Source organism: Pagrus major, chromosome 13, assembly GCF_040436345.1.
Source record: "Pagrus major chromosome 13, Pma_NU_1.0".
Lineage (NCBI taxonomy): Eukaryota > Metazoa > Chordata > Actinopteri > Spariformes > Sparidae > Pagrus > Pagrus major.
This window is the reverse complement of record NC_133227.1, coordinates 24581643-25120334: the sequence shown is the minus strand read 5'-3', so window position 1 is coordinate 25120334 and position 538692 is coordinate 24581643. Positions and strand designations below refer to the sequence as shown.

The 538692-nt window shown below is 40.1% G+C and overlaps 6 protein-coding genes across 7 annotated transcripts; 2 read left to right on the top strand and 4 right to left on the bottom strand.

Annotated features, from left to right (window-relative positions):
- Positions 1-8947: 8947 nt before the first annotated feature.
- orai2 (ORAI calcium release-activated calcium modulator 2) lies at positions 8948-17039 on the bottom strand. The gene is made up of 3 exons (XM_073478746.1): positions 16757-17039; positions 14225-14460; positions 8948-12266 (listed from the first exon to the last, which is right to left on the bottom strand). The coding sequence occupies exons 2-3, from the start codon at positions 14453-14455 to the stop codon at positions 11706-11708; spliced, it is 792 nt and encodes a 263-aa protein (XP_073334847.1). The 5' UTR covers positions 14456-14460; positions 16757-17039; the 3' UTR covers positions 8948-11705.
- Positions 17040-20817: 3778 nt separating this feature from the next.
- usp28 (ubiquitin specific peptidase 28) lies at positions 20818-56624 on the bottom strand. 2 transcript variants are annotated; one of them, XM_073479242.1, is made up of 28 exons: positions 56145-56624; positions 44847-44882; positions 43643-43883; positions 37387-37461; positions 36471-36591; positions 36185-36272; positions 35497-35659; positions 31752-31838; positions 31431-31568; positions 31072-31142; positions 30906-30982; positions 30671-30819; positions 30433-30560; positions 30094-30189; positions 29847-30020; positions 29405-29613; positions 29011-29081; positions 28668-28896; positions 28214-28549; positions 27297-27436; positions 26154-26441; positions 25214-25309; positions 24565-24743; positions 23868-23946; positions 23595-23674; positions 23055-23178; positions 22515-22713; positions 20818-22285 (listed from the first exon to the last, which is right to left on the bottom strand). In XM_073479242.1, exons 4-28 carry the CDS (start codon positions 37453-37455, stop codon positions 22110-22112), a joined length of 3567 nt encoding a protein of 1188 aa, XP_073335343.1. In that variant the 5' UTR covers positions 37456-37461; positions 43643-43883; positions 44847-44882; positions 56145-56624; the 3' UTR covers positions 20818-22109. The 2 variants fall into 2 exon arrangements, with proteins under 2 accessions (XP_073335343.1, XP_073335342.1); XM_073479241.1 differs by lacking the exons at positions 43643-43883; positions 44847-44882; positions 56145-56624 and adding an exon at positions 40033-40175 and having other exon boundaries at positions 37387-37464.
- On the top strand, positions 41363-48543 carry LOC141006671 (5-hydroxytryptamine receptor 3B-like). Its single transcript, XM_073478898.1, has 9 exons — positions 41363-41396; positions 42154-42317; positions 42540-42584; positions 42878-42987; positions 43675-43844; positions 45112-45269; positions 46458-46668; positions 47352-47561; positions 48278-48543. Exons 1-9 carry the CDS (start codon positions 41363-41365, stop codon positions 48541-48543), a joined length of 1368 nt encoding a protein of 455 aa, XP_073334999.1.
- Positions 52665-59132, top strand: htr3a (5-hydroxytryptamine (serotonin) receptor 3A). Its single transcript, XM_073479243.1, has 9 exons — positions 52665-52734; positions 53397-53560; positions 53860-53904; positions 54266-54375; positions 54503-54672; positions 55246-55406; positions 57808-58018; positions 58399-58635; positions 58816-59132. The coding sequence occupies exons 1-9, from the start codon at positions 52665-52667 to the stop codon at positions 59130-59132; spliced, it is 1485 nt and encodes a 494-aa protein (XP_073335344.1).
- Positions 59133-68210: 9078 nt separating this feature from the next.
- zbtb16a (zinc finger and BTB domain containing 16a) lies at positions 68211-233499 on the bottom strand. The gene is made up of 7 exons (XM_073479166.1): positions 233375-233499; positions 228836-230162; positions 172935-173032; positions 136308-136394; positions 90822-90992; positions 80095-80265; positions 68211-74892 (listed from the first exon to the last, which is right to left on the bottom strand). Exons 2-7 carry the CDS (start codon positions 230071-230073, stop codon positions 74663-74665), a joined length of 1995 nt encoding a protein of 664 aa, XP_073335267.1. The 5' UTR covers positions 230074-230162; positions 233375-233499; the 3' UTR covers positions 68211-74662.
- Positions 233500-270070: 36571 nt separating this feature from the next.
- Positions 270071-537806, bottom strand: ncam1a (neural cell adhesion molecule 1a). The gene is made up of 20 exons (XM_073479183.1): positions 537693-537806; positions 358653-358727; positions 356146-356355; positions 354482-354625; positions 350014-350151; positions 348631-348748; positions 344135-344295; positions 343089-343231; positions 330349-330499; positions 320971-321155; positions 320191-320287; positions 317039-317206; positions 311299-311424; positions 305987-306034; positions 303625-303627; positions 298553-298677; positions 296987-297167; positions 278833-279040; positions 277302-277415; positions 270071-270219 (listed from the first exon to the last, which is right to left on the bottom strand). Exons 1-20 carry the CDS (start codon positions 537742-537744, stop codon positions 270099-270101), a joined length of 2568 nt encoding a protein of 855 aa, XP_073335284.1. The 5' UTR covers positions 537745-537806; the 3' UTR covers positions 270071-270098.
- Positions 537807-538692: the final 886 nt, after the last annotated feature.

The following is a 538692-nucleotide window of genomic DNA, read 5'->3' as shown; positions in this document are numbered from 1 at the left end:
TGTAAATACAAATAAGTTTAATTTCATATCCTGATATCCTGAGATTTTAACCTTCTTGTCAGTGGATGTAACACATAATTTGTGTCCAGTTCTGTCACATTTAATAAAAAAAATGATTCAGCAATGCTCACACAGAAATAATATCTACTATTCTCAGTCAGTGGCTCATAGTAACGGCCAAAGCATTACTCTGTACTTTGTACTAAAGGTAGATTGGTAGGCAAATTTTATTAGCTGATATGGAGATATGACAGATACAGTATATTAATATAAATTGGAAAACATGCAGCTGCAGAGCCCTGAGGAGCAAGTGACTTTTTATAACTTGCAAACTGGTGGGAAAAAAGGTATTGCCAGAGCAATCCTGAAGTTATTTTGTTGTTCTGTGAAAACGTAAAGAAAACATTCAGGGGAATTTTTTTTCTTTCATGTGTGAAACTGAGTGAATAAAAAAGATATTTTCGCATGTGTGATAAGCAATAGGTATATCTTGTGTTTAGTGTGCAGAGAAATTTAAACTCCCCTGGAAGAAAACATGAACGCTTTCAGTCATTAGAACATGAGGCAGTGGTGCACGTCAGCCTCTTGTGGTCAAAGTAAGTATTACAAAAACAAACACATGCAACATGCAGAGAAAATTGAATTGAAATATTTTTTTTCACTCTCTTCTTTGCTCAGTTTCACACAAACTGCCTGGAAAAAAAAAATTCCACTCAGTTTCACTCACAAAAAAAATTCTCTTTCAAAAATGTTTTTAATCACTCGGATTCACAGATGAACATTTTTTTTCTCCTGAAAAAAGAAGATTACTCAGTTTCATTCATTTCTTGGAAAATAAAATTCTCCTGAAAATGAATTTGATCACTGCTGAAGTAAAAAAATTTTGTACTCAGTTTCACTCATGAAAACAATTTCACCTGGAAAAAATACATTTTTTTACATTTTTTTTGCCTGAAAAGGTTTCACTGTCTTGAAAATTTTATTTTTAATCACTCAGTTTCACACATGAACATTTGTTTTCTCCTGAAAAAAAAAGAGATTCGGTTTCACTCATGAAAAAAATTCATCCTGAAAAAAAATACATTTTTTACTTTTTTTGGGGGGCTGAATTTTTAAAATTTTTAATCACTTGTTTTAATCAATTATTATTTTTTCACCTGAAAACATTTCACTCTCTTGAAAAGTTTCACTCATGAAAGAAATTCTCTCGAATTTTTTTTAAATCACTCGGGTTTCACAGATGAACATTTTTTTCTCCCCAAAAAAAAAAAGGTTGCTCAGTTTCACTCCTGAAAAAAAAAATTTCTTGGAAAAGAAATTCTCCTGAAGTTTTCTCCTCAAAAGAGAAAACAAGTTTTCACTCAGTTTCACACATGAAAAAAACTCTCTTGAAAAAAAAAAAGTTTTATCTAGTTTTCACTAATCTATCACCCGGGGTCACACATTAACATTTTCTTTCTCCTGAAAAAAAAAACACAAGTTTTTATTCAGTTTCACACGTGAAAAAATTCTTTTTTCTTCTGAAAAATGAAAAAAAATTCACGAAAAAAAATTTAAAAAATCAATCCTGAAAATAACAATGCAAAAAAAGAGTTTTCTCCTCAAAATAGAAAACAAGTTTTCACTCAGTTTCACACATGAAAAAAACTCTTCAAAAAAAGTTTTATCTAGTTTTCACTTATGAAAAAAAATCTCTCAGAAAAAAAAAATCCTGAAAAATCTTTTTATACGGAAGCCCTAAAGGGCCATGCATTCATACATTTTATTTCCTCCGTTTTCCCGTCATAACGAGTTAATTTCATTTGTTTTCTCGAGATCTCGAGTTATTATCTCGAAATAACAACTGCTGTTTTCCCGAGATAACGGGATAATTTTCTCGAGATCTCGAGATAACGAAACTTTGTTTTCCCGAGATAATGATATAGTTAATTTGAGATCTTGAGAAAACAAAACGATAGTGTAGTATATTAAATCATTGCAGGAAACATCATCCAGTGTAGCAATGTCAGAGGAGCAGGAGCATATCGATCACCGCGTCACATATCTTTTCAACCAAGGCCTGACACAGGCTGAAATAGCATTATGCCTTGCTATTACAGATAATATACGCATAAGTGTGCGTAATCTAAAAAGATGTCTCCATAATCTCAGGCCTATCATATCACAGTCATTATCTCGAGATCTCGAATTAATTATATCGTTATCTTGGGAAAACAAAGTTTCGTTATCTCGAGATCTCGAGAAAATTATCCCGTTATCTCGGGAAAACAGCAGTTGTTATTTCGAGATAATAACTCGAGATCTCGAGAAAACAAATGAAATTAACTCGTTATGACGGGAAAACGGAGGAAATAAAATGTATGAATGCATGGCCCTTTAGGGCTTCCGTATTTTTACTCAGTTTCACTCATGAATAAAAAAATAGAAAAAATCTATCACCTGGTGGTTTACTCCTGAAAAATTAAAATTAAAATTCACTCATGAAAGAAATTCTCCTGAAAAACTTTTTCTAATCATCACACATGAACATTTTTGACTCAAACATTTGGATTTTTCACTCCAAAAAATGTTTTTTCCTGAAAATAAAAAACAAGTTTTAACTCAGTTTCACTCATGAAAAAATTATTTTGAAAAAAAAATTTTAATCACTTTTTTTCTTCTGAAAAAAAAAGTTGGTTTCACTCATGAAGAAAAAAATTCTCCTGAAAAAAAAGAAAAAAAAAAAAAAAAAAAGTTTCTCCTCAAAATAGAAAACAAGTTTTCACTCAGTTTCACACGTGAAAAAAACTCTTGGCAAAACGTTTGATCTTGTTTTCACTTATAAAAAAAAATCTCTTACTCAGTTTCACATATGAATAAAAAAATGGAAAAGAATCTATCACCCGGTGTCACACATGAATATGTTTTTTACTCCTGAAAGAAAAAAGATTTCACTTGGTTTCACTCAGGAAAAAAGAAATGGAAAAAAAAGGTTTTCTCCTGAAAATAAAAAAAGGTTTTAGTGTTTTCACACATTAACATTTTTTTTCTCCTGAAAAAAGACAAGTTTTTACTCAGGTTTCTCACGTGAAAAAATCCTCTTGAAAAAACATTAAAAAATGTTTTTTGAATTTATCGAGTGAAATTAAAAAAGGATTTCAGAGTTTTCACACATTAGAACATTTTTTTCCTGAAAAAAACCTTTACTCAGTTTCACACATGAAAAAATTATCATGAAAAAACATAAACAAAAAATAATATCCTGAACATATTTTTCTTTCACTGTTTCACTTGTGAAAAATAAGTCTCCTGGAAAACAAAAACTTCTTAAAAAAATATCATGAACATGAAACCTTTTCTTTCTCCTGGAAAAAAGATTTCACTCAGTTTTGATGAAGAAATTACATTTTTTTTTTTTTTTCACATTTTCATGGGGAAAAAAATGTAGGAACTCAAGTCACAAACAGAAGAGACAACAATTCAGATGAGAACATGCTAGCAGCTCTGTGAGGCTGTACCATGAATACATCATTTAGACCTCCATAGATGTATTAAAGGTACATATTTAGGATAGATAGGATATATATAATGTATTTAGGCTCTCTTAATACACCCACTGTTGGCAGCCACAGTGTTATTTTAAGCTAAAGGCTAAGCAGCTAACAGGAATAATCCTTTAGAATGTTTATCATTGTAGTTCAGAATGTTAGCATGCTAATATTTGCTAATTACAATGGACAATTGAAGCTCACAGCTATGGTTATTGTTGTTTTTTTTAGATACATAACTGTTCAATATTTGATTGGACAAACTGAATGTTGACCTGATGGTGGCGCTAGATAACTGTTTGTTTTTTTGCCACTTGGGGGCAGCAGAAACAAGTTGCAAACACAAAACTGACAGATCACATTTAATGTAGATTAATGAAGAACCATGTGCACCCTTGGTAGCTCAGTTGGTAGAGCGAGTGACACGTTCAGAGGCTTTGTCCTCGCTGCAGCGGCCCAGGTTTCAAGTCCGGCCAGTGCCCCATCACTGCATGTCATCTCTAAGCTCTCCTATCGAAATAAAGCCATAAAACAGCCAAAACAAAACAGTTTCTTATTTACACATCCAGAAATTAAGAAGCAACATTATAATCCATTTAGGGGCCATGTTCAATGATCCAGTCCATTTTCAAGAGATTTTTTTCTCATGTGTGAAACCAAGTGAATTTCTTTTTCCCAGGATTGCAGAAGTCATTCATTTTAATGTTCTTACAAAGTTTCATGCCAATCTATAATTTTATTGAAATGTTTTGATCTGGCATGACCATCAGGTCAACAATGCTCTCCATAAAACCACGACACTAGTGTGGCTTAATCAAACTCTAGGCTAATATATTGTTCTTAGGTTTTCTCAAATTCAATAATTTATCTCTGTAGCTCATGTAAACAGCTTCAACTGCTCTACAAAATAATATAACTGTGTCAAAATAATTGATTATTCTTGGCAACAGGGGGATGTGCCTGTTTCCACAACACTTACAACACACTGCAAACTTGTTTATCCTGCGCTCCAGCGGCTGTGACTGCTTATAGACACACAAAAGACAGCGAGACCTTTAATATTTGCTTTTATTTTGGAAGTCTGTTGCAGGCTGTGAATTTCATCTTCCGACACAGGTCTCCACGACCTCTGCAGCATTCATTTCAGAGACACAAATCCACCAGAAAAAAAATTCTCCTGAAAAATCTTTTTTACTCGGCTTCACATGTGAACATTTTTGACTCAAACATTTAGATTTTTCACTCCTGGAAAAAAAAAGTTGGTTTCACTCATGAAAAAAAAAAAATCTCCAAAATAAAATGTTTTTTCCTGAAAATAAAAACCAACAAGTTTTAACTCAGTTTCACTCATGAAAAAATTATTTTGAAGAAAAAAAAATGTAATCACTTTTTCTCTTCTGGAAAAAAAAGTTGGTTTCACTCATGAAGAAAAAAATTCTCCTGAAAAAAAAAGCAAAAAATTATATTTCTCCTCAAAATAGAAAACAAGTTTTCACTCAGTTTCACACGTGAAAAAAACTCTTGGCAAAACATTTGATCTTGTTTTCACTTATGAAAAAAAATCTCTTACTCAGTTTCACATATGAATAAAAAAATGGAAAAAAATCTATCACCTGGTGTCACACAAACTCTTTTTTACTCCTGAAAAAAAAAAGATTTCATTCATGAAAAAAATTATCTTGAAAAACTTTTTTTAATCATCACTCGGCTTCACACAAAGATTTTTAATCGAACATTTTGATTTTTCACTCCTGGAAAAAAAACATTCCAGAAAAAAATGTTTTCTCCTGAAAATAAAAAAAAGATTTTAGTGTTTTCACACATTATCATTTTTTTTCTCCCGAAAAAAAACCCCAACTTAGTTTCACACGTGAAAAAAATCTCTTGAAAAATTTTTTTAATCACTTTTCTTCTGAAAAAAGTCAGTTTCACTCACAAAAAAATTATCCTGAAAAAAAAGCTACATTTTTTTCTCCTCTTAATAGAAATCAGGTTTTCACTCAGTTTCACACGTGAAAAAACTCTCTTGAATAAAAGTTTTATTCACACATGAATAAAAAAATTGAAAAAAACACACATGAATATCTTTTTTTCTCCTGAAAAAAAAAAATGGAAAAAGCTAATTTTTTTTTACTTGGTGACACACATGAAACTTTTTTTTATTCCTGAAAAAAATAATAATAATAAAAAAAAAAATATTCATGAAAAAAATTCTCCTGAAAAACTTTTTTTAATCATCACACATGAACATTTTTGACTCGAACATTTAGATTTTTTACTCCTGGAAAAAAAAGTCGGTTTCACTCATTAAAAAAATAATTCTCCGGAAAAAAAAAGAAAAAAAAAGTTTTCTCATGAAACTAAAAAAGGATTTCAGTGTTTTCACACATTAGAAGTTTTTTTCCTGAAAAAAGTTTTTACTCAGTTTCACACGTGAAAAAATTCTCTTGAAAAAACATAAAAAAATAATTATAAAATATTTCACTTGATAAATTATTTAAAAATGATCCTGAACATTTTTTTTCACTTGTGAAAATAAGTCTCCTGGAAAACAAAAACTATCCTGAAAAAAATAACATGGAACCTTTTCTTTCTCCTGGAAAAAAGATTTCACTCAGTTTTGATCATTAAAAAAAAAATTCTCCTGGAATTATTTTAATTAATAATAATTAATTTTATCGGAAATGTTTTGATCTGGCATGACCATCAGAACAATGCTCTCCATAAAACCACGACACAAGTGTGGCTTAATCAAACTCTAGGCTAATATATTGATCTTGGGTTTTCTCAAATTCAATAATTTGTCCCTGTAGCTCATGTAAACAGCTTCAACTGCTCTACAAAATAATATAACTGTGTCAAAATAATTGATTATTCTTGGCAACAGGGGGATGTGCCTGTTTCCACAACACTTGCAACACACTGCAAACTTGTTTATCCTGCTCTCCAGTGGCTGTGACTGCTTATAGACACACAAAAGACAGCGAGACCTTTAATATTTGCTTTTATTTTGGAAGTCTGTTGCAGGCTGTGAATTTCATCTTCCGACACAGGTCTCCACGACCTCTGCAGCATTCATTTCAGAAACACAAATCCACCAGAAAAAAAATTCTCCTGAAAAATCTTTTTTACTGGGCTTCACACATGAACACTTTTGACTCAAACATTTAGATTTTTCACTCCTGGAAAAAAAAGTTGGTTTCACTCAAGAAAAAAAAAAAAATCTCCAAAATAAAATGTTTTTTCCTGAAAATAAAAACCAACAAGTTTTAACTCAGTTTCACTCATGAAAAAATTATTTTGAAAAAAAAAAAAAAAAATGTAATCACTTTTTCTCTTCTGGAAAAAAAAGTTGGTTTCACTCATGAAGAAAAAAATTCTCCTGAAAAAAAGCAAAAAAAAAAAAAAAAAAGTTTCTCCTCAAAATAGAAAACAAGTTTTCACTCAGTTTCACACGTGAAAAAAACTCTTGGCAAAATGTTTAATCTTGTTTTCACTTATGTAAAAAAATCTCTTACTCAGTTTCACATATGAATAAAAAAATGGAAAAGAATCTGTCACCCGGTGTCACACATGAATATGTTTTTTACTCCTGAAAGAAAAAAAGATTTCACTTGGTTTCACTCAGGAAAAAAGAAATGATAACGCAAATTTTTTATCACTTGGTGACACACAAACTCTTTTTTACTTCTGAAAAAAAAGAAAAAGATTTCGTTCATGAAAAAAATTACCTTGAAAAACTTTTTTTAATCATCACTCGGCTTCACATAAAGATTTTTAATCGAACATTTTGATTTTTCACTCCTGGAAAAAAAACATTCCAGAAAAAAATGTTTTCTCCTGAAAATAAAAAAAAGATTTTAGTGTTTTCACACATTATCATTTTTTTCTCCTGAAAAAAAAAACCCAACTCAGTTTCACACGTGAAAAAAATCTCTTGAAAAAAATGTTTTAATCACTTTTTTTCTTCTGAATAAAGTCGGTTTCACTCACAAAAAATTTAACCCGGAAAAAAATGCAAAATTTTTTTTTCTCCTCTTAATAGAAATCAGGTTTTCACTCAGTTTCACACGTGAAAAAACTCTCTTGAATAAAAGTTTTATTCACACATGAATAAAAAAATTGAAAAAACACACATGAATATCTTTTTTTCTCCTGAAAAAAAGAAAGAAATGGAAACGCAAATTTTTTATTACTTGGTGACACACAAACTCTTTTTTACTCCTGAAAAAAAAAAAGATTTCAAAAATTATCTTGAAAAACTGTTTTTTTAATCATCACTCGGCTTCACATAAAGATTTTTAATCGAACATTTTGATTTTTCACTCCTGGAAAAAAAACATTCCAGAAAAAAAGTTTTCTCCTGAAAATAAAAAAAAGATTTTAGTGTTTTCACACATAATCATTTTTTTTCTCCTGAAAAAAAAAACCCAACTCAGTTTCCCACGTGAAAAAACTCTCTTGAATAAAAGTTTTATTCACACATGAATAAAAAAATTGAAAAAACACACATGAATATCTTTTTTTCTCCTGAAAAAAAAAAGAAATGGAAAAAGCTAATCTTTTTTTACTTGGTGACACACATGAATTTTTTTTTTATTCCTGAAAAAAAAAAAAAAAAAAAAAAAAAAAAATCATTCATGAAAAAAATTCTCCTGAAAAACTTTTTTTGATCATCACACATGAACATTTTTGACTCGAACATTTAGATTTTTTACTCCTGGAAAAAAAAGTCGGTTTCACTCATTAAAAAAAGAATTCTCCGGAAAAAAAAGAAAAAAAAAAAATGTTCTCATGAAACTAAAAAAGGATTTCAGTGTTTTCACACATTAGAAGTTTTTTCCTGAAAAAAGTTTTTACTGAGTTTCACACGTGAAAAAATTCTCTTGAAAAAACATAAAAAAATAAATATAAAATATTTCACTTGATAAATTATTTAAAAATGATCCTGAACATTTTTCACTGTTTCACTGAAAATAAGTCTCCTGGAAAACAAAAACTATCCTGAAAAAAATAACATGGAACCCTTTCTTTCTCCTGGAAAAAAGATTTCACTCAGTTTTGATCATTAAAAAAAAAATTCTCCTGGAATTATTTTAATTAATAATAATTAATTTTATCGGAAATGTTTTGATCTGGCATCAACAATGCTGTCCATAAAACCACGACACTAGTGTGGCTTAATCAAACTCTAGGCTACTATATTGTTCTTGGGTTTTCTCAAATTCAATAATTTATCTCTGTAGCTCATGTAAACAGCTTCAACTGCTCTACAAAATAATATAACTGTGTTAAAATAATTGATTATTCTTGGAAACAGGAGGATGTGCCTGTTTCCACAACACTTACAACACACTGCAAACTTGTTTATCCTGCTCTCCAGTGGCTGTGACTGCTTATAGACACACAAAAGACAGCGAGACCTTTAATATTTGCTTTTATTTTGGAAGTCTGTTGCAGGCTGTGAATTTCATCTTCCAACACAGGTCTCCACGACCTCTGCAGCATTCATTTCAGAAACACAAATCCACCAACATGAGACAAAGCAAGATACCCTCTGATAAGAACCCCGGTACTCACTCACTGTACAACTAAACAACTACAAGTGCACTTTTGTCTCCTCTGAGAAGCAAGAAACAAACAACTGAGCAACACTTTGGTCAGTCATCTTATTTGGAATGTAAAAACAGGTTGGTACATTTTACTTTTTTTAAAACACAGTAACATTGTTGACCTCATTCAAGGCAGCGCCAACTCTAACAGAAAGGTCTCGGATATTTAGTATATACAGTAAACTGGGGGTCACTGGGTCATGCTGTTTACAACATGCACCGTGCTACTGTTCTCATTTCCATTTTGACCTTTTCTCCAGCCCTTTGGACCTCCATCCAACTCAACGTTTACACTTTAGTCATTTTAACTTAACTGCGTTCTCGGCAAACAGATCTGCTTGCGTTATGACCTCAAGCAAAAACAGCAGTTCATAAAAGGCAACAACTCTGTAAGGCAGAACTATATTTGGACTGTGACACATAATTAAGCACTTTGAGCAGCATCAGTATGCAGAGTTGATTGGTATGACACCTTTTACGCAGGCAAGTGATCTTTCGTAAAAGACAGTAAAAGCTATTTGAAGGAAGAGAATGACAAAACGTTTGAGGCTTGTCTGAGATTTTGGACGTAAAAAACACAGTGAAAAGAGAATGTAACATTTTTTAAGACTCAGCAACACAACTTTTTTTTTTACTAAACACGTGCAGTGTGATGCATGACTTAAGGTTAAAACAACAAGCTCAGGTTTATGTGAAATATGAGCCTGACTGAGGAGCAGGTTGAGTGTGAACAGTGAGGCCTGCGCTCACCACATAATCCACGAAACAGGGTTGGGGTTCGACAGCGTTTCATCCGATCTGAATCACTTTGGTAAATCCAAACCTTTTAGTATCTCTTATTGAATCCAGCAACGATTAACTGATTAGTCAACTATTCCGTTAATCTTTAACTATTTTGATAAGCAATTAATCTGCCTGAGCAATTCTTTAAAAAAAAAGTTACAATATGTAAGAATGGCCACCTGTCAAATTCATATTCAAAACAAGTAGGGGGCAGTATATCACCAGTGACCCCTTAGTGCCGTTAGCACAGTTAGCCGTGCAGCTAGCTGTTCAGACCAAGAGTTCAGGGACCAGGGAAGTGTTGGTGTTTACACCGATAGCACAGGAGATCTGGACCGGGATGAGGCTAATTGGTTAGCATGCTGACTTCAGCAGATATCTCCGCAACACAATACGTAGACCATTATATCAAAACTGCTATTGAGTCACATTCTGTTGATAATTTTGCTTCATTTTACAAAGTTTTCAACTAAAATTCTTGCATATAGTCCTTATATATGCATATAGGCTTCTAAAATGTGAGTATTTTCTTGTTTTTTTCCCTCCTTTATGACAGCAAACTCAATATCTTCGGGTTATTAAATTCATCAGCTTGAAGGTTCAATTTGAAAGAAAGTTAATAGTCGTGTCTCAGTCCCTACTTGTCAAACACTTTGGGTTTTACTGGTTGTTAAATATGAATGCTTTGGGTTTGTAGGTCCAGTCAGCCAGTAAACCCAAAGCGTCAGTATTTGACGAGTTAGGAATGAGACTCAACTATCACCTTTCCTACAAATGGGAACTTTAAATCATTGATATATGAATAAAAGTTCAACCTCCTACTACTGAAACTGACGTGACACACCAATGAAGTACTGTTGTTAAACTAATAATAAAGAATAGAGCTATAAAGATGAATTGAAGAATCAATCATAAGACTAATTTTGATTCTGTTGATTGTTATTTGTCATTTTCAAAGCAAAAATGTCAAACATTTGCTGGTTCCATCTTCTTAAACGTGATTTACTACTTTTTTTTTGGTCATTTATGAAAGTAATTGAAGAGTCTTTGGGTTTGGGGCTGTTGGTTGGAAAAAAAACTCTGGGAAGTTTTTGTGAGCATTTTTCCAATATTTTTTGATATCTTACAGACTAAACACATAATTGATTAATCGTGAAAACAACTGGCAGATTAATCGATATCGAACATAATGGTTAGTGGCAACAATCTGCACAGAAACCAGCTTACAGAGAGCACAGTGATCAAACAACAGTCTAGTTAAATTGTTCCATTATGGCAACTAACTTACAGCAGTAAAATAAATTAGCTTAAGCTTCCGGCTGAATTTCCCATTTCTTCTGCTCAAAAGTGACGGACGCTCTTTGCTAGCAAGAAGTGATTGACAACAAAAGATTCAATAAGAGATCTGTTAGCCTCTGAGTGAATCCAGATATTTTAAGAACCAGATCCAAAATGGAACCAGCTATTGTCGCCCAACCCGAACATGAAAACAGATATGGCACAAAAATGGCACACAGAACATAGAAGCCCTTTTTCTGTAAACCTTTGAAACCATTGAACATCGAAAACACGCTACAACGCAAGAATTTACCCTAACTTTACCTTAAGAATAAATTAGCAGTCTGACTTGTATTGGCTGTCTGTGCTGCAAAATGAGGAGCTTTCAGGCTCACCTTATGAGTCCAAGCGAGGCATCAACAAAGACCAGAACAAACGTCACAGAGGGGAGGGGGGTAGATAAATATGGGATACAAAGGAAGTCCTTAAAGCTGCCGTCATGTCATCACACAGTCTGGAGGCCTCTCTCGTGGCCGTCTAGCTGCACCTTAATCTTGTGCAGTTCCTCGATCTCCTGGTGGTGGCGCTCCGTCTTGTGGCGCACCAGAGAGCGATAGAAGTGAATGGTGAACACCAAAAAAATCACCCCCACCGGGACCATGATGATGGTGGAGGCCAGCGCGGCCTTCCAGCCACTGTCCTGCGGTGTAGGCTGTGGGGTGGTTGTCGAGGAGCTGCAGGGGGCTCGGTCCCGGCTCGAGTCTACTGGTAGGAACTTGATCCAGCACAGGAGCACCACCTCTGCTAGAAACAGCAGGATGCCCAGGGCCGTGGAGAAGCCCCAGGCCAGCTCGATGTAGTGGTGCATACGCTCGTGGGGTGACTCGCTGACAGAGTTGAGGTTGTGGATGTTGCTGACGGCCTCCACGTTGGGCAGGATGCAGGTGCTGATCAGCAGAGCGAAGAGATGCACCGCCACCAGCACGGTGGTGCACACACTGAAGGCAATGAGGAGCACAGGAGGGTAACAGTACTTCATCTCCAGCTCCACCTCCACCATGGCCACCTTTGAACCAAATACCAGCGAAAACCAAGTTACTACACGTCCATGGAAACAAACCCAGTCATTTTCTAACTACACTGATGTCCTGAAGTCATTTTAAAGGACAAGTGAAAATTCAGTCATTATCTACTCACCCTCAAGACGATGGAAAGTTGGGGGGAACATTTATTGGGGGGAACATTTATTATCAATTCTGATTAATGCTCAGATTCTTCATCAATCCCCACATTGATTCCTGATTCATTTTTGGCAAGCTTGGTTGTAGCCTAAGAGCTAGTTGTAGCAACAGTCCGTCTGCCATCATCTCAAATAGACGACATGAGAAGAATGTACAGAATTTATTTTGTTTTTGTAGCTGATGTTACTTGAAAAGTTGTCAGCTTACTGACGTACAGTCCTGCATATGCTTCCTGATTTCTGTCGTCGTGCCTGAGGACATGGCTTGAACATCTTACACTCAGAAAAACAAGTTCAACTGGATTTGTGTAAATACTAGATTCCAAACTGAAGACCAACAAGGAGATGAGGTTATCACCATTTATTCATTTTTTATTTGTGCAAGAGGACCTCATGATTTATCACTTAAGATACTTTCTTTGTTGAGGTGTGTCCTCTGTGTGATGCAATAAATATATCTGTTACCAAACAAAATGTAAGATTTAGTGCAATTTTAAGAGCTCTAAGGACATTTTGAGAATTATCTGGATAATATCGTGAATCACAATTATGTTGGACAGGGTAATCGTGACATTAAATTTTCATATTGTCCCACGCCTAGTTGTCATATTTCTTCTGAAATTAAACCAGGCTTTGAACCGTTTCTTTCTCCCTGCAGTGACTCCTTCTTGTTGTGAATTTCCAGCAACATCGAGGGATGAGTTTGTGACAAAAACACAAGAGCATTGTTAAAATAAATTGATAAGCTCAGAGGCGATTCTGATGGATCGGACAATTTGGAATCAGTTCTCAACTCCCTTCCTTCACTATAAGTCCTGTTTATCTTCTGCTGGTAGTGTTGGATAAGTGATAGTTGCAGCACTTCAAGTTTTGGATGGTACAAAAGTTGAATAAGATGACCAACTGTATTATTAAATATCTGAATGTACAGAAAAGGTACAAGCCTGTTGCCAGCTATCACACCTAAAGTAAATTTCTGTGAGAAACAACCTGTGACTGTAGGTGCACTTAGGGAAAGTCAAAGGTAAAGATCAAACGATGAAATGAGGTGTGAAATGGGCGAGGTGTTTTGTTTCTATTTGCAAAGAGGAAGTGTTTTTGATTTCCTGCAGCTCTGATTCACATCTCTGACTGGCTCGGGATCCATACCAGCGGTGGCTGAGGTTCATGGTATCGTAGCATTTAGAGCCTCGGTATTATTATATAGAGAAAATACATAAAACACATAGACGAGCTGCAATTGCTCACATTTTAGGAGCTGAAGCCAGAGGATGTTTTCAATTAAGTGACTGTCAAACTTATGAAATGAAATTATGAATAGAAAATGCTGCGTTTCCTGTATATTTATGATGCACACAGCTGTATAAACCCTAGCTTGTGGCTGTCAATGTTCTGTTTTCTGTTTCAGAAAGAATACAGTTGCAATCAGGCACTATAACTATTGTTTGCTTTTTCAGAATGCTCAGATGTTGAAGAACTGATGGTTAGTTGCCATAAATCAATCTAACAATGTATGATGACAATATATGTTATCAAAAAATTCAGCCCAGCAGACAAACTATAAGCATTAAGGTTGCTGTTTAGCAGACAACACTGACATCTTGAAAGAACAAACAGGAAGTTTAAAACCAATTCCCAACCACAACGGAGTTTCATGTGACATGCAAGTTACTAGATACTGATTATCTAGGTCAGGCTTTATGGTGCTGAAATGCCTGTAAACATGAATAACAACGTTGTGTCCTTTAAGAGGCTGTGTTGCACTGAAGCAGAATACGACTGACCATTGCAAAGCCAGAGAGCAGTGCAGAGGTCCTGCTGGAGGCCTTCAGCTTGGCCCGGCTCAGGTAGAGTTTCCTCCAGGACAGGGCCTGCACAGAGTGGTGGTTGGAGCTGACCAGCTCCAGGTAACTGCGTCGCACCCAGTCCCTGTAGTCCATCCCCCCACCATCGGGAGCCCGCTCTGAGACCCCTGGGGCTGGGGAGCCCATAGGCACGTTCAGCTCACTGCTCATGGCACCTGGTGGGTATAAAAAGATAGAGTCAGTCACATCAACGCTATTTCCACCTTCTCCTCACTAAACATGAACACTAAATTAAACTAACATAAGAGGAAGTGATGCAGCAAGTAGTAAGATTAAATCATAATTACATAAAAGAATCCTTTTCCTGTTCGACATGCTTCGTTTGGTTAAGTGATGGCAATTCAGCGTGACATTCTCGGAGAGGGTGAGTGCATTTCTAAGCAGTCAGACCCAGTAACATTCTAGTAACATGACACAAGTCTGAAATGCACTCCATCGCATTAACATAAAGCCAACACCAACACAAGATAAACATACAGAAAGAGTGAATGCACGATATTAAGTTGTTAAAGAGATTATTTTCCCTGTCAGATCTGTCTATGAATTTATTTATCCCCCATGAAAATGCAGGGTGAAAGTGGTTAAGGAATAAAACCTTGCACTGCCAGAATGATCATCTTACTTGCAGCATGCGCGCAAAGAGGTATTTGGCAAGAGTCCTTCTATGTGTGTGCACTGACGGACATTATTAAACAGGCAGCAGGAATTTCTATATAATGCATGATGAAATAGCAGGATGCACCAAGATAAACACCGCACAATTATACTTCATTCCCCAAAAGTGATCATTTTATCTTTCTATATTACATCAGTGCAATCTGTGTGAGGAATTCTGCAGGGCATGAGGTCCATCTGTCTCAATAATGTTTTGCTCCTTCATGCTGTTGCCCTCCCCCCTGCCTAAGTGTGGGTGTGCAAGTAGGAGCTTTAGGAGATAGAGGGAGAACAGGAAAGAACCATCATGAGGAAGATAAAGCTTGATTTGAAATGAATGGAGTTTTAAAAATAGCAGCAACTGTGCTGCTATTTCCTGTTTCCTGACAATATTTCCCTACCAAGTAGATTGGAAAGATTAAAGAAAGAAAATTTTAATTTATTTTGTCATAAAACATGGTGAAGTTAGAAATCACTGCACCCCATTAGTGACAGAAAATGAAAAAAAGGAAAATTATATTTATGTTTTACATATATATTTTAATCTATTAGGGTGGAAAAAGCCATATCGGTCGATTCCTGATGTATATACTTTATCAGTCTACCCCTAGTGTCGTTACTAGGGGTAGACCGATTATCGTCCCAGGCCGATTATCAGGACCGATATTCAGCATTATCCAATTATCAGTTTTAGTGATTTTCCTGTCGGATTGCCGATAAAATAAACTAATTTAAAAATGTGCTACAGCAATATCTAATTGGTAACACGTCGCAATTAATAGCCTATAAACACTGAATAATGCTTGTAGGACGTGCCAGACCCAAAAACATTTCTTTTTACAAATAGGACTTTTAAGAACAGCACTTGAGTAGATTGTACTTATTTCATCACTGGTTGTTGGAAATTTTGACACAACGATTTTCACTTTTTACTGCAAATGAATATCGGTCCCAAATATCAGTTTTCAGTCTTCTCGATTTCAAATAATCAATATCAGCTCTGAAAATCTTGAAATCTTCAAGTGTCTATATACTTTTGGCGACATAGTGTAGTCTCAACTACTGTCATCTTTCTGACATGTCAGCACAGCTCCTCTCCTCTCCCTTTTCCTCTCTACTAACCACAAGACTTTGTGCAAACACAAACCACTGGTTTTCCAAGTTTGTCTGAACTTACACATCACCACCAAAGGTAACGAAGGCAATGAGCCAAATAGGAAATACTTCATTATCCACTGCATTTACTCTGCAGTTATTACACTGGAAGCACAAAATTGGCTTGTCACAACTTCAAAAACAGATGTGCATTTTAATGAGGAGATTTAAAGTGATGCATTACCAGGAGGGGGAAAAAAATGCAATAGATGAGTTACATTATCTTACTTATAGAGGAAAGAAGGCTCCGTCCTAGTGTAAACCCCCTGCAGGGGTGACACTTCAGCAGATGAGTGCACCTTTACGTCTCAATGTATATTTAGAACTGTGGTAAGTTAGCAGGATCCGTTTACCAAGTTTAGCTTACAGAAAGCAAAGTCTAAAACAGTGCCGCAGTTATTTTAACCAAAATGGAAATCGCTGACATTAATGCAAATAAAAAAAATATCGAGGATGCATCACCACCTCCACTTGTCTTCCTTAGCAGGACTTACAGTGCGCCAATATTCAGACATTAACTAGCTAAAAAAAAAAAAACAACTCCTCTTGCTAGCTTGTTAGCTAGCTAACTAATCAACACCATTTCTAACGAAGTTGCTCGTCTGTCAAAGCAATTGGACAACTAGACTGCTTTCATCTCACCTGTCTGTTGAAGTGCCTTCTGAAATGGAAATACAAACTCCCAGCGAGGTCTTCTCTGCACACTGGACGCGACAATAACCCCGCACCGCCCGCACCGCCCCGCACCGCTCCGGCTGTTTCGGTCGAACAACTTCCGCTCTTCGGTTGCAGTTAGCAGCGCCTCCGTTCAGCTTCCAGCAGCGAAGCCAGGGTGTGTCTTTTCGCTCCCCGCCAGCATATTTAGCGTACCTGGGTGATGTCTTTCCACCTCACTGCGACACAAGACCGCCGGACATCGTTTCTTCCTGTTTTCGGGGCCGTTCAGACAGCGGACCCGCGGAAGATTGCGGAAAACTAAAGCCGCTAGCGGAAAGCTTCCGGTTGGGCGTGTTGCCTTCAAAATAAAAGCACAATAATCTGTACATTGAGGAAAAGGTGTCAAACCTGTTTTTCCACTTGCACCAAACAAAAGCACAGAGTGGAAATGTGTTATAATTATATAATAATACCAAGTTTAATTTAAGATAGCATTATATACTGTGTAGCCAGCACTTAGAGCCACACCAGGCACTGCTTACTAGGACTTTTCCAAGTTCATGTCATAGATTTTCTTAAAAAAAAAAGAAGCTGTACTCCAAATACTTTTAAAGTTATGAATTTTCTGATTTTGGCCCTCAGAGCAAAATTTCAGCACATAGTGATTCTGTGTCTGTGTCTTCTAAACCTCACCCATTGTTTATTTTTCACTGGTTTGGGATGAAATTTGTCCTGAACATCCAAGGAAATTCTTAAGTGCGTTGTTTGGTATTATTAAATCACTACCTCACCTTCATCCAAGTCCAAAAAAGATGTTATAGCTTTTACCCCTCTCTTGACCAGACGTTTTGATATTAATGACTTGGAAATCAAAGACACCTCCTTCTCACACCCGCTGGCTAAGAGATGTTCTATATTTTATAAAACTGGAAAAGATTCAGCTTTCGAATAGGGGCCTGTCTTCCAAATTTGATGTCATCTGGGGTCCATTTTTCCAATATTTTTAAAAGAATTAAATGATCTCATGAGCAACTGTGATGAAACAATGCATAAAAAGTGTGCAGGCTCTTAGCTAAGTGCCTGTTTATCACACAGCGTGCCCATGTTCATGTATGCCAACATTACAATGTAAAATATCGAGAAACTGGCAAAAGCCTGAACTGCCATGAAGCTTTGAAGTTACATTTTTAAAGAAACAATACAACCATGGCTCACTAAATGATTTTGAATCTGGGCTAATTAAGTTTACAGTAGTTTACAGCACGAGGAGTTATAAAGTAGAGTCACTGGTAAGTCAAATTGTCAGGAGGAAGTGATCACAAGAGGAAGCAATACAACATATTGCCACTGATATTTTGTCCCTTCCCTACTGCTTAGTGCCCATTTCATTGTGAATATCATGTATATTAAATATTTTGAGCAGCTTAGCAACACAGAAACAATTTTATGAAGAAAAATTATTGCATGACCTTAAAATCACTCATTTTGTTAAACCGCCTGAATAAAACAGACCTCAATTACTCCTCATCCAGTGATTCTGCACAAGATAGATGTCAAACACACATACAAAACACACAATCTTGGTCTATCTTGTTATTTTTAAGGCACAGTCGTTGCAGTTTTATCAAGCACGGTACCTTTCACACAGTGTTAGTCATGTCATTTCATGTGGTGATCAATACTGGTGAAATGACACAATCCCTTTATGTTATCTTCAGTATCACAACAGGGTAAAAAAAAATAGTAAGTAGACCATCCTGAGTTGGTAAACTGTAGAAAACTATCATGGCACCTTGTCCCCCGGTGGCACTAACACTAGCAGTGCATTCATTGCTGCCAACTGTTGATTCAGACATCTCCATTTATAAATTGTTTTTTATATATTGATGCCAAACACCTCCAAAAATGACCTCAGCCCGTCTGTCAGGCCCTGAATAACAAATTCGATTTCACACCACAACATTTCTGTTTTTCCCGTTGCTGGCAGCTAGATGTCGAGGAAATGTTCACTGATGCAGAGTGGTGAGACAACTTAAGAAAGGAGCTCTGTTGAGCGCTGCGTCCCAAACATTCTCAGGATATCTTCGGTCATGCTCCTGCACGTGTGATCATAACAATGGCAGCGCTGTTTAAAGTTTCAAAACGAACTGTCAGGTTCCTGCTTTTGCATAATCAATGTAACCACATTCCTCTAACATGGAACAATAACAGTACATGTCCTGACACTTTAGGACAGCTGTAGACACATCATCAACAGCTCCCCCTTACCTTGGTCCCCACACATTCTGCCTCATCAGGGCAGTTATGGAAAACAGAGACTAATGAAAATCAGATCTTAATCTATTCAGCGGAGACCCTGACTCGAGAGTATTCTTGTCTTAATCTCAGTATAATTGCGCCTTTGATGTGCACTTAAACTTGATTATCGGTAAAGACTTTATTTCATTATGAAACAGCACACTGTTGTAGTGCAGTGTTACACACTTGGATAAAAGGGGCTTATGTGAATTTGGGGAAGATTATGTGTGCCGTTGCCAACGAAAGCTTTTAAAAATAACAGAATTCCAGCATTTAAACTCAGACGTGGCGATGTAAAACAAGCGATATCACGGCAGGTCATGCAAGGACGAAAAAAACATGAGGGAAGAAAAAATAAACAAATTCTAATAAAATTAATCATAATGAATCTGTTAAAGTATGAAAATAAATGGTGTGTGATGTGAAGCATCAAAGAACAGATACACAGTGGGGTCCAAAAGTCTGAAACCACAATGAAAATCTCTAATATTTTAACGTAAACCTGGAAATAATCAGAAAGTTTGAGGTTTTCAGAAAGTAAGTGTCAGAAGTCATTCTGTTATTCTGAGTGAAGAGGGGCTTTGGCAGTCTCAAATCCTGGTTGGACTAAAGATTTCTAAGGGGGCAGTGCATGGCAGTCTAAAAATGCTTTGCAGAAACTGGATCAGTCGTGTCCAAAGCACAATCAGGCAGACCCACACCATCAGAAGATCAATACAACAAGCTCTTAATGCCAACAAGTTCAATAAAAGACCAAAACCAACAACACTTTCAGGTTTCTCTAACATGTATATTTGTCTGCTTGTTCCTACTGAAAAATGGCTCCCAAATATATATTTATTTATGACTCATGACTCTGACAGTGATTGAACGGAAGATTTAATCAAGTACTGTACTTGTACTTGTATTTATAGTATTTCCATTTTCTGCTGCTTTATACTTCCACCCCACATTTTGGAGGTGAATGTTATACTTTAACTCCCCTACATTTATTTGATAACTTTAGTTACAAGTTACTTTGCAGATTACATTATTACAAGCCAACACAGCGGCCAAATGAACGGCCGCAGTTCGAGTCACACCACTGGATACTGGAGACACCTGGAGACATTTCCAGCTGTTTTTGTGGTGACAAACAATGCTGTTTTACATGGGAGGTCAGCCCATCTCCATCTGTGATCGTAGCGACCAAAACAGGCATTTTAAGCCAAACCATGAATGTTTTTTGTGCACAAACCTAACCAGAACATAAGCACAGTGTTATGACGAGAGAAATAGAGAAAACCAACCAACACAAAAGAGTCCAGTTTCAACTTTCCCATGGTTTCACCGAAACGAACTTAGCAACATTTATTCTGGGGATTGGCTTGTCGTATTTTCAACATGATATCTTTACTTTTACTCGAGTATGACTTTTGGGTACCTTTTACAACACTGCTCATTTATGATCTTTTAATTTTGGACAACAACAGAGCTTCATGACAGAGATGATTAAGACATATCAGGCTTTGGCTCCACAGTTAGTAGACTGAATTCAATGTTTATTTTAGTCTTTTGGGGCTTTTTAGCCTTAGAAAACTATTAAATATCGCCAGCCTTGTTCTTTAAGATGTGCAAACTATTCCTCAGAACATGATGGAGGTGAATATACTGAAACTATTACCTAAATATGATGGCAGAAACTGCATTAGAGGAACGTGCAAGACCTGCTATACAAGTGAACACAACCAATAATGAAGGAGTGCACAGAGAATTTAAAATATTTATTGAGTATCATCACAGACTACAAGTGAAACAGCAGTGAAATCAGCAGCCAGGAACGGCTGTTAGAGTAGCTCCAAGTAGCTGTCCTGAAAATCCTGATTCATTCATTCTTTCATTCATTCTTTCATGATACTGCATGTGGGACACCAGATAAAAGACTTCATCTCTTCATGTCAAAGTGTTTACATGGTTTACAACGAACCCTTCAAAAGGGGAGAAAAGGCACATCAGTTGAGAGAGGTGTTGTCCACCAGGGCACTGTTAACAAAGAAGAGTTGCCACTGACTCATAGTTCCATCTGAGCGTTCAGCAGCTCTTTTAAAAAGTGGCACACAACACCTGCCATTAATATTTTTATGCATAATAACACTTAAAATATCTATCGTTCTCGTGTCACCTAAATGTAAAATTCCCTAGAGTCTGTTTTGGAAAAATACAAAGAAATATAAAACATATATTTAAAAAAAGCTCATAAACAGTATCTGTTGCTGTGCAATACAAATCTAGTGTTTTTTCAGCCCTGTATAGAGACCTAAGTGTGCGTTCACACTGCTTAGCAACACAACAATAAAACCCTACAATCCATTCACAGAGTTGAGTGACAGTCCAATTGTTGTCAGAACATAAAATTAACAAGTTTGCCGGACAGTACAACATGTCCATGTCTGAACTTGTGCCAATCAGAGTTTTAAGCTTCTGTGTTCTCCTACTGATGGAATAATTGTTCAGCTGGTGAGTGCAACACAGAAGAGAAGCTGCTTAAAGCTATATAAACAGTTCTCAAGACACATTTTTAGGGAAAAGATCAGAACCACTTCAAAGCACAAGAACCTGGCATGACAGTGGGTAATGTGCTCTTGGAAATGTCTACGTAAAGGATGTACTCAAAGTTGAAGAGAATGCGTTAGGGATGCCAGTTCTGTAGGAAATTACAGTGCTACCTTTAGGGCCTCCTCTACCATAACTTGCTGCTGCTTTAAGGCCATGAGGATTTTTAAGCACTTTTAGTATTTTTTCCAAAGAGTTGGAGGTTGCTGATGGTGGTGGGTGAGCAATAAGAAGCATCAAAACGATCTATCGATAAGATAGATCATTTTGAGGCCTGTTAAGAGCTTTTCTGGAGGCTTTTAGAACCAGCAGATTAAATTAAATACATAAATTGGCTTGTTAAAAACTAGACGCTGACTGAACTCCATAGTATTCCAGCACAGAACGATCCATCGGCCACGTTGCTTGCAGGCAGGACACACAGTTCTTGTGGGTTTCATTGAGGGCTTTACTTAACGATGACGATCGACGTTTTGTGGATGGACTCCATGACAGCTGCAAGGCGACTGCACAGGTCGTGGGCCTGGCTGACGTGGACTTTGGGTGGGTCTTTAAGAACTACTGCGTCAGCTGAACCGTCCAGAACCCTGGGCAGAAACTCACCCAGCTTCACCTGCAAAGACTCTGAAAACAAAAGAGGCCAGAAGAAATACAGCCGTTTATTTAATTTAGGGATTCCTTTTAGTCAGACATTTGTTTAAGGTTTTGACACAAACCTTTGGCTTTGCGAATGTTTCATGAGTAAGTAAAAGCATTTAACATGCTTGTGAAGCCTCAGGAACACCTAATACATTTTTTCAATATTAGCTGATTTGTTTAAGATGTGCTGATACATTAATTCATCTAATCTTACCGTCCATATCCTGGCCCAGGCAGCAGCACCAGTGGCTGCGGATGCTCTCCATGGCGTCCCGGTCTTCCTGGGATAAAGCCGAGTCCCGGCTCATCAGGTGAAGGCAGGGGATGACGGCCTCGTCCATGACGGCGATGCCCTCCTCCACATTCGTCTCCTCACCGCTGCAGAACAGCCGCGATGCGCTTTCATTCAGTACCTGTGAGGTGGATGTTGGGACGAGAAGAAGATAGTAAGAGTTATTGTCACACAGTGTGTTTGATCAGTTGACAACACAGTCCTCATGAAGCATTGGAGGGAATTACAGATTCAGATTCCCACATATACTGTATGTTGATAAGCATATTGTTAGTGCATAAAAATTATAATCAGATTATTTGTTATTTTCATGGAATGAAAATTTTAGAAATTTTATATTGCAACGATTTTCTTGATATTTAAATCTTTCTGCAGAAGGATTGAGCTTTGTACATTCATGGTTAAAAAAATAAGAACACTTCTGTAGTCATACACTCTGACTGTAGGACCAGCCTTACTCACAGTGAGGCATTTCCTCCTGTAGACTGCAATTAGAGACTTGTCAATGCCACGTTTCTCTCCATTCTTCAGCAGGCTGGCGTTCGTTTCGTACGCATGAGCCAGGTAGGTCAGAGCCTCCCGCATCCTGCAGCACACACGTTAGCAACTGTCATCATGTCATTCTCTACATAAACTGCAGTCCCACTATTGGCCAATCAGTAAGAAACACCTCTTTAGCTATGTAAACCACTCATTGTATGAGTGTAAAACACAGATGTTTAGAGTTCCCAGGTTACAGAGAATCCAGTCAGAATGGTATTTATGTGTAAAATTTACACATAAATACCACACATAAATAAATGTGTTCTTTCTCTTGTTCTTCTCGTTCACATTAGCAGCTATGTTTACTTGGTTACAGGCTCATTTTAAGAGGATTTTCCCTGTTTCATGTGCAGTATGACTATTAAAGCTTTCTGAACCTTCAGCGGTCAAGTTTCTCAAACATTCTGAAACACACAAGCAGCTTGATTGGTAGTGTGGTGGTGAACGTAGGACACATACTTTCCATGCTGGTAGTGCTCCAGGCCAGTCAGCAGGTAGACAAACACTGTCCTGAACAGCCTGTAGTCATCATGCCACTGCTGTGAGAGAGCACAGAGGACAACCAACTATCACTTTATTTGCTCTCCGCTATGTTTTCAAATGCTTGATCACATTGTAGAACTTAAAGCAATCAATGACAACAGAGACAGATTAATTTCCATTTAAATTATTACGAAGATGGGAGAAAATAAGTCCAACAAGGCAGAGGTAAGGTAATCTTTTAGACAATACCAAGTATTCATCCATATCCATGTCCTCTGGCTTGATGAGGCGCAGCTTGGATCGGGCCTCCCTCATGATACTGATGGCCCTGCATGTACAGAGAGGACATATCAATGCTTTTAACTATGGCTGCACAATTAATAGAAATATTATCAAAATCGCAATATAGCCGAATGTAATAACTTAAGGAGCTTTTTTTCTTTTGATAAAGGTGAAAAGTGTCATAATATACACACCATCATCATTCTCTTTCTATCTTTTCGGTGAAAATTAAATGTAAAAATAACCATTCCCAATAAAATCTTGACTCAAATCATTATCACAATATTTGTAAAAATATATCAGCAATAATATTTGTTTTACATATCATTTAGCCATTTAACTTACTTGATATATTCATTTTCCATTCATGCTACAGATCCCTGCTCTGGACACTAGATGGCAGCATAGGCATGCTGTATGATCTACTGTATCTCTATCTTTCACCTTAGTTACTCCCTTCTGCTGTGTGTACACACTGTAACAGATTTTTCTCCTTAATCTTCCGGGTGTGTCATCCACTTTTTTTTAAAGTGTCAGTTTCACCCCAGAGTGTGACAAAACGTATCAGTATCATCATTTTTATATCTTTTGAAAACTTAAACCAATGTAATAGACTAAAGTCTTAGACTCATCCAGGGGCCACTTGTCTGTTATCTGTGCGTACCTCTCATCAAAGCTCAGGTTGCGGTCAGTGAACTGCTCCAGCAGCGTCCTCTCTATGATACGATTGGGTGCCTTGTTCTGGAAGAAGTACACCAGAACGTGCTGCAGACGAACGTCCTCCTGGGGCGTCGTCTCCTCCTGGGAGAGCTCATACAAGCGGGAATACTCCTCGTGGAAGGCCTGAGGGAACAGTGGGAAATCATCTCAGATTGAGTTATATTTAGATTTTCCAAAAATGATCAGACTTGGCAAACATGTAAAAGTGCTTCATAGATACATTTAAGAAAGTTAAGACAGTCTAACATTCTTCATCCATAAAGAACCAGTACAGTAAAAAATTTAATCAGGAATACATGTAAAAAGAAATCTTTAGGAACCTTCTAATCCACTGATGATGAACTATTAATACAGTTTATGCTGCATATCATTATATATTCCTTGTAATCAGCAGGTCCCTCAAAACATTTGAATATTTTTGCATTTATGCTCTGATTCTAATAAATATGTGGCATAAAGAGATCATTTTTAGGTTGCTCCTAACAAATATTTTATGTTGTCTGGCAAAAACATTTCAGTGAACATGATTTTTTAATTATTTTGTGCAATGCAGTGTTAATGTGAGTTGTGATAATATCCCTCTAAGAGCATACCTTGATGAGGCCAGCCTCAGGTCCTTCCTTATCAAAAATTTGCCTGGCCTTGGCGATGGCTAGAATGACACCTTGCATAGCCGGAGTCAGCATCATCTAGGAAATGAGCCGGCAGGAAAGAGGACAAATAGGAGTTATTACAACACCAACTGGGCAGCAAACAGAATAACAAACAAAACAATATATGTCATGATGTCTGTGTAAAGATGCTGAACAGTTTAGGGCTGCACTACATTCCCACATGCTGATTGTGTTTGAGGTGGAAATCATTCTTGAAGCGAAGTAAAGAAATAAAACTGCAAAAACAGCATCATTCGAATGTGCCTCAAAATGAGCAGCAGAAAGAACAAAATCGCACATTTGTAGGATTTCAATATCATTTCAGTGTTTTAGTGTTCAGAAAAACTGGAGGACAAACTTGGATAAATGTTTAATTGATGTTAAACTATTCATCAATCAAGTGGTGCTGAAAATTTAACATCGGATCTGAAACATAGTGGCAAGTTAGGAACAGCATTCACAACTTGATATATCAGTGTGTTAATATATCAATACATTAAAGACTCAGGATACACAAATCCTGTCTTCATTTTAAGGCTTGGGATAGACTGATTATCGGCCAGGCTGATTATTGGGGCTGACGGGCAGTTTTTTTCTGATTATCTTGTATTGGTGTTTGTTTTTCATCCAATTGCAGATACAATTAATTAATTTAAAAATGTCCTACTTTGTCTCTGATGCAGGGTCCGTTCTCTGTCTGTAGTCTCTACACTGTGGTCTCACTCAATGTCCTGCCTACAACACTATCTGATTGGCTACATGTCACGAGCAACAGCCTATCAACACTGAATAATCTGACTCTGCAAACTAGTATATTTAGTTTATAAAATTCATGTAATCGAGTGAAATTACTTCATGTCACATTATGACACATACTCACCTCTTCATTATATCCGTCAGCATCAGCTCTCACCATGATCCGGCCCACATTCGGGATCTCCACTTCAGAGACCTCACTCTCAGTCTGTCTCTGTCTAACTGGGGCCTCCTGCTGCTGCAGCTGCTGCTGCTCCTCATCCTCCTTCTTCGCTTCATGTTCAGGAGCTTCTCCAGAAGCTTCTGGCTCGCCTTGAGCTGGAAGGCTGAGGCCTGCGACCTGTGTGTCGTCCTTCTCCTCATGGAGGTCAGATGCAGCCTGGTTACTAAGCTCTGCTTCAGGGCCAGGAGTCTGCAAGAGAAAGATTTAAAAAGATGCCTTTAGTTCATCCATTATCTATACCTGCTTATCCTGTTTAGGGTTTTGAGAGCCTTGTATGTAGAAACGCACCGACACAAATTTACACCTCTACATGTGTTATAAACACCTGTGGAGTGAATATATCTGGAAAATGTCAGCTCTAATAGAGAACACAGCATGTGTTTCTATTTTAACTCCCCATTCCAATGGTGAACAATTTGGATATGGGAGAGTGTGAAATTCAAAATGGCTGCTTGTATCCAGTCAAAAGGTTGGCCTGATTATACATTGTCAGGTGGGTCAGCAAAAAGGCTGCAGCTTCAGACATTTGAAAATACACTTAAGGAGTAACATTCACTTACATGTAACAAATCAGTGTGTCAGCAGATCTCCTGATATGTCAAGAGGACAGAAGTGGTTTGTTATTCCCTTAACTAAGTTACCAGTGTATTTAAAGTCATCTAACTGAACAGCCTACAATAGATCTGATATTCATGAAGCTTATAATCAATCATCCATCATATTGTGTCACTCTACGGTCATTTTTCAAGCTCTAGGCTGTGCTGTTGTTGTATTGGACTGAACTGGTGTTTCTAATATATTGACCAGACTGACAAAGACTAAAAATTATCAAGGGAAATAATATGACATGCCTGAACACGCCACTGACTATTAAACAAATTAGCTGATAGCAGTAATCACTCTATCGAGACATTACTCTATGCCTGTATCTCCATCACTATGTTAAGTGGTGAAATAGGACCCTTGACCCACATGTACACACTCACATGTGGCCTAGAATTTCTGACCCATATTATACAGACGGGGAATAGGGGACTTGCCCACCTGACTCTGAAGCTCTTTCTCAGCTGTGGTGGAGCTTTGGCCAGGAGCCAAGGTGTCAGTGACTGTCGCGCTGCTGGTGTCGTCTGACTGGCAGCCAGGGCTCTGTGGTGGTGGTGCTGGTGGGGTTACCTCTGATTCTTCTAAGGTCAAAGAAAGAGAGAAGAGAGGTTATGAGTGCACACAAGGACTGTTCAGTAGTTACTTGTACTTGCAGGATATATAATAATTACCTCATCATGTACTACAGGGCCTTAACATAAAAATTCCAATTAATAGCAGAATTGTAATACAAGATTTTTAGCATTTTTGATTTCCAGGTCAGATAAATCTTATTAACCCAACAAAGGTCTGGACAAATTTAATCACAAGTGTTGCCTAAATATAAACAGAGATTGCTGGTTCTGTTTTTGTGGCGGGGCACCAACCATTTGGTATTTTCCAAGTGCAGAGTGCACATGCACAGGTGGGAGGTTCATTCAAATGTGGCAAAGCAAAGTGAGCTGTGGGTATTTTGGTACTTAATTACAAACCCAGGTCTGTCTTTGTCGTGCCCAGAATATACAAGCAAAAGAAAAAACTTCCCATGGACCCGGATGCTAAAAGCCGCTTCTTTATAAACTCACAACTTATCGTGGATTATCCATGTTATGCCATAACCATTTTCCCAAGATAAAAAAAAACAGTACTATATATTTATAATTTAACTGGAGTAAAAGGCCTGTTTTGCTTTCCAGCCCTTAAACTGTATTTCCAAAAAGGTTAAAATTTTGTGTTAAAATTCACGCTTTTGGTATTTTGATAGCTGCTTGTAAAGAAGCACTGAGAAGATGCTGCTTGCTTCCTGAACCCCCACAACAGAAAAAATGGAAAGATATGGTAAACCATTCATTCCCTTTTCTCCATTAACCGTTACAGACCTTCAGGATTTTCTTTTTGATCAGGCTCCACATCCTTCTCTGCTTCTGGCTCTGGTTGTGGCTCTGAGGAAGCTGTCTGGTCTGGCTCTTCAGTGGATGGTCCAGACTGGGGCGCTGGCTCAACTGGTGCTTGATCTATATTGTCTGCACTGGGATTTGTGGGCTCTGCAGATGCTGTAGACTCTCCCTGTGGGGTTGCCGTCTGGCAGAACTGCTCCTCCCATTCACTGAGCTCCTGCTGGAACCAGCGGTTATCTTCATGGACGTAACGTCTGAGGACTGGTGGCAGGGAGTCCATGCCATGCAGCACCTGGCCTGTCTCATCATCTGTGTCATCTGAGTGAATGTGGGGTAGTGTCAGTTATTACATTAAAAGTGCTTTAAACTTTGCTACTTTAATTATCAAGATTAAGCTAATCAGATAAAAATCAAACCGAATAACTAAAAATCATACCTGTAATAAGGTTCGGTATCCTGTCATCTATGTACATCAGGCAGTAGGCACTGGCGTTGGTCATGCCCCCAAATGAGTCTCGTTCCAGCTCCTCCCATGACGACTCAGTGATGCTGATATCATTGTACTTCATCCAGCGCTGGTTGGCATGGTCGTAAATGTAGGCCCAGTAATGACCTGCTGATGCCTGCCCCTCATGGACGAGCACTGCATGAAGTCTGTAGGGTACCTAAATAAAAGGAGGAGATAGCATTGAACTCCTGCTGTGCAAAATACTGAAGCCCTACAATATTCAGAGTGAACTGCTGGTTGTCAGATTGAATAAGGTGACAGTATGTCTCACCTGGCAGAGACTGTTGTCTGCGTACATGCCCTCCAGCATCTGACTGAGCCTGTCAATGCTTGCCTTTAGCTCTGGCAAACATAAAAAAACAAAAGAAAAAACACACAATTAAAACACAAAATTTAATAAAGTACACTTGCAGCTAAGTGGAAATGAATTTCTTTTATATTTCTTTAACCTAGTTTTTGTCATAATACGGGAAAGTTGGGAAGAGGAGGTTGAATTCTAGTATTCAAATCACAGGAATATGACTGATTGAGCTGAGCTAAGAGACAAAAAATATTAAATATCTTGTAAAGCAATCTTATTAAATCCGAATCCGATGATATATGAAAACTATATAAAAAGCAGTGTTAGTGTATTTACTCTGTTATAAGCATTTGCATTAGCATACCATTTATGTCATTCTCAACTTCTGTCCTCCAACGCTGAAGGCATGTCTTAACAAAGTGCAGCTCTTCTTCAGTGATGCTGTGGGGGGCTGGATGAGGTGGGCTTTCAATGGGGAGTCTGCACTGGGTGAAGGGTTTGTATATGGGGGTCCGCTGGCAACTGGAAACACTCGAAACCAGGCCCTCTGAGGAGTCTGTTTCTCCAGATTCACTGAGGGAAGCAAGGAAAGCATCAAAGATGGTTTGGTTACGGATGCAGGGTTTAATGACACAAAAACAAGATGTAATGTAGGCCTTTTTTCAATTCAATCACCAGTGTTATCAGCATGGCAATGGAAAGAGACATTATGTGTAAGAATATCGTTCACTGTATAGTATTTTCCATTAGTCTTTGATCAGGGGCCACTGCTTATGTACAGTTCTCTGGTCCTCCATGTACTCAACCTGTTTTCTTTGGAGCTGGGGTCACCGAGGGGATGGCTTGCAGGAGTCGGTGAAGTTGGTCTCAGATCTTCAGCTGGGGAAACACTTGTGGGCTTGGTGGTTGCAAACTCCAGCACAAATTGCAGCATATCAGCCAGAGGATACTTGGTGGGTCCGGAGCCATAGTTTTTGTAGCTGTGAATAAAGGCAGGATCCAATTAATGCAGAAATTTCTCTGAAAAGTATCAAAGCTGTAGTGGTAACTTACCACTCAAGTTTCTGTTGAAGGGCTGCAAGTTGCTCCTTGAGTTTTTTCACTTCTCCTCTCCTCTCATGAGTCTCTTTTATGTTTTTGTGAAGATATCTGTTCACATAAAAATCAGGCATAAACCAAAATGTATCAGTACATGGGTGTAAGATTTAAACAGACATATAACCGGCTAGTTTTTCTTTACCTCTACAATTTTAGTACGAGAATTCTGATATAAGTTGACATATGTTTGTGAGACAATCATTCTGAATATTGCTGCAGCCTACGTCCTTTGCTGAACATGTGAATATGAATAAACTTGCATGTCTATGATCGTTTTATCTGTACAAAGCTCACCTGTCCATATAAACTATTTGTGGGAACTCCAGTTTCTTGTGTATCTTTTCCGGACGGCCAAGCTGGGTGTTGAATTCAAATCTGGACAGTTCAAATGTCAAGACTGGTGGTAGCTTTTTGAACCATCTCTGCAAAGAAGAGACAATATAATTATCTTAGTGCAGGATCAAATTGCACAAACACTGAAATGACCGTATACATAGTAATTCTATTGTTATTCAGTTGATGAATGTTTCACCTCACGGCCAGGTGTGACGCTGTGATCTGAATGAACTGACTCAATCTCCTTCTCAACCATGGCACCCTCCAGGCATTCATCCAGGTTGTTGAAGCCGTTGACTTGCAGGGGATATTGGCCAAACTGCTCAATATTACACAGAGTCTTACCTAAACAGAGCCACACAGACGTGAGTGAGTGAGAACAGAATTCACGTTGATTGTTGCTATGACAGAAACTCAAACAAAACTCATACCCTCATGTCTTCTTTCTGTCACAAAGGTGCCATAGAAAAGCTGGACCATGGGGTTTAGTTTTTTGTCTTCTGCGTTACTGACAAAAAAGACATGACACACTTATGTAATTAATCACACAAATAGAAAATAGTCCATGAATGTGGATGACATCAACATTTAACTTACTTTCCATTGGCAGCCAGCTGAAATGCATCCTCTAGCCAGTCAAGCAGTTTGTGGGAAAACTCACTGACATCCTGGAATAAAGACATTAGGAAAAAATGTAAAAACAAACTCTAGGTATTGCCTCATGGTCAAGGATAAAATACGTGGTGAAGCTGTAATATTAAAGGATAAAGTGAGGGCCAAGAATCACCATAGTCACATGAGTTCCATCTTGACCTTGGAAACAATAGTTTGACCAAAGAAAATCTTAACTAAAGGTGAATCTATCCACAGGTTTTAGCCTCACCTCACAGTATTTTTATCTACAAAATTCTTTAAACAGACATTAAGTTAAGATTTTTTGTGTTGTACTGTTGTACCTGTTGAGCCTCGCTGGTCCTGAAGGCGTCTCGCAGTAACTCCACTGCAGCTGAAGGATCCACAAACCTGCGAGTGGAGCCCACCATGAGGGCAAACAGACAGCGCAGCTCCTGCATGAAAGCTATGTTCCTCTTGTCCTGTTAACAGATGGCCAGAGTCAAACTTCAGCCCCTTTAGACTCTCACATAATAGCTATGTATATATTGACAGAAAATCTCCACAGCTTGTGTATAATCAGGTCTGCTGTAAATGGCAGCGGCGGAGGAGCCGACTGTTGTTTGGAGAGCACTTGTATGTGCTGGTGACAGGAGTTTACTCACAGAATGACTCTTACACTTCTCCAGCACTCGCTCAGACAGATGGTAGTTGAGAACCAGCCTCCTGAACACAGGCAGGTGGAACAGTGACTGCAACAAGACAACAAAACAAGGCTGTTCGGTCAAGGTCAAAAGTGAAAGATTACCAGCTGGCAGATGATGATTACAGTGGTCATGCATGACATTGTAGTGGTGGAAAGATCATTTAAGAGACATGGCCAGAAGCAAAATACAGTATGTTCCTTGATCAACACAGAAAACTGTTCCACATGCCCATCATATTTAGCAAATTAGCACCTGCAAATGTCCTGCTTCCATTTCATATCTTTGCAGAAGAGAAATCTGAATATTGGATAAAACCAGGTTCAAATCTCTTGTTTAATTTTTTTGACATATGACAGTCAGGTTTTTACAGAGGGGATTTTGGATATCTCTCTTTTTATCACTCCATAAATCAGAAAATGCTGTCAACAGCCAAAAGAAAAATCAATTTTTGCCATGTTTTTAGGAATAAATGTCATATAAATCAGGCTATGGATGATATATGAACAAATCCCTGTGTACAAACCTTCAGAATATAGATAGGATCATAAATGTTCTTACATCTTTTGTTTATATATGCAAATGAGGATATGTAATTAAATATGTGAATTTCCAGGACAGAAATCTGAAATGAAAAACACCTAAATGTGTATTTTAGACATTTTCTTTCCACCAGTCTGAAGAAGATGTTATGGAAGCAAATAGCCTGAGTGCATGAAATAATGTTTTCACCTGTAGTGTCTGCCCTTAATAGACTCAGGTTTCAATAAAACAAGACATCAACAGTTGCTTACTAATGGGCTTTTGATCTCAAAGACAAATGTAGTTTGTTTTCTTCCTGCAAGTTCTGGAGCTTCTTAAGATGCCCCTAACCTTCTGGGAGCCGTTAGATGCTCTCTGGAGGTACTTTTAAACATCATAAGATATGGTCGTGTGCCTATTAAATAAGAAGCTCCTTTAACTGGCTGGATGACGAAGACCATATGTTGAAGTTCAGCCAGATTGTAATAAGTATGTCTATTATATTATAATCACTGTAGAAGAACTGTACTTTGTTATTATAAGTTAATATTAATTCTAAATTTGGATTAAAATATGATCATTAAAGAGGAGTTGGATGATTTCTCCATTAGTCACACATTAGATAAAGAGCAGCTTTAGGCTCCTCAGTATTGACTCGGCCGTGGTTGCGACTTCAATAATTCAAAGTCATGTTCAGTGAGTTAATAAGTTATCTGAATGAGATATAAATCAAAACTGGCTTGAAGCATTAATAAAATTAGACAAAATATTTCCTTTACCTTCAGGGATATAACATAGGAGATGGTAGAGTCTCTGCAACGTTTAGTATAGTGTTTTATTGTATTTTTTTAGTTCTTTATTTTACACACTTTGTTATAAGATACTTGTGTTCCTCATGATAAACTAAACACATTAATACCAGTCAGATACTCTTATGTCATGTGCGATGTTGAGTGGAGCTTCTCAGCACTTATGAATATCTTGATATATATTTCCATTTCAGTAGGAAATTCAATTATGGCTTATCTCAGTTTTACTGTAATTCATACCACGAAAGATAATAGAGGGAATATGAGCTGACAACTGAATCATGTGGTCACTCAGCCTCAATCTGATAGCTTAATTACTTTTTTAAAGGGAAGAAGACCGCTTTATCTAGAGTCGGGCTCTGTTGAATCTACGACAGTTTAATTCTACCTAACAGTATCGACACCAGCGAAAAACAAACACCATTTGTATTCAAACAACACTGCCTCATTTTCCCATCTCTTCTCCCAGATAATAACCTCTGTCCTTTGGGGGTTTGACTTCTAAATCAATGTAGAAACATATCTGGGTTCAACAAGAGACAAACAATCACTGTCTCCTCTCTGCCCATTTCAGGCTCAGACGAGGAAGTCTACTGCTCTCTCCATCATCACATCACTCGCTATTTAATTATCCGCACAGCCTGTGCATCTCAATGAGGGCTCCAGTTTCTGCCGAGCCACCTGATAGGCCTGACTAAATTCACTCTGGAATGGATTTGCAATAGAATTATCAGCTCGGAGAAATACTGTATGTTCTCTTCTAGCAAAAATATGCCCACATCTTTTTGTTTTCTTCCTGATGTTTTTAATAACTCTATCAGAATGGTATGAATTGGGAAAAAGGTAAGATTGACGGGAGATCCCTCTATAGTCACAGAGTTTCTGCTGTCAGTTCAACAACAAGTCTGGTGCTGAACTCATTGGGGAAATCATTATAAACCAAGTTACAGAAAGTACAGAAGAACACTAATGACTGAACCACATGCGCACTGATTTCAAAGTGGAAACAGAATCGAAACTGTGTTACAGAGATTGCCTAAAGCCAAAACAACATTTGCTAACTACATATAAGGGTTGACACCTCTGACAGACTCAAGTTAGAAATCTTAGAAGGGAAACTCAAAGTCTGTTAACGTTTGTTAAGCCAAGAGAGAGAGCTATTTTAAGATTTACCAGCAAAGGATGTGAGGCACTGATAGGACAGGTGGACATTTAGAAGGAGATCAGTGTACCTACAGTAACAGATTGTAGTTAGGTGTGCACTGTGCAGATGCGTTATGAAACTTTTTAGTATGAATTTTTTAAAACATTCAAGGCTAAATAAGAAAAAATAAGGTTCTATATCCATATGTTTTTAAGCATAATACATCAGGTATAAACCAAACCAAAATTCAACATAAAACGCTTTCAAACATTGATGGTAACCCTTTTAAAAAAAAACTGAGTCAAAGTCAAATGCCTCGAACTGTATACCTACATTCAGACAAGCATCCAGTTTCCAAAGTCAGAGACAGGAAGCCAGATCCTAACTGAACACAAACAGATCTCTGTACTATGGCTGGGTTAAGAAAGACATAAAGCTTTCGATGATAAACTTTAATTTTTTTATGACACAATATACTCTGGTTTGTTTAGAACTTCTTCCAGCAATTTTTTAATTTAATTCTCAAATAACGTCTAAGTCTTAAATTGACTAACGCTAAACTGCAACTCATTTTCTATATAATTACCGTAAAGCAAGCTTTAAAAAATACTCTGCAAGCTCCCTTAACCATGGATAGCTATATAAAAATAAGGATTATCATTATTTGAACAACTCTAGTATAATAAAATATTTATTAACTTCAGCTTACGAGGCAAAAAAACCCTTCATCAGGATATATTTAAAATTAAGTGCAATATGTTATATAATTAACTATTCACGTTAGTATTATTTATTTATTATTTTTTTTACTTCTTTATTACATTATATAACAAGACTATTCCAATTGAGCCATTTTATAGTTGTATTGATTTATTAATATCAATGATAACAGATGTTAGTAACATTTACATTATTTTATTTTGCGTTATTTGAATTTATCTATCAAATTAAAAATAATAATGATATCTAAATAAATATATGAAAAGCATGACTTTAGTTGTTGATCTGCACGTGCGGTTGTTATTTGTCTGCACCACAATGGTCAGAAATGGCCCACTTTTAGTTTGTTGTTTATTGTTATTTAGACTGAAGAAGGGCACTATGAGCACTGACCGACCTCAGTTAACAAACAGCACCCATGTTGTGGATCAAAAATGTTAATGTTGCATTCTTAATTCTTTCCCTGATGCTGATGAATTTGATTTAACAACTCAAGATTCCTCTTTCTGACCTGGATGACAGCACTGAACCAGCAGGTGTTTCCAACATTGCGAATGCCCACGGGCCAGTCGTCCTGACGGATCCAGTCTGCAGGGCTGCACATCTCACTTTGGGCTTCACATCTCTTCCTTTTCATCCTCGCTGCATTCTCCTCTGCACTGGCCTCCAGAGCCCTGCAAGTACATCAAATCACCCATTTGAAATAGGTCGACTCTATTTAACACAGGTTGGCTAGGTTAGATATCCATTCCTATGTGAAGGCTGAAAATGAACACCTTTATGAGTTATAGGTAAAATCCCCATAAGGCATCTGAGGAAAACACAAACTTTGTCAGAAGCAAATTCAGCGTGGCTGAAACTAAAATGCTTTCTGATGTTTAATGATTATCATGAACACTATCCTAGTTTAGCCTGTTATTATGTTAACATTTCATTGGAAGCACAAAGTACAGCTGATGGGAATGTCTATTATTTTTCACTGGCAGCTGTTGTTTTGTGTGTTTTCATTCAGGATGAGCTGTGAGCTGTAGACTTTGCTGTGTAACAATCTTGCTAATAATCTTGGTTATAATCTAGGCAGTGTGTGAACCAAAGAGGAAGAACAAACAAGTTCTTCAGCAATTCAGCAGATAATTATAAACCTATATCTCAGTCACCTGTAAAAAAGAGGGATTATATAAACAGCACGTTTCTTGTACCTGTTAAATTCCCTCTCCTCTTCCTGGGCATTGTGGGACTCCTGCAGGCTGAGTTCTATGGCAGTCTGCAGTTCATCTTTAGGAAGTACTAAAGCAACAGAAACAGTTTCATGTTCAATTTTATCAACAAACATGCATAACCCCTCATAAAAATAAATTCTTCTATACTATACTGAATGCCAGATCCTGCTGCTTTGAAAGGTAAAAGCTTCAGTATGCTATAAGGCTTCAAACAAGATGATTGTTGTTAGAATTTTTGTGAATGTTTGTTTTGTCCCCAGTGTACCTTTCTGGCCCTCCCAGGTCTCTCCAGAGGTTCCTGACTCCTGTGGTTCTCCAGGATCCTGAACCTCTGCAGGTTGGGTTGTCAGCAGTCCAACGGCATGTCCAATGTCACCCTGACTGGCCTTGAAGAGAAGGGCAGATATTTTGTATATACAGGTATATTAGTGTTTGCAGAAATCACACCACAAGAAATAAACAAATGTCAAATACATACAAATGACAATAATGCAAAGTTGAATACAACTGAATAATTAAGGGGACACAGACAAATTCCCCTGCTGGGTTTTAAACCAGCTGTACAAAAACATTTTTTAATTTCGTATGGAACTCTGGGAGCATGTTCCCCTCCCATACCCATGAGCTCCTGCTGTGTCTCTGCCAGCCCCTGCTGCAACAGGTTGGATGATGTCTGCACCACAGTCAGCCAGACTGTTTATTGAATCGTTTGTCTATTATCTCTTTCATGAGGTTCCTATTAACTCAAGCTCCTAGGGAGTTTTCCGTCTGCAGTTGTGTTTTAAAACATAAGCAGTGTGCCGGGTTGGAAATATGGCACCCTGTGGGGTGCTTTTAATGTCATCAAAGAGTTTTCCTTTAACATTAATTACACTTCAAGAACACAGCAGAACAGTGAAGGCTATGTTTTTATCCAACTAGCAGCATGGGTCTTGTGATGGATTTACATATTCAGTACAGACATTCTGTAATTGTCATCTCTTATCAAATTAATGCTCATAACGTGACAAATACAATAATATAGGTCACCAAAGACCGTTTATCTCTGACACCATCCTCTGGTGAATGTGGATGAAGGTCATTCATTGGCTTATGTTGCGGAAAAAATTACGACATACTACAAGGGAGACATCATCCACCATCTTTTATCACAAAGCTGATAATAGAGTCTGAGGTCTTACATTCAAGGCTCTGTAGAGAATCTGTGGGTCCTGGATGCCAGTGATCTCCCTTAGCTGGTTGATCAGCATTTCGCTCTGCTGAGGGAAAACAATAGTTAAACTTGAGAGATCCTTCATGCACTGCTCCAGCCAAAATGTCCTTTGACACATTTACATAGTTTGGGTTAGTGATGGGCTGGCATTTGACTCCAATTTGGACTGATCAAATGGACAAAACAGGCCACAAGAGAACAATCCAAAGTGTACAGTATGGGTTTAACAGGTATAATCATTATAAAGACTCCCACCTTGGCCCATGTACTGTTTTAAGTAACCAACTGGGGCCCGCATGGCACCTGAGGATAAAAGCCCATGTTGGCCTCATTCTTAGCCTGTGACTCAGATGAGCAGACACACATGGGGTATATATGGAGATGAAGGACAAATGTCCGCATGCCAGCCTGTCATGCCTATATGAGGACCACATGTTGGCAGGGTCAGGAACAAGAACAAAGCCAAATTCAGTGGCTGGTATCACTTTATAATAACCGTCATTAAGAAATGGTAATTGTATAGTTAATTAAGCTTTAGTTATTAGTCATTTCACTGTTCACAAACAATGAAATGCTTCATAAACCATTCATTAAGCTATTGTTATGGTTTATAAACATGAGTTGCAACTTTATGATGGCCATCCAAATGTTAAAAGATGAACTACTAAAGTATTATAAACATCAGCTGTAACTTTACAATACACAATTGTTTAACAAATAGTTTGCAAAGCATTTTATTGGTCGTTCACAGTGAAATAACTGTTAACTAAAGTTGAATTTACTATACATCTACCATTTATTAATGATCAATTAACAGCATTAATGCAAGGAAAAGTTTGACATTTTTACCACTGTCACATCTGTACAGCATATATAAGGACCAATTGCAAAGAAACCAGTAGAGACTTGTGGAAATTACTTGTCTTGGCCAAGAAATAGGCAATAACCTTTACACTTCTGTTTAGGTATGGAATGGTTAAACAAACAAGATATAAACATGTTATTTGTGAGCTTTAGAGATGCTGTTATTGTTGGATATAGCCAGGCTAGCTTTTTCTCTCCGTTTCTGGTCTTTCTGTAAAGCTAAGCTAACTGCCTGCTCGTGGTAGCTTCATATTTACTGTACTGACAAATAAGTGTATTTTCAAATTGTTGAACTATTCCTTTAACACAGCTTAATGATCATGCAAATTTCATGAAGGGGATTTTTATATGAAATGTCACCTTGTGTTTGAGACATGTATCCTTGGCTGGGAGGTGACATGTTGAATAAACCTCCTTTAAATTAAACTTGAAACCATAAGTCACAACCAATTCTGTGCCACCTCACCAAACATGCCAACACCCCTTTACCCACAGTCGAACTGGTAAACACACACCCAGAGGCCGTCATATGTTTTGACCTCATAGACGGAGACATGAGGAAGGAACTAACATAGGTCTGCTGAGTGAGAAGCACTATATTAAGCCTGCGACCCCAACAGCAGGTGGAAATGTCAGGGTATCTCTCTCTCTCACACACACACACACACACACACACACACATGCACACACACGAAGCCATGAGCAGGCTGACCAGACTTATATGGAGTCCAGGGGCTATCTGAGACCCTCTTGCTTAGCCTCTATTTTAGGCCGCTGACATGGATAGCACAGGCTTCTGTTTATCATTCCACTCACCATGCCACCAGACCTGAGCGACAAAGGCAGTGGGTGTCTCTCTCTCTCTCTCTCTCTCTCACACTCACACACACACCTCCTGTGTCAATACTATATGAAAAACAGAAGCAAACGGTATGATTTTTCTGACATTTCTACACACATGTTCTCCATAGGCCTATGTTAACCCTTACATTTAGTAGAGAAGAAGATGAGAAGCTTGGCTCAATGCACTGTCTGCTGGAATAGTTAAATAGGAAGGCCTATTGATGAAGCACTAGCCTACTCTGCTTGAATGGCAACAGAGCCAAATAATGATTAAGTGTCAACGATACACTCTGAAACTCGAGAAACGTGGTTAACTTTTTACCAGCCAGAAGTAAAAAAATAAATCACATCTTTTTATAGCTTGTACGCCCATCTGTAGGCTATTTATAAGAATACTTCAAGTGTCCTATTGGACTAAAAACTGATCATATCAGATTTATACACATTTCTCGTCATGTTTACTGGATAAATTACCTCTTTTTTAATCCAAATATAGCCTACCAGTCACTTAGAGATAAATAAATAAATAAATGGCTCATAAAAAAAAATCTAAGCTACTATAACTAATATTAGCCAACTTGCTGCGACTTATCATTTGCCAAATAAGTCACAGCTAGAAATCGAAATAGGAAGGATGGATTTTATTGAAATGAAAGCAGTTTGGTGTGTTTTACATGTGCCGAATTTAAAATATTTTCCTAAAAATGTTAATCATGTTTTTCATTTTTTGATTCTACTATCTGTTTACACACAACAACACCGGGTAACTTTAAAATTCAGGATTTTTAGTACGGGCTTTGGCATCACACAAACAGAGGGGTTAGTGTCAACGTTAGTTCTTCACGCATTCCGCTGCAAACATGTCACTTGTTACGTTAATACCGGTTCCGTCATCCTTTGCGCTCACCGAGTTCGTTGAGTTATCTCCATTGTCGGTCTGTTCACCTCTCATCGCAGACAAGAAAAAAAAAGACCCGAGTTTCTTCAAGTTTTCCCACAAATGCTTTCTGCCCTGACTCCGAGTCAAGCCACCTCCATCTGTCAAGCGCCGAGAGCGAACGGCCCAGCTGCGCGCGCTCACCTGTCAAGGCTCAGGCGCGTGCACTAGAGCGGTCGCTGACATGAACGCGCGCGCTCCCCTCAACGTGACAGGCCAGTCCTTAATGTAATCAAACACTTCCGGTTTCTGTGGCAGATTTAAAGTGTTTCAGCAAGGACCAGTGTGATTTCACAGCGTGTCTCTGTACTGTAAGGTCGTTTCAGCTCCTATTATTTCCTGTTTCCTAAAATTTAATGAAATTATTTTTATAATATACAATTAAAAACTTTAATATGCAACACTGACAGTAATTGATTTGTTTCTTTATAAACACTCTCTGACAAATGCACTTGTAATAATGAATACAAAATACAAATACAAAAAGTATTTTAAAGTCAAAAGAGTTTGACAATCAGCTTTAACCTCTAACAAATAATGTCAATTGTTTTTTTCCATTTTATATGTAACTCTTGAATTATTAACAGGCTTTAGTCTATATTTTTCTTGCGTTGCAACCTGGATTTAAATACAGATACTGAAGGGAAAATGACTGATTTTGAAAAAATCTGTGTTGAAATAAAGACAATACAAAAGTCTAAACCATAATTTAATTTAGGCTTTTAAATCAGAAAAATGTGATGTGATTAAAAAAATACACTGAAAAACTATTCTGCCATATTGTTTTACAGGGTTGCAATCCGCTTACAGCAGCATCTAATGCTAAAAAATAGACTACAGTATGATGACTGATGGTTGCCGTTGACTCTAGTAATGTTGAAAACAAATACTTCTTTAAAAAATAGTGAAAGATGCACCTAAAGCGTATGAGATACTTTATAATAAGGACAGAGAAGTAAGAATGAGTTCATTGGCTAAAAACACCTTCACATAAACAAATACCTTAATGTTCATGCCCCTTTGTCATGATGCAACACACCAGCACTAAACAAACCTTGAGGGAGTTTCCTCTCCAGTGTGATTCATTATTATATGTATCACCTTACCCGGGGAGTGGAAAATCAATGGCAGCGCAACCAAAATGTCTGCATTACCCTATTCGTTGTTCTGCCTCTACGCCGAATACAGCTTCTCTTGAACTTATGTGATGAAACTGTGGATATTTTTGTCTTAACAGCGCAGACGATTTGATGTGACACCTGGATAATACCTGAGATCTGAAAGGTTGATTTTTGGCTTGATGTCTCTCATTTGGCTGATGCTGTTATTCTCAGGTAAGATGCTTGGCTAACAAGATCACAGGACAATTGTATTTACTTAGTAGTATGAAGTATTTTTTTTTGTGATTTGACTGCAGGAGTTTGTTCCAACAATTTCTGCTTTGATCATTTTCCCATTAAAATTGAGGTACTGTTGAGTTTTCAGATATTTTAAACAATATTTATTTGGACTTTGGAGTGACAGTTCTATGACTTATTGCTTTACTTGTTTTATTTACATTATATCAACGACCACTCTCTTACAGATTCAGTTTCAGTAGTCTTTTTTCAAACTGTAGTCATATTTCATGACAAAAGCATTTGTAATAATGAATACGAATACTGTACTAAAGAAAAAGTAGAGTTATTGTGGTCACAGGTCATTTATAAAGCACCACAGGCATAATGTGAATACTCTGTGATAGAATGGGCTGTGGTACTACTATAAGTAGTAGCAGGAGTAGCAGTAGTAGTTACGGCTGTGGCTCAATAGGTAGAGTGGTTCATCAAGTAATCAAAGGGTCACTGGTTCAATTCTCGGCTAGTAACCATAGTAGATATGGCTGTTTCTCAGTTATCAGAAGGCTCCCCTGGCTACTAGTAGTAGCAGTAGTAGATGTGGCTCTAGCACAGGAGGTACAGTGTCAAGAAATCAGGAGGTCGCTGGTTTGATTCCCAGCTACTAGTAGTAGGCTACCTGTAATTGATCGTCCATTAATCAGAAGGTCGCTGGTTCAATTCTTGTTTTTCTCAAAATGCCTTTGCCTTTTAGCTCATCTAGCTGAATGTGTGCCAGAGAAGCCAAAGAGATCAGCTCTGAACCAGCTGACCAGGACCCTCCTCAGGAAGTACGACTGTGGAGTTCGACCTGTTCACAACTGGACCAGTCTCACCAAGGTCTACATAGACCTCATACTACAGTCTGTCCTTGATGTGGTATGTAAACTCTTACAACTCTGTGCTATGATCACCCTGCTGCTAAAGTGCAGTTACAGATTCCAGTTTTTATCATGTTTTTGCATATGGATATTTATATATAATAGTTTTGTTAGTATGCTCTGCTGAAAATTGCCCTGTACCACAATGAGCTCATCAAGGGAAGTTCATTAGACACTTAATAAAAACAAACTTCTCATAAAGACATTCTCCTTTCCACAGGATGGAAAAACCCAGAGCATAACTACAAGTATTTGGTACAGACAGGTAGGTGGTCTGACAAGCATTTTCCCCTCCAACTATCAACCTTTAACATTTCTCATATTCACACTGTCAGCTTTTAACACCTTATGCAATACAATGGGTATTGTTTCTTCACAAATGCTGCAAGTCTTGTGTATTTATCATACCTCTCATTTGACAGGGTATGTGAATGGATTTGAATAAACTTTGAATACACAGCAGTAAAGTCAATTTACAAAAAAACAAAACATGTTTACTTTTCCATTTAAATACATAAATTATACTATTTTGCCAAAACCTTCCTCCTCTGTTTTCAGATCTGGACAGATGAATTCCTGGTTTGGGACCCGGAAGAGTTTGACGGTATCAATGAGATCTCACTGTCATCTGACGCCATCTGGATACCTGATGTTATCGTTACCGAATTGTAAGAAATTACTTCAAAACTTTTTAATCTACACTGTCCATTAGTACCACCAGGGTTTAAAACAGTGTTGATGATTTTTGACATTTTTACTGTATGTGTATATTCCCAATATATAAGATTTGTACATAAAAGTAGCCTTAAGTAGAACTGTTCCCGATACAAAAACACCAACCTTAACTTAACTGTCAGCCAAAACAATTTGGTCAGCAACAAACAACGGTAAATGCAAAAATGGGCGGCTGAGATAAGACTGGATAACCATGGATGCTAACTGGCTGGTTATACATAACCGGCCTGCTGGCTAGAGCAATCTTATGAATCTATGAATCAATTCTCTACCAGCTGTTAAATTAAAGCCCAAGGGCTGCCTGTAAAATATTTTGAAAAATCAAAAACACCAGGGAAGGCATTGAAAGATATTCAGCAGTATTGTTATGTAACGTTGTCTACCCTCCGTTTTTGTGATTGGTGTTGCAACTGCCCCGAGGTGATAACTGAACACTAAATTTGAATTCCACAGAGACCACTTGCTGTAAACATGAATATTCCTAACACTTTGACCACCAAAAGGCCACTTCAGTTATTCAAGGAGGTCATTCTGGTATACATGTGAGCCTGACCGATCTCATATTCTGCCCCGTTGTCCATGTCTCACCTTTCCTCCTGCTGTCCTTCACGTGTTCACAGTGTGGATGAAGGGAAGTCCCCACCGATCCCCTACGTGTACGTCAACTCCTCTGGCTGTGTGAAGCACTACCGGCCCGTGCAGGTGGTGGTGGCCTGCAGCCTGGAGATGTACGCCTTTCCATTTGACAAGCAGAACTGCAGCCTTACTTTCCGCAGCTGGCTTCACTCAGGTGTGTTCATGGCCTGTGATGTGCTGGTCTGTAGGCTCACTGAATTCAGGTTAAACACCTTTATATTTACAGGACAGGAGTTTTTACACCTGCAGTACCAAACTTTAACACTCTTAAAGCAAGGTCATCTTAATAGCTTTCAAGTTTCTCCATCAGCTAATGGAGTTTGCTCAGTTTTACAATCAATAAGTTGTACCATGATAACAGCTTGTTGAATTCTCTAAATACTAGGGAAAAGTTCTTCCTTTCAATACTTAACTATTTAAGTAACTTTAACTATTTCTTATCTTCTCTATAGATGAAAAAGAGACTACGCTGTCCCACAATTCCTTGCAACCCTAGTTTACAAGCAGTCGGATTCTCCTAAGTCCTTTCTCATTCTCAGTCACATCTTTCCTTGACCTCATTCCATCGAGATCAAAGGAAGGTATTAGGAATAAGACAAAAGACTTTGGACTATTCGATTGCAGTAAACAATAGTTAGACCAAATTTAGTCAGCATTGACTGGGAAGGGGTCAAAAGTCATTTACGAGGACTCAGCGGACTGCTGGAGTAAATAAGGAGGCCATTCATGTCTGACACCAGAGACCATCTTTGAACAGAGACAGGGGTTACAATTAGGGCCACAATTAACATTATCGATTAATCTGCCAATTACTTGCCTGATTAACTGACTAATCATTTTGTCTATAAACAAAAAAAAGCCCAAGGTTTTCAAATAATTTCCCAAACAGAGTCCAAACCAAAAGAAATTACTAGCAAATACGTCAAAGGTAAGCAGCACATAATTAATTGACAACTTACTTATATGTTAATATTCAATTATTATAATAGTTGACAAAAGTTACAATCTCCCTCCACATATGACCACCTGTTACCTGTTAACTGAGCTAACTCCTTCCACTCATAGACTGTAAGATGTGGTTGATAGCTCAGAAAAAGCTAGTAAGTGAACCATGAGTTGAAATTATCTTGCCACACATACTTCATCACTAGCTTACCTCTCAGCCGTGGTGGTTGCTGTCTGACAGACACACCTGCAAGAAGAATGAAATACAATTTTCACTTCAGCTTGTTTGCATGTCTTTGGACAGTGTTAAAAAAAATGGAATAGCTGGATGAAATCCATGAATCCCCCAAAATGCCTCTTACTGTGAAGCAAAAGTGATGAACATTATTCAAAGTGGCAGCAGACTTTTACTGCTTTTCTTTATTGTTTTTCCACCCACCGTCTCTTTTTACCCCTCATTATCTCTCCCTCTGCAGTGAAGGAAATAGACCTGGCTCTGTGGAGGAGCGCAGAGGCCATTGCTAATGATAAGAGGGAGTTCATGAATGACGGAGAATGGGAACTGTTGTCCATTCCCTCCCGCTACTGGCAAATCCACCAAGACAACATCGAATATGCCCACATCCAGTTCAATGTATGTGCCTTATTGTCTCAATCTTATACATTTATCACATTTATCACAAAGCGAATGATTTAAATATGAATTTTAAGGTAAAGAAGAAAAAGACAGATACTTACACTGCAAGTAATTATTATATAATAGTGTCTAATGGGGTAATACTGTGGATGTGTAACAGCTCTGTAACAAGTGAGCCAGTGACTGCACTGTGATGGCTGTGATTGCTTATCGATGGCGAGCTTTAAACTGTAGCCCTCTGTGGGTTAGTCCCCCCCTCCCCGCTGTGCGGTGGAATTGTAAAGTGTAAAGCAATTGGCCGCGACCTTCATGGATCGGGCTAGTGAGCTAATGCCAAATGATGAGACCGAGGCTGTTTCTGGCAAGTAAAGAGACAGATAGAGAGGGAGGCTGATAGACAGGGGAGGGTGAGCAACCATAATGAGACTGTCTCAGTGGCTGCCTGATCAATGGACTTCTTGTTAGTGGCGAGGAAAATGGCCCCATAGCCCATTGCAGGTGGAGAGCAGGGAGGGCTGCTATTTATTCAGCTCAAAGAGCGAAGGCACTTTGGTAATGGAGCATTTCATGGCTCACTGGGATATTGTTACGCCGTAGCAGTTTTGTTGCTAAAGGTAAAACTATGTCATATGAAAAGAGCTTCTGATGGAAAATGCCTTTGTTCATTTCCAGTTCTGACAAAATATTGATTTTAACAAAATCTAAGGGGAATCTGATGTAAGCAAAGGTTATGAAACGACAGCTACAACACAGTGGAACATAAAAATGCTATGGTTCAACAAATACTTTCCAGGCAAGGGGTCACAACACAAATCCAAGAAGTCACAACTCACAAGATAATTAACATTTTAGGGACGTAGAAGAAAAACTTGTTTCGTCAACACAAATTATTTGTGTACTTTTTCTTTCTTTACTTTTTTTCTAATAAATTATTGTATAATTTTATGTAATCCTATCTGGGCAAAGAAAAAACATTAATTCAAAACAAAAATTTAAAAAGATGTATTTGATGTACTATCGATAATTTACCCGCGTGCTTTTCCTACAGCAACAGGTCAAAGTAAAAGAAAACTATCTTCATGGTCAGACACTACTATAGGAGATGTGTGTCAGAACGTGTGAATGAATAGATAAATGACATTATTTCCATCAGATTTCAGACCTCTGTCCTCATCTTTCATTCAGGTGTTGATCCGCCGGCGCCCCCTGCTGTACGTGGTGGGTCTCCTCATCCCCAGCATCTTCCTCATGCTGGTAGATGTGATCAGCTTCTACCTGCCCTTGAACAGCGGTACACGTATTGGCTTTAAGATCAGCATACTGCTGGGCTACACCGTCTTCAGAGTCAACATGACAGATGAACTGCCCTCCTCTGCACTCAGCACTCCACTCATAGGTGGGATATTTGTAATTCGTTGTTTAGATAGTGTCAGTAGTTGTTTGTAACTGCCCTAAATGTAACTATCTACCAATTTTACTTTGTTTTAGCCTCAGTTGTGCCCTTTTTTCCATTTTAATTTAAATTAATACACCTTAATTAGATTATAAAGCTTTAAGTTTTTACATTTTATGTCACACAAGCTTTTTTGCTAATGTTTTTAAAGCAAAAAACTTCCCATGGAATGACTGCCAGTGTTTTTATGTGTATATTTTATCCATCTTTTTAAATTTTTTTTAAATTATTTTTAAGAAAGGCTGCACAATTAATTGAAGTATAAACTAAATTGTAAAATCACCAAGTGCAATATCCAAATCATATGAAGCCAAAATTATATGATACAGGTGAAATGTGTGACAAAATAGCTTTATAATGATGTATTGTAGCTCTGCAGAGATGACCTGGCCTACGAATCTTGCTCTCCAGATGTAAGAGCACATAATTGTTTGGTACAGACTCCAAAAATGTCACATTGTCATGATTTAAATAGTTGTTCTAATTAATTGTAATCTGTCAAAATCATCACATTATTTTATTAACAAATACACGAAAGAAACATTCAGGAATCCTGAATCCTCCACCGTGTGCGAAAACATCTTCACAGAGGTAAAGCTTTTCCTTTTTTTCCATCTCCATTCAAGGTGTGTTCTTCGCGGTGTGCATGGCCATGCTGATGCTCAGCCTGATCAAGTCTATACTGGTGGTGAAGCTGCTCTGCCACAGTGAGAAAGAGGTCAAGCAAATGTCAATATCTGCCTGCCTGCTGGACAAGTATGGCTCAGCTGGTCACGACTTCACTGAGAGCGCTTTAACCTCCATCAAAACCCTCGACTGCATCAACCCATCTGGAGGTAAGCTCCCAACTTAAAGATAGATTTTCCAAAAGTCCCGCTGACAGTCAATACCACAGTGTGTTTCTTGCTTTATGCTTCCATTTGCCACGAACAGGCACTTGGATTTAAAGGAAGCCAAGACACTTTTTGTCTGTGCAAGAAAGTTTCAGATGCTGTGAATGTTCTGTTGTTTTTCTTGCTTCGACTTCCCCTTTTCCAACTAGAAATAACTTCTGATGAATGGAGATTGATTAATTAACACACCCATTGACCCTTAGAGCTGCTTAACGCATCCAAAGTCTTGAATTGTTTGATCACATGAAGCTGTGCAACCACAGTCCTGTGTTTCACTTTATGAAATCATCTTAAAGGCTAAGACGATCGTAAAAACTCCTCTTATCCATCAGCTTGTGGGAACCTTTGTTTTAACAAAAGCACTTACAAGAAACCCTTAAGATAGAGCTTCAAAGTCTGAGGAGCAGCTGGCTATTCAATTTTGTTTCATCTCTGAAAAATTCCCAGTGAAAGTTTTCTATTAATGATTAAAGAGGGGGAAGAGCTGTTTTATGCCTGCTGGGATGAAACAGTCTGTACCAAAGTGTCTGGAGGAAATGGAGCCTTTTTGAAAGAATCACAATACTGGTGTCAGGAATATTAATCATCATCACATTTATTCAGAGAAACAGCATAAATCTATAAATTGTTCACATTTTAAACCTTTGTTCTTCTCACAGATTATGAACTGGAGCCTTCACTGGAGGAGGATCTGCTGTCCCTGAATGAGATCCAGGAGGCTCCCTCCGGGCTGGAGTGGCTTCTCCAGGAGCTGGCCTTCCTCCGCCTGGCTTTATCCCAGGATGACACAGAGTCTTCAGCTCAGGACGAATGGCTGGCCCTCTGCTCTAAGCTCGACATCTTCTTGTTCCGCTTCTACCTGTTTGTTCTGGTCTTGTATGCCGGTACTCTGCTGTCGCTCTGGGCCAGATGGAGCTTTGCCTGACCACACAATTAGAAGCATAATGCTTTTTCAAATGTTGTAACTAAAAACATTTCCTACTCATAATAGCTCATGTTTAACATATTTACATTTTCTGTGACTTTATACTCGGGACAGTCCTTTTATTGGCCTAGATTATTGGCCTGGACGATAATCGGGGCCAATATATTCAGCATTTTTCTGATTATCGATATCAGTTGCTATGTGTCTGATTGCTGATAGAATACATTGATTCAAAAATGCACTACTATCTTGCACCAGTCTAAAAGGTCAAAACAATATGGGCCTACAAGTTAGAAGAGTTATTAACTATAAAGCAGACATATTGTTATCGCAGCCTGAATATGAAAATATCAGTACATTTACAATCATTTAACTGTGCTGTACAATTCAAACTCTAGTTGAAACCAAACTTATTTAATTTATTTAATTTTGGCTCTGATGCGACATCCGTTTTTCTGTCTGTAGTCACCACTCTGTGGTCTCACTCAATGTCCCGCCCACAGTACTATCTGATTGGTCACATGTCACAAGTGATAGCCTATCAACACTGAATAATCTGAAACTGAAAAGTACAAGTAACTAAAGTTATCAATTAAGTTTAGTGGAGGGGAGCTTACGTACAGTACTTTAGCAAATTAGTTAGTTAGATTTCATCACTGGTTATTCTCAACTTTGACACCAAGATTTTTTATTTTTACTGTAAATGTATATTGGTTCAAATTATTGGTTATCCGTCCCCTTGATTACTAATAATCGGTATTGGTATCGGCCGTGAAAAACCCTATCGGTCGATCCCTTTATACTTTCACTCCACTACATTTATTTGATAGCTTTGGTTAATAGTTACTTCAGATTGCAGATTCAGATTATTCAGGTTTGAATTGATAGGCCATTACTTGTGGTATGTAACAGTGTTGTGGGTGGGATATTGAGTGAGACCACTGTAGATGTGACAACAGACAGAGAAAGAATGCTGCCTTAGAACAAAAGTAGAAAGTAGAAATATAGAAAGATAACACAGATAATGATAATCAGAAAACTGCTCAGTATCGGCCCCAATAATCGGTCTCATATCTTATATCTATGTATATATAAACTGAACTTGGTGGTCATATTTTTCTCCAAAAAAGTCAAAATTCAATAGAACGCAGGATCTACTTTATATTGTGTGCCAATGTGTTAACCAAAGCTTTTAAAGGATATTATTACAAATTGCTCCTTACATGTGTACTTTTGCTTACCTTTTATCAGTCATGATAACTTTTCACTTTTCAAGTTATTGCTTAGATCAGATGAGTCACTGAAGCTTCAGTATTATCGTGCTAAGCTCATTTTTATGTGCATTTCTGTATCGGATAGTGTAGCTGAAGGGTTTGGTAATTAACTCTCATAGCAGAATCCTTGTCGCTGTTTGTTCTCATAGAGACCTCCTTTAAATAGCAGATAACATCCCTGTCGCAATTATCCACCAAATCTAACGAAGTATTTGCAATGAAGAGTTTAATTCTTTGAGGTCTCTCTGATGGAAATCACTATCTGATGAAACACTTTAAGAGTGCTGTAATCATCTTTCATTGCACAATAAAATGGTACATGCAGAACTATAGTAGGTACGTTAGATGTAAGTAGAAGGAGGGAATTTGTTGATAAACTGTGATGAATGTTTACGCCAGTAATTTGGATAATAATTAACTGTTAGGCTTTGTTTTCTCTTCCAAATTGGTGACTTATCTCTTAGTTTATTTAGTCAATAAGTTGGATGAGTTGTTTATAACTGATACAAATGATTGCCAAAACTACAAAAATTAAATTCCAGTCGTCTGAAACTTTAAATATTCTGGTCTCATAACCTCGAGACACTGCACCGCCACTGTATAGCAGCATCATAGTTTGTTTGACAGAGGCATCATTGCATCGGGTCTATAATGTTTTCCCGACAGTGAAGATTTACTCAGAGAGGTTGTATAATAAAGCAGCTCTCTGGAGAAGAATTCTCAGTGCCAGTCTGATGTTATGATATTGTATTCATACTTTAATCTCCGTCCCACTGCCACAAAATAGATCAATAAAACCCACTCAGAGCTCAGCTGCAGTGTCTCTATTCCCTGTTGGCTTCCTAATAGTCATGATAAGAATATCAAAAGTGCGTCATAGAAAACTCGCCGGTGGAAAGATCCATATTAATGCAATTTTCACACTATCTGCAAACCACTTCTTCCACTGGATCTGGTTACATGGTGTTACACAACAGAGCTGACGATAGATGTTTAGTCAGTGCTCGGATACTGTCTGTGTGAGGAAGTTAATGGTTGTATCTTCTGTTCAAGCTTTGTTCTCAGTTTGTTGTGAAAATAAATGCTATCTCAAGATCATGGTCTGTTCTTTTGGAATAAAACAAATGTCTATAAAGTTGTACTGTGAATATAATACATGACAGGGGTGAATAAAAGCCTCAGAATCAAACCAACTGGCCTATTCTTACTGCTGAAGTCATGAGAAATCAGCCCATTGTCAAATAACTCTGAAAGTGTTTTTGTTCTGTCTTTCAGCTTTATTTTTACATTTAAACTGGAGAGAATATCAAACCCTACAAAAACCCAAATTCACTTATACTGGAGCGCTCTGACTGGTTCATTTCGGCAAGTCATACCTATGATATCTCGCCTTCTTACACAAGGATATATTTAAATTTGTACCCGTTATACTCGATGAGACGGTGTATGAACATTGAAGGTGTGAAACTACTGGATTTATTATAGATGTACATTTGAAACCACTGGATATTTAGGACGAGACATTGGTACATTTTCCAGCCTTGTTAGTGGCAACAGACCCAAGTAAGCCGACAACATCTTTTCCTAACCCTAACCAAGTGGTTTTTGAGCCTAAAGCTAACCAGACCATAAGCACCGAGTTATCACAGCATGAAATTGAAAACTGAAGATAAACAAATATGAAGTTTCAACATATCCGTTGTTTGAAGAAAAGTATATTGCCAACATTTATTCTGGCGATAGCGTTGACATGGTTATATTTAAGGTTACACTGAGATTTACACTGCACAACAAAAAGTATGTGGACACATATGCCCAGCTTTAGAAGTAGGAGCATTTTCTTAACCAATGAAGGAAAACATTAACTTTCAGTTTGTATCAACACTTCAAACAAATATGGAGATGCATTGTTTTTAAATGGGGATGAAATGTGTGCTTTGTCGGGGAAGAACCTGACTGGCTTGCACATAATAACCCTGACCTAAACCCCATCCAACACCTTTGTGAATGAATTGAAATGCCAACTGAAAAACAGGTCTTACAGCCAAACATCAGTTGCTGCATCAATAATGCTTTAGTGGCTAAAATGGCTGCAAATCCATGCAGCCAGGTTTCAAAATATCACATACAGCCTTCTTCAGAAGAATCAAGTCTCTTATAGCAATTACTTCTGGAATTACATGTTCACTGTCACATACGGGCTGAAATTTGAGGTGTCATACACACTTTTGACCATGTTGTGTATTTATTAGTGGAGTTGTAATTTTAATTTTAGATATAATCATCTCTCTGCTAACATTTCTTTTTTGTTTCTGGTCCAAATTCTGTTGTACATCACACACACAACTGACAAATTACATTACTTTTGATTAAGTATTTCCTTTTAATATTAGCAGCCTTAAACGTCTCAACATAGGGAAAGTTAAGTTAAAATGGTAAATACAGTCACTGGTCAGGACATTTAATGCTAAAACTTTGCTGAAACACTACCAACTTGCCTCTTACTTGTTCTAAATCACTGTAGCCGGCGTTGGCGCATCACTTAATTAAACGATTACTCAGTCATGACATACGATCCGGTCACTAGCTTTTATTTCAGCAGTCTTTCATCTCCATTTATCTCAGTGAGAAACTGCTTTATTGAACAAGGAGGAGTGGCGTCAGAGTCGACTGATACACCCTTATGAGCTGAGTGACACTAACAAGGTTTTGATAGTAGATGAGAGTGAAGTGATGGATATAGTGGATGGTCATGGAGGATATGGGCGTCAGGCATCCAGAGGCCTTTCATCAGAGCGGCCGGCAGACCTCAACAGCAGGGGAAGAAAACACAGGTGAACTGACACGATGAGACTCTCATCAGCTGGGACAGCACTCATTTTCCTTCTTATTCAAGGAGCATCAAGAGCCTGCACAGGTACAGCAGCTTCTGTTTTATACCCAATTATTATGTTGTTAAATATTTAAAAGACGAAATCCCTTTACTCTTTTGCCAGCAAAAATAAGTCTGAGACGTGAATGCTTAAGTATTATTTGCATTCATTTGTAAACTTTCAATTTAAGGTTTACCAGACCAATTATTTTAGTCGATTTGAAAAAAATCTAGATATTATTAGACAATGTTACCAAGTCAGTAGGAATTACAGACAGTTAAAAATACAGTGTGTTGCTTCAAAATGATATTGATCCTTCATTAAATTGGCATACAATCAATATAAAAGTAATCGTGCTTGAACATTAGTGACATGACAAATTTCATACTCAAAAATTTAAATTTTAAAAATGAATTATTATTTAATTTGATGTTGTTGTTTTTTTACTATGCCTTCCTTTTCCTGCTTTTAGGTCTATACATTTGTTTGGCTTTTTTTGCAACTGCTTTAACGACTACTTACAGATAGTTGAATTTAAAATCAGACAGATGAAACTATTAATTTCAGTGCAGTTAGAAAGAAACTTGTGCTGTGTTGCTTTTTGAAAATGTGCACGTTTGACTGAACATTAGAGGTAAACATTGAATTTTTTTTTACTTCTTCATGTCGCTGCACATAAACAGATGAATATTTTGTACATTTTCAGTGAAGAAACTGGGCGGCAGCACGGGAAGATTTGCCAATGCCACATTAGTGCGGCTATCTGAGTTTTTGAGTGCCGGTTACAAGAAGGGAGTGAGACCCGTGAAAGACTGGAGGACGTCCACTATAGTGGCGATCGACCTCATGGTTTATTCCATCCTCAATGTGGTGAGTTATGATGCACAAATGAAGAAGTCCATTCATGACTCATGACTCCTTTAATTATTACTTTATTTGCAGTATGTCATCTGCGTAATTATCTACATTACACACAAACTTATGCAAACGTAATTAAAAAAATAATACCATAAAAACTAGTTGATAAATTTAAGTTATTTTAATATGTAAATATATAATTGTGTTTTGTGTAATGAACATAATAAAAAAATCTATTTACAAATTACAATATAATGAATATAAAAAAAAATTGTCTGAACACCCCGATGTCTTCTTGTATTCCCCTTCAGGATGAGAAGAACCAGGTTTTGACTACATATGTGTGGTACAGACAGGTAAGAGAAAAGACAAATCAACATGCCCTCCATGTTTTTCTATAGAAACTAGATCTGGAACAAAGCTATTTTGATTTACTGCATTATTTCCCTATCAAATACCCATTAAATCAATTTGTCCTGCCTATAATAGCAAACTTAGAATAATTTGTTTTTACATTCATTACAATGAAAATTCGAAAGCTTTAATTGTGAAGTATTTGTGTATTTTATTCTATATATTTAGATAATAACATGTGTTTAACGTTACTAAGACACTAATGCTGAATGTGTTCACAACAAAAATAGATTATTAATATTATGTATCATATTTACATGTTGTTTTACTCATTTAACTTTTTCCATTCTTGAATAAATTTAGTCGTGGACGGATGAATTCCTGGTCTGGAACCCAGAAGACTTTGATGAAGTCAAACAGGTTTCTCTTCCTACCGCTAATGTGTGGGTGCCTGACATCCTCATCAATGAGTTGTAAGAACTGCTGCTGCAACTTCAAACCATTATTTCTAAGACTTCTTTTATTCTACCAGGGCTGGCAGCAGCCGGTTTTTGCTCCTTTAAAAATATCGTTGTTGTCATTTTTGTCTCTGACCTGCAGTGTAGATGTGGGGAAGTCTCCAGACATACCTTACGTCTATGTGACACATGACGGACTGGTGCGCAACTACAAGCCCATCCAGGTGGTCACAGCCTGCACTCTCAACATCTACAACTTCCCATTTGACGTCCAGAAATGCAGCCTCACCTTCCAGAGCTGGCTACATACCAGTAAGACATTTTTCACTTACTTAAAAGACATTTACATTTTGAGTGATTGCGAGATAGATTTCTGTTTTCTTAATAAGTTTTCATTAAATGACAAAGCCACAAAGTATACACAAACAAAAGACGAATGGTAAAATTATTTCCCTTTTTAAACGTTCACATTCACAGATTACAGTCCGACTTTCTGGTTCAGCTTTGACCTATTGTACTTGCCTTAGCTCTGTGCGAACAATGTTGTCATAATTGATAGAAAATGTGGAGAAAACTACATTTTTTTTGGTAGGAATACTTTACAAAAGGCAAAATTAATGAATCAAATGATCTGCCATTATACTACTTTCATACTTTTGATGTCATTCTGGCAAAATGGTGAAAAATATTCACTGGCATTCGAAAATAACATCCAACTCTCCTCAACTCTTCTCATCAAGACTTTAGTAGAACAACTGTTCTCTTCAGTTTATCCATGAACTCTCTCCTGCTGTGACGTGTGCTTAGAGAGCAGAGCGCTGGGTGAAAGGTAACTTGTTGCCATGACTGTTTCACGCTGTTCCCATCATTGTGTTCGATCTGTAGTTGATGACATCAACATCACCCTGATGCGAACCCCGGAGGAGCTAAAGGAGGACAAGAGTGTCTTCATGAACCAGGGAGAGTGGGAGCTGCTCCATATACTGTCCAACTACAAGATCTTCAGTGTGGACAACGATGACTATTATGCTGAGATGAAGTTCCATGTAAGTATTAAGACTGAAGATTGTAAAAAGGCCTGCACGATATCTTTAAAATAAACAAAATCATATGTGATCATTTTGAAACATACTGTTAAATGATTTACAATAAGTGAGAAAGATGATTTTTGCATCACAATTTTCCTTTTTACTGAAATAATTACTAAAAGCAAGATGTTGTGCAATTTGTTCGGGTCTTTAGCAAACAAACGCTGTTTTATGTCTGGAGAACAAGATTTGTCATCAGGGCATCTCTGCAGCACATTATAATGTTGTGTGTCACACATTTCATCGTAAAAAATAAATAAATAAATTGCAGCATCTGGGTTTGGACTTGCACCTTGATAATATTTCAATCAATTGTGCGGGCCTAATTTTAATAATAACTGTAGTTTGCTGATGATTAAATGGGGGTGATATAGTCCTAATATTGTGAATATTGTGAAAAATAGACATCTTAAGATCCCTTTGAAACCAGATTATAAGTCATCTGTCAGTAAACTTTGCCAACTAGTAAGGTAAAACAACAAACAACAAAATAAAGCAGAACAAAACATATCTGGCTCTTGCACAAAGAATTAACTGACTCCAATTAAACTCAAATTCAAGCAGGTCACTTTAACCTTGAATTAGTTTGTTTCTCCTAAAACACAACACTTCAGCAAGCAAAAGTACCTACTACACACACTCCCACACAAAATAATTATAACAAACAGTATTAAATAAAAATCATGTTCAACTTACAGCTCTGTTTCAGTCCTGTGGGGAAGAAAAGGAGAGTGGCCGGCAGTAATGGAGGCGGACATCTTTGTTAGGGGCACCCAAAGCCGTTTCCGGTCACCAATGGCGGTATCTGAACTTGTCATGCTAACATCCTGACAGTCAAAGAGCTGTCTTCAGCAGAGGACCCGCACAGTTTCCGTGTCAGGTCGAAGCTCACACTTGAATCGTTCACTTATCCAACTAATGGTCACACAAATTAAGAGAAACCACGCTAGCCGATGCTAACATTACCGAGCAACCTGCCGCTAGCTTAGCGGCTAACAGCTACGCGATTTCAGTCACTCAGCGAACTCGATACAAGTTCTAATTAAGCCTTATTAACTGAAATTAAGTAGCTAGATAAAGCACATGTTGGTGTCTTATCCTACTGCCAGTATTTTCCCTCAGCTTATTCAAACATCCTCTAACACTGCGACGTGCAGACTTGGCCTTCATTTTCCTTTGTTGCTAGTTTTCTCCCTGTGAATCTGCCCGCCTCTCTTCCTCACCTGCTGCCAATCACAACCGGTGTTACTGACTGACACCTGGTAATGACCAATAAAAACGCACGTATGTTAAATTAGAGCCTTGTTCTTATTTCTTATTTTAGATAACCTCTAATATTTATCTCTGAAATGAATTATTCACTATTAGAGGTCCTTTTTTTTGACTGCGTACATCTTATTTTATTACAGAACTAATTTACTTTTTAGTTAAAAATAAATAAATAAATAAAACTTGAGAAAAACCTGCTGGCTATAAAGCAGTGTAAATCACTGGCCATGAACTAAAAAGATCCCTGATTCAAATCTGGCTACTGTCTCTCTACTTTTTTTTTTGTGATCAACTTTTTATTGAACTATTTGTCACTCAATATACAAATACAGCGTGCCATAGATCGAGTACCAAGATTCTTGTCCATGTAAACAACAACACAAAACACAAAACTACAGCCAAGCCATCATTGCCTTTCCAAATAAAACGAAAACAGAAGACAAAAAACACTAACGAAAAGACAGTAGACAGTAAACAATTTGTGTGTAAGTTATTGTACAATCTAACAAGGTGACACATTATATCTGTGCAAGGATGTGTGCGTTCGAAAGAGAGCTGCTGAGGATATCCCAAGCTTCGACAGTGGATGCCCTTGCTTTGTGGATTACAGCTAACACTCTTCCCATGAGAGCAATATGCCTAAAATGATTTATTCATTCTGTTGAAGGAGGCTCAGGGGCTGTCTGTCTACTTTTCACCCTGTAATAATAAAAAAAATGCCCCTAAATAGTACTAAAAAGAGAAGAAAAAGAGTAGACTAACTGTGGGTCCAAATAATTGTGAAGGCTATTTTTGAGAAATATGCATGTTTGACTTTTTTGTGAGGTGAACAGATTTATTGCATAAAAACTGGAGAACAAAACCTGTGCTTAGTGATCATATCTGACAGCCAGTAATGGTGGTCAGAACAACCCATTAACTGTTTTTTATACAGTTCTGTTTATGTGGGCTATGGATTAAACCAAAGAGGCACAACATATTAACAGTAAGACACTCAGGGCACAAGCAGTTTAGCTCTCTGTTTCCAGTCTGTATGCTCGGCTAAACTGACCACGTTTTTTTTCACAGCAGTAAATCTACTTTTTTCCAGGTGGTGATCCGGCGGCGTCCTTTGTTCTACACTGTGAACCTGCTGCTGCCCAGCATCTTCCTGATGGTCATGGACATTGTGGGTTTCTATCTGCCACCAGACAGCGGAGAGAGGGTTTCCTTCAAGATCACTTTACTGCTGGGCTACTCTGTCTTCCTCATCATTGTTTCTGATACTCTGCCTGCCACGGCCATTGGAACGCCACTGATAGGTGATTGGGATCTATCACTGCTTATCAGCAGTTTGTTCAGGCAAAAGGATCATTTTCGTTTGTCTGAAAACAATCTTACTTTTACTCCTAATTGATGTGGAAATAAAAAAACAGTAAAAAGGTTAGTAAACTATGATGTGAGGAGAGCTTGGAACAAAATTGAGCAGCAATTACTCTGCAAGTCAAGCATGCAGGGACTGATTGTTGAGGGCATAACATGTTCTGAGTGCACTCAGACTCAAGCACTGATTTCAGTGTTTTTGAGGACTGGAAACTAACTCAGCGTGCATTTAGCAATGCAGGGAAACATCCTTGACACGCAACCACAACATCATAGATCCATACTAACATTCATTCTCAATCCTTTGCCCTTTATACAGGTGTATACTTTGTGGTTTGCATGGCCCTCCTGGTGATCAGCCTGACAGAGACTGTGCTAATTGTGCGTCTGGTGCACAAGCAGGACCTGCAGACCCCTGTGCCCCACTGGGTGAAGTACTTGGTGCTGGAAAGGGCTCCGGTCCTCTTCTGCATCCACAAGAAGCACCGCCTCTGCTCCAGATTGTCCTCCCAGGCCTCCGACCTGGACCACTACAAAGACAACAACTACGGCACTGGTAAGATACATCAGTGGATTCACAGTGTATTCAGGTTTTAAATCACACTTAATGCAACAGCAGCTAATTTCCTTACATTTACTGAATGTTTTTGACCAGAAAAAAGGGTCATTTTCTTTGCTTATACCTACTTCAATGAAAAACTACAAAAAATACGCCTATGTTTGTCCCATCCTGCAGCCCAGTGCACCCACCACCACACCTGTGAGATAGGCCGAAGGCTCAGCCAGCATGACAGAGAAGCTGGGCTGATCAGACTGGGCCTGCCTCCAGTCCCCTCCAGGGACCCCACCCCGCCTGTCATGGACAACATCCTGCAGGAAGTGACGGCGATACGCCACTTCCTGGAGAAGAGGGACAGGGCCCGGGAAGTTGCCAAGGAGTGGCTGCAGGTCGGCTATGTGCTGGACGTGCTGCTCTTCAGAGTTTACTTGGTGGCCATGGTGGCCTACAGCATCACACTGGGCACGCTGTGGTCAGTGTGGCAGGTCGCCTGAGTGTCTCCTCTGTTCTGCGGTGGACACGTGCTCTGCGGGTAGAGCAAAGAATTGAAAAGGCCAGAGTTATCGGCTATATGCCCTGTGTAGCTCAGTGGATACATGGAGGCACTCACATAGTAATGGAAGAGGGAAAGGCTTCCTGCAGTTTGGGCTTATGTACAAAACCAACTGGATTTGCCAATATATCCCTATAAACATTATTATTATCCTCATTATTTTAGATTTTATCAGAAAACTTTAAAGCTCCATGATGTTAGTGCAATCTGAGATGCCTGGGCAGAAATGTGCTTACTGCTCCACACACTTACAGTATGCAATTATTATTGAACAGGATGACAGGAGTGGCAACCCACCAAGCAAAGATATTTTAGTTAGGGTAACCATTTAAAATCGCCCAACCATCACGCCCATAAAACAAAGAAATAAATATGAATATACAATAAAATAAAATGTACAAAAAGAACAACATCAACAAACCTTGCAAATTATAGTGGGTAGTATTCTTTTGCAAATATAAAAACAGTTTCTGATTAAAACAAAACAAGACAGTTATTTACTTAAATTATGTGAAGAAAGGAACGGTGGACCATACAAAATAATTAACATATATCTGTCTCTTTTGGTGGCTGAGGAGCTCTAAAAACCAATTATAGCAATCAGTTACAGTAGTTTATCTTGTGGTCTGGTTGTATTTAGAAAAATATTTCCTATTAAACAAATACGGAATATTGTCAAAATAATTTAATAACCTTTAAACACATAAAAACGTGTGAAGAAACCAGACAAATTAGGATAAAGGTCAAACCTGAAGATATCCAGCGTCGATGATACAGTAAAGAATACAATGTGGAAAAACAGTGATGGGTTAATGGGTAGTATGATGATTGTTTCCTTTCAAATTTAAATTTTGCTGTTATTGCTGTGTAAAACATCTATATATATATATGCAAAATAAGTATTTACATGGATTAAGAAAAAAGAAATTTATATCAGTGTGGTAAGACGACCATGTATACTGAGGAAAACATTCGACTGCGTTCATAAAATGTTGGAAACTTGTAGAGTTTAAAATACATATCAATGTAATGTTTACCTTTAATGTACAGTATGTAAGTATACAGTATATCAGATTTGTCCTTGTAAAATGTATAATATTTGTTTTACCTTTTATTTGAATGTGTTGCTGTGTCAATAAGAGATAAGATGTAATTATATACAGTTAAAGAGGAAGAATATATAATCACATTTCAATAATTGCAACAATCTTTCATCCTTTATGCAGTTAACAATGTCCCTATGTGTTCAGCGACTAAATAAAGTATTTACCATATTTGCCTTACTTTTTATGGGAGGCCACGTGGGCCGTAACTATAGAAATGAAAAAGTCAATGAAACACAATATAAATGAATGAAACCATTTTCTAAATGAGCCAATACATTGTAAAACAATGTGAAATATGTTATTAAAAGTTATGTCGTTAATATGAAATGTTATGTCATCATTCTTATTTTCACGATGATGAGCTACATACCCTGATGTGGCACGTCCTGTCAGTGCAGACGCTAAGTCACTGCGAAGGAAACAGACTTGGAAATTCATATTTGAAAATTGCAACCATGAAATAAGAAATAGCACATTATTTTTTAGTATTTAAGTGGTGTTTATTTAAAAGTACTTATTTCCAACTGGTTCGTTTATATGTTTTCTGTGTTTATTATTTTCAACTTTTTAATTTATAGTTTCGTCCCATATGGACTTCCACACTTTTGGTCTTTAGCATTTGAATTTCTCACTCCAGTGTTAAAAATGGCCCCAGTGCAATAGAATGAATTGGGCGTAATATTTATCTACAACAGATCCATCATCCAGTCCGTAGTCCATAGAATATTAAAGTAGGCTATGTACACGTTCCTTTAATAAATCTGTATGGTGTATTTTCATGAACAAAACTGAATTACTATTGTATGGCATCTGAAAAATGTATTTTCATGACATGATCACTGTCTCCAAAGTTTGCACTTCTCATAACTTAGTACAAAACTGGTAATATCATTTAAGTGCTACACTGCTGATTGTGAGTTAACTCCTGCAGTTCACCCCAGCAGCCAGAGGATGGCACCATGCACTACAGCATGAGTTTCCCTCAAGAGCAGTGATGCTACCACCAGGATCGTATCACTGAATATTACCATTTCTAATCAATACGTCTGCTTTTATCTCTATTATTAAGTAAAATGAACACACAATGTGATAACTTACATAAAACTGTCATTTCAAAAATTGACTCAAACGAACATTAAAAAGGCACTAATTGCAGGAAAAAGTACAATACTTCTGTCTGATTTGTAATGTTGTAGAAGTATAGAGAACTACTACTTAGAAGTACTTCAAATTTATGCTTAAGCACAGTACTTTAGTGAATGTACTACATCATTTCACAAGTCTCCAATAAAGCAGGATTCAGTCAAATGAAAACTGTGGGGATAAAAGTTGGTACTGCAAGATCTTCAGCGGGCTTCAAAATATTTAATTGTTTTTTTGAAATGATAATATATTTTTGCAGTTACACAAATAACATACAACAGATGGGTGGAACAGGTTAAGACGCTTTAGGTAAAATAAAAGCTATAAAAATGTGCTGGAAGCATGCATGAGGCAGGATGTGAGTGTGCCTCTGATGTCAAAGGCAGCATTTTTTTATACCAGTCACCACCCTGTCCAGACCTACAGTTTGATTGCTCATAGTCATGTGGTCGAGTTTAAAAGAGTCTGTTGTATCAATAGAGTTTAATTTACCCCTTTATTATCAGAGAACTTCAGGATCCTCACTTCAGGACTAAAGGCTGTCAATCTTAAGAATCCAGCCTTCAGATATGTGGGTCAAAGATCAGTGCTGCAACACAAAGGCCCTTCACTGTTCATTTTACCATCCTGACAAACCATTCACCAACCCCTGCCCCTTCCTTCCTAATACCCCAAAATAAGATCAAAGTCACACCAAAGCAACAAGTCCAACAAAACCTTTCACAATGAGAGTTTTTTTCTTTTTCTCATTTCCTGTTTTTCTTTTCTGGCAAAATCTTAAAAAGTTTTTGTAAAATAACAACAACAAACAAACCGCAGAGCTTCAATGTGTTCAGGGTGTTTTACTTTGGAGTGAGTACACAAGTGAACAGGGAAAGTGGAGAGCTGCCTCATTAGTTTCCAATAGACTGAAGTCAAGATCTGATCCTGTGTGCCAGAGAGAGGAAATGAGCAAATACTGTGGCATTATTTGGACGCACTGGAGACACTTTTGATAATGTTTATTTGTTGGACACACAGATGGACTTTATTGGGTACAAAATTACAGCAAACAGCTGACATGAATTGTTATTACTCAGTCTGATGCAATTTGAAAAACATTAAAGGACCATTCTGGAGATTTTGTCATATTTTAGCTGTTTGACTAAAAATCAAATACATGTAACATTACTTCTAAGCATTTTCCAAAGCATACCATGTACAGTATGTGTCTCGAAGGAATGCAGAATCAAGCAGGACAGATTTTCACAGCTGCATTGGTGTGACAACACCTCATTGTGAATGCATGTATGTCTGGTAATTAATGCATAGTTAAAGGTGAGGGAGTTTTTCTTTGTACTGTGGTTTCTTTGCCGCTATAGTGTGATTGCAGCAGTTGGAATAGCGAGGCTAAGATTTTAAAACTTGTACCAGAGAAAGAAGACCACCAAATCACCAAATGTTTTTTTTTTTCTTATTAAATTTTGCTGCTTTATAATCAGCCTATTAAAATATGCCTCTGTGTTTGGAGAGGGTCTTCTGAGGAACATGTTGGCACTAAAAGACAAGTCAGGTCACAGTAATCATCAGAATCAACCTCTGGGAATCCTGACTTAACATACCAAAATATATATCGCAATAATTCATTTTCTTGCTGGCAATAGCACAATTATTATTAATAATTATGTTCATGTGAACATATTGGCTTTTTTTTCTTCATTTGAAATGTAACTACGTACATTTACACAACTTAAGTACAACTCTTAGGTGATGGTACTCAAATCAAGTATTTCTTCCATGCCACTTTCTATTTCTACTCCTCAATATCTCTGAAGGAAAAGTAACATTTTATAACAGCCATCATTAAAAAATGGCAAATTTATAGTTATTAAGACCTTAGTTTATAGTTATTTGACAGTTAAACATTGAAATGCCTTATAAACATTTCTGAAGGAACTGTAAAGGTTCATAAACATTAATTACAACTTTATTACAGCCATCCAAATAATGTTTATAGATAGTATGTATTAACCATTTACAAAGTGTTATAAACGTCAGTTGCAACTTAACATTTGCTTAATAAATGGTTTATAAAGCATTTCATTGTTGTTAACAGTGAAATAACTATTAACTAAAGTAATTAACCTTGTTTACCAGGTATTAATGATAGTTATTATAAAGTGTTACTGAATTAACTATTGTATTATTTACTCATCTTCATTTATGTGTAAGTTTGTCACTAGTTACTTTATAAATTAAGATTTCTGCATCTAAAACATTTTGAAGAGCTTATAAAATATGTGAATTGTCACAAAATGAATCTACCAAACAGTTTAAGTATTGCTAATCATTTGGTCAATTGATCAATAAGGCAATGAGGCAAAAATAAATAAATAAATAAAATATTTTGTTTTTGTTTTTATTCATTTCAGGTAATCCCATTGAGTTAAAGTAGTTAAAGTAATTTTCTAATGCAAAAATCTTTAAAGTTGTAGCATCTGAAATGTGATGATTTCCTTCTTTTCCTTTTAATTGTTTAAACATTTTTAATTTATTGTTAGTAATCTTGAATTGTGTACTGTTGGTTGGACAAAGCAACATTGTGATGTTGTCACCTTGGGCTCTGAGGAATTACGATGTTTTTCTCCTTATTTTCAGAAATTTTACAAACCAGACAATCAATCGATGAATGAATAATCATGAAAATAATCATTAATTGCAGCTGTATACAAAGTAGCTCAAAATGAGCTCAACCAAACAGTAAAATCCTCCATTTACATGTAATGTATGTGTAATAATGATCCAATGATCTAATATATAATAGTCTAACAGCCATATAGGACTTTTTTCTGGAATAACTTAATAACATTTTCCTGATTATGCTTGCACACTTTTACTTAGGTAAGATTTTAAATGCAGGACCTTAACTTGTAACAGTGTTTTACAGTGTGTTATTAGTACTTTTACTGAAGCAAAAGATCCAAATACTTCCCCCACTTCTGTCCTAAGCTTAACGCATCAAGATCTGACTCCAGCTCTGCACTTACCACACAAAGTGATACTGATCTTCTCATCTTACTATCAGAAAGACAGAGGATTATGCAACCTGTGCTGCACACTGTGTATCAAAATGTTTGCTGGTTTGATGTGAGATTGAGCAAAGATACAAAATGAAACGTTTTAATCAACTGCTGCAGCAATTAAACACAACAAGTGAGCCCAACATGAGCGACAACCTGCCACAAAACACTCATCCAAAACCTTGTTCAGGTCAATCTACCCCCAACATTTTGTGTCTCGGCTCGCTTCCTCCATAATGACGATCACGCGTGTGTGACGACAGAGGTGCACACGCTCACACGCCCTGCATATCTAATGATGGCATTTATGACCTCTGTGGTACAAGAGGCAGAACAGACAAAAGGCGGTCGGGCTTGAAGTGCTGCAGCAGTTACCATTAGCACATCACAGCCAGGTGGTGTGTGTGTGCATCCAGACAGACGGAGGAATGTGCTTCAACTGGGAACATTTGTGGAAACATACAGCAGGCTGGAGACAGTGAGTGGCAGCAGTTAGTCAGGTGCTGTTGCTTGAAATGGTCCGGAAAAGATAATTCAAATCAATGCACGCAGGCAACATTTTGCTTTCTGCATCAGCTGGTGTTGACCTGTACAAGGTCTCTCACCAGGTTTTAATATTAAAAAAACTGATGGATTTAAAGGTTGTAGATCCAACCAGGAGAGCATCAGGTACTGTCCAGTAAAATTCCATTATAACTACTGTTATGTGGTGACTTTTCATTGATGTGGTATCTAAAATACTGGGACTCACATCACAAACAATGACACATTTCTCTTAAGGCAGCCCTCAGTGGAGGATGATTCCCTTTCCAGCTGTTTATCCATCCAAATTGTTTTGTTTTAATTCACCCAGGTTTTGCCCTGTGTTCCTAAAATAAACAAAAAAACAAAACAAAACTAATATATATCACTGTGAAACTACCCCAATTGATTACTTGCATTATGTCAATTATTTTTTGTATTACAAGTTTGTGGAACTTTTACGTTTACATATGAAAATGAAGCATTATCTTATTAGAAATGCACTTTTTTGCAAACATTTCCAGAACAGAAATCTGAATTTGAAATCCGATGAAGCCATGTTCAAACTTTCATTTTGTTGACGTGTTAGAGTGAAAGGTTTTCACCAAGTGGATCTGGGATGTCATTTTTTTATCACTCCATAAATCAGAAAATACTGTGCACAGCCATAAAAAAAGCAATTTTCGCCATGTTTTGAATTTAATGTTCTGTAAATCAGGCTATGGATGATATATGAACAAACCCCTCTGTCAAAAACCTTCAGAATACATGTGGGAATAAAACTGGAAAGTTTGGTTTATGTAAGTGAAGAAAATGTACTGACATTAAAACAATTCTTATTTTTTCTGATATTTAAGTTGTTTAAATATGCAAATTATGCTACTTAATTACCTCCGTCAAGTAGGTTATGTTTTCACTCGTGTCTGTTTGTTGGTTTGTCAGCAGGATTTCACAAAACTCAGATGGAGGATGAGTCTCAGCCCAGAATAGACCCCACTTACTTTTGGTGTCGATCTGGATAAAGGGACGGATTAAGGAAATTTTCTCATTTTCCTTAACATTGCGAGAACTGAGATTTTTGTTCATTTCTCAGGAAAAAACAAACGGATCTTGATGATAAAAATCAGGCGTATTTCTGTGGCTGGTATCTATGAGTGAGTACAAGAGGGGGCTGTTGGGCCTTGGAGGAGGTTTGCGCTCTACTTAGCGCTTTACAAGTTCAGGATGTGCAAATTTGCATAAATGTCTGGAGCACAAATTTGACTAAAACAAACACCTAAATGAGTGTTTTGGGCATCTTTCCACTAGCCTGAAGAACATATAGAAGCAAAATAGCCTGAAATCTCAAAGCTGACCAGTGCATGAAAAATGGTGTTTCACCTGTAATGTCTCCCTTTAAATAATTCAGCAGTAATGTGTCATTCCAGAAACTGTGTCTCTATTAATGTGCATAATCCACAGACCTCACTGGAACCACTTTCTACAAGAAAACACTTTTGTCAGATTGGGAGAACCGACCCTTTAAAATGCTGTCTGGTGTTGTCGTCGGTGTTGTCTCAGTCTTTGTTGCCGAACTCGATGCCGAGGTATTTTTGTGCTGCACTTCCTCGACCTCACCTGTCAGTAAAACAATGAGCGTGCTCCATTTGGCTTGGCTGCCATAGCTCATGTTGTATAGCAGCAGGTGCAGAAGAGGTTACATTAAACTGCCTGCAGGTATCGTGTTGAATTGCCATCAGCGGGGCAGAAGCTGTAGAAGCACTTCAGAGTTCAGAGAAAATCTGATACAGGAGGGCAATGTGTGTTTAATACGTCACTGTGTGCCAGCTGTGTGCAGCCCTTACTCAGGACTGTACATTTAATGAGTCTGTGGGCGACCTGCACACACTGAAAGCAGACTGTACAGCTACTTTATAGTTTGATTTCAGATTTGCTTTATTACCTTGTGTTCACATGCTCGTTAACTGACCAGCCATTTATTTGAAAACTATACTTGTTCTGTACAAAGTGGCACTGTAAAACCTGCAAAAACACACCATTTCTTTCTTGCAAACTGACCAATAGAGGATAGAGAGAAGTAAAAAAAAATCTATCAAAAACCTTCAAGCTTGAATGAAATTGGAATCGTTCTAGAGGACACATTACAATTACATTACAACCAAAAGGATTCATCCTCTTGGAGGCATGAATGTGCTCAATACATTTCAGCTGAGCAGAGATCTTATAATAAAAGTAGCCGTAACATTTACGTAAGTATAAGTACAAAAGTATTGACCTCAAAATATACCGTAATAAATACTAAAAGTAAAAGTACTCATCACACAGAATGGCGTATTTCAGAGTAATTCATATTATATTATTGAATTATAATTGTTCATCACTTTAATGTTAAAGATAGTATCATCTGGTTTAGCGTTCCTCGGGGATTAATAAAGTTTGATATTAATCTACATTATTACACTGTTAAATTTTATTAACAGTTGTTACTGTTAATAAAATTTATTTTCTTATTAAAAGTCAGGAAACCCATTACCTCAGAAATACCAAGTAAAGTAGACAATGAAATGTAAGTTGTACGAGCTAAAAAGTTTTAACAACTTAAAATTGTTATTCTACTTTACTCTGTAATTTTCAAGGTAATCGGTTACCATTAATTTGTTGATTATATTTATGATTATTAAACTAACTAAAAGTAACTAGAGACTAAAGTTAACAAATAAATGTAGTGAAGTAAAAAAGTACAATATTTGCCTCTGAAATGGGGAAGCAGAAGTAGAGAGCAGCAGAGAAAGGAAGTACAATTACCTCAAAATTGTACTTAAGCACACTTTTCACCACTGCATTCAGGAAGTCTCCGATTTGAAAATGTATTGTCACATTTCGTCAAAAGTATTTTAGTCTTTGTTTTTCTTTTATATAACTGAGACCTAAAAGAAGCATTAAAAACAGGGATTTATTTGCTGTTTAATGATTAAAAAATACAATTTGTGCATTTAGAAAATGAAGTAATGAAATAATTTAATGTCACTGAAACTGTTCCTGATTTAGTTTCACTGGACTGAAATATGAATGAAATCGTGTTGCACCACACAATGAAACGATTATTTTTGAAGCAGTAGCAAAAATAGTGAGTAATAATCCTCCTGCCACCTTCTGTTCTTTAAAAGGAAACAAATAGCGAGCCAGAAAGAGTGCTAAGACAGACAACGTGAAGTCCATTTTTTATTTTTTTCTAACCGCAGATTGAAAGTATACAACTGAACATCATGATTGGATTTTTATTATGAGACTCATAAATAAAAATACAAAAAAATTCCACTACAAAAAACAATCTACTGTTAGTAGGATGTAAAAAAAAAAAAAAAAAGAAATATTCTTTATATTTTCCACTATCAAAGGCACAACATTGACTTTAGTGACAACATGGAGAAGAGAACCTGCAGCATTAAATCTTTTATTTTTCCTTTTTATTTTTTTTTCACACTCCATCAGAGAACACTGAAATGTTACAAAGAGAGGTGTCTGATTCTACATGGAAAGAAACAAAAAAAGAACAACCTCTATATCAACAGACGGTGGCTATAGATTGGTGGCACAGCTCAACAGGAAACGTACTGCCACGGGAAAAAATAAAATAGCACGTTGTCGCTGGAAAAGACAAAGGACCTTTGCAAAGCTCTAATGCAAATTTCAAAAAAAATTATACAACTGACAACAATAAGAGAACAAAATAAAGAAAATAAAAAATAATAATTGGGCACCTTCTAAGATTAGGCTAAGATTAGGTGCTGAGGTAGACAAAAACTATAACAATTCAAATCATAATAAAAACACTATTTTCTTAATACAGAGCAACTTGACTGGCACTTGTGCTGTCACAACAATGGAGGAGAGAAGTAGCACAGACAAGCCAGGGAAAGACAGAGAGAGAGAAAAGCTTTGTTACATAAAAAGCTTTGTTATGCTTGGTCCGACAGGGCAATTGGTCCTCAGTGCTAATATAAAAAAATACAATGTCTTGGTGCTTTGTTACTCAAACAGTTTTTAGTCTAGACCTCGATGGCACATGCATTGCAACACTGCATGAAATGGCTACTTTGTTCTAGAAACACCACACCAAAACACAGAGTGCCAGCTCCAGGGATGCCATGATTCCTCTCTGACGAATTTTAACATCCCCTTCTAAATGCGTTTTGTAGAAAAGAAAAAGTACTTTAAGAAAAAAACTGAAGCAAAGCAGAAGGGGGATACCCTAGTGCAAACCTACCCAAATGGAGGTTTTCTTTATTTTATTTTTTTTCAAGAGCAATATAAAGTTCTCATCAGCAAACCTGTTGCTGACAAAAAAAATAGAAGAATCTGAGTGGAGAATCAGACATGTGGCTTGCAGAAAAACAATTTAATGGAGCAGATTTTGTCCCGAAAAGCAAGTTTCACCACTGCAGCCTGTGTGGATTCCAGTAAATTTTCCGTATGTCGCTAAATAAATGCTTTCGGGTGCCAATCACAGAGTACGGACCAAGAAAAAGAAGTGAACGCAGAATCCTGGTTACTGTTTCAATAGCATTAAGGGCGTATTGCAGTCCTTGAAAAAGAAAGCCCTGCTCTGTTCAGGATTTAAAAAGAAAAATCAGGTCATTTATGGCGTCATGACATCCCTAGGGCGCTGGAGACACCATTTTTATTTTCTTCTGAAAATACAGAAACTAAGCAGATATAGATGGATATTTTTGTTGAACAAATTCCATTTTTAGGCACAAAGATAGTACAGAAACATTGGAGGAACACTGAGGGAAGAACTATAACGATGCCAATGTATATATATATTTTTTTCCAACATAGAGAAAAAAAGTGGCATAGAATATCATTTTATTTTGTATCTGATCTGATTAGTGCATTTTTCCACTAACACACGCACGCACACACATAGTTACACACTCTTGTACGCACTCTTTCACCCGCACGAAAAAAGTAGAAAACATTCAGAGGACGATGATAGGAACAATGTGACTGATCAGGTCTTGCATTGTGGTGGTTCAGACTTGAGCCGTGACTGGGTATATTATAGTGGGTGGATATTATACGAGGGTGAAAAAGCCCCTCAGCTCACAGTGTTTGAGAATAAAATGGCAAGACACCACAGGGACATGCCATCCCTTCTTCTTTTTTCTTTTTTTTTTTCAAATACAAAAACAAAAAATACGTCGACAGTCAAGTTTGATTGAAAACTTGTGAATGACAAGTACTAATTGGTCGGTTTGGCAGCGCCCTTCTGCCGTCCCGTATTTTATCATCATTTTTTTTGTCTTTTTTTTTCCTCTTTTTTTTTTTTAACACATACACACACTCGTAAAATTTGTGGCGGATAGATTTAGTCCTTCACCTACAATGCAATTGACATCCAGAAAGCGACACTTATTATTACAATATGTTCACACACATGTTTTTTTGTCCAACAATATCAAAGAGGAGCAAGGCAAAAATGATTCACACCCAGAGAGAGAAAAAAAAAACAGGTAAAAAAAAAAAGAAATACAAATATTTGTGCCCTGCTGTAACCCTCCACAAATGGAAAAAGGACTGACACTGAATACAAAAATATCACAATTTTTATATATCAAATTGCCTCTGTTGGCTCTTGTTCAGGAATACGCTCATTTCTCAAGAGAGCTTGTCAGCCGAGAGAATCTCTACTTTTAACCTTCTGGTTCTTCTTTTTTGATTACCACTTGCAGTTCCAATTGTCCAACGCACTCTGCATCACTGCAAATATGACCTGTCCTGTGCGGTTCAGCGTTTTTTTGTTTTTGTTTTGATGAACCTTCTTTTTTTTTTTCACATTACAAAACTACACTTCTATTCACATATTTTCAAGTTTAAATTCTTGTTTTTAAACCCTCTTAAAAAGCAATAGTACTTCCTCTTATCTGCCACATCCCTCTTACTCATCACTTAAGGCTTCAAAATTGCTTCTTTTTTTTTTTTTCTCTGCGTTCTCGTCGGTGGTTGGAGGTGCAGGGGGAGACTATAAGAGAAGAATAAACATCCATTCGAATGACTTTTCCAATCCTATCAACCTCTACTTTTGTTATCTCTTACCCTTTAATATACATTTTGCTTAAAAACACAATCATAAATCAACTTTTGAAAAACAAAAACAAAAAAATAAAAGCATGAGATGAAGTAGCAATGATGAAATAATGCAAAACACAAACACACAAAAATGTGCTTTTGCCAAAACAAAAAAAAAAAAAAAAAAAAATGAAAACAACTTAGAGGTAGCTTTTATAACAAATGACCAAACCTTCCGGCTCATTAACAAGCGGGGTTAATAATACCAAGTTTGGTAACAAGTAATGCACAAAGAAATACACGACATTAGAAAAACAAAACGAAACAAAAAAAAATCTCTTCACCGTGGCACTTAATTTTTCTGCGTACACATTGCTTCATCATGTTGTGCAATGCATCTTCTCGACATACGCTCACGAACAAAAAAAATAAAAGTGTACAAATGAAACAAAAGGGAAAATTAAAATACACAAGCAACATGAGGTCACAAAACGAGGTAATTCAAGTACGATGTGTTGAGATCAAACTCAAGGTCAATAATAACAACAACAACAACAACAACAAGAACAACAACAACAAGAACAACAACAGGAGACGAGAGAGACAAAGCACAGGGACAAAACCACAGAGAAAGAGTTGATTTATTCTGTCGTCTTACTGGTCGCCCCCTAAGCTGCTGGGCCGTGTCTCGTCCCATCAGTGATTTCCCCCTTTTTCCACCGGCCATTTGGATATGTGATCACCCCGGTAACGCTGTGACATGCAGTGATGCTCATTAAAGCCTTAGGTTCAACCATAATACCAGTGGCTGTGCAAGTCACACAGGTCTAATGCTGCATTCAGAGACACCAGAAAGTCGCAAATTCCCACCTCCAACGGATCAAAATGAGCCTTCAGGTCGAGCTGCAGTTTTTTGGAACAGGGATAGAAATGCAGCCCAGTTGCCAGGATAAAATGTTGGCATTCATACGTTTCACACGTGTCGTATCAACATTTCTACAAGACGTGTCATATCATGTTCAGATTACATGCAAGCTGACTTTCATGTTAGGTGTAGGAGGGGATGGTGACGGTGTGACAGCTGCCAAGACGGCAGCTTCAACAATTTTAAGTGCGAAACCACAGGACGTTGGGACATTTTCCAGTCGTGTTAGTGCTCTTCGAATGATCTTTTCCTAACTCTAACCAAGTGGTTCTTGTGCCTAAACCTTACAAGACCATAAGCACTGTTGTCAACACATAAAACTGAACGCAGAGAAAGTTTCAACATATCCGTGGTTTGCAAAAACGTGAATTGCCAACATTTATTCTGGCGATTGGGTGCCCGTAAATTCTGCACATAATGTTTTACATTTTAACATTTAAAGAACCAAAAGGGGGCCTAGCTTAATAAATGAGCAAAGGGCCCCTACTGACCCTATTTCCTCTGAGATGAATTAACAAGTGGTGCATGTGCTCAAACAAAAACCTACTGACACAGTGAGTGAGGCTTCAGGGGCCCCTGTCTGGATCCCTCTCCTGCTTTGCCCAGAAAGTAATCCAGCCTTGCCTCAATTTACTGTAAACTTTAAATTTGACGATCTTGTGACTTACCAATATGTGATTTGTTTCAGCCCTAGTCTATCAAAACATCTGATAGTGAACAACTACACGTATTATTTCCAATGTAAGATAGCATTTATACCAGCTAGCGAGCTAGCTAATCTATGAGCAGTTGCATTGGGTCAGCATTTGATGGTGAATGGAGAAAACTGAACCAATGGAAGGCAGGAAGAGTCGCACAAAGGTGGGAATTACAGATTTCCGACTTCCACTGAAAGGCAGCGTTAACCTGCATTGTACAGCCTAGTGCGAACCTGGCTCACAGTCTTTCACATTCATGTTTTGATGCCATATAGCAGTCTTCAACCTGCCGCGCCACCTCTGACAAGGTGCGCGGCTAAAGGCAATCCCAGCACGTCTTCAACATTCACTACGAGCAGTCGAAGTCACAGGACTCCCACGGAAAGCAGCGGTTAACCATTTTCCCATTTTGTTTGTATTCCATCACTGTGGTGAATGGACAGATCTGTTGTGGTCAAAGTGTTACTGTTTGTGTGTCAGTTTGTGTAGTTCATCGTTAGTGTGAGATAAGTACATGGATAAAAGCAGTCCAGTTATCTATTGCTGATTAGGTGGATAGGCTGGCTTTAATGTGGAGTACTGTAATAGAGAGTTATGATTTAATGATAAAAGATATACCTTGAATATATCAAACAGAGACTGTTGTCGTAATTTGTTTTACCTGTGCAATCAAGCCTTGATAAACTATGATGCAGAGCTAAAAAATATAAGATGGCGAAAAAGTGACGCAAGTTAGCCTTTGGCTCTCTGGGGAGAACCGTGGGTGGCCAGTGGTGACTCGACTTTCTCCAGCCCTCGTCTGACAGAGATGCAGGAAGACTACTGAGAAAACTGGGGAGACTTCCAAAAAAAAAAGAAAAAAAAAAAGCAGCACTAGCATCTCCCACTTCACAACCAAACAGGTGCTTGGTTTGCAGTATTTTTAGTGCTCCAATTCATCCAGTTCAACTGTTTCATCTACTGCATACGCCGAACGGATCTGCTGCTGATTCTCAGGGGCTATCTCACTGCCACCGCTGGGATCTCAAGGATCTCATGTGGGGACAGGTTAGACTGGCAGATTCCTTTGAAAACTGGAAGATCTCATCGTTTCTGCCTGCAAAACAGACACACTTCCCATTAGAGATGGAAAAGATGAGGGTCATGTTCACCCAAAGCTGGTCATTCAAACTCTGGGGCGAAGGTTTCCCTAATTCACTTGGTTTGGCATGGTGGAGCTGTTGGAAAATATGTCCAAGTCCTCCTCCAAGATAAATTTGTTATGGTTCATAACTACCATAACATGAAGGGTTGTGGCCACGAGGAGACAGATTTTGGCTCCTGAAAGCCAGCGGTTACTCAAAACTTGGAAAGCAAACCATGACATGTGGCTTAAACTGATACTAATACTCACATATTCTTCATGTGATTCAAACTAGCATGACCAAACAGAGTGAATGTAAACAACTGATATCAAAGCGTAACAAAAACTTTCTCAAGCTCAAAACGGAGTGAGGGATTAGCAAGAAAATGTCGGTTCAGATAGCCCTTGAGAATCTGCTTTTGCACCACTGTGGCAGCAGCATCCACAAAGTCACTTCCGTGCAGCCCGCTAGCTCTATGGCGCCGCATGAAATGACCTGAAACAATAACACAGTTGCAGATGTAGTGAATGACCCGGTGAATCCGAACAATGGTGGAGAATCTTTCTCCGTGTCCAAGTCTTCCTCTTCTTAGCACTTTCGTCCCATCATCACCACCCTTTAACCCCGTCGGTCATCGCCGCCTTTGCATGAAAAGAAATAAGAGAAAACAAACCATCTTGCTTTCGAGTCTCTTGCCGTTGACATTCCTCGATCGTCAACACTCCATCACAGCCTCATGCCTCCTATCCGCTCAATTACATTCCCCTTACCTCTCAACCCCGTCCCCACCCTCACACCCTCTCTTCAATCGCTCTCCCGGCCTCAGACATAGCAGAGGTACAGGTAGGTCTTCTCTATGCGCCAGTCTGGGGGGATGTCTTCGGGCTTGTGGCCTTTCATGTGCTTCTGCATGGCTGACAGGCTGGGGCAGTACTCCAGGCAGATGGTGCATTGGTAGGGCGAGGCGCCGTTGTGGGTGCGCAGGTGCTTGATCATGGCCGAGTAGTCCCTGGATCGCTGGTGGCACAGCTTGCACTCGAATGGCTTCTCACCTAAGGATGATAGAGAGAGGTTGAAGACAACACTTGTGTTAGCCTTAGTGCCATTCAGTGACAGTATTATGTTTCTTATGTTCGTGATGTACCTGTTAATCAGGAAATGAATGCATTTCATACATAAATCAGTGGAAAAGGAAGAAAATGCTGTATCTATCTGTAACGTGTTCTGGTAAACACAGCAGCTTTTGTCATTGACGCTAAAAGACCGTCACATTATTTAAATGCGATGTGAAAATTTGCTTCTCTTCACCACCAATAAAAAAAAAGTCCTCATTGTTTCAGTATTCTGGGAAAAGAAGTGTGTTAAATGAGAGCATCATTATACAGGCTTGTACCAGCAATGAATATTACTATTCGCATAAATTGTAGATCCTCTATGCCTTGATGTTATTTAAGACCATTGCGCTGCATTATTACAACTTGGATCTTGTTTTTGCAGTTTTGTCCATGGTTGCTTATGATACCAACTTTGTAAGGTCATTGCAGAAATCGGGAACACAGTGACATCGCTACAACAAAGTCTGAGAGGGCAGGAAACACAGGGCTGTAAACAAACTTGACTATGCTGATCCAGCACATCCTCTGCAGGTAAAACTACCACATAGGTCGACATTGCAACCAGTCTAGTGGTCGTAGCAATAATTACGGCAGCAGAGGGGGAAGCCACCTGTCATACTATAAGTCTGCATATGGAGGACGACTAGGTGGATCGTTCAAGCTAACACAGGATTTTCATCCAGGAGACTGCTGTTCGTGTCTCGTGTGAAACCAAAAGTCAATGATAAGTCGTTAACCTAGCAATGTAGTTAACTTACTTTACGTACGCTGTTTTTTTTAAGGAGATCTGGGGACATATCTGGCTGTTTCGGTCGTGACCAGACAGGTAGGCCATTTTAAGCTAAACCGTGACGTTTTCCTAACCAAGTGGTTTTTGTGCTAAAGCAGACCAAATGCAAATACAAGCAGATGTAAAGGAGCAACATAAAGAAACGTACTTAGCTAATATTTATTCTGGCGATTAGGTTGGGAGAACTGTGTTTGCACCACTACTGTAGGTTTGGTACATTTTTCTTTTTCTTTGTCAAATAAGATCGGCTGACCTGAGGGTTTGTTTTAAATCTGTCTGTTTGTCTGGTAGCTCACTAATTATCTCAGTGACAGTGCTTTTATTACTGATACAAATGCTGGTCAAAACTACAGAAATGAAATCCACAGTGTAATGACACTAAGTGACCCTTAAATTTCAAAATTGTATCCACTGGTAGTTGGACATGGCAGCATATGTAAGCTGCTGTGAGAGAAATAATAAAGTCTCAATGTCGGGGCTTCAGGAGAGAAGAATATCCTATCACCACTAATTTAGAGACCACAGATTTCACCCTCTTGGCCCCCAAGAAACTCTGGCATTGTTATGATAATTGGACAGTGCACACACAGTAAGTGACAAGTCAAAACCCAGGAGTAAAATCCCCACTGCCTCCCGAACAGCGGTGTGCAGCAGTAAAAGCCCACACTGACTCTTTAAAGTCATCCCAAATGCTCTCAATAATTGGGACGACTCAACAGAGAGCGAAGAACAGAAGCATAAACGTACAGTAGTGGAGTTCGTTCAGAGACGGTATCAACACAGGGCCAGTCAGATCCATCAAACTGTCCGTCAGACAGCTTACAAAATGATATTCTAATTATTCTTGTGTTTCAGGGTATGTACTGTAAATCCTTTGTGTTCGGTCATTATCAATTCTCATTACTGTCTTTATTAAAAAGACTCCATTATTTGGGGATTTTGGAGCCATGTAAGGTTTTTGTCACATCATGATGTGCAACAGAGGAAAATGAAAAAGACAAGTTCTGCTATTTAAACGAAAGTGCAACTATTGAATGTGGCAGCAGAGGTTTCTAAGACCACGCAGAGATCGACTTGCTTCAGATCTCCTTTTGAAAACCAACAACACTCAGGAGGTGACACGTCTGATGCCGACTTCGAGATGCAGCCAAAAACTTCAGAGAAAGCTGACACGTTTCTAAAGCCACTACGTGCTTGTGTTTCTTGGATCGGCTGACTTTGTTGTAGCGATGTCAGCATGTTCCCAGATCTCACCAATTATAGCCACTTCACACTCGACAAAAAAACCCACAAACATCTGGCTTTTGTCTGCAGTGGGAAAGGTTGCAATTGGCATTCATTCCCAGGTCAAATTAAGTATTTATTGGTTCCAGCTCTGATCTGCAGATCTGCATGACACCCCGGTGGACATGCCAATTTTCGCCCCTTTTCTGGTGAGATGCTATGACGTTCCTTGAAGCTTTTCCAGTCTCCGTTCAAGTAATGCTCGAACGTCATTCAGTTGCTGTGGAGTTTAAAAGATAGACTGAAGTCAAAAATATAAAAGGGTAACCACCGTCAACACAATCACCAGAATAAATGTGAGCCAAGTACGTTTCTGCAAAACCACAGATAAGTTAAAACTGGATGTTTCTTAATGTTGCAACTTTACGTTTGTTTAGGTTGAATTTTCCATTTCCCTTTTGTCACAACGGTGTGCTGTTGCTCTGTTTAGGTTTAGGCACAAATACCACTTGGTTAAACATCATGGTTTGGCTTAAAATACCTGTTTTGGTTGCTACACTGATGGATGGAGATGGTCTGACATCCCGTGAAGAGCAGCTGGTTTTGACGCAACAGAAACAGATGCAAATGTCAAAAAACACCTGGTTTTGATGCCACAAAAATGGCTGGAAATGTCCCTAGGTGTCCAGTGGTGTGACACTCGAACTACGGATTTACTCATGTTTAAAAAACGTGTATATATGTGCTAATTTTGGTGTAAAAATGGTATTATGTTGGTGAGAATTAGCTAGGAGAAATTGGTAGAAATGATGATAAAAACTTTCAAGTCATGATAAGCCAGAGTTATTCTTTCATTGTGAGAATACTCATGCAGACTAGTAGTAAATAAGCTGTAAAAAATTAAGGTCCAATTTGTAAGATAATTGATTGCTGAACTTCATTCCCAACTTGTCAAATACTGATGCTGTGGGTTGGTAGGTTGGGTTGGTATCTTACAAATTGGACCTTTAAATGAACGCCTAAATGGGATAAAAGTCCAGGAATATGTGACGTTTAAATGTCTGATATTTCTTTTGTAAACCACGTCTAATCAACTAATCTAAGGCACATTACACAAAATACAACTCCTGCCATGAAGAACTCCTGAAGGTGTCATAAATCAAAGTGCAGCGCTGCTTTCTTGCTGTGGGGGCTGCTATATTCAAGGGGCACATTTCAATTCAGCAACAGCAGCCATCCTAAATGTGCTAATGATTTGAGTGATGGCAGGGAATAATCCGCCAGCGCTCAAGCCGGCAGACGCAAATTAGACATGTAAATGCTGACCTTTACCAATGGCATTTGAAATGAGCTGTCGGATGTGATCTGGCCCGCCGCTCGCTGTCACCTTTCAGCTGGAGTCTCGCACATGTGCGCTGGCAAAATGGGCCTTATGCCTCTCACTGCTCGATCGGTCTGTTCCTTGGGAGCCCTGGTTAACCTTGACCTCTGTCGGGGCGCTTGGTTATGGTGCCATTTAGCCAATAAGCATAAATACAGTGATGCAAGTCGTCATGCGTTTCTTTGCAGCAGTGTGGACGCCTGCATTCGGTTGATATTGATAACCAGACTGTAAACAGGGTAGCCTCAAATAACCAGCTAATAATGAATTGCAAATGGGGCCCTGGTATTGATCCGCCATTGGCATTTGGGATGTGTGGAGAGGAGGTGGCGGGGGGGGTTAGGTTGCCAATGTCGATGATTCATCAAGCAGCTCCCTTTTGTGCGAGGTGGCCTTTGACTGTGAGCTTGTCACTTGCTCTTGTTATCTGCTGTTGCTCTCCGGCTTAACGCAAAGCCCCCTCCCCCACACAAAAGGGGAAAGGGTGGACGGAGGGGAGCCAATTATTGGACAGGCTGCCTTGATAGTGTGGCTTAACAGCTGGCTTATTGAATGGGAGATGGGAGGGCGCTATGTGTGTGTGCGTGAGAGAAAAAGAGACGGTGAGGAAGCATAAAGCCTTGGCTGTGTGCCATCCTGGTGAGCACTCGTGGTATCCTCACACAGTCTGGTACGTAGTGTGCACTCATTCTCCAGGGCACCCAGCTTATCACTGTGTCAACATCTTTATGGGGCTCTAAATATACTGGGATCAATACAAAGTCTTCTGAGACATCCGTCTACTGTATCACAGCAACAAAGATATTCATCTGGTCTGGTCTGTGCCTCGCAACTTGGATTTCCCACAACGGAGTCCTTTAACAGGCACCAAGAGCTGCATCGTGTTTCAACACTGTATTGTTATGAGGGGCAGTGAAATCTAATGTTGCACTCATATCAAATTAGGAGAAGTGGAAGAATGGGATGCGATTTCGCTACTACAATTTAACAATATCGGTGTGTGTAGAAAAAACAAACAACATCGAAGTGTTTGAAAGGGCAAATAGAGATCAATATGAGTCTTGTGTGTGTCTTCTAAGAACAGAGTGAGGAAGTTGTTAGCTTAGCATAAGCACTGTAAGCAGAATGAAACGGCTCACGTGGGTCTGTTCAAAGTTTAAAAATACAACTTAAAACCCCTCTAAAGCTCACTTATTAATTAAGTAACATGCAGTATCTTGGTTGTTGAGGTCCAGTGTGTAGGATTTAGGTCAGGGGCAGCCAACACGGTGCCCTGGTGGTACTCACGGCACCTTACACTTAGATTGTCTCCTAATATATGATAGCTATTAAATGTAAAGCAGTGTTCCCCACACATATACTTTACTTGGGTGGGCCCAAATATATTTGGCGACCCATTTCTGCATGTCATACTTTAGATAATGATATACCTTAGAATGAGCCTTTAGCGGGTTCGCCATGATGCATCGCCATGTTTCTACAGTAGCCCGAAATGGACAAACCAAACACTGGCCCTCGAGAGGACCTTTCACATTTTTTGCGTTTTAAGCGCCCCACTGTAGGGGAGGGTGACATAAGGGGTATTCATTGGTTGCAATCTGCAACGTCACCACTAACCCTAACCCTAATTTCTACACACTGGACATTTAATCTTTATATGTAAACAGGAACAATCAAACATCAATAAGTGCAGTGTTTTTCTCTTGAAACGTTGTCTTTCTGAGTTTGATTTGGATCGCTGTACCTGTGTGCACACGGTAGTGGGTTTCCAGCTGGTGCTTGAGGCTGAACTTCTTCCCACAGCCGTTACATTCATAGGGCTTCTCCCCGGTGTGGATGCGTTTGTGGCCCTTCAGCGTGCTCTCATCTCGAAAGCAGCTCCCGCAGAACTCACACTCGTATGGGTGGTCCCCTGCTGAAATGTGGAGAAAAAGGAGCCAAGTTTACTTCATTTGCAGACAAGAGAAAAGGCAACAGTACAACAGTTCTTGACTGAAGGTCAGAAATGTGAAGCTCATCTGAATGTTTAAATAAAGTCAAGTTATTGTGACAAGCAGGAATCTTTTATGTTTACGCTTGTATTGCTCTCACCAGCAGCTTAATAAACATACAGTCGTGAGACACACGCACTGTATCTGAATGTTTCGTGTGATTATTTTGGTGGGTTTATGCACAATGTCAGAACAACAGGCGTTTGCGCTGTAATGGATACCCACGCCATAAGGCATTAATTCCAGTAGACAAATGTAACCCGTCTATTGTCTTTCTCTGCAAATCACCTACACTGCTGTGCTGCTTTGTGTAAAGCCCTAAATAATTGCAGCCTGTCATGGCTGCTCACTGGCCATGAGATGTATTATTGACCATGCAGTCCCAGTCTCACAATGGATTGGATAACCTTGATAACCTGACTGATGCATATATGGATATAAACTGTTTAATTTGCCTTGTGCTGTATTAGAAAGCACGACTCAAAAGCGTATTCAATTTGAGCAGTTACATCTTCAGTATTTACAGATTAAATAGGGATGAAAAATGTATATCTGTATCATAGACTGAATGATAAATAGTGGACGAAGCCACTGTGACCGCTTTGAAGCCTCAAGTTTGGCATTACGGGTGGCGCCATTTTGTTTTTTTTGGAGCCAGAAGTGACCAAGGAGCTGGGGAGGATATCCTGATTGGCCACACCCTAAAGCATACCCTGCTTTATTGTTTATTTTTGTCGGGTATGGCTGATTTCATCACTAGCTGTCACATGTGACTAAACAGTGTCAAAGAGGAAGATATTGAGAGCCCATGAGGGACAGCAGCAATACAGTCCATCATGCCAACTGTGACACAATGTGTTTTTATTTTTCACAAATTAAAAGACTTCAGCTGAGTGAAACTGATGATGACCGAAGCAACAGTTGAAGCCCACGTACGCAAATCTTGTGATTCAACACATTCCTGCAAATGTGTCACAATAAAAGCATTGTTGAGAAATGAAGGATTTCCGTCCACTGAAAAGCTCAAGGACTTTTAATTTGAAACAGATACAGAAAGTGAGTTTGTATTAACAGTATAATGCAGTAAATTTAAGGGCAAACAGGAGCTGTGGATCAAAACAAGGCTACTATTTTACTCTAAATGGATCTATAATTTATAAAAAGAACATCATGCTGCGTTGAAGAAGACTTGAAAGTAACGACTGAGACCATAAACTCATTTACTGAGGTAATGAATCAAGTGGGAAGTAGGGTAATTTTCTCATAAGCTTACATACAATTGGACTTCTTTTTGCAACCAGTGGAGTTTATACTATCTGTGATCTCTGTAGCCTCTCCATACGCACTGTATTCTCACTTTTCATTTAAGGGGCACCATATTTCCATTTATTTAGACATTCGAGTCATTTGAGACACCAGGCTGGCAGTAGGTATACAGTACGCGTGCCTTCAGGAATGAAAATGACAACGGGCATCACATTCTCCTCCTCAGGCTGCCAGAGCGTGGGTCCCCACAGGGCAGCTGTAATGGATGTTCAGATGTCAATGATCAGGGATATTATGATTTGCAGGAGGCTCTCGACAGCAGTCCAGAGACTAATTGTATTCTGGTGTTTGATGAGGAGCTGCTCCTTGCGTCATTTGCCTCCCCCCCTCCGGGTTACACTCTCTAGCCAAGTAATGTTGTGGATATTTATTAATGTATTTCACTCCACCGCTGCAGGTTTAAGTCACCATCAATGACCTATGCCTTTCATTATCTGCCTGTCCGAGCAGCAACGTGCCAGGGAATAAATTGCATTTCTCGTTATGTGCTACTGCTGCTGCTGCTATCCCACTGTTAAGAGACAATTTCACTTCCATCCTGCATATTTTATTTAAGATTTCATGTCTGTATATACAGTATGTATGGGTTTGTTTGGTTTATTTAAGAGGACAGACAGACAGACGGATGAGAGGTGGAAACCCTTTAAATGCTGATCACATTTTGGGTTTGCTATACTTCCAAAAAAACAACGTTTTCGATGCCTTGTGATGTTGGACGCATTCCCATTAAAGGGAAGCTTTGATGGGGATGGAGGGGTGCGGGAGGATGGATAAAACTGAGATGAAGCAGGGGATGTGGGTGTATATGGCGGCAGGGGGAGGGGGCTGGGTAAAAATCAATAAAAGTGACAGTCTTTATTTGTCTGCGTGAAGTTATCAGTGGCTCCCGCTGTAAGACATTGTGCTCTTTCTAGCGTTTCAACCACAGCAGAGATCACAATCCATCACGGCGCTCGGTGGGCTCGCACGACGCTACAAGAATAATAATTGAGCTCAGATTCACCTGCCTTTAATTAGGGCCTCCGATCAGACCAGCCAGTGGGATGCTAATACTCAGAGGATGCCTATGGAGGGTTATTTATGCTTAATGTCCTGTTGCTCCGCTAACGTCTGCTGTTAGTGAAGATCATCAAAAATCTTGGATTAGTGGGAAAGAGCTTATTGTCTTTCTCTTTTCGATACTAATATGTTTCATCTACTTAAAATAATAAACAGGTGTTCATGCAAGAGAACATTTATTACCAAATATGTACATTTTACATTATTTCATTTCACTTGCTACTGAATACATAGTTGGTGTCCTTGACGTCACTCATAGACATCTTTATTTGGACTTAATTTCTCATTTATCTCAGCTGCTGTAGTAAGTCTTTACATTTTGCCTTTATGATAAGTATTGACATTTTATTAGTTTAAGTATTTAGATTAAATAGTTTCAAGTCTGAGACTCTTCCCCTCCCCTCCAAAACATACGTAACTAAAAATGAGAAATCTCTACTAGTTAATTAATAATGCTGGCTTAGAGTGAAAATAAATTTCATTATGTGCAATAAAAAGACACATAATGTACCAATTTCCTGTTTCTGAATTGAAATAGATACTGCACATCCACACAGTAAACTGAGTGCATATACGAGCATGTCTGGTATCATGAGTGGTATAAAAAAGCATAGCGGGTGGTGTATAACTCCAGCATCCTGTTTGTGCCCGGGATGCATCTCTTACATGCTATCTCTGGTAGCCACTCGGGGACGCCAAAGTGCAAAGTTACACTGCAGAGCTTTAAATAAATCAGACACAATTCTATAATCACATTGTGAGGATGTAAAGGGCCAGACAGGACTTCATTTTGTCAGGATATTCTCAGGGGGGCCGGCGAATAATGGGGACATGTCCTCTGTCCATCCCAAATCTGCCACTATTACTTCCTCTCTCCCTTTGTCCTCGTTTCATCCCTTCTCTCTTCCTTCCTTCCTTCCTTCCTTGCTATCTCTTTTCTTTCTCTGTGGTGTGACCACATGGCAGGGAGGCCACAGATGAGGACCCAGCACAGTGAGGTGGAACCACAGCCTGGTGAGTGGACCCTTGGGTGCCCCCGAGCATCACCACCTGCGTCTCCTGACCCCCCTCTTCAACACCACCTCTACATTTACACCCCCCCCCACTCTCTATCACCTCCTTTGACACCCCGGAGGCCTGCTGAGGGTGCCTGTGCCCATGGGCACCCGGGGCGTGTTCATTATATACGGTAAGGGGCTGTAAATCACCGGGCTCCATCACTGCCAGCACCAGAACTGGCTCATTCTCTCTCTCTCTAAATTCAATTCAGTCCTCTCTCTCTCGCTCTCTCTCTCTCTCTCTCTCTCTGGCTGTAGCACTATCAAATACAGCTGCGAACACAAAACACCCCGCCATAGCAGACAGCAAATTGGCTCCGGGTTTAAAAAAAACACACACAGACACTTACACACAGACAGTGCACAACAACGGAATATTAATGAAGGCCTGGTCTGTAAAGAGAGTGTGTGTGTGTGTGTGTCTGTGTGTGTGGTGTTAGGGAAGGGGAATAGCACAGCTGCCATGACTGCCACTGTTATAAGCCCTCATTGTGTTTTTCTGAGCGAGTGCTTGAACCTATACTGAAGAGTACATCCATGCAATAAACAAAATAAAGAGGCAACACGGAGCTGAGTGTGTGTAATATCCTGGCATGGTAAGAGAAGGTGATGAAACTGCAGGTAGACGGAGGAAAATGAGGAGAAAGACGCAGCGAGGGAGAGGAGGAGAGATGACATGATTAAGATGCTGAAATAAACACCATTAAGTCCGTTTTTTTTTCTTCCCGCGTCCTAAATGGTGATCCAGTGTCAGAGCCCGCACCAGCGAGGCTGCTTTCAACAGATAAGCCGCCAGACAGGTAAAATGAAGCACAGGTAATGAATGTCCATAAAAGTGCTTTTTGCAGCTTTCTGTTGTCAGTCGATACAACAGAAAGGTGACTCAACCAATAACAGAGCTATATCTAGAAAGCTTTCCGTGGCAGATGAGCTGCCACAGTCTGTCCATTAAAATTAAGGCTGAATACTGGGAGATCTTCTTATTTACGGGGAATTCTTGCCAAAGTTGACTCACGTTTCCTGAGAATAATATAGCGACTTTTTAAACGTGTCTATGCGTTCAAGTGCTGCAGACTACTATAAAAACAGATGCCTCATTACACCGCTTAAACCTCATTAATGATACCATAAAACTGTTGTAGCTAAATACTCTGACCTTGAAATGTCATTATTATGGTAATATAACTGGATCAACTTTTCAGCTCCAGTGGTTTTTCACACTTATTTTTAATGCTACAGTGGCCGCTTAGAGTCCAGCTCAGTGGAAAAAAATTCTGTTATAATTACTGTGAATCCAAATCTGTAAACGAAAAACTTTGCAGATGGTTCAACAGGTGGCTGGATCAGACATGCAGGCCTTCATAACCAAATAAGAATGCAGAGCAGCAGTCAACAGGTGGAGGATTGGAGGCATAATATCACATTTAACTAAACATGTGAGAACGGAACGATACTGCCATGGGTCAAAACACGAAATAACACGCAAAATTGGCTGCATGCACTTACATGCACTGTAATTAAAACTGACAAGAGGTACAAGGAGATTATCTTGTGTTTTTTTTAAACCTTGAACACTAATCTGCAGTTCACTTATTAAAAAGGGATCATTTAAAAATCAGAGGTGAACATTCACAGCAAAGACTGAGCTTGACTCACATCTTGTGCCTCCAACATTTATATATTTATATATAAAAATCTGAAAGTATATGAGATGAATCACTCTGAATACAGAGAAAATAGGAGGACAGATGAGAACATGTCTGAGTCATCCACCTTTTGTATCAGAATATTTGCTGAGCAATTAATAGACTATATTAGGTTGAGTGATATAGATAAAATGTTCTGATGTTTTTTAATAAAATCATGATCAGATGCATTTTGTGGAAGAAGTTGAATCTTCGTTATTAGATGTAGTTTGATCTTGTAAGGTGTCCCTGAATATAATCCAGAATTCAAACTGTTTGGTTCCTTCTTTCTTTGTCTTGGCTTTAATGCATTACACTAGCCGACAGATGCTTAATAACATAAAAGTTAACAGAAGTGACTAAATTTCTGTCTTTAAAAAAATGAATTAGTAGTATAGTAAAGTTTTAAAAATCTTTCCATTGGTTAAATTGTTAAATCTCTCTAAACAGTGTCCCTTTACTGTCCAGGTGCCATTCATGATTCAGATCAGAGAAGCTCATAATTGATAAAAATGCTGATAGTCTCACTCGAGTCCCCTTCAACGACAACCGTCCATTCACAGCGATAAGCTTTACGAGTAGCAGCAAGCTTGAACGACTGTTGCCCTGGGTTTTGTCTGTCAGGCAACATTCAGTAAGCCTGAACCTTTTGGGGCACACGGCTCCGACAGGGTAGACTGTTGGTGCTTTGTGCAGGAGGGGAAGATTAGGAGACACTAATCAGGGCTGAAAAATGTATTGCCAACTAATTTGGTAGTAAAGTTTCTGGGAAAAGAAATGCCCCCAAACCTTACAGTATGTAATCTTTATTTTGATTTGGATTAAATACTCTCATTAAATGAGCATCAATAACGGACAAGACAGTAAAAGCAGAGTGCTCTTAATAAAAGATGCAACTATAATATAAAAATCAATAAAACCAATAAAAATAAGTGACACTGAAGTGCTTTTTAAATGCAGCTATTGACAGAGAATGTGTCATTTCTGTTTGGGAAAGCACAATAATGTTTTGATTGAGGACTTAAAGGATTTTATATTGTGGATATACAGGAAAATATACTGGAAACTTGAAAGAAAATATTAAAAAACAGGGGGTCAAACTAATGAGTTAAAGTGCACAAAGGACAATAACAAGAGCCTGTTAGATGATAGGACACGAACAGATTGGATGGACTTGTTGGATGATGTGTCTCTGTATAAACACAGCTACATGCAGGTGCACTCATAAGGCTGATCCTCTGGGGGGTACACACTGTCTAGCTCTGTCTGCTTTTTTAAACACCATCTTTGCCTTGTTACCGAGCAAGCTGTGAATGAGATTATTAACATCAAAGTGTATATGTAGAGGAGCATCATGCCTCTACTTCTTCTCTTTTTTTTTCAGAGGGTAAATTAGGACCTATTTCTGGCACCCATGATGGCTGTGTGAGTTGCTGACTTTATAATCCCCTGACAAAAGGCTCCACATCATATTTAAACGATTGCTTTCACGGCTGGCTCATTGTGATTTAACACACGCCCACAGCGGGATGAGGTTCAAAGTGGCATGAGGCTGCAGAGTCTCATCTGCGGCTCCGGAGACGAGCTGAGGTGACATTTGCGTCGCCCGGGTGGGCAGGTGGATCAGAGACGATGCTTGTGTCCTCTCCAATGTCTGGTAGACGGAGCAGATGTGCGCATCGCTACTGTACAGACGGCTCAAGCAGCCTCGTCCACCCCCCCAGCCCCCCTCAGCCCCTACCACCACCATCACACACTAATGGTGTATTCGCCTGACTTGTAAATAGGGCCGACTGCTCTCATCTCACTGCCTTTCGTTTCAAATATTTATCCGTGAGCTGGTGAGCTAAATCGGCTCTGACAGTGAGACTGTTATTTAAGGTCGCAGACAGGCGGCTGGGTGAGAGAGCGGGAGAGAGAGAGAGAGGGAAAAAAAGCATCCATCCCTCGCCGGTGAAATGGGATTCATTTCCATGTGTTCATATTCTGTCATGGTTCCGTTTTTTTTTTCCACCCTGAATAGCCGCATCCGTCAGGCTACCTCTGCTCCCTTGCAACAATGTATTAGTATCCTGGCCTCGCCTCAGTGGAGAGCCAGCAATGTGAGAATTACTAGTGGACTAAAGAAAAAATAGTCCCTGTAAATAAGCATCTGACTGCTGCAGAATTCATTTTGCGTTGACCTGAATTAATGCTGTTTATTCAGCTGAGCTTAAGTCGCAATGTAACAGGGTAGGGATGACATAATTCACTCCTTTTTCATAAAAGAAAACAAGGATTTTTGTTTTGTATTTACAGGATGCTATATTTGTCCCTGACAATCCTTCTCTTGGGCCACAGTGTAAGGTTCTTTCTGACTATGGCTGAACACAACTCACTTTCTTCATGGTCAGTTACTCCATTAACCTCATACACCAGGGGTGGAAGGTGCAGTACGCTGTATGGTAATCTTAGAAAAAAACTTTCCATGTGATAATACAAGGAAGAAATGAATTCTTTTGAGATTCAGGATACATATTTATGAGAGGAAACCAAAAGGAAATTCATATGAAAATTTAAGGTAAAGGTTTGTATGCAAAACATACATTTATGTAAGAAGAAGAAACACGTTATGTGTGGCTAGTTTGATATTTACAGGGTAAAAACAGAAAAAATCTTATGTTTAAAAATGTTTCTCAGTTTCTCAGATATGTAACATTTGAACAGTTTTTGGGACGCCTGTCTCTTTTGTATTTATTTATGTTTTTCTACCCTATTGTAGCAGTCTGCATCAAATGCCACACATCATTTGATTCAGGAGAGCCTACAGTTTAAGTTTGGCTCATCTGAAGTCCAAACTTTACATTTGCTTTGTCTGAGAATGGATGAATCAACCAGAAGTTTTAAAAAAGGAAAAAACAGCAGTCAAAATTTGGTGTTTTTACTGTGAACCTCCATCTAGTTCCATATGAATTTCTGTCTCCATCTGACCTTTCCTAAGCAAGTTGCAGTCATTTATTATAATATTAATACTATTTACGGCATTTGTAAGTGAAAAACAGAAGTAATCCTATATTTAATTTGCAGCCGTGTCCAAAAAGGTTCAGAGAGTAAACAGAAAGGTTACTAAATAAAAACAGAGGACAATGAAGAATGGCTACAACCATTGCCAATTGGCCCAGAGGACGAAACTATTTCCTTGACAAATCCATGCTGCAGACTGTGATGGCATAATCAGGTTCACTACGGAGCCCCTGAATGCTTAAACAAGACATGTGTGACCACTGAAAAGCTGAGACTTAACATGAGTTTTTAAAGCATATGGATAGGATTAGCAGGTCAAAAGTCATTAAACATTTTAGAGCAACAGCTATTTTAAGCCACTGGTGGGTGTCTAGGTCTTTGAGGGTTAATAAGTACGTGCTTTTAAGCTGTTATATTATTCTCTTACAACTAATATTACAAGAATTTTTGAGGCGCTATTTTTTACTATTGATCAGACATACCTGCTAACTGCTTCTGAGCCTGTTAAACACAAGTGAATTTAGGGATAATCACAATATCTCTTGACACACGTCTTCATTATGAGGCACAAAATCAGGTCAACTCTTAGGGCCTTTATTTATTTTTCATATTTCCAAACAAAACTAAAAACTAAAATCTAATCATACTAATCATAATACCAAAATCCTACTGCCACACAATGAAGCCTGGTCTTTGCTCAGGGGAACAGATGGTAATCTAGCCTTGCTATTATGCAATATGATAGTAATAACCCATATATCTATTATATTATGAGGTTGATTTTCATTATGTCGAGGGCATATCAAAATTTTTACAGCTCAAAAAACAGGTTTCGGTGCTGATTTGCTCCTGAAATGTTACCAAAAAAACCTTGAGGAGCTCAGCAATTAATACTCCACTCACACATTAATACCCTAACTACTTTGAAAATGTTTCAAAGATTAAAAATGTCTCAGATAAAGTCTTTAAATCGACACTGATCCAAGTGACTCAACACTCCATCTTTCTTTTCCCTTTGTTTTTTTATAATCACAAATCCTTGACGTCAGTTTGAATCCTTTCCTCAGCGTCTGCTGTGCTCTATTAGCAGTTTGGTAGAAACAGTATGAATTCAAGTGTGCTCCTTTGAGAATAAAGGGGCAGACGCAAATGGTGATGCAAGTCCACTGCAAATTCTTATTTGAGCATGACCAACAGAGTTGAGTCATTTCCTGACCACAGATGCTGCTGCAGCAGCGCGCTGGTGCACCTGAGGCACTGATGTAAAATAGGTTGGCCCGGGAGGAATGAAATATCAGGAGTTGCAGGAGGAAGTAAATATTTTGTTTTTTGGACTAATCATCAGTCCTAGTTATTCTAGTTAGCTCTCCAAAATGTCACCTATATTTTACGATACATTTCAGGTAATAACTAATATTTTGGGGGGATTTCATGGCATTGAGGGAGCTGAGATTGAAGGCAAAGCTCTTGATGTGTCAGTCTGTCCTCCAACCCTCACATCTCTGGATAGTGACTGCCACTCGATTGTGGAGTAGCTGGCAGACTTCACAAGAAGCTCAAAATAAGAACTACTGCACCCTCACGTTGAGAGGAGCGAGGTGTGGTGGTTTGGACATCTAAATCTGATTTCTCCCAGAGGCTTTGATGTGCAGATATTCTGGGTTAAATCAGTGCAGACCCTAGGGCTGACCCTCAATACACCACAGGGATTACTTTTCCCATCTGGTCTGGGAAGGTCAAGGCATTCCCCAGAATGAGCTGGAGAAGGGAGGATCAGGGTTATGCTACTTAGCATGCAACTATGACCCAGACCCGGAGAAGGCATACTCGCCAACCTTGAGACCTTAAAAATAAGGAGGATTCTGAAACCGAAACGGAGGATTTCACATTTGGTTTTACCATCCTGAGTGATCCGATCACAACTGGACAGCTTCAAGCCCGTCATTTCACACCTGGCATTAAATGCGTCTCGACATGCGTCTTGAGTGACCTCTTGTGATCGAATCCCACTTCCCACTCTATATGCAAATATACACCTACATCACTGGAACAAATGGATACAAAGGTTTTTTACACAGAGAAAGAATAAACAAGAAAGCCTGAATAGTTAAGAATGAGTTGTAGTCAGTGTTTTGGTGATGTCCCCATGTGTCCTTAAACTGCGGTCGGCTGTTTGCATTGTGATAACACCACCACCATGGCTAATACGCATATAATGTGTACCTGATATGCCACGTTCGGTACAAATGTCACCCTTGGATGTATCTGTGGTTTTAACTGCTAATATTATATCCCGGCGACTGGGCGGTACAACCATGGTGAAGACTGTTTGTGAGTGCTTCCACTTACCTGTGTGTGAGCGTAGGTGACGTTTGAGTGCAGTATGGCTGGGGAAAGTCCGGTTGCATTCGCTGCAAATGTAGCTGCGAACGCCGGCGTGGACCTCCATGTGCTGCTGCAATGCCGTCTGGGTCTGGAAACGCTTCCCACAAAGCAGGCAAAAGATGGCCATGTCCGACCCTGCCGAGCAAAAAGACACAACAGGGGAGTTAGAGCTGTGAAGATTTCATTTCATTTACAAATAGCCACTGATTAACAACAACTTATTTCTGTTAGTTTCTTGTTTCTTAGCCCGTCAAATGCGTGGCCAGAATGATGGCCAGAATTACAAAAAAACACCGTCACTGGGGAGTCACCTCTCCCCACAGCATGCACAATGATTAAGACACAGCATATTCAACATATTAGATGTGATGTCGTGGGCTCAGACATATTACAGTTTTATAACTGTGCCTTACATGGAGCAGACTGTATTTATAGGATTAAAGGTGCACACAATACTCATGTTTCAGGGTGGCTGAGTAGAAAGATAAAGATCTCCTATGCAATACTTCAATCGAATCTTGACTCCAGCGAGCACTGTGCATTTTTCTCCAGCAGAGATAAAGAGCGCACAGTTGCAAGCGCACAAACACATAAAATCACAAACACAGACGCAGACACACACAGTTGCACGCTCCCTTGAACACACTCCCTTCACACTTTTTCAATTACCAGGCTGGGGAAAACTCTGGGGAAGGACTGAGTGTTTGGAGCTCAGTTTCTATTTCATCAGTCAATAACACATCTTTGGGGCAAAGCTGACACTAATTTAAAAATCTATGAAGAGCAGCCCGCCTCATGTTCATAACCACTGAAGGAGGAGGAGGGCCCACGACAGCCTCCACGCCAGATCAATCACTGTCTCGGCTGCTCTGCGCGCCGAAGAGCGGGTATGGCGGGAGGATGCATCGCTGGAGGATGATGATAGGAGGAAGGATAGAGAAGAGCTGCTGGATAGCAGGTAAAGATAGGAGATTCAGTTTAAAGTAAAAGGAAGGAGATGTACAAACCAGGAAGGGAAAAAAAGTCTAATTTTGGTGGGAGGGAAATAAATATTGACAAACCTTCTCTTTCTGAGTTCAGCTCTGTCTCAATGTTTCATTTTCTGTAGTGCAGGAGAGAAATGTGTCTGCAGGAGTGTAGAGTTTTCATTAGATCCTTGCTGAACACCCCTGACTGAAAGCCTGAGCAAGTAATCTGTCAGTCCTACAGGTGAGGATGATTCCTAATATGTTGGTGACCCTTTGACCTTTCCTCTAGGCTCACTATCAGGGCAGATTTTCTGCTTTTACACAAGAAAGACAAAAATATTTTGGGCCGAGTACATTCATGTTACCTTCAGAATAAACCCATTTGATTTTAATGCCACCGCCTCTGGAAAAAACATCATATTTTTGGCTGCACATGTGGTAAGGCTTTGACATTCACTGCATGAACGTTGCAACCCCTACAGACAACTTGGGTTTAGACTGGTGGATTTCATGTTTTAAAGTGATTAGCTTGGTGGTACGAATTTGAATCAATCATTTGTCTTCTAGGGTGAACTCACTGGTGTGGTTTTCTCATTTTAGTCAGCCAAACTAAAGAAGCGAAAATAACCCAGTGGTATCGAGTAGTATCGAGTCAAATGATGCCTGCATTCATTCTTTTCGTACCCAGATTTAGAAAAATATTTACTATTACTGGTTGTGCTCGCAGCCAATCAACGCAAGCATTCTTTGATTTCATGCGACGTATGAGTGGCCCACTACCGCAGCAGCTACAGCCCATACTGTTGTAGAGTCGGCAGTTCAGCATGTCGACCAAAATATACTGCATGCCTGTGTCTGCTCAAAAATAAAAAATGTGGAAGGATTAACACAGGAAAAACTGGGAATGAGGTCACGTGACAAGGCACCTTCTCAATCATTGAGTAAACTTCAGCGTTTGCAAGGCCGCTGGCTTCTTCGACACTGCAACTGTTGATTACTTCGGGTGAGATGTAATGTGAGATGTGATATTCCCATGACTGATAGCAATTACATGATTATGCCTGTGACTGTAGGAGGTATAGCTGTAATTTATTTTCTCAGCTTGCCTGTAAAACTCTGTGAGTAGTGTAAGTGTTATTTATTAAGGTTAGTTTCAAAATCTATTTGTTTATAGACATTTAACTTATTGTACTTATTATTGTTTTGCTACTTTATTCGTCTCATATCCTAATTTTTTTTTTGCCTTTCTTCTTGGTGTATTATTTTTGGGTGCATACATACTAATGCCACTCATATGACAGAATAACCCATGATGAAGGTCAGCTGGAGGTAAGCTGGGGGGATGGGTTGGAGGGCTTAGATCTAGAGTTATGATACCATATTTCATCAAGTTTCTGTTCTTTTATCATGATAAATCTATGAATGAAGTTGGAAAAAAATGTTCACATCTTTTGTATGTTGAAAACAAAAAATGAAGGGGTGACAGCACTTCCTGGACTTAAATTGAGTTTGTTAGAGGTGTTCTTTGGATGGGGATACGTGGAGACTTAAAAATTACAAGAAAACTCCAAGGCGCTCTCTTTTAAACAATTAAAATGCCTCTATTGTCAAACTAACTGACATGTTTCTGCATAAAGCCTTACAGATCTCAGCTTAGATTTCACTGAAATGAAAATCGCTTTGAGCAGGTACCTGTATGCACTTTAAGGGTTCTCGCACCCTACTGGATATGGGTTCTGTTGTTAACTCAGTTGTAATGCAGATGATTTCTTCAATTTAGCGAAAAGTCTAACTAGTGCACACATGTAACTAGTGCTTAGCTAGTTTTCTCCTGTGTTGCATCTCCCTCGCTCTTCTCCTCCTCTCTGCTTTTATCAATGAAGAGGCTATTGACTGGGGTCGATTGCTCCTGGAATCCCTCTAGGACTCCAGGTACTTAAGTGGCTCTGATTGACAGGCATGCCTCCTGTTCACTTCTACTCTCCCTTGCATTCGCTCTCTCCTAGTTTTTTGTGCATCTGTCAGCGCACTAGCATAAGCAAAGTACTTCTTCCTCCAGGCCACTTCAGACCAACAGTTCTTGGTCACATTAAAGACGTAAAGTAACGTGCTGTTATTGTTGTTGTTCGGAGAGGTGGAAAATGAAAATGTCTCGAGTGGTCTAGAGGCAGAATAAGTGACTGACACAGTGAGAGGAGGGAAGTGGGGGGTTGAGAGAGACTTTAGCCAAAGGTTTAGGAATGTAAAAGGTTATCAGACCTCTGACCTAAGGTCTAGGCTCAGGCGTGGACGTGGTTGAAATACGAAACCCAGGTACTGACACACACTAACACGCAGAGAAAACAGAGCTGGTGAACAAAAAGCAGAAGCACGAAATGAAAAAAGACTTTGAAGTCAGGGCATTTACAGTGGCGAGTCACACTGAGTTTAATGCCGCGCGAAGTGTGTTTGAAAGTATGTGTCAACTTTAAAAGAAGTGCGACTGTCACTGCTTTTCAAAGTGTGTTCTCAAAGCAACAAGAGACAGCAGAGAGGGTATAATGGAGAGCAAAAAAGTCAGCGTGACACACAGACAGAACTGTGCTGGTGAAGAAATGTAGAAACTAGGACCTGGTGGACATTTAAACTGGCTAGTTTCTAAATAATACAAAACTAGATCCAAAAAAGTATCCAGCCTCTACTTGTTGAGGTTTGAAGGGCTGCTATTCATGATCATTCATTGCCAAAAGATAAAGATGTATATGCTGATATAAGGAGGACACAAGACCTAAAAAGGTGGACAATAGGATCAATAGCTGCCTTGTGCTTCATTAGAAAAGGCCAACCACTCTGTAGACACCAATCAGCAGATGAAAATATCTCTGAATTGGATTGGACATAGTTTTCCATCTCATTCATCAGGACATTTTCTGCTTTAAAGAAGGGTCTGAGGTCGCCTACTCTCAATACCAGAGGAGGACCTCTCCAGGGTCTTGAATAAGAAAAATGGTGCATGAAAACACGCTCGTAATGAACCAAATGAATTTGTGCTTTCTGGCAGAAGCAACTACTAAAGATGGTGGCAGGTAGTCAATGCAAATCCAGGTTTTGGGATTGTGTAAAAATTCCCTTGTATAGAAATCGTGGAGAAAAATTGATTGGCGTCTCTCTACTTTTAAACATCCATTCGTATAACTGACATGAGTGACATCTGAGATGTTACACTTGTGCGGATGAGAAGAAGTTCGATACCCAGCCCTATGCGGAAAAACTACTTCCTATTCGCCATCATTTCCCCTTTTTCTCTCCAAACCACAGTTCGTGGTAAAGTGCAGTGTGAACCCTGATTAGTGTTAGACAAAATTAAGTGGAACAAACTATACAGTCAGTACAGCGAATAATGTGTGTGTGTTGCAAGAAAGTGAGTAAAGGTGTTGTCGGCAGCTGATGGATGAAGAGAGCAGCGGAGAGATAAAAAAGGAAGGAAAGGTGGGAGAAAAGTAGTTGACCCAGGAGGTCCATTACAGTGTAAAATTGAGTCAGCCCAAAGTGACACCTGAACGGAGGAGCTGGAGGAGCCAGAGTAGTGGGGGGTTCTTAGTCTCAGTCCTGTTTGGCTGTTTTGGAATAATTTACCTCCTCTAACCAGCCTCTCTCTTCTCTCTTCTCCCGCCATCTATTTATAAAAGGCTCGGGCAGTTTGTGGCCGCTTGTGTGTGCGGCCGCGGCAGTGGTGGCAGTATCTTAATGGGCCGAGAGTGGCAGGGCTGCTGTTATTTAAGTGGGGGACGGACGGAGGCCGGTAATGGAGAGGAATACTCCCCGATGGGAGGCGACAGTGGCCGGATGGGCACAGAGAGAGATGGCCTAAGGGTAGAGGATGGCCATGGAGGTGGACACTTTTTCTGATTCTGATGTGCAGGAGGGTAACCACTAGCCCAAACACCCACCAGCTGGAAAAAAAAGAGGCAGTTAATGGCCTCAAACTTTTTAACAAGAACTCAGTAGGTAATTTTTCCTTTTACTCTGTGTCTTGTGAGAATAATCGCTCCATTAAGAGGATACTGAGGCTTGAAGAGAAGTCACTAGAGTTGACTAAATTTGGATTTTGGTCAACTTGCTCACACAAAGGCTGTAAAACCAGAGATGGCAAAGTACATATATTTTATAAAAAAAGAAAAGAGTAAAAGTACAAGTAGAAGCACTGATTCAACCTTCTTACTCAAGTAAAAGTGATAAAGTACAGGCTCTGAAATGCACTCAAATTATAAAAGTAGTCCTTCAGTAACAAAGTATTTGTACTTTCCACCATCTGTTTTATTAGATGATTTTATTTTATTTCAGTGTAGACTGTCACATTTAATGCAGTCATGTGGAGTCAATGCATTTTTTTAAGTGTTTATTTTAGTAATGCTTTTCTAATTGGTTATTCTGTCACCTGTAATTAATCAAACATCTAGTTATCTAATTTATACACGTTGACTCAACATGATATAAAAACTCAGCATTAAATGCTTTACATTGAACTTATGTAATAGAATTAGACCGAAAATGTCCATGTAATTAAAATACTTAAAGTCAGTGTTTTAGGCGTTATTATTTGAGTGAACACGCTTGTTTTCTATAGTCTGTACTCATTACTTTTTCGGAAAACCATTAAAACCTTTGTTGAGCTCGTTAATCATGTCAGAACCAACGTTTCTCACTCTAAACGTCTGTGAACAAAAACACAGAGTTTACTAAATGTTTTGTGCTCTTTGAAGCTCAGCAAGAAGCTGCAAAATCTGACTTTAAAGACTCGAAGTCATGTTTCAAGATGAGACGAACAGTCCTTTAAATCCTGCTCCAAATACGCCCTGAACGCTCGTGTTTCCTGGACTGTAGTCGAGACAGTTAAACGCGTCCTGACTGTGGCCTGCACTGCAGCGTGCTGAACAGAGGACCTGCCAGAGTTAATGAGGCAGAGAGCAGCGGGACCTCAGCACAAGGTTTTCAATCACAGGCCATTACCACAGCCCTCAACCTCTGTAACTGCTTGCTCCTGTCAATAGCAATCTATAATAAGCTATAGTTTATCTATAGAGAGGGCGTAATAGTGACTAAATATAGGCTTCTGTATCCTAAAAGTCCTACATTTATTGTACGCGTCACAGTTTGAGGCCTCATAAGAGAAAGATGATCCCACAGTCTCTGATTTCTTTTTAATCTCCCATAAGTATTCTTCCATAAAGCATGATTTTTGTAAATGATGGTCTCGTTTAGGAGTAAAATAGACCATAAAGCAAGGTATGCTTAAAGGCCAGGCTACTTCCTTCTTATTCAAATATGCTCACTTCTGGCTCCAAAAAAAAAAAAAACACAAGATGACGATGGCCTTAATGCCAAACTCACAGCTTCAAAATGGTAGTCCATAAACCAATTGGTTATGTCACAGTTGCTTAACGTTTTTTAATTACTTTTCTTTTTAAACTTTAAAGCCAGCTAGGGGCAAATTAATAACAGAACGATGATCCCAAAGTCACCTCAACATTTTCTATGACGGCTTTGTGAGTTGCTGCCTTCAAGTCCTGCTTACAAAATCTGATTTTGGGGTTTCATCTCTCATGAATATGATTCCTCTTGAGTGATCATTTCTGACCTGATAACAGTAGTTTAGAATAAAGACTCGCAACTTGCAGCTGACAGCTCTGAAAGAAGTGATTTATCTCGTGTTTAGGTGACCTGTTCTCCCAACTTTAGTGGTCTGACTGGTGCAATGCTAAATCTAGTGAAAACCTGCATCACATCTGTAGTATTTGACTTTTTGTTGAGAAAAGGTGCACCACAGTTTGCACAGATTGAAAAAACACTCTTCTTTTACTGAAAGGGTTCTCAGTTATTTGCTTTTTTGTCAGGAAACACCGTTCTTTCAGAAGGTTTTCCCGCATTTATGTTTTGCTGATGGTATAGGGTGAACCCTGTGTAACCTGTAGCACTTAAATCTCAAACATTTCTACTACTAAGGTCAGTTTAATGGAAGCGAAGAAGAGCCCCGACAAAGGTGTGAAGAAGAAGAATCACCACCACAGCTAATCTGTAAGTCTTTAGATCATTAATCTTTACACGTGCACAAATGTTGGTGGTGCTTTTTAAGCCAGTCAGGTCAATTTGTCCCCTTCTTCCCTCTGAACTATTCTAGCTTTACACCAGCGAACACAGGCTTCAACGATCAGTCACAACAACACCCTTCCACATAGGTGCTCTGTTGAATACTCGGCTCTGCTGGCTGCCACCACCTAACTGCCAGTCACCGCAAACACCAGTCACAACAGTCCTGCCTGTTGTCGGCGGAGAAAGGTGTGAGAAACCAAAGCAGAGGTGACGTTCCTGCTGCTCTTTAGCTGCGTCTAGACTGCAAGTGTTTGTTGTTGCTCTCATCTGCAATCAGGATTCATCACACATCAGATCTCAGCTGTTTTGAAAAGGTCGCCAAGCACCTTTTTATCTCCGCCTCCACGGGGCGTCACCGGAGAAATGCATCTTGTCATGTATGAACAAATAAATGCCTTTGGTAATTTGCTCTTGTATGGATCGGAAAAGGTCCCCAATGAAATGTTAGGGTACATCCCCGACACTCAGGACTTTAGTGTTGTCATCATTCCTGGCAAATCGCTGACTAGCAGGACCCCGACTGGGCAACTGTTGTGTCTGTAACGCTGCAGGGAAGCTAACAGTCCAGTGTCCCTAAAGTTTCACCTAAAGGGAGCAAAAACTGCTCTCACAAATCAAACATGGACACTGAGTATAATGACCATTGACCATAAAAAATATGGATGGAGCTTCCAGTTCTGAAAAAGCGAAGTCGCAGCGGTACACTGGCATTCTTTCTAATGGCCAGCAGGGGGCGACTCCAAAATAAACTCTTGTGAGAAAACGACATAATAAATTAACAAAAATAAACAACAAAATGTCAAGAAATGAAATACTCTTACTATTTTCTTTACTAAACAGAAAAATACAATTGTACCATTCTGGATTCAAGTTTCTCTCTTGCCAAATGGTTTCAAAAAGAAGTCTGATTGTATGGAAGCTTCAGCAACTTCTCAGTTGATTTATTACCTCAGAAACAAGTTTCCAAATGTGTTAATGGTCTCAATCGCTAGTTTGAAGTCTTCTTCAATACAGCATAATGTTTATTTTGTAAATTATGGTCCAGTTTAGAGTTAAACAGACGATAACGCTGGGAGGAATTTAGGGCCGAACGTGGTGCCGTTAATGCCAATCCTGAGGCTTCAAAACGGTAGTCCAAAAACACTTAAGGGTAACAGTGCAAACATTTTTTATCAATTTTATAGCGATCTAAGGGCTAATTAAAGAGAATAATCCTGATTCAAGAGGTTATGAATATTTAATGGCAAGATCAGAGAACATGAAATCTTTACAGATGATCACTATGTCACAATTTGTGATCATGATCATGTCGTGAATACACGTTAAAGCGCAATATCAATCTGCGATCTTTCACTACATGGATGGCGTATAAAGGGAAAGCAGACTTCCAGGAGGGATGAGAACAACCGCAGCATCACAGAGGACGAGATAGATGACAAACTAGGAGAGAAAAGGCTGGTGATGTGTCCAAAATGTAGAATTTTCTACCACCATGAAACACTACATGAGGTAAAACAACAACGTTTTTCCCAGAATACCACTAAATATACCTTGTGCTGTCATGGGAACTAGTTTCTGTAATTGATTGCTAGATAGTGAAATGAAGTTCTGCTTGTTTTGTAAGACTAATTTCTGCAAACTTCTTGCTTTCCACAGCATCGCTGATTGCCTCATTACATTAAGATCAAAACAGCTAAAGATTTCCCAACTCTTCCTCGCTGCATTCTTAGCCAGTGAAACATACTGCTAGACATATGTTCTAATGGTTGTTGTCGCAGATGATCTAGAAAACAATTTGTTTCTAAAAGTGGAGAGAAAATGGCCAGTTTTCTACCCACGTTCAGCACAGTTCTGCAGCTTCCATTTAATTCTGCACCAATCATGTATGTTTGGATTGACTGTGCAGGAGTGCTACCACATGGTGCTAACAGAAGCATGAGGACTGCCAGCAGAGATACAGAAATGAGGAAATAAGCATGCTGCTAAAGTAGTTTACATAACATGCATTGCATCCAAATTACATCACTCCAAACAACCTGGGCAAATCGTCTCCTGTTTGTCGCATTTGAACCGGAGCTAATGGAAGAATTTAGGCGAGTAAACAATCTTGGTTTAGTTTAGGGATCAAGTTAGGATAACTTTTATCACTATTTTATGTTCCACGTCCTGAAATTTCCAGACTAGGAGCTGTCAATGAGTCATGAGGGTTTCAGATTAGGGATTTTTCATTTGCCTACGTGCCATTTTTGGGACATAATCACACTATTTCCTCATCTTTACAGCACAGAGCTCCCACGCTTTATAAGACATCATGCTTGATTCATGACCTTTAAGGAGAACAGGAGAGGACACAGAGATCCTGAATGGTTTCTGTCACCTGTGGGCTAATATTCATCGTACACAGCCTTTCATTCAGAGTATCCTGCTATCCGACTGTGCACAGCGCTCACTAACATCCTCTTTTCTCAGCTCACATTTCCAGCCTGGTTCCTCTTACGTGCTTCTAAACACAAACACACATAACTCCAAAACATACTTACACTGTACGGTAAAGAAAATAAGATAGAATGTTTACGCTCCTGCTAATTCATCCAAAACACCTCCACAGAAGTATTTATTGATCAGACTGGAGGAGGGAGGCTTTGGCGACAGAGAGAGACATCTGCATGCAGACGAAAATGACTTGACTGAGGCAGCAATGCATAAAATGTTTACTTCTGGTCATGCATACGCATAATGTTATTTAAATCCTAAGTTACCAAAACTTTTTTAAGACTTTCCACTTTGCAATATATATATTATAACATATTGATATATCATGAGCACTCTACCTGTATTGGGGGCACTGAAAGGTATATATATGTAAAATGCTTGAATAAATGTAAGTTTAGTTCTTCTAAAATTAGATCTGGGCATGTATGAATGTTCTTCTATGTCAACACAAACCAATTAAAAGGAGAGAAAGCTATTGAAAATGAAAATAGCCAATGGTAAGTGCAAATGATCCGTTTTGAAATCAGAAACGTGCAGGAAGACTGACACCTTCACTATATTTCATGTTTTCATCTTACACGTTTTTATATATGTTATATATTCCTATCTTTTTTGTATTTATTGTATCCGATTTTGTCATGAATGGTGTAACTTAACTTCAGATTTTCAAGCACATTGAGTCACCTGTCTTATGAAATGTGCGCACACGCCTTACGTCAGTGTTTCCCTGTGGATCAGGAGCCACCCAAGGAGGTTGCAAGATATATCTGAACGTTTTAAAGTCTTAACCTGTAGACAATAGCGCTGCATAGATTCATTCATTAGCTCCTTACTATTCAATTAATCATCAACTATTATGATGACTGACTGAGTAATTTTTTAAGAGAAAAAAGTCAAAATTCTCTGATTTCAGTGTCTTAAATATGATTTTTTCTGACTGAATATCTTTGGGTTGTGGACAGAACAAGACACTTTAACTATAGACCAAACAACTAATGAAGAAAATAATTTATTGATTCATGAAAATAATCATCAGTCGCCACCCTAGTAGACCTACTTTATCAGTGGGGGCCACAGGTACAATACACATAGTTTTACTGAGGGGGTCACAAGCAGAAAAGGTTGGGAACCACCACCTTTCTTCTTGTACTACAGCACTAACTAAAAACACCAATAATAATATTCATACACAATTGACATCAGTATACAGGGTGGATTTTTCCAGTGTTGTTAAATGGAATTGGAGAACACTGAAAAATACAGTACTCAAGTGAAATCAAGCACAACGAGACATGTTTATATAGAAATAAATGCTACAAAAAACTACATTAGCGCACTGATTACAATCAGTCCAGTGGCCACTTCAGAGCTGAATGAGGATCAGCTCAAAGAACCACTAGCTCTTCACATTATTCATGCCAGGAAAAAAAAATCAAAGAAAAAAGGCAATCTGTACTATAAGAAAATGCAACACACACTCTGCCCTGCTGTGTTTTGTTTTGTCCCTGCCTCCCTCTTCCATCGGGCAGTGATAATTCACGTCGGGCCCGCAGCAGCGCTGACATTGTAAGATGAACTGCTCCCAGCTAGATTAATGCCACCAGATGCCAGGCGAGATGCCATATTAATTACCCAGAGATAATGTCAGCACAACCATATGGCAGCTCAACTGGCCATTTAGTTGACAGGGAGAGGTCTTTATAGCAGTGCAAATTTCCTCATCTGCACAGCATCACAGCCTCGCCATATTCTCTCCCTACTGTAGCGACTGGAGCACTTCACCATTTATACATTATCACTTAAATTATTGTACTATTAACTCGGGCTCTGTAGGCTGTTATCATATAAATGGCCATATGTTTTACAGTATTTATGGAATGTGAAGTTTTATTGAAGAGACCAAGAAATTAAAGTATTTTCTGCTATGATATGCAGTCGCTTTTATTCCTCTGTGCTATGAGCGCCATCGTTGTCCAAAAACTATTTAAAAAAAACAAAAACACATCACTGAGCCACACTGTTGCACTGGGTGACAAGAACACACACACTGTAGTTTATTGGAGTCAATCCCACACACACCTTCCTGCTAACAGAAGTACTCCCTAGTGCACCAAATGTGTATTAATCTGCAGATGGAAATAGTCTCCAGAAAATGCACTATTTACTCCAGTTTGAGAAATGTTTGCTAAAAACTACAGAGCCCATCTGTTTCAGGAAATTGCTGAGGTTTTTCTCAAGATTGAGACTTTATATATAGGCTCAGGGCTAAGAGCCTTGGACAGGGTAGGGAAGGCAGAAAGTATCAAGAGACGGGAAAACGTTAGTTTTGGTCTTTTAAATATATAATATGTAACATTTCTGCATTAAAATGTCTTTAAACGACTTGACTTTTGTATATTTTCTTGAGTTGTGTATAGGGCTGTCACTTTGTCAGATTTGTTTGATGTTCAAGGTCAAACAAACGATTCACAGTATCTACAGAAATTTGAAAAATGTAAAGTCTTGCAATCAAATTCATCTCTAACTTTGTTAACTGTGTGTTTTCTCTCTTTTTTAGCTAATAAATGACCCTCAAAATATGAGTGTGATGGGAAGTTATGTAAACATAACTAAAGCACACAGATAAAGCACCATTGCACTCAGTGAAGGCAACCAGAGGAACTCATACACAAAAGATGCAGCAGACCTAACATCTTCGCTGGATTATTCGCACGTCAGTACTTCATTTTTCAATATCACGGTTGTCACGAATATCGTGATATCATGACACCCCTAGTCGTGTACCTACATTATCCCAAATGTTTCCAACAATGTCCAAGCCCAGAGAAATCTGTGATTTGATTTGAGTTAACAGTGTGTTTTACTTGGTTGCCTATTGCTATAACTTCCAGGAGAGAGTGAGGAAGGATGTCAGTGAGCGTGACTTAAACCAACACGAAACTGTAAAATATTAACTCGTCTGTGAACTGTCTTTTTTTCCTGAGTCACGTAGATAGATTTTCATCAGAAATGGTGGTTGTTTAACACGAGCTTCATTTTCATGCTGACAAATATTCTGATTATAATTGGTTTAAAAGCCCAAACAGATTAAAAATGGTCCATAGAAACACTTCAATCAGAACAAACAGGCTAAAACAGAATGAAATATCATTTTCCGGCTGTGTTCTTTCGGCGCATGCCCACTATCGTGACATAAATGTGTAGCGACGTACGTTTCTCCATTTACCAAATATGGCCCTTCGTCGAACAAGTCAACTGCAGAGAGTTAGTTTTTAATACAAACTCTTAGAGAAATTAACATGACGACTATGTCACACAGCTGTTATGATAAAATTTGTCATTGCATGTAAACACGTGACCATATTAATCTCTTCCCACGAAAGTGAGGAAGGAAGTCAGAGAAAGAGACTAAAACTTACATGATTAGAACTTTAAACATTAACTTGTCTGAGTCACACAGAAACATTTTAATCAGCAGCTTTTTAAATTCACAATGAAGACAAAACTCTCATGATCCCACGCTACTTCCATCTACATGTAGTTAGTGGCAGAAATACTAAATACTAACTGAGTGTTTAACGGAGTAAAAGGGTAACCCCTGCAAAAATACATGACTAAAATGCAGTCATTTCTTTCTGTGAACCTTACAGAACCTGTACGTAGAAAAAGGAAAATCTGTATTCCTACATCATGGCCCCTGAAAGCTTTTTAGATCTTAAATACACGTCCTGTTCACCTTTAACAACCTTAAAAGAAAACCCTTCCCCTGCACGACTGCAGTGGATATAAATTCTGAAAAGTCATTAGAATTTATTTACCAGCATGTGTTTGTTTTTTTCCTCACCGCCATGCTGACTGTAAAGATCATAAACGATGCAAGCCGGGGATTAATGTCAATGTGAGAAGCAGGGGCAAAGCCCTTTACCATGATTTACAGTTGCACTGCCGGCCCCCTTCTTGTTGCGGACTTGCGGATCATTTACAAAGACGGACCATGCTTGCCATCCAATCCACCCTCCCTCTCACCGCCGCCACAACCACCACCACCACCACCACCACCAGCAGCACCGGAGCACCCACCTACCCCACCCTCCAATCCCCACAAATCCGATTTAATCAGACAACTTGTGCAGTGTGGCTCAGAGTAAGAAAAAGGATAATTAGTAAACAGAGGAGCTACTCGCCAGGCTTCATTGGCATTCGCACCGGGTTACTGTGTCGCATTTAAAATGCAGTCTGATGAAGTCTACAGAATCAAACCATTTGTTACTCCTATTGAGGAGGCTTCGGGCTACTGGCAATTAAATTGGAATTAGCGCTGGGGAATGAGATACGGCAGATTCATACCAAGGAGCGGAGGGAGGGAGGGAAAAGGAAACAGAGAGAGTGCTCTGTCTGGACTGGGCTCGGCTCTACAGTGGGTCAAATCTGGAAGTGATTTGGTTTCTTTTACTTTTGTTTATTTCCTGCATGACTTCAGTTATCATCTTTATAACCAAAACCGTCCACCCAGCCCCCTGAGTCTCTTTTAATGTCTTGTTACTGAAGAAAATAACATGCATCTTAAAAAGGAAAAGAGCAACATGTACAAACTAAAGTGGTGATTTATCCAGAAAAAAAAAAATTGGTGGCTGTGAGTTCCCCTAAATAACTGAGGGCTTTACCTTGGGTATATATGTATGTGTATAAGAAATAAAAACAAATATATGGTGTGAAACTCAAAACTCAGAGTCTTTAGGAAGAGGGTGAAGACACAAAGAGATGCCATTTGCTCTGCCACAGCTGACTGGGCACAGTGGAGCTCAGCATGGAGAGAGAGCTGGTCTACTGGCAGAGGGACGAAGAGAAAGGAAGAAGGGATAGCTGGATGGATGAAGGGAGGACGGAGGAGGAGGGGAGGGTGGGGGGGGGCAGATAAATGAAGTGGAAATGAGAGGGAGCAGCTCCTGTGCTACAGCTGGCCTCCCTAACTCTCAGCCAGCCTGGCCGTGACAACTGGCTCGCTCTTCCTCTGCTGGCCAGGGAGGGGCCTCGTTTCGACAAGAGGCGCCGGGCCCGGGATGTTCCACTGGTAATGAGGCCAGGGAGGTGGATCTGACTTCAAATTTGCTCTTACCAAAATACAAGTTGTGATAATGCAGGCTGTAATCATGGGAGTGTATTCATACCAAAAGGCAATTTAGTTGTGACAAGACTGTGTTTGTCCTTTTTAGTATGGGAAGGCTCAGGTCATTATCACACTCTGGACTGTGATTAAGATGCAGATTGTGTTTTTGAATTTATTGAATGTAGACTAAAGTGAAGAGAGTTGATTGTTGAGTCTGTTGAGTCAAACAATAAGGCAACCTTCGAACAAACTTGCCTTGCCTTTAGAGTCCATGTATTATGTCAGACAAGCTCCCAGTTGCCATGAATATTTTTTAATGTGCTATATAAATAAACTTGACTTGACTTAAGCTCAATAAAGACAGGTAATACTTGACCGGAATTTCTCCCATTTGGCCGAGACACTGAAATCTTACAGGGCATGTGGAACATTGCCAATATCATATTTTGAAAAGAAACCCTTGGAGTACTAAATCGGTTATATTATGTCTTTTGTGGCTGCGGAGAAGCTTTGCCAAATCCGACCAAATTACCCCTGACGATGTCATGGTGATGTCATCAGGGATATCTCAGCTTGGGCTTGGAGACTACAAATTTACAACAGTTGTTACAAACGACTGGAGGTGTGTTTGAAAGACAGGAGCAATTAGTATGCAGGGACAGTATAATAAAAGATGCAACTGAGCTGCATCATGGGAAGTGCAGGATTGCAGGATTTTGGTGCTTGACCCAAGTTGAAAGATAGTCACGATATCTTGCTGCAACAATTTTGACCATTTTTTGTGTCTTCTATGTTGCCAAAATGTATGTAAGTACAACGCAAAATCACTGAGGTGTTCTTTCAAATATAACATGCATTGTACTATGCATTTATGATCCCATGTTGTAGAAAGTGCCGTGTCTTTTTTGCTATTTAAATACCTCGAGAATATCAAAATGCTCAATCCACGGAGAAATACATAAAGCTGGTATTCAGAAACTGTGCATTGAAAAGAGCCGCCAGGACTTCCGCAAGGTTGTGATGTCACAACTATACAGTCACCGCCCTCAGCCACGCCCCCCAGTACGGCCGTGGTTGCAATAACACAGGCAGAGCTGATGCAGAGACATGGTGGATGGTGCCTGCTCAGGCCTGTGAGAGCTGACCAATCAGAGCAGACTGGGCTTTTGGAGAGAAGGCTATTAAAGAGACAGGCACTAAAATGGAGCGTTTGGGAAGAGGGAGAAAAATATTGTGTTTTTTGAACATTAAAGCATGTAAACATTTTCTAATAGACCGCCAAAATAAAAGCATTTATGTTAAAATGAGCAAAATATGGGACCTTTAAAAAAAAGTATATGTAATTGCAAGTATTGTGCATGAGAAGCTGTTTTTTAAAGTCAATCCAGAGCGTTACAGTGCGTATATTCTCAGTCCTATAATGCGATACATACTGTGTGCACCAATGTCACCAAGACAAATACCTGTACATTTAATAACGGTGGCTAATAGAGCATTAATGTCAGTGCTAAATTAAAACGTTGGCTTGATTTTCAATACGACCTTTCTGAAATTACAAAAAGCCCAACGAAATGTGCTTTTAGAGAGAAAAAATAGTAAGTGAGATGATCATTATCGTAGTTAAGTGCGTGTCTGCGTGCGTGTGTGTGATTTCGACTACATAAATGCACATATGCACTCATAAGCTACATTCTCAAGGTTAAATACAAAGATGTTGTTCAAGCGAAGTCCATTACTGCAGGAAACCAATGAAAATAAATGACAGCATTCAGTGGGAGGTTCGAGTATCCCACGGAGAAATTTGCACAGCTCAGTCATTTGTACACCCAGTTTTCTCCACATAAAATGCTCAATTGTGTGTTTACAGATGAAGCACCGCATCTGAGCGCAGCCCTATTTTTCTCTTTAACAGGAAATGGAGACATTTTCACTCTAAATATATCAGTGAATCTGTCGGCTGATGTAAATCCCTGTCACCAAGATTAATGATCTTGAACCAGAAAAAAAAAAAAAAAATCCTCTCAGATCTTTTTCCGTGACACTGATTCACTGGGTACAACAATAAGGGCTTTATGAAAACGGCAAGGAGCTTCGTACAGATCTAAACTGTGTATACTAACAAAAGGACTTCGATGGAGGGAAAATTACTTAAACAAACCAGGGTTAAAAGAGCTGAAGACTACAATAGGTTTTTCCAGTGACAACATTTGTGACAAGATGAAAACGGAGACAAAGCAAGAAGAGTGTCCCAGATGGTGCCAAAAACGTCACCTCAAATAGGTTTTTCTGTGTCATGTCTAGTCGGAGTCAGCTTTCTATGTTACTAATGTCCCGATTGGGGAACTCTCACCATTTTTAGAAACCTTTTATTTTCCTCTCTGAACCTTAAAACAACAATAACAAACACCTCAGAAAGGATCCATCCTTATTCCCACCCTGCCTCACGTATAGAATTTCAAAGTAAAGAGGAAGTGTAGCTCATTTTCAAACATCATGTTGAGCCAGTTATCCAAACATGAAATTAAAGATAATATCAACACACACACATCGAATAAAACTCTTAGAGGAAAACATATTCGTTCAAGAAAGCACTTGTTAATAATATAAATAGGAATGCACTTTAACACACTGCACTGCTAATTGTTCAGATTTTATGTTACCTGTGTTACTGTTTTTAGGTATGTTTTATTTAGATAGGATTATTTTCTATTGGTGTTATTCTCTTCTGTCACACCACTATGGGCTGGGAGGAACATCTTTTTCGTTTCTCTATGTATGCAAGAACACAAAGAAACAACAATAAATTGAATCATGAATATTTTTGAATCGATTCTACTTCTTTGTGCAATGAAAGAGAAGCCACATGTTTAAAAGTAAAATCCATGTTTCATATCATCAGAATATTCTTTCATCACACTGATTTGATTTAACATGACGATGTTTGTGTTTGTAGATCTCGACTCTGGCAGAAAATGAAAACTACTGGCAAATGTTTCCAACTGGAAATGTTTAAATAACAAGAAATGATTCTTTCTTATATTTAGTCTCCTGCTGTTTCATGTTTGTGATAAAAAACTATTTCAAGGAGGAAATGAAACGTATTCAAGAAGCATCAGCATCGACTTCAGAGGTAATTATTTCCACTATTGTTTACATTCTTCATTACCTACGCCAGGAAGGATTTTTTATTCTTTTTTTACCTGCGTCAACTTCTTGATTTGTTGGTTTATCAGCAGGATTACACAAAAAATAGAATAGACCTCATTAACTCTTGGTGCAGATCTGAATACAGGGATGGACTTCTTTCCCCACTTTCTTTGACATCGCAAGATCAACGTTTTGGTTAATTTCTCAGGGGATAATGCATGGATTAGTAGGCTTATCTAAGTGACTGATATCTGTGAGTAGGTACAGTTTGATCCTTTGAGCTGATTTAAATATGTTTTATTTGATATTGGATGAAGCTTGATTGAATTAGAGGGCCTTGGTGGAGGTTTGTGATCTACTGAGTGCCCCCCCCCCCCAAATAAAGGCGTGTTCCAGCCCTGTTTGTCAGTTTTCCTCTCGATATGGAGTTTTTGACATTTTATCACTTTCATTCCTGCACCTCACTGCCTTGTTTTGTTCATTTTAGTGTAAACTGAAAACATAGCTCTTAATCTCAGTTCAAGCCCCATCACTAAAAGTAAAAAAGTGACATTTCCTTCTCACGGGACACTTTCTACTCCCTTAAAATCAAAAAAGGTTTTTGGGCCACACACTCTGGGAGTGACTTACCCAACTCCACCCAAACCCTGTCAACCTCCCGTCACCCCCCACCTTTACTCCCTGTCCTGCAAAGGAATCCCAAATCTCTCCTCGCCTTCCCAGGATTTATTCTTCTCACTGGCCATCTGGACAGTGGGGGCAGACAATGTAAAAGGAAAAGGGGGCTGGAGGGGGGACGAGGTTGCAAACCCACATTAGTCACAGGCTCTTAGGTCCTTCGACCCATACTCACACACACATACACACAATGGCTGAAGCCAAATGACCCCAGCTCCCCCTTAGTTTTTTCCCCTCACTGTGGCTGCTGACATCGTCTTTCCTGCCGGACAAAAGGCTTTTAGCACCTCACTCTACTGTCCTAACCACAACACACACACACACACACACACACATACACTCAGCACCCTCCATCCCTTCTAACACAGACACGCTGGACAGGATAGGGTGTTTGTTTTGTTTTCTCAGACGGCTTGGGAACAAGGGAAGGGAAGGGAGGGAGAAAAGCAGCCGGGGATGAGGGGGTATTGTGGTCTGGAGAGAAGGAGGCTATCTGATGTGCGTAACTTTAAAAAGTAGTGCAAATCATATGTGAATGCTGAGGGAGAAGCATAGCCAAATCGCTACTGAATGATAAAGGTATTAGGTACAATAGGGATGGCATGCTCCTCGGCCGGCTTAATGTAGTTAACGTAGGGCTATTGTTAGGTGTAGCAGAGGATGAGTATAGGGGTGGATGTCAGCGAGTAAAGTCACAGTGCGCTACAAGCATCCATTGTTGGGGAAGGTTTGCGTTTAACACACCTACAGGATTTTTTGTTGTTCCAGAAGAAATTCAAGGAAATAACAAGGAGAGAAGGTGAGGGCTGCGGCCCGCTTCTGCTGCGAAACAGTTGTCAACATGCCACAAGAAGCGGCGCGGCCATGACACCGTGGCGCTGCACAGTCCGGTCTCAGTTACAATACAGTGTTTAAAATGATAACCTTGCACCTGAGCTCGCTTCGATGAGAACAGGACGCTGCGTATAGAACCGTCACAACAGCCATTGTATTGATGGAGAAAAGCACACCAATGACTGCGCAACAAACAATCGCCAGTAAATAAGTGCAGGAAATTACCAGAGCACAACACTGCAGAGTGTTATAAGCTGCTATTCAGCACCTGAATGCAACAGTGAAAGTGAACAACAAATTGCACTCAGGCAGACATTGCATCTGTATAACAAGTGAGACGGTGGAGTGGGGAAAGAGCAGGAGATAAATTAGTAAGCAGTAAGCAGCAGTAAATAGGATAGTGATATAAGCATCGGTAAGCAGTACTCAGGGTGGCGGTGAGGATGCAGAGGAACCGGAACACATTTTTCACAAAGAAAAACTGCACAGAATTTTAGGATTTTTCGGTTTGTGTTATCACCGAGATAAAACGCTCACTAAGATTCAGATTGAACTAAAAACTGTGTTGATTTTTGACTCATAAATTAGATTTTCGAGGGAACAATAATTATGTTGAGGAGAGAAAAATGAAAGAAAGTCAGTCAAGAAATTAGAGATAATGATTCTTATAATCAGAACGATTTAACGCAGACAGTTTTTCCTCAAAATGTCTGTTTTAAAAGAATTTAACCCCAGAACTCCATCACTTTCAAGGTGTGCAGCGTGCACAAGCAAACTTGGAAATCGTATAGTTCTTGAAGAGAAGCACTAGTGATGTTTTGATTTATATTATGCTCTGTAACTAGATATTACACACATGGCTTGAAGTAACCTGCCAACCCGCTAATTAAAGTGTAAAAATGAACTGAATCGAACGCTGAACATCACAGCATCTGCCTCAAGTGCAACAACAACTCTCTGCATCATATTTACTGCTGAAATTGTGGCAGTGTTTCATCATCTGGTTGATTTCAAGACAGTCATTTTGGGTGAACTGAAAAAACAAATTTAGTAATCTAAAAAAAAGAGATCAAACTCAATTTAATTAGATTTAATAAATAGGTATAGGCTAGTTAATTACAAACGACACCACCGTGTGTTTTAAACACAAAAACAAAACAAAAACCTAATGATTCATATCATTTCGAAGGCCCCATTTATGTGAAACATCTGGCTGATAACATTCACTTACTGTGATGCATGTGTACGGAGTTAAAATGGTGATTATAGGTGTTAAAAAGGCGTTCAGGTGGGTTATTTCACCCCACCAGAGACTACATAGCGAAAAAAAAATCGAAGCGCTTTGAAACATGCATTCATTTGTCCATTTCCATCAGAAAACAGATTTACATTTGCTCAAAGTGCTTTTAAAGCCATCTCCCAAACAAGTGGTGAATGAATGCAATAAAGAGGGGTTCAGGCAGCTGCGACCTTGGAGCCAAACTGCGAGCGGCCAACATGACTTTGTGGGCTGGAAGAAAAGCTTTTATTTATAGATCAGCTGTGTGTCGATCAAACTCCATCGAGGGGGAAAACGGCAGCCGTCGGAGAAGAGGAGGAGGAGGTGGAGTGTGTGTGTGTGTGTGTGTGTGTGTGTGTGTGTAAGAGTGCTGGGAGGGTTGCTTTTTGAAGAACTAATACAGTGGTGTGCCTCAATCTCACTTAATTCCATTTAAAGGAAATTGATTTGGAGGTTGGGGCGATGTGAGGGGAGTGCACATGGCTTTTCTCTCTCTCTCCATTACAATTGCGATGAAGCCTCGGCCTCGTTTCATTCATTTACGTCTTCTTGTGGTACCATATTCAGTAGTACGCTGTTGTGCCATGATATACATAAATAAGCAAGAAAAAGGATAAAACTTTAATGATCATTGCGGGGGAAGTTGCTCACTGCAGCAACAAGTAGAGGGCAAAAGAAATGTGACATAAATATTAAAACAGAATATAAATAAGGATTAGAGCCGACTGGGGTTCTGCAGCATAAATACATGCAACTGTTGAGAACATGCAGGTTTTGTGAAAGTTGCTAAAATACTCACATGAATCTCTTTTCAAGTATTTGAGCTAAACTATCTTTTAACACATTTATAGCCGTTTTTATTAAAACCAAGTCGATTTCACTGACTGTAATAAAAACAATAAATACTGTAACTTGCTTGTTATGTATTACATTTTGGATTCAAGGTCAATAAAAAGCCAGCAGACCCTCACCTTAACTGTATCTAGTCATGGATGATACAGTCATGAGAGGTTTAAATGGAATTTGTAACACAGGATCCAAAAGAATATATATTTTTTATTCCATTATTGCAATATCTCTGAGTAAACACATATTGTAATTCTCACTATAGTATAATTATTAATTTGGTTGCATTTAATTGGATAGGGGGAATATTTTATCATAACCTGCAGTTTGATCACATCTCAGTGATTTACATGACAGGACCTGGTTAAGAAAAACATGAACATGACCAAAAATGGGGGCATCTTCTTCTTCTTCTTTTTAAAATCTGCTTTTACACATCTTTATCGTTACAAAGGCTTTGTATCTGGTGTTGTAAAAGCTACTCAAAGTCATACTTGAGTAAAAGTAAAGCTATTATATATAATAGTTATTTATTCTATTTATATAGAATATTTGTAGTTATTTTATTATATAAAATGTTACGTTGGTAAAAATGAAAGTATCTGACAGTACATGTACTTATCAAAAGTAATTTCCTGGCAAGTGTACTTAAGTAAAAGTAAATTATACATTTATTTATATGTATGTATATAAGGTAAACTACGGATTGACTGATAATCGGCTGATCTGATATTCAGCATTTTTTTATATTTCTATTGCAAATTAAATAAATTAATTTAAAAATATGCTTTGTTGCTCTGATGCAGCAAGTAATCTGCAAAGTAACAAGTAGAAGAAGCTATAAAATAAAGGTGGTGCAGTAAAAAGTACAACATTTGCCTTCAAAGTGTAGTGGAGTGGAAGTATAAAGTAGCAGAACATAGAAATACTCTCGTATAGCATCTCAAAGTGGTACTTATGTACAGTGCTTGAGTAAATGTACTTAGTTACTTTCCATCAGCAGCACCCATTATGTTCATTATATATTAAATATTGATCAATTCCTTTATAATGGTTTAGGAGAATATTGCACCATCATAATCATCATTATCATCATCTATATTTTATTAATATTAAAGTGAATTAGATGATAATTCTTCTTAAAAAAAAAAGAAGAAAAAGCTGTTTATACATAGTCTATACTGCAGAGGTTAAAACATAGAAAGCTCCAGCTCTCATATATTAACGGTGTTCTTATTTGTTAGGGGTAAAAACAACTTTTCACTATTTTGCATGGTTTATCATTCAAACATGTTGGCAGAATTTAGAGAGTTACTGCCTAAACTCTCTGTATAATTTACCCGGTTTGAACTCTGAACAGACAATTTCAATCAAACTACTGAACACAGAACATCCTGGACCTGCACATACTAATACATGCTCAACCACTCCTCACACAAAGCCAATATTTCAATTTTGCATGACAAAGAAAAGAGAAAAAAAAATAGAGGAAAATGGTACCACACATCTAATTTGTGGCTTCGATTTAATTCCTATCTTCATCTTTTTCACCAGGGGAACTCCACTTATCACAATATCACTGGGCAGCTTGTAGATTTAGTCCTTTCGCTGTGTGTACGCTCAGGCGGATGAGAGCAGAGGAGACTCGTGTTTTCCACATTTGCACGGGGAAAATCAAAGGCAGCTGAGAAACTCAGCGAGGCTCAAAAGCTTCTCACACAGAAAAGGGAGAGGAGAGAAAACAAGTGTATTCAGTGCCAGGACTGTTAACAGCCACCTGTATCTGCCCACCTGTGGTTTCTAAAATAGCACACACAAAGAAGCGGTACCTAGGAGGAATTAAAACTAATCCTGAAATTATCTTTGAGAAATGAAGACTTTGAAAAATATTCACTCAAACACATTTGCTTTGAAACAAATGTGCAAGCATGCAGCTTGTTTTCAACACGAGCGTGTGTACTCCTACAAATTCATCATAGTGCAATCCAAGAAGCTGCCAAATCCCGTTGAGCTAAACTGAATATTCTCACTCATGATGATCAAATTGGGATTCACTGAAGGCAGAAATGAAATCATTACTAAAAGACCATCATCTTAAGCCTCCATCTCTGGAGAGAAGTGAGAAGCCTGCTGCCCCAGATTGCCTAAAAATGCAGATAAGAAACAATCCTGCACCAGAAATTGGTCCTGCAGGACTATTACATTGGAGAGATTAGTGGAAGATAATCATATAATGGCGATGATAGCACCGATCGCAACAAAACGACCCCATAAAGTCACCTCTGAATAAAGAACAGGCGATACAGATGAGTGGGAATAAAGCAGTAAAGTGCCTGTGCTCGGGTAGCATGTGTGAGACAGCTGTGAGGAGGGGTGCTTCATCGCTGCCTCTCACCAGCAGGGGGCGCTGCTCTTTCTCCACACACACTCACTGGTTCCCACTGGAGAGCAACAGGGAAGGGGAGAAGTCCTCACATGACCTTCCAGTTCACAGGAGTTTGCCTCCAGAAAAAAAAAGCCTCTTATATGGTATATGGTAAGACTTAACAGCCTTAGTGTCCACCGCTGAGGCTGTTAATGACTCAGAATGGAGATTAGAAAGTAGTTTACAGGGTCAGGTGTTTCTTACAGAGCGCCGGGGTCACCGAGGGTAAATGCTGTTTTACTAACATGGACCCAGTTTGAGAGGTAAAGTCTCATAAAAGTCTAAAGAAATGATCTAATATCAGTCTTTAGGACTCTAAAATTCATGCATGTTGTCTTCTTTTAAGATTTTTCTGGAAAATTATACCTTGAAACAAGTCAGAATGAAGCACGACTGCCAAAAAACAGATTTAAATCAAAAACAATCTGTAAAAGCAATAGATACAATGATTATTTATTTAGTTTTACCGTATGTATACAACTAATTATTACATTTTGTGGTTTCGTGGCTATTTTTCTCTTTATAAGTCCCGATTATTGGATCCTTCAGTATTTTTTATCATGTTTGTCTATGTGTCAAGATGGATGAGTGTCGGCTACAAACCAAATCTACGGGTACAAATAAATTCCTGAACCTGAAAAATTGTTAAAACTCATTTCAGGTTCTTAAAATTAGGATTTTATGAGGTTAATATTGGACTGAATTGCTGGTTAATGTTGAGACTTTCTGAAAGCAGGCTGTCATAAAATGCGAAATGGAAACTGGGCCATCACAGTCTCAAATATTAATTGGGTGCATCAAAGAAGAGGACGACAAATTAAAGGGGTTTACAGAAAGACACTCGAACAAAAAGTAACTAAGTGTTAGAGAAGAATGAATGAAAATGTGCAAAAAAGCAATGCACTGCTGTCCAATAAAGATATACTGGCTTGTAATCTCACACACTCACTTTAGAATAAAGTGCAGAATAATAGAATAGTTATAAATCCATTAATATTGCAGCAATAGTCTGCAGGCCTGACTGCACTTTATTTATTAAAAGGAAAAAAAAACCTGAAAAAAATTTGGGAAAAGACTGATTTCATAAAATTTAGAGAGAAGTAGAAACGGTTCCACCAAAAACTCTCATAACAGTTTAGGGTTCTTTGAATGACCTTCATTAACTCTACATGGGGTCCTCTAAATGACAGGGTTCATTAAAGAACTCCTGCTTTTACTCCAGGGTGAGTAAAAGCAAACAGTGAAATGACCGGGTATCATTAAGAGATAAGAGAGGACTTAATCTAGATTTGTCCTTAATGTCAACAAATATCATGAAAACAATAAAAACCAACAAGGCATTACCCTCAACTTCCTCATGCTCTCTGTGGGACTCAGGTCCAAGCCCATTTTGTTCATACTAAATATGTAAAACCTAAGAAATGGCGATCAAATAATAAATAATTCTACTTTGAAGAAAAAAAAATGGTGACTGACGTGTATTTCTTAGGGACAGTTCTTAGCCGGGGTTGAACACATCTTTGTTTCTCTGGTGAGTATTAAAGGCAGCAGGATGGTGGATGTAGTGTTGTAAAAAGTGCCCAAAATTAATATTTGAGCAAAAGTAAAGATACCATGTTAAAATATTACTGCACTAAAAGTGAAAGCACTTGACTAAAAGTCCTACAGGTATCTGACATTAATATTAAAGTCATTTTCTGGCAATAAGTGTACTTAATACATATATAAACATGTAGATACTGTATAATATGGATTGACCAATTATCAGACTGGATCGGATATTTAGCATTTTTATATTATCGGAATCATTTATTTTATTTGTTTTATTCAATATGATTGCCGATATAACAAATTAATTTGAAATCTGTTCTTTGGCTCTGAAAAGTTAACTAACTACGCCAAAGTAACTACAATTTTGAGGTACTTTTTTTGATAACTCTAGTTACTAGTTACCTTCCAGGCTGAGCCAAAGTATGACATTTTTTTTTTATTTTTTAAATTTTATTGGCAATCAAATAATAAGCAAAAAAAAGAAAAGAAAAAAGAAAACACTGATGCCGAATATAGGATTTGATAATCAGCCAGGCCGATAATCGATCGACCCATAATATTGAGTATATACATACATGTACATATATGTATAATTCTACTTTTACTTGTATTTTTGATACATGAGTACATTTAACATCAGATACTTTAAGACTTTAATCAAGTACTATTCCTTTGGGTGGATTTTACTTTGACCAAAGTAATATTTCAGGATGCCTTTACTCGAGTATTATTGGGTACTTTTTACAACACAGCTTAAGTACAATACTTGAGTAAATGTGCTACGTGGGATTGACTCAAAATATACTACAGAGCATGTTCATGTTAAAGAAAGTAAGAACATGTCACCAAGTGCAACAACGTCTCATTGATTTGTTTTGATGAGGAAAAAGCGACTTTAAGACTTAACAAGCAATACTTGTTACTTAGATCAATTCATTAGCTGGCAATATAACAAATATGGAACATCTCTAGTCTTTATCTTGAATCAGAAAGATCCTGTGATGAGCCTTTTATTTGCGCCTTGAGCATCATTAAGAACCATTAAGGACCTTAATGAAAGACTTTGTGAGATTTGTGCTTAATGGAAAACAATGTGCGACTTGTTGTCAACATCTTTCCACTTCCTCATCTCCTTGTGTTGCCACTTTGTGTCTGCTCCATCATCTCTATCTTTAGCTCTACCTCTCTGTCTCCAGGCCATATTTCTCTCCGTGGACAGAGCCCAGGAAATTATAGTGTGGCGTGGGAGGGAGACACCACTAGCTCTCTGACCCAGACTCGCTGCTATAAATCCACACTTCTTTTTTTTTTTTTTTTTTGGGAGTAGAGGGGGGAATTCTCCCACCTCGACCCCATCGCTTCCTCAGTACATCTGGCCCTGCGAACAAGCCGGCTGACACACTCGACGACGACAACACACACCAGACACAAACACAACCTCTGCTCGCACACTTGGGTGGGCAGGAGAGAACACACGCAGCAGCTAGAGACACAGCCAGTGATTCTGACTTAATACATGTGACTGAGCAGCACCGTGCAACCACAATGGGCTGATCTGTAACAAAGATCCTGTCTGTGGAGACATCATCATCATCAAATTTCATTAAACGAGCACAAATTCTGGAAACACTGATCATGTGCTGTCGACAGGAATGATGTGAACATTGCATTCTTCCATCGCTAATTAGATAATGTGGCAATGAGATAAGTTCAACATCAAACATGTAAGAGTAGCTAACACTCAGACAGCTCAGACTGCCTCCAGTTTGAAGGACTTTCGTGATAAAACTTAATAAAGAAGAAGATTTTGTTTAAAGTGGAAAAAACTCTAAAAAAGAAAAAAGAAAGAAGACATAATCTTGTAACTCACTTTATCCAAGAACAGTGGACAGTGACAACATTTGTCCTCAAGGAAAACCGAGATACGTCTTTCAGTTTTGCGGATGATTAATTCTTAATTTAAAGAAAAACCTCAACTATGTTTAACTTCCTGTCCGTGACAATAGATCTAATAGAGACACACACACAAGTGTCATCTGCTGCACAATGGACACATCATGGTTGACAATACGTGTCAATATAGACGCACAGACGCACACACTGGATGAAATGTCCCCTTTATTAACCTAAACTTCATGTCTGTTCATTTTAGAGCAGCAACGATTTCAACTATTCTGATAATCAATAAAAAAGTACATTTTTTTAGGCAAGAGGTCTTCAGTTTCTTTAATATGGAGATTTCCTGCTTATTTCATATTAAACTAAACATCTTTGGGTTTGGGAAAGACTAAACAAGAGACTAAAAGACATCATCTTGGACTTTTAATAACTTGGATGGACATTTTTCAATATTTCCTGACATTTTACAGAGCAAAAGATTAATTGGTTACCCTACAATAAAAGCGTCGGATTCATCGATAATGAAAATCGTCATTTATTTGCAGCCCTGATTAATTTATATGTGTGCATCTTTGATCATGTGTTCGCATTTCACTTCATTCTCGTACGCATACCTCTCTTCTTTTTAGGTTAATGTTATTCCTCTCAGACTTTGATTTAAAGTGAGTTCTTAAAGTTCAAACTAAACCCAGTCTCTTACATTTACTTGAAAGGAGATGTAGATACTTAAATATATATATAAAAAAAAAACACTGCATGTACTTATTGGTGAGGAACAAAGCATAAGCTATAGTCTCCAGTGATGGAATCCAAATGAAATCCAGTCAAAGCGCTGCATTTTGTGATCTTTAAAAGACGGACTTTCTCTTTTTTCTCCTTTTCCCTCCTTTTCTACCCTGTTTAAGATTCCTGGCCTTTCACCTGACCCCAGGCCTTAGCCAGGGCGGTGGGGGGAGCTGGTTGCTAGCCGTGGTGGGGGTTAAAGTGTAATCCTGGTCCTGTGACCACAAAGGCTTGGCCCCTGAGGGCCAAGGACCAGCCACATTTTCTGAATTGCAATGTTATCCCTTGGCAAACCCTTCGGACTGACTACATATCAAAGGGTTACACTGCAGGACTCATCTGTGCTCTGGAAGCCCAAACTCTTCCCACTTCCCTCGCTCGGTTTTGGTTTAAGATGTCGGTTTGGTTTTCGATTGTGCAGAAGACAAAGATTATACAATACAAGTTAAACTTTCCAGAGTCTAGTTTGAGAACTTGTTAACAGCAGCAGGAGCTTTGTTTTCATTATATCAATGTCTCAGTCCAAGCAGTTCTACATCAATCTATTAGGAAGAGTAATTGCCACGTAGCATCATTACAACTGACACATATTTTAAACCATTCAGATGCTGATATCTGGCTGCTAGTGTACTGCTAATTGCTTGCTTAAGTAATCCATTAAGGAGTGTTTCTACAACAGCTTGCATGCTCCATTATCATTAGTTTTATTCTGAGGAAACCTTAACAAACCCCTTTTTAACAGCACGGCGGCTTGGCCCTGAGCGCCTCTTTGCATTTAAACCTAAAGAATTTGCTTTTTTTTTTTTTTTTTTTTTTAAAAGGAGCAACTTCAAGAAGATAGAGAGAACTGAAGCGAAAGAGAGAAAAGGTTTAATTGACGCCTCCCCCATTTTCCCAGGGTGAAGACCAGAGGGAGGAGGGACGGGGGAGAAAAGAGGAAGGGGGGTGGTGTGATGCTGCTCTCCTGGTGTTGCGACTGTACAAAAGGAAGCAGATTTGCAGAGGAGGTGACCCCTAACCTCTAAAGCTGCAGAAAGGGTCCTTGGTGGCCCCAGCACCACCCAATCAATCACCTCCCAGAGCCTGCTGGTCAGCCGGACTGTAAGGGGACACCGTCGTTTGGACGAGTGAACCCACCCCCAAACATTCCTTGGTTGGAAACTTCTGTGTGTGGGGGGTTAACAAAAAAAAAAGAAAAAAGGCTGAGATAGTCAACATTTTAGTGTCAGGAATCTGATGGAGCTCTCCACTAATCCAAAAATTGTCTTCAGCAAAGAAGTGCTCCATCCACAGAGGTGTCAGCAACCGTTGAACCCCTTCACGCTGCTGAAGTGCAGTTAATCTCCGGCTTTTGCTTTGTTCCGATTTTCTCAGAAATTTTGCTGTCAAGCAGTCAAACTATTTGCAGTTGCTGAAATTTTCCCACTCCACAACAAACACCTCAGTTTGATTATAACGCTTCGTTAATAAAAGAGTCAAAAATGAAGAAAACTTAAAAAACTTAAATATTCCAAATAGCTGCTGTAGAAACTCAAACAATAACGCACAGAGAGAAACGACCCTGAGCAGCATTACTATTCTTTCCGCCTGCAGTTTTAAAATTATTTCTTTTAAATTCCACTTATTTCATCACTCAAAATTAGTACTGATACATTCTTGTATGTTGACATGTTTCTAATCAGTTTTTCTGAGTTCAGCTAAATGTTTTTATCAACGTGAACTCATCACCATTAATTACAATGATGAGGTAGGAGCTTTCAAACTCAAACAAATCCACACCATCACTTATGTGTATTAAAAGAAAAAAAAAAAGCATTTGAATCTTAAGATTATGGGGCGTAAGGTAGAAATTTAATATAATACTGTGCCTTCCTAACTTCACATTGGGTTCTAATTTGGATTTTTTGAAATGTATTATTGTAAAAACTTTGGACATATCTTGTGATTTTTTTTTCAGACTGTATACGAAGTGTGACTATTTTTCATTCCACTACTCAATAATGAATGTTGAGGCTGATTTTGGCCTTGCCGATTCATTTTTTTTCTTATATTTGTGTGTACGTGAACAGCCCAGCAGCCAGAATAAAATGATGGCAGTCAACGTTCTGCAAACCACTGATATGTTCACAGATGTATGTGTCGTATTAACCAAACTGATCTTTGACCTGCCTTTCATATCAGGAGGTGGAGGGGACGGTGGTACAGGTACGCTAGACAACAAAGCTGCCAAGCAAGTGAGCGCAGGCCAAGACCGCGCTTCAACGTTTGTGTGTTACACCACTGGATATTTTTAAGGGGACCTCAGACAATTTGCAGCCGTGATTGTGGCAACGAAAAACTGATATTTTTGACAGAAGCCAGGAAATCTCCAGCCATGTTCATGCCGACAAAACCAGATGTTTGATGAGACCTCGGGACGTCGTGGCAACCAAAACAGGTATTTTTTGTACCTACTTTTGCTGACCCTAAACCTAACCAGATAATAACACAGCACAGTCTTGCTAGTCACAGCAAAACCGAGTTTTGTGAATTAGGTTTATTTGATATGCAGCATACATTATTGCCTATGCTTGACCATCACCTAATTATATCATATTACCATGCAGCAGTGAAATAATACTGTTGCTCCACAATCTACAGAAGTTAGTCAAGGTCAGTCTACAGCGAACAGCTGGCCGCCGACTTACCAGTGTGTTGCTGACACCGCAGAGACTTTTGGCGTAGTTGCTTGTGAATAAATACATAATTAAATGCCAAATTAATTTGCAGGAGACAATTTACATATCGAAGTCAGGAGAGCAGGAATAAAGAGCAGCAAAGACAACAAGGAAAGGTGCCCAGTGATCCCTGACTCACTGGTAACACTGGGGAAATATCATCACACCTGAGGATCAGGTAAAGTGTTTATAATGTTCTGGAATAAGCCTCCGCGTCAACAATAAGACCTTTAATATGCCGATACACAGATTCTTTTTTTGTACTTTTCATTTTATGAAATCATTAATATTCAACAGCGTCTTTTATTGCATTCAATAATGCACAGCCCACTCAACTATCGTCTGCCTCAGCCGATATTCGCATTATGTTGTTCAGAAATAATGACAGCAACTCTGTACACTCTGTCCTGACTTCACTTCAAGACGCGTATCATCTTACCAGTAATTTGATAACAAAAACAAAAAGAGATTCAGGCTTTCTGACCTCAGATCAAGTCAGGCATAAACAAAGGCTCGTCAGTTAGATAACAGTCAGGTGTCTTGTTGAACCGGTTCAGGACAGACCAAAACACAACAACTATGAATGAGCCGAGAGATTTTAACTTTGATCTGATCTATAAATGACCAGCGCTGTCAAAAGTGTCCAAAAGATTAAATTTGAAAAATGAAACTCTATCAGATACTTATAGACTTTTAATGACTTTAGTTACTCAAGTTCTATTGATATAGATGACTTTCAATTTTACCAAAGTAATGTTTTGACAGGCTAGCTTCACTTTTACTCAAGTATGACTTTTTGGTCATTTTACAACACTGATCTTACTTTTTACACGACTACATTTATTTGATAACTTTGCTTAGCACTCTTTTGAAGTGGGGTACAATAAGATCTCTTAAGCAGACGTATCAATCCTGCAGTGCTTTTCTCGGCTCTTTCTCTCTGACCGTCACTATATTTAGACCATTTTAAGTGACCTATTCTTGTGTCTTAGTCATGAGTATGTTGCTTGCCAAAGGATGTTTAGCAGTTTTTTTCACGTCTGTAAATTAGTTGGAAATTATATGTTTCACAATTGGACAGGAATTTTCACTCATTATTAGAAAAGCTTTGTTTCATGTCAGCTGCTTTTCAGAGAACCTGAAACACATTAGCTCATTTTCCACTCTGTTTATGGCAGCTGCACGCAGGAATAGTTGTAAATAGCAGCGGAGACCGTGCAGGTCATTATATCTGCACAGCCATTGTTACTTAATACGGGGCCAAAAATTTATGCTAAAACACCTAGCTGATGTACGACTCAGCGTGCTGCAGTCAACAGCAAATAAGATCAAAGCATTCCATGTCGCAGCAGTCTCTCCAAATAGAGCACATAAAATGTGTAATTTGTAGCAAGAATGCTGTCTAATCAGGTGAACTGCTGATTCACTGAAACCGCCACACCTGAGCAAACACGCACAGGAACCCTTGTTACGACCCGAAGAAAGTTCAGTGACTCAGTCGGAAAACACCAGACATATGTGTACTTTTACTCTGCTTCCATGTTCAAATTAACACTCACAGGATGCTCGTTTTATTTCTGTTCCCTGCAGAGCTTATCTAACGTACACTAGTGTGTGTGTGTGTGTTTTTTTTTTGTGGCTGGTTGCAAAGGCCTGACCAGGTGCCATCTATCAAAACAATCTGCTCTCAGGGGGAAACCTGCTATTAACTGATAAGAGTCTGCCCTCGGTGGGGTGTAATGGGTCCCACTTGAGTTTCTTTTCGGAGTATTGTCCTAGCAGGCCACCTCCAAGACAAGCCCGACTCAATGACTGCTCTCCGTTTCACTCTTCCCTGTCTTAAAGTACTGCGGCTGCTTCAAGCCTCCGCACGGGCTTCAAGAGACACATTCAGCCAGACGAGTTGAGTTGAGAGACGTCATTCCTTCATATCAAAGAAATGTCTTCACAGTGGAGTCAAGGTTGTTACAGTGTGTTCTTTACAGTGTTTAATCATATACAATTATCTGATTATATCACCACTATTATTACATAGAAATAAGTTGAAAATTAAGTAATGCGCCTGTGGCCTCTGGTTTGAATGAAAGACCTATTCACTCACACAGATGTATACAATTCCTTAGGCTCAATTCAATAAAATGTTGCGTTTAAAGAAATAAAGGGTCATACAAGTGTTACCATTTACTGTAAGTCATGTGTTCAAAATGAAACGCCTTGGTGTGTGATTTCTGAATGTGTTTTTCTTGCATTAAGACGTGATTATTATGTCACAGACATTAAGAACAGACATTGATTTACAGTGCACAATAGAGCCACAACAATACTTTGGGGCCGACGCTGGCTGGCTTGATGTATCAAGTACACACACATTTATTGCAATGATCCCTCGAATGTGGTTATCAAACACTTGTGACAAAGATATGTCACGGAGGCAGGATATTTTACACACTAACAATACGCTGTATTGTCTAAAATGATTTAAGTGCACTGAAACAGTAAACTTCACAGGTTGATTTTCATCCAAAACTTGAAATGAATGGGAGACAATGGCTGCCTGGGAAGTATATGCTGTTAATAACATGAAAAAATTCTGAACACCAAAGCACGATTTGAAAAGGGTTGGCAGTAATATAAGATATCATTGTGTTATTATTATTTTTGCTTGTTCCTATTTATGACAATTTTGTATTCATGGGTTATTGCTGTTTGTGTATAGGTATACAATTTCATTGATTGTTTAATGTGTGCAGTTATTTCATTGACTTATACTGCGCAATTAAAATTGTACTTTTTGTGGCTGTTATGTTAATCAGGAGCCCAGGACGACTAGCGGCCACATTGTAGAAGCTAATGGGGATCCAATAAAGGACGAAGAATAAAACAGTAAAGTAAAGCCAATGAGATTTACAGTCAAGTATCTAAAAACATGCAAAACTCCAGACCTTTAAGGTTAGAGTTTCAGAGTCTACCATACTGTAAATGTAGTAAAGGTAAATCTGGTCTTACTGTAGCTAACACAAAGGGTAAGATATTCCTCTGGGAAAAGAAAGTCTGGCAAGCATCCATGTTTTTCTCCTGGCTTTCTTGAAATAAACCATTAGAACAAATGTGAGCTACAATTAAGGTCCAGCAGCCTGGAAACAACCATTTAACTCTAAATGTAATGCAGCATTATTCGTCTATTAGTTCATAGGAGCTGCGGTAAATGGTTTTAAAAGGCATCGGACAACACATAACCTAGAATTATGACATTATTTTAAAGCCTCCTTGTTTGTGTGTAAAGTGATCTAGGCTGTTTTTCTTATAGTGCGGTCGGTAAGTAGCTCATTTCCTTTATAGAGCGCAGAAGTCTGCTCATCAACTCGGGGGCTGAAATCACATCCAAATGGAGTGATAATTAATTAGGTCTAAATGTCATTTTCATAATTGGGACTGTCTAGGATCTGTGCGTGTTTTCTCTTAATAATTTTCTCCTGCCTCGAGACTAGAGGGAGAGACAGTCGAGACAACACGTACGCACAGAGAAATCACCCTGCTGTCTCATATATTTTTCTGTTATGCTTGAAGTGACCAGCACTGACTTAAGAAGAGGGAACCCCTTTTTCTTTCTGTTTAGGCAGTTCCATTCACTGAAGCCATCTACGGGAAGGCTGCCAAAATGAACCATCAGAGATTGACGGGGGTTAAGCTCCCATAATCAATATGACACTGCTAAGTGCCCTTTGATTGAGCTGCACGCAGTGTAAAAGGACATTTCTGTGTGCCCGGCTGCTCTTGCCACCAAGAAATGCAGCATTTGTCCAAAGCTAAACGGTCTTCTGAATGTCATTGTCACGGGTACATTAACTTTTATATGAGTCTGAGAGACAGACTTGGAGTGAGGATGAACGGCCATTTTCATTAGCGTGGCTGCTCCGTGCCATTAAGGGCGCTGTCAGACGGATGGGGACAGAAAATGGTTTGCATAAGGGTGCACGAGCACAGGCTGGAGATTTCATTCCTTCTTTTAAGATGTACGGCAGCGGCTAAATTTGCCGTTGTGAAACCCTGTGTCACTAGGCAACTGGATCTGATGGCTCCTTTGTTTGGGGTGAAAGGTTGGAAGCACTCGTACTAATCTCCTTGCTTCACAATTAAGGAACACAGGAGAGCTGCTCGAAACTCTTCCCGCTCTCAAACAACAACAACAAAAAGAAAAGGATTGAAAGACTCCTCTATTGTCCCTCCCTCAGTCCCTGCTCCCCCTCCCCTCTCTCCACGCTAATCGAAAGGTATTTGCACTGTAAATTAAAAGGGCCCTCGCGCGTTGCTGTTTTAACACTGACGCACTCTCCTAAGATGTCCACAAACAGCTCCAATCTAATTACAGAGGGAGATTTACTTCAAATAACACTGTGGACAAAAGAACCCTGGCTATTGTTGACGTGGGGCCAGTGTTCCACGTCTCTTTCTCTCTTTCACTCTCTTGGGCGAATCCTTTTATATTCAGAGTCCTCGCCTTGCCAAGGTTAAAATGCGATGGGATATCTGAAAGTAGGAAAACCTCCTGACAAAAGCGGCCTTTTTATTCCCCGGATGGCAAAGGCCTTCGTAGATTTCCACTCTTGTGTCTCTTTCCTTATCTATCCCTTTTTATTTTTTTAACCAGGCAGATCTCGAACAAAGCCGCAGCGGCTGACATGCAAATGTAACGGGGGAGAATAGCGGCATCCAAGGGAGTTGAGATTGTCCGACAACGGGACGTGCTCGCTGGGGTTGCATTGTGACGTACGGCTGAGACACATCCTCAGGGTCGAAAGAGGGAGGAAGGGGATGCTGGATATTGGCTGGCCAGATTTGCAGTGTGTCCTGCTGACTTCCATTTTATGGCCCGTGAATCGCAGAGCCCTCTGGGAGTCTATAATCCGCCACCCCCCTCACCCACCCTCTCACTGCCCATACCACATCATTTTATTGGTCTCCCTGGATGTGTGGCTGCTGTCCCCGGTTTACAATGATCCATCCATGTGGGGATTCTCCCGCAGCCAGACTGTTGCACCACTACGGACATCCCAATTTGCTACTGGATCCCACCCACCTATTTCCCCCTTATAAGAATACTACCTCCCTCCCTGACATGCTGTTGTCCCATAGTTTCCTGTGGCGATGCCTCAAAGCGACTGTGCCCACCATGACACTAAGCCTCGGCACTGAGGCTCTGCAGTGCAGAGGCCCAGTTGGGTATTTCTCAATGAATGGAGCTGGGTGCGGGGGAAACGTAGCAGTGCCAGCTCTCATTCACACATTTTATCTCATTTACACACAAACCACACATTCACATAGGCGATGGCACTTATGTGCTATGGCGGATGATTACTACCAGGCGTTGGTCACACTGCAGCCGCGCACAGTATCCATCAGCCGAACGGAGGGTCTTCCTCCGCCTGGAAAAACTCATTTAGATCTTATCTGGGGAAAAATTTGTTTGCTGAAGGAGAAGGAGGAGGGTAGTCGCAGGAGAAGTGACTGTAGTCGAGCTAGTGCCGCTTGATTTAATTTAGCCGCCGATAGTGTCGCTGACCACTTGTACTCCTCTTATTTTGGGAGGTGAGTGAGAGTGAATGCCGAGGAGGGAGAGACGGGGGGAGGGAAAGAGGACAATTTGTTTACAGAGATGGAGGAAAAGGGAAACGTAGGGTCTCAAATTTCCATCTTACAAATATTTTGACAGTATATAGATATCAGAAAGTGGAACAACCAGTTGAATATAGAGATAAGATACAAGATGACACCATCCTCAGACCCTAATATATCTGATATCGATATCTGACCCTAGATATCGAGACAGAAACCGCTTTCTATCACTGTCTTAGAGATTTTTACTTATGATATCGTGCTGTGATTCATTGACATTGACATACATGTAGTGTCAGAGTTTAATAATTGACGACAGAAAACTAATCAGGAGCAATTTTGATCGCTGATTAATTGTCGAAGTCAATTATCCAACAAAAACGCTGCGCTAGCACAGCTTCCAGGGTTTAATCAGTTTTAAATAACTATACAGTAGCTAACATGGAGCCTAATATTCTGATTGTAATCGATTTATATGATCCATGTAAACACCTCAATCAGGATAAACAGGTCCAAACCAAACAAAATTTCAGTCGGTTGCAGAGGGGTAGTCTGTTCTCATAAACTGATAAAAATAAAAATTGCCCCACGTAAACAACATAACCTGATTATTTCCGGCTGTGTTCTTTCTTCACATAACCAACGTCTTGATGTGAATGGTTAGTCACGCACTTTTCTCCACCAACCAAAGATGGCGGCTACTAAGGTGAACTGGTTGACTGCAGAGAGTTTGTTTTTAATACGAACTCTTCAAAACTTAACATGAATGACTATGAATATCCATTTTCAGGACAGGAAGCACTGATCAAACATGAGACAGAAGACATAAAATATCAGACCTTATTAGCTTTTTCATTTGACGAAGATGTTACATCAAGTTCTTAAATAAGGACTATAAATGCACGAAAAACAGACAAAATATCATTCATGTCCTGACAAAGGCTTGAGTGTGATCAATATTGAACATGAAGCCATAAATATCTCCCCTTTGAGGTTTGTTTGACGCAAACGTCTCTGTACGGCACAGTGCTGGCCTGCCAAGGTGAACGTGCCACCTGATACCCGCTGTGACCGAACATGCCCTGTGTGTGGGTTCTCTGGTTGGCCCTGCACAGACAAACAGACAGACAGACAGACAGACACACAGACAGACAGACAGACAGACGGATAATCTGCCTTCGACCACGGACAGCTTGCTCGATCATGAGTGGGATGCTGAAACGATGAGCACTAGCCCGGTGCTAATCACCATTTTTTGACACACCAGATGACACCCGACAGGAAGCTGCTAACATTTTGTGATCTAAAGTCATAATGCTAATGCACATCTGCCCCTTTAGCAACAACCGCCTCATAAACATGTTTATCTTATCTTTACAGTGATAATTCAACAGTTAAGAGTGAGCAGTAGAGGTTGAGAGGAATCACATTTACACTTGCAGGGCGCAGGAGGTTGTCTGCTCCTATATATATATATATATGTGTGTGTGTGCGTGTCAGTGTGTGTATCAACAACACGTGTGTAGCACTGCCGGCCCAGGCTGGAAGAATATTTGCTTTGCTTATCGCCGCCCTAATGCTCACTGACAACTTAATAACATCACAATTAACTAAATGCTAAACAGATGCCAGTGCTGGACTAATGTGATTGAGACAATCGGCACTTTTGACGTGACCCCTGTGTAGCGCTGCCATTGGCCTAATTTGCTTGAGTGACATGGCTGCGTGTGTGTTAGCGTGTGTGTTTGTGTTTGAGGTAGCTGATTGCGAGGCCACCGGTGTGAACAATTTACGAGGAGGAAAAAGACGACAAAGAAAAGAAATAATGTGACTAAAAGAGGTTCTTTCTTCCGACCATCCTAACCTTGTTTTATTCCCGTTCCCCCCCCTCTCCTCTTTCCCTTTTTGCTTTTTCGGTCTCTCTTCCTTTCCTCCCCTCCCTTTCTGCCGCTCTCTCTCTAGCCAAACTATTTCTGGCTTGAGAAAAGAAAGTGTTTACTCTGCGGCAGAGGCCTGTTGGAATCACGCTGTGTTCCCACTGGCTAAACCCACTATTGCCACTCCATGGTTTGCATATTTTCCCTGTATTACAAGACTTTAAAAAAGGACGGAGGGAGATAAAGAGAGAAATAAAGAAAAGAGTAAGAGAGCAGCCTCCCCCTCCTATTATATCTGGATTTTCTCTGGCACTGCTCTGTGTGAGTGTGTGTGTGTGTACATCGAGAGGATTCATGTATAAACAGGAACACCAACAGTTGGACAACAAATTCTTCCGAGGCCTGTGGACTCCGAACTCATTTCTACACAGATCACATGGGAGATGCAGTCCCTGCCGTTTCTACTGCGACTCACAGCTCATGTTAAATAACATGGCAACTGCTCCCACTGAATGTGGCCTCAGTTTGGGGGATGAATGTGCAGACTGCAATGCAAATTACAAAGCTTGCACTTGTGGATGTGCAGCTAAGACGGGCGGTTATAGAGCTTGCAGAGCCTGTAAAACACATGAATCCCTAGAAGTGAAATCTGCATGTTTTAAATCAACAGACAAGACTAAAAAAAGGCAATTTATTGCTTACTTTTTTGTTTGCGAGCCACTTTCTCTGTGCATCTATCCTGACCTTTTGCTTTTCTGCACCAAGCTACAGTTTAATCAAGTGGAATGTGAGTGTGGTGGGTTTTACCAATAAAATACAAGAGCTATAAATTATGGCGGGGACCAAAACAATCTAATGAAAAAGAGGTGAAGATAGCTGGCAGAGGTAGAGAGATAAAGACAGAATGAGGAAAAAAAATAGCAAATCAGAGCTCAGAACTGTCTTGTAGAGCCCCGACGGGGAGAGGCTTTACTGGAAATGCAAAGTGAAAATGACACGTTAGAGGTGGCCAGGTTTAAATCAGCACAACAGTCCCACAATAGGATATTATGGCGTGGGACAAAAATCCACATTCAACCAACTCCGGAAACAGTTAAGAGGAAAAGACACAGTGTACAGCGAGGGCTTTTCTTGACCTTCACTAACCAAATCTCCAAAGATTTATTAAACAGAATACATTAATGACCGTCCGTATTAAACAATAACTAGCTCCTTAAATTTTACTGCTCCTTTCAACGGCAGAGTTCACATTATGTGTTGAAGCACTTTATTGTCTCTGGTTAAAAAAAAAAAAAAAAAATTCCAGGCCTCAACAACAGATAAAATACTTTCTTCCCCTCACCTATAGATTAAAAGTTAATGCCGCAAATATGAGAGCTACAGTTGATGCCAATGCCGACACTCAGAAAACTGCTTTAGATAAAAAGCCTGACCTGTGTGCCTGCATATTTTCCCAGGAGATAAGGAGGGCACCGCTTCTCGTACGTACGGCATGTCCTGCCTGTCATTTTGCATTTTGAACAAAAAAATCTCTTTGAAAGGAAACATGCTGCTAAATAAAAAAATGTCTGCGCACGCTGGCACGCTTCAGCGTTTGAGGACATGATTATCTTACCCCTGGTTGGACTGTCGTACAAACCCTGCTGGATGCACTTGGGCTGTTCAAAAAAATTTGTTACAGGAGGATATTTGAAAATACAAAGTCACTTGATGGCAGAGGTGGGAAGTCAGAAAGTACAAATACTTTATTCTTTAAGTAGATTTTTCACGTACCTGTACGTTACTTGATTATTTATTTTTCTGACAACTTTTACTCCCTGCATTTTAACACAAACATCTGTACTTTCTACTTCTTACATTTACAAAACAGGCTCTTATTTTAGTTTTAATGCATTTGAGGGGAATTATTGAGGATTTATGACGCTTTACCAACCCAAACGATGATATTAGACGTCCTGAGAAAGAGACTCAACAGTCAACCTTCTTTCTGGTGTGTTTACAAACAGCTCAGAAAAATCCTCCTGATTCTAACATAAAGTTTAACAGTCTTTGAATTATAATAATATGACGTGAGCATCAGTTAGCCTTGCACAGAAAGAGAAATGTCCTTCAGAGGGATCATTTTTACTTATATATTTTTCAGAGCCTGTGTTTTCTTACTTTTACTTGAGTTAAGAAGTTTAATCAGTGCTTCTGCTTGAGTGAAGAATGTGTGTTGCCACCTCTGCTTGATCCTAAGCAACCTTATCTGGTAATAGGGTTGTTTTTCTACCTAGAGCCAAACCTCAAGCTTGAAAAATCTGAACTCAGAGAATCATCCGTGACCATGACAGGTCGTCTAACAGTTCTGCTATTAATATATCTGCTGTATCACTCAGAATAACTGCAGATATAAAGGTGTTCTCTTCCTCGTTCAGAGAAAGTCACTGACTGCCTTATATACTTAGCATTTCAAAATAAATATTCAGTCTGGAGTGGTTTCATATCAGTATGCACATTACATTACGCTCTGCTTCCTGTCAATCACCTGACAGCCACATGATGAAATGAAAGTCTCCACCAAGGAACTCCTCCCTATCAGCTTGCAGGCTAATACGTTGTTTTTCGTCTGGAAGGCTGCTGTGCAAAGCTCGGATTCTCGTATACACTGCATGACAATTGAAGGACACAAGACAGTAGTAAATGGGCTACAACTCTAAATGACAGCAGTGTTTTTCTTTAAGGATGAGAGCTCTGTGAAAGCCAGACAGACTGTGTTCTTTGCTTACAAAAGCCCTGAGGCGAGTTCCAGTTTAGCGAGAGAGGCAGAGACTCTGATGCGATGCCATCCAATTTGGGAAAATATGTGACAGAAATTAGCCGTCGGTAGATGTAATGCAACTCACAAGTGATTTCGGCTCCTGAACACAGACATTCCTGGATTTGTTTGTGTGTGTACGTGTTGCACAATGCTGCCAAAGAAGGGGATAGTTTGCAGTGTGTGTTTGTGCATGTGTATTTGCACGAGTTCAGTGGGTAAAAACAGCCACATGATGTTTTGCTGCAAGTTCCCTTGGCATCTCGACCAGTCCCCCCCCCCCCCCCCCCCCCCTCCACCCCTCCACCCCTCCACCCCACATCTCCATGCAAAAGAGCTTGTCCGTTAGGAATGACGACAACTTCAGGAATGCCTTAACGGCCGCCAAACTAGCCCATGGTTTTGGATAACCTCCTGCTATACGACCCACATACAGTACAGTTGGAGGGCTGTTGAGTAACATGGAGAGGTGTGTGTTATACTAAGGGCAGCTCTGTAAAAAAGCATAAGAAGACAGACAAAAGTGAGAAAGAGACAGAGGTTGAGTCAGAGCGCAGCTGATCGAGCCAACAGAGGAGCTGCCACAATAGTTCCCATTCAAAGCAGCAAGAAACAGCCACAGTTTCAGAGGCCAAATATTGTCATCAGAGAACATTAGCCAAGGGCTGAAGCGCTGCCAAGAGGCAGGCAGAGATCAAATCTGGCTTTGATGGCCAACAGTAACCCCATGCTCCCACCGCACGCCCTCTCTGATGTTTTGCGTCTTGGGTACTGTACACACAGACATTTCTGTATAAATAAATCCGTGTTTGTTAAGCTTTCTAGCTCAAACAGAGCTGTACACTGTATTGTCCAGTGGAGCTGCTTTTGTATCTGATGCCGTTTCCTTTGTTTTGCTCCTTTCAGTGTATTCTGCTGAGATATCATTATGTACAGTTTCGAGACAGAAAAAGAAAAAGCCATACACAAAAAAACATAGAATAAGAGTTTAAAGTCTAAAACAGTCTCTAGAAGATGTCATGCTGATCACATCACATGACACAAAAGAGCTGGATGAAGAACAGTAACACTTGAGCTATTCTTAGAGCTTTATGGCTTCAAAGGTAAAAGGAGGCTCGTATATAAAGGGACAAAATGAAGCCCACATGGTCATTATAATTGACGTGATTCATCCTCTTAGGACCATGAAATGTACTGAAAATCTTCTAGCAGTCTGGCCTACCCTGTGTGCATGTTGACATTTTAGCCTGAGGGTGGCACTAGAGGAATCAAACAGTTCATCCTCTGGGGAGCATGAATGTGTTCAGTAACTTAGATTTGGCTATTTCTTGTTTTGTAGCAGGACAGGTCGGGGTCCCTACAAATGATAGCTGTAGAAACCACTGAACATTTTTTTTTTTTTTTACAATATCATGGCTCCAGATTCAGAGTCTTGAAGGTGCCATTGACATTGTGAGACACAACAAAAATGTTGATATAACAAAATATTCCTTTTTCATTTTCCATAATGATGACAGTAGTACAGTACAATATTGATTTTGAGTCACAGCAGTGACAGCAATCAGCGAGTCTAGAATTGAAAATGAGTGCCATGCTTTCACAGCGGGGAGAGCCAAATGTCAACTCCAGAGCCAGAGATGTCATAATATAGATGTACAGTTGCTCAAAGTGCAAAAAGGAAAGAGAGACTGAATCATACGATGCAGAGAAACTGCCTTGTCATATTTTACCAGAGCCCATTTTTCAGGCTCTGATCCCTCAGAGGGGCTCAACACATGGATGATTACTATACTATTACTGCTGCTGCTGCTGCTGCTGCTGCAGTTGTCTGGCAGGAAGACTCGTCTGGCCCTGGCTGCCGCTGCCCCCCCAACCTCTTCCATTCGTTCCAGACTGGAATGCCTATATTTAGAGTGCTCCTTTCCGCTGTTATGGCTGTTGGATCATTAGCCTCGTTTAACCCTTCTTTACCTCCAGCGAGCTGATTGGCTGAGGGCATGCCCCTCAGGAGTAACCCCCTCAAATCCTGACTACACCACCCCACCTTCCCCTCTCAAATGTTGAGGAGGAGTGTGGGGGGTGGCATGAGTGGCCGCAAAGAAAAATCATAGCCATCCAATTGGAGTTGCTACCGGGGGCCTGAGGAGGGTCACGGCTTCAGATGAAGGACAAAACACAAGATGATGATAATGATGATGTGTGGCTATTTTGGGGATCAGTTTCTGGCTTGAATGTGCATTGCCAACACTCATTTCCCTCGTCTCACTTTGTTTGACAAGCGAGGGCGGGGCTAAAGTATGGCCGTGCAGACTAGTTTGACCTATGGATCCTTCATAGATTTGTAGATAGATTTTCATTGGCAATGGTGGTTGTTTAGACAATGACAATGTTTCCCATGATCCCACACTACTCCATGACACCATCAAGTCCCTCTTTAGTTATTGTTTTGATTGAGAGAACTCTAACGGCAGAAATTACATATCTTGTGTTTCAGAAATAGCAGAATCTGCCAGGCAAATTGCCAACTCCCATGAAATTTAGAAGCACATTCAGAGTCTCTATGGGCCTAAAGTTGGAGACCTGATGATCCTCTAGCAACATCCTTAAAACTTCTTAATAGGGATGCACCGATTGTGAAATTCTGGGCCGATGCCGATGCCGATGTTTAAAATAACAACATGGCCGATGGCCGATGCCGATGCCGATGTTTTTTCTTTTTGTTATTTATTTCGTTTTTGGTGCCACAGAAACATTACTGAACTATTTTAAATGTCTTTCAGCTCTTCATCATACTATTAATTAGCACAAATTAAATGAGACAAATTTATGAAACAAAAACAACCTTTAATATCAATTTTTAGTTGACATTAACCTTACGGTAATTAACATGACAAGTTCTTTTCTGAAAAATAGCCCTCTTGTGGGCATAGTTATGTTCCCCCCCCAAAAAAAGGAAAATAGAAAGGTTCCTCCCGAGCACAGCGTTCATGCGACATTTAAATCAACATAAACATCGGCCACTGCCATCGGTGAATGTAATCTTTTTTTGCCGATGGCCGATGGCAGTTAACTAGCCGAACATCGGCCGATGCCGATGGTCGGCCGATGCATCGGTGCATCCCTACTTCTTAAATTTAAGAATTTGCTGCTTTTTCTTTATCATTTATAACAATAAATAAAGAATTGTGATGAGAATTTTTCACATTTTTCTTTACATTTTATAGTTTTATAACTGTAACTTGCAGCCCTATTAACATTAATGCATGTAAATAAATGTAAAATATCAAGTACATTTTTACATCACCTTATTTATTTTTACTATGTTATTTTATCATTTTTTCAGCTGCCAATAGTCCTCCCATCTCTGTCGTGCATTACATTATGGGGCAATATTATCTATCACCCTCCTATCAGAAGTAGTATGGCAGCATGTAGTATGCAGCCCATGACAGGGTCTAATTACTGTATTTTGAATCTGGAGTGATTGTCCAAAATGGTGGATATAAAGTGAAAAATCTGGATAGAAGATAATCCAAAGAAAAGTGTAAATGTCACGACAAGAGTAACAGACAATGCATACATAAAACCGGAATGCTCCAGTAGAACATCCTCCAAACAAAGTGGAGGAAATTTGAGACTTTCCCCCCAAATTAAGAGTTCATCAGCAGCAGTGAAACTGTTCTGAGCCATCACACATCTGCTGAAGGGGGATTTACTTCTTCCTATTTACATCTTGGCACCTAGATCGTCTTCCCGTCTTCATAGCTGAGCACTGATAAACAACATCGGCCTGCCAAGTTTTCCCCGTTTGTTGATTACTGTTGGGCCTGTTTTGATTTAGGGCGAGTGGGACTAATCCAAGATGATGTGATCTATCTATCTGTCAATCCGTGGCTCCAGTTAGCCAGAGAGGACTGAATGAGCCTCCGCACACCACTAAAACACGCAACACACAACAACACGCATGCTGATTGGTGAGAATCTGACCAGATCTGACCTGACAGCTGAAGCTGATCTCAGTGTTTCTCTGTTTGAATTTGATCTAATACTTAGAAGTTAGATGATATCTGCTACTTTGACTTTTTTTACGCTATTTAAAATAGCGTAGAAAAACAGGCGTATAATTACTACAGCCTGTTCGGCAAATTAGTAGATGGAGAAGAAAATCAAGTGGAACTTTCGCTGCAAATTCCATTGCATGCTTTTATTGCAAGCATGAAGAGGAAGCAGAAGAGATCTTTCTGTTTATGTCTATGGCGTCATGATGATATGTCTGGCCGTGTACGCGAGTGTGTGTGTGTCCATACCGGTGTGGATCTGCCGGTGGGCCTCCAGGGATTCCTCTGTCTGGAACTGGGCACCGCACTGGTCACAAACTATGGCCTTCTCACCAGCTGCACGACAACAGGAGACAAAAGAGTGGAAACTTATTACACATTTATACACATGAACCACATTTGAAAAAGCTGAGCGAAATGGAGAGAACAAAAGGCACCTTAAAGGGAATGTGCAGACCAAATAAATATACTCAAAACCATCAACATGGAGCAATTTTCTTAATTTCTTCATTCTTCAATTTCATTATGAAATATCTTATTCTCATTTGTGTTTTGTCACATTTATCTTTATCTTTGTCTGTGACTAGACATTGTAAATGAGGGCAGCCTAAATGGCTCTTCAACTTTATATAAAGCTTTGAAAGAATGAATGAAATGAAGACGGAGTCAAAGTTTAAAACATTCAGCAGGGTAGCCATGTTCCAAAAATGATTGCCTTGAACACAACTTTTATTTGGGGATCTTTAGGCAGCTTAGACAAAATCAAGGACTGACTGTTTACCACAGATAACCAATAAATCAATTATAAAATTAGCTTATTGAAGACATGTATTGAAATCTGCATAAATAATGCTGATAAGTAAGAAGAAATGTCAGTACATAAATGCAAAAGCCATAGTTTGTCCACTGGAGAGTTTACTATGCAACTGTTAAACATATCTAAGTCATAATTCTTTAAAAAATGTATGTTCTTTTAATGTGTTTACGCAAAAAAACAAAACAAAAAACCCCCCTGAATGTGAGCCGACATGTCAGTACCAGATACTCCTAAACAAATATTTATAGCAAATATTGATATCGATCATGTTCTAGACTTTCCAAGAACGTATGCGACATGCACAAGATTTTATCTATAAAAACAATAAATATTGACTTCTCAGTCCATGTGCAACCTCTGTGATAATAAGATGTATTAGCTGTTTAATTCCCCCTCACTTCTATTTCTTTTACAGGCCTGAGTTGGATCTATGCAACTTGACAAGTACTGACCCTGATTCTGTATTATCTAAAGGCTTCGGCTTTTATTATGTGATCCTCTTTAAAATCATACATTTTAGTATTTGATTGATTAATGGGTGTATTGCATGATATAATTAAACCTACATTTAGCTTTCTAAATTGGTAAGACAAAATATCCGCCTTCCGATTGGCTTTGCATATAGTAGCAGGAGGTGTCATCTCCTTACCCAACATGCAGGATTATTGTGTCCATGTTTGTGACAGTTCATGTGACACACACAGTAAGCTGCACATTATTATGCAGCTCTACTATTCTGCAAGTGTAGTTTGTCAAACTTCCAGATGGATATCTAAAGTAAACACTCTTTATGTCAGTATGTACAATAGCCCTGATTGAAATTATTTTGTTGTGCGCAGTTTTATCAGCAGATAATAAAACATACAAGTCTGATGCATTCCTGCACTTAACTCGAGGCCATAAAGTTACTGTTGAGTACTCTTCCACGTTTGTTGCACCACACTCCGCTTCTGTTTATGCAAGTAGATCAAGTATGAAGCCCTTGAGCTACAGTCCGGATTGCCATGTTCGCCTATACTTTATGAATGTGTACAACCTTGTACAGCGATAAAGGGAGAGACAGGAGACTGGCATGCACACATACACAGTGCTGTTGGAGGGGCACATCGGATCAGGCCCAGGCAAACGACTTTTTATGGCTTGGCACGAAACACTGTACATGCCATACACATCACACATCAAACAGACGCACGCACACACACACACACACACACACATTTCACATCTGGATATTGTGTGTGTGCAAAACAGGCGTGCATGTGTGCGGGTGTGTGTGTCTGTTTCCAGTGTAAGCACAGAGCGATCTCTCCCGACCAGACCTTGGTTTGTTCTTGGCACAGCCTCCTGGGTTACGACACCTCCAGAGAGAGAAAGAGAACACAATGAAAACAGGAAGCCAATTCTTAGATGACAGAAAAAAAAAAGTCAGGGAGAGATGGCTTGTGTGGTTTTGCAACCGCAGTGACATTAGGGAACGGGCTGTACTGTAATAAGCCCTACCAAAAGCAGAAATGACACGAACCGTACATGACAGAGTGTGCCTGCCAGTAGAGTGCTTATGCAACAAGTTATGCAAAAGACGGTACTCTGCACAAGTGAGCGTGACTAGATCATAAGTCACTGCAATGCAACCTGTAAAAACAGGAAATTGTGGATTTGTCTTTGATATGACAAGTTTTATTTCCATTTAACGACTTTGAACTAAACACACTGAGCTGGTGAGCAACGTCCTTTTTAATTGGCTGCATATTCAAGAGGCATAATTTGCAGTGCGAGCGTATGGCGCGCCAGTGTCAAATGCACAGATGAGCATATGGCCGAATTAGCTGGCAAAAGCAGCCACTTAACCTTTGGAGAACAAGACATGTAGTGGAGATGTAGACAGAGTCCCCCAACACACCCACTGATGTCCCTCATTTGCATTAATCACATAGTACCTCTGCTGCTTCTTTAACTCCCTGATTCATCATTGCTGGATAATTTTTTTTTTTTTTTTTTTTACAGCGTGCTACTGTTGCTCTGCTAACCTGGATTGGTGTCTTTCCATCATATTGATTTGAACTCATTGATTGCCCTTGCAGGGACCTTGTAACACTGACTCCATCATATGCTACTCATTGACTAATATCACTGCTCAAAGTAAATAAACATCAACAGCATGGTGCACAACACAGTAAATAGGTCATACTGTGATTATTTTGACAGGTATTGCGATTGAGATCTGATTTACAAGTAGTGTGAATGATCATTTTTGCATCATAATTTTCATTTTCACTGAAAAAAAGTGATTAAAACCAAGATGATGTAACATTTGATGCAATTTCTTGGCCAGGATACCTCTGCAGCACAACGGTACTTTAATATAATGCTATTTCGTCACATATTTTACTTTAATTTGGGTAATGAACTATGACCGACTCTGGTATTATTTCGATTAATTGTGCAGCTCTAATTTCCGAGTTAGCTACAAGGCTAAATTAATTTCCAAAATCTATGAAAATCAACTTTCAGCTTGCTTGACAATAAGTCTTCCGTCGAAGTAAATATTATGGCCAAGTAAATTTCATTATAAGCAAATTTCCATTAACCTTCCTTCATTGCCACCACTGACGTGCCCCTGAGCAGGGCACTTAACCCCCAGCCGCCCCAGATGGGTCCCTCAGCGGGCAACAGATCAAACTGTGATTGTAGCGGGCAGCTCCCAGGTGTGAATGTGTGTAACTGTGTGAGTGTGTGTGTTCCTGCGAAAGAGCATTCATGCTCAGGAAATCTAATCTGGTTAAAGAAATGAATGGAGACCAATGGCTGCCTGGAAGGCTAGAAAAACACAGTCATGAGTATGGTTTTCAGTATTGTAAAATATAGGCGATTCGTCGTAAATCAAGCTAACACTGGCACGGTTACTACAAGTAATGACTCTGCCTAACAGACAGTGGAGCACAGTATAACCAGTCTTCTGGGAGGCCAAGAGGCGTGTGCTAAATGGGCCAGGGATAGGATTTTAGTGCAGGGCATGCCCCTGCTTGTGGCACAAGGACATAAATTGTCAGGAAATGCCTGCATGGTGCCTTGCTTCAAGGAGAATGGAGTTGTGTGAGGTCACCGTGGGGCAAAGGGGGGAGGAAAAAGTGGGAGTACAGGAACCCAGGGTACACACAGCCAGGCAGCCACCCAGCCAGATGCCCGTCACTCTAGTTAGCCGGCTAAGTGCTAACAGGGGGGCCTCCGCCTGGTAACAGCCGCCATCAGCCATTTTCACTGCCAAATTAAAGTGATAAATCTTGAGGCCCCTTTGATCGCGAGAGGGTGAACTTGTTAGTTAGGAGAGAAGGAATAAGAGGGACAGAGGAGACACACACTTGACATCAGCTGTTACTCTTGTCTCATGTGTTCTCCGTGAACAAAGAAACTACACTCTAACCAGGGGCCCATTCAAGATTGCACTGTAGAATTAAAAGGCAACTTCAAAATTAATTTTAATTTCATTAAGCAAGATTTCCATTTGCACATGAAAAAATTATTTGATGGCATCCCCTTGCTGCTCACCAGGAAATGTTGGAATGAATAAAATCCACAAGCTAATGCGAAGTAAATAAAAATTAATCGTCTCGAAATTAAAAAGACCGAAGTGAAAAAAGGAATCTCCAAATGGTAGACTCCCCAGTCTACTCTGTCAGTAGGGAGTCCTGTGTCACACATTGCCACAGATTCAGCCCTGAGCTGACATAATAAAAGTTGCACAACTCATGCTGAGTTAGTGTGTGTGTGTGTGTGTTTGTGCATGTTGGGAGGTGAGGAAGGGGTGGTGATCAGGTGCCACATGCCACTGAAGCAGCTTCCCTTTTCGCTTCCCTCTCTGAAAAATTACACAACAGTTGTTGCAGTGCAGTGTGGCTCAGTTATTTCATAAAGGGCTGTAAAAGAGAACAAGCCAGAGAGGGCTCCATGCCAATCAAGGAAACTTCCTACAAAGCCTGGGAGCAAAGAGTAATATAACGGCCTCGTATATACTGTAAACTTGATCTGGCTTAACAGGCTTTTCATTCCCCCTTGTAAAGACAACTTTCCTTCATACGGTGCCACAGTGGCACTTTCTAGAAACACTAACCTCTCAATGTGCTGTGAGTTCATGCTAGTTTAAACAGCAGCTGTGAGTTTTGTGCTTGGTAGTAGAAGGTTCGTATCTGCTTCCTTGGTTTCTCGAAAAGCATATTGAGTAATTTTACAACTTGTTTTGTAAGGTTTTGAAGTAGTTTCCTTCTTCTTTTTAAGTGGGTTTAGTCCTTTAATGAAGATGTAAAGTTAGCAGGACCTCCTAAGGGCATGAAAACACAGATATTTCAGCCGGTCATACAGAATACCAAGTCAAGTCTATTACTCCTTTCACACTTGACGAAACCCCCTGCGGAAATGTATCAGCTCTGAATTCAATCGGCTGTGATTGAAATGACCTGGGTGGAAACACTAATTTTCGCCCCTTGTTAGGCCCGATGCTATGATGTGTGTTGAAGTTCAGGCCATTGGCTTGTTCATACTTTTATATCTATCTTTCCGTCTGTCCAAGCACCTCATGGACATCGCTCAGTTGCCGTTGAGAGACTTAAGTTAAAGAAAGTAAGACGCAACCACCGCTGGCTGCCGTGGCACTACCTGAGCCTCGCCAGCTGCTAATCGCTACTGCACATGTGCAACTCTCAACAGAGATAAGACAAGAAGCAAGATATCTCACTCCTTAGCTACTTCCATTACCAGCTCCGGAAAAAAACAATGTGTCTAATTCAGAATGTTAATGATTAAAACTTTTTATAACAAGTTTAAAGTCTTCTAGATGTAATCTGATTAAGTAAATGACCTGCTGCTTTCTACTGTTCCCTGTTTTCCGGCGCATTTGTGTGTGTGTGAAAAAACAAAGTGAAACTCGGTGATCGCCTATTTTTAGCAGGTTTGCCAACATTTTTGAAAAACAGCATATATAAGCACATTTTGGGGTGAAATTGGTATATGTGAAATCTCTTTATTCTCTTTGCTTTGCACAGATATTTAGTCGCGCATGACGCACTTCGTTTACTGTAAGTGTTCTTCAGATACAATGTGCCGTTTCCTTTTATTGTATTTTGATGTTTTCCTCTTTTTATACCTTGTGTTTCCTTTCCTTTCCTTTTCCTCGTGACTTTGGCTTGACTGAAAATAAAAAGTCCAGTGCTCACTTAATACTTGATAAACAAAACGTATCTCAAACTTTACAATGTAATTATCTAAAAATAATTAAAAAAAGGATTCACGTGTTTGCTTTGCAAAACCATTTTTGGTTTGTCAGAAACCTTTTCAAGTTATCAAAGTCTTCATCTGAAGTAACAGTCAGACTTTAGTCAGCCATCACGTCACATGGGGTCCCCTCATGCTAAACAGGAGTCACAACACTGTCACATTTTTGTTCAGTCTGTAAATGTGTTGTAAAAGTGCTCTATAAATAATACTTGTGATTACTGTTGGGTCTAGTTGACTTTAGGTGCTCTAACCACCTCCTTGGCATTATTCAAGAGTGTTTCACTTAAAGTTAACTGCTGTGGGCTTCCCCCAGCAGAGGCAACATTTCGACGTGATGAGGGTTGTGGATTAGCCCACTGAGCAGGCCTCACAGGGAAGTGATGGTGCATTCCCTCGCCTGTAATTTCCCCTGACATGCTAAGTGCTCATTCTCCCATTTCCCTAAATAATGTGGTGTGCAATGGTGCATTGTCCTATTTGCTATTACACTCATTCCACGTGTGCATGGAATCGGAGCTGCGAATGCGAACCATCGTTAGGTTATGATGCAGAGACGCCGACCAGGGAAAAAGTGAGCTCAGTGCCCATTTGGGAGTTTGTGGGTGTGATAAGTGTGTTTGGGTGCAACGACACACTTTCACCACACTCACATCATCCAGCTCAGCTATGTGATCTCATAATGCTGCCATTCAGAGGCTCTTCTCATTCAAAATGTCAGAGACAGAGAAAGGCCCTGTTTGTTTGGGGTGATACTCTTGCTTTTCTTTGCATCCTGCTGAAGACTAAATATTTTTTGTGACTGAATGCCCACGCTCAGACTTGACACTTGTTGTTCCAACCTACTTTCTTTCACAGGTAGCGCATATATGCTAAGTTTGCAACAGATGTCCCCCCTTGGGGATCTCAGTCTAAACAGAATCTTTCATCAAAGACAATCGCAGAATTAAACATAAGAGATAGAGAGCCTGTCTTTGCTCATAGCGACACACTAAAAGTAGGACACCGTGTTGATATGAGAGCTTAACATTTCATACTGCAGAACAGATAAAAATAAAACTTTCTTTCTTTCTTCTTTAACAAATGCTGGTCATTTGATAATCTGATGAAGCCATGACATCTTCCACATTGCAACACATGCATTAAATTACCTTATTTTGCCTGTTAAACATGATACTGAAATTAAGTGTATATATAACAACTTGCATTTTTATCAGGAAATCAGCAAAGTCATGCAGATGTCTTCTGTCCCCTGCAATATAGTCATCAAAATAAGTCGTCAAATGGTCTGAAATGCCTGTTTGCATGAGATGGCATGACACCATTTAGCATTCATTACAGAAAAAAACCCTGTCTAAGAGCTTCCGCATTGAGAGAAGGCTCAACAATAGAGCTCGACTGTTCCAGGAGAATCAGCCTGCTATAAACCGCACAGTGCCAAATTCAACTCTGGAGAATCCATCACATGTAAAAACAACATGATGAACAAACAGCTCTGGTGCATGTGAATAAAATGCCAGCTGTCTTTAACCTGACTCTGCTGTACTTCTAGTCATTAACATTCAGCAAAAGCTCGTGAAATTGTGCATTGTTTAAAAGTTTGGGATCAACAAAGTGAGCTACATGCTAGCTTGCTCTCTTGTGGGCTAAGGCTTGGTCTTGAGCTATCGCAATAGCCACATTTCAACACAAATTACTTGGAACTGTTACTCCCAGGAACTGCTTTTAAAGGAAGTAAGAGGTACGTTTGTTTCTGGTGCGGTCTAAAGACCTGCACAGATTAGGCAAATTGTGACCTATGACCCATGGCTGGTTATTAATGTCATTTTTGCGCCGGAAACAAGATTATCATTGGTCCATTTGTTGGGATCCTTTCTTTCAGAACTCCTGCACGCTGCGAGTACTCGACCAATAAGAAATGTTCAGTGCTGCAGGCCCCACCCTCAAAGTTCCTGTGTTTCTAAGCAGGGACTTTTTGGCATTGTTAAATAATGTCCCTGGAATTGAATTTAGACCCTGGTCCTTGTGGTGGATATACACACTCAGTCCCTGGGGAAATTCACTGAGGTAGAAACTTGCTAGTATGCGCAGCCATAAAAGTTTGCACGTTATCATTTAGATTGAGCTAACCCATTTGTATTTTGCATGAAAAGTCTTGAAATTCATAATTACAATGTCTTAACGAGAGTTTTTGATGACAGTTTAGGCAAAGTTAAATCTAGGTATGAAGTAGGTGTTTCCATGTGACTTAAAGACCTGTCCCAGGTAATATTCCCCCCATTGACATTTCCTCTAAAATGCACAGGGCACCCTGACCTGAAGAGTTACTTCACTTTACAACAGCGGGAGTTAGGTCAAACATTAAAAGACTACTGACAACTTGCAGTTATTCTAATTGGCTGGTTGATTCTTGTGCAAGAATGAAAATGTGCAGGTTAACTTGACCTAAAAAAATCTTCAGTTCTGATTTTTATTTTCCATTTTAGCTCCTGTGCAGGCTTGGTTCTCACACTTTACTGTATGTGCACATATTTCTGCAGGAAGTGGCTGAATGATCCGTTCGCAGGAGTCAGGGAGGCTAAATGGGAAATTAAAAAGGCTAATTACAGTGTATCTGTCGATGGCCGACCAATATCACACTCAGTGGTTTTTAACAGTGTAAACAGGGCAGGGGAGAGCGAGGGGGAGAGCGGGAGGCAGACAGACAGATTAGGGAGGGAGAACGTGCATGTGTGTGTGAGTGTGACAGAGGGAGGGAGGCAGACAAGCGCAGTCACCAACAAAAACATCGCCTGGCTGTTCACTGAGCCTACATAAATGGCTTACGTAAGACAGTACTCTCAGTACCAAAAAACAGCAAAAATCCATAAACACACACATCCCCCCTCCTACTCCCTGCACACATTCACACACATGTTGGTTTGCCTGCACTTGGAAGGACTTCCATTCATTCCCTTAACCATAAAATATGACTTCCTCTGTCTCGACTAGATCCATGTCCTCAATCTTCAAAAAGTGAAGCAATGGGCGAAATGACATTTAATGTCAAAAAAGCTCTTTATTCCCAACATCTAAAACTCAATCTGGTTCACATACAAATAAGCAAAACAAGTGCACATGCACATTCATGGGAACACACACAGACGCAGTATGCTGTCAGAACAATGAGTACAGACACCACACGCTCTCTCTCTCTCTCTCTCTCTCTCTCTCCCTTTCCCCCCCTCCCTCCATTCCCTGCCTCGCTCTACCTTCAGCGTTATAACGAGACGTGCTGTACAGTTTTATTTACACCAGCCTCTTATCAGTGGTACAGCAGCACAGACACTGCCAATTGGAGAGGACAGGCCACGGTACTGCCTGTACCCTGTAGTGGAGTAGGTGTGTACCGCCATGCTCCCAGCACGTTTTTATCAAGGCTCAAGAAAAGGCTGGGCCCGCGCCAGGCTGCCTCTCAAAATAATAAAATAGACTCACACACACAAACACACAGGTCGAGTTTGCAATAAGTCACCACGACTACAGGCACATTATTACGCAGGTCTGGCGGCATACCATCAAGACATTTTCCTTTTTCGGGGTGTAAAGGGATAAACCCACCTTGAGATATTTTAAACACCTTTTCATACGCGGGAAAAGTATTTAGCGAATGCATTTTTAGCAGACGTATCTCTTAATGCGTACAAGGAAGCATGTGACAGATGGCAACATGCAGGAGGGGGCTGAGTTTAATATCAAATACAATCAGGGCAGAGTCCTTATAATGCATTTTAGCACAGAAGAAGACTTGTAAAGTAATTTCGTAAACATATTATCCAATTATTTCATAAAATAACAGGTGGCATCTGAAAACAGGCATTCAGTAGCCTGTTTGAGGAGAGTTTTAAATGTTAAAACAGGAAGATGATTCATACGTATAAACAAAAAAGTGTCACATTTGACAGTTTGCAGCATAACTGAAGTGATATTTAACTTGTCATTATCCTGACAGCAATAGGTTGGAATTTTAACATGTCGAGTCTATCGTGTGTTAGCATTAAGGCTAGCCTACAACCTTGGAAATATATGACAAACAGTACAAACATTAAATGGGAAAAATAAAGCACCTAGCATTGAGAATTTATAACAGGAAATATTAGCCAATCTGCTACCATCATATATATTAAAGCAATTAATTATACTCCATAGAAAATCAAAATTGGCCTCATAGAGTGAAACGCTTACGATGGAGAGCTAACTGAGTAGCAGGCAGACTAGCATAGACATATAAGTTAAGCGAGCAGTTAAGCTAGCAAACTCTAACCTAGTCTACTACCATGACAACAGCTTGGACTCAGTGGCTTGCTAGCTTTGTTACCAGCTGAAATTACCAGCTAGTCATGAAGTTAATCTGGTTGGTTTAATCAAATTTAATTTAATTTAATTTAATTTAATTTAATTTAATTTAATGTATTTATTTATAAGAAAAACTCACATTATAGGCCGATCACAATGAGACACTTCGCTCTAAACATGTCTGCAGGAAAACCATTGTGTTCCTATGATACGGCGCCAGGCAGGCACTCCCCTCCGGGAATGTGCGACAAGGTTTCCTAGCAGTTTTTAGAAGTTGAAATACGTTGAGCTTTTCAGCACAAGGTGTGGAGTCGCACCGAGCTGTTTTGTCCAAAAGCAGCTTTTCCAAGTTGTTTTTCTGAGTGACCTCATCTGTAATGACGAGTCTCTATGTGTTCTACCACTTAATCAGTATTTCTGTAAATGTGCCAGTGTTAGCCAAGTGGCTAATTTTGCAACTGCGGTCCCTTGGCAAGATGTTTTGAAACCAATAATGAGGATATTTTCGGGGAATTTTTCTTCTTTGTTGCTTTTGTCTTTAGGCTATTTACTCATCATTTATTTATCCAGGGAGGTTTCATTGATATAAAAGATCTCTTTTTCCAGGATGTCCTTGTCAAGATGGCAGCAAAAGCCACATAAAAAACCTGTTACAATACACAAAAACACATACACATACCATACATAAAAGCAACACGAGGGAAACAGTGAAAGAAGTGAGGCATACAGGCCATAACAGCGATATCCATAATGCATACCACCTTGAGTAAAGGATTATGTAAAGCAGCAACAAGTTTCCTTCAGGGCTGTTTGTAAAAGACCTCTAAAGGTGTTCAAAGAGGGGAGTGCGTCTAAGGTCGTGGTATGTGAGTAACATCGCTGATTTAGCCCCGTTTGATCTGAGCTTTAGAGATGTTGACATAATTAATAAGATCGCGAAATGGATGGAACAAGATGAGACGGTAGCTATGTAGTAGTAAAAGAACATCAAAGGACAATCACGATCCAAATCTGGTGTTACACAGTGTAGCAGGGTGTTCTGGGCAAATACAAAGTAGTTGCACATGGAACATGCATCATGGACTATGTAGATGATATTGCAGTAACTATAAAACAGGCGCCGGTTCTCAAAAATATCAGTCAGACACACAGGCAGAAATGACTTTATAGTGTGGGCTAACACAGCACCATAGATTAGGAGATAATCTTGCTTTTCTGTGTGCGGGGGGGTGGTGGTGGTGGTGGTGGTGGTGGGGGGGGGGGGGGGGTTGGACGGGGCAGACAAGCCATCAAAAGCGCAGGAACATGTCTGCTCCCGATGATATTGTTATCGACGGAGAGGAAGAAGAAATCAAAGGGAAGTGAGAGAGCACGAGGAAGAGGGAGGGAGAGAAAAAGGAGGAAACAGATGAAGACAGAGAATATTCAGGTCGCATTTGACAGCTTTACGGTCTGTTGCGCCGAATGGGATGTCTAGGGACGTGGCAAAGCAGACAAATATTGACTTGCAGAGCGTTCGAATGCACACACATATACACACACACGCACACCGACAAGGAAAATACACAAGACACTTCCACATGAAGCCTCTAAATTCACCCCCCCCCCCCTTCAAAATGGATGAGCTCACATTGCAACATCAGTCACCCTTGTTTTTTTGCCCAGCTCAACCTCTTAATCCATTTTGCCAGCAAACCAATTTGTTTGTCCAGTAGGTCACAGACAGTTCCCTGCCCTCACTGTTCCCTGTTCTCTTGTACTGTTTATTTCTCCCTCTCCTCTGCCTTACTTTCGCTGAACGACGAAGCCATTTCCAGAGCTTTTTGCCCCCTGGGAGATCGAGGGCATCTCAGTCCACACATCCGTCCCTCCTCCTCCTCCTCCTCCTCCTCCTCCTGCTTCCTCCTTTCCTGCATGCAGTCCCTTCCTCTCATCTACCTCGTTCTCTCCCGTCGTCTTTACTTTCAAAACTGTCTTGACGTCAGAGGAACCTGGTTTAAAGTGTGCACTGACACAAATGGATACAAACTCACATGTATTATTTAAACCTATTTCTTTAGCTTTCTAAACTGACCTAACTTTTTGTTTTTGAAGATAAGTCCAATCAGATTACTATGGATGTGGTACTGGGTACATAATGTTAGCATGGGGTAGTGATAACAGTGTCTTATCATTTTGTCCTTAAAACATATGTTTATCAGAGATCTTATCCTGATTTTACTTGATTTTTTTCACTTGAGCTGTCTTTTATGTTTATGTTTATTGTTATTGAATGTACTTTTCTTTTTTATAAGTTGTCTTCTATTTAATTTATTTGTTGATGTGAGTATCTTGACAGTTACTGGGGTGGATTGTATAGACATCCATGGTGCCCAGAGGATTATCATTTGTCCTTGAAACATGTTTTCAGAGATATTATCCTGGTTTTATTTGATTTTTTTCAACTTGAGTTGTCTTTTATGTTTTTTGTTGTTATTATTCTCCAATTTAATGTCTCTCACTTTCCAATAACTTTTCTTCCTGTTGATTTTATTATTCAGTACACCACTGGAATTTCTTGACAAATACTGGAGGTGGATTTGCATTATATCATGAACAGACATTCACGGTCCCCAGAGGATGACTCCTAATGACTTTGGTTATCCCTTTACTTTTTCTCTGGTGCAACTATGAGGTGTAAATTTCTGGATTTGGATTGGTATTCATGCTCCTGACGGGAGAAATTGTCATAAATTTGTCAAAGCTTCAGCTGTTCCTTAGTTTCTATTGCTAATTAACACATCTTAGCATGCAAACACGCTAAACAAGATGGCTTGTTAACACTGGCATGATAGCGTGTTTGCATTTTAAAGTCTGCTAGCATGGATGTAGTTGCTTGGATGCTTAGTTTTTATTACAAATCAAATTTATTGCTATTTCTTTTCATCAATTACATAATCTCTGTTGTCATTATATAAGTGTAAGGCTTTATTTAAAAATCAGAAATTTTTTGAGGTCGTCTTCCCTCAGAAAAACCTTGAACTCAGTGCAGAGAAACCAAATCATGAGGACTTTACAACTCAGTGCAAATGGTGTCACACAGACAAGTTTTAAAGCTAAAGTTTACTACTATCTGATGGCTTTTGTTTACTATGCCCCCAGGTCTCTGACATAAAACTGGCATGCAGCACCATATCCTTGTGTTTGTAAAATAAAGATGGTAAATAAAATGTTATCATAACTGCTAGAAATGATGAGGAAAAAAAGAAAATAAGATCCAGGTTGTTAAAACTTGTAATTTTCCCGTGTGCAACAACACACACACGGTCATATATGCCCTGCCTTGCTGTCCAGCAGTAGCAATTACCCTGCTGTTGCCAGACACTGACCAAGTGTTTAAAAACACCCCCACCCTCTCCAAGCCCTGGCCTCCCCTCCTCCATGGCTGCCCCTTGAGGTGAAAGGTGCCATGTGTTTTCAGCTTTGCTTTCAACCCCCCTCTGTTTTCAAAAAGAGAGGAGAAAATGAGGCTTTGACATGTATCCCTGTGCTCCTGCAGGCCACAGACGCCATGATATCTTCAGGGTCTTGAGTGGGTGTGTGTATTTGTGTGTGCATGTTGGTACATGGATTTGTGTGTGTGTGTGTGAAGAAGTGCAAGGAAGGAAACAAGAGCTGGGTGCATGGAGGAACCACCGGGGGCTCTCCTGGTGTGAGGAGGCAGGAAGTAAGTTAGGCTGCTCTAAAATGCCAAAGTGGACCATTTCTTACAAGCCTCGGGGTCTGGTATTAATAGATCCTGGTAGGACAGGGGTGGCTGGGTGGGCTTCTGGTGAAATATACGCAGACATGAGTGACCTAGTGCAGTTTGAGCCTACCAAAGTCTGATGAAAGAGGCCTTGATCAGATTGAGCTAAACTTGATGTGTAAGTACTGAATCTGATGCTTGGTGATGTATTGTGTAACTTCTGGAGCTTCACTGCTCTGAAATAAACTAAGCTGACAATGAATAAAAGGCACACAGTACTCATGTCAACTAACTCAAGCAAGCGTGCAATGCTTTATACCATAGCATACCAATGGGACAAGATGATTTAAAGTGTTGGCTCTCTGACAGCACTGCGCCCATGAGTCCTAGAGTCCTGATAACCCTGCAGCCGTAAAGGGCTGAGTTTTTGGTTGATAATGCTCACAGAGATTTCGTTTTCCACATCCTCCAACCTCAACAGCAAAATGTGCTCGTCACTGAAGCAGGCAACAACACGACAAACCTGCTCCCCGCTGATCTACCTAACAGAATAGGTCATTTGCCTACGACTCCAAAAAACGTGTTGAGAGTCTTGTGTCTTGTGTTGCTAGCCTCAAACGTTCTGGTAAGCTCACTTCTTTCTGACCACACCTCTCCGGATATTTTACCATCATCACTCATCATGTAGCAATGATCAGTCCTATCAGTAACTTTTCCCTGATATCAGAATTGAATTGAGGTCAGAGAGCTCTAAGCTAATCAACCCGACACGCAGTTCAAGGTCAATCTAGAGCAGCGAGTGGAGTAGTAAGTTAATATTTAACCTGCTCACGGCCATTCACAGCAGAGCAACCGGAAGTCTTCTCATGCATCCTATATCCGACCGACAACAGCTTTTTCAGATAATACAGCTTAACACAAGTCAGTGTGAGGTCGCAGTGTTTTCAACAGTATTATCTTGCAAGTGCGCTGTTAAAAGCCCCCGCAACATCTTTCAAACCCTGACATTTTTTCCGTGTGCTTTGCTCTTTTAATTCCTCTAAGGGAGCTCATCTCTGAGCCTTGTTTATTTCTCCAACAGCTCGTCAACGTTCCTGTTGAATTTCTATTGCCTCGAACTTCAAACCAGCTCAACAGTAGTTTTCCAAAGCATTTTGACATGAAACAGAATCTGGCAACCACCACTCAAACAACAACAAAGCGCTTCTGTATCGTTACTGCGTCCAAGAAGTGTTAGAAGCAACCATTTTTGGGAAATTCTTGGAAACCATTGATATTTGCAGATTGTGGCATTTTTTTTTGTATATGAATAATAAGACCAAAACCCTGCTAGTAGCACCATGAGGCAGCAATCTTCAACAGAACAAACAACACAGGGAACATTCAAGCTTCGCCAGTGCTGGCACGGAAAAAGACTGCAGTCGCTGCAATCAAGAGTGTTTATCATCTTGAGAGCATGAATGTGCTCAGTAAATAGCATGCACACAGAGACAATAGTTATTATCTTTATGGCTGGAAAAGAGTTGCTTACTTAAACACAGGTCATTGTAAGTGATTGAAGAATCAACCAACCCTGTCTTTCTCTGATCAGGACAGTCCTGCGTCAAGCACTGTGGACCATGAATATCCAAACCGAATTCTTTAATAGTCTGGCTCATAGTTGTGTTGAACTGACATCAAACAACAGAGACAGACAGACCTGAGACTCTGACCAGCAGTTGAACCCTTACCCCTGTGACCACCACAGACTGTTGCCCAGCCAGCTGCTGGGAATCCAGCAATTGACATCCTCTTTACAGTGCTGTAAATGCATTTATAGTTCAAGAGAGGAAGGGATGAGATGGCTGCAGGACCGGGGCAGGAAAACTCATTTTGGCCGTTGTTTGCTGCCTGGGGGGTGCGGGCCATGGGCTGAGGCTTAAGGTGATTGCACCAAATCTAGACACAAGCAACACTTGTTGACCTTTTTTTTCTCCTTTATTTTCTTCTTCTGCAGTAGCAGGCAGAAACGACTGCCAGGGAGTGCTGGAGAATGAAACCAAAGCTGAGGCCTTCCCTGGGATTTTTACCAGTGTAACACGAGACACTGAGCTCCTGCTCATTAAAAACCCACGCGGTGGACGCACAACACATTCAATCAGTTTCATGTTAGCATAAGCATTCTTGTCAGATGCTGAGGAAACTGTCTACTGCGTTACAAAACCGTTCTTTGTCATTTTCCAGTGCCAGTGTTCTCATTTTGCGCTATACAGTGAACCAAAATGGCCACACGAGCAGTGAAATCATGGCAGGAGTCGGTTGAAGCCCCCCTACACACTCTACCTCCCTCTCCCCAGGTCAATAACCTGTAAAGATTTAGTGTTTAGGGCCCATTATTTCCTGCTTTCAAGTCACACATTGTCAAAGGCAATGGTGAGTTTATTAAGGCTGGAGTCATGGGGCCTGTGGAGTGGAAAGCAGGGAATACAGTGATCACCTGGGTAGTAAAAACTGTGACAAAGAAAAAAGGAGGGAAGAGTGTAAACTGGCAGAGAAATACTGAGTAGTATAAAATGAAAGTTGGCAGGAATTACAGAGTATATTAATACCCCTGGTGCAAAATCTGGAAACACTGCTCCTCGGAAAAAAAGCTATCAACTTATTTCTAAAATTATTCAGAGAAGAAGACCAAAAGGTTGGTGTTTCTACTACGCCTGAAGATTAGTTATGGCTACAAAAAGACAACTAGAATATTGCTGAACAACTGTTGATGTTAGTCAGTTCAACTCAGGAAAGAGGCCAATCCGAGCCAACAGAAACAACTGGAGACATGGCCGCGAGTGCAGCTGATAGGATATCCAAATGGTTAAACAACAGGATATGCTTGAAACATGCAGCTTTTGTTTTTTTACTGCACTCAGGTGCATTGATTTACATACTTGTTTATTGTGTTTGATTCCAAAATCCTCTCTTCCACCCTGTTAAATCTTCCACATAAAACATAATAAGTACTGACATCAAACGGGCAAATCGGATCAATTAGGGAAATCTCACAACGAGAGCTATTTGGGGGAATAAACTCACCTCAAAATACCACAGAACTCGTAGTCATCAAGCCCGTGTTATCTGCCAAATGACACCATACAGAGGTTACTAGCTCTTTTCCATTAAGTCATCTGTTTTTCTCCGAATGGGGTGTCAGAGCGAGGATATTATTTGGTGAGTAAAGTCAAACAAAAAAAAAAAGAAGAAGAAAATCCCCTCATGTTTAGATCCCGTCCAGACCCACAGCGCAGATGACATTGAGATCCAATTAGTTATCATTTATGAGAGCCTGAGCTCAGCTTTCTGGCTGCCTTCATCAGCTGCTTTCAGTTTGAGCTACAATAAAGTTAAAAGACATTGCTTACGGCTTGCACACTGCATTGTACATAGACAGAGTCCTAAATAAAGAACAGACAGGGATAAACTGATTTGAAGACATCCTTTTCACTGTAATGTTTGATAGTTTGAAAGCAAATAAGGTTGTCAACAGGTCTCCAAAAAGACTTAAACTATGTAGATTTTGATGTATTAAACACTTTTATTAAAAGCAATTTTAAATATTAAATTCAGCTAAGCTATAACACAGAGAAACCAGTGCTAAAAATGTTGATATTTTTCCTCTTTAGACCGAATTAAAGTTGTTTGGATTTAAGGATTTGCCGGCCCGCTACTTCTTGCAGACCCGTCACTTTGTGCACGGGCCTCACACAGCTCTGGATATAGATACAGCAGAACTGATACTGTAGAGGCAATGACAGCTCTTGGCAGGCGGCCAAAAGTCGGAAAGTGTGTGTATATGTGTGGTTGGAGGTGGGGGGTGGCGGCGAAGGGGGAGGGGGGATACAATCAGCTGAGGCAGAAATAGGCCAAATGGTGACTGTACGGTTCAAAGAGTTCGCCTGTCCTCTCTAGTTGCTCTCTGAGTAAGGTTTTTCTTCCCTCTATTCCTGCTGTTACCTTGTTGGATAATCAGGGAAAGTCTTTGCTGGATGTATGTTTTATTCAATATTCATTTATTTATTGTGCATCTTGATCATTTTAAGAGTTAAGTTACAACAATGTATTATTTTCACTTTAAAAAGGGACGCAGGTTGCATGAGAATAGTAGCATATTATGTCTAAATTAGAAGTTATAACATTTTTTCCGCTGAATATATTCTGCCATTTAGGATTCATTCTCTTTAATTGTATTCATTCAGTGTCATTAAACTCACATTATATACTGTAAAATTCAGTTATCCGTTTTAAACTCGCTGGAGTTAAATGAATACAAGACTACGTCTGCAAGAATTTGCGATACTTGAATTATTAAAACCCTTTTAGGTAATTTATCATAATTTCACCGGCAACAACACATGAAATATAGAGTTACTTAAAGCTACTCCAAGGAACTTTGATGTTTTGTTGATTTTGGATGCCTTTGTGGACAAAAGTGGTAGTGTTTCCACCATCACAACTACACATTACCATCATCATGTGTGACAATATGTCAAAAATCTAATTATCTAGAGAAAAAATATCCTCCTGCTTCTTTTTAACTGGCTAACTCGCTGTTACTTTGCCTGGGAAACTGGAAACACAGGCTCTTGCAGTCTCCATGCGGCGGCAGGTGTTAAGAAAATCAAAATAGAAATAGTCAATCTTCTTGCTGATGGTCTCGTTTGCTTATGTAGGTCATACTGAGGCATCAGTAAAAACTCCTTGCAGTAGCTTTAGCAACCTGTTAAGATTCACTCAGTTTTGGATTATCATTTAAAACTCTAATCTCAGTGTAGATGAAACTTTAATGAACTGTATTTAACTGTGCAAGTAGCAGCAAATGGGAGCCGACTCATTTACTTCAACCCAAATTGACAGAAACATCCCCAGTTTACAGAAAATCTCAACGTTTCAAAGGTTTATGTAAGTCTGAAAGTGGGTGACAGTTTGACAGAAACATCCGTATCTGTGGTGCGTGCTGTTGTCACGCTGGGTGCACTCATTATGTCTCTTTGCTCTTTATGTCTTTCAGTTTAACCCACAGAGATTTGCCTGAATATTTAGTGGACATCTCATGAAGCAAAGGCTCCTTCTCAGGAACTGTTCACTGGGTACATTTACAAGCAATTTTCTTTAAAATCAGTTAGTAAAGCAAACTGGTTTTAGGTCATTACTCACTCTCTGACATATCATCTGATGTTTTTCCAAAAGTTATTCCAGCAGGCCACAAAATTAATAAGATTACAGATTCTGCTGGATGTGAACATTGTTAGAAATGTTAAGAATAATGTAAGCAAACAACTCAACAAAATATATTGCATAGTTCTATTGGGTTTTAGACATTTAAAGTGGAAATGTTGGATATTGTATCTTCAAATATTTGGATTTTGGATTTACTGTTGGGATCAGCCAGATGTTCGGTTAACTAGTCCAATAACTCGTATTGCTTATTGCTGATTTGGCGACACCCGTGGTTACTGACGGCAACAGCAACTAGTGTTTAATTAATGAAAGAGCTTTGTTTGAAATGACAAATATATATATCTATATATATATATATATATATGTATATGTATATATATATATATATATATATATATATTGACTGCTGGAGGAAGCTAACACCTCACCACTCTGTGAGCTGCAACATAAGAAGAGCAACTGGTGTATCTGTTTACAGCCAAGCCAAACAAAATGTGGGCTGAGTGGATTTTTCCCGTCATGCTGTTTTAATAACGACGTCAGCCAATAATGTCATCTGAGATCATGATTTAGAGTCCTCTTCCACGTGTGATATGCTGAAAACGGAAAAAAAGGACTATTAAAGAGAGCAGAGTGATGACAGGAAACGAGGGAAAGAGAGAGATGAAACCAAAGTCCCTGCCAAGGGCCGGACTCAAAGGGGGGCTGCTGAATAATACCTTTACTTAAAGTATGGATGACAATCAGTATTCTTCATGCATTTAAATACATCCAGTAGCTGATCATTAAATGAAATAGACAGCCTACGCAGCCTATGCTGTGGTGCAGCATGAAAGTTTGTACACAGTGTTTGAGAAACTGTCTGCAGGATAGTTGAACTAATAGTTGCAAATCAATACACCCTGAAGCCTCTAACCCCCGTCCAAAAAAGAAAAAAATCCTCTAGGGGGCCTTCCAAAAAGCCTGTTTACTCCTGGATTGAAGTGCTTTTCCCTCTGACCAGCCGTATTAGTATTCCGTGGCCACTTGCTTGTTTTCAACAGTTATAACACAATATCCATGCTTTGCTTTTATGTCGCACCTCCCAGTGGAATTAGTAGCATAAAAGCAATCCTTGTGTGTCCTGGCTACTTCCAGATGGCTTTGGGAGTGCTTTTATCTTCTCCCTCTGCCTCGCTTGCTCTGTCTCCTTTCACTTTCTGTTGCTTTCTTTCTTCCCCCCACATGAAAGTGCCGTCGGCAGATCTTTGCTTAGCCGGGTTCATTCTCTCTTCATCCGAAAATATAAAAGTTTCAAAGAGCATTTCATGAGGGAGCTCTTCCATAAATGGGATTCATAGCTTTCTAATCTGCGCTGCGAAATTGATCTAAAAAGTTTCCCAGAGCTATTGGCCAACTTACATAATGCAATAAAAGGTCGTGCCTGAGAGAATATTTACTTTTATTACCATTTGTGTCACAAACATTCCCCCCACTCTGTTTTCCCCCGTTGGGACTGTAACAGAATCCAAATCCCTTTCACAAAAAGCCATAATGACATTTCATTCAAATTTACAAACACATTTTTAGCATGCAAGAGCAAATTTGGAACAAACTGTCAAAAGAATAAGTGGAAGTTTGGAATTTTATTAAATAATGGAAGAGAAGCAAAAAATAAAGAGGCAAGATTTGAGAGTTTTGCTGTCTGGACTCGGCAAAGAAAAATGACATGTACTGGAAAATTATTCATCTGACTGTCACATGGTGCGGTTAAGATATACAAAATTCACTTATCTGGCCATTTATTTAACAAGGGAATACAAGCCCACGAGAAGGCCAGTAATCTAACAGAAGAAGAGGACATGTGAACAGAGATATGTGTGACTGTCTACACTCATGTAAAAACCTGCCTAATCACACACACTGTCATGACACAATGAAAGAGCTGTCAAAATTGAATGGCTTACTTCCATTTCTGCTCATGTCCGTGCATACCAGGGGCTCATTACAGAAACGGCGACAAGTGGTAGTGCAAATCTAATCGCCAGCGTGAATGTATGACACACTGTTATATCATTACCGGAACAATGTTTGACTGTTGGGCATAATGCTGCAGAAATCTGAGGCATTTTTTCAACAGAGGTTTTACTCTTTGCCTGGCAGGACGCTGTCACACGCTGTCTGTCTCATGGTTAAACTCCAGCTTCACTTTCAGGTGTGACTCCTCCTGTCCGGGCTCGTGAGTAGATGATGGTAACAATGCGCAGGGAGGATCGTCAGAGCAAGTCTCTGATTTGATGCGACAGTAAGTGTTCGGCTGACAGCTACAGAGCTTCGGCTGCGCTCACAGCAGACCGGACAGTTTACAAGACACACCGCCCTTGGACAGACAGCACATTTCACGCTTGGATATAAGTTCACATGACGAAAGGGTCTGTGGCGCTGAGACAGGCCTACGGTACTGTCTGTGAATTCATCTTAACAGGAAGAAGCGTTATTATCTGACGATCAATTTAAAGGCAACCTAATATGCTTTTTTCCCCCTTTAATTTTATAAGTTCTTGTGCACGTGAAAGGTCTTTAAAGTTAAAAAGCCCAAAGTCTCCCCCTCTCTCACGGGAAACACTGTTCTTGAAGTAACTGAGACACATTGACAGTAGTCCCGCCTTTAATTCTGTGACATCACGCTACATCCCCACGTCACACATTTGCAGTATTTATATTTATACTAGCAGTCAATTTCATTAGTAGCCTATTCATCTACTCCCAGCACTACTTGGATCATAACTACAAACAATACAACCTGCCACAGAGCAGAAATATAAGTGTACTTAATGCTTTTATTTGCCCGATGCTTCCACTAAACAATACAGAAAATTGCAATCAATGATGATAATCAACTCATGATGAATAAAGACAATCTAATGCACTTTGTTGACTATTATTAAGTGGTTATTTTGTGAATTTGACAACAGATTTGAGGGTGATTAAAGCAGAAAACGATGACGTCTCAACAACTGAAAATATTCAGTAATTCACTGTATATGAAGCTCCATGTAGCGGCCTATTTAATTTGTTTTCTTAGCAAAACACAAAAACACTTTCAGACACTAGGGTCCTTCCTTTATTCCAGCTAACAACCATCATGCACTGCACAGACTAGAAGAAACTCGTCTATGGGATGCATGATGGTAATTATTTGACCATAAACAGTCCTTTTTACAATGCATTATATGAGTACGACAATTATCACCAGACATTCCTACATTTCACAACAGTAAAGATACTACTGTCAGATTATGTGAACATTATGTAATTTAAGATGCTGTCATGCTCTCTGTTTAGGTTGAAGGAGGGTGGAGCAACAGCATGCTTGGAGTCATGTGAGGTAACTCCGTGAAGTTATGCAAGGTAACTCCGTGTACTACTATTGATGACTATAAAGGTGTCAATGGTCACGCCCCTACAGGCGCCATAAACACAGACAGGCGAGGTCAATCATAACTGTACATTCCCGCCCACAGCAGGTCAAATCAGGCTAACACCTGCGCCGTTGCAACGTTGTCGGTTTCATTTTCGCATACATTTTTGCTCCTTTTTCAAATATTCAAATATTTCCACCCTCAAACCTGATAGTATTTGGATATCGAGCGCTGCAGAATTACTTGTAACTGCGGATTTAGTGTGTCTGACAAAACAGCGCCAGGGTCACCGCGTTAGAAATGTGCTGATTGTGTCATTATGGTCTATCATCAGACAAACACTGCATGAAAAGCGGCTCAGTGTTATTCTGTGAGCTGTCCTGGATACATGTCGCGCCGGCTAGTTTTTGCACTGCGTGTGTGTGTGTGTGCGTGTGCGTGTGTGTGCATGTCTGTAGGTTTTACAGTCAAGCTCAATAGGCACACGGCCGTGCACACACCCGCACAAAGCAACACAAATCCATACTAGCCACAGGCTCCTCTCCAATCTATTTTCTGCTCAGCTGGTTTTAAATGAAGTTATTATGACTCATTAAAATGCCCACAAGCTTGTGGAAGTCGGCCAATTACGATTTAAATTTAGCCTCCTGCTCTCACAACCTTATCTCCCCCCCTGTACTACCCACCTCTCATCACCGCTGCTGCTTTTTTTTTCTTTTTGGTTTTGTGAGGGGGGTGTTTGTCTTGCATTCAGAAACCCTTAAACGACCCCCTCCAATCCCTCCTCCTCGTCCAGCACTTGTAGAAAGAAACGAGATAAGATCGTGGCACTTCAATGATCTGTGAAAATATCTTAAATAATAATTACATATCAAAGAGAAACATACAAAAGCAAGATAAAAATTCACACAGGACTCATGTCAACACATGTCAACACGTGTTGTCCAGATACACATAACAGCTCCTCCTCCAAATGTGGCCGAAACCACTAATTGCTATACAGACTTGAACAACTGGATCTTGCCAGCACTGCACACATACACTCCCACATACACACTTTTAGAATTTTACATAAGGTTTTTCTTGGTAAACTTTGGTTTCCTTTTTTGAAAAAAAAAATCAACCACACCAGATGCGTTTTGCAAATACATTTCCTTCCAGTTATGCACTGTTTATTTTGCCATGCATTAAAGGCCAGCTGGGTTTGTCACATTTAACACACACACACACACACACACACACACACACACACACACACTGCATTAAGCACCAGGTGTCCGGACGTTGCGTAGAGAAGATCTACCACTTCCCCACACAAAAACTGTTGTTTTTCTGTAGGCATTTTGCATTATACAGAGGTTTCTATTTCTTTCTGGTGAGTGCCTGAAAACCAAAAGACTTATTGTGTCCAGATAAGTGCCACGGGGGACTCACAATCAGCAATGCCCTTCTGTCATCTGGACGCCCTGAGACACTCTGAAGGGCCCTTTACCTAAAAAAAGACACTCCCAGAATACCTTGAGACCAGACCAAGCAATTCCACCTGATCCTGCTTTAGCCCCCTTGAGCAATGATCACTATTCAGCCAGTAAGAGCCCCCCAAAACACACACACACACACACACACACACACACACACACACACACACACGACCTAATTTAACATCACACTCTGGAGCAAACAAATGTCTGCAGCCTGTGCATCTTCTCCCTCCTTTCACGTTAATGGTGAGCAGTGTGTGTGTCTGTGTAGCTTACCGTGTGTAATTGAGAGTGTGTGTGCTTGCTGCACATGTGTTTGAGTGTGTGTGTGTGTTCTACAGTATCATTCGAATTTCCAGGAGAGCAAATTAATTGGCAGCCTTTTGCAATAATTGACTTTTACCACACGCACACGCACGCACACACACAAAACACACACATCTCGCAGACACAGCAAGCAGTCACATCTCTCTCTCTCTCTCTCTCTCTCTCTCAGACACAGACACACACGCATGCTGCTCGCTGACAACAAAGCTGCTGGGAGGAGGGAGGGATGATGAAGCGAATCCAAAATTCAATCGACTGTGTTCTTGTTTTGAGCAGAAGGCACAAAGTGTACTGTACTGTGAGAGGCCATAAAACTCTCACTCTCCACCAAAAAAAGAAAAAAAAAAAAACAGCCTTTGGTAGACACACACACAGACGTTTCAGCAATCACCCTCCATCAAAACACTTTGTCTCGCATACAAAAATAAGACTTGGCATCAGAGCGGAATACCAAATCAGGCCCATTAAGGGAGCACAGGGGCACTCGCTACTTAGCAACCAAAAGGATTTAAAGCTGCAATATCCCTGTAATAAAAGGAATAAGATCAAGTCCTCCTGTTTTTTTCTTCTTGTCTGAAAATAGAGAGGGCTCAAAAGTCAACTTTGAGCTTCAGTCTCTAACTTTTTGATTGACAGGCTGAGAGTAGCCAATACCACAGGAAAAGGACTGCAGTAATTTGATTACACACTAATCTGCTGGGGGCTGCTTGTTTGACAAAAGCTGATTACTTGTGGTATTATTTCATTAGCTGTATTTATCGTAGAGGGGGGACTCTTCTTTTTCACATCTTATGTATGTAAGAGTTTAGCTTTGCAGATGCTAAATAGTGTTGATTATTGTTGAGATTCTGTTGAGTATATCTGTTCGTGGCTCTTTGGATTTTGAAGCAGGTAGATTTGCTCCTGACAGCTACATAGCAACCACTTCACCTGCTGATTTTCTTTCGATTGCATTCGACAATGCACTTTATTTCAATAATTCGTACTTAACTTGCATTTCTCCTTCTTTCTATATCATGTTCTTGTTTTCCGCTTTAATATATTCCCCAGTAAAATGGTATGTAATTGCATAACTAACTTGTTGGACTAATAAGTAAGATAAGTTAATATACCGTAAAAGCGAGAGCTCGCCACGGTGCTGTCGACAACCCTGGACCTTAATAAAAATTCACCACAGCCAAATTGATTTACATACTTATTTAAGTGTGAGGTGCTCGTGTTCTAGCTACAGTCACATTGTAGCATCAGTATACGAATGTCGATAATAAATGGACTGGAGACTAGATAAACAGGATTTTGGTCAAAAAGACTGACAGCCTCTTCGAGTCTCAGATCAGAGATTTTTTTTTTTTACAAATCAGCAGATCACAAAACAGGAAGAGGCCCTGTTCTTCCTGTGCAAACGTTGTCTGGTGCTATCAGATGGTGGACAGACAAAAAGCACAAATAGAAAAATTATTTTTAAGATATGTATCCTTGTTAGAGAAGGAAAGTCTGACAGGTAGCAGGTTTCACAGGAAATGTGTTTATGTTTTTGGGGCACATTACACAAATGAAAAGGTAAGCTAACAAATGGATTTGTTTACAGCAGAACTAAGGATACAGTAATATGAGACTAAAAATGTAGAGGGAAAACCCTTAGAGGCTGAAACAACTAAAAATATGTTGGATGGAACAAACAGCACACACAGAATTTTGCTATAATTACCTGTAGTGCAGCTGGAAATAAAACTAACAGCCCTGAGGTTGGTGCTGGAGAAAGGGGTTCATCCTCTGGGGAGCATGAATGTGCAAATATTATAGCAATCAGCCCATTAGATTATTTTTGTTCTTGCCAAAGTCCTGATATCACAACCCAGCAGCGTGGCAATTAATCACATACTGACTAAATTTAATCAACAGGATTTGAGTACATGTTCATGATAGTATTTTTATTAACATATAATCGAAACCAGAATCTTTCGCTAACATTAACAAGACTGAACTGAAACTCAAGTGTTTTCTGTTGCCTAAATCTAACCACAAGGTGGATGTGAACCCTGGATTCTGGTGTGACAGCCCTGCACTTTCTACCCCAACCTCCTCCCTGCAACGCCAGCAACGTTCAGAAATGTTGTGTCATCAGTCAAAGAAACGTGGTGCAGGCACACACTCACAAAGAGGAACGGGTACCGCAACCCGGTATTAAACGGGCCCCAGAGCCACATTATGAAATACCATCGTACTGATGAGCTCCGGCATTTAAGTTTTTTTTAATCAGTACTTTGTAACGTTTTGATGTAATCAGGAGTATCATTTTATCGACATCTGAGTTGTTTTTGCACTGTGACATTATTGTGTTTATAGTGATTTTGCAGTTCTATTCCTGTTCTGAATTAGTACCAATAAATAACCAAACCGAAAAGGACTATCACTAAGAGAAGTAGTATCGATAAAATCCTAGGGATGCCCATCCCTATGTACGAATCCTGTAGATTAGATTTCGTGACAGTTTGACGAACTGCTGTGATACTAAGTTTTTTGGGGGCTAGTTTCTGTTGCAACAGCTTACGTAACTCACTGCAATCTCTTGCAGAAGGTTTCTTGTATCAGTCGTTCTGAATATATGAAATATGCTCCTGCAGTCCACTATCCACAAGACAAATACCAGTCCACACTGGCATCCTTAGCACCACGCCTAGCTACAAAATGCTTCACATACTTTCGTACCTATAAAAATTCCATGTAATACCAAAGTTTGAGTTGAGCTGATCTGCAATGACAGGCTACGATACATCCATAAATATCATTAGACAGTGAGACATCCTTCTCTTGTAAGTGACACATCTCAGCAGTTACAGTTAATATCCACATAGCCTCTTCCAGGAAGACAGCTATAGGTGTCACGCCGAGCAAAATGACATTTGAGGCAACGGGCCATCTTCTCTGAGTGCGACTTCCACACACAGAGCTGTCAGCCTGGTCAGCCAGAGACTCCATCACCCAGAGGATGATCACTCACATACTGTTCTGGCCCGGCTATTTTTATGTTTTATTTCTTTTTAAAAACACTGCTTTTCCAAGAAGCCTGCGGCGCAGGTACACTGAGTTCTGGCTAAGGCGAGCAGCTGCTCAGAGCAACACGTTTCCAATGAAGTCACATTTGCTGAGGACAGAGGTCTAACAAGTCCCTCCCCTCTCTCTCTCTACCTCCCCCCCCCCCGTGTCTGGTAGGGAAATAAAAATATCAGTCTGACAGCGACGGCTGATGCTACAGTATCATAAGTCGACCCCTGTGTTGTGTCACCTCTCACTTGTCTGTCCCCGACGTGCCCTCCCTCTCATGTAATACAACCCAGTTGAGATTTGTCCAGCTGCATAATCCCACTGGTGTTTGGAAACGTAAATCAACAGTGCAGGGGAAGTATTACAAGAAGTGCAGGGGAAGAGGGGGGGAGCTTTAAGTTGCAGAAGGAGTAATGTTATGCTACTAAAGCATGAGCTACTGCTGTTTATCCGCTCTGTTAATGCACCCAGGGAAACAGCAGTGATATACAGTGTGTGCGTGTGTGTGTATGTGTGTGTGCAGGCAGGACAGAACATCAGCTGTGGTAAAAAATGTACACGCAAACCGCTTAACACTTTGGACCGTACTTTTATTTTTTTTCTGAACTACTTCTTTTCCTACTACTTGCTTTTAATAGCACTCCCCCCCTGCCACTCCTCCCTCCCTTGAGTCTCCTGTCTCTCTTCTCAGTCATGCATACACACACACACACACACACACACACACACACACACACACACACACACACACACACACACACACACACACACACACAGTCAGACACACACACACACACACACACACATTTAGGAATTTGTGGCCTGGAAGGCAGTCAAGTTTCATTAATTTCTGGGTTTGGGTACAGTACAGTGTGTTCCTGGACTCACATCTGCGAGCGATCATAAATGCTGGAATGCTGGCAGAACATCCAGACCTGCCGGCACAAATATGTCGTCATCACTGTGAGGGAAGAACCGGCACGACGCCAAAACAGCCAACCAGCCGACAGCCAAACAGCCAAACAAAACGCCACGGAGATAGAAACGCAGACAAAGAGCAATGGGAAAGCAGCCCTCCCACCTCGCACTGTTCATATCCAAATTCTTTGCATTTTTTCCTCATCTAAACGCTCTGGACATTGACGTAGGCATTTCACTCCTACACTGATTGGGATCAGATTGGAACAAAGCTTTTAAATTTAGGGAGCCAAGATGAACATCTGGTCGGGGACAGCAGGAAACTAGACTTTTGGCTAACTCTGGCACATTCACAATAATGTAATTTAATGAGGACTGCTGCTCAGGTCAAACCAGCGACAAAACAGAAACAACTGCACAAGCACTTGTTTTTGCCGGCATATTTTTCTCTATATGAGGACACCGCAGGTAAATAGGGTGAAAAAAAAAGTTTAAGAAATAGCTATCACCAAGAAACTTCCCCATTTGATGACTGACAGTAAGACGATCCTTTTTTTGTGTTACATAAGTTCTGGGTAACATGTCAGAATAGAAATCTGAACTAAAGTTACTGCCATGGCCCCAGGATATAATGTTAGCAGTTAACGTTTTTGCAAACCACAGATACGTCCAAGGTTGACAAATGTTTTAGCATCTTATGCCACTGGATATTTTTTAGGACACCTTGGGATATTTTCAGCTGTTTTTTGTTGGTGTCAAAACCGGGTGTTTTTTTAAGGACACCTGGGGACATTTCCAGATGTTTTTGTGGGAACAGTTTGTGGCGACCAAAACAGGTACAGTATTTGAAGCCAAAACATGGCCTCCTAACCCTAACCAAGTGTTTTTTGTGCCTAAACCTAAGCAGAGCATAAGCACAGTATTGTGACAAGAGAGAAGCCGAAAATTCAACCTAAACTGTGAAGTAAACTAATGTAAAGTTGTAACATAAAGGAAGTTTTAACTTAACTTAACTTCGGGTTTTGCAGAAATGTACTTAGCGAACATTTATTCAGGTGACAGGTTGAACGTTAACATCTAAATGTGTATTTTGGACATTTTTCTTCCATTCAAATTGAACAGTGGAATAAAAAAAACAAGGTTTTTGCATGTAGGCCAACTGTCTCCCCTTCCAAACCATTTGGTTATCTGTTAATTTTTAAATGTCCCTTTCTCTCATAAGCAAGAGTGCAACAGGACTTTTAATGTGGAAGAAGTAAAGTATTGGTTATTGCAGTATCTTTTTTTGGTACGACCACCGAAGCGATGCTGTTCTATTTCACATATCGTGGCTTTACAACCATAAAAGATCCACAAACTGGGAACATGATCCTATGCTCCGAACCGAGGTGTCGTAAAAGTTAAATTTCCCTTCAGGCTGGTCAGAAAAATATCTTCTTAACTCACAAACCTCACTGTACTGGATGACTAATGTGTAAACCAAACACAGGCATACCAAACTGATGAAGCCTGTGTGACACACCATCACACAGCGCTAGCATATGACCCCAGATGCCGAGAGATTATCGAGTAAAGGCATGCTTCCATCAATAATGTCGAGATCGTGAGAGGATAAGTGTGTGTGTGGGTAATCTGGTCGAGTACGACGGCTGAAGATCAGGAAAGTTCAACACGTTTAGTTGTTGTTTTATTGTATATTGTCAAAATTCTCCAGTGAAAATTATTCTGTTGTGTTTATATTATTTTTCATTTAAAAAACTGAGGTTGACATCTGTGCCAGTATGATTTAGATACCAAATGGGTATTTTTTTTTTTAATAGCTGCATGGAAAAACATGTTTTAACCTTTTCACAGTGAACAAAATTGTCAAACTTCTCAGTGAATCAGTGTTAAAGAGAGAAGTGACAAAGTCTAAAGTGTGGTTTCTGACACAGAGCAGGAGGAGTCTAAAGCATACATGCTTAAAAATATAAAGCAACAATGCCAAATTTCAGTACTTGACACTTGTTGAATGAAGGCAGTTAGATGGTTCAATCAACCATGCTTCATATTCTTTTTTCATTCCCTCTCTACCGGGCGACACATTATGGTGACGATCCCTCATACATCATCACCTTGTGCCCTTGAGCAAGATACTTCTGCCTGTGACTGCCGGTTGGATAAAGATGGATCTCTTTTAATGTGCTTCAGGTCTCATTCAAACACACACTCACACACACTCACAGTCGGCTAATCCAGGAACTCTTTACTATGTATACATACTGTAAACGGAGGATTAAGACTCTTAAGCTATAAAGGAAGTGAGATGAAAAGTTGGTGCGTACGGAGATGGCGACGCGGCCGCTCAGGGAGGGTCTCGTTGGTAATCTTATTATGCCGCAACGGCTCGCATGGAAAACAAACTGTGAATCATATCAGTCCGGTCTGGTCTTGTTTGATGAGATTCAACACTGGCACACACATTCGTATACACACACACACACACACACACACACACACACTTAGGTTAGATTTAAAGGGCAGATTAATTTTGATACTGTTTGAGTGTTGCGTGGTTTTGGTACATTTTTGTGAAAAATTTATTCATACGTACAATTTATTTGAATGTTTTGATGTTGAGTGTTTTGATTGGTACTATTAGTAGTGATTCAACCTTGACTTAAGTATATTTTGTTTTGATAAACATATTTTTCGACATCTTATCATATCTGTTTTTCATAAAAGAAGTCAAACTTCTCACATGTTAAATGTTGTCTAAACACAGGCAGCTTTACAAGAAGTCTGACTTTATAATATGCAGTCTAGAAATGGACAAATTATGGTTATTGATTAACCATCTGATCAAAGAGTAACCTAGATTATGAATCTAACCAGTCAACCAACACAAACTTCAGATACCAGACTAGTTTTTGATACTTTCTGCTTAGGCTGCACTGCAGTCAGCACATTGTGGCTCAGGTTCAAGCTCAGGATATGATTTAATTCAGAGCTACTATTATTATTCTGGGGTTTTATTGTGGTTTAACTGCTGTTTTAGGCCTGGAATCAAGTAGAATTTTTATGTGAAACATAACCTATTTGGATTCATCAGGCTAATCTTTTTGCAACAAACTGGTCAAAGTTTACAAAATATTGGCATTGTAGTCCATCGTCAATGTTAAAGTGCTGCAATCATGTAAAGCAAACAACATCTAGGACCTCAAAATGCACCCGAAAGGGGCTGAGTCACAGCTCTCCACCCTGCTTGAACCCCCATCTGCAGGCTTTGGCTCAGCAAACGCTGTCAAACAGTAAACGTCAGGCGGAGATTAAAAAAAAAAAAGAAAAAAAGAAAAAAGAAAACAACGTGGAGAGAGGACAGACAGAACGAGACGAGAGGGAAAAAAATAAATAGCTGGCACAAGGTAGACTGTACATACTGTACCCTCAGTGGTGGCAGGCAGCCCAGACTGGCGAGCCGCCAAGTCCTCCGTACAACAAGCACAGAACGACAGACAGACAGACAGACGGATAGACGGACAGACAGACAGAGAGTGAGAGACAGAGTGGAAAGCAGAGGGGAGGGAGGAGGCAGCGGCAGTGGCTGCGTCTGAAACGTTCCACATCCACGACACGCTGCGCATACCAAAAAGCCTCTCCACTCTCTCGCTTCATCTCCCCAATATTCTGTCTTTTCTGAAGCGAGCTGAAGGATGATGGCGGCGGCAGTGGAGGAGGAGGAAGAGGAGGAGGAGGAGGAGGAAGAGGAGGAGGAGGGGGCTGAGGTTGAGGGTTTTGGGACTCGGTGAAGTGTCATCATTACAGAGAGGCATGATAAAAATCGAGACGCGGCGTCAGACCGAGAAAAAAAAAAACCTTGAAAGTCAAACGGTGGAGGTGGAGGTGCAGGAGGGAGAAAAAAAAAAGACAACAAAAAACTATCAAAGAAGCTCTGCCTCAGTGCTGTCTCTTCCCTAACCGTTGCTCGTCTCGACAGAAGCGCTTGTCTTGCCTTTTACGCCAGACCAAAGCGGCTATGAATCAACACTGATGTGTGTAACAGTACAGGTTGATGTCGTGCGTCAACACAACCCCGCTCGGAAAGAGGAAAAAAAAAGAGAGCGAAAGAAAAAAAAAAAAAGTTTGTGCACTTGCTGCCACTGTTGCTAAAAATACACTGCCCACATCTTCCGCTCGGTTGCCTCTCTCAAGGTGGAGTATGTGGTTCTTCCTCGAGTTTTTCAATGTTCTGTTTTTCCATTTGATCTCCTATCAGCAGAGTTTTCACCTCAAGTCAATGGGTACAAATTGTGAGTTATTATTAAACCTGTTGATATCACACAAGAATTTTCGAAAGATTTACCTTCTTCTGAAAATCTACTCAGATGGCACCAAACACCTTCTGGAAGAACTGTATGTTCTGACTTTCATCCAAATCATGTTCGCACATTTTTTTTCAAACTACTTTACCAAACATACCTCCCTGTTCTTAAGAAACTCACGTACACATTGCCCTTCTCATTCCTCATGCCTTACCTCAAATTAAACCTGATCCTCTCTCAAAATCAAACATGATTTCATTTGAGTGCTGTCAGCTCTCTGCAGTCAGTTACTCATGATATTAGAGGAGTTGTTGGCAAACACTGTCAAGAAACTTGAGAAATGATTGACAAAATATGATACATTCATTTATTTTCTTTGTCCTTTTTTGTTTGCAACAGGCAGCACTTAACATTTCATCTCAAGGCTTTTAGTCAATGACATTACTTGTCACTTTAATTTAATGGGTGCAGTGAGTATAAACTTTTATGCTTTTAATCAAGTTCACTTATCTACTTGCACTGATACAAATGGGGTGATCAAAATATTAGACTTCTGCTAACTCTCTATATAAACATAAAAAAAATACAAAATAAAAATATATCAGAACACAAGGCCGATATTCACATAGAGCTCATCTCCTTGGCTTTTGCTGTTGTTGTTAAACGCTCCTTCTATTATACGTCTAATACTGCAACTGATCATTACTGCTATATTATTTTTGCAGCTTTCACTCATTATCATTACAACTGCTACTGGTACTGTTTTCTTGTACCACTGCCATCTGAAACTCACAGTACCTACAACATGAGTACCTACATTTATTAAAAAGGGGTGGTAGTGAATAAGAAGTACTGGCTTTAAATGGTTATTGTTACTATTATACCTACTGCAACTAATTGCCATAACTCGCAAAACACAAGTATAAATGAAAGTTTAGCAAAAAGAGGAAGACTGGTTGTTCTATGTGATAAAATGTAGGGGAAAAAAAAGGTGTTAGGCGCTCTTGCAAAACGAAAAGCCAGATGCAATCCAGGAACTCCAAACAAGAAAATATCAAAACGAGGAAGGAATTATTACAATTAAAGTTTGTCTGGTTTAACTTAGGCCCTGTCCATATGTGCACAGATATTTTGCTAAATGAACATTTTCCTCTGTGTTTTGGCCTATCATTTATGTGCAAACAGCGTTTTAGGTCACTAAAACAATGATGTCATCAACTCAATTTCCACATGTACACTATGACCATGAACCTCACTCAACAACAACAACAACAACAGCAGACTACGGGTTTGTATCCGTTTGGTTAGTACAAATGTATTTTTTTTCCTACAGTATTGGATCGTTTTATTTAAACAGAATAAGCTCTCGTTGAATGCTGAGAATGTTCTCTGGTGGTTGACTTCTTGTTTACACAGACTTTATTGCCACATATTGGTTCGGTTGAATTGTTTTTGCGCTCTCTTGCGTAGGAAGATATTTTGTAAAACTAAGGCCATGTGGACAGAAGTTTTTTTTTTTTTTTTAAACATTTTGAAAAATATCCATATTTGTGTGGACAAGGCCTGAGACCCATGTCAGCAGGCAGGAGCACGGCTCTACAGCATATCTCCACTCAAGCATGCAGAGAGCTGCACACACACACACACACACACACACACACACACACACACACACACACTTCGGGAAAAGGGCAACATGTATTCGAACACAACATTACCTCGACTCACCCTCAGCTTCCACTCAGACAAGAAAACTTTGCCTTCATGCTTACTTTTGCCATTGAATTGCACAATATGATGTTACACAGAACAGATTCTTTCAGGCCCGGACGTCACGTCTGACACAACCTCCAAAACATTCAGCATCCAATATGCTTCGGTGACGGAGCTCACATCTTTTCTGCTTTGACAAGTGACTGAGCATGTATGTGCAGCGGGGATTGAGAGAACGGGATGTAATTTTAAAATAAGCAGTGAATATTTCCTCCGAGCAACTTTTGTTTTTGACACGCTGAGTTGTGTGCGGAGCCAATTCACTGGCTCAGCGTGTGTTTGTCATTCATCTTTGTCACAACATTAGCCGGAGTGTCAGCATGCATCTCAGTCATTGTTTAAGTTTTGGTGAGATATGAACAAAGAAGATGATACTGACAATTATCATTTTCTGCTTACTGACAGTAGTTGGCTGTGGGGAGTGTGTGTGTGTGTGTGTGTTGGTGTTGTATCCCCACCATCGTCAACAACAACAATGCCAAGCAGACAATTCAGACCACTTACTGTGTCCCATTGGAAAACATGCAGGACCACCAAACAGATCGGCTCAATTTCTGAGCCAACACATGGATTTGGGGGTTTGTGTGTGTGTGTGTGTGTGTGTGTGTGGAAGGGGTTCCCTCAGAGGTCCCATGGCTTTTACAGTGTCTCAATAAACCATCTGCACTTAGAGCCTTAGGAGTGAGGAGCTCTTTGCTTGCCTATAAAAGACGGTCCACGCCATTAAAGCAGTGCGGCGCTAAGTAGGCTCAGAGCACAGGGACCGCTGGGGTGTGTGTGTGTGTGTGTGTGTGTTTGGGGGTGGGTGTAACAGTGTCAGACCGGGCCAATCAATGTGTCCTGTGTTCTGACTTCTACTGCCTTTCAGACCTCTAATGTCACAGAGGTGTAGGATGACAGGATGATGATGTGCAGGCACCTCTTTGGTTGAGTTTCCCAGAGCTGCTCAGCTTTAGAGTTGTTCAATCCACAAATCACTGAAACTGGGTTATGCTCCACATTCACATAATCAAAACTAGTATATTTATAGTCAGATAAAGCATATGGAAGTCATCCCTTTATTCGGCTCTCAGGCTGCAGAAACTTTAAAGTCGACATCTACTGTCAATAAATCATGCAAAAATCTGTTTTCAGTACCTATGCATTATGTAATGTATTCATAGTGAATTAATCACTGTGAATCTGTGAATGGTTGTAAAACAAATTTGTGACATGCGAGAGTAAAAGCTTCCTTTGCGTCGGTGTGTAAGAGTATAAATCTGCAGGAAAAGAGATTCACCATGCCAGTGTTTTTGCATGTTAAAGCAACATTATGTAACGTTTTTTAAAACCTTAACATAACAGTTTCAAAATCATGTTGATGGCGATGGTAGATACAGTGTGCTGTAATAGGGAAAATGGTTACATACATATTTACTTCAAGGTACACGTTTTCAACACATAACACTGTTGTGACGCAACAAGTTTTGTTTGCGGTTAGCACCTACGTTACATCTGACAAATGTGTTACAGACCTGGGATCTGTATGTGCAACAGTGGTGTAGCACTCAAAAATTGTGGGGGGCGCCAAATTGCACAAAAAGACGATTTTTACGTAATGTTGCTTTAAGTACAATTCTTTTAAGTCACATATACTTAACATTACCTCCTTTACTATCAAAATCATCGTTCAGAGATGTAAAACGTGCTTAAGTTCAGGTCTGGAGGGAGATAAAATATAAATAATAATGTTGATGAGACTCCTGCTGGCTAGTAGAAATGTCTGGGAAATTCCGATTCCACCTAAGTACTTAAGAAATCCTGACTTAGATGTTTATCTGAGAGCACATCGAGACTAGTTTAACTTTTGGCAAACTTTCAGTTCCATTGAAAGGCAATGTGGTTTGAAATGAACAACAAAGTCATACAGTCATAAACCACAGTAAAATTAATGTGAGCCAATAAAAAAAAACATCTGCAACATGATTTGGAAAGTGTTGTAAGAAATATTACGGTTTGTAATCAAAACATGCAAAAAGATTGGTATGGGCCTTGCTTACAGGTGTTGCTTACAGACCTTTTATTTTATTGCAGATTTTAGAGTTTCAAATGACTAAAATTCACTAAATACCTCTCCTTCTTGACAGTAGTGAAACTTTTTAGTATAATGTTAAAATGTAAATGCATAGAATAGCAGTAATGGAGGCCTTTTTGTTTAGAAAGTCCCATCAGTCATTCCCGAAAGCTCAACAGCGAAGAGAATATAAGGTTGTGTTTTTTTGGGTTGGTTTGATTTCTGTACCTGAATGAGACAGCAAATGCATCCGTAGACGGAGGCTGTCCAGGAAGCTCTTCCCACACAGCTCACAGCCGTAGGTCTTCATTCCACTATGCATCTTCCTGTTGACGGAGAACAAAACAAACACTGTCAGGACTCTGTTAAACAGCGCCGTTTTGACCGGGCGAAGCTTAATGTGCATGCACGTCACTCAAACAGACGCTGGCGTTTCTAACAAAGTGGCTTTTTAACTAAAGGACCCTCCAGCATTACAAACTTTTGCAATTTGAGAGAAAGTGTGACACTCCATCCATCATAACATCAGCACATAACAATAACCATCAGTGTAACAAGCCGTCCAACAACCACATATATTCTTCTGTAGGGAGCACCAGACCATGACTTGGTGCTGTAAATCACAAGGTGCTATTCAAGCAGAGGCATTATCAACTCCCCACATCTCAAGAGCTGCAGATGGATAAGGAGCTATAAAGGGAAATAGAATGATTTATTCAGGCAAACACATAAGACAGCTACTTAGTGTTATGAACCATTTATGGGCCAGTTTTTGACTACTGCTGTCTAAACTATAAGAGGATGTGTAGCTCGAAGCAAAAACTGATGTGCTACGAATTGTCTTTTCCCAAATAGACAGTCATTAGGCTGTAACATAGTTTAAGTGCACAAGGTCAGACAAGACTAAGGTTCAATATTTGATTATGTGGTAAAAGCCTTGAAGGTTAGGTAACTAAATAACATCTGACAACAGAAAGTCTGGCCTCATGTTACGAAATCCTCAAAGACCCCACGGCTCAGTACAAAGCATATTATTCTTGAGAGATATCTGAAAGTGCTCTCAAGCAATTAAGGTGACACGAATTGCCAAACAACTGCCACAGTGCCTTAAACCTCCCGAGAACTTCAAATACCTCGCCTTGAGTGAGGCACACAAAGGCACACACACCCACGATTGTAATGATTGTTTGTCAAGCGGGTGTTCTTTCAGGTTTGGCACATTTAATCTTCCAAAACTGTTGCTCTCTCACACCGTGAGGCTCCAAAAACAAGTGTCACCTTTCCTGATAATAATGCTTCCACAGGTAAAAGCGAGATGGTGACACTGATAACTCTTTAACCGATTAGGCTGTGGTTTGATTTGCATGTTTTTTAAATTTGAATAATACTGAACACCTTAATGCAAATCTCAAAAAATATGATCCCCGGATTTGTGCAGGAAGGGCCAAAAAAAAAAATCTATGCTCAGGTGAGTTTGTGCTTCTGGCAGACAACACAAGGCATTCTTGGGGAAACAATGCCCTTGATAAGAGATCTGCTCAACTTGGGCGAGATGACAGCCATCCATCTTCGCATCTCTCAACAAAGCCGCAGAGGAGGAGGTGGTGCCACTCTCCCAAAACATGACTGATTGATGTCAGATGTCGAATGCAAATTGATTTACAGCTCTCTTTTGTGCCTCGAGAGGGGTTGGGAGAGACAGAGCGGCGATGAGACCGAGACAGACAGAAAGAGATTAACGTGTCTTATGGCAACGGCTGCAGAAATTATTAAGCAATGAAGTCTGGTATGACTTCAGTTACAATTAATTGCTGCAAAACATCCTGCAACCTGACAGGGAGGGTGGTAAATACTGACATGTAAGAAAAAAAAAAAAGAAAAGGCAGATTGGTGGAGGAAGTCATGATTGTTGTAGTGGTTAGAATTTGTGGAGAGAACCTGGAAACTAAAGGCAGAATGACAGCCCTTTGGCAAGCGGTGAGTAATTAAAAGGCCCTATAAATGCCAAATGGCCCCAAAAGGGGAAGAGGGACACTTGAAAAGCCAAAAAGGGAGAGAAAGTGACACACAGATGAATGAAACAACTGAGAGAGGAAACAAAACTCTCACACAGTTAAGATATAAATCTGTAACAGTACATTCGGTCCAAGAATTATATCATGATGTAACATATTTAAATGAAAAATGTCTACTTCCTGCTTTTCCCAGAATGCTCCTCCATAACCAGCAAATACATCTGAGTGCTGGATCAAAAGCTAAGTACTTTTACTAGAATTGTGACTTTGACTTTGACACTGGTGGTTATACAAACTGCCATCTCTGCTACTTCTGTGTTAAAATACTTCCTCCATGATCAAATCATTATGCCTTTATTTTTTTACTTCTGAGGAACCAAAGTCTAACTTTTATCCCTGATGTTTTAGTCAGATAAAAAAAAAAATCGTAAAGCAATTTAATCTTTGACGAGTTGTCCACATGACTGACACAAATTCACCGGCCAGCAACCAAACGGACAAAGGAATTGAACCGTGCTTTTTCCTTTAAGGATCATAGGTGATGTACTCACACACTTTCACTCTGATAAGGGGAAAACTCACGCAAGCGGTAAACCACAACACAACACACACAGAGCACAAAGCCTTTCAAAGGCCTTTTGTGTCCCTCCTCAATCTCACCATTGTGCCCCCCAGACAGAGCACTGATAAGGTATGGATGGACTTATTAAGGCCACTAGAAGTGGAAGCAATGCCATGTATTTTCACCGTAAATGTAGTGTTGATGAGCAAAGTGCGGTGTGTATGTCCCTGGCTGAGAGTAAATAGCTGGCACTACTCACTGAAACAGCACATTACTTGATGTTCAACAGAATGGCAACAGCACATGTTCAAGTAATTCAGTCTGTTAAAGGGAAGGTTCGGGACTTTTAGAAGGCTGTCCTATTGCAACACTAATGACGCCCTTCACTTGGCATGTAACAGTGAATACACAAAATGTTTTTTTAAATGAAGGTAATGAAAGAAATCTAGCAAAAATGAAAAAAATGACATAATATGAGCTACAGTGGCTAATGTAAAAATTGTAGGGGCAAAACCCAGGCAGCCACAATGTCTTGGCCCAGCACTGGCTTATATCCGGCATGATTCATGCCAGATTTGTGATAAATAATGCACCAAAACGAAGCCAAGTACAATATTCAAATGTCCAGCATGGTGACAATGGCTGAAAGCTAGCCTGTGCAGCTAACAGAGCTGATTATCAGCCCAAATCCTGCAACTGTACCAAATTACATTTGACCTAGAAAGGCCAGAAAACAGCTGATTTTGCTAACATTTCTGTAAGCAATGTCATCCCGAGTCTCTTTTTCGGCCATCTCAGGTGTCTCCCACACTTCAGAAATAAAAGACATGATTAGAAATGTATTTTTGAAACAATGTAGTTGTTGGGTAGTGGAGACGTTAAAAGAGAGGAGACAAACCACTTTGCCGTTGCAGACATGATATGTATGCAAGACATATAACCCTCCCTTTCTTCCAAAAAGCCAATCGTCTGCTTTACAACAGCTGAGGCCACTCAAGTGTCGACTTCATGACAGTTATGACCGATTTGGTGCAGCTTCAGGCAGACGTGACATCACGCCACGCCGCGCCGCGCCACGCCACGCCACGCCACGCCACGCCACGCCACGCCACGCCACGCCACGCAACGCCACGCCACGCCACGCCACGCCGCGTTTTTTTCAAGTGAAAAATTTAAACCTCATTTTGAGTCCCAGTGACCAATGAAAGTAAAGTCATGGCTCTCTCCCCATTCATTTAGATGGTGGCGTCATCTTCTTAGCAAAAAAAAACTACCCAGGGGCGTTGCCAAAATGGCTGCCGAATAGTAGGACTTGCCCAAAATGACTTTGACTGAAGTCACCCTACAGATACGAGTGTCATAGAATGTGATTCAAGAGTAAGCGACCCCACAATCTATGAAACACTTAAGAAATATGGTAGAATATGTGACATTAGACAACATCCAACATTTGAGGTATATTTTCTACACTTGCAGATGCTTTATATGCATCATCAGATCTAATAATATACGGTTATTCAGTATCAACAGTGTTTAATGATATGTAAACGGATACTAAAATATTTTGTCTCAGCTCAGTGATTTAGCTCGGATAGACCTCCTCACACACACACACACACACACACACACACACACACACACACACACACACACACACACACACACACACACACACACACACACACACACACACACACACACACACACACCCAAATCCCACCGTAACTGTCTGCTTTCATGTTGTGCTTCTGAAATAGATGATGAGGTGTGTGTCGGTGTGTGTGTGTGTGTGGGTGTGTGTGTGTGTGTGTGGTGGGTGGGAGCTCAGGGAGGGAGGGAGTGAGGGAGGGAGGGTGATTTGAAACAGACTGACTGTAGCCATTAAGGAAGTTCACATAAAACTCTCTCAGGCCATTTACTCAGTTAATAATCGACTTTGTCCAACAGTCACTTTTGACAACGGCAATAAATTTTAAATTTATGTCAACAAAACATATGCTGATCACCTCGTGCGGTGTGCTTCCTCGTAAAAAACCTGCCCAACCAAGGGCTGTCTGAATGCGAGCGTGTGTGTTTGAAATGTGAGCCGATTACAGGCCTGGGTTATTGAGCCGTAACAGCTTGCCTCGTGTAATTCAGAACTTTTTTTTTTTCTCATTTTGCCTCTGGACTTGGCTGGCCATATATCATAACTACCACTGCGTTTGGTGAAATAAAGACCCGAGCTTCCCACCTGCCCCTCCAGTTGTAATATGAAACTGTTAAGAATAAGGTGATCTACTGATACACTGCAACAAATAGAATAAATCACAGACCTCTGTGGTGCTTTGATGGCTTTGAGTCCTCCAGATTTCGTATGATTGGGCTTTGACAGAGGCAGTGGAACTACTGCCAAACCTCATTAAATCAAGTGACTTGACTTGAAAACTCACGCTGATCCCCTCATCAGCTCACATCACCATTTCACATCCGAAAAAAAGGAAAGCCAAGCCGAGCCACGCTTGATAACTTGCACTTATTTCTCATTGCTTGCCTAAAAATCTATTTCTCCCACAGCAGCCTTGAGCATCATTCTCCATCCTCATCTATCCTTTCATCTTTTATTTTTCCATTTTTCACCCCCTCCATCCTCCGTTTGTGAGGGGAGCTATAAAACAACCTGAAATGATGTTCGTAAATAAAAGCTTTGGGGGGAGGTTTGAGATGGAGAGAAGAAAACACTAAAAGATAAAGGGAGGCGATTGATAAGAGGTGGTAAATTGAAGAAAGGCTGCGTGGTGTGTGTGTGAGTGTTTGTTCATTAGTTCTGCTGGTCAGGAGAAAAAGAACTGATAATTGGGGAAAGGGGGGCCGCCGAACATAGCTTGGCCGAAGGATCTGAGACATTTGGTGAGGATAAAAAGAGCTGTAAAAGAAATTTACTTGTAACCCTGTTTATATCTCACATTGGCTATTAGCTTAGCATAAATGGAAGTAAAAAAATTAACCTCGTATTTTATTTAAACTGTTTTCATTTCTCTCCTAAATGCACCCAGTGTTTCCTTAAAGCTGCACTAATCGATATTTTAATTTTACAGATCACAAGATTATGTGCAATGGAAAAAGTTTCCCTCAGCTCTAGGCGGCCTCTTTTAATTTATTGTTTGGCTGTGCGACTGATAAAACTTTGCTTGCATCGACTGCAACAGGAAGCAGCCAGCTGTTTATGTGCAAAAAAGCTTCAATATCCCCGCATGTATGCTGCCTGTTCAGCACCAAACAACACAAATTAGAAAATCGCATTAGACTAAAATCTTTCTAATCATCAGAAACGTGACTCCAAATTAAATTCAATGTTTCTCCATGTCACCTGGATGTGTAAATAAGCAGCTTTTTGCTAACATATTCACCGTAAAATCTTTACAAAGGTGATTATAATGAATTTTGTGCTTTTCTCTGGTTTTATTAATGTAACTTTGTTTTGTTTTTCCACTGACGGCCCAAATTTCACAGGGTGCCTTTACAGTAACTCTATGTGATGATGTGGTGAGGAGAAATTGAGAACAGTTTCACAGAGGCTGATGAGAACCAATTATTTTTAAATGAGCTTCAACATTGTTTAACTTTTATTCTTTATTTAATTTAATTAACTCTTAATTTAATCTGATTAAATCGCTATGGAAAAAATAAAGATCTGTTGGAAAAATGTCAAAAATATGGTTGTGTTAAAAGAAAGTCTTTGAGATCCCTCCACTGTAGGCTGTAATTTTAAGGGTAACATACACGACCATTGTAAATTTTGATCTTTGTTAGATCAATAATAATAAATTAAAGTTTTTCATCAAATTGTTCCATATATTAATGTGGATGTCCAATCAGTGGTGATGGTGAATGTAGTCAATTTAAGCAAAGAAAGACGAGCTCTCCCGCTGCAAAATCTAGTCTGCTTCCAACACAAGTGACATAATCAGTGTAAATGAAGAACTACAACCTATTTTAAATTGGACTGAGCCTCTGGGTAGCCGGGTCATGAGCTGCCACTCATAAACAAAACATGCTTCTTACTGGTGAGACGGTGAAGAAGATGTTATAGACGAGGAAATGTATTGCGACAGTTGACTGCATTTACTATCAACTCTGATTTAACACTCAAATAAATGTGGAACATTTGCAGTCCTCTTGGCACAGACTTTTGAGATGTCTTGATATTTCCATTTCCATCTTCAGGGGTTTTAAACCACACACCGCAAGTGCTGAGACACCATTGTTAAATCTGCACAATCCAAAAAATATCAAATTTTCAAGATACAGATGGAACTACAGATGGAAGCGTGTAGAAGAACAAAGAAACAAACGAGCAACAATCAACAATAATTGGCAGGCAGTAACAGAGCATGTAACGTGATGTTAATAGCCAACACAGGTCAATAAAAAGACTTGCGTTTCAAAATGATTCAAGGTTTTAAGTGGGATAATGCACTCTGGAAGGAAGAGCCCAACCAATGGCACATCCATTTGGGGGATAAAAGCACAGGGTGGAAAAGGACCAGTGCCGCACACACAACTCCCTGTCATGGTGAACAAAGGCAAAATGATGCACGAGGCGATTCAGTGACACTTTGGTGGCTGATCCTAATGTGGCCATAAGTGGCGCAGTGTGCCGCCGCCACCTCTTATTTTGGTTTTCTGACAGAGAGAGACGGAGAGGGAGGAGCGAGGGACTTTTGTCAACGTGAATTTCCAGTCCATTAGGGCGCTGACCATGTCACGCAGACAAAGATGGCGGGAGAAGTAAGAGGGTGAGAGGGGAATAGTGGTGGTTTGGTTTTTAATGAAACAAAAGGATCCTGATGTAACTAAATAAGAGAGGTAAAAAAAAACAAAACAAAAAAACAATGATGGGGAAAGAAAGATGGCACCTCATCTATTTGCTGAAGTCCTCTACAGCTCAGTGACACACATCTCGTCTAGAGAGGCTCCGTGTGTGGTTCTTAACATTTACATGGGTCCATTTTGTGGCTGTCTGGAGAAGCAGGTGAAAAAGAGCTCCCTTTCTGTCATTTTATCCCTGCTTTTAAGCCTCCCCAATTCCATTGCCCTCCCACTCCCACCCCCCACCCCTCTGTCTTTGCTCAATCAAAATGTATCAGGCAGGCTGGCGTAACACCGGTCGGCGTGGGCTGTTTATCCTGAGTCCTCCTGCACATATCAATGACTTGGCCCCCGTTGTCCCCCGCCGGGGAGACGTTCATATAAATTCAAGCCACACACGCAAACGCCGAGGCACTCGTGTTGAGCATAGATGAGTAGCAGGGCAAGAGGAAAAGAGGAGAGACAGGACGATGGGGAGGGGGAGTGCCACTGCCTTTCATCCTCACTCTGTTATTTATAATATCACAGACACTGCCACCCCCAAATTTACCCCGAGGGTGTCTTGGGAGAAAAAAAAAAGATATATACAAATTAACAGTAAACACATTTCCATGCTTGAGTGGCACAGTCCCCGTCTCAACCAATCAGGAACATAAACATCACCTGTAATTCAGTGATAGTCAGATACATAATTTCTCTCAACTTTATCAAAATCTGATCAGTGCGATTTTGACAGCTGGCTGTAAGTATTTAGATTAATGATATCCGCACGTTTCATTAAAATCCAATCAGTCATGTCTGAGTTGGCCCACAAGAGGTGTCCTAACCTAAAGTACTAATTAATGCATTGCACAAACTCCTAGTAGCGTTACACGTAGCTTTAAGGTGCAACATGCAGCGTTTTTGCATCTCTAAAGACATTTACAATAAATCGGTTTGCTTCCAGTCACCAAACATGTGTCCCTGCTCGCTGCTATAAAGAGTAACAGGAAGAAAGAGATCTGGGATGGATGAGAAGAGCCAGTACTCATTCTCAGAGTAAAGTTTTGTTTTATTTGAAGAAGAATTTGAAGAATATGGAAGCTGAATTTGAAATGCTAGCATGTTCTCAAGGGCTCTAAGCCAATTTCAGACATGGAAAACAATGGAAAAAAATTGTTCATTATGTATTTTTTGTCCATGAGATACAAGTGGCCCTTACGTCAATGTTCATTATTGCTTTATTCAGACATGACGAGACTAAAAAAGGCTTCAATGGTCTTGTGATATTGATGACAGACGGAGAAGTGGCAGCACTGGAGAGCAGCGGTGACACAAGAATATGAAGGAATTGTTGGGGGATTGTAAGAACTTATTTTGCAGTTGAAGCCTTAATCAATGACCATCATGACTGCGTCTCAAAGTGAACCCCCTATTACATTGTCATCAATTTCATCATCTATAAGACGAGAAACTTATGCTGCCTATTTTAGAAAAAGCCTGACTAGAGCACAGGAGAATGACAAGACATTCTCGTTTATTTCTTAGTTGTTTTTGAAGATTTTTTTTCCCCTCGATATTCAGAAATTCACCTGTACAGATGTTTTAACTTCCTTGTTAAATAGACATGATCATTAAATTACCTTACTAAACTGATTTGCATGAGAAATGATAGTATATGAATATGAAATGGAGTCAGTGAGTGTAGAATATCTGAGATGTGTTCCTAATGTTTCTTTGTTCATGATAAGTTTATTAAAGTGTTAATATAAATGCAATTATCTGAGCGTTAACAGCTTTTGTGTCACAGCTGTGTTGGCACGAAGTCGCAAACAAACAACAACAAAAAGTACTAATTTCTTTTTGCACTAATTATCACCACCCAGGCATGATTGCTCGGAAAGCACATGCTGTTAGAAGAGCTCGGGCTCTCAGGTAATAGAAGGGAAATAATCCAAAGAACTTTTTAATTGTGCTTCCTGGGCAGCAAGACACTTTTTCAAGCTAATCCCAGTTAGATACCCGGATTCCCCTAAAGCTTAGAAGGTAGGATTCACTCTCTAATACCCTCAGTGTTACTCGGGAAGCCATTTCAACCTCTCTCCTGCAGTTCCACTTGGAGTGAAGTGCTTTCCCTATTTGACAAAGTCCTTTTATTCAATAAAAGGTGACAATGAAGAGAGAGTGTGACCCACAGGTGGCAGTTCAAATCCCCAGACTGGCAAGAGGAAATTTTACTGGAGGAAAATTATCAAAGACGCCGTTGGCAAGACACAGACACCCCCAAATACTGAGGGAGTGGTATCCCTGCTAAAGAACAAGTCATTCAAAAGAGAGGAGCTGCTGTGGGTGAGCGAACTGAAGTGAATCACAAGAGCGATCTAACTGGATAAAGAACACAAAAACAGTTCACAACAGTAGAGGGCTGCTGCTTGAAGTATTTGCGCTTACATGTTCAGTTAGTTATCTGCCACCAAAGTGTAAAACATGTCTGATATCTTACAGTGTAACGTCCAATTTGTAGGATAGCTGATTGTTGGGTCTGATTCCCAACTTGTCAGATATAGATGCCTTGGGTTGGTGGGACAGGCCGGCCACCAAACCAAAGTTATTACAGCCAGCAGCAAATGGCCGACCACAGTTTGAGTCACACCAGTGGATATTTTTAAGGAGACCTGGGGATATTTCCGTCATGTGATGTTGCGGCCAAAACCAGCAATTTGTCAAAGGAAGTTGGACAAGTGTTTTTGTGCCTAAACCTTATCAGGGACATGAGCGCTGCTTTGTTACAAGGGAGAGATGGAAAATTTTACCTAAGCCAAGCATAAAGTTGCAACACAAAGAAACGTATCGGTTCTTCTGCAGAAACGTACATAACAAACACTTATTCTGGCGATCGGGTCGATGAGAGACATGGAGGCTTTGAATGAATGAGTCACTCGGGTTCGTCTGCATGTGGCGGTGCAGGGCAGCACACAGGTGTGAGCATGTATATGCGCAGCTCCCTGCAGTTTCTCCCCCAGGTCATTACTATAAATGACAGTGTGCTCTTAGTCAACCAGCCTGGTTAAATAAGGATTAGAGGGATAAGGAGAAAATAACTCCACACTTTTGAGGGCAGCAAATGGTGTTTGCAAAGTCTGCAATCAAAAGCAGGAGCTTCGGCTTTGCCTGCAAATTATTTGACATCCCCAGTTTCCCCTCTTGTGTGATAACACTTTTTTTTCTCTTCATTTTAACTAGACCTAAAGACACTTCCACTGAAGTGCTGGAACGATGGGAACAAAGAGGAGGGAGAGCATGTAAGATCACACGTATAAAGTATTTCTGTTAAAGCCCATCACTGAGACAAACACCAGCCCCGCTGCTCCCTCTTCCCCCTGCCTCTCTTTTGGTTCGTGCATCAAAAGACGCTGCCATCTGAAAATAGCACGTCAACATTTCTGTTTCGTCTTGTTGTTTCTTTCTCTCTCTTTTTTTATTTTTTTAGTCTCGACAATGTTGCCAGTTTGCTGGATTCCTGTTTTTCCTCTGCTCCAGCTTTCTTGATCTGTGAGAGGTTACATCGCATCGAGTGAGACGGTTGGCTCTTGAGTGTGTGCGCGTCTCCGTGTGTGTGTGTGTGTGCAGCAGCAGAGGCTTTGGTGGTCTATAAAAAGCAGCCAGACGAAGTCTTCCCTCTCTCCTCATGCATTATGCATTGGCATCACCTTCCATCAAGTGACAGAAAAACCTCAAAGATGTCTAAGTTTAGCTTCCATTCTGAAAGCCAAACAGAGGAGGAGATGTGTTATTTTGACTGCCACAGTCGAACTAAGCACCTGTTACATCAATAAAAGCTGCATTTCGCAACAAGAACGACGACAACAACAACCTGTGTGATGGCAGAGCACTCACAAAAAAGGAAAAAAAAGTGGTTAAATGCAGATAGGAGCGGGGAGTATGCGAGTGGAGAAAGAGTTCAGATGAGATAAGATGACACTGGATCAAACTTTGACCTTGGAGAGAAGTTTTCGCTTTGCTGAAGAATTTAGAAGGTTTTATGTGAAAGAACTTCAAGAATCAAAAAGCACTTCACTTTGAGGAAAATGTCTTCACAGGAAGGGCACAGTGGGAGTTAGAAACACTGCAAAAGCAACCAAATTTAATAGTTTCGGATTTTTGGGGACAATGCAGATATACGGGGGTAAAAAATTCCGGTATTAATACATTTTGTGATGATCCCTCACATCTAACACTTTCCCTTGTGCTGTTCAGTGCTTCATCTAGGTCAGCTCTACAGCTGTCTTGACTTCTCTCTGTCGGTCAGTGTGACAGGTCAGTATAAATGTTTATGTAGTCTCGGCCTTTTTAACAGGCCTAAACCTCATGAATGTTCACCCTAACATTATTGATCAAGCTAACATGCTTTTATTTCCTCTTGTATTGTTTTTTTCAGCCCATAAATCTGTCATCATAAATGCTGATAACAGATTTATACTTTGAATTGCCGTAAAACCTGTAGAATATATTGTTTTTATGACAGCTTTGCAGATACACAGAGACTATTATAAAATAGTGTAGAGTACAAACACGATACATTTTTATAATTAAGTAGGCTATTTATGCACATGACAGGTGATCGCTCCACAATTATGACTACTGCAGTTGACCAGATGTTGCTTATCTCGGTAATACTGGCTCCTTGTCAATATTTTGTCCACAGTGGTGTCCCGATTCATAACGTGGCTCAGTGTAAACACTCTTGTTTGTCTGGAAACGAGAGAGGGACCTTGTGATTTTATTATTTGCAGCCACTGTGAGCTAGAGCAGACCGGTTGACAAGGTGATTATTTTGGTATTTGGACACGGCTCTCAAGCTATTATGCAATGCTTCTGGGATTGATTTACTGTACGCCTCGTAACACCGGACAGATCACATTCTGGGAAAAAGATAGCGGAAGGCCAGTGTGTTTGTGTGTCTCATAGAGAGGCTGTGTGAGCGTGTGTGTGTGTGTTTGGGTTGTGTGCGTCAAACCATGGAAAATAACACAGATGAGATTATTAGCAGGGATGACTGTGTCCATGCTGAGGGAAATAGAAGTGTTTAAAAAGTGAAAAGGTAAGATTGCAGGGGCTTATTTTGACACTTGAGACGGCCGCAGGCAGGTTGTTTTGATGGCTCTGACCTCGGGAACTGTATGTGTGTGTCTGCGTGTGTGTGTGCGCGCGCGTGTGTGTGTGGCGGCTTGGGGAGGTTCAGGTGGCAGCGGTGGCGCTAGGCCATCTGCACTGTCATTCACCGCACGTCCGCCTTCCAAGAGTTGCACAGCACCCACGGGCATCCCAAACAGCCCCAGCCGGAGCTCTGCGGGGCTGCAGTAAACAAGTCTCTCTCATCTCACAGAGTGTGTATGTGTGTGTGTGTGTTGGAAGGGTGGGGGGCTGTGTGATATTATGTTCCTGTACACATCACAGTGCCATAACATGGGTCTGTATGTTTTCTTTTTCTTCACCTTACAGTGCTTTCACCTACATTTGTAACGTTAACTGCACAGTATATCAATTCTTTCTGTTCTTACAGTTTACAGTATAAAAACCATAAAGAGATGTTCAAAACATACATATGCAGCATTTGCGATAAATGTGCTAACCCTAACCCTGAACCTAACGCTCCTGACCTTCTTGTTGTATCATAATGAATGGACACTAACAAAATCGACTATTGGTCCATCGACTGCTTCATATTTCATAATTAGTTTTCATATTTTCTTACTTCTACTTTACCTCAGTTGGTACCAAAATTATTATATACATTATATATAAAATGATGGAAATTTTGATGATTATTTAATCATTATTTAAGATATATAGCACCGAAATCATGTAAATTAAATGTTGATCTGATTGATTTTAACTTGCTGGTCGGATCAAGAGTTACACATTTTATTAACAGAGAGGAGATTAATAGACTAAGAGTAATGAAAATAATACTTTTCGTCCTAGTCCTACATAGTCAATTGTGCATACAATACTAGTTTCGGGATCCAACTTTCCTTTTCTAAAGTAAAATAAAAAGCTCCCCTTTTGGGGAAAGAATATATTAAATATGACTTACTCCAGACTAAGCTAAGTCAAAGGAAGCAAAAAGATAATGAAGCATGACAATTGCTCCTATTTCCAGCAGCCCCCCCCCCCCCCCCCCCCCCCAATATCCCCCAGAGACTGTAAACCTGACTTTGGGAATCATTGGTGTACGTTATGTAACCGCAGCTCGCTCTGTTCTTATTTATACCTGATGTCTCTTCTTTGCTGCTGTCACAAAGCAGCATCTTTCAGTCTCATCATATCTGACCTGAAACGTGTTCTTAACTATAGATAAACATATTGCCTTTGACTGCCGCAGCTTTATATTAGTGCCTTCATCTCTGCACAGCTCCCTATTAAAGGGAGAAAACTTCAGCGAGTGAGTATGACAGCTGAACAGCAGCCAGTGAATGGAGTGGGCGGTCTGCGCCAAGAATTTCTGTCGGCTTGAATCAGTGCCTTTGCCCGCACAGTGGAGGGTCATGTGAGAGTTTGGGTTTGTGTGTGTATGTGTGTGTGAAATATAGCTAATAACAGAGCGATCAGTGGCTGTCCCCCCCCCCCCTTCCTTTTCTTCCACCAGTGCTGTGTTGTACTGGAACAGTCCATGCTGCCTGGTGGCAGTCCAGTTAATGATGCTGGTGTAATGCAGAAAGAAGAAAAGGAAATTGAGAATTACTTATGCATCAGGTAAACTGTGAGATTCCAAAAGGCAAGTGTAAGAGGTTTTAAAGCTGCCAGGCACTAAATTTAAGACCAATTTAAAAACAAAGCCGTGACAGCCAACCTTTTCCTAATGTTGTTAAACTATAAATGAGCAGAATAAGAAAAAAGAGCACCGGCAGATGAAATGGTAAGGAGCAGGTTTAGTAAAGGAATAGGACACATTTTGTTCCCCTTGAGTACAAAGAATTCTGCACAGAAACTTGAAAAAAGACACAAGATTATAATCAGATTATAGGATTTTAGGGTGTTGTAAGGACCTATCAACACCTTGAATCAGGTCGAAGTCTCTGCTATGTACATAGAGAACATGGGACAAGAGCTCTGACAAGAAAAGAGAGAAAGAGAGAGGGAAAATATACTGTGCGAGCGAAAGGATAAAATATGTGCTGACAGCTTTTTGGCCAGAGGGCCAGAACACTGAAATAGTAGCGTCTGGATGTCAGGCCGGGGTCGCTCCCTTCACTTGAGAGCAGACTTTCCCCGACCCCGGCTAGGAAAACATCACACACCACTACAGTCAACTGATAATGTAGTATCTGACGGATAATGTACTCACTTGTCCAGACGTGACACTAAATGCACCTTGGGATTGGTCGAAACTGCAGGAAGACCTTTCAGATGAATGAAACTTTATCCATAACATGCAGGAATTACTGACATTAGGAGCAAGATTAATAAAGCTAACTGAATGAGTGCAATGTTTTTACACTACTTGTGAAGTAATGACATAATAATTTTGACAATTTATCACTCTGTCGATTGCTGCACTGACTTTGGTGTGGCGCGGTGATTTGGGCTGGCGGTGAGAGCAGGCTGGGTGCACCTTTTCCTTTACAGCTGGTTCGTGAAAGCATAAAGGAAGAAATCAATATGACGGCTAATGCTGTGACTCACCAGACACTTGTGTGCTTGTGTGTGCGTCTGGCTGTGTTTGCACGTATGTGCTGCATGGGGAGGCAGGCGAGGAGGAGGAATGGCGAGCAAAACAACAAACAGGACCTTTAAATGTTCTTCATGGCATGACCAGTGTGTGTTTGTGTCTATCTCCAACTACAGGTGATAGGGGATAAAAACTTATCACAGAGCATGTAATCCAATATTGTCATAAATGACTCCTCCAGTTCACTAAAAATCCCCCGAATTCCTGGAAAAAAAGATACTGAGAACATGAAGAGTGTTCTAGGAGGTACAGCCAAAGTGATATCGCTTCCAATGGAGGAACACCAAAATAAGAGTCTTCACTATTGCTCTTGAAAAACTGCCTGTCAGACACAGCACAAGTGAAAGATTATGCAAATATACCTCAGATTTACAAGGTGCTTATCTATGGCGTAGGTTGCCTGTCATACTGCTTTAAAAATAAGTCACTTATGTCATGAATGAATGTCACAATTTAATAGGAACACTGCAAGATGCTATTAAAGGCCAACATGGAAAAAGTTGACGGCCTACTATCGATGTATAGCTGAAGTAAAGGTTATTCAAACTTGAGCTGAGAAGGAGACTGCACCGAGACAGGAAACACATCTTCTAAGAAATGTGTGATGATTTTGTTGTCCGTGCTCCATCAAATCAAAACTGTGGCTTTAAGAGATACAAGAAGAGAAAACCAAGAGACACACACACACACACACACACACACACACACGTGTACAAACACACAAAAACACACAGAAAACTATCCTTTTTCTCTTCCACAACACCAAATCAAACAGCTGCTCAGAAAATGTCCCAGCCTACTTGAACAGAGCGGGCATCTTAGCGTGTCTCATGGTTGGTTAAATATTTGCCAGCTGGGGTGCTTTTCTCTGCTGTATGTGTGTGTGTGTGTTTGGCCTGCTTGTCATGAAAAGCACAGTTCAGGTGCTGAATCAATCATACATGTAGATAGAATCCAATAAGCACAGAGCGAGACTGCAGCTGGGGTCTACTGAGACAAGAGACAGAGAGAGAGCAGCTATACCCATGTTGGCAGTGCTCGCTCTATCACCCCGTCTCAGCAGATGCCATGTTACAGAGAGGGTAATTAATAGCCCAGTGGGGCCTGGGTGAGAATCGCCAAGGCACCCTCTACACACATACACACACACACACAGACACACACAAAATAATAATGTCTCCATTTGCCCCCCGGAGCAGCTTTGTGCCAACTAGCCTTCACCTCATTATGCCAATCAAATCGACCAGGAGGTGTGGAGGGTTGAGGGGGGGGTTGAGCGGAGATGGGAGGGGACAAGCTGTCCTTTCTCATTCGGCCGCACTCACTTTCACCGTCCATGTGTTCATTATAAAGAAAGATTTGATCTTAATAAGAACTTCATCACACAGAGCTGTCAGGAAACGGCCAAAGCCCTGCATTTTTTTTTCTTTTTCCCCCAATTGTACATCGGTTTGGCCTCTTCTTCCAAGAAGCTAAAAATGTTGGATTTACCAGCTGCCTGTTCTGAGCCACACACTCGGCGCTGCAGCTGGGTTTTCACAGTTCACTTTGCCTTTTCTCTCTAAACTGCACAGGGTAAACTATTTACAATCCAAGTGCCAGCAAACTACTTGAAAATAATAACAGGGATTTAAGTGGAAACAATTTCACAATCGAAACTGTTTTCAACTTCATCTTATCTTTTAGAGCAAAAGTCACTCTGCCACTCGGCTGTACATGCTGGAAAGTTTATTTCCTCTAATATTTGACCTGCCTCCTCTTAGTTACAAGGAAAAGTTTGGTTTGGCTCATTATTTTCACATGAGGCATGATGTGTTAGTGTTTAGTTTAGTAGGACGTCGTGATCTTTTTTTATTTGCTCATGACAGATAATCAGCAGCATTTTCAAACAAACTGATTCAAACTCTTGGTCTTAAAAGACACTTACTGCCCATAAAAGTACAATTCAACAGGTTGAACATCCACACAACAATGGGAAAACTCAAAAACTGTCATTTTCTTTTTATAGTTTAATGCTTTCACTCAAAATTTGCTGTTGTTTCATTTGGAGTTTGTTAGACATACTGCAAGATGTTCCATTTAACTATATAGATCCTGAATCAAATATTAGTTTTTAGCCTCATTTAGCACATTTTTGGGGTTTTACAATGACTTTAACTTAAATAAGCTACTTGCAGCATCAAACAGCAGACAGACACAATGAGCCACTGGATGGTGAAACCAAACCGGAGCTAAAAGGTGCATTCATGCTCACGTAGCTTCATGTTTGCTAATACATTAGCCATAGCAGCTTCTTTACCAGACAGTAAAATTCCATATTCCAGTTCCATTAACAGTGCAAACTGTGTTCGAACAATAAAGTGTGATTAAAGCCTCTGCTTAACACTAATGGTCTGTTTCACATGATTGTAAGTCTTATTTTCTCCTCTCAACTGCCGGTGATGTATCAGCGTGCAGCCTTTTCATGAAAGCTTTGACATTTACTATACTCTTCCTCCTCTGGTTCACATAATGTGACCAATTCCACTTTCATTCATTTTATTTTTTTACAATTTGTAATGAAAAAGAGGTAGAAATACTATGTTAGTAGGTTCAGCAATGATAGTCAACCAGCACACCATCTAAAACCTTTATCACAGAACATCCAAGTAAATTAATTATTGGAAAGATGGTTTAGTGATCTGCATAAGGCTGGAAAATGGAGGGCATAAACATATATTTTCTTATATTTTCCCACTTGAAAGCATGTAAGAGTTTCACATCTCCTCTCAGTGAGTTTACCATCACCGCCACAAAGAACTAAACACCCTGATCTGCCGTCTTCAGGCAGCAGGGGAGGTATAAGGAGATGTACTTAGTGGCAGCCAGCCTCTGCAGAGGGTCTTCTTTGGTGTCAGGACAGTGTTTAGGCCATTTCGGTAAACAGCATCGGCGCATTTCATCCCCTGTTGCCTCATTGAAATCAGCCTCTTAACAAACACATCTCCATCCTCTTATTTTGTCGCTGACCCGCTCCCCCACCCTACCCCTGCTTCCCCCCTCGCACCCACTGCCACCACCAAACTTCCCCTGTGTGTTACCTGAGACAAGCAATTTACCTTTTTTGTTGTTTGCCTGACCTAGAGAAAACAATTTCAGAGGGGTCTTCCTGCGCTCTTAACAGCCCTTCGTTTGAACAGGTAAAGGCGACTGGCGTGCCACAATGGCTTTTTTTTCCTCCTAGAAGATGAATTGGCGAGCTGTCAGCTTCAGACAGGCCGAGTAGCAGTGTTTCTGTAATGGGACACTGGAAGTGTCTTTGATTAATGGAAGAGCCATACTGAGCTGTTAGGGAACCCGCCGTGGCCCAGCGAGAGCGATTGAGCGGCGGATACATGCCGACAGATGTGCGAGGGAGCGCGGGCCTCGATACCAGCAGAGAAGGAGGAACAGGAGGAGGAGGAGGAGACGATAGGAAACGGTACTCTGCCTGGCATTCAGCCATTTTTAACCTGAAGCCTATTTTCCCATCTTCTTTCATCACACTGATTGATTTAGACCTGAATCTTGTCAATTGCTTCACTACAGAGCTACTTACGTCTTTGCTTGCCTCCATTGCAGCTCCGCAATGGGAGTTTTTTTGATGCTTGAAAATAATGAATGCCACCGAAAATATGAAAGAAGAGAGTTTTAAACAAATCGATAGCAATATATTGTCCAATATTCTGTTGCAACATAAAAACAAAACAAATGTTTTATAAGGATTCCTTAAAATTGGTTATAACGGAGCCTGTTCTCAGAGAAGAATTGATCTGAGAGAAATTATTATCAACACGGCTCGACAATATATTGATTTTATATTGTTATCATGATGTGAGACTTTATATCATCTTAGATTTTGGATATCTTTATATCATTGTATGTCATAAGTGTTGGATTTTCCTGGTTTTGAAGGCTGAATTACAGTAAAGTGATGCAATTTTATGAACTTAACAGACTGTTCTACTTGCCTTTGCCAATAGTCATCCCTACTATGTGGTGATATCGTGGTATTTGGTCAATCAATGTTGTGATATATGATTTTGTCACCCAGTCCTTGCATTGATTAAGTGCCTTTGAGGAGATTTCAAAATATCTCAATATCATTTTCAGGCCATATCGCCCAATCATATATGAAAACAGTTGAGACATATTCAACAACTGCTCGCACAGCTGTACATTTGATTTGTTTTCATTCTTTCCTGGCAGACAGCGACGGAGAGCAGCCCTGCGAAGCCACAAAGCTACAGTCAGGGGACACCAGTAGTCCTCGCAACTTTTGGAGAAACCCTTAAAGCCAAAGTCAAAAAAGAAAGAATTTTTTAACTGCAGCAGGAACACGAGCATCACATGTCGCTGGCTCTGTGCTGTTGTTGTCCCTGTGTCTATTTTGGTGGGTGAAATCTCAGCCAAAAGCAAGATGTTTCCTTTCTTCTCGTCGTCTCAAAATAATTTTTTTGCTCAGTCTCTCATTTAGACTTCTTTTGGCTCCAGCTGATAAACAAATCTCAAAAACAAGAACGCTCCTCATGTTGAAATCACAAAGAAATATTATTTTATTCCCCCGTTATTAGCCTGAAGCCCGTCGGCTCTTGGAGAAGAGGCACACTAGAGCTCAGACTTTTACTGTAAACAGGCAGAGTCTCTAATTCCTCCCTGTACAAATATGTCAGAATAAACACTTATCTTTGAGAACAGCTGAGGAGACACGTGTGGAAATTTTCCCCTTGCAAAAGATAGCAAAATATAAATACCCACATTTTTAAATGCTCACTGATAAAAATGGAACAAATTCATCCATCCATGACGACCGCTGTTTACAAGACAGCTGGAACAGAGGGTTCCAGGCCGCGCTCTCGCCACTTTTTGTTTGGAATAATGCTTGTTTATTGGAATTGTGGCATTGCTGTGTTTTAAATGGAAGGAACAGCATTTTACAAGGTAATTAGTCAGGCTATAATCCTTCGCTCAGTCACACACACACACACACACACACACACACACTCGCACACTGCCTTTCTCAGAACACTGCATCCTAATACTATCATGTGACAAACCACTTTTGTCAAACTAATTCTGCACAAATGTGTCATGCACAAACCTCTAGGAGAAGGATGGGAGTTAAAAAAACAAAATCCTGATAAACTCAACAACCTGTACATGTATTTTTAAAGTGACATTACACTTTTCTATATGTTTTCTTTAATTCCTCTTCCTGCTGCAACCTCATTATCAGCTCTAACGGGGATTGGAGGGATTTTAGGTGCCACGGTGGGGGTTGGGGATGGGTGTTTATGTTGGCCCTTGTTTCCAGGGTCGGGAACTGTCCCGAGGGAGCGCATTCCTCACCCCAGAGCACGACTAAAGGTATGTGAACCATCTGGACAAAGCCATGAGCCACAATGGCCCTACACAGGCCCGTCCATGTGGTCCGATGGCCAGTCAGCGCTCTCACACTGTCAACTTTTTCATTCCCCCTGGCGCTGGAGGCATGAACTAGATACCCATCGGCTCCACTATGGGCCAGCCATCACTTCCAATGTGTCTATGTGTGTGTGTGTGTGTGTGTGTGTGTGTGTGTGTGAGTGTGTTCCATGGTTCCTTCCTCCTGGCTGGACCAGGATGAACAGGTCATTTGTGAGGCCCACTGTGATGCCCGCACGACTGTGTGGATGTAAAGAATGCTGCCTAAGGTCAACATATCATTAGCTGAAGGGTCAATGAGACGATTGTTTCCTTATTCACTTGTTTTATCACCATTTCAAATCATCATATGACTCCAGCTTGCAAAAATGGCATACATACCAGCAGTGAATGCACAAGTGACAAATGAAATGCCTGCTCGCCATTTCCTCCTTTTACAAAATGCTGATTTTAGCTCAATTCTTCAGTCCTGAACAACAGTAAACAAGTCTGCTGCCGACTGACACCGAAAATCACACTGATATGGGTTTTTGGAAGCTTATTCTACCAAAATTACAAAAACAAATCGAGTCATGCAGATAGTTTTTGGTTTACTTTGGCCTGTTTAGGACATATCTGTCTCCAAGATTTCTGTCTCCGCCCCAGCGCAATGGAAGTGGACAGAATTTTGTTAATGATTTATTTTGGGTTGGAGGCAGAAATCTCAGAGACAAAACTTATCTAACCTCTTTTTTTAATTGTGAAAACTGTCCATTTATAGCTGCTTATAGCAGTGCTGTTCAACTGATACTCAATACCTATACATTTCACCATTTTCATGGCATACCATAACAAAGATTCAGTGTTTTTAGCTGAATTTTATTGAAGTCGAGATGGAAGAGCCTCAGGGACCGCACTGAGACTGTAAAGCTCTCCACTGAAACCTACATTATCAAATGACTTGCGGGTTTAGCAGTGCTATAAAAAACAGAGTCACCCACCACACACACTCAATTACAGGGGCACCTTGGGACACATTACTACTTAACATAGGCAACTTAAAAAACAAATTTACCAGATAGTTAAAAAATGAATTCATTAAAATGTGAAAACACAAATATTGCAACTACGACTGAAATGGTCAAGATTAAAGGATTATTCCAGTGATTTAGCATGTGTCAGCCTACTCATTACAAATTGTCCATACTTAACACAAAACATTACATTTTAGTACCTTTTCTTGTCAAAATATATGACACAATCACCTATTTCAATGACATATACTGTAAGACATTTGCAATTTTCACTTCCATTGGCACATTATTATATTTTTTCTTATTATGAGCAAAAAAAAACATTTTTTATGTTCTACTTTTTTCTATACTGGCATTTTTTCCAGTGAGCTACTGAATTTTAGGCATTCATTGACTCCCATTCATTAAATGTGCATAAATAGTCATGCTGACTTGATACTCTTTGTGATTCATTACACAACTCAAGCGAGTTTTAATAATCTGCAAAAGGATTTCAACACCACGCAGAAATGAATAGAAGCTAATGGCTGCACAGATGATTACAGGAAAATTAACTGTACGGCCTGTATTGGGAAATGGTTAGCAAAAAATCTAGAGAGAGTATGATTTGTAGTTATGAAGCCAAAAACACACTGGCATGCTCCTTTTACTCCATGTACTGGTCTAACACTACAAATACACATCAAGCCCCAGCCTCAGCAGACCATGAATTTACACGCTGGCAGAGGACTCGTCCTCTCTGGGTCCAGTCTGATTGTTAGTTCACAGAGGACTGCTTCAGACGGCTGGATGAGTGCCGTTCTGGAGCTGAGTGGCCGCCTCAGATAGAGAGCGGAGATGGAGCATCGGGGCAGCAGCGCGGCAGCTGCGTCTAATAAAGAAACTGAATTTGATAATCAGCTGAGACAGTCAATTTGCTAATAAGGGATTCTAATTAATTAATCAATGTGCATTTGGTGGGAGCAGGCGCTATTGTCAAGAGCGGTCAAGTGCAGTTTGCTGTGCCTCTCTTTCTCCCCTGCTCATTGCTTAACACATAAGTTGATTTCAATTTCATTTGGCGCCGGGCGAATTTTCTCACTGCAGAGGGAGAGGGGAGGATGATTAAGTGTGAGTGAGCACAGAGAATCTGGATGTGTACTGTTAAATATGTTTAAAACAAAATGTGAGGGGAAAAAAAGAGTACCATTAAATATATATATATTTTTTTATTTTTCATTTTATATGAATTTTGTTTTCCTTTTTTTAAATATGAGCAAGATAATCAACATGTCTTCTATTGCAATACTATCAATTAATACAACTTACTGAGCTATGAAAATGTTTCTGTTTACAGCAAATGTTTATTTACTTAATCAGATACCGCGTGGTTTATCTCCCCCGATACCTAAACAGTTTATTCATGGTGAAATAAGACAGAAAAGATTGTCAACGAGTGGAGACAGTTATGTAAACATTGCTCAACACATTAGCTCAACCTACTTTTTACATTACCGCAACAAAAGACTGAAATGCTATCTCTACGAACATAAGAGTGATGGTTTTAATTATGGTCTCCACAGATGTATAAGGGTTATAAGGAATTATCATTTTTATATTGTTATATGTGGATTGTATACACTCCCAGGGACAATACATGTAAACTTGAGCTATATCTGATGCAATACATTTATTGTCCACTGTCCCCGTTTTCAAATGAACCAATAAATGAATGAATGAGATGAGTAGATATGAATTAATGACAGCAGCAACAGACAGGATACGACACATCTCACCACAACAAAAGGGTTCAATGACTCAACAGCGTTAAATGTCGAATGCTACTATGGACCAAAAACAATGTCTTCTTTTTAACTGTCGTCTATACTTGATATGAATGAGCTTGGCTTGAGGTTTAACAGAACACAGAAACAGCCTTGATTAGCATCTTGAAGCAATAATTGACAACACACACACACTTAACAGTTCCAGCCTTGTTACGAAAGCATTTGTTTGAAGTGGCAAATATGCTCCAACCAGTTACTTTCAGGCAGTGGTGGAGAGTAACTAAGTGTATGTACTCGAGTACTGAATTAAAGTCTGAAAATTCTGTACTTTTTGTTACACTACATTACCACTTTAGAGCTGCAGATTCATTTTTAACATGCAAATCAGAACACTTTTTCTGGACATTTTCTGGTGTCTTTACTCCTCTATGACAGTAAACTGAACATCTTTGTGTTGTGGACAAAACAAGACATTTGAGGACGTCATCTTGAGCTTTGGGAAACACTGAACGACATTTTTAACCATTTTTTGACATTAAATAGACCGAAAACTAATCGATTAATCGAGAAAAGAATAAAGCGTTGCTATGTGCAGCCCTCGCAGGTGGTTATGTTTTTGGGGTGAATGATTAAAAGCTACAGATTACTTTAAAGTAGAAGCCACAAGTCATTTACATGTACATTTTCTTACTATCTAATTTTAAATGCTGGTAATTAATGTGAATATTTCCATTTTGGGAACTTTCTACTTCACTACCTTTCAGAACTTAAGAATGTAATGCCATGTTACACTATACAAAGTAATAACACATATTAAAACACTCCTTAAATGACTCTCCTGCCTTGAATTGTCCTTTTGACAGAACAAAGTATGTCTTAACTGCTCTACTGACCCAACTTTTCAGTGTTAACAAGTGTTGATTGGCCTCCTCTAAGCCCTGACAGTGCTGATTTTAACACTTTCTGACTTCAATGAACACTGGCACTTTGGCTGTACAGTCCGGTTATCTTTGTGCGTCTGTGTGAGTGTGTGTGTGTGTGTGTGTGTTCAGGTTGCCGTGGAAGTTCTTTATGTTGAAGGCAGTATAGTGCCCTCTAGGCGGAAAACAAAACCTCCCCCCACCTCTGCAGAGAGCAAATGGTTTTAATGTGGTCAACGAGACACAGACAGGCAATGCACAGACAAAAAGTTAAGACCCTCTCTTGTTTTTTTCAGTGCTGTGCGTGACCTTAAAAGACCCCGAAACCCTCACATGTGTTTCAGACACACAGTGGGAGGAAAAAAAAGGGATTTGTGTAAGCAGTCTCTGGCTGACCCCAGAGTCCTTACATATGGTGTGGTTCAAAAAAATGTACACAAAGAGAAAAAAAGATGGCTCATGATGGGTTTTTGTATTTGAGCTAAGTGTCCAGATGGTTAGTGGGATACATCTTTAGCATGTGTGTATTTAGTACAAAGGAATGTATGCTTCCAAACTCTTATTTGGACAAACAGCACACAGACAACAAAGTGCTGCAGAGCTGGAAGGGGAAGGAATTTATAGAGGGGTGGGGGTTATCCTGCTGGTTGTACTGGTGTTGGTGGGAGGGAAGGAGCCTAGTGGTGCTAGGGGTCAGAGGTCAGCTGCTTGCACTCAACAGCTGTCCTAAAAGCAGCAGAGATAAGGACTGAAAGCATCCTGTGTGCGTGTGTGTATATGTGTGTGTGTCAGGCTAATACCAGCCACTGGGCAAATAGATACAGTAAAGCTTGAACAACTGGAATCTTACGGCTCCACCTTTCATGTCCAACAGGCTTTTCAAACTTTGACTTAAGTCCTGAGAAAAGGAGTAGATTACCCCACTAAGGGTGAGGAGGGAGGAGGGAGGAGGGAGGTCAAGGCTTGACCGGTAGGCCGGGTCATTCATCAACTGCTAATGGCCAGAGCTTTATGCTGTCATGATGAATGACCTTTGTCTAAGAGGGAAACGACGCGCAGCTCAACCGCGAGACAATGGCATCGGCGAAGGCATCAATTCTACACGTCAATCGGGTTCTGAGGAAAGCTGGTGTGCCCTGTGTGTGTGTGTGTGTGTGTGTGTGTGTGTGTGTGTGTGTGTGTGTGTGTGTGTGTGTGTGTGTGTGTGTGTGTGTGTGCGTGTGTGTGATGAGCAAAAAAAGTTTGTGTATCAGCTCAGGGTGATTACTTATCTCCACGCCTAACAGGACAAGCAGAGACGAGCTTCAGGCCAGCAGCTCGTAGCGAGGGGGACAGGTGGTGACAAGGTCTTGTTTAGGCCTGTTTTGGCTGGTTGGTTATTCACTCTGACCCCACCCCATGCTTCACCACTCCAACCTGCTGTCCCGCCTCGAAATTGTATTGAATGTTGCGCAGACGTCGGAGTCTGTCAAATCAATGTGTCTGTAGGGCAGTAATGAGGAGCAGTGACGCTACATACGGCACAGCTACTAGTGTAACTACGTTTCCCAGTAATGATCGGGTAGTGTAGCTACACAACCATCTGTATGAACTGAAGGAATCACAAAATTCTGAGTGCATTAATCATTTTATTGCATTAATCATACTTCAGTGAGTGTACTGTAAGTATTTCTGTAGCTTTACTGCTTCCAGTGAAGAGTTCCTTTTAGCTTCACAAGTTTCTGGTTTAAAGAAGCTTCCCCTACAACGCTACAGGCAGAACCATCTCACTAAAGTTTGTTCAGTGGACTGAGGGATATTGTAATTTATTTACTTATTTGCCCTTCTGGCCATATACAGTTCAGGGAAACAGGTCAGTGAGGTTTTTTCAGGAGCCTCCCCTGTGTGTTTTCCTTCTTGCTTGGATTTCATAACTGTAGCTACCGTCTACAGGTAACAGGTCATCACGGGGGGAGAGCTGATGAAGTGTAACTGCACTAATACACTGGCTCGATTTGATCCATTTTTCGAATCAAATAACGTTCACCAGGAATGACACATTAATCAATTCAAACGTTTATTTAATCAACTTTAATTATTTAATTCTTGAGAGTTTTCTTCAATGCTAGACCTTGACAAGACAAAAATCACCTTTACAAATGCAAAACTGCAGGATGAAACTGTAGCCTCCCTTTTGTGTTATGGTCAAAGCTTTTTCTTTTTTTTTTTCCCAAACTGGGAACTAAACTCATACAGTTGAGAGCTGCAGCAGAAAGGAGATGGGTTCAAAGTTATACAGACAAATGTTTTCTGAAACACTTGTAAAACACTTAAAACACAAAAGTTAGCACACCAAGAATGTTGCGTATAATTCTTGAACACACTTGGAAACTGTACGGTGGGTGAAAGTTGAAGCAGAAAGTTTCAAGCAGACTGTGTGAGCTCCTCATTTTTCTATTCACCTTTATTTTCTTTCAAACTCAAACTACAGTTATTTTACTAGTTATTTCTGAGATACGACCACAAGTTCTGGAAAAAAAAAATGGTAGTAAAACATGAAGCTTGGAGTATTTTGCGTGGGTTAAGAGGGAACCAGAATTAACCAGAATCATTTAATCTCAGCCTGAACTCTTTTCTGGCATCGACTTGTGTTTTGCGACTTAATAAAAACTTTAACCAAATGATGAAAACAAACTCTGGGCTGTATAGCTTCCCTCCCAGTTCCTTTTTTAAAGCTGCCCAGTGTACTCTAGTAAACTCGATGATGTACAAAGCGCCTGTGCTAAGAATATAGCATGCTCATGTGAGTGATTCCAAAGAGCCTATCAAACAGAGCTGGAAACAGCTCTTCTTCCTCCATGTCACTATCACTTCCTCATTCTGAGGTCTGCGCTCATTTCACCAGATGCTGAATAAGTTCAAATACCGCACGCCTGTGTTGTTGTTGCAGGAAGTAGCTGCTTACACACACGCTTGCACACACGTGCACACACACACGCGCGCGCTCAAACCTCTTTGTCAAATGTCTCTTCTGTGGTGTTCCCGGTCCAGTCTGTTCTATTATTGAAAGCGATACAAAATGGAATTGATTACAAAGGCGGATTAATCCTGCACAGTCCCCTAAAAGCCTGTAAAAACAAACGTCCCAGCGTGGCCATGTGGATCCAGCCACCTTATCATTTTATTAAAATGACGCCGGATGCATTTTTCTCTCTGTGATCACAGAGCGGGCGTCGCGTCTGACTGAGCAGGGCTTCTGGCGGGGAGTCCACCTCTCTGATGTGTTTTAATAAACACGACCTTGATTGTTCCCTGGTGTTATTTTGAAGCGTGGAAATGAGCCTTCCTTTTCAATAGTCTCTCTGCTGGACTCATTCCTGTTGGCAGCATCCCGGCCCTCCAAACAAAGTCAGCACTGTGACTGGCACTGGCCGCGTCAGACAAAACACGCCATTTTTAATTAGCTTTGTTGAGGATGACGAGGGAAAAAGGAATAAGAGAACATGTCTGACCACCTTAATTGGTTCATTCAGAATCACGTGCAAAAAAGAAACCTGGCCTACCTGAGCCGGCTAAAGCAGTTTTTTTTTTTTTTATCTTTTCTGTCATGTCGCTCCTTTGGAAACTGGAAAACATGAATGCGTCTCATGTAAACTGAATTAATTTCTATCAACACGCAGAAATGTTGGAGAGACCTGTAACAAAAGGAGGCGAGTTGAATCTAATTTAAAAAATCATTAGCATATTCTTTAAAACAAGTTTCTCAGCAGACACAAGGCTCTTTTGCTACATTGACAGTGATCCTGAGAGCAAAATGACAGCACTACCATCTGTTTTTTTTAAAAAGCACTTCTCTGTAAACTACCTGAGTATCTTTAATGTCTTTCTAAGTACAGATCAAATTTGCAGTGCGCTACGTTCCAAGACTATCTGGTTCTTTGAAATCTTTATGTTAATACTGAGATCAGTGAATTGGCTTTTAAATATTATGCTCTGAAAAAAATTAATAGAAATGTTCAAAATTAAGACAGGCTGGTCCCTTTTGTACAATTTAGGACCCCTCTGCTGGCTTGAATGTATGTATTTTTCTGTTTGTCATACTTCACATGTATTAACTATGCATTTCATATATATGTACTGTCTCATAGTTATATGTTGTGTATGTACTTTATTCAGGGTGACCTTGAAACACAGAGCTTACACTCAGTGGCTCTTCCTCGTTTAAATGACGGTTTGAAAAGGAATGAAAAATACTTCTAATGTGAATAATGTCCATCTTGAGCCTTATCTAAGTCATTCTGCTGTATTTTGATAACTTTGCAGGCATCAGAGCTCATTGATTATTGATCCTACATGGTCCCACATGGTCGCAGACATGTTGTCATGTATCTTCGTGAAGGCGAAATATTATCACGAATTATGGATCCATCTATGATCTTTCTTTGCCATGATTATTTCGAGAATACATTAACTACCGTCAACTATACCGCAAATATAATATCTTTGGGGAAGATTAATACAATCAGTAAGCTGCTTGGTATAACCTTGTTATGGTTAATACTGTAGTATATAGAGCATGGGATACAAAACAAGCCTGCAGTTATAGATATACTCTAATAGGTCACATTTTCATATTAAAAATGTCTAAAACCGACTAAAACCTTTGTTATATGTCTTGTTTAGTGCTTACATAATCCCATATGTTCCAAAAATGTTCAAACACAGATAAGTCCATGGTTTTGGGAACTGGTATTAAAGGGAACTGTGTGATTTATCTGATTGTCTGTGGCCAAACTTCAGGGGAAACATCAGATGAGAGAGGAAGGAAGTGGGTGAATGTGACAAAAATATAGCATTAATATAACTTAAATGCATTACCGTGTACATTAACGACGACGACAACAGCTCCCATGATCCGACACTACTTTATGACATCATCAAACTGCAACTTTTGTCATCATTGTTTTGAGAGTAAGACATTACAGGCATCAGTTTCTATGTATTTATAAAGCCCTCAATGCCATCATACATCACTTCCTCATCGAACTGGTCGTACAGTCATTACTCGGCCCATACAAGTGATTGGCTGATGTTCAAACTCCTGCATGCAAACGCTAAATTTTGTCAAACTGCTTTGAGTACCCATAATTGCACCCATAGTTTAATTTAAAACCATGATGACAAACTCTGTTCTTAAATTTGACTATTTTTAACTGTCTTTTCTGTTGTTGTTGGTTTGTTTTCTCGTTAATCACGTGTATGTGTATTTATCCTGTCTCAAGTGTACTCTCAACATAATTGAAAATGAGGGCATGCCCTCAACGATTCTTTAAAAGTTTAAATAAAAGCTGGAAGACTGAAAGATTAAGAGACCCCGAGTGGCAGAAATTACATACTGTGCGTTCAATTTTTGATTATTTTTAGAATTATTTTCTAAGCAGCTGTTGCGGTTTCTCACATCATTCGACCCTGCTTGTATCGTAACGTTCAAGTGCTAAAAGACATAAAGAAGACTCCTATATGAATCCATGTCTCTATGTTGCCTTACAGTGCAGCTCTTGCCTAAAGCCACTCACAGGTATCACTTGTAGGCGGACAGAGGATTCTGTTCCTACACTGCTGAGATGAATATCAAGACAGGTGCTGGGGACTGCACTGTATGTTTCCCCTTGCTAACGCTTCCCTCCCTCGCTCATCATTCCTCTGTCACCTCACTGAAAGGTTGGTGTCTTTCTCTGTGAGGGTGTTTGCTCAGATGTGGGCACCCAGGACACTGTGGCATGCCTGGGGCTTACCAATGAGATTAGACGGTGACAGTGACACGGCGGCGCGGCCAAATGATCTCCAAAACCGCAGGCGGGGGCTGGAAAAGGGATGTTCTCAGCCGTACACATGAGTCACTGAGGCCCTGTTTGCTCTCCTGAGCTGCTATTCTGCTCTCGTGTTTGTTTTTGCTGAAATCGGTGGCTCGCTTGTCTCAAATAGCGATCACGAGATATAAAGAGCTGATTTCATTAGTTCCATTTTTTTTGTGAAATGCACTCACTGACAAATTTGGCGGTGTAAGTGGCAGGAGAATAAACAGCTATGTAGCACTTTTGTTACACACTGACTGGTAGAAACTTTATCTTAGCTTAAAAAAAGATCCAGTCATCTGCATCAAAGAAGCTAAAAATGCTGGATTTATTGGCTCCTTAAGCATGAAGCCACAAGCAGCCTGGTGGCAGCTGGTTGTCACCGTTTGCTTTCCCTTATCGTGAAAACTATTTCCAGATACTCTGTCTGTCTGTGCATAAAACTACTTTACAGTAATTGGATGACCTTTACCTTTAAAATAAATGTCACTTTTGTGATTTTTTTCTTTTGCCACTCCGTGCTGCTATTTGATGTCATGCACAAGTGAATGGAAGTGTAGCGGCAGAGGTTTAGCATTTGTGTTTGGCAGCTCTTTGTCAGATTGATTTCTGCTGCACAGGAAATGATGCATTCTATGTTTGTCTTCTTGTTTTGACCACATAAAAGTAAGGCTGGGTGTAGTATCACAAGTCACCCTGAAGTACGGCACATCCTTACATTTTTATGAAACAAAAACAAGGGTAAACAATGCCTAAATACTCCTCAAACTACGGCATCTAAAAATGTTTTGGTATCATATTGAGACACAATATTGAAAATGTTACACTCAACAACCAAAGATGTAGAGATTTAGCATAAACAGTGATTTGGATCATGGCTGAGATGGCCAGAAACAACAGGTGCTGAACTGTAAACACGGACACAAGGAATAGATTTACTAAACCCACCACAAGGCCTACTGAATTTGGCATTGCCACTCGCATTTTGATGAAGCTGGACATGTAGTAATATTGACGATGCAAGTGAGCCAAGTCGCAAATGAAATAATTAGATGAGTTCATAAACATCTGCATGTGATGCTGGGCCAAGATATGTTTTTTGGCATGTCTGTAAAAACAATGGAAAGCAAAGTAATCAAGTATATTTCTTAAAAAAAATCTGATGAATTGAACTGTAAGCAGATGATTTGGTTTACAGCTGATGCATCATGCGATACATGATCTGCTACACTGCCACCTCCCTTAAAAAATACTAATACAAGCAGAGAGCAACTGAGAAACAGCAGCAAGGTCAGAAAAACTGTGTGAAAAATAATAATACTGTGTTGCTCGCCTTTTGGCGGGTGTGAAAGGAGAAGAAGTGATTGCTGCCGTCACTGAATGGGTTTACTTTCAATGCCATGTTACACACAAAAAGGACAGCTGACTTCAAAATCATTGGTACATATCTTTTTCTTACATGTAGTTCTTTTAATCCATCCAGGCTTTTTTGGTTTTTTGGAGTTTGGAGTTTTTGAGATATCGTCCGTAGATATTATTTCAATGGAACCGTGTCCCTGAAGGATTCTCTGCTTGTGGTGCTCAAAAGGCCAAGGCAGCAGATTACCCAAGACAATTATCAGACCTTGTTGTGAGAAGTTTCATGTAGGAACTATTGACTTTCTACTGAACTACATCCAGCAACCAAGCCATTAGCATTTACATCCCTGCCCCTGAGCCTCTTATCCATGAGCAGATGCATGCTTTCTTCTGCACAGTGATTCGCTAGGTGGGTGAAGTTCGTTTTAAAGAAAATAGGTCCTACATTAAACTGCTCACAACAAGGTCTGTGGATTACCTTGATCAAATTGGACAAGATTTTTGATAGAAACACTGCTGCTGAGTTTTTTTTAATGTAATTTTGGGCACTTCGAGCACCACATGCAGACTAGGTCTATTATATTCAAGAGAAGGCAGTGATTTATAGAGCAGATGTCGCCAAAAATTGGCAAGTCACACCAAAACAGTCTCTATGGATATATAAAAACACTACAGAAAATAACACTAACACACGACACTTATTAACATTGGGATGCTCTCGATACATTTATGTCAGAGTGATGAACAGATGAACAAACTGACACGTACATGTCCGCAGGAACACATAAAGAACGAGCACGAGTACTTCGTGTTTGCAAAATCGTTCACTTGGTTGTAAAAAATCAGCGTGGGTGAAAAATAGTATTACTCGAGCATATTCAACTGTATTTTCAGTGTGATCTTTTATAGCATTGTGCACTTCCCTACAGCAAGAATAACTTCCTACAAGGTCATAAGCTCAAACACTCGAGAGCCCTATTCACAACATTTAAAAACCGCTTCTAACATTTTCATTTGTATAATAACAGATGAAGGAGGCTTTTCTTTTCTGAAGGCATGAGTGGAGAGCTTGATGTTACCCTCCTCTCAGTCCTCCAAGTAACCCTGCTCTTGATGAGTTCAGTGCAGCACATTCAAGGCAATTTCAGAACCTTCTGTTTTTTAGGACAATTACAAAACACTCCTTATGAAAAGAGGTTTGAATTCAAGCTGTTAATCACATCTTGTCAGAGACAAAAACAATACTTCTGACTGTACTGCTGCTGCCTGTAGAACATCTATAATATTTAAAAACCACTGCAGTGTGGTAAATAAGAGCCACTCAGAACACATGTGAGGAGGAGGGTGACAAAACCCATTCAGTCACTACCAGCGATTGTTTCCCGCTGCATAACATGAGAAGAAGTTAATTCATGGTGTCGACCTTGTCATGCAACCCAAGAGCACCACGTGGGCACTTGATGTCTGTCCATGCGCATCACAAGCCACAAACGACTGCTTCTTGTAAACCTAAAATTTGTTAATGATCTGATCATATTGTCACCACTTGCCTCCAAGACTTTTAAAATATCATTTTTATAAGCAAGAAAGCATTTAGCCTTCAAACTCTTCACACGCTTCTCTCCACGTGACACTGTCGAAATCTACTCTTTCAACTGAAGCTGTCGAGCCCTTATATTTTATTACCAAAATAAATATTCTTATAATATTTGCTCTTTCTGGCATGAAGAAGGTCATATTTGTGGTTTCATCCAAAATCCAAAAACTGAAGCATCGGCTGAAGAAATTCTTAGCCATGCATGCAGCAATATCTATTATTAACTGTCATTAACTAAACTATTCATGACTTGAAATGAAATATTACTTGACAAAAAATACCACAATTTAAGCTAGTATTGAAACAATTCGTACATTTGGCAGTCAACAGAAAGTTGACTGTCAACTTTGATAACCAGTTGCATTCATATATGCTGCTCTAGCTTCTCAAATGTGAGGATTTCACTTGTAATTTAAAATGTGAGTTTGGTTGAACAAAACAAACCATATGAGGATGTCACTCTGCAGAAATTGTGAGCAGCCATTTTCTTGACTACATGATTAATCTAATAACAATAATCTAAAAATGATTAGTTAGTTTAATTTATTATCCTGTTTATCATTGTTTTTGTGTCTGGGGCGATTGCAAAACTAAATATTATAATAAGCCTTAAAAGTTATTCATAGTTAAGGGAGTGGCTACTGTCAAGCCAGCTGTCAATAACCAGGCTATATTCAGCCCGCCGTAGCTCTATCCATGCTCCACCTCTTTGCCCATCTTTAGACTGGCTGCGAGTTAGGTCGAGTCAGGCACTGACAAGATGACCAGTATCATCTCCAGTTCATACCCAGAACCAGTAGACAGGGATTTAAAAAGGTGCAATATGTAAGAATTGGCCATCTGTTGAATCCATTCTCAAAATAAACGAGGGACAGCATATCACCAGAGTAACTGCTAATTGCTCCTAACTGTGGCTGCCATTTGTTTTCGGGGAGTGTTGGTGTTGACACCACTAGCACAGGAGCTTTGGACCAGGATGGGCTGGGTTAGCTGGTTGGCATGCTAACATAATACCTAGACATAATAAAGTCAAAAGTTATTATTTATTGTAGTCATATTCTTATTTCTGTTGATGATTAGTGTGAATTTTGAAATTTCTTGCAAATCGCACCATTAAAAAGGGAGCACTCGAGAAGCAACAAGAAAAGGTATGCTGTCAGAGCTAGACTGTGGAAAAAAACTCAACCTGGAGCTGATTCACGATGATAAACCTGCTGAGACCATCTGCCAGTTTTGGAAGAAGAGTCATCATCATCAAAGACTGATTAACAGGTGAACCTGAGATAAAGGATCATTCACTTCGCTACATATCAGCATTATTACACCCCAGCAAGAACAAAATGTGTCCACCTCAGCAGCGAATAGAGATTTGAAGCCATGGGATTACAGCTGGCACAACATGCCCAGGATGTTTACCATATAATAGCAGTGCCGAGCTCCATCACTGCATTGTTGGTACAAGAGGATAAAGTTCATTCTCTCTTATCGTGGCTGTAATTCTTGATAGCCATGCACACATCTGTCAGCGGGCTACATTTCCATGGAGGATTATCTGACCGACCCGCAGACACACTGCTCCCACTGTAGAGGAGTATATTTAAAGTAGCAAGAAGAAATTTGTCCTATGATGGATTATTTGGCAGTATGCAGACGTGCTGACTGAAATATGAGATGCCATATTTTTGAAGAGAGCCGGTAGAGCTGATGAGTCTCAGTGGGCACATGCTGTCCTAGAAAAGCAAAGAGGTTTTTGAGTGTTTCAGGGAGAAAGATGGAGCGAGCTGAGGGTGCCGCAACATGGCCGAACTCCCCCTTCTGTTCCCTGCGCTCATCATGTGTTCGGGCTCTCAATCTTAAGACTGAATTCGTATGAGTCAAGGATGGCAGTTGCTACACAAAATGTCTGAAATACCTGGAATGACAGACACTCAACCACTGAATAGGTGTGAGGGGGAAATAGAGAGTTTGAGGAATTCATCCATTTTCACTCAGTCAAAAGAACTCATTGACGCATTATAAAGTATTTGCATTCAGTTTAAAGGTACGTGGACAGTCACCTTGACTCAGTCAAAGCCTACAGGATAAAAAACCATCTCCTTTTAAAAGAAGGAACATAACTTCAGTATTTTGAAAAGGAGCACCTGGTATCTTTTCAAAAAAACTGCCGAGTCTCAAAGAACTGTCTTTTTTTTTCACACCATGGCCTTAACATTGGATCACACCTAATCTGACATTATGTCGGCCTCTGCCGTCCAATAATCTGGAGCCATTGCTCCTTTGTGTATCATTCGCACTGTAGGTGCAAAGTGCTGCTCTTGTAGGTGCTAAATGCGTAACACTTCTTCAGCTTGTGTGGGTGAAACACTTCCTTCAGCCAATTTCAGTTGTTGTTACAATATTACAGGAGCTGTTGGCAGAGGCGGAAATACAGTCAAAGCCGTAGCCAGGATCTTAGAAATCACGACACAGGCCCACAACACAGATTTTTTTTTGACTAGCCACCTAAAAAACGTTACAGTTCGGAATTAATTTCCTTTTATATCATCTTTATTGATATTTTTTGTAAAGATTATCCGTAATGAATCAACTTAAATTTAAATAACTAATAAAACTAACTAATGAAACTAATAATATTTATTCCATTAAGTCCATTTTCAGTCAATAAATGGAAAATTGCAAGAAATATTTAAGAATTTTTAAGTGAATATCTGCATGTATTAAATGTTTTTTAATGGGGCGACACCCTTAAATTGAGAAATGATCATGAAGGCACACTTTCTATATACCTTAAAAGGGTCTCAAAACCTCTAAACCATGTAGAGAATAAGTAAAAAAAAAAATCTATTCATTTGTCCAAAAATGTACACCAAATCCTGTGTGTAACATCCGAATACAGACTAAGGATGTCAGAAAAATATGATTAATTTGCACCCAGCCCCTGACAGACCTAGCTGGCTAAAACAGCAATAAAACATTGTTCCTCTTTAACTGATGAAATACAGGTGGGCGGCTTCTATTGTTGTGAAACCTTGATGTTCCTTGGATGGATATGCGATAGCAGATAAAAACATAACGCAGCAAAGAAGAAGGTCAAGATGAGAATGCAAACAGAACAAACTATTCCAAGCACGAACGGATGAATGAAAACAAAGCGGAGCAGTATGTGCAACATACTGTAAATGTGTTCTCTTCTATTCCTGTGAATTTTAACGGGCATCTTTAAGAGCTCATTGAATTAATTAAAAGACAGTAAACTTGGTATTTTTGGACAAGATCCCCCTCCCCCAATAAAAACATTACCAGTCTTTTCCATGGCTGCTAACGGGTTTTTATATGGACTGCGTGTGTAATGAGGTTTTTTTTGTGTGCGATTCGACTGACATTAAAAAGAAGACCACAACTCTTCTGCACAGAACCAGAGGAAGTGGATGTTTGAGATTAAAATACCAAATGAAAGGACTGACATTGAGGGAATTATTTTGCTTCTCTTTGCTGCAGTACTTTCTAAATCTATCAGTCTGTGGTATGTTATCCATTGTATATCAGTTTTAGACGGCTCCGCAGTTAGGTCCGGGCTAAACATGCACGCCAGCTGAAAAATCGTGCTGTCACTACTGCACCAGTCATCTAGGTGCTCAGATAACTTCTTTTATTAGTATTGATAAGGTCAATTTGATACAGAGAGGTGTGATATTAACATCTCAGAAAAGATTTATAACTTCAGAAGCAGGCATCCTTGACGCACTCAAGTACATAACATTCTGTTTGTGGACAAGAACAAAGAGTGGATGGTGAGAATCTCAATCCAACTTAAGAGCAGGATAAACACAGCTAACAGCAATGACTGTTGTATCCAGTGGAATAAAATAAAAGTACTGTACTTAAAAACATCTTCTACAAAAAACTTCTACTTGACTACATTTGTTTCAAAGCTTAAGCTAGTTGCTCATCATATTACACTTTTGACATGGCATCTTGACATTTGCTGATTTTTAAAGTGAATGTGTGATAAACTGAGGGATGAAGTGTTCCTATGTGTTGAGAAAAAATCCTCCGTCTTCTTAGGCTCAATAAACTATTTAAAACCCTGTTTTGGATTAGCTGGAAAAGATGAAAACAGGGCTACTTTTCTGAGTTCATAAAAAGTTGAAACGAGGTTCTCACAGGAAAGCGAATGATCTTATAGGATTTGATGCATTGCTGTAGATTAATCCACCCCTCAGTATATAAAGCGGCTAAAATGAGCTCAACCTTAAACATCTACGGCAGCAGAATGCAACGTCGATGCAGCAGTAACAACACTGACGGGGAGCATTTGAATGCAAGACGAGTACTTTTACTTTTGATAAACTATTTTTTCTTATAACGCTCTGAATACCACTCCCACCACTGATTTTGCAGGCACATTTTTTGGTGCCATCTTGTCAGTGCTGCTGAAATTCAGGAAAAACCCATTTGCTGAAATGAGACGAAAAAAAGAATGGATGCCAGGATGCTTATCGGTATTTTTGCTCAGATTGTGAAAATGCTTCTGGCACCTGGTTTTTGCAATCTGACTGCAAACATCAAGAGTTTGGCCTGTGTGGAGTTATCTGACCTGAAATACTGAGGAAGAAGCTTTGGTCTGGACATTTACCGGAAAAAAATAGTCCTGCTTTACAAGTGGAAATTAGTTGCTAAAGAAATGCACATATTGCAATGCTAAACGAGGAGCACTGTAACTAAATGTGAATACATCACATATACACACATGCATCCACAAACGAGCACACAGCCACAGTCTGGAGTGACATTATGAGAGACAGAGTGCAGATAACGGTCCAACACCTTCCCAACAATGCTTCCTCTGGCCCAATAAAATCATAAAACGCCTCTGAGGCTGCTTCCCTCTTTCTCAGCCTCTCTTTGAACTCGGGTGATGCTGAATGCAGCCGAGGAGACGGCAGACGTGACAGTGTGAACGGCAACAGTCTGGTGCTAGACACCACTTTACACCCGTACTGCAATTCACAGTTCAAAGTGCAAGCCTGAAAGAAAATATTTTAGAATGATGGGAAGGATTACCAATACGTGTGCCGAATACAAAGGGGTGATTTGGCGCCTGACGGGGTTAGCGACAAAATGGCGGAGGATGGCATGTGTGGGAAGGTCTCGCCAAGGCGCGAGGTACATAGTGAGTACTTGTCAGTCCTCTTGCAGGAATAAAAGCGAAACCAATGCCATCACTGAATGGCGAGACAAAAATCGAAAGCGCGGCGAGAAAAGGGAGGGCGATGTTTCCAAAACAAGCTTGAATAGATGCACATTTACAGTAACACAAAGAAATAAATGAAGCCCTTTGAAGAGCGAGCTGTGTTTTACCAAAGGACTGGGCAGAGAAACCAGCAATTTTGCGATTCTTCTTTTGAAGGTTTTCTTCTGTTTGGGGTGGAGTGTTGGGGGGTTTGTGGTGCACTGGCAGCTGAGGCAATCTGGGTCTCAAGCACATCTAAGGTTGGGCAATTAGTTCCAGTGCCACTATTAATGTGCTGAAGGGGCGCGCTCTGCGGGGGGTTGAGGGCTCGGCTCAAAGGGCTTCGGTCCTTGCTGGGAGGAGGGGGGTGAATATGACCAACAAAGGTGGGGGTCAGGACCTCAGGGCCATGTGAAAGCTGTACCTTGTCCACTGACCTCTGAGATCTTGTACAGGCCCGGCCGCCATACTGCTGAAGGGGACTGCCGGTACAGTCTCTACTGTTCACTAGGACTACCATTGCCCTAATATCCGAAAAGTAAACAGTATTAAAATTTGATTTTGTTGCTGATCTGGGACTATTGGTTTATATGAGCGGGATAATACCAGCCTTTGATGTACTTTTAATAAAGGTCTAATTATGCACCCATTAATGTGACTCCTCCCTGAACACAGTTACAGAAAGACAGCCTTTTCTTTACACGTTTCTCCGTAAAATAAATATTTTGGCATTTCAGTTATCGGTTTAAAAGCTCTTATTCACAAATGCTTATGTGGGGATCAACCTTAAAAGCCACTACACACCTATGAATATTATTGTTGTGGTTTTAAGTAGAAATTTGAAGTTGTAAAATCTGTTTTAGAGCATGAAATTTGGGGGGGGGGTAAACATTTCTGAATTTTTTTTTTTTTTTTTGTTAAAAATAAGTATATTTTAAACTACATGGTCACACCATGAAGAACATCTTGTATATACTGTTGGGGTCACCACTAATCAGCCAATCAAGTCCATCGTTATGCTCACTTCCTTTCTGGATTTATCTGTCAATCACTAATCATTTTTATTCATCAGAAATTACGGGAAGATGCACATCATACAACCACACCCAAAAAGAAAAATAATATGTTCCCAGAGCCCAATTTATTATCATGAAATGTCTTGTTTTCTTCCCCTTCAAGAAAAGATATTCAATATATGTAAAATGCATAAAACAAAGAGAATTATCACAAGCTTTACCAATGACATCTAATTTGTTCCTCTTCTTCTTCTTCAAATCTTTCCGTCTCCTGTTTTGTCAAGAAAATATTGAAATCTAATGTCCGGATCAGAGAACTATACATCCACAAGTACACTGGTCGAAAAAAACCGAGACAAAAAAACGTCACACTGAATATTCCGTCTGTAAGGCCTTGCTCTCGCCTACATTGTGCCTTGACGTCCACATACAGCCCACATCTCTCTCCTGGGCCTTTTGAGCTCCTCCGTAATATGTCAAGGGCATTTAGGGGACAGAAAGCAAGACATACGCAAAGAAAATGTAATGCCAACAAGTCCCTTTTCGAACTGCAGCTGTGCTCTCTGATCCAACACATTTTTTACTTTTTGCAATGCTTTTGGGTTGTTTTTTTTTGTCTTTTTCGAGCTGAAAAATGTCAGCAGGATTTCAGCGGCCGAATAAGGACACTAGCTGTTGACTTACGTCTGCTGCAGAGCTCTGCCTGTGTTCAAAATGCAGCTTTTTGGGGGTCAATCAGGCACGGACCAACACCCTTTAAAGATTCCTTCATCCACAATAAAAAAGAGAATAAATGGATGGAAGGTTAAGCAGTAGAAAATACACCATGTGGATATGTGGGTGCTTTTTTTCAGGATTATTTTTTTTTTTCTCCTTAAAACTAAAAATCATAATTTACGAGATCAAACCTTCAGCTCTCCATCCTCATTTCATGGTGAAGAGAGAGGTCATGGTCAGCCGTGGTTTTGAGCAAACCTGTAAATACTTCGTGTTAGTTTTCCTGAAGATTTGTTTGTTGCTGTTGGTGAATAGGATGGTTTATTTTCAAGCAAATTTTGTTTTGCAGAAAGGGATGAATACATAAAAAAATCTTCTAAACTTCTCAAATTATTATATTAAAAATACTTTTTTCCACCTTCTAACCCCCATGGTGTGGTGTTTCTAATGAAGGTGTTGAAACTTTATTCAACTCATTGAACCCTGTCAGTGTTATATTCTTATATAACTATTATTTCATAGTTGATTCATTTTGATTTTGATTAAAAATGTTTGATTTTTTGATTCATTGATTAGTAGTTTGGTCTATAAAACGACGATCATCGTTTCCCAGAGCCCAAGATGACATCTTACAATGTCTTGTTTGGTCCATGGCCCAAGGACATTCATATTACTGTCATAGAGGAGGAAAGGAAAACAGAAATATTCACATTTAAGAGACTTAAACCACAAAATGTTAACTTCCTTTTAATTAAAAAAAATACTGATTCAATTATCAAAATAGTTGCTGATTATTTTAATAATTGACAACTAATCGATTAATCGTTGCAGCTCTAATTGGACCAGTACGGATGCATTTATTAGGGATCAGTATTTGGTGGTTGTAAGTTAAGCAACTAAAATATTTCACATACTGTTACTAGCATTGCATCATATTTTTCAAGATGATCATATTTCTATATGGAATATATGCATCTGTAAAGTAACAAGTAACTATAGATGTCTAGAAAAATGAAATGAAGTAAAAGTCGACCTCAGTGTTTGTACTTAGTTATCTTCCACCATGGGTTACATTTCTGAACAAAAGGTCAGATAAAGAACAAGTCAATTATTTCCTGCTTTTATATTTTGGAAAGAAGCCGTTTGAGATGACAAACCGTCCCTTCTCTCTCCGTCTCCTGATTGGTCATTGGTGGCGCCTTCAGCCAGATTCAAACCCTCTGAGGTTGCGGCTTGGCGGGTTTGGCCGAAGCGCTGACCACTAGAGTTTGACAGGAGCCTTTGTGTTCTCTCAGGACAATAGGGGTGAGAGGTGGGGGGTCAAACCAAACTCTTACACACCCCCACTGCACCCTGCTTCATCTGTAAAGTCCTCGCCTGCTGACCTTTAACCCCTCCTGTCATTGTCCGCAGTAAAAATAATAAAATCTGTCCCGGCAAACGAATGCCTGAGAGACTGCTGTCCTTATTGTACTGCTGGCTCTTCCCTCCGTCCTCGCCTCCTAATATGGAAGGTTGACACTGAGATTATGGCAAGATTACGCTTGAGTCTTCTGGCAGATGGTACCGGTTCTCCTTCTCATGCTGGCTCTTGGCAACTTCTCATTTCTTAATGAAAGTCAACAAACAGGGATTGAGTTGGTAATGGATCGTGTAGGATTAAGCTTAATAAATGTACTTGAAGGCAAATGCTTCACTGTAGAGGTGAAGGACTTTTTTTTTTTTTAGCCTGCTTTGAGATCATTTGGGTTCGGTATTGAATGTCACGTGAGAATGAAGATGACCTAACTAAGTGAATCTGAAGCGTTGGGTTACAGCCACTTGCTTCTTTTAGTGTGTATTCTTCTTTGGCTTCTATAGCGGGTCAAGTTATGTGCCGTGCTTATGTAGGTCAGCGAGTCACTTCAGGACAATTGAAGCGAGCATGCAGCCATTTGTGATGGTGTTGAATTTTCACTTTTCTGAGCGACACCCTGGCAAAACCGACAATACCTATTCAGTTCTTACACTCCTGCCATTGCTCTTTGTGTTAGAATGTGCAGCAGGTTCTCAACTTGAGCATCTGTACGAGAACTAGTGTTGTAAAAAGTACAAAAGTCACACTCAAGTAAAGATAGTATGTTAAAATGTTTGGTAAAAGTGAAAGTCATACAAAGCCACATAAATAGTACTTGAGTATCTCATATTAAATGTACTTTAGTATGAGTAAAGTAATTAAAACATATATCTTTATGTATGTTTATACTGTAGTGTCGACTGATTATCGTATTCAATATTTCTCCGATTAAAATAAATCTAAAAATGTGCTACTTCGGCTCTACAGTCAACAGCAACCTGCAAAGTAACCAGTCACTAAAGTTTTCAAATAAATGTAGTGGAGTAAAATCACTATATTTGCTTCTAAAATGTAGTGGAGCAAGAAAAGCACAAGTACTTACAAATGTACTGAGGTACAGTTCTTAAGTGAATGTACTTAGTTACATTCCATCACTGATGAGAACTTTGCATGAATAAAATAAAGTGATTAGTTGGTAAAATTATCGTTGGCTTTGTGTTCAGGATGCACTTTGGCTGATGCCCGTAAGGCCCTTATGTTTGACACCCAGCTCGAGTGAGTATTAGATACTTCCAGTTAATTCTATAGGGTGCTTTACAGAAAAACTAGCTTAGTTCAGTTGACCTTTCTCTCTGACTTGATGCTCTGAATTTGTCTGTGATACTCGATTTAAGATTAAACAGGACTATTGTGTAGACCACCAATAGAGGAGTGGAGTTTAATGTATAGGAAATGTACAGAAAGTAATCTATATTGCCTTGTTTGCAGTAAAATTGCACTATAACACTATAACTCAGTACATATTCTTCAGTTATGTCACATTACAGAAACGTGTGCGTGGAAGTCGTCACAGCCGCCTCTTCTCCCTGAAACCCACCCCCCCTTCACCTTTTCTTTTTCCCTTATGAAGCAGCAACCCCCCCCCACCACACCACACAGACAAAAGTCAGGTCTGTAACCCCTGTGGCCCCACCCCCCGTGCTCTTTGACCTATAGTGGAGGCCTGGCTGAGCACAAACAGTGGTCGTCCCCTGAAGCCCTCCCACCACCTCCACCTCCACTGCGGGCTCCTGTTTCACTCGGGCAATGAAAGGGCCTACTGTAAATAACGGGGGCCTGGCTGACCTCGGCGTTTATCTGGGCCTGAGACCCCTGCATCCATCCTACTGTAACAGAGCCCACCGCTCACAATAGACTCTCTCATGGGTGTTAGGCTGTGGGCTCTCTCCCCTCTGTGCCCACTCAGAATGGGGATTAGAAAAAAAAAAAGAAGGGCCCCTGTCAGGTCCTCCGAGGGGGTCAACCCCCTCCAAACCAGCATCACAACCCCATCCCTCAGACACTTTAGCCTTTGTCCCTGTGAGAGACTTGGGAGCAGGGAAGGATAGAGGGAATGTGGTGAAGGTGGGGCTAAAGCCTGAGACCAATCACTCTGACAAAATGCTGGATCAAACTCACGGCTCCCAACACCATTAAAGCTCACTCTGTGCTGAAGCCACTAAGACATTTCCACTTTCATCCAACTGTTTGATTCTCTCTGGATCGATCCGCGGCACTTGATTTTCTAAAATATTTATGAACCCTTTATATTTAAGTGGGGCTGAGCAATATATCCATATTATATCGTTATCTTGATATGAGACTATATATATCATCTTAGATTTGGTATATCGTGATATGGCAAAGTGCTGGTGATGACATTTTCTGAACTTAACAGACTGTTCTATTTGCTTAAATATGTGTCATTATATCCACATTACTGATGATTATTTGACCAAACTTATTATTTTGTGTATGCCTACAACTAACTACTATTTTCTGTTTTTTTTCACAACTTATCCATATGATTTTTTTTCTAAAAATGTTGATCATTGTTTCCCAAAGCCCAGGACGACATCCTCAAATGTCTTGTTTTTTGTCCAAAACCCAAATATATTTAGTTCTCTATCATAGAGGAGTCAAGAAAACATAAAATATTCACACTTAAGAAGCTGGAATCAGAGAATTTTGACTTTTTCCTTAAAAAAAATTACTCAAACTGATTAATCTATTAATTTAATAGTTGACGACCAATCGATTATTCAATTAATTTTTGCTGCTCTAATTTTGTAAAAGCACCAAATCATCCCGAAAATATTGTCGCAATATCGATTTTGAGGTATTTTGCTCCATCCAAAATCTAAATCTCCAAATTGCCCTGCCCTATATTGTGGATGTTTTTTGTTTTTTTATGTTAGTGGGGCAGCACATTTAATATGTTTAATCTAGTGCTGAAATGTTTAGTTGACAATTAGTCAATCAAAAAAAAAAAAGACAATTTGATAATCATTTTATTCATGAGTCAAGGACAAGCGCAAAATACACACTGGCAATTTAAGACATTTAAGGATGTGACTTTAAGCGTTACAAGATGAGCCTTTGATGAGCATTTTACAGACTAAATCATTCATTGATTAATTGGGAAAACAATCAACAGAGAAACTGCTCATGAAAATAATAGTTGGTTGAAGCCCCGCTTTAAATATCCTCCAGAATCTTCACTTTTGGGATCTCTTGAAAATAAAAAAAAGTCAAGTTGGTGATGAAATGCCCTCACAGCCTCATCCTGTCTATCGGCTAGTGTGCAAGTTTGTGAGAGAGAGAGAGAGAGAGAGAGAAGGAGGGAGAGAGACCCAGAGAGATAGAGAGGAAGGTTTCGGGTCAGAGGCTAAGTGAAATATATCCCCACTCTGAGGCATGCAAGAGAGAGGATGCAGGAAGCTGAGGGCCAGAGATAAGGGCACAGACGTGGGCGATAAGCACCCAAACACCTGTTAGGGAAGCTCCAGCTCCTCGCCTCAGACCAACACTCACAGGAGGCAATAAAACACAAGCCGGGAAGGAAAGAGGAGAAAAAAAGACAGTATATGGACAAAACCATCAGAGAGAAAACTGCCGCTGTAATCTGCTTTTCTTTTCTGAAAGGTGAGAGCGGGGAGCGAGAGCTGCAGAGGGTGTCTGGGTGCTGCTGCTGCTGCTGCACGTATGAGGGGGGATAAAACCCCATCCTGTTTTACACCATGCTTAATGGCATATGGCGGGAGCCTACAGCATCATTTGTAAGGTCAGCGGCGAGACAGGAGTGGCAGAAATGATGCTGTTTGAGTCATGACATGTCAGAGCCACCCGCTTCAGTGATCAGTCCAGGAAATGGAATGGCTTTTTTTTTTCTTCTTTTACTATCCCACTCTCGCCTTTCGGGGCCCAGGGACAAACAGACAAACACAAAACAATCTGGAAGCGGTCAAGAGAGACCTTGGAGATGCCTGACAGCCGTGCAGTAAACAAGAAAGAGAGGATCCATAATGTGTCACGAGAGAAATTCATGGTCTGATTATGGCAGGAAAAACATCTGACCAATTAACTATCAAGCACCTCATCAGTGGCACTCTGGAAAATGATGATGTCAATTAGGGTTAGACTGATAATGTTATAATGTGACATCTTCCAGTCAATGTTCAATGTGGTGAATGAGTCTGATCTTACGTAAAACACTTTCATCTCAACCAATTTCATCTTTTCACTACTGTACAAAACGCTGTAATTACTGGGCTCGATCAGAGCGGTGTACGCCGTTAACAGGTTATGTCATCAGTAGTTTATGGAAAAGTGTGGAGGCTTTGGAATGACTTAAAGAGGAGTTTACATTCTCATTTGACACATTAAACATGACAGGGTTTTTTTTAATTTGAATTTGAAAGCATTTAAGCAAAAAAACAAAAAAAAAATGCTCCATAAATTAAACCAAAATGAAAGGAACTAAATTCAGAGAAAATATAATCTAACATTTGGAGTAAACAAGTAAATAATTACCAAACAAATAAATAAAATGTTCTATTTTGCTGAATTTCTCAATTACATTGGGTGGCTAGTCAAACATTTGTAATCTAAAATATTCTGGATACTGTCATGTACATTTATTGTTACTTATTTGGCCTCCATGTTATTAAATGATGATATACTGTACTCAAGATCTTAAACATTTTTTGTTGGAGTAAAACATGACTTGGTGGCAGTTATTTGACATAAGAAGAAATTAATTCACAGTGTTTTATAGGATATCATGGGAAACGTGTGTATTTTGTGCCTAATTGTTTTTGTGAATGAATGATTGAATAACAACAATACACATGTTTTACACACCTGGACACCCTAATGCATTCCAATACAACTGGTCTGCCATTAAATTTACTTTTATGTTTATTGTATATTGTAGCATTGAGGTCCTATTTGCGTGGTGCTGATGTCATGGACTTATATATGTATGTATATCTAGGTGTTTCTAATATTCTGCTCCCTTCTCACATGTTCCCTGGACTCCAGGCTGCCACTGTTTTGGTCTCACATGCACCCAAAAATGTTCACTGGTTGCATCAGTGCGCTTCAAATTTAGCAGTTTATTTTTTTAAACAATTGACATTATCGCAATTTCGTGATGAGTGTGATTTAAATGAAGAAAAACATGTATTTGCACCTTTCCCCCCTGTTTATAATCATTTACACAATGTGTTAATACATTTAATTAAAATGTATTATTTGGTGCACCTAAATTATGTGCCGGTGCACCTAAATTAAAGAGTTAGGTGCACCAGTGTAACCAGTGTGAAAGATTAGTCTGGAGCAAACGCCTCCACATATTGTACAGGTGTGCCTAATAAAGTCACCATACAGTGTATGTTGGAATGCAATTTTAAAACAATTGAAACACCAGCTACTGTTTCAGAACGAGCCTTTGCATGAATTAAATTTCATACACAATTCAAAAGTGGTGAAACAGCCCTTTAACAGAAACACACCGGCATGATTTTGTACACCTCCAAGGATTAATGCATTCATTCTCCGACTCACTCTGTTTTCAGACATTCTTGCTCTTCAAGCAGACAAATCTCACTTCAATTGAATCAACCCCCACCTCGCATGCAGCCTGTGCGAGGGGGCCAGCCTATCCATCATCAGCTCTCTCCCTCTGGTAATCTCTCTGGGCGTCTTCGGTCAGCAAATACATAAATCAATTATGGTTTTAAGCTTTATGCCATGATTTACCCAACTGATCCCTCCTGGATTACAGCGGAGCTTAAAACGTGTCGGCCGGCGCTAAAGCTCCAAGTCGCCTTGACATTCATTGCACTCCTGCCACGACGCTCACCAAGCAGCATGTCAGATGCCACAAGTATAGATCTGAAGGCATTTCCAACGGGCTGACAGGCAGATAGGCCGCTCTGTGACATGCAACGACGTTTATCTTTGGTCATAAAATTTGGATTTCTTTGTATCCCAACCCGTTGTACCCAGGGGTTCATGGTCTGAACAGAGCGTGTTGACTAGCCTGTGAAGGAGTCATGTCTTTAAATTATTACCACATAATGCTTAAAGTGTGTGTTACTGTATAGTAAAACATGGCAGACATTTTGGATGCTGCTCTTTCTAACAAGAGTGGGTGGTTGCATCCTCATATGCGGCAGCCAAACATAGATCTGAAGTGACAAACTGCACGGTACCAAGTTAGATGTGTGGCGTGGTTGGGTGACAGTGTGGTTACAATTTTACATGATGACTTATTATTTTCCTTATCATTTCATAAAACTTATATTTTGACTGATACGGCCGGGTCCTGTGTTACATCTGTAAATCTTTGGTAACCCCTGATGTACGGCATATCAACTGTACAATGTGCTCCTTCCATCAGGGGTTACAAAAATCAAAATATAAGTTCAAATAAATAAATTAATGACAAAATAATCAGTTGTCATGTAAAATTGTAACCACAGCAGTCAATAAAAAAATTGAAAAATAATAAAATAGTTTTCACAAATAAGGTGCTGGTGGCCATGCTAGTTGCTAGGTAGCATAACATAGAAGGACATGCACTGCCACTGAAATCTTCCACTCAGCTCTTCCACTCTTCTGAATATATCTTAACAAAAATGATTAAAATAATTTTGCCGTTTTAAAATAATTTCATACTATGACATATGTTAGGAAAAGTATTGACATGTTGAATGAATAGATCAATGTGGTCTCATGGCCATTAACTCTTGTGTATTTATCCTAACAACACCAAACACTTTGGTACCTAAGTGAAGCTGATAATCCTTCTTACAAGCACGTCACTTTGAATCTGTATTATTGCCAATTAATAACCCTCATGTGAGGTTTTATTTTACATTAGCTCAAGTTTTTTTGAAGTTATGATTAGCCTAAATTAGTTTGACTGAAATGTTCATCATGGCTCCCCTTACTTTAATGTAAAAATGTCCTAATTGAGTTGACACGGCTCACTTTTTTATCTAAGAAGCTGGGAATGTCTCGTAAGAGCTGCCTCAAAAGGTCAACTGCATTGCACCAATTCTTACTTGTCTGACCACATTAGAAGCGACGGAGAGAGTTCATATTTTTCACTTAAAGAATGGCTGCCATCCTTTATAACCCGGACTGCTTGAAAACATCAGTATTTCTTTGCTGTTGCTTGGCTACTTCATGTCAAATTATACTGCAGTTGCATAGCAGTTATACTGACACATTAGAAGTTACAATGGCTGTTTAATATCATTTTTCATTTACCTGCTGCTGAGACTTTCCCAGCTAGCTAGCGCTAACCAAGCAGTCACCTGTTGAGCTAACATGCTTCCCTGGGCTCTCAAGAGGTAGATTAAGAGCTAACACGGCGCTACGCTGGCCTCAGTTTCCTACCTGAGAGCTCCTTTGTGACAGGTGATGGTGGAGAGAATGGGGGGTAATTTTTATGACCAGCTTCTTAGCGTGCTGGTATCACTCCATTGGGGCCCCTTGCCAATCTCTGGCAAACCATTCAAGTGGCAACAAAGAGGCTAATTAGAAGCTCTCTCGCTGGAAGCCCGCGGAGGGCTCTGGTTTGATACTTCCCAGGGAGGCTAGGGGGCCTCTGAGGTGGCGGTGGCAGCTTTTTCACACACACACACACACACACACCGACACACACACACACACACACACAGGACATTTGTGAGCACACTTGGGTTGGCCCTTTGGCTCTAGCACATTTGCTCATTGTGGCCATCCTCCCTACGGTCTGCCAGAGCAATAGAATCAGAGAGGGGGAACCGACACATCTTCTTTCATGTGGCGGGGACCCGGAGAGGGGATGCTAATGGGATATCGATGGGATTAGAACCCTGAGCGTTCAGGACCAGGAGAACAGAGGCAGGGCTCTATGAACTAGAACTAAAACCCACTCACCTTTAAGGCCAGATCATTCTAATTCTATTGACTTATTCTTTTTTAATGGGAAAGTTGACAATGATGCATGCACCTTAATACAGTTTAAAAAGTCTGCACGGAGAAGAAGGTCTTCTGAGTCTGATAAAAGGTTAAAAAAACACAACGGAAAACAGAGCTATTAAAGCCTTCTCCCTGCTGAAATTCACCCACTGTGTATTTACAGAGAAACAGTGGCACAACCTCTTCCCCTGCCAACACTCACAGTCGCTTCTGGGAGCAGAGATACACATCAGGAAGTTAGGGCCGATAACACATTTGCATGTCACCTGATAACTGGCTGTAATTAGTACTCCCCTTGAGCCCCCCGAACACCCCCCCCCTCACAACAAAACAAAAAAAAAAACACGCTCACATGGACACACACAAGGCCAACTTCCAGTACAGTATGTTATCCTTATCCCTCCCTCCAGACCACAAGGCCCCCACAGGGACAAAAGATAGGGGCCTCAGTGTGTTCGTTTCATAGCAGCCCCTGCCAGACCGCATCAGCAAAGGCCACGTCTGCCGAGCGCTGTTAGCCACACAGAGGCAGCTGGTCGCACAGAGTCAAGCTGCTAACTTTTATTGCACAAGCACCTCCCTCCACTCTTATCTAGGGGAGGGAGGCGATCTAATCAGCCTGCTGATTTGATCGGCTCCCTCCATTGCCATAGCCACTGTCTCGATATTAGACTGCCCCCTTTTCTCTTGGTGTTGCCCTTCTGTTTTTCCTTCCACCCTCCCGTTCTAAAAAAGCATCTCAATTCCCTTCTAAAAAAAGCAGCTTCACCAGACGGAAGATGATGACTCGCCACCTGACGACACTGAGAGACAATAAAATGCTTGGATCTGTGCTAAGGTTTGCGTTTGTGTGTGTGGGGGTGTGTGTGTAGTCCATTCCACATGATGTAGCCCCCTGTGTTAAGTCTTTAATCGATACATCTCCCTATCCTGACAGTGAGGACAGAGCCCAGATCTGAGATCAGAGCGATGGCGGTGTAAATCTTTACGGTTCAACCAGAGCCTTTTAAAGCCTGTCTATAATTGGGCCTCAGCCAGCAGCTGCCTCGGCTGCAGCTATCACCGTGGGCCCGGTCAAAGCGCCAGTTCCTCAGGGGCATAAACAAACACCGCACCTCCAATAAGGGCAAAAAAGCACCTGTGCGGAGGATAAAAAGAGAGACGATGTGGCAGCCAGACTTGAATAAGCCCCTCTGCTGTTGTCTGTGGTTGAGGTATTTCTTGGAGAGGTGTTTTCGTTGAGTGAGGCTTTTTGTGCTATTGGATTATTACACCAACATGTACTGTACCTCTGAGTGCAAGCCGGGGAGACTTAGCTCACTGAGTGATTTCAAATAGAGGGTAATCCACTGCCATGTAATGGATGCTTTGTTGCCGGGCTTCTTTCAGGAAGCAGGAAAATGCTTGCACAGTTTTACAGGTTAGGATCATAAGCCTGAAGCTGCTTTCGTTTTAGTTCGGGTTATTTTATCTCAGACCAAAGGTGATACACTATATTTGGAGAGCATGAAAATGAAGCAGACATCTGACTGCCGACTTAAAAACACACATTGTCATTTTTAATTTCTCCACAGTTCTTTCTCCCTTTACAGAGAAATAACTGATGAAGTTATGCAGATGAAAATACCAAAGGATCCTGATGTACTCCAAAATATAACCTCATGCAGACAGCAGCAAGTAGTGGACAGCGGTGGACACGCACGCGTGTCTGCACATACTACATTAGATGTATGTAGAAGTGTTCCACAAGTGCACCCTAGAAATCAAAATGAGACCTCTCAGCAACCACATTTTTGATTTTCTGGCACATTTGCAGTCTGAGCAGTCATACACTTTGTAATAAAGTCACACAGACCCTGACGGAGAGAACAAATTTGCCTTAAAAGTGCTGGCTGTCTCTGCGCCTTCCATTTAACAAGACAGGGGTCAATGCAGTATATGACAACATAAAGGGTAAATTGAGAATAGAGTTAGAAAAGTTACTGTGAGCAGATCACAAGAGTTTCTATCGCATGGCCTGTGTTGCTTCTGGTGACTGTTTCAAAGTCATGACATCAGTGCTGTTTGATGATAGCAGCGGCGATGAGTGTAACAGTGCTTGTTCGACTGAAACCCTAACAGCGTGTTCAAACCACATCAAGTGTCCAATAATAAACTCGAGAAAGGTTGGTCACAGCTCAATTTTTGACAGTTTTTTCTATTATTAGTAACTCACCAAAACACTGTGATTTTATGGCAGAAAAATGATTTGATTATGACCAACACATCTTGGCAGTTAAATGGAGCCAGCTGGAGTCTGGGTATAACTCAGCAGGGAGGAGGAAGTGGAAACCAGCTCAGCCGATTGTAAGTGGTTGACACACCTGTCAATCAAACTAACCTGCGGTAAAACTCCCCTTAGCTTAAGCGTCTCTTGGTAAAGAGAGGAACCCCAAAGAAATTGATGTTGCTTCCAAGAGATGAATTGAAATCAAATCTTGTGCAAGTAGAGATTTTTTGAAGCCAACATCTACCAACCTTTTTGTTGCCACTTACACAACTACCAATCACTGTAGCCATTTGAACCCATCTACTCAGCTGCACTTGGTGTGAATGTATAGTAAAACAGCAGTGGTTAATGGTTGATAGTGGCCAAAGCACACAAGTGTCAGTGCTCAGGGAAACAACTCGTATACCTTCCACTGGCCTCACCTCAACGTGCAGGGTATATGTGTGTGTGCATACATCGTTATCACCTGCAACAAACGCTATGGGCCGCTATCTGCACTCAATCTGCTCTTGGTTTACTGAGGAGGAGTGCCAAGGGTTATCTGTCCCACTCTGATATGCACAGATAAGGGCCTTGGGCCCACTGTTTAAACACCTGGGGCCCGGGGTATTAGAGCGCCCTCCGCACCCCTTTGCCACAAAAGGAGAGGAAATGGAAGAGTGAGCGCTGGCTGCTGCTGCTGAGGGGAATGTGTGTAAAAAGTAATGAACACATGAGTGTGTGCGCGTGCGGAGGTTAATGCAGGACTGATTATTTCCACCACTCCCACTCTGTACCCCAATACTTCCATCAATAATAAAAATAACATGAGCAAAAAACAGAGAGGAGAGGAAGGAATTCATTGACTTGTCTCATTCTTTCCCTCTTCAAAAAAAAACAGCTCTGTATTATGAAAAGACAGAGTTAAAGCACTGATGGTTATCAGTAATGTTTAACGGCTATATGCTGGAAAAGCTCTCCTTTAAAATAGGCTCTTTTTTCACTTATGTGATGTACATTACAGCGAGGGTCAGTCATTTGCATGAGAATGGACGATTAAGTGAAAGAGATAAACCCAAGGCTAGTTCCCGTGAATTGGATGTTGTGTTTGGAATACCAAGCAGTGCAGGGTTTTTCTTCTTTCCCCCCGCCACTGCAGAATTAGCCCCCTGCATCATGCATTTATTTTCCCAATAATCACTCAGGCCCTTCCTGTGTTGATTATTTTCTCAGTGCAAGGGTTACTAAAATATTGCTGTAATCCTGTCTCCCCGAAGCAGTAACAACACTCACGATGGGCTTCCTTTAGGAAATAAATCTAAGGCTTGTCAGTGGGGAGGTGGTGGGGTGAGCTGCTGGAGGAGAGACGGGGGGAAAAGTGTTGTGGTCAGATGGGGATTGCAGTCAACAGAACCTCTATGATAAAGTGTGACCCTTCATTTAGCTTCAGACTTTAGAAGGCAACATCAAGATAGGACACGACATCACTTTAATGTCTCTATTCTACTGCCAAAAAAAAAGAAAAAAATGAATTTCATTACTGATAATGGAACAAAATGTCTTTGGTTACTGACTTTAAAGAAAATGTAAGTGACTAATATTACATGTTGTCTAAACATAAGTAGCCATACAATAACTTAACCCAAATAAAGTGCTATGAAATTAGCAACATTTTTATTTGATTTAAGTTATTTGTATTTATTTAGAAATCTGACCAGACGATCGCTGACATTTTTTGATCTGTACGTAAAGACATTTTTATACTCAGCCTTACTTAACATAGCATCTGGGGTTGCAACTAATGATTATTTTGGTTATTAATTAATCTGCCGATTATTTCCACAATTATTCCATAAAATTTTTATTTTAAAAATGTAAAAACTCCCAACATCCAACTGACTGTGTTTAACATTTTTACTTTAAAAGTGAATGATCTGATTACTTTATCAACAAAATAGTTGACAGGTAACTTTCATTCCATTGACTTACTGACAAATCAACAAATCATTTATCTTGTGCTTACGCATCTTATCAGCCTATATTTCTGTATCCCATAGGTCATCTCTTCTCACACCACTTGCGGAGCCGCTATACAATGTATTGAGTCTGGGTGGGGTGTTCTTTATGATATAATCCAGGGCACAGAGGAATGAAAGGGAGCAGAGACTTAATTTATACAGGAAGTGGGTACTTTCTGAAGCATTCATTTTAACATAGACGCACACACACAGACACCTCACACCAGCGACCTGTGCCACATCTGGAACGTATTACACTCATGTTTGTCTTGACCTGCCTGCACCACGTGAACTCTGCCAACTTTTTTTATGTGTTTGTTGCAGAGGCAGCGGTGACCCTGACACAGTGGCTGTGAGGAAATGATGTGTAATTAGTCGGAGGGAACACGACTCCGTTCATCTGAAATAAAACATCTTATATTCACATCAAAAGAATCAGGCAGCCTGACAGGCTGTACACAGAAAAAAAAGGCACAGACTTGATATGCTATCAAATGACCCACATTGGAATTTGTGAGGACACGAGAAGCGTCTGAATTATCAAGCATCTCAGGGTAGCACAGCAGACCTTTCATGTGCGGACGGCAAAGCAGACAGCAGATGATGCAATGTTTGATTTCTACACTTCAGGAGGCTGTCAGGACAGCGCGTACAATATTAAACAGTGTCGTGTCGGTGTATCAACCAGTCTAAATTAACCCATTAGTATGCTATGGGGCGAAGCGGGAAGATCAATGCATGAAACGGTTTGGAAATCTCCTTTGATACAAGATTTCCCAGCTTGAGCGAATTGATGAAATTCCTCTTGAAACACAGGCAACCATTTCACACGCCAGACTTTTCTCAAGACAGAGACTAGCGTAGTCTGTCCTTTAACACAGTGATACCGCATTAATGCATCCTACACAGACGCTATAGTGTACTTTAAAGCTGCTGTTAAAGGCTGCATAGGGAGAACCGACAATATTCAGCTCAAAATTTAATTCTCCGGCTGCTGGGTTTATTTTTTAAAGACACATAGTGTCAGTCCGTAAAGAAATTCTCCTTTTATTCAGTGAATAATGACCACTTGTCATGAAGGCCACACAAATTTGTACACTTTAAGAAGCAACTGCAAACACCACAAAACTACAAAATAACTGACTGCACCACTCATATAAAACTGAGTAAAAACACTTAACAATAACATATTGTAAGGCTGAAAACAAGGGCACTTCTCTTCGGGGTAAAGGACATTCTGGAATATTCAGTATTTTCTAAAGACATCTAACACAGATTTATAAACCGAGAAGCTTGGACTGAATGAGTCCGGCTCTTAGCCATGCATACCAAGATACTGGCCCGAGCAGGAGGGGACGGGTGATGGGGCTCAAATCCTCAAGTGAACTTTAGCCACTGTGCATTCCTATTGATTCAGGCAAACATTACAGGGTGAGAAGGTGGCCTTCAAGTAAGAAAAGGCCTCGAGTCACAAATCACAAAAACACTCCGACCGTGCAAAATCCACAATGAAGCGATGCAACTACATTCCTTGAGGTACTTGTACTGACTGGGCAGATGCAGTTTTGACAGATGCAGAGACACACAGTGCATACAACGACATATACTATGACACCAAATGCACTTTTGAAAAAGTCAAGTTTCAGCATTTCGGGTTAAGTTTCCAGGCCTTTAGTTTTATTTCTCTACATTGATTGAAATAGCTCTGCGCTGGTTTACTGCCACTCGCCTGTCCGAGAACTACCTCCCCGTCTCAGAGCCCAGGTTCAGCACTCATTTCCTGAGCTGACCGTCTACTCCAATTATCAAGCTAATAAGGGCCCCCCTTGTGCAGTTATTGGAAAGGGGAGGTGAGTCGGGTCCAGGACAAGGGAGGTACCACTTTGGTAAGTGTGTGTGATAGCTGCCGCCCACATCTTGTAAGATGTGACTAATGGCCTTAGACAATGTTACGACAGCACTGCTCCGGCAGTCACCTGGGCAGGCTTGGCAGTCAGTGAAGGAGTGAATCTCTGGGCCCAAGTCACACAGAACTAAGGTTTGTGTCTGTCAAACAGCAGCGCTTACTCATATATTACAGATGTGTGAATGGGTTAGCGGCTATAATCACCAACACACAAAATGAGTGTCATTAGCTGAAGAAGCCTGAAGAAAAGAAAAACAACCAGTGTCCTCTATTCTCCATTAACTGAGCCTTGAAAAAGATGACCTGTGTAGTATTTCTTAGCTAAAAACAAGTGGCTTACACCGAGGAAAGTCTTTTAATTGAGTCCCTATTACCCAAAGCAATAATGAATGTATTATTCGTAAGGTGTTCCTAGGACAAGTGACTCAAGATTCTTAAGTTATCTGGCATAAATCCTTAAAAATGTGAGTTATTGAAAAAAAGGAAAGTGCTAAAAAGGTTGAAAGGGGCCAAGAATTTCGAGGCCAAAACAATTAGCAAACAGCTACTCAAAAGAAAACTTGGCTTACCTGTGCTGCTCCACAGCTTCATTATCTGGTAGTTCTGCACTGCAAACATTGCAACGTTCGTGCTGGTTCCTGCCGTCTGGTTTCATACCCGCTGCCAGCTCCCCGAGCTTGCTGAAGAATTCTCTCTGGATGAAGCTCTGAGGCAGGAGTCCCCCGTAGGCACTGAAGTCCATAGACATAGCCAGGGCTGGGGACATGGGGAGAGCGGAGGCCATGGATGCCGGCATTGACATGATGGCATCTGATTTATGATTGATAGGTAGGGAGTACAGCGAGGCCAGATGTTTCTCTGTCATTCCCGCCATCGCTTCCAACCCCATCTGGCTGACTTCGGCTTGAGGGTCCCCCATGCCTTCGTCGCGGACGTAATGGAGCTCACGGGCACTGGTGATTACACTGCTCCTGGTTGGTGTTCCCGGGCCGTCTCGGTTCCTGTCCTCCCCGCTTCGCTCTCCATTGCTGGAGGCGCTGGACTCCATGTTCAGGGGGCTGTCGTGGCCGTTCCCGCCCATGTCCACTTGCATCATTTCAGTCTTGATCTCAGTCATCAGGTGGTGGGAGTTGGTGTGGACAAGTTGTTCAGCCGCAAAGCCCTGCTGGAGGAGAGACTGACCGATGCTCATCAGGCTGTCCACAGCAGCTTTGGTGGGACTCAGGGTGGAGACGCCGAAGGAGGTGGAGACCGAGGGACTCTGGTCCACCATGCCAGGCATGATGGAGTCGTGCTGGGTACCTGACAGATAGGGACTCTCCATGGAATGCTTTTTGGAGTTCTTGGCTCCATTGTGGCCTTTGCGCTCGTCATCGTCTTCTGTGCTCCCGTCATTTGCATTGACCTCTGCATCGTTCTCATCTGAGGACTGGATGGTTTCCAGGATCTTGAGGCATTGCTCTTCCAAGTATTCAATCTCCAGGATCTCTGCTGCATACAGAAGGTCGTCCAAGTCCTCCACCTTGGCCTGGAGTGTGGCAGTGTAAGCATACTCCAAAATCTGCTGAAAAGTCTTTGGTGAAAGAAAGTCCAGGGTGTAATGCTGGCTGCTGCGGTGGAAGAGAATCTCAAACATTTTGCTTGTGCAGGCTAGCACAGTCCGGTGAGCATGGAACTCCTGGCTGTCTACCATGATGACCACGTCACACAGAGTCCCGGCCAGACGCATCTGGTTGGCCTTCTGCAGCAGGGCAGTGGGGTGGTTGGGGTTCTGGAGCTGGATCATACCCATTTTAGTTAAATCCATTATGTCGATGCAATCCACGAGGCCGACTCATGAGGCTTGCCTTCCCCGCTCAGCAGTGTTTTTAGCTATCTTTGTAAACAAGATGAAACCTGGATGGGGAGACAGGGTGAAAAAAAAAAAAAGATCAATTCTGGTAAAATCCGACACAACAGGAAAAATGTGCAGAACAGATACACAAATACAACAAATCAAATCCTGTTTTTTTCCTAAATCATAATAAATGAATGTCCCTTTCTAATGAATTACATACAAATTAAATCCCAAATTGTCATCTTTCACAAAAGTTTATAAAGCACACTCATTAATTAGATTTGGAAATGAAAATGTAATACAATTCACAATAAATGTATCTAAAGTGTACCACTATTTATTTTCTAAATGCCAAGTGTGAAGTCAGTGCGGCTTCAAATTGCAAATATCCTGCAGGGATGGTAAACACTCTGTGCAGGGGCATTGTTCTTAAACTCAGCGGAGAGTATTGACTGTAGATTTCTGAAGGGAGACAATTTGTGAGCCGTCCAACAGGCTCACCCTGCATACCAATCAGTCCAACATATGTTATGTTAAAAAGATGTCTTCATTTGGCTATCTGATGGGGACGTACGCACAGCTAAACAAGTGTGAATTGTGGGTTTTCACTGCTGCTCGCCTTCACAAAGACCGTCAGCAGCCTTTCTGAAATTAAATAGCATCTTACTCAGTATTCCCATCACAGACGGGAGCAGAGAGCAGCGGCCAGAAATGGATGGAAAGGAAAGCAGGACGAGACGAAAGCACACAACGCTGCAGCACCAAAACACCCTGCTCTGCTCTTAGTCACTGTTGTCGAATATCCAAATGAATGATTGTCTCTGTGTCGGCTGTTAACTTGATTATCCAACTTAACAGGGCAACATGTTGCTCCACCGCATATCTACACTTTGACCTACACTAAAATAATGGAGAGAGGTTGAATTAAATAGCCTCATCACTAAAAGTACGACTGTCTCTGTGACTCATTTTGACATTATTATTCAAATAATTATGACCTACACCGAAACAATGCTCTTCATTGTTGCAAATAATAAAACAGTCCTTGCCTCGACATATACTTGAAATGAATGAATGAATGACTGACTACATGCTAAGTGCCTCCATTGACCCACATCCTTGATGAGCTCATTGATGTCCAATTTTTATTCACTCTAGTCTATTCAATCATTGAGGTTTATTGAAAAACAAATTCTGTTCATCTTTTCCTATTTGGAAAATGTTCATTTTAGGTTTCAAAAACTTGCAAATTCTCATTTACAGAATCGTCCATTTCATTTTGAAAGAGCTCGATATCAATCTTTTTAAAATAAGGAATGAAAAGAGAAGTTTGTGAGCACTTCTTTTCCCTTCCTCCCTGCCTGAGAACAATACACACTCACACACACACACTCAGAGACACGGAGATAAAGGAGGAAACATCACCAGCCCTCCAGTTAGACTTACAAAAAAAAAGGATATCCATCAATACTTCCCAGATATGTAAGGTCACTTCAATAACCTACAATCACACAAGCCTTAATCACAATATCCAGGAGTTTAAATGATGCTGGCAGCTATTGTTGGCTGTGAGGATGATGGGGAAATAAATAGTCTTGCCTGCTTTTGGGACACTGGACTGGTTTTGTTTTTTTCGCCACATTGATAAAATCGATATAGTGGGGTCGGTAATGATGAAACCACAGGTCCTCAGCCTCTCAGTCAGCAGAGGTCATGCCTAAAACCCGACATTATCTTTATTACAGGTGTGCCAATAGCTGGGATTTATGGCCCCGTGTACGATCAATGCGTGATGCGCTCCACCAAGCTGCGGGACACAATGTAAAGTTACTGTTTGGGGACTTTATCAGCTCTCTATTTATAAAAAGAAAAAAAAAAAAAGGACAGAGCTCCGCGCGTCTAGACAGCTTTAATATTGGCCAGCTGCACCAGACAAATTATACAGAGCGCTATGCATTATGCAAAACATCACGCACTACATTAAGTACATTAAGCCAGGGGAGGTTTTTCCTCTCTGGACGACACAGTAAGACCGCTGACAATAACCACATTAGGGCCGACTTCACAGAAAAGGCAGCATAATCAATCTGATCACGAGTTGTCTGCCATAGCGCGCCTTGGCGACCCAGCCACAACAAGAATAAACAGCGTTCAATATTCCAGACCATGAGCCACACTGACAGACACAAATGTGAGGGGGGGAAGCGAAATGGTACAGCGTCTCTAAAGAGAGAGGGGGGGACGATCAGGAGACACTGAGCGTGCCGCTAAATAAAATAAAAAGTATACACGAGACAGACAGCTGCCAGAATCTCTCGCCGATTCAAGCCAGCTCTCCTCCGATCGACGCACAGGTGGACTTTTTGTTTTGAGGCTGGTTTAAACGCTCAAATAGCGCCTCTGTGCAGCCCACGAGAAGGAGGCATGATAGATAGATAGATAGAGAGGACGGTGCCTAAAGGATAAAGAGGGGAAAAAAAGAGTGAAAGCGGGAAGAGAGAGATCAGACAGTCTCGATAACAAATCAATTTGCCGTTGCATCTGTTCCCCACCTCGCAGTGTGCCACGCGTGTGCTTCTGCGAGCCGATTTATTGGTAACCAATCAAACATGTAGCTGCCTGTCAATCAATTAGTCTGACTGTACGGTGACTGGATTTGTGGGGCTTGTTTCGAGATTAAAGACCAGTGTCCCCAGTCCTCATCATGATGACATCACGGCTAAATGAGCCACACTGGTGCGTCTGGAGACACAAGGACGGGCAAGAGTGTCGCTGTCTAAAAATTGCATAATTTCCATCAAAAACGAGCAAACGCGATTTCTCCAGTAAAGTCACATGGAGCGGGGCGTCATATGTTGTCTGGCTCCCGGTGAAACAGCCAGACCTCACGTCCTCTGGCTGCGATCTCCAGCATACTAAACCAGACCGAGAGGAGGGGGGGTTACGTCAACCTTAACATCTCTACAATACACTGCCGTGCGTTAATGCAAACTTCAACACCTTGCAGCGCAATCAGGTAAACACTTGTTTTCAGCCAGCGCTCCCGGTGCGCGGATCCAACTTGCGTGCCAAAGTCGCGTTTACGGGTTTAACTTCAGCATGAGGTTGAACGGGGACAAGCAGAACGACCCCCAGCGCTATAAATGCATCAAAACATCCACATGGTGAATGAAAGTACACAGAGAAAACAGTGGTAGACGCATGCAGAGTAGCGGGTCTGGCACTTGTCGCCGGGAAATTGCAGCTGCGTTTAGCCCGGATTGGTACTCACCTAAGTTGCACGTTTTGATTCCGTATAGTGTAGGGGGAGTGGGGCTACAGCATAGTAAGGCAGTTCGCAGTACCCGCTCTCTCAACACGCACTAACTCCTTTCTTCTCTCGCCTTAGCAAATCAACACGGCGCTGACGTCAACGCAGCCAGTCAGCCAGACTAGCAGCAGGCAGGCGGGCAGCCGGCGCTGCGCTCCAGCCCATACAAACACTAAGAAAGTGAGACACCTAGGGGGCTGTCTCATGTCAAACGGCTGCGTTACAGTATGGCAGTGAAAGGTGAGCGACACTGCCCTCCCTCCAGCTGTTTGAATGCACATGCAGCCTACAGTTGAGCTCAAACTCAAGGCTAAGAGGTTAATGGTTTGGCGTCCCTGTAAGGAAAAGTGAAACACGAATACCCCCAGAAGCCTCCCTCCATCTATTGCCAATGCATTCAGTGAAGCTATACTCATGTTTAAGTGGCAGCAGGGCAGCACAGGTGAATGCAAAGGTGAGCTGAGGAGAGCAAGGCTGCACATCCTTCCTCTATAAGATGCAATTTCAAAAAGTGCTTTTTTAAAAATGTTATATATCATATTTTAAATAATCCACTCCATATAAAAATCAGGTGGAAATGTAAAACTGAAAAAATGGTTGAGTTTATTTATCAGAACATTGGTGCTGTAACATACAATCATGCACAAGCACCAGATGCACTGCACTTACTGTTCATAGCAAGATGCTAATTTACAACACCTGAGGCTTTTTTAAAAATTAAAAGTAGAAGAAAACAAAACTAAACTAAAGGGAGAATAAAAATACAATACAAGTACAAATACAACACAAGTACAAATACAATACAAGTACAAATACAACACAGGTATAAAAAATACAGTAGGTACAGATATGTCTGTGCAGGTGTATCAGGGGTGTGGACAGTACTGTTCCTCTTTCAGCCATGAGTTAACACCTCTGTTAACAACGTTACAGCTGTGTTGCATTTCATTGATTGAGGCGAGTCAAAACAAGCAGAAGGATGCAACAAGTTGCCACATCTCAACAAGCTTCTCAAGACAGTAAGTGTTCACGTTCATTTTCAAACTTGGAGCAGCTGACAACATTTTCATTCAAAATACTGTCTACTAATACTTCTACTATTTTTTTTTTTTTAAATAAATCTGCTGGTAGTATGTTAAATAAATGCAAAAACTAGGTAAAGAACAGATTGTGTGTTTTAGTAAATCAGTAGGCTATTACATTATTCATTACTTAAGTGCTCAATGTTTAAAGTCCCCCTCCAGTCAAAAATTTGTTTTTTTTCTTTCTGTTCCTATGTTGAATTTTGTGAGCGTCACATTGTAGTTTGATTTATGAGCAGTTTGACATATTAAGGCTGTTTTTCAGATTTTTTTTTTTGTGAAAAATGGAAAGTTTCTTTGTGCTCAGTGAAAATCAGATTTTTACGACGCGGGCCTGGCATGATTTGCAACATCATAAATAGTTTGGAAGCCAATCCTGGTTCAATATTCAGCATACACAAGTGTGATGTGGAAACTTGAAGCCTCCATTGCACACACACTGACAATGGTGTTCACAGTGCAGAAGGAGACATCTTGTGTCCAGCAGTTAAACTTAGGAAATTAAAAATATTTGCATATTTATATATTCTGAAGTTACTGACGGAATAGGTGCCAATTTAAGGGTGCATCATGTAGTTTTGGGGAAGAAATTTAAGGAGAAAGAGTGAAAAGAAAAATCTTTCCTGAATGAATGAATGAATGAATAAACACAATTTCATACTGTTTCACTTTGTTTATATTTGCTGGAACCTTATAAGTAGCCACCTTTCTAGCTAAGATTATTCTTCTCTGAGGACAGTTTATTTATTAGTTATGGAAATATATGAAATCACTATTTCTGAGTTTGTATTAGTATGAGTTTGAATTTCTTTTCCAAAACACCATAGTGCACCTTTTTAAGGGTTTTAATGTGGTATTTCTACTTTTTTCTGCCATGTGAGACTCACATTGGAGAATTTGTTTGTATGCCTTAATATCTAGATGTGTTGAGGGGGATCTTTAAGTTGACCAGGCTGAAGAGTCATCATCTTTCAGTGGTGATCCTTGCATGTATGATCCACAGCAAGACATCGCAGAAAAGCATGTGACTGACAGATACCTTATCTACAATTCTTAACACATGCAAGAGCCATTCAACCCACCATATGACCACTTATGACAATGTCAGCACAGGTCAGCTCTTATGTTCAAAAAGATTGAGCCTTTGCAGTGCCAGCTAACAGTGTGGAAGCATCAGTCAACACTGACAACACAGTGAAATTCAATGTATTAACACCTAACATAGATTAAGATAAAAGAAGAAACACAAAGCAAATCTAAAACTTTGCCTATTATTGATTCCTTAAATTTGATTCTCTTAAAGTTTTAACGAAAAGGTAAAATAATCAAGCAGGGGCTTTAAAGAATTTTCTAAAGTCTTCTTGCAGACTTGTTTTCTTTTAAGATACTGACAATAATGTGAAGAAAAAACAGGAAATAAAAGAAACTAAACTTGGAACAAGTGGCACTTCTTTTCTTGCTTTACAATAAAGATATGTCCTTCGCGATCAATATGGTGAACGTCTCTCAGCTGGATTTGTTCAGTGCATTAACAGCCCTTAATTGTTTCTTAGCTTTATTTTTCCCTTTTGCTTTTATATGTTGACCAATAACCAGGGGTGCAGTGGACAGTACACCTCATTATCGTTTGGCCTGAAGTAACTCTTTGGGTCTTTTATAGTAAAAGCATAAAAGCATAGAGCTTTCAGAATAATGTTTCAGACTTAATGGTGATCACTGACTAGATTCTATTCTTTACCAATTGATTAATTTGACTATGCTTTTACCCTTTAAGTGCTCTTCCCAAGCTTTTACTTTTAGTTTCTTAAGTCACAAACACAAATTGTCCCATGTCTAAGTGCTCAATTTTTTTTTGTCTGTTTCATTTAAAAGTCATGGCTGAAGCAGTAGAAGAGGAGAGTATGAGCACAATGTGTATATAACTTCATATTGTTGTCATTTATACAGACATTTCTGTTATCCTATTAGAAACCCAAACCTTTATCTAACGCCACCAGCAGGGCAAAGTATTTAATATATTTGGTGAAGTATCTCAGCATCTTGTTGGTCCCTTGACTTTATGTATAGTGCCACCAGCAGGTTGACATTTTTCCTTTTTTCCTTTTGAATGAGCCTTGTTTTAAAAACATTTTCTGTCAGCACTCACATAAATCTTACAGTATGCAGGTTAGATAAGATGAAATACATACATCAGTGAGGCCAGATAGAATATATTCACCACTGACCGACCCAGCAGGTAAAATTACATCCTCGCTGAGTCACTTTTATATGAGGATCTATTCCAGGTGGTGCGAGAGGAACCATTTGCAACGCAACTGCAGTTAGACCAAGAAGCTGGGAGGGCCTCATCGCCCAGGATGATGAGTTTAGTCACCCTCGTTCCTCAGGCTCACATCAACACCTCACTGACCGACGCTGATAAAGTGGATGCGATGGACAAGTCAGAGTAGACTATCTGAGGGAGGCTGGGGTCTGCAAAAGATCACTCAACGTGTTCAATCAATCAGAGGTGGTTGACAGCACCCTTGGGTTTGTGGTGGGTTGCTTAGGAGGAAACATCAACGTTAATGTTAACAAAAAAAAAGAAGCGTCTGTTGCTGAGTTTCCATCAATATATTTTTGAAGTGTTGTATAATAAAAGTTTTTGTGCTCTCTTGAGGTTGTTTTTGCCCTTCTGGAAAAATAATTGATTTGCTCAAGGTGAGAAGGAAACACACAGGACCGATCAGCTGTTTCCTCTCCAAGGGAAGGAGTTGTTGTTTCCTTTGGTCATCAGTGTCTTGCCAAATTAATTCCTGGAGACCTCTCTCCATTTTTCTCTAGTAGATTGCCAAGGTGACTAGTTTTATTTCTTCCTCTTCTTCTTGAGGTTTAGTGGTTGTTGGCAAACGACTAGTTTAGTTTTCTGGTTCTCAACTGCTGCTTCTTCTACTGTTTATTACAGCCAGACATGACATAGCTATGTAACTTCTGACAAAACTACAAGTCTAAAAAAAAAAACAACCAATGACAGACTTTGATATGACATTACACAGATGTTCAGTTCTACTTGAAGCTACAACAAAGCTTCTTTTAAAAATATCCTTTCAGATGCAGCCGTTTTCTTTTGATTTGCATTGGTCTTCATGCCATTCTTTATTTCAGTTACTCAACTAGTTTGAATTTTCCATCATGTACCAACTGCTGGACTGTTGAGGCCCCAGTATGCTTCAAGTAAGTGATTGTCAGATTCAAATTCAGACTGCCTGAAACCCCCTTTTTCAGTGATAGGGGGTCAAGGGGTTGGATGTGTGAAGTAAGGCAGGGTTTGAACTTCTCTCTTAAGCTCTGCTGCTGTTTCTTCCTTGTATCACCGAGTGCATCACCATGAATGCCTTCGAAGAGCCACAGTTCATTGCTACGATTTATCACGTCGATACTACAAAGACATGCAAAATACAGAATTCTTGGAGACAGATCCGGGATGCAGCTTAAAGGAAGCTATGACGGCAGGCTTCCTACAGGCATTAGTGATTCTGCATGTTAACTGTAGTTTGATTGCACTGTATATGTGCTGATACATCAACATTGTTCTATCGAATGCCAAAGACACATTTCTCCAAAGGTAGAAAATAAAAGCCAATCTAATCTAATCTAGTCTAATTTTATCTGATCTAATGTAATTGGATGTTCATTTGAAGCACACTGAGATCTTAAGTTACTGTTCCTGCTAATGACACTTTTCACTACAGTTGTGCTAGAAGACGATCCTTTTTCCATTAACACTTTTCTCCAAGTCACATTTTCGCTTCAAATGTCCAGCTATGCATCCAATGGTTTCACCAAGTGGCATATGAATGAACACACCAATGTCTTAAGTCATTTTGAACACATTACAGCACACTATTTGCTTTTCATGTGTCATTTAATGCCATTCATCCTTTAATGTGTAATATTAGGTGCAGATGTCATGGAGAAAAAAATGTTGTAGTATGGGTGATGTAGTTTAAAGAGCGAGACAAACATACACAGGACTTTCAACCAGGACACTGGTGTTTGAGTCCTGTGTCAACATTGACTCCCTGAGTTAACATGCGTAACGTATAAAATGTTTATTTTAACCTAACCAAAAAATAACTTTTATACAATGTTTTTATTATTGTTAACATGAGGTCACTTGTCACATTGTCTTTTCCTGCACTTGCAAAACAGATAAATGCAGAGTGTTAAACAACGCATGAAAATTTAAAAATGTTCGACATGATATGCAAAATGTTCTTAAAAGTGGCGTGCTATATCCCATTCCATGAGATCACTTTGTACGTAGAGCACTCTCATTTTTAAACATTTTGGTTTTTCTCATTAGCAAAGTCACGTGAATACATTAAATTAGTTTTATGTTGGTTTTGCACATTGTTTGATAGACTTGATCCTCCTGAGAAATTAGCACATTTTCATGTTTGGTCATACACTCTACAGAAATATGAATGTAGTGTATGTCATGTTTTGAAGCTTGAAAAGGTTATCGTCGATGCTTACCACTGTTTTGGAACCGCCAATTCAAATTTGGGCCAATATGAAGAGGACCTGTTGGTTGGGAGCCACCATGGCTGACTGTGATAGGCTGAGACACAGGTCAATCAAACATTTGGATCAGTGATTCTCACAAAGAGACTCGCATCAGAAAAAAAAATGCTTTGCTAAGCTGTAAATTTCTTTTTTTACCAATATTATGTACAATCCTCAATGTGTGAATATATTTCCTTATCCAATACAATCCTGAATATTTACAATATTCCTATGTCCTATTTGCCAATATAGCACTGACCTACTTCCCCCCACTAAAATCATTAACGTTTCATCAATTCTAGTCTTTCCTCCAAAGTAAACTGTATTTTGGTTATTTTGACAACAGAAGATGTTGGCACTAGACTGAAAAATCAGTAAAATCTCAATTCAATTAGACAATGTAATCCATTCATCCATTCTGGAAAAGAAATGTGTTAATGTTGGTCTAGATTAGGTGTTAAAGCAGCTGAGATAAATGTTTGCATTTAAGTTTTTTTACTTGAATGAAATACAAAAACACGCATCCTTATTCAAAATTCTGTCTTCCTATTTATTTTAGTTTTAAAACAGCAACAGGCCGCGGTTCCTGCACCAGGTTGTAAGTAGTCACACAGTTTGTAGCGGTTTCAAAATGGAAAGCATAGGTTGGAAGGGGGCTTTCAGGGAAATCTCATTTCCTTTAAAATACAGTGGTGCTCTGGGAATTTTTAGATTCATCCGGGCACGGATCACAGAGTGCTTCATTACCTTTGAGCTGCGTGCTGTGCAGGCTTACCCAGGGATAAAGAAAAAGGCACTCCCTTAATCTGGCAATAATCCACCGTTTTACGGAGGGAAAGGAAGATGAGGGCTAAATTATAAAAAACCAGATCATCACTGCACTTTAAAATAATACCCAAAAAGATGGGTTGCCTGGAGGAAGTTTTGGTTTGGAGCTGAGGTTAGAAAATGGGGCCATTAACTCTCAGCGAGTCAATGGGAGCTCCTGTGTGATTCAGGGGGTTGGTTATACAGCAGGCAGTGTGAGCTTCAATTGTGGTCCCACAGATTTATTTTATTTTGTTCTGTGGATGAAAAAGGGTAATCAGTTGGTAACGCCAATATAAATTCTATATTCAATGGTGTTCAATTTAAAACTAAAGGAACCTTGAATGTGCACAATTAGTAGTAATGAAATATTTAATTTCTCTCTGCAGATATCTGTAACAATTGAAGTTTGGCTCACAACATGCCTCCTTAACTTTCTACATTAATTAGCTGTTTTCTTACTCAAAGGATACTGTTAAGGTTTATTTCAAGATTCCTACTGTAATACTGAAAATAAATAGAGCAGAATGATGAAACTAAATTCATGTTGCAGATTTGTTCTGAGGATGCTGAATGAACAATACAGACTTGACAAAAAGAGTCCCCAAATATGTGTTAATAATTTAATTATTTGATACAAAATGAGGATACAATGTTTTTTAATCATCAAGCTAGGAATATTCCATATTTCTCTTATTGTCTTAAAAAGAATTGATCCTATGAAAGTAAAGTCTGTGAAGCCATACAGCTTTATTGTCCAAGAACTATTAAAAACTCATCGCTGAGCCACTGGGTGACACATTTCTTCATCAAGCACAAGTAATGTAGTTTACTTCGAGTTGATCACAAATACAATCCTGCTTCTGCAAATACTCGAGCACCTAATGTGTATTAATCCACTGCTGAAAACAGTCCCCAACAAATTGTACTATTTACTTTGGTTTACATCTTCAGCAGGAATGAAAAAGGCTTGAGGCTTAAAGCTAGAGACAGGTACGAAGTTGGTAAAGTATTGATAGACAGACTAATGCATTATTAGTTTCTGGTGTTTGCATGGGATAAGTTGACAGTAACAAAAAACGTGCACAATAAAGAAAAAAAAAGAATAATCTTTTGCATTTTGTGAGATTTCTGGATGATTTGCTCTGTCCAGTCCTAATCAAGTTATTTCATGAGTTATCTAAATTATTTCCGTCACGTTTTTTTTATGTCTTCATTTATTCATCACAGTGAAGCACCATGTTACTTATGGAAAGTGCTCTATGAATAAAGGTTAAGTTATAAGATGATAAAAAAAAAAAGAAGGAATTTGTCGTCCATTCTTGTGTAAATCGCAAACAAAAACGTATTTGAAGAGGCAAATCTGGGTGACATTTCTGTTCTAATGAAGGAAAGTATTTCAGGTTAACATGGTTGTGGCTCCGCTGACCAGAAACCCCCCCATTGTCTGTGTCCTGTGTAGGCATGGCGCTTGGAGGAGGTGTGTGTGTGTGTGTGTGTGTGTGTGTGTGTGTGTGTGTGTGTGTGTGAGTGAGAGAGAGAGAGTGTGTTTGTTGGGGGGGTATAGGCCCCACACAGTGGACCTTTGTGAAACTCTGCCCATGCAGCCAGACTGAATGGACTCTTTTTACACTTGTGTAAACCTGGGGGCGTCTCCGGCACTGAGGCCACGCCTCTCTGACCCCTGACCCTCACCTCTGACCTCTGCTGGATTTAGTCGGGAAGTAGTTTTTGCTCGCCATGTGCTCATGGGTAAAGCCAAAACTCACACTGTTAGGATCTTAGTTTAACCCCCAGCCACTCAAATACATCACTGCAAATAAAGTGTACATGACAGTTCGTGCAGTTGATAGTAATAAAGTTTGATAAAGATCTTTTTTTTAAAGCAAGAATTGATAATTTCCTACAAAACCAAAGGAAAGGTGAGGTTAGGAGATGGAACAAAGGGATGAAAAATGTTGGTGCAGTCTGATAAACAAAAAAGAAAATGACTATTAGTGCTTCATCCAACCAAAGCCAGTTCAGTTCAAACTATCCTGACCCCTGAATGACCAAACTCTTTGTGTTTACCTAGTTACAGGTTCACCCACTTCCACACTCGCACTGCGTAACCTCACAGAATGGCCAAACCTGCTTCAGGTTAATGGGTGGACTGGTCATGTTGACCTAGGTGTTTTATTTACCAAGTTCCTGTTTACTTCTTCATTCCGATCCTTCAGCTGCTCCCTCAGAGGACAAACTGCAGCGCTTAAGAGAATCCTCTGGATCAATACTCCTCTTGTCTTGAATGGTAGAAGAATGGCAGCCCAACAAACCTGGTTTGTGTGGTCAGTTTCAGGTGAAGAGTACCTTGACCTGAGACTCATTCGTTCAATCATTTCTTAGCTAAGCAATCATAGACCATTACAACATGGGGAAATTGGGGTTGTGTGAAAAGGACGGTTGTTACATAGGGTGATTATCTTGCCAATGAAAAGACAATAAACTATCATCTGAAGATATCTTTGAAAGGCAGAGTGCACTTTTCAACTCAGAAAGAAATACAAAAATGTCATCATTTCATGATACATACTCGTACATTGGCCAAATATATCTGATTTATCCCCCCCGACACAACTACAAAAGAACTTCAAATGCTGATTTAATTTATGAAAGATGAGAAGAGATTCTTCATCGACAGTCATTCTTGGATTAGAGAATGTCTACTGAACTGGGTCACATGGCCTAAAGCAGCACTTTAAGAGCACTAGTATCAAGTGTTTCAGGGTTTTTTAAACATGACGAGATTAAAATTAGGGAGAAAGACTGAATACCTGGCAATTTTGTTATCAGCAGCCTTTTATCTGGGTCTTTGTTGCAGCAGTATTGTTGGTTCTCGGCATAAAAAGGGCTGCTGACTTCTATACAACCAGACTTTATTTAGCTACCAGTTGAGTTGCCCCCTGCCGGCCATCACAGAAGTGGCTTTGTGTGGCTTCTTTTCCCCTGTGAGCTTCCTGGTAGCAAGACCTGAGCTGGTCCGGTTTTGGAAACCACAGTCCCCCTTATGTTCTTTACCCAAATGGTTAAGAAACCATTAAAAGGTAAACGAGCATGTAGAGGTGTACTCTGTGACATCACTGCGGTTACAGATGCAACAGAGCATACTTTTGATCCGATGCATCCAATAAACTGGGAGTGGCCAGACAACACAAACAGATTGTGACACAAAATGCACAAATTCTGATTCTGGTATGTAGCCATTAAAATGGCTAAGTTCCTCCAAAATTAAAGGTAACAACTGCTACCACATTTCAGCTTCATAGAATTAGTGACCAGGTTAAGGTAAGTGTAACTTAGAAATTTCAACGTGTAGGTTGCTCGCTCGAAGCTTGTTGTTTCTCGTAGCGGCAGGGACTTTGAAAACAGTAGCGTGCAGATTGCGGAAGAATTGAGAATGCAGCCTGAAATGGCCGCCCGATGGCAGGCTTATACCACAGCCTACATCTTGTGACTCAGTTTAAAGTGTGTATGTCCTGAAGTCTGTGAGGAGATTTAGATTAAGCCAAAATCCTAAAAAAAAAGTAAAATAATTGCCAGCTCAAAACCAAACACAACTAATCAAGTGAACATTCACACACTGTTGGAACATATTTATAGCAACATTGACATAATGGATGTGTCTTTGTTTTATCCAGCTGTGTTATTTAAGAAATATATGTTCTAACATTGCATTGGCCATGATGCTATCACAAAAAAACCTGTGTGTATCTACATATACTGTATGTGTGAGTGTGGCAGGCTGCCACATTGAGAGTGCTGTTTTTTAGGGGAGGACAAAATTAACTTGATGATTCATCTCAGCGTCAAGCTCGCATTTTCACTCCCGAGGAGATTATTCATAACAAAACAACAAAACAAGAACACCAAAAGAATAAAAGCATCAGAAGAGACAAGGCGAGCAGAGGACAGAGAAAACGTTGTTTTTCTGGAGAAGCTTCATGTATATCTCTGGACCTTTGTATCTGTGAGTACACAGCCTACTCATCTTGCTTTCGCTGTATTCTTTCTATTTGGTAATTGAGCACTGATAAGGCTAATTGTACTAGAAAAAAGAAGATCAGAGTTAATCTCAGCCTTTGTTTACCGATCGTTTTAATATCATCTCTCACATATGAATTTCTTATTAAATCCTCAGGTCTGTAACAAAGCTTCAAGGCTCGGATCTATTCTGGTTTAGACAGGTAATACATATGAAAAGGAGTCTGGCACAAACCTGCCCAGACAAACACAAAACCCCACATGGACTTTGGTGGGGTAATTTTCTCATTAATAATTAACGTATTTGAACCCATTTACACTCTACACCAATGTGAGCTGATCTCCTTGGTTGAAGAAATCACAACAGAGAAGTGGTGATCTGAGAGGAGAGGGCCCCAGTTACAGTCTGACAGGAGATCAATTCTCTCCCATGCCTCAGGTACTCCTTATGCCTTGTACAGTGAGAGTGGATGAGGCAGACATTGACCAAATAAATCAGAGGGATTTCACTGTACATCCAGTCTTTCCTCTGGGAATCCCGTTCCACAGCCTTCAAGCATGTGGGAAATACGTGGGCCTTTTAAAGATGTGGTCTACAAAGAAAAAAGGGTTAAAGATACAGGACTAGATGTGCTGAATCATCGGGCAATAACTGGTACAGACTAATCCGTTATAAACCTAATTGAATTTTTTTTTTTTACGATTTCTTTTTTACAGGGGGGCAATAAACAACATACTCCACACTGTCATTTAATACAAAAATATAGATTATCCGCTTTCAGTTATAATACGTAAAATTTTAGTCCTGCACGATCAACGGCTAGAGCCAGAAAACCACACCTTGTCAGAAACGCACAACACATCCTCATACTTATTCGACTAAAGGCTGATCGCCAGTGATGCCCAGAACAACATATATCACCGTTCCCGAAACAATATTTGTCGAAAGGCCTGCAGTTTTGTTAGGTTTAAGTAAGAAAATTACTTGGTTAGGTTGAAGAAAACATTGTGGTATAATGTGGTATATATAACATATGGATGTTACCTGTGGAACTTCACTAACGAATGTACCGAGTTACGTATGTAACTGCACCCGTAGCTTTTTGACAGGCAGTGGGAAGAGCCTGAGTTATGTAAATGTTAGTCTGGCTGATCTGCTCACATTCCATTAGCAATGTTTTCTGTGTGCACTGCATTGAACGCACAGTATGTAATTTCTGCCTCAAGGACTCCCCCAATCAAAACAAGACTTAGTTTGATGACATCGAAAGGAAGCGTGAGATCATGGAAGTTGTTTTGATTATTTTTAAACAACCACCGCTGCTGATGAAGATGTATCTGATTGACTCGGGCAAGACATTTTCACAGATTTAAAGTTTGATTGTTAGGTTGAGTCACATTTGTCGAATTCCTCTCTCACTCTCTGAAATATCTCCGGCTGTTTCCCATTGAAGTTAGTGACAGGCGGCCAAATGAAATGTACTGTTACCTTGAGTACAATTATGGATTTTTGGGTTGAACACTGATGGAAACAGCTAGTCATCTTTCTAGTCATCTAGTCATTTTTCGACATTTTGACATTTGTCGAACCCTAACCCTACTAATGACATTATGACAGGATGAACACTTTTTGTTTAAGAGCCTCCTTTTGGCTTCAACCTCCAGCCACAGTGTCCACTTTGGAATAGCTTCACACATCATTTACAATTTTTTTTTCTTCTCTGTTCAAAGGTAACTTTATATCAGTGTTTTCATAGCAGTTATACCTGTCTGCACTTGCCAAATCTGCAAGTATCAAGTACAATCGCATGACTGTAATCCTACCTGTCATGTCCTTGCGAGCCTGATTTAAAAGTCTTGGTATCAAGCAGAGCTTGGCCTCTACAATAGAGAGTTATTTTTTCTCTCCTTTGTGTTGAACTCAGTCGGCAGACTAACTATTTCAACAGCGCATTGTCTTATTTTCTGTTCTCTAATGAAGCAGAAAAAATGTGTAACACCACTAAATGTTTGCTGTGCTAGTAACTAGATACTGAAGATATTGAATACAGGAGGAGGGAACTAAAATGGCAGGTTTAAAGAAATACCATTACACAAACACACACACACACAACTGCACATCTCAATTTCTTCCCGGTGACACTGTGTGAATTTGTTTGTCTACCTGTGTTCAATTGCCCTCAGTTTGATTCCCTCCATCCTTTCTTGAAGGGCTGCTTAATAGCCTCTTTCCTTTCAGAGGAGATTGCATGGACATCTCGGAAGGGCCAAAAAGCCCACAGATAGACTAGTTTAGTGCGAAGTCCGTGTACTTAAATTAATCTCACATCACTGTAATGAGTAAAGGAAGGACTCAATGGTGAAATGGTGGGTGAAGAAATAAAGGTGGGAAGACAGGCGGTAAGGAGAAAACAGGAGATTGAAAGGAACGGAAAAAGATTAAAATGTAGCTCCAATGATCAGTATAATGTTCTGTTGGATTCAATGTAATACTGAATAAACAGTGTACAAATTGTCCCTTAACCAGCAATAGTCTGTGACGCTTCATAATGTCCAGTCAGTGCAGTAGATATGCAGTGACTTAAGAAAAACAGCAAAGGAACTGAATAAATCCATCACCTCAGCTATTATTTATGAAAGGAAACTGATAAATAACAACACATCTTCACATATAAATGAGACTGTCAGATCAGTATATACCCACAGCCTCCTCCTCATCAGTCTAGTGTGCTGCCCAGCGCTTACTCCATCTTTTCTTCCCGCTCAAGACAAGGCCCTGTGGTGAAAGAGACTGGAGGCTTTTCCCTCCTCTTGGACACTGTGCAGTAGTGAAGTGACCCAGTTAACACAGACACTGAAATCCTTTTAAAACTGGGAAATCCACAGTCCCACTCCCTTTCAAGTTGAATTTTTGGGGTAAAAAAAAACAAAAAAAAAAACATGATCATGTTGTTATTAGAATAATGTATTTGTCCTTTAGTTATCAATCAGTGCGATCAGCAGGGTGACCATATTTCAAACGCATTAATGCATGTGCAGTTTATATATGAGTTTTTATCAGGACGGGGGACAATTATTTCTGCGTCTATCACAACTACAGAGTGGACCTTTCACACCGTGGACACCAGGAACGCAGCATTTTCATTGTCAGATACTTAACAAAGAATGGAGTAAGCCCGGAGAAACAGCTAACTGTTAGCATACTTGCATATTCTGTCAGAAAGAGCCACAAGCGTCAGCGAGCCTGTATGACGCTTGCAACTAAAATCTGCATGTAAAGATGGACTTAATGAGTAAATGAGTCTCCGTGTTCAGCGTGGTGATGTTAAAAGTCCCCGACAGCCTCTGTAGTCTCATTTAGCCACTTGTTAGCAACAGCCTTTTTTAAGACACGTGAATGATTTTGAATTCTCGTGTTGGGTATTTACTCACATATTTAATGTTGTGGAACAAAACATGTTTTTATCTTAAGCTTGTGTTGACCGCACACCTTTTTCAAGAAGCTAACCCATTCAAAAAAAACACTGACTTCGAGACGAGGAAACCAGAAGTGCAAAAATTTATTTCTGCGTTTAAGGACTCATTACTACAGCACTCCACTCAACAGCTAAAATGTTATAATTATTATTTCAATTGTGGTGAAAACTGAGACAATTTGGTAGTGAATGTTGAAAACAGGAACCTTTTTAACGCCTGGTCGTCGTAAGTAGCAGAGGTAGCAACGGGAGTAGCCAAAGGGTGGCTGGTTACTATTACAGTTTTACAGTGTATCTGCAGAGCCAGCTAGGCTAGCTGACAGGCTAAACTTGCTAGTGTCCAAATGCTCAAAAATGACAACACTGACATCATTTTCATCTTTGTGTGCTTCGTTGAGACGCGTTAGCTTGACTGGCTAGCCTCTGTCCAAAGAGGAAATGTCCTTCCATTAACTCTGTTTTGTTGTCTTAGCTAGCCAGGTACTTTGTTGAGAGTTGTAGGATGCGTGAACTCCATGCTGCAGGCACTCACCACAACTAAGCTAGTTGATTCTCAGTAAACAGCTAGCACCAAGGCCAACTGAAAGCTTTCAGTTGGCTGATTATTATTATTGTTATTATTATTATTATTATTATTATTATTATTATTACCTTATTTTGGAAAAACTTTGTGTGACTGCGACTTTCTCAAGATGAAAAAAGATCTTTTAAATTGACCAACATCAGTGTGCTAATAAGCCTCAAAAGCAAAATTGCGCACGTATGCAAATTAGCCATGTGCGCCAAACAGAAGAAAGACGTCACGTGGCTAGCAAGCTAAAGCTAAACCAGAGTGTATCACTCACGCACTTTGGGTTCACATCCAAAAAGGCGGCACTCAGAGATGAAAGACAAGGCCGGTGCAGCTAGCACAGTGGGCCCACTCGGTACCAGAACAGAGGGTCCTCTCCCACCCAGTGACTCCCCACAGGAACAACGTGAAGTTGAGGCCGAGTGCTCCGAAGACGCAGCAGGTGCTGAGGTAACGTTAGCTGCTACTGCTGCTAGCACAGGTGACCTGCCAGCTGGTTGGACAACGAAGCAGGTGGGCGAATGGAAAGACCGCAGGTTGTGTAGGCCTGGTGGCTGGTTGTGGTCTTAGAGAGAGCACCCGCCGTGGTGCTGTTTGGCTTGTTGTAGGCTGTCAGTCTGTCAGCATCCGCCGTGGTGCTTTTTTCAATTTGAGAGATGGCCTGTTTGCAGGTTAGGCGACTGTACTTTGTGTATGTGTTCAATGATGCATCTGTCTGATCGTATTTGCTGTAGATGGATGGTTAAATAATGTCACAGGATAGGTCATACTGCAGGCTCTCATTTGCAAGTGCACTGATTGCGTGCCAGTCTCTGATAGGCTACCCGGCATTTATTCAGTTGATTTCTTGTAAGTGCGCCAGATTTGGTGCCAATTATTGTCCTGTCTGAATTGTAATGCACAACTTTGCCTCAATGTGCATCCGAACAACTTTAGCCAATGCAACCTCCTATGTCAGTGTTGCTTTATGAATACTATAGCATATTGGATTGTCAAAAATTAAGTGTGTGTGTGTGTGTTGTCATGTAGGCTATAGACTGATTGTCTTGGCTTGCATCCATGAAATATTGTAATGTTATAGGCCTACTGCATATTGAGAAAAATTAGGTTGCGCAACAATCAGGAGATTGTAATCCATGGCACACTTCAGACAGCATCAAAACAATTATTTGTCTCTCTTCGTTCACTACCATACAAAGTTTCCTGAAATAAAGTCCCATAGAGCAAACCGGAAGATGCCCGACTTTGGCTTTCTATACAATTAAAGTAAATAAATACTTACAACTTCTTTATTAGTATAAAAACACATTTTTATATCATATTGACTATTGAAAGTATAGTAATGGGAAAGCTTGAGATGGTGTTTTTATACGAACATGCCTTGGATTACTGGTTGTATTTAGGGTGCGTTTGTAGGTAGTCATTTCGAACACCAGAGCGCCTGGACTGTTGGTAAGTGCTGGCGAAATACAGGCCTGCTGTTCGGTTATTTAGAGCACCACACTCTCCAGGCAGCACTCAGAAATACAAGACCAGTCAGTGCCTCATGAACAGTTAAAATGGCAGTCCTAGCTACATGTAGCCACTGTGGACTGAAGACTGAGCTGTTCGCATGCGTTCCATTATCTAGCTGCCAGCTGTTAGTCTGTGTTTCTTAAACCTATTTTCATAGGCATCTCGTTACAGTAGCATGTCTGATCGTCTCTTACAATCTCGTCCTCCTCACTGTCGCCAGGCTCTTGCACAAGAGGCGCTACATTTTGTATGAATCAATAGGAACGTTTTTCTTTCATCCAGCTTCTGACGGTCAGCTCATTCATTAATTCATACAGAAAGAGCAGGGTCTACTACCTTCAACAGCTACGCTCTTATTTCAGCGTAGAGCAGCAGATTAGATTTACAATTGCACCTTTAGAAACTGTTTGTCAGTAAAGCATCAAGGCATACATTGCACAGCTTTATGCAGTTTAGGCTCAGCGTTTATGTGTGTGTGTCTACCTCCACCTCTTGTCCACAGCTGGCTTTCATTCAGAGAAAAGAATGAGCCACCTCTCTTCTCCTCATCACCCATTTCTTCATCTTTTCCCTCGACAACAACAACACACACACACACATACATACAATACTCTCTTTTTTCCTCTTACACTTACATCTTACATCTGCTAAATGAAAGGCATGTAAAAACTCTAACTCTGATTCCCATTGTACCGAGTGGAGGCAGTCAAGCTCTTGTGTCCATAGTGCTTAACCACTGGACCGATGGCAAACGACACAGTAATCACCTTACAGTGTCCGTGGTGTTCCTGGGAAAAAGAAGGCCTGCTCGCCACAGGGAAGCTCCTCACAGCTAATCCTTCAGCACATCTCTCTCTTTCTTTTTCCCCTCTTTTCTCTTCCATCTTGTTTCCAATATTTGTGCAGGAATCGTTTAGGATAACCTTGATTCACTTATCCTCTAACTCAGTTTAACGTGAAACCACTCCATCATACTCCTGTCACCCCCCTTCCCTTATACGTACATTACGTTAGGTGTTGTGGCAGGCTGTAGATGGTTTTAAAGTCTCAAAACCTAGCTGAATTTAGTGTGAAATGTGTCTGCTTTATTACAACTCAGGTTTTTACTGATGTAGTTCTTGTCTTGATTCCTGTCATTGGTGACAATATTGCACTCAAGCAGCTGAATTGCTGAGACTTTGCTAAAACGGAGTCTGGTATTGCAAGTCGAGTTGAATGAATGAATAGAATTGATGGACAAAATTGACTTAAATAGCTCACAGTTTGTTCAGATGAAACCCAAGCGCTGTAGCAGAGACCCAACAATTTTCAACATTAGTACATCGAGCTACACAACTCAGCTATTTTTTACTTTGTATAAACCTGGACTTTACTTAGTGTAACAACCCTGTTCGTAAGGGGAAAGGGAGGCGACATAAAACCAGTTATGTTATTGGTTACCACCAGACTACGGAGCAGCTTCATTCCCCAGGCTGGGAGACTCGTTACGACATAGTTTTCTTTTTTTGAAACCCTTGTGTGATAAATTTACCTGGTAACCTTGAAACAAAGTTATTCATGTACCAGGAGCTTAGAAATGGTCGCAACCAAAAATGGGTGAGGCAGAACTACAACGGAAAGTGTTGTTTATAACAAAGAAATAATAAATATTACCAAAGGAGAACTCTTGAGCTACTATCTAACCATTTGTTCTAAATGATAAACCTTAATATCCAATAACTGCATTTTACTGAAATGTTTAAAATCACTCGTGTTCTGTTGCTCTCTTATGAAAGTAATAGCACATAATTAACACAGTCATGTAGTTCATGAAAGCCTGACATGCGATTCTAAACACTTCCTGTCTTGTGTTTCTTTGCTCCTCCGGCACACAGAACGTGATTTTGATTTTAAGAGAAGCCTTATATAGATGCCTATATACAGTATATACAGTAGGTCTATGAGGCATACAAGCAGTAGAGAAATTAACATTTCTGCTTGAATTCAATTTAGCTTCATTCATCAGCTTTGATAATCCATTCTCTGCTTCGTAAGTTTTCAAAGAAACGTCATACAACAGAGAAACTGAAAGGACATCATCTGAGCTCAAATTGCAGATGTATTAATCAACAGTATTTCCAGGTCTGTCAATAACAGCAAACTGATTCGATGAAGAGGAAGAGCTCTGAGAAAACCCTTCGAGCCAAGGGCAAATCCAGACAAACAGCTTCAGTGGAGCCACAGCGGTGCATAAGTGGCTGACAAACGCTGCTAAATGGCTCGCAGTATCATGTAACTCATTCATGCAAACATTTTGCAACCCATTGATTACTATTCAATGTTTACTATTCAGCACACATTTGGAAAAAGGAAGGGAACAATGGATCAAGGTCTGAGTGGTGAAGCAAATGTGGAAGTGCCTTAGGCTGTGATCACACAGGCCAGAGGTGCCACAAAAACTCTGAAAATAGCTCAACAACAGGTCTGATGACACAGTCCATGTATTCCCTTGACTTGCTTTAAGCCAAAAAAAAGTTGACACCACCTTTACTTCTATGCAGGTCTAAAAGCCAGGACCATTGCTGGGAATTCTGTACCAGCGAAACAATAGTTTTAAAGCCGGTGTGTCTCTGTATAAACATAGTCTTCAGCTGCAACTCTAATAGGCTCTAATAGCTCCATCATACCCAATCAGTCCATACTTTTCTCCCAAAACACATTAATTAAAGGGCTGGCTCACCCAAATTCACTCAAAGTTCCTGCTATATGGCCACACAAATGTTTTTGGTATTATGTTTGAGGTACATGTGCTGTAGAGTTCAGTTTCTGGCTGAGTAAAATGGTGATAAATTGAGTTTAGTCAGTCCAGTCACCAGGATATAATGTTAGCAGCTAACATTTCTGCAAACCACAGATATCTCCAAGGTTGACATTTGTACCCAAGGCTACCAAGCCTCTCAATTCTGGAGAGATTTCCAGGGGTTTTTGTGGCGACCAAAGCTGACTATTTTTCATGGGAAGGTGCACCATCTTCATCCGCGATTGTGACGACCGAAGCAGGTATTTTAAGCCAAATCATTATGTTTTCCTAACCCTAACCAAGTGGTTTTTGTGCCTAAACCTAACCAGAGCGGAAGCACAGCAAAAAAACAACACAAAGAAACCTTAAGTTTGAACTTTAACATTTATTCTGGTGATTGGGTTGGTTTAGTTTGTCATGTTCGAAGTGTAAAACCAAAGAAATTAAAAAAATCAACAACAACATAGCTTTTCAACAGTCATGGTCAAATACAACAAGGGGTGAATGAAAACTAATATTTATTGTGATTTTGGTGGATGGACCCATTGTCACCTGAAGTGTGTATGTCCATGTCTATGGTTCGACAACATTGACATTGTATGAAACTGAGCAGCAGCAGCAGCAACACAACAAACCCAGGCTAACTTGTCACTTTGTTAGACATATTTTTTATTGTCAAGTTGTCTGCTCACTTGTCAGAAACATTACTGATAAGTCAGCGCACCCTTGGATGGTGAGAATGTGTCCTATTGTGCTGTAAATATGGTTTGACCGTGAGTTAGATATTGAAGAGCAGCCTTTTTGCTGCACCTCAAGGCTGCTTCTCACAAAGGAGCAGTCCAGGTGAAGAGATTCCATCTCAAACTCTACGGTAAAGGTACTGTAGCAACAGCACTTGACCCCACATTCAAAGAGCTGACATGCCTACACAGAACCAATTGAGATGAGTTCAGGAGACAGATGGAGGTCAGAGAAACCGTTGACAAAGAGTAGCAGAAAAAAAAGAGAGAAGGCCTTTCGTTATCTATTTGGCAATTTACAAAATACAACCTTTAACTGGGGGTATATTTAGGGAGACTGAACCTTTGAACGGTCAACCTATAGTGGTATCAGACCATGAAACATATGAATCACTTTATAGCAGTCACTTCTGGTGGGGGAGTGGTGTCCTGCTGGTATGTTGGCCCCTTTCGTAAGCGCTAATGGGTTTTGAAAGCATTGACATGTTTCATGATTCAGTTTGGACCTCAGCCAAGTTGCCAGGATATAATATTAGCAGTAAACATTTCTGCAAACCACAGATACTTTGAAGGTTGACATTTGTACCAAACATGGCGTATCACATTATATACTTATCAACCACCTTTCACATCAGCAGGAGCAGGAGGAGATGGCGGCCGCGTTATTCCAAGCCAACAACGCTGCCTAACAGCTGACTGTAGTTCGAGTCACACCACTGGATATTTTTGAGGACACCTGGGGGACATTTCCAGCCATTTTTGTGGTGACCAAAACCAGCTATTTTTCACAGGAAGTTGCACTATCTTCATCTCTGATCATAAAACAGGTATTTAAGCCAAAACCATGATTTTTTCCTAACCCTAACCAAGTTGGTTTTTGTGCCTAAACCTAACTGGAGCATAAGCACAGCAGAACATGAAACCGAAACAAACGTAAAGTTGAATTTATCTGTAGTTTTGCAGACATGAATTTAGCTGACATTTATTCTGGCAATTGGGTTGAATTTATCAGATTACATGCAGTGTCCTCTGGAGCCACAAAAGTCATATAACACTTTTTTTTTTTTTTTTACCTGTAAACACACTATAAGGAGTAACATTGGTGGTTACCATACATGGACATACTTAGGTTTTGCATGTTAACATTGTGTTGATGAAGACAGTGTGCAAATTATTAAATGGTAACTCAATGGGTCGTTCAGTAAAGCATTGACGTGTTTTGTTGTTAAGTTTCGACATGTCATTAAGTGTCTCATGGGGAAAAATGTGTGCATGGATTTGTGCTCTTCAATTAAAGGGCATTCAAAAATCAAAATGACACTTAATTAAACCCAGACGGCTAATTTAGGTGAGATGTTCCATAGCCTGACAACTTTTCATATTGTCGATATTTGCTGAAACAACATCCAATGTAGCATCACAACCGTATAAAAAGACAAATGTCCCTGGACACAGACAGTTGTAATGAATTGGCGATCTTTAATATGGTAGAACAAATTCATTATTCAGAGGCACCTCAATACTAAAACAGCCTGCCACAAAGACGCTGGGGGCTCCTCCCTAACTGACTGATGGAGTTGCAGCAACAACCAGTAACTTTACTTCCTGTAAAAGTAACTTGACACACAATTAGTCATTGTAGTAACTGACCACAATTACAAGTTTTTGCACAAGCTAAATTTTCTGAATTCTGTTTGTTTCTTTTTTATACCCATTCCTCTATTGATGATCAATGGCCTTTAGTGCTATTCAGACCTTCTGTGGTTCATTAAAGCAAAAAAAGAGAATCAAACACCGGTTCTTTGGTTGAGCTTTTTATCCTGATGCTACACTAAAGAGTCATCTGAGGAAAACATGCCATTCTTAGAAATTAAAGAAAAAAAAAAAAGAAGAAAAAAAACCCACCAACACCTTGCCAAGTCAGACACTGGTGTTGAGTAGGAGCGAGGACAATAATTGCAGTCGTTTCATGTGTTTGTACCTGTTGTGTCAACCCCCTCTATTGCCCTTCATCCCCGGTCTGTCTGTTCTGTGGCCAGAGGACGAGAGTGGGCAACAATACTGCCAGCTGCGGCCACAAGCTGTGAGCAAAAGCCATTCATTTAAGAGGAGTTTTTGTTCAGCTTAAGAAGTGAAGTGGGAAGTTATTTCTTTGAAGAAGCCCCCTTCTGAAGATTTGCTGATCAAAAACCGAAGGTCCTGTAATTTGCTGGAACTCCTGGTGCATTTCTTTGAAAGGTCCAGTGCAATAAGAGAATGGGCCGTCTCAGTAAAACATCTGTGGATACACTAAATATTTACATGTGTGAATTTTTCCGTCATGTGGACGATAAACAACTAACCGTTTGAATAATTCTTCAAAGTTTAATGTAAATTAAAGTTTTTCAGAACACTGATATAGAGTCCATCATGAAATACAGTCAATATTATTATTAGTTGTCTTTATTATCATTACAGTATGTTGGGTCAGAGCCTACACTATGTACCAAAGCACAAAAACACAAAAGCAGTGGGTGCTTATACCTAAAGGAGCTCAACAATAATGAAAGGAAAACAGAAAGAAAAATACTCTACAGTGTATTAATTATCACTTTTGGTTAATTCTCCTTCTTTCATCTGAGAGAAAGTAAAAATGTATCATCATCTAACAAAATACAGCAGAAATCACTATTTTGTGTCGTTAATTTCAATCATTATGGTTCTGTTTCCTCTTCACCCATCTATACCTCCTTTATTTATTATCTTTCATTCATACATACCAAATATATAACAATATGTTGGACCTGCCATCTATGAGTGTGTATTTTTATTTCACTTGTTTCATTTGTTAGAAATACATTCAGCTGCCTTATCTTTTATCCTTTGTTAAATTGTTTTGTTTTTTATAATTAATGTAAATACTCTTTGTATATATACACGGTTATACAGTTTAATTTAATTAATCAGATAATAAAGCATTATTTGTATTTAAGCCCACCTGAAAAATACTAACAACAACAACAATAACAATAATAATAATAATAATTGAATAATAAAACACTTAATTATTATTAATATTGTTGTTGTTGTTGTTATGTTCCTATGTTGCTTATTTATTAAGCATTTCTTCAAATTTATATTACATGTGCTTCATAAGTCTTTGTAAAACACAGCTGGTTTGATTTTCAGGCTTTTAGATTATCAGCTATTGAATAAGATCATAACATTTTTTGTACAGAGAGGAATAAGGCCTGACCGGTGTTGAACACGTGTTATCGATACTTTATATTATATATATTTATATTACTGGCACGGGTGGGTGCAGATTACATGGAAAAGTTAGGGATTGTCCAAAAAGCGCTTGCAAAATGGCCAAGAGAGCTTTCCTGATTTCTATCAACACCTCTTAATTTTTTCACCACGGATACTTTAAACACTGGGCTGCATCCCATGACATAATTATGCCTTGTTATTAAAACTGGCTCCATATTTTTGAGCCTTTAGGCCTCGCTGAATCAGCACCAACTGTAGATTTACCAGTGCTTACTTATATACTCAAGGAACAAAAAAATGCTGATTGTGATGATTATGATTATGACCAGGTGTAAGGATGTTTTGTGTTACATAAGCACATTTATGGATGTTTTTTCCTTAATGGACATCCAAAAATGGAAAGGATGAGCTTCTCTGATTACAGCAGTAAGTGATGTCAATGTGTTCAGACTGAGCTATGGCTTTGCAAAGAAGGACAGAGAAGAGTTTTGTGGCAGACTGTGTCACTTTGGTAACATGGCAACTTAGTGAGGAAAACAAATATACAAACAAAGAAAAGAACAAAGAAAAAAAACCCCAAATATTGCTGCATAGAATCTGATGCCACTCAGGGCACATTGTATGTCTTAGTAATGTTATCATATTTGGTGAAATCCCCACTAGAGACATAAGTTAACATATAAAAGTTCACCTATAAGTACGTTAACATTTGGTAATAACTTAATATACTAATGCATTCTAATCTTTAATCCCATTTGGTTTTAACTGAAGGCTATTTTTGTGTCATTTATGACTTTATAAATGTCATTTATGACTTTATAATAATAATAATTGAATAAATCTGCTGCCACGTGAACATAATATCCCAGTGAACCTTCTTAATAATACATCTAGGAACAAGCTCTCTATGTCCATCCAAAACATGTTGTTACATGCAGAACAAAAACTTCTGCAGCAGAACAGTTTCTTCTTGTTGGATAAAAAGATGTACATGATGACTCTGCAGCAGAGAGAAGAAGAATAGAGGGGAAGAGATTGTTTGAGGAGAAAGTTTTTGGCATGGTCGTCACAGTAGGAAGTATGAGTGTGTTCTCTCTCTCTCTGTGTGTGTGTGTGTGTGTGTGTGTGTGTGTGTGTGTGTGTGTGTGTGTGTGTGTGTGTGTGTGTGTGTGTGTGTGTGTGTGTGTGTGTGTGTGTGTATGTATGTGTGTGTGTGTGTGTGTGTGTGTGTGCTATGATGTAACACTGATGTGATTTAAAGGTTGGGAAGCAGAGATGAAGCAGAGTGTTCTGGATAGGAATGCATGGCTGGCTGGCTCTTTTGCTGAGGCAAAAGCAAAAAGGGATGAGACAGGAACAGCCTGGAAATGAAAAGGCTGAAACGTGGCTCTGCATGAAAAAACAAATATTCCTGAACAATGATGGGGGGGAAAAAACAGAAAGAGGAAAGAGAGAAGGAATGTGTTGTGCAAACATCAAAACAAACTGCAGCTCAATCTCAGGTACATTCAGCCTGCACTCTAATCTTCTCAACAAAGCTGACCCTGATTAGAGGCGTGCCGTCAGCTTCACTTAATACATCGGACTGTTTATACCCGTTTACAGGCTTTTATTGTGGAAAATTATTCTGCTGTCTGGCACAAAATATTACCAACACTGTACTGCAGAATATTATCATAGTGCTTACAGAGTGTGCACAGATCCACCTAGTGCTGAAAACACATCTAAATAGATGGGACTACAGAACTCTGCATAGATGGAAATAAACTGCAATAAACTATTTTTTATAAAAGGTGCAATATTTCTTACCTTTGAAAAAATACAGCGGACCCACAGGAATTACACATTATATGCCTTATATGCATGCAAACACATTTCCCTTTGTATATATGTGAAGCTGTGAAATGTCCTATTTCTCTTGTTGAAATGACATTTCTCAAATGTTATTCACATGCAGAGAAACCTGCTCCACCTTCAACCCAATGGCCAGGATAAATGGTAGCTATGTACAGTACATTAACGCAAAACCCCATAATTTAAAACTTAATGTTCCTTTATGTTGCAACTTTACGTTTGTTTAGGTTGGATTTTCCATTGTTCTCTTGTTACAATGCTGTGCTTATGTCCTGCTTAGGTTTACGCACAAAAACCACTTGGTAAGGGTGAGGAAAAAAATCATGGTTTGCTTTAAATACCTGATTTGGTCACCATGACTCATGGGTGGCGATGGCTGCCACAAAAATGGCTGAATACATTCCCAGATCTCCTTAAAAACAACTGGTTTTGACACCACAATTACATAAAAACTTGCACAGTGGAGTGGTAGCGTCCACCAACAGTGTAGGGCACATGGATTTGTGAGGAAATTTGGTTTTAATTTGAAGAACTTATGAAAATGTGTCATAAAAAGTGGATTTTATGAAGACACCAAAAAACTCCAGCTGTTTGTCGAAGGACTTTGGCAAAGCCTAGGAATTAAATGCACCACTGATTCAGCCCAGTCACCAGAATAAAAGGTTGACTTGTACATTTCTGCAGACCACGCAAATGTATAATTTGTACGATTCTTACATATCATATCAACATTTCTGTGATACTTGTCATATCAGACAGCTGCCAAGCGAGAGACCACTGATTGAGACAGTGTTTTAACATTTCTAAGTGCTTAACCACTGGATATTTTTAACCAGATGTCAGGACATTTCCTAGCTATGTAAGAGACAACAGAACTGGCTAATTTTGACCAGATGTAAGGAAAATCTGCAGCAGATTGTTTTTTTTTGGATAAACCTAACCAGACCATAAGCACAGCATTGTCACAACATAAAACTGAAAGTTGAACATAAATAAGTTTCAACATACATTATCTGTCAATTGCAGAAACGCACAATGTCCACATTTATTGGCGTCTTTTAGCATTTATCTAGCGATTGGTCTGACTGATATCTGCATGGCTGTTGACTCACTCCCCAAACTCTTGAATGGTCCATCTCAGGAAGTTCCCGAGGTTATCACACAAATGTCAGTTCTTAGGGAAGTCAGTGAGGAAATGTTGAAACAGCCCTTGAAAAGGGGAACTAAGGTGTCATGAGACAAATTATTGCAAATCCCTTGGCCATACAGTAGTTTCTTGCACATAACTTACGCAAGAACTTTACTGTCAGTCTTATTGTGCTAATATATCAACCTCTTAGATGATTGTTTGTGTTTGTTACCCCGTTGGACTTGGAATTACTGGAATGAAAGGATCACTCCACCAATTTGGCACATTAAAGTATTGTAATAGGTCTTTGGGAGTACTTGGGCATATAGCTGTATGTAATCTCATAAGTTGCCTCTAGTGTTGTCACTCAGTGGTGAATTTGCATTGTGGGCAATAGAATGAATGGATGAATGAATAGCAGTCCACTGGTCTAGCGTTGCACTCTTATAACACTGTTGGACTCATTATGGACACCTTTTTTATTCAACGAGTTCTTTTTAATTTTTAAATCCTGCACCTACTTTACCCACAATGCAACTTAGCTGCTGAGTGACATCACCAGAGACATTTATATGCAATTTATCAGATTACATGCAGCTTCCTCCAGAGCCACACAAGGCTTTATACCAATCTTTTCACGTATGCAGTCTTACTACCGTGTAAAATTGGTGGAGTTACCCTTTAAACATGACAAAATGGGTGTAGTAGACAGCATTTTTTGCTCGATTGACAGGTATCTTGGCCTATCACCCTCAGCTGTACTTGATTTTGCCAGTCCTGCCTCAAGCTCCATCCAGGCCCCATCCAATTTTGCTTTTTTATTTTCTTTCTCCAAACGAAAATGTTTCTTTTCTTTTCTTTTCTTTTCTTTTCTTTTCTTTAAGTCTTACAATTGCATCAATCCAACTGTGATTTAATGCTTAAAACAAGCTGCACATGGCACCTTTGATGGTGACAAAAGGTAGACAATAAGCTACATAAATTGCACAACCACTTTACTCATTAACTCATTACCACACATTGACTAATGTCCCCTCTAAACAAGAGATAGGTGAGGTGTGTACCTAGCAGCTTAACACAAGGCTTCACTACAGAGTGTGTGTGTGTGTGTGTGTGTGTGTGTGTGTGTGTGTGTGTGTGTGTGTGTGTGTGTGTGACTGCACAAGTAAATGTGTGTTAAGACAGGTAATAGCCATGAGGCTGGGCTCTCTGCCTTTAGCTATCTGTGTGTAGGATCAGTCCCAGGCCATAGAGGATCACACTGGACCATTGTTATAGTATGGGGGAGGGATGGCTCCCCCTGAAAGGGACCCTAATCTGGTGTGTGTAAAGTTGGGGTTTGTGGTGGAGCAGTGAAATGAAGTCTGCAGCAGAGGGGAAGAGGAATGACACGAAGCTTTGAGGAACTGTAAAATGACAAACATAATTTTGACTCTGAGTTGGATCACATTTACTATACAACTTCTGTAAAGCCATATAAATATTTCAGCTGAAATCTGTTGAGCCTAAATGCACTCAAAAAGTTAGTAAATGTACAGAAGTTTTGGCAGAAGAAAAAAAACTCAAACATCAAGAGAAGGAGTGCTTTGGTGCTGTGGAATTATTTCTTTCAGAAAACTAAATTATTAACCAATTTGCGCACAAACAGATGAATGTTCCAGTGACGTCCTATCTCTTCTGAACACGAACATTCTGAGCATCATACAGGATCATATGAGTTTAGTCTTTTTCAAATAAATCTCCCTTTGAAATGTAGTGGAATAAAAGAATGTGCTGTATTTATAATTCAAACCCTTCCCTTTTTAGATTCTTAAACTGAAATTAACCAGCAGTCATGGCTCGAGTTATCTAGTCATTCAGATAAACATGTAGAGCAGATCCAAAGAGACACTTCATGGTGCTCTCTGGAAGTCTTTTAAGGATAAAAAACCCTTCGAATTGTGTGTTGTTCTTCTATGACTCATTTGAATTTAAATGAATATAAAACTGCATGTATAATCATATCCCAAATTTAGAGACACTCAAACCAACATTTGGTTGCTGTTCCTCCACAGAACATATGAACGTTTCTGTTAAATTGACCTAGTCTGCCCCCTTTTGGACAAATCAGACAACTACTTAAGCTGAGTGAAGACTTTTCAGGAGGTCTTTATTGAAGCTCTGATTAAGCACAAACATGAGTTCAGTGCATCATATTCAGGGATCCATGCACTCATGATTGTTAATTTAGTTTTAAACTGTATGCAATGTAACCTGGGAATGTTGCGCTGCTCAAAAATCTGCACGTGCAGCCTCTGAATTTCATCATCCGTGACTTCTAGTTGCTTAATTCATAATGAAAGAAAAATAATAATGGATTTAATATCATTGTGCATATATAGACATATGAGTCTGCAGTCTGCTAATGCAGTGTTGGCCCTTAGTGTACATCAGGTTCAGTCTGTATCTATCATGGGAACATGCTGCACTCTAGTGGTCAGTATACAGAACTGCATGATATTACATGATGCATATAAAATACATAATTTTATAACATGATATAGCCTTCTGGTTGGTGTAATTAAGTCAATCATGACCTGGGTGAAAATGTGTCTCTGGATGTATATAGCTTCTATTTGTTTTTCTCTCCATGCAACTGACAAGACAGAGAAGAAGAAGAAGAAGATAGTAGAGTTTCATAGTAACCACAAAGTAAGAACTATTAACTAAATCATTTTCCATTTTTCTTTAACCAAAAGATAGAATGAAACAAATTTCAGGTTCAGCGCTGACATGGAATGCAGAGTGGACTTACTTTCATTTCACCCTATTATCCCTCATCCAAGGCTGAAGCATGAGTGAAAGCTTCTCCCGGTGTGTTCAATTACTGACACAAAGCCTGAATAACTTTAAATATATATATATATATATATATATATATATATATATATATATATATATATATATATATATATATATATATATATATATATATATATATATATAGATTTACATAAACACACAGGAATTGATGCACAAAAGCTTTGGTCATTTTCAACTCAGACTTGGAAAACATTGTTACGTATTATTTTAAAAGATAACTTCACCCAATAATGAAAATTCAGTCACTATCTCTGGAAACTCCAAGATGCAAAATTGATTTGAAAAGACATTATTTTTGTGCACCCACTTCCGACATTTTCTGTTTTCCCCATTTTGTGGACTACGAAGGTTCACTTGGACTTTCCACCTGCCTGAGGCTGAGTAGATGATGAATGAATTACATTTTTTCAATGAACTTATCCTGAAAGGAAGTGGACATGTTGCCCATTGTTACTGTATTCTATTACATACAGTATTTTGAGTCCTATTGATGTGTGTGTGGAATAAGCAATATCAGCACGGCACATCTACAACTTAACAATTACTTTACATTGTTTAGCTCTGCAGAGAAGCACATGAAGAACTGTATTCTAATACATAATAAACGTATGTGTACTGCATATTGTTTTTATTACTGATCTGATGCTAAAGACGGACTTTAACAGCAAATATTTATGATGCTTAATTTACATTTAAATATTGTATTATTCTTGTGACAAATGTACTTATTGTAAGTCGCTTTGGACAAAAGTGTCTGCTAAATGCCCTAAATGTAAATGTAAAAATATGTTTATTGAAAAATATTGATTCTGAATGTTTGAATACTCATTTTCCGTAGTATTGACCAGAACCAGCTGTGTTTCTCTGTGATGCTCTCCTCTCAGACAGCAAGTTGACACACGCCACACCTCCAGAAGTAAAAGCTTAGCCAACAATACACAAGTGTTTTTGTTGTTTTCTTTCATCAATCATCAATCATGGTATGAAATATTGATATTTTTCAAGGTATTTCATTGTATTTATAAGTTCATGTAGGAAACCACACAATCTTTGTAACTGAAGAAAAAAGCTTTACAATGTTTTTTGTTTTTCTTTACCTTTATTGAACACAAGAATTTCTGGCAGAATGCAAAGTCAAGATGTGTTTTCCTTCTTTCCTCAGTTAGTAATCAGTATTTACACCGGTGACAGTGGACAGATAGACAGACAGACAGACAGACAGACAGACAGACAGAGGAGTGGTAGCCAACCAATGTCTGACCGACAGTAAGAGCTCTGGATCAATGACAGTGACCAGCTGCTGTCTGACTGAATTTGAAAGCAGATGGGTATTATATTATTACTATTATTATAGGTGGGTACACAGTTGTGTGTTGGTGTGAGACAAAGAACCTTGGCAGGATGTTTTTCTCTTTTTTCAAACCCTGAAAAATTCATGTTGCTTTGTCTCCCTGCAAACGCTGAGCAGGATGAAAAATCTGCCAGATGTCTTTTTTCTGTCTGAATCAAATGGCAGCCTCAAAGGGAAAAATACAAGGCTGCCTCTGTGTCATTCTTGCACTTTTTGAGGTAACTGTACAAGGGAACTGAACTTTCTCACACGGTGTCCTCCACAAATGAATCTCAGGAGCCGCCAGTAGAGAAAGTTTTCATGTAAACTTGCACTTGGTCCCACATTTGCAATTCCAGAATATTTTCAAGCTTGATTTTTGGACAAAACAAAAAGCTCACGTGGTTCTTTTTGTATATTTTCACACTGCATTTCAGCAGAAACAGTAAAACTTGCTTACGACACGTCTCCCTTTTGTTTTTCTTTATTACATTTCAGAGCTTTGTGAAGCAGAAACAATTTTCTTTTGAAGCAAAAAATGAAAAGTTCGGGAAACAGGACACAAGTTACACAACACTCGGAAAAAAGGTCAAATACAATACATGAAGCCTTCATTATTTTTTCCATATCAAAAACTGTGATAATATTATCCTGTTCTAATATAGTTTGCATGCTCGCTCTGACAAATCCAACAATTTCAGATAATTTAGAGAATATGGGACCTGAGCAAAGTGTCATTGTGTCTTAGATGTGATGGTTTGCTGGATGTTGTTCTCATGTGATGCCAGCTATCTATGAGGTGTTAAGTGTGTCCAAATGATTTCTTTTAAAGGGTAATTCCGGTTTATCACAGCTCTGCTTATTTTTGTAGCTTTCAGCATTATTTCCATTTGTTTTTCTAACACTGTTCTTACCAAATTAATTGGCGAGATCGGGGTTCTACCAGGTGAGACACGCAAGCAGTCAGAGAAGTTGTCAGTCACTTTATTTGGAAATAAAAGTGAAAGTGAGTGCACCTGAAATATTGGTAACATCTGGCGGTTTTAGATTTTGTGAACATGGTATTTAATGTTTAATTTAATTCAAAATTGAGAAAACACATTGCATTTTACATCGTCAATCTCAATTGTGATTAAATAGACTGATTTTATTTTTTTTGCAAGATCATCCTAGCTCAAGTGTTGTTCTTTGATTTACAATATGTTATTGTACATTTGTAGGCTACAGGAGTTAAGTTCTTCTACAGTCTCTTCAAAATGACCTCCAAGTGGGTGGACACAATAACTCAGATTCGGTGAAAATCAATGAGCAGCTTAAAAAAAGATTAAAACAGATTGTATTATTATTTTTGTACCAATTCACCTAACTCGAGGTCTAATTATCCTCAAGGTTTTTTTTTTGTGTTGAAAATATATTTATGCACATCGGATTTGTGTAGATCGTCTTCAGGTCCATTTGAATTTGTCCACAAGACCTCTAATAGTGCACAACTACACTTAGTACAGTGGGTCATAATTAGGTTGGAGGTTAAGTGTCTAAACTGGGATGAACAGTGTTATTGTTATATATTCACCTTTGTTTCTTGTCTAAACAAGTTAGGCTGACCTGAGGCTTTCTTTACAACCTGTCTGACTGCCTGACAGGAGATGGTCGGGGGATGGCGGTGGCATTACAGCTAGGAGAGATTTTCCAAACCTTAAGCAAGTGATTTTTGTGCCTAAACCTAACTACACCACAGCATTTTCACAACGTAAAACTGAAAAACTGTACCCAAAGATAACTGTGGTTTGCAGAAATGTACATTGCCAACATTTATTCTTTATTTATTTATTTATTGGGTTGCTTTTAGGAGATGGTTCCACTTTCTCAGATCTCAAGTAACTTTGTGAGAACACTGTTGATGAAAAAGATAGAAATGATGGAAAATCTTATATACAAAAAAAGATAAACCAGAATCATCCTTTTCACAAGGACAGTGTAAAGGACCCATCATCGATACCGGAACACATTGTGAAAATACGACACAATTCTAACAAAGCACTTTTTTTTTTTTTTTTAACCTGTGAAATGTAGTGAATGGAAAAAGAAAATCGGCAGGAAGAGGGAGATGTGAAAACCTTTAATGGACAGACACTGAGAGGAATGGAATGCATGCCATCATTTTCTTATTCAAAGGCACTGTGTCTTTCCAGTCGGCCGCTGTCAGACTTCTGTACGTTGACGTCAGGAATTCAAACTATCAGCTACATCTTTTCACAATCAAACTATTTGCTCAACTCTATGACAAAGGACACAATGGATTCACACATTCACAGTGTACTAGCTTGCAGTCTAAAGTAGGAGGGAACACTGTACAAAGAAAAGATGGTCAGACTTGTTTTTTTTTTTTAAAACCTTTCAAATCCACAGCAAGGTAACTATGGCTTTAGAAAGAACATTTTGAAATCCTTTCATTTTTACGTTCAATGCATAAAAAGAAACCTTTAAACACCACAGACCAATTTTCCTTCCTGCTTAGTTAAAAGAGGCCACATTTCTTCTTCATTCATTTTTGGACCACTGAAAGGCTGTGATTAATGGCTTGAGAGTGTACATTCATTTACAGACACAAACAGTATTAGTCTCTCTAATTTAAGCCAGATTTCGAGTTATGTCAGTCGGCACAGTTCTCAATGAATCCTCAGAACCTGTGACTGTTTCGGCTTTTTCGTAAAGTTCGGCTGAACTTATTGTGGTAGTTTAACTCGAAGGTAATCTTACGTAGAGGATTGGTAACACGGTCACCTCTGTGTTTCTGTTCAGTGTGCATGTTGAGATGTTAACATGTGCTAAATAACCATAAACTGACATTAATCTTGATCCTCAACAAGACAAAGCGGACTAGTTGGTGTTCTGAGCTGGTCTTAGCTGGACAGAGATAGTCTGCTGCTGGTGAGAGTAATACATAAGATCACAGATGCTGGGAGACAATGTCAGCATGTGCTCAGATTTACCATGATGACCAGAGACGGACTAGCATAAGCTTCCTCCACTAAATGGATGGATCAAGCCGATGATAAACACTTGACTTGCTTATGTAGCATTTTTGGCAGTGTTTTTGCTGGTCAGACAGTTTAACCTGACTTCCTAAGTAGAGCAACAACCATGAAAAGAAATATATTTCTCACAAAGTGTTCTTTTTTTTGTTGTTTTTTTGGGTTATGCTTCATTTTCATTCTATTGTTTCCCCTTTGAAAATCCCCTTTTAAACGCCTCGAGGCTTTCAGACTGTTTAACGTCTGCATCGAAATTAGGAAACAATCCAGGATTAGACTAGCCCAGCCAAACACGGATGCTGCGAGAATGCTAATTGTCGCCACATACAAAACTAAATGCATTTTCCTGGCTTGTTTTCCTGGCTTTAGCATTTCATGGTTTTTGTTTCAGCAGTAAAATGATTACATGTATTTACATGAAATTAAATACACTACAGCTGCCTAGCATGCTACGTTCAGTTATACAGCTGTATGAGGGTTATTGAACATGCACAATGAACAGAGATATTTAAAGGAGACACAGATAATGATCGTGTAATCAGTCCTCTCATCGAAGAAATCAGTGCAGTCCTTTAAAGTGGTACTACTAAAGTCAAACTTGTCCAATTTCAAAACAAATGTTAAATAATACAATGTGTGTGCTCTCTTTGTGGCTTTGTTTAACTTAACAAATCTGAATTTTGGTGATTTTTAGAGTGTCTTCAATCACAAAAAGACAACATCTGCAGGCCAACTGTGGCTCGTTTAATAACTTCCAGACATTTTCCAGAGAATTTCCAGTAAGTTGGACCTTGTGCTGAGATTATGGTGATCAAGTGAATGTTGAATAAAGTGATCAACTGTACTAAACCTACAATACATGTCACATCACTGCAGGCACGAGCTAATTAAAGACGGAGATGAAAGATGGTGGAAGCAGTGGTGACGCAAACGCACACTGACATCAGTCGTGTTGAAAGAGAGAAGAACGACGGCCGAGGGCGTCAGATGTTTGGTGTCGAAATCTCAGCAAGCTGAGCCCTCAGACCTTTCGTTTATAAGCAGTGAACAATAGTGGTTAGCACAGAGAAGGCAACAATGGCTATGAACCAGAGAAGAAGGTAAATATGGTTAACCCCAGGAAACAAACTGAATAGGATATTTAAGACCAATTGCAGGCAGGGGGAAACTGGTGTGTCAAGAATTTAACGAGTTTGGCGGACAAGCCTTGCGAGGGGCTTGTTTACTTTCAACAAACATGTCTGCCTCTCAGTCCAAACCTGCTGACTGAAATTGTTCTGGCAGAACACTTATGGCCCTTTGAGTCACTGTTAAACCCCAAACCTATCAGGTAAAGAACTGGTCCGGAATGCTTAAAGAAGATATCTGGAAAGAGTGAGTTGTACGCTTGTGTGAAAGAGAAGGAGATAAAAGCGTGTTCTCACAGTGACCTAAAGAAATCACAATATTAACAGCTCACACATAAGCTTCGAAGAACGCGGTTTATACAAGGTTGGCATTGAAAGTCTAGCGAGCTCCCGAGATGAGACGGTCTACAGAGGATTCACCTCGGCATAATTTCTAGTTCAGATCGCGAACTTCACAGACACCAAAACTAAAAGGTGGTCCTCATCGACTTGGGAGGTCAGAAATTACCAGCAGTAAGTTGCCCCTCGAATGTCCAGAAAGGACATAGTTCAGGCATTTCATTTCATGGATAACTGGCAGACAGTGTACCATGTTACTGGTAAATCTATCCATATAATTTAATTAACATTTACTACAAGAAGAACCTGGCTTCTATTATTGACATCCTCTAGCATATTTTTAGATTGATCCAGCTCAGATAACTTACAGCAGTATATTTTGGCCACATGATCATTTTCTGACTTCACAAGTTGATGAGGACAGAAAGCAGTGTGAACAATTCACTGGTGGATTTTTAGGATACATAAGACACAAAGGACACACCAGAAGTTTCCATCAAATTTAGGCAGAATAAGGCAGTATTTGTCGTTATGGATTTTAAAACCCAAGTTGACCTGCACTGAATCTTTGATAACTGGACTTTAAGGGATGTGGCCCCTGAAAAGAAACACAGCTTTAATCTTCAATGTGACCATTTCTTTACCCGAAACCCAACGAAACCCTGTCTCCTAAAGAATATGCTCATACAGCTCAGATGAAACAGCATTACAATACATTTTGAAAGAAACTTAATGTCATCCTGATTACGATATCTTGTATTTCATTTGCTTTCCTGGAAACGTCCACTGAAGCATGACAGACCGTTTTATGGATCCAACTAATAGGACTTGGTTAAGGGTTAGGGAAAGAGCTGGTTCATAACAACCTTCTTTACAAGATCACACCTATCTCCACAGCACGGTGTCAGCATTGGAGAAAGGTCTGGCTGCACCCATAATCACTTGGGTATAGGAGGAAAAAATTATCTGACTTGTTTGAATTTCAGAGCCCAGAATGAAGCATTGGTGTCCCTGCAAAATAGAGTCAAGGGGAACTTGTTTTGCAGGTGTTTTGGGCACGTGAGCACTGGCATCAAAATGGTTCAATCACTGTAAAATAAAGGGTAACAGATGCAAGCTTGTTCATGTTTGTACTGTTAGCGTCCGGATTAGGGTTAGGGTAGCTCGCCATTTTTAGAATAAAGGTTGTTAGCTTGGAGATTGTTGTCGTTTTCCGTAGCAACAGGGATTATAAAAACAGTAACGTGCAGATAGCAGAAAGGGAATAGAACAACATTATCCTTGTTTCTTTCATAATGTATTAGCTGCAAGCATTTACCAATATACATGTACTGTATAAGCAGAACTTTTAGAGAGACGGGTTGAAACCTCTGAACCTTGATTTTAACAGCGTGATAAATCTCTCTCCCGTGTCTTCTTTCACTTCTCATAGCTTTAGGCTAAATGATTTTTCTGGACCAGAACCATATGGAGACAACATTTAAGGAACAAAAAAATAAAAAAAAAACATCTAAAGAGGAACCAAATGACAGCAACATGTACAGAAATACAGTAACTTTTGCAAAAACAGGCATGCTAATGCTCTAATCTCTAGCCCTGGAAATAACACATTAAAAAAAGCTAAATAGGCAGTAACGTCTGCACATTATTTAAACACAACAAAATATCGACAAAGGAATAAAAGACCCATAATCCATTACCACGATGATGACCATACTGCATAAAGAATAGTAGTATTGGTAATGTACCAGTCTTATGTGTGTGTGTGTGTGTGTGTGTGGGCAGTAATCTGTGAAGTAAAGCTACAGTCCAACCATGTTTATCTAGAGGAAAATAGTATAGATTCTGCTCTGTATTAAACAGCTGATCGATTTAATATTTCATACAAGATAGAGGGTGAACTACAAGTATGAATTTCTCTTTTTTTATGTGACAGATAAACAAATAGAAACTGACGTAAAAGGAACTAAGGCATGTGCATGAGGTCTTTACATTTTCCTGGTCAGAAGACACTGTAGAAAGAGACCCATGATTTCTTTTTTTTTTTTTTAGCTTTTCTGTTGCTTTTTGTTGTTTTTTCTGATGGGTGGTGTGTGACATTGCTTTGAGGTTTCAGTGACTGTGACCCCCCCCTTTTAAACCCGAAAAAACCCCCACAACCCAACCACCCTCCCCACCCCGACCTCCCTCTTCTTCCCCGCTGCTCTTGGACGAGGGAATTACGCTTTACTCTCGTTGCCGTTCGTTTGGGGAGCCTCGTTGGGAACCGTCTTCACCTCGGCCGTGGCGTTCTTCACCTCCGTCTCGCCTTTGGTCTTATCATCCTTCACAGTCTTACCGCTACGGCAACAAACGCAGGAGCGAGAATAAAACAGAAAGAGACAAAAAAAGAGAGGAGATTCTGTTAACAGCGAATCACTAAGTCTTTCTCTTACAGCTAAACTGTCTGCACTGAGCTGGCTTTTGTGTCATTTTTCAAAGAAAGAAAGGAGAAAAAAAATGGGGGGAAAAACATGCAAGATGCTTTGAGGGAATTTGTTTTCCCTCCTGGAACTGAATGCATTTCACACATAATGGGATCAAGCTCACTATCCTAGCCAGACATCAAATAAGAGTACATGGATGTCACAGCTATTTTCAAGGAACAATGAATGCCGATGTGGAATGAGACAGGGCTGGTACAGTAGGCACAATGCATGAAGGAATGAAAGACTGAGGCATAACCTACAACACAAACTACAATACACAAGAGGATTACACGCCGTCTGGACTCAGCCAAGACACAATGGAAAGAGACTTTAAAGCTGTACTTCACTTAAGTCGAACATTTTCTGGTGTTAGCATATGTGCGCTTGGAATATATTCTCCAGTAATGTGCTGCTGCTGCTTCCATTTTGAAAAATAAGCTCCACTGCTGTGTCACACACAGTCATCTCTTCTGTCCTCAAATAGCAATTTTAATCAATCCACTTCTCTCTCTTCTGCTGACACATATACATGCTCTCTGAGGGCCTTATAGCTAGAGTTAGGCCAGGAACTGCCCCAAATACAGGATCCATAAATACATTTAAAGCTCACAGACTTCATACTGAGACAGCCTGTGTGTACATGTCTTCATACTAAAAGTGATCTTTGAAAAACTTTGGTCCCTAATGTTACTTTAATAATGCATTATTGTCTATATAAACAAGCCTGAAGTCTGGAGCTGATTCCACTAGCATCCCCTGGAGGCTGCAGTGATTACTACATCCCACAACACGACGATGTGAAGACTTCAGGCCTGAGGGTTGAGAACATGGGAGTCTGAAAAAACATTAATTCCCTTGAGAGCATTGTCAGCATACTTTGTGCTCCTGTCAAAGCTTTTTTCCCCACAGATGTAGCTTAATTCAGTTTGAATTAGCTGAACTATGAGATTAGATTTATAATATCAAAGCACGATGGACTGGTCTTAGAGAACAAGTGATAACACTGCACATTTTTAAGATACAGAGTCTGAGAGAATCCATCTTCAATCCTCAACTTGCTGCAGTGTCTGACGGTTAAAGGGACATTCACCTTATTTATCCATCTACATTGTTTTGGTGGGAGTTGCAGAGTTTTGGAGATATCGACCGCAGAGATGTCTGCCCTCTCTCAATTATCAATTATTTCACCAGCAATGTCTCTCTACAGAAGTAATGACCCGGTTACTCAAGACAACGTAAGAAATATTCAATTTCTACCGGCGAAAAAAGTCTTTTTGGGCACCGGTGCATCATGTGATGTTGTCATTCAAAGCCTGGTGCAGGAAGCAGGAAGTAAACATCAATGGCTTTGTCCTTAGCTGAGCTGTAACGTTGGTAAGCTCAATGGTGACGCACATTGGATAGATAAATAACACTACAGATGTGAGGAAAAATATGTATTTTTGTGATTTTGGGGTGAAGTGTCCCTTTAAACTGTAAAATGCTTTCATGCATCACTTCTACGCTGATCTAAAGTCAATGGGCACTACATTGCTTTCATGGAAGTGAATTATACTTCTAATGTACTGTAACAATCCAGGCTATTGTTCTCTCGGATGCTCTCACATGTTCAAGAGCAATTCAGAGCTACTCCTACCGATTGAAACCCGGTTTTGAAACTTTGTTTTGAACCTGCTGAGTAGCAACATCATAAAAGACATTATGTATGTGATCTGAAGGCCCTCTATAGTCTGTGGAAAAAATCTACAAAGATACATCTCTACTCAAGAGAGAGAAATGGGTCCTGAGAAAGAGTATGTCACTCAGAAATCCAATAAACCCTCAAGAAGCCTGACAAGACATTTCAGTGCTGGGATGCTGAAGAAGGATCACCACATAGATCAGTGGGAGAGCTCTGCTTCAGTCTTGTCAAAGAGTTATGAAGAAAAATCCCCCCAATGACAAGTTTGGTTATATCAAGGTGATGTTGAGCTGACAAGAGCCCTGCTTCCAACTAGCTCTCAACTCCCCATACTTCATCACTGACATCTTCCTCTGGCCATCTGAGTGAGCAAAGTACAAGACGAAGGAGGCGGAGAAAGAGGACTGATTATCAGTAAGCCTCTGTAATTCGTCTTCTGCCACCGCTTTCTCATCATCCTCACAGGGTGTCAGAAATCAGGAAGGTCTGCAGACTGTGGGGCAAAACCTACAAATAATAACCCTTCAAAGCGCTTCATGTGAGGGCTTTCTACAGGATATAAAACAGAAAACAGAAGGTGCCTCTCTGAGATCCTGAGATTGGCATTTTAATTGGCCTTCAGTATCCATTATCCTTTATCAAAATGTAGAGGACACAGAGAGTGAAGAGGCACTGCTGGAGGTCACTTTGTGACGACTATTTAATTTACTTGAACAAACTCATTCAGGCCTGCACAACTGAGAGGGGCTGTAGTCTTCTGAAGAGTTCTCCACAAGAAGATTCCTCTTCACATTTAGTTAACAGGAGTTTGACTTTTTTTTGGTGAGACTCACAGACTCCAGCTAAACACTCTGAGCTCTGTCAGCTGTATTATTTGCAGCCTTGTGGTTAATATTTGAACAGTCAGCTATAGATTACATGCCGTGGGTCGCTTACTTTAACATGGCAGATAAACAAACACAAGTATGACTGTTTTAAGTTCGTCAAAACAAACTGAGGGCATAATGAACATTTGCTTACACTATGTGGACAGGCATATGATTTGAAGAACTTGACTTGAGGTTTATTTGAATGGTTTTGGCCATCAGTTATAGTAACATGGCACTCATCCAAGTAATGTGGTGTCACTGAGGCGTCATTAAACAGAGTCTAATAGGGCAAAAAAATAAGAAGAAGAAAAAAAATCGATCCATAATTTCAGCCAGATAATCTAGACCACTGTATTTGGAGATCTAAATTATGTGCAAAATATTTACACACAATTAAATGCGGAAAAAAAAATGTTTCTATTGAGTCAACCACTGAAATGACTCTGAGGTCACTTCTTATTAAAGCGTGCCTCGTTCCTGTGTGTTCACATTTGCATCAGGATTTCATTTTGGACCCAGTGTTTTAAAGCTGCTGTAAGCTTTACTGTCGTTTTAGATCATTTCCTGTCCATTTTGCAATTGCACATGAACATGCAGCAATAATCGGCAGACACAGCAGCAAACGATCCCGCTCTCTGTGCTTTCATGAACAGACAGGACCGCCTCTTTATGGAGTCCTCTGTCCTGATTGGATAAAGTGGGCAGGGATACCAGAAAACTTCTTTTTACTCTTTTACTGCATGAGCAGAGGGAGGAGACATGGGTTACTGACTAAACACTCTATAACAATGATCACTGTTGGAATATAGAGCTTAACTGTAGTAAAAGATATCACTTACAGCAGCATAACTTGTTTTAAAGCCATTATCGCATTATCTCTCAGAGCACAGGAAGACTCTACTATAATGGTCAAAGTTGAAGCAGGAAATTGCTCTAAACTAAATTTTACCATTCTACCAACTTCATCTTCACTTCTTCTTCATTGATTGTCTCATTGGTTGTGTTTCTTGCTCCATTTGACTTGTCGTATTCCCTAATCTTGGCATTTAACTTTGTTAAATCCAACGTAATTCATAGGAATGACGGCCACATCTACACATTCCTTCAATCCACATTAGAATCACTTCATATATTTATGTATGTTACTTGAGGTGCTGCTCGTATTGCAGATATCGCCGGAAGACCTGGAGTGTGAAGTTGTGTTGTAAAACAAAAGAAGCATCATTCAGCTACATGTTGCCCAGAGTGATGCAGCAACATGTTAATCAGCGAAATATAAAGAGGCTGTATGGCAGGAGAAATGTGGACTCTGTGATGTGAGCAAACAAACAGGTGGAGGGTGGAGGTGGCGGCTGAATGGAGACAGACATGCGCTGGTGGCATCCCGATGGATTGTATAATTGTGCCATTTATTTATTAAAACATTCTTAAAGGAGAATTCCACCCTAAAATGTTCCTACAATTATAATCAGCCTGAGTCAGGTGTTGCAGATAATATCTTTTGGAGGATGCAATTCTTTTATTTTCTTCGACTTAATTTTTTTAATGGGCATTTAAACCCCCCGAAATACTTAAATGTTTCTAATAAAAAGTGGATGTATGTAAAGCTACCGTATTACTGGCTATTCATGCAGCTTTTTGAAAACTGGGTCAAGCTACAATCACAGCTGTGCTCCCTCTTCAAACCGATGTTTCGGTCTCTTGCTGCATTTCATTCAGGGATAATGAGGCTGTTGTCAGTGGGAACATTGGTATCTCTGCCTCTGGATCTTTTCCTAAAATATATATATTTATTGAACACTGATGCCAAGCCCACGGCCAAACATATTTTCAGTGGGTGATCAGGCAACAGAATGAACTGAAAGGCAGCAGTGCTCAGAAGCGCTGATGAAAGTCGAAGAGACTGACACATTTTGCTGTTATTTTTAACCTCGCTTGTTTGGAACACTCCTTCAAAATGTAATGGAGATGAGAAACCTTTTGATCTCAGCTACATGAATGTTTGAGGCTGACAGCAATAACCGCTGTGTCTGTATTTCAGGTCTTTAGGTCTACACACATACAGACATTATTGAAAACAAGTACTTCCCTCTATGTTTTTGGCCTTTCATCCACAGGCAATCTTTTAGGTCACCTAAACAGAGATGTTTGAAAAATGGCTTCTAAGTTGCGTTTTTTTCAAAACTCTGGTTTCGGGGTATGTTTTCAGTGTGTACATGTATAACAGAGTGTTTGGGTAATGATGGCATCATCACCTCAATTTGCACATGCTGATTGTTGCTTTGCGTAAAGAGCCTGTGCCTGAAGCAGCAACAATAGAGGAGCCAAGTCCTGACACTTCTGGTGTGGCCTACGGGACCTTATTTCTGCAAAATACTACTGTCAAGAGCGAGAGACAAAGGCATTTTTTAACTCGTTTGAATTGTGCCATGATTTATACAGATGCTGTTTGTCAATTTAAAACATCTTTTTACCAGTCAAGAAAGTCACAACTTGTCATAAAGATAGTAAGATACCATTTAGTTTGTGTGAAAGCGTTCGGTGAGGTATCGTCTCACTCAATGTACATCACCAGCACCAACATGGCTGTCAACTTGGCACAGAAGAAGTATCAAGAAAGGTTAACAAACACAACAAATCTGGCCATATGTATAGCTAGCCAGTAGACCGGACCAGCTCTTCAAGGGTTCGGTTGTGGGTTTTGGTGAGCGTTAAATGAGACAACACTCATGATACTGTCAAGTGTGTGGTCTTTCTAAATACACACTTTCTTAGTCCTATATTTGAGTGGTTTTATCACAAACTGTGGCTTTCTTCAGTTGGAAAATTATCTTTAAATTGACAAACATATGTGTAGGTCATGGCACAATTAAACCTGAACGAAATAATGTCTCTTGCCGTTCACTACCATACATATTTTCTCTGAAATAAGGTCCCATAGTGGTCAACATGACTTTGCCTCTCTGTGGTGGACTACTCATCTGTTTACGGTGGGTTAGCACTGCTCAGTCATGTGCAGGAGAGTTGTCAAATAAATAAAGGTGAAGAAAGAGGTGTAAAAATACTATAAATTAATAAATAATAGCTACTACAGTACAGTCAGAATGTTTTTCTCTAGGATTTGACGTATCATTGATTTAGACTTTATCGTTACCTAGTGCTACAGTCGTTTGAGTGTTTGGAATAGTTTTTGCATTGTCGCGTAGACACGTGTGGATTTTTATTATTTTTTTTAAGACATTTGATACGTGTAGACAAGACCTTAGGGTGGATATTCTCTTTAAAAATGGCACACTTCCAGCTATTAGGATGCTACCAGAGCAGAAGCTGAGGAGGTTGAGGAATGGGGATATGGCAGTGTTCATACTCATTTTGGGCCGATGTGGTCGAGTCTGTGCACAGGGCATTGGGCGCATCCTTGGCTGGACCGTCTACTTGTAAGTCCTTACTCTGGGTGCTGTCAGGGGCTTTGACTTGGTCACGCTGGCTCTGCTGCGCGTCAGCAGTAGCAGAGGGCGGGCTGACTGGCTCTGAGGGTGTAGGGTTGGACGAGGGGGGAACTTTAGGGGTGTCGCTCAGGTCAACCAGGGGCCCAACATCAGGTTGGGTGTTAGCTTTAAGCGAACTGGGCTGGGCAGCAGGACTGTTTTTGGGGGAGGACTTGGCAGGGGCGGCTTTGGTTGGGCTGGAGGCGCTGGTGGTTAGCGTGGTGCACTCGCTAGCAGGACTGCTCTGTGCCGTGCTAAAGCTCTCGGCAACTGAGTTAGTAGCAGTGGAGGGGAGCAAGTTTACCACCGGGGAGGTGGTGTCTGCAGCGGCAGGCCTGTTTGGGGGGGAGGAGCGGGACAAATGAAGGAGGAGGGGGAAGGGTGAGGTGAGGGGAAGGTGAGGGGGAGAAAGAAAAAGGATAACGAGAGAAATATAGGGGGAGAGTGCAGGTCAGGGCATAAACAAGGCAGAGTGAGTACTACTGTGCTGCTGTGAAAAAGTAAAATCTACAATCAAAATGTTAGCAACAAAACATTTGTGAAGAGGTAAACAAAAAATAATACAATAAATTATAGGAAGAAGGTGGGAGTTTTGGGATTAGGGTGCTAATAAGGTTTTCAAAATAAAAACAAAGACCCAGAAGAAAGCAGGTCTTGGTTGTGAATGGGTCTAAAGGGGTTTTACGTAGCTTGGCAGCCCCACTGTGACACTGCTACATTGTGGTGTGAAAAGACAGACAGGTATCTATAGAAATGAAAGGGTAACTATAAAATCTGATAAACTCAAAGGCCCCTAACAATGTATAGTAGTAATTAATAAAGTTTTTACTTTTAGGTCTTTCAGCCAAACCCGTAAAAGATAGGCCTAAGTTTGGGACGCCCCATGACTGGAGAACTGGACCTGTTCCATACTTACTCAGGTTCTGTCAAAGGTGTGGTCTCGTTAGGCTCGGTAGGACCCCCTCCTTGGTTTGGGGTGTGTTCTTCCTCCGTTCTCACCTCAACAATGGGCTCCTTAGACTCGTCTTTCCTGTTGTCAGAGGGCAGCAGACAGTTAACGAGTTAATACGCTAACTTTATCTGCTGTTAATATGTTGAGCATCACAGAAGAGAGTGTGGCATACTATTCTAGGTCAGACAGAGGACTGGAGGTGTCCCACATACACGGTGACGCACATGTCTGCCCACCCCACACTGAAAAGGCTATTTAAAGGAACGTTCTAGTCATCAGCAGCAATTGTAAAAGTTGTGGTTAAGGGCCTATAACATGCAAAAACATTGGAATAGTCCTTTAAGCTGTCAAGCGTACTCTTTCATTCCAACATTTGATCATCCTCTACCTGCATCCACCTGCAGGCTCTGATTGTAGCTTTCCCCAGGGGGCTTGTCTGTTATAATCCCGCTGCTCTCTGATTGTGCCGAGCTTTAAAGTGTTTGCTTGCCGCGAGTGACAGCTCGGTGCCGAATATCAACTCGGTACATACAATGATTCATTTCTCAATAAATCTGTTTCATGTGAGCTGCGGAGTTGAAATATTTATTTGTTGTGCTGTGTTGTGAAGTTTACAGCTGGCACAATGAGAGACAGTCGAATATATTGAACAGAAGTTTTGATCAAACAGTGGCTGAAATGCAATACTGACACGGTGAGATGTTCACAATAGTTATCTGTGAAATAGAGATACAGTTTTTAGTGGAAAGTCAACCTCTCTGCTTGTTTTTCTACTGTCCAATGAACAATTTTGAATAAAGACAATCTATGAATGTGTCTACATTTGTCTTATGGTTTTATTTACTTACTACATATACAGTATTTAACTTCTGAGTTATTGTACATGAACTGTAGATGGACTGGGAAGTTTCATAAAGTAACACATTTACAGAGATAAACCTGATAGGTGATATATCTATTTTTTTCACTGTTTTCTTGAACAGTTATCAACAATAATATATAGTAATTTACATAATTTTGACTATAAAATCTGATGTGTATTCTTTATAGCAGTGTTATTTATTTTAAAACATTTTTTTTTCTGTGAGAGCCTGAATTGATGTCTTCAAATCACTTTTTTCGCATAACCAACAGTTCAAAACCGAAAAACTCTTCATTTACTATCAAAAATGAAAAGGAAAGGAACCAAATCCATACATTTAAGAAGATGTTCTTTGACGATTAATAGATTATAGTTGGCGATTCATTTTCTTCCGATTGACTAATTCATTATTCGACTAATCTTTGCAAATCTAATGTGGTTTAGTACTGGACAGGTGGCAGTAGGGTTTTTGGAGAATTTAAAAAAAAAAACAGCAACCAAAACAATGAGCTGAAAAACACTAGAAAGCCCCATAGAGGTAAGGTGAACAGAGGGGTGGTCACAATTATCTGCAGGGTCTTTATGATGTTGTCATGTTACACAGCCATTGTTTATAGGATGAGTTTAACCTACGTGAATGCTGCCTTGCCCTCCTCCATGTCCTTGCTCTTAGCCCCCGGCCCGGCCTTCCCACAGAAGTTCACAGCGATGCACATGAGGAGTCCGCACTTGTTGAGGAAGTAGCAGGTGACGTCCACGCCCACCAACAGCAGGAAAAAGACAACAATGAGGATGCCTACGATGGCTCCGGTGCCCAGGCCTGAGCCACCGCCCATGGCATCTGAAGGGCAGGGACAGGGAGAAGGGGGGGAGACACAAGCACAACAGGCAAGAAAGACAGGGGGGAGAAGAGGAGAGAGGAAAGGGTTTAACATGAAGGAGAGGGGACAGAAAGAAAGTTAGAAAAGAAAGAGGGAGGGAGAAGATGAGGAACGCAGTCAAGCTTTTAATACACAGCCTCAGGTTTCAGTTATCAAGACCTCAAGTGTGTCGTTCCTTTAAAAGGTGGAATTTAGAGACAAATGGTGCCACAGCAGCAGGAAACTAATACACGGAAACACAATAAAACCCTCATCTCTGCTTTTCACTTTACCAACTCTGTATTTACTCTTCAAAATCATCATGGCCGACACACTTGAGGTGTTCAATTTCACACACAATCACATCACTTCCAAAGATTAAAAAACACAGTCTAAATTTGTGTGTGAAGACGAACTGGATTTACAAAACAGAACTAGGGTTCTATACCGGTTTCTTTAATAAGAGGTGGGTGATAGCACACTATATACAGACCAGTTATATAATATTACACTGTAGTACTATAACCCTTCAACGCTAATGCCCCTGTTTGTCACATGGCTTTCATTGCACTTTCACGGAGGCTTGTGACATGTTTTAAAGGACCAGTGTACATGATTTAGTGTGAGGTTGCAGATTGTAACAACTCATCTCACACTTAATGCCATCTCTAGAGCCAGTGTTGGGTTTGTCCATTCTGGGCTACTGTAGAAACATGGTGGTGCAACATGGCGGACTCAGTGGAAGAGGATCAGCTCCCTCATATAAGGTCACAAAAAACTTTACAATGCTTATTTTCAGGTAATTAAACACTAAAGAAAACTTAACCACAATTATAATATTCTACTTCTGCCAATGGTTCCCCTAAATCCTACACACTGGACCTTTGAGGCGTTTATGTCTTTAATGGATATGGATTTCTGTACCAAATTTCACGACAATCCATCCAGTACTTGTCAAGACGTTTGGTGCAAAAGGAAGACATTAGGATCGACCCTGTCTACTATGGATTGTGTTTATATACAACTCATTTGTTTTAGTCGGTTAGGTTTTGAGGGAAGATGTAATTACTACCAGGACTATGATTGAAGGGAGAGTGTTATGTTATCATCGCCCATGAAGTATGTAGGGAGGTGATTTGTCGTTGCAAAAATGAGTACTATATAAAAGGTAATTTCAATGAGACAGGGTTGTGTAGATACTGTCTGCACATTTTCTTCCAATCTATCTGGTAGATGTTGAGCTATTTCAGTGATGAAAAAAACCAATTGACCTGCTACTGTTTGTCACAGGAGTTTGAAAAGATGATTTATGCACAAAGTTTGGCTCTTAGTTAGGGAATGATATTTAATCGGTGCTGCATTGTAGAGACATCTTAAAATGTTAGAAACTTAAGAAAGAAAATGGAAGGAAACCTGTGCCAGATTTCTCAACCTTTACATCATTTGGGTAACATCAAACAGTGTAAATACTTCATATTGTATTTCTTAGATAATGCATTATTTTAAAGATTTCTTGGCCTTGAAAGAAAAATGATTAAAAAGTACAATATTTTAGTGGAACCTTCAGTTTTAACATTCGGTGCTGACTCGCTTTAGGAAAAAAATGCTTTATATAAAGAAAGAAACTTGCAAACATCCATGTTTTTACCTCAGTTTTCAGAGGTGAACCACTGGAATAAACATGAGTTTTAATAACTATCAGCAGGAAACACATCAAAGATATGTGGTTCATAGGCCAGCCCTCTACTTACAGCACAACTCTTACACACCCTATAAAGAGTTCCCAAACTAATAGCTTTCAATTTTTTTTCCACACTTCCCATTCAATCTTTTTCTATAGCCGCTCAAAAACTTTCTCGGGAAGCATAAAGGTTAAAAAGGGTTATCTGAGCAGCTGTTTATCTCAACATATGCAAGCAGTCATCACATTAATAATTCCACTATGAGTGCAAAGTGCAAATGCAGGTTATTTTCTCCAACAGATTACTCCACACAAACAAATGCTCATGCAGTTTATAGACAGGATGGAATAAACAGGATTTGGAGGTCCAAGGCGGCTCAGGCTTTTTCCGGCTTTGCATTTCAAGAACGGCTTTCTTCGCTTTCATCATTCGTTTTGCCATTTGATGACATTTCTACAAACCCCGGACTATTAATTGGTAGCCACCTTTACATCTTTGCATGCAGGCTGCAAGTGCATTTTAGTACAAGAATATCAGCAGAGGATTGTTTTAGGGGAAAAACAGTCGTTACCTTTTTTTTTTTTATATAACAGAAGCAGCAAAACTTGTTCTGATGCCATCAGTGGACATCAAGGACAGCTCAGTGCTGGCGGAGCTGCACAGGACGGCGTGCACTCAATGATTCACATGTTCTGAATTTAATTTTAGCCCACACAGACAAAACACAGGCTACTTACCACAGTACTTCAAACAGGACAAACATCTATGGTACAATGTTTACTTAGTCAGTGCTAAATGGATGTGCACGGACCCCAAAATGCAAATAATCACAGAAAAAATGATTACAAACAATCACATCAGCATGCCAGCATGTCTTCACTGAGTATGCCCTTTACATACTTTACTAATTGGGTAGTTATTTTTGCACATTTCACCATACAGGCGCACAGGGAAGTAGTTTTTTTCCCAAACTATGTGTTAATGAGAGCTCATTTAAAGGCAGAATGAGTAGGATTTTACTAAAATGTATATGTATAACATGTATAGACTCTTGATAATGACTGAAGACCCACTAGAAGTGTATGGCGGTGTCTGTGTCTGCAGAGACCCTGCCCTCTGTCTGTATTTTCATATTGTACTGCGTTCTGGCCAAAACAGCACAGTCAAATGCAGCAATCAGGTATCGGATCGAGAGAAGCTGTTGAGCTGAGGAGATGGGACCAACTTTGAAATGCATTTACAAACAACAACTGAAAAAATCCTACTCATTCCACTTTTAAGATATATCTTAGAGACCTGGGATGCCATTAACCATGACAGCCCTGATGTTTCACGAAGTTGAACGAAGTAGAAAACAACTTTTTCCCTTTTCATTAGAGAATCAGAATGGTTGTCACCGGGTTGTTAATCATGTGTGTCAAGAGGAAATTTGCATGAAGTTGAATCTCTTCTCAACTTACCCGCATTTTGCTGCCGGGTGCCATTTGAGTCTGTGCTTTTTAAAAGTCACCGTGATGTTCTCCCATGAAAAGACATGAAAGTGGAACTGGATGAGGAGCCCGCTTTAAAATGTCCCTTCTTTATCAGTGGGTACAGTCTAATATTCCCACATAATACTGCCTGATCCATCGCTACAATTACTGCCGATCATGGCACAAAATCAATTTACCATGTCAAATCATCACAATCCATCGCCTGTCTGTATGAAACACAAAATCAAAACATTAATAATGTTTTAAACTGTTGTTTTTTTAAATTTTTTTTATAAAAGTTAATTACTTAATAGAGCATTACTGCAGCACTTAATCTTTTCAGAACCCCAATGAGACTTTTGGCTTCTCATTAAAATTAAAGACTCTCTTAGTTAGTGATGCTCTGCTTAAGGCAGTAAAGATTGCGGTTATCAATTGCTGGTGTCTGTTCAGGATCAAGTGCTCATCAAGCTGTCTGAGGAGAGCATGAGCACTCAGTTTGAGGACCGTCTGGAAGTTTATGGAAGCTGGTATTATGAAAGTAGGGATAAGGAGCAGGAGATAGAAACACTGCAATGTGATTTACAGTTTTTACTCACAGGTTTACTGTGCCACTGGACCTACTGACTGAACCTATATATATATAATGGCCTCTCCATAGCCCACAGCATACTGTAAAAGCGTAGCGGAAATAAATGAAAAAAAGACATTAGCACAGTAAGGAAAATTATAAGTGATGTGCCTTACAATGCTGTGCCCATTGTGTTATTTAATGTTGTTATCTCAGAAAAAATAGGCCAAATGTAGACAATGTACTGTCACATCAGTACATTTCCTGCAGCGACAGAAGACTTTGATCTAAACCATCAACCATAAAAAAAAAGAAATCAGGATTTAGTGTCAGTTCTGCCAAATTAATGTGCAGCAGTGTCTAGAGCTGCTATTCTACACTGTTGATTGATCACATAGACGCACATTTCTCATAGAAGAGACAAAGATTCCAGTTTTTCCACCAAGAGTTGCCTCCAAGGACCAGACTGCAACGAAGCAAGTGGTTTGTTACACTCCCGCCTGTGCACTTAAATATAATATGTATAACCAACTGTGCTTAACGACTTCAAGATTGAGCGAAATAATACTGCTAAAAAATGTTTTTATATATATATATGTATATATGTATGTATGTATGTATGTATGTATGTATGTATATATATATATGTATATATGTGTATATATGTGTATATGTATATATATATGTTTCTTTGAGCATCTATAAATGTCATTTCTGCCCCTGTGGGATAATAAGTATCTACGAAGACTCATCGTGCCCTCAGGATCACATACTTACTTAATTATCCGCTCAACTGTGCCACTCTTGACTTTAAGCAATTAACTGATCCATTACTGAGGTTGACAGTATGAGTTGACATTTCACCTCATTACATGACTTCTCTCATAATATTTGGAGGGATATAAACAACCTATGTAGTTATGAACATGTCCAGGCTGCAAAGTTTAACCCCCACTTCCATAACTTACATCCTGCAGTTACTTTGGTCCAGTTTATGTGACACATTTACCGTTCACATGTAAAATTTCCAGACTTTATGAGTTGTATTGCCCTGAATGCATCATCAAACAAGTGACTGATACAAATTAGGGCAAATGTTGGCCACATCTCTGGGACTTTGAAGTGGGACAGCCTTAATGACACATATTCAGCCTTAAAGACGTCAATTTTGAAGTATCGTATAGATGTTTGGCCTTCAGTGGCATATGATTTGCACTAAGCCACTGTGACTTTGCAGTGACTGATAATGTTTCTTTGAAATTATTTTCTCCACCTCAACCTCAAAACCTGTTAAGTTTTTGTTTACTGCGCCTGTAAGACAGTTACATCTTCGAGTGAGAGCACGGCCCATGGTCAGCCGAGACATTTCATTTATTTTTCACTGTTTTCCTCTCCTCGGCTGCACAGTAATATGCAATCCTTAATTTTCTCAGATGGCTGTGATCAAAATAACAGGAGCGTGCCGAAGCTCTGTGTACTTATAGGGCGACTTCAGTGTAGCAAACAACACTTGTTTTTCCCTTTACCCATTGCTTCATTTGCATTTTAACAGGCACAATAAATCATGTGGCATGTATTTGCTGCCGCGGGGGGTTTCCTCACAGTGCTCTCACTGAGTGAGAAACCACAAATATATGTGTCAGGATGGACTGCACAAACATTTCTCTTTACAGGCTTGTCAGGTACAGTACTGAGCCAGTTCCCCAGAAGACTGCTGATAACAGAGTGCATGTGATAAGCCTCAATTTCACTGAAAACCACGGATTGCTGAGGAATCAATATCTGGTCACTGTCCAGCATAGGCTATCTGCCAGACTTGTGTACCATTAAATTGATGAAAAACCTTTATATTGGCAGTCAATTTACATGTCATTAAAGCACTGGAAGATGCAATTAAATAGCAGCTACTTATTTAAACAGAAAGCATACAGCCGGATGCATACATCCTCTCAAACTCTGCCTGTCAACACCATGGCTCTTTCTTTACAAGCTGAGCTTCTTCGGAAACCAAATGCGTGAGGCAGAATTTGAGGGAAATGGGCATACATCAACACATCCACAGTATTTACTGGTGATAGACTGGAGCAGCAGTAAATAACACGGTCAAATCTAAATGAAACTATTCACCAGACTGCAGAGGTAGGAGTTAAAGATGCTTTGTGTGTTACCAGGACTCATCCCGGCAACTCATCCTAGATGAAACACCAACAGAACATTCTCGATGCTTTGAAGTACAGTGAGAATTGTACAGATTTAGACACTGCAAATACCCCAAAATTCCCACATGTGTGAGACGAGATATTGTAGAGGAGCAGACACAGTGTTCAAACATCTACAGAAGAGGAGACACAGTTTTCAGGACTAATATTTTCATATCCTAGACAGAGGGGACATACGGTTTGACAAAGGTGTAAGAAAGGCTATTAGTGTCAAACAAAGCTGAACACAAGTGGGGGACGACAACACCACCCATCAGGCTCATAAGGCGCTTAACTATTAGTACTTCTGAACCAGCACCCTAATGCTGGGTCTCATACTACACTGCATGAACTTTGTAGTTATCGTATACTAATATTCATATCAGTATGTGTTGGAGTCTTCAAGAAATCTACTTTGCAGCAGCAGGTTATGACAGAATGTACAATAACAGGCATTAATCTTTTTTTTTTGTGGTTTTCGCTGTTTTCAAGCCACTTCCTCCTCACCAGCAAATTGTTTTTAATCATGTGTAGCTGCAAGAAGCCTCCACTATTTCCTCTCAGCTTTGCATAAGGGAAAAAAAAAAATCAAGCATTTTTAGTATGCATACAGACTGTGAGCATGCATCAACAACACCTACTTAAATTCTGCTTAGAATAAGACCATCAGTCTGTCTTGTTGACTCTCACATGACTGCCATATGACCTCAAGGACGTTTTAGTGACTTTTTGAACCCCGACAGGTTAGTGCCACAGTCCAGTGAATAGTTACATGTCAGTCTGTTGATGAATGAGAATAATCTACAGAAAATAAGACCATGATGACCTGAACTTTAATTCAGTGAAATATACAATATCATATCATAATGTGTAGGAAAATGCCTTTTTTTAAATTACATTTAAGGAGGAAATCAAAAGGTTTCACAACTATATTATGATTTCAAATTGGTATAACTTTGATACCACCCTTCATAATAACATATGATGTAATCCATATTTTTTATTTTGTTGAAAATCTTTCTCGACAGCTGTTTATTTCTGTGACGTAATCGTGGGTTATTGTTTCACTGCGTTCCTTTTGTTCTTCTGCTACTCCTCTCCCTTTGGGTGTCGCATTGACCTTGTTTGGCTCGATAAAACTTTCTTTCATAATTTCCATGTTTTTGTGTCCTCCATCAGAGCTCTGCCACAGTGTGGCACTGCACCACCATTAAAATAACATGAACTTCAGATTCATTTTTTGGGCACAAGGAAGCAGACTGATGCTGACAACTGACTCTCTCTCTGACTGATTAAGATCTTCGGGAACTCTTCATGCAGGAAGGAGTGTGTGTGGCTGGATGAGATTTCAAGAATTTAAATGAAGATTTCAGTCACTAGTGAGGCAACAGGCACTGCAAACTGATGTGTATATTGGCTCGAAAAGATATGAATTCATATTTGTGAAGTTGAGGGTGAAGGGAAGGAAAAAGTTTAACTCTATAACAGATCTAATTTAATACGGAGTGACAATATTGTTAAACCGAGATGATTAGTGTAGGCTTTCTGATTGTTTTATGCTTTTGCTGCATGCAAAATCCTTCAGTCGGAATTATCCCCATCTGATTACATCTGATTACTTAACAAAAACAACGAGAGGTCTTCTGTAGTAAAAAAGCTATGTTGTGGAAAACGACAATTAAAATGATAGAAGACACGAGAACGTGTGGAATAACATTAGATTACGGAGTAAATACAACTTGCTTGATATCTTATACAAATCTTCTGATTTGACTTTAATTGATTCTATTCATATAAACATCTCATTAACCACATCAAGCTAACAAACTGGGAAAATGTTTTTCGGCTGTGCAAACAGCGTGAATCTCGAGTTCCTGAGCAACGACGGCAGCTCTTGCTGTAGTCTGCATGCAGTGGGCGACTGTACCGTTTGCTTCGGGGAAGAGAAATGTTCTGTTTGTATGCAACGCAAGTCAGTCTGATGCACACACTTAGATGAAGATCCTGATTAGCAAAAATGAAAATCACTCAGCACTGATCAGCCCTATCATTACTCAGTAGGCGCTGATGAACAACAGGAGGGACCAACAAGTGACAGAGAACACCTCAAGGGTGTCGTAAGCTCTTATTATCCTTGTGACAGAATTTAGTTGAGATTAAACAGCAGTGCCAGAGATAATAAACCGAAGGGATACGAGTCTCATTTTAGATCCAAATCCAGGAAGGAAGGAAGGCAAGATGGACATTTTTCAGACACAAGAACTGCCCAAAGGAAACTATGAAAAAGAAAAAAAAAACGATTTTATTTTTCTCTTTGCCAATATAATTCTTCATCTGTCTTCTCATTCCTGTTTGGGGAAACAGGGCTTTACCACATATCAATGTTATTCTACCTCCAGGTGCTTCTACATCCTGAGTCACAGACAGAGAGCCTCTTGAGCTACATTCACCAGAACATTCCCTCCAAAGGTTTAATGGAAAAACCTCTGACATTTGCTTATTTGGAACTGAAGTGCTCTATACTACAGATTGATTTGGCTTAAGATGGAACCGTGTCAGCGTCTGTTGCTGTGTTTAAACACTTGAAACCCATGAGAACATCTTTGATAAGCAACTGACAACAAAATGATTCTCTTTTTGTAAAATAATGACTGATTTTATAGGTTTTTGTATTTCAACACCACGCTGAAGTACAAGACAATCTCATCTGTACCACATCATTTAGAGTAACTTACAATTTTAGGTTTAAACAGTCAGCTGAAATTATAGTAAACAACTGAATGTCTTTAGCCTTGACAGAAAAGATCTTAAAGTGTTTATCACTGTTGACGATAAAGCAGATAAAGCTCCAGTGTTTCCATTACCGAGACAGAGAAAGCAATCACCATTCACATCTGTCTGATTACTGAAAATGTATCAATGCTTTATTAATCGTCTCACATTGAATTGTTGTTGATCATGGCCGTAGGTGATTATAGACTCTTCATTTATGCATTGCATCCTCTCACCTCTCATGACTCCGCAGGACTGAAGTGCTGAACAAATGTTTGAACAAATGGAAACGGTATAGAGGGCTTTGAGTAACCTACACTCTGATGGACTTTTTTTGGGAAATCTACAGCTCTTGGTTGTTACAGAAGAAATTTGAAATTTGTAAATTTATTGCTTGACTACCTCAATAGCATGACCGTCGTCATCTCAAGAAGAAAAGACAGAATCAGTTTGATCAAACACATAAAACGACAAGTAGGAATTCTGACTGTTGCTTCCAATTTTGCCCAGTGGCTGACTGTGATGAACCACCATTATAAAAGAGAAGTCTGTAAAACCGGACACCTCGACCTGCAAATAAGGTCAATTATTACTCTTTCTATCATAAATTTTTTATCCATGGAGGTTTCATATTTGTAAAACTTTCCTTGGGACGTGGAAAGCAATTTAATCTGTGACGTTAACACAATGTAAAGTCTACGGGAGTAGCGGGAACTTGCGGGCAGGGCCAGCGGGAGAAAATTCAACTACACATATTTGGAGGGCCGCAAAACCAGGAAGTCAACCTGGAAGCTAGAACACTGATTCTGCATATGCGCCAGTCGAGCAGTTCTCATTGGACTGAATGGCCGCCGCCTTCACAATCACTATCTAGTTCTACTTAAATTAATGGTCTCACCAAATGGCATACGAATAACACACCGTCATTAAGCTTTTTGATGAACTCATTTTAGGAGTGATGTAGCATAAGCAGTGAAAAAGTATGGAGAAGGCTGAAGTGGAGGGATGGGTCAAATAAACACAGAACCTTCATTCAGGAGGCCGGTGTTTGTGTCCTATGTGAAACCTAGAGGCAACTTATGTTAACTTATGCCAAACTATGATCTTTTCCTAGACCTAACCAAGTAGTTTGTTTAACCTAAACCTAACCTCACAACATTAACCATGTGTATAATTTTTACCATGACGACAAACGTCACCTGCATAAATGGGGATGACATGAAATGAGCTATTATACGTCGTCCCATGAGATCACATTGAGCCACAAAAGAAAGGGCTGATGTCGGGGTGGATGCAATGCATGGGTTGAAAAAGCATGCCTTGTTAACGCAGAGGACTGCTTTACGCTACCTGTTTCCTCCCGACCGTCACCACTGGTTTCTGTTAACCGTGACTGAGATCTCTCCCTAACTGTAGCTGAGTAGTTGTTCTTTTAACTGTGATGATGAAGGTTCCCTAACCTTATCACCCAAAACAAAGTCTCTCAGTCAACCTAGCCGAGGCGTTGAAGAGCCTAACACTAATGCAACCCTAACCATAGCAGACTCAGATCAGTAAACACAGTAAGGAATCTCTCTGTAACAGGAGGTTTTTAACGGCTTTGGAAAAACAACGTCATCCCACCAATATCGTTTTTGATTACAATTTCTTTGTTGTTTCTGACATTGATTTCATGCTTAGATTATGTTAGCTTGTCAGCTGGGTATAGCAAAAATCAGCTCTATAAGCTATCAATATGTTGCCGCTACACATCTGATTTGTTTTTTTTATGTTTGTTGCATATTAAAATCAATCTATCTTCTGCTTTATTAAGCAGTGTTTTTTGTTTTTTGATCTATTTTTTAGAAAACAAAACCCCTGTGCAAAAACAAATTGAGTAACAGAAGCTGAGGTAGCTCGAACGTTTCTAGATTTAGTGTCACAAAAAAAATAGTCATGTGTAATTGCAAAGCCTCTATACGGTATATACTGTTTACCATTTGTTCATTTTTGTTCAAAATGCATATTGTAGGGCCTATTCTGTTCAATTAGGTCATAGCCAGGCTTCTTATCTTTCAACATCTGGGTTTAACAGTCAGGTGTGGTGTTATGTAACACTGAATGCAGAATACAGACATTTTGTTAAAGCTCCAGAGGGAAAAAAGGGCTGAAATTAGCTTCACAATCCAGGCCTTGAACAGTCAGTACAAGACAGCACTGTGTCACACATTATAGTATGTTTAGTCGCTAAAGCTTCAGAAAGCCATTACTTTCATGAAAGAAAAAGAAACACAATTTATTTCAACCCTACAATGGTTACATGGAAATACACTGATATGTACTTACAAAAATGTCTCAGAGAATAATTTCACATTATTGAAAATGAAATTTTTTTAGTGTTTAACAGCTGTTGCATTTATGTTTTTTAGACATTTCTCTGCTTTCAGGTAAAAAGAGAACATGATTTGTCATAAAAGAAAAAGAAAAACAGCTGATTTCTTGTAGATTTCAATTTGAAAAGAGTATGTACACTTTGTCACAAAACATGATTAGTTTTTTTTCTGCACAACCTTACGTCCTTTCCTAACAAGGTGGTTACATAATAATGAATTTTGAAAGTGAGCATATTATAATGTCACAAATGAAATAAATTCTCTTGAAAAATGAATACTCTTGACCATAACCAATACCAAATTGTTTCTGCAAATGTCATCTTTCCTCATTATGTTCGGCAGGACATTTTCAAGCTTGTATCCAAAAGACAGAAATTAGGCACAGCATTTGTACTCTGTGGTTAACACATTCATAATGCTTGACTGGGGCGCTTCAAAGCAGCTGCATAGCACATTCATGAATACTGGATCATGCCTCGTGTCAGCTTTCATGCAGTGTTCATGCTTTTATATGTCATTTGTGACATAGCAGTGGAATGATGTGTCTGTTTAATAGGCAATAAATTCCAAAATAAAAGTCTCTTTACTATTGCCATTTCTGGTTAGCACACTATAGACACATAATCAGACAGTGTGAGATAATTATTCTTTTGATCACCCCTTTAAAGATCACATTAAGGCATTATGAATGTGTTACTAATCATATCTAAAACAAAGCCGAAACACTTTGTCTACATTGTATCCCATTAGAGCACCCGAGTCCAACTTGTAACAGTGACAAAACCCTCTACAGTTTTCCCTTTCTGAATCGATTCATATACAACATGAAAACGGATGAAAACAAAATGTAACAGAATTTAAATCCCCAAAATTTGAGAATGATACAAGTACTGAGCACCCTGTAACAACATCATGAAACCAATGTCTTGACTCTTCTCTCATCTTTTTTTTTATCTTGTGTGTGGCTGCACAAGGGTCAAAAGGCATAGAAAGCAAAGGAGTCTGCGCCCAAAGATTTCAAAGGCTCAGACTATCCTCTTTCTCCTTGAACGAACTCAGTTTATGAGAGCCAGAGCCCAGTCAGCATGGACAGCAGAAGAGCTGCCAGACTGCACGACACACATTGGCAACCGAGGGTAGCTGAGGTTATTGACCAACCACAGATGACAAATTAATATTTCGATATCCACATCAGAGTTTTTTTTTTTTTTTGGGGTGTGACAAGAAAAAGAAAAACATAATAAAAGCAAAAACAGAGAAAGGAAATTTGTGCGTATGGCAATGTCATGGTCCATAGGTGCCCAAGAAGATCACACATGGAGACAGGAAGAGGACACGGAGAAAAAGGGGAAGCAGGAGAGAAAGAGGGAAAAAGAGGGAGAGAGATAGAAAAATAAGGTCAGAAATACAGAAATACAAGTCTGGAAGGTTATTAGAGACTGAATTGAGGGAATAAAAAAAGGAAGTCTAAGTTAGAGGATCAAAGTAAAAAAGAAGTCATAGCATGTTAGTAGCACGGCAAATGACACATGGCTCATGGCAGGCATGGGTGGAGGGGGTTGCAGACATGAAGGTAATGAGGGATGACAACAGAAAGGAAGACATTTCAAAGACACGACAGTCCGACCGCTCTGCTTTAAGCTTTAGTATAAACAGGAGAGTTTTTAATCGGTCATGGTGCAGATTAGTGGAGTAGAGTTTAGGATAAGATAGATGACGACCTGGATGCGAGAACACATCCACAAGAGTCAGGCTATTATCTCTCATTCAGAATGGCCAGTGGTGTAATGTAAGGTAAATGCAAGTATGCTTACTTGCCACTGATGCGCAAAAAACCTGGTCTAAAAGCCCTATTCATTCACCCATTAGGTCATTAATGGAGAAACTATGGACAGGAATGGGCCTCTAGAAAAACGATCATTTCAGTCTCCAATCAGCAGCTTCCTTCTAAACTTATAGAGCAGTAGCAAAAATGGGTTTGTTGCTGCAGCATCAGCTGCCGACTTGCTGTGCAAAAGCATCAGCACCATACAACAAATATCTTATAATTATGAGATAAGGATTTTATGCTGATTAATTAGCTTTTTTAAATAAAACTGTAACAGGTAATACTCACCTGCTGCTGACAAAATGGCAGCACTTGGTTAATGAATTAGGCGTGTTTAGGTTATGCTTTCCATTTTTGAAACTTTGCAGATCGACTCATTAAAAAGGTTTCCTCATTATGCTAATCTAACTCATTTTGTTTCCTTCAAGACAAACAAATTTGCTGGAGCAATTTAGTGGAATACAAATGTCATTTCTAGGAGACTGTGTAGGGAAAAACGAGTCATCTCCTAAAAGGTACACGTATCATAAAAGAGCAGAGATCATCAGGTCAACACTTTCTATGAATACTTCACCTATAGCTCTTTACGGCGGGCATTCATAGTGTATTATAATGTATTCATAGTACTTTATGACTACACTCAAAAACACAGATGACACTTTCAGATGCACTTTACCCACACATATAATAAAACACTATAGATGTGATTCATAATAAATTCAAGTTCAAGTGTGTTATGGATAAACCTTCAAAGAAACTGGCATCCTTCATGAATGCACTCATAACACACTATGAATGCACTCATAACCCACTATAGATGTGGTGCAGTCACACTAATTATTGTTTTGTGGCGATATTTTTTGTGTTTGATAAAAGGAAAACATTATTATGATTCTCCAGCACTACAAACACTAAGGCGTCTGCTGCTGTGGAACAGTTCTTCAGCAGACAGGTGGTTGGTGTGATTGTGCAACAGGTAGAAAGGAGAGGGCGGGGCAGAATTCACAGCAGAACCACTTCTTCAGCTACCATTACACCACTGGTCACGGCAGGGAAAATGGCCCATGCAAAACCACACATCCAAAAAACAGAAGCTGGTTATGAAGGTCAAGTCTATGGCATGGATGGATGGGTGATCTCATGTTATCCAAACTGCAAAAGTTAATAGTTTTTTTGGTAGTTTAACTCCAAAGTCAACCTTAGCTGGGGAGATTTGGATGGATCAGTTGTCAACACCTGCCACTTTTGTGTTTGTATGAGCAAAAATTTACAAAGACTGTTTATTTTGACCCATGAGAATCATGATGCTTTACAGTATATGATACGGTTTGATCTCTCTTCAACCGGGCAGCATTTTGCCTCCTCTGGGTCTGTGGCATGCAAAATGCTGCCCAGTTTACCTGCAGAGAACAGGAACTACACAAGCCAGATTCTGTGAGGGTTTTTTTGACACAACAGATTCAACAGAATATTTTTCCAAAGAGGAAGTCACTTAACACTGGGATGTTTTAGAGAGCCTTCATTTTGAAGTACATTCAAATTGGTCGATATGTTTCATTTTTTGTTTTTTGTGTGTGGCATTTTGTGTGTGTGACCGCTTTTTGAGCATGAGTTTGCAAAATGAAAAAAGAGGAAATATTGGCACAGATTGAATCTGAACCTTGACTCAAGCCAGCATTTACAATTTGCGTCACAGTGACAATTTAGTGCACAGGATCATTATATACTTAAAATAAGAGCAGCAGCTGTTTTAAGCCAATATTACCCAAAACAGCTGTGAAACCTACGGAAATCAAATGCAGATGTCGTAGCTAAAAATACACCTCGGCAAATTCCCTTGTGCTTTGAAGTGAGGAGAAAACAACAGCAACTCTGAACCAATACTAAACACTCCAAAACCAAAGGATTTCATGAAAGTAATTAGGAGAATTAGCGGGGAACTGACTTGGATAAAACCCATGTGGAATTCTGCTCTGGTGGTATTATAAGTGATCCAAACCTCCCACTGCTATATGGCTGTTACCCAGCAAGCGCATGAAAAAGAAAATAACTGGTTTCTTTATGAGCCATGCACTGGCAGCCGTTGCATTTTTAGGGTCTCCGGGAAAGAACGGACAAAATTAATCCAGTTGAAAGTGGCACCATGCAACAACTGTGAAGGGCTGCTTCCCCACCTAACTAGGCCACACAGTGTATATTCAGGTCAGAAATGGACCCTGAAACTGTGAGAGCCACTACACCTGGCAGTGAAGAGACAGAGAGAGGCAGATAGAAAGAATATAAAGAAGGGAGAATGATGAAAAGGTTGAGAATGTAACTAGGTTTTATGTTTGTTTTTCTGTGCCACCAGTGCTTGTATACTGGTGGGAAGCCAGTGAGGGATAATGTCTTACTAACTGGTCTATCTGTGCTGAGGGAAAAATAACTTATCTGAGTTTTACCTAATGATTATACCATTGCTTAAAGGATGGAGCAGATGTTATTCTATATTTTTCTTATCGTCAACAAATCCAAAACCAAAATTTGTGCTAATTTGTTTTTCCATCCAATTCTGTAACTCTTACTGAAGATGCAAACCTTTAAAAACAAGTCATAAATATATAATGTTATTTAGAAAAAATGTTAATACATTTTCTCTGCACCACCTGTGCACAGACGATATTATACAGACAGAAAATACTGCAGTAACATACGTGGTTAATAAAATATTTACAACCACATGTTTTTTAATCTGTCCAGAACCTCCAGAAATGCCCCTTGAGATAACGGTAAAGATTATGCCTTCCCGACACTAATCAATAATGATTAATTCTACTCTCATTTTTTCTCACAGATCTGTCTCATTCCTCACATGTGAGACACCAATTAATTTGCTTCAAACCTAGTTTTGTGTCACTCTTAAACAGATGCCTTGATGTTAACTTGAACGTTGAGAAGAAACATAACTTGAGGCAATCAAGATCTCTTTTGTGAGGTAAATGGACGGAGAGGAAGTCGAGGATGAAGGAAAGAGGATGATGCAGAGAGAAAGAAACTAGACTTGAGGTCTTTTTCAATACAATATGAAAAAGTATTTCGATGACAGAGAAGTTTCACCTGTTGTACAGCTCAGGTATAGCGCAATGGGGAGGCAGCCCAAGTTAAAATGTGCACCGTACACACAACACAACAACAGAGCAAAGGCCGACCGTGACCACCTGGGTAGAGAAATATTTTATACAAACTGGACAAAATGCTCTGGGTCTGACTGATATCTGGTCCGACTTTATTGCTCACTGAACTTGAGCAGTGGCAGCTGCTTTATAGGCGCTACTGAAGAACCAGGCGAGCAGAGTACCATGATGCTGAGTGTTATCAGTAGCGACAGAGCATCAAGAAGGAGAAAAAAATACAGCGAGACGCCTCTGCTCTTCATATGGATTCAATACTTACTGCGTATCTAGCGCAGCCTGGAAATGTTGTGAAGTGAGCACAATGTTTTAAAATGCAAATAAGGTGGTAGGAGAAATCTATGTCCCCAAGAGGAAGGGACTTAGCGTAGGAGACGTAAGTGGAAACAAACAGAAGTTTGGCGTCAACAGTGGAAAGTAAGAGCGTACAGGCCAGAGGTACATTAACTTTTTTAGTATTTTAAAGAAATTCCCTGCATTCTTAAACTTACTATGCCCATAATGTTGATTCTGGTCTTGATTTTATTCATTCTGCTGAAAATTTAATTTTGTCTTTCATGAATGCTCTTCTGTCTTAGAGTAAAAGTCTTTCTATTCAATCCTGCACAGAAAACAGAATCTAACAATCTAAATCTTGTCATTTTTACACCAAAACGAGCACATACATGTGGGTTTTTTAAACGTGGGTGAAGATACTAAGAATATGTGATTGACTCCTTTTCTCATTGCCGGTGGACAAGATTTCCTTTCTATTTTTATTCTGGTGTGTCACTTTCGATGTCACAAACATGCCAGAAAACAGGGAGCAGGAGAAAGCCGCAGATCATATAACTGATCAGACTGCATCCACAAGAGTTAAAACTATATAAAAATAATTACTAAGATTCTGAATTAGACACATTGTTTTTTCCAGAGCTGACGATGGAAGTAGTTTCGGGGGTGAGACATCTCACTTGTCTTTCATCTCTGTTGAGAGTTGCACTTGCACATTACTGTTCAGCCAGCTGGCAAAGACCTGGTGCTGAAATAAAGGCCAGTAACAATGTGAGGGTGTGTGCTTTTTCATATATTTTTAGCTCAGTCTGTCTTTGTAAAACTCGATGGCGACTAAACAATGTTGGAGCGCTTCTTGAACGGGGACGGCAGGAAAACGGCAGCGCCATTAATGTGACGTATCACAACACGCCAGAAAAGGTGCGAAAATTAGCACGTTCACCTTGGTGTTACATTTCCATAACAGCCAACTGGAGCTGAGGCCAATGAAAATGATTGTACCCTTTCCCACTGAAGACAAAGACTACATGTTAGTGGGTGTTAGTGGGTTTTTTGTCCAGTGTGAAAGGGCTTTAACCTTAATCCTAAACAAGAGTTTACTTTTTTAAATGTAACTGTTACTTTAAATGTGATCAGAATTTCACATCCAATCCATATTTCTGCAATACAATCCTTTAAAGGTGGAGCAGTATTGCATATTCCTCTGATTGTTCGTGACTACGATACCTTGTGTGCATTTGGGAGTTGGTGCTCACTTCACATAGTTTTATGAGACAGTGCTGTCTATTGTCGTTTCATACTGTAAAGGCCAAAAAATTACATGCAACTTTCTATCGCATGATTGTATCATACACGTCCAATTTGTTACCAGTTGCACTAATATGGACAGTAGAAAACAATAGACCTCCCTCATGTAACGGATGGAGACAGATGATTCATGCCAGAACCTAAAGCCAGCAAGCTTTGCATAAGGACCTGGTGATAGTCAATCATCTAAGTAATACAGCCTTTCTGGTCACGGTGGAGGCCTTTGAGCTCTGCGGCTCGTGTGTGTGTGGATGCTCGGGGTGGGTGGATGGGAATAGTACCTGGGATGGTAGTGGGCTCTGAAGCTGTTCTGATGGAGCGGATGCCAGGCTCCGACCGTCCCTGCTGATTCTCTGCCACCACGTGAACCTCGTACTCTGTATTCCAGTCCAGGCCATTCAGCACCACATACTCACTGTCATTGGGGAGGCGCATCTCTGGTTTCCAGTCAGATACATACTTCTGAGAAAGGAATGTAGAGGGACAAAAACTCAAAACCCAAAGTGTTACTGTGGTCGTTCGACACAGGCAAGCAGAGGAATGATCATATAAATGAATTGGAAAAGAGATCACACTCTCAAGCTGGTCATTGTTCAGAAAGAAGTGCATTCTTCTTTAATAACGTCACAAACTACACAGCTACAGAGTTCCTTCGCCCAAAGGAATTTGTAGCACCTTTTTTAGCACAAAACATTATGCATGTGAGATGGAAAACAACCAAATTCATGTGTAACTTGAGAATAATTATATAGTCTCAAAGAGTAAAAATCATTAATTTGGACTGAATTGGTAAAGTTTGAAACGCACAACTGAAAAAATACCAAATGCTGTCTGAAAAGTAAGGAGTATATTTACCTTCGTAGGGATTAAAGAAAGAATGGGGAGTGTATTTGCTTGTCTTATTAAGAGTTACCTATTTTATCTATGTGCAGTAAATACAGAGTTGTATTAACACAAAGGACACTATGTAACAACTCCAGAGCAGTTATTCCCTTGCTGTATTCAATGTACTTATGTATAGCATGAGGCAAGATTGTACTTTTCCAAGCAGTTATCGTGTGCACTAAAATACAAGGACAGGGGTGGATAAGCTAAAGTAGCCGATGATTGAGGCTGGGGGTCAGAGAGGAAAGGAGTCAGTATTCAGTGGTGGGAAGCCATTAAGGGATCGTGGCTCACTGATTGGTCTGTCTACACTGTTGAAAAGGATTAATACAGAGGTACTTTTCAACAACTCCAGAGCCGTTAATCACACAATGTATGCAATATCTATAGAAACATAACAGAAGAAATGATAACAAGCAGTTAGCCTACACTCTAAAAATGCATAGAAGTTTATCCTGTATGTTCATAGTTATTAAAGTCAGTTCAGTTAGCACAGCAATTGAGGCTGGCTGTCAGAGTGGAAAATATTTCGCTCTCCAAAAATAGCTTTAATCTCTGGTAGTGGTCCTTGTGACTTTCACAGTTATTAAACTCAATGGTGGGAAGCAATTAAGGGATGATGGCTTACTGATTGGTCTGTCGACACTGTCGATTTCTGTTAACAACTTGCCCAATAAAAACTGCTTATTCCAAATTGGTAAAAGAAAAATAACACTTACGTGAATGATTATGTGGTTGTTTCATAGAAGAAATTGGTCACTTGGGGAACGTAATCATATTATAAAAGGTACAAATTGTAGGAGTACAAATGTGGCCTTATTGGGCTTGGGAGTTATTGTACTGAGCATTTACAAGCACTGTTCCTTACCAATTGTTATGAAATCAAGCAAGTTGTTAAGAAAAAAAGAAAAAAGCAAAACAGCAAAGTGGTACCGAGTTACCTCCTTGCCCTGTATACTCACAGCCTTGTATCTGACCAGGTAGTGTTTAATGGGGGAGCCACCATCGTCCTGCTTGATCCAGTTGACCTTCAGACTATTGCCCCTGTTGTGGACCTTGACTTCTATTTTGGGGGCACTGGGTTCCCCTACACAAGACAAACCAGTGCATTATGATTAGTTGACATATACACGCTTGCTGCATCAACACCATCCTCAGCCTGTGCTTCTGACCTTTCCTCTGTGCTCAAATGTGCTTGTGCCTTCAAGGTCAACTAAGCTCAAACTTAAGTTGATTGCCAGATCAACCTATATTGTTTTGTGATTCTTCTCTTCAAGCAGCAACAAGCAGTGCAATCAGGGGACACGGCAGATGTGGAAGTAGTAATCACAGTGTGATTAAGGGCTTTTATCCTTTGTTGGCCTAAAGTGACACGGAGAGTTTCTGTGCTGTCACATTGCTCTACTATGCTGTTAAAGGATAAGAACACAGACAATTACACGTTCAAATCAAATCACTGCAGATTATTGGTTCTCGTGCTCCATGCTATTAGTATGTAGTATCCAGACATTTAAAGGTTTCTGCTCTATCTTTTTGCTGCTATCTTTACACAAACAGCTCCAAACTGGGATAGGGTTAGAGGGGTGGCTTACGGCACTGTTTTTTTTTTTTTTTTAAAACAGTACAAATTACATAGTATATGCTAAAGGGTTAGCATTAAGCACCACACCCAATGTTCTACCAGGCACAGATGACAGACAGACTTTGGTGTTGATATTTGCATCCCTTAACACCTTAGTTTGAAAGTAAAGCAATCGACATTCATTTTGGTTGGTGTGATACTAAAATCTGCCTTTTTGATTATCAAGCTCTCACCAACTGCAGACCTGAAAAGCCGATCTTAAAAAAAAAAACATAGCTTTGAGGATTAAGGTGGAAGTTGCGTATCTCATATATATTTTTGACAACATATAAGGCATTTTTGATACCTGCCGAGAAAACTTTTGACTACTGAGGAGGTCGGCGTTGATGAATGTGTCACAAAGTGTTAGACTAACACAAAGGCTGTTGTTTGTTTCCATTTTCTTACCAACAGCGATGGTTGGTTTATTTTAACCACCATCATAGTCTTTTCCTGAACTTAACAAAGTAGATATTTTAGCCCAAGCAGTGACAAACAATGTCATCCTGCCTGTAGGGTTGTAAGATCAGAAAATGCAAATGTGGGTATATTTTATAGGAACGACAGCGCAGTTTCCTGTTGTTGTGTTTGGTTATCAAATAAAACAATAAAAATTAAAAAACGCACTTTTCTAGCCTGCAGTGTAGTATCTTTGATAAACAAAGACATATTTTGGGTGGAATATATGAGGGAAGCCTGAATTGACAGAGGGCAGAGTGGTTGCCTCGGCGCCCGTGGCTCACATGTTGTTCTCCTTGAGCCTCCTCATTATCTGCTTTGCCCCCCTGAGTAATGGCGTCTGGGTTGCTGGATAATGACCCTGTAGTCCTTAGTTGGACATGTTACTCTCTTGCTTTTAATAATATATACATAGTCCTGTGGGAGGTGGTGGTTGAGGTGTTTTGTGTGCATGTATAGTCATGTTGGCGTTTACCATCATGCCACCCTGAGGGCTGTAGGGGAGGACACTAACAATCCAAACTCATTAATTATGTACATGTACCTTGTTAGCCTTGTTATTATGTTATTAAAATTGACCACCACATGGTTTTACAGCCTTCACCCTGCGCTCACTATCTGATAATAACGGAAAACCCATTACATCTTATATGACTGAAGACATGATGCAGATTTGAATGCCTTTGTTGGTTAGTCATTGAGTAGGTAAGGAAAAAAACTACATAGCATACATTTGAAGCGGACACAGAAAAAAAAAAAAAAAAGCATTCATGTTTCCAGAGCCAATATATAGCATTTCAAACATCAGTGTTAGTGGTTAATTAAATGAATATGCATGAAGGCACTTCTTTCCTTCCTATATGTAATCATCTGAGTGCACTCCCTGAAAACTGCATTCCACAAGACTGGAGTGAGCATGACAGATGCTGCAAGTGAATCAGACAGTGTTAGTCAGTAACAGCGGCAGCAACAAGTGTGGCAGGTAGACATTGGTACATTCAGAATTGCTATTCACGAGCATCATTCTGGGTTAGGTCAACTTTTCTGAGGCTAAAAACAGAGAAAGGGGTGGTTAGGATGAGAAGCTTCTACATGCAGGCTGGAAGTTTTGGGTGCTGCTAGACAATCGGACAGGGAACATGTGGAACACTGCCCGTGACCTCACACTGACATGTGTAGGACGCGTAATTCCACATGTAGCCCGACCTAATGCAGTGCCCTCCCTCATCTTCCAGCGAACATTGAGGGGTAAGTGGATAGAATCAAACAAGAGTTATTGAAAACATGCTGTTGGATACAAAAACCCATCATTTATGTTTTGTAATGTCACTTGTGTGGGTTCATAGTTCTGTTTAATACAATATAGAGTATTATTTGTGCCAAAATTAATATTAATTGTTGTGAAGAAAGAATGTGACACAAATGATTAGCTTTTAAAATTCAATATTACCAATGCAAACTCATTATCAAACTGTCCAACTAAGATCAATTTAATGAAATATACATGTTCCCATAAAAACACTGATATAACATTCTTGTTACATTATCTCAAATGTCTGAGATTAATATAAAGTAAATGTGTTTTTGTCTCTCTCATAAATAAAAATGTGGAACATTTATTAGTACTTTTGCATTTGGTAAATTAAAGGCGTAATTTTTTAGAAATATTTTTTAATTTCTCGGTGTATACCATGTGTAGAATGCAAGATCCAAGAAGATGTGACACTAAAGACAGACACATGCAGACAGGACCGACATTTTCTTTGGGAAACAAGAAGAAGAAGAAGAAGAAGAAGGATGCAACAAGAAACAGGAAATAAACTTGCATGCTGCAGTAATGCAATGGGCTGCAGTAAATCCAATCAGTGCAACACTGAGAGCTAGAAGCTAATTTGGGGAAAATTATGTAATAATGCATGTGAGGGTGAGGGCTACATTCAACAGTGCGAGCGAAGCAGATTGCAGTCAGTGGCACTTTGTGAGGGTGCTCCTGTGATGTTTCAATGCCACTGAAAACTGTGGTAAATAACAAAAGTGAAAAAAAGACTGGAAGCTAATTTTTTCAAAGTTCAAAAGCAAGTCTGTTCAAACCGGCTTATTTCTGATTTATTTTCTAATCAAAGTTTTATATAAACAAGAATGACGAGCAAAAGCACAGCAGGGAGTCTAACATTACAAGAAATAAGTGTTTCTTTTGAAATCAAACTATCATCCTGTTTTGCCTGATTCTTTGTGTATCACTTAAGAAATCCAGGCATTATTATGCTGAATGATCTTATAAATTCTCATCCAGCTAATACAGTTCTTCATTTATAATCTTGGTTTATTTATTTTTTTCAATAACTTTGGTTTATAAAGGGGAAAGGAAGTGAAATTTTTAAACCAGCCTTCATATGATGGGTGGCATAGCACTTTGGTTGATTGAGGTGACTATAAAAACCTTAACAGTCTCAGCTGCCAAGGAAACCAAAGTGAGAGAACAAATGCAAGGTGAGACTTGGAAAAAAAAAAGCAGATGAAATGAAATGTGTGAGCCCGATTAAAATCTGCAGCATATGTTGTGCTGTTTCTTTGCAACAGCGAAAATATATCATTGCAATTTAACAGCTCCAAGGAACAGGTGTTTTGGTGCATTTCCAATAATACATGTTTTCTTTCTTGAAAAATAAGTTGAGCAATCCATCTAAGTTAAATGGCCGGTGTACTGGTGCCTCTATGGAAAAGAGCAACCATATGAGAAAATTACTTCACAGATGGGGACCATTAAATAAGTCTTGTACAAGATGTAGTTCACTTTGAATCAGAGTTGAAGGACATGCTGTAACAAATAGCTTCAAATGTATTTTAGGTAGCTCGGAAGAGTCAAAATAAAGACCCCATGGCCACGTGATGTTAACACACTCTCTGTATCTGGGTCTCTTATCTGGATATGGACTAATACATGTAAATGCATGTTTAAATGCAAGTCGAACACACAGGGTCAAAGAGTTAACAGCCCTGGTGTGTATTTCCAACATGTTTCCACTCCCAACTTGTCATATATGGCAGCTTGGTTGATGGCCTTAGGCGTTAAACTTTGATGCTCTACCCACCCCTCTAGCATCAGTTTTGCATATGAAAGACTCTGTGATCAAGTTAGCACTAGTAGGTTATATGCAACATCTGGTTAGACTTCAAAATAAATCTCGCTGACACACAGTTCACATATTGTGATAAATTATGACTTTTGGACTGTTATTAACATTGTGAAAACATTGCGATTTTTTTTTTCAACTACTTGGCTGGGTTTAGGCAAAAAAGTACTTGGTTAGGTAAAGGTACAAAAAGTACTTGATTAGGTTTAGGCACAAAAGTATTTGGTTAGGTTTTAGAAAAGTTTATACTATGTTTTTTATACTATGTTTAGCTATGTTAGTAGCCTATGAACTGAGTAAACTCAGCTTCATCACTATGACCCATAACCACCCCAACCAGCCCCAGACTCTGACGATTCTTCACTTTATACTACTGCACTAGAGAGGCACTTCAAGAATTGATGCTAGAAGGATATCTACAGCGTCAAAGGTAGAACCGCAGGGCCATTGACCAAGCTGAGTATTTGATGTGTTGGGAGTGAGAACAGGCTGGTATTTCTTAAATTATTATATATTTCCAATATAGAATTAATCTTTAAGGCACTAAGAGGAGAAAAGTGTTGCGTTGTTACTTTACAACTGCAGTGGAAATGGGCAGTGATCATAGTTGGCTGGAAGGAAGAGAAATTCTTAAGATGAATGGTAGATGATGAAATACTGTTGAAATAGTGAATGTGTGCTAAATACTTTATATTTACAGGATAGTCTATAGATGGATGGAGTGTTCTAATGTCTCACCTATGAATCTCATCTAACAATCTGTTCTGAATGATCACTGCTGATCTTACCATCTCAAACTAAACAAACAATAAAAAATTACCTTCTGTTGGCCAGCGAAGACGACATCATCAGCACCATGCAAGAGCCATATGACAAAGTCACATGATGTGCACGCACATGATTGGTTGAAAGAAAAACATAAAGGGGGAGGCGGGGAGAGGCGGGGGGGCACATGGGAAACATACAAAACATTTTTGAAATGATGAAAACATGTTAACAGAATTAAACAAATGAACAAGAATGGTTAAGACAAAATGACGAAAGGAAAACAAACAACCAGGAGAAATACATAAATTGATAAACAGATACTTTGGATACATATAAAAACATGTTGCTGAATGTATGAAGCAGTTGCAGGCTTTTGGTTTCGGTTTTTGGAAACATGTCGCATAAATCAATGAATATGCAAACGAATAAGTAGATGTTGATTTTAAGTTATAGATTTGAGATACAACCAAAACTATTTACCGAGAACTGCCTCATGCATCCAGATAATCAACAGCCTTTCCTCTGACAGATTTTCTTCAAAGTCTAATATTTTAAGAAGTGACATTAATGCCCGATCTGAATTTGAGATATGGTCGGCTTTAACACCGTGACAGCCATTAAAGACAAAAACACAGTTAGTTTTCGGGGAGGCAAACAAGAACTCAGGGTCAAGAAAAGAGCAGAGGAAACTCTGCAGCTTTGAGCATACAAACCATGCCAACTAAATATGATAAACAACACAGCAGACAACAGTGTGAACACATGAAATTTTGGGAGAAAGAAGGGTCTGCATCAGATGATGGTCTAAAAGCAATTTTGCTCTGAGTGATGCAATTGCAGAAAACACAGAGTAGTCGCTGGAGCATAGATAACAACTTGGTCAATCTAAAGCCAAGGCTGCATATGACATGTTGTTAAAAGTGTCGTCAGAAGGAGAGATTTAGTTAGGAACACTGCAGGGACACAATCTTCTCAAACAGTACATCAGGATCTCAAAAGGAGCAACGAAAGACATGCAAAAGTTACTATGAGGACCTTGTACCAAACACACAAGAACACACAAGTTATGTTTGGTTACGCACTGCACACTGTTACCTCAAATGTAACTCACATTAACATTTTTGTAAACTTCAAATTAAAGCAATATGCAGTCAGATATGGTTGCCTTAAAGTGCTAAGGTTTGCACAAATACTGACAAAATATCATCATGTGCTTGCAGGGGCTGATCTGTGTCAGTCTCTAAACAGGAAAAGGAGGCCTGGCTCAGTGTATTTCCTAGCTGTATTGTTAAGGACTCACTGTCTCAGCAAGATGATGAATTTCCTTCACATTACCGTCTGCATAGACAGGCCAAATCCTCAAGACTGCTCTGCTATGAATGGCAGATGATCTGATACTCTGTCTGAGCTGAATGGACACAATGATGAGAAACACTGACGGGTTCTCGAGTAAATTCAACATCAACAGTGACAGAGTGGTTCAGATAAGAACTATGGCAGAGAGGCAAATATCGGTTCGGCAGTGAGGAAGACGGAATTTCTGCAGGGTGGTACCTCACTTTTTTGTACAGTCATGCATTAAGCTAGACTCTCAGAGGGATATAACAACAAACCAAGACATTTAGATTAAAAATAAATAAATTGAAGAGCCAATTTCCAAACCGACTATTACATAAAGCATTAGTGCCATCACATAATCATAAGTGGCAACTGCAAATGTTAAAAATAAGTAGTCTAACTTCCACACTACATACACTCTGTCTCTGTCGTGTTGAGAGTAGACTTGTGGGGTGTAAAATAGTGTCTTTAACAAAATCTGTGTTTAGTGGCCTTGAATGACAGACTGGCTAATTTATCTTCACAGGGCAGGGTTTTTCAGTTGAATTTGACATTAACGCTGACATGAAAGAAAACGGCACCCACAGTGAATATCATATGACACACACACAACATACGGTGTTAATACTGAGCCAACTATCGCTAAATGTTTATGTCAAATGCCATGAGTGTGCTGTGTCTACTATCAATCAACAGGTCACACCAAACATAGAATAAGACCAATTTAATCTACTTCATTCCAAAACAATCAGAGCATTAAGTAGTCATAATAAATGGACACACTGTGTTAAATATATCACACACAACACTACAATCAGGTGGTTAGAATGTGAACCTTCATGTCTTTGACAAATGTTAGTAAAATCATAAATCCATGACATTTTCAAGACTGTTAGCAAAGCTAGTAAACTGCCACACTCAAATTGCTGTTTTGCTGTGGCTGTACTCTACAGGAGGGTGTATGACCTCGCCTATGAGCCACACCAGAAATACACGAACATCTACACTAACTGTGAAGCCAAGCAGGTAAGAGGTGAGGAGAAACACAGTGCACACTGCATGACTGGCATACTCACTAAGGGCCATACTGGTGGCAGCGATAGGGGGTGGGATCTCTGATGAAACTGAAAGATGGTGAAAACATGGTGAGAGGAGCTGGAGTTCTCCTCAACAAGAGCCACTGGGTCAGCACTGGGTCAGTTTAGTTTTTATACTGTCTCAGTGATAAAGAAAACTCCTCTGGAACACTCCTGTGGAACAATGACTCCTTTTTGTTCTCCGGGATCTGTAAGCACACTCACCGTGCTATCCACTGTGACGCAACAACACGGACATCTTATAGATTTTTTGTGTTACATCATGTGTAATGGGAATAAAGGCCTGTCTCAATACAGAGTTTGCCAAGTTTAAAGTTGTGTTCTTGGGAGTTCAAACTCAGAGCAGAGGACGCAGTACCATCAATAAAGTTAGGATTCTTAAGAAGCTATCTATAACAGCAGTGATAATGGTACAGTAAATGCCTTACCAAACTTTTGCTAGACTAGAGCGTGTGACTCTGAGAACAATGTTTATTATCCATATGGAATACTATCTTATGTATAAACATGTAAAGAACTATTGCCCTTGCCTAGGAGCAGGGCACGGGCCTTGGAACGGGAAGTGCTCCCTAAATACTGGACGGTGGCAGCCCACAGCTCCTGAACTGTTAGGCTGGGATGAAATTTCCCAAAAGTACAACTTAAAGTTAAAAAGGAATAGGTTTTCTTCTCATTTTAGAGCTAGTGCCTGTGAGCGTTTAAGTTTCTTTAATGCTTACTGAACACAAAAGAAGCAACAATGAGAAACAAAGATAAGAAAGAACAATGACTGTGTTCTTTCATCTGTTTTGCAGTGCTTGTAAGGCTTATCCATCCCGTGCTGCATTATTTGTTCAGCAGTGAGTGTACTGCGTCAGCTTCCTTTCCTTTCATACCTGTGCCAACTGCCTTTTTTTTTTTTTGTGCCAGTGGTTTTGTTTACAGCAACAACTAGAAATTACTTCAAGTTGTCAGTTGCCTACACTCTTCTGGAGCTTCTTACAAGCAAAACACAAACATTATTATTCTCCTGAAAACAAGAAATGCACATACATAACTTTTTGGTCCAAAACTGAATGATATCCGTTAACAACAAAGAACTTGCTGGCTAACGTGAGTGCATTTTCATAAAGTAGAAAAGCTAAATATTCATGCTGGTCATTTTCTGAATATGATCCAAACCAGCAAAAGACTCTTAACTGTGGTTGGCCACATCGCAACACCAATCAGGGACAGGGGATTTAAGAGCAATTTCTAAAAAACCTTTTCCTGTGAAGCAGTAAGCATTTGCTCTGTCCAAAGACAGCTGCAGCTCCTCCCCGACTGCACCTAAACAGAAACTAAGGAAGCCAGTCTTTCTTAATATGCATTCTTGCTACCTCACAATTGTCGTTAATGGCCAATACCAAAATGAAAGCACAGATGGGAATCTTAAAGATATCTGGGAATTGAAGATCTGCACATCTTAACCGTATGTTTCCATTCAGGGAGATTTATGTGCAAAGTTGCCAAAGTTGTAAATATTCTAATTCCACAGAATTACACTTTAATCCTCTTCCATGTCTCTGAAGACAGAATACCTTCTCTAAAGACCTGATATTACACTCATTGGCTGAACTGCTGCAGTGCACAAGTGCATTATACTTTGTACTAGAGAGACACCACAAGAAATGTTACGAGCAAACAATACTTAAGAAGCACTTATAACTACAGTTCAGGCAAATCACTTGCTACAGACCGTAAGTTTGTCACATTAATCGATAACACTGCTAAACAAACCTGAAGCTACATTAGAGTAACTAAACGGACTCCTGTCTGCAAAACTAGTACAACGGGTAATGAAATGCTGATATTTTTGTTTCCTGTAACAATTTCTGATGATTTCTCGTCCACGGAAGACATGTTGTGATCATTGTTACATTACATGTTTCTTTACAAAGCTGTGCAATGGTGAAATCAAAGCAAATAAATGCAGTGGAGATGGAAACAAGTACAAAGGAAAATGAACCAGAGAAGACAGGGAGAAAAGAAACTTACTTGTCAAAGAATACTCTGAGAAGTCCAATGGAATACAGAACAGATGGAAAACCATGATGAGAAAACAATAAAATAAAAAGAGGGAACAAAGACAATGAAATGAGAAACATGAACAATGAAAGAGGGCAGCTCTGTCCTGCCACATCATTAACCCTCTGTCACACAGCGACTGTGCCTTATTGGACTTTCTGTCAACAGCAAGTCGTGCTTCTGTTTGTTCTGCAGCTAATACTGGTACTGTATTACCATCCAAATTAAAAATTGGTCTTTTGACCTCAAGCTCAGATGCTACTTTGGTCACAAAAAGGGATTCAGTGTTTTCTTAAAAAGACATTGGGTTTATGGATGACAATCCTCCAGTGCTACTCTCAGACCAGTCGCCAGAAGTAAATGTTGGCATTTTCCATTTCTGCAAACCACGGATAGATCCAAATGTTTATGGTTCATACTAACCATTCTGACATTTTTACAATATTGTCATGTCTAAATCAAATTGTGAGATTGAGGGGTGGTGGTGTTAAAGCTCGGTGAGATGGCTAATTTTAATGAGACAACTTCCAAATGTGCTTGTGGCGACTGAAGCAGGTGAGCCAAAACGTGCTTAAATCTAACCAGACCATAAGCACCATACTTTGACAATATAAGATTTAAAATTTAACCTGACATATCTGTGGTTTGCAGAAACATGCATCGTGTTTTCATTGGATTTCTGTAAATGATACAATCTAGTTAGACTAGAATAAACTCATCAGACACTGACTTTCGCTAAAACATCTTGAAGTAGGACAAAGTCTCTCTCCGGCTTTAGGGAATCAGGCCAAATAAAGAGGATGCGGAGGGGAGCTATTTCTACAGAAGCAGTGGGGTGATGAAGCACAGATGGAGGCATGACATAGAGGCGGGTACTAACTACAACAAAGATTTATTCATGACCCTGATTTTAAATGCTGAGTGAGAAATAGGTCTGCTGTCTAATTGTAGCCGGGAGAAATTTGCTCTGCAGAGGATGGATGGATAAAAGGATCATTCTGGTTTAGTACAGTTTTGGTATAATATATTTGGTATTTCTATCAGTAAACACAACATGTGAAGCTTCATCTAATTTGGAACACAGTCAGACAATCAGAAAACAGAGAAACTGTGAAACTATTTCCGACTGTCCATTGTTAACATCCTTCAACATTTACAGATTAACTCTCTGCATGCACAGATTTCCTACACAATAAGGGTTTATTACTAACATTTCTGGTGTGCTCACGTTTTGTTTAACCTCAAAACTGATAGCTCATTTTCAGACTCACTGATCACGTTACTGATCTTGTTTCCTGGCTTTGGTGGAACAATGTTGCCATGTCCCAAATCACAGAAGTTACTTTGGGGATGACAGTGCAATCATAGCCAACTACAATTACCACCTTGTGGTTGTATGACTCCACACACCAGTCAGCTTTCTGTTCCTGAGTTATGGCTTATGGCCAGAACATTTTTTACATAATTTCATGATATCAAAGTGAAGCTGACTTCTGACCTTTTTGAAATAAAAAATCATAACTTTAGTGAAGCTGACTTCTGACCTTTTTGATATAAAAAGTCATAACTTTAAAATTACAATTTTGTTCTTGAGTAATGGCCAAAAGTGTGTTCTGTGAGGTCACAGTCACCTTTGACCTTTGGCCAGCAACATTTTGTCAGTTCATTCTTGAGTCCAAGTGGACATTTGTGCCAAATTTGAAGAAGTTACCTCAAGGCGTTCTGAAGATATGGCGTCCACGAGAATGGGAAGCCATGAGGTCACAGTGACCTTGACCTTTGACCTATGACCACCAAAATCTAATCAGTTCATTCTTGAGTGCAAGTGGATGTTTGTGCAACATTTGGAGAAATTCCCTGAAAGCGTTCTTGAGATTTTGTGTTCACAAGATTGGGACGGCAAACGGACAACCCAAAAACAAAATGCCACGACTATCGCCAGCACGGAGGCATAATAAAACTGATTTGAGTTATGATGAAGCAGAATTATGCTTCAAACTCTTTGTGTGGGTTGATTAAATGTTTCTTATACCGCCTTGTTGATGACTCGCTTCAATCCACATTGGATTTAATGTCTTATAATAATAAAGAGTGATCGTTCACAACTGCTCAAGAACTAACACCATAAGTCGCCATGACACATAGGGAACAAGGACTGTAAAAGGTCCATTATCACACATTATTTTTCGGAAGTGAGAACTCCCATGTCACAATGTGATTGTGCCATTATCTGGTATTAAACACTTACTGGATAAATGTAAATAGATTTTCGAGATGATTGGGCCTAATTTATTCTTCAAATAGAAAACATCATCTCACATAATTGCACGTAAATAAACAGAAAGTTGACACATTTTATGTCAAGCTGACAGTCTGATTGGTGATGACAGGTGTTGTGCACCTGCTCCTTGATGTAAGGTTGCAGACGATGCCATATGTCTAACACAGCTGTGATTTGACGCAGGATTATTCACCAAGAAAAACTCCTATGGTGTGAACAAGACACAGCACGTTGCTCGATAAAATCTAGCAAACTGCTGCGGGGTGTCATGGTCGTTTACGAACAAATGCAACGCGGTTAAATCTTTTCTCATCTGCCTGACAAGTAGGCATTCTCCTTGTATCTCCCTTGTGACTCTTTCTCCTGCCATACTTTCGTCCAAATAGAAAATTTCCTCCTCTGCCAGCATTTCATCATGCGCTGCCATTGCCGTCACGAAATATGAACAATCTTCAGCAGGGCTTGACCTCTGGCTGCTTTATTAACAATGCGAGCTGTCACTGAACTATAAATACAGAGCTGACACTCCACATTCAAGTATAAATCAACCTTAAGAATGCACAAGTACTTCCCAGAATGCTTTCACTAAATCACCTGAGTTGGGCTAAAAGGCAGGACTCTGCAAAATGGAAGGATGCATAGTCTGCCTTACACACCCGTGAGGAAAAAGACATAAAACACTGTTCAGGGATGAAGGATACACAAGTTATACTTTGCAAAGTTAATTAACCACATTAGATCATGAAGTGGCAGTGGCATCATGAGTTATCGTTCCTTGTGACCTGGCTGGAGAAGGACCGCACTGGGGCTTGGCGTGAGACTAGAGGACTGTAGGGGTGAAAGCATCTGGGCTCAGCTAGACACGAGCAGGCGGTAGAGTGAGCAACAGCATTAGGTTCAAAGCATTGGGGTCAGAGGAGCGCTTACTGGAAGCGGGGACACAAGCGGTGAGGGCAGTACTTACGGACTGGCTCGGTCGTGAAAGGTTTGGCCGGGGTGCTCTCGCTTTCACCTTTGCCGTTGATGGCGGAAATCCTGACCTCGTAGGTGGTCTCTGGGTTCAGGCCCAGGATGGTGATCTGGTTCAAACCTGTTGGAGGCGAGGTGGTGTTATTCCATGCAGGAGTACAGGGAATAAATGCTGAATAAGGAACAATATATGCTATGGTAAACTGTGCAAATGGTCAGTTCCTTCTGTAATAAAGTAGTATACACTGACTGCAAACACAGACCTTATTAGGCATTTAACCAAACATGCATACATGTATTCCTGGGAGGACAGTCTGCAACTGGTCTACCTGCATAATATTCAAAAGCAGATTTTCTGTCAAAAAGTCCCTGAAACAAACACCAATGGATCTCAAATACATAGGGTTAGGCTTTTCATTTTCGAGATGAGTTTACTCTGATGAGACACTCTGTATCTGTATCTCTGTTTGCCTTTTTTTTTGTTCCACTGATTCTGTGTGATCTTAAATTGCTGACAATTTTTATTTTTGTAATTATTCCATGTGGGATCCAAGAACTAAGAACCACTTTGTGGAAGCTAATTGGGTCTAATTTTGTTTACACAAAGCCTTGTTTTCCCACTTATAATCATCAAAATGTGAACATAACTGAAATGTCTTACTCATACGTATATGCGCAAGTCTTCCCTTGGTTACTATAATACACCATTGCAATTACCTTGTCATTGTCTTTTTATTTGTGTTGCTTTCGCTGTGCTTGTGTCTTTGGCTCCTTGTTTGCTTTCTCCTCCTGTTTTTAACATTCACTACCATCATGTTTACGGTACCAAATCATGTATTTCCTGCTGTCTTGCATCTACCAATCTGTACTCTATTATGTTCCACTGTGGTTATTCAAGAAAGATTTTCACAACTCCATGAGAATGAAAAATATGCTCTCAGATGTCTGTCTAGCTTGAAATGTGCCTATTCTGATGTATTGATTTGTACATGTTGATCTCAACTGACAACATAGGTGTGAGCTGTACGTGCTTTTACCACCGGTGCTGTGATCATTATTTCGAGACAGAAAGTCCATTCGTTGCATTTTACATCATTTCCTGCAAGTCACCTATGAGTCCAGGCTGGCTGAAACTCGTCATGTTTCTGACTTCACAGGTACGCTGTGATATACTCTGAACTGAATTTGTCCATGGAGACTCAATCACCAATGGAAGCAAAAGAAGGCAGATTGTGCTGACCAGTGGTACACCTGCATGTAATAGTGGCCATTGAGCTCAAGGGCAAAGCAGAGTGTCATGATGACAAAATGCCAAGGAAAGGGCAGGTTCTAATTATAGTGGGGTTTGGTGGTGTATGAGAATAAAAGATTAAAGATAAATTGTAACGCAAAAGTGTGACACGTAGTGCAGAAAGAAAGCTATCAGGGATGTATTTATAACAGTTATCACCCACCAAGAAGCATTTTGATAGCTTCAAATACAATACATATCATGTAAATAATTTATTTTAGTGTCAAAATTAAATATTTTTCCTCTAGAGGTGAAAAGAATACGATTTTACTAGACATTTTTTTATATCTATTCATTAGTATTTCATTAGACAGACTGTTATTTCCATATTAGCAAGGCACCGTCGGATTTCAATCAGGATATAACGTGTGTCTGACTTTTGTCATAAAATGATATCTCACTGTGTTGTACAAAGAACAGTAATTTCATGGCTGAGAACAAATTAAGGCCCTGTTGCAAAACAGCTTAGAAAATTTTTTCGATTACACTGACTCTTAGAAAATTCTAAATGTGTTTCGCATTAAGGTCTCAATCAGAAACACTTGCAGAATGAACCATGCGTAAGTGACTGCTCAGGGAGGCTGTATGAATACAGCTAAAATGCAAGAGGCCAAATTAATTCACAACTGGTCTTTTAGCATCACCAACATCAGTAAAACTGATGTCACTGCTGAAACCACTCATGTTCAGATGAGATTTACAGCCGCTCTGAGTAATTTAGCACTGATTACCACCTGCCGGTTTCCTCAGCTTCTCCAAAAGGTTATCTCCACAAATCATAACAATCGTTACAAACTCGACTGACTTTGGTGTGTGTTAATCATTGTGATGCTACAGTGAAAGCCAACTGCAGCATCAAACTCTATGTGCTGCTGTCTGAGAAATCTATCATTGAAGGTATTACAGGCAACACACATCGGAAATGATGATAGTCAGAGGCAAAACTGGAGGTTTCTTGTCACCGTGCAGCCAAACGCAATGGACGTGAATGGAATTTAAATTTGTGGTGCTCAGGGCATTGACAAATTTCATTCCAAAAGTTTAACAGCAGTGTTTTTCGAAAATCTCCCAAAACATTTAGCTACCAATAATAATGCATATACCTCAGATTTAACAGTTTTAATGTCCCATATTGTTGAAAGTGAGACTTCCATGTCTTTTTTGCTGTGAATGTATAAGAAAGCTTAATCCAAAACACAAAATACACACAGCCGGAAGTCAGATACTGTGCTTTAAAAAATAGTAAGGGCTTTTGTACAGTTGTGATGTCTCAACTATACAGTCAGCCATTCCCTCAGAGAAGCTGTGGTTTTCAAGAACACTAGGAGAGCTGATGTGGAAACACCTGTGAGAGCAGACCAATCAGAGCAGACAGGGCTCTGTCGGGGGGGGGGGGGGGGCCTTAAAGGGCCAGGCGCTAAAACAGAGCGTTCAGATAGAAGGTGAATAGAGGTTCTGCAGCTATGACTGGTATAAGAAAAATCATGTGTTTTTTGCAACATTACAGCAAGTACACATTTTTCTAGTAAACAGCCAAAATAAAATCATGAACCTGAAGATTAAAATAACATGGAACCTTTAATGGAACTATGTTCAACCTAAGAAATAGTCCCAACAAACGAATACTTCTCTCGAAGAGGTTTGTCCAGAGCAATAGTGAAGATGGCAGTTCTGATATTCTCCAATAATTGACATGTCTTTGTGCCAAGAAGCACTTTATTTCTTTTCATACCTGGAGTCTTGAATGCTAGGATCATAAAAAAGAGGAATCTCAGGACCTCAAGCGCAATAATAAACTGGTAAAAAAAAGAAGTTACACAGCTTTTTACTGATGTAAAAACATGTGTTTGTTTGTGTGGATTATGGTACTGCTGGAAAATATTCTTTTTTTTTTGGCAACAAATCCCACAAAAAGACCAAAACCAACAATGACAAGAATCGTTTGTGTCGGCAAAGCCTCATCTATCTTTTTTTCCTCTTGTCATAAAACTCAGTTGATACACAAAAAACTATTATAAACACATCACAATGGCACCCTGACATGTTGCTTCATTACCATGAACACAGTGGCTGTAATTTATTTTGAATCAGTCCCGCATGTATCTTCCTGCTGTCTTAAATAGTCCCCAGCAAAGGCACTGTTCATTTTACCACAACTTAATATTTTGCTAAAAACTACCATGACCAGCTTTTTTATTAAATCATTTGACCAGTTAATAAATTAAACTATATATTTGTCACCTGCTTTTCTAAAGATTTACATTTTCTAGAAGAGTGGGTTTGGGACTTAACACATTGTTAAGCCCCATCACATTGTTGGTTTTGGTCTTTTTTGTGGGATTTGTTGATGATCAGAAAAAATTACACAAATGACAAAGACACAATGTATTCATTACCCTCTGTGCACGCTTGTGACATATTGAAATGACATCAAGCCTGCTGTCTTTATGGTTTATGGTTCTATTTGCCTTATAAATTTAGCTACGGTATATTGATGTTTACTACAGTACAGACCCTACTGTATATGATCCAAGCACATATTAAATGCACAAAACATAAAATATGAGGTGTTAATAGACATGTTTACAGTGTACAGTATAAAGCATGGCACATGTACTTTAACTTGTAGCTTTATGAACACTCACACTGCAGATGTAGATATGTATATATGGACCCACAGTGATGGGTGTGGTATCTATAACAGGCAGTACTGCTTTCAAACATATGATGGCAGCCCTGGTTCACAATATCATGAGAGACACTTGAAACTCAGCAGTCCTTGTGTTGATTGACACATTTTTACCCACTTAATAATTCTGTATCAGTAACAATATACTTCCTTTATCACTCACATGTTGTAGCTTAATAAGTAGGCCTTTGGTATTCCTGATTTTAAAAATGAATGTTACAAACATACAATACAGTGCAACAGACAAGGTTCATTCAGTGTATGTGGGTTTTGGAAAGGCTTTAATTTATCAGATGTGGAACAGCTGATGTGGTTGAATGAGATATTTTTGCTAACGTTTTCCTGTTGATGCATGGCTGCATGTGTTTTGTTTTGTGTATCCGCTCGCATGACAGGCGGCTCCTGGGCCTTGAGCTGACAGCGGAGCCTGTCAGCCCTTGACTGATACGTCCCATGTGGCAGACAGGACGAGAACCATCCAGATTTGTAAGAGCCACAAACCCTCAGTGGGACGGGGATATTATCTGGGGCCTGTCAGCGTCTGAGCCGACTGTCATTTAGGCTACACTGTGTTCCACCTCTCCTCCTGACATCAGCTACTGTCATGTTTGGATTAACGGTTATTGCTGGCTCAAATGTTTTCTGCAGCTTTGGCCCATATTTCTTTCATGTAGGAGATGCACTCTAAAGAAAAGGAATCTAGAATAATAATAATTATTATCATTATAAAAGGTAGAATGGCACTCAGTAGAGTGCATACCTCCACCAAGGCTCAATATTCCCATTAATTCAATCAAGCCTAATCCAGTATCAAATTAAACATATTTAAATCCTCTGGATCTGAATTTTTACTCTCATAGATACTTAAATTCGCAAGATTTTTTAGATCAAGATCCATGCATTATTCTTATTATTATTATTCTATCTTATAATGTTAAAGTAAGCAAGAAACATTTCTGGATCCATCCCTTAATCCACCAAAAGTTAATGAAGTCTATTCTGGGCCGAGAACCATCCTCCATCGTCAATCACAAGGTAGCAACATCTCAAGCATTCCCGCTTTATGGTCTACTTTTGTCTAAATTGGACCATAACCCACAAAATGAGCATCACGCTGTATCGAAAAAGACTTCAAACCAGCGATTAAGACCACATACTTGTTAGGAAACTGTTCACTAGGGTAATAAATACAGTGAGAAGTAGGGTTATTTTCTCATAAGCTTACATAAAATCTGACCTCTTTTTGAAAACCAGAAGGCACGTCCGCATTAGCCTTTAGTTTTCAGACTAGAAGCGCCGTTCCTTATTTTATAGTTAATGTTTCCAAACTGATTTATTGATACATTTTTTCAACAGACATCGGATACTGAGTAGAACTTTGTCAGAGAGGCAGGATGTGTCATGACTCATGATGTGTCTAAAATGGTCTAAAAGATGTACTAAGGTGTAGCTAATGCAGGTGATGCATTCTAAGAGACAGCAGAAAACACTGAGCCTGAGGACAGAATTTAATAACATCCCTCATATCCATTTTTTGCCTGATTAAAACCTTCTTCAAGGCTTTCAGGGGAAATGTAAGTAAGTGGTGATGACTCAGGGACATCAAGACTCATTCAACGGCGAATCACATCAGAGCAGAAATCTACGTCACCGCATAATGCAAAAAAAAAGAGCCCAGACTGAGATTTCTTTTAAAAATGAAGTGAAGAAGTAAATCAAGGGAGGGGTTCTGGTTAGAAGAGATGGGTGACTCACCATCCTCAGCGCTGTACTCCTTCTCAGTCCAGTCCTGGCCAGCCAAGCGCCACTGCACTCTGTACTTGATAATGGGCACCCCACCTGTGGCTTCAGGTTCCCCAAACTGTACCACCGCTGTGCTGGAGAAAGGTTCCACCTTATAAAGCTCCGGTGTTGTAGGCACATCTGCAACAGACGGAAAAAAAACAATATTTTTCTTCTTTTCACAAGCTCATCCAAAGAACTAGCACTGAAATGTAATGATTCACAAATATTCTACTTGATCAAGTCAGATATGTACTTCAGCCATGTATTCAGGATGTTTACAGGGAGATTATGAAAATCCAGTTCACTCTTTTGATTGATTAGCCATCACACTCGCTGCTGTGAGTGATATGACACAGATTGACATTATATAGACGTATAATGTAGCAAATAAAACTTCACTGACAAACTAAATAAAATAATAACTTATTCGCTTACATCTTGCGTTAGCCCAATATGACCAAGTGAATGGAATCTATTAAATCTGTTGTTTATACCACAAGGAGAGCCAGCATTACTCCAGCGCCTGCACCGGCTGCACCGACTGCCTCTCAGACACAGGATTGACTTCTAGGTTTTTTTTATTTGTTTTTAAAGCCTTACACCGTCTGGCACTCCTGTACATTTCACAACTTCTCTGCTCCTACTCCAGCTCGAGGCCTCTTAGATCCTCAGAACAACTGACTTTAACTGTTCCACGATCAAGGCTATTGAGAGATCTCGCCCTTGCAGTGGCAGCGATAAATCTCTGGAACAACCTTCTGCTTTAAGTCAAATGTCCCCCCCCCCACGCTGACACTTTAAAGAAAGAAACTTGAGACGTACATGTTTTAAATCCCTTTTGTTTGCTCTTAGTCGCTTTAGTACTCATAATATTTGATTTTTTGGAAATTGTTAACACAAGTTGATGAAGGTCATGGTAATTCTAAGTGCTGTATCGTAGGCAACTGGACTTGTTTCAGTTTTCACACAGGCTTTATTCTGTCTTACATTTCTGCTTTGTATTTTATTTAATTGCCTCTAATTGTTGTTATTGTGACTTTTTATGACATTATGACATTTGCACAGCACCAGTATCAAGTGTTGTTTTTAAATCATTTGATTTAAAACTTGATTGTAACATTTTATGACAAGCTACTTATTGAAAGACAATGAATACACAGCTGGGTGTTATGTGAGAGGATTGGAAATAAAACTTGTCGGCCTTCAAAATAAAACTTGATGACAAGGGATTCAGTCTCTATACGATGTAGGGTTACAGGACTATACAGTCATGTGTGCCTTATGATACTGTCTATGTGCTTTGGCAGGGAGTGAATCACATTTAAAAGCCTGAGAGGAGCTAATGGGTTTGGCTCAGATTGATACTGGCCACGGCAGCAGCCACTGATAATGTACTGTTCCCAATCAGCGCCTTTCACAATTGTGGTGCTGGCAACCCTTCGGTCACCAAATTGGTGAAGATCTGTTGGACATTCCTGAATGAGTCTGCAGCAAGAGATTGAAGTCTGGCCTGAGTTGCACTTTGAGTCATTACGGTAGGTCACAGAAATGGTGCACCCTACACAATTTAGTGCCCTCCTGTAGACAGTATGAGGCTGTTTTTGAAAGTTTTTCAGTGGTCGGGCCTAATGATGGTCATCAGTGTGGTCGTAGGTGTTATGACCATCCATTGAATTTTGTTAAGAGCCTCTATTCAGAACATTATATACACTTTGTTTATTCTTTCCAGGGAATAATGAATTCAATGACTCCCTGACCTTTCTACTGGTGCTTCTATCAAGCTAAAACTCGAACAAAAAAAATAAAATAAATAAATCTAATGGGCGGATTAACAAGATGTTACTAATGATAGTCAATAGAAAGCAACACAAGATGTTTCTCAGTGCTGGTGAACAAATCAACTAATCATCAATCCATTTATGAATGCCTACAGGCCACTCACTACAGCAACACCACTGAATATTATCCTCTCACTGTAATGATAAACCCGATAGTGTGCCATTTGTATATCACAGAGACGGTTTAATCACCCTGGAAACGAATATTTGCCTCATGGTACATGATTTTCTCATTGACACATCAACGTGGAGAATAAGGTGTGAAGAGATATCTGAAGGGTTCTTTGCGGTACCCTTTTAGTGCAACTGTGGTCGAAAAGGAGTGACATTAGGCATACTGATGAGTTATGCACCAAATGAAAACAGCAGAGAGAAAACACCTCAAAGGGCAAACAGTACAGTACACAGTGGCAGCAGATGTTGTTAGCACAATTAATTGGACTACACTTTATTCAGACAGGGTCCTGAGTGACCAGCTCCTCTATCAGGTCCTAAACTGTTCTTGTAAACCAAATCAAGCACACAAACCATGTGCAAAGAAAATGAGACTTTAAATACTTTAATTTCTTCCCAGGGCCTGCCTGTGCTGTGAAGTGTGATTCTGAGCATGTTCGGACTTTATTTTTTCGATTCACATGCCGTCTTCTCTCGTACATAAATGTAATATCAGTTTCAATTTGTATGCGGCCAAAAAGCAGATCTTTCTCACAACAACCCGATAATGCATCTCAAGAAAATCAGCACCTTCCTGAGTTGTTTTGGACATAAGTGGATGTTTCAGATCTTCCCACAAATACAAACAAAACAGAGATGGAACCAAGTTGTAGTGCATTATTGAACATATGTATATATATATATATATATATATATATATCTATATATATATATATATATATATATATGTACACATATCTATCTATCTATCTATCTATCTATATGTATTGACAAAAATACCTAATGTTGTTTTTCATATATTGTAAAAATACTACCATATTATATACAAAAATATATTATTGAGTAATCAATATATGCAAAGATCTATTTAAGTATTAGATTTCTAAATATATTTCTGATGTACAACCAAAATAAACATTGATTATATTTTTCTTGAGGCAAAATGACAATATGTTGACTTCTTGCATGTATGATTTGTGAAGTCAAACACTTCCAACTTAACCCCACTATTATACATTTTCTTGAAACTGTTGTTTAATTTGAAAAAAAAAAAGAAAAAACCCTCCAAACATTCAGTTCAATGCAACGCTTATTATTCTGTGAACAGACCTGCTTCGATGAGGAGGAACTCCTTGTACTCGGTGCCCATCGCGTTGGTTGCTGAGCAGTTGTAGCTCCCAAAGTCATCCTGAGAATTGGGGGTAACCTGAGAAAAAGACAAAAACAATGACAAACCGCAGCTGATGCCAGGCACTGCAGTTGAACGAGGTCAAAAATACCATGAGGGACAAAAAAGACCTCTGAAGAACTTGAATATGTGCATCATTAATTATTGTCTTTGACTCGTTCAGTAGGTTTCTCATGGCTGATCACTGGTGGTTCAGTGTGCGGCTGTACAGGGGTCCACTGCAGGACCTAATTATTACACAGTGGACCGTTAACATAATATCTAGAACTCTATACTCAATATTATGTCTATGATTGTCCTTGATTCAGAGTTGCTATGAGAACTACTTGTAAGCTATTCATTATTCAGGACACTCACTAATCTCCCTGGAAGTGTGTTTTTCTGTTTCATGCTATGAATAACAAACAGAATTTCCTTTTTAAAATTACCACTAGATTGTTTTCTTTTCCATTTTAAATTACTCCATTAGAAATGGTAAAAATATACGAGTGAGCCTTCCATAAAGCTTCAGCAGGTGGAATCATCTGACACTAAAGTGGAACATAAAGCTAGCGAGTATTGCTTCTAATGGGTGATGTTTACAGCTGTTGCAGACACAATATCTAATAACGCTGACGTGCCCTGCCACAACTGGAGCATAAGCAGTCTCTTTGTGTTCTATTAACTATTCCCTTTGTGTGTGTCAGTGAGGTGCAGCAGACCTCCAGGTAGCTGATGGTTGGTGTGGTGTAGATCTTCAAGTTGGTGAAGTTGGCAGAGGGCACCGGGAGGCCATCTCTGTACCAAACCACTGTGGCTCTGGGGTGAGCCTCCACCCTGCAGCTGATGTTGGCCGGGTTCCCCTCCCACGTGTACCACGCCACATTGCCCTGGAGCTTTGGAGCATCTGCAGCAACACACAAGGGGGAGGAAAGATAGTAAACATCACAGCAGGCATGTTTGGAACCTTTTACTGATAATCTCAAGCGTTTGCTCTTTCAGTCCGGGTCTTATGGCCACTAGAGAAGGATGTCTGCAATCAACTGACCACAGGGAATAATACAAAATGCAAGAATGTATGCTTTTTTAACAATAATAAGTACTGAACATTCACAATTTTAAAAGGCAGACTTTTGCAAAGCAGCCAGCAGCAACAGTCAAAAAACATTTACATACTTTCTCTTTTTTTGACCACTTAAATTGGAAACTGTCTGAATGTGAAAAATATTTAGATTTAAAGAAAGCAAAAAAAAATCTACTGCATTTACACTATACATCATTAACAGGCAATGTCGACATCCAGACATTACTGTACGTTGCTATGTACATATACTAGACATACTGTCTGCTGTAACAGGTAAGTGCAAATAAAATGAGGAACAAACAATTAACAAGTTGAAGTAGTTCAATAAAAAAAGTGAGAAAATGTAAAATATTGGTGCTGTCTAAAATATTCAGACAGCACCATCGAGATGAGGGAAATTATCTATTCAGCTAGACCTTAACCCCAAGACCATGGATGTGATTTACTGTACATGTTTACTTTTTTATCTCTGTTTAAAGCTTTAAAATAAGGAACTCTTTCCAGCTAATCATAACACTCCATTTTTGGAATGTCAGTATTGCTGTTCTGCTCACTCAACCTGATCGCCAAATTAAATGTTATACGTTTGTTATGTACGGAAATCCACATTTCTGCATAAGACCTAAGATAAAGTCAGTCGTGTCTGAAAACCGTCCTCTCGTCCGGGACGGCTAACAAAGCGATGGGTCTTGAAAATGCTTAGAGCTAGACGAGCTGTCGAGGTGGGCATCAGCTCAAATTCTAGTTCAACGTGAGGGTTTTCGCATCAAACACGTATGTGGGACCAGCGAATCGTTGCAAACACTGAGTGGTCTCCGAGGCTCTGGTTTGTAGATTTATTTTGCCAACATCTAACAGAGACTGAATGTAATATTGCCATAATCCACTGCTGAATCTTGCATTGATTCCAGGGAAAGAGGAGATGCTCTATTGATTCTATATCCCTTTTTACACAAACATACACGTTATCATCAAACCCAGCAAATCTCTGTGCGAAAACTCCCCAGGACTGATAAGAATCAGTCAGCTGCGAGAGGCCACACAGTCTCCTATTGCAGGAGCAACTCATTTGTAGGCTGACAATATTTTCTTCCCTCCCTGAAGCTGCTTTTTTCAGTATTTCCTGCAGATCTTATCAGCGCTACCGGTGAGATAGTTCATTTAGAAATCTTTGTAATCAAAAAAGTCATTTACGACACACTGCCAGAGACAGCTGGAGCAATCATGGCAACGCTGACAGAACCTGCAATGTTAATGGTAAAACAAAAATGCTCAGTGTAGTCTAACCTAACGGCTGTATTTGTTTTACTTCTATACATTTAAGGCCAGGTGGTTTATGATATCCATTAAGGTTTTAAAGACAACCTATGCTGGTTTTATGGGACATCAGATTGCCTTTTTACCTATTTGACTTGTGACAAATAGTAAGACCATGCAACTGAGAGCTGCACAAGCAAGGAAATAACAAAGACTTTCATGCCTGACAGGCCAGAGTGCCATTATTACAAGTCCTGTGCAAAATCCAGGTACTTGTACTTTACTTCTATTTCCATTTCACGCTACTTTATACAGTACTTCTACTCCACCTCATTTTAGAGATACATATTGTACTATTTCTCTCCACTACATTTGTCTGAGAGTTTTGGTCACTGGTTACTTTACATCTTCAAATTGTCCATATCCTTCCTGTCCATGTATCTCCACATTTGGTGGCTTTGAATGTGAATGAGTTTGACAAACTGAAGGTTTAAGTGTTTCTTTATGGGTTGAGAAAATTCTCTTATTTCTTCAGTGAAATAAACTATTTAAAACTCTCTCGGATAAGCTGGAAAAACACGTTGTCACAAAGCTGAAAACAGGGCTGTTTTTCTAAGTTCATGAAAACATGACTTTTCAGAAATTCGTACATGGTTTTCACAGGACAACAACCCACCCTCCCCTGCCAACCTTGAGACCTCAACAACAGAATATCGTGACCAAAGCAGGGTTCCAGAGGACCTACCCCCTGTGATTGACAGGAAAATCGCCGTGGCAGACTTTACATCACATTTCCTTTAAAACTTTACGTAAGAAAAGGGAATTCTTCTCTCGAAGGCGTCTGAAATGTGTTTCAATATTCTGTCTCTTCTTCATTTCTCTGTCTGTCTCTCACTGCTTGAGGATGACGAGGCGCAACAGCACAGCAGACTGCACGCTGATAGCCAGGAACAGGTTGTGATAAATAAAATGGGGAAAAGTGTGAAAAATTGTCTTAAGTCAGGAGAAATGCGGGAGAATTGTGACCCTGGGAGGAAACTGGGAGAGGGCTATGAAAAACTGACGTCTCCTGGGAAATAAGGACTGTTTGCAAGTATGCCAACATTATATATAGAAGCTAGAATAACCCTTTAACAAAAAACCTGCAACATACACATTAATGCAGCAGTAATATAATCCAGAAACATCATATAATATTAGGGACCATTTTACTCCACAATGAGTGCATTTTGATACTGTAAGTATATTTGTCTGATTATAAAGCACACTTTTACTTCAGTAAGGTTTTGAATGCTTGGACTTACACCTGTAGGGGAGTATTTTCACATTGTGTTACCTTTCCACCACCGATTATTTCACAAAAAGTCTAGCAACAGAGATAACTGAGCTAAACACAGTTAGCCTAGTCCATTTTGGGTTTTGAAAAATACTGCAACTGCTCCATATCTGATACCAATAACACTGCTACCATTCACACTATAGAGTGAGCCCCATTTAGCATGCTACGTTGACATGCTCATTGAGTTGAATTGATACCATATGGTGAAAACACATCACCCTTAGCCTTCATTCTTGGCTCCATCATTGAGAGGGGGCTACAGCAGGCGACGTCTGTTTTCCTGCATTGTTTCCTTTTATTATATCCTGCTCACATCACTGAGCAGTGCTTCTGAATGCACTGAAGTGTGCTTCGCCTTCTGAGTGCTGTGAAATGCTGCGGCCCCTGACACAGCCGGGGCTTTACTTCTGACCCCGGATCCTCGAAAACTCTGCAGTGTGCCGCCGCTGGGATTGATGGACGAGGCTGAGTCAATAGATGCTCCATCGCCTGCAGCTCTGATTAGACACTCGCTCCTTCTATCAATTCTGCTTTTGGGCCTCATTGACTGCCTACAGTGTTTGTGACCTGCCTCTTTGATTTCTGAAGCCTCCTCGCCGGGTCTAGGTGGAATTGTCAATATGTTTGCAAATAGAGGGACTGTATCTGCTCATGTAGGTCAAAACATAGTGATGACTACAACAGTATCATTTATTAGGAGTATGTATATCCAGGTAAGGTAAGTACAGTACTTTAACTAGGAATTTAGGAATTAAAGGACCAATATTTAGCTCTTTTTTTAGGTTCATACTTTTATCTTTGGGTTTCTTTCAGAAGATTTTGAGAATTAAAAAAAGAACAAAAATTAAATACTGTCCATTGCTGCAGCACCTCCATTTATCCTCTGTCTGAGCTTTACCCGAAAAGTGCAGTCTGCTCTGATTGGTCAGCTCTCAAAGGCCTACCAGTGTTTTTGCAATCATGGCTGAGGGCGTTGACTGTATAATTGTGACATCACAACCTTATGGTGGTCCTGACGACGAGTTTATAGGCATAGTACAACTACAAAAAAATCATGTTTCTGATTTCAACATTTTTCTGAAATATTACACTGACATCACGTGGCATTGAACTTCATGCACCTCTCTTTTGCTGGCAAAAATCTTACAAGGTTCTTTTTTGCAAACGTCTTTGTGCCTCTTGTAACTCTGGTCCAAAGATTACTGCAACCTTGTGGTCTGTATTAGTCACTGCATACATTCTTTAGCTCTGAATACCACAAATAAAAAGTATTTCACAATATCTAACCTTGATTTTTTTAAATATATAAATATCTGCATGAATTACAATGTCAGTGAAAGCACCTGGGTACAATTCTGATATTAAAATTTTAGCTTAAAAGATGTCAAGATTAAAATTAGGTCAAGATCAAATCATTATGATTTAGGCTTTTGTGCTGTGTTCACTCAGAGTAAACATTTAGTGGGTTGTAAATCCTATTTAGTTTAGGTTTTCCGGTAAAAGAAACACATTCATGGATAATGTTAAAGTTAAATGAATGCATAAATTCTGATTCTATCACGTAAAGGATACCTTGATATCAAAATGATCCAATTTTAACAGACTGATTGGTACCAAACAACACTTCCCTGCAGCTTAGATTTTATCCTAATCTAATCCTAGTATCACCACTGCGAATGTGTTTTGAACCTGGCAACAATCAGAAAAAGAGGCTGGGATTTCTCCCTGTACAGCCAGCAGGATGGGGATGAGTACATAGGAAGTGACCTGCTTCCAGCTCAAACAGTGTTTTCATTAGACTTTCATGCAAAGCAAACCTTGGCCGCTGACAAAACAGAGCTCAAACAAAGAAGATATTAACACTTTCCTATCGGTCCTTCAGCAGCAAACCAAGACACACTCAGCCCAGCTAATGGGATCATGCTGTGCCACAGATAGGAAGTGCCATGCCTAGATAACGTCTTCATTGTGTGAGTGGGTGAGTGGTGATAGAGAGGACAGAGAGTGAGAGCTGTGCTCAAGACAAAGCACCTTTTCTTATCGATAATTGCTTGGCAACAGTGAATCAGCAACGTGATTACTCACTGATTACTCTAGCTAACTGCAAGCCCTCAAACAACTCCATCAACGCTGCGTTGTGATTATATCTGGAGCAAATTGCTGGTGCATTGAGAGCAGGGGATATTAATCCAATTAAACCTCCATTGGCTTTATTTATCTCTTTTAATTTTTTTTTACCTAGGTAATAGATTCGATAGATTTAAAAGAGATAAAGTGCGATTTGGCTTCCATCATGGACTTCCAGTCTTTGTATGCTCAGTATGCTGAGTTAATGACGGGGAAATACATGCCAAAACACAACTCAGCAAGCTTAATGCTAAGATATACAGTCTCTGTTTTACAGTTTCTTTTTTCTCTAAAGTCCTGCACGTGTAGACATTATAGCTCTTTTTATACAGAGCTCAAAAGGTAAAAAAAGGGCCACTAATTTAGTCACTGTTGAATCTAAATGTCCCGCCCACCTCCAACCTTAAAAAAAACCTCATAATCATGGTAAGAGTTGAAATCTAAAGTGTCCAAAAAATAAATGTAAAACTACTTACAGACTGTAGCTACTTTGCAAGTTAGTAGGAAAATAATGAAACAATCCAAAGTATTTGCACCCTCACAGACCCTCGCTGTCATGCAGTGTAATATGCAGAATGTATAAAGTATATAAGCTTTATAGCGTTTCTTGAAACTTTCAACTATCCTTTAGGCATGTCATGACTCCTGCTACTCTCTATAATATATATAAAACTTCTGATTAAAAAAGGCAAAATTGTTGCATCAGCATTTTAGTGTGGCGTTACGACCACAGTAATTAGACGGCTGCAGAAAAAGTAAAGACTAAGTCGTTTTTAAGGCTAAAAAGCCACTGCACCTCAAGGCTATGTCAGAATGAAGACCTTTGTTTCCATGGTAACAAATCACAGTGGTACCACTGACCCAGCAAACTCTGCTCTCTCTCGTCCACCCTTTATCCCCCAGAAACAGAAACTGTGTGTTCGCATACATCTCGTTCCGAGCTGGTGTGAAGCCTGTGGGCCTCCTCGGCTACAGGACTTTCTTATTTGTATATTTTTCGCTTTGCTTCCTGCAGCATGTTATTATATGCTTTTGAAATGCCCCTATGGAATGTAGGATTACTTGTGAAGTAATTGCTGCTTAAGCCATGGTTCTGAGTTGTAATTTACCCAGAAGACTTAACATAGCCATTAATTAAAACAGCTTTGACAAGAACCTTGTCGTGCCATCTATGTGTAAGTTCAAACGTAGCCTAGTTGGAACATAGTGTGGTATTTTATGCTTTTAATAATGAAGAGTTATGGTAAAGCTTACACCTCCCCAAGCAGGTGAAAGTCGTTCCTTAGTAGCTGGCACTGTGGTGGAACAGTTAGAAAACTGATATGTGTGCAAATGTGAGGAAAAATGTCTTTGATATGTACACCTGTGACAGACTACATCACTTTACATTCGTGCTGACACTGACATGCACACTCTGTCTTGCACTATATGGATACTTTATGCTGCTTCACTTCACCTGTCATGGGAATTACCACCGGCAGCACTCGGTTGCTCGCAACAGACACAGGTAACTGTTGAGGATGTCAACTTCAGCAGAATACTTTCCTCCAGATAGAAGTTTTCCTGAGACTTTTCTTGATGCTGTTATTATCTCTGACAATATTTATGTGTGATACCGTCATCATTACCTGAGTGAACAACATCAAAGTTGCAGAAGCGATCAATAAAATAGCTTTGAATTAGTAATGAGGTAATGTCAGGGGGACTGAAGACATTTCATCTAATGTTAGCCACTTCACACTGGATAGACTTTGTTCTCTTTTTAAAATAAAATAGTCTTGTTGGTTTTGTATGAATATTCTATCACAGTCTCGTCTACAGTATCTCTCTCATTTTCTCTGTGAATGCACCAGGTGAAACTCTCCGAAATTATGTTTTGATTGCAGGCAACTCGGTTAAATCAGTAGTAGAAATGGGGTAAATGATCAAAGTAGCAAGTTTAACGTGAAACTAACTAATTACAGCCAACAAGTACGTGCTGACCTGCCCTTGAATTTACACTCAACATATTTTAAGCTGGTGCAACAGACCGCAGAACTCTTCTGAAGACGAAATACTTGTCTAGTGTTGAGGGTTTTCTCCAGGTTTTTGCTGTCAGTCCATCAAAATTAGAATCAAAAAATCGACATCTTCTGTCTGGAGATGCTGTTTTGCACCAACATTTCACAATCATTCAAGGAGAGAGGTCTTGTAGAAAATCTAAAAGAAAGAATTTCTACATGCAAGGCAGCCACAATGCAGGTTTAAATGTAAGTGCATGAGTCTCAAGCTTTTCTTGACTAGAAAGACGTGCTCTCTTACTCTTACTTTTATATTGCTTGCGCTATTGATTTTTCTGCCTACAGGCAAAAGCAACAGCTAATGAACAAATCCCAGAAAAGTTCTTGGGCTGCTGTCAAACAACAGTTTCGGAAACAGACAAAATCACTACCTGAGCAGAGGCAGACTAATTGAGAAAAGGGTCTAGAAAATTACTGCTGGACCTGCACCGAACATCGCAGACTGATGATGTATCACGGTCAAAGGATGTAATTTTACAATCTACCAGTTGTCACAAGCATTTTTTAACTGAAGTTTGATAACTGTGACATTTCAGTTGAAGCGTAGCCTGGGCAGATGCAGAGACAGGAGCAGCTGCGGCATCTGTTCCAGATCAGCACCGACCGAAGACAGATGTGCGCCTCTTATAAAAGTTTCTGTAGAAAAATTCTTTGAGTCTTAATATCCTGACTTAAGCATTTCAGTCTCTCCTTCAGCTGAGCAATGAGTTTGTCTAACACTGACAGTTATTCTCTGATCTATGCCAGTCCACAACACTGTATGTGTGGTAGTGGCAGAGATAAGATTGTATATAGAAAAATATAATAAGCTTATAAAATATAACTCGTTGTTACGGACGAAGCTGGTTGTTTCCAACCTTTTCTGCTTGTGACCTCTCACAACTTAAATCAGTGTGTAATTGGGTCCCTCGTCATATTTCAGATATCTTTCTTGCAGTTCCACCAAAGAGTGATTTGCACTCTGAACTTCCCACTTAGTCTCATTCAAATCACTATCAAATGCCTAAGAGATACAATTATCCATTGTTTACCAAGAGAAAAGCAGAAATTGCTGCCACAAAGTGAGTACAAATGTGTTTAACAGAACTCTGCTCTCCACTAATCATCTTGTGACCCCTAATATTTATCTTGTGACCCTATGAAGCAGCTTGATGCCTATTTTGGGAAGTGCAGCACGAAACTACCATCTGTATGTGTTAAAACTAGCTTCACCATGACCAGCTACAGTACAACAACTGCTACTCACAGCACACACTGATACATCAGCAGTAACGATTGAATAATGTCATATAGAATAATAATAATATGATAATCAACACGTTCTCGCTACCAACTCGTCAAATATGGCAGCTCGGTCAGTGGCCTTAAGCTTCAAACTATGACGCTCTACAGCATTACACCTGAAGGTCTCAGCAGTTAAGTTAGCAATATTACATAGGCCTTTCAAAATAAAGCTGACAAACAGGTCACAAGTTATGACATATTGTTACTATTGTACCGTTATTATGTGAAACTGTGGCGGCTTGATCGGGTTTAGGCACAAAAACAACTCGGTTAGATTCGGGGAAAGATCATACTGTGGTTTAAAATAACTATGTCATGCTACTTATGTAACGTATGATACGTTACATAACATCACTTCAAAACATATCGATCTCGACACTTTGTCACACACGGGACACAAAGCCCTGGCTTTCGGGGTAAAGTCCTGTGTATGACCCTGCTAACCAACCCAACTGCCCACAACTTGGACTTTTCTTGCTGCTTTTATAGAACTACTGCCGAGGCACTTCCAGAAATTACGCTACAGGGGTACATACAGCTTCAGACTTGCATCTTGATGATAATGATATTAACGAATAGGCCTTTTTTCTACTTTATACTTGAAGTACATTTTGCTTGTAATGGAGCATGTTTAAATTGTTGTACTGGTACTTTAACTGAAGCAAATGAGCTGAATACTTACGCTGTGAAAAAAGAGAAAAAGTCAATTCTGTTTTCAATTTTGCTGATACTAAGAATATTGTTTCTTCTTCAACAAATCACTCAGCATTTTGAGAAATATTTGCTCTTATTCTGGAGCGAGTATAAGGATAATTTGTAAATCATCAGTAACAACAGCTGGGTGCTTAAATCATTCAGCAGTGGATTATAACATTATAAAATGAAGGCGATGACTGTGACAGCAGCGTTAAACCACTAAAGCAAGTGTAGGATGAGCGGGGTGACTTACAGCGGACCTCCAGGAACATGTTCTGGTCGTCCTGCCCGATGGAGTTGCTGGCGGTGCAGAGATACTGGCCGGCGTACGTGAACTGGACGTTTTTCAAGGTGAGAGAGGAGACCCGTGCGTGGCTGCGTACCACGATATTTCTATCAAGGCTCTGCAGGGAAGAAAAGAGAGTAATTGTTTTCACTTGACTTTTTTCAGAGGAATGAATACAGATCTGCTGCTCTCAGTGATTCCCTCCAGCTTGTTTATGAGAGCTTTTTTTATTTATTGGTCTAAAACACTGAGAGCTTCCTGCTAAAACAGAAAGAAAGGGAACAATTGATGGGGTTATGTTTCTAGTTTGTTTGTAATAAACAGTGTAAAAATAGAAGATGAACTGAGAAATGAACTCAAATTTCACTAACTAAAAAAAACACAAAGAAACTGTGATACTGGGATGAACGCAGTTTGATTGACGGGTGACCTTAATCGTAGTGCAAAACAGAGGAAGAAAAAACAACAGGAAAAAAGGGATTATATACAGATTGGAAGTTGTTGTTTTAATCTTTTTATGAAATGGAAGGAAAAGGCTGGCGTTGTTTTATGTTTTTCTTGTATAATTTTCTTAGTACAGTAAAGTGAGTGCCAGGGAGCTAGAAAGATCTGATAGAAGGCCTAATGGATGATGGTTTTATTATTTTCATGGGGTTTGTGACAAAAGGAAAAACATAGACACACCAGCCTTACCCTTCACAGTGTGGATGTAAACTAAGGTTAAAGTTCTAGGTCAAGTTAAATGCCTTGTCCCGGTGAAGGTGGCCAAGGTTCACACAGCAGTCCTAAAATCATTCAAACGTACATGACAAATAAAACTTCTACACATACAAACAGTAACACAGCAGACAGTGTGGCTACCGAGAAAATATCCCTGCTTTCGCCTAGAAATCAGCAGGCACACCCAATAAACTGCAAAGTCCTACAGTACGTCGATTACTGTCCTTACCATTTAGCAGTCTAGTTGCAGGTTTACAGACAGTCTAATTGCAGCTGGATCAGTGTAATTGCAGTTGGGACAAATAGCTTGTTAAAACCTTGCTTTAATTTTCCTTCGCCTTTATTGGTCTGCCTTCTTAGCTGAACCTGGTTTATTTGTGGATATTCAGGGTCACTGAGGATATTCAGAGCAGTCATCTTGTAGCACAGGTGTGCAGCTGACATCAGAGCACGCCCAGTGACCTCACTTGCCTTATAAATCACACGCCGCAGCCCGGCTTGATCTGTATTATGTTACCAGACACAATGATGAGGCCAAAGGACAGAGGGCTCTGTTTGTTCTCAGCTGCCGTTTACAGTCACATTTGAGTATCTTCACGTGCGGCATGTTGCCAGAAAGCCGATACGACCTTCCCACCAGGACGATAATTAAGATATATTCTCGAAAACATGCTGCAGAAGGTAGCAGGCAAGAGGAAAGACATCAATAATCAAGAAGAGCCATGGAGCAGGCCTTATAAAAGACTCAGACTGGTAAAAAATACAGCTACAGCTTACTCGCCTCTGGGCGCCACACAGTTTAAACCAACAGGGGATATACATCTTCCCTCGAGCTGCCATGATTCTCTATTAATATTTCAGGCACTCTAGGAGCTCCGGCGTTTACGTTTTATAAATAATTGAAAGATATTTGTTGTATATGTTGTATTAGCATTATGGCACGTGCTGTTATCCTACACAGAGCAGGGGAATGCAGATGTGGCAGAAACATTTTTGCTGTTTACTGAAGATGTGAGGGAGTGTCCTGGAACATTTTGAAAGGGCAGCATTAATCTTGTCTTACTGCGGTGACACGGGAAGGAGCTGCACTGGGCGCACAGTTGGAATGTAAACGGAGATAAGGTTAATGGAGAGTAATACGTTAATGATACAACAGAGGAAGAAGGGAGTAGGCAGACCGCTCGAACGGGATTTATGAATTAATTCTACTAAATCATTTGAATCAGACAACTCTGATTTGTTACTAAATTAATTAGAACAGTGGAAATTATTTTCCACTGTGTCCCCTGATTGTGTAGTCAACGCTGCTTTGCTTCTGTAGGGCAGAGCTGACACTGTTACATAACCTGTCAATACACATGTTCAGCTTGTCATGTATTCTGTACTTCAACTGTTGTATGGGAGAGACTGCCGGACCGAATCTTCACAGCGTTGCAGGGAGCGAGCCCAGTTCACTCTTTATTTATGTGTGCTGCTTCTCTACTTCAGCACCTCTCCACCACCTACGGCCCTACTTTTTCTATAAAAAGATGTTAATGCTGCATTAATACCACAGCGGATTTCTGTAAGTACAAAATGCCGACTGAAAACAACTGTTCGTGTCAGCATCCTACAAGGAGGGAATGTAAGAGCTTTCTAGCTCAGCAGTCAGGATAAATAATCTAATAACAGTTATTATACAGTTACTGTAAAAGTTGTTAACACGACTAAGACTCTACTACCACACTGGTGGCTCTGTTAAACTGTACAGACGCTGTGGTGTGTTGAGCAAAATCCCAGAGATGTGGACTTCACTGGGACTCAAGTTGACTCGAGTCACTGTTTTGAGAATTTGCGACTTGACTCGACTTATACTTAAAGACTCGACTTGACTTGAGACATGATGACTCAAATGACTTGTCTGATTTCATTTTATGTTTTCAGTGTAGTTTCTGGCTGTCAGCATTTTACAGCTATATCTTTTTTGATTGAGAAGAAATTAATAAGCTTTAATAAAGTTTTCCACATACAAATTCGATTCAGTGTCATGTTTTTTGACCAGGTTAGATCAACTGGCCTTTTCGCTTAATAACGACCCTCTACTGCAGGTAAGACTGTAGTAATTGGGGTTTGGGGGGGTGTGACTTGACATGGATGTCTGTCCCAAAGTTCAGGGAAAATCAACAGTTGTTGAGACATTTCATATTTTATATTTTATTTGCTGGTTATAGACTTAAGACTTGAGAGAATGTTCCACTGCAGCAACCTTAGATCATGTAAGCTTACAACCTAAACTTTTAATAGCCTTGTGAGACAACTTCTAACAACTTCTACACAAACCAGGATGTTTTGGAGATAGTTCATTAAAAAAAGCAAAAGCGGGACCAATTATTTTTATGTGCTGTTTTTGTAGGCGAGGTAAGTACTGTAAACGGGTGTGGGACAGAGGAGCAAAGGGAGCTGAACTGATAGCGCCATCCATTTATCGTACGTTAAATGCAGAATGAGTCGGATTTACATTTCTGGGCATCAGCCTCTGAGAAGTGAAGCCCCCGGACAAAAACAGCATGCAGCGTGTGAGGTAGCAATCAACAAATCCTTCTCATTCTGCCTTTAATGCTGAAGATGGGCTGGCACAAGCACGTCAGTGGCCCATAATGTGGTGAAGCACGGGAAGTGCTTCATAGTTTTTCAGTTTGAGCTGCTGCACACATTCTGATCCTGTCTTGATATTTTTTTTTCTTCATTGAAGTTTTTCCCTGCTTGTTTGTCTCCATGTTTATGCCAGACTGAGAAATCATCTGGTACACATTTTATTTTCTAATTGCTGACTCCAGCTCCTCTGAATAGTCTCCTTGCTACAATCATAAATAAAGGCCCGGACAACTTAATTTGTCGAACAAGCATTCTTGATTGTTCTCCCATTGCCCTAGTCGATGCTGACGCTGTAGTAAAATGGTGGTTAATGCAGTGTTTGTTGTTGTCATCCTTGTTGTAATGTCTTTTTTTTACTAACAAGATCAACGGCAGTGCTGGGAACCCCTGGAGGTTAGTATTACCTCCTTAGGAGAGCCAAAATGTGGCTCCAGGAACTACTAAAAGGAGATCCTGTGACCATAGCTAAAATCTACATACGTGTAGTACATGTTATGTTATTTCTGCAGTGGAAAAGGACGGTCAGCAGAGCTATGTATCAATAAGAAGACCTGAGCTTGACAAGCTGCGCCACACATGTCGTAAAATGGCCACCGCAGATAGCTAGGATAAAGGTTATGATAAGCTGTCTCTGAATTTGAGGGCTGGATCCTCCTGCAGGATGTGGCACATGAAGGTGAACCTCCTCCTGAAACGACCCTGTCTGTTATAACTGACGGTGCATTTAAGTGTTCCTTGTCAACTAATGTCCAACATTTTGACAGTTGGGGCTTCCTGGTGGCCTTGCTGTAAAGTCACTAATCATGAACTCACCAAAAAGTTCATAATGAGGTTGACAGTGTGCTGTTAAACATTCTATTTATCTGTAAATCACCAGATGCTGCATAGATATCTCAGCCTTGATTCCATTACTTGCACCTTGCAGTAGTTCATCATCGGACTAGTGTGAGTACAACATACTCACTGAGAGAGCTTAATTTCCATTCGAGGTAAATACAAGAAGGTGGTGCGATCTTTCTTCGGTTCATGAGTTGAAGAGGACTGCCTGAATGGACTATTCAGCACTGCTGGGATCAATGGCAGTCAGCAGCAGGTTATTACAATCAAACCCTGAACTGTTTGAAGCGTCAGGCTGCTTTCTAAAGTGCACCTCCTGAAATTATGAAACACTTTGCAGTTCTCTTTAGCGTAATACTACCTTTCAGGATTCATCTATCATGGTGACTAATCATATAATGCCCGCTTGTTAGCGGCTTAATTGAAGTCTATCAAAGAGCTGAGATCAGTCAACAACTAATGGAAGCAAGGCCAGAACTGTTGTTGGTGACTACAGATTAGTTTGATCAATGCTGTACAATTCACCAACAGCAAATCAAAATGTTTAACATGGCAACGTTTCCGTCTTTACTGCTGGGCAGAGCCACAAGCTGACAATATCCTCTGGTGCCCTCCTTATCGAAGTTATTTTTGTGGCTGCCTCGTATTAAATGTTGTTTTCCACACTGCCAGATACAGAAACCAGGTTAATAAACACACTGTTTCCACTCTTACACCGCTCACCCTGTGGGGACAAGCAGTTTTAGAGAAACCAGTGATAAGAATAAAATGGACATGGACTGCAAACATCTCTCTCGACTGGCAGTCATCGGCCGACAAAGAGGAAAGCTTAACTAGGGCAAAAGGCTACTAATAGTATCTAGTTGTCTCCAGAATCAAGGGAAAACTACAGGAACACACCATCAAGGACAGAAAAAGTTGATTTTGTAGACAGAATTATAACCAGACGTGTCAGCTCCTATGATACTGCAAATTGCTAAATAACTAAAAACATGCTGCAGCTGTGGCCTGCAGAGCCTTTAATCACACAACCTGAAGGTGACAGTTCAACAATGTGACGAAACACTTGTCACATGCTGGGGTTTGTTAAACAGACCATGTGATGCAGAAATTGAAATAAACTTCACAGAAACAACAAGGAAAAAAAAGCAATGATTGACTGATTAAATCTGTAAAGCAGTCAGAAGCAAACTGAATGTTTATATGAGGCCAAGCTGAGCGAGTTGTTGCAGATTGCAAAAGTTCATTTATCATGTGTGTTTTTTTTAAACATTGGTTCACAGAGTTCTTTCTGTATTTCACAGTGAAGCCTGGTGAGGCAAATTATTGTGCGTGTCAGTGAGTGAAGTTAGCTTGTTATATCGTGTCAATTTTTATCTACCGACAGTAGTTCCGACTTTGATACGAGCCAAGAGTTTGCATGTTTCTTTCCATTGAAATGCTACAGCGGGGAGCTCATGCACAAAGGCGTTTTTGGATTCATTATTAGATAGCCTTGCCATCATTTCCTATGGCATGCTCGGTTTGATTCTTAAAAAAAGATTTCCAAACCGTCTTCTCTTGAAATGTCTGTACCTAAACTGAGCACACCACAAATGGAATCCCTTCCACGTATATTATATTGGGATGTGCACAGAAATCTCATGATACGCTGCTATCTCAAAATCTGAACAAATAAACTAAATCTATCTGCCTGGCTCAATACCACAAGGGGTAAAGTGAGAAAACCTGTTTTTTTTCGTAATTTGGGTGAACTGATCCGTTAAGACTATTGTATAAATGAGGCCCCAGGTGACTGGACTCCCCCTCTGACTGGAGGTATCAGCTGCTGTAGTGTGCAGTCGGAAATAAAACCATGCAGGCTCCTGGCTTATGATAGCAGTCTACAATGTTTTAAAAACACTCTGTTAAGATTTAGTATAGCTTGGTGTGTTAGCACTACGGCCGGCCCTCAGCAGAGCAGACAGTGTTTTCTACGTGAAGTTGTAGAGCTGCTGGCCGCCCAACAAACCCAACCCAGGAATCTGTTTTCTTCCCTGAATCAAGTCTGAGAACTAAGCAGACCGTGCAGCAGGAAATAACAGCATGCTATATGGTAAAAATAAAAACATCATCAACTTTCAGATACTGTGACTGTCTTACATCTCAAGATGGAAAAACATAAACAGCAACAACTAAATAGGGCAAGTCTAAATATGTACTGGAACTAAATGGATTAAATGTACTGTACTACGTGTCTAATGGTCTACGGTTTTTAGTGCACGACTAAATATAGCAAGCATTAAGTGTTGGCTGAGTGACAACACTTCTGCTCTGCGATTAAAAAGGGATGTGTAAGTCTGGGCTATCACAACTAGGGGTCAGGCTACCGTATTTCGTAGCCATACCTCATATTTGTCTGGTCGTGTCCAAGAAGCCTAGAGAGGACAAACACACAGGAAGCAAAGACAAACAGCCACACAGTGGAGCAAAGTAAGCGTTTGTAAAGGATCAACACAGAGTGAGTGCAGACTGGATTTACCTGCGGGAGATGAGCAATGATTTCATGTTTGAAGGACCATAGAGGTGAATGCTTTAGCTCACTGGCTACTAATACATTGCTGCCAATCATTTTTCCAGGGTACACCAGAGTGCATTTTCCCACCTTCCAGGTATATTTTTGATTTGCATCCATTTTCAATTGGCGGGGAAATTAACTTGGAGTGGCTCTGAAATTGCTAGGTGAGTAAGGCAATCCATCATGGTGAACTTTGTGGCTGCTTTGCTATTGTATTGTTTATGCTAAAATAAGTCTACCATGCAACAGTAATGTAGCTTTGATAAAGACTAATGCAGACGTAATGCTCACTGTGATAGATTACCCAACTCAAGTTTGTGCATTGATTTTCATTCCCTGGTGGAATAAATGGAAGCCAATGTTTGCCTGAAAGGTGGGATAACACATTCCAGCATCTTCAACACCTTACCAACTGTGGAAAGTGCAGCAGTAATGTATACATGTTGTATAATCACGGGGCGTGAACATGGAACAATCCTGGTTTTGTTCTCAAAAACAAAAACGTACACAGAGTTTGCATAATCATTGATGAGGATTAGAGGGATTTGGTGAATGAAGTTGTATTTATTACAATTATGTTTAAATCTGTCAACTCTTCAAAATTCAAAACAGAGCTTACGCAGTGTTAAAACCATTAAGTTCAAGAAAATGACTGCTTTGAGGTCAGGATTTCAGGCTTGGCAGTTCGACTGTGTTCCGGGAATTTACAGAAATGGTCAAAAAGCCAAACTGGAGCATATTTTCCTAAAGCAACATGGGGCCGTCTCAGTCTGTTATTAATTAATGCACTGTAATAAGGGAGAATTTGGAGGCACACTAAGGAAAACAGGGCACTGAAACTAATTATGAGACAGCCATTACCGGTATCTAGGGACTTTGTTTTTCTAATCAGAGGCTTTCTCATCACGGCATTCAGTGTTTTGATTAACTCGTTCATTTATGTACAGAACACAGGCGCGCGCCACTTATCTTCCTTTAATAACGAGTACATACAGATATTTCTAATCTCGCCGTGCAAAGAGTAATATGCCATTAACGTGCAAGGAATCACATCACACTCCCTTCTCAGGATATGATATAGCGATAACTATACTTTTTACAAGGCAAGTGAAATTCTAAAGAGGCAGCAGCAGCTAGTAAAACGACTGTTCTGTCATTTCAGATCATCATGAATGTGTCGGTGCTCTGGTGTGATGTAATACTAGGACGTGTAAGGGAGGACGGAGCGTGGAAAACAGGAAACGGACCAGTGGTGAATGACGATCTGCTGAAAATTAGTGACAGCGATTACCAAATGAACAGCCGGATTTTCTGATTACAGCGGCATTAAATCAAAATTGATCTGACAGTGATAGATAGGAAAGAGAGGGAAGATGACGGGCTGTGAATGGAAGGAGATATTCAGTGACAACTGTGAGTGGCGACAGGCAACTCTTGCTTGCAGGTGGCAGATAAGATTCAGTAAAAACAGCCCTGAATGCACTGAATGTTTCCGCTGATTGGCAGCAACAAACGACACAGTTAATGGGAAAAACTGGGGGCACCCGAGCTGAATAAAAAATTATCTACTGATAATCCTCCAACACAAAGGTAAAAAGAAGAAGAGTTGAACAATCAGCGAGCATTGGATGGAAAAAAAGAAAACACTCTGATGATTTTATTATTTGTAGAAGTTAAAAAGGGAAGGTTTGGCTGAAGGTGACGCTCCAAAGCAAACCATGAGGTCATTCAGTCCAAAAGAGTAACACAAGTGTGAGTCTTGTGCAGCTAACGCACCCTCAGCACACACATCACTGACACTCTGCTCTCGTTCTTCTTAATCCTCTGAAACGTTCACCATGGAAATGCCATTATGTCTTCTTTTTCCTGGCATGACACCGAGGTGAAGACGTGCACTTTTTTTTGCATGCATTTCAGCTTTTGGCACACACCGGCTCCACGAGGCTGCACAGTCAGGATAAAGTAATATCAGTTTTTGTGTGCATTCAGTTTTTTGGACTCATTTCACAAGTGAGTAAATTGCTTTTGATGACTAATTCAGCTTAACACTGAAATGCTTTTTTGACGTTTCATATGCATTAATATTTCATTGTTAATTTAGAAGAATTAATCTAAGATTAGCGCAGTAGTTTTCAGAGCCTGTTATACTGTAAACATGCCACATTTTGATGAATCACTCCTTTGAGCGAGCTTTTAAACAGCTAAATGCTTTCTTGGCATGAATGCATTGAAGCTGGACTCAAAAAATATAAAGTCATTTAAGATAGCTGAAAGTTTCTGGATTTAATTTATAGTGTCTTCTGACGACAAACTTTGACAAACAACCACTCAGCTTTTCACAGAATCTGGTTGAAAACTGCATAATTGTTTATTGGCATGGAAATAAGGCCGCCTCTCCTCCCGAAAGGAATCTAAAAGAAGAGGGAGATAAACTTTTCAGAGGTAACAGCAGATGGTGAAAGGAGTTAAAGTTTAAGTTATTTAATAATGTTTGTTCCCTCAAGTGAAGCTGAGGAGGAACCCTCGAACAAAGAAGCAGCACAGATTGTGATACAAAGCTATTACATCTATGGGAATGTCTTATTAGCTTCCAGGCATATGGGTGGAATATAGGATGATATTAACACTAATTAAGCCATATTAGACACTGCCATAATGCGTCACAGCGTCGTGACAAGGCCGTCCCATTTCAAAGGCTCCTTCAAATGCAGCTGAAGAACGCGGCCTTCCTTTCCTGCGCCATGAAGGATACAACAGTTGCATCCTTTGTGGCCTATCGTTTCTCAAGATTTGTCATGCACTGGAGATGCTTGGTGATTTTGTTTTTGCAAAAGACAGCTATGGTGGACACATGTAGCGAAATGGCAGCTGGATACACTTTTAAATGTAAGTATGGGGTTTCAAGCCACTTGAATAGCTAACGATACAATTATCAAAAAAGCCAAGAGACCCCAATACTGTCAAGGTTGCTAATGCTAGGTCAGCCTTGGCGTTCTAGGAAGGCCACGCCTTTGAAAGATGCGACCCGAGAATTGAGACAAAGCTACTGACAGGCCAGTTGGTCTGGTCCAGTTATGGACTTAGTTTATCCTGGATCCAGATGGATGCAATGCAGAGCTTAAATCTGGCCCATCCTCCCAGTATTTCTGGTGATCTAACCAGTGATGGCTAGAAATGTCAATGAAGTTATCTCTCAAAAGCTACAAAAAACATAATACAATATGGTAAAAGCCAAAATGGCAATTATAGGTTTTGATTTTGAAAAAGAAGGGTTGCAACTGCCAGTCCAAATTTGTTGTATTTGAAAGGACGGTGCATCTTGTCACTGGTTGGCTGTGCTTAAAGGAAAAGCTAATGTTTATTTATATTTTGTACTTTGTCAAAAGTTGACGAAGGCAAACAAAGATGTTCTTTCATCACCATGAGCCACACATATTTTACATCATCCTGCTCCAAATACTCCAACACATTCAACACTTAGCACACCGTTGTTTTTTCTTTTCATGGAATTTGCTGACAATAACAAAAATACAGTACAACACCTTATTCTGCAATTTTCTTATTATCAGTACCACTGACAGAGATACTTAATGTCTTGTGGTCTTTTTAGTTTGGAACTGAGGGTAGGACTGTTGATTTCATAGTGATATATCTAATGTTAAAAAAAATGGCAGCTTTAAGACATACTTCATCACAGCAGCTGAGTACAGCTGGACAGAGCTGCGAGGTAAAGTAGGACAGTATGGCCCAAATATTGCACAACTGAGTCCCTTGGTGTCCTTCGGGACAAGCCAGGACAGGTGCTTTCACTGCATTCACTGTGTGTGTCTCCGAAAATAGTCCACCTATTGTTACATTTGTACATCATTTGTAACATCCACGCAACAACTGTGTTCGAAAAGGTAAGGCAAGGGGTTCCTGCAGATCACTTCCAATAGACAGGTCTGTTGTGTGGGAGAGCGCAATGAAGAATACATAGAGCGAGTGGTCGAGAATAAAAGCCAAACCTTAAAATTTCTCTGTATTTCATAACGGTTACATCAAAAACACATACAGACCTCTCAAGATTACTGAGGGAGTGGCCTCACAGAGAATTCACGAACTGCTGAATGCTGAAAGGTGATGGGCTGGTTACCTCATGTACAATGACCTACTTTAATCACAACTTTGTATATTGCACATGACAGGGAGTGATTAAAAATTCAGCAAACAGAGCTGGTAGCGAATTTCGGTACCAGTACCAGTCCATAATCCGTGATTATCAGAAGTATTATGAAGATGAATTATCATTTTCACAGTGTCTAACGCGGGCTGAGCCATTAACCAGCGTATGAGGTGTTCCTCCTGAATCCACTAACCTGCTAGAGGCAGCGAGGTAATTATCTTAATACTGTTTACCGCATTCACAGCAGAAAATTACCCTCTGAAGTGACTAATCCATCTACTGCTCACATGATGCATGTTGTCAGAATGGAAGGTAAAGATGGATTTTTCAAAATTATACCACTTTAATGAGCTGATAAGAGCATAACAATAGACTTGGGGATGCGAATCTCTCTTTAGGCTGGCGACTGCCAACACGCTGTGACCACTGTAATGGAGAAAATTTCACAAGGACGTGTATTCAGAGCTCGCACGTCTTAAGAAGCCAGCATGTTCCATAGCCAAAGCTTTAATCCAGTGTTATCGCCAGTGCTCCTGAAGGACACGAAGAGAAAAACGAGGCTATACACCAAAGCATGACAAAGATGGGTTAGGCGCTTCTTTATTCTTATATCATGTTCATCCTGAAAAAAAAAAAAAAATTGCCCACTCATTTCCAAAGTGGATAATCACAGCAGTTTGCCAGAGTAGCATAGCTAAGCGCAGAACAGTCTGATTTTGGAGATAGAGGGAGACTCTTCTGGCTTCTGGCTTTTAACACAGCAATAATTAAGTTAATTTCTCTGAAATCATTTGCACTTAATTCTCTGTGAATTTCCGATGAGCACTTTTCATCGTCATTTCACAAAAATATTCCCTTTTAAATGCTAATGATTAATAGGGAGTGAAGTGGTACATATACTCTTAACAGCGCTGGGGAATATCATGCAACGGTGCTGCCTGGAAATTGGTTTTACGACAGTCTGCACACTCTCGCCTCCAGCACTCATGATGGAAACATACAAAATCATTAGTGCAATTCCAGCAGTGTTGGAGAAGGCTGCCAAAAGTTTAGAGAGATGGTAGAATCCAAAGTTTACTGTTCAAAAGACAGAATTCAGGTGGTGATATAGGATTTAATAAGAAGTTTGAGCTGACTGGACAACTGCTTGGCTATTAATGATCCGAGATTGGAGGGCTGGAAATAAAACACAACACAGTCATTTCAAGAAAAAAAAAGGAGGACTGCAAGTCAGAGGGACGGCGACTAAATTGCTGAAATATCCGTAAGAATAATGGTGGATGTGTCGGCCCTGCGATGGATTGAGAAAATGAATGATAATTTAGCAGAGGTTTGTTTAATAACAGCAATTCCTCAAGTGGTCCACATACATAACAGCATCTGCAGAGTCTTCGCTGTTTTGCCAAAATAAAGTGCAGGTCATCATTGGCAGCTGGCGCACATTATGTTGTACAGCGTGGGGGTTTATTTGAGCTCTCGACTATTTGAAACCTTCAGGATTATATTTAAAAATTATAGATTTCTTTATACATTCGAATGTGGATAAGTGTTTTGTATGTTGTTATGAATATAGTGCAAACGTTCAACATTGAATAGTAATTATTGCCCAGGGTCGGTTAGAAAGGGCTCTGTTGTTATTTAACAATGTCGAGACCGGTTTGGACTCTTTATGGCACGATGCGTAAGGACATGATGATTCATCTGGATGATAAAAGTCCTCTGTGCGTCTGAACAATATTAACTTTTTTATATAGTCTACTTTTGTTAACAATAAAAGAAGAAATAAACCAGTACCTGCTCTCCTTCAGTGAATACCCTGTTTTCAAAACTCCAGGAGATGGTGGGTGTGGGGTCGCCCGAGGCCTCGCAGGTCAGGGTGACTTGTTCCTCAAACTCCGAGGCGGTCTGGTTATTCAGGTAGGTAATTTTGGGTTGTACTAGAAACAAGACAAAACAACTGTAGTTGAAACAAAACTTTCTAAACAGGGTTTCACTAATCAGGACACTGCAGAAATGCCCAGACATGAGGTATAGATCGTTGCAGCCTACTGCTAGTATCTGGTAGCACTGTTGTCCATTGAAGTTGTATCATTATCCCACTAATACTGCATTCATTATATGGAGCGCTTTATCTTTAATCAAGTAGTTACATGTACGGCAAACAATTGCCCATCTGGCCACTTCAGTCTTCCAACTACTGAGGAAAACTCTTGTGATGTGATCTTTAACAGCTTGTTGCTGAACAACTATTTCTGTTAGACAGTGTATTCATCAGAGAGAAAGAAATTACTGCCTGAAGCTCCTGAAAATGAGGTTGATAATTGTGGAGTTTGTGGGCTGTAAAACAACAAAAAGCTAAAAGAGGTTACAGAGCTCAGCAGAGCTGCTGCAGAGATGGCTGACAACTCTTTGTGATTCTCCATCACATGACATTACTTTCAGCCATACATATTTATAAGCGGGGCTTTAAGTAGCTGTTACATATTGTTAGTGCTATTGTAGTAAAGTACACAGACAGGCTTCATTAGGGTTGGTTTCATACCCCATTGACCTATAATAGAGCTGCAAGAACATGATTACATAAGGCCAGCGCAAATGTCCTCATGAAGAGAAACTCTAGCGTGATATCTTTCAATGTCCTGAGGGGTGGCTTAATTAGTTTTCAATAGGACACGCTTTTCTTTAAACTATATGCTTCACGCTGTGTAACACTGCATCCAACCACTGGAAAAGGCTGTAGACAGCAAATGTCAATAAGTACAAAAGAAAAGGCCAGACAGAGAAAAAAAGAGCCACAGTGTTCTATATGCTATCGTAAGCGAATGGAGTTATTCTCTTACCGAACACGTTCAGGCTGACTTCCTCGGCTTTCTCTCCCGCCTTGTTCTTGGCGATGCAAGTGTAATCTCCTTCATCCACTTTCTTGACATCTTTTATTACCAATTCTGAACCATCCTCGTTCAGGCTGTACTTATCACCCGTTTCAAGGACAATGTTGTTACTGTAGCAGAGGGAGAAAGAGGGAAAAAGACATGTCGGGGCGTTCACATCACAAGTGTTTGCTTACACAACTTGAGGGGCCAACAAATAACTTTTTTAACTCGCTGACAATGATCCGTTTGGGGCTTTATTTCAGGAGGAGAGCAGCTGGCGCACAACAAAGGCTGGGAGACCAAAAAAAGCTGTCCTGTTCTATATGCCTCTGAGAACATCTCCAACATTTCCACAGCTTTTGTTTGCCTCAGCTCTCCTTTAGCCCGTACATCGTGTTTTTAAGAAGGCCATGCACCAATTTGATGATGACGCATGTTTTAAGAAAACCCCTCTTTCGCTCTTGAGAAGCAGAAGTCTTCACCGGAGGTTAAAAAAATCCTGTTTTCTGGAGAATTGAGAGTTGTTATGCACGCAGTGGCAGCCTTCCCGAAGCATTTTGCAGGCAGACAGTGAATGACAAACAACAAATAGAGCTTTACCCTTCTGTTTTTTCTCTGCCTCACCCATCTGTCCTCCCTACAACCTCGCTGTCTGTCTTCACTCACTTCTGGCCAGGAGCAGCATCTCCCCTCAGCCTCAACACTCACATCACACACCAGCTTTGCTGCATGGAAGACAGCTGTGAGGATCATCAGAGTGTTCAATAGTCTTATTCACTGGTGTCTCTGCAAAACAGCCTTTTAAGAACCCTCTGCACAGCGGTGGTGCTACTGAGTGACAGCGGAAATGATGCACCATGAATATGAAAATGTATATCGAGCTAGCAGCTGTATGAAGAGACATAAACCTTGTTTTTTTGTACTTGTCAAAACTGAGTGGTGATAAAGCATCACCAATTCAAACTGGATTAAGTTACTTAAGATATATTGTAGTAGATAAATCCATTATCATGTTTGCGTGCTGTTATTATTAATTTCCTGAAGAGTAGTAGTTACTTTGAATCTAGATATTTTAGGGTTGTTCCCACTGTTTCTGATAGCTACCTGCAGCAGCGACGTGCATCACGACTGTTGTTCGCAAGACTTGAAAATGCCAGTTTGTTTTGAGTAGAAATGTGCAATATGACTAATTAAATCCAGGCTAGCATCACTGATACAGATATGATACCAAAGCGATACTTTGCACAAAAGCTCAATAAAATAACATTTGTATCCCGAGTCAGATGTGAATCACTATGGTCAATGACAGTGATTACCGTTGCCAATAGCGACACTTTCTCTCACACTATACCTGGATAAAACCTGCCAGGGCCAAAGGACTCAGTGACTGAAGTCTGTCTTACTCTGCAGCATCTTTTTTCTCCTCTTCTTTAAATAGCCGCTACATTACCTCATCAACTCTTTTCTGTGATTAAATCTGAGATACTTAACAAGGTTTTGCAGTGTTGCCACAGTACCTCACCCTCCTCACACACACACATCACACACAGTGTCTTTGCTGTTGAAAAAACTGAAAAAGCTCCACAGATGAGCCATCGTCAATGACAACTCTCTGTCAGCGGCGCCTCACGCATAGAGCCGTAGTTCACATGACTTCGACAGACGGAAGGAGAAGTAGTTTCAACCGGGTGTTATTTGAACTAGATCCTGGTGAGAGTAACGTTAATTTTAACTTCGTCCCTGTTGATGATAAGTCACACATTAACCCCAAATGACTGAGTTTAGATATCAATCTTTTATTATGAAAAGTGATCCTCCTATTTCAGAATTTCTATTTAATTTTGAGATAATGACTGTAAAATGCCGGATGCACATTTAATCAATATTTCATATCTTATACTGCTCATCTTATCTTCAGCTTATATTCACAGGCTGTGGAGATCATTTAGACTTCGACTAAAAATGAAAGGGTTTTGGTTTCTTTGCCAACAAAAGCTGATCACCGATTCCATTTGAATTTGTGAGTTTTAGTCATTAAAGGTTAAATCGGAACTAAATAAATTTGACGAGTGATTTGTGAGGACTAAATCGGGTTAAACGCTATTAAAACATTGATGTTGTGTGTAAATAAGATCTTAGGAAACACCCGCATCAAATCAGAACATAGTCATCACGTATAACATATCAGCCCTCCTCCGCTGCAGTACGCTTGATAAACTTTTTTTCTCATTCTTTCTAATGTTTGCACGCAGCAGGTCCAGCGAACGTTAAGTCAGGCATGCTGAAGTCTGTAGTTTATTCCTCACACCGGATGCTCTCTCGATTTCCTCGCTGTCATTATTTGAGGCTATCTGCTGTTCTTATCAGTCGCTCACACCTACTGTACATTGTTAGCCTATCATCTTTCTGCTGCCTTTAAAAGATTTCATTCTCCCTTTGCCTTTAGTGCGGCAGCTTTTATGCCTGCCCTCCGTCTTCCCATCACCATCCAGTCCACTCAGATTTCTCAGCTCCATCACTTTATCAGCCTCAGCAGAGTCATCAGCCACCACTGAAATGTCCTAGAGTCTAAGTGTGTTTCTGCCAAGACTTAATCATCATATATAATCTGTCATAATAAACAATTTTCTTCATTCACTTGTCTCTCCTGATTCATTTCTTTTTTTTCCGCCTCTACTCAGCCATATGACAGCTCCATCTCATATGTGCTACGTATTGAATGCTATAAAATCTCAACCTTTTAACACATATGTTAAAAACATATGTTACTATGGCGAGGCAAAGTTTAAAGTTATAAGCAGCTAATGAAACCGGTTGTCTGTGTGTGAGTTCCTGCTATATAACCACACCGACCGCATCAGAAAAGTATGCAATTTAAATAATGTGTGCGGAGTGGAAACCTGCCTAATAATGCTGATCAAAGCCCTGTTTGCACTTATTACAGTCACGCAAATGTAAATACATGTACATCTAATCATTTCTCCCACACGACTATTTACAGGCAAGGCCATGCAAATTCATATTTATGCCCCATTTACAAACACTTTGCAACACCGACTCCTTTAAATGTATGTTATGCGTATGGAATCCTTTCAGATGTGGGCCGAGCATTTTGAATAAAGAGTACAGCCGGAAAGGCAGCGAGAGGCGTACAGCATCAGCAGCGAGGGAGAGAGTTTTTCTTTTTTTATCTCCGATTTTATCAGAAGGCGAGATTCATAAAGGCGACCGTCCCCAGTGGATTACTGCTAAATCTGAAACATGCAATTTGAACTTGCAGTAAGCGTTGAAGTACCCTGTCAGATGGAGCACAACTTGATTTTAATTTCTATTCAAAGGGTGCAATAAAAAAATAAAAATAATAATAAATAGATAAGTTCTTGGTTCAAAGAACTAAGTTGAAATTCTGAATCTGAGACTGAATATTTTTGTATCATGCCTACAGTGGACACTGGACTTTTAGCACTCAGAGACATTTTCTACCAGTTAAAAAACATGACTCAGATTTTGTACAAAGTTAAGTTAAATTTAATCGAAAGTTAAATCGAAATGCTGAAATACTGGAGCTTTCAGGCTGAGGCCACAGAGACTGAACTTACAGCAAGCTCTTCATTGGATAAAATGAATTAAAGAAATAAGAAATAAGCTACTCTTCTACACAAGTGCATTGAATGCTTCATATACCAACTGGATTTTGGAGGATTTATGTTCTTTTTTCCCCTGTGTAGTCAGCATCCTGATGCTCATAAGTCAAACAGTAATGTAATGGATGTAACCCTTTCTTCTAGTGTCATATCCGTGGTGTGCCATTGTCATAATGTCCAGCAGCTGGAGACAGAGATAGGCCAAAAATATCCCTGAAAAAACACTCCTCCAGATTACTACATGGCCCTTTGATCCAGGTGGATATGGAGCGATAGAGTGTATCCTGCACTGGAGGGCACGGTCTCACTAAGTGTCATTGATAAAAATAAATAGCTTCCTGAAAAGATAAAGCAGAGGTCTGATTTGATAAGGAAAGTTTGTGACTAAGTGAACTGACCTGGATGTACACCCGTTACAGTAGATCCTGGTATTCTTTAAATACTGAACCAAGTGTTTGTTTTTGTGTGTATTTCATTTTGCCTTACGTTGCTCTACATCATCGTTATACAACTTGATCCTATCAGGCTGTTTTTGACTCCTTGGCGGATTGCTTCTAAGAAGAAAATAGTGTTTGTGAGAATATACTGTACTGCCTTGAAGTATGCTTGAAGTATTTTTGGCTTAGCTGTCTTTGAAGTTTTTAGTGAGGCGAGATAGTTCACTCCTGACTGTGTGTTTCTTTTTCTTTTTCATTCTTTTTCTCTCCTTGGAGGTCAAGATAAGAAAACAACAAAAGGGATTCATCTTTGTGATGGCTCAGATCTACCCCTGATCCTATACTCATCAAAATAGGCCAATGACAGCAGCGGGTGACGTACTGTGCCCAGGTAACGGTGGGTTCAGGGAAGCCGTCTGCATCGCAGGCCAACAAGGCAGAGCTACCGATGTCTGCTGTAGCGTTGACGTCCGACTGCCTGGCACGGATGGTGGGAAGGACTGAAAAAGAGATGAAAGATAAGTAATGAGTAGATGCAGCAAGAGTATTGAAAGTCTGACAGGGTATACTGAAGAGGCTTCATCAAGATATATGGACTTAAACTCATAATTCATAACCTTTGTGGGTGAATTGATTCTGTCGTGATTGACGTAAAGTAGGACAGCAGTGGCTGTTGCCAGTTAATGAAAATCTTTACACACCTAATGTGTAATGTTGGTGATCCTTCCTGGAAAGTATTATAGTATATACTGAATGAAAGAGCAACACATACTGAAAATTAAACCTCACCAGTGTCCTGGAGAAAATGTGGGATGAAATTGGCAGAGTCGTTGACTTTATTATGTAAAAATGAGATTATAAGCATAAATGAAATTTGAAAGACCTGTGCCATACAAAGCCTTCCATTTCTCTTTTCCAAAATTAGATTTTGACATTTAGAAGGCACACGCAGGCATTTCGGCTTGTGTTAGAGTAAAACCATACAGTAAGTGGAAAAAAAAACATTGTCCACCATGAATATTCTTATTCATTTAACAATAATCTTGCTAGTAGTTGTTTTGGATGTCTTTCTCTGAACCAGAGAGAGTTAGACAGGTTGATAAAACATGTAAGAACATGAACAACACATCCTAATAACTCTTATCTTAACCCTAACCCTAATTTATGAATGATTCCCAAAACAGTATATACGACCATTGGAGAGTAACAGCTACAGGCGTTGTGAAACAATTTCAAACAGGCACCAAAACTACTTGGTTAGTCTTGGGAATAGATCAGGATTTGGATTTAAATAATAAGTTACGTACAAACATGTCACGACATGATGTACGCAACGTAATGTTGTTATAAAATCAACCTAGACTTTTGGGTTCACACAGGACACAGACATAAATCTCATGGGTAAAAGCCTGTGTTTGACCTATCCACCCAGCCTGACCTCCTTATTCAAGAGACTTTGTCGCTATTTATACTACCTCACCTGACCTCCTCTTTTGCTCCTACAGCCACTGGAGGTCTGTGCCTAACAACTAACACAAGTCTGATAAAGTTTTAATAAGCTGCTTGCACAGACAAACTATACAGCCGTGTTTTTTGGGGAGGACAGACACGACAGACTGAACTAACACCAATCAATCATATTTTATATCTTACAGGAACATTCTCTCTGGGTCATCATTACTGTAACCTACCATGCTGAGCACCGACTCCTTTATGAGTATCAGGACCGGCAGGGAGCAGAAGGTGAAAGAGATGCAGTGCTCACCGTTAACAACGACCTTGATCATCCTGAAGTCAATTTCTCCCCTGGCCATGACACGAGCCTCGCAGTTGTACATGCCCTCATCCGTCTTCTTGATGCCGCGGATCTGCAGGTGGCCATTATCCACGATCTTGTATCGCACTAAAACAAAAAAGGGAAACAGGAATCAGTAACTTATCACAAATGGTGTTTGAGATTAGGGAATGGATCACAAAACTCCAAATGTCAAATGCTTGATTGCAATTGTTTTAAAACTGCCAAAGATATCTCAGATCTAACAAAGAACCAACAAGTGCCTAACAGAAGTGTAACAGCATGATTATTTCCTCAGCCTTGAAACTCTGACTGCGTGTACTTAAAAACCAAGTAATGGCTCAAGAGGAACATTTAAGAACTGAAATACTTCACTTAAGTGCTCAGGCAGGAAGTTGGAGCCAGATTCAAAAGTCCCAATTATCCCTGGTAATCACGCAAGTGGTTGGAAGAACACAGAGCCCTGCATGACACCCTGGCTGAAACCAGACATATTTCAGCAGTGTTTAACAAAAATCATAGTCTGACAAACAGTCGCACCTCTAATTACAGCGGCCGTAAACACACAGTAAGAGGTTGAGCCGTCTTAACTGAAACCAGGTGTTGTTTCTCACACGTTTCTGGGGAAAAGCACCCAGCGTATTATTAAAATCCAGCGCTCTGACCACATCTGATTTGAGAGCTATAAGATGAGGTGCTGAGTCATGGTTTGTTAGTTTTAGTCCCCAATTTGGAAAGTTGTATTTTGCACTTATTCAAAATTTGTGACTGGACAGTGTGTACTTTAAAACTCACAGGATTAGACATTGTGGCTTTTTTTAGGGCGTAACTTTCACAGGCCAGTTGATTCCTTGTTCGGGGATGAGAACTCCTCTGCAGGAGTCCAGTGCCGCAAGTCCTATTTCCATGCTAATGAGTCGGCGCAAGATTTTTATTTGTTACCCTATTTAAGAGAGAAGGCTGCTGTGTTAACTCAAGAAACCCTGTGTGCTACAAAACCACTTGGTGCAAATTATAATGCAACGAGTGCTAGAAGGGATGCTGTCTTGGAATAGTGAACATGTTAAGATGTGCGCACATTATTGCACAAACGACTCCACCCAACTACAGTGTTGTCACCACAGCTCCCTGCCAGTCGTGGAGGATAATTAAGTACATTTACTGTTCCTCTACACTGGACATAAATGAATAAAGCTGAATGTGATTGGTGTATTTGAATACTTAACTCTCAGTCTAATATCACAAATCCACACTGGCTTCTCTAACAGAGCCAATTTTAATGTCTGGCTTTTTACCCTATCATAGCAGGACATATCATAAGGTAACTCTACAAAGTAGTTGCTAATGGTATGAACAGTGATCCTGATACCTGATGTGATAATACCCCATGAACCTCTATGATACAGCCACCGCTATTAATAATTGTACAGGTGAAATTGAAACTCACTGCCTGAGGTAGAAGTAGGACTATCACCCGCTGCTTCCCGGATAAATGCTTCTATCACATCCAGCGTGTGGCTCCCTCACATCCACCAATTACTGGGATACAAGGATGTAAACACGCTCAACGTATAGCGCAGTATCAAATGTATTTTTTTTTACATTCTGAATTCTATTGATGTTTTTTAATGATTTACATTCATGTGTGATGTCCTCTTCTATTGAGGTTGCACTATGTGCGCTGTAACAGTCATATTGTTCAGCTCTGTAAGGCTGGCTGCAGGGAGACCAATTATCCTGGCAGCTGTGTTGGTTATGTGTGAGTTTGGCCCCGTTTTTTAAACAGATAGCATGTTGAAGAAGCAGGTGGAACAGTACAGCAGGATGGACTCGATGATACTCTGGTACAACAGCAGGAGTAAAACATTTGAATGCGGACAAAACTACTAACATATGTCCCATCGCAGATTTCCACAGTAAGGTTGTTTTCTGCTTCCTGTCTGCGTGCACATGTAAATCAGTGCAGAATCCTCCACGAGCTGTGAGCTGCAATATTCAGCGTAGAAAGGACGTGAAAAAGTAATGTCATAATATTTAAAGTCAAACCTCTTTTGAGCTTAGCGTGGTATTCATACTGACAAAAAAAATGAGCTTTGCAATTTCTTAACCAGCTCTTAATTCATGTCACATTGACACATATTACTATGACAAAGCTCTGATAGGGGTTTCTTAACAATGCAACACGCACCATAGGGTTAGGTCAACTGCTGCTCTGAGGAAAATTAGATAAACAGTTTTCAGTTTTCAGTGTCGGTTACAATTAGTGGTTTTTCCAGTGAAAAACACATTCCTTGACCAGACTCCAAGAATAAAGGCGGCCTTAGCACAACACTGTGGTGACTCCAGGCTCTCCAGCGGTCACCAAAAGGAGGGGTTACTGTAAGGTTAAAAAAGGACTCGGTCCAAGTGTGAAAAACCAAACCCAGTCTCACTGCCTCAGTCTTCACACAGCAGATTTAAAGTTTTAGTTGAACTCTCTGAGGTAAAGCTGCTCTGAAGTTGCCAGATGAACTCATTTACAAAAAACTGTTTATGAGTATATCTGCTACACCGCTGAGACCACCCTCATTTTATTGGCAGAAGGGGCCGAATACTGAAAAGTTTGTGACTTTTTTGTGAACTGTTGGATGTTTCGTGCATTATGAATAGCAGGAATTGTTTCTCCAAATCTTCAGTCTTAATTACTCCCAACTCCTGCGCTGTTCTGCTCAGCGGTCATGGTCACCTCTCCAAACCTGCGTCTGCTGCAGAGTTCCTTTTTTTTTTTTTTTTACCTCAGGGTTTTCATTCCCCTGTTTGCAGATCAGAAAACCTTATTGAATATCAAAATGCAGATGAAAGGGTTTTGATATTCATCCAAATTATACTCAGTAGTCAATTATGTCACTTAGGAGACTACATGGTGTAAAGCATATTCAAGTAAGTACATTGAGTAAAATTACAGACTTGAAAAAATACACTTCAAGGACAAGTACCCCCAAAAAGTGACTTAATTACAGTAATTTGAGTAGCTGTAATTAGTTACTTCCACCCCTGACATCACCGATGATGCATCCATGTGTTCATTAATAGTTGATGCCATCAGCTATTAATATGACAATCTTCAGAATGAGTACTTTTACTTTTGATAAAAATTTAAATGCATGTATTTTACTAATCACAGTATTTCTACACTGTATTGCTACTTTTACTTAAGAACAAGATCTGAGTACTTCCACCTTTGCGCAGCAGTTGCAATGGTTCACAGTGTCGAGTCACAACAGCAAAATGTCTTGAAATGTTGATAAAGATCTTCTCCTGCAGCACCTTCTATAGTGTTTATTTGTATGTTCCAAACCCTCACAGTTTGACTGCAGCAGAGCTAAATACCTTTGTTACATGTCACGCTTCATAGCTCGGAAGCGTGTTTACTGGCAAATCAACAATTGTTTAGAACATGGAAATCAGCGGAGGAGAAAAGGCTTATAAGGCAGGAGTGGTTGGAGAAGTTTCTAAGGACCTTTTGATGTTTTTGTTTTGTTTTGTTTTGTTCTTTATTTCCTCTCCGTTGTGACTGTGACTCACCATTAGGATCCATGGTAACAACTGCAAAATCAAAGCTGATTTACAGCTTCCGTCCTCTGTTGGGGAGCGAGCTACATACTTTTCAAAAACCTCCTTTCAAGCCTCAAGGCAGTAAGTATTTGATATACTCAGAAGGCTGATTTTCAGCGGAGTGCGCTGCAGTTACAACAATGAGCAAACTTGGCAATCCAAACGATGGGCAGAGGACTACATCCAACTGTGAACTGTCAAAAACACTTCTACCACAGATGTGCTCCCAAAACACCCATTTCTATTTCTACATGTGTTAAAAACTAAGATGGCAAAGAAAAGGCTGGCAAAGATATACATAAAGAAAATATAAAGTGACATTGACAGTAAAATTACCTCTTTTCACTTGCTAAACTAGCTAATTTGGTAGCTCTAGATTGCGTTTTTTTGTTAGTGACAGCAGACATAAATTACATTGTTAGCCGTTCTATTCCCCTTCCACTTTTCTCTCTCTTTCTTCAGTGTTTTCAGATTATTTCAGCCTCCAGAGTCGTTTTCCTCCATTTGGGGAACTTAAAGTCCAATCTGCCCTCAGACATCTTTTCTAGTGACAATAACCACTTCTTGCTCGGCCGGAAAATACAATTTCTGTGTCCGTGCATCATCTATGAGGTCTGAAAGTTCCCCACTGAAAATGCATGTTTTTTGTTCATAGATGATGGGCAGGAGGAGAAGGAGATGAGGAAGAGGGTGGCAAATTGATTGGAAGGCATGAATTGGCTGACATCATTGGCAGGAAGCTAAGGTGACTGCTCAGAGAGTCAGGGGGAATGAGATGGGATGGCAGGCTGAAGGCGAGGAAAGTGGCTCAAGCATTGGAACATTTTTATTTGGACTGGCTCACCGTCTTTGGCGACCTGGATCCTGACGCCTTTATGCTTCCAGATGATGGTGGGCGGTGGCGAGCTGACCACATCGCAGACTATGTCGGCGTCGTCACCTTCGTTGAACTCTTGTGGGCTGGGAGCGCTCTCGAAGGTGATCTTTTCTGTAGGAAGATACGACACATACACAGACATTACACGAGCTTATAAATACCTCATCTTTCAGACTGACACTCCTATGTGGCATATTTGCTCTGCTTAGAAAAATCTAACAGTTGATTAGCGGTGTAACACGGCACCATATGGCTGAGCTTCTGCTTCTCTAATAAATGTTTTTTTGGTTTTGTTTTTCTAAATCACAGATGGTGTGTGGAGGTAGCTGAGGTAAAGGCAGTTAGACTCTTAGTCTGCGTTCCATTGACCATAAAGATGAATGACATGACAGCTCCCCTGAAGTGAAGCCAAAACATCTTGATCGCCCCCTGGTGGCTGGCTGCAGTATGGCTCGTAAACTCGGCCCTCTCTGTTTTAGGAGATCAGACATGGGTCGAACTAAAAACTCCCACAACATGTACGTCAAATAAAGTTTTGATTTCTGTCATGTTAGGTACTTTTCATTCTGCTGATGTATGTTCAAGTGTTCATTTTTCTGCTAATTTTGGTTTTACTCAGTTGTTTGATGCTATAAAAAACAGTGTGTGATGTCATGATTGACAGCTGAACCCTGCTTGAAATGAGTAAGGCGGATGTAAGGGCAGGAACCCATTACTGTGGCTCCACCAAACGATCCCTACTGTGTAGACTCTGGCTCCAAATGATGTATTTTTTATACAGCGGGAGGAAGTGAAGACACGTCCTCTATTTATTTCGCCACAAAGCAAAGTGATGTCATTCAGCGGGACGCTGCAACGGCCAGTAAAACTTTTGTAGTTAATTAAACTTTAGCTGATAGTTATTTCTCTTTTAACAAACATTTAAATGCTTTATAAACCATTTATTATATACTGTGTAGCTCATTTATAATCATTATCTGGATGGCCACTAATTACTTAATAATTAATATGAATTTGTGATTATAAAGTGCTACCAATTATAAAGTGCTACCAATTACTTGTGTTACGGATGCTGTATTTCTATTGTTTGCTGGCAAGAGTTGTGAAATCCTCCCTCGTTATATTACAAAAACGCAGTGGAGTGAAACTTCTAACTTATTACCTCCAAACAGGACTTCCTGAATCATATTTCATTGACCTGCCTGAGACAGCACAGGCCCAAAAATGCAGCCCAGTGCATTTTTTTGTTTTTAACACAGGGCTGCTTTTGGTATGATTATGAAGCGCTAGGGTCAAATATGTGAAGTAAGCTTCAGTTTGTCAAAACAAACTGGAGGAGAACATAGCGGAGGACATTTTAATGAATAGTCTGGAGATTTTTACCAAGAAGACTAAGATATCTGGGAGGACATTTTCATGTTTCATCTTGTTTAGATTCACTTTATAGCCTTTAAAGCACATACTTTTCCTTAAATGGCAACACTTCTCGGGTTATTAAATCTTAAATGTCTTTTCTCTAAAACTAAAGCATACAGTGTACAGGAGCAGTCCGATCCTGTCTCCTAGAACTTAGATTTATATACTGCTGAAGGGTTTTGCGATTAAACATTCACTCCAACACTCAGACTTACGGAAGATCTTCACTTGCACTGTGGCCTGAGCTTCCTTGTCTCCGCTCTTGGCCACACACTTGTAGATACCGGCACTGTCCACATTGGCGTGGTATATGGTGAGGGTCGACGTGGTCTCATCGCTGCGGCTCACAAAAATGTCTGGCCTGTTGGGAAGAATCTTCTCCCCGCTGGGGGCGTACCAGTCTATGTCTTTAGCATCTCCCACAACTGAAAAACAGAAAATGAAGAAGGAAGAAAGGAAGTTAGAACTCTTTAAGAAGCTGACACATAGAAATAAAACTGCAGTATCCAGTTAAGTTATTAAAAAAGCAGAACTTTGCTTTGTAGCTTTGCAGTTTTCAATGAGCCTTGCTATGCCCCCTGCTTTGCTAGATGTCTCAGTTAGATGTGAACTTTGGAAACTACTTGCATCTTTTCAGAATGCATGTTCTCATGTTTGAATATTGTATTCATGTTCAGTGACATCCCTGATGTATTACATAACTGTGCAACAACTTTAACATGTTTAAGCAAGACTCTGTTCTCGCATGATGTTCTCTGAGTAAACATGTAACGATGAAAGATGAAACACAGTCTACAAGTCATAAAGGCTCATATCTACACCCTATTAATCAATAATTCTTTGTGTGAGGATAGCTTGGAAACATTATTGTTGAATCAAAACCAATCTCCATACAGTGGTTGTCTTTTTCAAGATCAAACTAAATATGAAAATAAAACATAAAAAGAATGGTATAAATAATTTGTATTTGCTCAGTAGGACAGAAGATTATTCAGTAGGACGCAGCTTGCACTAAAAGAAAAATTCAAACATCTTTTCCCCATCATTTATGTTTTATAAAGACCAGAGCGAGCTGACACACTTCCCTGAAACATACTAATGCAATCTCATCAGTTCAAGCCGAAGGCACGCTCCTTGAAGCCACAGAGAAAAATCACTTAGGAAAATAAAGAAAAATATCAAGGCTTACATAAACATGGCATACGCAGGCATCCATATGCACAGAGTTATTCAGCATTGCATTTTATGGCTTTTCTGCAAGCAGCAGTGTAACAACAGGTCAGTAGATGGAGTCAACTGGTTACTGTTTCAGTCTAATAGCTGTTTTAAAGGGTCAGTTCACCCAAACTACAGAAAAACAGATTCTGACAGTTGTTTTTAGTTCATTTTTATTTGTATCTATCTCTGCAGATAATTGGCCTTGTCTGTGAGATATCCACTTCCAACCCCAAATACAGTTGAAGTTAATGGGATGGATGCTCTTGATCTATAAAAGTCACATTTAAAACATTTAGCAGCACATCTCTCCAGAGACAGTGCTCTAATTCAAGGTAGAATAGACTACTACATAATCAAAAATCTTACAAATCTTAAAAGTAGTTGTTGTCATGGTGATGTGGGGGTAAAAATACCAAACAAAAAAAAACTACCCAACTGATCTCAGGTTGCAAATGAACATGATGTTCAACAATGCTTATGTGGCTCCTTCTGCTGCCTCCCTCCCTCCCCACTCTTAGTTTCCTGTTGCTTTCTCATTGGATATGGTTTACCCGCTGTCTAAGACTTGTCTGCAAGGCCCTCCAACTACAAGAACATTTAATTGTTTCTAGCTAAAAATGAGGTCAAAATGCTTCTTTGAACTGCTCAAACTGGAAAAAACTGATGTGGGAAAAACACAGATGTTTTTGAAGTGGGATCAGCGACAGGCTAACCATGGCAAAATGTTTGTAGTTAGCGCAAAACTTTATGCTGGATAATCCAGAGAATTTGCTGTTTTTTTTATTTATGAAAAAGAAAAATGTATAGTTTAGTGCGTGGAAACAATGGAAAGATATGTTGCTGCTTTTGAGTGTAATTATATATTGCTTCAAGCAACAGCATCAAGCTTTATCCTACCTTTACTGTATTAGGGTGTAGGTAAAAAAAACACAAAACCATCAAAGCCTGCCCAGATGAGACCACAACTATCTACATGTCTAGATACAAGTTTGTTTTGTTATTTGAATGAACCGAACTGTAGAGATAATAACTAAGAACACCCTTGACTACCAGGATTTTAGTCATGTACTGTACGTGCTATAATGTCACACTGCTGACCAACCTCATGCAATACCAGCTGCATCTCACACAAGTTGACATCTGCACATGTACATTCAACTCTGGAAAGAGAAAGTCTAAGACTTCTCTCTCATTATCTCTTCAGACTGCACCTCTCCCACACCTCCTCTAAGCCCTCGTCCTTACCTGCCTCTGATCTCATCTCCTCACTTCCTCCTCTGAGTAAACTGCTCAATCTATCCTCGTCTTTTTTGTAGCACTGTCTTGTCTTTTGCATTGAATTTATTCAGTGCTGAACTTGTAATGAGTACAAGTACCATTACCTAAACTGACTTGTATCACTTCTATGAAATTAGCTCAATTAATACTGTGAATGTTGTTATATGAGGTGACAATTGCAACAATCAAGCTATTTTTAATAAGGCGTGTTCGAGATCACTCTTACCTTCACAGAGGAAAAATTTGGAGTCTCCTACGCTGATCTCTCCTTGTGTCGGAGTGATTTCCACCTGGATGGCAGCTGGGGAAAAGAAAAGAAGACAGAAGAAAATGTACATGAGAAGTATGGTGACACGGGGGCGAAGCACGTAAAGGCGAGGCTCAAAATCCAATTGTTTTGCCTGCGCTGAAGAATACCCATTTTTCAGGCATGCCCTCAATGAATGAAACTCTGGGATGAAATTTCCATGCTCAGTCGAGTGCAACATCTCCATGTGCAGATGGGTTATGAGTCAAGATTTTCCACGAGGAGATAGTAGAACTGCCAGGTTGTTAGTGGGTTCGCTTGTTGAGGATTTATTGTCATTTGTAGCCGTGGTGACTGGAATCCTGGACTTGTTGACTATATGTGACACAACAGCCCAGTCTCCAGGATAAAATGTTGGTAGTTAATGTTTTCTGCAAACCACTGATACGTTCACATTTGTATGAATCATAAGCTCTGTGCCATATTGACATTTGTACACAATGTGTCATATCTTTTTCACATTACAGTTAATGACCTGACTGTTATATCGGGAGGTGCAGAGGATCTTGGTGGAGCAGATGAGAAGGCTGCTAAGCCAGTGACCGCTGTTCAAGACTGCGCTTCAACATTTGTAAACATGAAACCACCAGATATTTTACAGGAGATCTCTGGCAACTAAAAAAAAATTGATTTTAACTCAAAGTCGGGACATCTCCAGCTGTGTCTGTGATGACCAATACAAGTTTTTTTTAAGTCAAAACATGATCTTTCCCTAACCCGAACCAAGGGTTTTTGTGCCTAAACCTAACCAGAGCATAAGCTCCATGTTGTCACAGAAGAAATTTCAAAATCCTAAATAAAAACATAAAGTTGAAAGATAAAGAAATGCAAAGTTTCAACATATCTGTTGTTTTACAGAGCTTTATCTACCATTCTTGAAAAGTGAGATATGTGGTCACTGTCTATATTCTAAGGATGAGCATCCACAGCGATTGATATACAATAAACCAACAACATTAATCCACACTAATTTAATGTAAAAATTGTTAAAAACAGGGTCTGTCATCCTTTGACTGGCCTCTGACAAGTCGGTGACGGTGTCTTTGACTTTTGGGAAATGGTGTTTCCAAATTATAACTGATCTATTTCTTTTTTATTTACCATTAATGTCTAGAAAAATTGATATATTGTTGAGCAAGGTTATGTTGTAAGGCTGGATTTTTTTTTACTTTCAAGATACACTCCTTTATATTTTACATTCATCTCCTTGTTTGAGTACACCTTTCATTCAATCCAGAAGAAATAACTTAATGTCAATAGCACAGTAAGCTCTGCAGTAACAGAAAAAAACAACTAAATAGCAGAGAAGAAGGAGAATGGCACTCCATGGCCTTGTGGTTCGTATATAAGGAGCTATATCTTTTGCTACCGGCACTTCAAAGTTGTAAGCTGTTAATGAATGTTGTACCTGTGACCTTGTGACAATCAACTGTCTGCCACGTGACAAAGTCAAGGCGTAGGCTGTAGGCACCTCCTGACAGTGTTAAATTGACAGGAAAAGAAGAGGGCACAGTGCGGAAGGAAAGCAGCTGTCCGACAAATTATCTGACAATCATTTAAGGTCCCTTATGGTACAAAGTTAGATTACCGTGTCTTTTTGTTTGTCAAGCAGGTTAAGGTGATATATAATCACTGTGAAAGTATCAAATTGCTCAGTCCATTGAGGTTTACACAGTCTGCCTTCAAATGAGCCATTCAAGCCAGTCGTTGCCTGCTTAGGCATGTGAGAGCTGACCAATCAGAGCAGACAAGGCTTTATGGGAGCCTGGCCTTAAAGAGACAGGAGCCAAAACGAAGCATTCGGGCTTGAGAATGAATAGAGGTGCTGCAGTAAGAAAAGTATGAGAAAAATGTGAAACGTGAACATTGAAGCGTGTAATAAACGCCCGAAAATCCTTTAAGTTCTCGAGACTAAAAAAAAAGAATTAGGTATTTTAAGTGCTGTGCAATTGTTCGGAGTAGGATGATCTCCAGTCCTCAGCAGCACATTTAAAATATATTCTCTAACACTATCTAAAGATTTTGTTTTAAGCTTCATTTTATTGAGTGAAGCCACCTGACTGAGTCATTGCAGGGGGCTTTCATACTCATTTTCGGCATCTCTGCTGCTCCTGGCAGACGATTTAGAAGGCATAATGCAGTAAATCAAAGAATATCCTTTTCATGAGACTGTAACGCAGTTGATCTCTCAGCATCAGCTAAAGCTTCAGTGACACAGATGAGATTTAGAAGAGTGCAGAAAAAACACCTGGTGTTTGTTCCTTCCCGCGTGCTCGCAAATTCAAATAAAAAACTCTTGCATATTCAATGAAAAGTGTTCAAATGTGTAATAATTTTCAAAGACTTAATCAGGAAATTCATCTCTCGCAAGTGTGCTCCGAGATGTGATGATTGTTAAATGTGACATGGTTTAATTTGAGACTCCTATCTGCAGTGATGTGCCAGTGTGTGGCATGGAAGTGAAGCAGGAATACCACTGAATCGTGATCCGGAGCTTGACAGAGAAATCCTGCTGAGCCTTCAGCATGTCGCCACTTCACACAAATGAGTGAGTCAGTCGCAGCCCAATTCTCACCATGACATTCAGGGGGAATGGCTTGCAAGGACGCAGCATTCAAAGACAGGTAGCCAACTATCGTCGCAGCACAATGAGACAATGGTGTTTCATGATTCAACAATCTCACGGCTATAGAAAAACATCCGTGACTAAGAAGACCGTCAGAGCAGTGGCCCTCGCTGTTCTTTTATTCCTTCTATACACATGAAAAATGTGAAAATCCATCATCATTATGCTCAAATCAAAACCTCCTCCACCGAAGACGTACACAGCATTTAGAACGGGATAGATGTACACAATAGGCTTTTGTGTTAAGAAGCGTTTAGAGTGTCACCGTGTTTGGTTGTTTTATGCTGGGCAAAGTGGAAGCGCTCAAGGAAAATAGTCCACTGTCAGCTGAGATGATTCGGTCTTCCAAATCATACACAAAATAAACAGGCATGTACAATAAGAAACACAAATATCAAAAAGCAAGCGATCCAGGAGGTTTTGTGGAGGTTTAACATCGTCACACAACCTCTGCCTCGGCTCCTGCGAGATGACAGATCACTTGCCAGGACCATAGGAACATAACGTAAGCATTTCAACGGACAACAAAAGCTGTAATTTTCCTGGTCGGGGCACTCTCACGTATTGATTTCGTTAAACTATTCAAGGTGAGAATAATATCTCCCTCACGGCTTAGTCAAGAAGTCATACAAATATTGATTTGTAGTAAAACACCCTGCCTCTGCCACTTAAATGACCTGGCCATTGTTCCAGGCTAGCATGCAAGCTTGAGAGGCATGGAAAACCACTACCCACAGTGTGTTTGCTTTTACAGGCGGGAGGTAGATACAAAGAAAACAACATATCCATTTCCTTCCCTCATCTAGTAAGATCACAGATACCACGCTGCAAACCCAAGCCATGCCTCCTAAGACTAAGACAACTGGCCAAAAAATCAACTGATCATATCTGCAACACTAAAAACAACAAAACGGAGTTCAGGCGGTGTGGGAAAGATTGCTATTCCCAGAGCCACTTTCTCAGTGTAAGCCTCTAATTGGTTACTTGTGCAGTGTCTCCAGGATGAACTGGCTGTAGAGTCTCAAACGTGAAGGAAATAAGTGATATCGTGTCTCTGCTGAGGGAATATTGTGAGAAGTAAAGTCATAGTGGAAAGAGGAGAAAAATCGTCAGATTTAATTAATGACCAAATCTAAAACGATAATTGAATCAGAACATTTCCTGTTCACAAAAAGCTCGGAAAATTGACCTCTCTGCTCAGTCCATTCCTGTTTAAATAAGATTTTCTCTTTAGATTAGATTTCTGGTAATGGTATAATGATGGTCAGTAATTTAAAGTCAATTTGGATGGGAGGGTTTGATAGAACTTTTAGAAAACTTCTTAAAACTTCAATCTTACGCACTGTTCATTGTCCTAGGTTTCATTTGTAACCATTAAGAACAAGGAGCCATTGCTTGTGGTCATAAATTGTCTCCTTACCAATGTGGTGTAGGACCATATTGGTGTTTATAATGCATCAAGTTTCTCTTGAAAATGATTTTTTTCAAACCACATAGAGAGGAACCAGTGGCTGCTAGTAAAATAGAATAAAACAGAATAAAAACAGAATCTCCTTATAAGTTCAGAACATTTCCTACACTCATCCTTTGTTCGTACATCCATGGGTTCACTGCAAACAGGAACGCCTGTAATTAATTTGGCTTTACTTTAACTTAAATTACTTTAATGTTGCCAGTTTGCCAAAATGTTACTAAGTATAGGTTAAAAAGACAGGGTACAAGTTATTGTCCATGGCAACTCCATGGCAACATTATACTGCCTCATTATCTCCCAAATGAACCATAGCTCAACAGAATAATAACAGGAATGACAAAATCCATCAAGGTCAACGTTTTAATGTTGCACTATTAATATTTTTTGGACAAAAATATTAGAATAGACTTGGAGTCTAGATAAAAAATCGGTAACATAGCGTGAAATACAAGGCAAGGTCATGTTCACAGTGATCTGGGCAACACCCCACTGTGAAAACTTATAAAAACACAAATCTAGTCTGCAGTGTGTGGTGCTCTACTTCATTCTTCTTGACTGCCAAGCACAGGCACTCTAAATTTTGAATGTGTCCTTTGAATATGTAAGGACGGATGGTGTTATGTAGCACTTTCATATGTTGTCTACTGTAGACTCCATGGAAAGTGACTTCAGTTTGGAAGGAGAAGCAGTCATTGAATTGTAAATTGTGTCGAATTTGTTGCAAAAAAATGCTTAAAACATTCAGAAACACCAGAATGACGCTTTAAAAGTTTCATCAAAGCTCTGAAGTTGAGAAAGACCTGACCTAAATTACATGAATAAAAAGGTAAACTAAGAGCCCAGAAGCAAAAGAGATCCGGTGGAAGGAGGTGTAGTTTAACAGGATGGATAGAAAGAAGTGCTCGGCATAGTGAGCAGAGAGCTTGGATAAAGGATGAAGCTATCTGTGCCCCGACGTGTCTACTCATGACACCAATCTAATATCTATCCACTAAGCTTGTCCCTCACTTTCACTCCTCTCCAGAGACTCATAAACCTCTCTTTCTGCTCTCGAGAGTCCTTTTCTCTTCAATCCGCTGCTTAGACACCTACAGTCACAGCACCCTGCTCTTTAACAAACAGCGCTTCTACTATCATTCAGATCGGCATCTTTTCACAGAGATGGTGGTAATTTTTTTCGGTACGCGGGAAAGAAAAATCTGCAAATCTAGACATCAGGAAAAAAACATCTGCTTCTTTCTGTTACGGCGGAAAAGCCCCTGAATATCTTTCAGAATTACATCCTTTGTTGTCATGCGCCTGGCTGCATGTTCGTGTTTATTTCATATTCGGCAAAAGCACTTATCTATTCAAAACATTTTTATTCCTTCAGCAATATTGGTCTGCGGCAATGGATATTTTTTTAAGAGAAGAGTGTTCTGTAGTGTTCTGAAAGATTGGAGATGTAGACATGACATGAAATCAGCTTCAAGTCACAAAAAGGAGCAGCTGAGACTTCAGACTGGACTGAAACAAACTTCCTCCAAAAGCACATCTACAGTCAGGAAGACATTGTTTGGCCGGATTATTAAACCCGACCAGTTGGGACCAAACCTTACAATTATTGGGCATCACTCTCTGAGAAATACCCCTATCTCATTACTTCAGGATCCTGACATGTATTAAGTTGGACGGTGAGTACAAGTGAGCTTAGTAGTTAGCTTTGTGGCTAGTCTTAGCCCTGGGCTGAGGTATTAAGCATGACTGGCCCTGTCAGGATGGTGTAAATAGCTCTGAGAGAATCTGTCTCATATTACTCATTGAAGCAAAAACATGTGTGGGATCAAAGTGTTCTTCAACACTGGTTTGAAAAGCGTATTTCAGGCCAAATTGTTGGGATGGCCTGTTAAAATGTTATCTGTGGATGACGAGAGTCAGTGAAACAGAGAGAGTCCGACCAGATGAAAAGAAGGAGATCTGGAACATCCAGTAAACAAAGATCGGCCGAGCTCCTGCTAAAGTGAAGTTAGCTGCCAACTAATGTTGGAAACTGAGGAAAATTAAAGGCCCAGTGCGTAGGATTTAGTGGCATTGAAAAATGATGTTGCAGATTGCAGCCAACTGTATCCCTTTCCGAGCGTGTAGGAGGTCCTACGATGGCCTCTAAAAACATGAAACACCCTCTCGCTCTGCAGATATAAAAGGGTAATTCTAAGGTAATGAAAACACAAATAAATCCCCCTAAATCCTACACCTTGGAACTCAAACATTTCAGTAAGAGACAATATTATCCTAAAGAAGGTCAGTGAGTGTGGACAACAAGAAACAACGATTTACACTGTCTCTAGATTGGTACAGTAGCTCATATAGTTAAACTGCAGAAATCCCTGGAACATTGTGGTTATCCGGTCCACCCATTGTACTTCCAAGTCATTCGGGGAGAATATTTCTGTCTGCACGGCAGCTTCGCCTCTGACAAATGTTGGTATAAATAAAACTCCACTCTTGACTCTTTCTCCCTGTAGACTTCCTCTGCTATGTCCAGAGTATCTCCTGGTTTGACGGGAGCACAACTGTATAACCAGAGATGACAGTTTCCACCAGTAAATCTTTCTGGAACTTGTTCTTTTCATCCTAGGGAAAAAAAAACACACCAAAAAAACAAAAACGGACAGGTTGTTCCCTGAAACCATCCACACAGGCAATTAGAGGCCATAGCAACCCAATACAGCAGAAGTTATTTCACTGCATCCACATGGAGGCTGGTACCCCACAGCGTTTGCCAGCAGCTCCTCCTCACAGGCTCTGTTTGCTCACTGATATCTCCTTACAAACCCTGTGTTCTAAAAAACAACACATATATATCTAATTTGCAACAGTGAACACCTTTCCAACGAACATGTACATAAAGATACTTTTTTTCTTGCATGTACTGCTAAGCAGGACTATAGCCAGGATTTTAAAAATACTGAGGTCATAAGTCTGAATCCCCTCAAGCAGTACGTCCCCTCCAAACAAAACGCAACACATTAATTGTAATAATTAAATCACCATACAGGTGACCTTAAATAAACATGAGAGACAATGAAACAACAAATTAAACCACTTCATTTATTTTCCCTAATTCACCATTTTGCTCTTCGAAAGGCTAAAGTCACTTTTCATAAGCATTTCGGGTAATAGGATCCAAACTGTAGGAATATGACAAATGTTTGTATAAATATCCTTATAAGAGCTCAAGGAAACTGAAGGCATAAATTAACTCCCGACACAAAAACACACACGTTTGCCTAGTGAATAGCTTGGCAGCAGTTTGATTTTTAAAGTTATTAATTCGACAAAGTTAAGAAGGAAGTGAGATGGAAGAGTGCGTCCCGGCCACTCATGGTGAGCTCAAAGTGGTATTAGAAATGGCGTATTAATTTACCGATAATCCCTCCGCACTCTGAAGCAAATATGCCTGTGCGGTTTAAATAACAATGACCAAAACCACCGAGTGAGGATGTGAGTACTGGCCATTCTCTAGCGAGAGAATTATGGACTTCAGAGGCTGCTACTGTAAACAGGCATTTAAAATGTTAGCATCAACAACGCAGAGTTCCTTAATTCCTGTTATGCAACGGCGCAGATTCATTCAAAGCACAAGGCCGTCATTATTTCATTTGAGGGTGTGTGAGTTTGTGAACGAACAAACAGGAAGTAGTCAGTTCTGCAGCGGAGAACTTGTAGTTTGAGGCAGCTTCTTTCCCGTCTTGGATCAGGAGGTTTGCATGCCTAATTGGAGCCTGGCAGCCGGTGGTGACTGGCTCTATTACAAGGAGGCCACAACAGTCAGCTGTTGGTGCTTAACATGCAAGTCATGTCGGAGCAAGCACACACCACGCAGGAGCAGACAGCACTGTGTAGGGCCTCGCTAGGATGCGTGCATCACCAGCACATACGCTAAGAGAGCAAACTGTCTGAGTATGTACTGTATAGCAAGAAGAGATGCAGACGTACTATTTTGTTTTTATCGGAGCAACACTTTTCTCTGTTGGTACAGTATGTTAATTTGACTGTTGAATACTAATGCTTGAAAATCCCTGTGGCCTGAAAAAGGTCAAGACATTATTGATGATGACAAAGACCCGAACAAGAAGCAAGATCCAAGCACACGTAGACCACCTACGTACTGTTACACTTCCAACAGGAAACCCATTCTGCTAAAATAGTCTCATTTTTTCATCTCTTACTAAATTAGGTAGAAAGGTTCCCCCTTAATTCCCCTCAGGTAATGGAAAAATGAATTATTTAGACATAATGAAACAATTCTGATCCTAAATTGAACCTATTTCATTTTATATGAATATAATGGAATCATTTTTGCTATTATTTTACAACTGACAGTGAACACAAACAGAAAAGATACATGACAGGTGACAAAGGTCCCAGACTGCAAACTCACAAACATGTGTATATGTGAAATACCTTATTAAATTGAGTCGTAAGGACTTCTGTGAATATAAGTCACTCTTCAAAATGTGATCTATGCCAGACATTGTGCAGCACTCTCCTCTTGACATATTGGAGAGAGATTACACTCGCAACCCTTTATTAAATGACTACAAGTGCTGCACAAATACACTCATATTTGTCTGTCTTTGAGATCTGTAATCTCCTGCAAATGTAGACACACTGCCGGCATAACTACATAATATAATTTAAAATTGATTAGGCCTCTTCCTATCAGATGGGGTTTGATATGAGCTGGTATGAGATCGTTCCCTGAGCGCACTAAGAGAAACCCATCTCTGAGACCAGGTGAAGCAAGCTGTAAAAGATCTATTCTTGGAATCCAGTGGGACTCTCTAATGCAAGTATTCACCTCACATGCCCTGTAATGAGCGGGTACTGAAGCACAGCTTGGGGCTTAGGTGGGACGTAGCTGAATCTCTGTATGAATCAAGCCTGACTATTCATTCTCAATAATGCAAGAAAATATCAAAGACCTAATATCATATGTGATAAGACTTTCGATTTTTTTTTTCATCTAATTTATTCCAGTCTTTGGGTCTGAAGTCTTTTTTGCAGCCCTAACCTTCTTTCATTCGCAGCACACCCCTTTTAAAACCTGAAATAGAATTTAATCATATCGTTTAAATGGGTTAAACACGCTTGCACGCAATTTTTGTGTATTAAACTGTTCTATGTGGATATGATAGAAAAAGACTTCACCTGAGCACGTGAACGCATGAAGCCCCTCTGCAAAGCCCCCTGCTACCATGTCAAAGCTACGCCAGCCAAGTCAAATCCACTTGTATTGCCTGGTATCGCATCCAGTTGAATATTTCAATGGACTTCACAGACCTCACGCTCTCCCTCTAACCCCTCTCTAACCCTTGGAGACTTGGAGAAGCTTCTCCACAAACCTCAAAAAGGATTTCCGACAGAGACCTAACCCTAACCCTAACCCTGCATAAACACAGACACATCACTCCCCATCATGCCTTCTTGGTGCCAGCTCCCTATACACTCTGCAGCTACCCTTTCTCTGACCTGGAGTCAGTCCACAGAAACACCTCATGCTGCTCCCGGTAATTCGTTACCGCCACAACCTCGAGGGGCTCTACACAGAAAGGCTGATAATGACCTGTTATTAGTAGTGCCTTTTATATCATTTAGTTTTTGTCCTTTAAAATAAAAAATGTGTGATCTATCTGTCAGCAATTTTATATATGCAAATGGTGAATAAATTGAGTCTTTGGAAGGTCCCTTTTGGAACAGGTTCAACATTTATTGTCATATATCCTCCAAGTCTGTGAAAGTCGTTAAGGAACACCATTCATCCAAAAGATATTCCCCCACTCACGCACCAATCCCGAAATCTTCCTCTGCAATTCAATTGGGGTGGTGATCTGGTAGCGTACGGTATGATTCACATCATTTTCATGCCCCTAGGATGAAGACATTATCCTCACAGAAGACAGCCACTCCCATCAGGATAAGACCATCCATCTCAAGGGAACAAGTCGACCCAAACTACGCCACGACAATGGCCTCAATGGCATAAAAGAGCCACCAATCCCCTTCATTGTAGGGCTCAAGCATTCAGGCCTGTACCGTTCTCCTGCCCACTTACTGAGAACATGATGAATGATCTCACTCTATTCTTTGTGAGTGAAGCTCCTGTCGCATGTGCCCAAATACTGAATCCCCTTTTTCAAATACACATAAGATCTTTTCCTCTCGCTGTCTTGATCCAGATAACGTGGAGCATGTTAGTTGCATTATTCCATCATGTAGAAACACCAGTAACCTATGAAATCATCACTTTTTTTAATGTTTATTCATTCATTTATTCAGGTTCAGAACACATTCAGCTGGAGTGGCATTAGTCGCAGTAGAAGTCATGGGTAGGGGAGTACGTGCTTCAACTCTGACTGTAATGACTACGAGTGTAGTGTTAAGTACAGGTTATTTGGTTTGATATGTGACTTTCTCAGTTTGGTATGCCTCATGACACGAAACATTACTGTAAGAGAAGTGTATTTCTGTCTATTTACTTGCACGTATAGAACAGAAATTCTTTAGCGCAGAACAGAAAGCTGTATGCTGACACTGTTCATCTGAAGTCAGATATATCTGTGGAAAAACGCCCTGTATAAATGAGGCCAAGATTCAGTTGTATGGGAATTATCAACAGGGCAGAGTCTAGAGATGAAGCAATACTGATATTTGTGGGGTTTTTTCTGGGTGCGTTCAGGGGGCAATAAGTAAGAATTTTAGTTTAAAATTCAATCAAAAATTAACTGAAATTATCAACAAACTGTTATGAAAAAGCATTTTTGAAATCATGATGTCTATGTATTGTGTTGCAGAGATGTCCCCTGAAGTTAGCATGCAAACCAGCTAGCTCTGGCCAGCTCCCCAGTCCAAAAATCCTACTAGCAGTGTAAAAAACAACTGTTACTAACTGAGCTAATTAGCTAACAGCAGCTACAGTTAGCATCAGCTGCTTTGATTATGAATTTGACAGCTGGCCAATTCTTACATATTGCACATTTAACAATAAAAAAATCGTATATTGCCAGTGAACCACTGTTGGATGTTTACATTCTTTAAAATGAATGACAAAAATGATATTATTAACAAGAACATGACCCAAAAACTGATATGAATTATGAATTGTGTGCATCCCTATGCCACTAGTAATACAGGTATAGAATAAACAGTGGTAGTATAATGTCTGTAGTAATTCTGAATGCTCATCTCTACTTTAAAGGAAAATTAATTTGCAGGTGAACAGTGTTACAGTGACAAGCAGCTGTTTTATTGAACCTCTGAACAGAAGTACGTTTTATCATTATGTTTCTAATTTGTATTTCAGAGACAGATAAATTAGCCTTTCAGAAGCACATTGCAAACTCTCTTCACCACTTATCATTAACCTGCTGTACTACGAGAGACTGCACAAAGCACTAAGCAGCCGTTTCCATGTGCTGTGTGTGGGCGTCAGGCCTTAATCAAATTGACATAGACGCGTCAGCTACTAAGCTCCTTCTCCTCACATCTTTCAGTCATTCACCAACACAGCTTTGTCAGGATTACGGCTGTTGCCATCATTCCCCAAACCCGCGCCACTTCAGTTGTCATCCAAGTGTATTACAACTGGAGAGGAATGAATTTGGAAGAGCACAAATGGGCGCTGCAGAAATCAACAGTTTGGAGTGCTTTTTTTCCACTAGCTTAGGGTGTAAAAAGTTTGAGATTAACTATGAAAACTATGCGGTACGGTCTCGGATTTTCCTTCCTCTATTTATCAAAAATGCGCTGTCTCAACTCGTCCTCTCCAAATAAACAACTCCCTGATATATTTCCAATTGCTGCTCCTTTTCTGTCATTAGTAATGTTTGTTTATCAAACTGATGCCAAACAGTGAAAGGTCCTGTTTTACTCTGGCTCATTTTGAGCTTCCTCATTCTGACAGCACCTAATTACAAAACCTGGAGAGAATGCTACACAAAAGGCTAAAGGACTGAAAAGGGCAGCAGAAGGGGAAGTATAAACAGCTACAGAATGAAATCTGGCTGTGAACAGACTACATGTAAAACCAGTCAGGGTAAAGGCCGTAATGACTCAGCATTATAAAACACAGGGCAAACATCTAAAGCTCTACTAGCTGCCCACAGAAGCAGCTGGGGATCGAGGGTGTACTAAGGAAAGTCCATGTACATTAGGAGATACTGTGGGTACAAATTTTGGCTTGACTGTGATACAAACCTTACAAAATGTCACGTGTGATTTGCTTTTTTCACATGTGAAAATCACAATTTCAATTGAATATTTTAACATGAAATCATGAAACAAGTGAATTCCACATTTTCACATGCAATATTTTCACATGTGAAAAGTGATTTGCTTTTGTTCACATATGAATGGCATTTCACATTAATTACATACATTGATATGTGATTGGCTTTTAATTACATGTGGATTCGATTTTCCGCACATGGAAACAAGTTCATTTGTGAAGTTACCACTGCGGTCTGACCAGCTGGTGCATTATCCCGGCTACATGTATCCATATAGAGAAAAGGTGGTCGCACTCAGGAGCATGTCTTTTGACGAATTTACTTCATCATTTGGCGCTACACAAAACAAAGTCACAGTGATTGGGGATTCTGCTCACCTGTTAACTTACCTGGCACCATCAAAGAAGGATTGTGTCCCTGCATCTGTACACACTGATAAAGGCAGGATGGCTGAAAACGTTTTGTGTACTGCCAGACAGATGATTAAGTAAATTCATCAAAAAGACACATTTCTGAGTGCGACTCTCTTTTTCTCTGTATGGACACACATGAAAACACATGAAATTTGCTTCTTCACATGTGAAGTCCACATTTTCACACAATCTCACATGTGATTGTCTTTTTCCACATATCATTTCCACGTAAAATATCTACGTTTTCACACGTGACTTACACATATTTATACATGGTTCATCCTCTAATCAGCACTGATGTGTTCAGTAAATGCCGGTAAATTTGACATCTATTGTGACACTTTGACATGTTTGACGTGACTTTGACAACAAAAGGGTTTCACCAATTTCATTACGATTTATCCTCTGAGGACCATGAACAACCACATCGGTTTTCATCGATATCCTGCCTTCACTGTACCATGTCTTGGAACAAAATGTTGGATGAAGGGAAATTTCAATCTGATGTAAGCGCTAGAGGAAAAGAGGGGGTTTCCAAAATTAGGAATCCTCTGGAAACAATGAATATCCCCCAAAAAATTACAATTTGGCTCCTCTGGCTGTAGCTTTGTAGAACTGTGAAGCTGCTGGTGCAAACACTGTGTTAGCAAGTTATTTTGTAATTTTGTTGTAACCTGTATGATATACAGGACTGGTGCTCATTACCCTATTGGGAATACTCCAACAGTAATACGCACACTGACACTGACACCGTTACAAAGTGCTCGGCAAGGCTTTGATTTATTGTCCTCTCTTTCACAAACCCTACTCACTGCACTTCACAGCGTGAGAGGATCATGAAACGTATTTCCAAGTAATTTGAACCAGGTCTGACCTGAATATGCTTCATCTCCTACCAATTAACTTCCTGCAGGGTCTTTCTGTCACAAGGTCAAATCCCCTGGTACATTATAATTAACGGCAATACAACTGAGGCCAAGCTATAATTTGGAAAAAGAAAATGTAATATGTTTTAGATGAAGAGAGGACGGAAGTTAGCCAAAACAGTAATCACATTAGCATGACAAAAAACACTGCCTGGATATGTTAATTTTATATTCACTTGCTGATGACTGTTATTCACCTCAAACTTTATACAGTATACCCAACAATATGTACATACAGGAAGTCACTTTGCACGAATGTGAACCAGCCTGACTATTCTGGTCTGTGCTGACTCTAATGTTTGCTGAAATAACTCAGCTCAGTGCTGCCAAGGATAAAACCGAACTCTGCTGTGCTGTTTAGCTTTAAAAAGAAGAAAAAGAAAAAAAATTCTACTTTTGAAGATGAAAAACTAAGGCATGAAGTCGAGTGCCCTTTTGTTCCTCACCCTTTCACCACTTACTTCTCTGCCTCAGGTACATCTAATGGCTTTTAAGATGCTTTCTACATTGTCGTAAGCTTAATGCATCTTGCCCAAGTTAATGCAAGGTGCTGGCGCTCACTTGTTGATCAGAGACCTTTACAGAAAAACATAGAAGCCTGAGAAATGTTTGTAACAGGAACGTTTATCATGAGACGCAAGCTTTTGAAGCAGCGGTTTCTGGAGATCAAACTGGATAAAAGTGTCAAACCAGTCAGAGCCTGAGGTCAATTAAATTGGTAAAGCTGAAGCTTCAGGGAGAGCAAAGTGCTGTTGATGTGAGAAACACTTGATGTTTTCCTAAATGGGTGCTTGAAACCTGTAAAGGGTTAAAGCAACAGTAAATGGCAAAGTATTAAAGGATCAGGAGGTGTAATTTTATCTTTTTTCTGTTGATTGTCCACCACTGTTCACATTTGCAACAGTGTACAAGTGATTGTTTTAAGCTTTTTTCCTGGCTCCTGGAAGTCATACGGGCATCCTTCAATAAATCGTTCAATGTAAAAATCCTCAAAATTTCAGCGAGGGTTGATTTGGAAACACCTGCTATAATAAAGATCCACAGACCTGTTTGAAATGACGAATGCATAAACCCCCGAGGGCAGTAAACACATTGAGCAGCTACTATCTGAAATGCAACAGGAGTAAACTGGTGTACAGCAGCACGGCCAAACAAATAGAAGCGCTGAAACACAATTCATGGTTGGATGTCATTCGCTGCAGCATTTGAAATGAGGCTTTTTGGCTTCAGGATCATGTCCAGGCCCATTGCGTGCAGGTAAAGAGTACTCGACCGATAACAATAGAAACTGCCATGGAGAGATAATTAAAGAGAGGTAATTTCAGAGTGCAAACACAGAGAATGACTTCTTCTGAGAAAAGGTAGCCATAAATCAAAAATAGATATAATGAGACTCAAGATTCAAAGATTCTAACTAACATTACATGGAGATACAGGATTACAGTTCAATAACTGTGACATCTAACCTTTGGTTTTTTCTCTGCTGTGCAGTTTAATCGTGCCTCTAAACCACAGCAAGAGCTATTCTAAGTCTTCAATTTCAGTATTATGGCAAAATTAGGGGACCTGAATTAGATTAATGAGTTGTTAATGAGTTGTTGAAGTTGTAAACTAATTTGTTGTTGAATAAAATTACCTGCTAGAGCAAAAAATGGTTCAATCTCATTAAACAACAATTCAGAAGTGGATATGAGGTGATATTGGACTGAATTATCAAAACACATTGAGTATATACCCACTACAACCTTTAGCATTACACGTGGCCACCATTAGCTGACTAAAGTGTTTTGTTTTTTTCTCCATAAGACTAATAATAGTGAAAAACTTCCATTTTCTGCTAAAAAAAAAAAGGTATTGATTGAGTTTGACATTCAAAAAGCACACTCAAGTTTTTCCAAGTAAAATTCTCATGACAGTTAAAGAGAAACATACTTACGTAATGAGGGAGAGACGGAGAGCCAGTCTTCATTTCCCTTTTCCATCCAAGTTTTGTTTTGGTCCTAGCCTAAGTATGTTTCGTGTATTCTCTCTGCATGCTCAGAGGCCATTGTGAGTGAAATTGCCAGTCTGCACCCTAATTAACTAATGAGGCCAAAAGGGCTAAACTGCTGCCCCCATCCGCTTTCTTTGTTTGACCCAGAGGTGGCCCTGCATCTCACCAAGCTGATAATCACTGCAGAGCTACAGAAGACTCCCTGGCATACTAATGCCAAAGAAACTAATCTACCAAGCGCAGCAGCAGTCAGTTTAGATCATCCAAACTATATTTAGGTCTTGTTCCTCTAACAGAGATCTTTTCACAAGAGTATTTTCTACACTTCACAGGAAACAATCAGCATGTGCAACTGAGAGCTCATCTTTTCAGATCACGTTCTATTTAGCTTTTTATGAATCATGAACTTCCTTCGCTTCGCCCTTCGAAGATCTGCTGGATGCACCACTGTCAGAACTTTGAATGAATCCCAAATCAGACCAGTGCATTGGAAAATGATTAGGAAAGAGTATACTGGGCTGTATCTGATATGCTGCAAGCTGTTTACATTGCTCCAAGGCCCTGAAATAAATAATGTATAGATAGATAACAAGGCCTAAACTGGCTGGGCTTGTGCTGCAGTTCATATGCTCAGGTTTACCAAACCTTTTCTTTCACCAATAAATACCCTGAAAAAGGCTACAATATTTGTTGAAGTGTTGTAATTGACACAATGATCTTGTATTTATTTGCAATCAATAATATTGATTGTGTAAATTAATTCATAGTCACGATCAGGGCCAACAAGGCTGCCAAACAGCCAGGCGCAGTTCAAATCAGGATATTCTTCAGGACAGCTGGGGATGTTTCCATCAGTTTTTGCTGCGTCAAAAGTGGGTGTTTTTTTAAGCAGACGTACCGACATTTTCAGCATTTTTTGTGGCGACTAAAACTGGTTGTTTCATGGGAAGTCAGAACATCTCATCTGCAATCGTATACCGGTATTTTAAGCCAAACCATGATGTTTTTCAAACCCTAATCAAGGTTTTTGCACCTAAACCTAAGAGGAACATAAGCACAGCATTGTGCATATGCAAGAGAGAAATACAAAATTCAACCTAAACAGATGTAAAGTTGTAACACAAAGAACCGTTCAGTTTTAACTCATCTGCGGCTTCGCAGAAACGTACTGGGCTAACATTTATTCTGGCGATCGGGTTGGAATTTTCACGGTGTGAACTCAAAGCCTTTGGGCCCCTGGAGGGTCGGGGGCTGCAGGAAATTTGGCAATTTTTCCCAGGTGATAATCCAGACATATAGGCTCCTCACCCAAAGTCTAGTCAATAATATGGATCTAACATAAGTATTCATTACATTGCAATTTTGATGTGAATCTCTTCAAGCTGCATCTATTGATTTATTGGCCATAGGGACAGAAGAACTCCAAAAGCAACTGCCTCTGCACACATTAAGCAGACTTGTAGTAAGGTTTCCGAACTGCAGGTCCAATAGTCACTCTCCTTTTAGCCCATCACAACCAATGACCAATGTGCAAAAAGAGACCAAAAATGATTAAAGCTGAGTGGAACTGCAGGCATAGGTGTCTAACTGGGCTCAACACTTTTCACATTGCACATAGTCATTTAATCCTTTTTAATATAAAAACATTTATAAGTGGAGCTGTAATAGCTTAACATTTTATATGATGGATGTAAATAGTGTTCTCCATATGAGCATAGGAGATACATGTATTTAGTTTAAAAGTCTGTCCTTACTGGCTCACACAATGCTTTCGACTAAAAGCTTTCCTAGCACGCTGAGTGTCTGAGGAGCTGCCATTCTGTTATCCTTCATGGACCAGCAGCCTCATCTGAATTGTTGACAGTGGCTAAATGACCCGAGAGGCATTTTTGGCACCGAGTGGGTTAGATAAACTTGCTGAAATGGAGTCAGTCAGAGCTTCCTCTCCAGGCACCTCAGAGAGCCCCTTAGCTCCTGGGTCGAATGGTTATCGCATCTACTCTGCCAAAATACCATTCTCCAGATACATGTCACACTTATATGTTTGTACAAGAAGCGGAAAGATAATGTACATATCTGGGTTCAATTTTTAAAAAGCAATCTTGAAACCAGATATGGCAGATTTGATGTTATGAAACCCATCGAGTGGATCTGTCCTAACTAGAAAAATATAAGATTGCAGCTTTGAGCGTATAAGAGAAACTTTCTTTCAGAAAAATCCTAGCCTTTCAAAAGGTCATCCAATTAAACAGCTGAACCAAACAGTCAACACAAAGGTAAAATGACTAAATTATTTCTGTCGCTCTGCCAGAGGACAGTATATGCCACAGATCACAAGAGGTGGAGAGGGAGAGAATGAATCAGGTTGATCTGAGAGGGGGAACTGACCTCACCTCTGTTACAGATTTTACCATTATCAGTCATTCATGAAGTGGATGGCCTTCTATTATTAGAGTCTGCCCTTTCGGGTCGATGACATCCTTTTTAATTTTGTGTCTTTGCAGACTGATAATGGGCCATGCAGGCAAGGGGCATTTGTGTTAGGTACTGATTTGGTCGGTATTAATAGGTTGTGTGTGGCACAATGAGAGAAAATAAGGGTCAGAGGGTCTCACAAAAGTAAAACTGAATACTCATAAAGTTCTAATGTGCATAATACATTTTTTTTTCAATGCTTAAAACTCAGATTTGGACATGTCCCACAGTGAATCAAACTTAATGACCTAGTTTGGCTGCCCTCACCTCTGATTTGTTCAGTGAGTCAAACAGATATGGCTCTGTACTCATTGACTGCTGTTGAAGAAACAATCGACCAATCAGAGCTTTGTAGGCTGGACTTACAATGGGGACATCATGTTCCTGCAAAGCTTACAGGTTGTTTTAAGCTCACGCCGATGAAACCTCTTCTAAAAACTGACAAACATTAAGTCAACTGCTCCTGGCGAAGGATGCACAATAATATCTGTCTGTCAAATATGGGCCCAAAATGAATATTTCTGCCAACATGACAGGCCAATATGACGATACTTTAGTTAATGAATTCCACTACAGGAGAAACTTTATTAAAATATGTGCATATACCGGCAACAGCTTTGCCGAAATGAGTTGGAAAATATGAGCATATCGAATATCAGCAAAATTCCAAAATTGTGCATCCAAGTCTAGCGACCTAATTGCAGTGGGACTTGCTACTGGTTGGGGTAGGGTAAAAAAAAACCAAAGTCAACCAATTGCAAGAAAATCTGAACCTTTACGACAAAAATAGAGTCTCCTTTACAGCACAAACCAGTGGAAAGGTGCTGCTGTGCCATTAAAAACACTTTGCACTTCCTGTTTCCTCATTAGAATGCAGATGGGCTATTTCAGCTGTTATCCCCAATCTTAATCTTTTAAACAAACATGCCCAGAGCAAGACTCGACAGGAGGAGGAGGAGGAGGACAAGTAGCAATGTTTTCTTTGCAACACGAAGCAATGTAGTTCATAGGAAGTGATCTTAATTTAGAGAAACACCAACAATAACAATACCCCTGGTGTGAGAAATAATCTCAACCATGTTCTCATTTGTTGAGGGTAATTATACGGAGGTATTGCAATTAATTTGACAGTGATATATGGGTGTTTAAATATGCTAAGCATAGCACTTTTGAAGCGAAATGGGGGTTACTTGTGGACTAGTTTTGGGTGAGGGGAGGATGAGAGGCACAGGCACCTCAACATATATAGCCCATTGAATCAAAGTGAGCCCGCAGTGAGGATTGGATATGGCAGAATCCATGAACAGAGGCTAACCTTAAATCCAATTGAATCTTTTGCAATCGCTTTACAGCCTCTGGCCAGTTCTGTGCTTATTCCTCACACCATCCTTCATAGGACCAGAGACACTTCCTCCTGTGAGCGAAGCCCCCTCAGTATCATCCCCTCACAGGCGTAAACGCATACCAAAGACAGTCTGATTCACATACCAGTGGATGATATAATCAGGAGCCAGAGTAGATATTAAGAAACAGAAACCGTAACCGCTGGGACGTGGTTCTGGATTTTATAAATGAAGGGGAGCGCACACTGGCTTCTCGAGATAGAATAAAAACTCCTTTACATAATTGAGAAAGGCTTGTTAATTCATCCCTCTTGAGCCTTCCCATTTGACCGTTGCTTGCTGTGATGGAAGCTTCAGCTGACAGCTCATCCACAAACAAAAGGAGATTCATCTGTAAGCGTTTACACACACCACCAGGGTATATCTGAGAGTCAGCTACAGAACTTTCCTGTAACCTTTCCTGAACCCTTTGCTGTCTATCACCCGGCTGAGTGATGATACCGATCCCCTGAAAGACGACTTGCTCTCGCTACTGGGACACTGTCTATCACTTACACACAGCTGCAACCACGATATCCTTCAGCTGTAAAAGGAGGACCGTCCGATCCAGCTCTATACTTCGACTGAGCTCCCACAGCTCATTTGTAATCTCAATCAAAGACAACAGCAGACCACCATGTGAGACAGTAGAGAGTGTTTGCTGCTGCATGCAGATTCAGTAACAAGCTCCACATTAGTTGCTTGATATCTGACTGAACTGTCAACCTGTTACACTCTTTCCCGAACCAATCACTTGAGACCAACATCCAGCTGAATATGATGTAATTTAAGTTGTAGCCGATATGCGTAGTCATGCCACCATAGTGCTTTAGGCCAGGTGTTTAAAAGTGGATTGGAGCGAAGTAAAAGCTTACGACGATGTGATGGTAATGTCAAGAGGACATGCTGTTTATGTAAAAGCAGCATAGCGCTCGCCATTGTTATCAACCCTCTTTGGTTCCTGTGAACAGCTTGACAACAGCGTTGGTCCTGCCTGCCGCACTGATTGGCTAATCGTTAGTCTGCCCGCAGTACCAATTGGATCATCTTCTTTTTCTGAAGAGAAACCACTCGCGTGTCACGATGCCAGATAAATCAGTTAACTCGGTGGAATGGATGTGTACAAAGGTCTGGTTACAGCACAAACAGGAACTTCTAGTAGCTAAATCATAATGACTTTTCATGGTGAAGATGAACAAAATGTTTATGCTATAATTGCTTTTTTGAACTGCCATTACTAAGACCTAAAAACATGGTTCTTACAAACCAGCTACACAGACATTCTCCTCTGCCATTATCCATTAATTTATTTATATAACAAAGACGTCAGTGTCTGTACTGATAAAGTTTTCATTATTGCTTTCAAGCGATCCTTAAATGACCGACTAGACCGATACCTCAAATGACCGTCCTCATGCTCAAAGCTCTGATCATCACCACACATCGTTAAGTCACACTCTGCTCCAACGCTGTATAATCTCTCGTTGCTTTCACACAAAATGCACAACACATTTTTCACAAACCTGTCAACAGCCTCCGTCATCTTTACATTCATTTATGCACAAACTCAACACGTCAATCCTCAAAATCGAAACGCTAAATGCAACAACAGCGTGTAAGATGAGAAAAATGTAGATGTGATTTGTGAGATTGGATCATTTTGTCACAGTTGAAAGCAAACGATGACAACAGACATCAGTGACTCTCATAGGTGCACAATCAGCTTTCAAAAGCATATAACATGCTTAACATGTAGAGTTTGGGAAGAGAAGAGCACTTCAGCCATCCATTTTGTATTGCAGAGAAATTACAAAGCACCCTTTCAAATACTATAAATCAAAGTAGCACATAAGAGTACTGATCTTATCGCTGCTCTGAAGCATGGCGTGAAGTGCCACTTTCCACCGAGCACCATAAAACATCATAATCATAAAACATCAGTATAGCATCGATATTGAATGCTTTAATACTTGAATACTTGAAATCGCTGTTTTTAAATCAGCATCACTCATTGAAGCGGCTGAAAGGGTTTGAATTAGCCTGCTCAATACAGTACTATGATGAACTTAAGCTTGTTAGGCATTGACAACTGAACTGAATGGAAACTGTATCAAGAGCATTAGCGCCATGTCAACTTCATTAGCCATGCAGCTGTACTTAACTTTTGTGTAATCAGTGTGGTCACAGCACTTTATTCCCATCACTATTATCCGAAGAGATTCTCCCAGAATGCCCCCGCCTTAAAATAAACTGCTCACACAGACGACATAGGAGGAAAAGTGGTACATGTACTCACCATGAAATATATGCTAACTAATTTATAACAGTGCTTAAAATGCATTAGGCGCATATTTCCTAGTTCCCCCACCCCCCTGCGAATCTTTCCACCCGCACAGTCACCCAATAAATTTGTCTGGTTTAAACGTGATTATGAACACTGGTAACGCATAACTCCTACAGTTGGCTGTTTCAACTTTAGAGGATGGCTGCGGGGCATTAGGCTTTTAAACAGGTTTGAAGGGAGGACACACAGAATAGATGGTTCATCTGGGTGTTTGGTGAAGAAAATGTGTGATTTGCAAGTTATCTGGTAAGTGTGAGATATGGAGGGAAAGGGAGTCTGAATCCCCATATTCAATCTAAAGAGATTTTATTCGTGGCAGATTCCATTTTAATTGGATTTCTCTGTCCAATTCTTTCCGGAATAAATCTTCCTCAAAAGGACACCTGATCTGATGCTTGTCACCGTCAACAAAGGCCAGAGACCCATCGATTAAATAGTTGATAGCTCCCGCCTTTGCTTTAAATGCAGTTTTCCTGAGGCTTGGTTGGAAGGCATAAGCGAATATAATGGTTGCATTTTTTATTCCTTTTGCCCTTTTCATTCTGATGATCAGAGCACTTTCCAGTACGTTCTCAAAAGTAGTTCAAAAGTGGTGATACTTCATAAAACTCATCAGAAACTTGTAGACTTTATTAATCTAGTCTAATAATTTATCTAGAAGCACTTCCATTGTTGTCATAACGGATCTTATTTATGTGCCTCTGAGCGCATGCTATCACATCAAGTGACATTTTTTCGGATGTTTATCCAAAAAGAACAAGATGCCACTACCACACGGACGAGTTATATCATATAATACTCACATCATATGTGCCACCCCAGCATCACCCCAAAACATGTAATTGACCTGCCGATCCACTAGAGCATACCGTGTTAGTGTTAGGTCACTTGTTGCCTCACCTTGGCATGAAAAGTACACATACATGCTGGTGCAGTACCAGCAGGGGGCGCTAACGGCTGGAGCAATGGACGTATGCAGTATAAGGAGCGACAAAGTTTTCTAGTGAGGAGGTCCGGGAGGATGGATGGGTCAAATACAGAATTTACTTTTCTTTACCATGGTTTGTGTGAAACTAATCGTCAACATTGATTGTTTCTTGGAAATTATGAAAGATTATTTTAAACCAAACCATGATCAGAAAACATGTAACTAAAATGGTGGACCAGCGGATCTATTCCACACTTTGGTGTGATACCTGGCTGAATGTACATGCACATGATGAGTGTGTTAAATGTTTTGTGATAAAATCAATGTGGCATCCAGAACAATACATGTAATTATTGTTAATTTAATTTCGAAGTAGAGACTTTTCAAAATTGTAGCTTCACTGAACCCTAAAACTCATCAGTGACTGAAAGTATAAATGGATATGTCATTTTAAATGTACAGAGTGATTCAATCATAGTCTCCAAGAACACGTCAGTTGTCAAAATGCCATTTAAAAAAAAAAAAAAAAACCCTCCTTCTGAAATGGAGAGCCTTCTCTGGAACAAGATGCTCACACATCACTTTAATGAGTGAAGTGACGCGTTAGTCCCTCACCTGTGTTAATTACTGTGTTTACGAAAAAGGGATCCATTGTGTTGTCAAAGGCCACAGCAGTGACTGTGACTGTTCTACACCTGTTGCTGAAGGTAATAATTACAGAAAATGGATTAATAATAGCAGTAATTAACACAATAATATGTATTAGCACGCTCACTGCATATATGACAGATGAACTGTGCTCAGTTCCAAATGTATGACGGAACGATGTATGAAGATAGACATGTTTAATTAAAAATAGTAGACTGACTATTCCAGCAAGTCATATATCATAACATCAGAGAAGGCTGAAGTGATTGAAGGAGCCACATGAGGAGCACAACAACAACAGCAAAAGCAGCCGGTCCGTGTCATGCTAAATATGTCGACGAAGACATCCGTCACAAGAAAAACAGATGACTATGACCCTACATGCTTCGCCGACACATCATATATAAGACCCCTACACCTGCCCTTTGGACTGTATATTACAATGAACACGAGACTCAAATGAAAACATGAATACCAATGAGGAGACTTAACCTCAGCGCTACCTTTCGTGTATTCTTACTGACAGAAGACTTGGCCTTTATTCACTGTCTACTGGCAATAGGAGTGGGTTGGTGTGTATGTTCTATGGAGGCTATTTCCATATGAATGCAGCATAATGCAGCTGTTTTGAAGCAGGGGATCAAGGGAAATTTTTGCTAATTTGCTGAAAGGCGTGGAGAGAAAGTCATTGTGAGGGTGGATAGCGGTGGGTGATGATAGGAATATTGAAGATTATTGCTGTAAAGTGAAGTGAAGCAAAGACACCTAACATCCTCAATATTGATGCAGAAGATCAAATTTGATTGGTTAAGGGAAAAAAAAAAGTGAAGGTATCGCCTGAATTCTCATTTCCTATTATTCAATAAAAAAACACACAGGATGAGGAATACAAGCTCAACAGTGTGAGCCGGAGACGAAACAAGCCGACAGGGAGGAGGGGAGGGTTTGTAAACAGCAAATGAAATCAGATTCCTGCACCACCTCTTTATCCCACCCTATCTCATTTTCGCTGCGAGTATCCCATGGTGAAACTCGTCCGAAATCCGCAATCTGTCAGAGGATGGTGTCATCCTAATGACACACTTGGCATACTGATGACTCCCATCTGCATCCCCCTGCATCCAACAGAGTGGATGTGCAGCTAACACATACATTATTTAACCTTCTGAATGGGGCGAAGGAGATTGGTAAAAATAACATGTCTCTGTGGTCCAGCTGGATGCTGAGACACTCTATTATAGCATTTTCACCCCTCGGATTCTTAAATAATGTATGTACATAAGGCAGCAGGGAGGAAAGACAGAGCCAGTGCCAAAAAGGAGAACAGAGTAAAGAGTTAGATAGGAATAGACGGAGAGAAAAGACGAAGAGGATTGGTAACTGCAGCCCAGTGGTGCTGGTGTGAAGAAGAAAAAAAGAAAAAGAAAAACGTGCCCTTGAAAAATGAGGACGAGCAGCAAGAACTAGGCTGACTCTAACTCCCATGTGAAAAAGTACATATGGTGGTTCTGACTCATACAGCGAGGGCTCGTCATATGGATTTTTTCAACCATGCTTTGCTGCTGAGTATCATTATTATCTGCTTTTGTCAAATTGAGAAGACTACAGTCTGACTAGTGAGGACAGATCTCATCAATAACTCTGACTCTTAGGGCTCAAAGAATGTTTAATTCTTTTCTCAATGTCTCTGGAGACTCTCAGTCATCTAGGTCTGTCGGATGAGAGCTGAAATGTCTTCAGACTGAAAGTGAAAGTCTAGCTGCCTACTATTAAAGTCTTGCTAAAAAATTGAACGGGGTTACGGTATTGCTGACATTAAGCTCCTGTGCTACTGCGGTCCAGTGTCCTAGGAATTACATTTACAGTGGACGATTCTGCAGAGCACAGTTCAACTTAAAGTCCAACTTTCACATTTCCTTGGGTGTTATTTTCAATTTAATGTTGTAACAACACTGTGCTTATTGTCCTGTTTAGGCACAAAAAACACAAGATAATGTTTTGACTTAAAATAACAGTTATTGTCACCAGTGGACATGTCTCGAATTCTAAATATATCAGTATTTTAATCGCCACAAACACAGCTGGAAATCGTCCCAAGGCCTCCTAAAAAACATCCAGGGGTGTCAGGCTTGGCACCCTTGTCACCAATGTACGCCACCCACCCCTCCACCCTCCTATATAACTAGATATGACATGTATTGAAGGAATGCCAATATGGTAACCTCTGTATGACACGTACAAATGAACATTAACAAATCAGTGGCTTGCTGAAATATTACCGCAAACACTTTCTTCGGGCGACCAGGCTTCGAACTAGTGTATCGTCTATGTGTAAAGTAAGCGTGTAGAGGTTGGGATGATATCACTTCTTGGCTTAAATGTGAGAGCAGACGGATGCTAATGCTAAACTCTGATTCTGAATAGCAGAAATATAATTATGTTGGTCATTAAGCAAAAATGAAAGGACAAAAAGCACTGTTTTTTCCTCTAGAATGACACATAGAAGCATGCTGATGCAGCCATCAGCAAGGACGTCATTAACATAATTTTTCTGTGCCTCCAAAACTGTCAAAAATCACTGCTGAAAAATGAATACATTTTATAATGTGGCAAAGCTCCTAGTTTAGGCACAAAAACCATTTAGTTAGGTCTACAGAAACATCAACAACATTACTACTTCGTAAATGTCCGGGGGGCACAAACCACAAAACAGACAGGAAACAAATAACAGGCTCGTATATTTAAAGTCCACCACTTACAGCGTCCTTTTGTCGCTCTTACCCCCTGTGCCTATCAGAATTACCACAGCTGCTAGACAGCTTTGACAATGGAAGATATATACACACATATATATATATATATATATATATATATATATATATATATATATATATATATATATATATATATATATATATATATTTATACATATATATATATCGCTGCAACGACTAATGCAGTCTCTCTTCTCGGGAGGACAGTCTCAGATCAAGACATACCAGTGCATCATATATACATTAAAACATGAGGGGGCATACCAGAGAACCTGTGTCACCAATTTTTTATGTACCTTTATCAAATAATATATGCACACATACCTACAGGCATAGAGAGTCCATGACCAAAATCTTAGAATGCAGCAAGTGAAGTCTTGAAGCCACATTTTAAATAGGAGTGCCATCCTTTGCCCCCGAAGCCAACAGTTCTGCTGCTGCCTCATCTCCTCAATCTGCTGTTTGCAGCCTGGAGTGCCAACCCTGGCTGTCTCCCCTGACCAGTGTTATCAACAAAGCAGCAAGCAACACGCTATCTGGCCGCTCATCCTCATGGGAAGATTCCGATAACAGTAACAGTTAGCGTGCAGCATGGCTTCAGGGGATAGTCAGACTTTATAAAATTCATTACAATATTCTTAATTATCATATTCTCTGGCAAATGTCGCACATGTTAGTGAAAAGGAAATAAATATTATCTTATGTTTTAGTATAGATGTCAATACAAGGACGATGCACAAGGAAGGCAGGATCCCATGGCTTTTTTAATACCCTTTCATCAGTAAACCAGAGCACTTCCATGGCCTAAAACCATTCCTTCTTCCTGGTTTGTTAATGTTGTTTTTCAGCTCAGATAATTTCTAAAGGGGTAAACAGCTTGGCTTCCACGCGAGCTGGCCTGAAAATCATCATCTACTGCACAAATTGCGTGAAACAACTGCCATCTTCCTATCCTGTGACGTCCCATAAGGTATTAGTAAAAATAACACAAACATATAGATGAACACACAGTACATGTACATTTTGCATCGGTCAGCATTTCTTTTAAGCCATGTTTTAATGCCCTTCAGAATAAGGCGTATTAGAAGACGCTCTGTAATTTCATGATAATGCTACAAACAGCTTGAGAGGCTAAAGATCTGCTTACCGTGAGCAGCAGAATGAAGGATAATTCAGGCTTTACTGTTTAGAGCTTAGAGCTTAGCACAGTTCAAAGCAAAGAATCTTGAAAAACATATTTCTTTTTTTTTTTTTTGTCCGAGAATAGCTGCTGATAGCAACTAAAGCATTATGTAATGGTGGTGCTGTTTAGGTACTCTCAGCACTTGGTTGTGGAAAGACCACAGTCTTGGTTAATACTGAAAAAGTTGACGGTGGCGTAAAAGTCCAAATTGCAAGAAAGTTTATTTTTTAAGTCTCATTCCCGACATGTCAAATATTGACGCTTTAGGATGGCAGCCATCCTGACCTACAATCCCAAAGCGTCAGTGTTTGAACCAGTTCGGAATGAGACACGAAAATCAACTTTCTTACAAACTGGACCTTTGAAGCATGAGAAGGAGGTTTTTACGTCAAATTCAAGATGTGAACAGCGGTCTCTAGTGAAATTGGTTGAACAGATTAATATAATATAAAGGTAAAGTATTCCATTCTGAAGGTCATTGATTTTATAGGCAATCGTAGAAAAAGCCATTGGGAATGTATTCTCTTGTAAATGTAATACTCTGGAAAGCATGCTTGTCTTTAGTCCCAAAGATCAGTTTAATTGGATATCAACTGGGAATCATTTGCTGGAACCCAATCCGAGGAACATTTGCCAGGATACGGTAAACAGGATTCAATCTTGTAAACTGATTTATACAAAAATAAAAAAATTAATTAAATTGGCTTTACTATTAAAATAAGTAATAGCTAATTAAATGTAGGAATCTAAGAAATGTGTGCAGGGCCTATTGCATCAACAGATCTAATGCATTTGGACTGGTTTCAGTTTGATTTTGGTTTATCTTTGTACTGCCCTCGACCACATGTCTGCTATAAGAGGTCATTTGAGTTCTTTGTGCTCTTGATTACAGCTCTTTGGCTTGATGTTTTAAACAAGGACAACATGGCATACCGGTGTCCATGCCAAGATTCTTTGTACATGAAGTGAGTGCAAGGATGAGAAGAAATGAGAAGAAAGGTTGAGATGACGGCACCGTAGCCCCCCATCAGATGTAACTCAAAGGAGCCTCCTCAGCGGTGAAAAAGGTTTCTAACAGCAAGAGGGCAAGTGAGTACTTTGATTTACTTCAGTTTTGCACCGCTTGCAAAAGACTCCGCTAAAAATATGAAGAAAAGCAGACAGAAACAAAAGGAACTGTGTTTGGAACTCCCCAAATGCTTCCAATCTCTCATCCTGTGTGCCGCATATCTGTGGTCGGCTGTGGGTGGTGAATTGCAGAATGGGTGTGTGTGTTTCTGTATTTTCTGTGGGTTTATGTTTGTGTGTATGTTTATGCACATGTGTTTGTACACACTACACACTGTGTAGGCCTATGTAACTCTCTCTGTGTGTGTGTTTAGTCGAAGGATTTAGATGTTGGCGAGCTGTTTCGCCTGTGGCAGTGGTGACCATTCTGGGCCCTCAGCTTTGTCATGGTAAACAGACACCTTTGCTAGTGTGCTTTACCCTGAGTATCTATTGTCTTCCTCTGGCCGCAGAAACAAAGGGAGGCTCCCATGGGTCCAGATGTACATAGTAAAAGCAGCCAAGGTTTGAGAGGGGGGGTCTACATAAGCACAACCTGGAGTTCAGTGGAGCCTGCGAGCATTTCATCCACATCTTGTCATCATTGTGCTCTTTCTGCTTTTGTTCTGTTTTTCAGACAACTGTCCAGTGAAAACTTTTTCCCAACACCGGAGTGCATTTGTACATGGTGGTACAGAACCAGGAAGGTCATGGATGTGAAGTGGCTTTACTGGACGGCTGGTGTGTAAAAAGTGTTTCTTCCAGCATTTAATTGTTGTCAGGGCAGAAGACATTCTACATATCATTTAAACCACAAGTAAACCACTCTGAAAGTTACACTTATGCTCCATAGAAGGAGGAATGGCTGTCTCCAACTGAATGTGTCTGGAAAGACTGGTGAGAGGTGTTTAAATGCACATTCGTATGACATGTCCCCGAGTTCTTAGTCCTCACAAATGACTAAATTAGCTAGTGCCGTTCAAAATGATGCATTTGTCAGCTTTGTATGAATGGTTTCTGCATAAAATAGACCATGGTAAAATGTAAGAAGTGCAAAAAGACTGTGAAATAATACAGCAATCAGATATAACCAACTTTTTCCTCTAGCCTCTAGCAGAAGCGCCCGGTTCAGTATGTGGGAAGCTGAAAATCCCACAAGGAGAGCTCAACCGCTATTGCGAGTTATAAAACGGAAATATATTTTATCGTATTTTGTTATATTTTCATATTCTCGAGAATTTAAATATCTCTACCACATATATACTAACCTTTGGATGAACCCCTGTCTTTTGGACACCCTGTCCTGACACTGTTTGCTCTAGTTTAAGAATAAAATATCAACATGTCCTCAACCCTAAAAATACAAACTAGGTTGCTTGTCAGTGTCTGCCAAAATGACATATGTGAGCATTTTCTGATCTGCCACTACTGCATATGACAGTTTGGTATGCTGAAGGTGACTAAAACTACTTGGTAAAGGTTGGTGAAAGACTGATATCGACAAGCTATCATCACCTCAGTAATGTGCATGTGTGTGTGTGTGTTGTTTCATTTTTGTTTTACCGGGAAGACACTAAAGAGGAATGTTTTTGCTCAAATCACATTTCCTTCCTCCGTCTGTCAGGGAGCACAGAGGTCCACTATCTACTTCACTGATAATGATATATCCCAAAGTGAAATTGAAGTCTCATCTTTACGGAGAATAATCTGGTTGTATCACTCACTCTGTTAGCACACCAGTGCATAAGCTACTAAGTACCAGTTTTTCCTCCTGTGAAGAAACACAAGTACTCATTGGTTTCCTCCGTTTTAGCCTCAGTTTCTAGCAGCTCGCTCTTCTCCGAGGGCAGCTAAATTTACCCCGGCTCTCTTCTTATGTGGAGTGTGCCCCAATTCCCAAAGCCATTTATTTTGACTGCGACCGCTGTCAGGGAATTAATCTGAGTTATAGTGGTTTCTATGGCAACCCCCTACACCAATTATGTATGTATGCATATAAAACAAAAGGGAAATTAATTTTTGTGCTCTTAAAACCGTCACTCCCTCCAGACATGAACATGCCCTGCCATATACACCCACTTTTGACGGGGGTTTACATTTCAAAGAGACGGGATGAGAAGAAACTTAAAACCATCAAAACACACTTTGATAGACTTAAGCAGTTTGGTTTGTTATTTAGGAGGCTGCCTTTTTTTGTTGCGTGGTTTTCTTTGGTGTTGTCCCTAAAAAACCTTGGTGCCCGGGCCAAAGTTTGCTCTTTGATCGGCATTAGTACAGAAAAAAACAAGCGTGTCTTCTGCTCATTTGCTTTAAGCTATTCTGGCTCACGATAGCTCGAAGAGAAACATTATGTGGATGGATACAGAATGCATAAACCACGGTTGCTCTGACTCTTGGCGCTTCCGACAATAAAGCTAATCCATTTAAGGGGTCATAAATTCTCATAAGCTCAAAATGAAGAGTTAGTGCTAATATGTGGTGAGTGGAAAAGCAGTGACGACACCTCCTGCATTTAGATGAGATTTTGAAATGGGAGGCTGAACTTTCTCAAGCAGGAGGGGAGGAACGCAAACACTAACACAACAGTTATTCTAGACTGAGTCAACAGTAGAATACCTCAACAGATTGAGCTTATTTTTATCCAAGTAGAGCTCATATGACCAGGAAATGAATTCCATTCTGAACGTGTGGTCAAAGCAGTATTGCAAAAGACGATTACGTCCCATTCCCAGCAGGGGTGGTCCAGTTGGATTGGGTACGACATGCCTTGAGAAACTGTTGCAACAAAGGACGCACAAGGAGTCAGACTATCTGGTTGCAAACAAACCCCAGGATAGCTAATTTCATTTGGAGGAGAAAATGAAGGTGAACAGTTCAATTATTAACCAAACTGTCTGATGTAAACACGAATCACCTTTTACACACCCACTTCTTGGTTCAGCAAGGTCGATTACCAACATTTCAGGTGCGCTCACTTTCAGCTACACCTTGAAATCCCGTCAACTGTTGTTTTTTTTCTCCCACCCTTCTTGTAGCGATGTTGCCATGTTCCCAGATCAATTTGTTTACACATGTACAATGGGTACAATGTGTAGTAAGCCAGCTGAGGCTTGTGCGTAGGCGGTAGAAGCTACAGTAATGAGATGAAAAACATCAGGCTCTGAAAATGACCATGAAAATTATTGATTGAAAAAAATTCAATAGGGTTTATCCTTCACAGCTCATGTTCAACAATCAGTCTTCCACAGCATAGAAAACTTAACTTGAGAAAGTTCAACAATAAAGTTTTATTTTCTGAAGTACCATTCTTGTCTCTTTGAAACACTAAAACTGAGCCTGTCTTTATCTTAAGGGAAGAAAAAATATTCTTATTTTTTAGACATTTGCATTCCTCCGATAATACTCGAGCACAAAACAACACAAGCGCAGGGTTTCATCCACCATCTCCGGCAATTTGAAGCTAGCGTCGTCTTTAAGAAAGCCTGCCAATTCCTCTTGTGAACAGCTGAATGTAACTCTGCAGGGGTTTCCTCTAAGTGTGGAAACTTATAAAAAATACCAAATAACTGCATGTACTATCAAATGTAAATTTGAATCAATAAAAGATGTTGGAAGGTCTTTGTGGAGTATAGGAAGTGACATCAAAATGTAAGAAATGAATCTCAAAAGAGAATTTTTACCAAAAAACAAATGAACCTCTGCAAAGATACTATACAGTAAGAACAAGACAGCTGGTAGAATGTCTGGGTTCACTTTAAACCTCTGTCTGAAGCCATCAAACATGCAAAATGTGCAGCTTGAATTATCCACCATCCCCTCAACAATCCCTTCAGCAACAGGAAGTGGCTTCTTTCCAGCAAATGATGCTGCCCTGTTGGACGATAATTAACAAATATGTCTTCTATATATTCTACCTATCCACCTACACCTTCCAATTAGCGAGTCTACTGAGGACTGTTGTTTATACCGTTACGTTATGCTTGATAGTTTCATAAGCTTGTTATCTGGACAAATCACACAGGCACTACAAGAGCACAAACGAACATGAAAATGCACTTAGTGTGAGTTAGAACATGACACGTTATTATACCTCAGCCCTGCGGAGGAGAGGCTACATACTGTAGATTTGTTCAACACCGCAACAAGTCTTTCTATAATTAAAACCATCTACCGCAGCATATGAGATGTTGGTTATGTTCACATAAATACTCTTAATGTGTCAATAAAGCAGTGTGATGCTTTAGGGTGCGTTTTGATGAGATGCCAGAAGTTCATAGATTCTATATGAAGCTTGACAATGATGCAGCAGACAAAAAATAGCAATGATTCTTTCAGGCAAACATTACTGATGTTATACCCAAATGGCAGTCTGCAAACATGATGGATTTCTGATTGCAAAAACATCTTCTATCACACCACTCTATCTCGCACAATCAACCAGCTGTAGCATATGTGGGCTGAGAGAAATGAGACTATGTCATGTGTTTGAGTGCATCAAGCCTCTGAAAGGCACCATTTCCCCGTTTAACAAATTAATCAGCAGCAGACATGTGACATTTTCTCTAAGTGTCTCAAAACGTCATGCTAACTGTCCCCGAGGTCATTTTCTATAGAACATATCAAGTCACGTACAGGAGAAAGGTCAAACCCCCTTTGGTGACCGTGTGGATAATGAAGTTGCCATTAACTCTCACTCTTTGCAATACCTTCATCAAAAAACAAAGAGCAGAGTTCTCATAAACCTCGGTTTGCAGCGTGCCTCTGAAAAACCTCCATTTGGAGGGCCATGTAGCCCTGACACTCCACCCTACCCTTCTATCCCAACATGCATTGGGACGACTTACCTCCTTGGCATGAATGGGTAAAATGTAGGCTAAGAGCTACAGAGGCGAGAATATGGGATTGGGTTTATGAATCGCTGTGTTTTCATTACCTGAGAATGACCCTTTTTATATCTACATAGGGAGCATGTTGCACCGCCATGTTTCATCATTAGCTCGGGATGGACAAACCAAGAACTCGCTCTTGAAAGGGCCTTTGTATTTTTGCGTCTTAGCAGCCACCTTGTGTTCAGTTGGTTGCAATCTGAAATTTCACCCTTGCCACTAAATCCCACACACTGGACCTATGAATTAGTTTATTAGCTAAAATATGTGCTATGATGGTTTTAAAAGCAGATTATGCATCCACACAATGTATCACAGCCTTGTCTTTGTCTGGTGCTTGGGTCTTCGTATTAAACCGGTCAGTTCAACCTCACAATTTTAATTTCGATTTACTTCTAATCCACCAGTTGTTTCACTCCATCTTAGATGCATATGCTGAGAAACCCCTCAGCAACTACCCGCTAGGTCTTGCAAAATAATCAGTATTATTGTTTTTTGTGCAAAAAACATTATATCAACTTTGTCTTACAAAAATGGCTTTATATCTCAGTGAGTCTCTGATGAGCTGTAGGCCTGCAGAGTTTTTGATGAAAGACAAACGTAACATCACTAGTGCAACCCGATTCCAGTAGTCACGACACAGCCAACCAGATGGCAGGTATGCTGTCTCTGCAAGGAATCTGGTACATCCTGTGTACACACCAACCACAGCTTGTAGTCATACTGTTCAGACTGCTGTTTCGGTAAGCAGTGAGATCTTTGCTTGAATCTAGCTTCCATGTTAAACCCTTTTAGCAATAATGGACCCAAAATACTCAGAGTTTTCTTAAACTAATTCATAACCAATATCTGAGCACGTCTGTTTCAGCTTTTGGGTTGTGTGGTCTTAGGACTCACAGTGTTTATAAAAGTACAATTTTGGTCAATTTATTTCAGTGAAGTAGCAGATTTGCTGGTTGAGGCTGAGTAAGTTTGTGGGGTCAATAAGTTGTTGGCGATTTGCAGAGTCTTTCTGAGTCAGCACAGTGCAAATTCATGCCACTGACCATTGCATTTTTTCTTGACAACACTGACCTTTGAGGGAATGAACCCCAGTTTGTAACATGAAGAAAGATATTTTATTATTCTAGTGGCAGATGAGGCCTAGTGTGACTTTTAGAAGGTAACGCAAAGTTAAATAATGCGTGATGGAATGATATTGACTAATTTCAGGGATTTCTTTAATACCGGCAACACAGGCTTGTATCCACAGTCTTGGTATTATTTACAGTGGCATTTGGAAGAGGTTAAAGGGCCAACTGTTAAATATGTGATTGCCTCTTCAGGAGCCTGTGTTACAACAGCGTTGTATCAGCGTTGTATCAAACCAAGCCAAAACAACAACAACAAAAAACAAGCTGGCTCTAATAGCTGCTAAAGCTCCTCACACCACCTACGTATCCCACAGTTCTGAGGAACCATGACAGGATCAGGGATTTTACAAGTTCAGATCAGAGGAGATTCTCAGTGGGGCTTCGGAGATGAGCCACTGAGTCCCTAAGGGTTGCCATTTTCACTCTTTTCTGACTGGAAACCCTCGGTGTTGCTATAATTATCCTTATCACTATTCATGTTGGTGTCGCTTCCTTCACCTACATATATTAGACATGCTGTGAAATGAGCAGCTGCGGTTGATGTGGATGAGGCGCACCGTAGGAAACGTCTTGACATGAAAGCACATGATAAGTCTTCATCAGAAAACGGCTCCTGGAATGTGCGGAACATCACAGGGCTGAAACCTAAGGGTGGAAATGAGGGTGGGTGTAATTTTCCTTTCGGTCCATTTTACACCCACTCAGATCGCTAAAAAGCTGCTCAGTGGTTACCTGATAAATAGATGCCAAATGGGTCTCCTCACTAAGCAGCTCTGGCCCTCAGACTCTGCCTTTTATGTAGCGAGCCAGCCAGTTAACCTCGCTGCCTTTATGGACCGGCCTCTTCACTCTGATTTATTGCTCAAACTTACCTAGAATGCCAACAGAAACCACATTCCACAGGCACTGCGTGTTTAAGCAATCTTAGGTTCTCCTCTTTCCTAAATTCAATCTGACCTGACAAAAATACAGTATGACCGTTTGGGTCAGTATTAGCATTTGAGAGAAAGAGACACAGAGTACCTGCCATAAAATGATTTCTCTTCATTCATCATCCTTTTTCACCCCCCTAATGATTTCTTTAATACTGCCTTCAATATTCCTGCCGCTGCTCGGAAGTGCTTGGTAGAGCTATTAAAGGTGAAGCTATTTTCAGATTTTTATACAAATGTAATTTAAACAACACCCAAGGGTATCTTAATACAAAGTGGGGCAGCTTTGTGCTGCAGAAAACCAAATTTTAGATTTCTCAAGACCTTTTTTTTTTTTTTTGCGACTGGTATTCAATTAAAGACATACCGAAATCAAAGAAGTGAAAATGACAAAACCTCATTTGAGTTTTCTGAAAAAAAGATTTTTTTTTAGAATAGAAAACAAAGGCATAATGCACAGCGTAATTAGCTCTTTTATAGTACATGTTTTTTTTTTCCTACGGTATATTCCGAGCCTTGAAATGTCCTTTTTCTCAATCTATAACAGTTGATGCACAGGTGGGTGGAAGATAAGACAAATAAGGCAGCACAAGGTGAGGAGTCACTACAGAAAGATGTAGTTCTTTGACCTTGCAGTAAGAAAATATACGTAGAAGGACCAGGTTTGTTTTCAGGAAACAAAATTTCATGGTAATATGTCCAGTGAATGTTAGACAGACATAGAGCCAATGAGGGATTGTGCCCCGGTCACTCTCTTCTGTGAAATCACAGTGCGACAACAATATAATTACATAGTTTCATAGTTCCCTGTTAATGCATACGCCTGTATAAGCAATGCGATTACTGTCAGCTTCTATCCAACCGTGCATTCAGCAAAAGCCTTAATAATGCATTGCAGTCATTAAAAACTAGAGCCTTACTTTACTTATCATCGCTTCCTATCTGCTGGTGGGCCATCTAATCTCTCTCGCCTCTTTGAAAGCGTCCCTGCTGAAAATCCACTGTTTGGGAGCAGATATCATCTCATGTCAAGAAGAATCTACCTCATTCATCTCATCAGGGGGGAGACAACGTGCCTCACGCTTCCACAGACATTTCACATATATGCACTGCAGTTTTTAATAGTGTAGCCTGAGGAAATAAACACAGACTATGATAAGAAAGTCATCTGTTGTTGTGTTGTGTTTTGGACTGCACCGGGATCTGTCACACCAATTGCTACTTTTGTGGTAACAGGCTCATTTTTGGCAGTTGTGTCTATTCTGGGGCTCTTTGTGAGTTATTTAAACAGTTGGTACACAGGATAATCTTTGTCATTCTGATACATGATGACATTAAATGAGAGGAGAAGAAAAACAAACACAGACGTTTGAGCTAGAAAAAGCAGTATAGTGACTGGGGTTCAGCAAAGTCATTTTGCCTAAAGAGAACAAAAAAGTTCTATTACTGGATCCCCCTTGTCTTCCATTGTCTATACACCCACCTATTATCTCTGGGTCACACAAGGCTGGAGCCTATAAGCTCAGAGTGTGGAGTGCATTTCGGAAAAGTTACCGTACTTTAATGGCATGAGCACTATCATGTAACAAACGTGCATTTATATAGCACTTTTCTCATCTTCCAAACCACTCAGTGTGTTTCAACATAAGTTGGTATCACCCATTCACACACATATTCACACACATGTGGCAAAGGCCAACATGCAAGGCGCCACCTGCTCATCAGGAGCAATAAACCATTCATACACACTCACACAGCGAAGGAAGAGACACTGGGAGCAGTTTGGGGTTCAGCATCTCGCCCTGTAGACTGAATGGGCCGGGCATCGAACCAACGGCCCTCTGACTGGTGGACGACAGCTCTACCTTGAGAGAAACCACCACAAAGTTCTCAAATTCGACCGAAGGGATGAAGATGATTCTTCCAAAACAAATTCTCTTAATTGGCGTTTTAGCAACGGGGACGACGTCATTAAGTCATTACATCATTACAATGTAAAACAGCCTTGTGTTCAGTTGGGTTGAGATCTGGTGATAGAGAGAGCCATTGCATGGAAACATTCATGTATACATTGTTGGAAGGAATAAAGAAATAGAAAGAAACACAAACACAACCGACATAATGAGAGCATAGAAAATAATGCCTAAAGCTTGATTGTAGCCGGGGTGGTATTTACCAGCTGCTGTACTGTACAACAATTACAATATAAAGCTGCTATCCATAATGATGATGTCACCCTGTGCTAATTCCCTGTATGCTTTGACAGCGTTTTCAGGATGGGGATTGTCTCAGCTAGTACACCTCTTTGCAGACACACTGCCTGTTTACTAAGGTGATTAACACCACATGTTCTTCAGGATAATCCTGGCAAGTAGTAATGTCATCATCGGTCACATGGCAGAGAGCAACAATGGATAGTGGCGACGCAAGACATCGCTAACAGGCTGAATGCAACAGCGCCACTACACAAACCTTACAGCTTAGTCCACCTTTAGAGACAGCGTCTTCTCACTACACTTGTTTTTTCTTGCCACCAGTAGGAATGGTTACTGTGTGTGTGTGAGAGAGAGAGAGTGTGTGAGTGTGTGCATGCTCTGTGTGCGCAGGCCAAGAGCTATAGGCTGTTAACCTAGTTTCAGTTGAAAAAATGGACACAAACTCTCAAGTGTTTTTTTGTCTTTCCTCTCTTTCCATGTCTTTCTCGCTCGCAAATACTCTCAAACACCCACACATACACTCATGCACACACATTACAGCCACCAGGCCCCACCACAGCCCAATTGCCACTGCCTGCACTGCAGTTGCTATGGAAACACCTGCATCTCTGGTAATCCTGTGAATAGGATGCAATGAGCAGGGCTGCAGGGGGGGGAAACAGCTTAACATGGTGGCAGGTGAAGACAGTAAAACTGAAGCATGTCACTCAGAAGGACACTTGACTCTGATTCGCTCATATTTTACAAACACCTGGTGTTGTGCTGATGAGTTTTGGTTGTGTTATGCCTCTGATAGATAAAATGTTTAAGTACTCTTGGCTATACATATTCCCTTATTGGGATGCTGAAGCTAACTAGCTAATGTATTGGGCTCAGTCCTGTAAAAAGTCAGCACTGTAGCCAGTAGTTCATTCACATTTTTTTAATGTCAAATATATATGAAAAGACATTGTGTGCCAGATTGATTGCAATTAATAATAAGTCCGACACACACCCAAATAAAATGCTTGAGGGGTGCTGGTAGGAATCTACCACCTTTGGACAGAGAGGGGCTGTGTGCCAAGCTTAGTTAGCTGGCATTAGCGTCATCAGTAGGGTACACGCAAGAGTGGTATCAATTATCTCTCTCTGCAGGAAGGCAAGTAAGTGTACTGCTAAAGATGTAGGACTTTTTTCTTTTAGGGTTTTGGCTTACGAGCAAAAATGAGAAAGACATGGATCCACAAACAGGTACCGAGGATGTGTGAGAAGGTGTAGAAGCCTTAAACAGGTTGTGAAATCTTCTGAAGTTTCCAACATATAATATAGGATGAGCAAAACGTCTCTCCTTCATCAAAATGCCTGCAGAATGAACTGGGAGTGGAAGGAAAGCCAGAACACTAAGCTTTATCAGCAGTTTAAATGTGTTTAAACACTTACACTCTCATGTGACAAGATGGCACCACAAGACTCATTCGCGACTAACTACGCAGTACAAAGCATGCAACTTTGTTAATGATAAACACTGTTCCTGAATTTCAGTGTCAGATTGCATCAGTAGCATGGCACATGATGAGACACTAATCTTTGCAGGAACCAAATGATTTTGTTTTGTCTAAATGGATGATTCATTCATTCATTTATCCTTCCAGAATAGACTGACAAATATATATGATTGGATATGGGTGGATGCTGGCTTTGTAATTTTAAATCGACAGCACCAAACGTGTAACAGATGTAAAAATGTCCCTCCGATTTCTACTGGAAATTTTGCTGAGGCATGAACACTGACTCAGACAACCAGGAATGGGTCAAGTGTGGATTAAAATATGAGGGCAACAAGAAAAAACACCCATAATTGACTTGAGACTTACAGTAGACTATTATTATGCATGCAGCCCGATCACTTAGGCATACTTTGTATAATTTTCTAATTTGCCTCCAGGGCCCTTAGCCTAACATTCACCATAAATTATGGCCACCACTGAGAAGTTTGAAATTCTTTTCTCACTAACTGTGACTGAGTATGACTGGAAGTTTTTGGCAAGGACATGATTTGGGAGTGGATTTATTTAATTAAGAAACAGCTCAGGAACATGGGACAATGTTACGAAACCGTCAGGGCTACAGAGGTCTCACTTTAGTCTGGACTGACACGGTAAGGTCATTTGAATTGTAGAATTTGAAATTGTAATTAAATAAAAATAGAATTTGTGATTAAACTTTTCAATTTAATAATCTGAAATTTTAAGCAAGCAAACCCTCTCAGAAGATCGGGGACATTTGGTTACATAACACGTTTCAAATTCATATTCAGCTTTGCTCAACGCTGAATTCGAGGGATTAAAGGGAAGAGCAGATATGAAAACTTTCCAAATGCAAGCACAAAGGCTGTGAGCTCTCAGATTGCTGCCATCAGGCCAAAAGTTTACAAAAACTGCAGCATTTAAAAGTTGCTTGATTCTCTTTCTTCTCACCCCCAAAATTGCCGACGCGATGACACCCAGAATCCTTTTTTCTCAAAACAAGCAGAACAGATCCAAACACTCCCAACAAAAAGAGCTGCCTCCAAGGGAGAACAGACTTTCAAATTAAAAGCATCCCACTATAATTTACTGCCGTCATTTCGCCTCCATCTGCCTTTGGAACAGGTCAATGGGTTTGTCAAAGAAATGAGAAGTGGCTGCTGTTAATGCACTGCTGCAGCTGTACTGTTTCACTGCTTGTCTCTTTCCTGTATGGACTTTTTTGCTGGGTCTGCAAGCCTCAGTGCAGTGTCCACTGTAAGACATCCTTGTCTTTCTGCTTCTCACTCGGTTCATCTTCTAAGTCAACGTGAACTGGGAAACACACCAGAATTAAAGGGCAACACGATATGATTTCGTTCCTGGGTCGGGAGCAAGGGGAGCCAAACTAGAGGTGTGAAAGCAACCTTTGAAAGGAGAGTTATAGTTTTGTGAAGGAAGAGGGGAGGAGTGGGGAGAAGAGTGAGAATGAGGGATTAAAGCCTGAGGAGCTGTAGAGACAGAAGAGATATCACGTAGGAGACAGAAGGGGAGAAAGATGAGGCAGGAACATTGAGAAAGAATGCAAATGAGATTGAAGTTAAGGCTTAGGATGTTTTTAATTTGACTCAACAGTTTGTCTAAGTTTGAGAGGACTGGTCAGGCGTCAGCTGGTGATGACAGTCACTTATCTCTTTTGAGGCTGGTAGACGACGGAGTGTTTGCTATCAGCAGCACTCCCTAATTCCCATCATGGACTGCACTCACTGCTTGCTACCGTGGCACCAATCAACGACCCTGCTGAGCATCTGCTGATGATCAGACAAGTAGAAATGCCTCGAAAAACCACAGTGGAAATGGGCTCTCTGTTGCATCACCCTGAACAAGATGATAGTGGGCACTTTTAGAGAGGGATTGCTGTCAAACTTAACCAAATGTTCTGCTGTGTCACGGTGACACAGTGTTTTAGCTGCTCCGCAGTGTGCCACTATTTTGAAGGTGAAATGCAGGGGAGAAAACATCTGGGCCATATCTATCAATGTGCCAAAAAATAGCATGGGTATTTTTACTTGTGACCAGAGGCATAAGTCACCCTGTCAGCGGGTCAGTAACCTATCAAAACTTTCAAAGAGCTTTACTGCAACAACCACGAGTCTGTATCACTGTGAGGTTAGCTTATTTAATATAGCAAAGGTGTGCTTTTATCACTAATTTCAGGTTTATTTATTGAATGGTTGCTACATTGGTTTATCCTGTTGTTAAATCAAAATCAGTGTGCTGCTGAATAGGATCTGGAACTGAGGATATTATGTGATATATTTCACAGTCATGACTGTTCAATTTTCTTTTATGGCTATGGGCCATATGTGCAGCTGTATGTCTAACCTGTGTGTAAACTTCTTGAGCGGAGCTACCTGGAGATGCAAGAAGAATTTCAGTGGAAAGTGACAATAATGTTATATCGTATCGTATCGTATCGTATCGTATCGTATCGTATCATATCGTATGTATGGAAGAATGGAGAGGGTAATGCAGGTTTAAGACAGACAGGTTTAAGTAGTTTTTTTCATTATAAATCTGTATGTTTATCAAACAAACACAGCTTCAAAAACAATTCATAGAGCTACAATGGCAAAATTGCTGTTAATTTCAAAAAGACTTCATGGAACAGTGGACTTCTCCGTCAGGATAAAAGATGAGACACTTTACACGGAACTGTGGGTTTTTGGGCTGTTATAACGAAGAACGACATAAGCTTTGCACCATAAAAAATTCAGCCTTAACCTTCATTTTATTAAGAGTACGAAATGGGGGTGGTGAAGCAAAGGGCTCTGGCATAAAACTGCAAAGTCGCCTGGCAAAACGAAAAGAGCAAGGCCCCATTTTTGCAGCAAGGACATGGAAGCACACGTTCTTGGTACAGTAAATTGTAAGAAACTACATCACACTCAAGTGTGGTGGTTGCAGCTGACAGAGACACAAACTGCATCCACACAGTTAAAATGTAAGATCTTTTCAAATGTGCCTCAAGCCTGTGCGGATAAGATGCTTTGGCTTATTCAGCAGAAGAAATTGGCCGACAGAAAACACCTGAGTGCAATAACTGTACTGTTTGATTTCTAACTATGTACGTTCCAACGCAACACAATGCAGCAGTGAGGCAGCTTTGATCGATTTCAGAGGAATCATTCTGTCCATTCCTGATGCCTCATGGTGGCTGTGGCGCTTGCGGGTGAGGGAGATGAATTTCGCCGCAGTTCTTTTCAGGAAGTGTTTTCTACCTTAAGAAGTAGTCCCCTGTACACTCCTTCTCTGGGGTTCTGTCCCGGGCTGCTGTTTGATCGAGAGCTCAGCACTGATGTGAAGAACCTGCCGCCGACTGCAGGGCTGCTACCTTTGCTGATATCATGCCAGCATGGCCTTAAAGCTGACATGAATGACATTTTTATGATTGTGCAAAGGAAGAATGCAGCATCCTGTGCCAGCATCGGTAATAGCTACCACATTGCTGACCCTTCATAAAATCAATACAAACCTTTGTCAAGAAGGGCTCTTGGATCTTTCGCTCGACCCAAAGGCTTTTCTGTCACCAGTGCCAGTGCTCTACCCCTCCCCGCGTTAAACAGCCGAAGGTGTTTTTGTGTACATTTCCTTGAATTTGAGATAAACTGTTTGAGCAGAAAAGGGTGATGGACACCAGGGAAAACAATGCCAGCAAAAAGCAAGAAGGAGATTAGACCCAGGACTGCAGTGGCAGGCTCTTGGGAGATAAGTCACTAAGGAAAAGCACATTCTCCTTTTGTGTTTCTGGTTCCTATTCTCGCATGTGTCTAATTGAATCTGCTTTGTTTCGTAATAACGTCTGATCCAACAGCAGCGGAAATGTGCTTTAAATTGAAGTGAACTGCAGGAATGAACTCTGTGTGGTTACTTTGTGTGGCTTCCAAGTGTTTTTGCGTGGGGTCGATGGAAGACTGTTGTACTTGGCAGAGGTAGAGCTTCAGTTATTTTGTTTACGACTTCCTGTCGTCCTCCACCACAAATTACACAGCTATGCTGGGGATGCGGTAGGTCGGCTTTAGGATACAGCGTGTTATCTTAAAAGCGAGGCATTATTTTACTATTCACATACGTTGCTCCCACTTTAGTGTTTAGTCTGTTTCAGCACTCCCACTTCATTTCACATTCAGTTCCATTCATAGTCGGAAACAAAAGGGAGAACGGATTTTTTTTGTCTCGCTCCATGATCTGTGACGGATGTAGAACTCTATGTAGAATGCCTAAAAGAAAAGAGCAGCAAGGAAACTGTGACAGTGCACAGAATGAGTCCCACAAGCCCTCTGACTTCATGCTTTGGAGGACGGCTAATCATGTTCACAGAGGCTGATGAGGCTGATGCTGTAACATACTCCCGATTTTTTTCTAATTGAATAGTGTACCCACGAGGAAGTCATTATCTCCAAAAAAAGGAGCCAATATCAAAAGCCCCAGATGAGAAACATTCACACATGCATTTAATTTCACCCAAACAGCAGCATCACAAGGATAATCGGGCCTGATAAATTAATCTGTGCAATTTTTTGAGCTCGAAAAACGCAACAGCAACACAGGCAGAGGAGCAGCTTTGATTGTTTTCAAAGGCAGCAAGGCTGATGGCTGATTCCTAATGGCTGTGGAGGAGCTTGGGGGTTAGGGAGATTAACTTCAAACCTTCCCAGAATTCATTTAAGAATGTTTCACTTCTTAATAAGGGGGGCTCCTCAAAAACAAGCGCTTTTTTCAGCTTTGTCCTGGGGTTTCATGTAGTAGCTACTCGTCTGAAGTAAAAAAGACATATTGGCCAGAATTATGTCCCAGGAGTCCTGGATCTCTGGTTTCTTTTGCTTTTCGAGGAAGGTACATCTTGTTCCACCACTTCTGATTCAAGTCTAATGTTTTAACTGAGCAGTTGCATTCAAAAGCAAGGATACATTATCATCATATATCCAGTGAATATACCCTATAGCAGCACCACAGAAGCTTATGGAAGACAAGGTTCTTACCTTTAAGTAGAAATCACCAGGCAGCAGCGATGGGAAAGCAGGGACAGGGAGAAAGAGAGAGAGAGAGAGAGAGAGACTGTAAATTTATCATAGAAAATATTTCATCTGTTCACTGAATGCAGAAGTCAGTTGTTTGGTGTGTCTGAAATTGTTTTCAGAGATGAATGGGTTGTGATTTTAGGCGCAGTTACAAAGAAACCCACATACCTATACAGTATATGAGACAGCACTAGCAACACACAAAGCGTATTCATAGAAGGGAAACATTTTCACAAAAGCCTCGGCAGAGCGAAGGTCCCATCTTGAAGCATTGTGGTTTTACTTAAGATTGTGAAAAAAACAAAGAACCCCTCCTCAGTGGTGGGACAGTGTAACAGGGGCGCGGTGATGGCTCAAAGCATAGCTGAGACTTTTGAATATCCCCCCTCATATTGAACATCAGGATTTCTTATACTCTTATATTAGGCTAATCATTTGAATGGATAAATGGACAAGGAGGGCTCAGTTATTACCTGAAGGACAAGTACAAATACAGCTATAACCAGTGTTGTAGTCAAGACCATAATTACTTATCAAAATCTTACGGGCAAGTCGACATGAAATGTGTGTGGGTGGCTACACCAGAAAGCATGCTGCTCTTTGACATGAGAATTAAAAAAAAAAAAGTCCACTGGAAAGTCCAAAAATAATGTCTGCCCGTAGGGAAAAATAAAAAAGCCTATCAGTTGTATTTTTATGGAAATCTTCATGCAGTAATAATAATAATAATAATAATAAACAATTAAAGATTGCGCATTCTTGTTAGAGGTCTGCACTCTCTAGGTAACCTTGTATCATTTTGGCTTCACGTACTGCCCCAGTCCTGATCTCTAAAATTTGGGCTTTTGAGCATTTTCCATCTGACTGGGTTTTAATTTAACTGAAGAGAAGCAACAATCTACCGGTCTCATTTTACTCTGAGTCGGAGTTTTAACACTGCCACTGAATATATAGCGTTAGCTTATCCATACAAAACTAAGGCATTATATAAACCTGAAATAAAGCCGAAAACAATGGGGAGGGGTGCTGATAAACAGCTGAAGACAAAAGGTTACTCAAACATTTGTCCCTGTATAGGATATCATGACTTGAAATCCTTTTTTTTTCTGCGTGAGAATGTGTTGTGAACCCTGGGGCAATTTCAAGTGTTTCTTTAAAAGAACAGCTATTTATTTGCTCCGACAAAACAATTTCTACGCAGAGCCTGCTTCTAAGATGCTGCACAGAACTTTCACCCTTCTTTCCAGATGAGCAGCAGATATTAATGGCGAGATGTGGTCGTGTAGAAGTGTGTCAAACTATGAGAGCAAACACGCTCAGCAGGGGAAAACCACAGGAAAGTCAAGACAAAAGAAACTTCTCTCTTCTAAGAGCTCTTTATGTGGGATGCCTACGGGTCAGAGATGAAGGCTGCTAGTTTGAATCCATTGCTGTCCTGGGAGGAGGTGGGTGGGAAAGGCTCATGAGTAATACGCTCCCCTCTTTCAAACAACATCTACCGCTTTGAACAAAGGTTCTTAAAGGATAATTCCAAGTTATTGCAACTTGGCACTTCATCTCATAGTTTTGGCCATCACATCCACCACATGTTATGGCATTTGACAGATCATCTTCAGTGTCCCCAGAGGCTGTTCTCAACATGCCAAAACTACACTTTTGTACTATGCACCCTGAAATAAATCTCAAGATAACCTACATCTAGAATCTCAGCCTTCGTATCAGGCATACAAAAATTCCCAAAATGTTCATGAAGATTGTAAATATTTCGTACGCAATCTCTCTCTCTCATGCCTCTTAGGTCCTTTCGGATTTTGATATATGTCAATGTGTAATGTATTTACTGGTTTTTTGGACAGGCCTCTCTGGAGAGAATGTATCTCAAGAGATTTCAAGGCCTTAAAAAAAGATTCTCGTGACTATTTACTGACCTGCACCCACTGTAGATAAAGGTTTGGTGAGGTTTCAGCACATAATCACTTGGTTAAGGAGAACAATTATGGTTATGGCTAAAAGAAACTGCTCTCCAACAGCTGTCCATTGTCCGAAGTCACATGTTTCGGAAAACTGAGCGCAGTTGGACTACAATTATTCTTCAACCTCTAAATGTGTGCAGTTGATTTAATTTGCAGCAGGTTTTTGCTGGAAAAGCAGAGCGCTCAGTTGGTTTCGTACTAGAAATGGAACTGTGCACTACATAAGGTACGCATGTCTGGACAATATTTATCCGATCGTTATTTTATTCAAGGAGTAGAATAATGCATGGGGGAAAGACAGTGTGGATATGAGGAGAGGAGGCGGACAAATTAGGAAAAGAGCAGTAAGCATGGAAAGAAAAGGGAAATGCTAAAATAACCACCGCGGGCATTCTCTCTCTCTCTCCCTCTAATACAGCAAATTAGCACTGATGAATAGGCCATTGTCAGCAGCTCCTTTGCATGCTCTGGGCTACAGTTAATACGAAAACTGAAATTTTAATATTACTTAAGCAGCATTCTGAGATGTTATATTTAGTATTTTAGTATTCAGGGTCAATGGTATGAACATGTGCTCTGCAAGCAGAAGTTCAATGTCACCTTCAGAGGGTGTACACATGCTAATTAGAGTCATAAGGACGGGCAACATTTTTTAAATTACTCTTATGTCACCAGATTTGAGCGATTACATTCTGTTTTAATGCTCACAGATTTCAGACTTTAAAGACTGTGACTGGTTTTAATATCAAGTATCCTCTTTTCCATAAATGTTGAGCAATGATCACAAAGGTTTTGTGATTAAGAGTTCTGACAGAGATGGAATATTTTTACGGTTGAACAAAACAACTATCAGTGATCACAGTAACTGTTAATATAAAAATGCAGTACAGTAAACTTTGCAAAAGCTATATCTAAGCTTCACATAAATTCACACAGATGTACTGTCTCTGTGAAAAAAGACAACATCACAGTAAAATCTGGCTGACAGCGCTATGATTTTGCTTTCCTAGTCAGTTTAAGCAGCTGTTCATCACGTTAAGAACACTGTGACAAAACTATGCAAGTCCATGAACTCTGGACTGAATCAGCAGTGTGGTTTTTGTCAGTTGACTGCAACAGCTGGAGTCTAAATAGAAAATCTCTACATGCGACCGATGAACAAGAAGAGAGATATGAACAGAACCAAGCCAACATCGCAACAACCAGAGCCAGACCTCCCCAATTCAAAAACAGTCTACCGACTGTGCAACCCTCTCTTTCAAGTCAATAAGGTAACTTAAAGCGTTATGCTTTCTATCCTGTCTGCTACAGGGAAAACAGATGGCACAGGGAAAAAATGTAGAGTAATTTGAAGTTTCGGTCAAAGGACCATTTCCAGCATGCAGGTCATTTTTATAAAACTTTTGGCTATCAGACTAAAAACAGTGTACAATCAGAAGAAAGGTGTTTTTCCACAATCTCTACTACCTGGGGGAGAGCACAGCCCTACGAGGACATCAGTATAGACAACATGTGTACAGTATGTGCATGAATACACTCATAAATCTCCTTATAATATCACTGTAGGACATAACGTGGGGAGTAAATATTGTTTCCACTGCAGCTTTTGACACAGTTGATCACATTCTTTTATTGGACAGGTTGGTTAACTATATTAATGTCTGTGCTCTGTCCTGGTTCATCTCCTACTTGCAGTAGAGGAAAATCAGCGATTTTACTTCTAAGCAGGTCAGCATGACCTGTTCAGTATCACTAGGACCACTACTTTTCCCCCTTCTATTTTATCTATGATGCCTGCTATTAAGGCAGATCTTTCAAAAGAAATCCATTATCCATCCATTAGCCATGGCTGGAGCTGATCCCATTGACATTGGGCAAAGGCAGAGTACATCATGGACAGGTCACCAAGCATTTGGACTGCGGGAGGAGGCCAAAGCACCCAGCACAGGAAGAACACAAAATCACTTGAAGCCTTAACACCATTGCAGCATGAGTTATCATGTCATAACATGATCCCTGAAATGAATCCATGAATTCATCTTAAACAAATTAAATTATTGTAACAATAGTCTTCTCAGGTCTATCAGAGAGCTCTTTAAAACTACAGCGTGTCCAAGATATGGCTGTTGGTCTAAATATCACTGATTTTTAATCTTGTCTTACGTATTTTATTATGCAATTTGTGAGAACTTTGAATGAATATATAACTTCTTGGTTTTGTAATAAAGAGATCACTTTTTGCATTTCCGCCTTTTCAAGTTTATGTCAGTGTTTGGCTCTTTTTGTATGTTAAGAGACTTTTATCTTGGCTACACATCTCCAAAGTCTTGATTCAAGTGCGTAAACCTTTCCAAATTGCTTGTCTGCTGTGGAATCGTTTTTAATTGCTGAGACAAGACAAAACCAGTCTTGGTTAGCTGTTTTCCTGTACCAAAACGCCACTGCTCTATTTGAAAATGATGACACATTGCTCTGTTGAAAAGATAATGACAAGGATTATAAACCAAAGTGAGAAAATGTCAGAAGTATATATATATATATATAAAGAGGATCATCTGGTTTCAAAATCCCATAACATTAGAAACAATGATTGTGCTCATACTGTGTATGTCTGCGTCCTTTTGCCGCTACATATTTAGTGGGAGTTACACACATACAAAGCCGAGCACAGTTCTGGCCTTCGGGAATCTGTTTCAAACCGAAGTGTCAGCCTGAATCTGTCAACCCTCAACCACACAGAGAGAAAATGGAACAAGGGGAGTCGGACAGAGAACAGTGGTCAGTTAGCTGTAATTGACCTACATGCGAAAGGGAGGGAGAGACGCCTCATTATGGAGGGAATGTTGTGTCAGAAGTAAGAGCTTCCAAAAAAGATATGAAGGAAATGTTGCAATGGTGAAGGATTATATGTCACCCACAGGCACTTTTTACCCCATGAGACACTACTGAATAGACAACAAATGGTCCTAATTACATATATTTCAACATTTGAGTAAAAAAAAAAACGTTTCGTAATGTTTCAATGAAAAAAAACAAAAGCATGTGCCTGGTATGTTATGTTTCTATGTTATGTTTGTATATTTAATGAGTATAATTTTTTTTTTACTCATTGCCATACATATTTCCATTCATACTACCACACACACAAACACATGATTCATACGTAATGATTCATAAACGTTCTGTCTGAATTACTGAATTATGTGCCAGAATTGGCTCAGTATTTCATGCACATACACAGCAACAAATGTGTATGCACACAGAGCGCGACCTTGCTTTTGTGCTCGCTCGCTCTCTCACACACACGCATGCACGCATACACACATGCATACACACACACACACACACACAAACACACAGATGGTAGTGAGTGACCTTGGAAACAGCAGGTGATCCATTTGGAAAAGTAGCAAAGTACTTTATTACTTGTTGAGCTCTGGATGTGACAAACTCGCTGTCTGCCAGCGGATGGAGGAGGGCAATTGATTTTTCAAGAGAGTAAACAAAATCTGACAATTGAATTTTTTGTGCACAAATGCAACCCTTACACTCACTCCCACCCTGAAACATCAATACATGGAGCCGCGCCAAACATGCTGAATAATACAAAAACAAAATCTGGAATCAACACACGGATCATAACATCATACTACTTTTCCCAACCACTTTTTTTAGACATCTACACAAAAGTACTTGCCAGAATGTCAACTACGTAAAAAGTTACTACTTTGATTTGTCACGATGCCCAGCAGCAGCCCTACAGCGCAACAGTTTGCCCTTGAATCACATACAATTTGTATTACACTCATCTCTGATGTAAAAGCCCTGAGCAAGCGTATGAGCCCATTGCTGTCAGTCTCATGCCACCATCCCACATTCTGACAATGCGTTAGATGCTTTGCTAATGTGCTGACTGTACCCAGTGAGCATCAACACCTCATGGGCACACTGCAAGATACAGTAGAGGGGAAAGTCGTAATAACAGTTAATTTAGAAGATTAGGTGTTTATAATTTACTGAAACTGAAAGTTTATATTAATTAATCATTTTTCGGACAATTCAGGTGAATGGTGTAGACTTCCATTAATTTCAGTGGCCTCATTTCAATAATTGTTGTCTCCTTGAAAGGTCCAGTGTGCAGAATCTGGTTGGATTTATGGGCAGAAATGTAAAATAATAAAGATTAACTACGCTTTCATTAGTCTATGTTCATCTGAAACTGAGAATAATAATACACGTTTTTGTTACCTTTCAGTGAAATAAGAGTTTGTTTGTGCTTGGCAACAGACATAATAATAATGAATGGCCCAACTAGCTGACTCATGCAATGATCACAGGAACAGATCCACCAGCTGAATAGGTCTGTCCTACAATCAGTTTGCTCATAAACCCAAGGCTGGCGGCATTTACCAAACAGCAAGAGCATGTAATTGAACAAAATGTGGAAGCGAGGAATCATAGATAAATGGAGTAGCATATGAAGTCAAAAAAAATACAAAGAGTACATGTATCACTCAGGGGAATCTATTATTCATTTAGTTGTTTACCTTTCAATTTTGATATTGCCAGAATAGTACCGTATTTGATTCAGCATTCAGTTGAAGTGTATACTGTATTACTTGCTTGTTTAAAACACATTGACTTGCTTTCCTTGTAAACATTTGCATGCTGATCAAATTACCGCGCAGGAAGCAAAAAACAAACAGGGGCTATGATGATACATTGGTAGAGATTTAGAAGCACCCGCACCGTTTAAATGCCAAGTCTAGTCACTGCCAGTAAGAGAATAAAACAAAGTCTGCCATAAGTCACACACTGCAGCACTAAAACCAGCACATGGGAATGTCATGCTTGACACCACAAGGACACAAAATTATTATCTGGAAGAAAATAATTACTTAATAATTCTACATAAAGTGCCTTTAATTACCCACCAAGTACAGTACAGCGCTCTAACAGTACAGCTGAGTGTTAAAAAGCCTTGCTCGAGGGTACTTCAGTCAGTCAGGAGGGAGTAGACAGAAGGCTAAGAGAGACCTTTTCTCCAGTCAGTGTGTTGATTGGAATCTTTGACCTTCTGGCCACAATTTCATCTCTCTATCTGCCAGATTTATCTCCTCATCCTGTGTACATTTTCATCACATAACTGCTTCAGTGCTTCTTCATATTTACCCCTCATGATATACAGCGTCGAGAATTGCAGGTCTCTTGTTGAGCTGGCTGTGATGACTGTCCCCCTTCCACATTTTCAAGTGATTATGGCCAGCACGCTAGATGCGTCTCCTTCAATTATCTCGACTCCTTAACAGCAGACTGCGCTCACCGCGCTGCGCTGTCACCCACAAAAGTCAAACTCTCAGACTTGGAGCTCACCAGATTGTTTTCTTCTTGTGCTGGCACACGGCACAGCGAGTGAACTGGCACTGAGCCGAGAACGCAGCACAGGGCTGCAGCTGAAAATAATCCCTTTCTTTAAGTGGGTAAAGGGTGAGCGGACGGCCCGACCCGCCGATGTAAACCGACGCTCTGACTGATGCGCTATTAATCCAGATGTTGAATTAATCATAATTCCACTCCATTCTGTATGCGGCTGATGGCTCTTTTTAAGTCATAATACCCTGAATTATTCACATTCCCCTTCTGAAGAGTAATTTCTCTCTGAATTATTGAATTCCACAATTCTCCCACACTCTGCCTGATTGGACGGTTAATAAAGCAACTGTGCCTTCAACATCTCGCACATTACTGTTTCTTTTTTTTCATATAATTGGGGAACCACATTTAACAAATTCCTTTTGAATTTCTGCCATTCGGAATCATAGGATGAGTCATCGTTCTTAGGATTAAGCAAATATTTCACTTCAGCGTGGTAATTTTTCAATATGCTCACCCACTGTGGCTTGTTACTGTAGCTGTCACCTACCGACAGCCTGCTCCAATGTGTATCATTAATATTATTTCCAAGAAGGGCAGCCAACACTGTAACAGTAAAGTGGCTCAAACTGCTGGGACATTTCTGGCCTTTATAAGGGACCACATTTGCCACTGTTGCTACATAATTGTTCCCTTTTAAGATGTAAATTTCCAGCCAAGCCTGGTTTATTGTGCCCAGGAGTGGTTACTCGTAGACAAATTCTGCTCTCTTTATTTCAAGTGAAAAAAGCAACTTGTTTTCATTCAAGTGATTGAACTGAGTGGAAAACAAACAGTTTGATTCATGACAAGGGGCCACAGATTTCCGAAGTTCGAATTGCACTACCGGATATTTTCAAGGACACCTGGAGACCAGGCATCCAAAACCAGCTATTTTTCCACGGGATAGGGGACCATACGTAATTGTGGTGACCAAAACAGGTGTTTTAAGCCAAACTATGATTTTTCCCTAACCCTAACCAAGTGTTTCTTTGTGCTTCACCCTAACCAAAGTATAAGCACAGTGTAGTGACGTGAGAAATAGAAAAATCAACCTGAACCAATGCTTACCTCAAGTGCTGCCCTCAATACCGATTTTCAACTTCGCAGACAAGATACATGGTAATCAAAACAAATACATTTTGTACTCTAAATTGATAGACCTTCGGCACCGTGCATCATCAAGACCAATACTTACTACTGACGCAGTACAACAAACTCCTCAGTCAAACATCTTCATACTGTAGGGTGTAATGAGCATAGCTTTAATAGAGGAGGCTAAAAGGGCTTTTGACTTTTAGTTGCGTTTGTCAAAACTTGTCTGACATCACTGTGGCATTATGAACCTGCACCGGAGTGGAATATTGCCAAAACTGAGCTAATCTCAGCAAATTACTGTTAATGGTCTCGAGCCAAAAACCTAATTCTCTCTCTGACATTTCATGCCAAATCACCTTGATTAGCACTCACATAATTTGTTTACAAATCTCTGTTGTGGATACCTCATTATACCTCATTTTTCAGCTGCAGCGCCCCCCACAGAGGCCTGGATGGTGTCCTGCACCCGCTGCTGCTCAGCTTCGTATGTGAACGTGCAAATGTGTAATATGGATGGATGGGGTGGTTGGATGTGGACTTGGGGAGGGTGCTGAAATTTTCTAAATTGCTATGTGTTGATGATTATGTTCCAACTTTCCTAATTTTTTTACTTCTAACAAAGGCTCAAACTTATGCAAAGAAAAGGCCTAACCAAGCTGGCTGTTTGATTGACAGTTGATCTTTGGGAAATGCATTACAGAAACAGAAAAACAATGAACAAACAGCCCCAATGATGGACATAAAATTGATGAAACAAGGATTACAGTGAGCATAACATGTCTGCGAAGAGTGCCTCTTTTCTGGAAACATCGGCTTCAGAAAATGAAACGGAGATTGAGGCAGCTCTGAAGTATTGATTTGGCCTTTCTAAATGCAGTTGTTGAGCTGTTGATTATTTCCATGAATTTCAACATAGAATATATGAGATTGTATTGGTTGCACATCAGCGGGAAAAAAAAGAGATGTGACATTCTGTCAAAAATGTTGAGCAGGAAGGGACCGAGGCTAAAAAAGCCCTGCAGTTGTTTCACAGAGTGCTCGGCTCCCAGAAGCTCTCCAACATCGCTCTCATGAATATGAATGATGCTTAACCCCTGGGAGGAAAGCTGTCTTGTCAGACACAACTGCAGCATTGGCAAATTTCTCCAGACAGATCCCAGAACCAGCCTTGACAACAGGGTGTCCAGCACAGGTGATTCAGTCTGTCTGCACTTTCACACGCATGCACGCACTTCTGTTTTTCCCAGCCAACAGTATTTTCATTTTCTCAACTTTGTGGGAGATTGATAGTACAATGAGGGACAGTGGCAAATGGGGTCTTGGTGGAAAAAAGATACACTGTTTGATGCATTACAGATGGATCACTCTAAAGGCATGACAGAGAATGCAATGTGTAAATTCACCCAGAAAACATGCTTCACAGTCAGGGTTCAAGCCCGATCACATCTCCCTCTGCAGCAAACCATAAATTATTCCCATTATTTCAAGGATTCTGCCAAATTTATTGACCTGTTTTTCTGGCTGTTTCACCATTTCCGCTGGGATTTTCCAGTAATTCCTTTAACAATCACAGGCAGAAAATAAATCTACATAATATCTTAAATTATTTTTTCCCCTTTCCCTGGAGATCCTCTTTGTTACTTCAGTGTGTAAGTGGGTAATAGATCAGCTGGCCTCTGTGAAGTTGACAATGCAATTATTTGATTTTTTTTCTTTTCATATTCCACTTTCTTTTCAGTGTAACCTTGCAAATTAAAAATCGGGGAAAGAAAAAGAGGTTTCGGTGGTGACTCCAGAGCCTGTCAGCTGCTGTCAGTTGAGCAATGATGTAAAAAGGAGGGTAAAACAGGAGGGCTAACATAAGTGCAGGTACAGCTGTGTGTTCTTGTAAAGCTGGAAACTTCTCTTTTGTCATGGAGCTTCGCTGACACAAACCATACCTTAAGCGAGGTCTGGAGGAGAGACCTTTCTGTCAGGAAAAATGATGCTAGTCAGCAAAGCTCAGTCACAGAGGCATAGGCACGCCTCTGATTCACAGAAACATACCCCCGCCACAATGTCGGTGCCCTCGGGGGTATCTGCAACAGTTTATAGCGACAAGTCTAAAGCATTGTGTTCCCTTAACCGACGCGAAGATGTGAAGATGTAGCTTTAGTCTCAGACGATTTTGAGGAGCAAAGCGTGGACAGATTCTGAAACCTCGGAGGCAGAATGAGAGGCTCGTTCAGCTGGCAGGACTTGTAGAGTCCATACTTGGCTCCGTTGGCATAATTACGGACCAGTGTGACAGAGACAAGTGTTGACTACTTACACACATCTTATTTTTATAACCTCAAATGTTGACATACGTCGATTTTGAAAACTAAACAGGCCATGAGGTTTGTTTCTGATTTGATAATGCTACAACGAAATATATAGCTGTGATTATGGCTAATAATCACTCGTACACAGAGAGAGGTGGATAGATAGTTCACCTCAGTCATTATATAATATAACATGGGGTGTAATTTGTTAAAAAGCTCAAGAAAGCAGCATACTGCTACAGCTTTATAGCTACAAAATTCAAATCTAGATCTTTTTCTCAGTATCTGAGTAAAATGTCAGGGAGATGACAGCCACAGATGGTACCGATAGAGATAATTAAAAGAAGAGTACAACAACATTAAGCTTATGTTTTTATTTTAAGCTATTGAGCTATTGTGTTTGAAGGACTCAAATGAAGAGATGTTAAAAAAACCAACATAATTACAGCGATGAAGGGCACGATGACATGAACATATTACACCTCAGGAGCACAAAGGAACAGACGGAAATGGTTAATGTGCGCCCAAATCTGAATTTGAATCTGAGGTCCACTTTTACACTTTGGACACAAATACTCTGCACAAGCACACACTGTGCGATTCCAGGACCATAACAGTGTTATATTTTTTCTCCTTGTTTTAGCCCATTAACTACAAATCGCATGTGCTTCACACATTGCCAACTTTCCTACATTCAAAGCAGCTTGTTATTTCAGGTTATTATGAAATAGATAATTTGCTTGACAAGAAATCCTTCTCAATTATTCATTTTTTACTCTGTCTTTTTTTTTTCTTCTGCAGCACAGAACTGTAGGGACAACATCCAAATCTCTCCTTGGTGATGGATTTAAGAACATTAGAAGTGGTAGTCGGCTGCCAAAAAGCATTGCATTTTGTTGCATTTTATAGTCAGTATATATTTTCGTATTTATTTCATTAACAAAACAGCAGCCAACCCTCAAAGATTTTGGTTTGTCTTAGACTGCCTTGAAATGCTCCAGCAAGGACAGGTTCCATAAATGTGCTGCGTTCAGCTGCATTATGCTAACATACATTTAATACAAACTAATGGCAACTCATTGTTCCCTGTGATAGATTAGCCATTTGAACAGCTCATCCTCATCAGGAAGACAACCATATAGTTCCACTGTAAAAGCAGCTTATTATGACTTATATTTACGTTTCTTGTTAGCGATCCCTAGTGTCTGTAGTATTACGGCAGCAAAGGAGGAAGTCAGACGAAGTAGTATAAAGAGCAAAAAAGCCCACTTAGGTAGGAGGTCGGGCTGGACCAAGGAAACCGCTGTTCTTATTAGAGCCTGACCAGTACTAGATTTTTGACAACATGCAACCAGCAGTATTAGCTCCATCCAAGGTAAATAACCGCTACACACTATTCTAATGTTTAATTTCAGCAGTAGTGTATCAATGTACTAATGAACAGCTTTGTTCTGACATGTTATGTCTTGCAGGTTTCTAATCCTGCCACATGTTGTTGTAGCTCTGTTCACGTCTTCCCCCCATCCCCTCAACATTGGCAGAGGAGCTTAGGATCACTCGTGTCTCCATAGGCAGGAGGCAGGTGGAATTTGCTGAGGGATGGAGGGAAAGGAGGGATATGAAGTGGAGGGGTGTTTGTGCAAGTAAGGGATAAGCAGGGCTGGATACGTGACAAGAAATAGGATCAATGGGAGGAAAGAAAGAGATAGGGAGGAAGAAAATCCCAAACCTAAGAAGAGACAGATGCTTCACAGCCAGCAGTGCTCCACCTCCAACACAAACATGGATGAGGGATAATGGTTAGAGGGGAGGGAGGGAAGCTAGCAGTTGGTTAAGAGACATACTGTACAGTGAATAAAAAAAAACTTGACTGAGTTGTTGTCCGTTATCAGAGACACTCAGCCTTGTTTTTTCATCACTGTGGTAGCCCATTCTCTCACACATACGTCGCCCATTTTGGGTAATTAAAAAAGCTGCAAAAATAACTCCAATTACCTAAGTAAAAGTCTTTTTTAGCTGTGAGCTGGAAGAGCAGTGCTAAGATAAAAGCCAGAACAAAGTCTATCAAACCCGTGAGTCATGACGGTTTAATGAGCGCATGGTATTTTTGTTTTTGATAACCCAAGGTTTGTTATTATTTCAAATTGTCCTGAAGCACCGGAGGAGTAATAATCAGCCACACACTTGATGTGATTTAGGTGCCCAGCGTGTTTTGAAACTCATCACAGCTCACAGATAAGTTTCAGAACCTCACTTGTGAGCCGGGAGAACATTTTTAGGATTGCAGTGAAACATGATCATGTACCAGCGGTGAGTGTCTTTCTTTCTTTCTGGGTGAAGAGTACTTTACTTGAACGATCCTGAATACTGTATCATTAACCACTGAACTGATTTAGAAAATGACCCCCCACGAGACCCTGTTTAAACCATATCCAGTATTTAATCCGCTCATCTAAAATCCTTTGGATTCTCTTATGAGTTATGTATGTGTGGATTTCAAACATTTCTAAGAAACTGGAGTTATTTTTTGCTATTAAGTTGAAAGGCTTACAGGATGAGTCTGGCGATATTCTATATCATACTTACTGTCAACAAATCCCATGAAATGATCCGAACCAAAAAGTAATCCTACATGTATTGTTTGTGTACACATCCCACTGCTGTAAATACTATTACTATTTATACCAAATCCCCAGCTGAAAATAGTCCCCAACAAATTCACTATGTATGCTAAGTAGCAGTAGTCATGACTATAATGTCCTGCCTTCAGAAGCATATATTGTCATGTATAGAAAAATGTAATGTGATATATCAAAAACAAAAAATAAATACATAAATAAAACACAATGAATTCATACAACAAATAGGGGGCAGCATATTGCTAGAGTAACCACTAACTGCTGCTAACTGTAGCTGCTGTTAGCTAGTTAGCTCAGTCAGCTGTGCAGCTAGCAGTCCAAATTGGGAGTTTGAATGTGTACATAAATATACATATATATACATCATAAAATCCAAACTGAAATGGAAATTTTGTTGATACCTTGAATATGTGGAAGTCGTCTGCATATATTTGACAATACATGCCAATATATTGTCATTTGACTTCAAGAATAGATTACAAAATACAATTAATGTACAATTTAACAACACATTGGTAATATACTGATATGCATTTAAAAAAATATTACTTAAAATATATTTTCCAAATATTACTGTGACTAATTTGTCAATATAAAGATAATATATCATCATCATATTCAACAATACAAGCACATAATAAAACATACATTTCAATACATACAAAGATTAGACTAATTACAAACATATGCGAGAGAGTTGAAATCAGAAACAGGACAAGAACTGTGTGTTTCTATGTGTAGAAATATTAGGCCCTAAAAAATTCTAACTTTGTTCAGTACTCATAACAGATTTGCCTTTCACTGCTGTCTGTTGGCAACTCATACGACTCCACAAATAGCCACCTCATCAAGGCTTTGTGAAGTCAGGGAGATCCTCCTGGTGAAAAATGCTTTGGTGCACTGGAAGGGACGTGTTTAATGTCTCTGGCAGCAGCAACAGTGGTTTGTTTGGGCTGAACACACCAAGAAAAAATGAGGCACTTAGCATGAGCAACAATAGTCACCACGGCTGAGCAGACGAAGAAAGACAAAGAAAGACAAAAGGCGAAGAAAAAAGCAAAACCTTTGCTCTCAGGTGCTTAACAACAACAAGCCTTCAGGACAGGCAGAAGAGCTCGACTACAATCTCTGCTGAATAAAGCTGCTGTTCCATTATCAGCACACAGCTTTTTTTCCCCCCTTTTAATCTGGTGAAATCTCATCGCTTAGAGGAAGCACCCGTCATCACCTTCTGTTTTTCTGCTGCATGACCACTTCCTTTGCAATTTAACAGATAGTTCCATATGAGAATAAAAAAACACCAGCGAGTGCAAATAAGGAGATGACAAATGGCTTCAAGCTTCATGATCCCAGCACTCCCAGATTGAAAATTTCATTTGTATGACTATGAGATGTCCTGCTGGAGTATGGCTTTTGGCAATGTTTCTTTCTGCACTCAATCATGAACTGTTTGTGATTTTTATCAGACTAAAGTGGCTGCTCCTCTCAAGCACAGAGGACACAGAGCAGTGACAGACTGATTGTTTTAAAGGGGACTTTTTATTTTTATTTAGATGTTTTAGAATTGGTCCAGTAGATTGCCTCAGCTGTCAGCTGAAACATGGGCTGCAATGGCTGCAACGTAATCCTTGAAGGCGACATGGACGGTCAAAGTTCGCCCACTAGAAGTCCTTGTTTTCTGCCACTGACAGATTGAGATTGTTATTTTTAAGTGTCTGGCAACATTACAGAAAGGATCAAGATAGACCTTTTTGTTAAAAAGTAAAATCCTGTTTAAGTAGAAACAGCCACTATGTCGCTCTCGCCAAATCCACTGGACCCCGTTTAAAGAAACAGTAATTTTATCATCATAAAACACATTTCATCTTTGTTCATCTCTCCACTTCTCCAACAATCATGTTGCGTTAGATGTAAGAATATCAGGAGAGGAGCGAGAGGAAGGGTGGACATCAGAGATGCAGTGAGGGAAAACAGTGTGTAAAGCCAGAATATTTAATTGATGGTCGAAGTTCTCCTCAAGGATTAAATTGCAGCCATGGCAGTCCATATTGTAGCTGCAGGCTCAGGCTATCTACAGGACCGATTCCAAAACTTATTGTATAATTTAGTCATTTACACACCAAAATATGCAAACATAGGGCCCTGGTTCGAAAAGACAGGAATGTCCCGTCAGTGTTGACACTGTCAGGAGATATGACACTCAGTGCGAAGTGATGTGCGCAGCGAGACTCGATCGACTAATTGAGGTCATTTGTTTGACAAGTTATACAAATAATCCGTGTGCAGATTATAATGGAGACTTGTTCATAAAAATGAAGCAAACAGGGTCTGTGATGTACTGGTCACAGATGATGACTTATTGATAAAGTCATTAGGTTGTCGTCCATTAGTCAGGCTATGCATGTTTATGATAAATGACATGATTCCAAATTGGCACAGTCTGTCTTTTGCTAAATGATGAATGGCAGGAGCCATCTTCTGTCCAATGTGTCTCATTATCTGCTGAATCAATTCACTCACATTGTCAGGTGGTTCTGCTATGCTTTGAGCTCATAATTTAAATAAAGGCACCAACACCACTGTCAATCCTGCTCTGAAGCATAGATTTAATTTGACAAGTGGTTTTCAAGATTCCTCTGCCAGCACCTCTGAAAAATATCTAGATGCCATTTCCTGCTTTTTCTATATATAGTACATTTATGACTACCGTGTGACTGACATATCATCATTAAAATCAGTCATGTTACTTCATTCATGTCTAATAGCAGAAGCTAAATGTAAAAACTCAAAATACTTTTGTGTATCACGATGGAGCTGAACCTACGGAACATTACATTTTAGTTTCGTCTTTATAGAGCTGAGATTTAGATGATGTTATAATTATAACCTCTATTACAAAAAGTGATTGCAATACAATCGAATAATGTGAAATATAATTGCCGCAGCTACCAACAGCACAGCATGTAATGATTACAATGTTGTGCAAGTTAAAATATAAACCTGATATTGTTACAGGGCAGAATATCAATGTCAGTTCTGGACTGTGTGGAGTTATACAACACTGTTGGGCTACAGGTGAGCTTGGAGCCATGGTTGGACAATAAGTCAGGGCAAAGAAACTTCCATAAACAATTCCTAGTGCTCATGATACGTCTGGTGTGAGGGATGGGAATGGGAAAACCACAGATGATAGATAACTCAGTGCATTCACTGACCTGAACTCTACTATGGATATAGTAGAATGAAACCTTTGTAAATGAGACAAACGCCTTAAGCTTTTTATTCCAATGAAAACTGATGGTGTACTGTAGGTAAGTTAGTACTGCGATTAAGGTAACAGTAACAGTTTTCTCTTTGATTAAGTTCTCAATGCCACTATTACACACTTTGAGTAATTATGCATTCTTATTACCCCAAAATGAAACAAAGAAAACATTACTTTTCCTGATGAAACTTTGGTGAAAAGATGAAAAGTTTGGTTCTTTCTGTTCTTTACTCCAAGGACTTTCTTTTAATCACTCAAAAGAATAAATAGTGAAATCTCTGGTAGAAAGTCGACTCATTCCAAACTGTATCTTAAATGTTGCACTGCCCACATATTGTGCAGTGAATCAGTCTTCCTGCACATCCAGCCATTATGATATAGTGTGGTGAAAAGTCCTCTGAGCCTTGTTAAAGTGGGATGTATTGGCATTCTAATAAAGAGAATATTTCTCTGAGTGTGAAATACGATGTGGGGCACCCTGCCTAATAGCACTTTTCTTCTGCTAAAGGTGTTCAGAGACCTGGGGACGGCTCAGCTCCCTTATTCCCATTGTCCTCCTGGGAAAAGTTCAGTGTTCTTTAGTTTCATTTATTTTAACAGGAAAAAAGTGCAAATGATGTTAAATTCATGATATGCTACAGGGCTGACTCTGGTTGGGAATTCAGAAAAAAAAAAATCACAAGAGAGCCTAAGACACTTAAGGCAGGGAAGCTCACCATGTTACCATAATCAATGTTAAAAAAAACGACCAGTATGACCAATGAAGTGCCTACCACTGCTGACTGGTTACCAGTAAATAAAAGTACACAGCATTACACAATGTACAGATCTGCATGTGCTGCTTTTTTTTCCAAAGCAGACGAATGCTGTACACTGTAAACGCCGACTGACTGTGGAAAGGATCTCATCTTAAAATAGCCCGGTGGAATAATTAGTGAGTGATTTACGAGTTGCTGAAGGTGTGATATACACATTCGCGGCGTAAACTGCTCCGGCATCCTCCTGAACTATTTATGATGTGTAACACAACCAGCGAACGTCTGCATTGCACCAGGGTGACGACACGCACGTATACATTCTCACCCTGCTAAACATTTCTGAGGAACAGCTTGATGGCGTGGGAGGGGGCTAGCATGTGTAGCTTCTATCACTGCTGAAATAGCATTTGTTTTAACGTGTTGTCACATGAAGATAAAAGAACCACCAGCTAGCCATAAAAAAACTAAGGAGGGAACCATGTTTATGCCAGAAGCCTCTCTGTCCAAGTCCCAACAGCAGTCGCAGTAGTCCAGTCGGAGAGGCAGAGCTCTGCACACTGCACCAATGAATACACTGATAAGAGTCCTCCACTGAGGCCACCAAGTTACTTCTTCACTCCCTCTTATTTCCAAGGAACACTGCAGTTTATGTAATGGGTCACAGAACCAGACGGGGAGCTTTAAGTGCTATAGCCGCCCAGCTAATTATACACGCAGGAATGAGAGCAGTTAGAGTTCAAATATGTTTGCTGCTGAATTTCTGAGTAGGTCCCATAAATTGTGTATGGGAGTACATCTTTTTATTGTGATAGCAGTAATTTGAATTGATGTTTTTCAAGCTCAGAGTTGAGATAACTTGGGGTTTTTTGGCCGATAGCACAATCGGACCGTCATTTTTCTGCAGGGGTTCATCAATACTGCACTGATTACTTATCAGTGAGAAACATGAGCAGCCAGACGATGTGACAGGTTGTAAACAAACCCTCTGGCAGGCTTATTTGGAAGAGGATAATAAGTGGAATTGTGAAACTGTTTCCCAAACTTCCTGCTACTTCAGTGAGCACAATGTCACCATAACAGATAGACATAATAGCCAAAACTTGAAAAACACAACCCAAATTATTCCTTCAGATCTTGAGGTAGAAATCGTACACAGATTGTTAAAATTGATGTGGTCGCACACAAAAAAAGGCTGGCTGCAACTGCACATTGGGCTTTCGACCGTCTCAGTGTGAACAGGCCAAATGGCAAAAGGAGATAAGATGCACAGCTCTAACATACCATTATCACAGTCTGTAGTGGGTCAGCAGTTTCACATGATTGTTATGTGTCCACTGGATTTCTGGTCCAATTTCCATTCCAAGTGCAATCCACACATATTTCTCTGTCCTCATTGCTCATTTCCAAGGTGAATCAGTTTGAGGCTGCAGTTGTGGTAACAGTGAGTATGCATCCATGTGATCCAGAGGGGATGATCAGGACACAGTGTCTCTGTAGCTACCACGTGTGCAGAGTGTCATAAAACAAACAAACCGGTGCTGCTGACAACATTTCAACCCTCAGCCAGACTGATCTTATTTCTAGTGTATTGCTGTCTTTACTCTTCTACAATAAAATGTGAGTTTTATTGTTTGTGTCAATTACAGATGATTAAATGAGAGGCTGGTCGATTCCTTCTGGTCATATAGACGTCAAAACAGCCTTGATACCCCGATGAAAAGAGAATGCTGATTAAATTAGTTTATCAGAAGCATATTTTCTATTGATGCGAACATGAGCGGAATATCTCCAACTATGATCTGCATGTAAGACAACATGTCTCATTTATTTGTGGCATGCGAGTGCTGTGGTCACGAAAGATTGCGATTGACAACTGGGCCTTCCCAGAGGCGTCGGTCTGGCCGTGGAGGGTTGGCGTGATATGTGTGTCAACTCTACATTCCTGAGGCAAACACAAGCATCGCCCGGGTGAATCTACAGTACATCTCTGCTCTCCACCCCTGCTGGGCCTCTGCCCCGTAAAAATGAGACAACTGCCTTCATGACAGACTGGGAAGGAACAGAAGTAGCTTCCTGTCGTGACGAGGGTGTGTTATTCACCCTTGGATGCTGTCAAACAACTGCAAAGTTTATCACTTCCTCCAAGGGTCGCCTTGCGCCATCTCACGCAGTTACACCGATGGAAGGGTTTGCCTACTCAATTCTTAAATAACAGTTGTGCAATATTAAATATTTCATCTATCAGCATTGGATCATATTCAAGTCAAAGCCAAAGACACAATGGCAGAGAGAAGGATGGGCACTTTGTGGAAATAAACTCATTAGCAGACAGGATGATAATCTGTGATCACTGTGCTCCCAGCCTGGCCTTAGGCATGAGTATTAAGTGATTATCACAGGCAGAAACCTAGACCCTGGGGGAAACCTTTAATATACATTGTGTTGAGGGGCTCCATTCATTAAAAAGCCTCATTCAAGAGGGAGGCAGGGGAGTCGACTGCAGTTGTGTAATAGAGGGAAATCAGCAATTCTGCTGAGAGAACCCCTGATGCCATGTTAGGTTGACTTAAAAGATGACTAATCGATTCCTCCGTGAGTTTTACTTCTTGTGATGCATGTCAGTGGTAAGTCTGTCTGTGAACACTGAAAATGGAAGGGCTTGACTCTCACTTTTAAAAGTCAAGAAGTCAACTATCTGTTGCTGAAACTGAAAATATGGCTGGCAATTGTGATCATGTTTTATTTTGAGTAATTAAGATTCTTCATACGTCAGCTTCACAATGAAAATGTGACATAAAGGGATGTTCAAAGCTTTATCATCATCTCTAAAACTGGTTCCACCCGTGACAGCAAAATAAATAATTAAAAAAGTGTTTAAAATGTATTATTTTGTTGCCCATATATTTTATATGTTAAAAACGATTGCCATTGATTGAAACCATTATTGCAGAGTCCTCAAATGCTACAAATGCTCATAGTTTTTCTCTTAAGTAAAGGTCAATTTTGGAACTTAAGGCCGACTTGATCGAACAAAGACCAAAATCAATCTGGGTTTTTTTCCTCGATGGCCTATCCTCTTGCAAAGAGCTTTAGCAAAATCATCAGTATGTTGTTCATTCCATCTAACACTGTCATTGTTTTGGGTGCTATGTATCGCCCAGCCTCTGGTTATGTAGCCTGCCAGCTCAGGTTTACATGTTTTGTCTCCTGAGAACAGAGAATGTAAAAGTGTCATTCATTTCATTTCTACCCTGCTGTCAAACTGAAACTATATTTGCCGTAACCATGGTCGTGTCATTTCCCACCTCCTCCCAACACACAGGTTGCAATAAAAGTACAGTGTTTGTACTGAATGCATGTCCTAGTTGTTTATTTGCTTGTCTGGGAGGCGAGGGTGATGGGTAAGACATGTGTTAGTCCAAATCTGCCGAATACCCAACAAACTAGAGCAAAAAATGGTGAAATGAACAATTATTGATTGGCTGCTAACATTTCTAACATGGATGATGGAGCTGCTTTTAATGTCTCTGCTTGTTTACTGACCAGAAAATGTTTAGTTGTGCAACCACCGCTGTAGACAGGAGCAACATATTTCAAAATCTCTGTAGTCTTTCGGTTGTTTTATGCCCACAATTGTGTACCTCCTCCCTCCCGCCCTTGTTTTGCTCAAAGCATGGTTTAATATACTCCATATCGTCCATATTTATCAGCAAAATAGCCCCATATTTTTGTGAAAAACCATTTCATCCTGTGCATGCTGAAGGGATTACTCTCCCCAGCTAACATCTTTCTTATTAGAGCAACGCTAAACGGATGAGCTATCGCCAGAGGTAAAATGCATGGCTGATGACGAACAAAAGTGACAAGTGAACAACAAATAAATTACAGTTTAAGGAAGGGTGCTGCCATCAAGGACAAAGTGAGGCCGGAGGTAACACACTCCGTCAGTGACTGTGTAATATATCTCTGCTATGATATTGTCAAGGCAATATGTTGAGATTTAAACACAGCAATATCAGCGAGCAACACAAGGACCAGAGAGATGATGTACTGCACAGATCTCAGATTGCATTGCAAATGTAAGTTGCTCTTTTCGGGGAAAAGAAAATGGGGAACATGACAAAAGATCACAGGAATGTTCCATCTGATTTAAATAATAGTTTCACTATTTTCCACCCCAGAGCTCATTAAAATATTGTTTCCCATCATTTATCATTGCGCATAGGACTAATTTGCTGATAGCTGTGGATGTAAGAACCCAGCCTTTTTCTGTGTGCCGCTTCTCACTTTCATATCAGTTAGATATATATTTTGTTTTTAATGAAAGGAAGCTGGAGGCAGACATCTCCTCTACTCAAATAAGACGTTGCAAATGAAAACACTGGCCTAACTACAGTTCCAATCTTGTTGTGAAAATTTAGAAGACCATAATAGATGGACTCTGGGCAACACACAGCAGAAATGGAAAAGTGATATAATGTACATGGAGTCAGAAAAACTCTTAATTTATTGTAGTTTAAAGATAAGAATGTACAATAATTAGAAACAACTTTTAACGCATTGAAAAACAGCCAAACTATCCTTTAAGAAAGTTTCTTACTCTTCAGCGAGTTACATGTAGCTGTGTCCTACTGGCCTTATTTCCCTTATAGTTTTGCTTTCTGAATACATGTTCACACAAACAAATTAAAAATCATCCTGCAAAGTAGTCTGTGCCAGCCCGGTAGCCCTGTCAGGGTAAAAAATAAATACTCTCTGAATAGGGAGCTGAATTAAGAGCCTGAGCTGGCGATAAGAAAGCAGGAGATGGCAAAAGTTTTAGCAGCTATTTTCTGCAGTGGCAGCCTTCCAGACTTCCCCTCATTTGCAACTATTAGGGTGTTGCATATTCATTATATAGGACTAGAGGCACATAATTCGACTCAGATGAGCTAATGGGAATTTTACCTCAAATACTCAGGATTGTAGGAATGGTATATACGTTTTAGCACACAGGTGGTGAACAAGTACCAGTGTCCATGATTCAGATAAACGAAAACATTTTAAACTCCCAAAGGGGGATTTTATTGCAGCAGCTGGAGACAGTATGGTATTATGTAGAGGTAAAAGACAAATAGAACATATGGAACTTTTTTTTTTTTTTTTTTACAATTCAATTATAGTGTTTCGAGGGTACAGATGGAAAACTGTAAATTCGTTTTTTCAGCCCAGCCATCAGGATAAAATATTGGCAGTTAATGCATCTGCAAACCACTGATACTTTTGTACATGTCACATGTGCCAATATGACATCAAGTACACATTACATGTTTATGACCTGACTTTTATATCTTGAAAGTGGAGGAGATGGATGGAATTAGAGGCGAGAAGGCTGCCAAGCCAGAGACCGAAGTTTGAGAGTTTCTACAGTTTTAAGTGTGACACCACCGGCTATTTTTAAGGAGACCTAGGGATAATTTCCAGCAGTGATTAAAGAAATAAAGCTGCAACATATCTGTGGTTGCAGAAATGTACACTGCCAACATTTATTTTGCCAACTGGGTTGAGTTTTTTGCCTCAAATAAAACTGGATGTACAAAATGGTTTATCTTGAAAGATGATTCATCTTTGTGACCCCCAGAAGAGAATTAGAGCAACCACATTTTTATGTAGTAAAAAAAAGATATAGATATAGCACATTTAGCCTATTTTAAGTCCATTCAAAGTGCAAATGAGTTATCGCAGAGTGATGTGATGTCTCTGTGATGCCAACAGCTGAGGTTTTTAAAGAATGTAAGTGGCTCACTGAATCTTTGGAAACCACCTCATATGCTCCCACACTTTTCAGCCCTGAGATGCCAGTCATTCAGAAGCTACTGCAAATCATGATTCAGATGGTTCCTCATACAGGTTTTGGTTATGCAAATGCACATAGCAGAATGATGAGAGCACTGGCTCTGGCTGAAAGGTTTGACCACTTGCGGTAACCACGTGGAGTCCTCAGATTTCCAGAGCACTCGTTTTTCCTCTATGACTGGAAAAGCCAACACAGCATAAAAGAGGAAAGCGGAAATTCTAAGTGAGGATGAGGTATTCCAGATGTAATTTCTCCTCTGCTTCTTCTATGGCCTCTCATATTATTGGTTCCCTTTGCCCGAGAGGTTAAATAAAAGTTTTAGCCCTTCGTTGCGAGTTCTGCCTGCAGGAAAACTCTCAGAATTCAATATCTATGTAAAAACAGATCTGAAATAAGCCATTCAATATCACAACACCATCCCGGCTTCCGTGCCACAGAGATCTTCAAAGTTTCCTCAAAATGCCTTGGGTAGCAGCACAAGAACAAGAAAATACAGCAGTGTTTCCCTGAGTGTTTTCCTAATTCCCTGAGAACTCAGTCCCAACTCAGACCGACAATATTATGACTGGAACCTAAAGAGTTGCTTTCCGGCTTGTGAGATTTATTTGTCTTTGTAGCAGGGAAGTGGAGACGGTGTTCCTTGTAAAATTCAACAAGAAAATTGATGAACTGAGAGAATGAAGTGACTGAACACTGGTTACAATCTGGGGTATATTCATGCAAGACAAAATGAGCCTGCACTAATTTTGGAAGTTCTAAGGTAGCTTCATGATCTTGGGCCTCCGGGTTACAGAAATAACTTTGTGATTGGAGCTGTGTGAAGTGTTATGTAAGAATGTGAGACTGTCCCTACGGGAAAAAAGACAGCATTGGACCTTTGTTCAGATGTTTTAAAGAAATGATTATGCTTATTTCTTTTTATTGCTGGTGGATGGTGGGAGGGGAAATGTGTCAACTCAATGCCTGAGACAGCAGTTTGTATCTGTTCTCCTACAGACAGTAAACACTGGTTTTCTTCGAGCCATAAACTTCATCTTTCCCGAACCTTAACCAAGTAGTTTCAGTTGTCTAAATGCACCTTAGTTGTGCCAGATCACAAAATGAATTCTTTAGAAATGCATGACCTACTTAACTGTTTTAGTATGAGGACTTGTTGAAGCAAACACCTGTTTTATAAGCCTGATCACACCATGGGGCTCCACCGGAGAGCAGTGTGAGAAATACTTTAGTCAGCATGGTCACTTCCCCACCCATAATTAATTGAATCTTTTGAGTGAAATACAGTGCCTCCAAATCAGCAGTGACTAAGCACTCTGCCCAGGGAGAGCTGGACCGGTCCAGAGTGCTTTATTCTGCTCTTGGCACCCTTAGATATCTGAATCATGGACTGCCTGTGAGTGTGCAGTTACAGTAACTGTTGAAGTCAGAATTTTTATGTTATTTCTCACTGCCATGTGGGGCCACAAGCATGTAAAGTTGGCAAATTCAGCTGTTGGTTTCCATCCTGGAATCAGCTTAGAAGGATGGAAAATTGGTAATGTGAGACTTGCTATGTCATACCCGATCACCCCCAAATACCTCCATTTAATTCTGTGCATGTCCCTACTGAGCATGGTTCTCCATTTTTACTTGATCCAGTGCTACTGGGATCATTGTGATACTTTCCCAGTGAGCACAATTTTAATTAATTAGAAATGAAAACACATTTTAGCATTCAGGTTATACGTGGGTTGAGATTGGTTGAAAATTGAACTGCAACTGTATTTCACAGTCATTATTCAGTAAATGGAGCCGGCTCAAGTGTAATATTCTAACTTTAACTTCATCCTTTGGTTATGTTAGAACATGTGGTCATATGGGGGGAGATCGATTAACACTGCGTTGGTTCAAAGATGCTTTTTAGTATCGGAGTGAATGACCTTGTTGACCTTTCTACAGCAGTCTTCTGGTCAAAGACCATCACGCACTTCAGGGAAAGGTTGTAGCCAATTTTGGTGTTCAGGGTTATTGATGATGTTATCTGCTTCCAGTAACTCTTCAGTCCGGCAAGTATATCCAGCTACAGCCTCAGCACAAATGTGGAGGAGGATGAAGGAAGTTGATCTTGACCATTTGACAGCTTTAACAACAGTCCAAAAAGTCATAATGTGCCAAAGTAGGTGATCCGTTTGTCAGCAAGCTTTTTTAAAAGTCTAACAGGACGTTGCATATTGCATAATACTAACTTGACCATGGAGCCATTCACATGCAAAACTGACTCCAGAGGGGAAGGTAGAGCGTCATTATTTGAAGTTTAAGGCCACTGACCAAGAGTATTAATCACATCATCTGCACTGTATATAACAGACTCATTTTTTTCCACCTTTGACAATAAGGTGAAGGCCAGATATTGTTGTAGCTCAAACTTTTCAATTTTTTTTTTTATCTGCTATGATTTATTGTCCTCCTCAGCCAACTTCAATCTCCAGTTTTACGCAGCAGGTCAACATACACACAAGTGCTTGTTATCATGTGACTTTAAGACAAGGTTAACACTGCCAGAGGTGGTAGAATGCTCTGAAAATGAAACTTTCTACCAGAAACTGTAGCTGCTGTTTAAGCAGAATTTTAATGACTGGTTATCTAAATATTTGAACATACCTATTAAAATGTTTCCAACTATGGTTATGTGTGACCGAAACTTTTCACTTTTCCACCAAACGTAACCCCGGGACTTTAACGACTCACCTGCAAGCCTGTAAAGTTCTGACTGTTATCGCCTGCTCCCAGCCAGATGTGGCTGTTCTTAACTGCAACAGTGGAAAATAAGGGCTTTTCTGAAAGTGAGTATATTAAGACTGAGTTGAGACACTGAACCAAGATAAACATTGAATAAGGCAAAGTGAGACCTTGGAATCTTGAGAGGCACCAGATATGGCAAATAAACACACCTCACATGGACTACATGTGTTCTTAGCAGCAGGAAACAAAGACGATCCAACCCACTTTGAAAAATAAATGGTGCAGGGAAATATACACAAACACACTACACACTCACACACCCAGGTACTTGTCCCAGCCAATGAAAGCCGTTCCCTGTCTTTGGGATTAGGGTCCGCTCACATCACAGGCTAAACTTAAAGAGCTTGCACCCCAGATTTCATGAACCATTTGTTTCTAATTAAGAGGATCTGTTTTTTTAATATGATGGCATTAGAGCAACAGACGTCTGCAGTGAGAAAAGAACCTTCCAGAACCGTATTTTAACAGATGGTTGCATTAACTTGGTATTTTTCATCTACTGGAGAAATGGTTGCCAAAGTGGGGCCTTGGGAACTCGGGTGGTCTTTGAGACTGTTCCAGTGAGTCCTTGGCATAATTAAAATTAGTTTCAATATTTACTGAATTCTCTTAAAGCCACCATCTGTAGATTTTCTGTGATCAAATAATGATCCTGTTTATTCTGATGGCATATGGTTTTGTTCGTAGAGAAGCAAGACAATACCAGTGAAAAAAGTCTTTAGTTGTTGAGGATGTGGCATTGCTGGACACCACAGTTTGTTTCTTTGATCCAACTACGAGGGGCACCAAAGTTATACGTTTTCAAATTCTACTCTTGCACAATTAACAAAGAGATCTATTCTGATCAGAAGTTCCATTCATGACACTGTTATCTTCCTATCTACTGTACCCAACAGAAATAATTTCCAGTGGGCATTACTTGACTGAAGGTTTCGGTATCTGAAGCTTATCTTAACAGGGGTCTTTAATGTGGAAAGTTTTAGGAACATCTGTCTGTCCCAGAGCACAATGTGACTGAAACGCGAGAGCGAAGCCCCAGAGACAGAAAGAGAACAGAGGACATCTTTTTTTTCGCACCAGATCACTGAAAAGCAGCTCAGTAAAGCTGGTGGGCGCCCACATTTGTGCTCATTTCAGCGACAAACTTTAATTGAGACCTGGGGGGGGGGATGACCATGCCTTCTCGGGTTGATGAACAGAGAGAGTGTGCAGTCACAGCTTGTACTGGTGAATCTAGTCTGCGAGCTCTCCCCCCTTTTTTCCCAGGACGGCTCATCAAGCCAACATTAGAGGCTGATTTTTTTTCCCATTGTCAGCAAATGCCAGCCTGCATTTGCATCAGCACACTGCCTCTGAAAAGACACCCAGACTTCTTCACTGCCACCCTGCAATACTATGCAGGGATTGGGAAATTAAGTGTTGCTCCTATAACTGGATTGTCAGCCTTCACACATCAAAAGCACTAATTAGGCAATCCTTTGAAATTCTCATTATCATCATAGAAAGCATAGAACTGGCACTCAGTGCACATTTCAGCATAATGCACAGTTTTTCTGAGGCTGATGAACTAAGTTTCAAATCACGGTTTCTTGCCTGTACTGTAGTTTGGAGCTGTCCATTTTGGTTTACATACTGAGTTAGACAGAAGGAGCAGAGTTCAGCAATAATGAAGCCATATGTGGAGTTAACTTAAATGAGTAATGAGAGCGCTGATCGGCTGTGACTTCACCTATAGCTAGCCGAAGAGAGACGTTCAAGGCTGGGCTGCATTTGGTTCAGCACAGCACATTATCTTCCCTCGATGCCTTCCCTTCAGTGAGCACTCAAGAAATTTGTTAAAGTAGCGGGGCCTTCTGGTCCTTAACAAGGGGACAAGGGCAAGCAATGAAAGATGAAATCAAAAGGCATTCGGGAAGGAAGTTCCTCAGACTCAGCAAATTAAATCATCAACTCTGGGGATGATTTTTTCATCAAGATCCATGCATTATTCCCTGAAAACATCCTGTCTCACAATGTTCAAGAAAGTGGAAAAAATAAGTCCTGGATCTATCACTTTAGCCGGATCCGTACCAAAGGTAAATGGGGTGTATTCTAGGCCAAGACGCATCAGCCATCAAAGATTTGTGGGAATCGGCTCAGTAGTTTTTGTGTAATCCTGCTGACAAACCAACCAACCAATCAACCAACAAAAAAGTCAGACGAAAGATACTTAACAAGAGGATGTGTAGACAAAGTATGCCAAGGATACACTGTATAAAGAAGCATACGGTTCCTTGCAATAACACACTTACAGCAATTCTGTGTTTTGAATTGCAACATACATTTGCTGGAAACGAGCTTTGAGCATTGCTGGAAGGGGAGACATCGGGGGAGGAGATTGCTCCCTTTACTTTTTCGCATAAATCATAAAAACGTATTCACTTTGGCAGCTATCTTTCGTCTGGGTATGTTGGGGATTCCCCCGTTGCTTCATGGGAAGACAACATTTGAAAGCAAACAGTTTATGCGGAACCCTGAAATATCGAGGAGATTTAAAAAGATGTGATGAATTTAAAACTTCTGCCACACACACACACACAGACACACACACATACACGGAGTCAGCAAGTCTATCTAAGACAGGATCAAACAGCATCAGATGTTTGTTTGTTTTTTAATTCAAAGTGAGCAGGAACCAGGCTCATAAACTTTGGGTCATGTATTGGTCTACACACAAAGGGTTTTTTTTTAGACTGACAAGCCAACAGAGTGACTGGACACAACAACAAAAAAACACCCACTGTGTTCAATAATTCAGGGTATTCTAAAAATGCTGCTGTTTCTGCATAAAAGAGTAAAGCTTTTTTGTGTATCTGCCTCCGCTTGTCTTGTTCTTCCTTCTTTTAATGGATACATCCCCATTGAACTTGAGTTTTTCCTGTAAATCTTTGATGTCAAGCATTGTGTCAATTGATAATAGGTCTAAAGCTTTCTCAAAAACATAGACCCAAACTGGGAAAAACTCACTCTGATGACAATACAGGGGTATTACAAGATCTTTGTCCTTTCATTTATGTCATTTATCACTGACTACCAGGCACTTCACAAACAAGTGGCCTTGAGCAATTGCTTTTGCCCAGAAGTACGAAGATGATGATGTACTCTACAGGTCAATCATCTTGGATATGTTCCAACTCGTCTAAAAAAACAAAATGCAAGTCCGGATCCCTTTAACTCAGAACTTCTAGGTACCCAACAACTTAAGTGACTGAGAATCTTCATTGACATTTCGATTACTGTTAAGAGGCTATGCAAGAATAAGAACCTGGTTCCAAATGCTGGTAAATGAGCTGTGGAAAACTGACAGATTAAGACACTTAAATTCATCCAAAAGGTCTGTGTGAGAAACATTAACAGCTCAAGTGTCATATTTCCACTTTAGCTGCCCATCTGGTGGACTATTCCTTCCATTGAGCCTGCAGCACAGCAGACTTATCCAACATGGAGCTCTGTTTTGCTTGTGGCGTAGTCCAGGGTGTTGGCTGACAGCAGCCAAATACAGACAATTATGCACAGAACTGCTGACCTTCACTGACTGGACTGAAGTGCTGAATACCTATGCACAAACAGGTTGATTTGCAGAGAGGGCTTGTGATGGGAGATGATGCTGCAGGGCTACCAATCATCAACAAAAAGCAATTAATGTCCCTAATATTCCTGCAACAACATGGTGAATGTCATCATGATAATATATCAGCTGTGGATGGTCAGGAAACAAATACAGAATAACAATGCACGCAGTTGTTGGCTGTTTCTTGTTCACTTCAAACAGAATAAAGATTTTATGTCTTTAAAGTTTCAGTGAAAAAATCCAGAAAAACAACAATAGAACACTACAAAGACAACCAGCAAATGACAGATAATGACAAAGGTAGTTAAGCAGTTCTTAAAGGATAAAATATTTGTTGGCGAGTATTACTGCCTTTTCAAAAATACAATTGTGCACTTGTGGCATGAAAATCTAAATTTCACTGCAGCTGACACAGAATGTTTTTTATCTGTAGCCATTGAGGATACTCTAGTGACTGGCAAATGATAACAGCTAGAGATTACTGTCATAATGAAAAAAATATTTGTTTTTTCTATTGCTGTTTGTTCTTGTTCATCCCATGTGATAGCTTGAACCCTACATCAACACACCCGCTCCCTGCAAATAAAAAACACAGCAGAACACACCAGACATAGGCCTTGTGCCCGGAGCTGATAACATCCATGACAAAGACGGTTTACATGCTGAAGGTTTCAGTTACATCTTATTTGTCCCCATTGGGCAGGATTAAAGGGCTGTTGTCCTGTTGGCTTCTTCTGTGGCTGAGCAAAGCTGATAAAAAAAAAACAGACTAAATAAATTACGTTGAATATGATCGCCTCAAAGTTGCCCGTAGATGCAGCTGTTAAAGTTTTCATGCTGTCAAAAATGGCCAGCCAGCATCTTTAACTCTGTACAGAAGAAGACTCAACCCAAAATTCTTTGGTGGGCTTCAAACGTATACTCACTCTCAAACAATCTGCTGTTCACTGCCCCGAGCCCTGAAAAGGAGAGTGTCTCTTCTGTGTATTCTCGATGCTTGCAGGAGATGGCTTCACGCCAACATAAAACTTGAAAATGTGAAAGGTTGTGCAGTCTGTGGTTATACAATTGGCCAGTTTGATAATAGCACTCTATTAATATACCTCATAAATATTCATGTGAGGATAGAAAACAGCTGAAATTCCAATCCCTGTCGGCCCAGTGGAGTATCCCCGAAATAGAATTATAAAACCCTCTTAAGGACCGAAAAAACTAAATCTGTGCCTGTTGTCGATCACTCCCATTATACACCACTTAGATACTTAAATGTTGTGTCCTCCTTTTACAGAGATGTGAGGACAGATGTGAACCACTTTCTTCCCTCATAAGGCCTCAGTGCGTCCTCCCTCCCTCCGGCAGTGTATCACATTACTAATCAGATTATCTCCACTCTTCAAGAAACTCGTCACCCATCCCACCCCACCCCCAAAGACTCCTCATTGAATAGGCTGGATAACACGGTTTGGCGTTCTCTTCCTTTGTCCTAATGACAAGTACCGTTGCATTATATGAAGCCGTTGATGGACGGTGAATGGGGATCGCCTGAAATCCCTGTTATACAGCTCTCGTATTGTGTATTTCAAATCCAGGTACCTCATTAAGAATACCATTTGCACCTCATTCCAAAGTGAAAGCTTTTTATTCACACTACAAAGTCAAACAACGCACACATAATGATGAACAGCGTGCTGAATCAATCACAGGATGCCACAAATCATGACAGTAAGTCCAACCAAGCAAGTACTTTTCTATGGATTCCTTTTAATCTTCCAATTATTTGTATCGACTCTTCAGATCCTCCAATATTACAGTGTCTGAGAGAATCTGAACAATGAAGAGGGGCTGAATGATTGGGCGGAGAGTAGTAAATAGTCAAGGAAAAACAATTACACAATTCTAGAAGTAAACACTGCTCAAAGTGCCAAGAGGAAACCTTTCTGCATTGGAGAGAATTGGCAAAGGCATTTCTGGGCGAGAATGTTTATTAGGATACGCATCTTACACACTGTACCACATCATTTTCTGTCGTCATTGTGAGCACTGCTGCAGCTGCCAGGATTATTTTAAGACACAGCAAGGGACGCTCCAGATATTGAAGGAAAGGGTTGACGCAACACTGCAAATCATCGTATGAGGGCTTGGTGGATTAAATTGTGGTCTTACACTCACAATGGGCCCGCTTATTACTTCTTTGTATATATTTTATATATTTGGATTCTCCTTTCACTGGTAACTCTGTCTTCTCCCTATGCAACGTGTGTGTGTATAGGATCCACCTTGACATGTATAAATATCTATATACATATATATATATATATATGTGTGTGTGTGTGTGTCCTTGAAGAGAACACAACAAAAGTATCTTGAATGCTTGATACTACATACCTTTGCTTTCTAAAGCCCCATATCGATTTAAAAACAAGCGCAATGAACTATGACAGACACAAGTATTTCCTAAGCCTGAGATTGTTTTTCTTTTGACTTTATAGACAGAGATGCCTCTCCAGTTTCTGGTCCTGGTAGTATACCTAAAACCATGTAAACAATCTTTGAATTGTACTCCATTGAAAGGTACTTCAGCAGAAACTATTTCTCAGCTCTTGAGATAGTGTTTACATGCACACGAGAAACCAGATGATTGTGGGAAATATTGCTAAGGAAACAGCCTCGTTATTCTTCCAGTAGCTGAAATGCATAACGACAAGGGTGATTAAGGTTATTTCTATTACATGGCTATACTAATTACAGCTTGTTAAGATAATTAAGAAATGTGAAATTATATGAGTGGCCCCTTTAAACCTATTCAAGATTATTTGATTGTGTTTATTCTTTTCTGTGGTATTAATGCATACAGTAAGTTAAGCCACGAAAACATATGGGGTAATGCGAATATTTTGCACAAGTTATTAATCTTTAAGACTTTTTTAGGACCATCCACTTTGCCATTAAAGTAAATTAATCCCTTTATATCTCTTTTAATTCTTCAGCGCTACTTTACAAGTATGATGTTTTGATCAAAGCATCACCACTGTGCAGTTCAAATAAAACATTTTTATCTGCCTTTATTCTTAGTTTGGTGTGTATGTGGGAGATCGTCTGGATTTTATTACAGCGATTGTTTTTTTGTTTTTTTAACATTTCGCACAGCATTTATTGTCTTTTAATATCACCATGTTTTCCACGGGCTCTCTGGGATCATAATAAAATAAAAGTGCACAGAATATCTAAAATCCGGTGCTGTTTCTTTCTTGTTATGTTAAAAAAAGGCTTTCCACAGAGGCAGTATTTCTGCTCGTCATAGAGATGTCACACCAACCTTCACTGTCCTGGTCCTCAGGGGGGAATTAAACCAAATATCTTGTAATTAACTAAGTGGCTATAGCCAGGGCCCATTGTTTTGCAGCTCACCCATCTGTGACCATGCAACCATCCAATCTCCACGCTGTTGCTAATGGAAAGATATTGATCCTGGCTGTTCCATATTCAGAGAGAGAGAGAAAAAAACACGGGTATGTGAGAGGTAGAAGTGAGTCAATAGTGCCCGCCTTTGCTGCCCTGCCTTTGTTTGTGTTGACAGATGGCGGTATTGATCTGATGTACAGTTTTAGTCTATAGGAGGGAGAACTAGCAAAGATTTGAAGCCAAAAGCTCATAGAGGCAGTCCAAGTTATGACAGATGATGTTAGAGGTGGAACTTAACAAAAACAAGTTTTATTCAATCACTGATCTTGATGACAACTGAGTCAACTCCATGAAAACTAGGCAAGCATTTCACTCTTCACATGTGGATAAATTTGATTTTAAGACGTCTTTTCCATCTCAGTAAAAACCTTCAGACCTGATTTGAGGTTTTCAAGTCGCTCTTGTCCTTTAAACAGCACACTGAGTTGGCGGGCTTTTCATTTATTGAGTGAGAATCTGTTTAACCTTGACTGCTCTTGTAAACTTTCCGTCAAACTCTCCCCGGCAGACCTTGGCACGAGCGCCACCTCTTCATGTTTTCCTCCGTGTCTTGGCATTGTCGTTTCTCAGAGTCGCTTTGTCATAAAAGTGTAACCTTTTCAAAGAGCAGCGGAGGCGAACAGAAGAGAGGGAGAGGTGATCGATGCAGTAGCTGAACCTTCAGAAAAAACATTGTTTACTTGCAGTATGTGCTAATATATTTGCCATTAAATTGAATATACACAGATGGTCTAGTAAATCTAATGAACAATATGCTTTTCCATTAGATTTATCCTATCAGAACAGTTGAGTTAATGGCAAGGATCGCTCATGTCTCAAATATAAAATCAGTGACAGAGGACATAAATATCATCCAAAGAAAGTAAATGGACATTTTAGGAATAAAAGAATATACAGATCTTTATTGTATGCCTTATATACAGTGTTGAAGGAGGACAAGTAGAAGCTAAACTTACCAAAGTAATGAAACTTATGCTGTTAACAGGTGAAAATGTCTTAAAATGTTATTCCGTTGCATCATTCTGTGTGGGAACGCCAACTGAAGGTGAAGAGCTACAAGGAGTTGTTGTCAATTCAGACTGTTAAAAGTTCAAAGTGTCGATTGAAGTGTAAGCACAGGAAGAAGTAGAGGTGTCACTTAAGAGTGTCATTGATTCAAGCAATTGACGTGTCAAGTTACAGTGTAAGTACTAAGAAGTGAATCCCTTCACCACAAGTATACAGAAAAAGAAAACCACACAAACAGCCGGCAGCTGTACTGTCTGCAGTGTGTTCATTTATATATATTTTGTATGCATTTAGTTCTTTCACATAAGGGCCCCATTTGGCTACATGAGATGATGGTCAGTCTATCGGGGATGTCCATGTGAGCACTTTCCTGTTAAAGCTGTTTTTCACTCAGACCAAGTTCATTTCGTCCATTTTAATGGAATATTCACTACATAAAAAAATATTGCCAAAACTGCTTTGAAATAAATAATTAAAGATTTGTCACTAAAGGCAGACATGAGCTCACAAGCCCTTGGGTACAATGATGCAATTAAAGATAATCAGAGACTCATGATGTCATCCTTTGTTTTACTGACGACATCCTGGATGTACAGTTTCTCCTCTCAACACAATTTTATTTGCCAGATGGACTCTTTCCAACTGAAGCTCCTCTCTGGATCTGATGGCTGACTGTGACCCACTCAGTGGCCTGGTCTTGAGCTTCACTACCAGCCAAACATGAGACCAGGAGAATAAAAAGCTCATTGTCTCATCTGTTTGGGCGGCATTTACAAGGATGCACAGGGAGCTGGATTGACAATGCAACATTAATGACACGCATTTGTGATTATGAGCACAACCTCTGGGTTTACACCGACTGTTCTACAGGGGGACAAATAATAAATAGCCTTTTCAGTGCTCTGCAAATCAGTTTTGGCTGGATACGTGTCATACAATGCTTCTATTGCAATGCTGCTCTCCCGCGTAACAATATTTATCTGTACTGTTAAACTAACAAAGAGTGTACTGCAGTGAAATAATAAAGTTTGTTTGCCATCATCTATCTGACCTGAGTCTGTTGAATCAAGTCTTATCCTAACAGGGTTTGGCCTAGCTCTCTCTCCATCTGTCTTTTCCATCTGAAATAATCACACTACAACAAATAAAACCTTCTGTTGATACAGAAATTTCAAAACTAAATTCAATAACTTTGTCTAGATAAGATATCACGGTATTTCAGACTTTATCATATCATCATTTCAGGTTTGTAAGAAAGTTATCTCATTCAGTCAGCAGCTGAGTGTAAAAAATGTGTCTGAAGCAAATCCTCCCCTATATTGGATACGTTTACACATAAAAAGAGATTGTATTTCATATTTCAAAGAACAGCAACTGAACTCATTTATATCTCAAATTGAGGCAGCCTTTAGCTGGGTATTCAATCCCAGCACCAGGTTACAAGTCCAGGTCAGGAAACTGTCGGTACCTGTGTTATGTATGCAACTGCGGTTTAATTATGTATGTGATGTGACTTCACCACGTTAGGAAGTTAAAATAACTCACTGCTGACTTTTGGTTTCACAAGGGATATGAAACAGTGGCCTCTTGGGTGAAAGTCTGGTGCTTGTTTGACTCATCCATCCATCACTGCCTTCCTCTCTATGTGGACTTTCTCGCTCTTTATATTACTTAACCTCCTGTACTGATACAAGAAATGTCAATAGGGTTGTAAGCTGCTTTCACTGTCGACCAAATGAACGTTTTTCTTAAGGGCTGCTGTTAGTTTGTTTTCTCAATTGTGCTGTTATTTGCATTTTCTTAGCTTAGCATCCTCAGTAGTGTTTCAAGGCTCTGAGGCTGAGCACAGCAAGGTTCCAGATATGTGGTGCAGAGACAAAGTCCCTTTCAAACTCAGCACATGGAGGTATGCTGGATGCATGCCATGTAACAGTTGAGAGCCCTTCGCTGGAGATGGGAGACGGTTTTCTCGGCTAGGTGAGACAGCTGGAGGTTGGCGTCAGAGCGACAAAAAAAGGACAGACTACCTCAATTTCACAAACACACAGTAACCACCCTTCCAACCACGATGTCATCGTCCATCAAAATGTTTCACTGTGGACATATTCATATGCCTTTTTGTTCAACATCGCCCAACCTTAGTTGGCATATGGTTGGTGTTCTCCAAACAAAGTTTTGCCAATGGTAGTGGCAAACTCAAGAGAAATTTGGCATACATTATTTGTTTCTATTGGCATAAATTAGGGACATTTGCCACACTGTGCCAACTTTGAAATACAATGTGTGGCAAACATGGCAACATTAAAATACTGTATTGTTAACCTGTTGGAAGCAGCTGAATATTTTTGTAGTACTCGCCAATGCTGAGCCAATGATAATGTAGTCTGGCCAGCTAGTTATGTCTTGCCAACAACTGAGCTTTTGCCTGTACAGACCATAATCCCACTGGCCATTACATAAATCAGACCATCTGTAGTCAAAAATTGTATTATTATCACTGTAAAAAAACATTATTTCCCTTATTCTTTCATTTCCAGGTGTTAACAATAATAACTAATATGTAATGTGGTTAAGACATGCAATCACTGCACTTATCTACATCAAAAAGCTTTGAAAAATCCATTAGTTTAAACTGATGAAGACGGAGGAAATAATATATACAGTCAAACTGAAAAATGCCCATAACCATGTATAATTTTCACACCTGGGATTGGTCAGACCACCACAGGTTATCAAATTTCATGCTTTTTACTGGGTTATAATGAAGATCAGGCATCACTGGGGTGACAAGGGAGACAGTAATCTCGCTCAAGAGCTCTTGGAACTAATAGCTGCATATTTTGAATTTCAGTTTTTTCCACAGCCGTGTGGAGAAAGTTTCAGTTTCTGTCCTGCTGTTTCTCTGAAAGGCCTTCATAGCTTTTATTAATTATCCTCACTAAAGTGCTAAAATTCGAAAATGTCGAGGTATCTCTTTGAGTTGTGATCATACAAGATTTCGAAAATGGTGCAGAATATCCACACAGACTTCAGACACAGCTATGATCCGCTGCTCATTTGAATGGTTTCATACATCCTGCTCTCCTGCAGCTCCCAGACTGAAGGGGTGGAAGGTGTGTGTGTGTGTGTGTGTGTGTGTGTGTGTGTGTGGGCGTGTCTGTGTGCTTGTGTGGATGGATGATGATCAGTGTGGTTTTGCTATCAAATCAGCAGCTATTGATTCATCTGACAGAGCAGATAAATAAAGCTGGCCATTCGTGAGGCATGTGTGTGTGTATGTGTGTGTGTGTGTGTGTGTGTGTGGGAGAGTGTGAGCCTAGAAAGTGTTTCACAGTAGCTTGAAGCTGCAGTGATCCACTAATGGGCTTGTGCTGCCTTGTTCCTCATTGATCCAGTCATTGGAAGGCTTGCCGATGGCTTATGAGCCATATCCTGCGGCCCAGACGCCAGCATTTATGCTAGTCCATTAAACCTCGCAACACCTCAAAATGACCCCATATGGGAACATCTCAATTATTAGATCATCGAGGTGCTGGTACCGCTTTTATGTTATTTGCTTTTTAATCACTCGCACCGATCACAATGCTCCTGACGCCTCGCGTGCAATTACGAAAACAACATCATGTTGGGTTCATTTTACTGGCTTTATTAATCAGAAAACAAAATTAAATCTGACCAGACCAGATGTCCTTCCGCTTAACAGAGTTCCGTACTGCATTAACTCTGTGTTATACGTCAGTCACAAACCACTGAGCAATGTGCAGCAGAGGCAGAAAAACCTTCTTTCTGACTGATTTAATACACGGAGGGTCATGAGCGTATCAGCAAGCACTGTATACATGTTCACAGGTTCAGAGCTTAATTTACCGGCTCACCTCTAAAATGGCATTACCTGCTACATATTTTCAACTTACAAGAGTGTGAAATGAAGCAAACCAGCTTCAGCCTCCCTATCCTGGAAAGGTTAGAACCAGCCCTTATACTTAAATGTAACCAAACCTTATCTTTAGCAGCTCGGTCTACTGTTGTACAAATCATCTTTTTTAGATTAGTGAAAAGTCCCTGACAAACAGTGTTGTCTGTAGTCTGGTGTTGTTTGATGCTTTCAGAAGCTTGTTCAACTGCACTGTTGACACACTGGGAGGTTGGGAGTCGGGAAGCAAACGGAGTACATTACTGGTGAGCTTTGCTCGAGTTGCTCAACTGGATTACCAAATCAAAATATTATTCTAACCTCAAATAGAGCAACAGAACTCAATCATACTTGATGCACTGTTTGTCTTGGTAGAGAAAAATGAGAGCACTGTGGCTAAATTCACACAGGCTTAGTTTTTTTAGTTTTACCATCGGTGATGATCTTAGTCTGATAATGCAACTTAGTATTGCAATAGAAAATCATGTATTATCATGTGCTAGGTGCTGTTCACATACACTTACAGCACAGTATGATGGTATTAAAAGGCACAATCCATGATCCAGAAAGAAAATAATTCTGACGACTGATTTATAATCTACTGTAAATTGTTGTTGACAGAAGAAAGGTTTCTAGAAACAATTTTCAACTTCATATGATTCTTGTTAATTTAGATTTTAACTTGGATGTAGTTTTTTTCACAAGTTTAGTTAATTTTGCATTGCAAGAAGAATAGAACAAATAAACTACGGCTCTACCTACATCTTCCTCATCCACTACTTTAATCTGTTTGGACACACAGATGCATTATTTTGGGGCTCTGCGACCACCTGGGTGCACACACGAGATCAAGATGTAAGATTCAATTATCTATAATTCAAAGCTTAACTACATGCCGTCTACTCAGCTGAGCCACATCCATTGTCTTTTCTGCTTGCCTGAACCCCCCTCCCACCTCCAAGACTTCATGATTTCAAGGCTGGGGGAGCAGTAAATGTAAACTGCTTTTGCTATTATGGTTTCAGAAAACAATCTGGGAGAAGTGGCCTGTGTCACATAGCCATCAGTTTCAAAACCCACATAGTGTCATGAGGGAAGCCAGGTGAAGAATTGCATCTGGAGCAACACAATGTCACACCTGTTGTACACACTGAGGAAGGAAGGGCATCGACAGAAGTGCGTAAGTGATGTTTGTACTTCCTTAACCTTCATTTAACAATCAGTTGAGCCTTGGCTTGAATGTTTGTGTGTCTGATAAAAAAGTGTCTACTGTTGTGTTGTTAACTGGGGTTTAGTGGAATTGAACAATCTTGTTTGAGCTGTGGCGCGATACGTCATTGCTTCAATCATAGCTACGCAAGAAGTACTCAAATGGGCAACTTCAAACTGCTTCATTTCAGCAAAAACGTATGAAATTAAAGCAACACAGCTCAAAATAATTTTCACGGTATACTGACTGTTTCAGGAAGTAACAACACTCTGTGCCTCAAACGCCTGTTCTTGCAGGATGTAACTTTGGTGAGCAGGATCTCATGTGTAGAGCAACACTGCGTCACACATCACCAACTATGTTCCCAAAAATGGTGATCAAATTTTGGACATAACTGAAAAAAAAAAAAGAGTTTCAGAGAGCTTGAGTTTACTCTCTAAACAAACATGTGATGAATCATCTGATCACTTGGCAGATGCCCTTAAGTGTATTCCAGCACTTTGCTGTTAAAATGTTGGATAAATAACAGGTCCGGCTAAATGGAAGAGAGTCAGGCCCTGATCGTTACAGTCCTCCTCATGTAACAACGAGCGGCTCCGAACAGGCCTTGACATTAAAAACGCAGTTCTGTGGGTGACTGCTAATTGCTGCCGACACAATAAATTAAAACCGATACAGAAGTGATCTGTTTGGCAATGCTTTCTAGATAAGTGGCTCACTTAAAGATTATGAGCCAAGCACAAACAATTTGGAATGCAAATTTATGCAAGACATCAAACTCTCCCCTGGTGTACTTTTTAGCGATTCAGTTTTTAGATCACAGACACATTACTGCTTCAGGCAGGAGACAACGGGCCTCTGTTCTCCTTCCATGACGTCTTCCTTTTCAAGAATTAATGATCATAATCTAGGTGGTGTGATTCAGATGTTCTGGGAGGCCCAAAGAAAAGAAAAGGGATGTTGCATTATTGTGATTCAGCATGTCATCAGCGGTTTGGATAACAAGCCCTCGAGGTCGGCATCTCCAACAATTAGACATCAGACTCACCTTTAACACACACACAAACACACACTCACACTCATACCCAGATTGGTCTCAATGAACGTCAGAAACAACAGATCTACCGGTTGCTATGACGACTTCTTCAGCAGCTGAACACACTATGTGAATAACAATATGGCCCGTTACTGCTGCTGACTTCAGAGAGTGACCAGCAGGCCTCTCCTCGCTGTTGATCATTTTAAGTAATGACCGTGGGATCGTTACCCTCCACAGAGAGACTTTCATTTTCACTGAATGTCCCAGTTTGTATAACTGTTTGTGAATCTATGGTACCTACGGTCTCAGTGTCAGAATTGCATGATGTGCCATATGAGGTCTTTCTGACCTTAAACACTTATACCATATTATATATATTATATCTGAAGATTCCAGCTTGCAATACCAGCAAAAAAGATCATCTCTATTCCCAAAGTTTCCCGAATGTGTTCAAACTGATTTTGTTCACACCTCATTTGTCATCATTAATCGGTCACTGAAGGGACACATTGAATCATGCTTTTGGGTTTATTGCTCCCCGTTGCCACCTTTTTCAGAAAAATGATCATTCGGGCAACTAACTGTCTATCATAGTCTGATGCTCTAAGCAAGCTCACTCTCTCCATCCTTGAGCCATCTACTTCAGACTTGTGTACACTGTCCACAGCCATCGATGTGTACATACGGCTACTATGAAGGGGTTTGCCATTTCACTGTAACACAGTCGTTTATGCTGCATGACAAATACTGCTTCACAAATCTTTACATCCCGGCAATTCCAGAGATGTGACAATTTGACTAAACTACCACAACCTAACCAGTTTGCAAGTTGAGGTTTGTTTAACACACACAATTTTCACTCACCAGTTGGTCACGCAGACATGACACACATGAATGCAGAATCCGTGGGCAAAGACTTGGAGTTTGGCATCAAAAGCATTCTGTTTTCTGTTTGAAGTCAGTTTGTGGTCTGAGTAGTATTGACCAATCATGTCTGAGTGGGCTTTTGGTTGCATGCAGGTAAACAGTCCCTGTGGAGAGCAAAGGAGGCGGAATGCATTGGCCAGAATGCAATCTTGGAACCCATCGGCTATCACTCTATCTTTTAGTTAGCTTTTTTAAAATTATCTGCGTTCATATGCATATATCTGCTCAGAGAGATCAGCTGAAATGTCATCTGGACCCAAATCAAGTCGCTAATAGTCTGTAAACAATGAACAATGCACAGAAGTGAAAGTCATGGCCTGAATGCCCTTTATCCGGATATCCTGAGGCCCCAAAACATTGATGCTAAATCATTATCAACAGTCGTTGGCAAGCATTGATAACAGAAATGTAGAGGTTTCCGGTATTCCTGCAAGAGCTCAAGACACCTCCAGCTGTTACGTAAGTACTGGGCACTCATGTAATAATGACTACTTAGTTATGGGTCAGAAAATGAAGATGTTGACTGGCATTGAAGCTGGTGTGATCCCCTCGCACGATGGTCTCTAGTTTATATATTCATGTATTTTTTAAAGCCAACAGTTAATGGCCATTTTAAAAAACTGCGCCCTGAGGCACTTCAGCAGTCACTTTACCGCTCTATAGCTATAGTAGTCGGTACCATTTCATTTCATTATTCAGTAGCAGGTCTTAGCATCATGTTTAATACATTTTGATGGGCTAAAAAAGAAATATTGAGGCAGTGTAGGAACGTAAGAGCCTCTGTGAAGAAATGTCGTTGAATGTTATTTGAAAGGAAAGTGGCACAGTGTGTCGGGGCTGGCAGGGTGCGGTGGGGGTAGAAGTTCGCAGATTTGTAAAAAAGAGGACCTCTTAACTTGCTGACACACCTCGACAGAGTTGTGATGAGCATGATGACACGTAATGCTTCTGTTAATAAGAAGTCACTGGTGTTTGAAAGGCAGAATCATGGTTAAGCTGAGTGAAGAATTGCCTCTGCATGTTCTCACATTGGGTTAAACTAACTCAATAACAGGGTCAATTTTGCAGGTAGCAGTCGATTGCGTACCTCAGTAAATGAAGGCTGCTGAAAGCCAATTTAGTGAATATTGGACCTCTGTTTCAGTTTACATCTCTTTCATTAAAGATATGTAACCCAGAGAAGGTACATTTTCAGAAGTTCGCAAATAAATCCACAGCAGCTAAAACATTAGTATGAGTGCAACCACACGTGGCTGCCTATGATGATGATGGAGCGGTGCTGTAAAAGATATGAACTCTTTCCCACCAGATGGCAAACTAGCAGGAAAAAAATGTTCCTGCGCGGCTCCCACTGTGCTTCCAACCATCCTTTTTATTAACGTGAAGTATTGTCGCAGTCTGGCACCAAAATGCCTCTCTGATCCAAAACTCCCCCAGAGAGAGGAAACGAGGGACAGGGAAAACGAAAAGGGAGAGAGAGAGGGGAGGAAAAAAAACTGCAGAAGAAAGAACAGAACAAAGTCAGAGTCAAAGTCTGGAGAAAGAAAGGTAAGAACAAAGACACAGAGCGAAAACTGAGCAATAGGAGGGAGGAGGGAGGGATTGCAAGGCGAGGCTATACTGTATGAGAAAAGAAAATGATGATAAAAGAAAGGAAAAGCAGACTCAGGCTCTCAGATGTAGCTTTCCCCGAAGAAGAAGGATTTCAGAGTAGCCAAATTGGCTTTTCTTTTTTTTCTTGCTTGTCATAGGTAACAGGGGTATGCTGCTGAGCCCTTGCAATAAACCCACTGCATGCAGAATTTACATATGCAATTCATTTACAAAGGGAAGTCTGTCAAAGGAATAGAAGGAAGACGCCAAATTAGAGCATATCACAGAGTAGGACGGGCGCAGGAAGTAACATGAAAGGAATGTTTTCCGACCCAGCTGGCAACCACAAGCAGAGTGGTAAATTAAGTGAGTGTCTAATAAGGTGCAAGGACACGTAAGTCTCCAAATCCACGTGGAAATACAAAGTTGCTAGAGTTCACCCTCAAGAAATGTAAGTTTAAATAGTTAATGTCTCTTTCTAATTTGTGTATCGATAGCGTTTTTCTTTATAACTTGCTTGTATCATGGGCTGACGGTTGCATAATAGCGCACAGATTGTGGCTATAGTGTGGTAGAAAAAAAAAAAAGACCAACAAAGTATTCGATGAGGAAGGTAATGCATTCATCAGGTATGTTAGGAGAAGCTTCGTATGTTATCTTTAAAGACATAGTGTTGATAGGAGTCGCAGTCTATCATAGTCAGTCATGGTGAGCTCCACGTAGCTTTTCTCCCCTTATCCCTTTCAAAAGACCCAGTGACGCCCACTAACATCTGACTCCTGTCTTCAGCAGGAAAGGGTACAATCAGCATTCATTCCCAGGTCAAATGACTCTGCAGTACCAATGGGTGTTTATCGGCTTCAGCTCCAATCGGCAGTGATGAAAACATGATGCCTGAGTGGACATGCTAATTTGAGCCCCTTCTTGTAGTGCCATGCTGTGACACAGGTGTTTAAGTTCCAAACGTTGCAGCAGTTTCTATCCATTTCCGTTAAAGCAGTGCTCAAACATCGTTCAGTCAGCGTTGAGTTTGAAAAATAGAGGAAAAATATATTTTAAAAACCTGTTTTTCTGACAAACAGCATGAAAGCAAAAACACTGCCAATAAACCTAAATACAGGAAGATAGTCAGACTGCTGAAGACTCAAAAGCTTTGGCTGATGAAGGACAAGCAACAAGATTAACTGTTAGGCAGACAGTGGGTCTTGAAAGACACACATGAACAACGGTTGTTTTTGATTGAAAGCCTTTTGTGCCTTAAAAGTAGAAAAGAGTAAGTGAAGTGAAAGCGAATGGCAGCTTTCATTGCCCAACAACGATCTCAATATTGTGTAAAATAAACCTCATTTCCTGGCAGTAAAGCACCGTAGTATTCCTCAGACACCACCTTGTTATGGTCAGACTTTCACCTAGGAATGATAAGCTCATGCATATTGCTCTCCTAGACAATCCATCACTATTGCTTGAGGAAAATGTCAGAAGCGCTAGTTTAGGACAGGTAGGGGTTATTTGTGCACACTGCTGTCAAACAACATCAAAGCGCTCAGTGACCTTTGGGGAGCTTGAGAAGGATTTTTATCTGCATGCAAAATTCAACCTTGGAACAAAAATCCTTCAAAGTGTTTCGCAGCAGAAACTGTCCGAGGACATGGAGGATACAAAAACAAAGCCTTAAAAAGGAGATGGTTACATAAACAGAAGTGGTGATCAATTTTTGCTGTGTATATGTTCTGTTTATGAGAAGAGAAAGCATACCCACAGGGAGCGATTACTTACGATACCTCACATGGGAAGCAATGATAAACAAAATATTGCCTTTCCACCTACATACTGTACATCAGATACACAGACTACACTGTGTTCCCCACTGAGCCTAATTTATTCTGGTCTCCGGCCAAAAATCATTCACCGCAAATGCAATAAATCCGCTCATACAGTGAATTGATCCCCCTTACAGTGGTGTCATCAATTTTTCAAGGACACAAACCTGCCTCATCTCCAAAATCTAATACTGTGCTGTTCAAAAGATGGGGTAAAGTTTGAGTTCATCTTCTATCATTTATTTCATAGATCTGCGCATCCATATTTCATATCAAAAGCCTTTAAAAAACACATGTTGAATTGGGATGCTGTTCAAGTGGATAACCCATTAATGGCAATTAGGCCTAAATCAGGAACATCCTTTTGGATGCTTGCCCTAATTTTAAAAGGAAAGGCTTGGAATTGTTGAAGTCTACGATAATAAAACACTCACTTTCAATCTTTATGTTGAAAGACCAAATGGAGACTAAACATTCCCCTGGACATATACTCACAGTCAGGTAGGCAAGCATTAATACACTGTAAGAGATGGTGGATGAAATTCACAGGTCTCTTAAAGAATGGATGGTATTAAAGTAGTGGACGAAGCCACCATGACATCACCCACTGGTTTTTGAACTACCGTTTTGTAGCCTCTCGTTTTTTTTTTTTTTGTTGGAGTCAGAACTGACCATATTCGGACAAGAGGGTGGAGCTTGGAGGAGTGAGGGGGGATCTGACTGCGAACCCACAGTAGTGACTTGTTTACTGAAGTAATAAATCACATGAAAAGTAAGGTCATTTTCCCATAGACTTCCATACAGTTCTTCCTGTTTTGCTACCAAGGATTTGCTGCCTGCTGGCCATTAGAAAAGAATGCAGGTCTAAGGCACTTCCACATTGGCTTCACTTTTCAGACCTGGAGGCTGCGGTATGTCCAGTTCTTCTTTATTGGCTGGACCAAAGATATTGATTTTTTTGTGACGAAATTTCCTCTGTTCCCCCTGACACTATTTCCTTGTAGTGACGTGGTGGACTCATACTCTCTGGTAATAACAACACTGACAGCAAACCTACATTTAGGTGCCAGGTCTAAGATAACCACTTGAACTGACAAACCAATATTGCTTAAAAAACTTCAAACAAGGACTAGAACTATGAAAGGATGAGTCTGGATTTAGTGTCCATCTTTTTAAGTGTTGCTCTGAAAGGATCATTTTGTGGAGAGACTTGAATGCAGTAACCAACAATCTTATCCTTCAAACATTCTTCACTTTCTAAATATCATACCTAAACGCAGGACATTTGAGCTTTCAAACTAAAAATAAAATATCACAGTAAATAACTCTGGCAGGAAACTACTCAAGAATGCTTAGCTAGTGTCCCAGAAAAAAAGTAATTTCAAAAACCACTTCTAATCAAACTGACCCCCAAAAAGTTCAGGTGAAATGAAAATAAAGTGAGGGAGGAATGGCACAGAAAATTGCCCAGGATTTGGTCTGGTGGTTTTTAACCCAGTCAGTAACAGCTCTCAGATCAGCTGAATAGCGACTCTGAGCAAATACATCCAACAATCTGGCAACTGACAAAACTTTGTAGCTCTAGTACCCCATTCCCATTAGGTCTCACATAACATCAAGTGACGGAAGCGCGCACAAATACACATACACGGCTAATCATCCAATTAATGCACTGGCTTCAATGTGCACACGCAGCCTGTTTACACTTGGGGATGATGAGTGATTGAAAGATTTATACAGCTCCCTTCTCTGGTGTGCAACAAGGCAAAGATGGCTGATAACTCAATCCAGTTGAACACCAGCCATGCCCTACAGCCACGCTACCAAAATGAAACGCTCCATTCCTCTGTGAGCACTAAAGACGAACTCAAATAACCCGTTGCATGTGAGGCGAATGCACAGGCCCCTCTCGGCAGAACAGGTTGAAATCTACAAAAGGATGCTGCCACTACAAAAATGCCCAAAGGCTCTAGGGACTGGTCTTCTTTCAACAGAGATTTATCCAAGCTGCCTTGAAAAACTTGCATTATTGACCAAATATTCTGGCTGGACAGTTTGTTTTTATCAAGTAATTGCCTTTAAAACAAGTTATGATGTACTCAACAGGAGGTCTATGTTAGAATTGTGCCTCACAAACAGTGCAGAACATCCTGTATTTATTCCATACACACAAAATCAAAGTGTTGAATGGAACAAACAACCTCACAGTTTTGTTAGAGCCTGACCAGATGGTTTGAACTCCAATGCATACCACTTGGAGCCACCATAGTCAGAAATTGTGAAATATATAGGGGTTTTAATCACCAAACCCAAATGTTCCTCACCAGTTTGAACTGCCATTATAATACCAAGTCACCTGATGCCAGTTTACATCAACAATCAGCACTGGTTAGCTGGTTTAGATGGACTGACACAGGTCTAAACATAAGGAATATACCAAGTTTTTCTTCCAGATCTAATACAAAGGGGTAAGAGGTGTTTACAGGAGGTTTTACACATGAAATCTTTCAAGCGGAGGTGGTACAGTTGTCAGGTAGTGCCTTTCTTTTTCTTTAATCATGACTTAAACAGAATAATGATCTGGGGTGTGCTTGCTTGTCTGACAGACGCTTCATCATATCATTGTCAGCCATCCAGCCTCACATACTGGCACATCCCACCTCAGATCCATTAGAACTTCCATTCCTTTGACCAAGTTTGGATGTTCTGTTCAAAGTTTACTTCAGAAATGTATGGCTGACATCACAGACGCCACATACAGGCTTTGATGTTCAAGGAAAATGTAGTTTATTTTAAGATTAAAAAGATCAAACATTCATTGAAATATTAGCATACATTCCGAGTAATGAGGTTAGAAAAATAAAAACGTCTACCAGCGCAGCGGATGTTGGCTGCTGTGGGGGTAGAAGGTAAAGGATGACCTTTACATTATATAAAATGTCCTTTTGACTGGTGATTTGATCGAGCTTTGACCTTTTTACCCTCAGTCTCCAGTAAAGCCCAGCTCTGAAGCCTTGGTGCTCTTACTTCCCACTCAGAATAATGAAACAATTGGATTGGCAGAGTGAGCATCAGAGGGGGGTGGAGGCCTTCTCATTAAAAAGCCCTTTATTCTTTCTTATTGCATTACAGACATCTTTTGTGCCGCTCTCTTCCTCCATCCGTCTTCTAATGTATTCACCCACTGGTTGGAGGCCTTGCAGAGGCACTGGGTGGTGGAAAGAGCTGCCGGCATTATATATCGGTAGAGAGCATGTGTTACTGTGTGAATTTTTTAAACTATGAAGGATGGCATAATCCAGACATGACGTAACTCAAAATCATTATAATGCGCTTGACATTAACTTTTTCATAGAGCACGTCTCAACAGTGCTTTTAAACTGTGGAACATATAGTTCTCTAGTTCTAGTTTGTTTTGCCAGGCCTGAATGATACGTTTTCTAATGAAGGTCGCAACGGGGAGCCTGAAAAGGATGCACTTAAATCGAACTATGGCGCCGTTCAGTGAGAGGCAGAAGCATACTTATCATTCCAACACATGCTTAATGTTAAATGTAAATTTTGTTGACAGATTGAGGATTTTTTCCCAAATAGGTCTAAATGGGTCTAGTCTCTATAAACACATCTTGTTGTGTGATTGGTTTGCATCATAAACTGCAGAAAAACATGCCACATCTGTGATTTCATCCATAAGTCCCTGAAAAGATGATGGAGTCTGGGGTGCATTAAATTCCAAGCAAAACAGTGTCTTTTTCATTTAAACTGACAGGGAAAAAAACCCGAAATTGTCTGAAATGAAAGATGCCTGCCAAACAAAGAAAAAAGAAGTAAAGGAAGAAATGTCCTCCCTCAATTTCCCTCCGGCAAGGGCATAACATTTTTGCATGCTTGAAGTGAACAACAGGAGGGTCACTCTGATATTTAAATTTAAACAAGTTTATACTTTCACTGTTGTTTCCATTACAATATGGACAAGCTGCGATCACACTAAGGAATGGCCTAAAGCATTTATAATATTTTAGTAAAAGAGAAATGAGGAGCACTCCTCTGAACACACAGCAGTTACGTAAATGTCTGAGGACGTGTTTATTTCTTGTGTAACTCAGTGACTGTCCACTGTTGTGCCTTTTAAAGCACTTCATTTGTATTCCCTTTTGCATTCGTTCTAAGTGAGAAAAGTTTGTCCTGAACACTTCTTTTCATTAGTTGTTCAGTTGATCTCTTGCCCATGTTTTCTTGATGACAACCTGAAGGGCTCTTGTCTTTTACATCATTATTTTTATTCCGAGAGGCTCTCGCATCAAAAAAAAGAAAATCTCCTGAAGCAAGAAAAGCCCAATTAGGGCAAGAGGGTCGAGCCTGGCTGGACCTGAGGTGGGAAGAGTGAAACGGCAAACACCACAGTTGTCTTGGTGCCTAAATATTGCCTCGACGGAAAAAAAATAATGACTAAAAATCATTACTGAGATTCGCATTAGAAGAAAAATAGTGACTGAGTCCCAAAGCAGGACTGGATCAGACTGTGCTTGAAGCCAGCAGGGTCTGAGTTCTCTTCTATTACATTTTAGGTGAACGAAACACTTCACAGCTGACGCTCTTACTTATTTCTTAAAGATTGTAAAGAGGAAATATCCTTCTGACACGTCTATGAATACCATCAATGCATCTCTCGGGTCACGTCATGACAAATTTAAACAGAGGCAGCCCGTCTGTCTGGCACCTGGATAAGTCCCTGCAAGTGAAACACTTGAATACTTCCCCAGTGATGGCCATGAAATGCCATCCTGTTCCACTCCTTCCACAGTGACGTGAATCTGGCATTAATTCAGCCCTCCTCCTCCCCTCATTACCAAATCTGTATTAGCTAGTCTTAGGACTGCATTTATATCTTGTCCTCTAAGCCTCTGTGGCTTTAGAACAGTTTGCCACAAAAGGCACAGCTACAGACTGTTAATATTTGCAGTAAGTTCTCCTCAGCCCTCTTGGACAGCTGTGGAATATATTCAGAGGAAAGGAAGACAGAGGCAGAGAGAGAGAGAGAGAGAGAGAAAGAGAGAGGGAGCACACTACTCATCCATGTCAAACAGAATCCAGCCTATTGTTTCTGCAAGAGCGTAGGAGACGGGAGGAGAGATATTTGCATTTAACATGTCCTCTAACCCGCTCTCTCCTTCCTCAGCCCTCCCAGACAGAAAAGTACGAGCCAGAGAGTCACCAGCATGGCTCACGGGTACATTACAGCGAGCACACCACTGTTCTGCACTCAAATATTAGAATTTTTAAACAGCCATGATGTTTGCCTACTGGGGAGATTCATTAAACCAGAGCACTATGATGATTATCGTTATGATGATTCTGAAGCACTGAAGATTGCAAAATAATAGAAGTGAGAGGAAAAATGTGGGATTCATGTTTCTGAGAATGTGTGGAGAAGATGGTGGTGGATATTGTAATGCAATACGTTCCAGCTCTGCTGCCCAGTCAGTGTTGCAATATTATTAAACCGACAGCGGCCTTGCCCTGCGTGAACCACGAGTTGTTAGACTGGAGACAATGAATCCTCACTTGCCTTCAGCCAAAAGCAAACCTAACCTGAATTTCAATCTAACCTTTTGAGGATTGGAAAGGAGGACAAACAACTAGGTCGCGCGAGGCCATATGTGCACTCACACTTGCACGCACACATCTCTTTCAATCCAATACTTTTCCATGGCCTTGCTCACACGCAACTGGCTTTACTAAGCCTTTTCCTTAAAATAAACCTGATACTGACTCTAGTTGTACCCATTCATACAGGGCTTAATCTGACATTTTTGCAACTTTTAACTTCTCAGCAATTCTGAACCCATTTAAATGTCCTTCAGTGTTAATGAACCCAGCAGGTACAGACTTCTGTAGTTTTTGTTTTAAATAGAACGACACAAATCGCATACTTTGTACAACGATACGATATTTGCCGATATCACAAAGTCTGCCACGATAAGATTTTGATTTCAGTCGATATGAGATGATATCATATGCCCATTTAACACAGTTACATTTATATCAACTCACAAAAAGCAACTAAGATATGATTTGATCATTTTATTGCTAAACTCTTCAGTGGAAATATTATTTTATCAATGGTTCCAGACATTTAAATGGAAAACAGTCTGTTCTATTACATAAAAATGAAGCACTGTTCAGAAAGGAGTTGCACATGGACGGAAACGGTGTCACAGACGTGTCATGGGAATTTCAAAAAAGAGGCGTATCTTAACAATGGCAGCGATATGAATCGATGTTTTCACTTTGCATCGATGCTATTGGATCGTTGATCAGTGAGTCGATATATCGATCCAGATTGATGTATCGTTACACCCCTAGGGTCGACTACTTTTTTTTTTGTCAGTCCACAGGCTTTAAACACACCAAAAAAAGGAGATGATATAACGTTCCAAAGATGTAATAATAATGTGATATTTCATATGATTTCTAAGCAGAATTTTGATGTTCAATCAGCCCAGTTGCCAGAATGAATGTTGGCAATGTATGTTCTGTAAACCATGGACAAGAAAACATTTGTATTATTTTCCAGCTGTTGGTGGCAACAAAACCAAATATTTATGTCAAGACTTTGCAGCCATAAACCAGGTATTTTTAACGAGACGTTGGACAAAAATTCTAGCTGTGTCTGTGGGGATTTCACATAACGAAATGTTAAGTTCAACATAAAGAAGTGTTTCAATGTATGAAATGTAAGGTTTCAACATATCCCTATATATTGTCAACATTTATTCTGACACTGGGATGTGTTCACTGAAAAGATTAAGTCAAGCTGTTCCCACCAGTAGGTGTATGATATGTGTCCTGGTTTCCCGAGTCAAGAGTTGTAACTGAGAAAAAGGCCGATGACATTTGACGGAAATCGTGTCAATCTGGTTGAAAGGGTGACATTAGCTCCAAACATAGATTTTATAGAACTGATTTTGCATTTTTAAAACTCATTTAGCTTACTTTTCACAGAAAACATCAAACAAAGACAGTCGGAGCCACCTCCTGAGACCTGACAGCTCTAACCTAATGACAGACGTTCATGGGTAAACACAGCCACCCCTGAGTAAACAGGCTTGTTATGCAGCATCTGAAGCTTTTCCACAGTTTTAGGAAAAACAGAGTTCAATTGAGGCAATCCTAATCAGAAAACATATACAAAAACCACCTGCTCTCAACTTCCACTGTCAAATAGTGCCTTTTTACAGAGGATGAGACAAGCAGATGAAAAAATGGGAGGTGGTGGATAGATTTCTGCTCTCAGCTCAAAAGGATGCAAGAGAAGCTAAAACTAGGACTCCTTTGAATATCATAAATTCCCACAGAGCCAGCAGGATGAAGATACTCAAGGTACAGTTTTCTTGTAAGGCTGAGCCCAGCACGGAAAAACCACAGAGAAATGCTCCTCTCTGAACTTATGTGAGCAGGTTTAGGCAGATTTGGGAACAGAGACAATAACCGTTTTCCTCAGATGATACACTAATATTCATTTAACTCGCTGCTGCCTGTACGGTATGTTCAAAAGACTTTGAGTGGGTTTCAAGGACATCTTGGAACAATGAATGCTGAGGGTCGGCATCAAAAGTTGTGTAGCGGTCTGGCTTTGTTCTTGCATAACAGTTCGCTGGTCCTTCTCTCAGAAAAGCTCCAGGAAATTACTTATGAATTCTTACAACATGAAACATGAAGTTCTCTTACCTTGATAAGAAAGAAAAGAAAGGCCATTCCAGGTCACCACATGGGAGGAGAGGAGAGATAAAAAAAAGTACATTAGTGAAATTACAATCTTTACATACCCATAGATTAGACAGCCGCAGCGAGTTCTAACCAGAGAGGCTCAGACGTCAGCGATGTTTACCCATTTACCCAGTGTTAACTGGGTAAATGGGGTGCAGCTGAGTAATGGCTCAGGCCAACACCTTCCCCAGCAAGGGAAAAAGACTTTACATTGATGTTTTATGGTGGATGCAGACAAGTTTCTGAGCCAAGGGTAAGAAAAGTTCTTATAAAATGAAGTGTAGGTAGAACTGTAGAAACTAGAATTTCTACACGGTAATTGACGGAAGCTTTCTGTTGATTGTACAATTTAAAGTATAACCTTATATAAATGCTTCTGACAAATGTGTGCCTGTAACAAACAATGCAACGTCAGCCCAATAAGTGTCAGGAAGAAAAATGAGAATGGGGTCCAACAATTTGTCTTTTTATCCCTTGTATTGTGTCAAAGTGGAAGACAACCAATTCTCACAAGGATACCTTATGAGACCACAACGGAAAGACTAGCATACCGGAGACTTGTTGTTTCTTCCTTTTGCTCGTTTAGATTGATGTCTACAGCATGCCCCATGATATTTCAGAAGGAATGGTTGTTGACTTTCCATTAACTAGAAGTCTGTCTCGGGCCCCTTGTGCCCAACGACCTTTGCACTTAATGTCGGTCGAGTACGACCGCAAGCCAACAACTCCTGGTCATGTCACAGAAACAATTCAAGTAATTACTCTGTAAGACATCTACGGTGTGTAGTCTGCAAATTAATTAAGCAAAGATTTAACATTTATTCCATTTAACACATCTGAATAAGGTGTGAGACCACAACAGAACCTAGAGGGGGAGCTTTGGGTTTCGAGAAGTGCAGCTCTGCTTTGTTGCGTTTACTGGCTACTGATTTCCTTTAGCCTTTGGGTGCCATGCTGGCCTGAATCATTCATCACTATTAGGGCAAGCCATGAAACCATCCTATAGCTCATATAGCAGCACACACTCAGACATGGATACAATCTGTCTGAGTTCCTTTCACGGTATGGGCTGTAGGTTATGGTACATGTACTGTATAGATTGAAACACTTAGGTGTGCTGTATAAACAATGTGAAAAGATCATACTGGTAATGTTCCATGGTTCAGCCCATTAACTGCAAATTAAATGTACTTTTCATTACTGCTGAGACTTTTCCAAAGCAAACCTCAACTGTTTTCTCAATTGATCTTCTTACCTTCCTGGCAGCTCTCCAGGGTTTGGTTTATTTCAGCTACAAAAATCAACTTACAGAGACTTGAAACTCATTGTAGCTACCTATTGTTACAAGGTAATACATTCATCATTAGGAGGAGCAGCTGTGAGCAGGGACCATATTAAAGACTTCTCCTCCGATGGTGCATTCAAACACACACCAATGCAATCTTTTTAATGAAAGAACCTCATTCACGTCATTCTCTCACTATTTTTTCCATTTGCTTACTCTTTGTTTTCCGGTGCTTGACTGTCTGACATCACAGCTCATGAATGCAACACTTTCCAGTAGTTGCTTTTGAAAACATTTTCTATTCATGAAATAAATTATTCACCATGACAGATTACTTATCGCAAGCAAGTATTATAGTTGTTTTTATAGCATCGTAAAATTAATAGAAACCATGGGGGAAATCACAAAAAACTGGGTATGATTTGGAAAAAAGTCAGCAGGAATGTAAATTATAAAGTACTGGCTTTTCTGAAAAAAAGTTCTCAGTGCAGCTTAATAAATTCAAATGGATTCCCTTTCACTAAAATTAAAAACTGGTGGATGCCTTACAATTCATTCAAACGCCACTTTGTAAAGCAGAGGTTCATCAATAAATCTCCAAAGCAATTTGCATGTGTCAGCCCTGCCTCTATCCCTGACACTTGTGCTTTTTATAGGGTCATCATAAATCAGACGGGTCTGGGTACTGAAAAGGAGGGACATAACATGCAAATGAGTCCTTTAGACTTTCCAGTGCACAATGGTTAAAAAAAAAGAGAAAAGATGGCACTCAGAAAGGGTTTTTTTTTTTCTGCCTGTGTGCAGATGCACACATGGGCAAGTGGACGGGGGTTAAATGGGTGGATCTGTGGGTGGTGGTCAAGACAAAAGAGTAAGAGATGCAGCATTTACAATTACAGACTTTATCGACCCACAGGTCAGACTTAACACCATGAAATTTACTAATGCAGTTTCTGTGTTGAACTTGTAATCTTTTCCAGATCTTATGGGGAAAGCTGCCCCTTTTGAGTATGCACAGATCGAGAGGGTTACAATTTGCAAGGCAACAACAACAAATTAAATGGATATCTTATTCTGATCATTATTGTCTGAATAAATAATACATTTTACAGATAAGACTGCCTTGGGTAATGAATACATTTCTTTTCCAAATGCAATTAGTGTAAAATACCTTCAGTTTTATAGGTGCTGCTGGCTGATGTTACATAATCTGGCAGACATAAGACTGTGACTGTTGATCATTAGTGACAAGTGAGAGGCACCTTATGTTAGCAACAATATGAAAGCAATTATAAGTAAGCAAGCATGTACACGACTTTCCCAAACAAGTTTACATAGTGCTTTTGAAATGAGGACAGAAAATCCAGCACAATAACAATCTGCCAATCAAGAAGGGAGGACTTGCTGTACTGGCTGAGCTAACACTACTCAACAAAATGGAGTTAACATTATTTGCTGGGATTATTATTGTAACAATGGAAATACGCGGAAAATAATGATTCAATAAGCTTTGTCATCTTTTCAACAGTTCAGTGACCACAAGAATTATTAAGTATGTAATCAACCAGACACAAAGAACAACTCATACTTGGGGTCCATTGAGACAAATTCAGAAAACATACTGGATTCACAGCAAACTAGTTAGTCACCACAACAAAGGAAATGGAAGATTTCATGACAAAATGCCTGAAGTGTGTAAATAGAAGTATGACAATTACACAGCAGTTAATGCAGGCGGAAATTGCTCTAAAACCAACAATACGAAGACTCACAGTGACAGTCAACATAGTGATGAAAATATTATGGGGGAAGAATGTAAAATCGGTCTTTAGATTGTAGGAAAGGACACAGTGTTCAGCAAAGTTCTTGAGGGTTGTGCTAGAAGAAAGTCTTAGGTGGCAAGCATTAATGTGTTTGGTTAATTCCAGGGCAAAGTGACATGTAGATTTTACTTTTTTTTTTTTTGTAGATTTTGGTGTGATGAGAGCAATAAAGGAAATTGCAGTGGGTTCATAAAGTTCCAAAGGTTCACTCCCCAGGGACTATGACTATCCAGATTTTTTTATGGAAATCTAGCTTATCATCAACCAAAGTGCTTGACAAAGGGACATCTTGACCCAACAGTGACACTACAAAACGTCAGGGGTCACTAAAATCAAAAGGGTTCAGCCTCTACTGAATTAAATCTGGTCATTTTTAGTTGGTGAGCTCTGGAGAGCAGACAGACTGAGGGCCACACCACTTATTGGAGGAAAACATTTCAGTTTTAAAAGGACACAGATAGATATGATTGATCTAAAGCTTCAATAAAAATGCTTTTTTCCCTCAGAGCAAAAGCTTGAAAACAAGAGGGCTACTTCTTCGGAAAAGGAAGGTACAGGAACAAAAACAGCGGCTATTGTAATTGAAAAGAAAGCATTTATGCTGGTACTGCACAAAGCTCCCATGCAAAGGAAAGTTGTCTTTATTCAGGTTGGATCCGAGGTTATCTGCTTCATCTGTTGTTTTTGATCTCTGGAATGTGCGGACTGAAACCATTTTAATATCCTCCGAATGTACCGGGTGTTGCAAATATTATGGTAAATGATGGTTACTTTGAAGTCAGCTATTGATTTTGCCTAATATCTCCAGTGAATGTCAGAGAGGGGTCATGGGGATTGTGGTGTGCATGAAGTGTTCAGTGGCAGTTGGCAGACACACACACATATTGTTTAGCAATCCCGTTGGCTGACTCTGCTCTGTGTGGTCGGTTTTGGGAGGAAAGCACTCCCCTGTGGATTTTTGGAATTAGATTAGGAATGTGGTGCAAGGTAGCAGGGTTCAAGGGTTCAATTGCTGCCTTTTAACATCAAAGTCATACCTGGTGTTCAGATTTAAATACTTAAGATATAAACCTGCACATACTGGACGAGTATGGAACAGATTTGTGGGCCGTCTGGCCGTACAATGCATGAAAACAACTGCTTGAGTAGGTGCATCATCTTGTAAGGCTTTAAGGTGGCATTATCCTCCTTATACCAGAGTCTTTTTCTTAGTTTTGATCACAATTCTTATGTGTATTGTTTGAACATTATAATCATACATTTAACTGCCGAGCAGGGAACTTGTTTAAAAGAAGAGAGATAGGGAAAGAAACACGCCGTCAGGTGGGAAGTTCAGGGTTAAAATGTCTGCAGTGAGGGATAGGAACACCTGCACCTCATATGTCTCAATCTGTGCAAAACTGTGCAAATTCCCCACATGATCAGGGGGATTATGAGCGACATGACTGTGCATATCCATCCCTGAGTTCTTTTTATGAGACGATTCTCACAGATCGAATAATCTTCATCAAGTTTATCCCATCAGGGCTGTTAAATCCAAAAAGGAGCCAGGACTTTTGACTTACAAGGTGATAGCGCCTCTAAATTGAGTTCTTCAGTTGATGTAATTTTACCTTCAGTGTTCACCGTTCGTAATGAATCATGAGGGAACATTTTGTATGCAAAAATGGTGGCACGTTATTGCGGGGAAGGCCTTTCATTGCACCGGTCCGTTTAATAAAATTACCAATAAATGACAGCTAGCATTAATAACGTCATTATAGACTTGTGTTATATAATCCCATATTGAATTTTTTTGTTCAAGCCCTGTACAGTATATAAGATTTTTTTTTTCCAAAAGTAAGTTTTTAAACTACAGTAGAGAGCTTTTGCCTGAACTAGGTTATATATAGAAAGAAACATATAAGGTGATTTTTATTTTTATTTTTACTATCCTAATTTGTTGAGCCCAGGCAGCACCACCTATGCAGGAATAGCTCTGCGAAACCGAAACTGCAAGTTCCCACTGTAGTTGGCAATTCAGTCATGCAGCCTCATCAGTCATGTGGTCTCCTGTGCCAACTTAATCACCCATTAACCAGGAAGAAGTGAACTGTGGACAAACAGCATCAATTCCACAGAGTGGGCAGAATGAATTCCAACATCATGACTTACCCATCCAGAACTGCCTTGTCAGAGGAGATGGATCAACTGAATCTCTGAGACAAGTCGACATGTTGATAGCTACTGATAAGTTGTTGCTCGGCGTGCTGATGTATTGCATCGGACAAGTAATGCAGATTCTTTTTCGCCTGGTGCGCATTTGTCAACCCTCGGGGGAGGCGGATGCTGCTCAAACACGTTAACATGAGTCCCGTGATTAGCAAAGTGTATAGGTGGGTCTCTCCTGTAAGGGCTATAAACAACTGCAGGTGTTGTATCTGTCCGTAGGCAGCATTAAAGAACTCCATTACACACTGAGTGTAAAAGATCTACACGAATCAACATCTGGTATGTGTGCAGACACTGGTGGTAAGTGCCCTCTGCCCACAGGGAGAGACAAATAGAAACTTACAGGTTGGTAAATACAATTCTGTTGTGTGTAATGTGAAGAAACTTGCGACCAGTTAGCTATTGCTTTCAGTCTTTGTGCAAAGTCAGAATAAACACTTCTCAAACCACAGTACAAGAAGAGAAAACTCCTATTGATCCTCTCAGAGTATTTCTCAGAATGTATTCCTGTTTCTCTGACTATCCGCTGGCTTAAAGCTCAGTCGCACAAGAATTTGAAAGAGTGAACTTTTGGACTGAGATCAAATCAGTCCAGTGGAATTGCTCACGGACACAATGTAAATCTGCACAGAGCCTCTGTGAGGAGCTGAGCTCGCTTCTTTGATTCTTTTTAGATAGATACAGCTGACCTAAGCATGATGCACAAGTAGTCACTGCATTACAGAGATTTCTGCAACACCTTTTTTTTTATATAAAGACGAGTGTTTGAGGGTCACTGTATAATATATTTCCGAGATTAATATAATTTAACAGGGACAGATCTGATCCAATATTGGCAGCAGGTGCTGAGCCATTGATCCAGATTATATAGTTTGATGTTTTCATAGATCATAAATACATACTAATGCAGTTTTGAGCTCATAGCCAAAATTCTATGAGCTAGACATAAAGGCAAAGCTTGACCTCTCTGTAACGTAACGTGAGACAGTCTGAGTGCGCTGGAAACATTTGGCTAACTCAACACTTCTGTCATCACTGTGATATGGGATAAATATTGTCTTAAATTTTGGATATTGATATATTTTGATATGGCATAACTGTTGTCTTCTTCTGTTTTAAAAGGCTTGCACATTATTATAAATGGTGCCCAGGTATCACCACTTATTCCTGCATTTGGGCTGCGGTTCTGCTTCTTGTCCCTTTGCTTCAATGCACACACTTGATGGAAAGGTCACTGTATACGCCCAATTAGCTGTGACGTTTACAATTATGATTGCTGATGACAGTTAACAAGAGTTCCACTGGGCCAGGGGATCACTTAATCCAGAGTTTGGCAGGGGTATTGAGGAATAGGTCATCCGTCAGGGGAATAAAGTCAGAGGAAGCAGGAGGTAACTCAAGAATAGTTGGGCTCTTCATTATGTATATCAAATGGACAATAGACACGCATCAGACTATGGGTAAACACAGCATGAACAGGCAGTAATCAACCATAAGGGTTTATTTACCTCTCGAGGATAACACAAAAGAGGAACAAAAACAACAAGATGTGATTGCCATTTTAAAACATGCCTGTGAAAAATGTGGTATAGGCCCTGCCATCCTTGTGTGGATTCCCTCCACCACCTGCTAAAGCAAGATAAATTTCACGACCAATGAACAGCCACTTAGATTCACAATGCTGTAAAGGATGAAAGCAATGATGTATTTGTACTAAGAGGCAGAGAATAAAACTCTCGGCACTGGCAACAGCACAGTTCACCCCAGAAGAATTTAAGGCTCACTGAAAAAAAGGCGAGGTTTTCTTTTGAGCAAAATTATCTTCTTGGAGTTGAAGTCTCAGCACTGGCACAACTTTGCACTGGTGCAGCAGTTGGATGTTTCTGGATATTCAGTGTTGGCTGTTTTTCTGTGTTTTTTTCGACATGCCCTGTTGGTTTGGGAGCAGTGCCCAAAAGCCTCAAGTTCATCCCTGCTTAAAGGTCTTCTGAATTGAAGCGTGTTAACATCCTGGTCAGGCTCTGTACTTCACACTGTGAGGCAAGAGAAATCACATAAGAAATCACCCAGAATTCACCCTGCACAGCCGTTCAGCCAGACAAGCCCTCACAGGGGGAAGTACTGACCAACACAAATGAATCCACTCCAGCATAAACTGTCAGAAAAAAACTGAAATCTTTCCAGCTTGCAGACAGGTTCGCCACAGCTTTGGATTTGAGAATTTCTTCCTAGAGATATGTCTGTTCCAACAACCTAACTGCTTCTGCACTGCCCCTGTTGTGTTAGTTACAAGCTGTTAGTGACACATCGCTGTGGCCCAAAAATCAACAACAATTGAAACCTCGAGGGGAAGAAGTGCAAGAAAGATTCCCATGGCAAATACATGTTCACCCAGTCACACAACCAATTTGTCTAGTGTGGCAGTCGACCAACTGAGGACTACCGCTGCCCTTCCCCCAGTGACAGACAGGGATTTGTGTAGTAAAAACTGGCCAACCATTCTGTGTGGGCTATACATGCTTCAGTGATGTGACATAAAGCCACATAGCTGAGTCCCGCTAACAATTAATGAGGCAGTTGATCTGGATGGTGGGTAGTGGCCCAATTTCGAGAACACTGTACTGTAAATTCATTGTCAAAGACTGCTTTCCATAGATAAGAGAGGGCTTACCTCTTTTTCTTTTGCCGAGCTTAGCAAAATTATTTGAAACAGCACCAAAGAGTTAAAGCTACCCAGTATTTCAACAAAAAAAGGATAACAGGAGGAAAGTCAGAAATGTTTCTATCTTTCGTATTTTGTTAATCATCTCATGATCCCTCAGATTTATCTTGCGACCCCTTGGCCCGGTTTATAGATTAGAAAAGAATGCTACAAAGATTGTTTCAGAGGCATGCAAGGGTACAACTCCAGGATAGTTTAAATGCTTAATTTATGTAAACCTTTGGCATCAGAGAGAATACAAATGAGAATTAGAAAAAAATATCAGTATCTGGCATGTTAAATCTATAGACCCCATAGCAAGTTCATGTTTAAGATCCGCTCTTTACCGACATGTTTGATCACGAGGCCAGATTGAACCTGCCCGATGTGATCGATCATTCTCAGCACGTGTGCGTGCTGTGTGTTTCTGTTCTGCATTATCATTTACAACAGGTGCCAACATAGACTCTGAATCCATGAAGATAAAACATTTGAAATCTTGAGTAATGCACCTGAAATGCTGGTGCCAATCTATTCCTGTAAAACACAGAGAGATTTGTACACTAACTTAAACAAGCCCATGAATTTGACTCTACGGCCTCTGCCAGAAAGAAGACATAATCAACATGATTCATCTGTGGGTCTAAACGGTTGGTGCTAAATGTACCACAGGTCAAAGGTGAGATGACAATCGGGCTCATTGTCTTGCCTCTCAAATGACCAAGGCATCCATTGTACCACTTTCCCAGAGATTGTTGGCGCCCTTCAGCTCTGCAGGTTTCCACGCTGACCTCAAAACAACCTCTCATCATAGGGAGCTCATAGGGAGCTTTTACATTGCTGCCTCTTAATTCTATGCCAACCAGACAAAAGTGAATGAGAGGAGTGTCAGAGCATGGGAAGCTCTCACATGCTGTTCGACAGGGCTCTGTCAGGAAAATTTGTCAGGACAACAGGGTTAAGTGTGACAAGAGCTATCGGCCATGGGAACTTTGTTCGCTTCTCGGGTGTCGTGATTTGTTATTGTTTCATAACGCCTTCAACAAGGGGAAGGCTTTGAAAGCGTGCCTCGGGGAGTCTTCTCCAACAGAATACGCTCCCCTTTAGAAGTCGACATGGAGATTATGGTTACATTGCTGCGACTTGGTCTTAAAATCCATTTCTTAGCTAAACAGTTTAAGATAACACACAGCGCAAGGCACTGATTTTCAACATGAATAATTCAAAAGGCAGACTCCCCTGTGTATGAAGGCTAAAAATATTCCAGTTTCCTAAAAGATTTCCAGATGGAAACCGATGATCCAGTTCATCAGGAATGAGCCACTGTGAAAGCATTTTTTCAATCAAGTGAACAAATCTTCAAATATCTTCTGCAGCACATCGAAATGCCAATTAGAGCCTGTGTGGCAAACACATATATTCCAGATGACACTCCAGAATTGTTAACTCTGTCTAGACAGAGGTTAGGAAGTAACCAATAACTTTTCCAAGTGCTTCCAAAGAGCATGAACTAACCCCCTCCCCATGTCTTTTTCCATCCATAATTTGCTCCAATCCCTTCCCCTTTTCTTTTGCCTTGCCAAACTCAATAAAGCCTATGAACACACCAGTTATCTATCTGGCCCGCATGTGGGCAAATGGAAGGTTTGAGAAATCCAATGCCCCATGAATAGTTTATCAGTCAAAGAGTATGTAGCTCCAAACAAATCAGAAGAGGTAAAAAGGGCAAGGCTGCATATGAAAGGGAGCTAAGTGTCTTTCTCTGCCCTGATATTTGTTGAGTTGGCTGAGCTCATCGGATTTTATCTTATCTTGACAAGGACAAATATCAACGTGGCTACCAAAACTTTCTGTTTTAAACAGAGTTTACAGACTGACTTCCTTGTTCAACTTTGACCAACTGTTCTCCTTTTGTATGTGTGCTTTTACATTCTAATAAAGAGGTTTAGATTATCTGTTGGATTGTTCACAACCTGTCCGGATCAATTACTCTGGTGCGTACATCATAACTGATAGAAATAATGTTAAAAAATACAAGAATAAGGCTCATGTTGTGTGATAAATCAAAATCATCTTTAACCCTGGATTCTTATAATGACTTCAAACAAACGTGTGATTACATTAGTGTGGAAGAGTGCTCGTCTGAACGATGGACAGGCATGAACGCCGTCTGCGCATGACTGACCAAATGACAGTCGGCTACAACGCTGCAAAGCACATGGAAATTGGTAGCGAGCGATGCTGTATGAAGTCAACCCCTTCCCCCACACTCACGCCGACCCCCACCCAACTCCCAGCAGTGTCTACAGGTCTGATGGAGCAGACATATATTTCATTTCTATAGTGTCATCTGTTAAACTCTTCACACTATGAATTCTCTCAAGCATTTCATCCCCGAGGACTCTGTCATGCACAATATAAAAAAACACGACTGTTGGGGTCTGGTGAACAAATGACATCTCTCAAGATCCTCTTAAGTGTACACAGCTGCAAAGATGTGCAGGGGGGTGAGGAAAATGTAAAATATCTTTGCAAACAATACCCCATTCTTGAAATTCAAATGGGGGTCTGCGTATTTATGCCGACCATGGCTGGAGAACAGTGGGTTCAGCGCGAGCAGACGGTGGCTACAGTATAGAAGCATGTACATCAAAGCCAGGGGTCCATAATCTTTTCATCAAGGAGAGCTGGTACTGAGAGTGGCCACAGCTGGTTTCTATATAAGAGAGCTGTCGAGGCCTTGATACACAAGAAGAGCAAAGGCATTTTTATTCAACAGCCGTGTGCTCCTCTGTGGATTTTGCATTCCAGTTGGTGCTCCTCTTTCAATATACATGAAAATCATTCCAATGTGCATAATCATGCCCCTCACAACAACAACAACAACAACAACAAAAACAACAAAAGCCTTTGGACTGATATGTAAATAGATATCTGCTTGTTCTGCTGAGGCCAGCCCGACACTTTGAGAAGCTTTTGTGGGCTCGGATGAAAGTGTTACAACACACAACACACACTTAGCCCTGTGACCCAAGAAAAGTCACACCCCTTTGGTATTATGTCACCTCTCAGTGATGCCACATTTGACAGTGGCTAAACAAGCCCGAGTGCAATTTTCCACTGGGTCAGTGAGACGGTGGATGCAAATAGTAGGGTGCTTGGAATCTAATGGGTCTACTTTAAAGCCCTTCTGGTAAAGAGGAGGGAAAATCTATCCGAAAATAGTTCAATACTTAACAGATGTTGGTCTGCTGTTTGCTATATCAGGAGCAACTAATCTCCATCTGTGTGCCAAATGCACAGAAAAGAAAGAAAAGAAAGAAAAAATCTATACAGCTGGCTGGCAATAACTTTGTTGTTAATGTCGGCCCAGGGCCTGTGATATTAAAAACAAATGGAGTGAAGTTTTAATTTTCATTTTCTCGCCACCCGCAGAAATCAAATCACGTCATGGCTGGGTTATTAATAAAAGCTTCTCTCTGCTGGGATCATAATGTCGATCATTGCAAAACATTATTGGTTTTATTTTTACCATTAAAAGTGGAACATGTAGCAGGGTTTGGTCAAAATGCTTAGTCTTTATCCATTGTGAATGGATTTCATTACTGATTTTATTCTGGGGTAAACAGATGCAGCTGAAAGGGTAACAAAAGCGTATAAATAAATATGGCGTTAATCTCTCCAGGGCTGCTAAACAATTCAAGGATTTTGACCTCTAATCCTGAGTACTACAGGTAGATGCTGACTTTTCATGCCTTGGTTTTTGTTTTTGTTTTGGGCATCATTTCTATTTGCAAGGATAACATTGTACCCATTAAAAAAATGCTCAGATTATCAAATGTGGAGGCATTGCTCCAATCACTGAAAGGGAGAAAGAAACATGAGCAGTCAGAGGCTATAAACAAGCAACCATTTTATGTAGTGGTGGAACTTAAAGTGAGTGCCTGTCTGTAAAGAGCAAAGGCAGAAGTAGTAGTCGTTGACTCCGAGGTTCAAAACTTCTTAGGAGAAGGTCGGGATGGATGGATGGGGGGGAAAGAGTATGCCATTTCAAAAAGAGACCAACGAAGTCAGTTTTTCTTTTTTTATCACGATGTTTCCTCAGTATCAAAAAAAGTAGTTGCTTTGATCCACACTACCCTTCTCTCACCCTAACCAAGTCGCTTTTTGCCTGAACCCAAGTAGGTCAGAGAACAGTGAGCCCTGTCCACAAGTAAACGGGTATTTCTTAAAATGAAGCCTTTTCGACCTTCTGTACACTCGTAAAAGGCATTTCAGGACCTTTTTGGAAATCTCCTTCCAGGGTGGACATATTAAAAACTCCATTTACAGTGTTTATGTCTGGATGGGCCGAAATAGAGATTTTTGGAAATGATGATGCAGACACCCATGTTCGCTTCTGTGGTTCTTATCACTGATACAATAATGGAAGAGGGACAAAAACGGCTGCTGTTCTTTAATCAAATTTTTTTTTAAAAGCATTATACAGGAAGATTCTGTGAAAAGCAGTCACATTTGCTCATTTGTAGTATTTTCTGTAACTAAGCAACCAGCCACAGTGTATACCATCTACTCCCTGTTTACACATGAATGGCTATGTGATGTGCATTTTCAGTTGTTTTGTTGTTTCTGTTTTAAAACCCTGTTTCCAAAAATACCCCTGTGCATTGGGACGAGGCCATATATGAATGTTTTATGTAACTATGATACATAACAATTTAGAAAAGGGATGTTCCTCTCAGACCCGAGAACTCTAACGTGGTACATTTTATGCCAGTGAGAGGCGACACCTTTTGTAATGTAGTTATCAAGAACTTGCTGAAAATAACACCCTAGATGTAATAATGAGATTGTCCAATTAATTATTTACTCCAATTTAAAGCCAGAGTACAATGCTGCAACAAACAGAACAACATGCTGATCTGTGAACAACTCCTGAGGCACTGTTCGTCCATTTGGAAGGAAAAAAAATATTTAAAAGTGTTAACTTGTTTTGGACCTTGACCTGGACCGGACTAATGTGCTCTTCCCTGCAGCCATGAGTGAGGAAGGTCTTAAATCCATCGTGGGAGGGGGGGGGATTGGACACCCTATCCACCCCTTGTGTCTCAGGTTCATACGCTCCTTAAGGGGCCCGCGTAGGGACATAAATTAGAGGGATGTCTTCGACCATAAAGCAGCCTCTTAAAAGGGAGTGTGGTTGATGCAGCTGCACCTCTTTGTTACAAACAGGCGTATTCAACCATATATGGGGCCTGCTTCCTTAGGCAAACAACATATTGAATATAACTAAGCCTTAAGGCTAGATTTGCCTTTTGCTGAGGAGTGAAAGCGAGCAGATGAATAAATGCAGAACAAATTTACGGTGATGGTGATAATTCCTCCCCAACCGGTGTTACTGTTATGTATCTTCTATATACCTCCTAATGGCAGGAAGCATTTTAGAACATTATATAACGTATAAGGCAATAGCTCAGATGGCTCTTTAATTCACTTATGGCAGCAGCTGAGATAGGTTTTCCCTCCTCCTCAGTGGGTTCAGTTACTGGCGGCAAGAGCAAATGTGTCTAGCAGCTGGTAGCATATGGGGTCTCTCCCCTTCTCCGCTTGTATGGGATAAGAGCACAAAGACGCCAGCAGTGCACAGCTGTCTAGACAAAAGCCGGCAAGATTTGGAGGGAAAAATCCAATGAAGTCAATGAAGTTAAAACTGGACACCAGGACAGGAGGATATATGAACGTGTGGCAAACGTGGCCTTTATTCAGGCTGACATGCTGCGAGCTATAGCCATGCTGGCCTAAGGCAAAGTTCACTCAAAGCACTGAGATGACTTCTCTGGTGTGGAAAGCGTGAGGCCCAAAACTGTAACTTTACTCCGCAACACATGTTTCTAGGCTTCCTTCTGCTGTACAGGGGGGCCGAGGGGTTGGACGAGGATGGAGAAGTGCAGCTAGCCTGTGTGAACAACAACACGGCACATGAAAAAGAATAGCAAAACACTGGACCGGCTACCAAGTATGCATCCCAAAAACAGCAACCCCCCCAGCAGCGAGCTGGAAATATAGAACAGTGTGTTCTCCGTTGACAGGAAAAAAAATAATGAGACAGGAACAAAGGTGCAGATCAGTTTTTTGCAGAACTGAGTGTGAAGGCAGAATATGTTCAGTGGAGGCCCATAGCGGGATTTTAAAAGGTTATAATTGAGGTTTTTAATGATCTTCGTCCACGGTGAGGTCAGGGTCGGTAATCAATAGATATTGAGATTACTGGCTTTCAGACCTCAGTTGCAGGCCTGCGAGGGCATCCTGATTCTGAGCTCAAACTCAATTATCCCAGGCTCTTATCCACATGTAGTCTGCACCACCATTTTGATCCTATTAGTTATGGACTTTGAGTGCCTTTCATTTTGTTCGTCACAAGGCAGAGGGAAATGTAAACATCAGTAAAGAGCGCACGCAAAATCAATGGCTGCAGTAGATATGAAAAAAATCATTCGATTTTGCATTTACTCAATAACTACATGCACAGTGCATAAACGAGTTGATCTGGGCAGCTTAGGCAGCGCAGACACTAAAGTGGATAATGCATTGAGCCTGTTTATCTCATTAGCAAAGAAATGCTCAAGATAACAAAACATTCACCTGTGTCTGTGGCAAAGTATTAAAATAATAGCCCAGAAGCCGGCCCATTTTGAGTTCTTACAATTTCTCTCATTAGTTTTAATTACTTTCTTTCCCACAGCTGAGGGAAAATCATTACTGAAATCATAACAATCTAAATTTGGGCTCATGAAAATGAGTATTGTCAGCTCATTTTGTTTTAGCTATCCTCTGGGCTCGGGAGTCATTTTCAGTGTTTATCATGTGCCCTATCATCCCCCAGCCTTTGGGAAACTGCACACTAGGAGCCAGCTAAGGTTCCTCTCGCTTTGTTCTTGGAGCCAAGCAGCAGAAAGGAAAGCCTCAAATCATCTGCTTGTCTTCGTTAGTGTGGAAGAAGAGAGATCTTATTCCCTTTTCAAGTGTGATGGCATTAATGCAATCACACTGACGTGTACTGTAGATGACCACTGAAGAGAAACCGCAGGAACTTCAAAACGGAGCCTGAGTGTTTGTAGAACAGAGTAGACTTAAATAATCCAGTTCTTTGGTGCAGACGGATGATTGAAAGCAGGGGATTGCCAGTTAAATTAATGCAGTTTGTTTAAGGAAAGGTCATTTTTAATATTCCGCAGTGATGGATAGATGATATTATTGTTGGCAAGGCTGCGAGCCCTGCTTGTTGATTTATGGAACAATCCTTCACACTACGGTCTCAGAGATTACTTCTCTAAAATCCCTCACTTTAACCCACCAGCCAGCACTATAAAAGCTATCAGCCTTTTGCCTTCCACCTAAGCTCCAAGGCTCTGTTAAAAATCAGTTAAGTAAATCGTGCATAATAATCTGCTCATGGTGAAATTTTGCTAATCAGTCGTTCAGCGAAGTTCTTAATACACCGGGTTGCTACTTTCTCTCTTTGTGGCGGGTCAGCGAGAGTTTGCTTTCTCACATTAAGGAGAACACGTTCAATGGTCAGTAAGCAAGCACGTGGATTAGTGTTTACAATTCTTCATCTTAACCGCAAACGACGGATTGGAAAGCTTTAACTACCTTCTAATCCCCACGGCTCCACACCAGGCCACAAACATGCATAAATGGTCCCTCAGCTAGTAGTTTCTAACAACTGCTGTTGGGAGGAAACTAATCCAGGGGGGGTAACAATAAGATTGGAAAGATGTTTTCCGCCTCACTTATTAAAAGGTCAGTTTCAGCAACACGAACTTGGGCTTCGCAGCAGAGCGGTATGGCTTTATGTGCTGGGGGAAAGACCGGTAATGGTAACGGCTGCTGGAATCATGAACCTCATCACAGCGTAACTTCCATCTGCAAATGATCATTTCACCACTCAGATCCATCAGCCTCCAGACATAATAAAACCTACAGTTATATAGAGAGGGGGAGACTCTCACTGCAGGTTTTAATGGATTCAAAATGAATGCTGCATTTACACGTAAAAGTAGCAGAATTAAGTATCATCTTGCAGAGACGAACTGAAACCATTGAAATTGCGCTTCATTCATATATCACAGTGCCTGATGTAGTGTCTGTGATGTCTCCCATGCAACTGTAAATGGTTTGTTTTGAAGATGGGAATCGTTTTACTGGCCGCCACATTTCATCAAAACGAGAGCCAGAAAATTCTGTGTTTTGTCAAAGTGAAGGAGAGGCGGTGAGACCAGCGAGTGGTAACCACCACAGCTGAGAGTGATAGACTGTGACTGTGACCAGTCAGTCAAAGAAAACATGCCGCAAAACATTCTTCTCCTTAATGTCATAAAGGGACCATGTTGTAAAAAAGTGAGCTTTCCATGTCTGTTTTGATTATTAAGCAGACCTAGGTGCTAAATAAATACTGTGAAAGTATAAAAACTGAGCCTGTAAACAAGTTGTCAGGACTTCTATGAGGTTGTGATGCCAGAACTATACAGTTACCAACCTCAGCAATGCCCCCTCTGCATGGCCGTGGTTGCAAAAACACCAGGAGAGGTGTTGCTGAAACACAGTGGGCGGTGCCTGCTCAGGCCTGCGAGAGCTGACCTATCAGAGCAAACTGGCGTGTTTAGACAGAGGATGAATAGAGGTGCTGCAGCCATAGACAGAATGAGACAAATAATGTGTTTTCTGAACATTAAAGCATGTAAGCATTTTCTCGCAGACACCTAAATTAAAATAAAATAAATACATTTGAAAATGAGCTTGATATGATGCAAAAAATATTCTCAAAAGCAACTGTAGAGATAACAATTTGTGACTTAAATAATTTGTGCAAACCTCACAGTACAAATAATGTTGCTATACAGCATTCAGCGACATCATGAAATAAAATGGCTCTGACTTTAACAGTTTGCACAATTCATCTATTCTCTGAAAATGTAAATCTTCATCTTCTGTTTTTACAATACCACATTGGAAGGATTCTGCAGCCGTGCTATAGGTCTGAGTGGTTTTAATAACTATTGTGAATGCTATTTGTAAGCTGTGATTTTGTTGTTCTTGTCTGTACATGAGACATCTATTGCATGTCTGTCCATGCTGGGAGAGGGATCCCTCCACTGTGGCTCTTCCTGAGGTTTCTTCCATCTTCTTTTTTTTCCCCTTGTTAAATGGTTTTTTTTTCCCTCAACATGGCAAGTTTTTCCTCACTTGAATCGAGGGTCTAAGGACAGATGATGTCGTTCACTGTGCAGATTGTAAAGCCAATTGAGGCAATGTGATTGTGATTTTGGGCTATATAAATAAAACTGATTTGATTTAATTTGATTTGATTTATCACACTTCACACATTCAGCTGAAACTCCCAGCAGATATTACACAAACTGGTCGTTACCATTACAGATGCCACGTCCTCAGCACCATTTCACATACATAGTCCTGAATGTTTCCTATCCAGCTACGACATCTACTCATCTTACAAAAGTAAAGTTTTTTTTTTCCAGCGTGATTTATTGTCTGCGACAGGTTTTGTATCTTAAAGCATTTTTCCGGCTTCAAATAACTTTTCACCTCTCTACGCAAACACCTCCACAGGAGTTCAGGTGCAGTCTGTGTCTGACATGAGCTGCCCTGGGGATATGCTGTCACTACTGGCATCTCACATATTTTCCTCAACTGTCAAGATCAATAATTGTAAAGACTCTTGAAAGTAAGGTCCTGAGACATCAATGGACTTTTCTAGCTTGTTTGTATGTGCAGCAATTCAGTTTTTAGCACGTTTTGCTTAACTTTTTCTGAGGGTTTATCCTTGTGCAGATTTAGGGATACTTGAAGATTCTTCTGGTGTGCACAGATGGAAAAACCTGAATAAATAGGTTGAGAAACTTAATGAACACAGAGCTTGAGGGCTCAGTGAATTTAATGAGAATGAAAATTGTATGAATCATATGCTTTGGACCTCACAGTCATCAAATCTCAATTTTTCTTCTTTGGATCAATATTTTAAACAGTGATCACCACCATCATCAAAACTCTAAATAAAGGGGATTCTAATTTAACTACACAAATACACATCACATGTTCCCTATGTGTTGATTTTGCACCACATGCTCATGTAGTACAGATCAGAAATGGAAATGACCTAACTCAGGAAATGTACAGTGCATGAAGTCTGTCAAAAAAATAGGGATGAAGAAGCTTTCAGCTGCTCCTTGAATCAGAACTTTGAAGAGGAATGAATATGGTCATCATTCCCTCCATAACCCAGACCAGACTCACTCCATTTCAAGGCCATCTCACTCTCGAATTTCCTTGTGCAAGCCGCAGCCTTCTGTGAATTGAGTCAGCAAGCCACAACACAGCGAGCACAGATATTGAAGAGGAGGCAGTCGGTGCAGCACACAGACAAGCGCCAATGGAGCAAACAAAAGTAGGTGGTTTGTTGTCACCTCAATCTGGATATTCAAATATTTAACAGAGCAGATATCTCGACAGCCGGGAGACAATTTCCTGTGCACAGAAATACCTGACAGTGGGAAAGACGGCCTGCCTCAAAGCCCATTTTTTGAAGAGAGGGCCCGTCAATTTCTACCCTTCAAAGACCCTTCCAGCCATTACAGCTCCAGTGGCAGACAAATTTAATTTCAGTACGAGGGCAACTGGCTCTTTCTTCCTCGCTCTATTTGACTACACTGTATGAAGCTCTGATTATCTGCCATCTGTTCTTATGGCGGCGCCGACTTGGACTCAACATTATCATCATAATTACTTTTAACTGAATCCATGGCATTATCTGTAATACGCCGAAATGTCTCGCCATTGGCCATCTCTTGACAGCTAATTAATAGGCCTACATGTATGCCTCTGAAATTCAACTCATGCAGGCACCCAGCTATGTTCTCCAGACTGTCAAGTGCTGACGCTGAAAAGCCCAAAGCCACCTGACAGTCAGTCACAAAATGGGATGCATTTTGTGAATGAGAAAATAAAATTGGCTCCCTTCAATTATTTAAAAGACCCAAGGTCATGTTCACAAACATTCAGAGAACATTCAGAGCTTTTGGACTGAAAATTTCTTTGCAAGTAGTTGCAATTCAGAAACAACTCAGCAACATTGTCAGTGACACACATGTGGCCGACTCCAATAACTATGTCTACCTGTGGGCCCATCAGGTAATTACGTTAACAACTCATCACACAAACAATATCTTATCGAAGGTTAAGGTTATGACCTTGATCATTTTTGCTGACCTTGATTTTGCCGGTTGTGTTATCAGTGGCATAACATGGTCCTATAATGGCAGTAATATAATAATGATATGGTTCATGGCAATAATTTCCAGGACAATATATTGTCCAACAAAAGTGACACGACTATTCATTTGCACAACATATTGCAGTTTTTATCCTTACTCCAACCATATTCGTACTAACCTAATAAAAATGAATATTCCACTAACGTTCCTGTTAACATACAGCCATGCACGCCCCAATTAATGAACACAGCATCTTTCATTTCTTCGGCCACCATCTTGAAAAGATCAGTTAGAATATGTGTGCATATTTAAAATCCTTTTGGTATCCAAGTCTGTATAATGTTTAGGTATCATTCTCTTTCTGACCAGAAATGTGGGCTTTTGTTTTGGGCATGCATCTCTACCATAAACTGTTTGCTAGCTGGTTTGTGTACAACCCAGTCATAACAATGCAGAGGCAAGAGGCCAAGGCAAGTGGTAGAAACCCCATTTGAGATGCATATTACAAATGCGCTGTACTTGGACTTCTAAAGCCATGCAAACGCAATCGTCGGTATGATGTTTTCTTTTTTCACTTAATCAGTCTATCCATAATATTCCTCAATATTTTAGATGGGGTCATAATATAAATATTTACAGTACAAGGAGTACAGTGGAGAGAAAAAAAAACTCAAGGGAGAAAATGGAAAGCTTATTTGTTCTTGTATAGAGTTATACTGTGAAAGTCAGGAGAAGCAGTTCAGCCCCAGGTTTTTGCAAGAAAACAGCTATCCGACAACCTCCTCCCAAGCACTCTCTTCATCCACAGGCCATGCCCGTTTATGGGATAGAAATTGTCGGGGTGGTGCAGAGGTTGAGTGAGAAAGAGGGTGGGAGAGAAAGAGGTATAGCTTCCTTAATGGCTCAGAGCCAATAAACACATAAATAAACATTACAGCAGCAGATACTTTTACAGGGGCAGGTGGTGAAAGGCTGGTTAAGTGGCACAGAAAGCTAGTAAAACGCCAAGAGTCCAGCCTTTAATCAAGTTTCGGTTGGGCTCTCAGCAGAGATCTGATTACATGCAGACACCGGGCTCCCTATGATGAATGTGGGTGGGACTGGGTGCACCAACTTTCCCGCTCACCCGCCCCCCCTCCCCCAACCCGCTGCCTCCTCCACCCCATCACTCTTGGAGGTGCAGGCGCGAGATGGCAGCTGAGCAGCTTCCCGAGCACATGGATTTCCAACAGTTTGCCTGGATGCACCATATGGCGCAGGCTATCAGCGTGGCTCCTGCCAACCTCACAGCACATACTCATAAGCAAACAGAGCAAGCTGATGATCTTATTTTGGTTACTGCTATCAAGGTATTCAGAAGGAGTTAATCTCTGTTACTGTTTTTTTTCCCCTGAGAACAGATAGTATCCAGTAACTGAATAACTGAAAGGTCAAGCGTTGCTGTCAGGTATTTCTAAGTAAGAAACAGGGTGTTCTATCTAATAATAAACAGGCAGATAAGAAGAATTTGATTACTCATCCCTCACACACAGGTGAATGTAGCTTACATTCACAAACTGGCTGTTGGAGAAAACTGTATCAGGCACATAAAGTGCTTACATGAATCCCCAGTAACAAATACACGTTATGCAAACAGGGCACTTTAGTTCTGGCCTCCCATCACTCCAACTACACTTGAAACTTTGCAGGTTGCCCAGCAGAAAACAATTTTACCTCACTCAAAGAAAAAACTTAACTAATCAGAGATCAGATGGCGTTGTTTTCAGTCAGATCTCAACCAAAGTGAACATCCAATCCCGTGGGAGAATTTGGCAGGATGTGTTAGGCGGTGCTCTCCACCACCATCGTCTAACCAAAAGGGAATATCTTTTAGATGAGTGATGTTCATTTTCCATCAGAGTTGCATCAAAAAAACAACTAACACCTGCTCACATCCGTCTTTCTTTCTTCAATTGGCATTCATTTCAGGGTCAAATGACTGAAGTAGTCATGGGTATTTTTCAGCTCTAGCTCCAATCAGATCTGAGGGAAACATAACACCAGGTTGGACATGCCAAGTGTCGCCCTTTTGCTGGCGTGATGCTATGGAGTGCATTGAAGTTCCAGACATTGGTGCCTTAATAGTTTCCGTGTCCATTCAAGCAGCGCTCAAACTTTGTTCAGTTTTAAAGAGAGATTGAAGTGAAAGAAAGAGAAAGTAACCACCGTAACGTTGTCACTGGTCTTCATGCTGCTTCCCATTGTTCTGTGCATGGTTTCCGGCGTGTTTGGAAAAGAAAGGCAAACCCACCCTCTTGGCCTATTTTTCAGGGAGTTTACCCAAATTTAGGAGGCTCATGTAATAACAACTAAGACATTTATTTTCTTTCATTTCTCCCATCTGTAAGTATGTATTAAGGATAAAAACTTTTCTTGGATCATAGTGAAATGTTTCCTTTTATTGAAAAGAAAATATATCATCTTTGGCATTACTGATGTCCTCCCTCTTGATCTGTCGTGTTCAGATTAATACTACAATATATCCTAATCTAGAACATTATGTCTTGTGTCATGATGCTGTGCAACAAATAATAAAGTATTATTAATTTGACAGATAATGTACTGCCAGATGTTGAGACGGTAACTGAAAAAATAGGAGACGGAAATATTCTGGAAAGCAGCTGTGGGTGGGAGGATTCCCTCTGCTGCTACCTCTAATTTTTGCTGTCGTTATTTTAGCGCCTCGTGTCATGTAATGAGTCTTACAATAAGAGCCGACAAGGTCCCAGTGTGCTCTTCAGCGGCTGCTTCTCACATTAATGTTTGGAGTATATCTGACGAAGCAGCTACCTTGTACTGCCTTTCTGTCTGTCAGGCCTCCTGGCAGCTGTTTTCCATTAGCCTGATATTAGCCTTCATGCAATTAAAGTCTACGCCCACGCTTAGAGGAATCCGGTGTGATGTGTGTTGAGCTGCAACAACATGTCTTGAAGACCATGCTCTCTGCTCTGGTCAGATCATTCTCGAGTCAATAACGCATCTGGGGGCAGATGTCTTGTTGTGCTTCCTTTCTGTGGATTCTTGCTAAATACATTCATAAATGGACCCCTCTGAAAATCCTTTCAGGTTGCTCTGCTGTAACCTTCTGCCCTTAGATAGAGATGAAAGTGCCAGTACTACCACTAAATCTAGCTTTTCATCTTCATGTGTCAATTTCATTCCACTGTATTTCCACTATCAGGCATGGCAGGGTGCATAAATCTAAATATAGCTGACAATTCTGACATTTTATCTTTCTGACTGCAGATTCTTTTTTTTTTCATTCAGGTTAAGACACCACTTTGTTGTACATGCTATGAGATATTAGAGTAGCGCTGGGCGATATGGCCTTAAAATAATATCCCAACATTTTTAGGCTATATAAAGATAAAGGTTTGATGTCTCAGTACTAAGAAATCTCCTCAAAAGCACTTCCTAAATGATAGGACTGGGCAACAAAATAGTACCTCAGTGTCAACAATGCAGGGATGACTATTGGTTCTTTCACAAGATATTAACACAATGAGATTTTTGATAAACAAATCATCAGTAATCCGGATAAAATTGTGTGGTTAAGGCAGGTATTAGAACTAGGGATGTCAGTTTTGCTTTCGATGAGCCGACACTAACCGGGTAGTTATTACAAAAATGAAACGAAAAATGACTTGATATACAAGAGGGGCTTTCTATTTAATCCGCCATTCAATTTACTCAATGAGCTCCAGCAAACCTGCGACAAGGTCCCGGTGTACTCTTCAGCGGCTGCTTCTCACATTAATGTTTGGAGGATATATCTGACGAAGCAGGCGAGGCGGTCTGACATGTGCCGGGTGGAAAGACTCTGATTAAGGAGCACACTACTCTCACATAACTGCACCTATTTCCACACTTCGTTTTGTCACCGTGTCAGTGCGGGAGAAAGGAGCAGGAGTGGACTGAATCTCCTCATCAGCACTGGTTGTGTTACAGGTGGTTGTTGAGTTAGCTTTCATTGAAGAGCTGTCCAACAGTTGCTTGTCAGAGCTAACGTTAGCCTTTCTATATGTAGCTTCAATGTCAGAACACACTCAGGCTCAAGGTAACTGATTTGCAGCTTCTCCCCCAACCGGTGCACACACTTTTTCACTGCGGCCAGCCATCTGTGGTTAGTAGCCATCCTCAGACATGGCAGCGGGGTGTTTATTCTTAATGTGGTACAACGTAGTTCATAGTCGTACTCCTTAACTAAAGAGTAGCATCACACAGTGTTACTTACATCTGACTTTGTTGCCTTTCTGGAGGAAATGTTCCCACACCGAGCTTCTTTTAGCGTGCTTCGCGTTTCTTTCCTCAGATTGCTCTAGCGAAGCAGTTAGTAGAAAGTGTGTCGGTATGCCATTTAACCAACAGGCCGACAACCATAACCAGTCCAAAATATTCCTGGCAGTTAACCGATTAGTGGTAAACCATTGAAGAACATGTAGTCTGGTAAGTTTCAAAAATGATATCACTTCACTGTAATGCAGCCTTTAACACCAGGGAAGGACAACACGTATGCTGAATCATGATATAACAGTATCTAATACAATGGCAATACAGTATATATTTATAATAACAATACAATATTGATATTTTGCCCAGCTTTATATCAGAGCCCACAAAAATATTCACATTTCTTCCATACTTACAATTCTAAAGCTGATAAAAGCATTCTTAACGGTCCGCGCTGTTACACCACGTCAATGCTGAAAATACCAAATTGCAGACATGGTCTATAGCTTGTGCTGTTGTGTTGAAAGGAAATGTTTTCTGTGATTAGAGTCTTTGTCCTGCGGCTGAACACTGTACGTCAGTGTTCTCGGTGAACTGAACTTGGGTCAGGCTCTAAAGTGTGGTAAAGTAATGAAACTTTGAACGCCATCAATCATTATGATGACAAACAGCAGGAAGATTAGGGTTGAAAATGACTAGAATTATCCATTTACACGGCAGACACAAAGACTTGAGCTGAGCTGTAATCTATTTAGAAGAAGAGGGACACAGTTCAATTTTACTTGTCTGAGGCGTAAACAGCTTTCAGTGAGTCACAGTGAGAGAAGCCCAGAGAGGACAAGCCTGTGTCGACTCAGACTGCAGCGGTGATGCATTTGGCTTGTAGTAGTTTTAGCACATTACAAGAGTCAGGGGATTATAACGATAGTGAAATAATTAACTCTAAAACACATGTGATGAAGGCACTCGGCAGAATGTACTGTACTGTTGTTTATTATATGATATTTGACACTACAACTGCACCATCTGTGACTCAAAGGTTGAATTAAATTAGGAGAGATGACGAGCTCTGTTTTGCTTTGGGAAAAAGCTTTGTCTGCTGTCCTGTGTATTCATCCAGTTAGAAATGTTCCAATCTCATAATGACATGTTCTTTAAACTTAAAGATGAAAGCCCCTCACAGCAGTCAAATCCTTGACTCACCCACATCATCTGATCCCTTTCTGTGAAAACCACTCCTCCTCCCTCATGCTGGCAGGCTCAGCCATCCTCTAAAGGTTGTAATTGTGGCTGCTTAGGGGGCAATTTTCAGGGCAGCAGCCCATGTTCCCTTTTTTAGAGGGGGGCAGTGTGAGTGTGGTCGTCTTTGAAAAAAACGGGAGCCCGGCAATATGTTGTTAGAAAAATCAGAGGCCTTTCAGAATGTCTACAATATTCTGGCATGTTGTTGTTTTGACTGACAGCTGGGGATGGGTGTGCCAGCCCTGTGGGAGTGACATGGAAATGATCTGGATGTCTTTGGGGTAGGGGAGTCATTACCGAGCCATGGCTTTGAAGGGGTGGGGCAGGCCGATGCTTGGTGGGTGGGAGGGATGTTGGAGACGACCCGCTTTGCAACAGGCTCAGCACGCCGGCGACAGATGGAGGGGAATGCCATGTGCCGCGAGTAGCCGACCCAATCCTTCACAGCTGTCCAGTAGGGCGAGGGTGTGCAAAAATAGCAGGGCAGGCCCATAACAGCTCAAGGTGGGTATGTGGAATGAGGAGTAAACATTCTCATCGCTCACTTCTCCGGCGGGGCTTACTCTGCGCTGTGACCGTGGCTGATTAGACGGGCCTCTGAGCGCTTCCACACAGGTGGGGGGTGGGACTGCCGACCCCCTGCCTGGGCACCTCAGGTCTTCCACCTTTAAAAGGCACTATCTCTAACTCCTATTTTCTGCCCAGCAGCGTTGCCCCCAACAGCCACACCTCCTTGTCACCCACTGTGAGCTATTCACCATCAAGAAATGTAACTTGAGCATTGGCTGTAGAGGATAATACCAGCAGGACACCCTACAATTGTACAGAACTGAAGGAGTCGGTATTATGGGATGTACAGTACAGTACATTATAAGAATAACTGAATGAATATGAGAGAGGGATCACAGATGTTTTCATCTGAGCGGAGACTGAAATTACATAATATCAACTAAGGCTGCAACTGACGGTTATTTTCATTGTTGATTTATTTTCTTGATCCATCGATCAGTTGTTTGGTCAATAAAATTGTAAAATGTGTTGATCAGTGTTTCCCGAAGCCCTAGATGACATCCTCAAATGTCCTGTTTTGTCCACAACGCAAAGATATTCTGCTACTATTCTGATTTCCATTCATTTGAATGTTTTTATGAGGGTTTTGTTTGTTTGTTTAAGTGAATTGCTGAATATCAGATAGATATCCTTGATACCATGAGAACATGGTGCATTTTTTGCTTTCTTTATTACATCTTAGAATACTGTTACATCTACATCAGCCGTGGATCACAGAATATTCCTCTTACAGATGAGTCAGCCATCACAACCTTTAAACAATGCATTTGTCATCCATCTCGAAACATGAAAGAAGAAATGCCAAGCTGTTTTGATGCAGTAAAGTGTTTTTCATCCCTTCCTTAGTTTTTTCAACACATTCTCCTCTCAGGTTTTTACCCTCCCTGCAATTATCCTGTCTGCCAGCCTACCCCGAACACACAGGTGCACGCTGACATGATGTGTAGGTGATACAGTCCTGAAAGGAAGCCGTCAATCCTGCCCCGGGATGACAGCATGCAGCGATGCCAGGGGCATGTGATCCATCTTCAATTAGAACTGCATTTGTTAGCTTGCTCGTGCGCATCTCTCAGAAGAGAGGTCGTCTACACATGGCAGAGAATTGCTGTACAAAGAAAAATGTTGTGCTCTAATTATATCAATTAGAAACATAGTTTGGTGCTCAGGTGATGGAGGTGACGGCTGAGGCTTACATAGACTTTCCTCCTGGATTTGTCTGTCCAGGTAAAAGCTCAAACCGGAGAACATGTTCAACAAACGCTGCCTCGCTTCAAAATACAGATGTGAGAGAGTGACTCTGCAGAATTAAATTACACTTGCAAGTGCAGATTTGAAAAGTCAGCCACAGTAGCTGTGACTTTACGTCTACAACAGTAAAGGCAGACATGATGTTTGCTGTGATCGATCACCTATAATGCAGGTTTGAAGTCTCTGACGGTGTATTTTTCGCAGCATAGTAAAATGGAACGGCTGGATGCCAGGAGGAGAGCAAAAATGCATTAAAAGGAAACTACAGTATGCTTTTGAAAATGGTCAGCAGTAGTGATTTTTGATTTGTGTTAACAAGTCAGTTTACTGAATTACAAAACAACATGTTCCTAGTTTTAGTTTAATTTGTCCAGGTTTTAAAAGATCTGTCAATGAACTACACTGGGCTCTGCTCAGACTGCCAGCCTAAATCCCTTTTTTGGCATATCTAGATTTTATCTAGATTGATTTTAAGAAGTCTAGACGGCAACGTTTTTTTGGTTTTGTTTTTTTTGCAAATCGGATGGCAATGGTTTGAAATGCTACTCAAATCAGATTTAGACAGATGTGTCTTAGTCTGGATTCTCTGGACACTCATCAGATTTCAAAGTGTCCTTTTGTGTCACTCGCAGCGTCAAACACAACAGCGACGTCAAGTTCAGATACATGGAAATGCATCAGAGTGGCTGAGCAGAATCCATGCTGCGAGCAGCAGAGCCGTATGGAACAACATTCTGTGGAGTCACGCTGAAATATCTCCTCTGCGACTTGACAGCGCGATTGTTTGGAGGGCAAGATGATGGATCTCCATTTGTCATGCTTCCATGTGGAAAAGCTGCGTCACCAGCGTGCGTAATGACTCACACCTACGTTATTACCGCAGCAACCCATGCAGATATGTTGGTTTTGTCTGGGCACAAAAAACTGATCACTTACAGTCTTTCAGATCTGTTTTTGAGAAACATTTACCAACTTTAATTTTTCACGCAGCTCTTTCTGCCTTGATTAAATGATAGGCATAATCGATAACAAAATGAAATGATTGGGCATGTTATTTCCGTGTGCACTGAATTGGAAATGGTCAATTAAGCCATTTAATAAGATGAGATACTAAGCCAGCGTAACAGACGCATTTTCTGTCAGGGGCTGTAGGTACATTCATATTTGTTTGTCTTCTACGGTGATTGACCTCAGCAGTGACCTGATATTTCTGTGTTATATCAGCATCAGGGACACTCTTTATTTCTGCTACCTTACCTTACCTACCTTTGCTGTGCACATGGCTTGCAGTGGTGTTTTTTGTGCCAGCTCAGTCTACAGTACCACGCTGCTGTGAATCAGGCTGCTGCATTAGAATTCTTCTACTGTCATTCTTTAAGTGCTGTGCGAACCACAAATGAGATTCCACCTCCGCCTCAATTGTATATGGATGGAGGCAGAAATCTCAGATATCTCAAAACCTGAAATATTAAAAGCACACTGCATTTGCAAGATACTAGCTTTGTGGTTTTGGTGAACCGACCCTTTAAGTGGATAAAAGAAATATAATAATAACAACACATTCCAGGATGGTCCTTTTCATGTTTCCAAATACTACGCTGGGGAGCACTCCTGACTGGAAACTAAGTCTAAAATAGCCTTCATGTGGTCCTGTGAGGGCTTCATGCAATCCAAGCTGTGCGTAGTCAATGATAAATTCTGAGCTGAAACCTTAGTGCTAAAAGCAAAGCTCCATCATGGATCACCTCATGGAGCAGAAGGTTGACATTGGATACTCCCCATGGAGAGGACCCTAGACCCTGGTACAGTGGGTTTAGCGGGCTGACGGGGGCCCCTCTCTTTTGAATAAATGCACAGTGGCGGACGGCCGGCAGCAGACGGGAGCGTTTAAGGAGGGACCCGTGCGGCGAGGGGCTTGGCGGACATCCAGAGCCTCTCGCTGAGCAGCTTAATCACAACCAGATTTGGAAATTTAAGATGAAAACAAAACTGGGGGAAGCTTGTAAAATTTATGAGGTCTTTGGAAGGTGAGACTGCAACTGTGTGAGGGGCTGTGTCTGTGAGCACGGCCTGTAACTACACTTTATTATCTGCAACATTATCACAAGAAAGTCATTACAGTCATGTCTTATATCCTACACTAGCTGTCACGCTCGCAACATACCGAGCCATGACAGAAATGCTGACAGTTTAATTTCAGCATTATTTACTCCTCTGCATTGATGTGTGCAATATACTGGCATGTATCCCATATTCTCAGCCCTGGCTGCTAGAAATCACATTTATACACTGCTAATTTTCATTGCCAAATGCCTTTTAAAAGAGCATGCAATTGTGTCAGGGATTTCCCTCCATGGCAACATTTGTGGTTAGGTTTAGGCAACGAAAGCACCTAAGATTAGGGAAAGATGGTGGTTACCTGACCTCGTTCACACAGGTGCTGTGAGTGCCTGAATATAACCATGAAAAACACTCGTCCCGATTTAGTTGCTACTACCATGTAGCAACTAAATCATTGTTTTTCTGCTGAAGAGGGAGGATTTTTGGTGGAAAAGAAATTTAAGACATTAGTGAAATTTTACTGATACGTTCAGTGTCAGCATCTTTGCAAATTGCCAGATACTTTAATTAATGGCAGTTCTTCATTATGCTGATTTTTCAAGGCTCATGGTTGCAGAAAAAGCGTAAATATGAACATTGGAGAACCATCAGTTAGTGATGGGAATATTGTTTGATTCTGATCGACTCACAGGAGTGCACTTCATCATCTTTGTCGAAGTGTGGAGGAGCTCAGATGAGAACAGTGGTTCTCAACCTGGGAGCTGTGCCACCCCAGGGGCACATAGAGCCACTGCAAGGGAGGAGGTGGCGTGGACGACCAGGGGTTCATTGAATGTGGTTTGTCCATCCTGTTGGAATTGTACACTGGATACACTTGTTGGGATGTTGGGACATTTTCCAGCGTGTAAGTAACGTAAAGCAATGTTAAGTTTCAACACAGCCCTGGTTTGCAGAAACATACATTGGCAACATTTACTCTGGTGATTGGGTTGGATTCATGGAGTGAAAATGAAATACTGTTTGCTGATGTTATTGTACCGACCTTACTTTCATCTTTTTTATTAGTTGCTTCCCCTATCATCGTTAGTGATTGATAGAAATGGTATGTTTGAACTTCTTTGGGCTGTTAAATGGGGACACGCTGGACAAAGTCTGGACCCACCGCATTAGAGGAAAGTTCAGACATTAGACTTTATCTAATGAGAACCATGAATGTTAAATGAAAAGTTCATGGAAATCTTCACAAGATACCTTTTATGAAGGCATCCAGCTTTGGACCAAAGAGTTAGATAGACACACGGCTCACAGAGCAACTTCAATCATAATCTTTAAGACCCACCAGTAAATGGGCAAATTGGCTGTTCGCAACAGACATATAAATAATGGCTTTCTATTATTTCCAGAGTAAAGAGTCACCTTGGATTTTTTTTTTCTACCCTTGTTTCAACACATAGTTGTCCCCCCGGGCTTCTCTACTGGTTTAGTAAAAAATACTTAGATAACTCACCTATTGAAGAAGATATGAGAAGAAGAAGCCATCATTTGATCCAAAGGAGCAGAGAGGGAAGAGACAGAGAAAAAAAGAGAAATTAGTTACATTGTCAACAACTTTCAAACAGTACATACCATACAGTGCACAAAGTCACACTTGAAAAGCCTTCCAGATGCAAGGTGAATGAAGCCAAGAAGCCTCTCAACAGAACAGCTTTACAAACAACACTGATCATTTCCTGAAGAGGAGAGGAAAAAAAATGCATAGCTATTTTCAGCTGACCTTTAAATAAAGTCAAAGTTTGGGAGTGAACCGCAGCTCTGGTGTCTCACTCTTTACCACATTTAAGTCTGTACAAGGTTGATCGTGTTTTTGCATTAATGATAATAACAAGCCAGCGAGGGCATGGTACGGCACTGTTAAAATTACGAAGGTGCACCCTTTTAAAACTAACTTTGAAGGGTGTGATGTCAGAACTGCTGTGTTTTTCTAACCGTTAAATCCCTGCAGCTCGGGGTGGTATTGTTTGCTTGTATAATTTAAGTCAGCTTAAAGGATTAACACTGTCTCAGGTTACATCACAACCTTTTACTACTGAGGTTGGGCTATTATCAGGGTTTCATACTTTACAGGGCATTAAATATACATTTGCTCTATCTCTACTGTCTTGGTTGGGGGTCAGTGTCTTCTGCTGCTATTAGCTGTAAACACTGCACACATGAGGGTAACCCATCTCATTTTGACAGTACTTTAGTATTTTTATTTGAATTGCACACATAATGTAGAGGCCATGTAAAGACAAAGTCTGAGCACAAAATGACTGGACTTCTTGTGTGCCCACCAACTTAATGGCAAGTTTCCTCAATTCCAACCAGCTACAATTTTTCTTATTAGCAAACTACTTTGAGTCTGTATTGGGAACAGAATACGTTGGGTTGGGCCAATAGCTTTCCCCTTTTCACACGATTTCCTCCGGTAGAAATCACCATATACCACTTCTTCACTCTCGCTCTTTAATAGCCAGCAAATCACGTCAATTTTGCACGAGAGAAAAGGCTATGGAAAAGCGAATGCCAAGGTCGACTTATTAATCTACCTGAAGAAAAGCCCTGCTGTCCTTTTACTTTCCTAAAGTGGTAATCATCTCAGCCCTCTGAGCGTTCAAGAAAAGGGGTCAGGCAAAGGGCGAATGAAAAACAGAAAAAGTAACTTTGAAGCAATAGGAGCGTAAGCAAAGGGCAGAAAAGGTCAACGATATTCAGAGCGAAATGTCTTAATAAGAGTCCGCCCACAGTTTTGATTATACATTGGCAGCATTGCTTGGCAGCATCCTGAAAGTAGCATTTAGAGATAACATTTATCAACAATTTCATCTGCTGCCCCTCTGAACCCTTCTAAATTATAATCTTGTAAGGGTGCCACACATTTTTTTTTTTTGCTGCAAGGAACACCCATATGAGGACGGGGACATCAATCAACTGACACCAATGAAATTCATTTTTAGTCACTTAACGGTAATGTAGTAAATGATGTTTGGCAGAAACAGCCGCCTAAAAGTCACTATGTAGAAGCATGAGCACCTCAGTGTCTCATCTGCTTTGGATAACTGCTAAAAAATGTTTAATGTCAAGGTTCAATATCAATGAACCAACTTCAAACATACTCAGCATGGCTGTGAAAAGAAAAGGTGAGGTACATCCTGTATTATTGTTAACAATTCCCGTAAAATGACCAAAAAAACTGTCCAATTCTAAACTTTCTGACCTCCCCAGTCTGTTCAATCACTTTCATGGTACAGAAGGAACATTTTATAATGGTGTGACTAATTAATGTGGTTTTAAGAGATTTTCAACTACGATATTGGTACACAAAAACTGCTCAGGCTACTCAGTGAGATCGATTCATCATTGATTTTCTTCTTCTTATTGAATTTTTATAAATAAAAAGTAGAATATCACCAGGCTTAAAACAAATGAAAAGGATACCAGCCAATAATAACAACCCAATAACAATTTAACAGTTGAATAACACCATCATCAAAAATGACCAATAAAGCATTTATTGCTACTCTGCAATATTTTCTTCCTATACAGTATGCAAAACCATCTCTGTGACAACCCGATGTCAGCTGATGATATTGGCCTTTTGATGTGTGGTTCGATCTCCAATAAAGAAACATTTTGTCTGAATTTCGCAGACAAACGGTGTAATGCTCGGACCCACGGGAGACAAAAGTGTTGCATGCCTTGCTTCGTTTGCTTCTGAAACATCAACATGTCATCGAAAGTAACACCCTGCAGGGGCTTATGCTTGTTTTAATTGGTTCAGTGTAAAAAAGCAAAGCCAGCGCAATGACAGGTCTTCTTGATGGCAGTATGGCGAGATCTCTGTGTAAAAGGGGCTAACGCTGAAGAGAAGGTAAGTGGCAAATTTATGGGGGTGGAAAAAGATTGGACATTTCTGAAGATTTGATAAAGAAGTATTGTCAGCAGTTCAAAATATGTCCCTTAATAAATTATCTTTGAGTTGTCACCATCAACGCCCACCACTGTTTGTGATCTGCTGGCAGTGAGTCATGTTCCCCAAGATAAACGTACAGCACTCAGAGAGGAGTTATCTTCGCCCGTTTGAGCAATCTGAGAATAAGAGTTAGGCTCAACCAGTCTATTCTTTCACAGCTGGCAAAGTAACTCATGGGCTCTTATGAAACCAAGATCGGACTTGTTTTGATTGTCTGTCAGGGCAAATAAATAAATCAATGAATTTTTTGAATATGCCCAACCTTTGTTGAAAATGCACAGCTTGCAAAAGCAGAGTGTTGCAACTAATTGTGGTCAGTGTGCGGTCTAGAAAGTGGTTGTTCACATCTATGCGGCCAAGAGGAAATTGGCAATGTTAAAGGCTGCTTAGAAAGTGACTCTCATTATTACTGAAGACATAAACAAATGAGGGGTCCTGTCATTTCATTGATAGTGCCATTTTAAAGAAGTAAACCGAATTAAATTGTAATTGCAAGGCCAAAAAGTTAAGGACAAATGTCCTCTTCATGTCAACAGCGACATAGCAGGGGACCATTTGGCCATCTTTTCATTGAAAGATGAAAAAGGTTTTTGTTGAAGTGAATGAGTCCTCCCCCCACTTTGTGCTGCTTTGGTTTCACATATTCACCATTTCCTCACAGCGACACTTAACACAGTCGACAAACAGCATGAGTTTCTGAATTACCCTGATGTTCCAGTATAGCAGGTTTTATTCCATACTCGAAAGGCAGTGCCCCTGCCAAACCTATAATTCTAGGTGACCTCGTGGTGTTAACCTATCAAGTGGCTGGCTCAGGTGGGTGCTCACAGACTGCAACTGAGGGATTTCAGGGGAATAAATGAAGCCAGGTGGCAGATATTGAAGGTTCTTATCTGTAGAACAACACTATCTGGACATGTTAAATAAACAAGAATCAACTTGATTTGACTGATCATTCTACCACTGCTACATCTTAACACCACTTAGTTTGTGTTTAAGTTACAATAATAATAATTCACGTGACACCTGTGGTAACTGTTGGTGTATGTTATTGTGTGGTGGTATATGTACAATGACATGTATACCCAAGTATACCAAGGAGAAGAGCAAGCGGTGAATCTGTTAACAGCGCAATCACGAGTATCTAATGAAAGGCGTGCATCATCTTTTGTCTTATGCATCACGTACAGTGCATAAATGCTATGTTTCCTGTGACTCCGTCTTGCATTGGTACACAATGACAATCCTTTGTGGAAATGGCATACTAGGGGAAAATATATACGCAAGTTGTTTGTGGTTTTTGATATGTTGTAAATCTTATGGATTATAACTACAGTTACAACAATTAATTGATTTGTCGATCGAAAGAGAATCACTCACTGACTATATTGATAATTTTTCTAAATGTAAAAGACTTGCTGCCTTCCTTTGTCATTTATACATTTTATAGACTAAACGATTAATTGTGAAAAAACTGGCTGATTAATCCATAGTAGCAGCCCCAACAAATATACAAAAGATAAATTAAATGGGTCTTTTTAAATGGACTCCAACTTTTGATGAATTTAAAATGTGTGATTTTTCATTAAATTCAAAAACCGTCATTCAAAACAATTATCCAATTATCTTTCATTGCATCCTTGTTTGAACAGTCATACACAAGCTGAGTGATTTCAGTACATGTTGCCAAAGGTAAGACAAAAGTAATGAGGCTGGTTGTTCTCCCAATTTATCTGTTTTGCCAGTGCATTAATCAGAGCTGATAAGGCGTTATCAGCTACTTGATTTGCCAATGTGAAGGCTAGCCTGCTCGTTATAACATCAGCCTGTGTTTACAGCGACTGGTCATGACTCAGCCCTGCCCGCCTTAGCTGGATGCTGCCAGCAAGTAAATCAAAAGGTACCGAACTGAATCTTCATCTATAGTGCTACTGCTTCTGCTGCTTCCACAACAAAAGACATGCTTTTGGCTGTCTGTTTTTTATGATTTGAAGGAGTCACCACCATGTCTGCTTCATACAGCTCCAACTAACAGTGCGGTGGCGTCCAAGCTGACTGCTGAAAACAAGCACAAGAGAGCAGAGTGTGTGCTAGTGGCAGATGACACAGGCACAGATAACAGGATTAAGCTCTGGCTGAGAATTATTAAGACCACAAACTTTTTTGGACTCTGCCAACAAAGCCACCGAGTTAGTACCGAACTACTCCACGTCAAGGTCTTACCAGACATGGACCACTGAGTAACCCGACTCCTCCAACTTGACTTACACACCAAGTCTACATGATAGTTACACCAACAATGTTGTTGCACTAAATTTATGAAGAGATTGAGATTTCAATATATTGAGATATTCGTGTGTATGGCGATGCAGCGTAGAGATATTTAGATTTTATTTTAAAGGCCATATTGCTCAGCTCCAAGTACGAGCTTTAAGAGAGATTTCAACAATTGTGACCTTGGTTATTGCATCTGTGCTGTAAGCCCAACTGCACGGCTTCCTGTCTTTTGAAGCTGCCTTTCAGAATCACTTTCAAAAACCTTCGCAATACTTGCTTTTTCATAGCAGGTATAAATCCAAAGGTACGTGACCAGGTGTCATTATCCAAATTATGTAATCAGATACAGCTCACATGTGATTATCAAGTGCAAAAAGGGACCTAGCGTAGACTCTGATGAAGATGCAGTCGTGTCTCTTCTTGACAGAAGCACTTGATTCAGCCTCACATTGCTCGCAGTTGGATCTATATTCCCCTCGACAATCAAGATGTGTGTCTCACACCTGTCATGCTGTCCTGGTGGCTTGACACTACAGAATGGGATTCAAGGCCTGCAGTGCACCACAAGTTGTGACCAAACAGAACAACAAATGCTGTCAGACCAAAAGCATCTGTTCTCTACTAATACTGTGCCTAAACTCTGCTCTCACCCTTACCTCTACAACTCAGTTATATGAGCAAGGCTAGCAAGTCATGATTCAATCTCTACTCACTTGCACACAAAAGTGTTGGAAAGACAGGCTTAAAATGACGCTATTCAGTCTAACTAGCAAAGGCTTGGAGATCAATGAGGACAAGGACATCAGACAAAAGTCACGTCAGTCCCTCTGGCTGAATAACATGCCAGACTGAAATAGAAGTGAGTAAGCAGCAATAACTGAGGCTGCTTTGTGTCTCAGTGAGAATACAACCTGAAAAAGAAGCCCATAAGTCCCATATCCGAGGATGTCTACTGCGAGGGAAAGCAAAAGATCTTATGAAGGAAGTTCTAAACAGACAGCATGTTGCCCATCATTAAATATTGATGTGTCTCAGTGGTAAACTGACACATTTTAAATGCTGTTTATTAACTACCTTCAGTTAGAGGAACATGCCAGAGCTTTCCACAAACCCCCTGCTACTTCCTGTTACACTCCATTTACTTGTCAGGTTGTCTTAGTGCCTCCACTTACTGTATGTTAAATGCTCCACTGCTAGTTACAATTCATGGTCAGTGTTGTCTGGAACAAGGCTATTTGAAAGATGTATTGTTGACACGACAATAGGACAACATTGGTAAATATTGAATTGCTAAATATTATGCTAATGCTGTCACTTCAAGTCCCACTGCTGTGCAGGTTATAGAAAGCTATCATGCAATTACAGTTCACTGGGTGAAACTGCGCAGGAATACATTGCAATAATTCGTTCAGCTTTTCTCTTTCATTAATGTTTCACAATCAGTCAAAGCTAACGATCAGTTTTTATACAGGGAAGGCAATTTTCAATTCTCAAATTATAAGATGCAATTATCAAAACAGTTGCACACACAGTCAATCAACTTTTCCTCTAATGAGCTTGCTGTTATAACTCAGGAGGGGGACAGTGAAGTCTATCAAACAACCATGATGAGTGTTGTTCAAACAACGAGCCAGGTCTGATGTTTCTGGGAAATTAGGGGTTTTTTTTATAAGCACAGCACAAATACTGAATAAATCTTTCATGACATAGCTCACCCTGTTTAAAAAGTTCACCATGAATTTCTGCATCCTAACTGGATCATTCTGCACTAATCTATGTTGACACACTATTATACACGATGGAGGATAATTATCCAAGGGTATTAAAAGTTGTTTTTCGTCTGGTAATTCATACATTTGAAAAATAAAATTAAAACTCATTCAGTCTAGTTTATTTTGAAGCCTCTTTTTTTTTTTTACATAATAATAACAATAATAAACTATTACAAATAGCACCCTTCAAAACCAAAGATATAAGGTGCTTCACAGAATAGTACCATACAGTACAAGAAAATTGAATTAAACAAACATGGTCCACCAATTTCACTTACAATTGGCAACAAGAAGAAATTAAAACAATGTAACATTATTATATGATCTACCTCTTCTATATTTCACCAATCTTTTACACAAACCATATCGACTTCACAGTCAGTTGCATACCAACACTGCTAGGAACTATTCTATCAAGGTCTGGTTTATATTTTACAGCGTCATTGCAGAACACAATACACTATGTATTCCTCTATTTTCCTATTAAGTATTTTAGTGTGTGGTTTTATCATGAACGCCAAACTTTATAGTGTCTATCTACTTATTTCCACCTGCTGAATGTTTGAAGATACCCACAGGCATATGCAAATCATGATTGTCAAAGTAACTAGTAGTTACTCGGATTAAACTGAATGTAGTGGAGTAAAAACTACCATATTTGCCTCTGAGATATAATGGAGAAGAAGTATATAGTAGCAGAAAATGGAAATTCTCAAGTAAAATACAAGTACCTGAAAATTAGGCAATAGTGTGCCTATATGATCCTCTTGCTCTTCTCTGACTACACATTGCAACTTGTCATTTTGATCATGAAGGCGTAACTGCTCTATAGAGTATATAGACTACAATACTGCATTGAATTGATAATATATCCAAGACAGAACTGACAGAAGGACGTGACTGAGAGAAAAGGGTCTCAGCTGTCCCTCCATGTTGCCTAAACTATCCTACAACACATCAAAAAGGAGAGAGCGACCGGAGATTATACTTGGATTAAGTATATTACTAAACAGATTCGAACTTCGCAGGGGCATAGTGTTGTTACCTGTGATCATCAGGCCATGCACATGGGGGAGGAACCTACTGCAGATTGCTGACAGAAGTTATTGGTGATACTGTTGGGCGATGTCTACCGAATTGGTGTATAACAATGTCTGCAGCGAAACATCACAATGGAGGATGATATCAATGTTGTGGTGGAATCAGAACTGGAGGTAGATCTAGTAACTATGACTGTCAGTGAAAATAACCTACTGGCCCATGATCGCTGAGGTAGAATTGTATATAATCTTCATAGCATCTGCATTTCAATAGAGTAAGGGGTCAGTTTTGGGGTCTACAGTACAGTATGTTCTCATACTTAACAATGGACTTGATCAAGTATAGAATGAGTGCTTTGATTCAAAAGTAATAAAAATCAGTATTTGCATCACAGTGGCTCCTCTCTGGCTCCATTTGTAGCTGTTAAAATGAATAAGCCGATAAGAGTTTCTCATCTGCTTTATGCGATTAACAATAATCTATCGCAATCTTAACGTTCACACTATAAACACCTGATTATTCAAGTTCACAATACTGCCAGAGGGAATAAAACACAGTGAGGTGGCTAAGAGGTTGTAAAGCTCAGAAACAATTGTACTCAACCTCTTACAGGTTTGTCTTTTCTGGTGTGGACTGGTGGTGGCACATGTGGTTCGACGCCTGAGTTAAATATTGCTGACACTGAACACAGTTCAAACCCAGAACATAATCAGCCATCACAGATTTCATCAGACATTGGTCAGACATCCCAGAATAACTCCCCAGTGTCCATTTCGGAGTTCTGCTTGAGCTGACCTTTAGAGCTAACAAACCTGATATGTGAACAGGAGGATATCCAGCGCAATTCATGTGTGTTTGCACTGTTAAATCAATTTCTGAACTACCAACCTGAACCCCTCCTGGGGATTACGAAATATGCAATTATTTTTTATCAATATGACAGCATAATCAACTCATACCTCGGCAATCTCATTATACCCAGGCCTGCCAGATGCCCTAATCGGAACCTCTTTTATCTCTACCTCTGTCTTTTGTCCTGTACCCAAGCGAATTCAATTGTAACATCATTAGTGGCTTTTATGGGGGCAATGACCCTTATGTCTTCCAATAAATGATCTGAAGATCCTACGGGGTGAGCTTATCTTTTACATTAGGCACCACAAAAGGTCTTGATACGGATTCAGATAGGATGGTTCCCAGAAATATACCCATTCATCAAGCTGGTGAAAGATCTTTTATTGTAGTCAAAAGTCTCTAAAACATCAGTGCACCAATAAAAAGAAGGCTGTCGTGACCCATTTTGCAGTCCAAATAATGTTTTTCAAAATTTTTCCATTATGCTTGCAAAGATTCACAGTTATTTCCCTTCCATTACTGCTCCACTCTGTAGATGAGATAGTGTGCATTTGTGTTGTGCTGTACCAGTTTTAGAAAAGTCCTTCCCGCAATTGCTGATGTCTGAGCATCGCCACTGGGCCGTCATTTCTGCAGTAAGCCTTCAAGTCCTGATATGACTGAGTCAGGGGGGAAATACAGTGTATTGGAAGCAATGCACAATAGGACTGCAGCCCGGTGGAAAGAGAAATCCTCTAAAATATTAAGCAGCAGAGGAAATACAGTGAAGAGAATACATCTGTACAGTCGTGCGAACTGGAAAAAGGTGTCCAGCCCTAAGATGATCATACAGAGCGCACTATCTAGTAGGGCTGCAACAAACGACTGTTTTCATTATCGATTAATCTGCCTGCTATTGTCACGACTAATCAAATAGTCATTAAGTCTATACAATATCAAAAAAAAATGCTCATCACATCAATTTCCCAGATATCAAAATGATGTCTTTGGATTGCATTTTTTGATCAACCAACAGTCCAAAGCCCAAAGATTCTTCATTTACTATCATATATGACAAAGAAAAGCTGCAAACCTGCTGGAACCTCTATTTATGACTTCAATAATGATTATCAAAATAGTAACACAACTAATAGTAATTAGTTGTTTTTTTGATTGACTTATCAACCTACTAATAGTTGCAGCTCTATAATCGAGGATTCGAGGATCTGTTTCCAACCTTCTCAAATGTGTCAGTTATAGTTTTCTCTGCTTAAGCTATTAAATTTAATAACTTTGGCTTAAATGGACTGTCAAAACAAGTCATTTAAAGATGTAACTTGGTATCTGAAAACTTGTGATTGGCATTTTTCGAGTCTCCTAGACAGAAATCCTTTAACAAAAGATGAGGAAATATTTTGGGTGCCATTTGAATGGCTCTAAGGCCATATAAAGGAAAACTTGAAGTGACTTTCAAGTTTTCAGCTATCTTTGGTATTTTGAGAAATGAACTACAAACATTGTGTTTGTGTTGTGTTAAATAATAGCATACGATTGAAATCAATATCTTAAAAGTAGTTCTCCAGCAGTGTTCACAAATATTGAGGTAGCAGCACAGGGCCCAGGATGTTTTCAATGTTAGCCGACACCCTTGAAATCTGCTGTGTTTGCCTGCTTTCTGAATGGTTTGATTATGGATGTTTCAGGATGTTCAGGAAATGAACAAAGTTAGAAAATAAACAGCACCGGTCTCAGATGTGGCGAACATTTAGAGGTCAAAAGACACAGATGTTTTCTTGTAAATATGGCCAGAAACTCATACAACTTTCACATGAGAGCTAAGGATAACACAGGTTAAGAAACAAAGGATAGGCCTTATATGCTACCTTAACACTTGTTTTCAAGAGCAAAAACAAATGCTCTTTGTCACTGCCACCTTCACAATCACTCTGGGCTACTCTGACCCCTCCCACCAAGGAAACATATCCCTGTGGGGAGAGGACAGGAAATAGTTGTGATTCTCATCAGTAACCTGTCAGGAAGCAGTGAGCGATGGCTTCGGAACCTCAATTTAATATCATTTCCAATACACCTGTCACATTTAATGGCATGTCGCTCTAAAGGTACACAGTCACTGGGCTTTGTTACAACTGGTTTCACCGTGAAAAACACCTTTGCCACCACTGCTGGGGCTGGAAATGTAAAACAATAATGATCATTCCAGCGGCGCAGTGATGGAAATAAGATGAGACAAGGCTCCGAAGTCTTAATCCCGGTGGTAACAAGAGTCGCTTCTCTATTTGCTTCCCTTGTGCCTTCCAGCATAAGTAGTGTCCACTTGGAAACTTTGTCACTTCTTGTGGAAGTTGTGCTGACAAATATTTTCCTTTTTGGTGTGGTTGGTTCTGCCTGTTATGTACTGTGTCATTGGAACTCAGTCGCAGAAGAAAAAACTGCATTGAGAAGTTTGAATAGGCAGATTACTACTAGGGTGTGTAACATGGCCAAATCTCATCCCCAGATATCTGTACATATCACAGTAAACTCAATAAATAGTTTCCATAAAATGAACACATGGAAAGACCTATTTCTTCCTACGTTTTGAATTATTTACCCAACATTGCTCCTATTATGTAACTACGCCGTTCTGTGTCACTCTCACTGTGCTCCGCATTTGTTTGTATTGCTTTCATGCAAAATGTCCTGTCTGCATCCATGTTGTGGGGGAAAACTCTGTCCAAATGCCAACAAACATTGCCAAAAAGAGTGTGACTTGTGAAGCAACGAAATAAATGATAGAGCCTTCTGTGAAACAATAGACAATTTATGATTATTTATCAAGAATCTCAATGTGGTAATTCTTTGGGAAAGTACCAATGGTCATCCCTACAATTTGGTCACAATATCGATATTGAGGTGTTTGGTCAAATATATCACAATATCCTGGCATTTAAGAAGTGCTTTTGACGAGACTTAAAAATATCGAGACATACAGTATATTGTACATCTGATAAAACCTCTAAATATGATATTATTTTAAGACCATAACGCCCAGCTTAATGTCACAAAGAATATATCTTCATATCGCACAGCCCTCTGTACTACTATCAAATTCATGCTACTAATTTGTTGATAGTGGGAATTCAAGAATGTGATCCATAAATTAATTTCTGATGAACCAGAAAATGAAAAAGGGTTTTAAAAATGCATCTGTTGTGCTCCCAAGTCTGTATTTTAGCAGTTCCTCATTAAAAACAGAATAAAATGTACCAACCGCACAGCACTACCCCACAGCAACCACGAAGCCTCATTTTTCGTTGAGTTTACCCATCTGTTAGTATTTATGGAGGAAGTTTGATTATCACCCACGCGTCACTACAGGTGTGAAATGATAACTGATACAGGGCATGTAGTGCACATCTGCAAACCTCTGAGACACTTTGATATAAACTGAAACAGGAACACATTTGATAGATCTTTTCCAACTGAAAATTTAATTGAATTGCTTGTGTATGCCATTGTCTCTTGGAAACACAGTTGAAGGTAAATTTTTCTCGCCTCCGAAACCACTTATTGACAGAAAGATTGGCTGCTATAATCCCTTCATCTTTCAACGCTGCCTTAAGCCTTTTGCAATATCTCTATCCATCTGGTACACAACAACGCTTGGGTCCCTTGGCTTATCATGTCTAAACTATCTCATGCCTTCTACCTCATAGGCAGACTTAATCGCAACCTTGCTTTCTTCCTTTCCAGCTGGCCGGTAAACAGATAGAGCCTCCTGCCAGTCTGAAAAGCTTTGACAGCTAATACAACCATCAAAAACTCTTCCAAAACTCAGCGAAGATTCATACTGGCAATGATAGGAGAGGGATGCCAAAGAATACATCTGCCTGTGGTGAGGTGGTGGGTACATGAGCAATGTTTTGAAACATTGCATTAAAGATCTTGCTTATTTAATTTCTCATCTGGCCTTCTGCCTTGATTGTAGGCCCAGGAATGTGTTCTTGATTTTTCGAATCAATCCCCATAAAAATAATCAACATAACTGATCTTTAACCTTATTTTTCAAGCAAAAATGACAACAATTTCCAAGTCCCAGCCTCTCAACTGTCAGTACTTTTATTTTTGTGTGGCAGTTAACAGAATATCTTTATATTTCTGGAAACAGACAAATAACATTCAAGATAACCCAATGTGTTTTTTTCAGGGCTGAAATTAAAAATTGAGAATTTCCCAAGCAATGGGAAATTCTCAATTTGACAGACTGTTGTGTCTACATCTTTCCAACCCACCAGATCAAACTGTACAGTATCACTCACCAGACAGACCTTCTGCTGAGCTGACCGAGCGCACAAGGAGAAGAGGCGGATTCTGTGTGGATGTGATTGATGCTATTTGCTCACATAAAGTGAAAGTTGGTGGACAGAGTTGACCTGATGTCAAACTTTTAATGTGATCCTGGTGACCATATCATCATCACACCATCTTGTTGCTGTGTTTACATTCACCTAGATGCAAATTTAAAAAATGCACTACAGAATGACTTCCTGGGTGTATACTTGTATACATGTACAGTATATAAATAACTGTACATATGTTCCATGTTTGTTTAGCATGGAGGGGTTACCCATCATTTCATCATGCAACCCTGCCTTGTGTAATAACAAGTAGATCGACTTGAACCTCGGACCTTAATTTATTACTGGCAGCATTCAAACCTAATAATTATTGCGAGCTGTTAGCACAGTCCTCGTGGCAGAAAGAGGGCTCCTGTAGAGAAGCAGCCTAATGTCAGTGGCGCATGCCATGAGGTCCTGTGCTCCTTTTGTCTCAATTGCTCACAGATGTTCCTCGCCTCAGATCCCACAATCCAACATACTGTAAATAAAAGGGCTGGCTGGACACGAACCAGTAAATCTGAAACATACTACTGGATTGTCAATGGAGCCTGAAGGCCTGAGGCATGTGGTGCCAAAGACAACACGCACCATTTGATTTAACATTTGCAATGAGCTATCAAAGTCTGCGGCTTTGAAGCCACTTGTGCTGCTGAAATGTGTTTGCATTTGTACGGGCAGGATGCTGCCTTCGAGCAGAAGCCAATTAATGACCAGCAGGTGATAAATTAAAATGTTCAGTCTGTTATTAGTTTAGAGTAAATTCCATTGTGTCTTGTTTATGATGTGATGTATCAACACTCATAGTAGCCTCTGGTTTCTCCAACCCTATACTGCCTGAATCTGACCATGGCCTGAGCTTGCCTGACTTATGCTTGCTCAGTGATAATATAAAAGAAAATGAGACCCAGACTCTCTTCTGTTTCAGCGCGTTTCACAACAGTAAGTCTCCCAAGTTACTGTAGCATACAGCCTACAAAATCCTTAGACAGATCAAGTAATTGCTTTTTAGCTATAGTGACTGGCTGCCCAGGGTTTTTCATCTTCATATTTTAAACATGGCAAAAGTGCCAGCCTTTGTGAAGCTGAAGAGCATGATGTTGCATTTGGAATAGTGATTAAAGATACATTTACATTTGAATTAGTTCATTTTGCCAAGTGTATATAGCTTGAAGATAATAATTCATCCACAGCTTTTGTTCAATTTGTTAGCAATTTGTTCAAGTGCACATATTACACTATAAATATATGTTGCCCCATGAATTTTCCACATAAATGCTCACTGCCAGAAGTGACTAATGGATTATCACAATCAGCGCTAAAGAATGTGCATTATGGCTTGACTCAGCTCCACAGCAATGTTCACTAAAAGATAATGGAAGTAGGGCATGGCTGACAGTTCTTTGGCTCTAGCTTGAAGCCCTACTCAAAAGAAACAATTAATGGACTATTAATGAGCAAAATGAGACCCTTTTAAGTGACAAAGGTAATGAGGCTTTTCACAAGGCCTGACAATGTAGCCCATCCATTGATAAATGTGAACCTGAATAAGTGAGAATAGATATTTAATAAATTCTAAAATCAAAATCCTGGAAAACTGTATGATGTGTCATTTTCCAGAGAATAAACAGCGAGCAAGTGGGATTGTTGATTACTTTCCACTCTTCTGTTGATATTGCTGATACGTCCAATATATATATAGTATCAATGCCAACACCAAAAATGATCATCATTATTGATCAACCCTCCTCCAGCATGCTCAACCTAAGCGCCTCACCTCACCTGTTTCCAGTAAGTGAGAACACATCTGACATGGACGGTCTTCTTTTGTGTGCTATATGTGTGAGAGGGCAACTCCAGACCTGATCTCCAGAGTTCATGTGTGAAAATGTCTTCAGAAATATCAATATAGAATGAAAAAGATGGAATGGAAAATATTTCTTCAAACTCCTTAGAGTGAGGTGAAGGTAGATGGACTACTTGGCCCTCGTAAAACATTTGCCTCCAGAGAAATCATCCCAAACCAACCTGATTCTGTCAACAGCACAAGATAGAGTCACTTTTTTTTCACTGTGGTCCTGATATAAAGAGAAGCAAATATCCCAGGATTGACCTAGACGTTCCCTTGACACTGTTCTTATAAAAGACCGGTGCAACCACAATATCACAATAATATATTTAGCATTATAGCACTCATTAAAACCATTTAAAGGAAAATAATGCCATATTCCCTTGGCAAGCTCAATTCTTTACTGGTTGTATTTTGTTTGCTCAGCATCTCATCAGCTTGTGAGAGCCTTTCCCATTTAGCGTTGCTATCTACTGTAGATGGCAACTGGGTTGGGTTGCTGTTTAGGCCTGTCTAAGCAGGCCGATAGCTGCAAATTGACAAGGGGCCAGATAAGCCCCTTGGTAGAACCCTGCCCTGATTAATTAGAGCCAGGGAAGATGGAAAAAATATCTGGAGCTTAGTACTTCTGTAATCCCGCTCTCCAGAGATCATGTGCTCAGAGCTTGACCAAGCAAAATACAATGAAGATGATTTGGTACGGCAAGACAGTGGATTGTTTGTTTATTTCGGTTTGTTTATTGGTCTCCGCTACTCCGTCACCAGCAGAATTAACTGCTGGCAACCCGAGAGAGTTCTAAATATGTTATTTTATTCAAGAAAATACACAAAGCCTTGAGAAACAACTGATGTTCCTTGGGCAGAGATGAAAAACACAGAAAAGGTAACTTTCGTGGTATTAGATTAAATGAACCTTGAATGTAGTATTTTGAGCAAACCCCATGAGAGTCTGGCTTTGTTTAGCAATCATACTATTTCTCCCAAACCGCCTGCCTTTAATAAAGTCATTACACATTGCGCCTATTTTGTGCACTCTGTCCCTTTGCAAGAAGGAACACAGCTTATAATCAAACCAACAAGCCATAAAAAATGACTGTGACAGGGATAAAATAGCAGAAAAAAACAAAACACAACAGGCTGTTCAACAAATAGATAAAGCCAGAGGGATAAATTGAGATTATAAATAAGTTTGTGAGCGATTAAAAAGAAACTAAAAGTGTAATTCAAATTGTAAATTGGGTTTTATTTTTGGAGTTTTGGTCATTATTTTATCACTGATTATAGTAATTACTGAGATCTGGGAGCATGGCGACATTACTAAGAAAAGTCTGACAGGGCAGTCTGAATACGGCTCGCTTTCAGTCTCAAACAACCTGTCTGATCGTCTGATTGCTCATCTGTTTATTTATTTATTCTTTTATTTCATTGTACTAATGTTGCTATTATTCACTTTGATGAATAATATGAACAATAACTAGAATTACAGCCTTGCGGTTCTTTGTCTCCTTGCATCAGTCAAGTTGCAGATTTCATCCATTTCTGTCCAGACTCGTAATATATGTGGTGAAGACTTTCAGGGAATTTAATAAACGGTGTAGTTGGCAATATTGAAGTGACATGCCGTCATGACTATTTTCACCGACCAGTAAAGAGGACTGATAGAGAGCTTCATGACACGGTGCAACAGCAATCACTTGAAGCTCAATATCAGCGAATACCAATCAGCTTGAGGTGAACTACAATGCTTCACATATGGATGTTGATGCAACACACACATCCAGCCTAGCAGCACAGGAGATCTATAAAATCACCACAGTTTCAAGGTGGCACCCGAGATTAGTGTCACCAATTCAGTATCTGCATGTGAAATATGGTCTCAACCGCCCCTCTGTTCCTGAGTTATGGGGTTGAATAACGACCAGAAAAGTGTTTCTGAGGAACATTATGACTTCACAGTGAAGTTGACGTTTGACCTTTTGAATGTAAAATGTCATCACATTTAATTTTATCCTATTGGACATTTATGTGAAATGTTGTCATAATTAGCGTATGCATTCTTGAGTTATGGCTAAAAACCTGTTTTGTAAGGTCACAGTGACCCTGACCTTTGACCACCAAAGTCTTATTAGTTCTCGAGCGCAGGTGGAGTTTTGTGCAGTGACCAAGGTTGTGATACATTAGAATTATTCCTTGAATTATCTGTTAACTTCGAAAAAAGTATTTGATACATTGCTTTGACAACCACTGCATGTTTTTCTACAGAAAGATTTTTTTTTGTTTCACACAGCTGTAAAAGAATAACAAAAACAAAGTGGTGATTCCTGACAGGGAAAAGAACAGATAAACAAGCCTCTGACCAAGCGTTCGGTGTCTATTTCCAGCATTTTATAGATTTTCAAACTTGCCATTGTGGAGATTGTTCGGTTAGTACTCAAAAAGCGCTGTGGTTCTACACCAAGCCCTAGTGTTGGGCGAGGGTTTAAGAGTTGGATGTCTCTTTGGGTTCTCTGCTTCGTCATTTGTCTCCTTTCTGATCTTCAGAAATGAACTTCCCACTAGGAGGCCAATAACTCCCATTGACTTCTGTTTCTGTCATCTCGGCTGGCTAGAATTACTCTTCAGATCTATACAGAGCATGACCCTGAAAAGTGTTTTCAATTACTTGCTGCTGGTGTCAACCTCTTGTGCTGAGCCTATTGAAATTGAACACGCCAAACTCTAAACAAGGCCACAAAGTTACGCTATGCTGCAGCCACTATCAACAACACAAAATTACATATTTTAAAAATGCCTCACAGTGCCATGTATGGTGTAACTTGAGAGCAGATTTCATTCAATACAATGGAAGATGAGCAGAGGCACTTTGCACCACTGCTGGTTCAGTCCAATGAATAAAATATCAGAGTAAAATACCTGCTGTTAAGTCGTAATCACCCACATTTGTGTTGTGCCAGGCTACCTTGCCCATGGAGGTCAGGGAACACACTGTACAGGCACTGCACCCACAAGCCATGCACGTTAAGTGCGCCTCCCAAAGAGGTGGCATGAAATCAAGGTTTACAGCGGAGAGTCACGTGACCAACAGCAGAAGGCAACCTCGTCTGAATCGATGCTGGAGGTTGTGCAGTGATACTTTCAGGAGCTTAATGTGGGTCACCAAGGCAACAATGACATCCTTGGGAGTGACGACTATGGAGGGGATTGAATATCATTGTGTATACATTGTGCATGCACAGGCAAATGGAGGCTCTCCACTCCTCTGAGTTTGTGATGGATGTAAATAACACTACTTAGAGTACTGTGTTTCAAACCGGTATGGTTACTGCCTCATTTTCAGTTCATTCAATTCATACACAGCGACAGTGGTTCGAGGGTTTAAGTATTTTCTGAGTGATTTTGCTTCTTTTGGTGTCACCTTTGGAATCAGTCTGGAGTAAGTGAATTCAAGCTGAGGAAACTGCAAATCTCTTAGAGTCTATTTCAAGCCAACAGGGGGTGAGTGTTTGATCCTCAAAATAAGGATTTCGGCAGAGAACAAGTTTTCAGATCCTTTACTTGATTAAAAGTAGCAAAATACTCCATTTCAAATACAAGCATTGAAATCTTGTATATGTACAGAGGTTTCAGTATCAAAAGTATTTAAATATTGGTGGATGCTGGATAATGATTACTGATGCCTTACTGTGTACGCAGCATTTTAATGTTGTTGTTCAAGGTCAAGATAATTTGGTGATCGCAGTGTATGTAAAGCCTCAATGTTAAACCCATACAGGTGTTTTCAATTACTCTTGCTTGGTTCCAGACATCTGCTAAGGTGTCGATGGGTAGAGTTACCTTGTTTACATGACGTCACCATCTCCATGTGGGACTAAATATCAAGTTAGTTAAGCTGTACAGCCCCAGCAAGGTTACAATGCTAACAAGAGAGCAAACGTTATGTGATTGAAGCACAGTGAACAAGCTTACACAGTCTGTAAAGTAAGTAAGTCAAATATGGACTGCTATATATGTAAATGTAAGTGTCTACTGAAGTAAAATGGAAATACTCAAATAAAAGTATCTCAGAATTGCACTGTATAATTCTTGAGGCAATGTCCTTAATTACTTTGGGATTTGGATGGAGTCCTTTCAACCATTGTGTGGTTCTGCACACACTGCTTGGACCAAACAAATCCCCACACTAATTTAGAAGACAATACACAAATTATTCTGGAAACGAGTGCAACTATAAATGTGAACTCTGTGTGAACTTTACAGGGTTATAACTATATTTCTGTAACACCTGTGTTTGCTTGGTAGAGGTGTGCTGTCCCTGTCCCAACGGCCCCGAGCTATTACAGCCTTAGCTGACACAGGCGTCATGTTGTCAAGAGTGACGACTTTGCTCTTATATATTGTGGGGGGTGTAAACTCACACTGATTTGCAGTGGCGCCGATAAAGTTCAAATCCTCTGCCCCCTTCATCCCCTCTGTACCTCTCACGGCAGTCCTTGCCCTCGGCCGTATGCCCTGACACGGTGCTAGGCCAGGCAGGACATTTCCATCAATCACACTTAGGGGAATGAAGTGTGGATGAAGCTAGTGATGCGGGATGTGGTCGTGATAATGGCCTTGAAAAGTCAGAGCCTGCCAGCCTTTACCACCTCCCCGTATCAGAGATGGAGTAGACCAAGTTCTCTGGGGAGAGGAGGATCCCTGGCCAGGGAATACTGGGGAGGTGAGTCATGGAACATTCCTGTGACAGATCCCTGTAGCACGGTGATTCAGTCTTATCTCAGCTAACCCACAGATTTCATACAAGTTGCATGATTCACCCAAGATGCATTCTCATTTTCATGACTCGTGAGAGTCTTCTCCACCACTTCCACACTGAAGGTCAAATCTGAGTTTACCGTATCACTAATTCAACACCTCAGTGCTGCTTCTCCTGAATTCTACAACTTCTAGCTCTACTCGATGACATATACCCTATGAAATTGAGCTACTACTACGAAAAACTATACATACATTCATCTTTTAAAATCAGAAATATGGGATTAAAAGGTTTAAAGAGTTGTGGAAGGATATGTTGCCCTGATGGCCTGACAGCGAGCATCAGATATGAATTTTGATGTCTTTTAAAAAAAGCTATGTGGCCTCTAGCCTGATTTCAGACCTCTGAACCTCGACCAATATCTAATTTTTTCAGTGAGTCAAACAGTTGACACAGCCGTACAGGTTGTTTTAAGTTGGCCTGCAGATATAACAACTTACAGAGATAACGACCGCGGCCCGTCGAATGTGTTAATTATGCACTGCTTAAAGTCGTTACCACAACTTCTGTGTGGACTGAAAGTGAGATCAAAAGGATGGATGTGTCACTCTGCTGATTGGTGAGGGTAAAATAGGGCAAGTGAACAAAATGTCAGCCTGAATAATAAAACCAAAATGGCAACAGAGTCTGATATTCAGACTATGTTGCCTCAACCTCGCCATTCAGATTTGTGTGGACAAGCACACTACTCAATGCCAAGTCCAGGCTCCAACTGATTCCAGTTAAGCCCAACAGCCCAGGACTGTCTCCCCTGGATCTCTAATAATGCAAATGTCAAGGCTGGTATCTGTGCTGTTTGGTCTGAGAGTGGGAGTTGCCTACAGCTCCGATGAAACAGCATCAACTCCTAAGGGTCTTATAAAAGTATATTACATTGCTGTCTAAGTATGGCTACGGATATTTGCTTGCAGAGTCGAATCTATGAGGTCTAATTTGGGATAATTTCATAGAAGGGATGAGGTCAGGACAGCGGTTGTGCACAAACCTCTTAGTAAAGTACGGTCTGATTAATAAGGAGAGGTCTCTTCTATATATATCGATGTAATGTTTTCAATCTTTCTAAGTCAATCGATGCAAAGTCCTCTACCTATAATGCTATTTATTTGTTGTTATATAAAATATATCAGATGTCTGTGGAAAAAAACTGAAAAGGTACGGTTTAAAATGTATCAATGGAAAAAAAAAAGTAGATTAATTACTGATATTTGAGATATTTTAACCCATTACGTGAATAACTGCAATACTTGAAGGTGCATCGGACTATAAGAAAACATAGGTGAGCATCTAAGGTTTCTCAAAGTGCCAGTCTGACAAGACAGTGCAACTCATAATTAAAACAGAGCCGACAGGCCTCTCTTCATGAATCATTCAAGCAGTTACCATGTTCCATGAGAAATGAACACGTCTGAAAATAGACGTGTTTAATTTGTTGATGAGCAGATGTGAAAAACATCTATTCATCACTGAAGAACTTGCTGCAGTCCTGGCCTTTCCAGACCTATCAGCTGGCAGAGTGCATCTGCACAGGAACAATGTCTCTCATTCATCCATCTCATGTTGCTCATGTTCTGTTTACAGTAAAATTCAGTTGAAATATATATTAACAAGTGAAGTATCTGCAATTCAATCTCACACACTGGATTTGTATCCTTGTTGCACATACAGTACGTGTCTCAAAAGCTATAATTCCAATAAACTCATCACAGCCATGGAGCAAACTAAGAAATTTGCCTGCATTTCCACTACATGAGCAAATCACTGCAACATGGGTTAAGTGCATCCACCATTCATGCATATACTTAGAGCTTAGACTACCTGTGAAGTCTAAATAGGCAGTCATAACAGCCTGAGCTGATTTGGCAACGTTTTGCTTTCCAGAAGATACGCTGAAAGCTTTTTCTGCACTCTTTGTAATTTAGCATCACCTAAATTTCTAGAGGAACTTTAATTTAAGCTACGGTTGAAACTGCAGAGTGCTTCAGACTTTGTGGATATGTGTTTCAAATATCATACACCAACAACTCTTGTCTATGTTTATACATATGTGTTCCCAGGTATTTTCCAAAACAATTTTATACCACGCTTGCTAAATGTAATTTTGTGAGGAAAACAGCCAATAATGACTCTAGACCAAATTTACTTATGTGTTACGTTTCAATTCGTGCATGAAATATGATCACTGACGACCTTAAAATTGGGAGGAATCGAACAGGCACTGAAGCAGAGATATGAAGATGTGCTCTGAATTCCTATCCCCCTGAAATGCAGATGAATCTGCAGGAGGTCCGCTAAGCCTTTCAACATCCAACAAATTGATGCAGAGGTTTCTGACATAAGATACATTGAAGTTTAAATACATAAAAGACCACTTTTTCTCCACAGATATAAATCAAAAATTAAGTTGCACCGAGGGCAGAAAAACAGATCTGACACAAGTTAGTCAAAAATGGGCGGGAGACCAAGGCAAGTTCGAGACTTTTGCTCCAGACAAACAGCTCCAGACCAAAGGAAACATCATCAGTGTTGGAATTCCAGCCGTCGTCTAGTCAGACAATAGACAGCAGCTGCACATAGACAAGTCCATTTATCTGGACCCCCAAGAGGCCGCTCAGTTGAGCTTTTTATTTCCCAGCAGCTCAAACAGACTCATGCCGTTTGTTCTCAATGCTACAATTGTAAAGTCTGTTCACTTACAGTATGATAGAGTTCTCGAATAAAGTGAGGGCAGTGGGAGGCTAAACTGACATATACCCACCTGTTTTAGAGCACTATATAATATGTCTCTTGTTGCTGTTTTATACGTCTCTTCTTTTTTGATCAACTCTTTGTTGAGTTATTTGTCAGACATCTGTATTGCTGAAATAAAACTGTTTATTTGAAATACTGGGTCTAATAAAACCCAAACAACTCAAGTGTGAAACGTGTTTGCTTCACCAATGATTGGTGGGAAAAAAAGGAGTTACAATAGCAAAGAGCCCAATGTGGTTTTTATGTCTCCCACTACCATATGATTGCAGTATTGTGGTGACAGTTGAAGCTAACTACACACTGTTAATTCTCATGGAAAAAGCAAGTAGCCTGTTTCAGGGACCTAAGACAGGCTCAGAAACACAAAGCTGATCGTTCATATCGTGGCATGACAGCACTTGGAACTGTGCAGGGGTACATGGATAGGTTTACTAGCCTTACTGAGAACATAAATGTATCAACAGCGCATTCCTCAGTAAAATTGAATTCCTGCCACTTCAACAGCGTATTCACACCCCCTTTACCCCCACACGGACTCCACGTTCCCAGAATATACCCCCTCATTCCCATATCCTCATGGCACGGACCACCAACCGAAACTCTCATCTCCTGTTACAACTCCTGACAGTTATGCAAACGGAGCAGGCAAATTTCACAGGAGACGGCAAAGTGGTATTTTTTTTCAATACTAGCTCTGTGTGCTTGTGGAGGTCCTACACAAATATACTTTCATCATGGTACCTCTCCTGCATTGACAGGGTCCAAGGGCAACTTAGGCTTTTCTTGCCAGATTCCTAGTGTTTGACTGAGTGCAGTGTCATAGTGAAAGGAACGCGTTTGGCTGAGACCCTGTTTAAATTAGTGTCAAAGGTACAAAGAGCAGACAGACACGTAGAAGCACCAACAAATTTGTATGGCTTTACATATCTGCAGCGGTGCAAAATTAGCAGTCTGTTCATAAGTTAATCGAGCTCTGTGGAAAATGAAAGCTATCTTTTCAGAAAGACAGAGTCTGTTGGATGGTGGGTGCCAGCGATCCCATACTCCGCTCTTTGAAAATGGGTTGCACATCTGCTTGTCTTTTCTCCAAATTCATTTTTAATGGAAAAGAGGTGCAACTGTTATCCCTTTTAGGTTCACTGGACTGTGTCAACCAGCTCAGACAAAAATGTTCACATAGTTTTTCGAGCACAAAAAAAAAGAGAGGATGTTATGAGAACAAGCAATTACTGTAAGCTAGTGTGACAGTACACATGAGGCACTGTCTGAGGCCCCAAAACAGTTAACACTCAGGAAACAGGATTGTATCGATGGGTTTATGCCATCCGATGTAAAGTTAATAAGCGCTGCTGTGCATTATGTTTACGTGGAGAGCATGAAAGGTTAAATTGTGCCTCCTTGTAGCTGGAGATAATGAGATCTACTGTGAAAGCGCATCTGCCAGGGGAAACCAGAAACCTGGCAACACCACATACATCTGGTCATAAAAAAGAAAAGACAGACAGTCATGGAAATACTCACAAGGATACAGAGCTACCGAGGGACGCAAAGCAAAGCAACTCCAGCGGAGCAAAAGTAGCAATTTCATTGTCAGCGCTGCAAGCATCATGAGGGCTGTAATATGCAATGAGGATTCAGAAAATCAAAGTTTTCATTTTGGGCTGTTTAAAAGCTCGGAGAGGTGTGGAGACGACTAGCTAGACTCTCTGGAGAGACGACGGCTAACACTAAAACAAAGATTGTGATTTCACTTCCTCCCACACACAAATTCCAATAGATTAGAAAAAACTGTATTATTGTTTTTGTTTTCTCTTTAAACCAGTTATACACTTCTTTGAGCTTTAAAACGCTCTTCAGAGACAACTTTTTGAAATTGCTGTTGTAAACCTCCATAGACGGGAATGGATGCATCCGCTGCAGTTTTACAGAGTTATTTCTAGTTTATTACAATTTGGGTCACAATTTCATACTTTTCACAATTATTTCTATTTGGTTATGATAACACTGCACTCACAAAAACAACTTTAGAAATATGGCAGTGTGGTGAAATCACTATACTTTAAATACTAGGTAGTCAGATGATAAGATTAAGATTAAGACAGGTAAGGTGGGTCACAGTTGAGCTGTAAACTGTGGTGGATGTTTAAATCAGAATCTGACTAATACTGTTACAGTTTGAGCTTTTTCCTCCCCCAAATAAGTCTGGCTAACCAGCATTGCAAAATCCTGCCTCATCAGGTGTCTCTTGCTCTGTCTGACTACTTGTTAGTGATATCAACATGTTCCCAGATTTCAGCAGTTAATTGGGGCGTAAAGTGTGACAACCACCAACAGCAGTGTTGAAAACTATGAAAATAAGACCCACGTTGTTATAAAATGATATCATTTATCCAAAATCCAACTTCCTCTCACAAAAACGTTATGCACAATTGTGTGTTTGTTAAGGTGAAACACAAAATAACTGATCACAGGAGTTCAAAAGGAGACAGCAGAGCTTTACCCTTCTGAAACGCATCACTTTCCCAATGCTATCAGATCTCTGTGGAGGTGTGAAAGCTCTTGGGGACCACACCCAGTCTTATCAAGCTCATTGTGTGGATTTACATTGGTACAACCAGCGCAACGACAGCAGACTGATAGAAATCAGTGATGTAGCAAGCAGAAAATTTATGCAAGAGATACAAGCAACGTGTATGAGACCGATATGAAAGCAGGCATGTCTTGGATACAATTTAGAGAAGTAGAGCTTTGACATATTTTATGTCAACGTTTCATAGAAATAAAAATGCAACAATTGCCATCAGTAACAGAATCCCCAATAATCCGCCAAGTGCATCTGTTAGACTGATAAATCAAATGTAAAAACTTGCTTTTTTAGCCTGAAAATTCAGGAAGTAAGGGCTTTCATTCTGTACCAAAAAACACGTTTGAGATGCAGTTGCTTTATTACTGTATTTAATGTATTGATGTACCAAAAGCATTGCAAGGGATTTTACAGGGAAGGACAATATGCAGGATGATGACGGCTGAGTGTTGCATTGCACATTCATTGGAGGATATAAAAGAACAGATGAGGCCAGAGATACCCCACAAGGGCAGTTCAACCTTTCCACCAACCACTGATAACTCACATAACCTCCTTTTACGACAATGTACCAGTATCATGAGTGTCTTCTCCCAGTGCTGAATCCTCAAACACTTGATTTGTAGTTTTATTTTCTTAGCATATGCTAGGATAGCAGTGCCACCGACCCATGAAAAATATATTTTTGAGAGTTAGGATTTTGTCTCATGGGTATCTAGCAAATGTCTACATGGCAGAAGCATAGTAAGAGCAAAAGCATCGATGCAATAGTACGAAGAAAATAGCAAATCTCCGAACACAGCTGCCATCATCTGACAACAATTTAGCCTCTAGGGGCAACAGCCAATTTTTCTGGGACTTCCTCTTGTTTACAATCTGATAAGCAACTTCAGACGCCGGAGTAGAGTTCGAGTTGCAAAACAGCAAATGTCTACAAATGGATATGAAGCAGGATAAATTAATAAACGACTGATAAAAGCTTTCGGATGATGCGTTCTGCCTCTTTTGCTCTCCACACGGACCGTTAACCGCCACACCAGAATGCTTCCACTGCCAAAATCCTCCCTTCCCCACACATTGTGCCTTCATTCGCAGATATCTGATTACAAAATAGCAGAATGGTGTGTATTGTATCCACTGAAGCCTCCTCCTAAAAAGCCTTAATTTTGACCAATTTTTAAAACTGAGTTAACCTCCCTGTCCAGCAAGACTGATGACACTCTGACAGAGATGGATGTCTCATGATCCCAAGGGACACACATAACCGACCAGCACGCTTTCATTGCTACCAATACAGATGGGATTCTCAGCTGTAGTTCACAGTGTGAAGGTGAATTGTCAGACTTTTTCCAAACTGTCTAGACTTTCCATCCTTCTACACCAGCATGGGATCCCCGATAGTGTAAATCTATTCTGCGAAATGCTCAGAAACTCTAATGAAGAAATGAGGCATGGAGGAACCATGACGGACCACGGCCAGGGGGGAACCATACAGTGGGGAAAAGAGGGCTACTGAGAGAGGGATGGTTTAGAGCAGAGGCGATATGAAAGGGAGGAAAGAGTACAGAAAGAAAGAAAGTAAGAAAATATATATAAGAAGAAAGAATAATAGGGAGGAGAAAGACAAGAGAAAAAAAACTAAACAAAAAAAGAATGAAAATATGTAATAGGCCTAGGTTTATTTAAACTTGTTGAACCATCCTGTCTGAAATGACAGTAATCTTGACAGACAACGGACAGTAATTTACTACTCATACTGATTCTTTTCATTTCAGTGGCAATGGAAAATTAATTTCTTTCATTTGACCAATTTGTACAGTTTAAATAGGAAAATATTTGACTTGCTAGCGGACCATTCAAGTTTCCCCATTTGTAATGAATTGACTTCAGTCCTTTCAAACCTTTTGACGCTGAATAAATGTTTAAAATACAAGTGAAAATGGGGAAAAAAAGGGCCATTTTCAGCAATAACATCCTGTAGTTTTACTGTTTAATGACTTTTTTTTCTAATTTATGTCATTAGTAGAATATTCTGAGTGATCCTCACCACCAGAGAAGCCTGTTTATTATAAATTGTGGAGAAGAGTGTCAAATTTTTGATTGGTTGAAACGTTCTGTCAGGCGAACAATCATTTCAATCAATATACCTCTTTCAAAAACCTGGATAGAATTTCATGAAATAATCATAGAAAATTAGACTTGAAGCAGCTCTGTGGCATATCTTAGCCGCTTTTAACTATTTGTTCTGTACTGTTGAGTCTTAGCATCTCTTTTTAACCTCCTTTCAGCAAAAACCGCTCTGATAAACCCACTGTACACCTACTCAGCACCAAACACATGGACAGACTACTGCAACTTTACTCGGTGTTTGCTGGATGCATAAGAGGCCGTGTTAGTCGTAACCACTTTACAAGGCGATTCATATGTCAGGTGTGTGTTTCTATCTATGTTTGTTTTGATGTTTGTCTGCTCCCTAGTGACTCTAAATCGATTAATACAGCTTAAGAATACACAGCACGAGGAAAATGTACATCGCAGTTGTCTACGTGCGAGTGTTTGCAGTGTTTTTAAGCCTTCTCGGCTCAGCATCACCTTTAGCCTCCCTTTGGCACAAATCTGCCAGGCTGACTCATTGTCTCAGGTGAAGCCAAGCAGAAGACATGGCTGCTCCAACCCCTCAGCGCCCCACCTTCCCCCCGCACACATCCACCAACAACAAACCACCCACCCCACCCCCCGCCCCACTCCAGGGAATCCCATTATTTCACCCTGTCTGCTGAGGGACTTCAGGGATCACATCGCATATCGTTCTGGCGCCTTGCCTCCTGCCACCATCTACAATCATGAGAGGGAGGGTGGGGGCACACCCTCGCTCAGCATGGCTCAGCACGGCTCAGCACGGCTCCACTTGCAACGCAAACCAGTCACTGGTCCTCATTATTTATGACATTTTCTACATGATTATTAATTCATAAGTATTGTATTATATTCCAGACGTAGTCCAGACACTGTCACATCTGCGGCGTCTCTGGAGCCCAGCGGGTCCTATAGGACTCAGCCCCGCCCACTCCATCAGTCCTCTGCTCACCCCCCTCCCCCCATTTCTGTTTTTCAACATCTCTAATTGGGGTTTGTTTATGTGTTCTGTGATTAGTGGCGACAGCATGATCAGTGCTGTTGCCTCCCAAAGTCTAATGGGGGGGAAATTTGTCAGATTATCCGCTTCCTGCGTCACTTTCACTAATCACACTGTCATCTAGCAAACAATGTTTTCAACAAAGACGCGTGAGCAGCTGTAAATGTTACAGTAATTATAGTATTATAGTGATGCAGTATCGTTTCACACCTTCCACTGATCCCGATTCTTAATTCCTGTAACTTACATTAGAAATACAAGCCTGGGATATGTGGTGTTGGTGTCCGTTGAGGGTTCAGTGGGCTTAGTAGTCAAGAGATAGGATGACAATTTTTAAGGGACCATTTTTGAAGGCTCCACTAATCAATATTTTCTAGTGATCTGTAGTGGGAATGTGACGTGCTTTAAGTTACTGACATTCTTTATATCACCTATCAGGCTTGAATGCTATTTGGGACACATAACCTTGGTTCCCATATGGACATGGGTAAGGAGTTATTTCTGAACGAGTTGGTCAAAGTGGTTTCTTGTTTGCCGTTTTCAGTTCTGTTTATCAGAAATTACCACAACAGGATCAAATGAATAAATGGTTGCTCATATTGAACTTTGGTTTCTTTCAGATCAGCTCTTATTACAGCCGCAACAGCAGTCAGTTGTTTCCAGCAAAAAAGCACTTTTCAATACTTCCCTGGCAATATTGACTCTGAGGAGTTGGTGGAAGGAACAAAGGCATAATGAGAATGAATATTGGACTTACATTCATCAGGTGGCCACAAATACAACACCTAATGAACTCTTTTGCTGCTCCATGTCTGCTAGATCCATAAGAAGGCAATTGTTTCCCAACATGAAAACTGTAACAACTTGATTAGGTGATAATATGGCGGATAGTTCTCGGGCAAAAAAAATCAATTGATGAAGCTTTTATTGTCAACCTATATAGTATTAATCTAGGAAAAGCAAATCAAACTCCATGCAGTTTCTCAGGAGTATTTCCATTCACATTCAAATGGTTCCACATACTTCACAGTGGGGCTTGCCCCCAATGAACACAGTTTCCTACTGTTGACAGAGTCTCCCAGCTGGACCAAGGATTCAAACCACCAAGCAATCACTCCTCGAAATCAAAAGGGCTCACTCGAACCAAACCTTGATCGCAGTTAATCTAATACGCAACTCTCTTGACAAAACTGGTGACAAGCAGCACACAGCTCATCTCAAAAGTAAAGTGAAATCCAGGAGATGGTCTCAAATCCCCTCAGAGTACTCCGAAAGCCAGCTAGTGTGGAGGGATCCTGACTGTTAATTTGTTCCATTCTTGAAGTTGTCATAGTTGTTTTATCTTTACGAAGTTAACTGATGCTTAGCACCAAATGTAAAAGAAGACCATAGTCTGTGCTACAGAAACATTTCAGTTCTTAGTAAAATGTTTTCATGTTAGATATTTAGTCCCAAACAAGGGACTGGGAATTTTCATCCATCACAACATTTATTTAACTTGTAAACAAACAAGTAAATCCTCACATTGGTGAAGCTGTGCTGAAATATGTTATACAATGACAACGGTGGTTTGGCTATCAAAATTATTATTATTTCTCTCTTCACCACATACAATCCAAGTTACTGAGTGCTGTTGCAATCGTTCACTGGATTATTTATTCTATAATTATGGCCGCAAATTGACCATAAAGCGCCTACAAGGATTGTTGATCAATACCAATTAAGTGAGGCTGAGATTGTTGCCTCTCAGATCGTACTTTTATCCATATGTACTGGGAACAAAAATACCTGTCAATGTAAAAACTCAATGGTGGATATTAAAACAAATGTGATGAGTGTCAGGTTTGCAAATAATTTCAATATGATAAGAAAAATGCACATTATTTACAATCTTGTGAATTAATTTTCAGTTAGAACTCTGTGTAGGTCAGGCCCAACGCTGTAACTGTTTCATCAGCATGTCTTACATGTCTGTCAGGGTTTACATTCCACGTTGTGGCCTTGTCACAGTGGCCCTTCAGTCCTAATGCGCATCATTATCGACCACTACGATAAGCAGGTTTAGCTGCCAATTAATCTACCTTGACATGTGCCTGTTAAGTTACTTAGGGCCGGATTCTAGACTCAATTATAAAACAGTGAAACATTCCATCTTTTCTGTGGACAGTGTGCCATTAGCGGACAAAGCATCTGTCTTAGTGAGGCTTTTGTTCATAGCTGGTGTACACATGCTTAGAAAACCTTGGAACTAAAAGCTGTGAACCCAAGTTAGAAAATAATCTTCTCTAAACTTGAAGTCTGCAGAGAAAACCACATTTCATTTGGTAATGAAAATGGCATGTCTGCTGCCGTTTCTGTATCTCTCATTAAATTAATCTCTCTCAAAAAGACACTTTTGACTCATAAAGTGGTAATGAAATTCCTGTGGGAGTTTGTTTTTCCCCAATGTCTTTCATTTTGAAAAGCTCTTCTTGAGAAATGACTGGCTGAGAAACTTATCAGTGGTCTGGGTGAGGAAGGAACAATAGAAAACAAATCTCTCCACCCTAAAACAAAAGTCTCCAAGCAGCTCTGATCAGACAATGGTGGTGCACAGAGGGACGGCAGTATGTCGTATTCAGAAAGTCTATTAGGAAAGATAAACCCCTTCAGCAAACTCACAGCTGATGTGGCATAACTTCCATGTAGGCTAATGATGTCCTAATTTAAACCTTGATGAGGATTCAAAAATGTCGAGCCAAAAATAAAGCACAGAGGTCAGGTAGCACACTTTCTTATTCAGCCATCTTTCCTGGACACCAACTGGGATGCAGGCTACAGCATCTGAGCACTGCATCAAATCCAGCACAGAATGCTCCAAACATAGACAAAGGAGCCCCTCCACCCATGGCGAGCGAGGGGACAGTGATTAATGAGGCCACACCAGTGGAGAGAGGCTCCGTTATACTCCACCTCCAGTCTTGTCTCTGCCTCAGCAGTAAGAGTGTCAACAAGTAACTAATGACTGCCAAGATGTCCTCTGTTATACATTTCCTGAAAACATCACTCTCCTTATCACCTCTAATGCTGCATTTGTGGTGGCGGTACATGGCTGGAGGCTAACTGGAAGTTAATTATTTTCAACAGGAGATTGGCATTAGTCGAGCAGTGCTGCGGTAAAGTGTAACTTGGCCAGACAGGTTGGATATTAATGTGTTTTGTTCCTGTATTCACAGCTATTTTAATCGCAGAGTTCTGTACAGGTCTATAACAGAGACCCTGAACCTTGGCCAGACCAATATCTTACAGACCAAACCCAGCTTAACCTTACTTGTACTTCACTGCACTGGGAGCAATGATTACCAAAATCTCGCAAACCCAACCCAAGAAACAGTACTTTCTTGGAATTTTTCAGTCCGGGTCAAGTAACAGACTTTACTATAAATGGATGCTATATAAAAATGTATCTCGTGCACCAATTACCAGTTTGCAAAACCAGTTAAAAACTACAATATTTGATTCCAAAATGGGCGTGGAAGTATGAAATATCAGAAAATGGAAATATGTATAATTGTACATAAGTACAGTACTTACTCCATGCATCAGGTGTGAAAGAAAAACCTCACTTAAAATCATTCATCATTCCTTTGGATAACAGAAATGTGTGGATCAAGTCAAATGATCACTGTATCATTCTACTGCAAGTCCATGAAAGACAATACTTAATTATGGCCCAAAACCATTTAATGTAGTAAACTGAATAAGCCACAAATGCATTTGCGCCTTGTTGTGTCTTCTTCCAGCAAAGATTAATGTGTGAATAATGTTTCCTTCCTTTGTTGCCCCATTTTGAAGTCAAAGATAAGATGATCCAACTGAACCAAATTTAAATCAATTTCATCTTTTAATAATTGAAACAAAAAAACTGTGAGGATAATGATGCATTTTTAAAAGAAACGAACTATTGACACAGAGCACTCAAACTGTGTTTTGTTATTGCATTATGCATACTTTATGAGGAAACTTCTTTCATTTCTTAAAATTGCCATGCCAACCAGTTTGGCCTTGCACTTAGCAGACATCCCAACGAACATTTTATTTTAGGCCCCAGTGTGAAAGCGACATAAAACTGTCATCCATTATTCAGACTCTCCTGTCCGCTCTTGTGTCCGACGATATTTTAACCAGTACCACCTTTTTTCCTGAAAAAAACTCTCAATAGGAATCAAAGTTTTTTTTCCCTCCACTCTGTTGGTCAGAGAATCCCTCGAGCCACTGATCGAACTGCAATCTCCCTGTTCAAACACAGCTGCATCAATGGGCTTTTATCGCACCGCAGCCCCCCCTGGATACAAAGATATGCACAGCTGCTGCTCTGTTGCCCAGAAACTGAATGTCATTTCAGGAATACCCCCCATTCCACAAACAGGATAGTGTTACAGGAAGCACTGCAAACGGCCCAAGCCCCCAAACTTGATTTCCCATTTCAGTCGGAGCACTCTATACTACTCCCAGGGATCCATTTTCTGGGGCTCGTCTCTCTAATGAGAGTTCAGATGTCATTGAATTCATGAAGATAGGATGAAAAGAATTACATAATTGCACCTTTTCTAAAAGGAGGACCTCGCTGTTATTGAGTTTTTGGTATCATTTTCCCATCGCAGGAGACCTAAACCTCTGTTCAATCAATGTATACTGAGTTATGAGCTCTGTAATTTAAAATCACATTATCGGATGCAGCTCATTTAGTTTGAGAGTCTTACCAAGAATCCTGCTAACAGACATTTTTGTCAATTTGAGGCCAAAAAGCACTCAGCAAATGCATCTCAAGGTTGTTTGCTCACCAAAATGGCTTTCTTGTTCCCTTCAGACCCTTAATTTGGAAAAAATACATCCAATACCTCTAGTATTAGGCTGTTAACATACATTTTTACCGTTTTTAGCTTTAGGTTCATGAATATAAATGAACATTTTAATATTATGAAACAGTGTAAGCAATGTATTATTTTATTAGTGAAAAAAACCATAACGGTCACAACTGGGAAATGGCGTAAGGAAAAATACAGGTTCAGTTCGGTAACTTAACTGGATTTATGAGAGTATTCATTAAACTAAACACTGTTCCTTCACACTGGACCTCATTTTTTAGACCCCATGCTCTATTAGTAGTCCCTTTATGCAATTTAGCTTGTTTCGTACAGTGTAAATCAAGACAGGAGGACAGCAGTGTTAAAAAGATTCGATGGTATATAGGTGCACTTATGAATCAAATATCATGTCATCTTCATCTTCACTTCTGCCACTACAGTGCCACTCTGAGTCCTTCGGAGCAGGTGCAAATGTTATAAATAAATGCAGGAGAGTTTCTGGGGTTCTTCCTTATTAACCTGACGGATATTTTATATTCTGTACAGTTTGAGGCTTTTCTGCAAGAGGGAGCTGGCATTTAAGGCTCTCCAGAGGCACTAAAGCCATTGGGCTAGTAAGGAGAGCCATATCCGTGAATGAACTAATTAAGCTCCTCAATGTCCTCGGCAAAATGGTGCCCTGAGATTGTTCTCTGCAATAGCAGTAATGAGAAACAGAGAGACAGGGGGGTGAAAGTGGGGGGTTGGGGTAGCTGGACCTCATCCCCAAATGCATGAGGAGCGTGTACTGTTCAGAAAAGAGCGATTAGCAAGGAGGCAGAGGAGGCAGGATTTCAAGCTCTTTCTGTTGCTGTCCTGCGCGAGTGGACCTGTTACACTTTTGAATGCAAAGTCCGTATTTTCTCTTCTTTGTTTTTCTACCCTTGGTTGCGGCAAGGCTCATTAAAGTCCATAAACAATGCGAGATGTGCTCTCTAATGAGCAAATGCTTCTAAAAGGGCTCTGTCCTTGGCCATGTCAGCTAAAACTGTATCCAAACCCAGTCTCATGCATCTCAGGACTAACAACCAGTCCATTCTCACCAAGCTCATTTGTGTCCTCATTCTCCTCGTTTTCATTGTTCCCTCATTTTCTGTACTCTACTTCCCATGGAAATGATTGTTCGCTTTACCTCCTGACAGGAAGCGCAGAGACACACTTTGCTTCATGAAAATCTGTCACTGATTAATGAAGATTTGAGACTTCCTTCTCAGCTCTGCTCCTTAAGGGTTGCATCCAAAGAAGTGGGAGTCGACAAAGTCCCAGGAGGTGTCTATGGCGCAGGGCGGCTAACTAAGTGATCAGCTTGGCCGGCTATGAGTGCAGCGGAGCTGAATGAAACAGCACAGTCAAAAAACAACAGCGGTCTTTCACTGCGTCGGGCCATACCAGAGTATGCTTTCTTCAAGGTAGAGAGAAAAACATTTCAGCGAAACAAACAGTGGGAAATGGAAGCATGATTTGGCATTTTGGATTGCTCTTTCACGCCGACAGTGGGTCAGACAGTGATAAGTGATCTACCTATGGCTCACTAGTCACAGTGATTCTGAATAATGATAGCAGCAACTGTGAGATAAATCATCATTATTTCACAGGCACGAAATAATACTGTCACAATTTCCACAAATGAGCGTACAGATAAGATAGGTATCAGTTGGTAATATTGGTGTCTTATCAACGAAAAGTTGGATATTTCACTTCAGAGGCAAATGATATGAAGCAAATGCAAAGGCTACAGACTAGAAACTAGAAGTGTAAAGCCCTGCTATGGGACCCAAGAGGCTACAAAGTTCATAAGAGCAATATTAAAAAGTATCATAAAGTATCTTAGAGCCTTTTTATTTGGGGCTACAGTTCTAGTAATCTTGAGGGTGCTGTTAATGTCAAAAGGGTTCTGCTTCTGCCACGTTGGAGGCTCATGAAATTTCACACTACCCTGTCTGTTAGATAATGACATATTAGAAATAGAAATACTGGAAAAAGTAGAAGACAAACCCCCATCTAAAATGGCAAGGGTTCATCCTATGAAGGGCATGAATATGCAAAAGGGAAAAAAGATCATGGGCTCATCAAAAGCTTCAGAAATCATTCTTTGTGGACATATCCAGAGCAAAACTCAAGAGTCTCTTGGCAGTTTTTCTAAGGTATCTTTGGTGTTATCAAAGTGTTTTACAGACAGAAAAAAAACACACATTACCATCCTTAAAAAGTAGCTTTTGCTTTCAAACAGGGAAAGAGAGATTAAGGCTCTTTCATGAGGCTACCTTTTCATCTGAGCAAAGCGGTAACTCAGCGGACACAATTATTGCATTGCTTTAAAAAAAAAAAAAAAGCAGTCAGTCTTGATGGATGTCTACCAACTTGGCTACATGTGTACACATGTGTTCCAAACCCATTAAAACTCCAGCAAGGCAACATCTGGTCACAGATCCACTTATATCAGACTGGTTAGAACAGAAATATTTCTTTTTTTTCCAGAAGCAAGCACATGTTATCTGAATATGTTGCTCATAAAACAGTGAGGATTTGCCTTTGATAGCCATATTCTAGTAATGTCTCACAATGGAGACATTTCCAAGTGGTGAACTTCAAAAGATGATATTATTTTTCTGCCAGGCTCTTAATCCCACCTCTGGAGATATTAGTGCATTGAACTTAACACACATACACATCACAGAAACTGTGAATGTAATATAAATTCCCCCGATATAGTGAAAAATTGAGGCAGGAATGGGAAAGAAAATGGTTGAAAAAACACCAAATTTAGAACCGATTCTTTTGTCACAGAAATCATCTTGCTCCAAGATTTAAAAAATCAAGTCTTATTTTCTAGCACTTGTGCAGGGATCTGTCCCCAGACCCAGATCCAACACTGAAATTTGAAGACTATTTGAACATTATATGGGAACGTTAACATTACCATAGGAGTAACATCATCAGACAGGACACAATACTTTTTCCCCCAGGATTGTGAAGACAATCTCACTCATGGCAAAACCTAACCGACCCAACCAACGAATTCAACGGATTCTAGCCAATCAGAAGCAGTAATGACTTTGCCACCAATTTGAAAAAAATCTCCAGCATCTAGGCCAGATCCTACAATCTGCAATCTCAATACATGAAGGAGACACAACTCCCTGTTTGGCTACCAGACTTTGGCATTTGACATATGATAATATTAATTATATACTGTATATACACACGTTTGGGCACCTCGATTCATTCTCGGTACTGTATGTATGTAGACTGTATGTGCCAATATAGTTTCTAATCAACACGGAGGTCAACACGGAGGTTCATACAAGGTGAGACTCTAATGAACATGTTACACTGCTATTCCAGACTATATATTCACTATAGGCTGCACAGATTCAGTGCAGTGTCGTTGAGGTGAGACTGCCATTGATGCATGCCAAGCACATTATACGTCTTTGAGTCCGCGCCATTAGGCAGCACAGTCTCGCAGGGTTCTGTTGGCTCGTGTAAAAAGGCCGAGCCCTCGACCCCTCATGTTGAATCGTCTGAGCTCGGCCCATCTGGCTGCCTGCGCTGCGAGCCAGTATCAATCATACGCAGCATGACACGCTCCCTTTGTTCCTGCAATGTAAACATATTTTATCCTTCTGGTGTTCAGACAGAGAACCGGACTTCATTTGACATTTACCTCCCAGTTTATGAGAAAACATAAATAGGATTGGAGTTAAACTAAACAAACAGCCTCATTCAAAGTCTCAGTGTCCCATATGAGGGCATCAAGCATTTAAGGTGAGATTTCAATGTCATAACTTGAAAGTAATTGGTCTGATTGTTTTAACCTTCAGGCTTCAAGGTATATGAAGGCATGAGAGACTACAAATACCTTTTGGTCTGTCTTCCTCATTTTAACCATGAGGGCAAAGACAGATGTGTCTATACTCTGGTCGCGTTGCTCGGCAGGGGGGTGGAAGTAGACGCTTCTGGCATGAAATTAAAAATTTAAAGAGACTTCAGAGAGCCTAGCTGGAAGTTTATCAATTGGTTAAAGCTTTTCAAAAGAGTGCATTATTGGCCCAAATGCAATGATATCATATGGCAACAAGTAAAGGCTGCACATTTTGCAGTGTTTCTAATTCATATGCAAGGGATTTACATTTAAATTTTGAGCATTTACAGTAAGTCGTGCAGCACAAACGCTTCAAGCTGCCAAATAATACGGAGGAAAAGCTACAAAACGCTGTGCCAAGATAGGAGAGCCAAAAAACACAGAGTGTTCCTTTATCACCTGTCAACATTCATGTATCATCAACAGAACAAATTCTGTCCTCCAACCAAAAGTCTTATAGGTATCCATTTTCGTGTGCAGGCATAATTTCTGAACTGTCAATAGAGCGAAATAATTACACAGTTACAGAACTTTGCAGTTATGGTGGCTTATTAAAGCAGCAGAGCAGCACATTATGCAGAAAACGCTTGCAGATAAAATGAGACAGCTGTCAGTCAGGAGAGCGGCTATTCAATTCCAGAGACATAATCAGGCCACGATACACAAGCAGAAATTTTGCTCCTTCTGCAGCACTCATTTTACCAGTAAAGGTTCAGAGCTTCGTCTTATTTTTAGACATTAATTTGAGCGGAAAAACAAGAAAAAAACATATCACACAGGCTTATCTTTCAAAGCAAAGCTCTCTCTTTCTCTGAAGTATCATTCGACGCACGTGAATGCATTTATTTAGTACGAAAGAACAGTAAAGAAAAAATCTAAGAAAAGAAATACCAAGCGACGTCCTAGATCTCACCAGCATCTATAGCAAATGAAAGAATACTATGCTTTTTACATGAAATCAAGGAATGATGGATTAAAAATCATCTATCCATGTCTAACATTATTATTGTTCTCAATGAGCTCTACTACATTAAAATGGGCCCCGGCGACAGAGCGGGAAACAAATGAATCCAGAGGTTGAAGTGCCCTGCCCACCCAGTGGTTCCTCCTCGATGACACTCTGCATTGTGTCCCTCCTCCCTCTTATCCTCCACCCCTCCTCCCGCCAGCCGCCCCCTCTACCTTTGTCTGCCTCCATAGCTCACAGCGAGCCACTCCTGGGGCTTTTCTTCAGGAGCGGCTCTTTCGACAATGCTGTTAGTGTGAAAGCCTAATAAATTACAGACCTCTCCTGATCTCATCAAACACAGCAGCCTGGCCCATAAACACATAATGGAAAGGACCCACTTGGAGGGGTTTGTGGTGGGTCAAATCGGGGGTGATTGTCTTCGAATTTTCAGATTAAACTGGGTTAGTTCTTAATTTGAAAAAAACTCAGCACTCAAAAGAAACGTACCACAATCTTTGTTGTGTGTTAGGTTTGTATTTGAGCCCACGAGGCTTCATATGAAACAAATATTGACCTAAAAATCCTCGCGCAAAGTTTTGGAGGCATTTTGAGGTAAAGCTTTCAGAACTCAAGAATTCAATTTTCTAAAGCAAAAACTGTCCTTGTTCTTTCTCTGAGCGGTGGATGGTCACTGTTATGAGCAGCATACAACGGAGGACTTATGATCTATTTCTGCGTTTTAATCATTTGCCTTTATTTAGTTGGTCTCAATGCAAAATGAAATCTCTTCAACTCAATCCAACCCCTCACCCCTTTTGTTCTGAAGGTCCATTTTGACAGTCCTATCCTTCCCATGAGTACACTCATGAGTGCGCTCCTTCAAGTATTTTTTCCATACACTTTGGCTGTACACATCGATTGCCAGACTGTGTGCACAGCATATTAATCGGCGCGCACAAATTAGTAAATTAATAATGAATCTATAACAACACCCTTGGAGTAGTCATCCTTTTGTTGATTTACCACTTCCTTCGCACAGATCTCAACATCAATACTCTTTTCTAACGTACGACACTCAAGAGGTTCCACACAATACACTCAGTAATTAAGAAGTAGTTTATACTGAAGATCATGTTTTAATTTGAACTGAAATTGAATTGTGTTGAATTGAGTCACCGTGTTAAAATCAAATCAGTACTTCTGATTAACTTAGTTTAAACCCTTTTTCCACCCACAATCTTCCACAATCTCAAAACATGTGCTGCCAATGTTTAAATCCTTGAGGGATGCCGCAGCGAGGACATTTTCTCATCGGTGAATAAAGTCGGTGTTACCAATTACGCGGGACATTTTACTTGATATTCATCAGTATCTGTAGAGCTTTAATTCATGTTTAGTTACACGTTACATTACACGTTACATGTTCAGATCTACCCATTGCTTTGAACAAACAAATTCTGAAAAGGTTGGTTTATTAATAGGGTTTCCAATTGCCAGTACTATCCCCCCCACACTGACTCTAACGACTCTAGCTGATGTCTGCAGAAGTAATGATAATATAAAGTGCACAATGGTTGTAACGATAGCTCCTTTTCAAATGAGAGGACACGGGCGCTGATACCAGAAATTGAACTAAATTGGTTTTCTTTCTATCAAAAAAAAAAGCAAAATGATGATGGCTGACTACCGCAGCGAGCCTACTTTTTCGATGCTGAAAAAACATTTCCTGTTGTTTCTTGAAAAGTTTTCAGGTTTGATGCCCGGCCCTACAGGTGCTTCATGTAATCAGCTTTCTTTCTGATATGACAACAGATAATGCTACCCTGCAACCACCTGCTACCAACCCAATGCAAAAACACCATTTATTTTGATCAGTCTGACCTCATCATTGTTCGCATGTGATTTCCATATGGGCAGCAGCAGGGGGCTCTGGTTATCTGCAGCTCCAATATTAGATTTGCAGGCACGATTTTACCAGTTAATTAGATGATATCTGACACACCAGTTTGATCAAACGGTCCACAGTCTGTGCTGCATCCGCTGTCAAGCCAACAGCCCCTTGATGCGTCTGTGTTTCCTCCTGTTTCCATAGCATTACCTCAAAGCAGATCTCACAGCACTATAAACATACACTTTAAACGCTTAAGTGGCACAAAAAAACAAGAGTATTATATCTGTTTGAAGTGATTAAACTGTTTTGTTTGCACACAGGAACACAGTACCTCCCCTTTATGACACCATTACTGGGACAAACAAATGCAATATTGTTATATTTTAACCACAAAATGAAAAATGTGACAAAAGGTGGTTTTCAACGTGTTTTTCTCCGGCTGAATTAGTTAGCAGGTCTCGAGTCTGCTGTCTGCACACACGGCCATTTGAATGCACGGCGAGGCTGCTTAAAAACAACTCAACGAGTCACGAATAAGAATTGTGAACTTAGCTTCTACGTTACTTAAAGTGGCCGCACTTCAATTAAGACCAGACAAAACTGAGACATGTGACAGAAAATATATGAGACGACACAGTTTGGGAAAACAGTTGGTGTTTATGCCACCTCAGCTCAGGAACAGTATGTAGTGAAATAAGTCATTCTGGACTTTTGCTGGCACGGACTGAAAACACCACGGAGCCACGGAGGATGCTCGCCTCAAGAATGTGCTCACCGACAGTTGTGCCAATTTAGCGAGTAAACAAGTCCACAGAATACTGCACATGCTGCACATCCTGCCTTGTTCCCATCTCCCAAAAGACGCACTTGTTTTGTTTTTTTTTTCCTTTTTGTTCTTCACACAAAGGCTGAGGCAGCTTGGCACCTGAGGAAGCCAGCCAATCGCAGAGGCCCTGGGATGAGCCAACTGCCATTGCTAGGCATTACATCATGATGGTGAGTCACTCCCTGGGATTAAGAGACTGTAAAACACAGATATACTACGGCCTCGCCTCTCCGCGACAGCTCAGCCAAGGTGAGGTGAGACGATAGATTTCTGACTTTGAAAACACGCAGGATGCCTGTGCCGTCTTTGTGCTCATAACGTGCAACAAGTAAACACAGTATGTCACTGAGGCAGGGAATAATCCTCAAGTTTGTCTCTGAGCTGCAGCTGTTAAATTGTGTCAGATAACTTTAGCTCAGGCAAACTATGTCAGTGCCAAGACATCCCAGCAAGTGATACTGAAGGGATGCTGAGTTTACAAGGTGGCGCACCAAACATACAGGGCACATGTGCACAAAAACAAAAACACAAAACACCCACACTTCCTGATTCAGTCTAAACATCCATTAATGTGAGTAGTGGCCAGCAGACAGAGCACAACGCTGCTGTCTCATCGAAACTTAATATTTTAATTACTTAAACATTTCTCAACATGTTTATACATTTTTACACATAAAGTGAATTAGTATAATTATATCATTATTGTATCATATGACTGTATAATTATATTTATACTGAGTGCATACTGATAATGTTGCCACAGTATGCAATTAAATGCAAAATAAGACACCATGTTGTGTTCTGCTGTCCTAATGGGCATTATCCAAGCTTTGCCGTACACATTGGCTGTGGTCCATTTGGCAAATTTCTCACGAAGCCGTGGCGGGAAAAACTGTTTCAATGGAAGGCATGCTAAAGCCCAACCCAATGTGTTGGCTGATACTAGCTTATCACCAGTATATCGTATTGGCACACACATCTCAGGCAACAATATAAACATGTTAAAATACTATCTGTTAGGTAATCTTATAGAACAAAAATCTCAACATTTTTTTAAAACCTGCAGGTGTGGGTAAAGACAGAGCAGCATCCATCCAGTTAGGATTCAGCGATGCCAAAGCACATCAACATTATGCCTGCCAGTCTCTGCTGTTTGCCAAGCAGCTGGCCTTCGTGAAGTTTTTTGTTTAACTCATGCACATGCCATCTATTCAGGTCAGTTTAAGCCGTGTGCACGGCTTGTGTGCTGAATTTAAATGGTGTGCATTCAACGTGTCAGTTGGGTTTTGGAGTGCACTCTTTAATACATCTCCTCTATTTATCCAACATCCATCTAATGCAAGCAGAACGTAAACACAGGGATTAATGAGTGATTACCTGGGCAGCCAATCAAAGGCTCAAAGAACAAGTAAGGTCATGCTATCTTCCCTGATGACACACTGTGTCATTGCAGCGTGACCTCCAGTTAAGGACATTAAAGCAGTTTCTCTGTCTAAAAAAAAAACAGACGTGACTAGTGAAGACAATGGCTTGATTGAACAGGCTCGGCAGTAAAATAAGATTATCAAGCTAAACACAAAAAAGCATTCAGTGAGAGAAGAAGCAAACATTTCAAAGACAGAGACACAATCGCAATGAATTGTGTGGAAAGAACATCACTTCATGCATCTTAAATGAGCAACAATTATCCCTGTAGACACCAGGTGTACAGGAAAATGAGCTGCCTCTCCAGGTGGTTTGAAAAGCAGGATTCGAGAGCAGAAAATCCTCCTCGAATTGAAGACAAATACAGCAGGTGTGATATGAGTGAGGCAGCTGAAATCCTGGAACAAACTGCCTGAAACTGTCTTACACTTTTACTTCAATGAGTCCCTAAGCCGCAGCAACAGTGACGTAGCCAAAAAGAAAATTCTGAAAAACTGGCACTCTCAGTTTCTATAAACATCACGTAAATGCCGGGGCGACAATTTTGGTTATCCAGCAGTGTCAAATGTGAATAATGCACTACAAAGACGGATAATGAGTCCAATTAGAGTCACAAGTCTGCAGGTCACTAGTTTTGACTAAAATTAAATTTCCTGTGCAGTCCTACTGAACAATAAACACACTCCAAACCAAATGCCACTGAGGAAAGTAGCAAAATCACCAGGTCACATCTGTCTGCTACTTTCTCAGGCACACCATGGGGTACACAGTGACAAGGACTACAATGCAGGGGAATTGAGGATATCTAATTGAGAGGAAAAAGAAAGAAACTCGTTGCCTAAACATCTTAAGAACAGATACAGAAGGAGACAGCAGGGTGGCCGGCGGACACACAGGCGTTTCTGTTTATACTACACTGGGTGTTGGCCTAGGCTGAGATGTTGGCGCGTGTGAGCCTACGCTGTAATTATGGACAAACCTTGTCATGAGCCAGAAACGGTTGACAAAAGGGACATGGATACCTGGTGGTAGCACTACAGGAAAATGGCATCATGCCTGTGGCATACACTAAACATGTAATACAGACATAAAATGTCCAGGTACAGTAGCCAGGATGTGCCAAACCAGAAAGTGGAGATGTGACGCTGGGAAATAGGACAGCGTGTGAAGATACCGCCTGTGTGTGGGCTTACATTGAAAACAACGGGTGTTTTGATGCGTGTAATACGCAGCTGGTATGTGTTGCCCTTTAGTCTTGTTATAGTGTATTATGCAAATTCCAACAGTCTCTCATATTAAGCTGCTAAATCTAGCCACATATTATGTTACATTACTAAACACTAGGCCTTGCAGGAGATAATGCCTGCAGTCAACCACCACATGCGGTAAGTGTTGAAGCATCAACATAAAAAATCTACCAGGTACACATTGATGATATTGTTCTTTTCTCATCACTTGAAGGCTTACATGTGCAGAGAGTAGAAGGTTTTACTTGATTCTGCCTTTGTTCAATTAAGGTTACAAAGTTACAGAGAAAATGTATTGTCATTTTTCATCATTGTCAATTATGTTTGAGTCTTTGTGCTACATTTTCTACAACAAATGTAGCACAAAAGACTCGAACAAAGCTTTGTTTTTTAAAACCCTTGTGTTTTAAAAAAAAAAAATGACAATAAATTTACCTTGTAACCTTTGTTGAACAAAGGGACAATCAAGTAAAACCTTCAACTATGCACACTATGTGACTCGTGGAAGAAAGGCCATTGATTAGGGTTGCTGCGGTGGCCGGTTTTCTCACTGATGAATAAGCCTGTGACAAGTCCGGTAATACCTGGTTCTACAAGAAAAAACGCTCACTATCTGTTGAGCGCTGTGTTCATTTACTGCTAATGAAAACCAAGCGTTTCCTACTGCTGCGACTTCACATTAAAAGCATTCAGCTGGATAAACGCGAGTTGACTCTTATTATGAAGTAAGCTTCACAGGAAATGCAGTGTGTTCAATGATCGACGCGTTTGAGGCAGCATGTCCCCTCACACACTTCTTTTCATTTCCTCTCCCCACATATCACAAACAACTACAACTCTTGCCCTACGGCAACTCTGAGGGGACACGCCACTTAATTGTGCTCTCTGGTGGGGAGCCTTTTGAAACACGATGTTACGATGGTCAGGTATTAGTAGTCGATGGCTGTCAGCCATCGGCGATGGACGATGGCATCATTCATTGGCCCAACCCTATCCACACGTCTAATTTGTAAACAGATTTTTGTGGTGAACTGTGAATGAAAAGCATCACTTTTTTTCAACTATCATCAACACAAGACAACTCAAAAGTGTCTTTGACTTTCACAGAAAGAAATACCATCTGTTCAACATTCTCAGTCCTGAGGGAGGTAAGTTAGACTAGTGACAGACTATAAATAACACTGGGCCCCATGCTGACAATAAAGAAAACTGGAACATCAATACAAACAGTATCTATTCCAAATAAAATCGGTGCTTGTTGTTCTCAAGGCAGTTCAGGGAGGACGGGGACATCATGCTGGGATTCTGTTACACAGTTAAGCAGTCCATCGTCACCTTGGGCACCCTCACCAGACTTGGCAGCCACACTTAAACAGAGCTCAGGGGGAAAAAAAGCAGGGAGCTGCGTGCCAAAGTAGCACAGATCATTGGTGCTGATGCAGAGATGCCGGTGAGGCTAAATGACTCTGAAGATGCCGAGTGTCACAGCAAACTCCCGTCCGTCCACCACCACCTTCCATATCCTCGATGCGCAGCGTGGCTATTAGCCTCAAGGCACGTGTGCTTCAAAGAGTGTTTTGAATCAGAACCACTCCCAGAGATGTTTTACCTTGCTGCATGTGATCTTGGGGCACACATTCACATCAAGCATGGTTTAACTGAATCCATTAGAAGCTGCTAGCAGAAAAAAAAGGTCACCCTGCTGAGATGCCAAAGTCCTCTTTGAAGAGAACTGAAGAGTGATTTAGTGTAAGAGCCGATGCAATTCAACAGAGGGGAAGCGACCACAACATGGAGGGTTTGAGACACACTTTGAGTAAAATCTGCAATTTATACAAGTTCTGTTCATTTGAATGGATGGACAAAAATGTTAAGACTGCAAGTCCATTGAGCTTAAATTCAGTTACAGAGCCTGAATACTGAAGTCATGCATGTTTTGATCATGACATGTATCTAAAAGTTACTGACCAGAAATGACTTTGTGACATGACGGTATGATATTTTTAAAGGATAATTTAGACTTCTGCTTCTGCTTCTGATATGATTGAAAGAGTGGTAGGTTTGTCCTCCAGGTCATATGATCTAACTGTTTGTAGGGCTATGCAGTATGACAATATATGGTGTGACGATAGAAAAATACATATTGCTTCATATTATGCTCTATCATACTCTTATAAGGCAATATGTTTCATCATTGGATTTTTCTTTTCATTCTTCCACACGGCACGGATGCAGGCAAGAAATTTGCATGCGGGCCACGCAAACAAACATGGAGGAAAGTGAATGTCACACAAAGCGGGGTCATTCCACACACGACGAGGACTCTGACCAACCAAGACAAAACAAGAGCTTGCACTTAAAAAAGGGGTTTGTTGCACGATTTGCAAAGTAAGTTTGTTTGGTCTGTGCCAGACTTTTCGAAACCAAGACTTGTCCGTGCGTCATTAGCAACTAGCTTGGTAGTTGCAAGCACAGCATAAAATAGATAAGTTTGTAATTATTCTTAATACTTTGTAGAGCACCAACACAGGCTGGGAGTTCACCTTATATTGTCATATGCAACACTGTGCACCTTGTGGAAAAGGTTTTGCGGTTCTTCCATATAAATTCCCACTGAAAATGACCCAGTTTTCAGTTTTACTTACACTGACTTTAACGTTCAATGACTATAAGCGTAATGCAAACCATCAAAGAGTGTGTTGGTTTACCATTGGTTTACACTGTATATACTGTACTGGGTTTTGCAAAGTAATGATGTGTTGATAAAGAAAAGAAACTCATTCAAGAGTTGGAGGGTTGGGGGAGGGGGGCCCCAATTCTGCATAACAAACCCATCTCCTTTTTTCAGTTTTTTTTTTTTTCTTTTTTTCCCAAGATTCAATTCTCTACAGGACGCCTTCATTGCTCACACAATGCAAATCACTCATGGTCCCTATTCATGCGCTGATTAATATGCAAAGACAGCCCATCCTCATCTAACAGTCAGCAGAGAAGAAATGTAACAGCCAGCCGAGTCACTCTGAACTTATCTGTCGGAGCGATCTGTACTTTTTTGATTCAGAATGAAGAGGCACTGTGAAATGACATGAATTTAAGGATGATTAATCAAAATCCTCTCCCTTACAGTGTGTTTCATTCTCAAGTCTAACAACTGTTTAACCATTATGTGATGTTTTATCCACAGATCTGCAAACAGCCACTGCTGACATGACTAGTCTGTAATTGTTACTGTCTGTGTTTCTCTGATCATTTGTTATATTTGAAGCGTAAAACTACATCCTCTTTGTGGATTATAACTTTTAAAACCATATAAAACATAATTACCAAACTGTATGATTTGGTGTCATTTAAACAAAATAGGGAATGAGGCTTAAAGCTGTAGAACGCTAACTGTTGCTATCGTTCAGTTATTTTTATTCTCTCAGTGATTTTTCATTTTCATAATCTACACTTCTACGTTTTTTTCTTTCTTTAACATTTCTTTAAAGTATTGTTCAAAATTTTAAAAACTACACCTTTATCTACTTCAATTCATTGGTTTCATCTGTGTGTCCAATGCAAAGATGTGGAGTGTGTTTAGTTCGGCTTACAGAGAGAATACATATGCATAATTTTGCAGTTAGTCAATGTTTTAAACATAACAAAGACTAAAATGACAGGAAGAAGAATAAGCAGCAACTGTATCTGGAAACAGAGAGAAATGAATGCACAATAATGAATGAGGCTTATGTAAGCTCACATCTGGCAAATCAACTATACTCACAATCATGAGAGTCAATGAAAAGTCATTTTCTGATGCTGTCTTTTGATTTGAGAACTGTACAGTAGCAGCAGTGTGCAGTATAGAGCTGAATCCAAAGGGGGGTACAGCTGTAATCCGAGCGGCTCCTGTGCTGATGAGAATTTGATCAACATAAGCTGTGATAAATTGCTACAAAATGTGTACATGTCACATTGAATGCACCGTGGGTCTCGCTGAAACTGCAGAGCAAAAAAGTTCTGAAGATCCCGAATCTAGTTTTATTCCGAGAGCAGACTAAAAACGCCTTATAATTTTCCCTTGTTTGGCTGCTTTTTCCAGTTCCCCTAAGTCAAAAATAGCCTGTATTATTTTCATAGTGGCTTTGAACTCACCACAGCAGTTAAAGTCCCATATGTTAGTCATTTAGGAATTGTGTATTTTTTCTCTCCCTCAAAATGTTAAGTCAAACTTTTTCTCCTTTTTTAGGAGCAGCCTTACGCTTGACGCATGAAAACATTGTCATAGATCCAAAAGGTTCATTAAATGAACTTCACAGTTCACTTTGTCTTAACGTCCTAAAGCACATGGATCTGCTTTGTTCTTGAAGTCGGTAGCTCCACTTTATAAATCTGTATAAATGGAATGGCAGGTGCACTGCAGCAACTGGGAATTCGGCAAAAAGCAGCATCTGAAAAAACACAAAACGGTGTTGGCTGTATTTCAGTGATGAAATAAAAAGAAATACAAATAAAAAAAAAAAATAAAAGTCCATTTTGAGTTTGAAAGTCTGAAGTTTATAATGCCATGGAAAAGTATTTTACAACTCAACGACAATAACTTTATCTCCCGTCTGTCACTGAATGAGTAACAATGAAATGACCAGATTTTTTATAGAAATTAGGAATTCCTTCTTGCGCATATTTGATTGAATGACACTAAAGCAAAAAGCGAGTCAGGTTCAAAAAAATATTGCAGGAGCCCTTTCTATCATTACTTCCGTCTTGCCAATGCAGTTTGCTCATTGAAATGAAAGAGGCGGCTCTATTTGTTTTCCCTAAATGGTGCTAATGTCTATCTGAACACAGCTGACAGCAAAGTACATAAAACAAAACAAAAATCTGTCTCCTCTCAACGGCTAGCATCAGCAACTCAATAACTCGAGCCACAACTCGTTATCAGGCCAAACCGTGTAACTGAGCCGCCAGTCGACCTTGCCACTGTCGTGTTTGGCCTCGCCTATCTGTGAAAATCAACCCAGGGTCTTTCGTGGTCAATTTATCAACAACAAACATGCTACGTACGGCTGCATTTTTTAGAGAGATTGTGGTTTTGTTTAAAATACCTACTTCTGTAAAACAATCGCCACTGTTTGCCTCACACGGGTCTGGAACCCTGGTTGCATCGGTGAAACTTCCCAACCTCCTCCCGATGCTGACTTTCTGGCTCTTTCAAAACTATTCATCCGTTGTTCCCGTCATTATTGCCCTCTGCTGGTAGTGCACCTTCACAAAATGTGTGTACTTTTCGCGCCAAGGTGAGCCAAATGGTCAGCCTCACACGCTCCAGTATCAGCGGGTATATTAATAGGCTAGGCTGCAGGCCAAAAGCCTACAATCACATGGTCACAATCATATATAAGCATTAGTAGTCAGCAGCTATCTCTTTTCTGCAAACCTTAAAATGATAATTTTAAATCCATAGCACAGTAATACGATGTACTCACTCAGGAATTGGTACAAATAGTTTAGTTACTCTGATAAGCATCCATCACTCTTCCCGGATACAGAATCAGGGCCGTGCTTATAGTAGGTCACTCCAATAACACCATGTCTGAAAACACCAGACTCAATCCATCTGGCTGCAGACAGACTAAGACAAGAAGGGACGCCGTCTGTGTCCACTTCTGAAATCATTTTCAATTTAGTCCGGCCATTATTTAGTCTTTTCTTTGAAGGTGGCGAGGCTCTTCATCCTAATGTTTGTTACGAGCCTCAAAATTTAATTATCACCGAACTGGAACAGGAACTGGAAATCAATAAATGTAATTAAATTGCTCAGCCTTCATACTGTGTGATGCCATCATTACCCTTTTAATACCCCGGGCTTCTCAAATAATATGATCAATTTCTTTGAATTTCTTCCCCTTTCTGCAACCGGGCAGAGCTAAAGAACAGTCGTCCAATTATCTGCTTCTTGGCTCCTTTCACTCTCCCTCCCATGATGAGGTGCAGAGAGTTGCGGGGGCGTCTGAATACTTTGGGCAGGATCATGAATCATATAGAAAAAGAGGAACATATCCCCGACTGTTCCTGGTACCACGCCGCCCCCTACACAACTAGCAGTGACAGGTTGACAGTGTTTGGGTGTTTGGTGGCAAGAAATACTGTTGATTTGAAAAAATAACATCAAAAGGTAATCAGCAGAAACTAGAAAAGCCTGTTTTCTATATGTGTAGGAAAGTGCAACCAGTTCAGCTTGTATATCAGAAGTTTAGGAATCAGAGATGTGGAGGCCGAGTCACGGGGACTCGGGTTGACTCGAGTCACCGTTTGGAGGACTTGCAACGTGACTAGACAGAAAATACTCAAAGCTGCTGTCAGCGTTTTTTGCCAACTTCCTGTCTTCTGTCACTCATTGTGTTAAAGAAAATAACGCTGACAGCAGCTTCTAGACTCGACTTGGACTTTGAGACATGAGAACTTTTTCTTTTTTTTTGTCTGACTGTCAATGTTTCACTGTTTAAAAGTGATGTGAAGGGATTTTTTGTATGTTTTTTCAGGAGAAATTAAGAAATAAATAAACTTTATTTTTTGTTTGATGACATTTATTTCACTGAATATCAGTTTTATTGCAAAACAAATAAAATTCACTGTCTGACTTCTTGAAAAGGTGATACATGTGATATTGTTATCAGACAGTAGGGCTGCACAAATAATCGCAAAATAATCAATATCGCAATGTGACTAAGTGCAATATCCAAATCGCAAAGAACTGCAGTTATTTTATAAGGTAAAATGTGTCACAAAACAGTGTTTTAATTAATTATGTAGTGCTGCAGAGATCTCTGGGAGCTCTGGCCTACAAAGTTTGTTCTCCAGGTGTGATAAAACATGTTTGTTTGGCAGAGACATCATGATTTTACTAGTTTTTTAATGTGATGTAAAATTTAAAAAAAAAAAAATCGCAATATCACTTTTTGACCATATCGTGCAGCCCTATCAGACGTGTACTAATACATTGTCTTTTCTCTTTATAAAGACTGAAGTATCCTGGGGAGGAACAAGTGACTTGACTGGGGACTTGACTTGCCCAAGGAAAAAACAACAACTCGGGGGTTTCTTGACACTTGGGCAAAATGACTTGAGGCTCATGTTTGTTGCGGATACTGTGAAGTCACAGATGTGCAAGCTGACACGCATTATTCCCACATAACCGATTAGATCCTGACTGATATATCGACCAGGCCAACAATATTGGCCAATTTTGGCTCATCACAGATATATTTAATAGTTTGTCCACCAGAGGGTACTGACACGTTTACTTTCCACTTTAAAATGTCAGTTAATAGCTTTGTCACAGCGTCTTAATAACTAAATGTAAGAGATCTTAAGTAAAAATACTGAATACAGTACGTTAAAATGTTTATGTTGATGTAAATAATTACCATTTTCACATTTTTTATATCTCAGGTATAAGTATCAGCCTCTGTATGGGCTTTTTCTGTCTGACAAAAGTTACACTGAAGGCAAAAATAGAGAATGACTATAAAAACAGGACAACTGCAGAACTATAGAAGAGGAATGGTGAAATCAACCTGAGGTTAGAATAATCATCCTTGTACCTTCTAAATGGGATAATGTCTACTGCATTAAATTATTACTAAATCAAACTATTCTTCCCCTCTCCAAGGACCCCTGGGGGTCCTTAAACCCCACTTGGTGCACACAGTTGCAGTCTATAGAAGGAAGGGGGCAGATGCAGGGGAGGAGGATGTGAGGAGCAGAGGAGGTGGGGGTTTTAGGGGGGGGAACGGGTCCCCTCCCGCCCTATATAACCGTGGGAGCTCTGGGATTGGATCCTATTGTATACATTGAATGACTATTCAGTCGCCCCTCAATGGAAGACGAATTTCCCCCAACCAACCAACCAAATTAGAAAAACTACGATCAGATCTGTCATTTTGCGCCTAAAACGCGCCGCGCTGTTCAGTTGGAAACTCCAGTGCCCTTGTGGGACGATGGGGGGGAAAAAAACAAAAGAAACAGAGTTTATGCCAAATAAATAAGGTCAAAGGCGGTTAACCTACAGGATCAGACCGATGTTAAACTCTAAAATCCCACATTGACACATCCGCGCAGAATACCCCTTGCGTGCCAAATCCGATGATGGCCAGAGTCGAAATGTTGGACGCATCTAATCCACCCGACGAGAAGAGTTTAACCGCGTGGTTATGACACACAAAATCCGCATTTCTTCTTGATAGAAATGTCCTTAAACCTGTTTGTTAATCGGACTGAAACAAAGCATCCTCGCGCAGAGCGAGCGACGCTCCTCGCTCTCCATCCTCGGTGCGTCACAGCTGACCCTGCACAAGTGAGAGAGCCGAGCTGGACTTGTGCACATGAACATATGTCGCTTAATTGAGGATATTTGGCATCTGGACACGGAAACTGTTGCCCTGCATGCAGACACAGACAGTCAGTGCATTAATATCTGCTGGCATTAGAGAGACCAGAAAAAGCGTCCCTGCATCACCACCCGCCAGCCGTAATCTCCGCCAGCATCCACCAACCTTTACCCGCACTGATGAACTCACAAGCTCAACTCACATAAAATAGAAGCACGCGTGGTGACTTTTCATCGAATTGACACAAACGTACAGTAAAGCTTTTAAACTCAGGAAGGCTGAGCCAACCGGACCCGAGCTGACATACTCCTCCGTATTGCGCGGAGAGATTCAAAAAATGCACCGAGGCGAGCGGCTCCTGATACCAAAACTCGGAATAGAAACAGCTCGAAAACTGCAGTACAGGCGCCCGTGTTTCTATTTCGAGCTTGAATCCTCTGAAAAAGCGCTTGAACTCTCACTTTGCGCAGAAACTTTTGGCTCGATCGTGGTGCATTTTTTTTTTTTTTTTTGCGCCCCGCTCCCAACCTGACGCCCCTGTCCGGAGCCGGTGACAAGGATGCCCGCCAGCGGGACCAGAGGATGCTGCTCCACAGTCAACACAAGCTCGGCCTTCGTATCTGCTGACTTTTGCTTTGGGCACACAGCCTCGGAATTAATCTCCACATAACCTCGTATGAATGATAAATAACTCCAGCTTCTTACCTGCACAGCCAATGAATAGCAATCCCCAGATGAGGTCCCTTATTTGAAGCATTGTAATGTGTCACAGATATTCTCCTCGAAGAAGCAGACGCACTTTACACAAGCGAGGTGTCTCTACTGAGAGGTGGCAAAAATCTGATTATCAGCCTGTTTTGTTTTTGTTTTTTTAAGCAGGGGACAACAACTGCTACCGGACGGAATTTTGGTCCTTGTCGCTACCCGTGTTCGCGGCACAATGAGTGACAAGCAGCAGCCGTAGCACGCACCCGCGCACACACACGCATGCACTCAATAGATAGCAAACGCGAATTACTCCGCCCGGTAGGCTTTACCCGCACACACACTCACACATATGCAGACGCACACACACACACTCCGAGGGGGCGGGCTGAGGTGAATGCTGTAACAAAGTAGTGCGCGGAGCTGCTGGTGGAGACAGCAGATGGTCACCAGAGACTCTAACTCGGATTACTGAGCTTAGAAACCAGCTGAGAAACACACAGAGCGAGGCACTTATTTTAAACCGGGGACTTATTAGAAGTTTGATTCAGATGGGTTATTATAATAAATATGATGATGGATAAATTAGGAGTAATTAAGTTATTATTATTTTATATGGTGTTAAATCTGACACATTCATTCCTTTACTGTTCCAAACTAGGGATGCACATTTTTAAGTAATTTTCTTTAATCGATTGTCAGTTAATCGTTATGATAAATTAAATATGTCGAACATTCTGCCATTAGAAAACAGTTTTAACCACTGACATCATCTGTGTTTGATTTAAAATCACAGCTGGCTGCATTAGGGGTTAAAAGAACAGATAAAGTAAACAAAAACTTACTTGAATTTTAAATGAAATAACACAACATAGTGCCTTTATTATGCCATCACTGTTCAACAACTGGCAACAAAATCCAACTGATACTGAGGCGACTAACTGGATAACATGTGATATCAGTTTGTGACAAATTACTTGTATATCAATTAAATACATTT

What these genes read in the sequence shown, in the direction of transcription:
- LOC141006671 (XM_073478898.1), top strand. Translation starts at nt 41,363, where the DNA reads ATGTCTCTCATTTGGCTGATGCTGTTATTCTCAG. An exon ending in CAAGTATTTGGTACAGACAG is followed by an intron (nt 42,585 to 42,877) that starts GTAGGTGGTCTG and finishes CTCTGTTTTCAG; the next exon opens with ATCTGGACAGATGAATTCCT. An exon ending in ATGCCCACATCCAGTTCAAT is followed by an intron (nt 45,270 to 46,457) that starts GTATGTGCCTTA and finishes TCTTTCATTCAG; the next exon opens with GTGTTGATCCGCCGGCGCCC.
- usp28 (XM_073479241.1), bottom strand. Translation starts at nt 40,077, where the DNA reads ATGAGAGGTGAACAGACCGACAATGGAGATAACTCAACGAACTCG. An exon ending in TGGATATGGATGAATACTTG is followed by an intron (nt 23,675 to 23,867) that starts GTATTGTCTAAA and finishes GCTCTCTCACAG; the next exon opens with CAGTGGCATGATGACTACAG. An exon ending in CCTGGGCCAGGATATGGACG is followed by an intron (nt 22,286 to 22,514) that starts GTAAGATTAGAT and finishes TTTTGTTTTCAG; the next exon opens with AGTCTTTGCAGGTGAAGCTG.
- zbtb16a (XM_073479166.1), bottom strand. Translation starts at nt 230,073, where the DNA reads ATGGATTTAACTAAAATGGGTATGATCCAGCTCCAGAACCCCAACCAC. An exon ending in TCACCTACGCTCACACACAG is followed by an intron (nt 80,266 to 90,821) that starts GTAAGTGGAAGC and finishes TCCACATTTCAG; the next exon opens with CAGGGGACCACCCATACGAG. An exon ending in CCACTACCGTGTGCACACAG is followed by an intron (nt 74,893 to 80,094) that starts GTACAGCGATCC and finishes TATCATCCTTAG; the next exon opens with GTGAGAAGCCATTCGAGTGC.
- htr3a (XM_073479243.1), top strand. Translation starts at nt 52,665, where the DNA reads ATGAGACTCTCATCAGCTGGGACAGCACTCATTTTCCTTCTTATTCAA. An exon ending in CATATGTGTGGTACAGACAG is followed by an intron (nt 53,905 to 54,265) that starts GTAAGAGAAAAG and finishes GAATAAATTTAG; the next exon opens with TCGTGGACGGATGAATTCCT. An exon ending in AGACAACAACTACGGCACTG is followed by an intron (nt 58,636 to 58,815) that starts GTAAGATACATC and finishes CCCATCCTGCAG; the next exon opens with CCCAGTGCACCCACCACCAC.
- orai2 (XM_073478746.1), bottom strand. Translation starts at nt 14,455, where the DNA reads ATGAGCAGTGAGCTGAACGTGCCTATGGGCTCCCCAGCCCCAGGGGTC. An exon ending in TGCTCTCTGGCTTTGCAATG is followed by an intron (nt 12,267 to 14,224) that starts GTCAGTCGTATT and finishes TTTGGTTCAAAG; the next exon opens with GTGGCCATGGTGGAGGTGGA.
- ncam1a (XM_073479183.1), bottom strand. Translation starts at nt 537,744, where the DNA reads ATGCTTCAAATAAGGGACCTCATCTGGGGATTGCTATTCATTGGCTGT. An exon ending in GGAGTACAGCGCTGAGGATG is followed by an intron (nt 311,425 to 317,038) that starts GTGAGTCACCCA and finishes CGCCTCCAACAG; the next exon opens with GTTTGAACCAGATCACCATC. An exon ending in ACACCTTTGACAGAACCTGA is followed by an intron (nt 270,220 to 277,301) that starts GTAAGTATGGAA and finishes TTGTTGCCGTAG; the next exon opens with CGGTAAGACTGTGAAGGATG.